The 576,716-nt window shown below is 35.0% G+C and overlaps 1 protein-coding gene and 2 long non-coding RNA genes across 8 annotated transcripts; 1 reads left to right on the top strand and 2 right to left on the bottom strand.

Moving 5' to 3' along the window:
- Nucleotides 1-205,531: 205,531 nt before the first annotated feature.
- On the bottom strand, nucleotides 205,532-561,316 carry MMP16 (matrix metallopeptidase 16). Of its 6 annotated transcripts, XM_082363458.1 has the most exons (12): nucleotides 561,297-561,316; nucleotides 559,966-561,039; nucleotides 494,006-494,089; nucleotides 405,198-405,346; nucleotides 394,952-395,074; nucleotides 373,489-373,793; nucleotides 329,076-329,237; nucleotides 326,927-327,138; nucleotides 277,289-277,427; nucleotides 239,514-239,664; nucleotides 230,503-230,618; nucleotides 214,165-223,995 (listed from the first exon to the last, which is right to left on the bottom strand). In XM_082363458.1, the coding sequence occupies exons 2-12, from the start codon at nucleotides 560,095-560,097 to the stop codon at nucleotides 223,661-223,663; spliced, it is 1,908 nt and encodes a 635-aa protein (XP_082219584.1). In that variant the 5' UTR covers nucleotides 560,098-561,039; nucleotides 561,297-561,316; the 3' UTR covers nucleotides 214,165-223,660. The 6 variants fall into 6 exon arrangements, with proteins under 6 accessions (XP_082219585.1, XP_082219584.1, XP_082219583.1 ...); XM_082363459.1 differs by lacking the exons at nucleotides 214,165-223,995; nucleotides 561,297-561,316 and adding an exon at nucleotides 205,532-207,659 and having other exon boundaries at nucleotides 559,966-561,285; XM_082363457.1 differs by lacking the exon at nucleotides 561,297-561,316 and having other exon boundaries at nucleotides 559,966-561,283.
- LOC309614865 lies at nucleotides 352,795-367,746 on the top strand. The gene is made up of 2 exons (XR_014236442.1): nucleotides 352,795-357,678; nucleotides 359,272-367,746. It is a non-coding gene; the product is annotated as an uncharacterized lncRNA (long non-coding RNA).
- LOC309614853 lies at nucleotides 507,202-519,291 on the bottom strand. Its single transcript, XR_014236431.1, has 2 exons — nucleotides 517,641-519,291; nucleotides 507,202-514,872 (listed from the first exon to the last, which is right to left on the bottom strand). It is a non-coding gene; the product is annotated as an uncharacterized lncRNA (long non-coding RNA).
- Nucleotides 561,317-576,716: the final 15,400 nt, after the last annotated feature.

Genomic DNA, 576,716 nt, shown 5'->3' with positions numbered 1-576,716 from the left:
TCCATTTACATTGAAGGTAATTATTGATATTTATGCTCCTATTAACATTTTGTTATTTGTTTTGGGTTTGTTATTGTAGGTCTTTTCCTTCTCTTGCTTTTCCTGCCTAGAGAAGTTCCTTTAGCATTTGTTGTAAAGCTGGTTTGGTGGTGCTGAATTCTCTTAGCTTTTGCTTGTCTGTAAAGGTTTTAATTTCTCCATCAAATCTGAATGAGATCCTTGCTTGGTAGAGTAATCCTGGTTGTAGGTTTTTCCCCTTCATCACTTTAAATATGTCTGGTCACTCCCTTCTGGCTTGGAGAGTTTCTGCTGTAAGATCACCTGTTAACCTGAAGGGGATTCCCTTGTATGCTATTTGTTGTTTTTCCCTTGCTGCTTTTGATATTTTTTCTTTGTATTTTATTTTTGATAGTTTGATTAATATGTGTCTTGGCGTGTTTCTCCTTGGATTTATCCTGTATGGGACTCTCTATGCTTCATGGACTTGATTAACTATTTCCTTTCCAATATTAGGGACGTTTTCAACTATAATCACTTCAAGTATTTTCTCAGTCTCTTTCTTTTTCTCTTCTTCTTCTGGGACCCCTATACTTTGAATGTTGGTGCGTTTAATGTTGTCCCAGAGGTCTCTCAGACTGTTCTCAATTTTCTTCATTATTTTTTCTTTATTCTTCTCTGCAGTTTTTATTTCCACTATTTTATCTTCCAGGTCACTTATCTGTTCTTCTGCCTCAGTTATTCTGCTCTTGATCCCTTCTAGAGAATTTTAAATTTCATTTATTGTGTTGTTCATCAGTTTGTTTGTTGTTTAGTTCTTCTAGGTCCTTGTTAAACGTTTCTTGTATTTTCTCCATTGTATTTCCAAGAATTTGAATCATCTTTACTATTATTATTGTGAATTCTTTTTCAGGTAGACTGCCTATTTCCTCTTCATTTGTTAGGTCTCTGGGGTTTTTATCTTGTTCCTTCATCTGCTGTGTATTTCTCTGTCTTCTCATTTTCCTTAACTTACTGTGTTTCAGGTCTCCATTTTGCAGCCTGCAGGTTTGTAGCTCCTGTTGTTTTTGGTGTCTGCCTCCAGTGGCTAATGTTGGTTCAGCGGGTTGTGGAGGCTTCCTGGTGGAGGGGACTAGTGCCTGTGTTCTGGTGGAAGAGGCTGGAGATATCTTTCTGGTGGGCAGCTCGACGTCAGGTTGTGTGTTTTGGGGTGTCTGTGGCCTTATTATGATTTTAGGTAACCTTTCTGTTAATGGGTGGGGCTGCCTCCAGATTGTAACATAGAAATCCTGTCTAATTTTTCAGACTGCAAGCTTGACCTCTGGATTTCAGACTCAAGACTGTAACATTATCTTTTGCCTGTCCTGTTGATTTTGGACCTGTCAGTAACCACAATTACATGAACCAATTCCTCAGAATAAATCATATATATGTATGTCACTGCCCCGGTTATTTATTTTCTGTGGAAAGAAGTGTATCCTGAAGTAAGAATAAATACAGATAATACAGATTCATTAGCACTGGAAAAGGGCTTTGTTGGTTGGTCATTTACCTAGAAGTAAAAGACAGGGGAAAAGAGATCTGTGAATGTATCTATGTGGGTGAGAACCAAATACAAGTGTCTTAGTATCATATTTTAATGCCCACCAGAGTGCATCCATCATTAAGGGACATTAAACCACCAAGTAGGCAAAATGACTCAGCCAACCAAACTCAACTTATCTCTGCTATCAACCACCCCAGTGCTATCCTAATGCACTTATATAACCATGATGACCATGATGAAGGTTATGGGATCGATAAAACAGGGTCCCACTCATAAGGCCAAAATAATGCCTACAGCTGCTCAACATATAATGTGCTAGTCACAGAGACAAAAGTTGAAACCCAAATACAGTACCATCACTTGAAGCAAGTACCAGATTACTGGTGGCAAGTTGACTTACACTGGATGCATTCTATCCTGGAAAGAGCAGGGATCAACCTTAGTCCATGTATTGTATGCCTTTCCTGCCTCTAGGGCCTCAGCTAGCCCCAATATCCAAAATTTTAAAGTATTGGAGCCACCTCCACAGCATTTCACAAAATATCACCTTTAACCAAGAGACAAACTGCAACAACAAAAATTGAACTGAACAAAGTTAAAAAGTCAAGAAATACTTTTTTCAAGGATATTGCAACAGAGGAGAGAGGCCAAAGCTTGGTCTGAATTCTATCCTGATGAAACAAAACACAAGAGTGTTTCTAAGTGCTGGAGTGAGCTAGTGGAAAAGTACTGGAGGGCATTAGAGGGGCGGGGCATTAGATTGATTAATGGGATGTATTGAACACATTGAGTTATTCCTGAATTTGCAAACGATTTTCTCTGTGATTAGTCATCTGTTTTTGTTAACTGGCACTCATAGAAGTTAGGATTCTATCTTCCCACAGTCTTGGATATAGGGTTCCTGTATTCCTTAATGACTACACTTAAAGAACTGGCTCCAGGTCTTTGAGAAAGACTTTTGTGTGTTTTAAAACTGGCAGGAGACTTTTAAAACATTTACATGACAAAGGGACAGAGAAAGAATTTATAATTCCAAGTTTTCTAAAGTAAATGCTTTAAGAAAAGAGGGGTCAGGGTCTGGAGCCTATCTAAAATTTAGTCAAGCTGGGAGGAATATTAAGGCTCTCTTCAACACCAATTTATGGCAAAAGAGATTAAGCAGTGGACAGTTGAACAAGGTATCCACTGATTCTATCAAATAAACTGACAGTATGATAGATCAATGGAATAACCTTTTGACAACACCTTAAAGTATAGACTTAAAGATAAGATACTGCAAGAATAGGGAAATATCCTCTAGGATGTCATGTATACCCTAAATCAATAAACATTATATGGTGCTGCATCCCAAATAGGTAGAGTATATAGGCTCAGGAACCAAGGTTTAGAAGTAGGAGCAACCCAGCTTACCATCAGTCCCAGAATTTGTCCCTGCAAATTTAATTCTATGGATCCAGAAATTATGTTTCTCAGGAAATGCAACTACAATGGAGCAGAGCATTACACATTCAGTGTTAAGCTATAACTGCTGCTCTGTCACTTCAGGATTGTCCTGTGAGGAGACCAGGAGGCTCATACTGGCTTCCAGAGCCAATTGTGTGCCTTCCTTCTCAACATGTAATTTAGCATTAGTAGCTTGAAATTAGGCAAGGTGAAAATTGCAAATACTACAAATCTAAGCTTCACAGTCCTACCCCCAAAGTTGGCTCTTAAACATTTACCAGCATACCACTGACAGCAGGCAAGGAAAGGAGTCTCCATCCTAGCAGGAGTAATTGGCCTTAATTATAAGGAAGAGGTAGATATTTCATTGGAAAAAGCAGTGGTAACTCTTTGAACTCAAAGGATCTTGACCTAGACTGAGGGCCACTACACATATCCTGATCACTTCCATGTGTCAGAGAACTAGTTATTACTCCCACACATTACTAAGAAAAGACTTTGGACACATTCATCACAAAGACTTTTAACTGTTTGGCCCTAGAAAGTAGAAAGGGTTTTTTCTCTTCCTATTTTCCAAAAAACACACCCATTTTCTCCACAGCAGGAAGGGACAGTGGGAAGGGTCACTTCCTTCAGGGGAATGTGCTCTCACTCACAGAATGTGCTCTTTTCTTTCTTTTTTCCTTTTTTTTTTTTGGCATAGACAAAGCAATTCTAATAGTTTTCAATATATTTTCTGAAATCTTGTGTCAGTCTGTATAAAAAAAAACTATGTGGGGGAAAAATAATTCAACATCTAAATATTCAGGAGTGTATATTCTCTAATTATTTAAGGCATAGAAGATAAACACACTTCTGTTACACTCTGTATCTCACTCCAGAGTATCTCCACTTGAAGTTGTTGTTCTTAAATTAGGTGAGTAATTTTATTACATTTTTGTAGCTATCTTGATAATTTTTCTAAAACAAAGGATGTCTGTTTTAAAAGTAATTGACTTCTTGATCTTCAGACTCAAAATGACCATAATTACCAGTTCACTTGCATTAAAAAACGTTCCTCTTTATGAACAATCCACTGCACACACACTTTTTCCTCTCTAAAATGCATTTTTTTAATGTGAAGACATCTTGGAGCATATTATAATACTTGCTTTTAACACACTATTTCTTTTATTTCCCCCAGAAACTATTATTATATTGACAAATGGCAAATGATGATATGCCAGAATGGGATACATGAGATTTGTATCAATTTGCTTATCAGATGTATTCTTACATATAGTTTGTCGATCAAATTGCACATTATATGCAGAAAAGTAGTAGAAAACCAAGAAATCTCTATGCATGTTCAGTGGGTGCCCATTATGTACTGAATTGTCCATATGGACTGAACACAAAATACATATTTTGAAGCCCTAATCTGTGATGTGACTGTATTTGGAGATAAGGTTATATCTCTCTGTAGAGAGATATAAGGTTAAATAAGGTCATAAGGGTGAGGCTGTAAACCAACCTGACTGGTGTCCTTAAAAAAAGAGGAAGAGACATGAGGGTTGCATGTACAGAGAGGAAAAGCCATGTGAGCACATAACAAGAAGGTGGCCACCTGCAAGCCAAGGAGAGAGGCCTCAGGAGAAAGCAAAACTGCCAGCACCTTGATCTTGGACTTCCAGCCTCCAGAACTGTGAGTAAACAAGTTTCTGTAGCTTAAGCCACCCAGTCTGTGATATTTTGTTATGACATAGTTCCTGACAAAGTGGACTTGATTCCAATTATATCAAGAAGGCTTGAAGGGGAGCTGACCTTTAGTTTTTGGTTTAGAATGAAAGGTGAAGAGGCACATTCTGAGCAGAGAGTTTTGTACATGGAGTGTTACAGGTGAAGGCTTCCAAGGCACATATGTGTACCCAGATGACAGCCCACTTTAGTGCAATGTGTAACTTTGTCTTGAAAGGCTAAGTGACTTAAGTGACTGTGACAGCAGCTTTAACATACTGGGTATGTGGGGAGAGGCTTCTAGTTCAGTGCAGTCCTTCAACACACCAGAAGCTACATAGTGGAGAGAAACCCTTAAGAAGGGCAGGGTCTCAATCTTGAAGAACTTTAAAGTCTACTTTCCATAGACCCCCTTCACATGTGCGGAGGGTGATAAGGATTTCCCAAACAGCTCAGGCCTTCTCAAGCATAAGGTCACTTGTGGCGAGGGAGGGGGAGCCACACAGGAATACCAAGTGGGAGGAAGCCTTTCACACTGGACAAAAACATTATAAATGCAATGACTAATGGAGAGCCTTCAATCACCATAGATACTTGTTCAGCACCAGAGAATACATACTAGATAAAATCCTTATAAATAAGGTGAATGGAAAAAATTACTTAGCCATAAATCCATATACCATAAATCATACACTGGAGAGTTCACACTGGAGAAAAACCTGAGTGCAGCAGTTGCAGGAATTTCTTTAACCTGTGTTTCAACTGCAGCCAACAGTATGTGTGACAGAAACCATCTCAGCTAGACCAGCTGGTAGGTCCTCACAGTGTACATTAGTAATGTCAATATACTTAAAGAATTCAGACCTCTGCCCGCTCCCTTTTCAATTTCTGGAGGGAATCTTGAGCAATCTGAGTCCATTGGGGGTTCTAGTCTCTCCACCACTCTTTTACTAATAGATTCGATCTATCTATTTTAATCTCCTCCTATTCATCCCACTGGTGAGGGAGGGATTCCCACTCTAGGGCTAGGGGGATGATTGAACATATGACACTCAACACTGGACCGATGTGATTGATAGAATTACATATATTCACAGTGCAAGGGAGAAGGATATTGCAGGCCACACAGGACCACACAGGGTTTGCATTTGGTAACAGAGTGGACAGACAGGGACTGTGAGAGACAGGCTTTGTAGTATCAAGAGGATGAGGTGACTTCTTGTTCCCATGGAAGGATGGGGTTAAGCTGTTGGAATAATTCTGCAGGTCAACAGGGAACTGAAACTTGTTACTCAGGGATAGGCAGGTACTATGCATAGTCTCCTTGGTAACAAGGGTTGTTTGGGTAGGAAATGGGGGCAGAGTGGGGAGGGGAATTTGTCATTAGGTCACTCAAGGCCCTCTTGGTTTCATCAAATGTCAAGGCAACACATAATATTGGGCCTTGATTTTAGGTCTTACCCCACACCATCTTTAACCAAGAAGGCCTGAACTTGGTTCTGCTTGCAACTTGCAGGGAAGGTTCACCTTCTTCATGGACATTGTTGGTCTCAGATGATGCTCATTATGGATTTTTTTGGTTCAAACATCACTCAACTGGAGAATAATCCGCTTCACATTGCTCTGGTTTCTATGACCATAAAAGACTTACTTTAACAAATAAAAAAATAGACTTTATTTTTTAGAACAGTTTTAGGTTTACATGAAATTGAGTGGAATTTACAGAGAGTTCCCATATACCAGGGGTCCCCAGCCCCCCGGGCTGAAGACCGATACCTTGTCCACTGTCTGTTAGGGACCGGGCTGCACAGCAGGAGGTGAGTGGTGGGCAAGCGAGTGAAGCTTCATCTATTGCTCCACTTCACTCCCCATCGCTCGCATTACCACCTGAACCATCCCCCCCATCACTCGCGTTACTGCCTGAACCATCTCGCCCCCTCAGTCCGTGGAAAAATTGTCTTCCATGAAACTGGTCCCCAGTGTCAAAAATGTTGGTGACTGCTGCCATATACCACTTCTCTCCTCTGATCACAGTTTCTCCACTAACATTTGGCATTAGTGTAGAACATTTGTTAAAACTGATGAACCAAAATTGAATTATTATTATTACCTAAAGTCTATAATTTACATTAGAGTTCTTTGTGTTTTACAGTTCTATGGGTTTTAATAAATTCATAATGTCATATAATCATCACTGGAGTATCATACAGAATATTTTTACTGTCATAAAAATCCCCTGGGCTCCACTTATTAACCTCTTTACCATCGCATCAAACTTCTGGAAACCACTGACCTTTTTAGTATCTCTATAGTTTTGTCCTTTTTAGAATGTAACGTAGTTGGATTTATACACTTATGTAGCCTTTTAAGACTGGCTTCTTAACTAAGTAATATGCAGTTAAGGTTCCTCTGAATAACATCCCATTGCATGGATGTATGTACCAGTTTGTTTATCCATTTACCTTTTGAAGAGCATCTTGATTAAAACAGTTTTTGGTAATTATTAATAAAATTGCTGTAAAAAAATGTTTTACTAATGTGATGAGTGAAAAATAACATATCATCATTGCTTTATTTGCATCCTTTCCCATTTATTTTATTTGCAAGTGAGAGTTAACAGTTTTTTATGTTACTTAGCTATTATGTTTTCTTCTGTCAACTGCCTATAGCTGCTTTTGGTGGTTTAAAAAAATTATGTCTATAGCTAGTCGTTATTGAATGTTTACAATGTAAGATGGACATTGTGTGTCACCTTTAACCCTATATTTACTTCCTAGATTCTGTTATCTAAGGAATTTTGCAAGTGAGGAAATGAAAGCAATTAAAACATGGAATTTTCTCATATCACACAGATAGTGAATATGGGAGATAGCTTGAACTCAGACTCTAATTTCAAAACTTATGTCCCTAACTACTCTGCCATATCTTCTTTATTGATCAACTCATCTTCTATCAATATGTATTTATTATATTATTAACCTCATCTCTAAAATATATGTTGTTCATCTATCCCATGACTTTTCATTCCATGTGTTGAAGACATCAAATTTACACCACAATCCCTGACATCATCTCTGATCTACAGAATACTTCATATTTCCAGTTGGACGTTTAATAGACACCTAAAATTTAAATTATTTCCTTCCCCTGAAACTTTCTCCTCCAGACCTCCTCCATTTTAATAATGACACCGTCATCTATCAATTCTAAAGATTCTAAAGTTTAAAACAAGCCACAATTGTCATCTTTTATTGCTGTCTTTCACTCTCTAGATTATATCCATCAGCAACTCTATTGATACTAGTTCCAAAATATTTTCCAATATAGTAATTTCTGATCATTTCTACTTCTCACATGCAGATCCAAGCCATCATCATCCCTTGTCTGGCCAACTGCCATAGTGTCCTAATTGTTTTCATATTTTTAATTTTTTTAAAAAAATTTATTTATTTATTTTTGTCTGGGTTGTTTCATCATTGCTGTGTGCGGGCTTTCTCTAGTTGAGGTGAGTGGGGTCTACTCTTTGTTGCAGTGTGCAGGCTTCTCATTGTGGTGGCTTCTCTTGCTGCAAAGCATGGGCTCTAGGTGCACGGACTTCAGTAGTTGTGCCCCACGGGCTCAGTAGTTGTGGCTCACGGGCTCTAGAGCGCAGGCTCAGTAGTTGTGGCACACGGGTTTAGTTACTCCGCAGCATGTGGGATCTTCCCAGACCAGGGCTTGAACCCGTGTCCCCTGCATTGGCAGGCAGATTCTTAACCACTGCACCACTAGGGAAGTCCACATTTTTAATTTTTGAAATGTAATATATATAAACTTAAAAATATGAAGTGTATATCTACATGAATTGTGTACATATTAAGGATTGAGATAAAGAAAACTTTCAGTGTTTCTGAAATCTCCTTCATTTTACTTCCCAGACAATAGTGTTCCTCTCACAAATGTGCCCATTATTCTAACTTCAGACACCATAGATGAGTTTTCACTGCTCTTAAACTTTAGAATGGAATCATAAAGTTTGTGTTGTTTTCCACCTAGTTAACTTAAATCAACATGTTGAGATTCATTTATTCATTCATGTTTTACATGTAGCAATTGTTCTTTTAAAAATTATTTTGTAGTATTAAATTGCATGATTATAGCACAATTTATCAATTTTAGCATTGACAACTCAGGTCATTTCTGGCTGTTAAGAAGATGTAGCAACTAACATTATTATACATGTGTCACGATGGCCATATGCATACATTTCTCTTGGTCATTTGCCGAGAAGTGAAATTTGAGGGTATTGGATAAACATATGTTGAGCTTCAATAAATACTAAAAAACACCAATTATACCTCCATCAGAAACATATATACATCCCTCACCATCTATTGGTTTTGTTGTTTTGTTGGCCATTTTGCACTTTAGAAATTGGGGTAGGAGGGCATTAGTAGGTCATGTGCTTTTTATTTGCACTTCCCAGAAGATTGGATTGATTGAGCACTGTTTCATATGTTTATTGGCTAATCAGACATCTTCTGAAGCTCCTGTTCAAGTATTTTACACACGTTTGTAAAGATGTTCTTTGACTTTTTCTTTATGATTAATAGGAAATCTTTATAAATTTGGGTACAAGCCTTTTATCAGATACATGTATTGAGAATATCTTTTATGGTTGTCTTTTCCATTATTTTAAGCATACCCTTCCAATATTTTAATCATAATTTTCATAAACTGAAGTTCTTAACTTTATTAAAGTTTAACCCATTGTTAATATCCTTTTTTAAAGAAATATTTGCCTAACACACTGTCTGGAAGATATGCACATGTTTTCTACTACAAACCTTATTATTTTATTGTTCACATTATAGTTTATTATCCATTGTAAATTAATTTTTGTCTATAGTGAAATAGAGAATTGAAATTCATTTTTCCCCTATAGCTATTCAATTTCCCTAGAACCGTGAAAAGAGCATGTTTTTCCCAGTAAATTTTGGTCACATCTTTGTCTAAAGTATAGTGATCTTTGGAAGTAGATCCATTTCTTTATGCTCTATTCTCTTTCAATGGTCTATTTGCTTGTCCTTTTAACAATGCCAAATTGTGTTAATTAATTAATGTAGTTTTGTAGTATGTTTGATACCTGGAAGTTCAATTCCTACAACCTTTTTTCTTTCTTATGTAGGACTGCTGTGGCTATACTAGTTACTTTGCATTTTATTATGAGTTTTAGAAACTGGTTGTCAATTTTTCACCCCCCCCCACCACCAAAAAAAGAAATCCCATGCTGTGATTTGGAGTCTGATTTCACTGAATCCTTAGGCTAATGGATTAAATTGGTATCTTACAAATATTGGCTTCTAATCCAAGAAAATGCATATGACTCCAGTTATTCATCTCCTTTAGTTTCAGCAATGTTTTATAGTTTTAGAGTAAGAATCTTACACATCTTTTGTTAGATTTATTACTAGATAATTGAGGTATCTTTATATTATATTAATAATAGTGCTTATTTTTCTTTTTTAAAAATTATTTATTGCCATTATATATGAAAACACTCGATACTTGCATGTTAACTTTATATTTGGCAACATTGCTAAATTTGTTTAATTCCAAAAGTTACTTAATTATTGTGGATATTTTCACATATGCAATCATGTCATTTGTAAAAAAAATGGTAGTTTCATTTCTTTTCTCAAATATATTTATATATTTTACTTCCTTATCTTTCCCCTTGAACTGGCTAAAACCTCCATTAAAGTGTTGAATAGAAATGCTGATAGTGAACATATTTGCCATGTTCCAGAATTCAGAGAAAAAGTATATAATATTACATCAGTAAAAGTGATGTTATTATTTCTTCCTTAAAAGTTAGGAAAAGTACAGTTGTGAAGCCATAAGGTCCTGGACTTTTCTTTGTAGAATTATTTTAATTATAAATTTAATTGCTTTAAAAGTTATGGGATGTGAAATATTTTCCATTATTTCTTTGTCAGTTTTTGTCAATTCTGTTTTTATTGTCAAAAAATTTGCCATTTTATCTACTTTTCAAATATATTACATATATATTTTGCTCATTACAATCTTCTTACTATCTTTAAGATCTGTAGTCTTGTCTCATTTTTCATTCCAGAAACTGATAATTAGGTTTTCTCTTTTTGTATTGAACAATATTTTTGGAGCTTAGTAATTTTATTAATATTTTCAAATAATCAGCTTTGAATTTGTGAAGATCTCTATTGTATATTTGGTTTCTCTTTTATTGATACATACAATTACTTTAAGATGTACTTTCTATTTCTTTCTTTGAATGTATTTAGGTCCTCATTTTTTTGATTCTTTATATAGAAGATAAATGATTGATCTCAACTTTTTCTTTTTTTAATATATTCTAAATTTCCCTTTAGGCACCATTTTAACTCAAATTTGAAAATTTAGTTTGGTATATGTTTTGATATCCATTGTGCTAGGTTACATAGATTCATAGGTTATGAAGGTTAGAAGTGTGTTGTTGAATATTCAGTTACATGGAATTTTTCTGTCTTCCTTTCTATTATTCATTTATAGCTTAATTCCATTGTGTTCAGAGAGCATATGTTGTATGACTTAAACTCTGTGGAATTGATTAAGGCTTGATTTATATTTCCATGTGCATTTGTAAAGAATGTGTATTCACACATTCAGTTATCAGGTATAGTAAGAGATGTAGGTGTAGATGTAGATGTAGATATAGATATAGGTAAATATAGATTTACATAGGGAGATAAATTTGGTTAATATATCTTCCAAATCATCAGTAATCATACATATTTTATTTATCTGTTCTATCATTTACTGAATAAGATTTTAAATTCTCCAGCTAAGATTGTGGGGTTTTCTATTTATCCTTTTAATTTTGTCACTGTTTTTGTTTTATATATTTTAATAATATTAGGTACATACATATTACCTATGATATTAGGTACATACAAATTTAGATTTGCTGTGTCTTTCTGTTGAAGAGTGTCTTTATTATTAAACATTCCTCTTTAACTTTTTCTTTTCAAAATATGTGTTTTCTGATATAAAAATATACTTATCCTTAAACCTTCTTTGTCTGAAAGTAATACATCCAGCCAAGGTTTCTATCCAATAACATTTAGAGTACATTTTTCCCACTCTTTTCTTTCAACTTAATTTACTTTTTGTATATAAAGTGGTTATATATTTACTGAATATGATAATATTTGCCTTTGAATTAAAGTGTTCAGAAAATTTAGTTTTTTATATGTTTTATTTCAAAACAGCTTTAAATTTACAGAAACATTGCCAAGCTAGTAGGGAGAGTTGCCATATACTCCACATACAGTTTCCCCTATTTCTAATATCTTACATTAGAATGATGAATTTGTTACAATTAATGAACAAATATTGGTATTCTGTTATTAACTAAAGTCCATATTTTACTCAATTTTTAAGTTTTTAACCTAAATTCCTTTTTCTTTTCCAGGATCCCATCCAGAATACTGCAGTAGTCCTGTTTCCTTAGGCTTCTCTTAGTTGTGCCAGTTTCTCAGGTTTTCCTTATTTTTATGACCTTGACAGCTTTGAGGAGTACTGGCTGGTTAGATATTTTGTAGAATGCCTCATAGTTGAGATTTGTCTTTCTCATGAATACACTAGGGTTATTTTTTTGGAGGAAGATCATAGAGGTAAAATGTCATTCTATCAAGAGTACATACTACCAACATGACTTATCACCCTTGATGTTAACCTTGATCACCTGACCAAGGTAGTGTTTGTTGGGTTTCCCCACTGCAAAGTTACTCACCCTCCCTTTCCATACTGTACCCTCTGAAAGGAAGTCATTATTCACAACCCATACTTTAGGAGTAGAAACATGTTCTCCAGCTCCTTGAGGGTGAAGTAGCTACATAAATTATTTGGAGTTGTTATAAGTTGGAGATTTGTTTATTGTCTTCCTTTATTTATTCATTTATTTCTATCAGTATGGTCTCATGAATATTTACTTTATACTTCATTTGTTTTATACTTCATTTGCTCACTTTGTTCCAGCTTTGGCCATTGGGAGCTCCTTAAGGCAGCTATGTATCCCTTTGACATATCTCCATCATTGTGAGAATATGTCTAGGCCTATCTTGTATATTCCCTGCCATGGTCCTAGAATCAGTCATTTCTCCAAGGAGGTCAATTTACTTTTGTAAATGTTTGTAGGTTACCATCTTATCCCTTGTTTTGCTTTTGTCCCACTTGTTCTATGAGCATTACTCCTTCATTTTTTTCTTTTCTTAGAACAATCCAATATTTTTAATACTGCATTTATCCTCCTATACTAGTTTTTAAATTATGCACCCTTGTGTATTTTTATCACTGGTAATTAAGATTTCAATATGCTCCTCGACTTATTGGTGCCTACCTAAAGCAATGTCTTTTCCCTTTCTTAAGAAATGCAAAAACCTTATAATAGTTTAACTCAACTAACTCCATCTCACCTTTTTCACTATTCATGTGTCATAAACTTTCTTCTATACATGTCATAAATCCTACAAGTTTTTAACAGCCAATATTCTTTACTATCATCTATACATTTAACCTTTCTCTTGCTCTTTTTTCCTTCATTCAATTCTATCTTTCCAGCAGGGATAATTTTCCTTCTGCCTGAAGAACTTCCTCAAAATTCATTGTAGTGCTAGTATCTCAGCTTTTCTTTGTCTGAAAGTGTTTTTATTTTGTCTGTATATGTGAAAGATATTTTTAGTGGGTATAGAATTTTATGCAGAAAATTTTTATTCTAGAACTTTAGAGATGTACTTTCATTGTTTTGGCTTTGTAGTTTATATTGAAAGGTCAGCCACCATTATTTTTGTTGCTTTGAGAATAAAATGGCTTTTTCTCCCCCTGCTGCTTTACAGAATTTTTTCTTTGTCTTTGTTTACAGCAGCTTGACTATGATGTTCCTATATGTGGTTTTCTTTGGTTTTTTTTTTGTTTGTTTGTTTGTTTTTCTTATGGAGTGCTGAATTTCTTGAATCTGTGGGTTGAAGACTTTCATTAGTTTTGGAACAATTCTCTTCAAATATTTTTCTGCCCCATTTTCTCTCTCCCCTCCCCTTCTGAGATTCCAGTTACATGTGCGTGATTGTTAACTTTATGTGTCAACTTGACAGGACTAAAAGATGTCCAGATATATAGTAAACATTATTTTTGAGTGTGTATTGAGGACGTCTCTTGAAGAGATTAGCGTTTGAATTGGTAGACTGAGTAAAGAAGATTTCCCTCACCCATTACGTTGAGGTACTAAATAGACAAGAAGGCAGAAGACTGAGTAATTTTTTCTCTCTGCTTGAGCTCAGATATTCTTCTCCTGCATATATATCCTGAATCATCTATCCAAGTAATCTATTTACTTGTAAATTTTCTTCTGTAGTCTTACTTCGTTTCTTTATCAGGTTTAGTATTAGAATTATGACAATTCAACAATACAACTTCAACAACTCTCTGAGTAGTTCTATGCTTTGTAATAAATTATATTCAACAATAAAAATAATAGGTAATATGTAATATACATATATAGAGAGATATATAGACAAAGACATAGATATAGATATATCTCATCTATTGGTTCTATTTTGTTAATTAGTATGATGTGTTTTAGATCTTTTGACTGTTTCTCACATGTCTCCTATGATCTGCTTGTTTGTTTCCATATTTTGTTCTCTCTGTGTTATAGTATGGAAATTTTCAATTGATCTGTCTTTTAATTCATGAATCCTACAGTCTGCTATAAAACTCATCTAATAATTTCTTAATCAATTATTTTATTTTTCATGTCTAGAATTCCCATTTCCTTTATTACTATAGATTTTAGTTCTCTTCTGAAAGTCTCCATATTTTTATACCTATTTTTTCTATCTTTTCCTATATTCTCTTTAACATATTAATTACATTATTTTAAAATCCTACCCTGCTAACTCCAATCTCTGGATTACTTGTTCTGCTTATATATATATTTTTCCTCCTAACTATTGGTTGAATGGATCTGCTTTTTCACGTCTAGTCATTTTTGATGTACGTCAGAAATTGTCCATAAAAGAGTCATATAGGTTCCTAAGGATATCTTTTATGTGAAGATTGGTAGAATGAATGAAGGGCTGACTGTCTCTATCCAATCAGACATTTAGCTTTGTTGGGACTGGATTACAGTTTTATTAAGAACCAGTTTATTTCTGATTCATCCCTGCTCACATATGGGTTACCCAATCTGTGGATTGAAGTCCATCAGATCCCTGTCTCTTTGGGGAAATTCTTCACTTAGAAATTTTGAATATAGCTCTTTAAACCTTATTTTTCACAGCTTAAAAATCTCACAAATATCTTACAGGAAAATTTTTTAAATAAGTATTTTTCTTAAGTGAGTGCCCTAGAGTATTTTTAAATTTTTTTAATTAAGTTAAAATTTTCTTTCTAGATCTAATAATGTGATGATAAAATGACATATCTGTTTAACATTTCTATTTTTAAATTTTTTATTGGAGTATAGTTGATTTGTGTTAGTTTCAAGTGTACAGCAAAGTGAATCAGTTATACATATATACATATATCCACTCTTTTTTAGATTATTTTCCCATTTATGTCATTACAGAGTATTGAGTATAGAGTTCCCTGTGTAATACAGTAGGCCCTTATTAGTTATCTGTTTTACATATAGTAGTGTGAATATGTCAATCCCAATCTCCCAATTTATTCCCCCCTTTCCTCTCTGGTAACCAGAAATTTGTTTTCTACATCTACGACTCTTTCTGTTTTTTTAATAAGTTCATTTGTAACATTTTTTGATTCCACATATAAACAATATCATATAGTTGTCTTTCTCTGTCTGACTGACTTCACTCAGTATGACAATCTCTAGGTCCATCCATGTTGCTGCAAATGGCATTATTTTGTTCTTTTTTATGGTTGGGTAATATTCCATTCTATATATGTACTATATCTTCTTTATCCATTCATCTGTAGATGGACATTTAGGTTGCTTCCATGTCTTGGCTATTGTAAATAGTGCTGCAATGAACATTAAGGTGCAAGTATCTTTTTGAATTAGAGTTTTCTCCAGATACATACTCAGGAGTGGGATTGCTGGATCATATGATAACTTTTTTTTTTTTTTAATTGGGTGACAGTTGCTTTACAATGTTGTGTTAGTTTGACATAAATCAAAGAAAGATCTTTTTTGACCCACTTCCTAGAGTAATGAAAATAAATACAAAAATAAACAAATGGGACCTAGTCATATGGTAATTCTCTATTTAGTTTTTTAAGGAACCTCCATACAGTTCTCCATAGTGGTTGTACCAATTTTCATTCCCACCAACAGTGTAGGAGGGTTCTCTCTTCTCCACACCCTCTCCAGCATTCATTGTTTGTAGATTTTGATGATGACCATTCTGATCAGTGTGAGGTGATACCTCATTGTAGTTTTGATTTGCATTTCTCTAATAATTAGTGATGTTGAGCATCTTTTCATGTGCTTTTTAGCCATCTGTATGTCTTCTATGGACAAATGTCTACTTAAATCTTCTGCCCATTTTTTGATTGGGTTGTTTGTTTTTTGGTTGAGCTGCATGAGCTGTTTGTATGTTTTGGATATTAATCCCTTGTCGGTTGCTTAGTTTGCAAATATTTCCTCCCATTCCGTGGGTTGTCTTTTCATTTTGTTTATAGTTTCCTTTGCTGTGCAAAAGCCTTTAAGTTTAATTTGGTCCCATTTATTTATTTTTGCTTTTATTTTCATTACTCTGGGGGATGGATCAAAAAATATCTTGCTGCCACTTATGTTAGAGAGTGTTCTACTTATGTTTTCTTCTAAGAGTTTTATAGTATCCAGTCTTACATTTAGGTCTTTAAACAATTTTGAGTTGATTTTTGTGTATGGTGTTAGGGAGTGTTCTAATTTCATTCTTTTACATGTAGCTGTCCAGTTCTCCCAACACCATTTATTGAGGAGACTGTCTTTTCTCCATTGTATATTCTTGCCTCCTTTGTCATAGATTAGTTGACCATAGGGGCATGGGTTTATCTCTGGACTTTCTATCTTGTTTCATTGATCTATACTTCTGTTCTTGTACCAGTACCAAACTGTCTTGATTATTGTAGATTTTGTAGTGTAGTCTTATGTCAGGGAGCCTGATTCTTCCAGCTCCATTTTTTTTTTTTTTTTTTCTCAAGATTGCTTTGGCTATTTGGGGCCTTTTGTGTTTCCATACAAATTGTAAACTTTTTGTCATTTTAACTTGTCTAATATTTAGTTATCTTTGAGTTTAAGGTAAAAAGCTACTCTATGGAAGTGGAGGACTTTTGTAATATTCTTGAATTATCTATTAATTAATATTAATTTAATCAATGTAATAGTAATTATTATTTCCTTCATTATCTATCTAAGGAATCTATTTACTTGTGAATTTTGTACTATAGTCTTATTTTGTTTTGTTATCGGGTTTAGTATTAGAATTGATTATTTAACAGTATAAGTTCAACAACTCTCTGAGTAGTTCTATGCTTTGTAATATACACAACAATAAAAACAATATCTAATATTTAATAAATGCACACTATTTGTGGCACAATTCTAAATACTTTACCTATATTAACTCATTTAATTATATCCATAACTCTATGATGTCAGCACTATATTATTTTTGTTTTGCAGATAACAAAACTGAGGCTTAGAGGGTTTGATTGTCCAAAATTACATGACTGCACCTGGTGCATGTGCTTTTCGCACTTAGGCATTATGGTTTCATTGGCTTTGTTTTTAACCATGATGTTTTACTGGAAAGGAGTTTTCTGTACTCTGAAAACTTGAGACAATTTAACACCAGGTTCTTTATCTTGTCTTAAAATTTTGATAACAATTGACAACATTTTACTTGCAGCCTCTATCATTAGAAAAGATAAACTTTGAATGTGGAAATATTTGAAAAAGGAATTGAGACTTCAAAAACCAAACCAAGATACCCCTGCACACCTTTTAAAATGGCCAAAAGCCAAAACAATGATAACACCAAATGTTGGCAAGGATATGGAGCGACAGGAACTTTCATTTACTGTTGGTGAGAATGCAAGGTGGTATAGCCACTTTGGATGGGAGTTGAGCAGTTTCTTACAAAATAAACATTCTCTTAACTTAATGATTCAACTATCACACTCTTTGGAATTCACCCAAGTGAGCTGAAAATTTATTTCCACACAGAAATCTGCACACAGGTGTTTAAATAAGCTTAATTCATAATTGCCAAAATTTGGAAGCAACCAAGCTGCCCTTCAGTGGGTGAATGTAATATATCTGGACAATGTTATATTATTCAGTGATAAAAAGACATGAGCTGTCAAGCCATGAAAAGACGTGGAAGAATCTTAAATTCGTATTACTAAGTCAAAGAAACCAATCTTAAAAGACTATATACTATATGATTCAACTATATGACATTTTGGAAAAGACAAAACTATGGAGGTAGTAAAAGATCAATGATTTCCAGAAGTTAACTGTGAGAGGGGGATGGATAGGCAGAGCACAGAGGATTTTTAGGTCAGTGTAACTATTCCATATGATACTATAATGGTGGGTATATGTCATTAAACATTTGTTAAAACCCATAGAATGTACAACACCAAAGAGGACTCCTAATATGAACTATGGACTTTGGGTGATAATGGTATGTCAAAGTAAGTTCATCAGTTGTAACAAATGCACCACTATGGTGGAGGATCTTGATGGTCAGCTGTGGGGGTTGTGCATATGAGGTCCTGGAAACATATAGGAACTCTCTAGTACTCTTTTCTGTGAATGTAAAAATGCTCTAAAAATAAAGTCTATTAAAAAACTGATGGAAGAGAGGATTTTTTTTTGTTATCTTGATATAAATCACAAATATAAAATGTTAATATAGTATGAGAAGACTAACTATTTTTCCTGAAGCATTATGGATAGCAAGAGCCATTAATATTTGAAAAATCATCAATGAATATAAGAATTCCTTGATAAAATTTTTCTACCTGTTATTATAAGCAGAAAAGCATAGACCTTTTAAACCCTAGATAGTTACCTAACTATGACATTTATTTTTTAATGTAGTGTTCTGATTACTAGCAGTAGTTTTAATTATAGTGTCAATAAAAATGCAGAGAGACATCACCTGGAGCCTCAGTTAATTTCTGCCAAAAAACTGTCTTTAATTTTATAAGCTAATGATTTAGGAGGAGGGATGTTAATTCTTATATGAAACAACACAGTTGGTTGAATAGCATGCCATTCATTTTTCCTTGGCAAAACAAGGCAGGTTTTGTAATCTTAAAAGTCATTTGAATGTACTCAGTGAAAGTCAAATTACTTTAAATGGGCTGTATTAGCTTTCAGCTATGTCCTCTATTCCCAGATAGTTTGAACTATCTTTGAAGAAATTTCTTTTTTCAATAAAACTAAGTCCATACTAATGTCAATTACCATTTCTTACATAAGGTACTTTCTTTTGATAAAATTCTAGAAAATGAATAGCATCACCTGTTATTTTAATATCTACAAGTGTGTCTGTATAAACACATAATAAAAACATTTAGGTAGCTTATACCTAAAGTCCAAAAGAGGAAAGACAATTAATAAAACAAGTATAAACCCTATCTGCCTATATGTGAGTGATTGTCTTCAGATAGCCAGAAAACATAATATGTATAGTTAAATGTATAAAAAAGTTAGACTGAGATAATATTTAGGCAGCATTAAATGAATATTCTTCTATGTATATGTTTTGTATATTGGCTAAATAATCCTCAAGTATTTTACTCAATCTAGAATACTCTTTATCATTTTAAATACACTAAAATTCCTCATATCTTCTATATTTGCCTTTCAGTCAAAACATGAATCTGTGATGTCTTTTTCTTCTAGGAAAAGATCTGATTTGGAATCAAACAGACTGGATTTTTAATCCTATCTCTATCATTTACTATTGGAATGACCCTGGGCAAGTTAATTTCTATATACCTCAGTTTTATCTTTTTGAAAAAGGGATTATAATACCTCACTCATTGTTAGATAAAAAGATTAACATAAGTGTATGCAAAGTCCCTATCACCAGTCCTAGCACATTGCAGGCAACATGACAAATATTATTAAAATAGCTAATAGTAATATGATCCCTAAAAACAGTTATATTTATAGAAATAGCTATACTTTTATATAAAGCTGTTACCATTTCTGCTCTAAAATATGCAGAGGCAAATAAAAATGAGTTCCTTTTTTGCAATAATTAATGTAAGGGACAAGGTAATTCACTGGCAAACCATTCATAATGGTTTGGCAGAGTTTTGCTTATTAAACTTATGTATTTTTATGTAATTCTTCATCCACTAATTTCTCATATTAGCCAATAACTGGCACCAAATGAAAAGGCCATCTCTCTTGAGAATTTATAACATTCCAAGTGGGAACGTGAAAGTGACCCAACTCTAATTTTGTCAAGATAATCTCTTTACTAAAATCTTATACCTCATTTCCTAAAGATATGTTATAAAACAACACACTTTCTTTGGTGGAGGGGGATATAAAAAGGTTCTATTTTTAAAACTATTATAAAATTATAGCTATCTCTTACACTCACCCACATGCATGTTTGTGCACACACCCACACACCTACATGCACAACATACACAAGTTTGCAAAATTTAATAATAATTACACCTATAATTTACAACGTTGAGAAAAAATGTTTCATTTTAAAGGGATTCTTCCTCCCATATCTCAAAAAAAATGCATCACAAGGCATCAGATTTTTAGTTTTCATAATTAAATCTGGGGAAGATATAAAGGTAAGCTGTTGTGTTTTTATTAGAATAAAAATTTAGTGGTTATGATTGCAACCTTAGTCTGTTTTCTGTGTTAACAAAAGTAAAGAATTTTGTTTTTTAGAAAATATCTTTCCTTTGAAAATATATTTATTGGTTTCTTATGCTTTTGATAATAATTTCATAATGCATCAATACTAATTAAAAATAAACTCTAGATAAAATCTAGCTTTCTAGGAAAAAATACAAGTCTTCACTTTTTCTCCATTCAAAAACTCAGGAAGAGAGGAGAAGATGGCAGAAGAATAAGACGTGGAGATCACCTTCCTTCCCACAGATACATTAGAAATACATCTACCCGTGGAACTGCTCCTACAGAACACCCACTGAATGCTGGCAGAAGACGTCAGACCTCCCAAAAGGCAAGAAACTCCCCACGTACTTGGGTAGGGCAAAAGAAAAAAGAAATAACAGAGACAAAAGAATAGGGACAGGACCTGCACCAGTGGGAGGGAGCTGTGAAGGAGGAAAGGTTTCCACACACTAGGAAGCCCCTACATGGGCAGAGACTGCGGGTGGCAGAGGGGGGAAGCTTCGGAGCCATGGAGGAGAGTGCAGCCACAGAGGTGCAGAGGGCAAAGTGGAGAGATTCCCGCACAGAGGATCGGTGCCGACCAGCACTCACCAGCCCGAGAAGCTTGTCTGCTCACCCGCCGGGGCGGGCGGGGCTGGGAGCTGAGGCTCGGGCTTCGGTCGGATCGCAGGGAGAGGACTGGGGTTGGCGGCTTGAACACAGCCTGAAGGGGTTAGTGAACCACAGCTAGCCGGGAGGGAGTTTGGGAAAAAGTCTGCAGCTGCTGAAGAGGCAAGAGACATTTTCTTGCCTCTGTTTCACCGTGCGCAAGGAGAGGGGATTCAGAGCGCCGCCTAAACGAGCTCCAGAGATGGGAGCAAGCCGAGGCTATCAGCACGGACCCCAGAGACGGGCATGAGACAATAAGGCTGCTGCTGCCACCACCAAGAAGGCTGTGTGTGAGCACAGGTCATTATCCACACCGCCCCTCCCGTGAGCCTGTGCAGCCCGCCACTGCCAGGCTCCCGTGATCCAGGGACAACTTCCCCAGGAGAACGCATGGCACACCTCAGGCTGGGGCAACGTCACGCCGGCCTCTGCCGCCGCAGGCTCGTCCCGCATCCGTAACCCTCCCTCCCCCTGGCCTGAGTGAGCCACAGTCCCCGAATCAGCTGCTCCTTTAACCCCGTCCTGTGTGAGCGAAGAACAGATGCCCTCAGGTGACCTACACGCAGAGGCAGGTCCAAATCCAAAGCTGAACCCTGGGAGCTGTACGAACAAAGAGAAGAAAGGGAAATATCTCCCAGCAGCTTCAGAAGCAGTGGATTAAAGTTCCACAAACAACTTGATGTACCTGCATCTGTTAAATACCTGAATAGACAACAAATCATCCCAAATTCAGGAGGTGGACTTTGGGAGGAAGATATATTAATTTTTCCCCTTTTCCTTTTTTAGTGAGTGTATATGTGTATGATTCTGGGTGAGATTTTGTCTGTATAGCTTTGCTTTCACTATTTCTCCTAGGGTTCGGTCCGTCCGTTTTGTTTTGTTTTTTACTTAAAAAATATTTTTTTCTTAATAAATTTTCTCTTAATAATTTTTCCATTATTTTTTATTTTAAAAAATTAAAAAAAATTTTATTCTTAATGTTTTTTTATTTTTTATTTCTAAAAAATTAAATTTTTTTTCTTAATAAATTTTTTCTTAATAATTTTTTCGTATTTTTTATTATAATAGCTTTATTTTATTTTATTTTATTTTATCCTCTTTCTTTCTCTCTTTCTATTTTTTCTCACTTTTATTCTGAGCCATGTGGATGAAAGGCTCTTGGTGCTCCAGCCAGGCATCATGGCTGTGCCTCTGAGGTGGGAGAGCCAACTTCAGGACACTGGTCCACAAGAGACCTCCCAGCTCCATGTAATACCAAAGGGCGAAAATCTCTCAGAGATCTCCATCTCAACCTCAAGACCAAGCTTCACTCAACGACCAGCAAGCTACAGTGCTGGATACGCTATGCCAAACAACTAGCAAGACAGGAACACAGCCCCATCCATTAGCAGAGAGGCTGCCTAAAATCATAATAAGGCCACAGACACCCCAAAACACACCACCAGATGTGGACGTGCCCACCAGAAAGACAAGATCCAGCCTCATCCACCAGAGCACAGGCACTAGTCCCCTCCACCAGGAAGCCTACACAAACCACTGCACCAACCTTAGCCACTGGAGACAGATACCAAAAACAATGCGAACAACGAACCAGCAGCCTGTGAAAAGGAGACCCCAAACACAGTAAGATAAGCAAAATGAGAAGACAGAAAAACACACAGCAGATGAAGGAGCAAGGTAAAAACACACCAGACTTAACAAATGAAGAGGAAATAGGTAGTCTACCTGAAAAAGAATTCAGAATAATGATAGTAAGGATTATCCAAAACCTTGGAAATAGACAAAATGCAAGAAACACTTAACAAGGACGTAGAAGAAATAAAGAGGAACCAAGCAACGATGAAAAACACAATACATGAAATTAAAAATACTCTAGACGGGATCAATAGCAGAATAACTGAGGCAGAAGAACGGATAAGTGACCTGGAAGATAAAATAGTGGAAATAACTACTGCAGAGCAGAATAAAGAAAAAAGAATGAAAAGAACTGAGGACAGTCTCAGAGAACTCTGGGACAACATTAAACACACCAACATTCGAATTATAGGGGTCCCAGAAGAAGAAGAGAAAAAGAAAGGGACTGAGAAAATACTTGAAGAGATTATACTTGAAAACTTCCCTAATATGAGAAAAGAAATAGTTAATCAAGTCCTAGAAGCACAGAGAGTCCCAAACAGGATAAATCCAAGGAGAAACACGCCAAGACACATATTAATCAAACTGTCAAAAATTAAATATAAAGACAACATATTAAAAGCAGCAAAGGAAAAACAACAAATAACACACAAGGGAATCCCCATAAGGTTAACAGCTGATCTTTCAGCAGAAACTCTGCAAGCCAGAAGGGAGTGGCAGGATATACTTAAAGTGATGAAGGAGAAAAACCTACAACCAAGGTTACTCTACCCCTCAAGGATCTCATTCAGATTTGATGAAGAAATTAAAAATTTTACAGACAAGCAAAAGCTGAGAGAGTTCAGCACCACCAAACCAGCTTTACAACAAATGCTAAAGGAACTTCTCTAAGCAAGAAACACAAGAGAAGGAAAACACTTACAATAACAAACCCAAAACATTTAAGAAAATGGGAATGGGAACATACAGATCGATAATTACCTTAAGTGAAAATGGATTAAATGCTCCCACCAAAAGACAGAGACTGGCTGCATGGATAGAAAAACAAGACCCGTATATATGCTGTCTACAGGAGACCCACTTCAGACCTAGGGACACATACAGACTGAAAGTGAGGGGATGGAAAAAGATTTTCCATGCAAATGGAAATCAAAAGAAAGCTGGAGTAGCAATTCTCATATCAGACAAAATAGACTTTAAAATAAAGACTATTACAAGAGACAAAGAAGGACACTATATAATGATCAAGGAATCGATCCAAGAAGAAGATATAACAATTGTAAATATTTATGCACCCAACATAGGAGCACCTCAGTACATAAGGCAAATACTAACAGCCATAAAAGGGGAAATCGACAGCAACACAATCATAGGAGGGGACTTTAACACCCCACTTTCACCAGTGGACAGATCATCCAAAATGAAAATAAATAAGGAAACACAAGCTTTAATTGATACATTAAACAAGATGGACTTAATTGATATTTGTAGGACATTCCACCCAAAAACAACAGAATACACATTTTTCTCAAGTGCTCATGGAACATTCTCCAGGATAGATCATATCTTGGGTCACAAATCAAGCCTTGGTAAATTTAAGAAAATTGAAATAGTATCAAGTATCTTTTCCGACCACAACACTATGAGACTAGATATCAATTACTGGAAAAGATCTGTAAAAAATACAAACACATGGAGGCTACACAATACACTACTTAATAACGAAGTGATCGCTGAAGAAATCAAAGGAGAAATCAAAACATACCTAGAAATACATGACAATGGAGACACGACGACGCAAAACCTATGGGATGCAGCAAAAGCAGTGCTAAGAGGGAAGTTTATAGCAATACAAGCCTACCTTAAGAAATAGGAAACATCTCGAATAAACAACCTAACCTTGCACCTAAAGCAATTAAAGAAAGAAGAACAAAAAAACCCCAAAGCTAGCAAAAGGAAAGAAATCATAATGATCAAATCAGAAGTAAATGAAAAAGAAATGAAGGAGACAATAGCAAAGATCAATAAAACTAAAAGCTGGTTATTTGAGAAGATAAACAAAATTGATAAACCATTAGCCAGACTCATCAAGAAAAAAAGGGAAAAGACTCAAATCAATAGAATTAGAAATGAAAAAGGAGAAGTAACCACTGACACTGCAGAAATACAAAGGATCATGAGAGATTACTACAAGCAACTCTATGCCAATAAAATGGACAACCTGGAAGAAATGGACAAATTCTTAGAAATGCACAACATGCTGAAACTGAACCAGGAAGGAATAGAAAATATGAACAGAACAATCACAAGCACTGAAATTGAAACTGTGATTAAAAACCTACCAACAAACAAAAGCCCAGGGCCAGATGGCTTCACAGGCGAATTCTATCAAACATTTAGAGAAGAGCTAACACCTATCCTTCTCAAACTCTTCCAAAATATTGCAGAAGGAGGAACACTCCCCAACACATTCTACGAGGCCACCGTCACCCTGATACTAAAACCAGACAAAGGTGTCACAGAGAAAGAAAACTACAGGCCAATATCACTGATGAACATAGATGCAAAAATCCTCAACAAAATACCAGCAAACGGAATCCAACAGCACATTAAAAAGATCATACACCATAATCAAGTGGGGTTTATTCCAGGAATGCAAGGATTCTTCAATATATGCAAATCAATCAACGTGATGCATCATATTAACAAATTGAAGGAGAAAAACCATATGATCATCTCAATAGATACAGAGAAAGCTTTTGACAAAATTCAACACCAATTTATGATAAAAGCCCTGCAGAAAGTAGGCATAGAGGGAACTTTCCTCAACATAATAAAGGCCTTATATGACAAACCCACAGCCAACATGGTCCTCAATGGTGAAAAACTGTAACCATTTGCACTAAGATCAGGAACAAGACAAGGTTGCCCACTCTCACCACTATTATTCAACATAGTTTTGGAAGTGTTAGCCACAGCAATCAGAGAAGAAAAAGAAATAAAAGGAATCCAAATCGGAAAAGAAGAAGTAAAGCTGTCAGTGTTTGTAGATGACATGATACTATACATAGAGAATCCTAAAGATGCTACCAGAAAACTACTAGGGCTAATCAATGAATTTGGTAAAGTAGCAGGATACAAAATTAATTCACAGAAGTCTCTTGCATTCCTATACACTAATGACGAAAAATCTGAAAGTGAAATTAAGAAAACACTCCCGTTTACCATTGCAACAAAAAGAATAAAATATCTAGGAATAAACCTACCTAAGGAGACAAAAGACCTGTATGCAGAAAATTATAAGACACTGATGAAAGAAATTAAAGATGATACAAATAGATGGAGAGATATACCATGTTCTTGGATTGGAAGAATCAACATTGTGAAAATGACTCTACTACCCAAAGCAATCTGCAGATTCAAGGCAATCCCTATCAAACTACCACTGGCATTTTTCACAGAACTAGAACAAAAAATTTCACAATTTGTATGGAAACACAAAAGACCCCGAATAGCCAAAGCAATCTTGAGAACGAAAAATGCAACTGGAGGAATCAATCCCCCTGACTTCAGACTATATTACAAAGCTACAGTAATCAAGACAGTATGGTACTGGCACAAAAACAGAAACATAGATCAATGGAACAGGATAGAAAGCCCAGAGATAAACCCACACACATATGGTCACCTTATCTCTGATAAAGGAGGCAAGAATATACAGTGGAGAAAAGACAGCCTCTTCAATAAGTCGTGCTGGGAAAACTGGACAGGTACTTGTAAAAGTATGAAATTAGAACACTCCCTAACACCATACACAAAAATAAACTCAAAATGGATTAAAGACCTAAATGTAAGGCCAGACACTTTAAAACTCTTAGAGGAAAACATAGGTAGAACACTCTGTGACATAAATCACAGCAAGATCCTTTTTGACCCAACTCCTAGAGAAATGGAAATAAAAACACAAATAAACAAATCGGACCTAATGAAACTTAAAAGCTTTTGCACAACAAAGGAAACCATAAACAAGACAAAAAGACAGCCTTCAGAATGGGAGAAAATATTTGTAAATGAAGCAACTGACAAAGGATTAATCTCCAAGATTTACAAGCAGCTCATGCAGCTCAATAACAAAAAAACATACAACCCAATTTAAAAATGGGCAGAAGACCTAAATAGACATTTCTCCAAAGAAGATATACAGATTGCCAACAGACACATGAAAGAATGCTCAACATCATTGTTCATTAGAGAAATACAAATCAAAATTACAATGAGATATCATCTCACACCGGTCAGAATGGCCATCATCAAAAAATCTAGAAACAATAAATGCTGGAGAGGGAGTGGAGAAAAGGGAACCCTCTTGCATTGTTGGTGGGAATGTAAATTGATACAGCCACTATGTAGAACAGTATGGAGGTTCCTTAAAAAACTAAAAATAGAACTACCATATAAGCCAGCATTCCCACTACTGGGCATATACCCTGAGAAAACCATAATTCAAAAAGAGTCATGTACCAAAATGTTCATTGCAGCTCTATTTACAATAGCCAGGACATGGAAGCAACCTAAGTGTCCATCATCGAATGAATGGATAAAGAAGATGTGGCACATATATACAATGGAATATTACTCAGCCATAAAAAGAAACGAAATGGAGGTATTTGTAGTGAGGTGGATGGACCTAGAGTCTGTCATACAGAGTGAAGTAAGTCAGAAAGAGAAAATCATATACAATATGCTAATACATATATATGGACTCTAAGGAAAAAAAAAAATAAGGTCATGAAGAACCTAGTGGCAAGATGGGAATAAAGACACAGACCTACTAGAGAATGGACTTGGGGATATGGGGAGGGGGAAGGGTAAGATGTGACAGGGTGAGAGAGTGTCGTGGACATATATACACTACCAAATGTAAAATAGATAGCTAGTGAGAAGCAGTCGCATAGCACAGGGAGATCAACTCGGTGCTTTGTGACCACCTAGAGGGGTGGGATAGGGAAGGTGGGAGGGAGGGAGATGCAAGAGGGAAGAGATATGGGAACATATGTATATGTATAACTGATTCACTTTGTTATAAAGCAGAAACTAACACACCATTGTAAAGCAATTATACTCCAATAAAGATGTTTAAAAAAAAAAAAAACAACTCAGAAATCTTCAGTTGGGTATTCTTTAGTACTTATTTTCCACATTAATCACTCCTTCTATCTGTGGTTCCACAATCTCAAAATGTAGCTTCCACATCAGTCTCAAATGGCTGCTTGAGCAGCTGCCACATTCCACTCAACATGGAAGGGAGAAAAGAAATTAGAGAGATGACCCTTTCCCTTAAGTGAACAGTCTAGAAGTTGCACTATCACTTTCACTATAAACATTAGCCTGAATGCAGTCACATGGGCTCATCTAACTTCAAGGGATGCTAGGAACTATATTTTTTAGTTAGTTTAAGCATACCCAGATTAAAATTGGAGTAAGCAGAGAGGGGAGGAGCAAAGAAGAGTAGTCCAACTATTAAAGGAAAGGGTAATAGATATTTGGTTGAAGTCTCTGCCATGTGGATTGAAGTCTTCGCATATTACCACATTTCATTATACCCTAGATACCAACAATTGTAAAATGTATGATTAATTTATATATTACTGCAAAAGTAAAAATAAAAACACTGTTAAGTAAGCCATGATACAATGAATTTCTTATCCCTTAATATTTTATTTTACATCTTTTGAAAATATTCTTTTAAATTTATTTAGGGATACATATAATTTAGCTTTGACTGAGTCATCAGTGCCCATTTTTTCAAAAACAACATTGGCCTTTTTACTAACAAACACATTGTTGATGTAGCATTCTCACCTCTATGATTTCTTCCAAGACACTGATGTCCATTCTGCAAATTCTGAGGCTAACAATTTATGAGTTTATTAGACAGTCTCAACAAAAAGTTTTCAATAAACAGCCAGGACTCATATTTCTCCCTCAAATGATTTGTTGACTGAAATGTTGATAGCTGCAATCTTTTTCTATTTAATGACACTAGGAATAACATCTAAATATGTGATGTATTAAAAAAAAAAAATGTGCCTGGCCAATTGGAAGTGTCTCAGTGAAAGATGCATCCTGATCTTGGAGATATTAAAATGTGAAAATTTAGAATTTAGAATTTTAGAATTGATAATATAAGGTATTTCAATTTAGGATTATAGACTATTTGCAAAGATGACTCTGAAATGACAGCAAGCCATAAAATCACGTTTTTGCCTAGTGTTGGCTGCATGATCTTGGGCACCTTACTTACCAATTAGTGTCTCCAATTTCCTATCTGTAAAATGGAAACAATTGTAATGTCTAATGCTTAGAATTGTTGGGAAGGAATATAATAACATACATAAAGGGCTTGAAACAATGCTTGGCATATGTAAATGTTACACAAATATTTTCTATTATTATTACTATTTCTTTTATGCTCTGGAATTGTGAAATCCATAGTCCCTGATCTATTCAGTTTTTTTTAAATCTTATTCCAATATTGAAATTATATATTTTCCCAGAAAGTTATCCATTTGATATAGGTTTCCAAATATACTATACTATTATGCAGTTATTCATGATATCTTTTAGCTTTTTGATAATTATTCTCTCTGAAGTAATATCCATTCTGATTTTTCTTTTTGCTTTATTTTATTCTTTGCTTGATCAGCTTTGCCAAAAATTCAAAATCTTATTAACATTTTCAAACACTATCTTCCAATTTTCTTACTTGTTTGTTTTTTCTTGTGTGGTTACTGTTCTTGATTTCACTGTTTTCTTCTCTATATTTATTTTGACATGTTCCTTTTGGTTTATTTTGTTTGTTTCTTGCTTTTATTTTAAGTGTTTGTTACCTTGCCTTATGCTTTTATATAATGGTATATATTTTTAGTTTCCAAGCAGAAAGACGTTTTTAGTTTTTTCTCAGTTTAATATACTACTACATTGTCTTTAAAGAACATAGGATGTAAGATGATTATTTTTGGATAATAAGGACTCCTTTGTGGCTTAGTTTGATTTTTATGAATGTTCCATGTTTGCCTGAAGAGAAGCGATTTTGTATTTATTATAAGTAAACTTCTATATATCTGTTGCAACTTATCAATTGCAGCTAAATCTTTTATCTCTATGGTCACTGTATTAACAAACGTTATTGGTAGGTTCACATTGATAGAAGCATTAGAAATAAGCAATGCTTGGATATACTAATAGTATTTACTTATCTAAGTATTTCAAAGTGACTTGAGTATAGTCAGGACACTTCACGGAGTAATTTGCAACTCGAATATATGAGCTTGAAAACTTCAAAAATCTCCGCTGGGGAGATATATAGTTACGGAAGATAATATCTGACAGAGAGCATCACATCAGGCTTTGTAGAAACCTAACTGTCCCCTTAGGTCTTTTTGTGTATACATGAATCTAGACAATTTTGCAATAGACTGGCATGGGTGTGTGCTTGGGATTAGATCACCTGCATCTTATTCACTATCTTATTCAATATAAAATATGATTATGTTTATATTTTTTCTAGTTCATTAATTCTGTTTCTTTTGGTTGTACTCCTCAAACATCTTTTTATTTTTCCCTGTGTGTTCATGTTTCCCAACCTGGACACTTGACAGGAGGAGAGAATACTTAGGTATCAGCTATCGCTTGTTTTGCAAGTTTGGAGTAGATGGGACTACTCCTTACCATCAGGTAATCCATTTCCATTTGCCAAGTAAGCTTCCCTCTAACACTGTTATGGACTGAATTGTGTTCCTCCCAAATTCGTATATTGAAGCCCTAACCTCCAATTTGATAGTATGTGGAGGTGGGGCCTTTGGGAGGTAATTAGGTTCAGCTAAGGTAATGAGGAATGAGGTCCTCATGATGAGATTAATGCCTTTTTAAAAAGAGACCAGAGAGTTTGCTCTCTCTCTACCCACACACACTGAGGAAAGGTCATAGGAGGATGCAAGCCAAGGAGAGACCCTCAACAGATACCAATCCTTCCGGCATCTCAATCTTGAACTTCCAGTCTTTAGAACTGTGAGAAATAAATATCTGTTGTTTGAGTTACCCAGTCTATGGTATTTTGTTATAGCAGCTAGAGCTGATTGAGACAAACACATTCCTCTTTTTAAGACTTACTCTCCTTGGGGCAGAGTGATGGAGAAGGTGGAAAGGAACAAACTAATTAGGATTCAGCAGCTACATGAAGTTTCCTTATTGCCTCCTCTCAGTAAGGAGGCAACAAGGAAACTCTTCTGCTCTTTTCCTCTGCAAGTGGCCATTCAGCAAGCAAGTATGTGCCCAAGGAATGGTTGGAAGTGGAAAGGGCAAAATGAAGAAGCTCTCTCCTTGACATCTAAATATCTTTTTAGTTTTTAATAAACTTTTAATTTTGGAATAAATTTAGATTTACAGAAAAGTTGCATAAATAGTATAGAAAATTCTTTTATCCTTCATTCATCCTTCATTCCCCCCCTAATGTTAACATCTTATAAAACTACAGTTTATTCGTCTAAACTAAGAGATTAAAATTGGTATATTACTATGACCTAAACTCTAGACTTTACCTGGGTTTCACCAGTTTTTCACTTGGGTCTCTTTTCAATTCCAAGATTTGATTCAGAATGCTATATTGCATTTAGACATGACCCAATTTTAGTTTAAAAAGGTCACCTGTTTGCAATCTATGGTCTGAAAGGCCAAACCCTTACCATGGATCTTTCTATATTTTCCACTGCATCTTTTTAAAACCTCACCTACTACTTGCAGTATCCCAAATTGTGGTCCTATGTGCCTGAGTGTACTAATATACTCTGCTTCAGATGCTCTTTCTACTTTTAACACTATTATTTTTTCCAGGACTAGCAAAAAATAATTTCTGTTTTTTTGAAGACTTCCTGAATCTACCCACACTCATCCCAACAGAACTAATTGCTCACTTCATTGAGCTATATTATACTTCTTTTACATCCTGTCATAGAATTCAGAGTTTGAATTGTACCTAAGGTGACTCTAATGTGTTATTCTCCCCTGTAAGATCAGTCTTTCTCAACCATTCTTTTTCTGTCTCAACATATATAGGTTCCCTTCGGTAATAGTGACTTGGTGCTGCAGTGATTCTCAACAGAAAACTTATGTGAATCTTTCTCCAACAATGTGTTCTCTCATATATTCAAACAAACTCTGCAGTGAAATTTATCTATCTACCTATCTATCTATCTATCTCTCTATTTATCTATCTATCTATGAAGGCAGATGCCGTGACAATCAATATTTTAGCCTCTGTGCCTTGCATTGAGAAATATTTTTTCCCAAATAAATTAAAGCTTTGTAGGAGTAAAAAATACTCTTGTGTAAATCAATAAAAATCAAAGTGGGTGTCCTTAGGACATTATGTCCTAAAGTTTTTTTACCGAACCCAGGTCAGGCTGCTCACTACTCGAAAGCCAGTTCTCGAGAGACAAGTGTTGGTAGGAAAGGAAAGGTTGCTTTATTTTGGAGGCTAGCAACTCGAGGGGAGGGCGGATGCCTGTCCAAAGGCCGACTCCCCCCACAACAATCAGGGGACAAGAGCTTTTATAGACAGAGGGAAGGGGCTACATGTAGAAACAATACAGTCAGCTCTGACAGTCATCTTGAAATTGGTCATCGGTGGTCTGACCAGTGTCATCTCGATCGTTTTAGGTACAGTTAATATTCAGTTCCAGGGTCGGTTTGTTTCCATTTCTTTGAGGCCAATTCTTGGAATTGTGGCAGCTTATGTTATGGTTACAGCCTGGTCATCATGTAGTTAACTTCTTCCACCTGGTGGGGGTTTCAGTATCTATAAGACAGCTCACAGGATATGGCTCAGAATATTATCTATAGCCCTTAAGGAGGAACTAAAGGTCCTTGACTATGCTTAATGACTATACTATTATTATTTGGTCTCCTTTGACTGTTTTCCTTTGTTTCTACATTTTCTCACTTCTCTGGTTAAACTTATTCTTTAGCTAAAGTTTTTCCACGGACAAAAGGCAAGTTGAGGACATGGTGGTGGGGGGGACAAGGACCTAGGGTCCTGCTCCATTTCAGTTTGAGTGATGAAGTCCAAACTCTGTCCTTTACTACTTTTACTACAAGACATGTTACTTAAATACCCTGAGCCTCAACTTCCTCATCTCTAAAATGTAAATAACAATAATGATACTTATTTTGTAAGGTTGTTTTAAGGACTGCATAACTTAATATATGTAGTCTCTTGACATATGGTAAGTGCTGTATAAATGTTATGATTATGAGCACAAAGATGAGGGCAAGGATGGAATGTGAAGAGATATTTTAAAAGGAACATGTTTCAAGCAAAACTAACCAACTGTGTCAGAATTCAGCATACAGGTTACCCCTAAAAGTGGGTGTCGTTACTGAGTAGTGCATAAGATAAATTGTTTGGGGACTAGAAGTATTCTGGTTCTTAATCCAAATGCTGGGTTTCTCCAATTTTTAAAAATTCACCAAGCTATGTAAATATAATTCAAACACTTTTCTATATGCATGCTATACTTCAATAAAAATGCTATTTACCAAAAGGTTCCTGACACTCCCACCATCAACTGCTCCATGCCTTACACATAATATTTACTGTAGTCAATTAACACTTTTGCATGGCACTCCTCACCAATCTTTAGGTTTTTAAAATTATCTTATACTTAAAAACAGATTGTTTTCATGATTCATTTTGTCAGACTCTGCCTCTGGAAATTTTCTTCTTCCAATTTCTCCAAATACGAACTTAACAGTGTTTTTCATTTTCAAATAGGCACAGAAGGGTTATAGAACATATTGATGTCCACTAAGGTACATTTTTTTTTAAATCAGGGATTTTGATGAATAGAATCATAACATAATTTAAGATACAGTTGTCAGTGGGAGGATAAATAATCTAAGTGAGGTAGTTATAGCCTTATGCTTTTTTAATTAAACCATATTGGTTGATGCTTTCAGTCCAAAATATTTTAAAAATAAAATATATAAAGTTATATTAAGTTATATTAATATAACTTACATTTTAAGTTATATTCAGTTGTTGAATTCATGGTGAAATAAATCTCAAATCTCCATTCTGTACATTTGTAGTTCAAAAAATTAAATTGTATGCTAAATCATGCAAACAATGTATATCTCTCACACTTAATCCATCTAAAACTGTACTGATACTGTGTTACTTAAACCTGAGCACAACTGAGCATTATTTGCCTTTCACTAGCTTTGTACTTCATTAAGGGAAAGGTCAATACACACAAGTATCTGATTCTTCACAACTGTGGTCAACAAGCAGATGATTAGAGTGAATCAGGCCTCCTGCCTCCTTACTCCCTTTTTCATCCACATCAGTCCTTAATGCACACAGGCACACTCAAAAGAACAAACACAAAAGGACAATTATCACATTTCAATTCCACGTCCCTCCTCCTTTTTGCGTATAGATCTACACATATAAAAGGGTCTGCATGCCCACATGCCATATGTTAAGTAATCCTGGCTTGTAGAAACTGTGTGGAGTGTTTGGTGGAATTTGTAGATGTGCATTTATCTAAGCTTTGCAGGGTTGTATGGCTCTAAAGAGTTCCTTGGGCTTGCCATTACATTACAATCACAGTAAGAATGTGACTGACTACCTCTTTTTGACATATCTTTACAACTCAATTCCATCTTCGACCTTTTCTAATATTTTAAGATCCATTGCAGTTGTCTCTGTGTTTCCAACCCCAATCTGTTGGCTTCTTATCTGTTTCTCTGAGCAGTTCCATCCTCAGGCACAAGCAGGAATTTATTCTGATTTAGCAATATTGTCCTCCCATCATCCAGCCGGTTCACATCCTCTGCACCATCTGTTTGTGATATATCTTCACTACAGCTTTTGCTACCAGGAGAAAAGTATTTAACTGGAGTTATTTCTTTCTTTGATAAGCACATTATTGTAACTTCAAGAAATCTTGGAGTTCCTGTTTATCTGTTATATGCTAAAGGGTATTAATTTTTTTGAAAAAAGCTTCAGTGTTAATGTGGTAAAACAAGAAATCATCTACATTTTTGTTCTAGGAATGTGTTTTCTTCAACAGTAAGCATTAATACTAAGAGTTCTGATTAATATTTGTTTTCTTGTCCTTTCCAACTGTTCAATAACTGTACATAGTCCTTCAAGTAATTGATACTCTCTAACTATTCAGTTCCAGAAGGGAGGGGAAACTGGATTTGAATCAGTAAATATTGATGAAGTAATATGGATGACATGAATACCATGTTATATTTTCCATACTACAAAGATTAAGTAATGTTCTTTTCCTTTAACAGTGTCTACATTTTCCTATAGTTCCCTTGAGTTAATATACTACAAAATAACAATAAGTTATTTCATTTGTTAAGGAACGCTCCCATTTCATTGTGCCTCATCTTAAACTCTATCCAATCCAACTTTTTTCTTTTTCCTTCCCAGAGAAGAGTGGAAGGAATTCTCATCAACAGGTAATTCCCATGATTCCCTTTTAATTTTACACACACACACACACACACACACACACTTAAATTGCTGATTCTCAGCTTAAACTTTATGATAAAATTTATGCAGTAAATAGCCTTGATCATATGTATGAGTTAGGACCTTATGCTGGTAAATGTTTAACCACTGGCCCTTGGGATAGAAGGTGGAAAAAAAATCCCTCTGAATCTTAACATATTTGAGTTTCCATGGGGTAAACACTCCCACCATGGCTGAACCTAACATCACTGAATATGCAGTTGGGATGTCATCTCCATAGGACAGCTTCCTAGGGCAGAAAGCGTGAGAAGAAGGATGGAGTGTGCTTCTGGAGGGGCAAACAAAAGACACCTAGCCCACCATATAAAGCAGTGAATTTTATAACACTTGAAGATAAAAGGATTAGTAGATGATATTTTTGTTGTATTTAGGGTTAGTGTTTTGCTTAAAAACATTCTTATTCAACCACTATACTCCATATATACTTATCTTTTCTCAGTTTTGTGTGCATGCCAAGATTTTTCCTGCAGAGTCATATATAATTTTTGAACACAGTAAGGAATTTAAAAAATAATTTTTTCATTTTAATATGGTATTCGGTAAATGTAATTTGAAGTTTAAATATTATTTAAATTAATATTTTCTTAAAATTGTGTTTTAAAATTAATTTGTAAAATCCTTATATGACAAGTTTTAATATTTCTCATTTTAAAAGTGGAGAACATTATTTTATTTTCTTTGAATTAATTATGTAAGTGTAAACATGATTGGTTGGTAACTTTTTAAAAATAATATTTTGGATTTGGTGTATGAGCCAAAGGTATATATAGTAAAGTGTGTACTGAAATTAAAATTCATGGTAATGAAATAGAAAAAGCCCTTTTTCTTTAGCTAATATTTAAAATTCATATTTTGTAGTTTAAAAATATAGGCTAGTTTAATTTTTAAAATTTTTTGTGATTTGATTCTAAATGATGAGGTGATGTGGAAGGTTCTAAGCTGCCATTTGCATGCACTTTCCATAAAAATATTTCATGGAGGTATAAATACTCTTTATTCCCAATATGAAAATCAAAATTGCATATAATTGTTATGACATTTTCTCTTCTTAACATTAGCATTTAAAATACTAGGCGTTTTGATGTGTCAATCAATCATTTTGATCAGAAGTATATAAATTTTGTTCCTGATTAAGATAATTTATGAAATAATTAATATATTTTTATTATATATTTATCATTAATTTATTTTTTTCAACTTAATGTTTATACCCAAGATAAAGGGTGAGGCATGATCAACGACACTGTCTGACATCTTATGTCTTTGTTATAACTAGTCATTTAGAAATCCAGGAAAAACTAACAGTCCTATGATCTCTGTGCCATAGAATAATACTATGGTGAACATCAAGGAGTCTGAATTAAAAGTTAAACACACGTTTAATTAGGTCTCATTTGTTTATTTTCACTTTCATTTATTTGGAGAGGGATTCAAAAAAATATTGCTGTAATTTATGTCAAAGAGTGTTGTACCTATACTTTCCTCTAGGAGATTTACAGTAACTGGTCTTACATTTAGGTCTTTAATCCATTTTGAGTTTATTTTGCATATGGTGTTAGACAGTGTTCTAGTTTCATTCTTTTACAGGTAGCTGTCCAGTTTTCTCAGCACTACTTATTGAAGAGACTGTCTTTTCTCCATTGTATACTCTTGCCACCTTTGTCATAGATTAATTGACCATAAGTGCATGGATTTATTCCTGGACTTTCTCTTCTGTTCCATTGATCTATGTGTCTGTTTTTGTGCCAGTACAAAATTGTTTCCATTGCTTTAGCTTGGTAGTATAGTATGAAGTCAGGGAACAATATATAATTATATTACATAATTATAATATATAATATTATATATAAATATAGTATAAATATTATAATATTTTATATATAACATACATCATATATTTTATGTATCATATATTATGTATTGTATTATAATATTTATATATACTATATATCATGTAGGATATAATATTTGATATATAAATATAATATATTTTATGTTTATATTGTATAGTTATAATATATATTATTATAATATTAATTTTTATAATTATGTTATATTGATTAGTATTAATTATTATAATATTAATTATATCATATATTCATTATATATATATAATGGAATACTACTCAGCCATGAAAAAGAATGAAATTTTGCCATTTACAGCAACATGGATAGACTTGGAAGGCATTATGCTAAGTGAAATAAGTCAGATGAGAATGATAAATACTGTATGATATCACTTAAATGTGGAATCTAAAAAATACAAAAACTAGTAAATATAACAAAAAAGAAGCAGACACAGATATAGAGAACAAACTAATGGTTACCAGTGGGGACAGGAGGGAGGGGCAATATAGGTGTAGAGGAGTAGTGGTACAAACTATTGGGTTAAGATAGGTTCAAGGATGTATTGTACAACATGGGGAATATAGCCTATATTTTGTAGTAACTGTAAATGAAAAGTAACATTTATAAAAATAAAAAAAAAATTATAAAAGTTTAAAAAGATATGTATTCTAATTTTAAAAGAACGCAGGCACAATTATTAGAAATATAATATCAAAAACTTAGAAAAGCAGAAAAACCTAAAATAAACAATTTTATTAACAGGTAATCAATAATCTCAATTTTCAGTTTCAATCACCATTAACACAAACCTTTTAGTTCATAATTTTTAGTATTTCCACCTTATATACCCACATGCACACAAAAATATGTACTTCCTTTTTTAAAAATATGTTTTGTAACATATACTGCTTTCTAGCCTTTAGCCTGATATTGTAAATATTTTACAATAATAATGAGAATTCTTCCATATCATGGTTTTAATTTTACATATTGTAGTCCATTATATGAGTGAACTATAATTTGCTTAAATTATCCCCTCTTTATTCATGATGTAAGTAGTTTCTATTTTCTTGTTTTTATAGAAGTCATAAATAATAAATATTTCTGTCTTCATTCCTATCTCTATTGATCTCTTTGAAAAAATTTCTAGAGCATTTGTCACACACATTTTAAGACTTTTGATACACAATGACAGATTTAACTATTAAAAACTGTGCCAAATTACACTAACACCAGCAATATGAGTGACTCTTACTTTAAACTCTCACCAACACTGGGCATTCTTATTTCAACTTTGCCAATTTTACCATAGCAACTTTAGATTAATTATATTTCTGCATATCAATTATTTTTACTTAAGATGAAAATAGCATGCAATCATATATCAGAGGACATAAATTCATGCCTCTACATATACTCTTACTAACAAGATCATGTCTAACACTATTTACTGGGAGATAATTCTCCAAGGGTGTGTACCATTTCCACATGTTTTGTGACACCTTTTGATCTGGTCTATCTTTTCAAGGATACTTGTATGGAGAATGACCATTAGAGATAGGATTTCCCTCTGTGGAAGAGGGAAGGTTTGTTTGCCCTACAAGATAATAAATAGATGCTTTCTTGTATGACAAAAGTTGAGCAGGTTTACTAGAAACCACTTTAAAGGAATGAGGTTTCCTAAACTGGTGTTTCCTCATCTGGGACACAAACTCACTGCACGCACACATCCTCCTGGCCTCTCCTTTACATCGTCGAATGGGACTTGGGTATCAAGAGGAACCGATGCAAACATGAAGCTCATGGTGTCTGCTCTGCTGCAAATAATAAAGTCCTTTTTCTCTATTGCAGGAGTCTTGTATCCTCCATCAACACCTATGAAACTGGAAGGCTAACTTGTTGGTTTGCAATTAGGTTAAAATCTCAGACCCTTCAGAGGAGATCTTGACACAGTTTAGACTACCTGAGTCTTAGGGACAAATTTGTTGGAACAGATATACACTTCCAGAAACAATTCAGGCTAGAGTGCTATGTTAATAAAAAAATCAATTTACTCTTTCAGTGTATACCTATGTCAAGGTACCTATATAGATTGACATAGGTAGAGAAAGGGAGAGAGAGGAATGAAAAACTAAAAGAAATGGAGAGGAAAAGAGGGATACATTTATGTTTTGTGGCCATAAGTAAATACTTAGTCCTAGTCAGAAATTTTGCAATTTTTTTGCCAAGTACAGGAAAATTATCTCCCTACAGAAATTATTTCCTACAGAAACAACTCAGGAATTGAACCACCTTAATTTCTGTTTTGGAAAGGATACAGATGTAAATTAATCAATCAGTAACTCGATGGATATATAAGGAAAAGGTCGTCTTTAAATATGAACCATTGATTTTAAAATGTATTACTTATAATGTAACATTTCTCTAAACTGTAGAGTCATGAATTTGTGTGACATCAAATCACCCAAGACTATAAACAGGCTTGTGGGGAATCAGACATTTAATATATTGTTCTAGCAAATCAGATTTTTAATCAAAAACTAGTTCTAGTTTACTATAATAGTGATAGAATAAAGTAACAGGTGTTTGTTTAGTATTTTAATTGATAAAATGTTTTGAAAACTTACTACGTATGAAGGATCAGCAGCAAATGTTTCCACTTTTTATCCAGAAAATAAGTGAGCTTCTTAACGTTTGCCATGCCAGTTTTAGTTTACTAAATTCCCTGTTTTGGCTTTGCTCTTTGTTCGTTGTATTATAAAGAATGAATCACTATAAAGCATATCAATAAAATGCGTGCTGAGGGCTTCCCTGGTGGCGCAGTGGTTGAGAATCTGCCTGCCAAAGCAGGGGATACAGGTTCGAGCCCTGGTCTGGGAAGATCCCACATGCTGCGGAGCAACTGGGCCCGTGAGCCACAACTACTGAGCCTGCGCGTCTGGAGCCTGTGCTCCGCAACAAGAGAGGCCGCGACAGTGAGAGGCCCGCGCACCGTGATGAAGACTGGCCCCTGCTTGTCACAACTAGAGAAAGCCCTCGCACAGAAACGAAGACACAACACAGCCAAAAATAAAATTAATTAATTAATTTAAAAATAAATAAATAAATAAAATAAAATACGTGCTGAATTTTGTTCAAGTCAACATTACAATCATTTATCTTCTACCTAAACAGAAAAATAATTCAAATGATTGCTTACTTCATCAGAGATGTTTGGGCAGAATCTCATTTCCCTCTGTACTTCAGGGACTTGTCACAAAATGCAGAGCTTCTACTTGTTTCAAAGAAAACTTTCAACATGAAATAAATAAACACAAATAATAAAGGCTAAGCATATGTCATGTGTGACTACATGTCTTGGGCTACATTCTGTTTCCAGAATTAATTTAAGAATTAAAAGGACAAACAAAAACTAGTGGTAAGCTTGATTATTACTGTTATCACTTAATATATTTTTCCTGTGTTTATCTTTACTGTCATAAATCTGCAGTATGACACCAGTTAGCATGGTGTCCAGGAAAATTACTGTGTATAAATTTGGAAGACCAGCATTGTGGTTTCAGCATGTCGGTGACATGTGTATTATCCTTTCAACTCTCTGGGACTAATTTGTAGATTTAGGGGGATGATTTCAGTGCTTATTAACATTTTAGGAAGTCACAACACTGTATTCGAGAACATGCAGAAAACTATAGCAGTAAAGTGGTGGACCAAGCAAATACATTTTTTCAGGTAAATTGAGAGGAATCATCTGCATCTCTAAATAAAATAAAAACCCTTAACCAGATGATCCTTAAATTTCTATGATCTAAGATATGGATCTGACCTAATAAATACTTGAAATACTAAATCATTGCCAGCAGTGATAATAAAAATTATTTCTATACCTGGCAATTGTTACTATGACTAAATGACTAAACATTAGGCTAAAAATGGTCAAAGACATGTCGGGGATAACAAAAATTAACAATTTTGCTTGTTTTGCAAGAATGGTATAAACAGCTAAAAATATATCATGTTTCCTTAGTGTAATTTTAAAAACTTTCCTTCATAATTTTAATTTTTTCAGTATTTATAATTGATACTGAGTGAGGAACAGCTTTCTAGAAATTAACAAAAAGCTTATAATAAATTATATAAAATTATTAAATACATGCTGAATATTATAGAGATCTCTCTAGAATATGTGCATTATATATCATTAGGTTACTCCTAAATTAATCAGTCATTTGTCACTTCCAATAATTTCTGAGTACACAAAGCCTAATTTATAAAATATTTTGTCAACTAGAAAGCCATTTAAAAATATTATTGGATGCCTACTACATATACATGCTATTATAATGGGTAAAACAAAGGATGCATATATATAAAATGCAACTTTTCTCTCAAAGAATTTATAACTTATCAGAAGCAATGAAAACTGATTTACTGAACAGAGGATTTTTGGTAATAAAGGTATATTGTTTTGTGATCTTGAGAAGGCATAATTAATTCCACCTGAAGGAATTAAGGAGTACTCATGGGAAGCTGGCAATTGATCTGGACCGTGAAGAAAGACTAGGTTATGCTTTGGCAGAGACGAAGAAAAGGAGTATTCCATATGGGGGGGAAAGCACGAACCAGGAACAAAGACAGAAAAGCTCAGAATATTTTTTTTAGAGAATGCGGAGTTGTCCAGTGTGCAGCTGAAGCACCAAATTTAGAGTCTAGAAAGTAAAGAAAAACATAGAATGAAATCCATTTATGGAGATATCTCCTAGAGATCTGCATTTTATTCTATGCTTAATGTGATGCCACCAAAGGGTCTAAGAACAACTCTGTGGGTGGTGTACTTTAAGAATGATCACTACACCAACCTTCACACTCACCATCTTTGTGCAAAGTATTTTATGCCTCTGAGTCTGCTTCCTCAACTGCAAAATATTAATCATAACAATTCTATGAGAGAAATAAGGTTAAAATGATTTAGCATGTCAAATCCCAGCATAAAAACAGACCCAATAAATATTATTCCCCTGCTTGCAAATTTGTGTGAAAAATTACAAAAATAAAACATTAACTGGAATTCAATTCAACTATACATAATGATGAATCTTTTAATCAGAGAAAATATCATTATCACACTAATCTGTGTTCAATATTTTTTTGAAAAATTAGTAACACATGGGTGAAGTATTTTTTTTTTTCCATAATATGTGGTGAGTTTTCTTAACAAAACTCTTTTTATAAAAGAGAACATTCTATACTTTGGCCATGCTACAAAGCATTTATGCACAATGTGTTCAACCAGCATGACCATCTGTCCAGATAAATGACTCCAACTTTAGGAAATATATATATATATATTTTTTTCTAGCATATATTTGCTACAAAATCTGTAGTCCAAATTAAGTTTTATGTAAAGTTCATTGAGGCAGGGAAATGACAAAATATGAATAATAGAAAAATCAGTTTTGGAGTTTCTAGGAAAGACTAGTAGTGTACAAATCAGTGATGGTTGCGTTGTTTGTGCTGTAATAATGTTTGAGTCCATTCTTTTTTTTTTTTTTTTTTTTTTTAAATAAATTTATTTATTTATTTAGGCTGTGTTGGGTCTTCGTTTCTGTGCGAGGGCTTTCTCCAGTTGCGGCAAGTGGGGGCCACTCTTCATCGCGGTGCGCGGGCCTCTCACTGTTGCGGCCTCTTTGTTGCGGAGCACAGGCTCCAGACGCGCAGGCTCAGTAATTGTGGTTCACGGGCCCAGTTGCTCTGCGGCATGTGGGATCTTCCCAGACCAGGGCTCGAACCCGTGTCCCCTGCATTGGCAGGCAGACTCTCAACCACTGCACCACCAGGGAAGCCCGAGTCCATTCTTTTTATTCATCAGAAAATCAGTGTTGTTCTTTTATGTAGTAGGATTTACAACAGTATAACTTTTATACTATAACAACAATCCAGCCTAAGCTACCTAAGTAAAGCCTATGGTAGCTATCTACTTCTTTTATAGCTCATTACCTTTCAAAGTGCTATCAGCTCAATGGAAAATAAGGGCTAAAATTTTTCCCTCCCACAGGTTCACAGAAAAAGTATACTTGATACACTTAATTACTCTAGGAATTCCTGGTGATACTTAGTTGTTGATGGTCTTTATGAACACAAAAGTACATAACCACAGTCAAGAATGTGCTTAAGATGTACACATTTTACTTATCAAAGAACTAATTTCCATCAATAAAGGGAATACACCTTTTATCAGGCCAGCAAATAAATTTTGTTTCTTCACTATAAACAAAACTAGCCTAAGGACTCTGCTAAAGTAAAAGTCTTTTCTCTGTGCTCACTCTATCCTATCCCTACCCATGTATCCCAGCATATAAAAGGAAGGCAGTGCCCAAGTGAACACCTGAAACCATTTCAGACATGCACACACTTATTGCTTGATTATATTGTATCTGAAATCCAAAACTGTACTTGTTGATGTGAGTTACCTGTTTTGGCCCATGTATTTCATGAATCAAAACATGTTATTACCCAAATACCACTTCATTTCTCACTATATAGACAAAATCTTAAAGGTAGAAAATAGACAATAATTTTAAGCTACATAAGAGCAGACAAAATTTAATTTTAAAATTCAAAATACATACAAAAATGAGGGGAAAATAATTTCCTTTTTCACATTTGCTTCAAAAGTTTCTGAGTTTAAATTGGGCTCAATTTAGAGGGGGAAAAAAACCTCAAAATTACATTGTTTATCTAAATATCCAGAGTCTGGAAACCAGATTTTAAAAATACCGTATGAGATTGTATTTTGCTCATGAGATTTCTGGCATTGTTGTCTGCCTCTAGAGTAAATAATGTCCAGGAGAATAATGAATCTTTCTGAATTTGGCACTGTAGAGTCCAATACTTGCCAGCAAACAAGAGTGCTAGTGAAAAGTCCCAACTTGGAGAGGAAAGTTCCCAAAAGACAGCCATCCACTAGCCTTGCTAAACAAGGGGGTGACCATGGGAACAGCTCCATCTTTTCCTCATAGGTGATCAGCAAGTACTATGAGGTGAGTTTGACATAATCACTGCTATCATCTTTTTTATGAATGACAAATTTTGCTTATGTTATTTTTACAAAGAAATCCAGTAGTAAAATCACAGTTATTTCTGAAAAACCTTCCTGCCACTGGAATGACTTACATAATTAACTGCATGAAAATTATTCCCTTTGGTTTCTTGGAAGAATAGAAATTTACAAATTCTCACTTTGCAGGCTAGTATTGTTCTTACTTTTGTGCTCTGTATCAAGGAAAAGCATCAAGATGTGAGCTCATAAAAACAAGATTGGAACATAGAACCAAGTTCAGATTTCAATCAGGGAGTTAAAGCCTTCTGATACTTCTGCTTTCTTCACATATAAAACTTTTATAGACTCCCTTCTGCATACAAAATTGTCTTAGTTGTAGAATTTATGACTGTAAAAAAAACCAAAAACTGAAAAACAAAAAAACAGTGGAACCATAAAGACATTCTTATTAGCTTGCCATTTTTAAAGGTACTCAGACATCAGCTAATATCTGTGTGGGTGTTAGGGAGCAGGGAACGTCCTGCTACACAGCAAAAGAGGATACCCCAAACTGCATCTCTCAATGTATCTGAGAAGTCCCTAGTGACAGAAACGATCTGCATGTTGCTGTCCCCAAATCACACATTTCTCTTTCACAGGTTTTTGTGAAACATTTCCATTTTTAAGAAGATATGGATAGCCAGGCAAATTTCCACATATTTCTCATCTATATTTTGACACTATGTAGATTTCTATTAGGATATAGTTTAGTTTAAAAAATATGGTTAACTAGGAAATAGCTGGAAGCTGCTTCAATAAATCAGAAAGGTAAATTTTGAGATATGTGCATATAATCAAACCATGAAATTCATTTCTACAGGAAATCAGTAATATATTTTTGAAAAAATGAAAAGGGATTTTACATGCATATAAATAAAGGTGGCATTTGTTAGAACATTAGACAAAAAGTGACAAGAACTATGTACATTTGTGCTTTGTGAAATAAATTTAATATGTGCATGATGGAGATATTCCTCTCCACTTTATGAAAAGCACTGCTGAATATTTTATGGAATAAAATTCATAGAATATAGTTTGTGTGGGTGTGTACGTCTGTATGTGTGTGTGTAGAGGAGTATTATGGTAATTAAAAAATTTTTGTGGACACTATGGTAAAAAAGTATCCTTTGATATTAAAAAATAATTTAAAATGTACCTTTTTGTGTCTTCTTCCTGCATATCATCTCAGCATTGGGAAACAGTTAGCAATCCGAGAAGCAAGGTATTTATCAGCCATCACTCAAACAAAGCATAATAGCAGATGAGATGATGGTAATTGGAAGATTATAATTGGAAAAGGTACTTCCCAATGGAGATATAGGCAAGGGAAGCATGGGATGGCAATTATATTGGCCTGTTGAGCACTGGTACCAAAACACTTCTGTGGATTTTTCGTGTTTTACCTATTCTGAAGGAGAGTGAAAACTAACGTGATTTTCACTGAGTTAAGATAATAATATTAACCATAATTCTCGTCTATGCTTCAGTCATGTTTTGTTAGAAAGACACTGTTGAACACTTCCACTATCAGCATGCTGCTTTAATTATATATTAAGATGCTACTCTAGTGCCTTAAAGTAACATCCTCCACAGGCATCCTAATGCTAAACTAACTGTTCTGACAATTAGTTGTCTAACTAGTGCTGCCCTGTTATGTCCACCCTTTAAAACTTCTGCATGAGTGGATATATATGTTACATTATCATTCAACTTGCCCATGTTCTACTTTGAAAGCTTCATTTTGTATCTTTTACATCAATATACATCTTCTTTCCCCCAACCAATTTCTTCTCTTTCCTTATATTTTCTGTTTAGCATCAAATGTGTTATTATAGATGAAAGACTATTGAAATGAAATGCTTTGTTAATATAAAGATTCTGGGTTACTTTGATGCTTAAACTTCCTTCACACTTCCTAATGTCACTTTAAGAAGAAAATTAGTTGAAGTTGGTTAATCATATCTATTTTATATAAAGGAAACTGAGTCATCAAGGGAACAAAATGAGCTATAGCAATCTCAGTTTGAAAGATATACAAATGTGACCACTAGCAAATGGCTTCAGCCTAGAACCTAGTTTGCTTGCTATTTTACTGAGGATTAGGTTTGGCTATAAGTATTGTAGAATCCTGATAACAATGGGTTAAATAAATCAGAAGTGGTTTCTCAATCATGTGAGAAGTCCAAGGTGAGCCGGGCTCCTCACATTGTTAGGCCCAGGTCCCTTTCCACCTGTATGACCTTGCACTCTTCATCTAAGATATGTTCTAACTATATTATCCATCTTCCATTCACAGGAAGAAGAGATGAAGAGGCAAGAAGTCTCCAGGAGCTTGCACAGCGTATTCCTGTTTCTATCTCCTTGACCAGCAGCTTGGCAAGTTGAGAAATGTTGTCTCCATCCTGAGCTGCTATATGTCCAGACAAAAATCAGGTGTTATGTCACTATGAAATAAGAGGAGAACAAATATTTGGGGGCAAATGGTGGTCTCTACTACAAGCCATTGTATAGCATGTACATATAGAAAAAATATATATAAATTCTGTGACTATTTAGCACCCATAATGGGAAAAAATTCTTTTGCATATAATTGTAATAAAGCAGTTACTGCATATTATATTAATAAGAGCTTAATATTATGATTTCTGCAGAACAATGCTTGAGCTCAAATATATTTTCTGAATTATAAGTCATATGTTACTAGAAAATGAAGCTATATGTATGTGCTAGAAGAAAGGAGTCTATTGTTTCAGTTATCTTTTACTGTGTAGCAAATGATCCCAAAATGTGGTAACTTAAAATAACAACCCTTTTGTTATCTCTTGCAACATTGTGAGCATCCTGAACTCACCTGGGCAGTTCTGTTCCATGTGATGTTTGCAGAGGCTGCAGTAATTTCGGGACTCATCTGTGTTGGTATGTCAAGATAGGGGCTGTTCATAAGAGACCCTTAATACCCTCCAAGGACCACTTCATGTGTCTGGGCTCCTCCCAATATGCAGGCTAGGTTCCAAGAGTCAGGAAAGTAAAGCTGCTAGTAGTCCTCTTCAGGCCTTCATTCAGAAATCCCAGAATATCATTTCTGCCACATTCTTTGGTTAAAACCAGTTATAAGGCCTTCCCAGAGTAAAAATAGGGAGGGGATTGGAGGGAGGTGGGGAAAGTTAAGTTCTACCTTTTGATGTAAGCAGAGGTATGTACATAAAAGGAGAGAAGAAATTGTTAAAGGTCATCTTCAGAGACTAGGTACTAACTATATGTAATAGCGAAAATAGTAGAAATAGCACAGAAAATCAACAATTCAATGGCAAAGCTAAATCTAAAATTCTACCAGAAAGCATTGCTTGATAGATAATAAGGTCATTGGAAATGCCCTTGAAGACAATGAAATTGCAGTTTAGCTTACAAAAATAAATTTTTCTCATCTTCATTCAATAAGCATTTACTGAGTGCCTTTCATATTCCAGATATATGTTACATGATGAGTTTACATAATTAAGGCAATCCTTAATCACAAGGCCACACCTGGCCAGGCCCATGGGGGAGGCACCATTGCACTGGTCGTACTGTGACTTTCAGTTGTGGGGGATGGGGTGAGCTTTCTACCAAGATTGGGGTTTATGTGATAGGTGACATGAGCCACACTCCTTATGGTCAAGACTGGGACTAAAGCCTCTGTCACCAGGGGCACCCAGGTGTTTCTCATCCCAAGACTCCCCTGCTGGCTGTGGTAGAACTCCTAAGATCCCATGAGATCCTGCTTCCTCTGGGAAGAGTGCTCATAGCAGCAGCTGCTCAGACAGACCTGATTCCACTATCTTCTGAGCTGCCCCACTGCTCAGCGTATCCCGGTTCATACTCTCCCTGCTCCACAATCTGAACCTGCACTTCCCTCATACATACTAGAAGCACAAAGCATACCCTGTTGGCTCCAACTGAGCCCTGTTCACCTTCCTGGAAAAAAAAAAATCCTTTATCTCAAGGATAGTCTTAACATACCGACAGTAGACTTTGAATACTTGCTAGAGCAGAAATCCTACAAGGTGCCATTTGAGCAAAGAGGGACACTAACTATGGTAGATGTGGGAAAAGGGAGGAAACTGGTCCAGTTAACAGTATCTGTCTAGAGGAGATCAGGCAAATAACATATGTGACTTTGATTTTCTTTTTCATTTAACCTTCAAGTTATTGAACTAATAATACTGAGAGAGAAAAAAGATAATCTCCCCTTGGAAGACTGATTTACATATAGGTAAAAATCTATTGGTCCTAAAAGTTTCAGAGCTAATTCTAAGATCTATATTTTAGTACAGAATTTAGGAACTCAAGGCACTAGGACAAATTTTAGTTAAATAGGTTTATTACTTCTCTTTCCCCTGGTAAATCTCCCACATCTTATATCTTCCTTATCACTTAAACACACATACCCATTATCTTCAAAGACGTGATAAATAGATGTCAATTTGTCTTAAGACTTTTCAGAGACTGATTTTTTCAAAAAAAAAAAAAAAAATACAAGTTCTTAAACACAAACTAAAGGGAAAAGTCCAGATCGTTTGTAGCTACATGTAAAATTAGTTTCACATTTTGCTCCAGGGGCACTTATTTTAAAGAAATAGACCTTTCTTCCCTGTTCTACAGGCCCTGCATTTGACTATTTGGTTTTAGATAGAAAATGTTTTTAAATGTGTGGATCATTCTCCAAGTAAAATAATCTTTTAGACAAAATGCTGAGCCACCTACTATGAATACCATTGAGAAAATTTATTACTTGATTTAAGAACAAAAAATTCATCTTATAAACACGGTCAATATAATATTTGGAATGCACATGAATTGACAGAAAATATTACTCTTGCCTGATAGCACGTGCGGGGTTTTCAAATAAAGAGGAAGGAAAAACCTTAGTGGCTATTCTAACCAAAATGAAAGAAAGATGCCAAAACAGAAAAAATCATTTGCTTAGCTTCAAATCCAGGAAGATGCCAATTTCTAGTGTCAATAAGGTTTGTCTACGTTTCATGTAGCCTATAAATGTTATAGGATGGAAGTAATTTTAATAAATTTTGCTGTTTAAAGGATTGTTCCTTATTCTTTATTTACAGCTATATTTTCAGGCATAAGTCCTGCAAATTACAGGGTCAATATTAAGCATTCGAGATAAAAACCAGCTCCTTTGACCTAAAGCTGCTTTCAGGCTGAAGATTTAGTGTAAACCAAGTTTTTCTCCTATACAAATATATGCAACTTTCTCCTATATGCAACTTCATTTATTTTTATGTTTCAATTTAGAATTTATGATGGAATTACACCTTGAGTTATTGAATATAGGTAATTTGTATCTATTTATGCTAGTAACCAGTTCTATACAGCTTTTTCCCTTTACATTTTCCTGGCAGTGATCAAGTTCTCCCAGGCCAGGGATACTGTATTATTTTGCAGCCAACACCAGGAACTGTTTTGTCCCAGTCTTTCCCCACTATCTTTCTACTTCCTCAAGGGAATTAAGCACTTTCACTACTTACCTTCTTTACTTTCACCTGATTTTCTCACTCAAGACACAGCTGATTCCTTCTCTAGCAATAAATCTCTGCCTTTGCTCAACCACCTCCCTACCATTTCTCAACCAAATCACTTTGCAACAAGTCTCAACCAAATTAACTATTGACAGCTTTTTGTTTCAAAATTTCTTTTTTTTAAATCAGAACTAGTGTAAATCACTATAATTTCCACCTCTCAGATCCAAGTTTTTCCTTCAGAATCACACAGAATAAATGGATTTCCTCTTTCAGAATAGCATACTAATTAAGAATAGAAGTTTTAGAACCAGACGGTGTCTGTTCAAATCCCTTCTCCCCCTTAGTAGCTATAAGACCTTAATCATTCTTATATTTACTTGCCAATATATTATTTGAATCCTGATTCTTTCATCATGCTTGTATTAGTTTCTTATTGCTGCTGTAACAAATTACCATAAACCTAGTGGCTTAAAATGACACATATTTATTATCTCACAATTATATTGGTCAGAAGTATTTAATACATCTGACCTAAAATCAAGTCATAGACATGGTTGCATTTCGTTTTGGAGGCTCTAGGGGAGAACCCATTCTCTTGACTTTTTAGCTTCTAGAAGGTTCTTGTATTCCTTGGTTCATCATTCTCTTCCATCTTCAAAACCGGCAAAGGTTGTTTAAGTGTTTCTTACAATGCTATCTCTCTTGTTCTGACTCTTCTTCTTCCCTCTTCTATCATTTAAGGACTATTGTAATACATTGTATGAAGCAAGAAAATCTCCCTATCTTGATTAGCAACCTTAATTCGATCTACACTCTAAATTTCCTTTTTCTGTGTAACCTAACATGTTCAAAGGTTCCAAGGATTACAATGTGAACATATTTGGAGGACTATTAATATGTCTACCACATCGTTCAATCCTATATGCTATTTTTCTTCTTCTTTTTCATGATTTTGTGTTGCCTTTGAACTTATTAATATAATTCATGATCTCAATCTATTTAACTCATAATGATGAGTTAAATGAATAATTGGTTTATGTAAAAAAGAGACACTGGTCTGAACATTAAAGGATGAAAAGAATTTAAACAGATGGAATAAAGAAAGAAGGTCACTGGAGACAGAAGAAGAAATTCATGAAAAAATAGTGATAAGAATGAGCAAACTAAACATAAAGTTTAGTAAAGTTCTGGAAACAAGAACTTCAACTTAGAAATGAATGATAAGAAAATATGGGTAAAATGAAGCCCAATTATAGATTTATAGATGTCTTTGAATACTTCATTGAGAAGATTACATATAGTATAGTCATAGACAACCTTGACAAGAGGTGACATAAGAAATCATATATGTGTGTAAAATATTTTATTTGTGAGATATTATGAAGGCTTATTTGCCAAAATTGTCTCTCATAGGCAAATTACAAATCCTTAAAATTCTCCTATTAACAATATATTGGATTTAACATTCTCCTCTTTTTAAATACAAATACTCCTGTGGGTGGAGTCATGGAGGGTAAACCATTAAGACAGGACACATAGTGAAAATTACTCTACAAAATTACTTTTTTTCTCAGTTATATTATGAAAGCACTGAGGCTAGAGATGAGAATAGGGGACTGGAAGAAACTAATACACAAGACTGAGATTTTGGTTGGGCAGGGGACTAAACACTGAGGTGGAAAATGCCAAAGACATAATTTTGCCAATGGCTTTCCTAGTCTTAGCCAATAAGGAGACTCCTTTTGGTTTTTTTTTCTTTTTAAATTGAGTATTGATATGTTAAGAACAACATTTTTAGATATTACTTAAATAGGTCAAATTTCAACATGTTGAGTCCAAAATAAAACAGACTAGGACTTAGGAGCTCATGCCGCATCATTCTTTCCTATGTCATCACCAAAAGCTCATACACCAATGTCTTGTAAAGGACATTACAACCTCCTGGTGCCTACAGCAAAAAAAAGTTTCAAATGAAGGAGAAAAATATATAATTCCTTTAATAATATCTTTAAACTGTTCATATGAGATCAGTAACTTAAAAGTTTTAATATCTAAGAAGTTTAACAATTAAAATAACTTATTTCAGAGCAAAAAAATTAAGATAAAAGCTAAAACAAGGATTATAAATATAAAGTATTTCACAATGGAAAATGTATCACATGAGTACTAAGACCACTTGTGGACCTGTGACCTGTGATTATCTCATTATCTCTCTCAAAAGAGTGCTCTTTGCAGCTATTTTAAATTAATAAGAATTCACACAAGAGATAAAGTCTCACATTTGTTGTACTAGGTTTTATGAAAACTGCTTTCACATATTTCACCATATTATATTATTTTTAATTCACACAAAAATTCTATGAATTAGAAAATGCCATTTATAAATATTTTAAAAAACACTATGATTCCTAGATAATCTAAATTAGTAACCTCTACTTGAGTAAATTATCTGAAAAATATTAGCCACCTTGGAGCTTCTGTGTGTATGTATGAACTGGGAGGTGGTAGTGGTGATGCAAATTCTCCTAGAAATCTGAGCTGTTGAATTTCCCAGTCATTTTCTTAGCTAGCAGGTATCAGTTAGCATGTGTAAAAAGTGTTGATATTTGTTTTTTCTGTATTTCCCCCAAATGAATGAAAAGCATAAGGAGTCAGTCCTGCTGATAGAACAATCTGATGACCTTTCCCTATGTGTTTACACTACATCATAGCTTGTTCACTGTAAGGTTTGCAAATTCCATTTATTCACTACTAACTTCAAGTTTGAGGAGCAGCTGTGAGGCAGGGCTTGTTGAAACTTTCTAGTGATATTAGCAGAGGTTGTTTTTTTAAAGTCTAAGCCCTATAATTAAAATGATCATATGATTTGTCATTCAGATGAGGCACCATATGAGACTGAAAGAAGGAACAGTTAATACTTACCCTGAGACAAAAGGACTAAACTAAGACTGCCCAGGATAAACTAGAACATGTGGTTACCTTATGTATAACCAAGTTGTACAATCTGTGTGGGTGAAAAACTGATTATTAAGTCTATATTCACATGTCTGTTGGAATTTCATATTGTTGATTACTGTACATATATAATTCTTGTATATATAGAGAGAGGGACAGGGAGGAAGATAAATATAAATTGTATTTCCATGAATATATATTGACCTTGATTTGATTGGCTAATTTCAGATGCTGGGGGATAAATACAATATGAATTTAAAAAAGTAAATCTATATTGGTCCTAAGTTGTTGATGTTGGAGAACAGAAGCAAGTATCACATAAATATGCTAGATAAACCTCAAGTTCAAGAATGGGTGAAAAAAATCTGTAAAAAAATCAAAACACATGGAGGCTAAACAGTACACTACTAAATAACCAAGAGATAACTGAAAAAATCAAAGAGGAAAACAAAAAAAAAAACCCTAAAAACAAATGACAGTGAAAACAAGACAAGCCAAAACCTATGGGATGCAACAAAAGCAGTTCTAAGAGGGAAGTTTATAGAAATACAATCCTAACTCAACAAACAAGAAACATCTCAAATAAAAAACCTAACCTTACACCTAAAGCAATTAGAGAAAGAAGAACAAGAAAACCCCAAAGTTAGCAGAAGGAAAGAAATCATAAAGATCAGAGCAGAAAAACTGAAAAAGAAATGAAGGAAACAGTAGCAAAGATCAATAAAACTAAAAGCTCGTTCTTTGAGAAGATAAACAAAATTGATAGACCACTACCCAGACTTATCAAGAAAAAAAGGGAGAAGACTCAAATCAATAGAAGTAGAAATGCAAAAGGAGAAGTAACAACTGACATTACAGCAATACAAAGCATCCTAAGAGACCACTACAAGCAACTATATGCCAATAAAATGGACAACCTGGAAGAAAAGGACAAATTCTTAGAAAAGCACAACCTTCTGAGACTGAACCAGGAAGAAAAATAAAATATGAACAGAAAAATCACAAATTGAGACTGTGATTAAAAATCTTCCAACAAACAAAAGCCCAGGACCAGATGGTTTCACAGGCAAACTCTATCAAACATTTAGAGAAGAGCTAACACCTATCCTTCTCAAACTCTTCCAAAATATTGCAGAGGGAGGAACACTCCCAAACTCATTCTACAAGGCCACACTGATACCAAAACCAGACAAAGATATCACAAAGAAAGAAAATTACAGGCCAATATCACTGATGAACATAGATGCAAAAATCCTCAACAAAATACTAGCAAACAGAATCCAACAGCACATGAAAAGGATCATACGCCATGATCAAGTGGGGTTTTTCCCAGGAATGCAAGGATTCTTCAATATATGCAAATCAGTGTGATAAACCATATTAACAAATTGAAGGAGAAAAACCATATGATCCTCTCAATAGATGCAAAAAAAGCTTTTGACAAAATTTAACACCCTTTTATGATAAAAACCCTACAGAATGTAGGCATAGAGGGAACTTACCTCAACATAATAAGGACCATATATGACAAACCCACAGCCAACGTCGTTCTCAGTGGTGAAAAACTGAAACCATTTCCTCTACATCAGGAAAAGACAAGGCTGTCCACTCTCACCACTATAATTCAACATAGTTTTGGAAGTTTTAGCCACAGCAATGAGAGAAGAAAAAGAAATAAAAGGAATCCAAATCGGAAAAGAAGAAGTAAAGCTCTCACTGTTTGCAGATGACATGATACTATACATAGAGAATCCTAAAGATGCTACCAGAAAACTACTAGAGCTAATCAATGAAATTAGTAAAGTAGCAGGATACAAAATTAATGCACAGAAATCTCTTGCATTCCTATACACTACTGATGAAAAATCTGAAAGTGAAATTAAGGAAACACTCCCATTTACCATTTCAACAAAAAGAATAAATACCTAGGAATAAACCTACCTAAGGACACAAAAATCCTGTATGCAGAAAACTATAAGATACTGATGAAAGAAATTAAAGATGGTACAAACAGATGGAGAGATATACAATGTTCTTGGATTGGAAGAATCAGCATTGTGAAAGTGACTATAAAACCCAAAGCAAGCTACAGATTCAATGCAATCCCTATCAAACTACCACTGGCATTTTTCACAGAACTAGAACAAAAAATTTCACAATTTGTATGGGAACACAAAAGACCCCGAATAGCCAAAGTAATCTTGAGAAAGAAAAATGGAGCTAGAGGAAGCAGGCTCCCGGACTTCAGACTGTACTACAAAGCTACAGTAATCAAGAAAGTATGGTACTGACACAGAAATAGAAATATAGATCATTGGAACAGGATAGAAAGGCCAGAGATAAACTCATGCACATATGGTCACCTTATTTTTGATAAAGGAGGCAAGAATATACAGTGGAGAAAAAGCCAGTCTCTTCAATAAGTGGTGCTGGGAAAACTGGACAGGTACATGTAAAAGAATGAAATTAGAACACTCCCTAACACCATACACCAAAACAAACTCAAAATGGATTAAAGACCTAAATGTAAGGCCAGACACTATCAAACTCTTAGAGGAAAATACAGGCAGAACACTCTATGACATAAATCACAGCAAGATCCTTTTTGACCCACCTCCTAGAGAAATGGAAATAAAAACAAAAATAAACAAATGAAACCTAATGAAACTTAAAAGCTTTTGCACAGCAAAGGAAACCATAAACAAGATGAAAAAACAACCCTCAGAATGGGAGGAAATATTTTTAAATCAAGCAACTGACAAAGGATTAATCTCCAAGACATACAAGCAGCTCATGCAGTTTAATATCAGAAAAACAACAAAAAAAAAAACATTCTAAAAATGAGCAGAAGACCTAAATAGACATTTCTCCAAAAAAGGTATACAGATTGCCAACAAACACATGAAAGGATGCTCAACATCGCTAATCATTAGAGAAATGTAATTCAAAACTACAATGAGGTATCACCTCACACCAGTCAGAATGGCAATCATCAAAAATCTATAAACAATAAATGCTGGAGAGGTTGTGGAGGAAAGGGAACCCTCTTGCACTGTTGGTGGGAATGTAAATTGATACAGCCACTATGGATAACAATATGGAGGTTCCTTAAAAAACTAAAAATAGAACTACAGTACGACCCAGCAATCCCACTACTGGGCATATACCCTGAGAAAACCATAATTCATAAAGAGTCATGTACCACAATATTCAATGCAGCACTATTTACAATAGCCAGGACATGGAAGCAACCTAAGTGTCCATCAACAGATGAATGGATAAAGAAGATGTGGCATGTATATACAATGGAATATTACTGAGCCATAACAAGAAACGAAATTGAGTCATTTGTAGTGCAGTTGATGGACCTAGAGTCTGTTATACAGAGTGAAGTAAGTCAGAAAGAGAAAAACAGATACCATATGCTCACACATAAATACAGAATCTAAAGAAAAAAAAAATGGTTCTGAAGAACCTAGGAGCAGGACAGTAATAAAGATGCAGACATAGAGAATGGACTTGAGGACACAGGGAGGGGGAAGTGTAAGCTGGGATGAAGTGAGAGAGTGGCATGGACTTATATATACTACCAAATGTAAAATAGATTGCTAGTGGGAAACAACCACATAGCACAGGGAGATCAGCTCAGTGCTTTGTGACTACCTAGAGTGGTGGGAGGGAGACGCAAGAGGGAGGAGATATGGGGATATATGTATAGGTATAGCTGTTTCACTTTGTTATAAAGCAGAAACTAACACCATTGTAAAGCAATTATACTCCAATAAAGATGTTAAAAATAAATAAAAATAAAAAAACTGAAGAAAAAAAAAAAAATGGGCGACATGAGGAGCCTCCTCAGAAGCATGGTTTTGGAAGTAAGCCAGCATAAGAAAGCCTGTTGGGAAATGGCAAAGGATGTCTATTGCACAGGGAGTGAGAAAAGAAGAGACAGTCTTTCAAAGTGCTGGGATGATGCACAAACTTCTGAAAGAAGTCTGGAGGGGAAATGGGCACAGGAATGAGCATCATTGAATTGGACACATACAAGGATTGAATTTCACAGCATGTAAATTACACCCTAATAAAACTATTAAAAAAGTATCTTAAAACTCATGACACAATATTTTGTTTTTATTTTATTATATCATGTTTTATTTCAGTAACCATATTTTTTTGGTAAATCATGGGCATGGTTTTTACATGACTATTGAATAATAGTGTCTGAGAATGGTGATTAATGGCTCTTTGTCATGTTGAGGACCTCTCTATGGACATGGCAGAAGGCTCAGCCATTGACCAAGTCATAATCAATATTTGTGTTCATTATTTGGATTAAGACATCTGAGTCTACTTATCAAATGTTCAGGTGACCCCAAACTAAAAGGTACTGCTAAGGTGATGACAGAGTCAGATTCAAAGTTATTTTGACAAGTTGAATAGCTGTACCAAAACCAGCACAGTAAAATCTAGCAAGATTATATATAAAATTCTATCTATAGTTTTTTTTTTTTTTTTAAAGTATAGTGTATCTAAGATGAGAGGAAAATTGTTTCTGTTAAAACTAACATGAAATAATGACTTCAAACAACACAGGTTATTTCTTGCTCATGTCCATGCCCAGGGCTTGACATCAAAGTGTTGGCAACAGGGCTCTGTGCATCAAACTCACTCAGGTTTAAGAGCAAAGCAGCCCCATCTCAGTAATTTCTGGTTACTATGCCAGAAAGAAAGTAAACGTTGTTAAACCCCTACCTAGTTCTTAAGACTTCCATCAAGAAGTGAGACATATCACTTCCTCTCACAATCCATTGGTCAAAGGAAGTCATTTAACCATAGTTAATTGCCAGGGGATAGGAAAGTGCCATTATACCTATGCCCAATAGGTGGATAATCACAAATGTACAGCCAACAGCACTAATATCTATTGCAAACTTCATGAAAAGAAATTAATGACTGTGGTTGGCATATTTCTCAGGTAGCCCCCAAGAGTATTGCCTGAACCTGTGAATATGATGGATTTTGCTCCTGTGATTAGGATACTCTATAAGACCAAGGTCAAGGAATTTTGCAGGTGTAATTAAGGTCTCAAATCAATGAACTTTGAAATAATCAAAAAGGAGGTTATCCTGGCTGGGTCTGACTTAATCAGTTTAGCCCTTAAAATGGACAGCTTCCTGAAATAAGAGTCAATGCATAAGAGGTATTATTCTGCTGACTTTGAAGAAGTAAGCTTCCATGAGAGACAGCTAAGTGGCTATGATCTCAAGCAGCCTCTTGAAGCTGAGAGTGACCTCCCAGTAAACAGACAGCAGGAAAATAGGAACTCAGTCTTACAACTGGAAGGAATCTAATTGTCTAATAACCTGAGTGAGCTTGAAAGAGGAAACTGAGCTGTAAATGAGAATGCAGCCCAGTTAACACTTTGATTCTAGTGTAGGACCCTGAGAAGAGAACCTAGTTATATGCTAAGCCTGCACTTCTGATTCATGGAAACTGTAACATAAAAAATGTATGATGTTTTAAGCCACTAGGTTGTGGTAATTTGTTGCTCAATGTAGAAAATGAAGACAATTACAAAAGAACAGTTCATAATATATTACATTTTAAAAGCCAAGCACACAAAATATAAATGACTATGATCCAATTTTGGTTAAAAAAATGTATATATCTGCATAGGGAAATAATTGTAATATTTATACTGTCAAATATTAACAAATTTGGTTAATGCTGGAAACCAATTTGTCCAATATATGTTGTCATATATATATAATCTTATCTTTATAATATCCCAAAGATAATTATTATTATCATTATTTATGTCAGTTGGATGATCTTTTCTTTTTTAGGCTTTCATGTATTTTCTAAATTATTAGAGTCAACATGTTTTTCTTTTATTGTTAGATAAGAATAAACAAAGACTATTTTTATTTTTAAAATTATTTCCCAGATTTATAGAAAAGTAGACAGCAATTTATATTAACAAAACACAAAACACACAAATTGTGAATGTGTCTACAATTTAATGTAATCTCACCTTAAAATGAGACTACAAAATAATATGTCATCTTAATCTAATTTAATAGACTTCCTTGAGTTGAACTGGATGGTCTGGTATGGTTCATCAAATTCCTTTCTTCCTCTCTTCTAGTTCACTTGCCTCAACCATATTTCCAAATCTCCCTTGAAGTTTGGCATGACCCTATGCATCCTAGCCAGGAATGGGACTTGAAGTGACATATGTCACTTCCATGCCTGGCACATAAAAGCCTCCCTTTCTTGCTTCTCTATTCTCTTCTATCCCTTTTTAGCTGACTGGGAGGCCCATGTTAAAGATAACAGAGGTTCTATCAACCTGGGTCTCTGAAGACTTCTGGAGTTTAGCCCTGGCTTAGTCCATTTAGGCTGCTATGACAAAAATATTGTAGACTGGATGGCTTAATCAACAAAAAATCTTCACCCTCACATTTCTGGAGGCTGAGGAGTCCAACATCAAGGTGTTGGGAGATTCTGTGTCTGGTGAGAGCACACTTCCTGGTTCATAGATGACCATCTTCTCACTGTATTTTCACATGACCGAAGGGGAAAGGGAGCTCTCTCAGATCTCTTTTATAAGAGGACTAATCCCATTCCTGAGGACTCTACCCTCATGATCTAATCACCTGGCAAAGGTCTCACTTCCAAAAAAACATTATGTTGGGAATTATGTTTCAACATATGAATCCTGGGAAAGACAAAAACTTTCACTTTATAGTTTCCAACCCCACCTCACCCATGTGTAACTACCTTGGAAAGTTATGTGAATGACACACACATTTCTTTTGTGTTGTGTTAATATATATATTAGATCTATTACAGAAGTTAATTGAGCACTTGCTTTATTCCAGACCATCTGCAGGGATTTTATATACATTATTTTTGATCATGATCATTTTAATTTCACACATAATGAAACCAAATCTCATAAAATTTTAGTCAGTCATCTCAGATTGTACTTCCAACTAGTTAATGGCTAAGTAAGGACTGGAAAGCAGACATTTCTGGATTCAAATCTATTTATACAAGGCCTCCACAGTATTGCCATAATTTGAAAAGGATAAAAATAAACTTGATTGAGTTGATAAAGAAGGAACAGTGAATTGGAAAGTGTCTAAACATTTACCTACCAGGAATATTTTAAGGAAATGAAGTTTGTGGCCTAAAGAAGAAAATATCAGCTTGAATACTAGAAAGCTTGCTATTTGGGAGTAGGAATAAAGGTGCTTTTTGCAGCAGAACTGGGAGACCTAGGGAAGAATTTCAATTCAGCATAAGAAATTTTCCAATACCTAAAGCTGTCCAGCAGTAAGATGTGTTGTCTTCGTTTATTAAATCTTCCATTAATTCAGCCAACATTGTGCTCACATTCTATGTTAGGCATTCTCCTAGGTGAAGATGATACTAAGATGAATAAAACTTAGTTTATGTCATTAATAATATACATTCTAGAAAGGATTTGAAACAGCATGAAAAAAATACCTGCAGTACAGAACAATAATTGTAATAATTACCTAAAGTAGAAAGCAATTGACCCTATTTGGCTCTGCCAAGAAAACTTTCTAAAGTAGTGCTTTGTAGAATAGAATCTGCCTAATGAAGTTTTTCTGAGTCCAGAATAAAATAAGATAAACAAGAAACATACACTGATAGTTCCAAACTGCTAATTTATTATTTTTAGTGAGTTTAATTACATTCTTCCTTTTTGATGTTAAAACTTTTTTATATGAAATGATGTGATTGTAGCTGGTGCCTTGTTACTTGTGTTTTATTTGATGTTAATATCTTCACTTTGCAAAATAAAATTTCAGCAACCCTCTGTCGAACTCAAATTTTAAAAATTAAGTTTTGCAAGGAGGAACCAAGATTGCGGAGTAGAAAAACGTGCTCTCACTCCCTCTTGCGAGAACACCAAAATCACAATTAGCTGCTGGATAATCATTGACTGGAAGATACTGGAACCCACCAAAAAAATACCCCACATACAAAGACAAAGGAGAAGTCACAATGAGACAGGAGGAGGGGTGCAATCACAATAAAATCAAATCCCATAACTGGTGGGTGGGTGACTCACAGTCTGGCGAACACTTATACCACAGAAGTCCACCACTGGAGTGAAGGTTCTGAGCCCCACGGCAGGCTTCCCAACCTGGAGGTCTGGCAACGGGAGGAGGAATTCCTAGAGAATCAGACTTTGAAGCCTAGTGGGAATAGATTTCAGGACTTCGACAGGACTGGGGGAAACAGAGACTCCACTCTTGGAGGGCACACACAAAGTACTGTGTGCATCAGAATGCAGGGGAAGGAGCAATGATGCCAGGGGAGACTGCACCAGACCTACATGTTAGTGTTGGAGGGTCTACTTCAGAGACGGGGGGTGGCTCTGTTTCACAGTGGGGACAAGGACATTGGCAGCAGAAGTGCTGGGAAGTACTCCTTGGCATGAGCCCTTCCAGAGTCTGTCATTAGCCCCACCAAAGACCCCAGGTAGGCTCCAGTGTTGGGTTGCCTCAAGCCAAAAAACCAACAGGGAGGGAACCCAGCCCCACCCATCAACAGTCAAGTGGATTAAAGATTTACTGAGTTCTGCCCACCAGAGAAACAGTCAGCTCAACCCACCACCAGTCCCTCCTATCAAACCTCTTAGATAGCCTCATCCACCAGAGGGCAGAGAGCAGAATCAAGAAGAACTACAATCCTGCAGCCTGTGGAACAAAACCCACATTTACAGAAAGATAGACAAGAAGAAAAGGAGGAAGACTATATACCAGATGAAGGAACAAGATAAAACCCCAGAAAAACAACTAAATAAAGTGGAGATAGGTAACTTTCCAGAAAAAGAATTCAGGATAATGATAGTGAAGATGATCCAGGACTTTGGAAAAAGAATGCAGGCAAAGATAAAGACTAGGCAAGAAATGTTTAACAAAGACCTAGAAGAATTAAAGAACAAACAAACAGAGATGAACAATACAATAACTGAAATGAAATTTACACTAGAAGGAATCAATAGTAGAATAACTGAGGCAGAAGAACGGATAAGTGACCTGGAAGACAGAATGGTGGAATTCACTGCTGTGGAAAAGACTAAAGAAAAAAGAATGAAATAAATGAAGACAGCCTAAGAGACCTCTGGGACAACATTAAATGCAACAACATTCACATTATAGGGGTCCCAGAAGGAGAAGAGAGAGAGAAAGGACCAGAGAAAATATTTGAAGAGATTATAGTCAAAAACTTCCCTAACATGGGAAAAGAAATAACCATCCAAGTCAAGGAGGCACAGCAAGTCCCATACAGGATAAACACAAGGAGAAACACGCCAAGACACACAGTAATCAAATAGGCAAAAATTAAACACAAAGAAAAATTATTGAAAGCAGCAAGGGAAAAACGAAAAATAACTTACAAGGGCGCTTCCATAAGGTTAACAGCTGATTTCTCAGCAGGAACTCTACAAGCCAGAAGTGAGTGGCATGATATACTTAAAGTGAGGAAAGGGAAGAAACTACAACCAAGATTACTCTACCCAGCAAAGATCTTATTCAGATTCGATGGAGAAATCAAAAGATTTACAGACAAGCAAAAGCTACGAGAATTCAGCAACACCAAACCAGCTCTACAACAAATGCTAAAGAAACTTCTCTAAGTGGGAAACACAAGAGAAGAAAAGGACCTACAAAAAGAAACCCAAAATAATTAAGAAAATGGTCATAGGAACATACATATCGATAATTACCTTAAACGTGAATGGATTAAATGTTCCAACCAAAAGACACAGGCTTGCTGAATGGATACAAAAAGAAGACCCATATATATGCTGTCTACAGGAGACCCACTTCAGACCTAGGGACACATACAGACTGAAAGTGAATGGATGGAAAAAGATATTCCATGCAGATGGAAATCAGAAGAAAGCTGGAGTAGCTATACTCATATCAGATAAAATAGACTTTAAAATAAAGAATGTTACAAGAGACAAGGAAGGACACTACATAATGATCAAGGGATCAATCCAAGAAGAAGATATAACAATTATAAATATATATGCACCCAACATAGGAGCATCTCAATACATAAGGCGACTGCTAAAAGCTATAAAAGAGGAAATCGACAGTAACACAATAATAGTGGGGGACTTTAACACCTCACTTACATCAATGGACAGATCATCCAAAATGAAAATAAATAAGGAAGCAGAAGTTTTAAATGACACAATAGACTAAATAGATTTAATTGATATTTAAAGGACATTCCATCCAAAAACAGCAGGTCTCAAGTGCGCATGGAACATTCTCCAGGATAGATCACATCTTGGGTCACAAATCAAACCTCAGTAAATTTAAGAAAATTGAAATCATATCAAGCATCTTTTCTGACCACAACGGTATGATATTAGAAATGAATTACAGGGAAAAAAAGGTAAAAAACACAAAAACATGGAGGCTAAACTATACGTTACTAAATAACCAAGAGATCACTGAAGAAATCAAAGAGGAAATCAAAAAATACCTAGAGACAAATGACAATGAATACAGGATGATCCAAAACCTATGGTATGCAGCAAAAGCAGTTCTAGGAGGGACGTTTATAGCTATACAAGCCTACCTCAAGAAAAAAGAAAAATCTCAAGTAAACAATCTAACGTTACACCTAAAGAAACTAGAGAAAGAAGAACAAACAAAACCCAAAGTTAGCAGAAGGAAAAAAAATCATAAAGATCAGAGCAGAAATAAATGAAATAGAAACAAAGAAAATGATAGCAAACATCAATAAAACTAAAAGCTGGTTTTTGAGAAGATACACAAAATTGATAAACCATTAGCCAGACTCATCAAGAAGAAGAGGGAGAGGAGTCAAATCAATAAAATTAGAAATGAAAAAGGAGAAGTTACAACAGACACCACAGAAATACAAAGCATCCTAAGAGACTACTACAAGCAACTCTATGCCAATAAAATGGACAACCTGGAAGAAATGGACAAATTCTTAGAAAGGCACAACCTGCCGAGACTGAACCAGGAAGAAATAGAAAATATGAACAGACCAATCACAAGTAATGAAATTGAAACTATGATTAAAAATCTTCCAACAAACAAAAGTCCAGAACCAGATGGCTTCACAGGTGAATTCTAACAAACATTTAGAGAAGATCCAACACCCATCTTTCTCAAACTCTTCCAAAAAATTGTAGAGGAAGGAACAATCCCAAACTCATTCTATGAGGTCACCAGCACCCTGACACCAAAACCAGACAAAGATACTACAAAAAAAGAAAATTACAGACCAATATCAGTGATGAATATAGATGCAAAAATCCTCAACAAAATACTAGCAAACAGAATCCAACAGCACATTAAAAGGATCATACACCATGATCATGTGGGATTTATCCCAGGGATGCAAGGATTCTTCAATATACGCAAACCAATCAATGTGACACACCATATTAACAAATTGAAGAATAAAAACCATATGATCATCTCAATAGATGCAGAAAAACCTTTTGACAAAATTCAACACCCATTTATGACAAAAACTCTCCAGAAAGTGGGCATAGAGGGAACCTACCTCAATATAATAAAGGCCATATACGACAAACCCACAGCAAACATCATTCTCAATGGTGAAAAACTGAAAGCATTTCCTCTAAGATGAGGAACGAGACAAGGATGCCCACTCTCACCAATATTATTCATCATAATTTTGGAAGTCTTGGCACGACAATCAGAGAAGAAAAATAAATAAAAGTAAAACACATTGAAAAGAAGAAGTAAAACTGTCACTGTTTGCAGATGACATGATACTATACCTAGAGAATCCTAAAAATGCCACCAGAAAACTACTAGAGCTAATCAATGAATTTGGTAAAGTTGCAGGATATAAAATTAATGCACAGAAATCTCTTGCATTCCTATACACCAATGATGAAAAACCTGAAAGAAAAATTATGGAAACACTCCCATTTACCATTGCAACAGAAAGAATAAAATACCTAGGAATAAAGCTACCTAGGGAGACAAAAGACCTGTATGCAGAAAACTATAAGACACTGATGAAAGAAATTAAAGATGCTACCAACAGATGGAGAGATATATCACATTCTTGGATTGGAAGAAACAATATTCTGAAAATGACTATACTACTGAAAGCAATCTACAGATTCAATGCAATCTCTATCAAACTACCAATGGTATTATTTATGGAACTAGAACAAATCATTTTCAAATTTGTATGGAGACACAAAAGACCCCAAATAGCCAAAGCAGTCTTGAGGGAAAAAACAGAGCTGGAGGAATCAGACTCCCTGACTTCAGACTATACTACAAAGCTACAGTAATCAAGACAATATGGTACTGGCACAAAAACAGAAACATAGATCAGTGGAACAAGATAACCCAGAGATAAACCCACGCACCTATGGTCAACTAATCTATGACAAAGGAGACAAAGATATACAATGGAGAAAAGAGAGTCTCTTCAATAAGTGGTGCTGGGAAAACTGGACAGCTACATGTAAAAGAATGAAATTAGAACACTCCCTAACACCATACACAAAAATAAACTCAAAATTGTGTCAAGATCTAAATGCAATACTGGACACTCTAAAACTCTTAGAGGAAAACATAGGAAGAACACTCTTTGACATAAATCACAGCAAGATCTTTTTTGATCCACCTCCTAGAGTAATGGAAATAAAAACAAAAATAAACAACTGGGACCTAATGAAACTTCAAAGCTTTTGCACAGCAAAGGAAACCATAAACAAGACAGAAAGACAACCCTCAGAATGGGAGAAAATTTTTGCAAATGAATCAATGGACAAAGGATTAGTCTCCAAAATATATAAACAGTTCATGCAGCTCAATATTACAGAAACAAACAACTCAATCCAAAAATGGGCAGAAGACCTAAATAGACAATTCTCCAAAGAAGATATACAGATGGCCAAGAAGCACATGAAAAGCTGCTCAACATCACTAATTATTAGAGAAATGCAAATCAAAACTACAATGAGGTATCACCTCACACCAATTAGGATGGGCATCAACAGAAAATCTACAAACAACAAATGCTGGAGAGGGTGTGGAGAAAAGGGAACCCTCTTGCACTGTTGGTGGGAATGTAAATTGATACAGCCACTATGGAGAACAGTATGGAGGTTCCTTAAAAAACAAAAAATAGAATTACCATATGATCCAGCAATCCCACTACTGGGCATATACCCAGAGAAAACCATAATTCAAAAACACACATGCACCCCAATGTTCATTGCAGCACTATTTACAATAGCCAGGTCATGGAAGTAACCTAAATGCCCATCGACAGACAAATGGATAAAGAAGTTGTGGTACATATATACAATGGAATATTACTCAGCCATAAAAAGGAACGAAATTGTCATTTGTTGAGACGTGGATGGATCTAAAGACTGCCATACAGAGTGAAGTAAGTCAGAAAGAGAAAAACATATATCGTATATTAACGCATGTATGTGGAACCCAGAAAAATGGTACAGATGAACCAGTTTGCAGGGCAGAAGTTGAGACACAGATGTAGAAAACAAACGTATGGACATCAAGGGGGGAAAACCGTGGTGGGGTGGGGATGGTGGTGTGATGAATTGGGCGATTGGGGTTGACATGTATACACTGTTGTGTATAAAATTGATGACTAATAAGAACCTGCAGTATAAAAAATCAAACAATCAAACAAACAAAAAACTAATACTAAACGTTCTTTGGGTTATTTGTATGGAAATATGTTAATATAAATGTTTCAGACATTACATTAAATTTCTAAAAATCTCATATGTTCTGTTATAATGTTGTAAGTCATAATTCTAGTTATTACTTTAAAATGTATATCTCAGAAATAACTAAATTTCCTTGTCAATTGCATTATTATGAACCTTCATCAAATCTTTAACCGTGGTCAGTTTAATGTCTTTTGTCATTTACAGACAGTTCTGGGTGTACTCTGATGCTTTTGCTAAAATGTTTCTGTAAAAGGGTTTCATCTTCAAGGAATTCATGGAAAAGACTGACAAGTACAGGTTTCTGGTAACTGACTATACTGCTGAACTGAATGAATAAGCATTTTCAGAACTCTAATGGAAAACTGATGAATTCATATAAGTGCTAACAAAAGATCAAGATAAAAAAAAAATTAATTACATGGGGCTGAGTGAACTGATGAGGATGATTATAATTTTTGTGACTTTCTGTTTGAATTAAAAAAAAAAATCCCACAAAGACTCAGAGGCGAAAAATATACAAATCAATTTTCACTGCAAAGTAAAGGAGCTGTTACAGTGGAGGATTACTGGACTGAATATCAATATTATGACATAGTATGAGTGTGTTTTGTGTTTGGAAATTGTAATCATTGTTGCTTTTGTTGTGGTCATCCATTTACAATTCTTGGTGTCCGTTTATTTGTCTCTTGTAAAAATAAAGTACAGTGTGTGTGTGAAAAAGCAAAACAAAACAAAAACAAAAACAAAAAACCAAACCACCCAATCAAAAATTGGCAGACTTAAATAGACATCTCTCCAAGGAAGACTTACAGATGGCCAACAGGCACATGAAAATATGCTCAACATTGCTAATTATTAGAGAAATTCAAATCAAAATGAGGTATTGCCTCACACCTGACAGAATGGCTATCATCAAAAAGTCTATAAATAATAAATGTTGGAGAGGGTGAGGAGAAAAGGGAACCTTCCTACACTGTTGGTGGGAATGTAAATTGGTGCAGCCACTATGGAAAATAGTATGGAGGGTCCTTGATAAAACTAAAGTAGAGCTACCATATGATCCAGGAAACCCACTCCTGTGTATACACCCAGAAAAGATGAAAACTCTAATTTGGAAAGATACACACACTTCAATGTTCATTACAGCACTTTTTTTTTTTTTTTTATAATTTTGTAAACTGGGTGTTTTTTTTTTTTAACATCTTTATTGGAGTATAATTGTTTTACAATGGTGTGTTAGTTTCTCCTTTATAACAAAGTGAATCAGTTATACATATACATATGTTCCCATATCTCTTCCCTCTTGCATCTCCCGCTCTCCCACCATCCCTATCCCACCCCTCTAGGTGGTCACAAAGCACCGAGCTGATCTCTCTGTGCTATGCGGCTGCTTCCCACTAGCTAACTATTTTACGTTTTGCAGGGTATATATGTCCATGCCACTTTCTCACTTTGTCACAGTTTACCCTACCCCCTCCCCATATCCTCAAGTCCATTCTCTAGTAGGCCTGTGTCTTTATTCACGATTTACCACTAGGTTCTTCATGACCTTTTTTTTTTTTCCCTTAGATTCCATATATATGTGTTAGCATAATGTATTTGTTTTTCTCTTTCTGACTTACTTCACTATGTATGACAGACTCTAGGTCCATCCACCTCACTACACATAACTCCATTTCGTTTCTTTTTATGGCTGAGTAATATTCCATTGTAGATATGTGTCACATCTTCTTTATCCACTCATCTGTTGATGGACACTTAGGTTGCTTCCATGTGCTGGCTATTGTATATAGTGATGCAATGAACATTGTGGTACATGACACTTTTTGAATTATGGTTTTCTCAGGGTATATGCCCAGTAGTGGGATTGCTAGGTCGTATGGTAGTTCTATTTTTAGTTTTTAAAGGAACCTCCATACTGTTCTCCATAGTGGCTGTATCAATTTACATTCCCACCAACAATGCAAGAGGGTTCCCTTTTCTCCACACCCTCTCCAACATTTGTTGTTTCTAGATTTTTTGATGCTGGCCATTCTGACTGGTGTGAGATGATATCTCATTGTAGTTTTGATTTGCATTTCTCTAATGATTAATGATGTTGAGCATTCTTTCATGTGCTGTTGGCAATCTGTATATCTTCTTTGGAGAAATGTCTATTTAGGTCTTCTGCCCATTTTTGGATTGGGTTGTTCGTTTTTTTGTTATTGAGCTGCATGAGCTGCTTGTAAATCTTGGAGATTAATCCTTTGTCAGTTGCTTCATTTGCAAATATTTTCTCCCATTCTGACAGTTGTCCTTTGGTCTTGTTTATGGTTTCCTTTGCTGTGCAAAAGCTTTTAAGTTTCATTAGGTTTCATTTGTTTATTTTTGTTTTTATTTCCATTTCTCTAGCAGCTGGGTCAAAAAGGATCTTGCTGTGATTTATGTCATAGAATGTTCTGCCTATGTTTTCCTCTTAGAGTTTGATAGTATCTGGCCTTACATTTAGGTCTTGAATTCATTTTGAGTTTATTTTTGTGTATGGTGTTCGGGAGTGTTCTAATTTCATACTTTTACATATACCTGTCCAGTTTTCCCAGCACCACTTTTTGAAGAGACTGTCTTTTCTCCACTGTATATCCTTACATCCTTCATCAAAGATAGGGTGACCATAGGTGCGTGTGTTTATCTCTGGGCTTTCTATCCTGTTCCATTGATCTATATTTCTTTTTTTGTGTCAGTACCATACTGTCTTGATTACTGTATCTTTGCAGTGTAGTCTGAAGTCAGGGAGCCTGATTCCTCCAGCCTCATTTATTGTTCTCAAGATTGCTTTGGCTATTCGGGGTCTTTTGTGTTTCCATACAAATTGTGAAATGTTTTGTTCTAGTTCTGTGAAAATTGCCAGTGGTAATTTGATAGGGATTGCATTGAATCTGTAGATTGCTTTGGGTACTATAATCATTTTCACAATGTTCATTCTTCCAATCCAAGAACATGGTATATCTCTCCATCTATTTGTATCATCTTTAATTTCTTTCATCAGTGCCTTATAATTTTCTACATACAGGTCTTTTGTCTCCTTAGGTAGGATTATTCCTAGATATTTTATTCTTTTTGTTGCAATGGTAAATGGGAGTGTTTTCTTAATTTCACTTTCAGATTTTTCATCATTAGTGTATAGAAATGCAAGAGATTTCTGTGCATTAATTTTGTATCCTGCTACTTTACAAAATTCATTGATTAGCTCTAGTAGTTTTCTGGTAGCATCTTTAGGATTCTCTATGAATAGTATTATGTCATCTGCAAACAGTGAGAGCTTTACTTCTTCTTTTCCGATTTGGATTCCTTTTATTTCTTTTTCTTCTCTGAGTGCTGTGGCTAACACTTCCAAATCTATGTTGAATAATAGTGATGAGAGTGGGAAACCTTGTCTTGTTCCTGATCTTAGTGGAAATGTTTTCCGTTTTTCACCATTGAGGACGATGTTGGTTATGGGTTTGTCATATATATCCTTTATTATGTTGAGGAAATTTACCTCCATGCCTACTTTCTGCAGGGCTTTTATCATAAATGGGTGTGTGAATTTTGTCAGAAGATTTCTCTGCATCTATTGAGATGATCATATGGTTTTTCTCCTTCAGTTTGTTAATATGGTGTATCACATTGATTGATTTGCGTATATTGAAGAATCCTTGCATTCCTGGAATAAACCCCACTTGGCCATGGTGTATGATCCTTTTAATGTGGTGCTGGATTCTGTTTGCTAGTATTTTGTTGGGGATTTTTGCATCTTTGTTCATCAGTGATATTGGCCTGTAGTTTTCTTTCTTTTTTACATCTTTGTCTGATTTTGGTATCAGGGTGATAGTGGCCTCGTAGAATGAGTTGGGGAGTGTTCCTCCCTCTGCAACATTTTGGAAGTTAGAGAAGGATAGGTGTTAGCTCTTCTCTAAATGTTTGATAGAATTCGCCTGTGAAGCCATCTGGTCCTGGGCTTTTGTTTGTTGGAAGATTTTTAATCACAGTTTCAATTTCAGTGCTTGTGATTTTTCTGTTCATATTTTATTTTTCTTCCTGGTTCAGTCTCGGCAGGTTGTGCATTTCTAAGAATTTGTCCATTTCTTCCAGGTTGTCCATTTTACTGGCATAAAGTTGCTTGTAGTAATCTCTCATGATCGTTTGTATTTTTGCAGTGTCAGTTGTTACTTGTTCTTTTTCATTCCTAATTCTATTGATTTGAGTCTTTTCCTTTTTTTTCTTGATGAGTCTGGCTAATGGTTTATCAATTTTGTTTATCTTCTCAAGAACCAGCTTTTAGTTTTATTGATCTTTGCTATCATTTCCTTATTTCTTTTTCATTTATTTCTGATCTGATCTTTATAATTTCTTTCATTCTGCTAACTTTGGGGTTTTTTTGTTCTTCTTTCTCTAATTGCTTTAGGTGCAAGGTTAGGTTTTTTCTTGAGATGTTTCCTGTTTCTTAAGGTAGGACTGTATTGCTATAAACTTCCCTCTTAGAACTGCTTTTGCTGCATCCCGTAGGTTTTGGGTCATTGTGTCTCCTTTGTCATTTGTTTCTAGGTATTTTTTGATTTCCCCTTTGATTTCTTCAGTGATCACTTGGTTATTAAGTAGTGTATTGTTTAGCCACCATGTGTTTGTATTTTTTACAGAATTTTTCCTGTAAGTGATATCTAGTCTCATGGCATTGTGGTTGGAAAAGATACTTGATATGATTTCAATTTTCTTAAATTTACCAAGGCTTGATTTGTGACCCAAGATATGATCTATCCTGGAGAATGTTCCCCGAGCATTTGAGAAAAATGTGTATTCTGTTGTTTTTGGGTGGAATGTCCTGTAAATATCAATTAAGTCCCTCTTGTTTAATGTATCATTTAAAGCTTGTGTTTCCTTATTTATTTTCATTTTGGATGATCTGTCCATTGGTGAAAGTGGGGTGTTAAAGTCCCCTACTATGATTGTGTTACTGTTGATTTTCCCTTCTATGGCTGTTAGTATTTGCCTTATGTATTGAGGTGCTCCTATGTTGGGTGCATAAATATTTACAATTGTTATATCTTCTTCTTGGATCGATTCCTTGATCATTATATAGTGTCCTTCTTTGTCTCTTGTAATAGTCTTTATTTTAAAGTCTATTTTGTCTGATATGAGAATTGCTACTCCAGCTTTCTTTTGATTTCTTTTGCATGGAATATCTTTTTCCATCCCCTCACTTTCAGTCTGTATGTGTCCCTAGGTCTGAAGTGGGTCTCTTGTAGACAGCATATATACGGGAATTGTTTTCTATCCATTCAGCCAGTCTATGTCTTTTGGTGGGAGCATTTAATCCATTTACATTTAAGGTAATTATCGATATGTATGTTCCTATTCCCATTTTCTTAAATGTTTTGGGTTTGTTATTGTAGGTGTTTTCCTTCTCTTGTGTTTCTTGCCTAGAGAAGTTCCTTTAGCATTTGTTGTAAAGCTGGTTTGGTGGTGCTGAACTCTCAGCTTTTGCTTGTCTGTAAAGGTTTTAATTTCCCCTTCAAATCTGAATGAAATCCTTGCTGGGTAGAGTAATCTTGGTTGTAGGTTTTTCTCCTTCATCACTTTAAATATGCCCTGAAATTCCCTTCTGGCTTGCAGAGTTTCTGCTGAAAGATCAGCTGTTAACCTTATGTGGATTCCCTTGTGTGTTATTTGTTGTTTTTCCCTTGCTGCTTTTAATATGTTTTCTTTATATTTAATTTTTGATAGTTTGACTAATATGTGTCTTGGCATGTTTCTCCTTGGATTTGTCCTGTAGGGGACTCTCTGTGCTTCCAGGACTTATTAACTATTTCTTTTCCCATATTAGGGAAGTTTTCAACTATAATCTCTTCAAATATTTTCTCAGTCCCTTTCTTTTTCTCTTCTTCTTCTGGGACCCCTATAATTCGAATGTTGCTGCGTTTAATGTGGTCCCAGAGGTCTCTGAGACTGTCCTCAATTCTTTTCATTCTTTTTTCTTTATTCTGCTCTGCAGTAGTTATTTCCACTATTTTATCTTCCTGGTCACTTCTCCGTTCTTCTGTCTCAGTTATTCTGCTATTAATCCCTTCTAGAGTATTTTTAATTTCATTTATTGTGTTGTTCATCATTGCTTTTTCCTCTTTAGTTCTTCTAGATCCTTGTTAAATGTTCTTGCATTTTGTCTATTCTTTTTCCAAGATTTTGCATCATCTTTACTATCATTACTCTGAATTCTTTTTCACGTAGACTGCCTATTTCCTCTTTATTTGTTAGGTCTGGTGTGTTTTTACCTTGCTCCTTCATCTGCTGTGTGTTTTTCTGTCTTCTCATTTTGCTTATCTTACTGTGTTTGGGGTCTCCTTTTCACAGGCTGCGGGTTCGTAGTTCTTGTTGTTTTTGGTGTCTGTCCCCAGTGGCTAAGGTTGGTTCAGTGAGTTGTGTAGGCTTCCTTGTGGAGGGGACTAGTGCCTGTGTTCTGGTGGATAAGGCTGGATCTTGTCTTTCTGTTGGGCAGGTCCACTTCTGGTGGTGTGTTTTGGGGTGTCTGTGGCCTTATTATGATTTTAGACAGCCTCTCTGCTAATGAATGGGGCTGTGTTCCTGTCTTGCTAGTTGTTTGGCGTAGGTTGTCCAGCATTGTAGCTTGCTGGTCGTTGAGTGTAGCTGGGTGTTGGTGTTGAGATGGAGATCTCTGGTAGATTTTTACTGTTTGGTATTACATGGAGCTGGGAGGTTTCTTGTGGACCAGTGTCCTGAAGTTGGCTTTCCCACCTCAGAGTCACAGCCCTGATGCCTGGCTGGAGTACCAAGAGTCTTTCATCCACATGGCTCAGAATAAAAGGGAGAAAAAATAGAAAGAAAGAAAGATAGACAGAGGGTAAAATAAAATAAAATAAGATAAAATAAAATAATATTATTAAAATAAAATATAAAAAAATAATTATTAAGAAAAAATTTTTTAAAAGTAAAAATAAAACGAAAAACCAGTCAGACAGAACCCTAGGACAAATGGTGAAAGCAAAGCTATACAGACAAAATCTCACACAGAAGCATACACATACACAATCACAAAAAACGGAAAAGAGGAAAAAATAATATATCTTGTTCCCAAAGTCCACCTCCTCAATTTGGGATGATTCTTTGTCTATTCAGATATTCCACAGATGCAGGGAACATCAAGTTGATTGTGGAGCTTTAATCCACTGCTTCTGAGGCTGATGGGAGAAATTTCCCTTTCTCTTCTTTGTTCGCACATCTCCCGGTGTTCAGCTTTGGATTTGGACCCGCCTCTGCATGTAGGCCGCCTGAGGGCGTCTGTTCTTCGCTCAGACAGGATGGGCTTAAAGGAACAGCTGATTGGGGGCTCTGGCTCACTCAGGCCATGGGGAGGTATGGGTACGGATGTGGGGTGAGCCTGCAGCAGCTGAGGCAGGCGTGACGTTGCAGCAGCCTGAGGGGCACCGTTCATTTTCCCGGGGAAGTTGTCCCTGGCTCACGGGTCCCTGTCAGTGGCAGGCTGCACAGGCTCCCGGGAGGGGCTGTATGGATAGTGACCTGTGCTTGCACACAGGCTGCTTGGTGACTACAGCAGCAACCTTAGCATCTCATGCCCGTCTCTGGGGTCCGCACTGATAGCCGCTGTTTGCGCCCATCTCTGGAGCTCCTTTAAGCAGCACTCTTAATCCCCTCCCCTTGTGCACCAGGAAACAAAGAGGGAAGAAAAAGTCTTTTGCCTCTTAGGCAGGTCCAGACTTTTTTCCAGACTCCCTCCCGGCTAGCTGTGGTGCACTAATCCCTTCAGGCTGTGTTCATGCCGCCAACCCCAGTCCTCTCCCTGCAATCTGACTGAAGCCTGAGCCTCAGCTCCCAGCCCCTGCAAGCCCCGGTGGGTGAGCAGACAAGCCTCTCGGGCTGGTGATTGCTGGTCGGCACCAATCCTCTGTGCAGGAATCTCTCCACTTTGCCCTCTGCCCCCCTGTTGCTGTGCTCTCCTCCGTGGCTCCGAAGTTTCCACCCTCTGCCACCTGCAATCTCTGCCCACGAAGGGGCTTCTAGTGTGTGGAAACCTTTCCTCCTTCACAGCTCCCTCCCACTGGTGCAGGTCCCATCGCTATTCTTTTGTCTCTGCTTTTTCTTTTTTCTTTTGCCCTACCCAGGTACATGGAGAGTTTCTTGCCTTTTGGGAAGTCTGAGGTCTTCTGCTAGCGTTCAGTGCGTGTTCTATAGGAGCAGTTCCATGTGTAGATGTATTTCTGATGTATCTGTGGGGAGGAAGGTGATCTCCACATCTTACTCTCCACCATCTTCCAAACTCCATAGCAGCACTATTTATAATAGCCAAGGCATGGAAACAGCCCAGGTGCCCATCAACAGACAATTGGTTTAAGAAGATGTGAGATTATATATATATAATAGAATATATATAATGGACTATTACTCAGCCATAAAAAAGAATGAAATATTGCCATTTGCAACAACATAAGTGGACCTAGAGAATATCATACTAAGTGAAGTAAGTTAGGCAGAGAAAGACAAATATCATATGATATCACTTATATGTGGAATCTAAAAATTAATACAAATGAATCTATATACAGAAACAGACTCACAGACACAGAAAACAAACTCATGGTTACTGAAGGAGAAAGGGGGGGGATAAATTAGGAGTATGGGATTAGCAGATAGAAACTACTGTACATAAAATAGATAAGCAACAAGGATTTACTCTACAGCACAGGGAACTATATTCAATATCTTATAATAACCTATAATGGAAAATAATTTGAAAAAATATACGTAACTGAATCACTTTGCTGTACACCTAAAACTAACTCAATATTGTAAATCAACTATATGTCAAAAATAAATAAAAAATTTAAAAGATTAAAAAAATTAAATTTTGCTAGCACACTACAAACTGTAGTCTGTTAAACTAACACATTTTTTTTTTTTTTTAACTAACAAATTTTGAACTGGACATTGACAGCTAAGTAGGAATTTACCAGACACACTTTACAGTCTGTGATTGTTACCTGTCAGGTCTATGCAAAGAAAAACTAGCACTCACATTAGATATGTCTTCCACTCATCTTCCAAAAACATTAATTTTCAGGGTTGTTACTTTTTTTAAACTTATTTTTAATAGAAAAGATGAAAATAACGTGATTCTGCTTATGTCTTAGAAGGAGCATAGCCTTATGTGGAGGCTGAATTGGAAGAGGATAGTGCACTGGGGCCCACATTATGACTTAGAAGCCTGATATAGTAGTGAGTTTCCTGATATTGGGATGATTTGCAGCATTAAGTATATTACAGGGGTTCACAGTCCTTTCACTGAAATGATCCTTTCAACTCTTAAGAGGATACCTTAATTTCCTTTTTAAAGAAACATAGACATGGAAAAATAGTATATAAAATGGTCGTGGTAAAAATCACAAGAGAATGCACTTCAATTTTTGTCATTTCTGTCCTGTTTTCTCTGATCAGACAGACTCCATATTTTCCCTGCTATTCTCCCTAATCTAAACTTAAAAGAAGTGCATAGAACACTTCCTTGACATCATCTGTTTAAAATGTATATTATCTTTGTAAGATAAAACATCACAAATAATGTACCCATTTCTGTGCAAAACTGACTACATTCTACTACTGGATAGACATTCTTGTCCTAGCTTTTACCTTCCAGGAAACATCTACCCTTCAACTTTATGAAAATTCTACAACAAAGAAATCTATAAAATAAAATAAAATCCAGAATCACAACAAATTGTCATTTCCAAAAGAATTGTTGAATCAATACTTCGAAATAATACTTGAATTTAAATCCTTGAAAGAATGTGATTTGAATCGAATCAAGCATAACATAGCTATTCCAGCTGAAACTCATATTTAGTCAATACTTTAATATTCCTTTGCTTCATGTGAGTTACACTAAAAATCCTAGCAAAACTGCATCAGACAACACACACAACCTTCCCTCAACAAACTGCTTCTTCATTTCTAGTACTAACAATCAGGAGGATATTCTAATTAGGTTTTTTTAAAAAACAAGTAGAATTTCAGTTCCCAGAAATTACTGCCAGTCTCTATATTCTATAGTAATGAACATTAATCTCTTGTCTTTTCATCTGTTAGTGGTTTTGTTCACTGAGGAAACATAGAAACTATAGCTGACCTTATGATTAACTGTAAAATTCTCTTCAACATACTGAATTCAAGCTTAAAAAGATACCAAAAATATTTTATAGATAAGTTTCTCAGTCAGTGCAACAGTACATTTAATATGGAAGCTCAGACTGCTATTCAGTGTTCACTACATTTTATTTTCAACTTGGGTTTTAGTCTGTGATTTATACCTTTTCAGACCTGGCATAGTTAGGCAATGAAAAATAGTATTCATTTTAGACATCTCTTCCATCCACTCTTCAAAACCAATATTTTATCATGGTGTTTCTCTCTTATTTCTAAGTAGAAAAGGTGAAAATCAATGGAAATGTGCGTGGCAACTATTTTCCAAAAATGCAGGATTCATCTGCAAAGGAAGGTCTGACTCAGTTCCATATCGTGCTCACTCTCTTGAAGATCCCAGCATTGTGATAGTAAAATCCTATGTGGCAAGTTCACTGGAATTTCACATTGCGATTCTGTTCAGTCCGTAAATGTTATTTTGCTTGGTGCTTAATCTAGTTAAATAAAGAAGAAGTTTCCACAAGAAATTTCCAAATTTCCACCACATCCAAAACCAACTTTCTCATGTGAGCATAAACATAGATCCAACAGCTCTAAAGGTCCTGAACTTCAGTGTGTGGGATGAAACTACTATGTGTGCTTGTATCTGGTGTTTGCTGCTTTTCAGTGTTTATCTAACAGACTCACCAGCAACCACATGACATGTTAAATAAGCAAAGTGTTAAGTTGAAGTCAAAATTTTAAAATTGTTTGAAAAAAAGTCATTTAAATTAAAAATAAGCAGGGCAAATACACGTGTGATCTCAGGTATATACACAAAGAGACTCCAGTACCAAATAAATGTCTACTATGGAGCTTAGTTTTTGTACTTTATATAAACAGCTTTTATTTCTAAATTCACTATGGTAATGATATGAGGTAACATATGCAGTCTACAAGGTCATGTTCTACCCATAATCCAACTGCTCTGTTGGCTCCATGGTGGCAAGCTGTACTTTTTTTTTTAACTTAATGGCCACACATTATGCCATTTTGTGAGACTTGAGGTTCATTAGACCTTCTGTTCAAGTGCCTTAAGGCCACAATTTGTTCTGACTCTGCAATTACTGGTGACAATTTTTATATGCAGCCAAATTTTTCAATCACAGTGGGAAGGTTTGCATAATTTGGGGCTTTTTGCTCTTCTCTCTGAAAGTCTCATATTGGAAAAATATTAAAGATGCATTCTGAGAAAGCATTAATGCTGCATGTTTCATTTTACTATTTTTCAAAAGAATAGACCGGGGAAAGGAATGTAGGGAAATAAAAGATATTAGCACATCTGGTTTTTTGTAAACAGATTGCATTGGCTTGTGATACAGTATAAACTCCAAGAGGAAGGGATATCTGGTAAACTTCTTTGTTGGATATATTAGGCAAAAGCATCATTTTTCAAAAATATTTAATTCTTTGAAATCTGTTCACGAGAATTTACACCTTTAGGTGAGTTTTCCTATAGTGCATTTCAAATTAATCTTGAAAACAACAAACAACCATGAGTTACTGTCACTGAGCCTCTTCTATCAATTTCAGGGGTGCTGAGCGAAAGTCAGTCAGGCAAGAATTTAAATCACTCCTGGCCAAAAACTTGGAGTGTATCCATTACAAACATGATGGTATGCAGAGACTAATTGGAAGACAAATAAAGACAGACTATTCCTATGCACGATCCTGGGGTTTGATTTGTAGGTTATCAGTACATGCTGACCTAGACCAGATTTTACAAGACAGAAAGAGTCTGTGCATTGAAGTAAACGAATGTGAAATTGCGGCAACTGACCATTATTTTCAAAGATTAAAGGCTGAAACCAATTCATTTCAACACAAAAGCTCAAGAGAGATTATTTCTGCCCAGGAATCTTGTTGATGTTTGGGTAGGTTAGAAGTACTTGAAGATCAGAGAAGAGTCTGGAAAAAATATGTTTAAACCAAAAAGACACAAAGAGAGAGAGAGAGACCCAGCAATATGAAAGCAACAGAGCAACAGTAAAAGCTTTCCTTGAGAAATGAATTTAAGTTTGAGCAAAGCAGACCCATCCTTTAACCTGGAGAAGGAACTGTGTGTTAATGGCCCAGAATTCTCCTCTGTCACTGTGTGGACCTGCAAACCCGTAGATGAACAGAACTGATTTATACTGCAAACAACATATTTGTCTTTACTTACAGTAGCAGATGTGCAGCTGTGTTTCTCTAACACACACCAGAGACCTGGGTTCCAATCTCAGTCAGGCAAGTGACTAGATATACTACTTAGGGTAAATCATTTTATCTTTGTGAACATCAGCTTCCTCAGCTATAAAATGTGGGTAATAATGGTGTGAAGGAATGATTAAATGGAGTCTGTAATGCCAACGGAACACTAAAATGGAGCCAGGAGGCCATTGGGGAAGTGGGGCCTTGGCACTTCTCCACCTAGATGGAGCATGGACTTTGAGTTGGGCCACAACATCCTGAAAGAACACTTACACAGTGAACTTTTGCATAGTAACAACATTAGCAACCAATCATGTATAGACAAGAATGGTTCTTCTCTGCCAGCACCAATCATAATTCTTGCAAAATAATTTATGTAAGCTTCCTCCTTTTTCCTTTAAAAATCCTTCAGTTTTCAACCCTCCTCAGAGAACATTTGGGTTGCTACCCAGATCTGTGTCTCCTGAATTGCCATTCTTAAGACCCCAAATAAATGTTTTTGTTGCCTTACAGCGCTGGTTTTATTTCTTGGTCGACATTAGCTATTTAAAAAGTTTGTGAATAGGTTTAAACAGTATAACTTATGTAACTATTCAGGATTTGTAGTATATATTCACTATACATTTGTCAAATTTTTGTTAATTTTGGGTGGAAATGGACTTTTCTGCGGAGAAACAGCACTAACCAAAACTCTAGTAATCTTCATTGGAGGAAACAAAATGGAAGAAGTTAGCTCACTAATAACAAACACCACCTGGAAGATAATAATTATCACTCTCTTCCCTGGCTTGGCAGTTTCCCCATCTCAACACTGGCTAGTGCTACAAATTCCTGGAATTGATTCAGTGCAGAGGTCCTTGTTTCCAAGACCCTAAATAAGTTGCTAGGATACCACTGGGACCTTTTAACACTTTATTTTTCTTTTATCAGTATACTACTCAACAGGTAGGTCCTTTTATAAATTGGAACATAATATATTTCTTAACTTGACATGCAGCAATCTGTAAGATCAAGTTGCATATAACTAGCCATGCTAAATTTAACAATGTTAAGCCTGTTTGTTAGATGATCATTGTTGGACACTTTAGACCTGTATTATTTAATAGTTTAACCTCTAACATATGCTTAAAACACTTCAATATGTGCTGTAATAATTTCCTCAAACACTATCAATTAGTGAAAAAAAAATGTGGTACAATAAGAAAATTTCCATGTAAAATCAGCATCATTTTCATGTATGTATGTTCCAAACATTTTAATTATGCTTCAAAAAAGAGATGTAATATTATCCATGTGGATTTATAATAAATACACTTTCTAGTTTTCTCTTGAATAATTATCTATGGGATATCCAGGCTTCACTTTCTGTGAAGGGAGAGAAAGCGGAGTGATCATTTTACTTGGCTGTTGAACAAGTGAGTTGCTCAGCAACAAGAACAACCGTTCAAAAGATTAGGTCAATAATGTCCACTTGAATCCAGTAACACTCAAAGGTCATATCCTTGAGTGTCAGACTACAGCCTGCTTCTCAGAGAAAACCTGGATTCTAGAATTCAAATACATGATCTTTACTGTGTGCTTTAAATAATATTAATTTTTTTGAGTTAAAACAAAAAGTCACGTCAACATTATAAAACTAGAATAACTCCTGGTAAATTCATTTCCACAGAACCTCAGGGTTATGGATTGTCCTCAGTGTTTGGGTTCAGATTCACCTAGGTCTGGCCTACTTACTATTTTATGAAAATAATTTTCAGTAGGTGAATTATAAAAGTTTGTTGATTTTATAAAAAGTCAGCTGTTTCCTCATCTAGGTAGGATGACTCTTTCTCAGTTTGAGTCAACTGTTATGTGTCTATGGAACATTTGTTAAAATTTACCATTTTTAAAGGTATAGTTCAGTGGCATAAATTGTATTCACATTGTTGTGCAGCCATCACCACCATCCATTTCCAGAAGTTTTTCATCTTCTCAAACAGAAGTTCTGTACCCATTAAACAATAATTCCCCACTCCCTTCTCCCCCCAGGCCATGAAAATTACCATTTTACTTTCTGACTCTATGATTTTGACTACTTTAGGTATCTCATATAAGTGGGATCATACAGTTTTTGTCCTTTTTTTGACTGGTTATTTCACTTAGCATAATGCTCTCAAGGTTCATCCATGTTGTAGCATATGACAGGATTTCCTTACTTTTTAAGGCTGAATAATACTGCACTGTATGTATATACTACATTTTGTTCATCCATTCTTCGGTCAATGGACTCTTGGGTTGTTCCTACTTTTTGGCTATTGTGAATAATGCTGCTATGAATGTGGGTGTACAAGTAAAGAAAATAAAATGAAGTCCAGGATGTCCAAGTATCCTAAGCATTTCCTGGATTTTGAGTTCACAGAAGACTTTATGGATGAGATGGAGGAGATGGTTCCAATCCCACTCCCCACAGTGAAAGCACTAATTAAATCTTGTGTTCATATTTGTTTTTACAAGCTATTTTTATGCTGCCACTAGTGGTCCCTTGATGCCCTTCTCTGACAGCCCCTCAGCCTCTGGTTTTCTGTGCACCAAGTGTTTCAACTTTAGCTCAATTCCTCTGCCCCTCTTATCTAGGAACTCAGCAAGACCAAAGGCAATATAGCCGTATGTTGTGATTCTATATGATCCTGGGGGCAGGGGTGAGATCACACCCATCACTCCAAGAGGAGTTTTAGTACCATTTCTCCAAGAAAAGTCTCAAGTCCTAGCTAATGTGTCAACTGAACAACTTGCTGAAAAAATAAAAATAATAAAGATCTGAGGTTTAATGAACAGCTATTTGCTAAATAGTAAAGCTGAACATGACTTCGTCCTACAGAAACTGAGTCCCAGTGTCTGGGATGACCTCTTCTGGCGTTCATTCATGATGTGATTTGAATACAGATTCAAAAAGAAGGAAACTTTTAAAATTAGTACACGGTGGAGATTCTAGCGGAACTTGTGTGCATTGTGTGAGGAAATCATTCAGCTATCTTTAAATTATACCTTTTCCCCTAATTCCACAACCTTCCCAAACTCACACACAAGCAAAAAGTCAATAGTCAACAAAGCAAGTAAGCTCATGAGGTTTTCTTATCTTATGAAGTGTTCAGGAATAAGGGACAGTTGGAAGAAACAGAAAAACCCTCTAATTTAGTAGAGGAGTACTCATTTCAAATAAAGAAGATTGAATTGGTTCTAATAGTGAATGGATTAGGAGATGTCAGACTGATATTATTGAAGCTTTTTTCCCCATGCCCCGGTACTTTGATATTGAGTCCTGGGTGAAAAATTCAGCTATCCTTCTATATTTTTTCTCTTTTTCTCTGATTTAAAGAAAAAGAAAAAGGGCAAACCATTTGAAATGAACTCGACAGATAAACCATAATCACAAGTTACAACAGAGTTAAAAGCTCAAGTCCACATAGCTACTGTACTGGTCACACTCCCCCAGTAGCCTGTCCCAGTAGCCTGCTTTATGCTCCCTTCTATTTCTCAGTAGTTCTTCTGCCCACAACATATTCTTTTTCTCCTACCCTCAGAAGCTGGACTAGGTCCCATAGGTCCCTTGAGGATCCACCTTATAACCTTACCTCATAAACTGAGGCTAGAGTCAAACTTGAGGAACTAGGTCCTCCTGGCTCTTTTCCTCATCTTTTTGCTCAGTCTCTTCAACTAACTTATTTTACTGTCTCTCTCGTTTACAGCAGTTTTATATCACGTGTCCTAAACTATAATTAACAAGTCAAGTTCCCCAAAACAATTTAATCAAAGCAGCTTGCAGGGAAACCCTTTATCTACAGTTTTCTATAACTCCACAACAATTGATATAAGCAGGGGAAATTAAAGATATGTGATTGACTTTGTATTGTTCTGTTTCTTGGTTTGGTTTTTTTTTTTTTTTTTTTTTTTTTTTGCAGCAGGGTATGTCAGAATTTCTATAACAAAATAAGCATTGTCCTTCAAGATGGTTGTATCCAGATGTTGAGTGTTTTTTTCCCAACAAAGCTCCTATTATTCAAAATGTTCCTAGGAACTTCTGTTTTAAAATTACCTTGACTGCAATTTACAAGAAGTATAAGGAATATCTCATTACTTTATGACTGTACCTCATAAAGGTCATAATTTTCTTTAAGAAAATAAAATGTTGTGCTTTAGACATAGTTAAGGTTACAAGCCTCTGTGAGAAGTGATCCAGTATAACTATTCAAGACAAAGACTGTGGAAATCTTAGACCAGAACTTTGAGTCAAAACAAAAATAAAGCAAGCTGTGCCTTGTATATATGCCTGAGGCTATGTCTACAAAAAATTTTCACTTAAGAGTAAGATGTTCAGCCAGTTAGTTTGTTATACACTGCCAAAAATCCGATTTGATCTGGTTGTTTATTTTATTTTTTTATTTTATGACCAGTTGCTTAAAAGAACTGACCCAGTCAACTAGTTATAATATCATCTACATGGACTCAGTTTCAGAAAGCTCCCTGCTTCAGGTTCAGGCTATAATTATTAAGCTAGTAACACAATCAAAACCCTTTCAAGCATCTTTTTGACTTAAACAAGATATTATTCTAAAATAAATCCTTCATAATCATGATGGTATATATCATCTCCCTACAAAGTTTACAATGAGTAATATGGCTTTAAACTTCAGATACTTCCACACCTAGTATAAGTAGAATTTCCTGCAACAGAGATTTATGTGAAAAATTATTTCTTTCTTTTTTTTTTAATGTTTAAATATTCAAGTGTTTGGGGTATAACAATATAAGTTATCATGTTCATCAAGGGGAGTTAAGATAAAATAATTTTTGTAGAAAAGCCAGGAGGATACAGAATTGAATGTCAAGGTCTAAGTTTTATGTGAATGAAACAGAGAGCTGTGTATTGTAATGCCTTGAGGAACATGGGGCAGTAGTAAAAAAGTCTCAATAGAAAAAGTGGCCCATTTGTTATCTGAATTTCAAGGTCATTGTGCTGTTCTATATGGCAAGTGTGAAATTAATTACCCTCTATTTCAGGTTTAACAATAAGAAGACAATAAAGCAGAAGTGGAGATAAAGATTTGTAGTTCAGTAAATGAGGCAGTAATAAATTGAAACATGATCATGGGTGACTATAATATTAAAAATACAAGCATATAAATCCATAAATACAGAAAGTGCACATACAGTGTGTAATTTAGAACCTGTGGAATATATTTATGTCATATTTCTTTAAGAAATATTAACCAAAAACACCCTTCAAAGGTAAAATAATCCTTCAATACAAAAACATATCCTTCCAAAATGGAAAGTTGGGATTCAGACATTTAAACAAAACTTAAACATTGAAATTTTAGTTAGGTCATACCAAAGTTTCCTGATGGTGATATATACAAAAATTTATGGTGAACGCTATAATTTTTCTTCTTGGGTAATGCATTATTATTATTATTAACATCACTGTTTTATCATCATTTATATATAGCATGATAGCAGATATCTTATTAAAATAAATTGAATTTTAATTATTTAAAAAGTATTTGAAAAACTGATTCTTTCAAAAGTGATGATAATGAAGGTATGTTTTATTTATTTATTTATTTATTTATTTTTTAATCTTAAAAATACTTTATTGACTTACACATTTTCTCCTTTTGTCTGCTTCCTCTCCTTTATACTCCCTGAGATCAAAATTTAAAAAAAAATATTAATATGTTGGTTTATTATAGGATGTATAAAAAATCCTTTACACACTGAAATGCAAATTATCTCTAAAATCATATTAATTTAACGTTTGTGATACCCTTGCTTAGCTTTCTGTGAAAGAGCTGAGTGAGTGGTCTTTCTGTAAATTATTTTTTCTTGATAAGTCTCATCTGAAGGAGTCTCTGATTAATTAGCACTCACTTATTAAGTACATGCTTTGTATGAAGGCCCAAACCGAATCGAATCCAGTTTAGCCAACGGAAACCTGGCTGCCAAAATATGCTCCAGTTTTTAATATCTTAGACTTTCATTTTCTAAGTGGACATGAGCCTCAAATAAAGTTGGGTCTATTCTCCAAATGTGAAAACTGCCACTATTTCTAGATTTCATCATCTCTTTGCAATCCAATGATCCTTCTGTGTGGTATTCTACTATCTTCCATAGTAGAATGAACGCTGCATATGGAGTCAGAACACTAGTTAAAATCCCAGAAATGCAACCTTCTAGCTGTGCAACTTTGGGTAACTAACATTTATTTCTCTATTTATTTCCCCATTTCAAAAAATGGAGATATCACCATGTTTGCATAAATCTAGAACAATGCATGACATAAAGAAGGGATTTGAAGTAATAATTGCCTTTTATAAAACTATTTTTTCACTAGTGATAGAATTTTTATGTTCTTGAATTTACACATTCTTCTTATCAAAGTAATACCTACAAATGACACTGCAGAATCTCTATCTTCTGGTGTCTTTCCATTTATATATATATATATTTGGGTCCCACCAATTCATATGCTGAAGCCCTCACCCTCAATGTGGTGGTATTTACAGGTGGGACCTTTAAGAGATAATTAGATTTAGATGAGGCCATGAAAGTGGAGCCCCCACGATGAGATCAGTGTTTTTATAAGAAGAAGAAGAGACACCAGAGCTTGCTGTCTCTCTCCACCTTGTGAAAACACAGTGAGAAGGTAGTCATCTGTAAGCAAGGAAAGAGTGCTCATCTGGGTACCAAATCAGTTGCTATCTTGACCTTGGACTTCTTGGTCTCTGGAAATATGAGAAATAAATTCCTGTTGTTTAAGCCACCCAGTCTATGGTATTTTGTTATGGTAACTTGAGCTGACTGAGTATATATATATATATATATATATATATATATATATATATATATATATATATATCTTCAGCTTTCAAAAGGACGTGTATAATCCAAATGCCCAGTACAAATTTAGCGTCCTCAATTTAAGTCTTTTTCTACATCCCTTCTCTTGCTGTTTAAAGCTTATGATTTGTCTCTTCTTGTCACTGGAAACCTCCCCTTCAGTTAGCCGCACAGAAGAGGGAAAGAATTTTGATTTTATTCCACAGTTAATAAGAAATCACTCTATATACTTGGACAGAGATTTTTTTAAAAAAATAAAGAATATTAATTTGGTTACTCTGTGTAGAATATCGAAGACAGACCAGAGGTTAGAAACCCAGAGGTTTATTAAAAATGGTGACGTTAAAATTGATGACGGCTAAAATAGGGTTGTGCTTATGGAAATACAAATGATTGTGTTGACACTTTGGAGTTGAACATGCCTTAGTTCTTGCTTTCCATTATCACTAATGGTGTGGTATTCAGTAGGTCTCTTGACTTCTCTAAGTCTCAGGACCCTCTTCTTAAGATGGGATTAATAAAACCGACATATTCCATGGATGGTGTGGGGATTTGAAGAACCTATAGTGACTAGAATTGATATTTAGCAGCCAATTCCAATGGCTGAAATGGATCTGGATCCAAGTAGGCATGGAGATTAAATAAGTTGGTTGATGCTGGGTGTGATCAAAGTGTGTAACACACAGTTCACACTGTAGTTGGTAGTTGTTCTTCATAGAAAAATTGGGGGAAGTAGGCTATCCTAATGTTGAAATTGGTTGGATATAAAGCATACGTGAAAAAAAGTTTAGAATATTTTACTTTTGAGATTTGGGTCCTAAATTTAATTTGAATCTGCGGGTACTATTGAGGTTTTAGAATGTGTCAGCAGAAATGTAGAAAGAAGTGTAAAAGCACATGCAGAGTGTAAATGCCTTTCCTTTTTAAGGAAACGTTCTTTATTACATTTATGATCTAGCTGAGAATATTAATGTCACAGATAAAATTTAGGAATTTGGGGAAATTGTAATATTATGCCTTCTTGAAATAGAAAATAATAAAATTAGATTTGATATGTTATATTCCAGGTGACCAAGAGTATCAAGTATTAGCAGGACACACATGGAAATATCTAGCAGAAATTTAAAATATAAGAATATATAAAAAGAAAAATGATTAGAGTCTCTAAATAGGAGATTTTTTTTTTTTTCTACAAGAAAGACTATGGTCGAGATGATTTGAAATTGGAGCAAAAAGGCTTAGGAAAATGTGTGCTTTGTATGAGCAGTTTTCTATTTCTTCTTGGATTAAATAATAGAAAACAGTAATCACACATTAAGTGATGTATCATTAAAAAGCATTATTTTCTCACACATTGCTTCTTAAGTCCCACATTAGTTAAATAATTAAAAATGTAATATCAAAAATTTGTTTAAAAATCATAATAATAGTATTAATACATTGTCCCAGATATGTCTATTATAAAGTCATAATGCTTGATATGGGTTTCAAGCATCATTCATTCATTAATTTACTTTTTCTCTTATATTTAAGACATTTTATTAGGCTTTTTTGTGATACTACACAAACATAATGTCGTGCAAGGATCATCAATCTAATGGCACAAATTGAATGAGGAAAGGGAAATAAAACAGGAGACAATGGAAAATAATCTATAGATGAAATTCACTTTCAGAATTCAAAAGAAATAATTTAATATTAAGTTAAAATATATGAAAGGATCTGTAATTTTAAATTAATGAAGGTCAAATATCATTATCTCATGAAAGAGTTGTCTTTCCTATATAGGAAATAAATTAGCAAACAAAATTTAATTAGGTGGTAAAATTACAAATATATTTTCAGTTATGTATCATAAAAGAGTGGGTTTGGATAGTTTGTATGAAATGAATCCACATTTTCCTTTGGAATATATAAATTCAGAACATTTAATAAATATTTTAAATGCTTGTGATAGAAATGTATTTTCCTTTAGTCTGCCCATGTTAATAATTAAATACTTGCGTTTTGCTGATATCTATATTGGATACATGAGATTTGTCCTTTAACAATGGATGTGAAATTCTATAGACTACAGAACTCAGTACACTGAACAGAAGCATTCTAACTGAACAACCATGCTTTCACCAACCCAAGGAGAGGATTGATGTTTAGAAAACTAAAAAATTCCTTCAAAAATTATTAATTCAGTAACCTCATTGATTTGTCTACCTGATGACCCATAAGAAACAGACGCACAAAATAATTAACTTGGTTCACTGAAAAGTGACTTAATTAAAATTTGCCAGTTGTCAGCAATCACTCATACCCAACTCACATCTTGTCTCATTGGTGAAAGAAGAGAGACCCACAGCCCCTCAACTATTCATTAACTAGTCAAACAGCTCTCCACAGAGGCTAGCTGTTCCTGCTCTCCACTGCTCCTGCATCTATTGTAACATTGGTGTATTTTTCTTCAGTGGTTATGAGGAAAAATATTGGTCACAACCCTTCTGAACATTTCAGGTGTTTATAACCTATCCAACACGAACACATGCTTTTCAATCCTATTTTTTCATTCCTTATTTCTGTTGAGATGTTCACAATTCCTTTGCTACCCAGCGGCAAAGTTATTGACAACTTTCTCTTCCTTAGCGCCCACAGCCAGTTGTGGAATCCTCTCCATCCACCCACCCTATGAAGATGCTCAGATGTTCTTCCTCTGTTCAATTCCTTATTACCTTTCACCTGAGCTACTGAGAGAATCTTCCATAAATATCCTACACAGAATAGTCTTTTCTGGTTTCCTTTGGTTTTCATTATTTCATAGCATTCTATGATCCATCTGGAATCAATTTCTAAGTATAGTGCAAAGTAGAAGTTAAAGTTTACTATTTTCCTTGGGGCTATCAGTTGGTCAGCACTACTGATTGAAAAGACTTTCCTTTTCCAATTAGATTGCTGTGTTATTATTGTAGAGAAATGGAAAGACTGTATAAGCACGAGTGTATTTCCAGAAGCTCTCTCCTGTTCCCTCAAACTATCCGTTAACCCTTATTTTAATACCAAAAAATGTTGACAACTGAATTTTTAGTACTAAATCTTTGTATTCAGTCTTGAAGACAGGAAGTCCACAAACTGTTATTTTTCAAAATTGTTTTAGCTATTTTATGTCCTTGCCTTGTCCATATAACTTTTAAGATCGGATTGTCAATTTAATAGGTGTATATGTCAATAAAAACTGTATGATTTAGGGACTTCCCTGGCAGTCCAGTGGTTAAGATTTCACCTTAATGCATGGGATGCAGGTTTGATCCCTGGTTGGGGAGCTAAGATCCCACATGCCTCGCGGCCAAAAAAGCAAAACATAGAACAGAAGCAAGATTGTAACAAATTCAATAAAGACTTTAAAAATGGTCCACATCAAAAAAATCTTTAAAAAAAACTGTATGCTTTAAACATGTGCAGTTTATAGTACACAATGATGTTTTAAAATATTGTAGGCTTTCACTTCCAGGAAGATGGAATAGATATACTTTTAAAACAACAGTAAAAGACCAAAAAATCGAATTAGAAAGTATGCAAAAGACATGAAGAGACATTTCACCATAGACGAGGATATGCAGATATGCAGATATGCAAACATGCACATGAAAAAAATGTTCAGTATCACTAGCTACTAGGGAAAAGCAAATTATAACCATCATGAGTTATTACTACATACCTATCAAAATGGCTGAAATAAAAAGCAGTGACAACACCAAATGCTGGCAAGGATTTGGAAAAACTGGATCACTCATTCATTTCTGGTGAGACTGTTAAATTATACAGCCAGTCTGGAAACCAGTTTGGCAGTTTCTTTAAAAACTAAATCTCTAACTACTTTATAACTTAACAATTGCAATCCTGGGCATTTATCTCTGAGAACTGAAGATTTATGATCACTCAAAACGTGTACATGAATGATTATTCTAGCTTTATTTGTAATAGACCAAAACTGGAAACAACCCAGATGCCCTGCAGCAGGTGAATGGCTAAATAAACTGTGGTACATCCATGCCACTGACTACTGCTTAGAAATAAAAAGGATCAAACTAGTGATACACACAACATTCTGCATGAAACTCCAAAGAATACCGAGTAAAAAAGCCAATACCTAAAGATTACATACCATATGATTTCACTTGTAAACATTCTTGACATGACAAAATTTGAGAAATGAAGAACAGATTAATAATGGTTGCCAGGAGTTAAGGAGGGGATGGAGGTGGAGAAGTGGCTATAAAAGGAAAACATAAGGAGTCACCCTGCTTTTGAGAGTGCATTGCATTTCTGTTAGACATTATCTTTGGGAGAAGTGAATAAAGTGTGCATGAAATCTCTCTGAATTATTTCTTAGCAACTGCATGCGAATCTACAAATATCTAAAAATAAAAGTTTGATTTCAATAAGTTAGGAATATCACACACAAAAATATTATATTAATGCATGTGAAATTTAGAAACCTTGCTGCTGGGACTTCCCTGGTGGCACAGTGGTTAAGAATCCGCCTGCCAATGCAGGGGACGTGGATTCGAGCCCTGGTCCGGGAAGATCACACATGTCGCGGAGCAACTAAGCCTGTGCACCACAACTACTGAGCCTGCGATCTAGAGCCCCACGAGCCACAACTACTAAGCCCGCGTGCTACAACTACTGAAGCCCGCGTGCCTAGAGCATGTGCTCCACAACAAGAGAAGCCACCACAATGAGAAGCCCGCGCACTGCAATGAAGAGTAGCCGCCGCTCGCTGCAACTAGAGAAAGTCCTCACGCAGCAACGAAGACCCAACGCAGCCAAAAACAAATAAATTAATTAATTTATAAAAACAAACAAACAACAACAAAAAAGAAACCTTGCTGCTACATAGGTCCTTTACTCTTGAAGCTGTCATATGAATCACAACTATAGACTTTACAAACCCCACAATACAATATTACAATTTTTACTTTAGTCATATATATTTTAAAGAACTTAAAAGGAAAACATTGACTTGTATATGTCCCCATATATTCACCATTTCCATGCTTTTTTACTACCTAAACATCAGAACATAATAACAGGAACTTCCCCAGTCTCTTTCTTTTTTCTAAGTGTCAACAACTGTTCCTGCTTTTATTTATGCTGTATATTTGTTAGTTTGCTTTTCACATGTTGTTCTGAGTTTATATTTGTTATCTTTGGAGTGCTTGGTCTGACAGAAGTTCACCTGACCAGAAATAGAGCCTAGACCTTAACAAGTTATAACCTTGGATAACAACCCCCAGTTTCCTCATCTATAAAATGAAGTTTAGAGATAATATACAAAACCTGGGAAATCAAGTGCTCAACAAATGTTAGTGTCCATTTTTATGATACATCCATAAAATCCCAGAAAAAATGGATGGACCACTGTTTCCCCAAATTCTTCTTTTATCCTCTATTGCCTGTCTTACATTTTTTCCTTGCACCTACAACATCTATCCTCCTAACCATACTCCCATTTTTGCCTACTGTTCTTTTATTAAACAACTGTGTTTTGAGCACTTCTCTGTTCCAGGGACTTATCATTTGGGTTACAGCAGTGAACAGGACAGATAGGTTCTGCCTTCCACACCCACTTCTCTTTAAATGTCACTTACTAAATGCAAATCTTACCCTTCCAAAAAAGTTTTCTTCAACCAGCTGTAACTGATTCCTCCAAATCTCCTTAAAATGTAATTCCATCTTGTACTACTGTTACTTTTTATACCCGTCATTCCTCCCTGCACAAGCATGCGCACACACTTGCGTGCATGCACATGCACAGGAAAGACTAATCTCCTCGAAGGAAGTGCAATGAGTTCATGATTGGACCTAGCCGAGGAGAACAGTGTCTTACCTATAGTAGACACTATAAATTAAGAAATTAAAATAAAACTGATTGATGCGTTTCATCTTTCTTATTTACAACTAGATTATATAAATTTTCCCAAATATATTTTAATTATGTCAGATTCGCTCACTTCTTCTTCAAGATCAGAAACATGTGGAGTCTAAAATAAAAATTAATACTCTATAATAAAGTCCTGATCTGATCTGAATATGCCAGGAGAGAGATGATTAAACTGTTGTGCATTATTGCTGCCATGCCATACTTCTATGTTCAAGTGCTTAAATATAAAAGCAATATCACAGTGTATGTTCAGTTTCTGGTTTATTCTGATCTTCAGATCTGCAAATCTTAGTCTGCATGGTTCTTGGGTTGCTATGTGTAAAAGTGGCTAAAATGTTGGAGTAGCTTAAGTATATTTCTGTTCTGTTCTTTGGATCTCCAAGACAATGTTTGTTATCCAAAATTTAAATAGATTTTGGTTATGATTTTGCACTTCCAATTCATGTGTAATTTGCTGCTACTATTTGAAAATTACGGTGAATTTATGACTTAAAAATTAGCATATAGTCCTATTGAAATAGTACCATATTAAGAAACTGAGTTATAACCGAAGTAGATTGAAAGATGAGGCTTTTGCTGAGTGTACATGTTTGTACAAATAAAATATACAAAGTGATTTCTTTTCTGAGTGAAAGGGCATAAATCTATAATCATTATTAATAAAACATGTCCTTATTTTATTATTTAAATGATGTACACTTCTGTGGTAACAATATTAGGTAGCATTTTCTAGTAGTCAGTGGGTATGCACTCTAGTAATATAGAAAGGAAATTTATTGTGATGAGGAAAAGTGACATAAACATAAGATATATATATATACATACATATATATAATACTTTCAATCTTTTAAAACATGCTGAAATATTTAGCTAAGGATTTCTACGGCTTCAGAGGTTAAAATCAAGTGAAAGGAAGAAAATATTTATTCCTTGACAAATTAAATTCCATTTAATGGGGCCATCAATGGCAAATATTCTCATTCTATCAAATATCTACCAAATGGAAGGATTAAAATGAAAGACATAAAGGATTCAATCATATGTTTGTATTAGAAACAAGATACTTAAGGGAAACTATCTATACTTGTCCCTTTGTCCCAGGCCAGTTTCATTACCAAAGATTTTGGCCTCAGGTAGAAATATACCAAAGAGGAAAACCAGATTATTACATTTAATAAGAACCAGCTATAATAGTATGCACTGGTGCAGGGGTAACCTCAAGATATTTTCTGCCAATAAAAGAGGAACCAAATGAGTGGTACATAAGGAATCTGCTGTGCTTATTGTCATAATATTCCACTTAGCTACAAATCACCAGTGGATGGTGCCCAAGTGTGTCTTCCTTCAACACTGGATAGAGCCAAGCAAGTCAGGTAAACTATTTCTCCAGTTGGATGATAAGGAAACAATTAAATTTTTGGAGACTGTTGTGAAATTTTGCTGGCAAAGAGATGTCCCTGAAATGTCTGTGGAGATGTCTGTAAATTACATTTAAAAAGATAACTTCCAGCTTTAACTAATGGAGCAGTCCTATATTTTAAATTACTCTGAGCAAGTAAAATTTAAAGTTTAAAAAATATGTTGGGAAGTGAGTAAACCTCCAGTAATCTGTTTTCCAATGTCTGTTTTAATTACTGTATATGGTTTGAAACAAGGCACATTTATGGTGGAAATTCCTAAAGTTGGAATTAGAAACTTTGACTTGTCATTTTCCTTTGTGATGCAGAAATTTAAGATTAACTCTATGAAGTGAAAATAAAACTGAACACAATAAAATATGCTGAGAAAATATCCTAAATCTTGAACTTAGTTTTTTAATAAACACGAAATTTGTTATTGAGGTAAAATTCACATGATGTGAAATTTACCATTAAAGTGAACAATTCAGTGACATTTAGTACATTCACAATGTTGTGCAACTATAACCCCTATCTAGTCCCAAAGTATTTCCATGACTCCAGAATTAAATTCCGTACTTATTAAGTAGTTACTCTTACATTCCCTCTCCCCCATCAGCTCCTGTTAACCACCCATCTGCTTTCTTTCTCATAGATCTACCTATTTGGGATATTTCATATAAATGGAATCATACAGTATGTGACCTTTCATGTCTGTCTTCCTTCACTTAGCATAATGCTTTTGAAGTTCATCCATGTTACATCGTGTATCGGTACTTCATTCATTTTTGCTACTGAAAATATTTCATTGTATGTATATATCAACATTTGTTTATCCATTCAACTGTCCATGGACATTTGGGCTGTTTCTACCTTCTGGCTGTTGTGAATAATGCTACTATGAACATTTGGTATCCGTTTTTGTTTGTTAACTCTTTCCAATCCTTTTCAGTATATACCTAGGGGTGAAATTGCTGGATCATAAAGTAATCCTGTGTTTAACTTTTTGAGGAACTGCCAAACTGCTTTCCACAATGGCTCAACAATTTACCTTCTCATCAGCAATGTACAAAGATTCCAATTTCTCCCCATGGTCACTGACATTTCTTTTCTATTTTTTTAGTCATAAATACAAACTTTTGTTGTTTGAATTCAACAATGTGTAATGAAGAAATAAACTTATAGAGTTATCATTGGTCATGTCAAACAGTAGTCTAAAATATTTCTATGTATAGTAATATTTGTTCTTTCTTAAAATAGAAAATAGAATTTAAACTTAAAAAAAAATAGTGCTAATGAACTTGGGAAAATTACACAACATAGTTTCCTAATCTTCATGATTTTCTGTGAAGAGGGTTTATGATAGTTTCTCATATCCAGGCGTAAAGATGACTTGTAAAAATAGTATAAATTAAGGAGAATGCTTCCATCTTACAAAACACTAGAGTATAAAACTCAAACAAATTGCCAAAGTTGACATTACCTTTCAGAAGTACCCCTTGGAAATATTTTTTACATTAATCAGCATTAATAATACTCAATATCTACCATTATCTTTTCCTATACTCTGATTCAAGGTCTTTTAAAGCATGTTGAGTACCATTTTCCTCCATGCCCTTGTCATCATAGGAAAATATAAATAATGAAATTATTTCAGCACAGATGATCATATCATAGAGGTAAAAGAATAGGAAATTCAGATTCATAAATGCAAAGGATAAGAAACATAAAAGTGGAATGATTATCTTGCTTGAAACTGCCAATGTGGATTTTTAGCATGGCACTATTAGTATTTTGACCTGGGAAGACTCTCTTATTAGTATCTCACTTAGACACTGGACTCATGAGCCATGTAAAGAATGTCATAAATCCTATCAAATTAGTTCTGATAATTCCTGTAGAAGGACTGTAGATCCTCATCTCCAACTCCATACAGTACTCCTATAGAAGAATTGGGGTTACAATTTGGAGAGATATTTAGATATATAGAAAACTATATTGCATTTGGAAAGATACATTATCACTATGCCATGTGGGTCCAGAAGCTTTACATTACACATAAGGAAATGTATCTCTAATTAGACTATGTAGGCAATTTTGTAATTTTATTCATTATGATAGCTCTATATCTAAAATAATAGCTATTGAAAATTCCTTAATGTCCTCTCCAACACTCCTGTCTACCTCTTAAAATTGCTCCTTAGGCATTTACAATACTTCCTGAAGTGTGTTTCACATGCTTTGAGTCATGCATAATACTCAATGGTCCCCTCAGGCCCTTCATGAAATCTGTTAAGTGATCTATGACTTCCTAAGAACAGGAGGCTCCCTATTACCTTTTTCTTTTGGTTGGAAAGATAGTAGTAGTAAACAGGAGGGAGACTGTAGGGAAAAAGTCATGATAAGAAGACTTTAGAGAGCAAGAAAAAATACAATCCTGTCAGCCTGTGGAAAAAGAAAAAAAAAATTCACAGAAAGATAGACAAGATGAAAAGGCAGAGGGCTAGGTACCAGATGAAGGAACAAGATAAAACCCCAGAAAAACAACTAAATGAAGTGGAGATAGACAACCTTCCAGAAAAGGAATTCAGAATAATGATAATGAAGATGATCCAGGACCTCAGAAAAAGAATGGAGGCAAAGATCAAGAAGATGCAAGAAATGTTTAACAAAGACCTAGAAAAATTAAAGAACAAACACACAGAGATGAAAAATACAACAAATGAAAAGAAAACTACACTAGAAGGAATCAATAGCAGAATACATGAGGCAGAAGAACAGATAAGTAATGTGGAAGACAAAATGATGGAATTCACTGCTGCAGAACAGAATAAAGAAAAAAGAATGAAATGAAATGAAGACAGCCTACGAGACCTCTGGGACAACATTAAAGGCAACAACATTCACATTATAGGGGTACCAGAAGGAGAAGAGAGAGAGAAAGGACCCAAGAAAATATTTGAAGAGATTATAGTGGAAAACTTCCCTAACGTGGGAAAGGAAATAGCCACTCAAGTCCAGGAAGCACAGAGAGTCCCATACAGGATAAACCCAAGGAGAAACATGTCGAGACACATGGTAATCAAATCAGCAAAAAATAAAGACAAAGAAAAATTATTGAAAGCAGCAAGGGAAAAACAAAAAATGACATACAAGGGGACTCCCATAAGGTTAACCGCTGATTTCTCAGAGGAAAGCCAGAAGGGAGTGGCCTGGTATACTTAAAGTGATGAAAGGGAAGAGCCTACAACCAAGATTACTCTATCCAGCAAGGATCTCATTCAGATTCGATGGAGAAATCAAAAGCTTTACAGACAAGCAAAAGCTAAGAGAATTCAGCCACACCAAACCAGCTCTACAACAAATGCTAAAGGAATTTCTCTAAGTGGGAAACACAAGAGAAGAAAAACCTACAAAACAAACCCAAAACAATTAAGAAAATGGTCACAGGAACATACATATCGATAATTACCTTAAACGTGAATGGATTCAATGCTCCAACCAAAAGACACAGGCTTGCTGAATGGATACAAAAACAAGACCCATCTTTATGCTGTCTACAAGAGACCCACTTCAGACCTAGGGAAACATACAGACTGAAAATGAGTGGATGGAAAAAGATATTCCATGCAGATGGAAATCAAAAAAAGCTGGAGTAGCTATACTCATATCAGATAAAATAGACTTTAAAATAAAGAATATTACAAGAGACAAGGAAGGACACTACATAATGATCAAGGGATCAATACAAGAAGAAGATATAACAATTATAAATATATATGCATCCAACATAGGAGCACCTCAATACATAAGGCAACTGCTAACAGCTATAAAAGAGGAAATAGACAGTAACACAATAATAGTGGGGGAATTTAACACCTCACTTACATCAATGGACAGATCATACAAACAGAACATTAATAAGGAAACAGAAGCTTTAAATGAAACAATAGACCAGATAGATTTAATTGATATTTATAGGACATTCCATCCGAAAACAGCAGATTACACTTTCTTCTCAAGTGCACACAGAACATTCTCCAGGATAGATCACATCTTGGGTCACAAATCAAGCCTCAGTAAATTTAAGAAAATTGAAATCATATCAAGCATCTTTTCTGACCACAATGCTATGATGTTAGAAATGAATTATAGAGAAGAAAACGTAAAAACACAAACACATGTAGGCTAAACAATACGTTACTAAATAACCAAGAGATCACTGAAGAAGTCAAAGAGGAAATCAAAAAATACCTAGAGACAAATGACAATGAAAACACGATGATCCAAAACCTATGGGATGCAGTAAAAGCAGTTCTAAAAGGGAAGTTTATAGCCTACCTCAAGAAAAAAGAAAAATCTCAAGTAAACACTCTAAACTTACACCTAAAGGAACTAGAGAAAGAAGAACAAACAAAACCCAAAGTTAGCAGAAGGAAAGAAATCATAAAGACCAGAGCAAAAATAAATGAACTAGAAACAAAGAAAACAATAGCAAAGGTCAATAAAACTAAAAGCTGGTTCTTTGAGAAGATAAACAAAATTGATAAACCATTAGCCAGACTCATTAAGAAGAAGAGGGAGAGGACTCAAATCAATAAAATTAGAAATGAAAAAGGAGAAGTCACAACAGACACCGCAGAAATAGAAAGCATCCTAAGAGACTACTACAAGCAACTCTATGCCAAATAAAATGGACAAACTGGAAGAAATGGACAAATTGTAGAAAGATATAACCTTCCAAGACTGAACCAGGAAGAAAGAGAAAATATGAACAGACCAATCACAAGCACTGAAATTGAAACTGTGATTAAAAATCTTCCAAAAAACAAAACTCCAAGACCAGATGGCTTCACAGGTGAATTCTATCAAACATTTAGAGAAGAGCTAACACCCATCCTTTTCAAAGTATTCCAAAAAATTGCAGAGGAAAGAACACTCCCAAACTCATTGTATGAGGCCACCATCACCCTGATACCAAAACCAGTCAGAGATACTACAATAAAAGAAAATTACAGACCAATATCATTGATGAATATAGATGCAAATCTCCTCAACAAAATACTAGCAAACAGAATCCAACAACACATTAAAAAGATCATACACCATGATCAAGTGGGATTTATCCCTGGGATGCAAGGATTCTTCAATATACATAAATCAATCAATGTGATACACCATATTAACAAACTGAAGTATAAAAACCATATGATCATCTCAATAGATGCAGAAAAACCTTTTGAAAATATTCAACACGATTTATGATAAAAACTCTCCAGAAAGTGGACATAGAGGGAAGCTACCTCAACATAATGAAGGCCATATACAACAAACCCACAGCAAACATCATTCTCAATGGTGAAAAAGTGAAAGCATTTCCTCTAAGATCAGGAACGAGACAAGGATGTCCACTCTCACCACTATTATTCAACATAGTTTTGGAAGTCCTAGCCACGGCAATCAGAGAAGAAAAAGAAAAAAAAGGAATACAAATTGGAAAAGAAGAAGTAAAACTGTCACTGTTTGCAGATGACATGATAATATTTATAGAGAATCCTAAAACTGCCACCAGAAAACTACCAGAGCTAATCAATGAATTTGGTAAATTTGCAGGATACAAAATTAATGCACAGAAATCTCTTGCATTCCTATACACTAATGATGAAAAATATGAAAGAGAAATTATGGAAACACTCTCATTTACCATTGCAACAAAAAGATTAAAATACCTAGGAATAAACCTACCTAGGGAGACAAAAGACCTGTATGCAGAAAACTATAAGACACTGATTCTTCTTGGATTGGAAGAATCAATATTGTGAAGATGACTGTACTACTGAAAGCAATCTACAGATTCAATGCAATCTCTATCAAATTACCAATGGCATTTTTTATGGAACTAGAAAAAATCATCTTAAAATTTGTATGGAGACACAAAAGACCCTTAATAGCCAAAGCAGTCTTGAAGGAAAAAACGGAGCTGGAGGAATCAGACTCCCTGACTTCCGACTATACCATAAAGCTACAGTAATCAAGACCATATGGTACTGGCACAAAAACAGAAACATAGATCAATGGAACAAGATAGAAAGCCCAGAGTTAAACCCACGCACCTCTGGTTAACTAATCTATGGCAAAGGAGACAAAGATATACAATGGAGAAAAGAGAGTCTCTTCAATAAGTGGTGCTGGGAAAACTGGACAGCTACATGTAAAAGAATGAAATTAGAACACTCCCTAACACCATACACAAAAATAAACTCAAAATGGATTCGAGACCTAAATGTAAGACCAGACACTATAAAACTCTTAGAGGAAAACATAGGAAGAACACTCTTTGACATAAATCACAGCAAGATATTTTTTGATCCACCACCAAAGTATTGGAAATAAAAACAAAAATAAACAAATGGGACCTAATGAAACTTCAAAGATTTTGCACAGCAAAGGAAACCATAAACAAGTCAAAAAGACAACACTCAGAATGGGAGAAAATATTTGCAAATGAATCAACAGACAAAGGATTAATCTGCAAAATATATAAACAGCACATGCAGCTCAATATTAAAGAAACAAACAACTCAATCCAAAAATGGGCAGAAGACCTAAATAGACAATTCTCCAAAGAAGATATACAGATGGCCAAGAAGCACATGAAAAGCTGCTCAACATCACTAATTATTAGAGAAATGCAAATCAAAACTACAATGAGGTATCACCTCACACCAGTTAGAATGGGCATCAACAGAAAATCTACAAACAACAAATGCTGGAGAGGGTGTGAAGAAAAGGGAACCCTCTTGCACTGTTGGTGGGAATGTAAATTGATTCAGCCACTATGGAGAACAGTATGGAGGTTCCTTAAAAAACTAAAAATAGAATTACCATATGACTCCACAATCCCACTACTGGGCATATACCCAGAGAAAACCATAATTCAAAAAGACACATGCACCCCAATATTCATTGCAGCACTATTTACAATAGCCAGGTCATGGAAGTAACCTAAATGCCCATCGACAGACAAATGGATAAAGAAGTTGTGGTACATATATACAATGGAATATTACTCAGCCATAAAAAGGAACAAAATTGAGTCATTTGTTGAGATGTGGATGGATCTAGAGACTGTCATACAGAGTGAAGTAAGTCAGAAAGAGAAAAACAAATATCGTATATTAACGCATGCATGTGGAACCTAGAAAAATGGTACAGATGAACCGGTTTGCAGGGCAGAAGTTGAGACACAGATGTAGAGAACAAATGTATGGACACCAAGGGGGGAAAACCACAGTGGGGTGGGGATGGTGGCATGCTGAATTGGGCAATTGGGATTGACATGTATACCCTAATGTGTGTAAAATTGATGACTAATAAGAACCTGCAGTATAAACAAACAAACAAACAAACAAAAACAACTAACACTAAACTTTCTTTGGGTTATTTGTATGGAAATATGTTAATATAAATGTTTCAGACATTATATGAAATTTCTAAAAGTCTCATATGTTCTGGTATAATGTTATAAGTCATAATTCTAGTTATTACTTTTAAATGTAAATCTCCGAAATAACTAAATTTCCTTGTCAATTGCATTATTATGAACTTTCATTAACCGTGGTCATTTTTAAGTCTTTTGTCATTTACAGACAGTTTTGGGTGTACTCTGATGCTTTTGCTAAAATGTTCCTATAAAAGGGTTTCATCTTCCAGGAATTCATGGAAAAGACTCTGACAAGTACAGGTTTCTGGTAACTGACTATACTGCTGAACTGAATGAATAAGCATTTTCAGAACTCTAATGGAAAACTGATGAATTCATAAAAGTGGTAACAAAAGATCAAGATGAAAAAAATTTAATTACATGGGACTGAGTGAACTGATGAGGATGATTATAATTTTTGTGACTTTCTGTTTGAATAAAAAAAAAATCCCACAAGGACTCAGAGGCGAAAAATATACAAATCAATTTTCACTGCAAAGTAAAGGAGCTGTTACAGTGGAGGATTACTGGACTGAATATCAATATTATGACATAGTATGAGTGTGTTTTGTGTTTGGAAATTGTAATCATTGTTGCTTTTGTTGTGGTCATCCATTTACAATGCTTGGTGTCAGTTTATTTATCTCTTGTAAAAATAAAATACAGTGTGTGTGTGTAAAAAACAAAAAAACAAGAAAGAAGATCTTTAGGAGAGGCTGAGTCAGGGGTTTTCACCTTCTTCATATTTTGTTTAGAGCTTTCCATAGCTGGAAGATGTTTAGAGATAATCTGCGTGTTTAGAGATGTTTCTGCATGTGTTCTCATGAGGGTATATATCTAAAATATCTAAAAATATGTCAAGATTTTTATGTATGCTCTCTTTCAAACAACTCTGGTGGAGTCACCAGACATATGAGTATTTCTTCTCTTTCCAGTGAATTCAAGTAAGGAATTGAATTCTGAAAATGTCAGGCACTGTCCCAAGTCAACTAAAATCTCATCTTGCAAACAGGTGTGAAGGTTAGTCCTGGAGGAGGGAAGTAACACTTTATTCCTTTTACTTTACTCTTCTCCAGATAGATGGCAATGTGACTGTAAATAAAGAGTAAACACAGCATATCAAAAGTCTAAATCTATTTGAGACTTCAGTTATAAGAACTGAAATAAATTCACCTCTGCTATTTGTACAACAAAATCCCTTTTTTTCCCAAAAGACTGACACAAAGGAAAATACATGTATACAATCATGAAATAGTTCAAAAGCAACATGTGATCAAAGGTTGTATAAATTTGACTTACTCTTTTAAAATTAAATACTTATGAGAAAATGAGATATGATATGAGTTGGCCTGCTGTGGTTCCATCAGCAACTTTTACATCATCTGTTTTGCTTGTTTTTCTATTTGTAGAGTAGAAAAAAATCTCCTGTAAATATCTATGAATGTAGGAGGCTAGTGACTGCAAGGCTCATCAGCCATAGTATTTTGAAAATAGTACTGCTAAAGCCACTGTCATGAGATTTTGAAGAGGAAGAGGAAGGAGAAGGAGAAGGAGAGGAGGAGGAGGAGGAGGAGAAGGAGAAGAAGGAGGAGGAGGAGAAGAAGAAGAAGAAGAAGAAGAAGGAGGAGAAGAAGAAGAAGAAGAAGAAGAAGAAGAAGAAGAAGAAGAAGAAGAAGAAGAAGAAGAAGAAGAAGAAGAAGAAGAAGAAGAAGAAGAAGAAGAAGAAGAGGAAGAAGAAGAAGAAGGAGAAGAAGGAGGAGGAGGAGAAGGAGGAGGAGGAAGAGGAGAAAGAGGAGGAGGAGGAGTAGAAGAGGAAGAAGAAGAAGAAAAAGAAGAAGGAGAAGAAGAAGTCAATTTCTGAACCTAAAGAGCCATGGCTACATAAATACCTAGAGTACATACGTGGGTAAAACAACATCAAGAAAATCATATATTGACTCAAATTAATATGTCATCAATTTAGTAAGAAGGACCTTTTAAAAAATGAATAAATTTTCTCCAGAGATAGTGAGTTCCCAAAAAGTCCTTGGAATTTAAAGTGCAGAGGTTTTAAATGTACTAACTCCCTAGACTTTATTCTGAGATGTTGAACTATGATATTTCAAAGGTTTCCAGCAACTTCAAGAGTCAGTGACTGTAGGCATACATTAAGATTAATGATTCAGGATGCTGGAAATATAATTTTTACTGTTGAATTTTTCACCACTTTCTTAATGACATGAAGGCTGGATTTCATCCACATAGGTGTTCTGAAACTGCTCTCTTGGCTGATACCAATGATCTTGTTTAAAATTCAGTAGTTACTGCTCTACTTCATCCTCCTTGACCTTTCTGCTACATTTGTTACTACTGGTGATCCATTCTTTTGAAATCCACTTCCCTAGACATCCCTATTAATACACTCTCCCTGTTCTCCTTCAATCCTCAACGACTCCTGAGTTTTTTCATTGGTTCATTTTCTCATGCTTCTCTCTCAGGTGTGTGTAGCCTAACAGCATGCTCACCTTATATTACGTTTTTTTCTCATTCATTCACACAGCTTCTACTCTGCTGATGTGCGATTGAATTCCAAAACTTGTACCTTACCCTGAGTTATCCTATGAGTTCTGATAATATATTTTGAGCTTCTTACTAAAAAACTCTACTAGGTTTTTCTTCCATGACCTCAAATTTTACCTACCCCAATGAATTGTTAGTCAAATCACTTCCTTTTTTCCAACTTCCTTTTCTAACAGTGGTACCACCACTTATCAAGTGACCTTGGATGTTTTTTGTCTCAAGTTCCTTCATGCCCTTCTGTCATGACTTTTTGTATTTAGTCTCTCAAATATTCTTCTTCCTCTTCATTTCCCACTCCCACAATCTTAATCAGCTCATTGCTTTCCAGCAAAACCTCTCTGTTTCCTTGCCCACCCCATCACTGAGAGAATTTGTCCCCTTTCTATAGGTCCAATTCTCTTCACTTTTTCTAGAACCATTCCTGGCCTGAGACAGGAGATATATAAGTCTCTGAAGACTCTACTCAGAGATTCTATATATTGCATCATCTTAAGATGCAACTGAACATGGTTGATGACTCGCAGCCATATTGGGGAAGATAATTCTGACTGAGAAGTTTCAATCTGGCAATTGAGACAGATTTAAAAGTGTGTAGCATTCTCCAGTATCAGACCAGGCAGTAGATAGGAAGCTGGGTATGGGCAGTAGATAAAATACGCAAAACTCAAAGACTTCAAATCAGTTACCGTTAGGGTGGCTGAGCACCAGGTATCAGCTGCGTCTTCACAGTTGTGATTCAGAGTAGGATTCCAATGTCTTGGTGGAAGAATGATGAACACAAGTCCAAGTCACAGTCCTGGGAAGGGATGCCAGTGGATGTGTGGTTACCAGGAAATAAAAAGTAAATAAGAAAGAAGAAAAATAACTCAGGACAAAAGAGGGATCCAGGAAAAGGCCAAACAGAGACTTAGGGAATAAGCAGTACTCCAACATTTAGAACTGAGGGTAGAGAGGCTATAGCAGAGATTTGATGCTAAGCCTGTACCTATTGGTTTGGAGAGGATAATAGCTGATGTTTATTAAACATTTACTCTGCGCTAGACATCTTATGTGCATTATTTCATTTTATTTATAACCACAACCCTATGAGTTAGACATTATTATTATCTCCATTAACAGGTTAGGAAATGAGGCTTAGAATGTTTCAGATACTTTGCTTAAAGAGGCAGATAGTGAATTGGGACCATGGTCTTTCTGACTCCAAAGCCCAATCTCTTAACCACCATGCCACGAATGTTAAGGAATCTTCTCTCACAGGAAGTATTTTTGGGGATCCTGATGAATGGATGGGAGTATTGCATCATATCACCTCTCTTATCAGACAAAGAGGGAACTGGATCTCAGAATTAGCCTGGCTTTGTTGCTCATCTCTCATAAACTTGGAATTCTAAGCCTATGTCTGAGAAGAAATAGGTCGCAAATCAGGAAAGAATGTGGTGAATTGATAAGCTTTGTTAAGGCAGTAATACTCAGAGCAGAATTGTGTGAGTCTAATATTTAGATACACTTGCCTGACTCAAAGATTTTATATTTAATTACTGTTGAGGCAAGAATTCAAAGTAGAATAATGTTACATGTGAGCCAAGTCTTTGAAGTTGTTAAGTGGAGTGACCAGTAGTTGGGAAGAAACTATTTGTAGTTATGCTTAATTTTCCATCAAACTGTATTTAAGCAACTATTATGTGCAGGGCACTGGATTTCATAGATGAATAAGACACTACTCTCCACTAATAGTTAAGAAGACAAATATGAGCATATAAATTGCAATGCAGTAAAGTAAGCATAAAGAATGGGTTGCAAAGTTAAATATGAAGACTTAGAAGGATATTATCTAACCAAAGCTGAGTGGGTATAAGGAAGAAGGTATTCCAGTTAATATTTTTGTGTAACAAACCACATCCAGCTTAGTGGCATTAAATTAAATAACTACCATTGAATTATACTGATGGATTCTGCAGGTCAGAGATTTGGACAGTGTAGTGAGATGGCTTAATTTTCTTCCATGATCTCTTGTGCATGGTCTAGGAAGACTTGAACTATTGAGGATTAGAATCACTGAGTGTTCTTCCCTTGCATATACACCAAGGATGGGATTGAAGGCTGAGCTCAGTTGTGACTATTGACTGCAGCACCTATACTTGGCCTGGAGTTCCCACAGAATGGCTTCTGTGTTCTAAGGAGGTCTCAGTAGCTAGCATCCCAAGAGAACCAGGAGGAAGCTGCTTGGACTTGTATGATCTCACCTCAGAAGTCACATGCTGTTACTTGCAACACTCTCTGTTGGTTGAAACAATCACAAACCCACATGGATTCAATGAGAAGGACACATACTCCATCTCTAAATAAGAAAAATGTCAGAATCTTTTAAAACTGCCACAGTCTGTCCTTTGGCAATGTATAAAGTATACTGTTCCCTTCTTAAGCCCCCTAAAAGTCTCATCCCATTAACAACCTGCAGCTCAGGCTCAAGGTCCAGAACTTCATCATCAGGTCTAGGCATCGGTGAAACTCTTTGGATATAGGTTCCTTTCAGTATGAAGACTAGTGGTATAAGAGACAAGTTATCTCTCACCCCTATTCTCTCCCCCCACCCCATCCACAAAATATACAACAGTTGAAGAGCCCTGCAATAAACATTCCAATATGTGACCAGCGGCGCAACTTATCAGTTTCAGTGCAAAATTAAATGTAAGGCCCCTTATTCAAATATTACTAAGAATTTCAAGAAGGTGACAAAAGAGAATTAAACTAAGCCTAGGATCCTCCTAACCAATAGGGCCCTTAGCAAATGCACAGTTCACACACCCATGAGACACCAATGAGCCCTTCTCCCATTTTAAAAGTGGGAAAAGGAAGAGAAAAAACAGTTACTGGTCTATAGCAATTCTGACATCCAACAGAGTCCATGTTCTTAATTCTTTATTTTGGGCTCAGAAAAACTGTGGGAGTTGTATTCCATAGCTCTTGGCTCTGCCCTCTGGTCTTCTATTTCTACTTTCTGAATCATTCTTCCTTTTCCATAAATGTATCTCTTGTTTGAGCAGTTTACAAAGTCTGGTTATTTTCTGAGATAAGTAGTTTTTTCAGTTTAACTCTTACCTGCAGAAATTTGGGGTTCCAAAAGTCTCATTTCATTTTGTACTGCCTCTGTATCTTTTAGTCCAAGATAATAGAATTCCTTTAAAATCCTGTTTTGTTTTGTTTTTTTAATATATGAAGTTATATTACATTCCATTAAGCAAAAGTCACACCTGCAAATGTTTTTAAAATAAGTCTTTCTCTACTTTGGGTCCTTATGAGGTTGCTGAGGGACAATGCTTTAAGATTCTTAGAAACCTTATTACTCAGTGGAGAGGATATGCAGGGTTGTCTTTAAGACCCTTAAAATGTGTTTTTTTTCTATCTCAAAGGGTCTATGAGTCACCAATATAAATCTTTCTTAAGTCACAACAAAAGATTTACAATCACACCCTTGACCTCATCCATGACTTTCCCAGAGGCCACATTTCCAGATGGCATCCTGGATTTCATCTTGGCCCTTAGGCCTTTTTTCTAGTGGAGTATATTTTGCTTGGGAGAGGGAGGATTTGAAGTAATTTTATTATCAAATTCAGCAAGTCTTGGATCCTTACATATTTTCTAATTTCTGTTTAAAAACTGAATATTTCCTTCCTTAGCTCACTTTTCTTTACCTGTAGTTTAAGATCTGCAGCTAAAAGAAACTAGTTGACACTTTAAACACTCTGAAGAAAAATTTCCTTAGTCATCTCCACCAGTTCCTTAGGTATATTTACTATTTTCTACATTATAGTAGGTAACAGTTTCACTAAATTTCCTCTCAGTTTATAACAAAGTTCTCCGTTGCTCCAATTTCCAGTAACATTTTTCTACTTGCCTTTAAGCCTCACCAACAGTCTCCTGGATATCCATCAGGCTTCTGCTAACCATATCCTTAGTGCCCTTACAGGTCCTCCCACTGCCTAGTCTGAAAGCTAATGCCATATATTTTAGTGTTTTGTTACAGTGACACCCCATTTCTGATAACAACTTCTGTATCAGTCTGGTTTCTACCAGAATCACTGTGAGTGGCATTGAATCAGACATCCAGTACAGGAATTAAACTTTACACAATTCTGGTTGTTGGTTGAAGTCTATACAAGACTTTTACCTCTGTTCTTAGTATCAGGTCTGACCTACTGACTTAGCTACAGTAGGTCAGCTAAGTCACAATCCAGGAAAGAAAGATGGACATCAGATGGGGAGAGCAATGACTAATTGGAACCCACGGAAAAAAGTAGAATTCATGAGAACATACTGGACCCCATGAGGAGAAGTTGGAACCATTTCTAATTTCAGTGATACAGGGGATATGCAGAGGAAGCTAGCAACTTTCACCACAGTAATGCACATGCCAGGACTTAGAGAAGCTGAAGGAGGAAGGTTGGTGGGAGCTGGTAAAACTGTAGACCCAGGTGCCACCCATACCAGCAGGTGAACCTGCAAATCAATGGCAGGTATGGAGTTATCATGGAGCCTAGCACCACACTGACTTCAGAGCCTAAAAAAGGCTGCTTCTTCACTTCCACCTTCCAATTCTCATGCAAACTTCTCTGTCCTCAACCTTAACTGGGAACAGTACAGGGAAGGGAATTCTAGGAACCATAGTCTAGCTAGTTAAATTGACAGAGTTCAGGATCACCACCAAAGGCTTTTTGGAAAATGTGTTGTTTAAGTTGGATCTTTAAAAAATGAGAAGAATTTGTCCAAATGAAGGTGAGAAAGGCAAAGAAGTTACCATAATCGAAGATATGGATTCAAGGAACAGGAGGAGCTCAGAGAACAAAGGGCACTAGAATGGGGGTTGAACGGGAGCAGAAACTGGGACGGTTCAGCCACATGGTCCAGAGTGATATGGTACACTTAGTAGGTGCTCTATCATTATTTTTTGAATAAACATGTTGATTGAACAAAATGTGTGAGACAGAGAATAGCAGAATTTGACAAATTTGACTGATTCAATCAGGTAGGGTTTTGTATGTGACTCAAAAAAAAAAAAAAATCTTAGACAAAGGAGTGGCCTGCTTGTATCTACACTTAAGGGCCCCTCTGGCAGGACGGTGAATGATGGGCTGACCTAAGAGTGGGTTAAAGCATGAGGTGCCTTTTTTATCAGCACAGACCAAAAAGGAAAAAGAAAAGAAAAAAGAAAAAAAAAAAGCATTAAACTGAAACAACAGAGGGAGACTTTGAAACTGGCTGGGAAAAGAGTGAGAAAGCTGTGGTTGAAGTGAAGTTTTAACAGAATGTTCCAAAGTGCCTTTAATAAAGAATTTTTCCTAGCAACTGTTCAAACATTTCTTGTCACATTTAATGGAAAAAAAACAAATCATTTGGATCATTTATTTCTGAGAAAATATGTTACATCTAATGCTGACCACCACCAGTTAATATTAAACTTTTTTGTCCTACTTCTTATGGCTTTTTCTCTCCCAGCTCTCTTATTTGTAAAACAAAACAGATTCCTTTGTCAGTGAAGCATAGTATATTATATAGGTAGTTTTTTCTTAAACTTGAAATTCATCATTCCTTATGGGCAATCCAACAGAATTATATTTCTATACAGTTAAAAGGAAAAAATGACCAGTCACTGAGAAAGATAAAGACATTTTCCAGTCAACCATTAACATCAGGACACATATAGTTTGTTTTATTTGGCAATTGGCCTTTGCTTTTCAACTCCAAAGTAATGCTAATTTAATCATACAAAAAACAGTCCAGTGACAAGAAAACTATTCTGCCCCACCAAAGCCCCTGCATAATTTAAAATCTCTTCAATTCTCAGTCAAGAAAGCCAGAAATCCCTTTGGTCACAAGAGGAAATGGTTTCTGGATCTTCCCTGGCAAAATACAGGAATTAAACCTTCTTATCATGTATTCATGAGAGCCCTGCTAAGCCCATTTAATAGGGTGTGTCAAAGATTAGCTTCAGCAGCAGTTTTCTCTGAGAACATCTGCAAAGAAAGATGCTCTCTGCATACTCTCACAGTTTGGGGCAGAAAAAGTAATTGTGACATGCAATGAAGAGAAAGAAGAAAGAAGAAAAGAATTCCTCTCTTTTCTTGGTTTTCCTTGGTTATCATCAGTGTCTTTCCTCCTTTTATTTGACAAAATCAAGGTTCACATTTTAGGGATCCTTGCTTCACCAAGCTACAGCAAACCAGCAGATTTGTACAAGTACTGATCTCAACATTAGCCTTTTAGAAAGTTGGTATTTAATGTGATACCAGATCACAGACATTTAATGAATCAACACACCTTTACCAATGGATTGCTCTCTGGCACATTTTCCTTATTTAATTCCTTCTTTAAAACTGTAATCAAGACTTCCTTCCTCCATAAATTTGAATTCATCACTCATCCATTTATCCAATAAGGTCAGCTCTCCACCATTTCCATTCTTTCCCATTATAACCTTTATTTCTCTAAGAGTATCCCTAACCTCCTTTAAAAATGTGTGTGTGTGTGTGTGTGTGTGTGTGTGTGTGTTTCTATTTGCAAACATAGACAGCCACTGCTCAGCGATGTTAACATACATTTATGGACAATTTTTAAAGCACAGATAATGCTCTTATTTATACAGATGTATACATTCGCCATCACTGGAAGCTGCCAAGGAAAAATTGTGAAGATTTGAGACTGGACAGAAATTGTCAGTGACTTTTTCAGCTCGATATAAAGTAGAACAGCTAGAAGAGAGGAAGGGCTCTGGATTACAGCTGTTGGGAAACCCAGAATGTATTTTGCAATTGCCTTGCAATCTCACATCTTCAAGCTCCAGGCAGTGATTCATTCCTCAGCTGCTATCTGGATTTGGGCATAGTATCAGAATGAGAGGATGTTTGGTACAGGCTCCTTTTCTCTAGTTTAAGAAAGCTCAGATATAGGATACAAACTCATGTCTGCATGCCCCAGGCAATCATATGTGTCATGGAAGGATTCTTGGAGAAAGTGAGAGAGCTTGGAGTCCTCAGGAAAACCTCTATATAATGAGCAAAGATTAAAAATCCTTATAATGTTCTCATTCATTTTGGTTCCACTTCCATGGAATAGGCAAGAAGCAAAATCAGAAATTAATTCTAAGATTATTTTCCCCCAGCATCACTCACCAACCCTTTCAGCATTTAGAACATTCAGCAATGCTACATAAGATGTGTTTCCTGCCCTCAGGGATCTCCTAGTATGTAATGAGATATACAAAGTAGAATGAAGATCGCAATTAGAGGTGTGCACTACACTGTAGGAGGGTAAAGGAAGGAGACATGGATTCTAGCTGAATTCTTCACTGAAAGAACAGAGAAGCCATCATGAGGAGGTGACATCTGAATTGAACACTGAAGCGTGGGCAATTGCCTGACTCATGGAGAATGGGAGAAAGGGCACTGGAGGCTGAATCTGAGCAAAAGTAAATGGCAAAAAACACTTGGTCTCCTCCATTAAGTGCAATTATCCTCAAAGCTAAATGTCATGTCTTCTAATTACTTTTAACTTTCTTAAATATTCTGTATAGACACACTCAGTATCTTAGACAAAGAAACAGCTGACAGAAATTCATCACAACAGCATTCCAGTCTGTCTCCATAGCCTGAACTGAGTGCTGACCTCTGGCCTCACACAAGATATGAAATTTCCTTGTATGAATGCCACCACACACACTTAAAACAATCATATCTACAGAGAAAATTGGTTCTTTAAATGCTAGAAATTTGGCCCTGTAGACTTCCTATCACATCTGATAAATGTTTCTCAGAAAAGTCAAATCTTGCTAATGTATAAGGAGGCCACAGTGAGTGCTCATACAATATCCCAGTGTTTGAAAATCTGGGTATGAAAGGTAGATTCTTTTGAACATTGCAACCAAGACATGTGTTTTCCCTTTATTGATTCCATGTCAGATCCTGTTGGCATTTACCATCCCTCAGCCTGACCAGTTGGAGATGGATCTGTTCTTTCACTCCATTCCTCAGTTATTATCATTACAGCATTTGACTCATCACACACACATTCAGCTTAGGGAACAGGACTCAATCTAAATAAGAATACAGTAGGACAATAGCCAGATACCAATGTCCAAATGTGCAATATTTGAAGACAATACATTGCCTAGTATGGATTTCTTTCTTGTAAGGAAAACTTTACCTTGTGTTCCTCTATAAAACATGAACACAATGATGTGGGAATAACAAAACAAAAATTAGTTTTGTGTTTTACTTATGTATAAAATTTTCCTTATAATTTTCATTTTTGAAAAGACAAAGAAAGGAAAATTCAAGTATATTTTCAGAGATTTCCTGTTTATCTTTGCTTCTTGATGCTTTAGACAGATTTTTGCCTTTGCTTGAATACACTAATGGCCATATCTATTTTTTAAACTACATATAAAGTCACACAAACATGTTGTATATTAAAACAGGGAACTGATCTAAGAAGGATCTTGAAAACCATTTCCACATTCTACTTAACTGTCCATTAGCATTGCTGGACAATTAATGCATTCTCCAAATAGAAATCTGAAGTGCACTGGGAACAGAGAAGGAACTTGAAGAGTTTGTTTTCATGCTTTTTAAAAAAACGCTTTTGAAGTTTGGTTTGGAGTATGAATCAGTCATGGAGTATTGTTCATGTAGACAGATATCTTAAAATAAACCTCAGAAGAAATGAAGTACCTCCCTAAGAATAATTTGAACTCCTTTATTTGTTTTAGATGCTGACACCAAAAGGCAAAATGATGACCAGAGATAATAATTATTGCAGTATTTATTTTTTAAATAATTTTATACACAACATGCATTTAAACCATGATCTGTTGCTCATGTCTATTTATTCCTACAACATATTTATAACTTTGTGGTAATATGGGACAAATTTCCCTATCCAATGTGAGCAAAATAAGGCCTCCTCAATGAGAATGTGTTGTTCTTCGTACACTGGTGAAAAGCTCTGCATTTCTTGATGGAATGTTCTATTTGACTTTGTTAATCTTTATCCAGTAAAAGAGTAATTTCTTTGAACCGAATTTACAAAACAGTCTGTCTGTTCCCTGCAGGGTCGCTGCATATGGTTGACATGTCCTGCCCTGGACAATAGGACCTGGTGACAGCAATGTAGGAGTGAAAATTTGATCTCCTCAATGTTCACTAACCTTGCAGTCTAACTCTGGGCTGGTCCCTCCATAGGAAATGAAGCTGATATCTAATTCACCACATGGGTTGGAAGCAGCTCTGTGAGTATAAACACCAATTCTTTTTTTGTTTGGTTTCTATTGACTTAAAAAAAAAAAAAAAAAACAACAATTCTAACCAGGCTGTACATGTAGACACAAACAGAAACAATCGAGTTCAAGGATTAGTATTGTTTTCTACAGTTCCTTGAACCTTTTGGATTTTTCCCATCAGTCCAGGAATGTGGAGTAATGCACATTTATGACTAGAGCAGGGTATTCTACAACATATTACAGATAGCTCAGAAACAATTCTTAGCTTTTTAGTGTAGCCATTCTTTTATCAGGATAGCTAGAAATAACTTTACAGAGAAATGACCACAAACCAAACACATATCTTCCATTAAATCCAAACTAAATGTATCTTCAATTCAATCTCCCTTAACAGATTCTGTCCCACACTGCTGATGAGACAATCAATAATCACCAATTATCCAGACAATATAATAAGAACAAAAAACACAACTCAAAATCCTATTCCCAGCCTGTCCTCCAACTCATCCTCTGACCATTGCATCTAACCTTTCACCAATTGAACTGTTATTTCTGTCCTCCCCAGATTATAGAGCCCTCTGGCACCTCCCAGGACGTTTAGCCTGGCTTTACTTAAGTTCTTCAGGTCCATTTTTTTCTCCTACATCTAAGGCATCTCAGGGTTTGGATCAGGCAATGATAATTTACCATCTGGTCAATAACTCATTTTTAAAATTTTTTTATTCTTTAAGACCAAGTTCAAATGTCACTGTTTCTTTGAAGCTTTTATTGCAAAACAATTCATTGTTTATTTTTATGGCTGATTTTGTTCACAGCATTTTTTTTCCCATCACATCTTGAACTCTCCAGACCATTTTTGTTTTCTCTCCTCAGGGGAGATTGGGTTGCAAGGTCCCAAGCAGCAGTTCACTGAAGACTCTCTCTTTCTTGAATTGTAATGGCATTAAGTGTTGATCACAAACTCAAATGTCTACATTAGCCTGGCAGGTAACTAAAAGAGTGAAGGAGTATCATTGTAGACTTCTAACTGACAAGCATACACCCTAAGTAAAGGAGACCACTCTAAACAATGGTTTTCACGTGGGAATGCCATATTTGCCAGACTTTCCAATTTTTCAAAGGAAGGTAGAAATATGCATTTTAATGGGCAATCTCCTGAAGTTTAAATAAAAATTCAATTACATACTGATCAAAACCAAACCTCTAGGCTTGGGTGGGTGAATTGCAGCCCACAATTCACCTATTTATAATCTGTTCCCTAAAGGCCCCGTTGAGAATTATACTAGAAAGAACTGGCCACTGTTAGTAGCAGTCGTGGAGGAAAAATTTATCTAATCTTAGAAAGAAACATGGGTTGGTTACTCAACAGTTGATATCTCCACTCCACTTTCTGGAGTGAGGTGTATCAGGGTCCCAAACTTTTATGTTCCCAACCTTGGCAAAATGGCCTGGAACACAAGCTTGGCTTAAAACCTCTATGCATTTCCTATTGCTGCTGTAACATAAAACCATAAACATAGTAACTTAAAATAACACAAATTCTCTTACAATTCTAGAGGCTAGAAATCAGAAAAATTAGTTTCATTGAGTTATAGCTAATGTGTTAGCAGGACTGGTTCTTTCTGGAGGCTCTAAGAAAAATCCATTTTCTTGCCTTTCTAGCTTCTGGAGACTACCTGCATATTTCTTGGCTCATGACCTCTTCCTGAAATTACCTCAAAATCTTGCTTCCATTATCACATCTGCTACTTCCTCCTTTGATTTTCTTTCTGCCCTCTTATAAGGACCTTTGTGATTCCATTAAGGCCCATCTGGATAAAAGAGGATAATCTCTCCATCTCAAGATCTATCAATCACTTAATCACATCTGCAAGTCACCTTTGCAATATAAGGTAACACTCACTGGTTCCAGCGATTAAGACGTCGGTACCTTTTGTGAGGCCATTTTTCAGCCTACCACAAGCATCTAACTGCCAAATAAAGTATTATATGGGTTGGGACAATGATGGATAATACCTCTCATCTTTTTCATGTAGCCAATGATCCTATTGAAGTCTTCTGTAAAGCCTAATGAAGGCACAGGCTACCTAACAGCAAATGAGATAGGATTTTCCTTCAGTGCAGTGGGAGGAAGGCTTGAGAACATTTACCTTAATTTAAAGTGTGACATTTCTTTGCCTTTGTGTAGTAAGATTCATACCTACCACAGTAACCCTGACTTCCTCACATGGAGTTTTTCTTTCCTCTGTGTTTTTTAGAACTATCTCCATATTCTACATCCTCTACAGTGGAGCTAACTACGTTTACTAAAATTGTGTATTTATTTGTGTGTCTATGTTCTGGAGTAAAAGAGTTATTTGTCTTTGTATTAACAACCCTTCCCCAGGGCCAAGCACATTAAATAAATTTTGAACTGAGTGAATAAGTAAATAAATAAGATGCAAGATAAGAATATTCCAAAAATGCTTTAAACATGTTATGTTTTTATTTTTCTTTTTTGTAGTTCACTAAAGAATTAAGTGAGGAGAAAGATTGAAGGGCAGAAAAAATTCATTGGGAATCACTTATTTTTCACTTTCAAAACAACCTTCCAGGAGGATTATTTGAATTTTTAATAACATTAAGGCTTAGAAATTAGGTAATTTTTCATTTAATGACTAAGCAGTAAAGCTGTATTTAGAGTAACATTGTCTGATTCTTGAGACCATATTCCTTTGACATTGAAACCTTTCTTATTAATAAAAATATTATATTTATGCAGAATTTTTTCATCAGATTTTTTTCTAGATTCCTATCACTTGGTCAAATCATTGCTCTGTTTGCTGAAAATAGTGCATGCTCTTTTTTCCCTTTTTTTTTTTTTTTTTTTTCTTTTTCCCCAACTCCCACTGCCCCTTCAGGCATAAAGCACAGTTACTTCCTGGGGCTGAGCAGGATCCTGTGGTGCTTGAACACAGGAAAGAAGCTGTGCTTCTTCCTCTCCCCACTCCCTCCCCTGCATAAATCCCAGCAGCTCCAGAGAGTGTTTATTCAGGCGAGCTTTTCCACCCCACAGGGAAGAAAACCAGGCTCATTAAATCCTGAATAGTACTTATTATTGCTTGGATAAAAAAAAAATTTTAAGAGGATTTATTCTTGAATATTAGAAAAAAAGATGTATGTACTGGCACATAAAATGATCTCCTCAGGAAACTGTTGAAATCCCTATAATTTGAGTTACAAATTTTAGGAAGCACAGAAAACAAGTAGATGCTGGCTGAAGAATGAAGTACATCTATAAGTAAGGTCCATCTCCATTTCTCATGGTTTCATAATCTATCCCTAAAGTACATATTTCAGTAGTCTTCTCAACCAGACACTCTTGTCACAATTACAAGTACACTCTTGAATCTCCCTGCCTATTTTCCAATGTGAAGAGAGCAAGTTTCCTTGTCTTCACACAAAGATGAGACTGAACTCTCACTGAAATGTTGAATGGATATTGTTATAATTACTCCATTTCAAAATAATATGCTTTTTATTGTCTTGTAAATAACCACCATATCAAATGCAGCCCACTGGCTGTCATAGAGTTAAACTGACAGAATAAGTGGACAAAATCAGTCTGGCAAATCTGAGAAATTCTTCACTTTTAAATACTGAAAAGAGTTGGCAGTCAGTAGTAACTATTTCAACTAGATTTTGTTTAGATTTGTAATGTTTACAGTTTCAGATCTCTAAGAAATTTCCTCTTAAAGCTCCCTTTAAAGTCTATATTTTAATTGTTTGTTTCATAAGAACAAATATGTTTTGAGGGGGACATTTCTTTCTCTAATATTTTTTTTATTTTCTTTACATTTTATACACATCATTCTACCCAAATTAAAGATAACTTATTGTAGGTATAGTCCATATAATTTTGGATTTTTTCTTCTTTGTGTAATATTTTATATGGTTTTTAATTCATCTTCACAAGAAGTGAAGAATTATCAAACAGGACTTTTTACTGGAAAGACTTATATCCTAAATGAAATTAAATAACTAAAAATCAAAGACTGTGCTTAAATTTATTTTGTTCAATATTATGAATGACAGTTATTCTTTAAGGTTTAGTAGACACATAACTTATAAACAAACAATACTATAAATATTAAATATTAATATATTAATATATGTTAATATATAAATATTAAAATTATAACTTTTCTATTACTTTATCTCAAATTATTATTTAATATTTATAAACATGTGCTGGTTCAAAAATGTTTTTCATACAATTATTGAGCTAATAGACCCTCATGATAATTATATTAACTGTGAATATTTTCCCCTCTTCATTTTGAAGTTTCTTCATAACTTTCTATATATAAAGTTAAAAATTTTAACAATCTTGCAATATTAAATATAATTTATATTTTATATGACTGATTGAATTTAACCATGAAAAGCACACACACAAAAGATTTTACTCCATATTACATTCAGAATGCTGACCAATATTTGAAAGTGAGTATTCAGACATTAAAAATGAATGTAAATGACATATATCATTCTTAATAATAATGTCATTTTGCTTTTAGATAAGTTGTTACCCTATGTAATCACTGTCAATGATAATACACAAATTCAAGGTTACAAGGAAAACATCGTTGAAGTAGGCATTTGGTTACTTGACTTTACAAGACTGAAATTGCACTGGAAAAGCAGATTTTGGCCAGAGAGTAGATAGCATAATATTAAGCCAAATCAAAAATTTGGTATGTCCTAAGTAATTCTAGTTAGCCAACAAGATGGGGCAGTTAACAAAATTGAAGTTCTAACGCGTAAAACTATTGAAAATTTTAAATACCTCTAGTGTTAAACCTCAGAAATCCCCTTAAGCATGCCGACCACCAAATAAATCTTGGGTCTAATACTTCTTTCTACTTACTGTTCTATTTAAGCTAGTTACCTCACCTTGATTCATCTTGGTTCTTCTAGCATAAAGTGAAAACAATGATAACCCATGTTGTAGGTTTGCCATGAGGAGTTAAGATAAGAAAGTTCCTGTCATACAGTATGTCCCCCTCCTCCAAAAAATAGCCAAATTTTGTTATAGATTCTAACACTAGCAAATCAATGAGCCAAAATTCATAGAGCTTTAGTTATATGCAGGCACTCTTTTAAACACTGGACATATGTCAAATAGTTCATTCTTAAAAATTATCTTGTGAACTACTCTTATTATCATGATTTTTCAGACGAGGAAACTGAGGCAGACAGCTATTTAATTGTCCAAGGCTACTCAGCTAGTGAGTGGACGCACTGGGTTTTGAATACAGGTAGTTTCAGGGTTTGTGTTGTTAAACTCTATGCTGTACTATTACACAAATGAAATTAGAACTCCAGCTTCTACCCTTTGCATCAATCATTCACCATCCTCATTTATTATTGAAGAACTAGCATCAAGGCAAATAAAAGGATTTCATAATCATTTTTATATTTCATATAGTAGAGGAAATTTGAATAGTGCCATTTAAGATTCACTGAAATCTTTTAGCCTATCATTCTATTGGCTCAACTGACTGAACATCCAGATTGTCAGGATACTTTTCTAATAACATTTATTTAAAACAAAAACAAAACAAGACAAAAACCTCCATGTGGTAGTTAGCCTCTAAGATGACCCCAGTGATTCTCAACTTCTCATCCTCATACTCTACTGCAGTCTCCTCTCACAGGCTGACCTGTGTAACCACTAGGATGCTATGGAAATTGCAGTGTTTGAATTCTGAGCATAGGTCATAAAAAACACTGCTACTTCTGCCTTACTCCTTCTAGGACCGCTTGCTCTGAAGGAAAGCTATGATATTGTGAGGACAGTTAGGCAGTCTTTTGAAGAGGCCCATGTTCAAGAAGGATATACATGGCCAACTGCCAGCACCAATCACCTAGATATAGAAAAGTCATACTGGAAGTAGACCCTGCAATCCCAGTCAGATCTTTAATGACTGCAGCCCTGGAGGACATCTTGACTACAACTTCATGAAAGATCCCAAGCAGGAACCATCATAGGAAGCCTCTCCCAAATTTGTGACCCACATGAACTATGTGAGCTGATAAATGTTAGTTATTATAGTGAGATGCTAAATTTTGGAGTTATGTGTTCTGCAACTAATATACTCCATTTGATAAAAAAATAGTAATAATAACAAGGTCCAGATAATTTATTGGACCACCAAGAGCTAGCCCCTCAAAAAATAAAATAAATGAGGATCAGGGTCTTCATAAAGTCCTTGTAAACTGTAATTGATAGCTAACTATTCACAATATCATTGTCTTGTTTTATTAACATTTTTTTATTTGACCTCTACAATAATATGGCCTTGATGTAATAAAAACAGTTACTGGTTTTAATTGCAGAATAATAAGATATTTTACTGGCCTTATTAAGGATATGTTGTGGGGTTAGTGATGTCACAAGTTCAAAAAAGCTAAGCTGCAATACAAATTATATAGGTCAATTGGTCTCTATATTTTGTACCATTTTTTTTAATAATCCTCTTCAAATTCAAACTCCCTCCAAACATTTCAGTATCCATATCCCATAATAAACAATAAAGATTTATTAGAAGAATATGGAGAGGAGGAACAATTGGGTAACTATATTACCCAAATGTATATGTTGTCTACATAGAAGATTCTCTAGCAATTAAAAATGGCTACTCAAGATGAAAGGTAAACTGAGACATCTATGTTTATGTAGTAGAACAAATTGGACTTCATAGCAGCTAGTATAAGAAAGAGTATATGTTATTCCTATCATGAATACAAGTGGTGTTCTGGAGTTGGCTCTTACTGACTAACAGGAGCTAATTCATACATTTCAGGAATTTTGTGAGAAGCTGTTGAACCATTGTTAACTTCAAATTAGCTTGGTGGGAATATTTACACCATGGAAATTGGCAAATACTACTACAAATGAGGGCTTGTTTTTTGCTGTGATGGTGATGATGGTGATGTTTGTTCTGCTTTGTTCTTTTCCTTTCCAGAAAGCCATTTTACCAGCACACTACTAGCTACAACCTTAATATTGAATTCAAACATTTGAAAATCTAGACAGAAACTTGACCTTGGATTCATATATTTTGACAATTTTATAAAAATAGATGACAATTTAGATTCTGTGTTTTGTATTTTTACATTCATAATTTGTTTTCTTTGACCCTCATGAGCAAAAGTCAGTAGCTTTTCTGCTGTCAAGTATGGATTTCATTAGATTGTCCATGGTATAACAGATGTGAAAAGTAATTTTTGATTTAAAAAAAGCACATTTTAATGCTCAATACAACAGATATTTTCAAAGACATCTTTCGAGCAAACATCAGTACTATCTGGATGACTTGTCACCATATGCAGACAGGAAATTGCCACTTAGTAATTTCTCTTAAAAGGGCAGTATAAAATATTATAGCATTTAAAATCAAGTGATCTTTGCATATCCAAAGTAGATATCATTTTCATATGTTTCTCAATTCACTGATTATTATGATTTATCCCATAAATTCTTTAAAAGAAAATAAAATTAAACTATTTTCTATAAACTCTCAAAGATTTGTTATTTAGTTGCTGAGATTTGCCATATAGTTACATATAATTTTATCTTTAAAGGAAATATGTAAAATGTGAGTATATATGTCCAGAATAAACAAAACAAAAAAACACCCCATTGACACCTCTAATAATATTCTGTCTTTATTTAAACTGCCACATAGTTTTCTCAAAAATCTCCTGATCTGAGTACTGAAAACTGTGAAGAAAAGGATATTATTATTATTTGCAGTGAGAAAATTCTCTATTTCAATATTCAACAGTCCATCTTACCACTTTTCACTCCTTATTTATTTTTCCTTTTACTGAGAAGTAAATTCCTAATGATGAGAGGAAAGTTTAAAAACTGGAACAGCAAAGTATAACAGGATAAGCAGTAACAAATATACATAGGGTTGTCATCTAGATAGATCTAAACTATGTATGGTAACTATCAATAAATCTATCAATTCTTATGCAACGCCAATTCAGAAGATCAAGAAAAATGAAAAATAGCCAACCTTAATTGTTTATACATGTGACTTATTATCCTAAATAAAGCTATTTTCAGAAAGTAGGCAATTACTTTGTTAGGAGTTTCCAAATAATTCTGAGTGTTCAAAAACATCTAATCTCTGAATGTTTGTTCTCCTATTATATTAGCACAAGAAATGAAATGTAAGGCAGTTTAAAAGTGAATTTGGATACACTTTATAATATGTAATTAATATGCAATCAATATGTATGTGTAATATATGTGATATGCAATGAATATGCATGCACATACATACAAAACAACAAAACCACATACTTAATTTCCCTCTAAAATTTATAAACATTTGAGGGAAGATTCAGTATCTAGTGTACTCTCAAGCTCCTTTCCCCACCGACCCTCCCCAAAGCTCTGCACATAGGAGTCTTTCAATAATCATTCTATGAAAGAACGAAGCAATGAATAAACAATGAATGAAAAGCTATTCAAGTTTCGATTTTTTCCATTAAAACACATCCACATACACAAACTATGTATTACAAATTATCCATAGTATTTCATGTTTTAAAATCCTTCTCTAACTCAAGGATAGCATCAATGGATGCATTCATAAAGCTGAATAATAAAAAAGCAGTCTGTAGAAAGAAAATGATTCATTATGTTGTGCTTCAGTATTTTTACTTTGGACAGTATCTTACCAGGATTAGTTCCATTTACAAGCAAGGCATCTAAACTACAGTCTCTCAGTGCGCTGCCTTCTAACTATTGTGAGAGGAGATGGGTAAACTTCTCTTTTGCTGTAAAGTTGTATCCTCTGTGGGATGAAAGAAACCTTAGTGTTATAACTTGAACAGTGTTTTCTTGTAAAGCCTGTGAAAACACTTTATGTCTTGTAGGAACTGAGTCAAAATCTCCTTTTGAGGCCACAGGATGTCATTTTAGTGAACTACAGTGTCTCTTTCAGTGTATTATACACTATTTAACTATAGTCTTCAGATGCACAAAGGAAGCTGTATGAATCAGAAAGTCCTTGTTTTCTCGTAAACAGATCCAACGGACTCTCTTCAACTGATTTTAGAAGCATTTAAGCTAATCAGTTAGCATGTCAGTCTGTCAAAATATTTTTACCTTATATAATAACTGGCGACTCTATTCAGACAAGAAAAATTAATCAAAAGATGTTGACTAATTTCAGAAGACTAAATTTAAGCTAGAGACTTACAAATTATATGAATAAAAAATTAGGGGTATTTGTTTAGTTAAATTATATTTCAACAAAACTAATCTGCCTATGTTATTTATCTTCTAAATTCAAAATGCTTTTTCAAGCCTCTGAATGCTTAGGTGGGCTGTCTTCTCAACCTGAGAGGCTTTCTTCCTCTTTGTCTCTCTAGCATTCTGTTTACTAACGCTTCAAACCCCAGTTGAGATGTCATTTGCTCTGACAAATCTTCACTGCTCGACTCATCCCTTCTTAAGATATGATTATTTATTTATTTATTCATTTATTCATAATTAATAAACTTTATTTTTTAGAGCAGTTTTAGATTCAAGACAAAGTTGAGTGGAAAGTATAGAGAGTTCCCATATACACCCTGCCCTCTCATACACACTCTTTCTTCCACTATCAACATATTGCACCAGAGTGGTACATTTGTTATAATCAGTAAACCTACATTGACACATCACAATCACCCAAAGTCCATAATTCATATTAGAGTTCACTCTTGGTGTTGTACATTCTAGAGAGTTTGACAAATGTATAATGGCATGTATCCACCATTGCAGTTACATGGAATAGTTTTGCTGTCCTAAAATTCCTTCGTGCTCTGTTTACTCACTACCCTCCTCCTCCTTAACCCCTGGAAACCATTGATCTTTTTACCATCTCCATAGTTTTACCTTTTCCAAAATGTCATATAGTTGGAATCACAATGTATGTAGCCTCTTCAGATTGCCTTCTTTCACTTAGTAATATGTATTTAAAGTTCCTCCCTGTCTTTTCATGGCTTAATAGCTCATTTCCTTTCAGCACTGAATAATACTCCACTATCTGGATGAACCGGTTTATTAATTGATTCACCTACGGAAGGACATCTTTGTGGCTTTGAAATTTTGGAAATTATGAATAAAGCTGCTATAAACATCCATGTGCAGGTTTTTGTTGAATATTTATGGAATCAACACATACATAATGAGTGCCTACACTCTGGCGAGCTCTGCGGTAGGTAATGATATACATGTGACATCTGCTATGACAGAGGCATGACCTATGGGAAGATTATGAGAGGTATTATTAGGAATATAATGAGAAGCATGGAACCTCCCCATAAAAATAGGCAGCAGCAGCAGCAACAACATAAAAATATAATACAGCTATAACACTAGCATAAAGCATGCCTGTAGATCAGACACATTGCTCAGGGCTTGACATGTATCATGGCATTCTTAAAACTCATAAAGTCTATTCACAGATCTCCAAAGGAAAAAAGTTACAAACAGGAGAAATAGATCAACATTACAAATACTACTGAGAGCTCAACAAAGAAAAGTATTACTAAAAAGTTTTATTGGATTTTTGTTTTTTCTTTTGGAATCCATTTTTATTAAGATGAAGCAACAAGGGGGCAGCCCAGGAAAGAATGAACTAAGAATAGAATTTAAAGCAGAAATGCAGGGTTTTCACAGATTTCTATCAAGAGTATATATGGTTCTTTGATGCTGATAAGAATCCTTGCTTTCACTTCTCCCCTGGAAGCTAGGGAGTCAGGGAAGTCAAGTAGTGACAACAGAGCAGCTACTTAAGGGCTCTGAACCTCGGGGAAAATTGCTTCTGAGCCTCAGTTTCTTTATATGTAGAGTGTATTAACATAATACATCATAATATTGTGCATTTACTGCCAGACACTGCGCTTAATGTTTTACATGCACTTATTAATTCATTCAAATATTTACTGAGCACCTACTATGTGCAGGCATGCTTCTAGGCTCTGGCTATATAACAGTAAACAAAGTCCCTGTGCTTCAGGATCCTACATTCAATGAGTCCACCCAGTGACCTTCTCATGTCAACATTATTGTTACCCCTATTTGACAGATGATGAAATTGAAACTAAACGTGGTTAGGTAAAATCTGCCCCCAGGGAATTCCCTAGTGGTCCAATGGTTAGGTCTCCGAGCTTCCACTGTAGGGAGCACGGGTTTGATCTCTGGTCAGGGAACTAAGATTCCGCATGCTGCAAGGTGCGGCCAAAGGAAAAAAAAATATCTGCCCCTAGATCACACATGGTAAGCAGTTGAGCTGTGATTTGAACTTTGTACACCCCATCCTTGGGCCGTGCAGTGCCCCTGAAAAAAGGAATTAATAGGAACAGCCTAGAGGGATGTTTCAAGGCTAAAGAATGGAAAGCTGGTAAGGGTTTTAACTGCAGAGAGTCCCCTGGGAATTTGAGAAAGTATAAGTAAAGGAGCCGAGAACACTTTCACCACTTTGTGGCTTGAGAACAGAGCTAAGGTTGGCTTGGAATGTTTCCCCCTAATCCAGGGCAGAGGCAGCATGTCATTTCATACAGTTATCTAGTTTTGAGGGTCCCATGGACATATTTGGGAAATTCATGTGTGTAAGGGATACTACTCTTTCCTCCCTTTGGTGTTTTTACAGAATTCTACAATAAGAGGAAAACACTGGTGTTTGTAGAGAACAGGTCTAGAAACTATAATCACTGAAAGGGAGAGGGTCATTAACTTCTGTTTGCTCACCCCCCCACCCCATCACACACAAGTTGACTAAGGACCCTCCAGGTTGCCTCTGTTATTCTGCTATTCATTCCTTCTAGTGTAGTTTTCATTTCAGTTATTGTATTGTTCATCTGTTTGTTTATTCTTTAATTCTTCTAGGTCTTTGTTAAACATTTCTTGCATCTTCTTGATCTTTGCCTCCATTCTTTTTCCAAGATTCTGGATCATCTTCACTATCATTATTCTGAATTCTTTTTCTGGAAGGTTGCTTATCTCCACTTCATTTAGTTGTTTTTCTGGAGTTTTATCTTGTTCCTTCATCTGGTACAAAGTCCTCTGCCTTTTCATTTTGTCTATCTTTCTGTGAATATGGTTTTCCTTCTGCAAGCTGCAGAATTGTAGTTCTTGCTTCTGCTGTCTGCCCTCTGGTCTGGACTTTGTAATTGGAAGTTTATTGGTAAACTTAGGAAGAGTGTTTAAGTGGAAGGCTGGTAACAGAAGGCTGGCTGCAGCGGATTTAGGAGTGAAATGAAAATGAAAACTATAGGAAGGTAAATGTCTTAAGAATCTCATAATAATATCATAGCAATAAAAATAATAAGAGAAGCAAACATTTGTCAAATTCTTACTGTTTTCCAGGAACTGTTTCTCTATGTCAGATATTTTTCCAACCATTTTACATCTAATAGGTGATTTAATCCACACAGTAAAACTATAGAGAAGTATTATCATTATCCCCAATTTACACATGAGAAAACAACACTGAAGTATATAGATACTCAGTAATTTGCCCTACACTACACAATTAGTACCAGCTGAAATTAGGATATAAACTGGCAGTTGGCTAAGAGCCTCACATTCACTATACTATACTACCTCTTAGCTTATGATCACAAGCATTCCTAGTTGAAAATTGCTTATGTCATTTCCAGGGCATCCAAGACATCCAAGGGAGTCTTGATTTGAGCATAATTGTTTAACCCAATATAATTCTTTTTCTCACCTTTTCCAGCAATCTCCATCTCCATGCAAGAATTTTCCAAAGCAATTCCATTCTAATTTATTTTAGGCTATTTCTCTGCACCATCTACATACTATGTAATCTGACAATATTGTTTCTAACTAGCACTATTACAATAGGTAGCACCACTTCTACTGAAATTGTAACAGCCCTACAGCACAGTCCCTTCGGTGTTTTAAAAACAAATAGTCTATGGAAAGAATTCAAGTGGGCCTACTTTACAGTGAATGTCTCTCCATAACAAATTACTTTTATTTGAAACATGCTTTATAAATATAAAATTGCATGGTGTAGTGGTTGGCACAGGCTTTGGAGTCAGAAAAACTCAATGCCACCACCTCCTGACTAGGAGATTTCAGGTAGACCTTAACCAGTTTGACAACTCTTATTTCTATTTTTAAAAATAACCCATACACACTTCATAATGAGGGCTGTAAATATAAAATGTAAATCAGCAAGAACAGGATTTGCAGCTTTTATACAGTATTCCACATATGTTAAATTGAATTATATTCAAAGGAGTTCTCCTGAGGGCATTGTGGCTATTATCTCAATTGATCAATACAACAGCCTGATAAGTGGAGTCCCATTATACAGATGAAGATATTGAAGCTCACAGAAAGTTAGGTGACTTGCTACAATTCAGAGAGCTGGTGAGTCAAGGGAGCTAGAGTCTAACCCTGAATGAACTCGCATAGGGAACAATGACAGACTGGGGTTCAAATGTATTGGAAGTCTCTGAAACACACAGCAAAAAAAAGAAGGTATATATAAATAATTTTTCTATATAACTGCATTCTATATCAACTCTAAAATTCCATTTAAAATATCTGAATAATTTAAACATTTTTCTGTAAATTACACTTCTCTAAATTGTACTTATAAAATGATTTGCAGAAGAAATAGCCCAATTATTTTTTTCCTTTTCTTGAATATTTATATCTTATAGTGTTTTTTTTTTTAAACATCTTTATTGAAGTATAATTGCTTTACAATGGTGTGTTAGTTTCTGCTTTATAACAAAGTGAATCAGTTATAAATATACATATGTTCCTATATCTCTTCCCTCTTGCATCTCCTTCTCTCCCACCCTCCCCATCCCACCCCTCTAGGTGGTCACAAAGCACCGAGCTGATCTCCCTGTGCTATGCGGCTGCTTCCCACTAGCTATCTATTTTACATTTGGTGGTGTATATATGTCCATGACGCTCTCTCACCCTGTCACATCTCACCCCTCCCCCTCCCCATATCCTCAAGTCCATTCTCTAGTAGGTCTGTGTCTTTATTCCCGTCTTGCCACTAGGTTCTTCATGACCTTTTTTTTTTTTTTTCCCTTAGATTCCATATATATGTGTTAGCATACTGTATTTGTTTCTCTCTTTCTGACTTACTTCACTCTGTATGACAGACTCTAACTCCATCCACTTCACTACAAATACCGCCATTTCATTTCTTTTTATGGCTGAGTAATATTCCATTGTATATATGTTCCACATCTTCTTTATCCATTCATCTGTTGATGGACATTTAGGTTGCTTCCATGTCCTGGCTATTGTAAATAGAGCTGCAATGAACATTGTGGTACATGACTCTTTTTGAACTATGGTTTTCTCAGGGTATATACCCAGTAGTGGGATTGCTAGGTCTTATGGTAGTTCTATTTGTAGTTTTTTAAGGAACCTCCATACTGTTCTCCATAGTGGCTGTATCAATTTACATTCCCACCAACAGTGCAAGAGTGTTCCCTTTCCTCCACACCCTCTCCAGCATTTATTGTTTCTAGATTTTTTGATGATGGCCATTCTGACCGGTGTGAGATGATATCTCATTGTAGTTTTGATTTGCATTTCCCTAATCATTAATGATGTTGAGCATTCTTTCATGTGCTGTTGGCAATCTGTATATCTTCTGTGGAGAAATGTCTATCTAGGTCTTCTGCCCATTTTTGGATTGGTTTGTTCGTTTTTTTGTTATTGAGCTGCATGAGCTGCTTGTAAATCTTGGAGATTAATCCTTTGTCAGTTGCTTCATTTGCAAATATTTTCTCCCACTCTGAGGGTTGTCTTTTGGTCTTGTTTATGGTTTCCTTTGCTGTGCAAAAGCTTTTAAGTTTCATTAGGTCCCATTTGTTTATTTGTGTTCTTATTTCCATTTCTGTAGGAGCTGGGTCAAAAAGAATCTTGCTGTGATGTATGCCATAGAGTGTTCTGCCTATGTTTTCCTCTAAGAGTTTGATAGTGTCTGGCCTTACACTTAGGTCTTTAATCCATTTTGAGTTTATTTATGTGCATGGTGTCAGGGAGTGTTCTAATTTCATACTTTTACATGTATCTGTCCAATTTTCCCAGCACCACTTATTGAAGAGGCTGTCTTTTCTCCACTGTATATGCTTGCCTCCTTTATCAAAGATAAGGTGACCATATGTGTGTGGGTTTATCTCTGGGCTTTCTATCCTGTTCCATTGATCTATATTTCTGTTTTTGTGCCAGTACCAAACTGTCTTGATTACTGTAGCTTTGTAATATAGTCTGAAGTCAGGGAGCCTGATTCCCCCAGCTCCATTTTTCCTTCTCAAGATTGCTTTGGCTATTCGGGGTCTTTTGTGTTTCCATACAAATTGTGAAATTTTTTGTTCTAGTTCTGTGGAAAATGCCAGTGGTAGTTTGATAGAGATTGCATTGAATCTGTAGATTGCTTTGGGTAGTAGAGTCATTTTCACAATGTTGATTCTTCCAATCCAAGAACATGGTATATCTCTCCATCTATTTGTATCATCTTTAATTTCTTTCATCAGTGTCTTATAATTTACTGCATACAGGTCTTTTGTCTCCTTAGGTAGGTTTATTCTAGATATTTTATTCTTTTTGTTGCAATGGTAAACGGGAGTGTTTTCTTAATTTCACTTTCAGATTTTTCGTCATTAGTGTATAGAAACGCAAGAGATTTCTGTGCATTAATTTTGTATCCTGCTACTTTACCAAATTCATTGATTAGCTCTAGTAGTTTTCTGGTAGCATCTTTAGGATTCTCTATGTATAGTATCATGTCATCTGCAAACAGTGACAGCTTTACTTCTTTTCTGATTTGGATTCCTTTTATTTCTTTTTCTTCTCTGATTGCTGTGGCTAACACTTCCAAAACTATGTTGAATAATAGTGGTGAGACTGGGCAACCTTGTCTTGTTCCTGATCTTAGTGGAAATGGTTTCAGTTTTTCACCATTGAAGATGATGTTGGCTGTAGGTTTGTCATATATGGCCTTTATTATGTTGAGGAAAGTTCCCTCTATGCCTACTTTCTGCAGGGCTTTTATCATAAATGGGTGTTGAATTTTGTCGAAAGCTTTCTCTGCATCTATTGAGATGATCATATGGTTTTTCTCCTTCAATTTGTTAATATGGTGTATCACATTGATTGATTTACGTATATTGAAGAATCCTTGCATTCCTGGGATAAACCCCACTTGATCATGGTGTATGATCCTTTTAATGTGGTGCTGGATTCTGTTTGCTAGTATTTTGTTGAGGATTTTTGCATCTATGTTCATCAGTGATATTGGCCTGTAGTTTACTTTCTTTGTGACATCTTTGTCTGGTTTTGGTATCAGGGTGATGGTGGCCTTGTAGAATGAGTTTGGGAGTGTTCCTCCCTCTGCAATATTTTGGAAGAGTTTGAGAAGGATAGGTGTTAGCTCTTCTCTAAATGTTTGACAGAATTCACCTGTGAAGCCATCTGGTCCTGGGCTTTTGTTTGTTGGAAGGTTTTTAATCACAGTTTCAGTTTCATTGCTTGTGATTGGTCTGTTCATATTTTCTATTTCTTCCTGGTTCAGTCTCAGAAGGTTGTGCATTTCTAAGAATGTGTCCATTTCTTCCAGGTTGTCCATTTTATTGGCATAGAGTTGCTTGTAGTAATCTCTCATGATCTTTTGTATTTCTGCAGTGTCAGTGGTTACTTCTCCTTTTTCATTTCTAATTCTATTGATTTGAGTCTTCTCCCTTTTTCTCTTGATGAGTCTGGCTAATGGTTTATCAATTTTGTTTATCTTCTCAAAGAACCACCTTTTAGTTTCATTGATTTTTTCCTATTGTTTCCTTCATTTCTTTTTCATTTATTTCTGACCTGATCTTTATGATTTCTTGCCTTCTGCTAGCTTTCGGGTTTTTTTGTTCTTCTTTCTCTAATTGCTTTAGGTGCAAGGTTAGGTTGTTTATTCGAGATGTTTCCTGTTTCTTGAGGTAGGCTTGTATTGCTGTAAACTTCCCTCTTAGCACTGCTTTTGCTGCGTCCCATAGGTTTTGGGTCATCGTGTCTCCATTGTCATTTTTTTCTAGGTATTTTTTGATTTCCCCTTTGATTTCTTCAGTGATCACTTCGTTATTAAGTAGTGTATTGTGTAGCCTCCATGTGTTTGTATTTTTTACAGATCTTTTCCTGTAATTGATATCTAGTCTCATAGCGTTGTGGTCGGAAAAGATACTTGATACGATTTCAATTTTCTTAAATTTACCAAGGCTTGATTTGTGACCCAAGATATGATCTATCCTGGAGAATGTTCCATGCGCACTTGAGAAAAATGTGTATTCTGTTGTTTTTGGGTGGAATGTCCTATAAATATCAATTAAGTCCATCTTGTTTAATGTATCATTTAAAGCTTCTGTTTCCTTATTGATTTTCATTTTGGATGATCTGTCCATTGGTGAAAGTGGGGTGTTAAAGTCCCCTACTATGACTGTGTTGCTGTCGATTTCCCCTTTTATGGCTGTTAGTATTTGCCTTATGTACTGAGGTGCTCCTATGTTGGGTGCATAAATATTTACAATTGTCATACCTTCCTCTTGGATCGATCCCTTGATCATTATATAGTGTCCTTCTTTGTCTATTGTATTAGTCTTTATTTTAAAGTCTATTTTGTGTGATGTGAGAATTGCTACTCCAGCTTTCTTTTGATTTCCATTTGCATGGAATATCTTTTTCCATCCCCTCACTTTCAGTCTGTATGTGTCCCTAGGTCTGAAGTGGGTCTCTTGTAGACACCATATATATGGGTCTTGTTTTTGTATCCATTCAGCCAGTCTGTGTCTTTTGGTGGGAGCATTTAATCCATTTACATTCAAGGTAATTATCGATATGTATGTTCCTATTCCCATTTTCCTAAATGTTTTGGGTTTGTTATTGTAGGTGTTTTCCTTCTCTTGTGTTTCTTGCCTAGAGAAGTTCCTTTAGCATTTGTTGTAAAGCTGGTTTGGTGGTGCTGAACTCTCTCAGCTTTTGCTTGTCTGTAAAGGTTTTAATTTCTCCATCATATCTGAATGAGATCCTTGCTGGGTAGAGTAATCTTGGTTGTAGGTTTTTCTCTTTCATCACTTTAAGTATATCCTGCCACTCCCTTCTGGCTTGCAGAGTTTCTGCTGAAAGATCAGATGTTAACCTTATGTGGATTCCCTTGTGTGTTATTTGTTGTTTTTCCCTTCCTGCTTTTAATATGTTTTCGTTATATTTAATTTTTGACAGTTTGATTAATATGTGTCTTGGCGTGTTTCTCCTTGGATTTATCCTGTATGGGACTCTCTGTGCTTCCAGGACTTGATTAACTATTTCCTTTCCCATATTAGGGAAGTTTTCAACTATAATCTCTTCAAATATTTTCTCAGTCCCTTTCTTTTTCTCTTCTTCTTCTGGGACCCCTATAATTCGAAGGTTGGTGCATTTATTGTTGTCCCAGAGGTCTCTGAGACTGTCCTCAGTTCTTTTCATTCTTTTTTCTTTATGCTGCTCTGCAGTAGTTATTTCCACCATTTTATCTTCCAGGTCACTTATCCTTTCTTCTGCCTCAGTTATTCTGCTATTGATCCCATCTAGAGTATTTTTAATTTCATTTATTGTGTTTTTCATCGTTGCTTGGTTCCTCTTATTTCTTCTACGTCCTTGTTAAATGTTTCTTGCATTTTGTCTATTCTATTTCCAAGATTTTGGATCATCCTTACTATCATTATTCTGAATTCTTTTTCAGGTAGACTACCTATTTCCTCTTCATTTGTTAGGTCTGGTGGGTTTTGACCATGCTCCTTCATCTGCTGTGTGTTTTTCTGTCATCTCATTTTGCTTATCTTACTGTGTTTGGGGTCTCCTTTTCACAGGCTGCAGGTTCGTAGTTCCCGTTGTTTTTGGTATCTGTCCCCAGTGGGTAAGGTTGGTTCAGTGGGTTGTGTAAGCTTCCTGGTGGAGGGAACTAGTGCCTGAGTTCTGGTGGATGATGCTGGATCTTGTCTTTCTGGTGGGCACGTCCACACCTGGTGGTGTATTTTGGGGTGTCTGTGGCCTTATTATGATTTAAGGCAGCCTCTCTGCTAATGGATGGGGCTGTGTTCCTGTCTTGCTAGTTGTTTGGCATAGGGTGTCCAGCACTGTAGCTTACCAGTCATTGAGTGAAGCTGGTTCTTGATGTTGAGATGGAGATCTCTGAGAGATTTTTGCCATTTGGTATTACGTGGAGCTGGTAGGTCTCTTGTGGACCAGAATCCTGAAGTTGGCTCTCCCACCTCAGAGGCACGGCCCTGATGCCTGGCTGGAGCACCAAGAGCCTTTCATCCACACGGCTCCAGTAGCTCCTCTCAACCTGCGGCACCCAGCCAGCCCCTCTCTCTATATTATAGTGTTTCTTACAATGTGTTGATCCTTCCATGTATTTTAAAATTAATATTAATAAATATGTACTTTGCAACTCTACAGCCTTAATTGTCAATTTGTCTTCACTTGAATAGTCACAAAGTGTTTTTATTTAGCTTTAATATTCATTACTGGCCACTGAAACAAAATAGATTTTCTTTTATTTAAATAAACAAGAATTCTGTATTTTGAGGTTTTATATATTCATTTTATGGTGCTCAAATCCTTAGTGGGTAGTATATAATGTGTTTTTTGTTGTTTCTCATTATTTAAGAAAAGGACTTTCATTGCTAAGATAGAGAAAATATTTATATATATATAATAAAAGTAATAATCATAATGCTGCCTTAAAGCAAAACAAACTCCACCCAAATATCTATAAATACTTCATTAATAATAGAATTACGTGCAGTTTTTATACCCAGAACACCATCTAAATAAAGATGCAGTCATCTTAATTAGCAACACTATCAGTTTGCATTAACCACATTAAAGTCGCATAAGGGGAACAAAATTTTTGCCTCATTTCTTGTGTAAATGATTTAGAAATTACACCACGTTTGTAGCAAAATAATAAACCCTGAAGAATTGCTCCCTATTTTTTTCACTTCATACCAACCTTATTTTTAAAGAGCTCTAATTTATTTATTTAATTGTTTGAACATCTTGAATTATCCAAATCACATCTTTTCTGCATTCCTGTTTTTCTGTATTCTATGCATTTGAGAACTGTTTCATGGTCACTTTTACCAAAAATGTTAACTCAGCCCTGCTCTTTCTTAGCAGTGTTCTCCTCGGGATGGCTTGCTAGTGCTTATGCACGATTCCAAGCAGGATTTCAGGAGAGTACATAGTAGTTTCTATTCTTAGGAGGGAACCTATTTAATCAGCAGGGTCATGATTAAAGTTTTAAAATTCTGTTTAATTATTAATATCTGGTTGACAGTGTTTGGCTGACTTTCATATTGAGCCTTTTAGTATCACAGTAGCATATAGTTCTGCTTTCAAGAGAGAATTCTGCATCATGGAAAGAATCACTGCTAGCCTTCATAAAAATAGAAAAAAGGAATTCCCTCTGGGAGAAAAAAGAGAAGGGAAAGAAGGAGGGAAGGAAGGAAGGAAGGAAGCAAGGAAGGAAGGAAGGAAGGGAGAAAGAGGTGTCTCCTGTAGAGGAGAGAGAACAATTTACTGAACTCAAGGCCTGGCAGATGAGTACAAGCTGGACTTTGGCTCTACTCATCCCTGGGAGAGGTACCTCCACACAGTAGTGGACCTGAACAACTGTGCGTGAACTTTCAAAATCATATTACTTTGTTGCAAATGCTTTTCTCAAAACCAGGAGAGTGATAAATGTTGTTGTTCAAGAACACATAATGCTGATTCAGAGTACTCTTTCTCCTTTTTAAAACAGTTTCATTGTGGGCCATCCCTAATATATGATCACACTGTACTTTTAGATGTTACCTGTAAGGTCACATTTTCCCACATAAACAATGTTGTTCACCATCATCAGGCTTATGCTTAAACCTGGGTACAATATTGCTCATTGTGCCGCCCTGAGAAATTTCCTGTACATCTGTGATCTTCCATCTCCTGTAGGAATGAAATAATATTAACCACACAGGGTTATTGTGAAGGTTAAGTGAACAAGTCTGGTAAACTACCTGGCACAGCATCTGATGTGTAAGGCAGAGACATAGCCAAGTTCTCATATCAGGAGGTTCACCTGGGGAGATGGATTCCTGGAATCACCTTTCCCTTCACACTCTGATGCTGATATCATTTTTTGTCATTGTTGCCATAATCCTCAGAGCAACTTAGTACAATTCTCTTTAATATGTGTTTTAGTACATATCTTCTGAAGCTAGACTCTCAAAAAATGGTCTTTATTATTAAAAAGGAGGAGGAGTTAAAAGAAAAAGAAGGAAAATAGGAAAAAGAGAAGGCAAGAAAAAAGTGAGAAAATGTCCTCTTTATTTCTGGTAGTGTAGCCTGTTGTAGCCATTTTCAAACTATGTACCTCTGGAAGCCCTGATCTACTACATGCAAAACAAACAAACAAACAAAAATTTAAATAGCATATTTTTCCTCTACTTGTCTTTAGGACCCTTTCTAACTTCCTTTATGCCCTGTTCCCTAACTCTCAAATAATTCAGAGTCCTGAAGCTACTTTACATTTCCCACTACAGCTTCCCAAAGAAGCTTTACCCCAAATTCTTATCTGTCCCCCAATTCTTCAAAATGATCTCACCCTGATAAAAGCCCTCATTCTTTCAAAGAGTTGGTTTCAACTAGGTATTACAAAGGAATTCATTTACTGAATTGATTTATGTGAATATATGAATGGCCATTAGCTCCTTCACCCTACTTGTGATTACACTGTAAAGAGAGGAAGGAGGTACACAAATATGTTTTTGATAGACTTTCAGAGACTTACACTACAACAAAAGGAAAAAACACAATGTCAGAGAAAAATCTTGCATGAGGGCAAGAAGCGTCATCTTTAATCAAACCAGAAAATCTACCCCACTGCCCCAGGATCAGACCCTCCAATACTTTCCACTTTCCAAAATAAATCATCATCATCTATTTCCAAACCTGCAGCTTTTTTTTTTTTTTCTACAGCTCTGAGTATTTTGTTGTTTTGTATTTTACACATTGACTCCCACTGAGAAGTCCCAGGAGGCTCCCAAGATAAAAGGAAAGGAGCAAGGTCAGAGCCATCTGTGTGCCTGTGTCGTTTGTAAAGTTGATGTTTATTTGCCAAGGAACCTTGCTCTATTCAGAGGCTGTGTCCAATAACAGCCTCAGAACTGATTATGCTGCATGAAGCAAAGGCATCATCTAATATCTCTGGGTCCATGGACAGTATGTAGCATTTCTTTAAGCTGCTTACTTATACATTTCTGACCTCTGGAAAACTTCATGTTGTTCCTGTCATCATTCCTAGACCCATGTAAATTGTTCACTCAGGATTTTAGCAAGAAAAAAGAAACTAAACATCTTGCATATGATGCTCAATTAGTAGAGATGATTCATGAATTCGGTAAAGATACAAAAAAGAATAATTGACACTATAAAAATATGGTCAATGGATGTTTTTACTAACCCACACTCAATTGGATTAGTAAATTGTCTTTCAATAGGGATCTCAACTAAAAGGGAAGCTGCCACGATTGAATATCTGCTTAGCAATTGCTATCTTAATTTCTTTTCTCTGAAGGACAACTATGCCCAGTGACTTGTTGAAGCCCCATTAATTTACTGGGTTAAATGTGCATTCTCAACCGTCTAATCCAAATATAGTAAACTGGAAAAAGTGAAACGACTTTTCACAGACTGACATTTTGAGATGGTGTACAAAGGTGGATAGATTACAGCAATTCATTTAAATTTCTTTGTTGCATGTGCATGTTCACGATGACTCAGAAGCACCCTCTGATACTCACAGTGTGTCAATCACTTTGAGATTCATTCACTCAGTTCCGCGATCAGGGCAGCTTTTCAAGGCTGGGCCACTGAAGAGCAGAAGCTTTGTGAGTGCCTGGACTCCTCTGCTGCCACCTGCTCTTCCTCTCCTTGGCTTTCACATAAGTTGCTTTGTTCCAGGGATGTTGGCACATGCTCAGTACCGCTTAGGACAAGATTAATACTGTGAAGTGACATGTCTTTCCTGGATGTCTATGTCTTCTCATTTCTCTAACACACTCCACTTACTTCCTTTAACATCTAATATCACTGCTCACACAACACGGAAAAAAAGTCTCATATTCTGTCTTTAGGCAACACTTTAGCTGAAAATTCCACAATTACTGAAAGTTTCATCACTTTTGAGATACATATAATAATTATGACAAGATGGACCTTAGAGGAAATTTAACAGTAAGATGGAAAGAAAATATCCTGAAGATCATAAGTCTATTTTTCCTGGCCCTGAATACTCACTTTATTTTACCACTCTGTAAAAGGCTAGATCCTTAATTTGGCAGATTGGACTTTTAATAAAATAAATATTTCATTTATGTAAACCTGTGGAAATTCAAAGTGAAATGTTATGCATAATGCAAGTGATTTGTGGGGTTTGACTAGAAATTACTCTTAGTTGGAAGGAACATATATTGCCTGTCCAGTTCTCCATTGGCTTACTACAAGCTCTCACTAGCAGATGATACAGGCGTACAGATTTGAAAAACATATTTTTATTGATTCTCTACTAAAAAATGATATTTACAAATCAAAGAAACACAAACTGATACAGAGCTTATTGAAAAGAAGTGAGAAAGGCAAAATCTCTTAGTAATTTTGTCTTCAAATGGAGAAAATGGCAGGCGTTGGGCTCATTTTGGGCACAGTCAACAGTAACTCAGTTCAGAAGACCATGAAGGAAGAATGACTGCTTCATTAACAAATAACAGTAATTCATCAGCAGCCCTAGCTATTCAGCGGGAGCTTTAAAATAAAGCCATACTCTGACACTTTCCCAGAAACTCAAATTTAGTTGGGATGAGCTCTCCTTTGGTGGGACTTACATATAAATCATTTTAAAACTCTCCCATAAGATGCTAATCTGCACTTACGGTTGAGAATAAAGATCTAGTCCATTGTTTGGACCCATGTAGTCACTTTCAATATAATTGTTTCAATTGGTAGATACTCATTTGTGCAAAATTTCCCAATCAAACATTGGTGATAGATATGTGTTGAAAGAATGAATGAATGAAGAGGTATATAAAAGCAGTACTCAAGAAACTATTTTTCTGAGAAGATTAAGAATATATGGCATCCTTCTTAAGTTTGTTGCATAGATATGAGAGTATCCTCTGTGCAGGAATAAGGTAGCCAAAAATTTAGATCATTTGAATTCTCAGACTCCTCAGAGATATTTCTCAATGTGTAAGTCAAAAACAAAAATGAATGCTAGTTGTTGTACTACCCAGGAAATTGCCTTCTCAATCCTGTAATCCTTTTTTTTTTTTTTTTTTTTTTTGGTAAAAAGCCTTGATTACATTATCCTTTCCAAAACACCAGGTTTCCACTGCAATATTTCTAGCAGAATTGCTATTTAAGACAGTAGGTGTTCAATTCTGTCTCTTCCCCAGGGTTGAAATCCACAAGTTTCACTTATAATATAGGTTTCCAAACACCATTTTAACACATTTGTCATTGGACAGAAGTTTATCAGGAGTCAAGAACTAACCCCAAGAGAAAATATGTTCTAATTTATATGCAAGTTCTTAAATGTTATTTGCATTTTTCTGCACACACATCATCCTCAGCTACTCTCCAACAGTAAAGTTTAAATTCATATATACTTTAAAACCATTATTTTTTACTGGTGCTGGCTGTATATCTATGAACAACATAGACAGAGGTCTTGCCACCTGAAAGCTTACATACAACTGGGAGAGACAGATGATTAACAAGCTAACCACCAACAAATGAATACAAATAATCTAAAAATAATCTAATTTAAGACAATGGTGTCCCTTTCTCCTTTGGAATGACAAATTATTGTATTTTCAACTTACACATTCACTTTACCATGATAATATACTACTTTAGTTAGGTAGTTAAGGTTGTTGGTTTGTTTATTTAATTTCAAGGAGCATATGTTATCTCATTACTCAAAGATACTTTTTTGTTTGTTTGTCTTTGTTTTCTTCCCTCTGAAAAAAATACAAGTTGAACAAAACTGGAACTTTTGCAAATCATGACAACTCTAAGAACCAACTCTTTTATTCCTCTAAGGATTGCTCACTGTCTATCTGAAACCGTGCACCTCAGACTGGGACTTGAACCCCCGTGCCAGGACTCGAGCCCAGCCTAAACCCAGATTGGGACTTGAACCCATGTGGCCGGGACTCGAACCCGGCCAAAACCCACAGGCTTCCAACTGAGATCACACACCTGGTTTCAGGACTTAATAAAGCTCAGGTTCTTGATGTCTCATCACAGAAAGTATTCAGTGAGAGACAAAGTGATAGGTAAGATGTGGATTTATTTAGAGAGAAACACACTCCACAGACAGAGTGTGGGCCATCTCAGAAGGTGAGAAAAGCACCAGGGTATGGGGTTGTCAGTTTTTATAAGAGTGGGTAATTTCATAGGCTAATGAGTGGGAGGAATATTCCAGCTATTTTAGAAAGGGGCAGGGATTTCCAGGAATTGGGCCACCACCCACTTTTTGATCCTTATGGTCTTGGAACTGTCACGGTGCCTATGGCTGTGTCATTTAGCTTGCTGATGTGAGTGTATACTGAGGCTCAAGGTCTAGTGGAAAAAGTCGACTTGTCCACCATCTTGGACCCATTTGGTTCTAATCAGTTTATGTCATGTCCTTGGGTTATGTCATTCTTTCAAAGGTTGTGCCCTGCCTCCTTCCTTCCTGTTTCATATCTATCTATCTATCTTTCTGTCTACCTCCTTTCTCCATGTCTGCCTCCACTCAAGAAACCAGTTTATTTGTTTATATTCTAATTAATCCAATATAAATGTATTGGGTACATATTATGTGCAAAGCATTATACTATGTGCTAAACCAAGCAGATTGGGCCCCTGTCCACATGGACCTGTCAGTTCGGGAGGAGAGACAAAAAAAATCATAAAAATAAACACATGCTGCCAAAATTTGAAAAGTACTATAAAAGTTGCTGTAAGGGTATATCAGGGAAAGCTAATTTAGACTGGGTAGTAAGGGAACAACCATCTAAAGAAATGCCTGTTGAAAACTGAGGGTGGCTGAGTGGAAGGATGCTCTGAAAATGGCCTTGACATAGAATAGAGCTTAGTCAATTTGAAGAAATGAAAATTAGACAGTGAAAGTAAACCCCAGTGAGTGAGGGGGTGGTGGCATGAGGTGAGGTTTCAGTGGGGGCAGGGAAGAGATCAGCCATCTTTATAGTCTGTGTCAAAGACTTTAGATTTTATTCTAGGCATAGTGGAAAACCTCTGAATCATTTTAGGCAAGCAAGTGATTTGGAACAATTTACATTTATAAAGATCATTCAGTTAACTTTGTGGAAATGGGTAAAAATGAGGTAAAAGTAGGAATCAGAATCTACTTAGACTGTTGGAGGCTTTTGTTGTCCAGTTGAGAAAAGATGGGGAATTAGGTAAGCAGCTGGCAATAGATATGGAACAAAAGTAGTCAGACTTGAAGTATATTTTGGAAGTAGGATTTATAGGGCTTGCTGATAGTTTAGACTCGGGAGTGAAGGAGAGGGAGGCTTCATGAATGACACCCAGGTTTCTCACTTGAGCACTAACACAAATCTACAGTACAGAGAAGAAAAAGACCTTAAACAAGTCCTTATGATGAATATAGCAAGGGCAAGTTCATTATGCTACAGGCAAGGAGATTTAAGACAGTCTAAAGATAAAGGAAGGCCTCCCTGAGGAAGTCAAGTTTGTGCTGAAATTTGCATGACAAGAGTTTATTAGACAAAAAAAAAATGTCTCTCTCTGCCAAGATATTGCTTTTTAAATTCCTATAGTTAAGTAGTTCATTTACGTCATATTTCTCCCTTCAAATTTTCAAAGAGGAGATCCGACACCCATTTTATCCTTTCCAACCTAGGCCATACACACATCTAGGTCAATGGCCAGCCTATGTTTGGTTTTTCCTGCATCATATGCCTACAGAAAGAGCCACAGTCAAGATTTCATTTAGAAAGGAAGATATATGTTGGTTAGGGTCAGATGGACAGTTCCAGAAAAGGAGCTTTCTTGCTCCGTGTCCTATAGCATTACTTAATGTCACAAGATAACTTATTTCTATATTCTGCTTCTCAGTTGCCCAGATGGAAGGAACACTGATTTTTTTTTTTTTTTCTCATGGTTACTAAGGGCCTGGAGGGAAGGTGTGGTCCTTTTCAAGTTGTTTCACATTTAAACTTCAGACAGAAAAGAAACCATTAGTCATAGATGCATAGAGACCTCTGAGACTTAGCAAGTCCAGGGTGGTCAGAATGTAACATTTTGAGTTATCATTCCCTTGAGAAGATGAGTGGATGGGTGGAGGCTCTGGGGCTTCATCATCCTGTTTGCCAACCCATTTTTAGTATATTTCTTAACATCTGTGAATGGTTTAGTGTTCCAAACAAGGGGTCATTAAATCAGCTTTGTTTATGACTGACTCCAAGAATCTCTGATCTTGTATAAATTCAAAAGGCAACTAGAAATTTTCTCAAGCTCTTAGCCCAAGGAGTTATATTAAATCGTTTTGCAATAGATTGCTTATCTACCTCTTGTTAACGTTAATAATATGATCTACTATGCCCTCTGGGCTTATTTTTTACATTAAGCCACTATGATGGAATTGTTCTAAATAATAATTGGGATGCTAGGCCAGACCACCAGGCTGGTCTCCATGTGTAAGGACAGACAAAAATGACAACCAGGAATTTACTGGGATTAATTTCACATGGGGATTTATAAGTTGGACTAGGAAGTTGGGATGACAACACCAGCAATGAAGCACATGTAATGGAGCCAGTGCATGCAGATCCCTGGTGCTTTCTCTTTCCTACTTAGGCTCACTCCTGCTGGATCCTTTTAGTAACCCAAAGGAATCAAGGAGGATACCAGGTGAATGGAAGCTGGAGCTGCAAGCTGCCTTTACACGTTCTCAGGCTGAGGGCTTGGAGATGAGAAGCCATGTCCAATTACTGTAAAAGGCAATTCTACTTGCCATTAGTTGCATAGCTTAGTTACTTCTGTGTTGTATTTCTTAAGGTTATACTATAGGGCATTCTCGAGGTTTCAGTGAAGCAGGCTACCCATGACCTAAAACAATAAGACTCTGTATTGTTTAGGGCAGAATTTCCCAGTGTTTCTAATGTCATGACATACTTAGAAAAGGGTTAAACAAAAAAGACTTTTTGGGAAGATGGTGACAAGTCTAAAGGTTCTAGCAGCTTCAGGTTCTACCCAGTCACCCCAAGGGTTGAGATCAATATCTTGGCATGCATGAAATCCATTTGTGGCACACCAGTATTTTGTGTTGCACTGCCAAATTAAATCATTTCAACAAGATAGCAGCTTATTTCCCTTAGGGGACAAAATGATGGTCCAAGTCTTGTATGGCAGCCAGTAACTCAGACAGTTCTAGCTTGTAGCTTCAGTATCCCCTGTCGACAAAAAATTAATCAGTCGATCTAAGAAAGAATTGGAAAATTTTACCTGAGCCAAATTTGAGGATATAACCCAGGAAGAGCATCTCAGAAAGCTCTGAGGACTGTTCTGCCTGTTAGAAATCAAGGTACAGTTATATAAGTTTTTTGAGACAGAGGGCTGTACATCAAATAGTGTATTATTGACAGTTTACATAATCCAGATCCAGTGTCATCCGGGTGGGTCATGTGACCTCTTATAAGATCAGGAAGGAATGTTACCTTTAAGGAGTTGTCTTGTTGATGCTAAGAGAATGCTGCTCTTTATGTTTGAGCAGGGGAATGCCGATGGGGGAGGTTTGGTCGATGCATAATATAGCTACACAATGCACAGTAAGGGGTGAGAGGAGACCAAAGGGAAGAGAAAAAGTTTTATGCTTAAAATTTTCTTGTCTTGACATAAAATATGAATTTTATTTCACATCCCAAAGTAGTTTCTTTGTCCACATGAATCAAGTTAACTCATCACCAACTTCATGTTTCAGGCAGCTGGATGAAGGAATGGGGGAAGGAAGGCATGTACTTTCCTTTTAAGGGTATAACCTAAAAGTGACACATATCCTTTCTTCACACACCATTGCTAAATTTAGTGAAATAAACAGGCATAATTTCAAGGGAACCTGGGGAATGTAGCCTTTGACTGATAAAATAATTTGATTTTTATAAAAAGTGATATTATGGAAGAGTAATTGGGTATTGGAAACTAGTAGTCTTTCTACTGTCTGCCCTTTCATCACCTAACTATCTCTATGTGTATTTTGGGGGGTCTGGTGACTTCTAAATCAAAATAACAAGTTATTCAAATCTCCCCTCCCCCTACACATAAATGACTTGCATAAAACTGTGGAGTCAGAAAAAGATAATGTCACTACAAATTATATTCAGAAAAAGAGAAAGTGGGAAATGTACAGCAGCCCCATGTTCACTATAATTATCAAATCCCACTGGATAGAAACTGCAAATATGTCCCTGCCTTGGCAGTGAAGTAAGTTTCTTTCTTATTCCATCCCACAACTCCTGGTTCTGTTCTCTTGGAGGAATAGTCTTATACACTGTCCTTCATTCATCCCAGAATTTTCCCCTGGAAGGTTCTTTCTGTCCATTATCTTCAGTGACCACATCTGAAGTGAACGATAGAGAATTGGCCCTTCTTGACAGCTGCACAGCTTTTACAGCCTTATTCCTGCGGTTGCACTTCTGAGGGCACAGGTATTGCTTAGGTCACATGTCCTTTGTCATGTAGGTTTGACATTTCTTTATCAATACAGCCCTCTGGAAATTTAATAGATTTCCAGTATATTTACCTCCAACAAATTCCATGTACATGTACATGTAACAACTACCAAAGATCCCATTTATTTGTATTTTTTAAGCCCAAAGACTTTATTGTTTTTATTCACTAGTCTCTCTTCTCATCCCTCTTTCTTAACCTAGTAGATACTACCTTAAAGCAATCTAAAGAATAGGTTTAGGTGATAAAGAGAAGCCCCTTAATATGATTTATGCCACCAGGATAGCTACCTTTCTGTGGCCTAAAAATCTTAAATTGGAAGTGTTTGAGAAGTACTTGGGGGTATATCTCTTGCTATCTTCAGAGCCACCTCATATAAATGTTTTAGTTTAAGGTACAAAAGCAGTTTTTGTATTTTGTTTTAACTTCAGTGCTCCTAGTTACCAGCCACTCAGCCAACTTGGATTGGTGAATGCAGGCAAAGAGAATTCCCCTTATCATCACTGTATATATTTAAATTTCTCCTTGTAAGATGGTTAGCAATAGCCTGAGTTCATTTTTCCTTTACAGGATTTGTTAAAACATCACTACACACAAATGTATATTGGCATTAAGGACTTTTTTAAAAACTATTTTTCTAGAGTTATAGTACTGGTCAGCACGTGGTCCGATGTTCAAGATATCATAAGCAACAATTTTAGCAAATTCTTTTTAACAACATTCCAACTTTTCAGCCGGGAATATTTGTGTCTTGCTTCCCACCTCCTGACAATTTAGCCAATAAATATTACATATTTCAAGATGTGTCAAAACATCACTTTCAGGTGCCAAATTTTGTGGTAGTTAGAATATATTTCAACTGTTTAACAAAGCTGTTTGAGACTCAAAAGTACTTACATAAGACAGAATTTTATGTCTTTCTTAATAGCAATCTGGATATGGTCTGCCCCGGGCTAATAAAGCAGATCTACTTTACAAGATCACCCAGAGATCCAGGATCTTTCCAGAATGTTGTTCCATCTTTCCTAGAGGATCTTCCTTGCCCACATGGTATAAGCTGACTCAACACTGTATCCACATTTCAGAAAACATGAGGAAAGGAGAAAAAAGGAAGATGCATTCTTTTAAGATCATGACTGAGAAGGCATATTATTTCCTTGTATAGACATCGTTGGCCAAAATTTAGTAGCAAAGCCAGGACTACAAGAGATTCTGGGAAATGTAGTTTTTGGCTAGGAGGTTACATGCTCACCTTGGAATTCTACCATTATGGAAGAAGAGGAGAATCTAATTTGGATGGAAAGTATGTGTCTCTTTTACAAGTTCCTTTGTTTTTTTAAATTCCCTTACAAAAGAACAGTTAGTTTTGTTTCCTCTAGCTAAAAAGTATATATACTTAGAGAATGCATGACCTTCAGAAATAAAATTTCTGAAAATAGAAAAATAAAGTTGAGAAAATTTCAGATTATGCTTTGTTTTGCCAATGATCATTAGTAGATGCTTGTTAGAAGCTTAAGTTACATGAACCATCCTTTGAAAGAAGGTCGTCTTTTATATTGCTTTTTAATATTGATTTATTTTTAATTATTGCTACCAAATATCTATTTGATCTTTTAACTTAATGGACGTGGAAGGTTTGTTATATGTCTAAGACACACAAAAAAAGCTACCATTATATGTTGAGATTTTCCTAAAATTTTCTCAGAATATGATTTATATCAACTATTTTGGAAGCAGAGGAGAGAGCTGCAGTGAATGAGTTTTTCCAAATTTATGACATATTTGTGTAACTTCTGATTTTGAAATCTGAAAAATTCTGCTATTACTCATCACATAGTAACTAACACTTAGACTATTTAACAAGAAAAGAGTAGCTCCTTGTACTGCTTTATAAAATATCATGCCATACTATTAAATGTCCCAGTTAATACCATTTTGTATATTACCAACAATGTTTATCAGCAAGCTAGGATCTAAAAATTGACTCTTCCCCAAAATCAAGCATGTTTCTTATACATCAACCAAGGTCTTGGTGAAATAACAACATTTCTAATGAGTGGTATGGCTATATTGAGTTTAGACTCTCAGTTCCGGCACTTACAATTGTATATCCTGGGAACATAATTTACCACTCTAAGACTTAGTGTTCACATCAATAAAGTTCAGGTAATAGAACTACCTATGTTTTGGCTTAATGTAATGATTAAATGAGATTATACATAAAATACATTTATACAGCCACTAGCATATGGTTAACATGCAATACTTAGTTGTAACCCCAGTGAGAAATCCCATATATATTGGTGTGGAAAATAATTCAAACAAAATACTGCATGAAATTAGCTAGACACAAAAGAACACATGCTGAATGACTCTATTTGTAGTTCAAAAACAATAAAACTAATCAATCAACACTGTTAGAAGTTAGATAGAGTTTGCCCTTGTAGTGGGTAGTGGCTGGCAGGGAGCATAGGGTAGGCTTCTTAACTTTCTGGTAATATGCTGATTTTGGATATGTATGCTGATTAAAATAGTGTGTAAATTTGTAAAATTTTTTGATTTTTATACACTGTCTTGTGACTTGTTTACTTTTCTATGTATGTGCTATACTTCAAATAAAATAAAAAAAAAATTTTAAAGCCTTTTGACAAAAGAGGGTAACCTCTGACTAGAAACCCTTTCAGCCTATTATTAAAACAAGTAACCTTACTAGCAGAAGAAAAAACAGTAAAGCAATAAGATATGTATGTAAAGCATATATTCTTGAAGACTTTGTATTATTCAAAACTCACCTAATCCAGGACTAATTATCTCATAGAAATAAATGCAAAAAAGCATTTACATTATTTTTTTGAAAATTTGGTTCATAAAATGAGGTTTAATTAATATTTTATATTGTACTATTTCAAACTAGCAAAATCTGAATTAGCATAAAATACACAGCATTTATATTTATCAAAATCTCAATAGGAGCTAGAAGAGATTGCATCCTACACTCTCTTCAGCATTCTAGGTATCCCTGGTGTCTAACAAAATATTTGGTAAACACTCAATAAATATATACCAAAGGGCTGTTGTTTGAAAGGTGGTTGTTCTCTAATATTTATAAGGATGTTGTTGTTCCTCACAGTATCATAACATGAAGACAGAAAAGGGAACACAAGGGGATGCTAAACACAATAGGCAGTTAACTCTCTACAGTTCAAATTTTCTTACATGGAAGAACCACTACAAATAATAGCTAAATATTATCAAGTATTTATTGTGTTCTGTCACTGCTCTAAGGAGTTTACCCATGTTTTTGCTTTTAATTTGCACATTGAATGTATACAAGGTATTAATCTTCTCATTTTTGAGATAATGAAACTGAGGCATGGAAAAGCTAAGGAGCTTGGCCAAGATCACCAGCAAGAGGAGGATCAGGACTTGAACCTAACACCCTCTGTCCAGAGAGAGTGAGCATAATTTCTACTGCTCTACCACTGGGTAGGACATTCTGCTGGATTCCCGCCCCCAGTCCCCCAGCAAATCATTTCTTTTGGACAAATATGGGTTTCTACAGAGCAGAATGCAAAATTTGCATGATTATATAATATAAAACACAAAACTACTCAGAAGTTTTAAGCCTTATACGTGCCTTCTTTTTGATGTTTCCAAAAATGCTGGTATTTCCAAGGCAAATTTTAAGGGGTTCTACAAAAGAGTGATAAAGCAGTTAAGTGAGGGCAGCAACAAATGCAAAGTCACTGGAGTTGAATAGAAGGTAGTAAATAACTGAAGAGATTATTTATCAAGTGTAGAATTTTCCCCTTCCTTTTTCATGGGCTCAGTTGAAAAGAAATTCTATTTTATCTATGAATTCAGTTTACATCTTCTAATTTGCCTTCAGTATTTTAAATTCTATGCCATGTGAAAAGAAGTAAGAATTGTTTGCTTTAAAAATTGATAAACTCAAGGTAAAGATATATCTTTCAAAGGAAGTCTTTCTTGTTTAGTTGTAAAAATATTTTTCCCGAGACTTAAGAAAACCTGATTATTGTTAAATCAATTAACTATCAACAACAACATAGTTCATGAACTTTAATGAGGTAGCCCCTTTGCAATTGCTCTAGAGGTTTTCTGATTCTGTGCTCCATGGAACAAAATATCTAATGAATATAATATTTAAAATTTGAATCAATTGAGCAATGCAAAAAAAAAAAAAAAACTCAACCCACCTTTTTCTTTACTCTATAATGTAGATAAAACAACTGGGTAACTGATTGACAACGATTTTTCACTTTCCAAATGGTTGTTCCAGCTATGCATAGACAGTGCCTGTAACAAATTACGTTACTAGTTGATACGCCTTAGTTTCCTACACCAAAACCTAGGAGCTACAATCTTTTCTCTTAAAGGTTTATTTGTCTACTACAAATAAAGGATTGTGGTCATTTTCAGTTTGAATTTCTTTTCTTCTGCCAATGTTAATTGCCATTCTCTCTTCTCAAATCTACCAGGTGCTGCCACTACAATGAATAAACAAATCAAATTTATAAGATATTTAAGAGATCTTCTTTAGCAAGATGTCCTCAGAATACAGAGGCAGCAAATTGAACAAAGATATCCTCTTGCTGAATACAAATATCAGGCTCAAATTTTTAGAAACAAAATTAGGAGTGTTAAAGTAATTAAACAAGGAGGCCACTGGATTGTGGTAGTTCTAATGCCTTGGTAGCCTATGTAAGCAAACTAAAACCTAAGCCACAGTCAATACACCAGAATCCAAGACAATCAAATTTAAGAACAACCAATCACAAACAGCCAACCAGTCTTTCCCAAATAAGGCAACCACTTAAACTAAAGCCAATCAAATAATGTTCTTGTTTTGCTTCTCATCTTCTTTATAAAAATATCTCCCCTTGCTCCTGTCAGTGCAGCCTGCCTAACCACTTTACATTTGGTGCTGCCTGACTGCAGTTGATCTTTGCTCAGACTCTCATAAATTTTAATGTGCCTCAGTTTATCTTTTAACAGGGGAAAATGAATAATATTCATTGAGTTATATCAGCTAAAGAATTAATTTGGTCATTTTAAAATCTGAAGAGAGAATTGATTTTTAATCCTGAACACTGCTGAAACTGTATCTTATAATAATGAAAATATTACCTAAAATTTGAACGATCATAAATAACTACTCTATCATGATGTGGAAAAATATATATGCCTGAAAATGTTCATTGTTATTTCATTTTATAACATCTTATGCACACATTCACTACTGTATTTAGGTTATTACATGTAAGTAACAAATATTAGTAAAGAGGATGAATTTACATTTAATCAAGTGATCTTAAAAGCTTTCCACACTTCATAAATCTAATGGCAACTAAATTAAGTTCTTGGTCTAATTGAAATAATAGGGACATTATAATGAAATATATGTTAATCTGCAGAGTTTTAGGCAGATTTTGTGTGCTTAAAATATTTTAAAGTGACAATAATTTAATTTTGTGTGTGTACCTAATTATTGAAAAGAACTTTGTTCCATATAAGAGTGGTAGACAAAAAGCTATATACTTTGATTGTGTTTCAAGAACCTTCTCAAAACAACCCTCAAATAATCAATATACACTTATTTAAAAATAAGTTGAGGCTTTACACACTTTTTCTCCCCCACTTTTCAGAGTAAAACTGATTAGCCTTCCCTTTCTTATTAACAAGGAAACTGTGAAAATAGAGTCTGGAATCCCTGAAGGGGGAGCTCTCAGCAGGTATCTCCTGCAGCCTACTTCACCAGCAGGAAGAAAGAAGATAAGAATTATTCTGACAAGGGAGAACACTTTTCACCGGAGAATTTTATCTCCTGCTATTAAGAAAGAAAAAAAAAAAAGAAAAAAGGGAGATCTCTCGCTACAGCAGTGACAATGTTCTAACCCTTATAGCCAATGAGAAACCACCGCATCCTTGAACTCTTGCTCTCCAAAAACTTTTGTTCTCAACAACCCTCCCCAATTTCCTCCTGAGACCTAATAAAAAGACCTTTCCTTTGTAGGATTTGCCTATAGTTCTCCATAACTGGCTTGTCCTGAATTGCAATTCCTCTGCCATTCCCAAATAACTCAATTTTGCTTTTTGCTTTTATAATTTGTCGATTATTTTTTTTTTCAAGTTGACAAAACTAAAACTGAAAACTTAAGTAAGTAGCACAAGATCTAGAACTCTAAAATGAGAGCACCATGGATGGAAGCCAGGGCGTTTTATCTCCACAGTCCATGCAGGGACTGCTTATCTGTGCCACATAAACTGCTATGGCCTTTTCCTGAGTGCATGACAGACATAGCTAATCAATTTCAATACTCTTTTTCTCTTTGCTTCTATGTTGTCCCAGAATCTCTTTCTACCCAGCACTTCAAGAAGCCATTACCAATCCATTGGCTTTGGGTACAACTTAAAACCTGTTCTCTTTCTCTGGTCCTTGCATTTTTCACTAGAGCAGGCTGCCTTGAGAAATGATTAAATAGTGGCTACTTCCCAGATGCTCTGAGGTTTAAAATGTAAAATCCCAGATCATCATGTGGTTGATTAATGTTTTCAAAGTCTTCAGTGAGTGAATATTAAATAGATTCTGTTCAGTGCATCAGCTACTCTGTGGAAGCATATTTTCCTCTTTGGAAAGCTGCTTTGGGACAGTTCATTAACGTGACATGATAAATTAGTAATTTTGCAAACTAAAGAGTTCTTTAGTACATTTAAGTGCTCTATATGCAACAAAGGAATTGAAAACTATGTAGGAGCGGGATTGTTAACTTATTTTAAGGCTTCAAGCAGGATGAGATTAGAAAACAAACAGTGCCTCTCAGTTTGAGTGTGTTGGTAGGGGCGGGTGAAGTACTGATCACATTCTGGCTTCAATGATTGTACTATGACTCTCTTGTTCTTAATGGTGCCAGTGACAGTGGCACTGATTGAGGGTGAGAGATCAGGTACAGGTGGGACCTAGTGGAACACTCTCTATCATGGGGGGATATGATTTAATTTAAGGATTTGAATGTTTTTTTGCTTTCACTGAAACATAGTTTTCCTTATAGAGCACAACTATGTTTTAGTTAGAGCTGATGTATGAATTGTTTTCACATTTATTTTTTCTAGGCTCCTAGATATGCTCTTCCTAGTTTAGTCACATTGATAGTCGACAGACTTCAAAAGAGGGAGGCTAAAAGATATCCTCAAATAAGTGACTGCATATCCCATAAGATCCAGATACTCTCTTAGACATATCTATAGAAAGAAACTGACTTAAAAAGTGTTATGAATTCCAAGATTTCTATTTAGATTGAGGTAGAAATAAACATCCTTTTCTTATTCTTGTCAAGTTAGGGTGAATAGAGATTCCAGGAAGTTCAATTAAAAATTAAAAATAAAAGAAATATCTAGGGTAACAGAAAAAAAATTAAATTTTGAGTTCCATCCATCTAACTTTTGTTTCTTTACATTTTTCCAATTGCGCTCTATTTTGACAGAGAAATTTTGCGGGTGCCCCCAGTTGTCCAAATGAAAAGTCAGGTGTGTGTAAGCTAAGGATACTTTTCCTTTACAAAACGTGTAACAACGCATCTAACTGCTGGTCTCACCTCATACAAATGAAAAAACTAGGCAGCTAAACAATTGACAGAATTGACAGCTAAGTCTCTGGTCAAGTCTGTGGGTTTCATAGTGGAGACTCCTGGTTGTGACTGAATGTTGGGCTATCGCTGCTTGTTTGGTGGTTTCCTCTTTACAATCTTTGACAAAATGTGCCTTGAAGTTTGTGGGATTTTTCTCTCCTTTTAAAAATTCTCAATACAATGACATGGAAAGAAATGCAAAAGCAACGGGGGCAAATGAGACAAGCACAACTTCAGAGCAATGGTAAAGCAGCATGGGATATTTAAAACAGTTGTCTTTGTGACTATCAGCAAACTGCAGCCGGGCATTTTTAGTATGTACAAACAGCCCACTATTGATTTAATAAAAACTTAAATCATTTTCAAATGATGATTTTCATGCAAGACAAAAATAAATGGTCTCTTCAACTGTCCTTAACATTGTAAAGCTTAGTCTTTCCTTCAAACCATCAGCAAATGGACTGGTGAGGGGATGCCAGCATTCCACTGAGGAGAGACTAGTTCCTAAGAAATTATTTTGAGGATAGGAAAAACTATATATGACTAAGTACAAATGTTTGCATTTGTTTGATGTCTTATACCCTTTGCCTTTACTGCTTTTCTCTTTCTTCACAGGCCTGCCTCTCTGCCTACAGGTACCAGAGAAATGGACGTGCTCTCTTCATAGGCAAATCATACAAGTTCTTTATAAATTGTGGCCTTACCTAACAGTCTGTGCTTTTCTACATTCAAATAATCTACCAGTTAGCATTCTCCAGTCTAAATGCAGAATACTATTCAAACTGAAAAATATTTCTTGCTTCTTTTGTCAAACATAGGACTGCAGATATTTGGAGTTCTCCTTTTCTTTAATTTGACCACTAAAATGATTTTGTCCTTTTGTCCAGAAAATGAACATAGTTTTAAAGAGGTTTAGATATATACATGTTCACAAAAGCCTGGATAAGGGTCACCTGTAAAGAACTGAACATACACCTGCACCCACTGGTTCATAACTGTACACATTGTCTCAGCTCTGCTACAAAAGTAAATCAGGAATTGGCAACAGGACTTGAGACAATCACAGAAATGCCATTCTTCTCATTTGAATACACTTGTTATCCACAAAATAAGGTACTACTAAGCATTTTATGGTACCAGAAATCAACTAATACTGAATTTGATAGACCCCAGATGACTTTTCCTCCTCTCTAGATAGAGCACAAAGGTCTTAGGGTTATTAAGCCCTTGCTCTGTGGCGGGCAATGACCTCAGTAGTTTTTCCCTCATTTCATTTCATTCTATCATCACCCAGAGGAGATATGTATTATTATCCTTTCTTTTCCAAATGAGGAAGAGGACAAAAAACACATAGGTCGGGCTTCCCTGGTGGCGCAGTGGTTAGGAATCCTCCTGCCAATGCAGGGGACGTGGGTTTGAGCCCTGGTCCGGGAAGATCCCACATGCCGTGGATCAACTGGGCCCGCGGGCCACAGCTACTGAGCCTGCGCTCTAGAGCCCGCATGCCTAGGGCCCGTGCTCCGCAACAAGAGAAGACACTGCAATGAGAAGCCCGCGCACCGCAACGAAGAGTGGCCCCCGCTCACCACAACTAGAGAAAGCCCGCTCCCAGCAACAAAGACCCAACGCAGCCAAAAATAAATAAACATAAATTTAAAAATACAAAACAAAACAAAACACATAGGTAAACACATCTGGATTTGAAGACTTGTTTGTCTATTTCCAAAGCATACTCTTGACTATGGCATGGAAGGTGGGGGATGTTGCTCTAATTTATCTGATGTGCTCACTCTTCTAAATATCCTAATTAAATCAATGGAGTTTACTCTCAGCTTGTGTTCAGAAATGACAGCTGCTGGGACCTGTTGTTAATATGTCTATTTAAACATATGGCATATTTTGATTTAATATAGTCTAGAAAATCTACATATGAACAAATACATTTGAACACTAAGTGTGTAATGGAAGGCAGACATGGAAGGAAACAATCAAACCAAAATTGCTGGCCTACTGGTGGCCGCGTTATTAATTCCAATACACCTATCCTAAGATAAGTATTCAAAAGAAGAAAAAAGGTATAAACTACAAGTTTTTCTTTTTTTCTAAGACCAGGGAAAGGGCAGGGGAGGAGGAAAACAAACTATCTAGCAAAAGAGGATTGATCAGGTAAGTAAATCTCCATCGACTTAATAAAATATTTCTGAGCTATTACAATAAGAAAGTTGAGAAGACTATGGAAACTTGAGGTACTATTTAAAAATATAAATGAATTTGGACAAGGAAGGTCTTTAAAATTACATTGAAACCATAAAACAGTGAATGTATTATAGTGGTATGGAGTGAAAGGGTAAATTTTTTCTTTCTAAATTTAAACTTTTTCTTAAAATGTTTAAATTAAATTTTTTTCTTAAAACTTTCCTTTTAAGCATTGTCAAAAATTTTTTAAAGTATTGTTTGGAAAAAAAGTTACTAGCATTGAGCCTTCCATACTGAAAATGCCATATGCAAAATGTAATATGATTTTGCATGTGCTTACAATGTACATTTATTCCATGTAATCCTGAGTAAATAAGATATTCAAAAAACATGAGAGAATTGGAGGCAACGTCTCTTCTATACCATATTCTATCTACCATCTTGGAAGATGCACAAACCAAAAGCATTGCAAAGGGAGTTAAATGATGAGAGAGATCACTTGCTCACTTACCAACATGATCTGCATTTCAGACTAAGAAACAAATATATGTATTCAAATAAACATATTCTCTGTTTGTAAAAAAAACTGCATTATGTAAAACATTTTGATATAATAGAGAATATCTAAATCAAATATTTTCAAAAAACTATCTTAAGTAAGGCTTATCCCTTGCTCCTATAGATATATAAAATCAGTTATTAACATATTCTACTTATGATCGATACACAAAATCCCAAGAAACTCACTAAAATATCCACAAAGTAAAGGTACAACTGAATTCATTATAAAAGGATATTGAATTTTCCAGGGAAATCTAAAAGCCCAAATTCTTCCTCAGCATCCTCTATCAGTATTAGATCTGAAAACTTGGAACTTTACAACTGTCCCTCATTTCTGCATTCAAATGTGGCCAACATGCACATATTTCTCCACAGCAGCTCATGCATTTGTGTCATCTGTGCAGGCTTTCTTCTTTTTTTTCTCTACAATCTACCCTGGTAGTCAATGATCCTCTAACACATCTCAGTAACCAGAAAGGTTTTAAAAGGTAATCCCTGGACCCATAGAAGGTTTGCTGAAACCTCAAGAAAACCCATTCTTTCAAATTTCAGAAATATAGGTCCTGGGGACCTAGTCAAGTCCTTGTAACAGCTTCCAGAAACTATTTTGGGTGTTTTCTCCAACTCTGGGTTATCAATACGGCCTATGAATCTGATATCTGGGGAGAAGTCTTCAATCTATATTTTTTTCAGGGATGTTCTGAAATCAAAGAGCCTACTCTTTGAGAGAAACTCCCTGGAGACATTATGTATTTCCACAGCCTGCTTAAAATTGACCACTGAACCTTAGATCCAAAACTTCACAGCCTAACAATTCAGGGACAGGCCTGGGAACCTCTAGTGGTGGCCTCCTTCTCTAATTCCCAGTGTTTTTTCATCCATTCACTCTGTCTCAGCATACTTAAGAAGTTATCTCTCTGCAACACAAGAGCTACTTCTTTTGCATCTTCCATGTTTCTGCTTAAAAGTCAGCTCCATAAAAAAAAAAATCATCCATTCAGTAGAGTTTGATGACAGTGACCTAGAAATACCTCTGATTGTCACACCACCTCTCATCAGGTAGATAGTGTGTGCATTCAAGAACCCAAGAAAGCTTCAATCTATGGTTTCTCATCTAAAATACACTAATTAATAGGAATTATGGCTGCTTGTAACTATCTCAGTTTATGCCATTACAATGCATATAAAACCATGGTTGGCCATCGAGTCCTCCCTAGCTGACCACCCATAACTGGATTTTACAAATATTGCTAATTAAAATTTATTGGATGAGAGAGCATAAGTAAAACAGTGCAAGCTCAATTTAGAACTGATGCTGAGAATATTTAATTAAAAACTATCATTATTCATTAATTTGGACTTTTTCCTCTTATTGTTTGCATGTTCCCTAAAAATAGAAAACTTGCATTCTTGTTGTTTGTTTTCATGGATCATAGCATAGTATCATTCTTTTCTCAAAAGTGGAACAAATATGCCTATAATGGTTATCATAACTTTACCGCAAAGACCCTCTAGCTATGCCTTTATTGCATGCCCAATTAAACATAAAAATTTGGATGTAACAAATCATATGTGAATCAGTTGATGAAATATCCTGTAATAGTTTGGGAGTTGAGATCTTTATGACCAAACAGTATCAACTAGGCAATAATATAAGAATATGAAATGAGTGAAAATGTAAATGTATGTGCATAGCATAGATTACATATCCACTTGTGCTTTTTTATGTATCCTTAAGACTCCACCAAGATTGTGATATACAGAAATATTACTAATACATATGCAAAGAAAATAAGGAGATAGCTCCTGTGTAATAATTTTAAAAAGAGATAACCAATGTATATGTATATACTATATATAGTTGATCTTCATTAGTCACATGTTCAGCATTTGTGAATTTGCCTATGCACTAAAATTTATTTGTTGCATAACCCTAAAATTAATATTTCTGGTGCTTTTTCAGTCTTTCATGGACATGTGCACAGCAGTGAAATATTTGAGTTGCCCAAAAGCACACATTCCCAGTTGAGGTCAAAGAAGGTGACACTCTGCTTCCTTGTTACAGTTCTTATACCATAAACAAATGTTTTTGCAGACACACTTTTAGCACTTTGTGTGTTTCTTTTTTTTTTTTTTTTTTTGATGATTTTGCTATTTAAGATGGTCCCCAAGTGTAGTGATAAAGTGCTGTCTAGTGTTCTTAAGTGCAAAAGGCTGTGATGTGTCTTTTGGAGAAAATAAGTGTGTTAGTAGTTTTTTTGTTCAGGCATGAATTATAGTGCTGCTGGCCATGAGTTCAGTGTTAATGAATCGACAATAAATATTCAATAAGGAGTCGTTAACCAGAAACACACATAAAACAAAGTTATATATTGCTCAGTTGATAAAAATGTGACTGGTGGCTCACAGGAATCTAACCTTTCATATCCCTTATGTGTAATGATTCAGTATTCACTAACTTAATCTTTTTGGTAACTTTATAGAACATAATTAATAATAATAATAACTGACTGTATATACATTTATGTTTTTAAATGTATATAAACACAGATGTATATGTTTGTATGAGTATAAACTAGATTTCTGTTTATATCTCTATCTCTATATGTACGAATCTATCTCTTCACTGTTCAAATCCACTTTTTCTTCCTCAATTCATAGAATTTCAGCTGTCTCTATACACTATATTTCTTGCATTGCTTTAAAATCTCTTGCTGTTGATTAGGTATTATTATTTCTTTTATACTTTGATCCCTAAAATTGTATTGGCATCAAGCTATGACAGTTAATCCAATATCACATCCCTAAAATACTTAACACATAGAGTTTTGGAGTCTTGACAGTAGAACGCTTTAAAAATAGGACAAGACCACCATTATAGAATATCTGAATATTATATGGTGTCCATACAGTGGCCCAAAGGGTTAGTAAAGGCAACCAGAGGACATTGGAGCATTATTGCTCTAGAAGCACACTGTTATGTTTCCCTAAGTGTCATATACAACCACAATTTTCTACAAGATTGTTTTATATACTAGAATGTCAGATCCAGCTGATACAAAAATGAAGAATTCAACACATTTAATTTGTAGTGATATCCTGCTCCTAATTATGTATTCCTTGTGATCTTGAAGCTACTTGTCTTCAGAACTTGTCAAGTCACGATCACCCTTCATTTTTTAATCAGGTAAACCATTCCTCCTTCACTCTCCTGTCACTTTTATCTTGGTATCAGCCAGTTAGCATCGAGCTGTAGATACACCACGTGCAGATTTTTACCCCCATAATATAAGTCTATAGTCCCATCCTGAAGATAAATAATTAAATACATCTTTTCTTCTTTCTTCAAAGTACATGTTATCTTTGGTTCTCTTTGAGTCACTAATTATTCTGTTTATCTTCACAAGAATACAATATTTTCAACTGGAATGGCCAAATTAGGATCAATGATCTCATTGCAATCTCAAAGTAAGCCAACTGAATAAAATGCTGCATTACAAACTGGGCCCTTGTATTCTAAAAGTACTCCATCAGGACACACTGAAATTCTTTTCTTCTAAATAAGATGGCTTTAGAAAATCTTAAAGATCCACAACATACCCATAAGACTTACTGAAGGTAAATTCCAATGCATTCATTGATTTTGGAAAAATCATAAGTCATGAACTAGGAACCTAGTCACAATACCTTGGAAAATTATCTTTCAGAGTCTAATATATAGCTTACATTGCAAATGAAAGAGTGTAGCCAGGAACCATAGGAAACTATGTAGAAGCACAATATCAACCCCTTTTTATTGTTTCCATTGTCTGTCCAGAAATAGCATCATCCTCTGGGTGATGGCCCACATGTGCTTGCTGCTGCACCACACTGACCTTCATTTATATACCTTTGCCTGATGGCCAGACATCCAATAGTAGATGGAAAGTCTGATTTCCCAAGCAAAGCATTTACTTAGCATGACCCAGAATGGGAGTAGGTGATCCCCAGAAGTCTTGATGACAGGGACGTAGGTAAGTGTTACTACCAGGCCAGGTTATGGTTGAAGGATTTCTAGTCCTCATTCATCCCAGATTAGTTGACATGAAGGCGTGGCTGTGAGGTAAGTGGCAAGGGGCAGTAAGGAATACAAGCCCCACACTATATATTGAAATATTTTAATTTCTGTCTTATTTTGTGAAAGAAAGATGAACTTGATGACTCTCATATCCATTGCCTTTTCCATTTCTTTAATGAAAAGCTCCTTTTTCACTTATATTTTCACTGTATACTGTTTTTTCCTCACAGAGAGACATAATGCTATAAATGAAATTCAAAACAACTTTATGTATTCCTTTCCATCTTTGTAAATCAATCTTCAAAAGAAATATTTAATTTTCCTCTATTTTCTAAAGGATAAAAAAGACCAAAAAATGGCAACCTAAAAGGGAAATCACAACTTATACAAAGCCTAAAAATTTGTGAAAGAGAACAGACTTGAAGAAATTACCCCATTTCCTGATGGTCTTATCCATCCATAAGTGAAATGACAGCCAGTTTTGTGAGACACTCCAAGGTCAAGACCAACTTATATTAGCAGATAATTATGTGTCTTCTCTTATATGGGAGATTTTCCAAATGTGATGGTATGGGCTTTCTTTTTTCAGTTATTGATTAAATGCATCTATTAAGGTCTCATATTGAAACATTCAGTATATTACAAAAATTTAAATACACATGTTTATACATGATAGACAATTATCCTACAGTAGAATGTTGCTAAACACTCTTAAGATCTATCCTTGACCATGAACGTCTCATGGTGAATTGAATATGAAATAATTGTCAATGAAAAAATAGATTATGTCGTGAGTATATATAAATGATAACTGAGTCCAATGGAAAAATATCGTTTTTCCCAACCATAAACAATGTTTTCAAATCTCCTCTTTCCAGAAATAAAGCTCAGCCTTTGTCAAATAACATGCTATGGATTGAGCCAACTTTTCTATGTGAAGCACATATTTAGGGCTACAGCAACATAGAGTCACAACCTTTACTTAGTCTTCCTTTTGATGTTGTGTACCTCCACACAACTACACACTTGAAAGGGATGATGCAAAATTATTCCTCGAAATCAAGATAGTTTCACTTAATCCAGCTTAACTGACATACTTGAATTATTTTATGCCTTTCAAACTTAATAAATTCCCTGTTTGGAGTCATCTAATTCTTTTCACAAATAAAACAAAGAAAGTGCTAATCTACTAACTGCATGTGCCTTGGGCTTCAAAGTTCTAATTAAAAAAATAAGGTCCATTGTGGGCAGTACCAAATTTTGAACATTCTGTGCAGTTATTTGAGATGATGCCTCATTCTATTTGTGCAATTCAAACAAGGATTTTTTTTTTAAATTTCAAACTTGTATTATTATAAATAAAGTATCCTGAGCTAGACAAATAAGTCCTCATTTTAGGACAAATTTTTAAGGTTAGATAACTGATTCTAAGCAAGGAATGACAGTTTTCATGAAAGGTCTGAATTCATTGTTATAATTAGTGATCTCTAGGTTTTAATAGTAGAAATACATATTTAGATGGACTAACTAAAATGAGGAAATAATAAATATCTTCATAGCCCAGAATCACAATATCTCAGAACTAGAAGATAACGTGGTCCATTTTGAAAACTCTTATTTTACAGATGATGGAAGGCAAGAGACTATAATAGCTAGGAGCAAAGATTCTGTGCTCAGACAGAACTAACATCAAATCAGCTCTGCTTTTCTCTTTCTCACTTACTTCAGTCTAGAAAAATGGTTCAGATGAACCTATTTGCAGGGCAGGAATAGAGACTCAGAAGTAGAGATCGGACTTGTAGACATGGGGAGGAGGGAAGAGGGGTGGGATGAATTGGGAGATTGGGAGTGACATGTATACACTACCACGTGTAAAACAGATAGCTAGTGGGAACCAGCTGTATAGCACAGGGGACTCAGCTCGGTGCTCTGTGATGACCTAGATGGGTGGGATGGGGGGGGGGTGTCCAAGAGGGAGGGGATATATGTATACATATAGCTGATTCACTTTGTTGTACAGCAGAAGCTAACACAACCTTGTAAAGCAACTATACCCCAATTTAAAAAACAAAATCAGCTCTGCCACTTCTGGGTCAGTATCTTGGTCATATAAATTATGAAAGTTACTAATAGTATATACCTATATAACTAATATTTATTGAATACTGACCATGTGCCAAACACCTTATATGCATACCCATTTAATTCTCACAACTATATGAAGTAGGTATTATCATCATGCCCAAGTTATAGAAGAGGAAATGAGGCTTGGCAATTTTTAATAAATTGCCTAAGTTGGTAGAAGCTCTGGTACTAAAATCATATTGGGTTGACACTGAAGACTGCTATTATGTGCTACGCTATCCCTATCCTATATTGTTTTTTTTTTTAATGTTCTGAGCCTCAATTTTCTCAACTGTAATATTGTGCAACAATAGCATTTTTGTGATAATTAAATAAATGAATATGTGAAAGTACCTGGAAATAGTAAACCCAAACTCTCAGTGATTAAAATTCCTATTTCTCAATATCTAACCCGGTGATTTATTCTTGTTGTTAAACAGTGTGTCATTTGAGCTTCATGTTTATTTCAAGCTAAATGGCGTATAATGATAATGAATTTTATCTGTTAACAGTGTATTGTTTCACTCTTCTACTTTACCTCATTTCTTAGGACACACAAATCTAGTGTAAAAACAATTTCATATTTTTTTAAGAAATGAGATAATTTGAATTATTTAGAAAGCAAGGAAACAGTCAGCTTCTGTAAAGTGGGCAAATTGGAGTTTAAGGGAATTACAGTTTCTTGAACAAAATGGGAACAGTAACTTACTGGATCTGATTTGTCCATCTTATTTTGTGTTCTCAAATTGTAATGTGGAATTTTTAGTTGGAATTCTCTGATAAAAGCTGGGAAATTAGAGCATACAAATCTTGTTATAGTAAAGGATTAAAGACTCCATAATCATACTCCTCAGTGGTATCCCATAAATAGCTGCACTTGGACTTGCTCTTCGGCCAGCTTTTCTCTAGATAATGATGCAGGGACTGATGAAGAGGCAGTATGGCTCAATGGGTACTGTGGACACGAAGGCATGAGTACTGCTTAGGGCATGGTTTGGAGTGGTTTAGTACAAGGCATTTAACATCTCTCAGTGAAATAATATGTGGGAAAGTTGTAAAGTGCTATTCAGCTGAGACTCATTATGGCTAATGCTAATCCAAATCTATTTCTTCTGCTCTAAAATGAAGAGTAGGATTGGGAAGTACTTTGTAAACATACAGTGACTTATGAATATATAATTATAAAGTAATGAATTCTGCATTTAAAATTTTCATTTCATAAATGCATTCAGCAAACATTTATTGAGTGCCTAAATGTATTATGAAATGAATATATTTCATTTACATGTCAAATTAAACATTTTAGAGAAATAGGAATCACTGAGTGTTTACCCAATGTTTTCCCAACTCTGGAATTTTGTCTTAATCTGGCCCTGGCCTCATGCCTCAATTCTCCCTTAGAATTCTCAGAAAGCAAAGAATTATTGTTACACAACTAGTCTCATACTGTGTTCTGCTTTCTACTGCCAATTGTTTCTCACAGACCTATTTTTGATTCATATTTAGAAATGGGTGACTAGATAGAGTTGGGGAAAGTATTTTTAAAATTACTCTCTATGAGATTAAAATATAGGAACAATTCAAATAAAACAGGTTTTGTACTAGAGAATGGACTTGAGGACACGGGGAGGGGGAAGGGTAAGCTGGGATAAAGTGAGAGAGTGGTAGTGTACATATGGACGTATATACACTACCAAATGTAAAATAGATAGCTAGTGGGAAGCAGTGGCATAGCACAGAGAGATCAGCTCCGTGCTTTGTGACCAGCTAGAAGGGTGGGATAGGGAGGGTGGGAGGGAGACGCAAGAGGGAAGAGATATAGGGATATATGTATATGTATAACTGATTCACTTTGTTATAAAGCAGAAACTAACACACCATTGTAAAGCAATTATACTCCAATAAAAATGTTAATAAATAAATAAATAAATTTTTTAAAAATTAAAAAAAGAACAAATAAAACATGTTTTGAAATAAATTTTCTGAGCTAGTTAGGACCATTCTCTGATAAGTATCTAAGACTGGAAAGAAATGAAGGGGAAATCTTCCAGTCTGCCTTGAATTTCATCTTGTTGCTTTCATATATCGAAACAAAAATTTCACGAGAGTTCTTTGTCTTTTTAAGTAGGCTATCAAAGTTTCCAAAACTTTTTTTAAGTTTAGTACTAATCTCAGATACTCACAGTCTTTCCTTTTAGAATTTTCTTTTCGTTGCCAGCCTTGAAAAGAATTGAAGTTTTGTTTAACTTCTCTGCGGAGTTATTATTAGCAAAGCCCATTAAAGCCTGGTGTTTACCTTCTTGGAGAGACTGAAGCAACAGGGTTACCGTCGCCGTTTTCACTTGATTTGAAGTGAAAGATTGCAAAGCAATTAGGACATAGTGTATTTAGTTGGAGTCTGAAGCATCTGAGCATTCATTCTATACGATGTCATTTGTAATTGAAATTAGAACCATTTAGCTGCAATGCTTTTTTAGGGTCCATTACTGAAATTGTAACACTAATGTCAGTTCGTGAATAAGGCTTTGAAATACAGGATAGGAGAACCTGCTTCCTAACTGGCAGTTTCAGAGAGGAAGAACATCCAACACATTCACATCCAGAGATGAAAAGTGCAACTGATTTGTAATTTAGCGTTCTGCAATCCAAGAAAGTCATGTTTGCTGAGAATGGACTCATTAGAACCTTTCTCCTACTGCCAACAGGCACAGGAAAAAAATGAAAGTTTTCTGGCGGTTCCCAATATTGATGGAAGAATCAAAGTGGCCTTCAATGGGCCTATGGTAAAGGAGAGCTTTGATTTGTGTTCCAATAGGCCTAAAAAACGGTCACTTTGTAACTCAATAAATGTGTGTGTTCTAGGAAGTCAGAGTTGTTTGTTAATACACTAGGCTCCAACAGAGGAATCTGAGTTAAATATGTCAGTAGAAAATTTATGATGCATGCAGGAGGCTTCCTGACTTTAGGTTCCCGAGGGAATCCATATTAAAAAAGAAAAATCAGAGGCAAAAGCTTTTCGTGTGAGCCACAAAATAGGATAACTCCATGAGCTTTAGAATTAATTTTGGGTGAATTTTCTCAAAATGAAATTTCTTTTTGAGAATGCATCAGTGATTCAGTCAAGTAGATCCTGAAAAAAATGTGTATGTATACTTGTAAGCAATCTCATTATTAATACTTTTTGTTAATTGAACTTGACCAGTACCCTCTGCATTGGAGGAAGCTACATCTTCACTACTGCAGTACATATTTCTTCCATGGTGTCACAAAATATTACCCTGCAGTGTTTTCCAACACCCATCACTGTATATTTTAGTTCTGCTCCTTGTAATTAAAAGAGTTGTTGATGGTTCAAGAAACCTAGAGAAAAATCTATAACATCATAACATAGATGCCTTAGGTTGCTGAGACATAAGGCTGTCAATGCACAACTGGGTATCTTAAAGGTACAGACATATGTATCAGGCATCTTTGCCATATTTTTAACCCTAGGGTAGTCAAGACACCAAAGCTGCTCCATTTTCTACTGCAAAGTAAAGACTGACCCCTCCCCTTTATATGTTACTAAATTCAAGGGCTCCAAAGGCAGTGCTGCTTCTTACTCTGGATTTCAGTGAAACAGCTTTTTACAGAGATATATGTGACTATACATAATTTAAAATAAACTCATTTTGTTTTCTCACTATACACCTTAATTCCTAAAATGGAGAATTTCAGGTGGTTTGTTTAAAACATTTTCAATACATTAAAGATTGCTTTTTTCTTCACAAATTTGTTGAAACCAATTTAAATATATTCAAAAACAGTTTCCTAATTTTCTGTTTAAAAAAAACATTATTTTCACAACTTTTCCCCAGTAAAAGACAACTATATCCTTCTATTTTCTTGGGCCAGATCCTTGGTGTCACCCTTGACTCAAGTTTTTCTCTCATACCACATCCTAAATACCAGCAAATACTGTTGGCTCTATCCTCAGACTGATCTCGGAGAGACAGCAGTGAGCAGTCCTGAAGAGAAATCTTAGTTCCTTGCCCAGGAATTGAACCCGGGCAGCCTGGATGAAAAACCAGGAATCCTAGCCACTAGATCACCAGGGGCCAGAGGTTAGAAGTAAAGTGGCCCTGGCTCTTTCCCCCGTTTGAAAGCAAGAATGTTTCAAGGAGGCAAAAACTGTAAAAACAGGTACAAAGTTTATTATTAGAGACACAGCACACAGAGAAGCAGTTTGTTTATTAAAGACAGAAGCAAGGCAGAAATACACACCCAGAAAGAAAGGGTACGGTCGTCCTCCCTAATGAGGAGGAGCACAGTAAAAACGTGATTTAAATTGCTTATATAGGATAGTCCTTCAGGGTCTTTGTTTACCTTTGGCCAATTATCTTGTTTCTTTTTTCACACCCAACTGGTCCCAGGACCCTCCCCAACATGTGTGTGCAACCTTTTGCTAAGATGGATCCCACCCCAGAGGCCTGTGGGTGCACGTCCACACTTATTATGGGGTGGCGCTCCCTTCTTTTTGACCCTTAAGGAAACTTCCTGTGCATGTGCAGACAGGGAAGTTTTCCTTGACCTCAGGAGTGGTCATCTTATCTCTTTACTTCAGCAGAGCTCAGCTTCTACCTCTAGCTTTGTCCTTGGAGCGGCTGGGTGAGAACAAAGCTTCAGTTTTAATCCACTTGACAAACACCAGCTGTCCAGCCCAGGGGCCCATCTATCTCTGTCTCCACAGCTAACATTCTTCCAAGCCTCATGACCACAGTGTGGATTATTGCAACAGTCTCCCTTATGTTGTACTCTTGTTTCCATTCTGTGCCTCTAGAATCAGGAAGAAGGAGCAATCCTCTTAATATACAAGTCAGACTTTGTCACTCCTTTAAAACTCTTCAATGGATTTGCATCACACTGAGACCAAATGCTAGGGACTTTATTTACAGGGTCTCATCTCTCCTTTCCTCCTCCACAATGCATCTTCTGCTCCTCTCTTCCGCACTATCTCCACAGCACCCACTCTGGCCCTCTTTCTAGTTCTTGTAGGAGCCAAGGTGTCTGTTCAAATCATGTTGGCATTGAGCCTCTCCCTAACCAGTCTACATTAATTAGCACACACACTCCCAACAAACATTCTCTATCCCATTAACCTGTTTCATTTATTTTATTTGTTTATTATGCCATTCACCAAACACTCACTGTGCACCTGTCATGTTCCAGGCACTATTCTAGGTATTAGGAGCATAGCAGTCAACAAAAATAGTCAAAAAGGCTGTTCTCATGGAGTTTACATGTTGGTGGCACTTACAATTTCCATAGCAGTTATCAAAATGTGACACACATTTTGAGATTTAGCTTTTATTGTGTGTGTTTGTTTTTCCCCCATAAGAATAAATCTCTATGAGAGCAAGGAGTTTGCTTTGTTCAATGCTAAGTCTTTAGAGCTTAGGTACTGCTTGTCACATGGTAGGCACTAAATAAATATTTTATGACTGCATAATAAATGAATGAATGGATAGATTTAAGCCAAAAATTAATTCTGCCATCACGCTTTCTACAGATCAGGATTGGAAAGCAGCACCTTCAACCAACCTGCTTTTCAGATAACAGACAAGCTAGGATTCTCAACAATCATCTGTATTTGGGGATCTGAATTTAGAGTGCTTTTCAACGGAAGATCAATATCCAAAATATAAATTATAACAAAATTTTCATTCATAAAATTAGCTGATATATATATTAAGTAACAATCTTAATTAGAAAGAATGCCTTAAATTGGCACTCATGAAAGGTTGTTGGAAGAATGATTTGATATGAGATTTCCAGAGATCAAATTTGGCTTTGCACATTTGTTTCCCCAGAAATTTGGCACCTAAGAATATTTCCTAAGTAAATAATATGAGAATTTCACAAGTTATGCACAAAAGTCATTATCTAGCTATTATTTATAGTAGTGAAAACTTTGAAGTAATATACACATCCAACAGAAAGGATAATACAACAGAAAGTCTAAATAAACTGTGGTCCATTCCTGTTGTTGAATACCATACAAATATTAAAATCATATGTTACGAGAATATTTAGTGATACTGAAAAATATTCATCATCCAAAGAAAGAGAAAAAGCACTATATAGAATTGTATAAGCAATATTATTTCAATGTTCTAATTATCTCATAGGACAAACACTAAAATATCATAGGATAGTAATTACATATGGGTGGTAGAATAATGGATACTTTTTATTTGGGATTTTATTTGATGGATTACTTTTAATTTTCTTTTTTTTTTTACACTTCTAAATATTCCTCAATGAGCACATATTATTTTCATAAGTAAAAGTGTTATAAAACTACTGAATTTTTGAACTAACAGAAAAGTTTAAATGCCACCTCTTCAGATAAGTCATCCCTGACATCCCATAAAAATAGTACATATCCACCATCAATCATTATGCCTATAACTATGTCTTGTTTCAAACTTTTTTACATTTATTTCCTCCTGGAATATTATATGTCATTGTGAATTTGTATTTTGATTCTTTCCCATCCCGTTCCCAATAAAATGTAAGTTTCCTCAGAGCAAGGATTTTGAATGTAAAACCCAAAACACTGTTTGACACACAATAAGTACATAGTAATATTTTTTGATTAGATAAATGAATGAATGAATAACTTAATGAATGAATCACTTTCAGTTATGTGATGTTGGGTAAATCCCTTAAATCTGGGTCTCAATTTCCTTATACATAAAGCAAGGATAATACTAGTATCTATCTGTGAAAAGAAAAGAAATATATATATGTATATGTGTATATATATATATATATATATGCATATATATATTGGTCTCTGCCCCCGTTCTGGTACAGAGGTCCTAATAAATTCCTAAGTGATCAGAGCACTAGGAGCACCTTTCCTTCTTTTGAGGCAACTCTGGGCGGGCTCCTGGATGGTTCCTGGATAAGTTGTCACCGGAAAAACCAAGTAATGATTGGAAGCTTGGCACTTTCAGCTCCACCCTGCTTCCTCCAGAGACTGAGAGGAGCTGGAAATGGAGTTAATAATTGATCACAACTACAAGAAGAAGCCTCCATAAAATCCCAGCAGTACGGGATTCAGAGCTTCTAGGTTGGTGAACAGCTCCACACCAGCACAACTCCACACACCCCAACTTCACAGGGAATAGAAACTCCTGTGTTGGTAAATGTTAGTGTTTCCCTGAGTTCTGTGAGCTGGTCTAGCAAATTAATTGAACCCAAAGAGGGGGGTTATTGGAACCTCTGGTCAGAAGCATAGATGAAAACCAGGCCGTGAGACTGGCATCTGACATTGAGGGGGAGGGGAGGGCAGTCTTGTGGGTTAGTGTCAGAATTGAGTTGAATTGTAGGACACCCAGCTGGTGTTGCAGAGAATCACTTGCTCTGGAGAAAAGTCTCCACACATTTGGTAACCAGCAGTGTCCTGTGTGACTGTGGTAGTAGTGTGATAGTAAAGGAGACACACAGGAAAGAAAGACATAGGAGGTGAAAAACTGGGTAGTTTTTCTAATACTACACTATCTCATAAAAGTGTGAAGAAAAAAATAAACTGACCTAAAATGTTAGTTATGTTATTTATTCACTATGGTTTATTTATTATTATTTATATGAGCTTATCTCCTGCACCCCCCCCAACCTCTCCTGGGTTATGAATATCTTTGATGATCAGATGTTTCAGTTAGTTTCATGTTTTCCATTGCCTTTTAGAGAGCTTTGCACAAAGTAGATATTATAGGCCTATTTATTATTATAAATATAAAATATTAGTACATCAATTATCTGAATATTTAATTTCCTAATAATGATTTAGAATCTTACTGGATAATTATCTAAACACTTCAGTGCTTATGACCACAGTAGTAGACTAAGTGATGGCCATTACAACACACACACACACACACACACACACCTTACACACACATCACTATGTAGACCATATTAAATGGTCAATTACTACTGTGGAGAAATAGTGAAAGTCTGCTTTTATAAGTCAGATGATAGCTTCCAACTGTGATGCACTGTCTAGTCACCTCCCTATTCCAGGATGTCTATATTAGGAACAGATAATTTGGCAACTTTCAGCATGCTGTATAAAGAGATGAGAAAATAGATAAAGTTTGAAATTAAACATGCCAAGAAAAATAATGCAAGTTTTAAGGCTTAAAAGTACTACCTAGTACATTTATTTGGAGCCTATAACTAGCTGAACATATACCTAGCTTTGAGAGTTGGCTGCCTGTATCCTGACTTGTGGATAGACAATGCCCTTGTCTTGCTGAGCTAACAAGAATCCCCAATTCTACACTTTCCAATTCCAGGGCTCTAACTATACACCATTTCTCTTCTTTAATGACAGTACACTTGATTGTATGACTTGTGTAGGGGATGGTTCAACCTGCTGTTGTAATAAAAAGTAAAGGACTTTAATGCCTCTGCTTGCATATAGCATTTAAATCATGGTATAGTTCACAAATGAGCTAGAATTAAGTGTCCTAGAATTAGATGTTTGTTTTACCATTAGTGACAATTTGATGATTCCATGGTTGGGTGCCTCCTTGTTTAGAATTCAAAGAACCTGTTCAAAATCTCTTAATTTATGTCTCCTAAAGTCAAGAATGCTGGCTGTTTTCTTTTGTTTACATTTTGAGAGACATTTATAGTGAAGGAGACAAAGAAAGAGCACAAGTATTACATTTTCATTCTGTTGTGATTTTTCTTTCAATAGCTATTTTATTTTGTAGAGTATATAGTTCTGCTGACATAACCAATTTTTATTATTTTCATTTACACTTTTGACAAAGCTCATGAAAACACCAGGCTAAATCCTTTAGATTTCATTCAAGTAAGGATTTTTTTAGCAGTTCTGTTTTATTTTTTCTTTCACTTTTTCAACTTTGTTGACAAAGTCCATTCCATCAAAACTAAAAATATGCCATTCAGCACCTGGATCTCTTATCTGTTCCTAGCATTACAAGAGAAATTTTAAACTAAATAGCATGAAATAGCATTTTATTATATGAGGTCAGCTGTCAAGCTAAACTGTACATTCTACTGATGAAAAATAAAATTTTTATCCAAAGCAAGAGCAGCTGGAACTAGTGCTGTTTTCTTTCTAATAAAGATAAAATCCTATTATAAACAACTCTGGAGGACACCTGAGTTGTTCTGTTGCAGTGGAATTTTAGTAAAAGTAATTTGAGTCTATAAATCACATTCTAGTCTGCCCTAACAGAATGTGAAAACCACACATGGAACATGCTTCAAACCCATTAAGAAAGAAAGAGCCTATGGTTTTTCTCCTCCGATTTGTTAATATGGTGTATCACGTTGATTGATTTGCATATATTGAAGAATCCTTGCATTCCTGGAATAAACCCCACTTGGTCATGGTGTATGATCCTTTTAATGTGCTGTTGGATTCTGTTTGCTAGTATTTTGTTGAGGATTTTTGCATCTTTGTTCATCAGTGATATTAGCTTTTAGTTTTCTTTCTTTGTGACATCTTTGTCTGGTTTTGGTATCAGGGTGATGGTGGCCTCGTAGAATGAGTTGGGGAGTGTTCCTCCCTCTGCAATATTTTGGAAGAGTTTGAGAAGGATAGGTGTTAGCTCTTCTCTAAAAGTTTGATAGAATTCACCTGTGAAGCCATCTGGTCCTGGGCTTTTGTTTGTTGGAAGATTTTTAATCACACCTTCAATTTCAGTGCTTGTGATTGGTCTGTTCGTATTTTCTATTTCTTCCTGGTTCAGTTTCAGCAGGTTGTGCATTTCTAAGAATTTGTCCATTTCTTCCAGGTTGTCCATTTTATTGGCATAGAGTTGCTTGTAGTAATCTCTCATGATCGTTTGTATTTCTGCAGTGTCAGTTGTTACTTCTCCTTTTTCATTTCTACTTCTATGGATTTGAGTCTTTTCCCTTTTTTTCTTGATGAGTCTGGCTAATGGTTTATCAATTTTGTTTATCTTCTCAAAGAACCAGCTTTTAGTTTTATTGATCTTTGCTATCGTTTCATTTCTTTTTCATTTATTTCTGATCTGATCTTTATGATTTCTTTCATTCTGCTAACTTTGGGGTTTTCTTGTTCTTCTTTCTCTAATTGCTTTAGGTGCAAGGTTAGGTTGTTTATTCGAGATGTTTCCTGTTTCTTAAGGTAGGCTTGTATTGCTATAAACTTCCCTCTTAGAATTGCTTTTGCTGCATCCCATAGGTTTTAGGTTGTCGTGTCTCCATTGTCATTTGTTTCTAGGTATTTTTTGATTTCCGCTTTGATTTCTTCAGTGATCACTTAGTTATTAAATAGTGTATTGTTTAGCCTCCATGTGTTTGTAATTTTTACAGATCTTTTCCTGTATTTGATATCTAGCCTCATAGCGTTGTGGTTGGAAAGGATACTTGATACGATTTCAATTTTCTTAAATTTACCAAGGCTTGATTTGTGACCCAAGATATGATCTATCCTGGAGAATGTTCCATGAGCACTTGAGAAAAATGTGTATTCTGTTGTTTTTGGGTGGAATATCCTATAAATATCAATTAAGTCCATCTTGTTTAATGTATCAATTAAAGCTTGTGTTTCCTTATTTATTTTCATTTTGGATGATCTGTCCACTGGTGAAACTGGGGTGTTAAAGTCCCCTACTATGATTATGTTACTGTCGATTTCCCCTTTTATGACTGTTAATATCGGCCTTATGTATTTTGGTGCTCCTATGTTGGGTGCATAAACATTTACAATTGTTATATCTTCTTCTTGGTTCGTTCCCTTGATCATTATGTAGTGTCCTTATTTGTCTACTGTATTAGTCTTTATTTTAAAGTCTATTTTGTCTGATATGAGAACTGCTACTCCAGCTTTCTTTTGATTTCCATTTGCATGGAATATCTTTTTCCATCCCCTCACTTTCTGTCTGTATGTGTCCCTAGGTCTGAAGTAGGTCTCTTGTAAAAAGCATATATGTGTGTCTTTTTTTTGTATCCATTCAGCCAGTCTGTGTCTTTTGGTGGGAGCATTTAATCCATTTACCTTTAAGGTAATTATCAATATATATACTCCTGTTCCCATTTTCTTAAATGTTTTGGGTTTGTTATTGTAGGCGTTTTCCTTCATATGATCATCTCAATAGATGCAGAGAAAGCTTTCGACAAAATTCAACACCCATTTATGATAAAAGCCCTGCAGAAAGTAGGCATAGAGGGAACTTTCCTCAACATAATAAAGGCCATATATGACAAACCCACAGCCAACATCATCCTCAATGGTGAAAAACTGAAACCATTTCCACTAAGATCAGGAACAAGACAAGGTTACCCATTCTCACCACTATTATTCAACATAGTTTTGGAAGTGTTAGCCACAACAATCAGAGAAGAAAAAGAAATAAAAGGAATCTAAATCAGAAAAGAAGAAGTAAAGCTGTCACTGTTTGCAGATGACATGATACTATACATAGAGAATCCTAAAGAAGCTACCAGAAAATTACTAGAGCTAATCAATGAATTTGGTAAAGTAGCAGGATACAAAATTAATGCACAGAAATCTCTTGCATTCCTACCCACTAATGATGAAAAATCTGAAAGTGAAACTAAGGAAACACTCCCATTTACCATTGCAACAAAAAGAATAAAATATCTAGGAATAAACCTACCTAAGGAGTCAAAAGACCTGTATGCAGTAAATTATAAGACACTGATGAAAGAAATTAAAGATGATACAAATAGATGGAGAGATATACCGTGTTCTTGGATTGGAAGAATCAACATTGTGAAAATGACTCAACTACCCAAAGCAATCTGCACATCTGATGCAATCCCTATCAAACTACCACTGGCATTTTTCACAGAACTAAAACAAAAAATTTCACAATTTGTATGGAAACCCTAAAGACCCCGAATAGTCAAAGCAATCTTGAGAACGAAAAATGGAGCTGGAGGAATCAGGCTTCCTGACTTCAGCATATACTACAAAGGTACAGTAATCAAGAGAGTATGGCACTGGCACAAAAACAGAAATATAGATCAATGGAACAGGATAGAAAGCACAGAGATAAACCCACACACATATGGTTACCTTATCTTTGATAAAGGAGGCAAGCATATACAGTGGAGAAAAGACAGCCTCTTCAATAAGTGGTGCTGGGAAAACTAGACAGGTACATGTAAAAGTATGAAATTAGAACACTCCCTAACACCATACACAAAAATAAACTCAAAATGGATTAAAGACCTAAATGTAAGCCCAGACACTGTCAAACTCTTAGAGGAAAACATAAGCAGGACACTCTATGACATAAATAACAGCAAGATCCTTTTTGACCCACCTCCTAGAGAAATGGAAATAAAAACAAAAATAAACAAATGGGACCTAATGAAACTTAAAAGCTTTTGCACAGCAAAGGAAACCATAAAGAAAACAAAAAGACAACCCTCAGAATGGGAGAAAATATTTGCAAATCAAGCAACTGACAAAGGATTAATCTCTAAAATTTACAAGCAGCTCATGCAGCTCAATAACAAAGAAACAAACAACCCAATCCAAAAATGGGCAGAAGACCTAAATAGACATTTCTCCAAAGAAGATACACAGATTGCCAAGAAACACATGAAAGAATGCTCAGCAGCATTAATCATTAGAGAAATGCAAATCAAAACTACAGTGAGATATCATCTCACACCAGTCAGAATGGCCATCATCAAAAAACCTACAAACAATAAATGCTGGAGAGGGTGTGGAGAAAAGGGAACCCTCTTGCACTGTTGGTGGGAATGTAAATTAATACAGCCACTGTGGAGAACAGTATCGAGGTTCCTTAAAAAACTTAAAATAGAAGTACCATATTACCCAGCAATCCCACTACTGGGCATATACCCTGAGAAAACCATAATTCAAAAAGAGTCATGTACCAAAATGTTCATTGCAGCTCTATTTACAATAACCAGGACATGGAAGCAACCTAATTGTCCATCATCGGATGAATGGATAAAGAAGATGTGGCACATATATACAATGGAATATTACTCAGCCATAAAAAGAAACGAAATGGAGTTATTTGTAGTGAGGTGGATGGAGTTAGAGTCTGTCATACAGAGTGAAGTAAGTCAGAAAGAGAAAAACAAATACAGTATGCTAACATATATATGGAATCTAAGGGAAAACAAAAAAAGTCATGAAGAACCTAGTGGTAAGACGGGAATAAAGACACAGACCTACTAGAGAATGGACTTCAGGATATGGGGAGGGGGAAGGTTAATCTGTGACAAAGTGAGAGAGTGTCATGGATATATATACACTACCAAACGTAGAATAGATAGCTAGTGGGAAGCAACCGCATGACACAGGGAGATCAGCTCGGTGCTTTGTGATCACCTAGAGAGATGGGATAGGGAGGGTAGGTGGGAGGGAGATGCAAGAGGGAAGAGATATGGGAACATATGTATATGTATAACTGATTCACTTTGTTATAAAGCAGAAACTAACACACCATTGTAAAACAATTATACGCCAAAAGATGTTAAAAAAAATTTAAAAATTAAAAAAGAGCCAACATACACCCACTTTACTCTTTTTTCCCTCTGAATATTTGCTTCTGTGATTTTTTATCTTTGTGGTGGTTTGGGAATTACTTAGACTTTAGGTTGCTGGAATATCTGAGTGAGGAGGAACTAAGTGGAGACAGTTGATACTTGACAGCAGAGGAAATGAAGAACAAAAGGCTTGACTATGAGAGACAGGCTCCCAGTCCTTTCCATTACTGAATGAAGCAATTTGGTTACAACAGGTATTATCATTTAGAGAGGAAATCAGATAAAGTTCAGAATATTCTTTGCAAGGAAACAATGTAATTAGTTTAACAAAATACTACTGCTTTCATGGGCAATCAGCCAGGACATAGGTCTAATTTGGCTGAATAAAAAGATTTTGTGCTGACATTGTTGGACTGGTATTTTATCTGTAGCTTTTTTGGTTTTGCCTGAAAAGCAATACTTTCCTATCTGCCCAGTGCCTTAAAAACAAAGAATGCAGATTCTTTGTCAAGTGTGCTTACTTACCCAGGAATTGGTATCATTTGTGCTGATGCCCAATTTCTTTTCACCACCTTATTCCACAGATGTCAGGGAGAAGAGGAAAGTAAACACCTGTCTGTCCTTTGTTCCTGAAACCAATGTGTTCATCTCTTTATCATTGTGCGTTTCAGCTTATGTGTAATGATTCGTCTTCTCTGAAATTGCACACCTGGAGAGCTGTGCCTAGCATAGTGCCTGGTGGGATGTCAGAGTATATTTATTTATTAAGAGAGAAGGTTTTTGTATCTGTATACCTGTCAGTGTTGTTGTCATATATTTCTCACATTGTTAGGCTGAATAGCCTAAAAGTGTTTGCTTAAAATGAAATTTGAGGAATGAGTTTCTTGAGAGGAACATATCCCAAGGTTTGGGGATTTATTTTTGTTTATTACCTACCATTTATTATGTAAAAGATGGTTTTCATGCATGATCTCACTTAAACCCCACAAAACTCTATTGAAGTAAGGATTATTGTGCCCATTTTAGAAAGAGGAAAATTGAGGCTCAGAGAATTATGTGGCTTGCTTAAGGTCTCTCTATTGGTAAATGACCAAGTCAGTACTAATAGTATTGATAGACACCTCAGTTGGAATGTAGGGATAAAGAGAGATAAGGGTATGTTTTCTTTCTGTGGGTACATAATCCAAACTGGTGACTTCTCAGTATATTTCAGGTCGTATGTCAACAGGAAGTTTCTTAGACCAGAGGAAAAGGTATATTAGAAGGTAGTATGAAATAAATTTTTGAAGAATTAAGGGCAGGAGATTTGGAGAATTGATGTAAGCTGGAGCCTTTTTGTTATTTTGTTTTAATTTGCCTGCTTATTCATTAACTAGAGAATTGACTTGCTTACTCTACTAGTACCATATCAGATTAGAATCCAAATCTTTCTATTACAAAGCCCCCGCTCTGATTGACCACATCATATTGCTTCCTTAATTTTCCATTTCAATTTAGATGTGTCCTTGGGGTTTACTTTTTTGTCTTGGTAGCCACTTGTGACCTCAGGATTTCTAATTTGAAGACTGTAAAGGGAAGAAAGAGTGGATATCACCTACCTTCCTCCATACATAAGTTTTGAGAGGTACAGTAGGCTGAAAAATGGCCACCCAAAGATACCTACATCCTGAAGCCTGGATCTGTGAATATGTTGTCTTATATAGCAAAAAGATATTTACAAATGTGATCAAGTTAAGGATCTTTAGATGAAGGAGAATATCCTGAATTATCTCAGTGGACCAGATAATCACAAGAGTTCTTATAAGAGGGAGGCAGTAGGTTTAGAGTCTGTGAAAGAGATCTGACCATGTTAAGATGCTGACTTTGAAGATGGAGGAAGAGGCATGAGCCAAAAAATGCAGGTGGCCTCCAGAAACATGCAAAAGCAGAGAAATGGATTCTGCCTTAGAGCCTCCAGAAGGAACTAGCCCTGCTGACACCTTGATTTTCAGACTTCTGACTTCCAGAACTGTAAGAGAATAAATCTGTGTTTTTTTAAGCCATTTTTGTTTGTGGTAATCTGTTATAGTGTCAATAGGAAACTAGTATGAGTGATTACTACAAAATAACCCCTCCCTTCCCTCTACTGTGAGCTGAGAAAGCTATCGAGAATTTATCTCTTCACAGGTATCATATAATCCTAACAACTGTCAAAAGATCTGAAGTTTCTTGTGATCAATAGATGGAACATACTAGAAGTGGTTCAAGGACCTAGGTAGAAGTTAAGCTGTATGACTTTCTACTTTTCCCTGTTATTGTGATACTTGAAACCTTGAGTTTTCTCTTTTATTTATCTCTCTGTAAATGAGGATAAAGCAATGGGCTTGCCCATCTCATAGAAAGGCTGTTTATCTTCATTTGTTAAATCTTGTAAAATGCTGTGATGATAATAAACACTAATCTTTATTTAATCAACTAGGCAAGAAGACAATTAAATGAAAGACCAGGAGTACGCCTTGCAGCACAGTATCTGATAGAGTTTTTTTTTTAGCTCAAACCAATGGAGACCTATATTTAAAATACAATTTCCATAATCTGTTCTATCGAAGTGATAAATTAAGGTTTAGGGCTTCCATTTCCTTGTTTATCTCTCAGCTGCTTAAATTCAATTGCTTTAATTAAAATTGCACTGAGAATGCATTTTCCAATTTAGACTTTCAAAGGCCATTGGGGGTTTTATTCTATTATATCCATTTCATCTTATAATGTTTTAAGAATCATGACTTATTTTTCTTAACAGTAAAAAGAAATGTTCTTTCTTAAATTAATAGCTATTTTTTCAACTAATATGTCATAGAGCAGGTCACAAAATTGACAGTTTCTAGGTTAGTTGTGGGTAGAGACTTTTTATAACCATTTTAGCTCTGAAATATGCCTTTACATTACTGTTGAAACATATGGAGACATTATATTGCAACAAAAAGACACATTCCAATTCAATAAAGTAGCAAATAGTAAGTACACACCAACCAGATCAGTTTAGCATTTCCTTGGTGAACCAAAAAGTAACCTGTATTTTATTGTATTTTGAGTGTCATAAGTGAGGAATAAAACAGTAGCAGAGTACCACCAAATCTGGTAACTGACCCAACAGGAATAAATTTGGATGATTGGTCATGCAAAAGTCCGGCCCATCCATTGCTTACTCTTTCATTCTAAACAGTGCAAACCATCAAGCCAGAGAAAGCCCATTCTACCTCACGGTCATGGCCGACCTCCCTCCCCCTCCCCCCCTTCCTTCCTTCCTTCCTTCCTTCCTTCCTTCCTTCCTTCCTTCCCTTTATATTTTAATATAATTTCAGTAGATATTTTCAAGAATAATATAAGGAACTCTTATATACCCTTTGTCAAGATTCACAATTTTTTACATTTTGCCCCATTTGCTTTACCATCAATTCTTTCTCTGTTTTGCTTCTCTCTCTCTCTCACCCTTTTGAGAGTTAGGTGTAAGCATCATGCCTCTTTACTTCTAAGTGCTTCATTATATATTTCCTGAGTAAAGTTATATTCTCTTGGACAAATTGTCAAAATCAGGAAATTTAATATTGATGCAAAATATTTCTCTAATCCATAGCTCATACCTAAATTTGTCAAATGCCCAATAAAATACTTTATAGCTGTTATTTTCTTAGTCCAGGATCAAGCATTGCAATTAGTTGTTGTGTCTATTTAATCTCCTTTCATTGGAAAGAATTCCTTAGATTTTGTTTTTATGCACCTCGACATTATTGAAGAGTACAGGCCAATTATTTTGTAGAGAATTCCCCAGTTTGGGATTTTTTGGTATTTCCTCATAATTAGTTTCAGGTTATATATTTTGGGGAGGAATACCATGATCTTCTTCTTCCTTAGTGCATCCTATTAGAAAGCATGCATTATGTTTCTGATTATGTTTCTGATGTTGGTAACTTTAGTACTTGGTTATTGTTGTATCTACCAAGTTTCTTCACACAAAAGTTACTTTTTCCATTGTAATTAATAAGTAATTTGTGGGGTGATAATTTGAGACTATATAAATATTCTATACCTCATTAAACTTTAACCCACCAACTTTTGCTCCATTGATGATTTTCTAATTTCATCTTTCTTTCTATATTTATTGACTAACATCCTGCTATAACGAAGAGTGTTCCTTTCTCTTCCATTTATATTCATTTATATATGTGTAGGAACACGTGGGTTTTTTAGTCAGTGAGTTATAATCTATAGCTATCTTTTTTAATATTCAAATTGTTCCATATTTGACTACTTTGATGACTTGAAGTCCCTTCAAGATGATTCCTGTGTTCTTTTGAATTACCTCATCCCTCTTGAACACTTCCTTACTTTCTGGCATAACAAGATATTCCAGGTACTTCTTATACTTTCTCTTTTTCATCCCTGGAACCAGCCTTCTCCCTAAGAAACCATGGTTAATTTTAACGGATAAAGGTATTTAGAAACCAAGATTTGAGTGATTTACTGTCTCTCATTGCTACTAGTAGGTCATTGCTTATAGGACCTCTTAGTTAACAGAGCTAGGGTAACATGTATATGTATCTGTATATACATACACATAGCCATATCTAAACATATTTTCATATCTGCCAATCTCTAAGTATATATTAAAAACCGTGAATTCATACTGATGACTTAATCTAACCACCTATAGTACATTCTGCTCTTTCCAAAGTTGCCCAGCTATTAAGTAAAAGAACTTGAATTTGATCTCAGATTTCTCTGATTCTAAAAGTCCACATTCAAAAACCACTGAGGTTAGAACTTATTGTCCAAGCCCCATCTACTCTACAGATACACCCTCTACTCATTACTCCTCAGTCAGTTATGCTAATTGAATGCCCCATCACTATTCACTCTTTCTGAAGGTAAAAAAAAAATGATTTAGACAAAAGTTACTTTTTGTCATATCTGACAGAAGATTGAAGTTCATGTTGCTTTCTAGGTCTAACAAAATGGCTTGTGATACTTTTTTAAAATTTTGTTTCTTGGCCTTGATGAGAGGCACAGTTAACAGGTTCAGAAATGAATTTGCTCTCCAGTCTACTTCCAGCAACTCTGAAGTGATTTCCAGAGTATCCCTTTCACATATTAATTTGATAACTTCCCTCAATTTCTGTAGAAAAAAATATATTCTCCTCTAAAAAGTGAACTGTACACCTAAGATAAATATACGTCATATTGTTTCTCCTGCTTTTATTTCATTTACAACACACCAGAATTTTTTTCACACCTGTTTCAATAAACTTTCACTGAACTAGTTGAATGAGGCAGCATTCGTGGCTTTCTGTTTCTTTAAATCCCGGAAAGGCTGAAAATCAGGAGTGAGCATAGAACAACATTCATCATAGCTTTTCTCCAATACATGAAAATTATTTTTAGAACTTCCAGAGATTTTCTAAGACTCTTGAAATCCTCCATTTGATATTGCCTTAATCATTCAAATGATAAACACAATTCAGCATTTACATTCAGATTTCAGAAGACTTCTGTGGCTATTAACCTTACTTGCTTAGGAGCCTGTTACAAGTGTGTATTTGAGTATTTGATTCCAACACTGACAAAGCCTTCTAGGGGGATTCTGGGGAGATAAAGACTATGAGAAAATTCAAGTAGAAATTGATGAAGTTGTTAAAGGAAGAAACCAACAGGTTTTTTCCCTGTCAGAAGCTAGAGCAATATATAGAAAACAATTATTCTGATACTTCTAATATCAGATATCAAAAGTATGGACACTCCTTGTTTTTAGCAAAGTCCATGGGAATGAAATATCAATAGCTTTTATTATTAACATTAATTATACTTACTATATAAAAATGACACTGCGAAAATAAAATCCAAAATAGTTTCTGCTTTACTAGTTTTTGTTTCTGTAATTAAAAGTCTGCAAAATAAACCACCCCTTTTAAATACTAATTTGTTTCCTTTTTTCTCCTTTAATTGGTATTTTTAAATTATTTTAAAGAGATCTCATTTTAAAAGTAAGAACAGTTTCTGACTGTGAGTAAGAGTTAGAGATCAGTATACTTTTTCCTTAATTAGATGCTGGAAATATTCTGCTCTTCTATAGACTGTATTAATTATTTTTCCTTAAAAAGAAATATTTTTGCCTCAGGCAGATGATATGTTCAGAGTCTTAAAAAATTTCATTAACATGAAATTAACAGTAGTGTTTAATTTATAAATATAACTCACCTAAGTGGTCTTGGAATGGTTAAATTGCAAAATTCCAGAAAGAAAGAAGGGGGAAAAACATCTGATTGTGAGATACAAAATTTACCAAACAATGATTTTGGCACGGAGAAGAATTTTGGTTGGCAGACAACATAGACATTGTTTTCTTCCAGTCCTGAAGCACTCTTATATAAATCCTTCCCACCACCACAATGAGCAACAGAGAGAAAAAATATTTTGATAGCTGACTTGCAACATGCATTTTGCAGAGGTTATGAATCTGTATCTCAAGTATTCCATGATACTGTACCATAGAAAATAGAAAAAGGAATAGCTATAAACATATAGGTTATTTATGATTAAACTATAAACATTTGCAAAGAGAAAGAGAGAGATGTTAAAAATTCTAAGACATGGAAAAGACTATTCAGTTACATCCATTGTGGCCAAGGAAAGAACCAAAAAAAAAAAAGGATCAGCAAACAACATAGAAACATAATAATGAAAGTGTAAGAGCATTCAAGTAGGGATGAAACTGAATAGTCCTTTAACCCTAGCAGTCTGACTCCTAGACCTGGGAAATTTGGTCCCTCTCCTAGGTCTCTGCTTTTGAGCTCTTCTGGCTGTAGTCTTCTTCACAAGGTGAGGAGTCCACAAGACTGAGTAGATGTGCCCATCTGGAGATGATGCACACACATGCTCTGGCACCTGAGCACCTGGAATTCTCTGCCCAAATAACTCTGAAGCTGTTTCCAGAGCTTGTGTGGGTCTGTCTTTGTGAGAGTAGACCATGTCATCAGGATTGTAGGGAGCAACCATCAGTTGTTGGTCTGGTGGAAGGAGTTTGGAGGTGTGACTACTTGAGATGCAGGATCAAGCCAGGGATGGAAAGAGAAATGGGGCAGTCCTGGGCCAGGCCTGCATTCACATGTTGGTTCTACTCCACCCCAATCTGGGGCAGAAGTCTGAGATTTCTAAATTAAAGCCTAACTTTCAAGTTATTAGGAAGGTCTATTTGTCAAGGTAGAAGAGTAGAATGCATTTTATCTTGGCTTGGCTTATAATGATTAATATCAATATTTAGATATTTGGTATGTGGGCATCATTTTGTACTTTTGGCCTAGGCCCCATAAATGTTGGGTATAGGGCATGATTAGCCAAGCTCATTCTGAGTTTTATTAACTCACTACAGAGAAGAGATATTTTAGTTAATACAAGGACAAACTAAAAATTATATATAATCTCTTATATATATATCTTTTAGTTTTGCTTTTGAGTATATGTTTGATTTGTATATCACTAAAGTAACTTTTCACTAACTCTATATGCTTTCTGGCAGAAAGTTCACTCTCATTTAATTTTTTTGTTTTTCATTATGAAATCCTTTACATATTGTTGGATATGGATGCTAGACCCAAAGAAATTCAAATGCCATCAAGATTTTGATACCCAGGTTATACTAAACAGTGCCCACATATGAACTAGAGATGTATAAGACCCAGTTCTGCATGACCATGTCCCATACGAGCCATGAAGAATCAATTTACATTCTTTTTTTTTTTTAATTGAAACACCTGACCCTTGGGTCATTTGCATTCTTTTTTTATTTTTTATTTTTAAACATTTTTATTGGAGTATAATTGCTTTAAATGGTGTGTTAGTTTCTGCTTTATAACAAAGTGAATCAGTTATACATAAACATATGTTCCCATATCTCTTCCCTCTTGCGTCTCCCTCCCTCCCACCCTCCCTATCCCACCCCTCTAGGTGATCACAAAGCACTGAGCTGATCTCCCTGTGCTATGCGGCTGCTTCCCACTAGCTATCTAGTTTACATTTGGTAGTGTATATATGTCCATGCCACTCTCTCACCCTGTCACATCTTACCCCTCCCTCTCCCCATATTCTCAAGTCCATTCTCTAGTAGGTCTGGTTTTTATTCCCATCTTGCCACTAGGTTCTTCATGACCTTTATTTTCCCTTAGATTCCATATATATATGTTAGCATACTGTATTGGTGTTTCTCTTTCTGACTTACTTCACTCTGTATGACAGACTCTAGGTCCATCCACCTCACTACAAATACCTCCATTTCATCTCTTTTTATGGCTGAGTAATATTCCATTGTATATATGTGCCACATCTTCTTTATCCATTCATCCAATGATGGACACGTAGGTTGCTTCCATGTCCTGGTTATTGTAAATAGAGCTGCAGTGAACATTTTGGTACATGACTCTTTTTGAATTAAGGTTTTCTCAGGGTATATGCCCAGTAGTGGGATTGCTGGGTCGTATGGTAGTTCTATTTTTAGTTTTTTAAGGAACCTCCATACTGTTCTCCATAGTGGCTGTATCAATTTACATTCCCACCAACAGTGCAAGAGTGTTCCCTTTTCTCCACTCCCTCTCCAGCATTTATTGTTAGTAGATTTTTTGATGATGGCCATTCTGACCGGTGTGAGATGATATCTCATTGTAGTTTTGACTTGCATTTCTCTAATGATTAATGATGTTGAGCATTCTTTCATGTGTCTGTTGGCAATCTGTATACCTTCTTTGGAGAAATGTCTATTTGGGTCTTCTGCCCATTTTTGGATTGGGTTGTTTGTTTTTTTGTTATTGAGCTGCATGAGCTGCTTGTAAATTTTGGAGATTAACCCTTTGTCAGTTGCTTGATTTGCAAATATTTTCTCCCATTCTGAGGGTTATCTTTTGGTCTTGTTTATGGTTTCCTTTGCTGTGCAAAAGCTTTTAAGTTTCATTAGGTCCCATTTGTTTATTTTTATTTTTATTTCCATTTCTCTAGGAGCTGGGTCAAAAAGGATCTTGCTGTGATTTATGTCATAGAGTGTCCTGCCTATGTTTTCCTCTAAGAGTTTGATAGTGTCTGGCCTTACACTTAGGTCTTTAATCCATTTTGAGTTTATTTTTGTGTATGGTGTCAGGGAGTGTTCTAATTTCATACTTTTACATGTACCTGTCTAGTTTTCCCAGCACCACTTATTGAAGAGGCTGTCTTTTCTCCACTGTATATGCTTGCCTCCTTTATCAAAGATAAGGTGACCATATGTGTGTGGGTTTATCTCTGGGCTTTCTATCCTGTTCCATTGATCTATGTTTCTGTTTCTGTGCCAGTACCAAACTGTCTTGATTACTGTAGCTTTGTAATATAGTCTGAAGTCAAGGAGCCTGATTCCCCCAGCTCCATTTTTCTTTCTCAAGATTGCTTTGACTATTCGGGGTCTTTTGTGTTTCCTTATAAATTGTAAAATTTTTTGTTCTAGTTCTGTGAAAAATACCAGTGGTAGTTTGATAGGGATTGCATTGAATCTGTAGATTGCTCTGGGTAGTAGAGTCATTTTCACAATGTTGATTCTTCCAATCCAAGAACATGGTATATCTCTCCATCTATTTGTATCATCTTTGATTTCTTTTATCAGTGTCTTATAATTTTCTGCATACATGTCTTTTGTCTCCTTAGGTAGGTTTATTCCTAGATAGTTTATTCTTTTTGTTGCAATGGAAAACAGGAGTGTTTTCTTAATTTCACTTTCAGATTTTTCATCATTAGTGGGTAAGAATGCAAGAGATTTCTGTGCATTAATTTTGTATCCTGCTACTTTACCAAATTCATTGATTAGCTCCAGTAATTTTCTGGTAGCATCTTTAGGATTCTCTATGTATAGTATCATGTCATCTGCAAACAGGGACAGCTTTACTTCTTCTTTTGTGATTTGGATTCCTTTTATTTCTTTTTCTTCTCTGATTGTAGTGGCTAACACTTCCAAAAATATGTTGAATAATAGTGGTGAGAATGGGCAACCTTGTCTTGTTCCTAATCTTAGTGGAAATGGTTGCAGTTTTTCACCATTGAGGATGATGTTGGCTGTGTGTTTGTCATATATGGCCTTTATGATGTTGAGGAAAGTTCCCTCTATTCCTACTTTCTGCAGGGCTTGTATCATAAATGGGTGTTGAATTTTGTCCAAAGCTTTCTCTGCATCTATTGAGATGATCATATGGTTTTTGTCCTTAAGTTTGTTAATATGATGTATCACGTTGATTGATTTGCGTATATTGAAGAATCCTTGCATTCCTCGAATAAACCACACTTGATCATGGGGTATGATCCTTTTAATGTGCTGTTGGATTCTGTTTGCTAGTATTTTGTTGAGGATTTTTGCATCTATGTTCATCAGTGATATTAGCCTTTAGTTTTCTTTCTTTGTGACATCTTTGTTTGGTTTTGGTATCAGGGTGATGGTGGCCTTGTAGAATAAGTTTGGGAGTGTTCCTCCCTCTGCAATATTTTGGAAGAGTTTGAGAAGGATAGGTGTTAGCTCTTCTCTAAATGTTTGATAGAATTCGCCTGTGAAGCCATCTGGTCCTGGGCTTTTGTTTGTGGAAGGTTTTTAATCACCGTTTCAATTTCAGTGCTTGTGATTGGTCTGTTCATATTTTCTATTTCTTCCTGGTTCAGTCTCAGAAGGTTGTGCATTTCTAAGAATCTGTTCATTTCTTCCAGGTTGTCCATTTTATTGGCATAGAGTTGCTTGTAGTAATCTCTCATGATCTTTTGTATTTCTGCAGTGTCAGTGGTTACTTCTTCTTTTTCATTTCTAATTCTATTAATTTGAGTCTTCTCCCTTTTTCTCTTGATGAGTCTGGCTAATGGTTTATCAATTTTGTTTATCTTCTCAAATAACCAGCTTTTAGTTTTATTGATCTTTGCTATTGTCTCCTTCATTTCTTTTTCATTTACTTCTGATTTGATCATTATGATTTCTTTCCTTTTGCTAGCTTTGGGGTTTTTTTGTTCTTCTTTCTCTAATTGCTTTAGGTGCAAGGATAGGTTGTTTTTTTGAGATGTTTCCTGTTTCTTGAGGTAGGATTGTATTGCTATAAACTTCCCTCTTAGCACTGCTTTTGCTGCGTCCCATAGGTTTTGGGTCGTCGTGTCTCCATTGTCATTTGTTTCTAGGTATTTTTTGATTTTCCCTTTGATTTCTTCAGTGATCACTTCGTTATTAAGTAGTGTATTGTGTAGCCTCCATGTGTTTGTATTTTTACAGATCTTTTCCTGTAATTGATATCTAGTCTCATAGTGTTGTGGTCGGAAAAGATACTTGATACGATTTCAATTTTCTTAAATTTACCAAGGCTTGATTTGTGACCCAAGATATGATCTATCCTGGAGAATGTTCCATGAGCACTTGAGAAAAATGTGTATTCTGTTGTTTTTGGGTGGAATGTCCTATAAATATCAATTAAGTCCTTCTTTTTTAATGTATCATTTAAAGCTTGTGTTTCCTTATTTATTTTCATTTTGGATGATCTGTCCATTGGTGAAACTGGGGTGTTAAAGTCCCCTACTATGATTGTGTTACTGTCGATTTCCCCTTTTATGCTTTATGTATTGAGGTGCCCCTATGTTGGGTGCATAAATATTTACAATTGTTATACCTTCTTCCTGGATCGATCCCTTGATCATTATATAGTGTCCTTCTTTGTCTCTTGTAATAGTCTTTATTTTAATGTCTATTTTGTCTGATATGAGAATTGCTACTCCAGCTTTCTTTTGATTTCCATTTGCATGGAATATCTTTTTCCATCCCCTCACTTTCAGTCTGTATGTGTCACTAGGTCTGAAGTGGGTCTTTTGTAGACAGCATATATATGGGTCTTGTTTTTGTATCCATTCAGCCAGTCTGTGTCTTTTGGTGGAAGCATTTAATCCATTTACATTCAAGGTAATTATCGATATGTATGTTCCTATTCCCATTTTCCTAAATGTTTCGGGTTTGTTATTGTAGGTGTTTTCCTTCTCTTGTGTTTCTTGCCTAGAGAAGTTCCTTTAGCATTTGTTGTAAAGCTGGTTTGGTGGTGCTGAACTGTCTCAGCTTTTGCTTGTCTGTAAAGTTTTTAATTTCTCCATCATATCTGAATGAGATCCTTGCTGGGTAGAGTAATCTTGGTTGTAGGTTTTTCTCCTTCATCACTTTAAGTATATCCTGCCACTCCCTTCTGGCTTGCAGAGTTTCTGCTGAAAGATCAGATGTTAACCTTATGTGGATTCCCTTGTGTTTTATTTGTTGTTTTTCCCTTGCTGCTTTTAATATGTTTTCTTTATATTTAATTTTTGACAGTTTGATTAATATGTGTCTTGGCGTGTTTCTCCTTGGATTTATCCTGTATGGGACTCTCTGTGCTTCCAGGACTTGATTAACTATTTCCTTTCCCATATTAGGGAAGTTTTCAACTATAATCTCTTCAAATATTTTCTCAGTCCCCTTCTTTTTCTCTTCTTCTTCTGGGACCCCTATAATTCGAATGTTGGTGCGTTTAATGTTGTCCCAGAGGTCTCTGAGACTGTCCTCAGTTCTTTTCATTCTTTATTCTTTATTCTGCTCTGCAGTAGTTATTTCCACTATTTTACCTTCCAGGTCACGTATCCGTTCTTCTGCCTCAGTTATTCTGCTATTGATCTCGTCTAGAGTATTTTTAATTTCATTTCTTGTGTTTTTCATCATTGCTTTGTTCCTCCTTAGTTCTTCTACGTCCTTGTTAAATGTTTTTGCATTTTATCTATTCTATTTCCAAGATTTTGGATCATCTTTACTATCATTATTCTGAATTTTTTTTGAGGTAGACTGCCTATTTCCTCTTCATTTGTTACGTCTGGTGTGTTTTGACCCTGCTCCTTCATCTGTTTTGTGTTTTTCTGTCTTCTCATTTTGCTTATCTTAACGTGTTTGGGGTCTCCTTTTCACAGGCTGCAGGTTCGTAGTTCCCGTTGTTTTTGGTATCTGTCCCCAGTGGCTAAGGTTGGTTAAGTGGGTTGTGTAGGCTTCCTGGTGCAGGGGACTAGTGCCTGTGTTCTGGTGGATGATGCTGGATCTTGTCTTTCTGGTGGGCACGTCCACATCTGGTGGTGTGTTTTGCGGTGTCTGTGGCCTTATTATGATTTTAGGCAGCCTCTCTGCTAATGGATGGGGCTGTGTTCCTGTCTTGCTAGTTGTTTGGCATAGGGTGTCCAGCACTGTAGCTTGCTGGTCGTTGAGTGAAGCTGGGTCTTGAGGTTGAGACGGAGATCTCTGAGAGATTTTCGCCATTTGGTTTTACGTGGAGCTGGGAGGTCATTTGTGGACCAGTGTCCTGAAGTTGGCTCTCCCACCTCAGAGGCACAGCCCTGATGCCTGGCTGGAGCACCAAGAGCCTTTCATCCACGCGGCTCAGAATAAAAGGGAGAAAAAATAGAAAGAAAGAAAGAAAGAGAATAAAATAAAATAGAGCTATTATAATAAAAAATAAGAAAAAAATTATTAAGAAAAATTTTTTTTAAATTTTTTACAGTAAATTTATTAATTTTTATAATAAAAAATAAGAAAAAAATTATTAAGTAACAAATTTATTTAGAAAATTTTTTTTTTAATTTTTTAAAATAAAAAATATGAAAAAACTTATTATGAAAAAATTTTTTTAATTTTTAATAATAGAAAATAAGGAAAACATTATGAAGAAAATAGTTATTAAGAAAAAAAATTTTTAAGTACAAAAAAAAAAAAAACACCTGATGGACCGAACCCTAGGACAAATGGTGCAAGCAAAGCTATACAGACAAAATCTCACCCAGAAGCATACACATATACACTCACAAAAAAAGGAAAAGGGGAAAAATTAATATATCCTGCTCCCAAAGTCCACCTCCTGAATTTGAGATGATTCGTTGTCTATTCATGTATTCCACAGATGCAGGTACATCAAGTTGTTTGTGGAGATTTAATCCGCTGCTTCTGAGGCTGCTGGGAGAAATTTCCCTTTCTCTTCTTTGTTCGCACAGCTCTTAGGGTTCAGCTTTAGATTTGGACCGGCCTCTGTGTGTAGGTCGCCTGAGGGCATCTGTTCCTCGCCCAGACAAAACGGGGTTAAAGGAGCATCTGCTTCAGGGGTTCTGGCTCACTCAGGCGGAGGGGAGGGAAGGGTACGTATTCGGGGTGAGCCTGCGGTGGCAGAGGCTGCCGTGATGTTGCAGCAGCCTGAGGCGTGCCGTGCGTTCTCCCAGGGAAGTTGTCCCTGGATCACGGGACCCTGGCAGTGGTGGGCTGCACAGGCTCCCGGGAGGGGCGGTGTGTATAGTGACCTGTGCTCGCACACAGGCTTCTTGGTGGTGGCAGAAGCAGCCTTAGCGTCTCATGCCCATCTCTGGGGTCCACGCTGATAGCCGCTGCTCGCGCCTGTCTCTGGAGCTCATTTAGGCGGTGCTCTGAATCCCCTCTCCTTGCGCACCGGGAAACAAAGAGGCAAGAAAAAGTCTCTTGCCTCTTCGGCAGCTGCAGACTTTTTCCTGGACTCTCTCCCGGCTAGCTGTGGTGCAGTAACCCCTTCAGGCTATGTTCACGCCGCCAACCCCAGTCCTCTCCCTGTGATCCGACCGAAGCCCAAGCCTCAGCTCCCAGACCCCGCCCGCCCCGTCGGGTGAGCAGACAAACCTCTCAGGCTGGTGAGTGCTGCTCGGCGCTGACCCTCTGTGCGGGAATCTCTCCACTTTGCCCTCTGCATCACTGTGGCTGCGCTCTCCTCCATGGCTCTGAAGCTTCCCCCCTCTGCCATCCACAGTCTCTGCCCGCGAAGGGGCTTCCTAGTGTGTGGAAACCTTTCCTCCTTCACAGCTCCCTCCCACTGGTGCAGGTTCCATCCCTATTCTTTTGTCTCTGTTATTTCTTTTTTCTTTTGCCCTACCCAAGTACGTGGGGAGTTTCTTGCCTTTTGGGAGGTCTGACGTCTTCTGCTAGCATTCAGTGGGTGTTCTGTAGGAGCAGGTCCACGTGTAGATGTATTTCTAATGTATCTGTGGGAAGGAAGGTGATCTCCGCGTCTTACTCTTCCGCCATCTTGCCCAGACCCCTTGCATTCTTTATTTATTTATTTATTTTTGGCTGTGTTGGGTCTTCGTTTCTGTGCAAGGGTTTTCTCTAGTTGCGGCGAGCGGGGGCCACTCTTCATTGCGGTGCACAGACCTCTCACTATCGCAGCCTCTCTTGTTGTGGAGCACAGGCTCCAGACGCGCAAGCTCAGTAGTTGTGGCTCATGGGCCAAGTTGCTCCGCGGCATGTGGGATCTTCCCAGACCAGGGCTCGAACCCGTGTCCCCTGCATTGGCAGGCAGATTCTCAACCACTGTGCCACCAGGGAAGCCCAATTTACATTCTTAAGACGCTGAAATTTTGGAGCTGGAAGTGACTTTGAATAATCTAGTTCAATAATTTTATTTTACAGGTTAGAGAACTGAGGCCCAGGAAGACATCATTTAACACCAACTGATAACCTCTCCTACACCAAAATAAAAGTAATTTACTTCCCCTAAAAGATAGAAATCTCTGAGAGTTTTTAAAAAGTGATTTTTAAACATTTTTAACTCCATGAGGTGTCCCAGTTTTGAGGCAGGATGTCTATTGATTTTCAAGGTTGCTATCAAAATGCAGATACCTCTAGGAGACATACAGGTTTATACATTTTAAGCTAAGCTACTTGATAGCTGAGATCTTTAAAACTGAACACAATCTAGAAGCTTACAGTTTGAAAGGCAGAAAATAGGGGTGGGTTAAGGAGGTGTGCTGACAAGTGAGCTGGGGGAGAGCCAAAAAAGCTTTGCCTACTAGTTGGTTTTGATTAAGGTCAGTCCTAATATGTAGGGAGATGCTGACTAAAGAAAAAGTGGTCCAGTTGTTGAAACTGCAGAAGAGAACCTGCTTTGTGTTAAACAGGAAGTGACAAAAATAACTACATTTTCAACACAAGCAGCAGATTTAAATGGTAGGCAATACATTTTTTATCTATCAATTAGATTACAAACTAGAAAGCCATGGATAACAGGGATGCCTCTGTGTGTCACTTCAGGGGACTGTTTAAAAATAGAAGACTGCAGGAAAACAGGAGAAGAATAATCAATACTGTGATTAACGGCAGCAATTTCACACAAACATCTGAACAATTAAATATGCTCTTTAGAAGGTGTTTCACCTCGTGACTAGTGAAGGAATGAATGAGTTTCAAATCGAACATCACTGTCAGTATATTGGATAATTCACAGCCACAAACAAATTCAAGTTGGAACATTTCCATCTGTCAAATATATTAAAGGTCTTTATTTAGAAGGAAATATACTCTGGATTGCCTCTTCAATCCTTGTTCATTAAATTAATTATATAATGACAATTATATATATACATACACAATACTACATCCCCAAACTTGAGCTAGGAATTATAGAAAATGATAGGACTCGGTCACATTCCCAGGAAAGGAAAGATTTCTGTTGGCTAAGCAAAGAATATTCTCAGGAAAGAATTAGCCAGAAATGTCAAACGGCTGTGTTCCCAAACCATAGCCAAACATCAAAAATATTTGAAGTGTTTGTTAAATTTAACTCAGCAAGGCTGAGATGGAACTCAGCAATCAGTATGGCCACTTAATGCATTAAAAGTTCTTGATAATTAGCCATCTTTGAGAAACACTGCAGTATTATATTAAAGGAAGTATGATATAAAATCAACATCTAAAATATATGATCCAAGAGATGGAACTCATAGCTCCAAAATGAACTATTATATTAACACCTTATCCACATTATCATATAAATGTTTGTTTTTTTAATGAAACCTTGTCATCTTAATAATCCTGTCATTTCAATCACCTTTAGAATCCTGGAATAGAAAAGGACTAGTAAAACAATGATTTTAATAGATAGAAAACAAAAACGTTAAGGATATGATTTCCTTGGTTCTCAAAATGTAGTTAGTGATTCATTGGACTCCTATCCAGTTCTATTCACCACATTATACTAGGCCTCTTGGTGAAAGTGATACTATTAGTTAAAATATTTTAGGGGCTTTGCATCTAGTTTAAATGCTTGGATATCAGCTGACTATGTTACATCTCATACCTTTCGGGAAAAAAAAATATGTTCTTACATCTAAAGTGTTATGATATTTTATAGCCTGGAAACTCAAACCATGAGCAATGCTATCAGTTAAATAGATCATGATTTTGGTTATGAGAAAGCATTGTTGTGAAAAGAGACTACTCTGTTTCTAAAAACTGAAACAATGAAGAAACTCCACTGGCAAATTGGTTACTGTGATTCCAGTCTTGTCCCCTTCAACTGCCAGATCATCCAGTAAAACTATTACCCACTATCTCTGCAGCAGTATAGACAGTTATTTCTGACTATCTCTCCTCCTGTGCAAAGTGAAGATTTATCACTTCAAGAATTTCTTTTCCCTGCTTTCCTTCAGAGCCACCTGAATTGAACTCTTGCACTGCAACAGTCCTCTTCGGTTGGTGTCAGCATTTCAAATAACCAGTAAAACAGACTGGAAATGTTTCCTCCTCAGGCTATTGCTGTGCCTTGAGGAAGGCGTGACCTTGCAGGAGGTGCAGGTAATTGGGAATGTGTATTATCTTTTCATGCAACTTGTGCAATCAGGACCTGCTTCGGCCTCATCCAGTATATACCATTTCCACTTGATACTGGAGTCCTACTGGCATGCTTAACTTTCATTCAGTTCACAGAAAATGCCGGAATCTCCTGGTTGGTGATTCAATATCTAATAGGGCATAGTAGCAAGTCAAGAATTATTTTTCAAAATAAGAATAGTTACTTGACGTAAAGTGCATGATTCTCATTCCAGAACTTTGAAGATTTCTCCTATTATGGGTTGTTGTATGTTGAATATGCTAAATGCACTTTGAGCATAAGTAAATACACTGAGTAATGATAGCCAGAAAGCAAATCCTTTAAACTATGGACACATACCTCTTTCTCTGAGTCCACTCAAATCAAGCAGTCTTAGATTATTGAATAAATGAGTTGAAGAGCATATCCAAAATGGTACATGCAACTCTTTCTTGATAGTAGTGTCTATAAGGAAAACAACTTATTAATAATTTTTAATTATTACTTTATATTATTAATTCAGGGACTATTCTAGCTTGCCCTAAATAATTAGACACGTAGAAATTTCTTTGGATTGACCAAACCTCCTTCTTACATTTATTTTCCATATGTTGACCTGAATGCATCTGCTTCTCCTAGCTCATCCTATTCAGATTCTATCATCAGCATGCTGTCATCAGTGTAGATGGCAAACAAGAATTCTATGTAAGGGTAAGAATGATTTATTTCATTTCAAACTAAATTATAACACAGATTTGACATAACATGGTACAATATGGCAAAAGTGTACTGCTATCATTGGCAAGTGAGAAAACTCAATAAGATATTCTGTACTAATTGGAATAAATTTAAAAAAAAAATCATTTGTCAGATCAAGCCAAGTGACAGAGAATGAACAATTTATTCCAGTAAGGAGATCACATCTGAGATACTCATGACAATTTAAATCACCATCTGATTATCACTATGATGATCCATCATCATTCTCCAAAACCCATTCATATTCTTAACTGGCTAAAGTGGGGAGTTAAATGGTGATGTAGTAGCAATAACAATCTTTGAATTTTTAAAACCTTTTATGATGACCCTAACTTTTTGTGTGCATTATTCCAGGGAAGTAGTTTTAAGTTTTGTATGAAGAAGGAGACCTGGGAGATTTCTTTGGGTGCTACTTATTGCTATCACTCTTCACTTAGATGAATACTGAAGGTAAAGACTCTACAAGATGCTAAATGTAATATTCCCAACTCATTAGGGAGATAACCCTAGCACTTTTTAGGATTTTGTTGGGGCTGCCTTGAATCAAAAACTCTCTCCATAAAATACCTGCCTAGAAGACCAGAGTAGCTATTTAGGTTCTTAGGAATTAGAGTTAGTGCAAAGTCTGTGTTAAAATATCTCTAGAAATGAGATGGGGGAGTCAAGATGGTGGAGGAGTAGGAGAATGTAGAGTTCACCTTTCCCCTCAAAGGAATCAAGAATACATATACAAATGGAACAGTTCTCACAGGGAACTCGCTGAACACTAACAGAGGACCTTGGACACCTAAAAGGACAAGAAAAATCACCACGTAACCAGGTAGGACAAAAGAAAGAAGAAGGAAAAAGGAAGAGGAGAGGATGTGGGTTGAGACTTGCACCCCTGGGGGTAACTGAAGGAGAAGAACAGTTCCCACATCCAGGGAAGCCCCTCACCAGTGAGGAGATCATCTGGAACAGAAGGGGAGCTTCAGGGGCTCGGAGGAGAGCACAGCAACCAGTTTGTGGCAGACAGGACAAAGTGAGAACTACACAGAAGGTCCGAGCCACAGCCTTGTGTGTCCCAGCCTGAGACATGTGTCTGTTGGTGTGGACTGGGGCTGGGTGGTGGAACATGGGGTTTGGAGAGCAGACCTGGAGAGAAGACTGCTGTTGGCTGTGAGGAGACAGCCTGAGGGGAACAGAAGAGAGGAGCTATGCAAGCAGGAATGCTCCTGGAGGAAGCCCAGACCACCAGAGAAGTGAAGCACCATTGTTGAGTGACGTGTAAAGGGCGGGGCCGCCATTGCAGCCTCTCTCCCCACACACCAGCCCCTGCCTCCCCAGGCACTAGGAAAGGCTCCTGCCAGGGCTGGCTGTCTCACACTGGCAGCCACCAGCTCCCGAGTGAGACCTGTCCCCACTGGGATGGGCTCATGTGCTCTGGGGCAGTCTTGGGGGCAGACATTTGTGGGTGGAGCTAAAACCACAGCTGAGCCCCAGAGTCCATGAAAGGAAGAAGAGCTGAAATCTCTCCTCACAGCTGGAATCACAGCCCCACAACTGGCTTTGTAAATTCAGTGCCTGCAGAATATCTGAATGGGCAACAAGTGCCGCTGTAGTCAAGACAGGTCTAAGCTTTAGCAGCTGTGGACTTTATGGACACATACACACAGGTGATGGGCCAGACGAGAGTCTGAGCTGCCCCATAGTGTCTGCAGTGTGTCCAGATCCATGATTACTGCAATTGTAGAACCTGACTTCAGCAGATCTATGCTGGTGGCCTGGTGAAAACAATGCCTGAGAGACACTAAGGCCAATTGCTGTCAAACCCATGGTTAAGGTGGGACCAAGAGCAGTGCCAACAACAGAGTAACCTGTGAGCTCACACAATGGGTGAAATGTGACACAACAGAGCATGCTCACAGGTGAACAGCTCCAAAGGAGGAATATTCATTGGCTTCTCTCCTAGTGGGAGTGCTCCAATCCTGCCTACCTCACACCACAGATCAGAAACTCAGCTAAGAAACAGATCTGGGAGCCTCTATTCCAACAACTAGGAAGCAGACCCTGCCTCTGACAAGGCAGTGACAACCACAGAGCAAAGGGGAGGCCCTGCTTAATATCCAGGGCAGGGTCTGGTCACCACAACATCACTCACACCTCCCATAAAGGGAATAACAGCTAGCATACACTGAGGACAGAGGTGGTAGACATCTATACTAAAAACAGCCCTTATACCAAAAAAAAAAAAAAAAAAAAAAAAAAAAAATATATATATATATATATATATATATATATATATATATATATATATATATATATATATATATATATATATATTCTCTATGTAGCCCATGCAGGCTACATAGAGATATTTCCACATAAAAATAACCCTCCAAGACAGTCTGAAGGTCTGGGGTCAGAAGGAGAAACCCCCAGAGCATTTAGCCTTGAAAGTCAGCAGGACTTTGGGCAGGAGTTCCAGAGGGCTGAAGGAAACACAGACTCCATTCTTGGAATGTGCACACAAGACCTCACATGCACTGGGACATAGCACAAAGCAGTACATCCATAAGAACCTGGGCTAGACCCAACTAGGGGTCTTGGAGTGTCTCCTGGGTAGGCAGGGGTTGGCTGTAGCTCACTGTGGGGGCAAGGACACAGATAGCAGAAGCCCCAGGGAATATGGATCAAAGTGAGCTCTCCCAGAGGTCCCCATTTCAGCACCAAGACCCAGTCCCACCAAACAGCCTGCAAGCTCCAGTGCTGGAACGTCTCTGGCCAAACAACCAACAAGACAGGAACAAAACCCCATCCATTTGCAAACAGGATACCTAAAGTCATACTAAGCTCACAGACACTCCAAAACACACCACTTGACATGGGCCTCCCCACCAGAGGGACAAGACACAGTTCCACCCAACAGAGGGCAGGCACCAGCCCCCTCCGCCAGGAAGCCTGCACAAGCCCCTGGACCAAACTCACCCACGAGGGGCCGACACCAGAGCAAGAGAAACTATGATTCTATCAGCCTGTGGAAAGGAGACCACTAACACAGTAAGTTAGACAAAATGAGATGACAGAGAAATATGTTGCAGATAAAGGAGCAAGATAAAAACGTCCAAGAACAACAAAATGAAGAGGAGATATGCAATCTACCTGAAAAACAATTCAGAGTGATGATAACAAAGATGACCCAAAATCTCAGAAAAAGAATGGAGGCATAGACCAAGAAGATACAAGAAAATCTCCTCCACAAGGAACTAAAAGATGTAAGAACAAACAAATAGCAATGAGCACCACAGTAACTGAAAGGAAAAATACACTAGAAGGACAGTAGAAAAATAACTGAAGCAGAAGAATGAATAAGTGAGTTGGAAGCCAGAGTAGTGGAAATCACTGTTACATAATAGAATAAAGAAAAAAGAATGAAAAGAAATGAGGACAGTCTCAAAGACCACTGGGACAACATTAAATGAACCAACATTTGCATAATAGAGGTCTCAGGAGGAGAAGAGAGAGAGAAAAGCCCTGAGAAAATATTTGAAGAGATAATAGCTGAAAACTTCCCTAACTTGGGAAAGGAAACAGTCACCCAAATCCAGGAAATGCAGAGAGTCCCATATAGGATTAACCCAAGGAGGAACATGCCAAGACATATAGTAATCAAATTGACAAAAATTAAAGATAAAGAGAAAATATTAAAAGCAACACGGGAAAAGAAACAAATAACATACAAGGAAATCCCTAAGTTGATCAGCTGATTTTTCAGCAGAAACTCTGCAGGCCAGAGGGAACGGAGTGTCATGATATATTTAAAGCAATGAAAGGAAAAAACATATGATCAAGAATACTTTATCCAACAAAGCTTTCATTCAGATTTGATGGAGAAATCAAAAGCTTTACAGACAAGCAAAAGCTAAGAGAATTCAACACCACCAAACCAGCTTTACAACAAATGATAAAGGAAATTCTCTAGGTAGGGGGAAAAAAAAGAGGCCGCAACTACAAAAAAAGAAAATCACAAATGGGAAAGCTCACTGGTAAAGGCAAACATACAGTAAAACTAGGAAATCATCCCCACACAAATGTGATATCAAAACCAGCAACCATGAGAAGAAGAGGTTACAAATGCAGGAAATGGGAACTGCCTTTGAAATTATGAGATCAACAACTTAAAACAACTTTTATATATATAGAATGCTATATCAAATGTCATAGGAAATGCAAACAAAAAACCTGCAATAGATACACACACAAAAAAGAAAAAGCAACAAAAACACAACATTAAAAATGGTCATCAAACCACAAGACAAGAGGACAAAAGAGAAAGGGAAGAAAAAAGACCTACAAAGACAAACCCAAAACAATTAAGAAAATGGTAATAGAAACATACATATCGATAATAACCTTGAATGTACAAAAGTCAAAGACTTGATGATTGGATACAAAATCAAGACGCATATATGCTTTCTACAAGAGACCCACTTCAGACCTAGGGACACATACAGACTGAAAATGAGGGGATGAAAAAAGATATTCCATGCAAATGGAAATCAAAAGAAAGCTAGACTAGCAACTCATATCAGACAAAATAGACTTTAAAATAAAGACTGTTACAAGAGACAAGGAAGGACACTACATAATGATCAAGGGATAAATCCAAGAAGATATAACAACTGTAAATATTTATGCACCCAACATAGGAGCACCACAATAAATAAGGCAAGTGCTAACAGCCATAAAAGGGGAAATTGACAGTAACACAATAATTGTGGGGGACTTTAACACTCCACATACACCAATGGATAGATCATCCAGACAGAAAAGTAATAAGGAAACACAAGCCTTAAATGACATATTAGACCAGATAGACTTAAATGATAACAAGACATACCATCTGAAAGCAGCGGAAAACACTTTCTTCTCAAGTGCACATGGAACATTTTCCAGGATAGATCACATCTTGGCTCACAGATCAATCCTCGGTAAATTTAAGAAAATTTAAATCATATCAAACATCTTTTCTTCATTTTTTTTAGACATTTTAACAATTTTTCATTCTAATACAACTCTTACTACACCTCTACAACGTTCAAAATAATGTTACATCCTTTCTTACATGATTCTCATTGTAAAATGTGGCTGTTGCCTTATCATTAAATTTAGACTTAATGAAAACTCAGATACATTAGACTTTCTGAGTTCCTACAAACTGTGATATAATTGTACATGAATAATTTGTTCAATATATCAGTTATGAGACATAAGATTCAGCATTTTATGAAATTCTACAGGTGTTTCTGTTATATAGACAGACAGTTTAAGTACCTTTATGTAGGCTGAAAGTAACACAAAACCAGAGTTGATAAATTGAAACCATATCAAACATCTTTTTTGACCTCAACACTATGAGAGGAGAAATCAATTAGAGGAAAAAAATCTGTAAAAATCACAGATTACAGACACACATGGAGACTCAACAATATGTTACTAAAGAACCAATGGGTCACTGAAGAAATCAAAGAGGAAAGCAAAAAATACCTAGAGACTTATGAAAATGAAAACATGACGATCCAAAACCTATGGGATGTAGCAAAAGCAGTTCTAAGAGGGAAGTTTATAGCTATACAAACCTACCTCAAGAAACAAGAAAAATCTCAAATAAACCACCTAACCTTACACCTAAAGCAACTAGAGAAAGAAGAACAAATAAAATCCAAAGTTAGTAGAAGGAAAGAAATCATAAAAATAAGAGCAGAAATTAATGAAATACAGATGAAGAAAACAATAGCGAAGATCAATGAAACTAAAAGTTGGTTCTTTGGGAAGATAAACTAAATTAATAAACATTTAGCCAGACTCAACAAGAAAAAGAGGGAGAGGACTCAAATCAATAAAATTAGAAATGAAAAAGGAGCAGTTACACCTGAAACCACAGAAATACAAAGGATCATGAGACTACTACAAGCAACTATATACCAATGAAATGGACAGCTTCGAGGAAATGGACAAATCCTTAGAAAGGCACAACCTCCCAAGACTGAACCAGGAAGAAATAGAAAATATGAACAGACTAATCACAAGTACTGAAACTGAAACTGTGATTAAAAATATTCCAATAAACAAAAGTCCAGGACCAGATGGCTTCACAGGTGAATCCTATCAAACATTTAGAGAAGAGCTAACACTTACCTTCTCAAACTCTTCCAAAAAATTGCAGAGAAAGGAACACTCCCAAGCTCATTCTATGAGGCCACCATCACCCTGCTGCCAAAATCAGACAAAGATAGCCCAATAAAAGAAAATTACAGGCCAATATCACTGATGAACATAGACACAAAAATACTCATCAAAATACTAGCAAACCAAATCCAACAACACGTTAAAAAGATCATACACCATGATCAAGCAAGATTTATTCCAGGGATTCAAGAAGTTTTCAATATTTGCAAATCAATCAGTGTGATACACCACATGAACAAACTGAGGAATAAAAAGCATATGATCATCTCAATAGATAGAGAAAAAGTTTTTGACAAAATTCAACACCCATTTATGATAAAAACTCTCCAGAACGTGGCATAGAGGGAACCTACCAGAACTTAATAAAGGCCATATATGACAAACCCACAGCAAACATCATTCTCAAGGTGAAAAACTGAAAGCATTTCCTCTAAGATCGGTAACAAGGATGTCCACTCTTGCCACTTTTATTCAACACAGTTTTGGAAGTCTAGCCATGGCAATCAGAGGAGAAAAGTAAATAAAAGGAATACAAACTGGCAAATAAGAAGTACCAGAAATGCTACCAGAACACTACCGGGCTCATCCATGAATTTGGTAAACTTGCAGATTACAAAATTAAGACACAGAAACCTCTTGCATTCATATACACTAGTGACGAAAAATCTGAAAGAGAAATTAAGGAAACACTCCCATTTACCATTGCAACAAAAAGAATAAAATACCTGGGAATAAACCTACCTAGGGAGACAAAAGACCTGTATGCAGAAAACTATAAGATATTGTTGAAAGAAATCAAGTATGACACAAACAGAGGGAGAGATATACCATTTTCTTGGTTTGGAAGAATCAATATTGTCAAAATGACTATACTACCCAAAGCAATCTACGCATTCAATGCAATCTCTATCAAATTACCAATGTCATTTTTCACAGAATTTGAACAACAACAACAAAAAATTCACACTTCGTATGGAAAAACAAAAGACCCCAAGTAGCCAAAGCAATCTTGAGAAAGAAAAATGGAGCTGGAGGAATCAGACTCCCTCACTTCAGACTATACTGCAAAGCTACAGTAATCAAGACAGTATGGTATTGGCACCAAAACAGAAATATAGATCAATGGAACAGGATAGAAAGCCCAGAGAGGAACCCATGCACCTATGGCCACCTAATCTATGACAAAGGAGGCAAGAATATACAGTGGAGAAAAGACAGTCTCTTCAATAAGTGGTGCTGCAAAAACTGGACAGCTACATGTAAAAGAATGAAATTAGAACACTACCTAACATCAGACACAAAAATAAACTCAAAATGAATTAAAGATCTAAATGTAAAGCCAGATACTATAAAACTCTTAGAGGAAAACATAGGCAGAACACTCTCTGACATAAATCACAGCAAGACCTTTTCTGATCCACCTTCTAGAGTAATGAAAATAAAAAAGAAAATAAACAAATGTGATCTAATTAAACTTAAAAGCTTTTGCACAGCAAAGGAAACCATAAGCAAGACTAAAAGACAACTCACAGAATGGGAGAAAATATTTGCAAGTGAAGTGGCTGACAAGGGATTAATCTCCAAAATATAGAAACAGCTCATTCAGCTCAATATGAAAAAAAATAAACAATCCAAACTAAAATGGGCAGAAGATATAAATAGACAGTTCTCCAAAGAAGACATATAAATGGCCAGAAAGCACATGAAAACATGCTCAACATCACTAATTATTAGAGAAATGCAAATCAAAACTATAATGAGGTATCACCTCATACTGGTCAGATTGGCCATCATCAAAAAATCTACAAACAATAAATGCTGGAGAGGGTGTGAAGAAAAGAGAACCTTCCTACATTGTTGGTGGGAATATAAATTGGTACAGCCATTATGGAGAACAGTATGGAGGTTCTGTAAAAATCTAAAAATAGAACTACCATATGACCCAGCAATCCCAGTCCTGGGCATATATGTGGAGAAAACGATAATTAGAAAAGATACTTGCACCACAATATTCATTGCAGCTCTATTTACATTAACCAGGACATGGAAGCACCCTAAATGTCCATTGACAGAGGATGGATAAAGAAGATGTGGTACATATATACTATGGAATATTAACCATAAAAAAGAATGAATAATGTCCTTTGCAGCAACATGGATGGATGTAGAGATTGTTATACTGAATGAAATATGTCAGACAGAGAAAGACAAATACCATATGATATCACTTATATGTGGAATCTAAAAAATGTCACAAATGAACTTATTTACTGAACAGAAATAGAGTCACAGATGTAGAAAACAAACTGACGTTTGCAGAGAGGGAAGGAGGGGAAGGGATAATTTGGGAGATTGGGATTTACATATACTATATATAAATTAGATAACTAATAAAAGGACCTACTGTAAAACACAGGGAACTCTTTTCAGTACTCTTTAATGACATATATGGGAAGAGAATCTAAAAAAGAGTGGATATATGTATATGTATAACTGACTCACTTTGCTGTACAGCAGAAACTAATGCAACATTTTAAATTCACTATATTCAAATAAAAATTTTGTTAAAAATCTCTAAAAAGTGTGGCTAATTACCTTACCTTAGAACATAATTACCCTGGCAATGGCCACAAATACTTTCAGGGAAGATTAGAGGAAAAATTCACTGCCACAACTGTGATAATATTGAAAGGTCTTCCTCAGATGTAACTAGATGCTTCTTTTTTATTTCAGTGGATTCTGAGTCTATGAACTGATTCAGGTCTGAGATCTGATTCAGGTCAACTGACAAAGCTCTAACTCTCTTATGAGCTGGCTTGAGTCAAACCTCTGTTCACTAGATTTATTATTTTTATCAGTTCTGCAATTTAGATAGAACCTTGTGGGATTCTCTTCTATTTTGGTCTCAGGGGCTTTAATAATTTAGTAGTTACTCCCAAAGATCCACTAATTGTAATGGTAACCACACACTCTTTGCCTCTAGTGGTCAATTATTGTTACTTAGGCTCGTGCATTCTTGGAGTCTAACATTGAAATATTAATAGAATTATCATTGAAATAGTAAGTCCTTTTCATATGTAGTTTCTCTCACTAGCATCCCTGTTAGCAGAGAAAAACTACTAACGTATTCTTTCAAAATAAATGATGCTTCTCTCTGCATCACATGGACTGCCTTCTGGGACCTCATCTGGGAATCTGGTTTGGTATAGTTGAATGAGTTACGTGTGATATATTCACTCCAACATTCCCTCTCACTAAGTTTCTGTATCCTTCTTCATTATTATATCAAGGAATGTTTGGCATCTCATCTTCAATTTATGTGAACCAATGTTGATTACAGTTTTGCAATATTCCCTGCTGTTTCACCTAGCTCATTTGCTGCAGAATCTCTAGTAATTAAAGCCTACTGGTAAATTTGGCCAATTAAGAAATATATTATTCCCTTTCTGGCCTAGTGCCTTCAGAATCCTTCCTCCTACATATTTCCCAGAACATGGATGACATAAAGTAGCTAAATTTTTGTATGTAAGCTGTTTTCTCCAATATTTGACATTTTAATTAATTCCTCCTCAGGGCATGTTGGAATATGACTCTAGCTCTTATATCTGGAGACAATTAAATGAGTTAAGAATGAGGCAAGAATTTTATTAACTTCTCTCTTGCAAGATAACTCCATTGAAGAAGTTACCATGGGGTCTTCAAACAAAGCAGAAACAGTCTCATTAGTTTGGGGGAAAAGCGATACTTCAGCTCACAATTAATTGGAAATTTTAGAGTACTTTGAATCCTATAATTCCTCTCATTTTAATGACTGTAGTTCTATTCTTTCCCAACTCAAACCCTATATTTAATGTAAGAGACCTAATGAGACTGTGCATTAATGGACATTGTAATTTGGCAACACACTGGATCAAATGAAGGTTTTGTTTCAAGCTTGCTCAAACCTGATGCTGCAAAAGTTAAGAAATTCTTAGAAAGTCCTAAATTTTCAGTAAATGCCTAAGTCAATAAAATATTCATTTAATTTTTTTCTTTAAGCTTTCATGTGTTATTAAAAATAATGCCTGCAGCCCATAGTTTTTGATGTTCCCATGTCTTTCCTAAAGATATGTAGCAGTAGCAACTGGGCCCTTTAAAGCCTTCCTTCGATTGTACCTTATTCCAAGGAGTGAAGGTGATAATTTAATTGTCCTTTTTTGGCTCCTTTGTGCCATTAGCTATTAAATATAAACCACCTTTAAAATAGACAAATTTTCACCATTCATTGCCTAACCAGGACAGATCATTCCTATTCTTAGTCCTCCTACCCTCCTAAGCTTCTACTGCCCAAAACACTTCAGTTGGGAGTCTTAATTGCATGATCAAACAAACAACTCCAGAGAAATAGACAGCTATACAATAATAGTAATGGACTTTAATACACCACTTACATCAGTGTATAGATCATCCAGACCAGAAAAAATCAGTAAGGAAACATTGTCCTTAAACAACATGTTAGAACAGATGAATTTAACAGATATTTACAAAACATTCTATTCAAAAGCAACAGAATACACATTCTTCTCAAGTTCACAGGCAACATTTTCCAAGATAGATCATATGTTAGGCCACAAAACAAGTCTTAATAAATCTATGAGAATTGAAATCATATCACGCATTTTTTTCTGACCTCAAAGGTATGAAATTAGAAATTAATTACACTAACAAAACTGAAAAATTCACAGATATCTGGAGATTTACAACATGCTATAGAATCATCAATGGATTTTAAAAAATTAAAAGAGAGATCAAAAAATACCTTGAGACAACTGGAAATATAGCATACCAAAATTTATAGGATGCAGCAAAAATAGTTGTAAGTGAGAAGTTCATAGTGATAAATGCTTACCTCAAGAAACAAGAAAAGTCTCAAATAAAAAACATGACTTTATTACTAAAGGAAAAAGAAAAAGAAAAACTAACGGAGCCCAAAGTTTAAACAAGAAGGAAATAACAAACATTAGAGTAGAAGTGAATGAAATGGAGACTAAAAAGACAATAGAAAAGATCAATGAAACTAAGAGCTGGTTCTTTGAAAAGATAAACAAAATTGGCAAACCTTTAATTATGTTCACCAAGAAAAAAAGAGGACACAAATAAAGTCAGGAATGAAAGAGAAGATATTACAACTGATACCACATAAATAAATACAAATGACCAAAAGAAACTTGTATGAACAGTTATACATCAACAACTTGGAGAATCTAAAAGAAATGGATAAACTCCTAAAAACACAGTCTACAAAGACTGAATCATAATGAAGTAGAAAATCTGAACAGACCGATTGCAAGCAAGAAGATTGAATCAGTAATAAAAAAACCTCCCAACAAAGAAAAGTCCAGGACCAAACAGTTTCATGGGAGGATTCTAGTAAATATTCAAAGAAGAATTAATACCAATTCTCATACCCTTCAAAAAAAAAAGAACAGAAGAGGAAGGAAGTCCTTCCAAACACATTTTATGAGGTCAGCATTACCCTGATAACAAAACCAAACAAGGATGCCACAAAAAAAGAAAACTACAGGCTAATATCCCAGATGAACATAAATGCACAAATCCTCAACAAAATATTAGCAAGCTGAACTCAGTAATATATTAAAAAAAGATCATACACAATGATCAAGTGGGATTTATTCCAGGGATGCAAAGGTAGTTCAACATCCACAATTCAGTCAATGTGATACACCATGTTAACAAAAATGAAGGATACAAATCATAAGATGACTTCAATAGATATAGAAAAATGCATCTGACAAAATTCAACAGTGATCTATGATAAAAACTCTTAACAAAGCAGGTATAGAGGGAATATACCTCAACATAATAAAGGCTATATATGACAAGCCCACAGCGAATGTCATTCTCAGTGGTGAAAAGTTGAAAGCTTTTCCTCTTAGATCAGGAAAAAGATAAGGATGGTGCACTCTCACAACTTTTATTCAACAAAGTATGGGAAGGCATAGCCAGAGCAATTAGGGGAAAATACAGTATAAAGAAAGAAAGGAAGAAAGAGAGAGAGAAAGGAAAAGGAAGGAGGAAGGAAGGAAAGAAGGAAGGAAGGAAGGAAGGAAGGGAAGGAGGAAGGAAGGAAGAAAAGGCTTCCAAATCAGAAAGGAAGTAGTAAAACTGTCACTATTTGCAGATGGCATGATACTGTATATAGAAAATCCTAAAGACTCCATCAAAAGACTTAAAACTTATATACAAATTCAGTCAAGTTGCATGGTACAAAATTAATATGCAAAAATCTATTGTGTTTCTTTACACTAATAATGAACTATCAGAAAGTGTTTAAGAAAATTCTATTTACAAATGCATCAAAAATAATAAAATACCTAGGAATAAATTTAAACAAGATGGTTAAAGATTTGCACACTAAAAGCCATAAAACATTGTTGAAAGAAATTGAAGATGGTACAAGTAAATAAATATTCTGTGCTCATGGATTGGAAGGATTAATATTGTTAAAATGACCATACTACCTAAAGCAATATATGAATTCAATGCAATCCCTATTAGAGATTTTTACAGAAATAGAACAAACAATCCCACAATTAGTGTGGAACTGCAAAGGCCCCCAAATAGCTAAAACAATCTTGAGAAAAAAGAACAAAGCTGGAGGCCTCATGTTTCTGGATTTCAAACTATATTACAAAGCTATAATAATCAAAACACTTATGATATGACATAAAAACAGACACGTAGGTCAATGGAACAGAATGGATCCACGAAATAAATCCACGTGTGTATGGTCAATTAATATGACAAAGAGTATACAATAGGGGAAAGGCAGTCTTTTCAATAAATGGTGTTGGGAAAATTAGACAGCTGCTCGCTAAAGAATGAAATGCGACCACTATCTTACACTGTACACAAAAATTACCTCAATGAATTAAAAACTTGAATGTAAGATCTGAAGCCATAAAATTTCTAGAAGAAAGCAGAGGTGGTCAACTTCTTGACATAGGTCTCGGTGATGAATTTTGGAATTCGATACCAAAAGAAAAAACAACGAAAGCAAAAGTAAGAAAGTGGGACTATATCAAACTAAAAGGCTTCTGCACAGGAAAGGAAACCATCAGAAAGATGAAAAGACAATCTATTGAATGAGAGAAAGTGATTTCAAATGATATATTTGATATCAGGCTAATATCCAAAATATACAAAGAATTCAAATGACTCAATAGCAAAAAAAGAAAAAAGTCCAATTAAAAAAATGGCAGATCTGAATAGATGTTTTTCCAAAGAAGACATAAGAATGGCCAACAGACATATGAAACAATGCTTAACATCATTAATATCAGGGAAATGCAAATCAAAATCACAGTGCAATATCACCTCACACCTGTTAGAATAGCTTTATCAAGGAGACAAGAAATCACAAGTGCTGGCAAGGATTTGGAGAAAAGAGAGCCCTCTCGTGCATTGTTGGTTGGAATGTAAATTGGTGCAAATACCATGGAAAACAGTATGAAGCTTCCTCAACAAATTAAAAATAGAACTACTGTATGACCCAGCAATTCCACTTCTGAGTGTTCATCTGAAGAAAATGAAGACAATAATTTTAAATGATATATGCATTTTCATGTTCATTGCAGCAGTATTTACAAAATATAGATACAACCTAGGTGTCTATTGTTGAAAAATGGATAAAGAAATGTTAATCAGCCATGAAAAAGAATAAACTCTTGCCATTTGGGACAAAATGGATGGACCTTGAGAGCATTATGTTAGGTGAAATTAGGCAGAGAAAGATAATTATCCTGTGATCTCTCTTATATTACGTGGGATCTAAAAAACAAAAACAAAAACAAAAACAAGAAATGAAAGACAGGAAACAAGCTTATAGAGAACAGAATGGTGGTTGCAAGAGACGAGGGGCTGGGGGGAGTGGAAGAAATGGCTGACTTTATTGTTTCAGTTTAAAAAAATAGAATTAAACAAAAAAAACTCCACCGGACTTTATCAAAAAAAAAAAAAAAAAAAAAAGCCTTAAAATGGTAAAGAGTAGTTTCAGAATGAGCAGGTGGGCTGGGCAAAAAAATTTAGAGGAATCAAATTCCTTCATGATCTAGCCCTTACCAATATCTTTGAACTTGTCATTCACAGCTCTCCTTCCTGTACATTGGGCTTTGGTTGAAGAATAACTCGTTTTCTTAAATTATGCTGTCCTCTGTCACACTTATATGTCTTTTTATAAGCTGTACCTTTGGCCTAAAATGCTACTTTCCTGCTGTTTACCAATTAACCTTCTACTTTAAAAAAAAATGCATTACCTTCTTTATAAAATCTTCCCTGAAAATCCCAAATAGAGTTAGCATCTGGATTCTCTCATGATCTGGTTGTACCTGTAATATTATAATATACTATTTCTCACATTATATATCATTTTTTAATATTATGTTACATTGTGTTATGCATCTTATATAATGTAATATATTAATTACAATGAGGTATAATAATTTAAGCAAATTTGACTCCACTACTTCAGCTTGCACATCCTGTTCCTTGCTCTAGCTAATATTTAAAATGTAACAGAGATTCAATTAATATCAAAAGAACAGACAAATGAACTGATAATCATTTTTTTCAGAAATAATAATTTATAATTTCACTGTAACACCACTAAATTGGCATATAGCGTTAATATTACAAGTATTTCTGTAATACACAAAGATTTCTCTGTCAGATCTTAAATCATACCTATTTCTTGAGGATTCTCACTTTCTGGTAGGGCAGATGACCTAGAGTTGGATGACATCCTGTTCCAATTTAATATTACTGACTCTTGCTTTCCCCAGTGACCTTTCCTTTGAAGAACATTTCTCAAACTTAAAAAAACTGAATGACATATCTTTCCTAAGTTGTCATCATCCAAAAACATGTGACCAAGTATCTCCCTAAGGCAAGGGTCAAGTGTCCTTGAAAATCAGTTGCCAAGGTTTTCATGACTCCCCTTTCTCTCTGCTAAGTGAGGGACTACAAAGGCTGAAAAAGAAGTGTGGAGAATGTAAGGGGGATCAAAGACAAAGGAGGGATATGTTGGGAGGTGGATGAAAAGAAAAACAGTGATCCCTAATGAATATGATTAATGTCCAGTGGCAGAGGCAAAGCATGTGGCGTTATGGTCAGAGCATCCCTATGTCGAAGAAAATTGTGAACAAGTTGACCATAGATTTTCTTTTTGTGCTTTAATGTAAACTTTCTATATCAAATTAATATAGTTACACCATATAAAATATCATAAAATGTTAAAATAATACTATAACAAAATATAACCATTTCAAGCCCTATCCCCCATTCTCATAGTCCTCCCCAGAACCTCTTTTGGTATTTTTGGGTGATTGTTTTTATTCCTGGAATTGAATACTTCAGTATTTCTAAGTAATATACATGTACTTTTATCTTTAAATCAATCAATTTTAGACATTATCTCTTGATTTCCTGCTATGTTAAAGATTAAGCTGTCTTCCTATGTCATCCCTGCTTCACTTCCCCTATCCTCTAAATATATTTCATTACAATTTTTGGTTAAAGAAAAAAATCAATTTTTACATTATTATGCCTATAACTATTCAGAACTGAACACTGAATGGGACCTTTTTAATAATTAAAAAATGTTTCTTAAATGAATTGCCTTGTTTTTACACTTGTTTCATCTTTATTTTATCTATTGTTAATTCTCCCTACACTTTCGAAAAACCTCTAGGTACAATTTTCCACAAGGTCAATCACATCAAGCAATCTATTGGTTTCACTTTGTGCTTTCATGTGAATATAACTACATATATATATGTGTGTGTGTGTGTGTGTGTGTGTGTGTGTGTGTGTGTGTAGTTATACTCCTACCCAATGTATATAGCTACTAGATTCATCCATTCTCTTTCAGTTTGGATCAGCTGCTCTTTAGGCCTGTTATCCTAAGATTTATCTTTGCTGTTATTGTAGGAAATTTCTTTGACTTTCTCAAGAAATAGAATCTCTGTTCCTCAGATCTTACATGTAGGTATTCTTCATTTATTTTCTTGTTTTGATGGAGCACATCCCACTTTAGCTTCATAGGTTAAAAAGCCTGGCACAGCAACAAAATTCATGAGGATGAAAGTCTTTAACCTGCTAGTCTCTTGGTCTTGCTGCTCCATTCTGAACTGCTTGTCTTTTATTCCTGGTGCACCTTTGTAATCTTGAAAATGCCCATCACCATTGTTTTGGATAATCCCTTTACTTCTTTCTTCCTTTATTTGGAACTCCTGTTTTTCTGAATTCAGTGTCTCTTTCTTGAATTTCTCATAATTTAGTGGAGCATATCCTCTAGCTGAGAAATGGAACATGGGAAGAAAATTTTTTGAGACTTTGCCTATCTCTATTTTACTCAACATTTAATTAATATTTGCTTATATATAGAATTCTATATTGAAAATGTTTATGTTGAATTTTGAAGACATTACTCTATGATCTTCAAGTTTTCTGTGTTACTTTAGAAAAATCTGAGGCCATTCTAATTCTTTGTGCTTTGTAATTTTCCACCTTGTCTCTGAAAGCTTGTAGAGTGTTTTCTTTGTCCCCTGTGCTCTGAATTTTCACAGTGATACACCTTTTTGTATGTCTATTTTTATCCATTATACAGGACATCTCTAGGCACATTCAGTCTGAAAACTCATGTCTCTAAATTCTGGGGTAATTTTACTGAATTTTATGATAATCATTTCTCTCCTTTGTTTTTTTCCTCTCTCTCTCTTGTTTTTTTTCCTGGAATTACAATTTTATGAATATTGTGGTTTCTGGACCTGTGGCTCTGTTCTCTAATTTTCTAATATTTTGCCCCAGTAATTTTTTCATATCTTTCTCATTTTGTTGTATTCTCAAAAAGACTTAACTTTGTCTTCCAAACTATTGAGTTTTTAGTTCTCAAACAAAAGATTAAAACAATTTTTTCTTCTGATAAAAAAGATGTTTTATTAAGGTTTTTTTCTCCCTGAAAATCTGTTTCCTTCCTTATTATTAATTTTGTTTGTTTGTTTTGGTCTCTAGCTTTCTGTTTCAACCTTTCTTTAGATACCTAGAAATCCCTGGTTTTCTGATCCTGTTTAACAGAGAGGAAAAAAAGGTGATGGGAAACACTGACTACATGTCTGGGGCTTGTCAGTATGAGCTTTATTAAAAATAATCTTGCTCTCCTTTTGTTGGGAAAACCCTGATTACAGATTTTATTGTCTTCTTGGATTGGTCAGATTCATCAAAGAAGAGTGTTCCATTTTCTTGCCTAAAGGAAATAACAACAAAAACAAGAACAAAAACGTCCCCCATACTGGCTGCTGACATTCCAGTGGTGAAACATAGCAAGTCTGGGAGGTCTCTGCATTAGTTTTTAAAATGTAGAAGCTCACTTAACCCCCTGTTATTGGTACAGAACACTGGCAATCCCCAATTCAGAGACCATTTTTACCCTCTCCACAGAATAAACCTTGAGTTTGGGGCTGGGGAGAGAAAGTGGGGAGGCCTGGACAGGACTTAGAGCATTTAACTGGTTCCTATGAATGATTTTCAGACCTTCTTAATTTCGTTAACTCCATTCACCCTGTTTCCAGGTGCTTGTTGCTTCCACTCCCTGAGACTTCAGCATACTAGTGATACATTTGGGCTTGCTCTCTGATTGCTTCTGTCAGTTTATAAGTTTATAATTTATAATTTGATTGCCTTAGGTGTGTTAGGTCAGTTACCAGATGCCCACTTGCTTCCAGCTTCCAAAATGTTGCTATTGTCTTCGCTCTTGTACTCCCTTTAAGTCTTTGAAAGGAAAAGAAAATCATTTTCTACAGTTTTAGTAGGGGTTTGGAGGGAGTGAAAGTATATGCCATCATTTGACCTGAAAGTGCCGAGGTAGCTTTGAGAGAGACATCACAAGCCAGGTAAAATCTTTAAAGAGTTCAATGTGAAAGCTATTGAAAATGTAAAGGTCCACTGATAATTGTTCTAAGCAACAAATAATATTTTAAAAACTTTGTCTTTCCCTGCCCTTGAACTATTTATATGTCCTCTTTTCTGTCCTTGACTGGGCTCTTTCTCTTTTGAATCTGTGTCACCAATCTCTTATTTACCTCGCAGATTGAACACTATCTTGACATCCTGTAATAGTGACCCAATACTAGCCCCCAATACGAGACCCCAATACTAGCAAGAATTTGTACTGCATTTCCCTCTGAATAGGTAAAACGACTCTTGTTTGAATTTTTTTTTCATGATTTCTCACTTGTAAGGTAATCTGCCCTACCAATTCATAGTAAAAAAACAAATCACTATTTCTTTTGTGTTATGCACACATTTGAGAAAGTTGAATTTGATTTTTTGAATATTTTAAATCAGATAACTGCCATACACTGGTGCCTCCAAAACACAGGTCTTCCCACTTCACTCAGCTACTGTTGCTAAAGAATTCTCTCTGGTTCAAAAGCTGATTATTAGAAGTAAAGGATGAATATTAAAAAAGATTAGCCTAAACTCGAGGTTTTCTTTATTATTTAATGAGAAATATTTAAAGAGCTTTGAAAAAAGAAAGATCTTGGAAAGAATCAAGGTCAACTGCTTAAAATATTGTATCTTGTAAACAAATGTTTTTAAATATCTTTCTTTATTCATAAGACTCAGAAAGTGTGTTTGAGAATATATAACAAAGTGTAATAAAGCTTCTCTAATGCCAATTGCATTAAAAAATACAATTTAATTTAGTGCAACAAACGTTTCTGGAGTTCATTCAAGGCACTGCATTAGATGCTGCAGCATTAGACGCTGCAATCCTCAGGACCTTAGATAATGAAAAGAAATAATAAAAACAAATTCACATAAAATTATAGGCCTTGTCTAAAAAGTTGTATAAGAGTATGACCATTCAACTTATTGAATTGAGAGATCTCTGAAAAGAAAGGGGAACAATATTAACAATATCAATAGGATCATTCGAAACAAAACAAGATGCAAAAATAGTATGAGGTTTCAAAGTTGCGGAGTTTTATCTCTTCAGTGAAGTCAGGAAAGATAAAGAAGGGAAAGGTGGAATTCAAAGTGGAGAGAACAACATGAGCCAAATTATGGGTAAGGGATGGCAAGTATTTGGATGGTTTCAGCTATAAAAATATATACTGGTGAAAAGCTTGAAAATCAAGTTAAAAACAGATTTTGGCAGGTCTTCATGTAAAATCTTTGTCTTTATAGAGAAATGATACAATTCAAACTCTAATTTGAGAAGATCGTTCTGTCATAGATAGTCTGAGAGAGGTTGTGTTAGGAAAGGAGATTGAGAAAGGAAGAACTAATGAACCCTAAATAGGACAAGAATGTCAAGGAAAAATCAGATGCCAGTAATTCTGCAGAAGTAGAACTCATAGACTTGGCAAATGTCTAACGGGGACATATGAAGCAAAGGGAGAAAGAGAAGTCCAAGAACACCTGGTGTTTTCTTGGATATGTAATCAAGAAAATTTAGTGCCATTAATAAATTAGATAATTTGGGATGAAGTATGTTTACTTTGATGGGAGAAAAATGATGGTGATGGGTTTTATATTTAGTAGATTGAATCTGGGAAGCTAAAGAAAAATCCAGATTAATTTGTCCAGCAAGTGGCTGGAAATTGTCAATCTGGATTTCATGAGATATCCCATCCACAAAGCCAAAGCCATGCTTATGGATAAGGATCCATGAGAAAGTGTAGAATAAAAGAGGTTAAGAACATATAGGGGCTGGATCCAATGCTCATTTCTCAGTCCTCTTTTTTTTGTGGACCCATTAGTAACTATTAGTATAGTTAATTACTTCATTTTAGGGGTTTTGTTTTTAGTCTTTAACAGCATTTTTTCCTTGAGATAAAACTTACATAGAGTAAAATGCATACATGTTAAGTGTGTAGACCAATAATTTTTGCATATGTCTATACCCATCTAGTCATCACCCACATCATGAATGAGAACATTATTAACAGTACAGAAAGATGTCTAAAATGGGATCCTAATCCCCCCAGACCAGTTCCATTTGCAGGGAACAGCAACTCCATTCTTCCTGGCTCCCTCTTTCCCTCTCACCTCTCAGCTGTTCCACCACGGCCTGTTGGCTGGACCTGCAGAGTCCATCCCTAAGGCAACCACGTTTTGCCATCATCATTGCTTCCATCCTGACCCAAGTCACCATCTTCTTTGCCTATTATTGACTGCAGTGGCTTCCTTCCTAACTGGCTTCCCTGCTTCCACCCTTGCCCCATTACACTCCTTTGCTTACAACCCTCCAGCGTCTTCCCATTTCATCGTAAAGCTTCGCTCCTTTCAGTACCCCTAAGTCTCCATAAGACACGACCCAAATGCTGCCTCCGTGGACACATCCACCCCTCTCCTCCTTGCTCTTTCCACTGTAGCTGCAATGGCCCCCTTGCTGTTCCTTGCAACACACCATGCTTGTTCCTCCTCCAGGCCTTTGCACTGGCTCTTCCTTCAGATGTGCACATGGCCCACTCCCTAAATTTTTCTTGCCCCCACTCAGATGGCACCTGATTAGAAATACCCTACTGTTCCAAACATCCCCATCTTATCCCTGTACCCTGATTTCCTTCATCAAACCTATGATCTGACATACTATTTGTTGCTCATTGTCTTGAATGACTTTTTAGTCACTGATTCAGCCCTGACACCTACAATGCCTAGGATGTAGTCAGATCTCAATATCGTTGAATGAACAAATGAATGGATGGTGGATGCATATATAGATGATGAAGGATATTTCTATCTTTCTACCTACTTTGTCAGTTCTATTAAGTTTTACATTGCACGAAAAAAAAAGGACATATAGAGGGAATTATATAAGCTCAAAAGAACCAGTTTAAAAAGTTAGGTATGGTGGGGGAAAAATCTCTAAACTCTAATGTCTAGAAGCCAACATTTAACTGAGGGCCGACTATGAACTTGGTACTGTATCAGGCTCTGTGTATGGAAGACAGGTGAGAAATAAATAGGTCTTACCCTCAAGGAGCTGTCTAGGAAGAGTATGAATAGCAGAGTAACTATCAGTATGAAATACTGCTAAGAAGCCAAGTAAGATAGAGAATTAGGAAGAGTGGATTAAGTAATAAATATATCATTTACATTGAAGAAATTTTACATCAAGTGCATGGTGAGAAGTGCAAATAAATAATAAGAAGTAAAAAACTGTGAGTTAGGAAGATATGAAAGGAGTGACTATAAATTTTTCTTTGAAGGAATAGAGCAATTAAGGGAGAGAGACAGACAACGGGAGTGGGGGGCAGAGGGGAGGAGAAGGAGGAAGAAGTAGGAAGGGAGAACTAGTGATACACCATGTGGTAACTAAATTGAAGAAATGATGGCGTATCAAACTGGGTTGAAGTTATGCCCATTCAATACTTTTTATAAAAGGTTTAAAGTATGCAAACACTGCTCACCGCAACAAATTATATTTGTGTTTCTATAGTGTGTTAGGTGTGTTATTAGGTTCTCAGTACCTCTATTTGGATTTTTATTTTTCTCCACAATATATTATTTTAATTTGGTCTTTGATTGTAAGATAAGTGATATAATAGTGTATTTTAATATTATATAAATTAATGATTCAGATATAAAAAAACAATTCTACTGGGTGAGATTAATGGTTATAGCTTTTTTTCTCTTTGATAATAAAAACAAGGGAGATTCATTCTTGGATTCAGCCTGATATTTATGGTCACACATCTTTAGTAGCCTTATACAAATAAAGACAATCTTTTATTTAAAAGCTTCTACAAATAAAAATAAACTATATTGTTAGCTGACTAAATCTTGTAGGTTTTTGTATGCTGACATGTTCCAAAAGTACAACGCTTATCTTAGTATTTCTTTAAACTCTTTGAGAAAGATCTCCAAATTTCCAGGGATTCAGCCTAGATGCAGATTTCAAAGAACTTAATACAAACAGTCCTCTGTCCTTCTATTCTGTTTATTACTTCAGACAATTAAATTTCTGTGATTATCTTAGTTACTCTGCTTCAGAGCTCCTCTTTTCTGAGTGTATTAAAGTTTATAATATTAACTTATTCGTGCACAGATGCATCTTAAATTTTGCGTGAGAGAACACATTTTCTTTTATTCCCAATATGCTTTCCTAATTCTTCTTAAAATTCAGATGACCTTTTAGAACTATTGATACATATTAGATTTGCTTTCTAGGAAACACTTGTTCAAGCACTTGGTTACATGTACCTATTTGATATTCTAAGAAAATAATTTATTAAAATATTAAGTATGAAAATGTTTATCCTTACTCTTGTTTTCTCTCTGTGAGTCAGTTCTCTATTCATGACCACCCTTTACTATAGTCCTATCATTTAAAGAAAAAGAAGGAGGAAAAAAAATCCTTAAATAGGATTCCGCCAAAGACTTTTGATATCAATATTAACTTCTTTGATTAAATTTAGGACTTTAATCAATAAATTATACTCACTTATCCAAAATGTAATTTTTATTTTTGTCAAGTGGTAATGAAATCTTAACATATCCTATGTTCATGGGTACTTGCCTGAAATACATTTGATATAGTAATACTTCCTGCTTCTGTCCTTGGTCACAGTCATAGGCATCTAGGTAGCAATTAAACAATTCTCCAGTTGACGTGGACATTTTAATATACTTACTCTTTCAGGCAAATACACACAGGAGATTTTGGCCTAAATTACTTTAGAGTTTTTACTTTATGTTTTATATCAATTAGAAAGACATAGATAGCAAAGCCTACTGCTATATATCACCACAAATGTATGTATATCATCATTGAGTAAACCACAATGTCTATGAACCATTTTTCTGTTCTCTTATTTATTGACAGTTTTTTTTTTTAATTACAACACAATGAATTGATGGTAAGTACAGAAGATGCAATAGTATAAAAAGCCATTTAACCCTTCCCTAGGTTAAGACACTTACAGCAGAAAAAAACTGCCCCACCCAAAATCCCCTTCTTGAATGAAAATGAAATAAATATAAATTAATAAATATAAAACAAATCACTGCACAGCCCTTAACTCTTTGATTGCCATGGCAAGAACCATGCTGATGATTCTAGCTTGTGACATTTGTGTAGTTAAAGGTTGCCGTAGCAGTCAAAGGGTTATAGCATTGTAAACATAAGTACTTTGTGGAAAAGTTCTGTCATGTTAATGGTCTACAGCGATGAGATTAATATTATGATCCCTTGACCTTTATTGACGAAACATTATAAGGAGTTAAAGAGATAGTAGCTTGGTGAGCTGTTACATAGACTAGTCAACCATTTTAGTTAACAATGTGCTATGAGGCCTTGATTTACCAATAAAGGACAACTTGTGAATAATAAACACTGTTCAATGCATTGATCAATAAATCAATGAAAAAATTAATTTAAGCACCACAAAATTTTGCCTGATTATATGACAGTCATAATACACTTTAGCACCATTTATTTAGCCTTATAGTTGTACACAAACAAGCTTTGTGTTTGTCAATAGAAGCTATCTGAAAAAAACAAACAAACTATATATATATATATATATATATATATATATATATATATATATGCCAGATTTAAGATGGTATAAATGTATAGAATCCTGTGTGGGCAAAAAAATCACTAACAATTTGCAAACCTTAGAACTCATTCAGCAAATAAATGTGTTATTTTTTTCTTTCCTTGCACACAGAAGACTACATATTATCAAAAACTTAATTAAATAGTGTTGAGTGTAATGTGAACAATCCAGACACTTAAAGTTAGAATTTAATACTCTCTGCATAACTGAAAATATCAATGGGAATGAAAATAAAGGTAAAGTATTGTCATAAACCAAAAGATAACGGCCTAAATATTTCATTTCCTAGTGTTTCTCTCTGCTTCATAGTTTAATGCTATTTAAATAAAGTCTGCATTAATTTTATGCATTAAATCCTTTTAATTTCCCATAACTACAATATAGAAAAAAATGATTTTCATAAGAAGCTATAAAATGTGTATTGTTTACCCAAGAGACAACTTTTCTTTGCAATTGCTTGCATCTAATTCTGACTCTGAAAGATAAATGTCTGTGCAATTTTTTAAAATATATATGGTATTTACTTGACAAACTAAATTTATGGGCACTTACCTCCCTTAATCTACCTAGTAAATATATATATACACATATATTTACTAAATATACTATATATTTCCAAATCTATATTACCAGATAGCTCATATGGATGGCATAAATTGCATTCATTATCATACTGATCCACTATTAGAATCAAGATAATGTTAATATAGGTTACAAGTTTTAAAATATCTTGAAGATAGGTTGTTACACTGACAAAGCAGGCAATTTTCTCTATGTCAATTATTGATTCTTTTAAAAAACCATCAGTAGACTCTGGACTGGTTAGATTTTGTTTTATTAAAAAATTAAGCTCATTAAAAGTTATATTAGCACAAAATTGAACTAGTAAACTCCATTTATTTCCCTCCTATAATATAAAAACAAGATATATTGGTTTAAAATTATATATCTAAAAAAAATATTTCAAGACCTTTAAGCCTGAAGCAAATTTTTATGGGTGAGTCTCTAAAACCCCTGAAAATAGAGGTCCACAATAGAAATGCTGATGCAGTCAAATCCAAGACAGCAAAAAGCTGCCACTATAACACCCCTTAATCTCTTATTCTCTCACTCTTTTTAATATATATGTAATTTACACATAAAGGGAAATAGACCAAAGAATTGAGGTTTTAGGCATTCATGTACTCCTGATGTACCTTAAATGAAACACTGTATTATGGTATTTACTTTCCAGTATAATTATTTAAGATACATTAACCAAAAGCAAACTTCCTTAGCTGGCTTATCAATAGACAACAGCCTTCATACTCAGCATTTCACTTTTCTCAGGGGAATAGCTCTAGAAAAGTTAGAATCCAATGCAAGAGATTGGAGGGTGTGTGAAATTTATTGGAACTAAATCTTTGCATTAAACTTGTGAAGGAAAAAAACTGAGGGACAAACATATTTTCAGGACACCACATACAATATTCAATTCTGTTCAATTCTGGTTTTCACAAAGGGAAGGGAAAAACAAATCTGTAAAAAAAAAAAAAAAAAGGTGGGGGGCAAGGTAGAAATCGAAAGAAATGCAAATATAGGCACAGACCAACACAAAATAATATATCCCTCCCAACCATCTGTATTTTGGGGTGACAAACAGAACACAAACAAATAATTTCAGAACTGAAGGAAGAGAAAAATAAGGTACACAGAGCATACTTGTTTGGAAATCACGTTTGTTTGGAAGTAAAAAAGTAACTGAATTGTGAAATTTTGCATTCATGAATATACAAAGGAATAATGAATTCCACTTCAGATACAAAAGAAGTGACAAAAAGAACTAAAAACCTAATTTTACACAGGCAATAGTATATACTAAAAAGCTGTGAGAAGATAGTAAAAATGTGGCCTCTGTGATATTTCAGTGGTAGCAAAACTACGACATTGATTTAAGGATTGAATCATTCATTCAAGAAGAGTATATTTTACCTTTGCAACTGGGTTGTCAGTATATAGAGTCGGAACAAGTTCAAATTGGCATTACATAAGAGCAAATGAAACGTGTTCTAGTAACTTCTCAAATGGACAGCTCACACCAGGCTTTATTCATCTATATCTTGACAAGGCAGGCCAACGTAGAAACATACATTCAAATAAAGATGGCAAGTACAAGCAGCACCATATCCTATCCTAGGAAAAAGCATCCTAACATGCAGTCACATCTCACTGAAGCTTCATCATATAGGAGGCATGTATAAAAACGCCTGTGTCCAAAAGTATTTCTCCTGGGATCCAATCTAGCTACAGACCAAGTGTTATAGAAATGTTTATATTGTGAGTGATATTTGTTCATGGATAAAAACAAGTGGATAAGATACTCAAGAAATGTCTTTGTAAGTCAAAAAATTAATCATTTCATTCATGTTCACCATTTTCTCCTTCTGGTTTTTCTGCATGATATAAGAGTTAATAACATCTTGCTTTGAAGCTAAGTGGCCTAACATAATGCAATTTTCAAATTTATATTTAATTGATTTTCTTCTTCCTTCTTAATGGCATATAAATCCAGCACTATAGCAGAGCACATGACAAAGTTATGTGAATCAGCAAAACATTCTAGTTTATGATATGTTTATCCTACACTGTCCAGTATGCTCTTGAACATAAGGATTTGTTGAGTGCAAACTTGAACATTATTCCCAGTCCAATGTTAGTATAAGACACATTTTAAGACATGCTGCTCTTTAAATTGAAAAAGCATGGAATCTTCATAAATCTTCAGAATTATCTCCCATACATAACTTTTTTATAATTATTATGCACTAACCATGAGTTACTGGTTATGCCTTCATTTTCCTTAAGAGCTTTAGTTATGAGTGCCTGAGGTGCTGCATTACAGCACTCACGATCTTATACCCTTACTTAGTATAAAGAATTAGCATTGTTCTAAAAAATAATGCATGACATGTCCAGTTATAAGCTCACAGTTGTGTTTAAAAATTGAAGGCTGATACTTCAGTATTCTACCAGGAAATTGACAGAAATTTTGCAATATCACATCTGTTTTTCACTCAATTTCTGTGAATTTGTCAAATCAGTGTTCATTCTTAGGCCTTATATACTATTGGTTTAAATTTCAAAGTAGATATATGTATAAAATGTTGGAAGAGATATTTGTAATTGGATGTTATTAATCTGACCTGGAAAATATCAGAATCATTTCAAAATTACACCAAAGTAAACAAATGAAAAATGATTTGAGTAGTACATGAAAGACAACGGTTACAATTAGATGAGACTGAAACACTAAGGCAACTTCTTTGCTACTCTGTCAAGTGTTTTGTGTTACATGATTATTGAGGTAAATTTCTATCCTAGGGACATGGCTTTTCTCAGGAGATTCTAACATTATGTAGATCTTTCCAAATGAGGTTACTGAATATCTAATTTTGACATTTTTAGCCTAGAAGGCAATGCATGAGTATCAGATGTGTTTATGCAGGGTAATAGCTAATGACCACTGTCTAATTATATACATTGATATATCACATACTCATCACTAGTGTGAAGAGCCTGAAGTTGCATTGTTCTACTATTTTTATACTTGCTAAAGTAAATTTTCCAGTTGTATTAAGGAGTGCTATATGATGTTTTTTTATTTTACAAAAGAGTCATATTTCCTCTTCTTTAATTTTCATAATATATGATAAATTTAACATTTAGCATTCATATTTATCGTGTGGTGCTATGCCTGGTTACTGCATTCTTTATTATGAAGTTTTTCTGATATTTAGGAAGTTTTAGTTTTTTAAATATAACTTCTCTGATGTAGCTATGGTTCCCTACTAGGCAACATAGACTCTATAACATAGATACATATGCTCTGGCAGTTATAAACTGTGATCACAATAAATCAATCAGGAAGGTGCATGAGATGCAATGAAATGGTTAGATTTTCTAGTATTATTGACATGAAACCTTTTGGTTTCAAAAGGTTTCAATATCGTAATATTGTTCGTTTGGTTTCAAAAGGTTTCAATATCATAAGATTGTTGGTTTGGTTTCAATATCATAAGATTGTACTCATGACTATTTATAATGGCTTATCTGAATTTAACATTTTTGGTTGAGACGGCATGTTCTGTTTGACATCTGATATTTTGGAACGTGTTCTTGAGAGAATCAAAAGTTCAATGAACTCTCTGCTGTGTTTGCTAAAAAAGATTTCACCACCAGCCATGAGGTTATTTCAGTATATGTTACAGTCTCACAGACTCAATACTATCAGTAAACCACTGCCTTTATTAGTTTTTGGAAATAATTCCAAAACTTAAAAAGAAAAAGATTATTTTAATGACTTTTGTGTTAACTCAGTCTATTTGATTATAACATCCATTCCTTTTCAGGTAGCACACTGAATTTAGTCAATATGGCCACATTGCTTATTCTACTATAAGATCCACAAAGTGTGGGTGTGTATTTGTAGCATACTAGATAACAGCATAATATGTAGAAGTGGAAAGTATTATATTAGTTTCCCTAGGATCCCGTATATACACATCATCCATGTATTGGAAATACCCGTGAAGTTGGGCAATGTTCTCATCCACCACATTGTGTTTTTTTAAATCACCCACAGAAAGTGAATAAAAACAAGTATCTAGTATGTGAAACAAACAAATTATATGTCAATAGAAAAAGATTACAAGCAATCTGAATAGTAAAAGTAACATTTGCTTGTTTCAGTAAATCAGTCTCTATCCTTTATTACTCAGTAATTATTTTTTTGTAAATTATTACTTAGTAATTTATTACATCTAATTCAGAAAAGTCTTGCCCTCTGATTTATAACAGAAGTTGTCTTTGCTAGTATCATATAATGTTCTCTAATTTATGCACGTTACCTTTGTGATTGTAAAGAGCATCTGTATTCACCTGTTCTGATGCCATGTCAGAACACACTTTGTTCTGAAACAGGTCAGTAGTTAAATTCACAACTTCTTCCACAGATCTGTTGTGGCTTAACTGCTTCATAGAGAACACAGACTGATTGGCTGTTTAATACTTCATTCAGTCCAGTTAATAATATATAGAAAAATAATATCTGGCTAAAATTATAATATAGTTAATTTATGTAAGAAACATTACCTTGTTTACATTTATGTTTATATTAAAGTAATGAGAAATAATGAAACTGAAGGCGAATTATTTTTTGTCATTGTGAATGTGTTTTCATTTCAATTTAGGAAACCCTAGGTCTGAACTTTCCATGCTATCAGTGATAGAATGTTGAAAAATATTTGATATGTTGTATATCTCTATTGATACTGAACTTGTACATTATATTGTTTTATTTATTATTCACATTGTTTTTGAATCACTATTCTTATGTGCTAGACCAATTAGTCGCTCTCCCTTTCACTATTCCATTAGGATTGACATTTTTCCCCAAACCCCAAGTGGAAGAGAAGTCAGCAACCATAAAGTGCCTGGCATAAAATAAGCAAATAGAATCCCAATGTTTGTGATTATGTTGTACTTAATATTTTCTTATCTCTTGTAGTCTCACAACCTGAAAATTTAAATGTTCTAATAAAGAGAGAAGCCATATATGCCTTTTCTTATCACATAAATCTCATCTCATATTGAGGAAAATATGACCCAACACTTATCTATGACATTTCCAGAATTCAAGCTTAATGATAGAGTGTTTCCCTTCTTAATGCTATGGTTATTTTCTAGCCCTTGTATATCTGTCTTCTGATGAATCAGGATATTGTGACAAATGAGTAAAGAGGCAAAAGATTGCTTCTTTAGTTTCTTTCTCATTTTAGAGGAAAAAAAAAAAATCAATTTTCAATGCAGGTTGATGGAATTCCTCAATGATTTACATATGTCCCCAAATGACATAGTTACTCATTTCAATCTTCAGCAAAATACAATTTCCAGTCTTTTTTTTTTTTCTTGGCATCAGGCCCTAAAATGATTAAACCCTCCCACAGGCAAACATTGTATAAATTAGCTTATGTATATAGTTCTTGCTCCATGCGCAGTAGAAGCCACTCTTTATAATACCAGCATTGTCTAGAATGGAAGCACTGAAATAAAGCTACAGGGCTAATTCTTGTCCTCTCTCCTTGCTTTCTTGGCCTTCACACACATAATCTCCATCATCTTGTCAAAATACAGTCTGCATTGCATAATGTTTTGCTGTAAAGCCATTAGCCATTACTTTTTTTAACTATCCTTTTTTCTTAGCCTTACTTTATGTTCAGGTTGTAAGAAATAACAATCTGCAAGGCTTTGCAACATGCCATCCATGATTACAAAATATTTTCCCCAACCAAAACATAAACATGTAGTTTAACTGAGAGGCATTCTAATTTTCATGCTATGTTGAGTATAAATACAAATTCAAGGCAGCCAAACCATCCATTTCCAAATAAGAATGTATACCTACACTCATTAAAATCATCTGGAAATGTGTATTATTAGCAAATGAGTAAGAAATTTTCACTAGTATAAAATTCCTGCTTTATATAAAAGCCACACTGGCCTTTCAAGTATTTTGAGTTTTTTTCCCCCCATAGTTCTATATTTGTACTAAAATGATGAATTTAGACTTGAAATTATATTAAAGGAAAACTAAAAGTCACTTCTACCTATAGGGCATTTTTAAAGTGTGCGTGTAAAGAGCAAAGTGTCCATCTGCAGATCCACCATCAACACTCCTTCTCTCTCCACTCTAAGGAAACAGCTCATGCTTACTAGGTTTTTAGAGAACAATTAACACTCCAATGGAGAAGCAACACAAGATTTCCTCTGTTCCAGTTTGCAAGTTAAAGGTCAAAGGGCAAAGACATAGAACAGGACTCTTCAAGGAAAATTTTCACAGAAGATAATGTTTAAGTTTTTGTTAATGACAGTCAACAGATCAATAATCAACTTCAAGGCAAGCTGTTCATTGTTTCAAAATCTAATCCCCTCAAAAGCTGGCTTTCACACAAAGCCAATGTCTGACTCATGGGGTGCATTCGTTCTGACCATCTCTAATAAGTTCACAGCCCAGTGGCTGTAAAGCCTTTCACTGCAAGAAGCAGCGCCTGAAAATCAATTAAGAGGTCTGTCAGTTGCTGACTTTTCTCTAGGAAAAAAATATTGATACAAACCTGCTCTGCAGGTCACGTGAAAATGACAATACTGCTGTTAGGACAAATTACACTCAACAATGAAATGCTTTGGTGGTCTCTTGGCTCTGTCAGCTATCAAATGGATGGCTAAATGCCAGAAGCCACACTAACCCTTTGAGAACTATGGTTGACATGCGATAGATAGCTAATACAGTGGAGGATATTCATGCAATCTCAGAGTCATCATTTTAATTCATTCTTTAGATGGCAATGCTTACGGCATCTTCCACGGCAAATTGAGTTTTCATGCAATGGATTTTAAAACAGAAATTGTGTTGTGTGTTGTGTCTAACAACAACAACAACAAAGACAGGCTGTTATAATCAGTTGTTCAAATAAAATTGCACTCTTACAAGATATTTAATAAAATACTTTTTTATTTGCCAGAAAATTTTTGGCAAGTAACATCATTTCTGTTTGTTATAAATGCATTTATGTAGTAGTGTGAATCACTTAAAAATTACATGGGGTTATAGGATATCTGTTTTAAAAACCTGAACTTCTTGAACCTGTGCCTGTTTTTACCATTGCCCAGTTCAATAATTTACCAGATCCTAAGACTCTGAAAGCTGATTTGATAGTTCTCAAAGGGTTACACCAATGTATTACTAGTGTCACATATCCTTATAAAATAACTGTCACTTTAAACCACTTTAAAGACATACTGCTTTTTGCTCCACTTATAATGAATACTCCTGACAGACCCATGGAAGGCCTGGGGCAGTGGCCTAATACAACTTGGGGAGATTATCACAATGATGTAGGGGTAAGGTGGCGGGAAGGGGTTTAGAAACACTTCAAAACAATTAAAAGGTCCCATTTGAATATAGCTGTGAATATAAATGTGATGAAACATTGAAAACATAGCTGAGAACAGCTGTATAAAACGAAAAATGGATGTAGTATTAAGGCTGTTACAATATTGCAGATATTTTGGCCCCTTGTTTGTTGGAAAATGGCTGTCCCAACAGTCTAAAGTCCTGCATGTGTATTCCAGGTCTCCCACCTGACAAAAACGAAGCGTAGGAGACTGTCCATAGCAGTCAGAGAGCTATCTTCTTTGGAGACAAAGCTGTTTTGGGTCTTCACACTTTCCTGAACGTTCAATTGTGGGTTTTTTGTTTACGCTTCTCTTTTTCCTTGTTGTAAAGCAAAAATTTGTGGGTTTTCTCTTTTGCTTTTTTTCCCCAGAAATGGGCTCAGACATCAGAAAATACATATTAGAAACCTTTAAGAAGAATCTTTTCTTCTTTTTTCTCTTTAGATAATCCTGAAAATTTACTGGGCATTGAGCGTGCAGAGGAAAGGCCTAGAACTGAATGACAAAAAAAGACAAAGGACTGAAGAACGGCAAGTACTGTGCATCATGGAAGCTTCCCCATGAGTGCGTTTCCATTCATGTGCAGGACCAGCAACCCTCTGGGTTTGAAAGGTCAGCCCCAAATCAGGCTGCCACAAGCCTGCTCCTAGCTAGGAAACAGCATAACAGCTCTTGTCTTGAATCTCAAGTTATCACAAACTCCTAGAAAAGAAAGAAAGGAAAAAACCCTACATCACACCCACTCTTGCATAGAGCGTTTACAGTACAGTATGTGGCGGGGTGTTCCTTTCCTCTTGAACTGGAACACAGTGTAAACCAATACAAGGAGGCATAAGGCCAAGATGCAGGGAATGACAATAGCTATGGCTTTCACAGTGCTGGCTGTGTTGTCCAGTTTGATGACAATGTCTACATCATCTGGTGGGCTGTGTCCTTCTTTATCTCTGTCTGTTGGTCCATCACAGCCCATAAAATCCTTGAGGATGGATCTGGGATATCCAGGTTCTACCTTGAGTATCTGGTTGTTGAATTTCCAATACTCCTTTCCTTTGTAGAAATACGTAAAGCCTGGTGGGGGGAAAACACACACACACAGGAACCACTTATTTGTAAAAGTGTATATGTATAGACATTTAATTAAATAGGCTACTTAAAAGATGTATGTTAAAGCCACTCAATTTTTGTAGGAAGAAAACACTATTCCCAGATCAGCTGTTTATTGAAATGGATCTGGTTCTTGTGCTCCAGAAACTGTGCCCTCAAATGCCTAGGGAAAGCTCAGCTGAAAGAGAGAAATAATATTTGCACAGAGTTGTTGAAAGACCATGCTTTATACATCTACTCCTAGTCTACACTGCAAAGAGAACGTCATCCTGTTGCTCGCTTATAGGATTGCTGGTACAGAATTACATATTAGTGTGAGAGTATCAACCTGTATTGAAAGATGCTGAAACAGCCTTATAAACAGAAGCCCTGTTTGTCCTCATGCAGCTATTGAGGACACTGTGCAATACATCATAAGGAGGTGTCTCCATGAAACACCTGAAAGGAAATTTCTAATCATCTTAGCATCAGGAATAGTTGTACTCCTCCTAAGGAACAAGTTTGTTTTTGTCATTTGGAAAAGAAATCACAAGAAATCATAAATCACGAAACTAGAGGTGATTTCCTTTGTATGCTAGGAATTTTAATAATTAAATAGGTATTTATTGTATTTTCTGCAGTAACCTTTTTCAGCTCTAGGCCATGCCCATTTTATCTCTTCTTTTGTCCTCATTATTTAACTTTCTTATTTACTTAGCTTATGTTAAAATTTTATCACTTAGCTACATTTTACAGAACTTCTAAAGCTATTATTAATCCTTTTAGAGTAAAGGATGAATAGAGTACAAAAATATCTATAATTCTATCTTTAATACTTCTAACTAACATATATTTCATGGGGGAGGAGGTAGTATGTAGAAGGTTCAAGTAACTTAGCAACACATATGATTTATGTTCCAAAACCTTATGGATGCAGATAATAGATTTGTAAACTTGTGACAATTAAACTACAAATATGTGTTTTTCTTAGGACTATTCTCTTAACTTTTGTTTTTTTTCCTGGGAACAAGCCCAGGTTTTTCTTTCTGTCCATATCTCTTTCATGTCAAGTTTCTTTGTGACTTTGAGATAAAATTCAAGAAAATAAGAAATGTTTTAATGTTATAATCACTTAAAAACTATATTTTGGGAGATATCTAATTTTGAATAGTATGCCTACTTTTGAGTTAATAATCATTAGTGAGGGTTTTTCCCCTTTATTATTGAGCACTTATTATGGAAGAATCACTGTGTTAAAAACTTAGTAAATGACATCTTTTAATCCTCATAAACACTCTGTCAGGTAGAATTAGTTACCTATACTTTTCAGGCAAAGATACTGAAGCTCAGAGATAAAATGATATGCCCTAGTCCTGTTGAAAAAAGGATATAAATCTTGGTCTAGCTTTAGAGCCTGAATCTTAATGATTTTTCTAAGGCCAGGTCCTTTAGAGATTTTTGTCTTTTCACAAATACTCCTTGGTTCAACATCACAGGTGGTGATAGACAGCACTCCTAAATCAATAACAACAAAAAACTCTGACATCTCTCAAAAACTTTCAGCTAGGATAGACCATCACTTCAGGTCACTTCATTCTAGAAATAATTCTGTTCAATGCCATGAAAATCGGCTATTGCTTTTAGTTTTGAAGGGCAGTTTTGCAGTCAGAACAACTTGCCAAGTGAAAACAGGTGTATGTAGATTCAAATTTTTCTGCAGGGAGATGGTATTTGATCACACTAATGAACTCCAGTGTAATTCCTCAACAAGCTTGGATAAAGAAATGTCGAGGGCCTGCCAAATAAAGTTCATTAGACGATTATAGTTGAATAATGGCATTGATCTAGAATGAAACAGACCTTGCAGACAGGTGAATGTACTTCTTATATTTGTAAACTGGAAACCAACAGCTGGAAGTGTCCTCATCTTTAATTTTTAGTCAAAGCTAATTACTATGAAACTACTGGGTATCATATAAAAATTCAGAAGTTTCCATTTTCATATTTATCATGTCTGCAGGCCAAGTTTTATACTAACACACTCCATATACAGTAGAATTGTAGTTGGCTGAATACACTTGTTAGAGGTAAGAAATCTAGTCAGGAGTTAAGAGAATAAAAGTAATTGAAAAGAAGTAGCCTGAAATCTTGGTAATAGAAATCTGTCAAACATTGATCCTGAAGAATTCATCTCATTCAATAATTTTTTTTAAACATTTATGAAATATCAGTGGGTTGAAGAAACGTTTATATACTCATTTTTTTTTCTTTTGTGAGTAGCTTTGATGTTATAATCTTGTAGATGTTATGCTTACTAAGAGTAGAAACTTCAGATGAACTCTTACCTGAAGTATCATTTTTGAGAAATTCTGAGGTAGAAGTCAGTTAGGCTGTAATGAATTATATGATGACTTTTTTTGTTTTCCTTGTATTTGATTGGTTTTCACTGGTGACTGTTCTATTGCTTAGTCCTAAAATGTAAGGAGAAATTGTCTACCATAGCTGTCTTGTTATAACTTCATAGAAGATACTGCATGGCAGTGCCTGTGTGTTCTCTCTGTTTTCCACTATTGTATATTTATTAGTAAAAAGTTTATTAATGTTTAACAAATGTGAATGAATAACCTGGGTCTTGTGAAAATATTTGTTTGAATCCCACATGTAGATTTTAACAGAGAGTGAGGGTCGGGGTAGAGAATTAATACACCAACAGAATCAAGAGTCAAACTATTTTAACAGGCTAAAAGTGGAGCTGTAATCAGTAAAACAAAATGCAGCAGTGTTAAAGCAGAATCTTGTATTAACCTTAAAATTGCATTTTCTAAGGAGAGAATATAGAATACCTAGGAGGCAGGGCTTGACAGCAAGTAACTTAGAGATTTGAAGGCAGGTAAATGCAATGATTATTTACTACAATTTTAATATAAGTTAAAAACTCATGCCATTGCTTAAAACACTGTCAAAAGCAAGAAGAAATAATATATATATATATATATATATATATATATATATATATATAGCATAAGTCAAATATCATTTGGATTATTGTAGCTATTTTCAGGGGCTAAAAATAAAGAAGAAAATAAGAAAATTGTTAAATTAAGATGGTTACAGGTGAAAACTGAGATGATGATGGATTAGGAAACTACATTTTGAGAAAGCCTAAGGTATATCTAATGTGACAAAATGAAAAATCTGGCCTGACATGACAGATTGTCAATTACCTTAATGATATAATGTAGGAAAAGATGTTTTAATTTTTCCTTTTTGGAGAGAGTGCATTAGAGCAATTCAGTGAGGCTAGAATGGTCTAGTTTCAAACCGTAGACATATAATATCACCACTTTCATGACCATGAGTAAGTTAATTAAACTAGCTGATGTTGTTTTCCTCATTCATAAATAATTATAAATGAGGTAAAGAGGTATTTGTGTTGGACAATTAAATTAGATAAATTTATGTAGCACAACTGATAGATGGTGGGAAGTCAGTAAATCGCACCACATATTCACATTTCATTGGCCAAGGTGGCAGAATTAATATCAATAGGTATTATAAGAAGGCATATTCCACCTTAATATGAAAACATCTTCAAAAATCTATAGCTCAATTTTAAGCTTCTCGGATTTTTTTTGTTTTTTGTTTTTTGTTTTTTTTTTGAAAACTTCCATAAGGAGAAGATTCCTAGGAAGAAATTCCTACCTTGGTGGAAGGGTGAAGAATTAGAAAAAACATTTCATTGCTCTATCATCTCTGATTTTATGACTGTCAAGTATCATGTGCATGGACTTATCCTTATAGGGAATTACTTTAAGTATATACATTTATTTATATTTATATAAATATAAGTGTGTTTACTCAATAAATTGAGCTTGCTCTTCTATAAAAAACATAAGGGAAGAAGTTGTGTAAAATTTGAGTTCAAGGTAAAAAAACACAAGCATGAGATTTGAATAGAGAATTAAAAGTGGAGAATTTGCTATTGGTAGACTATCTAGGCTAAGACGTTCCAGATTGATTAATATCGCTACCCTACAGAACAAGGGTTTCAAACAAATAGGAGATCTCCTTCACTGAAGGGAGTGAAGGTCTAGAGTAATGGAAGGGAAAAAATTAATTTCAACAACTAATGTTTATTGAATGGTTACTATGTAACTGCATTTGAAGAGTTTACACTAGAGGGGATAACAAACAGGCATATAAATTTATTGATTGTTGTAATATGAGATTTTGAGTGCAAGGGATGGTGTACCAAAAAGGATATTCAAGGATTCCTGAAAGATCAAAAGTTATCTCAATGTTGAAGGATATCAAAGAAGGGGCTGGACCAGGTAAGGTACAGAAGACATAGATGTGTTGAAGTTTCATCTGTAGTTTTTTGTCGTTTGTAAGCACTGGTTTTTCCAACATGCTTTGTTTTTTTGCCAGTACTTTACAAAGTTATTCTTTGCCATGTGAAAAGAAAATATTAAATTCTGAATGTAAGGAAACCATTTATACTAAACAAATATTATTTTCAGATGGACAAAAATATGAAAAATCATGGGGCAAGATGCAGCCAGAAGATTTTTTTGTTACCTTTATATAATTATGATTTATTTCCAGAGAACCTGAATCAAATCTCAAATTTTAATGGACTTGCAAATAGAAACAGGGAAAATAAAAACAGTTAATATACTAAGGAATTAAGTTTATGCATACTTTTTCAATCTTTTGAAATAATTATTACTTATTTTAAAAGTTATTTTTATTATAAAAGTTATATTCATTTTAGAATATTAATAAAGGAAAGAAATTGAAAAAATTTTTATCAAACTTGCTATACTTAATCACTGGTAAGATCTTGGCTTAATTTTCTTTGCATATATTTTTGTATAGTGTGTGATAACTTTTATTGTGGGCAGTCTAGAGCAGTGGTAGAACTTCTGTAAATGTAAGATAGAGCTGGTTTTATCTGGGCTGAAACAACCCCCTTTAATCTAACCCCAAGAAATCTCCTCTCCCCCTTAGATTCTTGGTTACAGCTCTAATTTTAGGGGATCATCTCAGTTTTCTGCTTTCCCTGTGATTATATTTCACTTTTTTGTCTTCTACATCTGCATAGTTTGTGGAGTTTTTTGCCATATATTGATATGGTTTTACTGTCTCCAATTTGACTGCATTGTAACTTTATTTTCTTATTGATTTCCTTTTTATCTCAGACAGATATGTTTCATCTCAATCTCTCCTCTCCTGTGGATTTCTGCTTTTGTCACATACAGGCTATATCTTAACTTGGTCCTTTAATTCTCTGAACCAATAGAATACACAAAAAACTATAATTCCAGTAAGTGCTATAATCAGGGCTTCAAGGTTCTTTTTGACTTAGCATACAGTGTTTTACTTGTGGGATATCATTACACAGAATGTAGTATAAATTACATATAACAATGGTCAAAACACAGTTTGTGTTTGATTTTTCTGATTGGTATCATCCTGGGTGTCAGTTCCTTCAAGCTTGTACTCAGTGTAAAGCTTTCTTAAACTCTGGCAGTTTGCTGATGATCAGCCATTGTTTTCAGTGGGTGGTGTCGATTTTTCATTTTTCCCTGTTTCTTCATTAATTTTTTTTGATATTCCTCCCAGATGCACTTAATTTTGCTCTTGCAAATGATGTTTATTTTGTTCTTGTTGCACATATGTTATAGACTTTTCATGCTATATAGGACCCACATAATGTATTATTTTCTTCTGGTTCCTATTATAAATCATCTGAGAGGGTATTTTCTTTTTCTCTGTATTTCAGTTTGATGTCACTTTCCTTTGTTCTGGAATATTGTGTATAAATTTTATTTTGAATTATTATTATTATGGTTTATTTCTACTTACTAATCCCTGAATGTGGAGAGAAATGTTCAAACTTTACCCAACAGATACAGGAGCATCGATTACCCATTGCTTGGCTAACTTCCCTTAGGATCTGACTGAATCCCGAATCCTGAGATGGAGAGCAAGGCAGCTCTGTGATCTGTTTCTGTTATTAAGCAATCATGCATCTACTCTGACCTTACTGTATTGAGCTGGGATCTTTCTTGTTTGCTGACACTATAGGCCAAAGGCACACATGAAAAATTATAATCCTCAACATGTTGTACAATCCTCAGCCCACATTTATAACATATCTTCTTTGTGACCAGCTCCTGTTCCACATATGTCTGTTATTATTATCTTTACATGAATTTTAGTAGAAAGTAGGTGAGGTTACTTCAAAGGAATTAACACTCTTCATTTTTTTTAAATTACTTTTTTTTTCTTATAAACTAAAATAGGTTGAGGTTAAAAAACATCTTGAGCATAATATTAAATATAAATCTATGAAGGAAATTTTATATAAATATAATATGAGATAGCCCTAGTATGTTACTTTCTAATCATTTAACATAATGAACAAGTAGGATAGATTATTCAAATACTTAGTAAGCTCATGAAATATATAATGCACATGTTGCATACCATTTTCTTTGTGCACAAAGGCTCCCTGAGGAGATTCGGGGATACCTTTCCAGACTGTGATTGGTTTGGGATAGCCAGGATCCATGGTTTTCATTTCTTCACTATATCTCCAATACCTGAAAAGGATAAATAAACAACAACAACACATGCATAGGAAAGACAATTACGTATACAAACAATAACAGTTAGCTAGCATTCATTAAATCCTTGCTGCATGCTACCTATGTACTTGTTAGTGATTTACAGAACTGATTTAAATCATGCAAAGACAGTGTACACAATTTATTCTGTTCCTTTTTTGAATATGCTAAAAATGGATATGTTATTTTATATTTATTCAGTCTGCTAAAAATTAATTTTAAAACTCTAGCTAAGCATAGTTACAATTCAAAAGGGTATCACCAACCTATGTAGAAATCAGAGGTTTTCATGATTTTTAAAAATCTTACTTAGGCACCAGAATACGTCATTTGAAATAAGCATAATCTTGATCCATTTACCCATTCATTTATTTAACAAATATTTATTGAGTACCTACTGTGTTTCTAGCATTATTGTAGGTGCCAGAGATACAACCTTGGACAAAACAGACATGCCTCAGCTCTTCTCAATCTTACATTTTAGGATATGTAGAGATTACAGGCAAAAAAAAAAAAAAAAAAAAAAACCATTGTCAATAAGTGCATACTGTCATAGGAGGTGGTAAGATCTATTAAGAAAACAAAGCAGAAAAAGTTATCTAGGAATATGTGTCAGCCATTTTAAATTACTGGATAGCAAGGTCTTTGATAAGCCGTTGTTTGAGCAGAGAGCAGAAAGAAGTGAGAAGCAACATTCTGTAGTTTTGGGGAGCATAACATTTCAGGTAGAGTCACTAGTTATCAAAAGTTTCTGTGGCAGGCATGAGCCTGGAGTGCTTGAGCATCCACAGTGAGGCTAGAGTGACTAGAATTGAGTTAGCAAAAGGGAGACAAGGTCAGAGTGGGAACCAGCACCTGTGATTAGATAGACCCTTAAACTATGGCAAAACCTTTTGTTTTCCTCTAAGAGAGATGTGAAGCCAATGAAGATTTTGAGCAGAGGACCTTCAAGATATGGCTTATTTTTGAAAGAAACACACTGCTGCTATGAGTTAAACAGGTTGAAGGAGGTAAAGTAGAAGAAGAGATACCGGTTAGGATGTCATTTCAGTAATCCTTGGGCTAGAATGTGTACTGGAGAGCTGATGATAATTCAAGGGATTGGGATATTATTTTGAAGAAAAAGCCCAAAGAGATTACTAATGGATTGAATGCAGTATGTGAGAGAACAAAGTTGAGCATAACTCAGGAATTTGGGGCCTGAACAACCGGAAGAATAATGTTGCCATTCAGTGAGATAAGGAAGCGTGGAAAGGTAAGTTAAGGAGGTTTGAGGAATTGTGCGTTTGGTTTTAAGCATGTTAAAATCAGATGCCTGTTAAACATCAAAGTAGTTGTTGATGAGGCAGTTGGGTATATGACTGTAGACTTTAGGGCAAGTCTTGACTAGAGTCCTTGGTGTATAGATGGATAAACAGATAAAAGCAAAGCTTGCTAAGAGTCAGAACTCTCAGAACTCTCATCCCTTCACAGGGTGGCCATTGGGCCACTTTCACAGACCCACTAGACATCTAAGGAACAAATTGTGAACCTCCCTACTTTGGATCACTCATTATTGCCTATATGTTCTAAGAGTCAAAAATTTTATGTCTGAATGTTCAAAAGGATTGACAAAACTGGAGTGAAACCATTGGGAGTTCACAGGATATTGCCTATTTTAGGGCAGGCATAATGCTCTATGCATTATATCAAATGTTTATTCACAATAAACTCATGAGAGAATTGTCATTGTCTCCATTTGAGAGAGGAGAACTCTTGGAGGACAATGACTTATAATCAGTTCTGTTCCATTTCAAAAGTCACTATTCTTTTTTCTACACATACCAAATATGTTTGACAACATTTTCTCCCCCCCCCCCACCACTAAACATCTCTTAACATATGCTAAAAGTAGCATTTCACCAACAGATTTGTGAAGTAACACACAATGCATTATCTTGGGATTTGGCATTTGGCTTAAATCAGAAAAAGAAAAAAAAATCCAGTCTTTTCTGTATATTCTCTTGTTTCAGGTCTATGGAGAATCCTTTATCTACAGAGCTGTGGGATCTTGTAAAGAATGTTTTGCTATAGATTCCCAGATACCTCAGATAAGTAACATGTAGAATATTAGCACTTCCTCCATCTTCACATGGAAAAGAAAAAAAGATTGTTTCAGGATGTATCCCAATAATAAGCCACAAGGCAGATTTTATCCAGACAGGAAAACACACTGTAGAGGTGTTTGTCATAGATTCTTATCACATAGAAGATAAGGGCAGATTTGATAGAGAGATCAGGAAAAGCTTCAGGGAGAAGCACTGAGCTGAAATAATGGTAGCCAGGCCTATCTTTCTGAAGAAGACAAGTAGGGAGTGCAAAGTTCTACCAAAACTAAAGTATATTTTCTTTCATGGAAACATCTGCTTTTAAGTTATTTTTGAATAGTCCTCTATCACAGAACACGCTGTGATGAATATAGCATGATTAATGGGGTTGAGATTGCACTCAGAGTCTCCAGATCTCTTCTCTCAAGTAAATATTTCAATGGGATTTACAATAGTCATATATATTAATGGGTTCCTGAAGTTGATCATAAAGAAAACTTCTCACAGAAAAATCATCAAATACCTTATTTCATGGATTCTAAGATACATATTTTTTTCACATTTCACATCTCTATTATAGGTATTTCACATCTCAATATTATGTCAAAGTATACTGGGCAGAGTTTTCCCCTCAATGATAGATTAAATTATGATGTATCTTCCAATAAATGGCATTTTTAGATGGTGTAAACCATACTTAAAGCAAGTTTTAAAATTCTGCTAACCCAGGAATAATTTAAAATCCTAGGGACAATGGGATCACACTCTACATATGATTTAAGGAAGATTACTACATATTCAGAAACCAGGTTTGTGCTCCAAGATGTAGTTATAACAATGTTCATGTAACAATACCTATTCTTCATGTAGTGCTTTGTAGCTATAAAGTAAATTTATATACATACATTATTTTAATCTTATTTCACTAAAATCCCTCAAATATCTTTTATATTGCATATTAAAACATACTTATGCTGAGCTCCTAACATAGATATAGGATACATGGTCACACAATTCAGTCAATGACAAAGCATTGTGCATCATATTATTCAAAGGTAATGTCTTAGTCACATTTGCTCTTCTTGAATGTTACGGAGTTGAAACTCAAACTAATGCTCTTTGATTCATAGTGTAGTACAATTTTCTACCACACTACTGCTAGTGTTTCCCTTGACATAGCATTCTTACATTAATCCCCCTGTCATCTTACCCTCTTGGGGCCCTCACTCAAATTCTTAATGTTCATTGTGTCAGTATAATTTTCCTTCATCCCTTGCTCTATTTGCTTATAGATCCATTTGCCTACCAACACTTTTTTGAGCACTTATGTGCAAGACACATAAGATTTATTGAGATCACATTTCAAGAAAATATTTATGGAATGTGAATTTTATTGTACCCTCTAGTAGGAACATAATCCTGCTATGAATTTTTCAGGATGAAAGCAATTTTTCCCTCTTTCTGTTAGTAGATAATGCAAAACTATAACTTGGGATCATTTCACCATCTTTGAAAAACTCAACATAAAATTGGACCCTCAGGTTACCTGCTGTGTCAGCTTTGATATATATCCAGTAAACTGCAATGTGATTAGAATCATCTGACTATATTCAATCATAATATTTTTCAGTCCGTTATATTATTATATATACACATTATATCCAGCTGTCTTATAAAAATGCTATGGCTTATTCATAAATATAGGTTTGCATTTTAATTTCTAACATATTTGAACATATTTCAACATGAACAAAAAAGCTCATCCCACTGATATTTTTCTCCCTGAAAAATAGGCTTATGGGTTCATTGAGAAGTATATTAGCATATTCACCTGGAACATTATGTAAATAAACCACTTGGAGGGGTTTAAGATTTAGATATTATAATGGAAAAATTTTGGAATTTTGTGCAGTAAGGTCAGCAAATGATAGAAGCTATTATAAATAAAGCTTATAGTTTTTTCTTCTGATATATCAATAATCTCAGCAGTAGAATTATGACTTTAAATTTCTGATTCTTTGAGAAAAGCATTGTAAATGAATCCTTTAAAATAAATTATGAATGGAAATGGGATTTATTCATCATTTTTTAGATTTGATCATGAGTCATAACCATAAGACAAAACAGTTGTCCGTGTAATAGTATACAACAATTTCTTAAATTCCTTCTGTATGAACAAATAAATGGTATAGAAAATTCTGAAATGACATACTTTAATGTTTCTTGATACTGAACTCAAACTGAACAGAAAGTGGCTCCAAGGTTGATTTCATATGACCCGGCCATTTCTTCATCCACTTTGTCTCATTTTCTTACTCTAGAGTCAGACTACTTGCCTCTGTTATCGCAAAACCCAGGGCCACTTTTTTTCACACCCAAATAATCATACAAAATCTCTTTCTTCAGAAGCCTTATTAAAAATGCAACAAAATTGAAAATATCAATTTGTACTCTGTTGGATAATTTTAAAAACACAAAAAGGAATTACTTCATAAACACACACCTTAAACTATAGGAAATAAATGTATTTTTCTGTTTGGCTATTAGTAGTAATAATAATAAAACAAACCAAAACAGATCTAAATTCTGTCTTCTTTCTTTGAAAATGTCTTAAAATCCTCAACAGTTCAGCCTAGAATGAAGTATGACAAGAGAGTCTTGGGTATATTTGTGAGAAGGTGCTGAGATGATTTAGGAACATAACATTTTAGAGCTAAATGCTATGAAGATCAAAATGTATCCAAGTATGAAATTATAGTATATTAAGAAAAGGGCAAGTAAGAGTCTGAGGGACTGAGTTCCATGCTATATGTGAAACAGTGAAACCGGACATTTTAATCTGAATTTACAGATCTGTTTAAAGAAACATCATTTCTTCTATACTTCTTTAGCTATCTCTATACATATGAGATTTCATGTCAGCCCTTACTTTCAATACAATTTATATGAAATTACTCTCAGATCTGTGCCTCCAACCCACCTTTCCTTGTGAACTGTTACTACCTGCTTGATTTCTCTAATTGGTGTGTAAGCAGTTATCTCAAACCGAAAATGAACATTTCAAACTCTTAGTCCCTTTCCCCCACTATTCCTTCCCTTCTTTGTTACATCTTCAGAAATGGCACCATCTACTCAATTATTTAGGCAATAAACCTAGATGTTGTCTTTGATTTGCTTTTCTCACCCCTAAAATCCAAGGCATAAGAAAAACTTGTTATGATTACATACAAAATGTAAACTGAACTCTTTGCTTCATCTCCACTGCTACCATTGTGTCCCCCTGTACTACTTCAACAGCCTACCAATTAATCTCCTTGCTTCCACTTTTGAAGTCCATTCTTCACATGGAGGCCATAATGATGTTTTTGAATACACATCAGAACACGCACTTTCCTGTTGAAAACCCTCCAATGTTTTCCATTGTACTTAAAATTAAAAAATCCAGTCTTTGCCATGTTCTACAGGGCCTTGTAATCTGGTCCCTGCTTACCTGTGTGACCTCCTCGACCACTTACCCACTACGTTGTAGCCACAATGTTTTTTTCTGATTTGAACATTCTAACATTTTTGCTTTTGTACTGCTATTTCGTGTACTTACAACACACTGTTTTGAATAGCTTCATGTGGTTGAAATTTCTCCCCACTAAAGTCTCTGCATCAGTGTCCCCTTTACAATTTAGGCCTTTCTTGACCTCCACACTAATTTCCCAACCACTCCTTACCACCCACGAACCTCTATCACATCATCACCTATTATATTTCTTGTAGTGTTTCTCAATGTTATCAGGGTCATTTATTTCTTCTCTGTTTACAACTATCTCCCCTAATAGAATCTAAGGACCATGGGAGCAGAATACTTGTGGTCTTTTTTACCACTATATCTTCATTACCTAGTACATGTCACATAGTATGTGCTCAAAGAATGTTTTAACTAAATGAGTAAGGGACATGCCAAGATGAGTACAGAAATCTTATGCAAGCAGGAATTAGAGCTATTGAGAATGGAATGGGCTGTCTCATATTTATGCTGTCACCACAGGTAGTCAGGTACAGAAGGATGAATACCTATGGAATGTAACTGAGGCAGTCTAGACTTTGGTAGGAAGTGAATATGATGCAGGACTGACATATGGCAGCACTTGAACCAAATATAATTTAAAGGTGTGCTTTATTTGTCTAGCAGATTATATAAATGATTCTGATTTTGAATGCTTTTCTAGAGTATTTGTACTTTCCAGCTCATCACAGTACCTATCACTCCCTATTGCCATATATATTACTCCTGTACCCAGCACTGTATACATTATTTGCCTGATCCCTTAAAGCAATTGAGTTTTTTACACCTGGACTAGGTTATCTCTAAAATCCTTTTCTGATCTTAACCTTAGAGAAATAAAAATCTGTTTTACATTTTTTAAAACAGAAAAATGTCAATGAAATAAGAGGAAGAAATAAATAAAGATAAATGTTTTCTCTCAAAATATACATGGAAAAAAATATATATATTTAAAATTCATAAGTATTGTAAATATATAATGCCTATAAGGAAGAAAAACTCACTGAATTCTCATATAAAAGTGATAACCAAATTGTTGTTTTTATGTTTGAGTTAGATAGTTTAATGTCTATTCCATCTACTTTTAATCTAGAATGAATGTATTAATAAATTGTGTGACTTCGGAATTAAGCAATTATACAAATATGAAGTCATCTGTTTATAAAACATCTATGACTCATGAACTCATATATAAGATCACACACATGGAAATTAATTGGGATCCTGCTTTAAATATTTTTAAAACCTATAAAAGCAGTTATTTAGGCAGAACTTAAAATCAAAGTATTTCTATATATTTAGTTATACTTTGCGTGAAGCTTGTCAAGTCAGAAATAAATTAACTAAAACTCCTTTTCTCATTTACTATATAGTAAATTTTATATATATATATATATATATTTATTTATATAAATATATAAATTTGGTATGTAACCTTCATTGATTTCATTGATTTGAGGTAGCCCACATTTAATTTCTAAACTTAATTCTTTCAAGAAATGCTAAGTTTTTAGAATGGAAACATTTTTAAAAGTATGGCTAACAGATAATAAAATGGCAGTTTTTATTGTCATCTATGAAACCCTCATTAAAGCTGTTATATGAAAGTTAAGCTTTCATATTTTGTCCTGTAAAAGTTAATTTCTCCAGAGTGTCTTCTCAGCCTTTTGTTTCTACCCCTTTTTGGGGGTGGGGGTGGGGTGGAGACAATACAGGACTGTATTGAACCTAGTCCTGAAAGAGTACATTCAAGCAATTAAAACCAGCTGAGGAATTAAACTCTAACAACCTGAGGGTTGTTATTTTAAAGAATATAAGTCCACAGATTTATTTTCATTAGGGGTCACCAGCTGTGGCAATTTCTTCATTCTTCTCTTTTCATACTCTAACTACACATATCTTACTGAGAGTCATATACTTTTTGTGATGATAAGTAATATCTTCTACATTAATAGAGTTTTTGTTTGATGAATCTTTTTTGTTTTGTGATTTAGTAAGAAACATTCAGCAAAACCTTAGTTTCATGATAGTGAATTAAAAGCTATGAATATTTTGCCATAGAAATATATACAAATTTAATGTATAAAAAGCATGTAACAGTATAAAAGTATACATATTTATCCATGGACACAAATGATAGGATCTTTTTGTTCACAGATAAAGCTCAATGTTTTAAGTCACTTGCTATCAAAAATTACAAAGTGTAAAATAAACAAGGTTTATATCCTTATTTTTCTCATGAAGTTGGAGACATTTTATAGGGTTACATTATGTTAAGATTATAAGGCAAACTCAATACTAGCTTGTTGCTCATTAAAACCTGTTGTTTTTATGTGTGTTTGTGTATGTGCGTGCTTTAAATTTACTTGTAAAATAACATATTTAAGTTTTACCTAACAATGAAGGTTACTTATGAGTGTCACATTTTGACCCAACTAGTAATAGTTAACTAAAATTTGATTTTTCATCTTTATTTCTTTTTAACCTAATATTAATTTAAAATAATAAACATATAGCCTTCAGCTTATATTTTACATGTAATATCTGTGAAAAACTGGGCAGGGGGTGAAGTTAGTATGCCTAGTGGCTACTGTACATCATACACTAATAGTTCACTTTGTTTTACAAATCCTGTTAGTAATGTCATAAAAGGAAAAGAAATGACAGAAAATAGAAAGAGATATTATACTTCAAGCTAAAAGTGTTTAGTCCAGTGATAGTTTGGTTAGTTCATCGCACCTATCTGCTGGTACCTAAATAAATAGTGTCCTAAGAAATAGAACTCATGACTAAACTGAAGGTATTTGAAAATGTTCAAAATTAACTGTGTGCAAAGTGTAAAATTTAACTTTAAATATAAAAGGAAAAAAAAAAGCCTCTCTTAAAAAGTACTTTTTAAGTAAAGTAAGCAAAATTACAAGAAAATGCATTGTAAAGATATAATACACTACCTATATAGTTTTATAAGCATGTTAAGATTATAGAGAATTGAAAGAATATATACTGTATATATACATTCATAAGAAAGTCACATTACTTGGGTATATTAGAGGAAGATTTATCTTGAATATTATTTTAAAATATGTTTAAAAATGGTTGCAATTCTATTAATTCTTGTGCTTATATCTGCACAGATTCTTTCCTCAAATGTACATGCCTATTATAGACTAGATATAGACTTCTCTAAACATTAGTTAACTGTTTTCCTCATGTGAAGTGTGTACTGACCTGTCCCCCTTGAAGAAATAGGTTTTCCCAACGTCCTCCCACCAAATGGCTGAATCAATACCATGAGGGGGAATTCCGCTTCCAAGAGTAATCAAGTCATGAGGGTAACCAGGTTGAAGAGTCGTGTCCTTGAACACCCAATATTTGTTACCTGTATGAAATAAGTGCAAATGCAGAATACACTAATTTAATGTCAGAAATTAGAATATATCTACTAACACAATGCATTTAAAATTCTTTTACATGAAATCCATGAAATAACTTAGTAGCAGTCACACCTGGAATACTGACATTGAAATATAAATGTTATTTTCAAAAGTGGACATAATGAAAACTTACTTAATAATGTAATCAGAATTTGTGTGTTAATTTAAGAAATAAAAAAGATCTACAACTTGCCATATTGAAACAGTTTTGAATCAAGGGTCAAGGATTCTTCCTCTAGCAATTAGAGGCCTTATTTTCATTCAAGGCTAAATCATTCCTGTGTTTTGTGCATTTTATATGCCCTCATATTGCTGTACTGATTACAACCTCTACTCTGTTAAAACACTTCTTCTGGGCTGATCCTTTTCTTTTAATATATAAACATTCACAAGTCCAGCTAGTTTAATTAAGTCATCCTCTTTTGACCTGATGCCTTCTTCTAGCTGTTACACTATCCTTCTCTTTAAGAGTGGTGACTGAAGGTAGCAAAATTTTAACCCTAAACTTGTTCAGAATTGCCAGAGTATGGCAATACTAAAAAAAGATGAACTTCAGTCAGCTTTATTGCTGTTTTGAAATTATCTACAGACAACACACTTCCTCATGCCCTACACCCCTGACAGACTATGTACACCACTCCCCTCTTCGGTATGACTCTCAAGTATTCTGCAACCATTTCTCACTCCACTGAAAGTTGACTTAATACACATTGTCTACGGAAACCTTTTGTCCTGGAGTCACCAATGCCTACAATTTTCCACCCTTATCTATTGACACAGTTGCCCACTTAAAGAACTTTTCTCCTTGAGCTGCTAGAAAACCATTTTGTTGTTGTTGTTGCTCTTTCTTCTCTAGCTGCTCCTCTCTGAGATTCATTTATTTTACTCAGTCCTTGAATGTTGACATTTCCCAAGACTCTGTTCTCTTCCCTCTTCTCTTCTTATTTTAAATTGTACAGGGACAGAGTGGTGTCACAAACTCAAATACTTATAAGGGCCAGTCTAGAGATGACAGGAGTGGAGTGGCAGAGGTATTCAAATATTGAGACATATCCTGGATCTTTCTATACTCAAGCAACTTCTTGAGTAACTAACTCCTCTTGAGGTTAATATCTGGCAAAGTAAAACAGTATCTTAATATCTGACAAAGTATCCTGTGTCCTTTCTACTAGATGTAAGGCCATCCTCATTGTTAAAATATTTAAATACTAACTGTAGCTGAGGACTATGATAAACTGTAGCATTCATGTTATACCTAAAGGAATTTTAAAAAATTTAAAACCACTTACTAGCCTAAAACACCACAACACAAAAGAACCAAAAAAGCACATCTTCAGGCTAGATTTAGGTAGGAGTCTCTAGTTTGTAACCAGGGTAATCTTATTTATCCCAAGAGTTTCTACTACCATTTGTTATCATTTTAAATTAAAACAACATTTGTTGAGTACCTTCAGTGTCCCAAGTATCATGTTACGTACCAAGGATACTAAAGAGAACAAGACAGACCTGATCACTACTCTGATCATCCCAAACTTAAGTGAATTCAGCAGATGAAAACCAAAAACACAAAAATGTAATTATAGTAATTGAAAAACTATTGAATGCTATAAAGGAAACATATCAGGTGTTGATAAAAAGAAAACATAAGGGGAACTTACTTCAAATAAGGAGATCAGGAAAGCGTCTCTGAAGAAGTAACACTTAAGCCAAATTTAAAGAAAGAGAAGAAGGTGATACCTATGCAAAGAATGCTGGGAAGAGTGTTCCAAGAAAAGGAGAGTTTTATATGATCAAAATTGAAAGAAGATCCATGGAATGTAATAAGCAAGAGGATAGTAACACTGAAAACCTAAATGATGGGCTTGGATCTTAGTTTGAGTACACTGGTAAGCCATCAAAGAGATTAAATTAACAAAGGGATAAGGTCTGTTTCCTATTTTCAGAAGATGATCTTTGGTCTTTTGTTGAAAATGGATCTTAGAGAGAAGAGTGGAAATGAGAAGCTCTATCAAAGATCTTTTGCCAGGGAAGAACACTCAAGATGGCAGAGGAGTAAGACGTGGAGCTCACCTTCTCCCCACGGATACATTATAAATACATCTACACAAGGAATGACTCCCACAGAACATCTAATGAACGCTGGCAGAAGACCTCAGACTTCCAAAAGGGCAAGAAAATCTCCATGTAACTGGGTAGGGCAAAAGAAAAGAGAAAAAAAAAAAAAAAAAGACAAAGGAATCAGGACAGGATTTGTGTCTCTGGGAGGGAGCTGTGAAGGAGGAGAAGTTTCCTCACACTAGGAAGTCCACTCACTGGCAGGGACTGGGGGGAGCTTCAGAGCCTCAGAGGAGATCACAGCAACAGGTGTGCAGAGGGCAAAGCAGAGAGAGTCCTGTACAGAGGGTCCCAGCACTCCCTAGCCTGAGACATTTGTCTGCTCACCCACCAGAGCAGGTGGGGGCTGGGTTCTGAGGCTTGAGATTCAGAGGTCAGACCCCAGGGAGAGGACTGGTGTTGGCTGCATGAAGATAGACTGAGGGGCTAGTGTGCCACAAATGAGGGAGTCTGGGAAGAAACCTGGGCCTGCTAGAGAGACAAGGAACCATTGTTGGTGGTGTGTGAGGAGAGGGGCTGGCCCGCCATAGGACCTTCTTCCGCTCACAGGCAGAGGACACAGTCTACATGAGCTTCAGGGGTGGGCGTGAGCTGCAGCTTCTATCTCGGACCCTAGAAGCAGGAGCTGACTGCTACTGCTGCCACCACTGCTGCCAAGGGTCCTGTAAGCAAGCGCAGCTCACTGCCCACGACTTGTGGCTTGTGCAGCCCGCCAGTTGCTTGTGCAGCCCGCCACTGCTGAGGGACCCATGATCCAGGGCCAACTTCCCCAGGAGAATGAAGAGCACGCCCCAGGCTATTGCAACTTCCTGTTGGCCTCTGCCACCACAGGCACTCCCCTCACATCTCAATTTTGGCTGCCATATCCAGCCCTCTCCCCAGCCTGAGTGAGTAAGTGTGCCCAAGTTAGCCACTGCTTTTGCCCCTTCTCGCCTGGGCAGGTAAGAGATGGGGCCAAAAGCAAAGCTGAACCTCAGGGGTTGTGTGACCAAGAAGAATGGAAATCTCTCCATGCAGCTGCAGGAGTAGTAGATTAAATCATGGCAATCGGCTTGGTAAACCCTACATCTGTGGAATATCTGAATAGACGAGTGTCCCCACAATTGAGGTTGGCCTAGCTTTAGCAACTGTGGACTTTGGGGGGAATTACATGCAGGAGTTGGGCAGGTCAAAGTCTGAGTTGGGCTCACAGTGCCCATGTCAGGTCCAGAGACCTACTTAGAGGTATTGGAGTACTTCCTGGGTAGGCAGGGATTGGCTGTGGCTCACTGTGGGGTCAAGGTCAATGACAGCTGAGGCTACAGGAAAATAATAATTATTATTACTATTTTTTATTGTTTTGTTTATTCTGTTGTTCTTTTCTAATTATTCTTTTAATTTTTATTTATTTTTTCTTTTCTTTTTTATGCTTTTATTTTTAATATATTTTTATTTTATTTTTTCTATTTTTTACTTTTTTTGTAATATTGTATTTTTTCCTGGTTTTTGTTTTTTTTCTTTGTTTTGTTTTGTTCTTATATTTTTAACTATATTTTTAAATTTTTACTTTACTTTTTTCTTGTTTTCAGTTTTTTCCATTTGTTTTCTTCTTTCTTTTTTTCATCATTTTTGTGTGTTTGTTTTATACTTTCTTTGACTTTTTCTAGTTTGCTTTCTGCTTCTGATTTGTTTTTTGTTTTTCTTAGTTTAATTTTTTTGTTTGTTTTCATCTTTGGGTTCATTTATTTGTTTGGTTGCTCTCTTCTTTTTTGTTTTCTCTGTTGTTTTTTTTTTTTTTTTCTGTTTCTGTGTGTATGTGCATTTCTTTGTGTGTTTTTGTCTGTTTGATTTTGCTATAACCATTTGTCTTGGGGTTTTTCTTTGTCAGTTTGTTTTCTTTACTTTCTTTTCTTCCATGCTATGCAGACTGCAGGGTCTTGGTTCTCTGACCAGGGGTTGGCATGGGCCTCTGAGGTGGGAGAGCCAAGTCCAGGACACTGGATCACCAGAGAACTCCTGGGACCAGGGAATATTAATTGGTGAGAGCTCTCTCAGAAGTCTCCATCTCAACAAGAAAATCTGGCTCCACCCAACAGCCAGCAAGTTCCACTGCTGGACACCTCACGTCAAACAACTAGCAAGACAGGAATGCACTCCACACATTAGCAGACAGGCTGCCTAAAGTCATACTAAACTCACAGACACCCCAAAATACAACATCTGATATGGTCCTGCCCATCAGAGGGACAAGATCCATCTCCACCCAACAGAATGCAGGCACCAGTCACCCCCTACACACACACACACACACCAGGAAGCCTACACAAACCACTGGACCAACCTCAAACACTGGAGGCAAACACCAAAAGACTGAAGAAAGGCAACCTTGCAGCCATGCAGCCTGCAGAAAGAAGACCCCAAACACAGTAAGTTAAACAAAATGAGAAGACAGAGAAATATGTTGCAGACAAGGGAGCAAGGTAAAAACACACAAAACCAAATAAATGAAGAGGAAATAGGCAGTCTACCTGAAAAAGAATTCAGAGTAATGATCATAAAGATGATCCAAATCTCAGAAATAGAATCGAGAAAATACAGAAACATTTAACAAGGACCTAGAAGAACTAAAGAACAAACAGTGATAAACAACACAATAACCTAAATCAAAAATACTCTAGAAAGAATAGATAGCAGAATAACTGAGGCAGAAGAACGGATAAATGACCTATAAGATAGAATGATTGAAATAACTGCCATGGAGCAGAATGAAAAAAAAAAAAAAAGAATGAAAAGAATTAAGGACAGTCTCAGAAACCTCTGGGACAATAGTAAGTGCACTGACATTCAAATTATAGGGGTCCCAGGAGAAGAAGACAAAGAGAAAGGGTTCTGACAAAATACTTGAAGACATTATAGTCAAAAACTTCACTAACATGGGAAAGGAAATAGTCAATCAAGCCCAGGAAGTGCAGAGAGTCCCATACAGGGCAAAGCCAAGAAGAAAAATGCCAACACACATATTAATCACACTAACAAAAAGTAAATACAAAGAAAAAATATTAAAAGCAGCAAGGGAGAAGCAACAAAAAATATACAAGGGAAACCCCATAAGGTTATCAGCTGATTTTTCAGCAGAAACCCTGAAGGCCAGAAGGGAGTGGCAGGATATATTTAAAGTGATGAAAGGGGAAAACCTACAACCAAATTACACTACACAACAAGGATCTCATTCAGATCTGATGGAGAAATCAAAAGCTTTACAGAAAAACAAAAGTTAAGAGAATTCAGCACCACCAAACCAGCTCTACAAAAAAGGCTAAAGAAATTCTCTAAACAGGAGACACAAGAGACAAAAAGGATCTACAAAAACAAACCCAAAACAATTAAGAAAATGGTAGTAGGAACACACATATCCATAATTACCTTAAATGTGAATAGATTAAATGCTCCGGCCAAAAGACACAGTCTGGCTGAATGGATACAAAAACAAGACCCATATATATGCTGTCTATAAGAGACCCACTTCAGACCTATGGACACATAGAGACTGAAAGTGAGGGGATGGAAAAAGATATTCCATGTAAATGAAAATCAAAAGATAGCTGGAGTAGCAATACTCATATCAGATAAAATAGACTTTAAAATAAAGACTGTTACAATAGAAAAGGAAGGACACTATATAATGATAAAGGATCAATCCAAGAAGAAGATATAACAATTATAAATATATATACACTGAACATAGAAGCACCTCAATACATAAGGCAAATGGTAAAAAGGGGAAGTCGACAGTAACACAATCATAGTAGGGGACTTTAACATGCCACTTTCACCAATGGACAGATCATCGAAAATGAAAATAAATAAGGAAACATAAGCTTTAAATGTTGAACTTGACTGATATTTATAGGATATTCCATTCAAAAACAACAGAATAGGGACTTCCCTGGTGGCGCAGTGGTTAAGAATCTGCCTGCCCATGCAGGGGACATGGGTTTGATCCCTGGACTGGGAAGATCCCACATAATGCAGAGCAACTAAGCCCGTGAACCACAACTAGTGAGCCTGCGCTCTAGAGCCCGTGAACCACAACTACTAAGCCTGTGAGCCACAACTACTGAGCACGTGTGCCACACTACTGAAGTCCGCATGCTTAGAGCCCATGCTCTGCAACAAGAGAAGCCACAGCAATGAGAAGCCCACACACCACAACAAAAAGTAGCCCCCACTCACCCGCCACAACTAGAGAAAGCCCATGCATGGCAATGAAAACCCAAGGCAGCCAAAAATAAAATAAATAAATAAGTAATTAAAAAAAAAAAAGAAACCAGAATACACTTTCTTCTCAAGTGCACATGAAACATTCTCCAGGATAGATCACATCTTGGGTCACAAATCAAGCCTCAGTAAATTTAAGAAAATTGAAATCGGATCAAGCATCTTTTCTGAACACAACACTATGAAAAAAAAAAAGTGTAAAAAAACACAAACACATAGAGGCTAAACAATACACTACTAAATAACCGAGACATCATTGAAGAAATCAAAGAGGAAATCAAAAAATGCCTAGAGACAAATGACAATGAGAACACACTAACCCAAAACCTATGAGGTGCAGCAAAAGCAGTTCTAAGAGGGAAGGTTATAGCAATAAAATCCAACCACAAGAAACAAGAAAAATCTCAAGTAAACCATCTAACCTTACACCTAAATAACTAGAGAAAGAAGAACAAAAAAACCACAAAGTTAGTAGAAGAAAAGAAATCATAAAGATCAGAGCAGAAATAAATGAAATAGAAACAATGAAAGCAATAGCAAAGATCAATAAAACTAAAAGCTGATTTTTTGAGAAGATAATCAAAATTGAAAAACCTTTAGCCAGACTCATCAAGAAAAGGAGAGAGTGGACTAAAATAAATAAAATTAGAAATGAAAAAGGAGAAGTTATAACAGACACCTCAGAAAGACAAAAGAGACTACTACAAGCAACTATATGCCAATAAAATGGACAACCTGGAGGAAATGGACAAATTCTTAGAAAGGTATAACTTTCCAAGACTGAACCAGGATGAGATAGAAAATATGAACAGACCAATCACATGTAATGAAATTGAAACTGTGATTAAAAATCTTCCAACAAACAAAAGTCTAGGATGAGATGGCTTTACAGGCGAATTCTATCAAACATTTAGAGAAGAGCTAAGACTCACGAATTCTATCAAACATTTAGAGAAGAGCTAAGACCCATCCTTCTCAAACTCTTCCAAAAATTACAGAGGAAGGAACACTCACAAGCTCATTCTATGAGGCCACCATCACCCTGATACCTAAACCAGACAAAGATATTACAAAAAAAGAAAATTAAAGACCAATATCACTGATGAATATAGACTCAAAAATCCTCAACAAAATACTAGCAAACAGAACCCAACAACACATTAAAAGGATCATACATCATGATCAAGTGGAATTTACTCCAGGGATGCAAGGATTCTTAAATATACACAAATCAATCAATGTGATAGAGGGAGACCTTCAAGATGGCGGAGTAAGACGTGGAGATCACCTTCCTCCCCACAAATACATCAGAAATACACCTACAACAACTCGAACTGAACACATAATGAATGATGGCAGAAGAACTCAGACTTCCCAAAAGGCAAGAAACTCCCCACATACCTGGGTAGGGCCAAAGCAAAAAGGAAAAACAGAGACAAAAGAATAAGGATGGGACCTGCACCTCTGGGAGGGAGCTGCGAAGGAGGAAAGGTTTCCACACACAAGGAAGCCACTTCACTGGCAGAGACAGGGGGTGGTGGGCGGGAAACTTTGGAGCCACAGTGGAGAGAACAGCAGCAGGGGGGCAGAGGGCAAAGCAGAGAGATTCCCACACAGAGGATCAGAGCCGACCAGCACTCACCACCCAGAGAGGCTTGTCTGCTCACCTGCCGGGGTGGGTGGGGGCTGGGAACTGAGGCTCGGGCTTCAGAGGTCAGATCCCAGGGAGAAGACTGGGGTTGGCTGCATGAACACAGCCTGAAGGGGGTGAGTGTGCCACAGCTAACCAGAAAGGAGTTTGGGAAAATGCTTGGAACTGCCTAGAGGCAAGAGACCATTGTTTCAGGGTGTGCGAGGAGAGGGGATTCAGAGCACCACCTAAATGAGCCCCAGAGATGGGCACGAGCCACAGCTATCAGCATGGACACCACAGACGGGCATGAAATGCTAAGGTTGCTGCTACAGCCACCAAGAAACCTGTGTGCAAGCACAGGTCACTATCCACACCTCCCTTCCTGGGAACCTGTGCAGCCCACCAGTGCCAGGGTCCCCAGATCCAGGGTCAGCTTCCCCAGGAGAACACATGGCATGCCTCAGGCTGTTGCAATGTCACACCGGCCTCTACCACCACAGGCTTGTCCCACATTCCATATCCCTCCCTCCCCACCAGCCTGAGTGAGTCAGAGCCCCCTAATCAGCTGCTACTTTAACCCCATCCTGTCTGAGCAAAGAACAGATGCCCTCAGGTGACCTACAGGCAGAGGCGGGGCCAAATACAAAGCTGAAACCCAGGAGCTGTGCAAAACAAAGAAGAGAAAGGGAAATCTCTCCCAGCAGCCTAAGGAGCAGCAGATTAAATCTCCACAATCAAATTGATGTACCATACATCTGTGGAATACCTGAATAGACAACAAATCATCCCAAAATTGAGGCGGTGGACTTTGGGAGCAACTGTACACTTGGGGTTTGCTTTCTGCATCCAATTTGTTTCTGGTTTTATGTTTATCTTAGTTTAGTATTTAGAGTTTATTATCATTGGTAGATTTGTTTATTGATTTGGTTGTTCTCTTCCTCCTTTTCTCTTTTGATATATAGATATATATATTTTTTCCCTTTTCTCTTATTGTGAGTGTGTATGTGTATGCTTCTTTGTATGAATTTGTCTGTATAGCTTTGTTTTACCATTTGTCCTAGGGTTCTGTCTGTCTGGGTTTTTTTGCTTGTTTGTTTGTTATTTTTTTTTTCTTTTAGTATAGCTGTAAGCGCTTGTTATAATTGTTGAATTTGTTTTTTTGGTTTGGTTGCTCTCTTCTTTCTTTCCTTCTTTCTTTTTTTTTGCTTTTTTAATTGATTTTGTTTTTTTAATATTTTTAATAATTATTTTATAGTTTTTATTTCAATAACTTTATTTTATTTTATTTTATTTTATTCTTTCTTTTTTTCTCCCTTTCCTTCTGAACCATGTGGCTGACAGGATCATGGTTCTCCAGCCGGGTGTCAGGCCTGTGTCTCTGATGTGGGAGAGCCGAGTTCAGGAAATGGTCCACAAAGAACCTTCTGGCTCCACATAATATCAAATGGTGGAAGCTCTCCCGAAGATCTCCATATCAATGCTAAGACCCAGCTCCACTCAACAACCAGAAAAATACGGTGCTGGACAACCTATGCCAAACAACTAACAAGACAGGAACACAACCCCACCCATTAGCAGAGATGCTGCCTGAAATCATAATAAGGTCACAGACACCCTAAAACACACCACGGGATGTGGCCTTCCCCACCAGAAAGACAAGATGCAGCCTCATCCACCAGAACACAGACACTAGTCTCATCCACTAGGAAGCCTACACAACACACTGAACCAATATTGCCCACTGGGGGCAGACACCAAAAACAACGGGATATATGAACCAGCAGCCTGCAAAAAGGAGACCCCAAACACACTAAGTTAAGCAAAATGAGAAGACATAGGAACACACAACAGATGAAGAGCAAGGTAAAAACCCACCAGGCCTAACAAATGAAGATGAAATAGGCAGTCTACCTGAAAAGGAATTCAGAGTAATGATAGTAAAGATAATCCAAAATGTTGGAAATAGAATGCAGAAAATGCAAGAAACGTTTAACAAGGACCTAGAAGAAATAAAGAGCAAACAAACAATGATGAACAACAAAATAAATGAAATTAAAAATTCTCTAGAAGGAATCAATAGCAGAATAACTGAAGAAGAATAATGGATAACTGATCTGAAAGATAAAAGAATGTAAATAACAACTGCAGAGCAGAATAAAGAAAAAAAGAATGAAAATAATTAGGGACAGTCTTAGAGACTGCTGGGACAACATTAAACACACCAACATTCGAATTATAGGGGTCCCAGAATAAGAAGAGAAAAAGAAAGAGAGTGAGAAAATATTTCAAGAGATTATAGTTGAAAACTTCTCTAATATGGGAAAGGAAATAGTCAATCAAGACCAGGAAGCACAGAGAGTCCCATACAGGATAAATCCAAGGAGAAACACACCAAGACACATATTAATCAAACTAACAAAAATTAAATACAAAGAAAAAATATTAAAAGCAGCAAGGGGAAAACAACAAATAACATACATAACCCATAACATAACCCATAAGGTTAACAGCTGATCTTTCAGCAGAAACACTGAAAGCAAGAAGAGAGTGACAAAACATATTTAAAGTGATAAAAGGGAAAAACTTACAACCAAGATTACTCTACCCAGCAAGGATCTCATTCAGATTCAATGGAGAAATTAAAACCTTTACAGACAAGCAAAAGCTAAGAGAATTCAGCATCACCAAACCAGCTTTACAACAAATGCTAAAGGAACTTCTCTAGGCAGGAAACAGAAGAGAAGGACAAGACCTACAATAACAAACCCAAAACAATTTTTAAAAATGGTAATAGGAACATACATATTGTTAATTACCTTAAATGTAAATGGATTAAATGCTCCAACCAAAAGACATAGACTGACTCAATGGATACAAAAAGAAGACCTGTATATATGCTGTCTACAAGAGACCCACTTCAGAACTAGGGACACATACAAACTGAAAGTGAGGGGATGGAAAAACATATTCCATGCAAATGGAAATCAAAAGAAAGCTGGAGTAGCAATTCTCATCTAAGACAAAATGGACTTAAAATAAAGACTCTTACAAGAGACAAAGAAGTAGACTACATAATGATCACGGGATCAATCCAAGAAAAAGATATAACAATTGTAAATATTTATGCACTCAACATAAGAGCACTTAAATACATAAGGCAAATGGTAACAGCCCTAAAGGGGAAGTCAACAGTAACACAATCATAGTAGGGGACTTTAACACCCCACTTTCACCAATGGACAGATCATCCAAAATGAAAATAAATAAGGAAACACAAGCTTTAAATTATACATTAATCAAGAAGGACTTAATTGATATTTATAGGACATTCCATCCAAAAACAACAGAATACACTTTCTTCTCAAGTGCTCATGGAATATTCTCCAGGATAGACCATATCTTGGATCACAAATCAAGCCTTGGTAAATTTAAGAAAATTGAAATCATATCAAGTATCTTTTCGGACCACAATGCTATGAGACTAGATAACAATTACAGGAAAAAACGTGTAAAAAATACAGACACATGGAGGCTAAAGAATACACTACTAAATAACCAAGACATCACTGAAGAAATCAAGCAGGAAATCAAAAAATACCTAGAGAAAAATGACAATGAAAACCCAATGACCCAGAACCTATGGTATGCAGCAAAAGCAGTTCTAAGAGGGAAGATTATAGCAATACAATCCTACCTCAAGAAACAAGAAGCATCTCAAATAAACAACTTAATCTTACACCTAAAGCAATTAGAGAAAGATAAAAACAAACAAACAAAAAAACCCAAGGTTATCAGAAGGAAAGAAATCATAAAGATCAGATCAGAAATAAATGAAAAAGAAATGACGAAAGCAATAGCAAAAATCAATAAAACTAAAAGCTGGTTCTTTGAGAAGATAAACAAAATTGATAAACCACTAGCCAGACTCATCAAGAAAAAAGGGAGAAGAAACAAATCAACAGAATTAGAACAGAAAAAGGAGAAGTAACAACTGACACTAAGCAATTATATGCCAATAAAAGATACAAGCTGGAAGAAATGGACAGATTCTTAGCAAAGCACAACCTTCTGAGACTGAACCAGGAAGAAATAGAAAATGTAAACAGACCAATCACAGGCACTGAAATTGAGACCGTGATTAAAAATCTTCCAATAAACAAAAGCCCAGGACCCGATGGCTTCACAGGTGAATTCTATCAAACATTTAGAGAAGAGCTAACACCTATCCTTCTCAAACTCTTCCAAAATATAGCTGAGGGAGGAACACTCTCAAACTCATTCTACGAGGCCACCATCACCCTTATAGCAAAACCAGAAAAAGATGTTACAAAAAAAGAGAACTACAGGCCAATATCACTGATGAACATAGATGCAAAAATCCTCAACAAAATACTAGCAAACAGAATCCAACAGCACATGAAAAGGATCATACACTGAGATCAAGTGGGGTTTATCCCAGCAATGCAAGGATTCTTCAATACATGCAAATCAATCAATATGATAAACCATATTAACAAACTGAAGGAGAAAAACCATATGATCATCTCAATAGATGCAGAAAAAGCTTTTGACAAAATTCAACACCCATTTATGATAAAAACTCTCCAGAGAGTAGGCATAGAGGGAACTTACCTCAACATAATAAAGGCCATATATGACAAACCCACAGCCAACATCGTTCTCCATGGTGAAAAACTGAAGCCATTTCCACTAAGATCAGGAACAAGACAAGGTTGTCCACTTTCACCACTATTATGCAACATAGATGTGGAAGTTTTAGCCATAGCAATCAGAGAAGAAAAAGAAATACAATGAATCTAAATTGGAAAAGAAGAAGTAAAACTGTCACTATTTGCAGATGACATGATGCTGTACATAGAGAATCCTAAAGATGCTACCAGAAAACTACTAGAGCTAATCAATGAATTTGGTAAAGTAGCAGGATACAAAATTAAGGAAGATGAATTTCTTGCATTCCTATACAGTAATGATGAAAAATCTAAAAGAGAAATTAAGGAAACAGTCCCTTTTACCATTGCAAAAAGAAGAATAAAATACCAAGGAATAAACCTAGCTAAGGAGACAAAAGACCTGTATGCAGAAAATTATAAGACACTGATGAAAGAAATTAAAGATGATACAAACAGTTGGAGAGATATACCATGTTCTTGGATTTGAAGAATCAACACTGTGGGGGCTTCCCTGGTGGCGCAGTGGTTGAGAATCTGCCTGCTAATGCAGGGAACACGGGTTCGAGCCCTGGTCTGGGAGGATCCCACATGCCGCGGAGCGGCTGGGCCCGTGAGCCACAATTACTGAGCCTGCGTGTCTGGAGCCTGTGCTCCGCAACAAGAGAGGCCGCGATAGTGAGAGGTCCGCACACAACGATGAAGAGTGGCCCCCACTTGCCACAACTAGTGAAAGCCCTCGCACAGAAATGAAGACCCAACATAGCCATAAATTAAAAATAAATAAATAAATAAAAATTAAAAAAAAAAAAAAAGGTTAAGATGGTAAATTAAAAAAAAAAAAAGGAATCAACACTGTGAAAAAGAGTATACTACCCAAAGCAATCTACAGAATCAATGCAGTCCCTATCAAACTACCAATGACATTTTTCACAGAACTAGAACAAAAACTTCACAATTTGTATAGAAATAAAAAAGACCCCGAATAGCCAAAGCAATCTTGAGAAAGAAAAATGGAACTGGAGGAATCAGGCTCCCAGACTTCACAGATCAATAGAGATCAATGGAACAGGATAGAAAGCCCAGAGATAAACCCATGCACATATGATCACCTTATTTTTGATAAAGGAGGCAAGAACATACAATGGAGAAAAACAGCCTCTTCAATAAGTGGTGCTGGGGAAACTGGACAGCTACACGTAAAGAATGAAATTAGAACACTCCCTAACACCATATACAAAAAAACTCAAAATGGACTAAAGACCTAAATGTAAGGCCAGACACTATCAAACTCTTAGAGGAAAACAGAGGCAGAACACTCTATGACATAAATAACAGCAAGATTCTTTTTGAACCACCTCCTAGGGAAATGGAAATCAAGACAAAAATTAAAAAATGGGACCTAATAAAACTTAAAAGCTTTTTCACAGAAAAGGAAACTATAAACAAGACGAAAAGACAACCATCAGAATGGGAGAAAATATTTGCAAATGAAGCAACTGACAAAAGATTAATCTCCAAAATTTATAAGCAGCTTATGCTGCCCAATATCAAAAAACAAACAACCCAATCCAAAAATGGACAGAAGACCTAAACAGACATTTCCCCAAAGAAGATATACTGATTGCCAAGAAACACATGAAAGTATGCTCAACACTGCTAATCATTAGAGAAATCCAAATCAAAACTACAATGAGGTATCACGTCACAACAGTCAGAATGGCCATCATCAAAAAATCTACAAACAATAAATGCTGGAAAGTGTGTGGAGAAAAGGGAACCCTCTTGCACTGTTGGTGGGAATGTAAATTGATACAGCCACTATGGAGAACATTATGGAGGTTCCTTAAAATCTAAAAATAGAACTACCATATGACCCAGCAATCCCACTACTGGGCATATACCCTGAAAATACCATAATTCAAAAGAGTCATGTACCGCAATGTTCGTTGCAGCTCTATTTACGATAGCCAGGACATGGAAGCAACCTAAGTGTCCATCGACAGATGAATGGATAAAGAAGATGTGGCACATATATACAATGGAATATTACTCAGCCATAAATAGAAATGAAATTGAGTTATTCGTAATGAGGTGGATGGACCTATAGTCTGTCATCCAGAGTGAAGTAAGTCAGAAAGAGAAAAACAAACACTGTATGCTAAGACACATATATGGAATCTAAAAAAAAAAAAACACTCTGAAGAACCTAGGGGCAAGACAGGAATAAATACACAGATGTAGAGAATGGACTTGAGGACACGGGGAGGGGGAAGTGTAGGCTGGGACAAAGTGAGAGAGTGACATGGAGTTATATATACTACCAAATGTAAAATAGATAGCTAGTGGGAAGCAGTTCCATAGCACAGAGAGATCAGCTTGGTGCTTTGTGACTACCTAGAGGGGTGAGATAGGGAGGGTGGGAGGGAGACCCAAGAGGGCGAATGTATGGGGATATATGTATATGTATAGCTGATTCACTTTGTTCTAAAGCAGAAACTAACACCACATTGTAAAGCAATTATACTCCAATAAAGATGTTAAAAAAAAAATCAGTGTGATACACCATATTAACATATTGAAGAATAAAAATCTTATGATCATCTCAATAGATGCAGAAAAAGCTTTTGACAAAATTCAACACTCATTTATGATAAAAACTCTCCAGAACGTAGTCCTAGAGGCAACCTACCTTAACATAATAAAGGCCATATATGACAAAACCACAACCATCATTCTCAATGCTGAAAAACTGAAACCATTTCCACTAAGCTCAGGAAAAAGACAATGATGTCCACTCTCGCCACTATTATTCAACATAGTTTTCCAAGTGCTAGCCATGATAATCAGAGCAGGAAAAGATATAAAAGGAATCCAAATCGGAAAAGAAGAAGTAAAAGTGTCACTGTTCACAGATGACATGATACTCTGCATAAAAAATCCTAACGATGCCACCAAAAAACTACTAGAGCTCATGAATGAATTTGGTAAAGTTGCAGGATACAATATTAATGCACAGAAATCTCTTGCATTCCTATATACTAACAATTAAAGTCAGAAAAAGGAAACAATCCCATTTACCATTGCAACAAAAAGAATAAAATACTTAAGAATAAACCTACCCAAGGAGGTAAAAGACCTGCACTCCTAAAGCTATAACACACTGATGAAAGAAATCAAAGATGACACAAACAGATGGAAAGATATACCATGTCCTTGGTTTGGAAGAATCAATATTGTCAAAATGACTATACTGCCGAAAGCAATCTACAGATTCAGTGCAATCCCTATCAAATTACCAATGGCATTTCTCAGAGAACTAGAACAAAAAAATCTTAAAATCTGTATGGAGACACAAAAGACCCCGAATAGCCAAAGCAATCTTGAGGAAGAAAAACAGAGCTAGAGGAATCAGGCTCCCTGGCTTCAGACTATACTACAAAGCTACAGTAATCAAGACAGTGTGGTACTGGCACTAAAACAGAAATATAGATCAATGGAACAGGATAGAAAGCCCAGAGTTAAACCCACGCACATATGGTCACCTTATCTTCAACAAAGGAGGCAAGAATAGACAATGGAGATAAGATAGCCTCTTCAATAAGTGGGGCTGGGAAAACTGGACAGTTTGAAAAATAATGAAAATTAGAAAATATTGTAAAATAATGAAATTAGAACACTCCCTAATACCATACACAAAAATAAACTTAAAATGGATTAAAGACCTGAATGTAAGATCAGACAGTGTAATACTCTTAGAGGAAAACATAGGAAGAGCCCTCTTTGACATAAATCACAGCAAGATCTTTTTTGACCCACCTCCTAGAGTAATGAAAGTAAAAAGAAAACTAATCAAATGGACCTAATGCAGCTTAAAACTTTTGCATGGCAAAGAAATCATAAACAAGATGAAAAGACAACCTTCCGAATGGGAGAAAATATTTGCAAATGAAGCAACAGGCAAGGGATTAATCTCCAAAATATATAAACAGCTTGTGAAGCTCAATATCAAAAAAAAAAAAAAAAACCCAATCCAAAAATGGGCAGAAGACTTAAATAGACATTTCTCCATAGAAGACATACAGATGGCCAAAAAGCACATGAAAAGATGTTCAACATCACTAATTATCAGAGACATGCAAATCAAAACTACAATGAGGTATCACCTCACACTGGTCAGAATGGCCATCATAAAAAAATCTACAAACATTAAGTGCTGGAGAGGGTGTGGAGAAAAGGGTACCCTCCTAACTGTTGGTGGGAATGTAAATTGATACAGCCACTATGGAGAACAGTATGGAGGTGCTTTAAAAAAAGTAAAAATGGAATGACAGTATGACCCAGCAATCCCACTACTGGGCATATACCTTGAGAAAACCATAATTTAAAAAGACACATGCACCCCAATGTTCATTGCAGCACTGTTTACAGTAGCCAGGTCTTGGAAGCAACCTAAATGTCCATCAACAGAGGAATGGATAAAGAAGATGTGGAATATATATACAATGGAATATTACTCAGCCATAAAAAGTAATGAAATTGGGTCTTTTGTAGAGTTGTTGATGGATCTTAAGAGACTGTCATACAGAGTGAAGTAAGTCAGAAAGAGAAAAACAAATATAGTATAGTAATGCATATATGTGGAATCTGGAAAAATGGTAAAGATGAACCTGTTTGCAAGGCAGAAATAGAAACACAGACGTAGAGAACCAACTTATGGACACCAAGGGGGGAAATGGGGGGTGGGATGAATTGGGAGATTGGGATTGACATATATACACTAATATTTATAAAATAGATAACTAATGAGAACCTGCTCTATAGCATAGGGTACTCTACTCAGTGTTCTGTGGTGACCTAAATGGAAGGAAATCCAAAAAAGAGGGGATATATGTAAACATATAGCTGGTTCACTTTGCTGTACAGCAGAAAGTAACACAACATTGTAAAGCAACTATACCCCAATAAAAAGAAAAATAAACTCGCCATGTAAGAGGCTACCCATACATCCTAAAAAAAAAAAAAAAAAAGGATCTTTTGCTAGAATTAATTGAATTATTAATCAACAACTTAGTACACATACCAGGCACTGCTTTAGACACTAGAGATATGGGAGTGAACAAGAAGGGCAACATCTCTACTCATGGAGATTAGATCACAGTGAATGGGTATGGGGAAAACTGACCTTAAATAAGCAAAAGAATGAAGATAATTTCAAAATGAAAAGTGCTATAAAACAGAAAAAAAAAACATTGATATAACAATATTGTGGTGGATGGGGGGCTTCTTTGTATTGGAAATAGGAAAGATCCCTTTATTTGGGTGACAGGTGAATTGTGACTCACATAACTCAAAAGAGCCAACCCACTGAAGATGGTTTGAGGGGGAGAAAATACCAAGAACAAATGTCCCAATGGGAAAAATCTTGTTAGATAGCTAGAACACAACATCGTAGGAGTATATAGTAAGGTTAGAGGTGAGGACCTCTATTTCCATGGCCTTGTCAAAATTTAAACTTTATTCTAAGTGAAATAGGAAGCCACTGAATAATTCATTTTAAAAGGTTTTCTATTTTTTATTTTATTTATTTATTTATTTATTTATTTATTTAGAAGTAGTCTGGAATAAGATGGCAGCAGTAGAGTTGGAAAGGAATCATGACATATTTTGGAGATGATATTTATAGGCATTGCCGATGGGTTGGCTGTGAGGAATGAGGAAAAGATTGTATCATGGAAAATCCTGAAGTTCTGACTTTTGTAAATGAGAGAATAATAGTGTTACATAAATAGACAAAGATGACTGGGGTGGATGGGCTTTTGGGGTTCAATTCAAAAGTTTGAGAGGTCTTTTAGATATCTAAATGAAGAAGTCAAATAGACAATTGGATGTGTGTTTGAAGATAATAGATTTTAAGTCACAAGCATAAATATGGCATTTACTAATTTATGATTTCATGAGATAATACAGGGAAATATAGAGAGCATGAAGAGAAACCAGGACTGGGTTTCTAGAAACATGTGACCCCCAAAAAGTTCACATAAGGGATGAGGGAAGAATAGGCAAATAGGAAGGAGTTGGAGGAGACAAGGAAGGAAGACTAAAGTAAAAAAAAAAAAAAACCAAGAATCCAAAAAAGAGAATGGTCATAAATGGCTGTCTATAGTCCAAATATGTCTTGAAAGCCAAAAACGATATATAGTTACCTACAGGGATTTTCTACAAAGTTGACCCACATGCTCAAATTTGAACTCATCAAAAGACCTTTCTTCTTGTTTTTCCCTGTTTCGCATGCTAGTTACTCAGTGGCTCACATCTGAAACCTCCCTGTTCATAGTTTTTCATATCTATTGGATCATTACGTTCAGCCGGTTTGATTTTGTAAATCTTCCTTGAACCTGTCCCCTGCAGATCATTCTTCTTGACCCAGGTACTAGGTATGCTTTTCCATTATCCCTTTTAAAGTCAACTGTCTTGTCCACAAGCTCTAAGGTAGGTCTCATTGTTCTCCATAGCCTCCCTATATATTCACTCCAAACCTAGAGCCAGTTAAAATTCTGCAGTTATGGAGATATGGGTTAGGCAGATCAGAAGAGATGAGCAGAGCCATTCATGTCTCTTTCTTGTCAATATGACCCAGGGAATATTGAGAGACTTTCCCACCCAGCAGGGGGAACTGAATAGTCATTATGCATTAGGAGGCCTGCAAAGCCATGATTCCCTAGGCAAGCATACATTATGAGGAAGAAGAAATTGAGTAATCAGAGAGGTAGATTGAAAGAGAAAAAATAATGGGGTAAATCCAAAGAACAAATAGAAGAGAAACAAGGAGGCCTATTAGAGAGATGGCATGTGTAGCCAGTTTCTGAGCTATGTGACTTCCTGTCACACCCATTCCTAAGCTCAATTAACCTGGTTGGGTTTATTTTTCTTTTTACTGAATGAGACTGTTCAATATAACTTTTTGACCGTCCAAACATAACACAGATATTAGGTGTATAAGCCCAAGTCTGTTGGCCAAAGTCCTGGCTTTTAGCCACTGTATCATATGCCTTCCAGGTTTGTGACTTAAGAGCAACCCTTTTATTTTATAGCTTGTATTAGTCCAGAAGCCTCCTTCCTTGTTTCCCTGCCTCCAGTCTGCTTCTCTTTTATCTATCTTCTACAAGGTCATTAAAGATATCTCCCTAGAATGTATGCCTGATTTTATCTCTTTTGTTCACATTTTAAAGTGGTTTCCCATTGCATTTGCAATAAAACTCAAACCCAACTATAAGTCATTTCAAGATTCTTCTTAATATGGGTCTCTTATTACACATTACATTACATTCTGTTTAGTTCCCTTTCTGGAAAACTGGTATGGCTCTTTCAAGACTTAGCTTGACATCATGGCTCTGGAAAGCAGTTCCTAGCTGAGTAAGGTGGACCTCTTACTTTGCCAGAGTGCTCAGTCTTCACTTTTATCATTTTACTTTGTACTCTGCACTTTAATGAATCACAGGCTAGCCACCCATTGTAGACTGTGTACAACTTGAGAACAAACATATCCGATTCCATTTTCCTGTAGCACCTTGTATATAATGCCTGGAAAGTAACAGGTGCTTAATAAATGGTTATTGATTCAAAGAACCATGTTTAATGTTACACAAATAATTGAATACAAAATCCAAAAATTTCACATAAAGGGACAATAAAGATTAGATAAATAATTTCATGGACTTCAGTCTTGTGTCTTGCTGATAGAGGGAAAATTAATTTTATAACTATCAGCAAGTCTAAGAAAATTTAAAAGCATGACCTAGTACTGTGTGATTATATTTAATTGTATGTTGGGAAATATTATCATAAAAATATATACCTCTCCTGAGCCATTGTTTAATCTGAATACTTTATAAAGAAAAAACTACACCCAAAAGGCCCAGGTCACTTCCTTGCCAGAGTTAGTGAGATGGAAAATCCACAGAGCTGTTTTCCAGCTTGCTCTATATTTCAGTCATATCTCTGTGGCATTTAAAATAGAAAACCTTACAACAATAGAAGAAAGAAAAAGAAAGTCCTGTTCTGTTAGCCTGTACCTCAGTGACTTATTACATCCATTCCTTTCATCTCAGCTTTAATTAGGAAACAGTATATAGTTTCAATGCCTCTCACGCTGGCTATGCAGAGTAAAACTTTTACCAGCTCAACTCAGTTGTTTGCCTTTTCTTTCAAGAAGAAGCACTCTAGTATGCTTTAGAGCACTTCCGTTTGCAGTTCCTAAATTCTATCCTTTCCATGCAAATTTCTTCACACTCTTTCTAGGCTTTCTAGTGATGTTGCTAGGCTCAAGGGTACCCAGGATGTCCTGGTGCATACAACATGAGAAAATATTCACAGAAACACAGTTTATGTGTTGTCCAGTGTGTCTCAGGAGAGGATAATGTGTGAAGAAAGGCAAAGACTTACAGTTCTTCCAGGAAAGTCTTGTTATTATATAAAAGCATTATTCTGAGGAGAGGGAATTGTAATGTGTTTTGGAAATACTCCCCAATACTGTTGGTCAGAAGTTTTCCATCCATAAAAGAGAAACTATCTGCCCTTCACTTTTAGTGATCAAGGCCTTTGTCTAAAAAGGTCTCAATTAGCTTTAATTTTTTTTTTTTTTTCTTTTAGGAACAAACACTAGGGGATTTTTAAAATGTATTCATTTCTCTTTAAAACACAAAACAAAAAAGAAAACTCATCAGTAAACATTTGCTGTAAGGTTGCATGATGAGATTCCAGCAGTTACATACAAAACAATTTAAAATGAACAGCATCTTGCCTGCTGAGTATTTGTGGCATAGAATTCAAGAAAATAATGCAACAATGATTGTGAGCTATACAGTTAATTCTCCAAGTGCTTATTAAGGAAATACAATTATACAATTCTTTTTGTATCTTGATGAGGTAAGATTTTCACATGACAAAATTGAAGTGACTTTGTTCCTATTTTTTAGATTTTGAGTAAATATGTGAGATTCATATTCAACTATTTTTTTAATAGGAGAAGTGGATTTTTAAGCTACCTTACCATCAGACGGTCTGGTTCTCTAGGAAAATATTGCCTCTTTGGCAGAAAGAAGGCATTTACTGGATTTCATATGAGGTTGATTTCTGGAATAAGTGGAAAAAACTGGTCCTTACTGACATTGTACTTGGCAGAATGCAGAGAAAAATATCAACAAGTCTGAGTTAAAGACAGAGAAGCTTTATAAATAAAACAAATAACCTCAATGAATGTTTGGGGTTTGAAGGGACTTTATAGATCATCTATTCCAATAATTTTTCAATGAGATTCACCAAGCAATGCATCCATCCATCCATACATCCATCCAATGTATATTTGTTAAGAGCCTATTATAGCCAGTCACTGAACCAGGAGCTATAGATACAACAACGAAGGAAACACACTAGGGTCTTGCTTTTGTGGAGCTGAGGGACCAGCACAAGAAAGAGACACTAAGAAAACAATACCAAAGAGAATTTTTTAATTACATGCTTATTCCTACAAGGAAAAGTATAGTGTCTAATTACTTTTAAGAATTTTTATCAAGAGGACAGTGCCTACTCTGGAGGCTGAGACTATTACCTACTCTCTTAACACCCTTTAACTGAGCCACTGTTACTGAGAGGAGTGCACTGTGTTGTTCACATGTACTGGATCAGAAAAACCGTTGAGAATTCAGCCTAACACATTTATTTTACAAGTCAAAAAAGTGATGTGCTTGAAATCACACAACCAATTGCTAATAGATTTGTACTACAGTCCAGGTCTCTTAATTCAGTGCTTAACTTAACAATTCCAAATTGACTTTCAAAACAGAACGTGTATACACTCTGTCTGGCTTTCAGAATTGCTGATAATTTCCTGCTTCCTTTCCCCTTTATCAACTAATCACTCCACATTTATTTTTGGAAGTGTTTATTAATTAATCCACTGTATTATACTCATGTCTTGCTCATTGTATCCCCATGAATTAGACACCCTTTTTAAATTACTAAGTTTTTAAAACAATCAACTGTATTTTTGTCTCCTCAGAGTCTACAAAACTCTACTTATACATTTATATTTTGTATCTTCTATTACAACAGTGGTCAGTTAACTAGGGCCACCAGCTGATGCCTGTTTTTGTAAATAAAATTTTATCTGAACACAGACACACCAATTCATTCACATATTGTTTAATCTGCTTTCATCCTGCAACAACAGCATTTAGTAATTATGATAGAGACCTTATGATCCGCAAAGCCAAAAGTATTTACTATGTGACCTTTTACATAAATGATTAGAACATAATTTCATATTGGCTGGCTTTTCTTCATATAAAATGAGCCTGTACGTGGATTATCCAATAAATTTTGTTTGGCTGATTACTGTTCAACATTGATACATTCTTTGAGAACACTATAAATTTTTAAAAAATTATCATAAATAATATATTCTTTATTAGTGTCTGTGGTTTAGTGGAACATTCAACAGCTTTGAAATCAGAACTAGGGGATGATTGCTCTACCAATTATTAGCTGTGAGATATTGGGCAAGTCACTAAATCTGAGGCTTCCTTTCCTAATTTATACATAAAATACTAACACCTCTCATAAAAAGTTCTGGAAACAATGATAGATCAGATGTATAATATACCCAAACTGTATTTGGCTCATAGTACCCAATAAATGGTACTTCTTATATAACACAATATTCAGCTGAACAAATTTGCCTTCTACCTACTCAAATAAATAATGTTAATAATCAATGATTAAGGACACTGACTGACGTCAGTGCCCATTATTTGGATTACCTTTTTCTTTTTTTCATTCTTCTTTATTTTTATTTTTTTAAAATATTTTTTTAAATTAAAAAAAAATTAATATCTTTACTGTAGTATAAATGCTTTACATTGTTGTGTTAGTTTCTGCTATATAACAAAGTGAATCAGCTATGCATATACTTATATCCCCATATGCCTTCCCTCTACCGTCTCTCTCCTACCCTCCCTATCCCACCCCTCTAGATGGTCACAAAGCACCGAGCTGATCACCCTGCGCTATGGGACTGCTTCCCACTAGCTATCTATTTTGCATTTTTAGTGTATATATGTCCATGCCACTCTCTCACTTCATCCCAGCTTACCCTTCCCCCTCCCTGTGTCCTTAAGACCATTCTCTACATCTGTGTCTTTATTCCTGTCCTGCCCCTAGGTTCTTCTGAACCATTGTTTTTTTATTAGATTCCATATATATGTGTTAGCATATGGTATTTGTTTTTCTCTTTCTGACTTACTTCACTCTGTATGACAGTCTCTAGGTCCATCCATATCACTATAAATAACTCAATTTCATTTCTTTTTATGGCTGAGTAATATTTCATTGTATATATGTGCCACATCTTCTTTATCCATCCATCTGTTGATGGACACTTAGGTTGCTTCCATGTCCTGGCTATTGTAAATAGAGTTGCAATGAACATTGTGGTACATGACTCTTTTTGAATTATGGTATTCTCAGAGTATATGCCCAGTAGTGGGATTGCTGGGTCATATGGTAGTTCTATTTTTAGTTTTTTAAGGAATATCCATACTGTTCTCCATAGTGGCTGTATCAATTTACATTCCCACCAACAGTGTAGGAGGGTTCCCTTTTCTCCACACCCTCTCCATCATTTATTGGTTGTAGATTTTCTTTTTTTTTTTTTTTTTGCTGCCCTGTGCAGCATGTGGGATCCTAGTTCCCCGACCAGGGATTGAACCCACGCTCCCTGCATTGGAAGCATGGAGTGCTAACCACTGGACCACCAGGGAAGCCCCTGGTTGTAGTTTTTTTGATGATGGCCATTCTGACTGGTGTGAGGTGATACCACATTGTAGTGTTGATTTGCATTTCTCTAATGATTATGATTAATGATGTTGAGCATCTTTTCATGTGCCTCTTGGCCATCTCTATATCTTCTTTGGAGAAATGTCTATTTAGGTCTTCTGCCCTTTTTTGGATTAGGTTGTTTGTTTTTCTGATATTGAGCTACATGTGCTGCTTGTATATTTTGGAGATTAATCTTTGTCAGTTGCTTCATTTGCAAATATTTTCTCCCATTCTGAGAGTTGTCTTTTCATAGTTTCCTTTGCTGTGCAAAAGCTTTTAAGTTTCATTAGGTCCCATTTGTTTATTTTTGTTTTTATTTCCATTTCCCTAGGAGGTGGGTCAAAAAGGATCTTGCTGTGATTTATGTCATAGAGTGTTCTGCCTATGTTTTCCTCTAAGAGTTTTATAGTGTCTGGCCTTACATTTAGGTCTTTAATCCATTTTGAGTTTATTTGTGTGTATGGTGTCAGGGAGTGTTCTAATTTCATACTTTTACATGTACCTGTCCAGTTTTCCCAGCACCACTTATTGAAGAGGCTGTCTTTTCTCCACTGTATATGCTTGCCTCCTTTATCAAAGATAAGATGATCATACGTGCATGGGTTTATTTCTGGGCTTTCTATCCTGTTCCATTGAACTATATTTCTGTTTTTGTGCCAGTAGCATACCGTCTTGATTACTGTAGCTTTGTATTAGAGTCTGAAGTCAGGGAACCTGATTCCTCCAGCTCTGTTTTTTTTTTTTTTTCTCAAGATTGCTTTGACTATTCGGGGTCTTTTGTGTTTCCATACAAATTGTGAATTTTTTTGTTCTAGTTCTGTGAAAAATGTCATTGGTAGTTTGATAGGGATTGCATTGAATCTGTAGATTGCTTTGGGTAGTATAGTCATTTTGACAATATTGATTCTTCCAATCCGAGAACATAGTATATTTCTCCAACTGTTTTTATCATCTTTAATTTCTTTCATCAATGTCTTATAGTGTTCTGCATACAAGTCTTTTGTCTCCTTAAGTAGGTTTATTCCTAGATATTTTATTCTTTTTGTTACAGTGGTAAATGGGAGTGTTTCCTTAAAGGCCATATATGACAAACCCACAGCCAACATCGGTGTCAATGGTGAAAAACTTAAAAAATTTCCACTAAGATCAGGAACAAGACAAGGTTGCCCACTCTCACTACTATTATTCAACATAGTTTTGGAAGTTTTAGCCACAGCAATCAGAGAAGAAAAAGAGATAAAAGGAATCCAAATTGGAAAAGAAGTAAAACTGTCACTGTTTGCAGATGACATAATACCATACATAAAAAATCCTAAAGATGCTACCAGGAAACTACTAGAGCTAATCAATTAATTTGGTAAAGTAGCAGGATACAAAATTAAAGAACAGAAATCTCCTGTATTCCTATACACTAATGATGAAATATCTGAAAGAGAAATTATGGATTACCTTTTAATTTCTATATTGTTTATAGGTAGGTTACTCAAGAAATTTGAATACATACCCAATTTTGGAGGTCATGTGACTTTTTGTTACCAGCATTTATTATCAAGTAAGCAGAAAATTTTGAATACTTATCCAAATGTGGCAGACACTGAGGTGAGTGGCTTAGATCTCCCTTGCAAAAAGAACTGGCCATTCAGCTGAATGCCTTTGGATCTGATAGTTAGGCCAAGCAGTCAGCTGAGTGCCTTTTGTCGGGCCATGCTCTGTTTGGGCAGCTTCCAGGCAGCTTCCAGCTTCCTGACTGAGCACAGCAGGTACTAGATTCTGGCTATTTCTGCCCTACCTGGGACTTCTCTAGTGAGCAATCTTTGCTCTGGAGTTCCTTGTTGGGTTTGCCAAGACTCTGTGCCGGTCCTGCTTCCTCCCTCTTTATCTTTCACAGGTTTACTTCCCTCCCTGTAACTTTATCATAGTGTTTGCTTCCCAGGGAACTCAAACTCAAACATAAGAAATAAAAGGATGTGACAAAAGTTTTTGAAAATGAGGAACATTTCGACACACAAGTACTACTGATGAAAAAATATTGCAGTTTGAAGTATAAATAAAAACAGCCATAAGAAAAGCATACAATAGATTTTCTGAATAATTATAAATACATAGAGGTAAAATACCAAGGGAGATTTTCAAATATTAAATGTTTGGCCCCTTGGTTTAGATGGTCACTTCTTGTCAATATAAAATATAAACATTAATATTAAATTTTTCTGAATATTTTTAATTCAAAAAAATAGCACAGTTTACATGTTATAAATCTATTATTGTGTACACCAAGGCCACTGAATGTAAGTTTCTTAATTTAATGTAACTTTTTAGGCATCAATTTTCCATTATTTCCTATACAGAAATAAGTTATCCTTATATTCATCTATTTATATTAAAAGATCTTTTAGATTATCCATTTTACTATGTAAGAAGCAATGTATTTCTATCTTAAATGAACTTCATTAGCACTTCCTAAATCTTTCAAAAGTGATGATTTGTAAGCAGCATAAATAAATTGCAGTTTATGAGCATTTGAAATAAAGTAGTAATGCAAGTCACATAAACCATCTCTTAAGCAAAAGTTCTCTTTTTTTGTCATCTTCTGGTACCACATATTTTAGACAACTCTTCTCTTTTGATTTACATCTTTTGTATGCCTTTCTTATTCCCAAATTTTATTACCCTCCTCATTTCTGCCTCAGATATTTTGGTTCCTATTCTATAAGAGATTTTTGCTTCTTGAAATGAAAATGTCAAATAGGATAAGTCCTGTTTAAAAGTTATTGAGTGATAGCAACAACATGAGACAACTTTTGAGACAACTTTTCAACTACTTAATTTTGACTACTACTGATTTGGACAACACTGAAGGTGTTTTTTAAATTTACGTCCAACTCTTGAAGGACATTACACCAGCTCAATTTCTAACATAGATATTTGATATTATTAACTCATAACCATTCATCCTGAACATGACTCATAATCAAGGATATAAACACCTGGCTTGATTATGCTTACAAAACATTACTCTATTATACAGGATTTAGCTGTATAATAATTTACCTGAGTGATATTCAGACAGCTGACTAGCACAAAATGTGTGGTACATTAAGTTGCTGGAGAAAAGCATATTACTTCCCTGAAGTGCAATACATTTTCTAGTTCTGGGGCTTTCTCACTAAATAAACCAACTTTTGAACATAAATAGAAGAGACTGACTCAGTTCACTGCTAAATATCAAGTAGAGGAATGAGGGTGTCTGTTTAGACATCATTATTCTAAACAACGCTAGGTATACCATGTGTCACATATACCAAACCATGAGACTGGTTAGCATGGAGTAGAAAGGCCCGCAGTTTATACAACCAGCCTTACACTCAAATATACACAGCTATACTGAGTAGCATCTTGACCAGTGAAAGGAGATATTAAGAACTGGCTTCTTAAGAAAAAACAAAAACAAAAATTATAGATGTGAGGTTGAAAAGAAAATTCCTTAAGATATTTAACTACTTACTTATACCTTGTTTCATTATGCAAAAATGTGATAAGATGGTAAAATATAAACAAAAATAAGACTAGGGAAATTAGAACAGAGAGCAAGAAATAGAACATAGATAAGTAATATAAAATAACAAATATGGAATTATTCAAAATGTGGGCGTCAAAATATGATATATAGTCATTTCCAATATGAACACTTATTTGAAAATATAATCATTGTAAGTTGTAACATCTAAATTAAATTGAGATTATATAATTTTAAATATGATATCTGCAGTAAATGGATTAAGTCTATATTAATATTTAGTTAATTTCTCATGTTTGCTCTCAATAGCACAAGAACTTTAACCAAGAAGAGAGGTTTCTGGGGCTGAGGCATCTCTGCTATATGGGGACACCCTGCTTGATTATCACTGGGCTTAAGTAAGTGACTGAACCAGAACAGTATTAATTTGGATGCTCATAATTAATATGCTATGGAACAATGAAGGAATAAAATTTTACTACCCATGGTCACCAATATATTTAAATTTATGAAATACTTAAACTATTCCAACATAAACTGATGTGACAAGCAATAAACAGCACATGTTTAAAATATGTAATTTGTTTCAACATATGTATATATCTGTCAGCATATCCAGCAGATCTATATAATCAAGATAATGAACATGTTCATCATCCTGAAATGTTTTCTTATGCTCCTCTGTATTCCATACTGCCCAATCTATCTCACTTGTCCTCAGGCAACCACTGAGGTTCTTCCTATCACTATAGATTATAGTTTGCACTTTCTAGAATTTTGTATTAATATAACAGTACAGCATGTACTCGTTTTTTGTCTGATTTTTTTAACTCAGCATAATTATTTGAGCTTCATTCATTTATAGTACAAATCAGTAGTTCATCCTTTTTTATTGCTGAGTAGTATTCCATTATATGGATATTCCATAGTTTGTTTATCCATTCACCTATTGAGGATATATGACTAGTTTTCAGTTTTTGTTTATCACAAATATGTCTGCTTTGAATATTTGTGTAGATGTCTTTGCACAAATGTTTTCATTTCTCTTGGGAAAATGTCTGAGTGCAATGGTGTCTGCATGTTTAACTTTTAAAGGAATTGTCAGCTTGGCATGGTTGCTTTGGCATGGTCTGTCTTTTTAAATTTAGCCACTCTAACAAATATGTATCTTATAGTGGTTTTAATTTACATTTCCCTAATGACTAATATTGCTTAGTATCTTTTCATGTGCTTACATGGCATCTGTACATTATCCTTGTTGAAGTTTCTGTTCAAACCCTTTGCTTATTTTTGAGCTGCTTGCTTTCTTTTTATTGAGTTTTGAGAATTCTTTACATATTCTGGATACAAATCCTTTTTCATATATGTGTTTGCAAATATTTTCTCTTAGCTGATGGCATGTTTTTTATTCTCTTAGTGTCTTTGAAGAGTAAATTAAAAAATTTTTGATGTCCAATTTACCATTTTCTTTTATGAATTGTGATTTTGGCATTAAATATAAGAAATTTTGGCTTAAGCCATAGTCACATATATTTTTATCCTAATTTTTTCTAGTTGTTTTACAGTTATATGTCTTACATTTAGGTTTGGACCACTTAGAATTCATTTTTATATATGGTGAAAGGTGTGGATTAGAATTTACTTTTTTGCATATGAACATCCTGTTTTCAGCACCATTTGTTGAAAAATTATCTTTTCTCCACTAAATTTTCTCTGTATTATTGTCAGAAATTACTTGTTCATATATATTTTTAGTCTATTTCTAGACTCTTTATTTTGTTTCACTGATCTAGTTTTTCTAGCTTTACACCAAAGACACACTGTCTTGATTAATGTAGCTTTAAAAGAAGACTTGAGGTAATTCCCTGGTGGTCCAGTGGTTAGGAATCCAAGCTCCCACTGCAGGGGGTCCAGGTTTGATCCCTGGTGGGAGAACTAAGATCCCACAAGCTGCACAGCAAGGCCAAAAAAAAGAAATAAGACTTGAAATCAAGTAGTGTTTTCAAACAGGTTTTGTCTATACTAGGTCTTTTGAATTTGCATATGAATTTTAGAATCAGCTTAACAGTTACTACAAAAAAACCTGCTGAGATTTTTATTGTGATTGTTCTGAATCTATAGATAAATTTGGCAGGAATTGACATTGTAATAATATCAAGTTCTTGAAACCATGAATAAGGCATATTTGTCCATTTGTCTTCTTTACTTTCATTTAGCAAATTTTTATAGTTTTCAGTGTCTAGGTCATACACATTTTATTTGGATTGATCCCTAAATATTTGATATTTCTGATGTCATTTTAAATTTTTTTAAAAAGTTCAGTTATTGATTATTCTTTGCTAGTATGTGACGGGAGACAATTCTCCCTAGGTCACTTGCTTCTCAGCATGTCTTGTGAGCAGAGGCACTGATAATGTCTTTCTTTTGGACTTTATTTCCAAAGATGTTTGTATATCAACAATCTTGGGTTATAGAGAAAACATCTCCCTCCACAATAAAGGGATGGTTTGTTTACTCTTCAATTAAATAAATAAAAGGCCCCCTCTGGGGAAAAGTTAAGCAGCTTACACCTTATTGACGAAGTGAGAGAGTGGCATTGACATATATACTCTACCAAATGCAAAATAGATAGCTAGTGGAAAGCAGCTGCATAGCACAGGGAGATCAGCTCAGTGCTTTGTGACTACCTAAAGGGGTGGGATAGGGAGGGTGGGAGGGAGACACAAGAGGAAGGGGATATGGGGATATATGTATATGTATAGCTGATTCACTTTGTTATTCATCAGAAACTAACACAACATTGTAAAGCAATTATACTCCAATAAAGATGTTAAAAAAAAATTTAGGTTCTCTAAGCTTGTGGCTCCTCTCCTGCATGTAACTGATTACAAGTATAGGTGTTAACAGGCCCAGTTCACGTCACCCTTTGAGAACTGGGGCTCAGGGAACTCATACAAATGGCTACTGCTTTTGAGTCTTTCTTTTTCTCTGAGTCAGGAATCTCATGTCTTCTGCCAACATTCATGAAAGTGTGGCAGGCTAACATGCTAGCTTACAAATACGGTAAAGTCTTAGAACCTTCACAATCTTGAAAACATATAGAAGTACAATTAATCATTTTTTAATAGTTTTTGTTTGGTTGGTTGGTTGGTTTGTTTTAATTTTATTTATTTATTTATTTTTGGCTGTGTGGGGTCTTCGTTTCTGTGCGAGGGCTTTCTCTAGTTGCGCAACGGCAAGCGGGGGCCACTCTTCATCGCGGTGCGCGGGTCTCTCGCTATCGCGGCCTCTCTTGTTGTGGAGCACAGGCTCCAGACACGCAGGCTCAGTAATTGTGGCTCACGGGTCTAGTTGCTCCGCGGCATGTGGGATCTTCCCAAACCAGGGCTTGAACCCGTGTCCCCTGCATTGGCAGGCAGATTCTCGACCACTGCGCCACCACGGAAGCCCTACAATTAATTTTTGTATTATGGTCTTATATCTTGAAATTTTGCTAAACTCACTGATCAATTATAGATAATTGGTTGATGGCATCCAATTTTCTACATAGACAGTCATGTTGTCTGTGAACATATTGACAGTTTTACATTATGTTTATTACACTAGATAAAACCTCCAGTAAAATGTTGAATTGAATTGATAAGCATGGACACCCTTGTCTTGTTCCTGATCTTACGGGGAAAGTCAGACATTGCAAATTTTGCCTGGTTGGGTGAATAGTTTTATATCCCTATAATTATTCTTGAGCTTTGTTCGAGGACTGTTACTTAGAAACAATTTGATTACTTCAGGTGTTTTAAGATTTGTTAGGTAGGACTGAAACACTGCTCCTTCTGGGATAATTATTCCCCACTACTGAGGCAAGACTCTTCTCAGTACTCTATCCAGTGCCCATGGACAACCCGTGACTGGTAGGAACAAGTACTGTTAGCCCTATGTGAGGGTCAGGCATTGTTTCTTTTATATCTATCACAAGATTCTTTCTCCAGACTTCAGTTGCATCCTTACACACATATGCTGACCAATTCTCTCTCCCATCCCTTAGGAGTTTTCTTTGCTAATCTCTGGGTCTTCACTCTGTGCAGCTCTTTCCTCTGCATTACTTTGTCTTGTGAACTGTAGCCACCTTATTCTCACTTGACTCTCAGCTCTATCTCCTCAACTGAGAGAATCTTCTGAGTTCTGCTTGGATTTCTGTATGTTTGGCCACAGCCTGGAAATTCTTTCAAGACAGGAAACTGAGGCAGTTTCTGGGCTTATTTCTCTTTGTTTTTAACTCTCAAGATTCACTACCTTTATTCTTGATGTTCAATGTCGTGAAAATCATCACTTTATATACTTTGTCCAATTTCTGGTGGTTTTAGGTGTAAGGATAAATCTCATCCCTATTATTACATCTTGGCTGGAAGCAGAGACCACCCTTATACTACACTTTTACATATCAAAAAGCAATAAAATTCTATTAAGAATATACAGCTGATCACATCTATAGAAGGCAAGCAATATATGTTTTTATAATTGTGTACTGAGAACTCCTACTACATGTGACATACAAACACATACAATTTTGCCCAAAGTTGAAAAATTATACAAATTATACCAAAATATGAAGTTTTAATTGTATCTAGCAGCTTCCTATTCTTAAGATATTTATTAAAGTTCACTTGAATATAACATATGCTTTATTTATATTACTAAGACAGTATTTATATTTTATAACTAAAATTATAATATTAGTTTATGGTTATATTCAAATCCACACCTTCAAATTCTTATGTAAGATGAAAGCAAGGCTAACACTAAGTACATTTAGGAAATATATGATTAAATAACTTTGTGTACCACCACGGGCTTCAGGTAAGCAGAAGGAATAAAAGACTAAGCTAGTTAAGTACAAGTACTGCTGTATAGTACAGATTAGAAGAGAAAAACATAAAAGAGAAAGAAAAAAAAGGGAAAAAGGGCCAAAGAAAAGAACAACTTGGAGAAGAATAATGCTTAAATACATTAGTAACAGTTATCCAGGATGGCTGGTATAGGCTGAGACCAACGTGTATAGAGCTGTGAATACAAACACATATTGGGACTTGAATTTTATTCTTCATTCATTCAATAATTATTTGTTTAGTGTTTACTACATTCCAGTCATTGTTTAAAACAGAGTTCAGCAAACTAGGACAAATGAACTGTTTTTGTACAGCCCATGATCTAAGAAGAGTTTTTACATTTTTGAAGGTTAAAAAAAATAAAAGGATATGTAATAGAGATGGTATGGGCTTAAAAGGCTAAAATATTTCTTATTTGGTCATTACAGAAAAAGTTTGTCAACTCCTGGTTTAAGATCTTGGGGATACAACAGTATTTATTCATTTATTTATTTTTTACTTAGAAAATGTTTATTTTGTGGTTTAAGAGGCTTGCTTTCCCTGCCCGTCAGCTGAAAGATGTTTAGTGACACTTAATAAGTACTCAGAATAAGATTTGTTCTAAAGCTCTCTATATGCTATAACTGTATGCCCCCTTTGCTCATTATTTATTTATTTGTTTGTTTGTTTATTTTTTAACATCTTTATTGGAATATAATTGTTTTACAATGGTGTGTTAATTTCTGCTGTATAACAATGTGAATCAGCTATGCATATACATATATCCCCATAGCTCCTCCCTCTTGTGTCTCCCTCCCACCCTCCCTATCCTACCCCTCTAGTAGGACACAAAGCACTGAGCTGATCTCCCTGTGCTATGTGGCTGCTTCCCACTAGCTATCTATTTTACATTTGGTACTGTATATATGTCCATGCCACTCTCTCACTTCGTCCCAGCTTACCCTTCCCCCTCCCCGTGTCCTCAAGTCCATTCTCTACGTCTGTATCTTTATTCCTGTCCTACCCCTAGGTCCTTCTGAACCATTTTTTTTTTTTTAGATTCCATATATATGTGTTAGCATATGATATTTGTTTTTCTCTTTCTGACTTACTTCACTCTGTATGACAGTCTCTAAGTCCATGCACCTCTCTACAAATAACTCAATTTCATTCTTTTTATGGCTGACTAATATTCCATTGTATATATGTGCCACATCTTCTTTATCCATTCATCTGTCGATGCACACTTAGGTTGCTTCCATGTCCTGGCTATTGTAAATAGTGCTGCATTGAATATTGTGGTACATGACTCTTTATGAATTATGGTTTTCTCAGGGTATGTACCCAGTAGTGGCATTTCTGGGTCATATGGTAGTTCTATTTTTAGTTTTTTAAGGAATCTCCATACTGTTCTCCATAGTGGCTGTATCAATTTACATTCCCACCAACAGGGCAAGAGGATTCCCTTTTCTCCACACCCTCTCCAGCATTTATTGTTAGTAGATTTTTTGATGATGGCCATTCTGACCAGTGTGAGGTGATACCTCATTGTAGTTTTGATTTGCATTTCTCTAATGATTAATGATGTTGAGCATCCTTTCATGTGTTTGTTGGCAATCTGTATATCTTCTTTGGAGAAATGTCTATTTAGGTCTTCTGCCCATTTTTGGATTGGGTTGTTTGTTTTTTTGATATTGAGCTGCATGAACTGCTTGTATATTTTGGAGATTACTCCTTTGTCAGTACAACAGTATTTAAAAGAAAAAACAAAAAAAACTAGAGAAAACCTTGACCTTATGAACTGATATTCTATTGAGAAGGATACAGATGAGCAATTAATAAGTGAAACGTATAGTTTGCTGGATGATATGCAGAAAATTAAACAGGGAGGGAAATCGGACTGCTAGAGATGAGGTGGTCTCAAGGTCCATAGAGCAAGATGGGGATGATGGTCTTGGGATGAGAGTTAATCTGATTATCTAGACTTTGAGGTGATAAAGGCCATAAAGAGATGGTGGCAAGCTGAGACACTCATTTTGATTGTGACTATTGTGAGAAGGGTAGGAAAGGGAGTGGTGTGTCACCCAAATCTCAGGGTTCTAGGACTCTTAACTCTCCTGCCAAAAATGAGATAGATACCAGGGAAGGGAGTGGTCTTATTGGAAACAACCAGAGCTTGTGGCTCCCTCTGGATAAGCAATGATGTTTGGAATAAGGGAGCTGATGTTCATAGCTGGGTTTGGAGAAGGTTTATTTGAAGGTAATGTGGAGAGTAAACTGGAGGAAGGAAACATCACAGCAGGGTCCTTGGAGTGACAAAGTTCTAAGATTAGACATTTCCTGATACAGACAGTATATCAAGAAGACACCACTGGCAAGCTAAACATTCTAAAAGTTTAATATATATGTGACAAGAGACAGAGTTGTTCCTGTTGTTCGCATCACAACATAAGAAATACCTTATTGAGTCAAATCAATATTTAACCATATTGTTTTTATTAAAATGTTTGTTAAGCACATACTATGCACCCAACACTGTTCTGGGAACTGAAAATACAGTGGTGTGCAAGAAAATATAAACAAGCTCCATCTCTCATGAAATTTATATTTGAATGCTGTAGATAATTTCAACTTTTTACAAGAGCTGTGCAAGTTGGAAGATACTGCTTTAAATGGAGTGGGCAGGGAGGGCACTCTGTGGAGGTCCCTTTTATGCCAGCTGTTGAAAGATGAAAAAGAGCTAGCCATTCCAGAGCGAGTGAGTGAGGAGAGACAACATGAAAAAAGTGAGAAGGCCCTGAGGCAATAAAGAACTGTAGGAACACTGGTTTATGACTGTGGCAGTTTCTCCTCAGGCAGTTTTGTCAGACAGCACTATTGATCCTGTGATGAGACAGGGCCCCATGGGACAGCCCTCAAGCCATAGGCTGCCTAGGGTTTATTTTTCACTTTTTTTCTGCTGCTACCGAGCACAGGACCAAAGAAGAGTGTATGGGAAGATAATTTTTCTCCAAATATCATGCCCCTAAGATTCAGAACCTTTAGATGTATCCTTTCTTTGTCCACAATGGTACAGTACATGTACATTGTCCACAATGGTACAGTACATGGGTGGTTTGGACTTCACTTAAAATATCACAAGAGTCTCTCAAAAACTGTGTTTTCATTACTCTCCTCACTACTGTGAATTCTTCTAGCTTGATCTTGAGAATAATTGCTTTTTTTTTTGGTTACTTCCTTTATACACTTATTATAGATAACAGGAGGGCAGGAATATTAATAGTAATCACACCAGCAGCAGCAATAGTTGGCATTTATTGAGGGCTCACATGTACCAAGCACTTCACATGTAGTCATTAATTTAGTCTTTAAACTAATCCTGAGATGGGGAGAACTACTAATCCCGTTTTCCAGGTGGAGAAACCGAGGCAAAGGGAACTGAGTAGCTGTCCAGTTCTTACAGCTAGCAAGTGCTCAAAATTGGCAGAATGAATGCAGGATCATCATGTTCTTATAATTAATGTACTATACCCCTCTTTCTCAATTTATAATTTGTAAAGATAAATTCTGAGTATACACTTTCACTTTACATGGGTGGTTTGGACTTCACTTAAAATATCACAAGTGTCTCTCAAACCCTGTGTTTTCATTACTCTCATCACTGCTATGAATTCTTCTAGTTTGATCCTGAGAATAATTGCCTTTTTTTTTGGTTAAGATCCCTTTTCTTTTCCCTCAGTCTCAATCGTTATTTATGCTTATTCTCAGTCCTTTAGACTCTTGGCCAATCCATTCAATCATATTCATTCTGCACTCTAGTTTTCCTCAGATTACGTTCTCTTCACAGTTCTCTCAGTCCTACAACTCAGTCAGTCTGTGTTCCCTGTCCCCCCAATAGACTTAAGATTTATTGTTTTGAATATTAGCAAGTTTAGAAGATGGAGTACCAGTCACTTGACTTAAATTCACTTTACCAGATAATTTCACTTTTGCGTGTTAGACATTAGTATTTGTGCAATTGAATTTTGTCACTCAGATAAATAACAAATAATAAATTTTATTGGGTAAAATGATTGGGTGAATTTTTTCTACTCATAAGTTTTCCTTGCCTTTATGAGCAATTTCTTAGTTTATTGAAAACTATTTAACATAAACTGACTAAATCAAGTAAAGTTTAAGAGATTATATATGAAAATAAGAAGTGAAATGGATTTCATTGCATAAAAACAGCAAGCAACTCCAAATGCTCTTAAAAAAAATCCCCAAATCCCTTAATTAATAGAAAAATGACTTTTAATTCATTCATTCACTTATTTGTGTATTTATTTTTCTGGTGTTTTTAGGCCAAATCTAAAAATTCTAAGCGATCACAATGCCCCCAAAATTTGACTTACAAATGAGGATACCATATGAGAAAATATAACTTAGAGAATTAAAAATTATCTTTGATTTTACTTCATTTATATTTGTAGTTAACATATGTGGTTCATTTTATAAAATGAATTAGCTACCTAACCTCACTCAACAGGTTTTACTTATTCATCTCTATATGTGCAACAAGGCCCTGGGCAAAATGACCAAGATACAGCAGAGCAAGACATGGGAAACATTCCTTACCTTTAAAGAAGACAAAGTTCCCATCACTGTTTTCATAAACTGCATCGATACTAGGAGGCAAGCCCCGCCAGAAGTAAGTAATTTGCATGGGGTATCCATCCATCACCCTGTTGTTTCTCACTCGCCAAAACCACTGGTCCTACAAACCAAACACAAGCATCTTTCAACAAAGGTGAGGCCTCGGGGAACTTCCCTGTGTGATGGTTTAATGCTTTCACAGCTAAGCTAGTGCTGTTATCACCGGCCTATATCAAAACAGTCAAAGAAACAGCTACCTTGCCCAGAATGATCACAAACGTTCTGTAGTAAACTACCCAATGTCTAATCCATACATTGTGGTTAAAAAGATAACGTAAAACTACTTAATCTTGGCAGTTTACATTATCTCCACGGCTTTCTAGATTGAAAAACAGAGGTAGCACAGACAAGTCCCTGCCAGATTTGTGGATTAAGTGAGCTTTCCAAAATATAAGAGCAGCATACGATTACATATGCACCTTTGCATTTATAGACATATGCAAGATCTCCACCTGAAGTGTTGGGATGAAATAGGGAGGCCATGCCTCCTGGTATACCCATGTTACAACTACTTTCCCATGTAATTATAAGTAGAGTCCTCTTTCACCTTCAAATGTGTCCTGGTTTGGATGATAAATTATATTGTCACCTTAAATGAACAAAGTAATCTTGAAGGAAGATCATCAGAGTGGATTCCAATCTGGGTCAATTGCCTCTCCTATTCGCTTTCATAATAACCTGTACTTCACTCAGTCATAGCACAGGCCGTTTTATATTAAATGTGTTTACTCTTATCTCTAGTGAATAATATATACGACTTGCTACATAGCAGGTATTTATAAATATTGTTGACTTAATAATTAGACTACACACAAGATTTTTCACCATAAATTCTCACTAAAGGCAAAAACTCTTTCCCCAAAATGTATACCTGGTGACATTAAATTGTTTTCTATTGAAAATTTTGGAATAATTTAGAAACTATCCAAAGTGCTTTAATATTAGAAAAACTAGGTATATTTAAAAAATTAGTTTCCAATAAAATAAAATTTACTATTACATTTTATTTCAGTATTTACAAGCAGAGTTTTACTTGCAAGTTATATATTTGTACTATTTAGATAAGTGCATATCACAAAAATACTTCCATTTCAATTGTTCTCTGCTCTCTTCCCCCAACTTAGGTATTAGTAAGTGATTTATTATAGAGTTTTCCCAAGCTTTTGGCTAAGAATAGGTTAGCCTGACTAGATTTCCTAGAATTTGTCAGTTATTCATATATTCATTCATGCACACACACACAATCTACTAAGGATTCTTGGATTTCAGGTGATATGATAAAAAGGAGATTTCTTTCTATCTAAATCAATCCAAAATATTAAAATTTTCTTAGTAATCTTTGAATAATTGCACTTTGCTCTAGTTATAATGGGCTGTCTTCTCTACTTATTTTGCTATTTATAGATAAAGGAGGAAGTAGCTTAATTAATGACTGAGTTCACATTCTATTCTTGTTCTGTTCCTTAATAACTGTGTCACCTTGGTTGAGGTGCTAGTCACTGAGTTATTACCAATAACTGACTCATAGTATGATTACTATATTAAATGTAAAGGACTTTCTGAGGATCTGGCACATGGTAGCATTAAAACTGTTGGTGCTTATTGTTAAAATTATATTGAAACTAGGTACCCTGGTTTTCCTGTTTATAGTTCTGTTTACAATTTTGTCTTGTTTCTTATTTATTCTTCAAATTTTAGTCATATTTTGGCTCTAGACATGCATCTCCTTCCCACAACATCTCCTTATGTTATTAACCTTATGTTGATAATTTCCATAGTACCAGGTACCATAGTACCATTAATCCTGAATTCATTAATTTTTTGATCCACATGCAGGAGATACATTAAGCTGATTTTAAATTACAAAGTTATTTCATGAAAAGATTGATCTAAGAAAATATGTATGGGCATTAAGATCCAAAGTTTAATGTCAGTAGTATGTGAGCAGATGATATTCTGATAATTTAAAACAAAAACAGCATCTTGGTCTAGCTGCAGCAGGGGTTTTTAACTGGGTGTTAAAGTCATTCCAATCTCCACATAAAATATTTTTAAATTATTGTAACATATATCCTAAAATAAATAAAAATGGCTAAAAACCTACTGGATTCTGACAAAGAAATAACTGACCATGATTATTTATGGAACAATTAAACAAAAAGCTCTCTAAGATGAAGAATAGGAAGAAATTGGAGGAAAAAGCCCAGAAATATATTCCAATTTTTCCCAGAGAAACACTTCATATTGCTAGAATCTTCCCACATACTGAGACAGGGCCAGTGACTCTTTGGGACAAATAGGCTGCAGTCAGAAGATAGAAGTACAATACCAAAATGCCACTAATGAAGGAAGAAATGAAATTACTCCCTCAAGGTAAGCAGAGTTAATTTGCAAATCTTCTCAAGGTAATGTGGAAGCATAGGTGAATTCATGTTTATTTCTCATTGATAGTAGCCTTGGCAGAGAGTCATATAAATTGTAGATGCTCAGGTTGTGATTCTATTCAATTTATTCACAACTCTTCTGTTTAGCAGGATTCAATGGTACAAATAATTTAGCAAGTACTCTGTCACAGTTGATGTAAACACATACCACAGTCACTATAGATGGCCACTTCAGAAAAAGTGCTTGTGACTAATTTGCAGAGAGAGGATATTTAAAATAATATTGAGGTCTCAGTGCAAATTATCCTTCCAAATGAAACTTTATCTGACCACCTTATCTAAAATTGAAGCCCCTCACTCCACCCACCCATACTTGCTTTTACTCTCCCCCCTCCTCTGCTTTTTCATCATTGATTACATTTACCACTGTTTTACACAATACATGTTTTACTTATTTTTTGTTCATTCTCTCTCTACTAGAACACAAGCTCAATGATGGCAAACAGGTCTGTCTTTAGTTTTCTTATGGCTTCCTATTTCCAGAAAAATGCCTTGCACATAGGAGAAGCTCAGTAAGTATTTCTTGAAAGAAAACAAAAGTTAGGGAGGAAAGGGCAAAGTTAAAGTAAGTGATTAGTTTTTAGAAGCCAAAAGCTATATGGGAGTCACAAGAACACAAAAGTGCTATGAATAGAAAGATGATTAGTACACATTTCATTTTCTGCAAGGGTATGATATATAAAGGACTTTGAACCATGGGCAGATGAAAAAAAAAAATGTTTTCACTTTTCCAAACAACGTATGTTTTGTTTTAGCCTATGATGTAAAGGAAAGAATGAGGAATCACCTCTACAGCCCCCTAAAAATATTGTTTGTATCTTGCCTCTGACCTCTTTTTGGCTACAGCTCTTATAGAAAGAAAAGGGTGGGAAGGGATAGGATACACTAAAAATAATCACAGCTAGCACATTTGCAAAGTCAACTTGTGAAAAAGCATCGTGCTTAAAAATTACCAAATAGGAATTCCTACTTAAACACCAATATTTCACTTCAGGTACGAACACTCTGTAGCTTACATATAGATTTTTCTTTCCATGTAGTATGGGACCCAGACAGACCATTTTTTTCACAAAGATAACAAATCTATGGTATATATCACAAAGCAGTAACATACAAGAGAAATGCAGTTTGCTTTTCTTCTGTTCCCTCTAAAATTCTGGTTTATAATCTAATCTGCACGTTGTTTGCTGACAACTGTACAGAAAAAGTGTCCTCCTGCCGTCTGCATATGAAGATGATGATGTCACTGATGTACTTGCAGTAGAGGATGCTATCTTCAGGCCTCTTTATAAAAAACCAATTAGTAGAACTGACTTACTTTTACTTCTCTTCTAAAATATAAGATTTTTTAATTTAACCAACAACTTGATGTAAATCTATGAATGTCTCACATGTCTCAACATGAACGTTTCCAGAAGGCATTCACTGTTCTCGCAGCCCCCTCCTGCTGTGCCACCTCAGGCTTCCTCTAGTCTTTCCCACTTCTAAAATAGCATCTCAGATCTCTTTATTTCTCATCATCATCACTGTCACCATGCTACTCAGGCTGCCATTGTACTTCACTCAGATGACTGCAATGCCATCTGAAAGCCACTGGTTTGCCTCCTACTGCATCTGAAGCAGAATTCAAACTCAGCCCTGCCCCCAGCCCCTGTGCAGTCCCTCACGGGGTTCTTCTGTGTTCATTGTGTTCCAGTTACATGGGTTTCCTTCTGGTTTCTCGATAGAGTCAAGCTCTTTTCTTCCTCAAGACTTCTATGCAGTTTGCTGCACTTTGAATGTTCTTTCCCTTCCTCATACTTTTCACTGATTGTGAATCATCTATTAGTTCTCAGCTAAAATATCCTTTCCACAAAAAGGCCTTAGCTGTTCCCTGATTGAAATTAGGTGACTCTACTATACTATTTCACAGTAGTCTGTAATTTTATAGTACTTACACAGTCAGTTACTATATAATTGTTTTTGTGTCTTGAAGTCTTCCCACTGTTCCACTGTGTTATGTGCCCGAGAACAGTGGGTTGGCAGGGATACTGAATTACCAGCTTTGAGTACTGTGTCTTGCAAAGTGTAGGATCCCTAAACATATTTAATGGACATACCTCTTTATTTTTTTTAATCAAACCACATGTGTTGAATAACAAATATACCCAAGATTGCTTAAATCAAGATAACTGCTTAATATGGGTGCCAAACTATTTATTAAAATGACATTCTAATCAAATCAAGGGAACTCACCAGTTATGAAAAAAATTAGAAAAAATTTTATGACTATAATACAGATTTATTTATAAGCAATCATGTATTTTTTTTTTCTTTTGAGGACTTAATATATGGCTTGGAGAGTGTCTAGGGAATCTGGTGTTCAAAATTAATCTGGTTCTTAAAAAAAAAAATCAGATATGTAATAGTAGTGGAAGAAAGCCCAAATCGTGGCAGCTATATGCATAATAAAGGGGAAAGCAATCTGAATGAGTGCTTAAAATTAGAGGAAGAAATGTTGGCCTTCTACTCTGTGGTAGGCGTGTATTTGCTTCTACTGCTTCTTAGGCAGAATGACACCTCTGAGACCCACAGTTCCACCCTGGACCCACCCTTGGAAGCCAGAATCATCAAGTGATGTCACAGGTAACTGGAGTTAGGGAGCCAGCAGTGCATGGGTAGCTACGTAAATCTGGACAGGAAATGGAGCCAGCAAGGACTTCTAAGCCTGAGAGAAACATCCTTAGAGATGTCTCCTAAGAGAGCATCTGTCCTAGGCCACTGCTTTTTTGAAAGGTCAAGAGGAATAAAAGGGGAATGTGAAGACAAGATTACCGATGGCCATGTTTGCAGTTAAAAGAAAAAAATATGCTTTGGTACTAACACTTTCTCCATTTGGACTGACTCATTGTCTTACACATTCTTCCAATGCACAGAGTAAAAGCAAATGATCAGAATTTCTTATAAAATTTAGTGTTCAAACATTGCTTAATCATACCATATGCTAGACCCTATATCTCTCAATCATGTGCATAATTACTGAGCCTACTGGAATACAATTGATATTAATAAATAACAATTATTAGGCGAAATCTATTCATTTTTAGTAATATATATTACTAAATCCAACACATAAATTGCCTACAAGTTTTAAAAAATCTTTTTATATTGAAGTAACTATAGAGTCACATTATAGTTTTAAGAAAAAAACAGAGATTCTTTATACTCTCTCCCGTTTCTTCCAGTGATACATCTTACATAACAAAAGTACAATATCAAGACTAGAAACTGAAGATTGATACACTCCACTGACCTGCTTAAAATTTTACATGCACTTGAGTGTGCATGTGTGTGTTTATGCTAATTTTAATATTGAAAGTACACCTTTATGATGCAGAGATGTGGCAGTTGCCACCTTAACTAAGTGATCAAGCTTTGCATCAGTCATAGTAACTTGATATTATACGCCACCTAACGTGATAAAACATAGAATACCTAGACATTTGAAGGTCACAGGATCATCTATGAAGTACAACCATGTAGAAGCCAAACATGTTTAAAGTAGAATTTCATTGAGCCTTTAGGCTTAACTTCTTCCAGTTTATAGGAAAAAGGAATAAGTTAAATGACACTTAAGCAGTCAAACACATTTCAGAATGTGAGATGGTATATAAGACAACTGGCCTAGTCTCAGCAAGAAAGAAGAAGAAAAAAAAAGGCAGGGAGAAAAAAGCTGGAGAGAATAATCAGTTAAAAGATCTAAGTAGACATAACAGCCATATGCAATGCCTGGATAGTCACCGGGTCCTGTATTTGGAAGTGGAGTTTCATAATATCCACAACTTTCTTTCAAATGTTTCACCAAACGCTTGGGCATGTATTTTGCACATGCACACATACATATGTAAAGAAAATAGAGGCCAACCCTAGCCGTTCTTAAATCTATATATTAGATGTGCACATGCTCATTCTTCCAACTTTTCTGTACTTTTGAAGATCCCGCACGCGACAACGAAGATCCTGCGTGCCGCCAACTAAGACCCAGCACAGCCAAATAAATAAATAAATAAATTGTGAATTGTGAAAGGTACTGGGATATTTAAAGAGAGAAAGACCATTTACATATAATTAGCTATATTTCTTTTTCAACATTAGAAAAGAAAAAGTAAAATTATAACTTGGAGAAAAAAAAAAAAAAAAACTATGAAAGGATGCTTAAAAGATGTATCTAGTGAAGGTAATACCATTCTGGAAAGCTTTCATTATCTTATCACAAGAGCTGACACAAACTGCCTTTTGATATATAAACCTTAGGAGAAAACCTGTTCAAAGTAACCATTAAAAGATACTTTCTCATCAAGACAGTCATGAATGTCTGCAATGATTTTGCCGGCACAATTTTCAGGGCTCATCAATCAAAGATTAACCAGATGTCATTCCAGGAGAAATGATACAGAAGTACATTTCAATAGGTCAAATAGGTCTGGATATTGTCTGTAGTTTTTGAAAAATGCTTAAAACACAGACTCACTATAATGGAGGAAGGAAGTAACATATTCACAAGTGATTCTTCTAAATCAATTTCGAAAGTCACAATTCTGGAATCTCCCTTAATATCTTTGACTATTTTCAAGAAAGAATCTATTATAGTTACCATCTGGATTTAGAAATGTAAATTATTTTAAGAAATAAAATGTATATTTTTGTTCCAGAGGAAAAGAGAGTTGGTATTTTCAGAATAATTTGTTTACCACGTGTGCTAAATTTATGTGATATTTTTTATAGTCTCCAAATGTAAAAAAAAAAAAAAAAATTTTTTTTCAATCAACTTATATTGAAAAATCTACACACTAAAAGGTTAAGTGATATGTCAGATATGGATCACTTGTTAATTAGTATTTATAAAATCTTAACAAAAAGAATACCAATTTTAAAACTGAAAAATTAATAATTATCCACGCATAATGTAATAACATAAATATTTGTTTTTATTCCATTTATATATGCAAATAATGAATGGTTATGAAGTATTGCTATACCAAGTGTAGTTAAGCCCTGTAATAGAAAGATCTGAGGAGCAAATGAAAGATGGATGTGTGTCTACACTGTTTTCTTTTTAGGACCTTATATCTTTTTTTTTTCCTGTTTCTTTTTGCATCTACTCTTGTTCAGAAACCACTTTGCAATGATTGTGATGCAGAAAAAAACAGTTTACTGAAAAATGCTTCGTCAATACACTGCCTTTAGGGAAAGGAGCCTCAAATGGTAGATATGATTGCGCCACACAGTACTATGACATTTTGCTTTCCCCCCACTCCTATGAGGATCATGAATATTGGCAGGGTGATCTAAATTTCAATTCACATATGTAATTGAGTTGAAAAAAAAGAAAAAAATTCATTCCTCCCACTGAACTAGCAGTTCTGGATTCCAAAAATATGAACTCTTTAAGAATGTACATTCATTCTAGAGGGGAAAAGAGGCAAACAACTAATTTCAAAGGGTGTGTGAAGTGCTATTATTGCCGCCTCTATAAAATGGGATCTACCATTTAGTGAATATAACGAGCTGGGAAACAGCTGTGTCATTAGCACACCTATCAGGAATTACCATCTCTTTATTTTTGACATGAAGAAAGATGTCTCATTTACAATAAAAACTATGTTCCTGCTGAATAAAGTATAGGCAAGTTTTTACTCAAGGTAATTGAGAGGGCAGTGTATTCAAGTTAGTTTTTTAACCACAAAATCTAAAATTGTCTCCTCAATTTTTTTCTATCAGCTCATCATGTTTTATTTTCTTCATAGTATCTATCGTTCTCTGAAATTATCTTGTTTATTTGCTCACCTGTCTGTCATCATAGTATGCACCTCATCTATCTTATTCAAACACTGCACTTCTCAGTTCTGGTATATTACCCAGCACTGTGTGTTAAATAAGTGTTCAAAGACAGAGAAAAACAGACAGTGAAAGAGAGACACATGAGTAAATCTTTTCCTTGGCCTGGATGTAGGGGGCCTGGTTTGTCAATATTTAACTTAAGTGCCCCCACAGAAAGTCTTCCCCAGTCCCTCTTTACGGCCCATACAGCACCCCATATCTACCAAAGTACTTAGATCACTATATGGAAATTATCCATTTGCCAGCCTGTTTCTACATGTTCTAAATGAGCATCATTATCATTTGCTTTCTCCCTTCCGCCCTCCCTCCCTTCCTTCCTTCCTTTTTTTTTATGACTCAGTTCAGATTTCACCACCTCCAGGGACATTCACTTAAAACTATGCCTCTATTCCCCAAGATCTCTTCCTGCCCTGTAGGTGACCCTCCTTTTTTTTTTCCCATTGCATCCTGTAGTATAGTATTGACCATGGTGCCATGACAAGGTCATGATGTAGAGAAGAGGAAAGAGAGATATTTCATGAGAAAGAGATATTCCATAATGTGACATCAGAAGAATCAAGGATTGAGCTAGAGGTATGGAGTATTATTTTTATGGCTTCCTCTTCAACCTGTCATATTCTTTTCCCCCAGTCCTAACCATACTAAATGGAGGAAACTCATTGAGCTGAAAGAATGTGGAAAGCAGAGCAGACAATCAGTGATAAGAAATATATCCTGGACAGAAATAAAGAGTCATCAATAGACTCTATGCAAAATCTCTGAGCAAGTGCAGAAGCCTAAGGGGGAAGGGAGGAAAGCAGGTTAGATGCCCAGAAGGGAATGTGCTGGAGGGAAACTTTTTTTTCTTTCAAAGGGATACAAAGTTACTTGTCAACAAATTAGGTGTTAAAGGTATACGTTGAATTAGAGTTTTGCTCCTAAGAGATAAGGGTAGATTGAGTGGAGAATTCCCAAGAAATTACAAAGCAAAAAACCATGAAAGATTCCTAAGGGACTTTGTTTCAGAGTTCAGGTGCAGTTGTTGCCATAACAGGAGAGACCAATCCTCATTACCATTACTTAATTACTTTATGCTAATATACTCTTGAAAACATGCCTTCTGTTGCTACTGTTTTGCTGTGGTTTATTTACTTAACTAGGGAGTTCAAAAGGTAATTACCCTTCCTTAAGCTCAAAGAAAGTCCTCAACAAACAACCTGATGTGCAATAAAATAGTAATGAAGTTCTAAATCGGTCCTGAGGGAAGTCAGATTATCATAATCATTAGCAAATGTAAAGCACTTGTGCTATTGGTTCACAATCTATCAAGTGAAACTAATATGAGTAAGCAATATTTGCTTACTGTTGAATAAAAAAAAAAGGAGAAACTTCTCCAAAATAAATATAAGTTAATAAGTTTCCTAATATTTCAGCTAAATAATGGAGCCTTGGACAACTATTGATGTGGTTGAATAATTTTTGAAAATTATTCTAAGCAAGAAGGAATCTAATGACAGAAGATTAAATAAAATTGATAGATAAGATTTGATGGTTTGTGAAATTATAGAAGCTTAAGATGGTAATATTTTTGCATAAAACAAATGGTATGTCTCTTCCACTTGGCTGGAAGATTCATAAATTAAGAGGGATTTCAGAAGCCTTTGAAGGTGAGGAAAGATGATGTTGTTGACTAGACTTTCATAGGTCCTTTCATAGGGGTACTATAGAAAAGGAAGTAACACGCATCATACCAAAGGAAGGTACAAAATAATCTATGGTGCACCAGGTTGAGAGTAATGGTGGGTAAGAGAACACATATTTTCGGAGAAGGGGAAATGAGATTTGAAAACCAGAAGTTTAAGTGGTTCGTGGTGGGGATGAGCTCTAGGGAGGGTGGAGTGGTCACAAGAGGAAAATGACAATTCTAGAAGCAACTGCACACAAATGTTATATGAAATGAAAACACTATCTTGATGAGATATCCAATGCCAGATCAATAAAATAAAATATATAAGAAAACAGGTATAGAGATGAAGGACTAAAATGAGGAAGAAATAAAATAAAAATAAGTGTAGAATTAGAAGGGTCTGACAAAAGCTGTGCAGCATTGTGCTCTAGCTATGGGGCAGATGCTTACTTGGGTTTAGAAAAGAAAGCATTGGGGATTTCAGGAGGCAAGCATATTACTGCAATGACTGGAAAGAAGAAGACATTTGTTTTAGGTAAAGTATCAATAGTAAATGCTAAATAATGAAACATACACATCCTAGAGTGAGGATGCCAAGTGAATAAAACAATACTGCAGATAATAAACAGTAACCCAAATTAGTCTCCAAGTGTTAAAAAAAGAAAAGGTGAGTTTATGAAAAACATTTAAATAGGTGGGAATATTCCTCCCTGCTCAATCACATGTATTTCAACTGCTCATTTATGCTATGCTTATTTACAACTTATATGTTGGGGGATATCATTGAAAGTTCAAGTATAATTGAGAATATGTTATACTGTCTGTATTTCTTCATGAAGATTCAAATTGACATGAAAGTGAAGAAAGAAGACCAGTTTATTTAGTTGAGCAATTTAATTTTTTTCTCTGTCTTCTGAAGACAGAAATAAATCCTCATTTATCGTTTTTGCAATATTTCAGCACATTTCAACTTTTTTTGATTTGTACTGTGTGGTTAAAAAAGAATTTGCAATTGTAATTCGTTTAATAGACATTATAAATATAGATGAATCTCACTTGATGCCATACATCCATTCTTGAAAAGTTGGTTATTGATTATTGTGTGAAGCAAATACTATTTTAATTATATGCAAATGAATTAATATTTAAAAGGATGATGTTAAAGAAAATCACTTCACTTAATTTTATAAGTACTCTTTCCATTCAAGATTAAATAAAAACAATATAAAAATCATTTTGTGTTAATACAATATTTCTTAATGTTAGGTATTTATGGCTCAAATTTTTTTGAGTCAGGCTACATTTAGACCATTATTTTCTAAAAGGAAAACTGAGTTAGTGAGTTATCTTATGCATAAAGTGAGTTGGTAAAATATTGTTTAGCTCAACCATTCTCTGGTGTTCAAACTCATTAGCAAAATGGGCAATTATTTGAAAATTTTAAAAATTACTTGTATATTACTAGTTATAAGTAAAAGTGTGTCTATATCATATTTTTAATAGAACTTTACACATATGCATTGTTCCATTCATTTCCAAACCTGAAGTTGAAGACTAAAAATAAATAAATAATTACATAAATAAAAATTTTAAAAAGATGGTCTTGGATAATATTGAAATAGTTTTAGTGATTCAAATGTGTCTCATGTGATCCAGTTTATACAAAACTAACATTGTTACCAAATATTATACTGAAACAAATATATTTTATTTCATCTGCCAAGCTAGGCTTACAAAAGTAATCAATATTGTTTCTGGAAAATCTTGGAAATTGGAAAGTCTTTTCTTCCCCTTTCCTATTAATCTTCCAAAATGCATTTTTTTTTCTTTTTTTTACTTACAGTAACTTCTTTCTGGGGCTTAGAGAACATTATGCACTTTCATAGTAGATTTCTACAGGTGTTTTTTTTTTTCTTTTTTAAGATTAACAGCAAGAAATCATCATAATTAAACAAAATAGCCATTTGTATGATTTTAAAAATCAGAGTTTTTTTTCTATTATCAATGACCACTAAAAAATATAGATAAACTATAACTTTGCAATATTTCTATTGCAAATATAGATATTTCTATGTTATCATTCATTCCTGTTAAACTATTTCTTTGGATGGTGGGATACACCACAAATAATACCTATTTTTTCCCCTGAAGATCCTTATGGATTTTTTTTTCCTTACTCAGTTTCTGTTACTACTATTTCTTACTAGTCAGAAACACTGAAAATTATGACTGAACACAAAACACATCAAGGGAACAGAGACTAATTCTCTTCAATTTAATAGCTTCTTGTATATTTTTCTGGTTCAATTCTTCCCTGTGTCGAGTGTTTCACAATTACCTCTAAAACCACAGAAAGGAGAAAACTATATTTCAGTCTGTGTCAGAGGAAAAGCAATTGAGAAAGTTGTAAAAGCAGCAACATGACTACATGACTAATTCATTATAAATATACTGTGTTTAAGATATCCTTTTAATCAATGTATTAACCAATGCATTTACATTAAAATTAATTAAATATAACTTCAAAAATCAGCTCCTCGGTTGCACCAGTCACATTTCAGGTGCTCAACAGCCACATGTGACAGGTGGCTGCCATACTGAACAGCACATATACATAGAGCACTTTCATCATCACAGGTTTCATTGAACAGTGCTACCTTAGTCCTTGATGGATGGTAGGATTTTTTTCCCCTTCCTGATTTCTTTTAAAACTCCTGTATTTTTAATAAAATAAATTCCTAAATGCAGTAGTGGCCCAAGGCTATGGGAAAATGTTGACTGAGATAATCCTAAACTCTATGTTTCTAGAGCCAGTCTTTAGCAGAAACACTGTCACTATTGATCAGAAACTTGGAATATTCCCACAATCCCACTGGTGATGTCAGTTGAAATGCTAATTGTGGTAGCACAGGTGGAAGTACCATGACCACAACTTTCAGAAATTTTGCTGTTGTTGTTTAGAACCTGAGCAAAAACATAATGTTATGTAGCTGTAGGTCTAACTGCAATGTCCTTTCTTCGTATTTTTGCCTTGTTGACTCCTTTTGCTATTTAAACCTCAGCTAAAACGTCACTTCTTCAGAAAGACTTTTCTTGACCACCCAAACTATAATAGGCATCTTCCCACCTGTCTCAACCCTTAACTTATATTACATTACTGTGTTTCACCTTAATCACTGCATTTATTGATGCCTTCTACACTTATATATATTTATTTGATTTTTCACTGTTTCCTCCTCCACTCAAATACAGTTCGTTGTAGGAGAAGGATTTTGGGGTGCTCACTGCAATATCCCCAGGTCCAAGAAGGCTTCCAGGCAAAGACAGACACCTTATAAATAATTATCATAAGAATATATCAATAAATGCTTTGGACAAGAAATGGAGACTCAAGTTATTCATGGTGGAAGTATGCTTTTTAGAAATATAAAAGCATTCTTTAAAGTAAAAAATATGTTTATATTTCTCTCCCAATTTGATCTTTGCCATTAATATTTTCCAAACTTTATATTGGAAATGTAGTAACTTCAAAGTTACATTTTGTACACATAAATTACTTCTATGAAAGTTAAATAAGAAGTTAGCCTATAATAAACAGATTGCCATATGTAGCAATAACTCACTCAAAAGATGGTAAGTATCTCTTGGGGATAGTTTCATGCAAATCTATTGAATAATGTCAAAGGTATGTAAGTCTCAGATACTAAATATTCTAAAGAAATCCTGTATAAGTGGAAGTTTTGAAAATGGGCAATTTAGTCTGCACATAGTCAAGAATAGGGGGTAAAAAAAAAGGCAGATTTTGGTCAAGGGGACTTCAATACCACCTAGGGGAGTGTGTCTCCTGAAATCTTAATACATAACCGTGTACAATTTCAACCATGTGCTGGCAGTAACACTGGCAGTATCAAGCTATCAAAAAATGATGGCTCCAGGACACCATTAAGATTGTCCAACTGCTTAAGAAGGAGCTTTCTGATTATAATATGACTTATAATGCAGACTTCTTTTGAGAATAAATAATTTACACTTTTCATTGTGATAATAATAATTCTCACTGTAAATTGATAAGTTGTCATTTTAGTTCATGCATCAGGCAGTCTTTGGTGTCTTTACTTTGTTAATTGAGTTGTTTAGAGTTTGAGCCACTGAGGCAGCCTGTCTCATAAACCCAAGGACTGGACATGGAAACACTGTGATTTTCACCACTGAATGATACCTGGCCTCCTTCCTGGCCATTTTTAACATGTCAAAATACAAGCAATTCTGACTTACACTACCTTAATTTTTTCTGCATCCATATATTGGTAGTTCTTTGCATTTCTTACAAATTAAATTTAAAACAAAAGTTAAAAAAAGTTAAGATAATAACAACACAAATAATTGATGATTTTTAAATAATCCTCAAATGACATTTTTAATAGCAGAAGAGACATCATTTTAAGCTTTACCTGGATAGGCAGATTACAAATAATGAAGTGTTATAACTTCTTTTAAGGGTGTGTGGGTTAAAGTTGAACACAAAACACAATCTTAAGTGGCATTTTCCCTTTTATTTTCATGTTTAGAGTAGCAATTTCAACAATGCCATAAATGTTTTATGTTTGAAATGAATAATTAAGACCTTTAAGAAAACAATTTCTACATACTATATCAGAGTTTGCCCAAAACCCACACTGAATTCTCACTTTAATACGAAGTACCATAACATTTATTTAGTGATAGCCTCATGCACCAGAGGGCAGACAGCAGAAGCAAGAAGAACTACAATCCTTCAGCCTGTGAAAAAAAACCACATTCACAGAAAGACAGACAAGATGAAAAGGCAGAGGGCTATGTACCAGATGAAGGAACAAGATAAAACCCCAGAAAAACAACTAAATGAAATGGAGATAGGCAACCTTCCAGAAAAAGAATTCAGAATAATGATAATGAAGATGATCCAGGACCTCGGAAAAAGAAAGGAGGCAAAGATCGAGAAAATGCAAGAAATGCGTAACAAAGACCTAGAGGAATAAAAGAACAATCAAACAGAGATGAACAATACAAAAACTGAAATGAAAACTACACTAGAAGGAATCAATAGCAGAATAACTAAGGCAGAAGAATGGATAAGTGACCTGGAAGACAGAATGGTGTAATTCACTGCTGCAAAGCAGAATAAAGAAAAAAGAATAAAAAGAAGACAGCCTAAGAGACCTCTGGGACAAGATTAAACGCAACAACATTCACATTATAGGGGTCCCAGAAGGAGAAGAGAGAGAGAGAAAGGACCCAAGAAAATACTTGAAGAGATTATAGTCGAAAACTACCCTAACATGGGAAAGGAAATAGGCACTCAAGTCCAGGAAGTGCAGAGAGTCCCATACAGGATAAACCCAAGGAGAAACACGCCAAGACACATAGTAATAAAATCAGCAAAAATTAAAGACAAAGGAAAATTATTGAAAGCAGCAAGGGAAAAACGAAAAATAACATACAACGGAACTCCCATAAGGTTAACTGCTGATTTCTCAGTGGAAAGCCAGAAGGGAGTGGCATGATATACTTAAAGTGATGAAAGGGAAGAGCCTACAACCAAGATTACTCTACCCAGCAAGGATCTCATTCAGATTCGATGGAGAAATCAAAAGCTTAACAGACAAGCAAAAGCTAAGAGAATTCAGCAACACCAAACCAGCTCTACAACAAATGCTGAAGGAACTTCTCTAAGTGGGAAACACAAGAGAAGAAAAACCTACAAAAACAAACCCAAAACAATTGAGAAAATGGTCACAGGAACATACATATCGATAATTACCTTAAACGTGAATGGATTAAATGCTCCAACCAAAAAGCACAGGCTTGCTGAATGGATACAAAAACAAGACCCATATATATGCTGTTTACAAGAGACCCACTTCAGACCTAGGGACACATACAGACTGAAAGTGAGTGGATGGAAAAAGATATTCCATGCAAAGGGAAATCAAAAGAAAGCTGGAGTAGCTATACTCATATCAGATAAAATAGACTTTAAAATAAAGAATGTTACAAGAGACAAGGAAGGACACTACATAATGATCAAGGGATCAATACAAGAAGAAGATATAACAATTATAAATATATATGCACCCAACATAGGAGCATCTCAATACATAAGGCAACTGCTAACAGCTATAAAAGAGGAAATCGACAGTAACACAATAATAGTGGGGGACTTTAACACCTCATTTACACCAATGGACAGATCATCCAAAATGAAAATAAATAAGGAAACAGAAGCTTTAAATGACACAATAGACTAAATAGATTTAATTGATATTTATAAGACATTCCATCCAAAAACAGCAGATTACACTTTCTTCTCAAGTGCTCAGGGAATATTCTCCAGGATAGATCACATCTTGGGTCACAAATCAAGCCTCAGTAAATTTAAGAAAACTGAAATCATATTAAGCATCTTTTCTGACCAAAACGCTATGAGATTAGAAATGAATTACAGGGGAAAAAACTTAAAAAACACAAACACATGGAGGCTACACAACACGTTACTAAATAACTGAGAGATCACTGAAGAAATCAAAGAGGAAATCAAAAAATACCTAGAGACAAATGACAGTGAAAACACGGTGACCCAAAACCTACGGGATGCAGCAAAAGCAGTTCTAAGAGAGACGTTTATAGCCATACAAGCCTACCTCAAGAAACAAGAAAAATCTCAAGTAAACAATCTAAACTTACACCTAAAGGAACTAGAGAAAGAAGAACAAACAAAACGCAAAGTTAGCAGAAGGAAAGAAATCATAAAGATCAGAGCAGAAATATATGAAATAGAAACAAAGAAATCAATAGCAAAGATCAATAAAACTAAAAGCTGGTTCTTTGCGAAGATAAACAAAAATGATAAACCATTAGCCAGACTCATCAAGAAAAAGAGGGAGAGGACTCAAATCAATAAAATTAGAAATGAAAAAGGAGACGTAACCACTGACACTGCAGAAATACAAACGATCATGAGAGATTACTACAAGCAGCTCTATGCCAATAAAATGGACAACCTGGAAGAAATGGACAAACTCTTAGAAAGGTATAACATTCCAAGACTGAACCAGGAAGAAACAGAAAATATGAACAGACCAATCACAAGTAATGAAATTGAAACTGTGATTAAAAATCTTCCAACAAACAAAAGTCCAGGACCAAATGGCTTCACAGGTGAATTCTATGAAACATTTAGAGAAGAGCTAACATCCATCCTTCTCAAACTCTTCCAAAACATTTCAGAGGAAGGAACACTCCCAAACTCATTCTATGAGGCCACCATCACCCTGATACCAAAACCAGAAAAAGATACTACAAAAAAAGAAAATTACAGACCAATATCACTGATGAATATAGATGCGAAAATCCTCAACCAAATACTAGCAAACAGAATCCAACAACACATTAAAAGGATCATACACCATGATCAAGTGGGTTTTATCCCAGGGATGCAAGGATTCTTCCATATACGCAAATCAATCAATGTGACACACCATATTAACAAATTGAAGAATAAAAGCCATATGATCATCTCAATAGATGCAGAGAAAGCTTTCGACAAAATTCAACACCGATTTATAATAAAAACTCTCCATAAAGTGGGTATAGAGGAAACCTACCTCAATATAATAAAGGCCATATACAACAAACCCACAGCAAACAACAATCTCAATGGTGAAAAACTGAAAGCATTTCCTCTAAGATCATGAATGAGACAAGGATGTCCACTCTCACCACTATTATTCAACATAGTTTTGGAAGTTCTAGCCATGGCAATCAGAGAAGAAAAAGAAATAAAAGGAATACAAATTGGAAAAGAAGAAGTAAAACTGTCACTGTTTGCAGATGACATGATACTATACATAGAGAATCCTAAAGATGTTACCAGAAAACTACTAGAGCTAAGCAATGAATTTGGTAAAGTTGCAGGATACAAAATTAATGCACAGACATCTCTTGCATTCCTATACACTAATGATGAAAAATCTGCAAGAGAAATTATGGAAACACTCTTACTTACCATTGCAACAAAAATAATAAAATACCTAGGAATAAACCTACCTAGGGAGAAAAAAGACCTGTATGCAGAAAACTATAAGACACTGATGAAAGCAATTAAAGATGTTATCAACAGATGGAGAGATATACCATGTTCTTGGTCTGGAAGAATCAATATTGTGAAAATGACTGTACTACCCAAAGCAGTCTACAGATTCAATGCAATCCCTATCAAATTACCAATGATATTTTTTACAGAACTAGAACAAATCATCTTAAAATTTGTATGGAGACACAAAAGACCCCGAATAGCCAAAGCAGTCTTGAAGGAAAAAAACGGAGCTGGAGGAATCAGACTCCTTGACTTCAGACTATACTACAAAGCTACAGTAATCAAGACAATATGGTACTGGCACAAAAACAGAAACATAGATCAAGGGAACAAGATAGAAAGCCCAGAGATAAACCCACGCACCTATGGTCAACTAATCTATGACAAAGAAGGCAAAGATATACAATGGAGAAAAGACAGTCTCTTCAATAAGTGGTGCTGGGAAAACTGGACAGCTACATGTAAAAGAATGAAATTAGAACACTCCTTAACACCGTACAGAAAAATAAACTTAAAATGGATTCAAGACCTAAATGTAGGACCGGACACTATAAAACTCTTAGAGGAAAACATAAGAAGAACAGTCTTTGACATAAATCACAGCAAGATCTTTTTTGATCCACTTCCTAGAGTAATGGAAATAAAAACAAAAATAAACAAATGAGACCTAATGAAACTTCAAAGCTCTTGCACAGCAAAGGAAACCATAAACAAGACGAAAATACAACCCTCAGATTGGGAGAAAATATTTGCAAACGAAACAACGGAGAAAGGATTAATCTTCAAAATATATAAACAGCTCATGCAGCTCAATATTAAAGAAACAAACAACCCAATCCAAAAATGGGCAGAAGACTTAAATAGACATTTCTCCAAAGAAGACATACAGATGGCCAAGAAGCACATGAAAAACTGCTCAACATCACTAATTATTAGAGAAATGCAAATCAAAAGTACAATGAGGTATCACCTCACACCAGTTAGAATGGGCATCATCAGAAATTCTACAAACAAGAAATGTTGGAGAGGATGTGGAGAAAAGGGAATCCTCTTGCACTGTTGGTGGGAATGTAAATTGATACAGCCACTATGGAGAACAGTATGGAGGTTCCTTAAAAAACTAAAAATAGAATTGCTATATGACTCCGCAATCCCACTACTGGGCATATACCCAGAGAAAACCATAATTCAAAAAGACACATGCACCCCAGTATTCACTGCAGCACTATTTACAATAGCCAGGTCATGGAAGCAACCTAAATGCCCATCGACAGATGAATGGATTAAGAAATTGTGGTACATATATACAGAGGAATATTACTCAGCCATAAAAAGGAACGAAATTGACTCATTTGTTGAGATGTGGATGGATCTAAAGACTGCCATACAGAGTGAAGTAAGTCAGAAAGAGAAAAACATATATTGTATATTAACGCATGTATGTGGATCCAGGAAAAATGGTACAGATGAACCGGTTTGCAGGGCAGAAGTTGAAACACACATGTAGAGAACAAACGTATGGACACCAACGGGGGAAAACCGCAATGGGTTGGGGATGGTGGTGTGCTAAATTGGGCGATTGGGATTGACATGTATACACTGATGTGTATAAAATTGATGACTAATAAGAACCTGCAGTATAAACAAACAAACAAACAAAAAAAAACAACTAATACTAAAAAAAACCCCAAAACATTTATTTAGTATAAGGCAGGTCTGTCTGGGGCCTGGACCAAGGTGGAGTATATTACTGTAAATAACAGAAAGAACTCTTTATTTCATGTATAACATAACTGCATATTGTGGGGTTTTGGGGCATCACCATAGTATATTTTTCATTTTCATGTAGGATAGTTATATTTATTTCTTTTCCACAAACATGCTTTAGCTTTTAAATAACTATTCTATGGTGGTTTCTTCTACATAAGTCAACAGAATCCTTGCAAGTAACAGACACATGCTAGACAACCATATTCTACTGACAAAGAGAATTACTACCAAAATAATTTATTAAGATTATTTTGTGCTATTATTAATTTGTAGACTAATTTAGTAAAAATGAATTATAATTATCTGAAATTATTGATAGTAATCAGAAGGATTAAAAAAATCCCATAACTATTGATATTGTTAACTGTTTTTCTAATTAATATTATTTTATTTTAAGATGGGCCATGGCATTATTTTCAAAGTTGTTTATTGACCAAAATTGTAAAACATGAGGTAACCAAAAGAAAAAGTACATTTCTCCCTCTTACTATGTTCTGGCTATTCTTAAGTTTATGTAGCACAGATCCAGTGTTTAAAAAGTTTACTTCATTTTTGTTACTTATAAAATATCTTTAAAAATATTTATGACATTGCAATACACAGCTTTCAAGGAAATGAAAGAAGTAGATACTGACCAGCAATACATCCCAAAAGAAGCTATGTCTTTGTTTCCTTTATCCAACACTTGAAAAACATAATTTCAAACTGAAATGTCAGCAGTAGGAAAGTTTGTCCATTTTCCTTCCAGGTGTCATGAAAAACTGTTAGTGCCTTGTACTGCAGCAGCAGTTATAGGTTTTACTTGGTGTGTTATGCAAAGCCTCTCTGTGAGCTAACATGAAAAAGGTCTTTTAAAGGAATGTCAGCAGCTTCAGAAACTGCTTGTCAAAAGGATTTCAGTTTTCCTCCTTTGGCCTTCTTAACCACTTTCAATGGCTTATTTCATTCCTGGTAGTTTCCATCTTATTAATGCATATAGCTTGCAACTGTAATTCAGGGTGGGGCCACATGGTTACAAAATTATACACGGAGTTGATTAGGTACAAAAATAAAAGGCAGAGCCCCACAGATTTTACAGTACATTAATATTTTACTACTGGCAATGGTTAGTGGTATGGCAGAAAAGAAGGCAACAATTTGCTGAAAGGCATTAAAAGGGAAAAGCTCTATTAATTATGCCTTGAAAATTGCCTTCATTTTTTTGTAAGTTTATTGCAATTATTATAATTATAGATAGACTGAAACATCCAGAGTATATTTTTTAAATTTCTTTTTGCCTCTAGCAACATAAAACAAAACTGCATGCTAGGTAGAATTGACTAAGAGTCTTGGATTCTGGTTTGACTGTAGCCTCTGACTTTGGTCTTCTGTGCAAGTCTCTTATCTCTGTGGCCTTAGTTCCGAATTCATACCACGGGGAAAGGCTATTTTAATGCCTCTTGCAGTTTCAGTGTCGAGTTGTAGGAGAAATGGGGGAAGTTGACAAGTTTCCAGCTCTGCTGAAACTTACAAGAAAATTCACAGCAGCAGCTATCCTATTTACAGATATTTGAAAGGTCAACAACAATGACGCTCTTGAGTATTATTTGTAAGGTGATTTTCTGCTGTCATAAAAATCACTTCAAAATTGAGTACATTCCTTTAACATGAATCTATGCTTGATTATCTAATGATTCTATGAAAAAGTAAGGGTGTCCTTAACAGTATCTTTTTGAATAACATTGTCAAGTTAGTAGCTGAGCATTCAATAGACTTCCTAAATCAGTGAGTAAAAGGAATTCATTTAATAATGATGCATTTTTTCACCTCCAAAAGCTAGGTGCTATGGTAAGCATTGGAAATAGAGTTGTAAATAAGAGAATGGAATAGAAAAGCCAGTTATAACTTGTTAAACTTTAAGCACACAAAAACTTTTTACTATTTGTACCTTATAAGAATTTGAAACATAAACAATGTTACTCCTAAAATTTTCCTAAAGGAAAAAATAACCAAAATGTTATTTGTTTACATTGCTGGACAACATTCACTGTACAGGTCTCTAATCTCTCATCCACAATCCTAAAATTCAGACAGATTGAAAACTCATTCAGCATAGAGTCTGATTTGAACTGATATGAAGATTTTTAGAGATGCTTTACCATGGTTATTGAGATAATTTATGTTTCAATAAAGAAATATTAATGGGTTTGATTATGGGTTGCTTTCCTAGATCCTTTTGGGGTATTATGGAAGTAATGTTTCATACACTGAATTAGTAATAAAAACAACTTTAAAAAAAAACATACTTGGCCATATTGTATTAAATGGCATAATGAAAGAAGCACTTCAGTGCTCTTATTTCAAATGCAAATGCCATTGGCAATGACATTTTGAGCAAAACTGAGAATTTAATTTTCTGTTTTCTTTTTTCTTCTTTCTTCAGAGGATCACTGCCATTTTTGTCTTTTGTCTTCTGGTATTTTTAAAATAAACAAGATAGATAGAGCTATTACAAAAAAAACAAGAAATTTAAGTTCTTGGTCTTTTGTGTGAGGCCTTAGACATATAATTTACTGCCAGACTGAGACAACTCCTGTCAAAAAGATGATTAGAAACCTTCCCATCAGGCAATGTGGAGGCTGATAGAATCCAAAAAATTTGCATCCCTCACATGAAAGTCACACCATCTTCTAACAAGTACTATCTAAATATAGAGCTGTGTGGAGGGCTGCCCAAGATGGCAGAATAGGAAAACACAGAGCTTACTTCTTCCCAAAGGCATAACAAAATTACAACTGTTTACAGAGCAACTATCAATGAGAACAACATGAAGATTACCAGGAAAGATTTTCAACAACTAAAGTGATAAAGAAGAAAATACAAGGTGGGTAGGAGGGCTGGAGACGTGGTATAGTCAAGACCCAAACACCTGGGTAGGTGACCCAAAAACAAGAGGTTAATCGAAATTGCAGAGGTTCTCCTCAAGAAGCAAGGGATCCAAGCACCATACCAGGCTCCTCAGTCCAGGGGAGTTGCAGCAGGAGGATGAGCCCCCAGAATGTCTGGTTTTGAAGGTCAGTGAAGCTTGTGTACAGGAGAGCTGTAGGGTTGTAGGAAACAGAGACTCTGCTGGCAGAAGCCATTATGGTGAGGTCCTTCTACCATGAGGACACTGGTGTTGGCAAATGAAATTTTGGAGTCCTCTCAAGAAGCATATTAGATCTGGGGGCTTACCTGACACCAGCTGGTAGGCATCAGTACTATACTTTCTAGGGTGCACAGCCAGGCAAGTACCCAGGCCAATCCACCAGCTAGCTGGAACCAGCTACAGGAAAACACAGGTCCTGCAGCCAGTTGCTCCAGAACCTGGCCTCCCCACCAACAGGCCAACGGTCTCTACAAGAGGCAGGGCCTGGCAGACAACTGGGCCATGGGCCAGCCCTGCCTACAGGTGTGCCCACATTAGTCAGACCTACCACAACACAGAGCTTACACAGCCCACATAGTAGCTACCCATAGAGCATGTAACTTTGGTGACCAGAAAAGGGTGTGCTGCTGGTCCCCACAGGATGTCTCCAACATAGGGCCAATTCTTCAAGATTGAGAAATGTAACCCAACTACTTAACACACAGAAATAAAAATAGAGAATTAGACAAAATGAGGCAACAGAGGAATATGTTCCAAATGAAGGAACAAGGTAAAAATCTAAAAGAACAAAGTGAGATAGAGATAAACAATGTACTCAATAAAGAGCTCAAGGTAATGATCGTAAAGATGCTCAACAAACTCCAGAGAAAGAAGTTTAACAAAGAGTTAGAAAACATAAAGAAGAAAAATAATGGAGCTGAAGAATACAATGATTGAAATAAAGAATAGACTTGAATCAATCAATAGTAGATTAGATGATACAAAAGAACAAATCAGCAAACTGGAAGACAGATTAGTAGAAATCACTAAAGCTAAATAGGAAAAAGACAAACAGTTTTAAAAAGTGAGGCTAGTTTAAGTGACCTCTGGGCAACACCAAGCAGGCTGACATTTGCATTATAGGGGTTCCAGAAGGACAAGAGACAGAAAGAGGCAGAGAACTTAGTTGTTGAAATAACAGCTGAAAGCATTTCTAACCTGGAAAAGGAAACAGACATTCAGGTCCAGGAATCATGGAGAGTCCAAAAAAGATCAACCCAAAGAGACATGACACACTGTAATGAAAAATGGCAAAAAATAAAGATAAAGAAAGAATTGTAAAAGCAGCAAGGGAAAAGCAACTAGAGTTGAACCTTGAACAAAATGGGTTTGAACTCCACAAACCAACATACATGTGGATTTTTTTCAATAGTAAATACTAGAGTGCTACAAAAACTACAGTTGGTAGAATCCACAGATGCAGAAACATAGATATGGAAAAATTGTGGCTATGGAAGAACTGTGGATGCAAACAGCCAACTCTAAGTTATACACAGACTTTTGACTGTACAGAAGGTCGGCAACATTAGCTATGTACAAGGAAGCTACCATAAGACTATCAGTGGCATTTCAGGAGAAACTTTGCAGCCAAAATAAAAGTAACATAATATATTCACAGTGATGAAAGGAAATAAATGACAAACAAGAATACTCTACCAGGCAAGGCTATAATTCAATTTTGAAGGCGAGATCAAGGTTTTCACAGACAGGCAAAAATTAAATGAGTTCAACAACATTTAACCAGTTTTACAAGATATGTCAGAAGGATGTTTCTAAGCAAAAAAGACCACAATGAGAAATATAAAAACTATATAAAAAGAAAAACCCCATTAGTAAAGGCACATATACAATAAAGGTAGTAGATCAACCATTAATAAAGATGGTAGGGAGGATAAAAAGCAAAAGTAGTAAAATCCTCTATATCCAGAAAAAGTGGTTAAGGGATACCCAAAACAAAAATATGTGAAATATAATGTCAAAACATTAAAAATAGTGAGAGGAGTAAAAGAGCAAGGTGGTTATATTACGTTCCAACATAAAGAGATCATCAACTTAACATATGTGTATGTTGTTATATATACACATAAAGATAACCACAAACCAGATATCTATAACATATACAAGCACACACAAAAAAGAGAAAGGAATCCACACATAACACTAAAGAGAGTCATCAAATCAAAGGAAAAAGAGCTAAAGAAGAAAGGAACAAAAAAAATATAAAAACAACCATCTGACAATTAACAAAATGGCAATAAGTAGATATAAATCAATAATTACTTTAAGTGTAAATGGACTTTTGCAGATGACATGACATGATACTATATATAGAAAATCCTAAAGACACCACTAGAAAACTATTAAAAAGCACAAATGAATTCAGTAAATTTATAGGAACAAAATTAATATACAGAAATCTGTGGCATTTCCAAAAACTAACAACAAACTATCAGTAAGATAATTTAAGAAAACAGTTTACTTTTACAATTGCTTCAAAAAGAACAACATGCCTCAGAATAAATCTAGCTAAAGAGGTAAAAGACTTTTACTCAGAAAATTATAAGACACTGATAAAAGAAATTGATTTTGACATAAACCCATGGAAAGATGTATTGTGTTCATGGATTGAAAGAATTAATGTTGTTAAAATGACCATACCACCCAAGGCAATCTACAGATTCACTACATAACCTACAAAAATTCCAATGATATTTTCCTCAGAAGTAGAATAAATAATTCCAAAATTTGTATGGAAGCACAAAAGATCTTGAGAAAGAAGAATAAAGTTAGAGGTATCAAGTTCCCTGATTTCAAGCATTACTACAAAGCTACAGTTATCAAAACAGTATGGTACTGGCGCAAAAAAAAACATAGATCAATGAAACAGAATAGAGAACCCAGAAATAAACCCACATTTACATAGTCAATTAATCTATGACCAAAAAGGCAAGAATATACAATGGGAAAAACAGCCTCTTCAATAAATGATGCTGGGAAAACTAGAAAGCTACATGCTACATACAAAAAGTAAAACTGGATGACCTTCTCTTACCATATACAGAAGTAAACTCAAAATAGATGACAGACTTAAATGTAACACCTGAGACTATAAAACTCCTAGAAGGAAACATAGGAAGCATCTTCTTTGACATTAGTCTTAGCAATATTTTTATGGATATGTCTCATCATGCAAGGACAAAAAAAGTAAAAATAAAGAAATGGACTACATCAAACTCAAAAGCTTTTGCACAGTGAAGAAAACTATTAACAAAATGAAAAGACAGGCTACTGAATGGGAGAACATATTTGCAAATGATATATCTGATAAAGAATTAATATACAAAATAACAAAGAACTCATAAAACTCAACAACAAAAAAGACCAAACAACTTGATTAAAAGTGGGCAGAAGACCTGAATAGATACTTTTCCAAAGAAGAAATACAGATAGCCAACAGACACATGAAAAGATGCTCAACATCACTAAAAATCAGGGAAATGCAAATGAAAACTTCAATGAGATGTCACCTCACATCTGTCAGAATGTCTGTTATCAAAGAGACAACAAATAGCAAGTGTTGGTGAGGATATGGAGAAAAGGAAATCCTTGTGCACTGTTGGGAGGAATGTAAATTGGTGAAGCCACTATGAAAACAGTATGGAAGTTCCTTAAAAAATTAAAAATAGAACTACCATGTGGTTCAGCATTTCCACTCCTGGGTATTTTCCCAAAAAAGACAAAAACACTAATTCAAAAAGATACATGCACCCATATATTCATCACAACATTATTTACAATAGTCAAAATATGGAAGCAACTTAAGTGTCCATAAATAGATGAATGAATAAAAAAAAGTTGTATATCTATACAGTGAACTATTACTCATCCATTAGAAAGAATGAAATCTTGCCATTTGTGTCAACATGGGTAGACATAAAACTACTCTAAAGAAATCAAGTTTTAATAAAAAAGATAGATGGATAAATAAATAAATAAATAGCTGTGTGAGTGTATATATTTGTTTTAATTTCCTAGCAGATTCATTCATCATCAGAAAAATGAGATTAGAAACATCCGAACATTATAAGTTTGAAAACTGAAAGAGACCATATTTATTGTGTTCAGTAGAGCAAACTTCAGTCTCTGAATTTTGAGCATGTCTCTGCAGTGACAATTTCAGTATGAGAGGAGATATCACTGAGGCAAAATCTGCCTTCCTGATGTTGATTCCAGTTTTACCTCTGCACATACACAGAATAGACCCCCTCACATTGCAGTGTTTATATATTTGAGGTCACCTGCCATAACTCTTTTAGTGCTCTCTATTGAGAAGTCAGCTCTTTTAAATTTTCCTAAGGTGAGTTTTGATATCAGGGAAAATGTCTTATAATTTTAGTTTAAATTTTTACTATTTGAAAGGAAGAAATAACTTTTTAAAAGCTAAATCACAATATGATCTATAATGATCCTCAGTAAATAAGTTGTGAAGGAATTTTTCTATATATGATTAGTGCTACTCAAACTTTCTATTCAAACTATGGGAACAAGAAAAGACTGGAACTTAGGATATGGTAAACCCCATTCTTCCATCCTGAAAGTGAGAATTAATTATAAGGAAATCTACAAATTAGTTTGTTAAAGGATTACAAAACTATGCTGTGATTCAAGAAGGCATTACTAACAGGTGATACACTACAAGTTATTTAATTTTTAAAAATTAATTTTAACTGAAAAATGTGGAGTTATCTCTGAGTTTAAGAAATTTGGGAAATTTGGATATTGTCAAATTCCTGGAGTTAGCCAAACTGTGAAGTATAGGACACAAGTCCTCCAGATTGCCTAGTCTCCCAAGGCTACTGATCCAACTGCAAGGATGTAGGGTCCAACTACAAAATTAGAGGGAAAAGTCCACACAAGATCACTCTCATTTCTGACACCAACTGCAAGTTCAGGAGGTCCCCCAAACCACTCTTAGATTCAAAGGACTCAAAGAACTCCACTGAAAACTATTATACTTAATGGTTATGGTTTATTACTGGGAAAGAATACAGATTAAAAACTGAGCCAAATGAAGAGATTCAGAAAAGAAAGTTCCATTGTCCTCAGAATATATTACCATCCTGGTATCAAAGTATGACAGTACCCATGAGGTACTGCCAAGCAGGGAAGCACACCTGAGCTTCAGTGTCCAGAGTTTTTTTTATTATGGCTTCATTTGGAAGGCATGCTTGTTTGCTTGCTTGCTTACTGATAGGGTTGGACTCAGTATCTAGGTCAACTGATATTGCACAACCCAAAGTCCCTCCCTAAATCACATGATTGGTCCCAATCCTAACCAAGACACTTCTATTAGGTATGACATAGATTATGTCCACAAAGCAAGGGCAAAGGCCAGACATCTTTTTGAGCTAGGCCAGTTCTTCATAACACAGTAATTATTTGTTTTAAGGGTCAAGTATGTAATTACAGCTTAAAAAAAACCCATAAATCTGAAACTAAATACTTCGATGGAAATGCTTAACACTACATTGACTTTTAAGAAAAAGAATGCAGAGTAGAAAACAGCTTTAGAGCTCAGTATTAACATGACCCAGCCCTAGTTTGACACATTTAAAAGCCAAACCAAGTAAAATATTATGAAAATTAATCAATATAAAAAGGAAAACTAAAATAAGCCAACAAGTATCTAAATTTGTAAAGAAAATTACAGCTAAACTTGGGAAAATTTTAGATGTTGATGGAATTATATGACCATTATTTTGTTCTCATTCTATGAGAGCTAATATGTGGATTAAATTAATATTAAATATGTGGATTCTTTAAAATAAATTACTTAATTTAATCACTATAATTAAATAAATTTTCATGTTATTATAATATTTTTCTTAGAAATGCTCACATAAGGAATATATCCATAATTAATTATTTTCACAAAATCTAACTTATGGAATGGTTCACAATATCAAATCTCTATATACATATTCTGAAAAGAATATAAGAATCAATTTATTCACTAGGGGGAAACAGAATTCTTTAATTGAAAGCCAGAGAGGATGAGGAAAATGGGCAGTATTTAACTAAAACTTTACTTCCTAATCTCGATTTAAATTTGTCATGTTTTTCAGGTTTCATATTACTTCTGCTAACTATTAATTTGACTACTCTATTGTCTAGAAATATCTAGTTTTTAAGACATCTGAAGCTTCCAATATAACATATACTGACAATAAAATTCTAAACTGTAGAAATGACATATTGGCATCACACATTAAGAAAAAAATTCATCCTAAAATTTGGTCAATGATTTCAATGTCTCACATTAGTGCAGCTCTTTAAACAGTCAAATTCGTTTCGCATATCTTATCTCATTCTGAGATGAGTTACCCAGTTACTATTATTTGCTTTATTTGACACACATGAAATTTATAGTCCAAAAATGGAAATTCTCATCATGTTTATAATATCCCGGCACTAAGATCCATGGCTCTTGACTTTTAATCTAGATTTCTTTTCAACAGAATATGTAGTTCTTCTTTCAACAAACAGGGGATAGCTCTGTCAGTTCAAGCATCTCTTCCTCAGAAAAGACTTCCCTGATATTATTGATCAAGTTTTAAGAATTAAAACAAAACAATCATGTATATATTTTTATTGCAATATATACCTTCTTTTCTTTGCACTTACTGCAGGTATAATTTTACTTGTCTTCTTCTGATTTGGTGATTATTGTCTATTTCCCACTCTGAACTGTAATCTCTTTGAAGGCAGTGGCAATGAGGTAATTGCAAAGACTCTCACCTTATAGAAGAAACTCGGGCTCAGTGCTGGAATCCTGGTCATACAAGTGTTCAAAGCCTGGCTTTTCCATTTTTACCATAACCTAGTATATTTTCTTAAATACAACTGGCACACAACACATATGCATCAAATAAATTAATTAAAATATTACTATATATAAGTAACCATTTCTCCTATTTTCCTACATAAACCATTTCCCACATTTATTTATTCAAGGAAAAGAATCTCCCATAAGAGAGGTGTAGGGGAATTGTCCTTACATGTTTATTTAGTAAACTATAATTTTTTCAACAGTCTTCAGAATTCTAATCATATAAGTTTTTTTAATTGAAGTATAGTTGATTTACAATATTGTGTTAGTTTCAGGTGTACAGCAACATGATTCAGTCATATAACTTAGTTTTGATCCTCTATTGATCTTCTGTTTATGAGAACAATAAGAAAACTAGGTATACACAATCAATATATTTTAACAAATATTGTGGAAAATTTCAGGAATCAAAAAGAAGCTTCAACATTTCTCCTACTGATGATAGTAACTGCAAATGCAGTGAACAACTTGGAAAATGTTGTCTCTATTTCAAAGGACTTCAGAATTACGAACAAGGCAGTGTATGTGTCAGCAGCACACAGCTCTTACATCAGCTCCTTGGAGCTTCAGATCAAGGATATAAACAGTCTTTGCTTAATGTTCTGGCCTGTAGCTGTTACAAATAACTGCACTTTATAAGTAAAGCAATGCAGGCCAATGAATGCAGAGACTCAGCAACTGTTCTAGGTGAAATGCTAAAAAAGCAGTGGTTTAACAATAGACACACTTAGTTCTCAATATAAATGTCTCCTGCCCTGTAATAGGGCATTTTAAGAATATGATGTAAATCATACCAATGTTTTCATAGGTCAATCTCCCTAGGCAATAGAAATAAAAGAGAAAATAAACAAATGGGACCTAATCAAACTTAAAAGCTTTCGTACAGCAAAGGAAACCATAAATGAAATGTAAAGACAACTATGGCCTGGGAGAAAATATTTGCAAATTATGCTATGGACAAGGACTTAATTTCCAAAATATACACACAGCTCATACAACTCAACAATGACAACAACAAAAAACCCAAACAACCCAATTGAAAACAACCCAATTCTAAACCCAGTTCAGAAGACCTATAGACATTTCTCCAAAGAAGACGTACAGATGGCCAACAGGCACATGAAAAGATGCTCAACATTGTTAATTATTAGAGAAATGCATATCAAAACCACAATGAGGTACCACCTCACACCGGTCAGAATGGCTATCATTAAAAAATCTACAGGGACTTCCCCGGTGGCACAGTGGGTAAGACTGAACTCCCACGGCAGGGGGCCCAGGTTCGATCCCTGGTCAGGGAACTAGATCCCACATGCATGCCACAAGTAAGAGTTCGCATGCCACAACTAAGGAGCTGGTGAGCTGCAACTAACAGCCAGTGCAACCAAATAAATAAATAAATAAGAAAAGCCTTTAAAAAAATCTACAAATAAATGCTGGAGAGGGTGTGCAGAAAAGGGGACCCTTCTACACTGTTGGTGGGAATGAAAATTGATGCAGCCACTATGGAAAACAGTATGGAATTTCCTCAGAAAACAAAAAATTGAGTTGCCATATGATCCAGCAATCCTACCCCTGGGCATATATCTGGACAAAACTATAATTCAAAGAGATACATGCACCCCTATGTTCATAGCAGCACTATTCCCAACAGCCAAGACAAGAAAACAACCTAAATGTCCATCAACAGATGAATGGATAAAGAAGATGTGACACATATATACAACGGAATACTACTCAGTCATAAAAAAGAATGAAATAATGCCATTTGCAGCAACATGGATGGACCTGGAGATTATCATACTAAGTGAAGTAAGTCAGAAAGAGAAAGGCAAATACCATATGATATCATTTATGTGGACTCAAATGAAATTATCCATGAAACAGACTCACAGACTTGTGGTTGCCAAGGTGGGGCTGGGGGAGGGATGGATTGAGAGTTTGGGATAGCAGATGCAAACCATTATATATAGCAGTGGTCCCCAACCTTTTTGGCACCAGGGACTGGTTTCATGGAAGACAATTTTTCCACAGATTGGGGAGGGGGGATTGCTCAGGTGGTAATGGGAGCAATGGGGAGTGGCAGATGAAGCTTTGCTTGCTAGCCCACCACTCACCTCCGGCTGTTTGGCCCAGTTCCTAACAAGCCGTGGACCACTGATACACGGCCCAGGGGTTGGGGACCCCTGGTATATAGAATCGATAAACAACAAGGTCGTTGTTGAATATAGCACAGGCAACTATATTCAATATCCTGATAAACCATAATGAAAAAGAATATGAATAAGAATGTATAAATATGTATAACTGGATCACTTTGCTGTACAGCAGAAATTAACACAACATTGTAAATCAACTATACTTCAATAAAATAAATTTTTTAAAAAATTTTAAAAAGAATATACCTTTTTAAAAAAATAAAGTTTCAGTAAATAATACTTTTACAGTGAAAGAGAAACGTAACTTCTTTTTACAGAAATCTCAATATTCTGGTACTTGAAAGACCTGGTACTTCTCATCCAATTCCAGGTAGGACATCTTGTTTTCTGACCCTCTGATTCTCTTCATAATTTCAGCTCCATGACATTTAGAGGCAAGCAGTATCTTGTAAAAAACTTCAGTCCTGGCCCTCTGTGATTCAGTGACCAACCACCTGTTCCTAGTTTTGCCATTCTTAGAGCTGCTCTTTTGCCCTGGTCATCAAATCCCTGTTTTGCTAGTTGTCTTCAGTACCACCTATTATTAATGGGGCTCAGTCTTGCTCTTACCAATTCTCCTCCCAGGAGCCAACATTGGCTTAACATTTCTCATTAGCTCTGTCCCCTACATTATTTTCCTACCTAGTCACTCCTAGTCAATTCTTCTGGGCAGTTAACCTAGCCTGCAGAACAAAGCCTCAAGTTCTCAACATGGCATTAATGATCCTTTAGGAAGTAGTCCCAATTGTATCTCTCATCAAATTTCATTAGCTTCCTACAGCACCATACCCCTTCTTACCTCCAAGCTTGGCTAAGTTTACATTGTTCAAACGGATGCAGATTAGATATCTTCCACAAGAAATCCTTCCTTTTTGTGGCCCTCCTATGTGCTCCCACTGCACTTTGTGCATTAACCTATTAGAGTATATCACAAGGCATTTTGATCATCAAGTTACTGATATCTCCTCTGCTAGACTACTATCTTCCTGAAGGAAAGAAAAGGGAGTGGCTTGGACATCATTTCATTCCCAATGTCTAGCTATTATTTGGTAGTCATTCAAAACTTTAAAAAATAAAAAATAATGAATAAATAAGTGCAGTAGTTAGATTCTTAAGAGCAAAGAGTGTTGTCATAGACTCCTATGCAATCTCATTAAGGTCAACCATACTGCTTTGCACAACACTAATAGTAATAATAATAATAATAGCAACAACACCATCAACTACTATTGCAACATTAATAGCAGTTGCTGAAATTACTGGAGCATTTGCTATGTACCAGTCTTTGTGGTAAGTGACTTACACAGCTTACAATTCAATTTATCAGTGTTGAGCTGACAATCTTGCTATATGACAGCTCTCACACTGCATAAATTAACAACACTCTCTGGATTAATTGCCAAATACCTTGTCACTTTTCATGATTTAAAAGTACTTCTATAGTAAACTGAATAAATTCTCACCATGGTGCCTACAAAATGGCAAAACTGTAAGCAAAATATTTAGTAAGCTTGATTTTCTAGAGACTATTCTTACTTAAGATTAATGCATACGGGGCAAGATCCTCATCTAATTGTACATCTTTGCTAGCCAGGTTAAATCACATTATCAAAAGTTATCACTGTAATTTTGAACATACTCATTTTCAGTCTAAGGAAAAATTCAAATGAATACTTAATTTTTAATTTTTTTAACTTAAATAAAATGATAGGTTTGCAGGTATTATTTTCTGAGTACCCACTTAAACTATTTTTAAATTGAAGTATAACTCACTGACACTATTAACTCCAAGCTCAACATAGTGATTCAATATTTCTATACATTACAAAATGATCACCCTGATAAGTCTAGTTACGATCTGTTACCATACAAATATATTATAATATTATTGACTATATTCCCCATGCTGTACATTTTATCCCCATGATTTATTTATTTTGTAACTAGAAGTTTGTACCTCTTAATCTCCCTCACTTATTTCATTCATTCTCCCACCCTCAGCCCATCTGGCAACCACCTGTTTCACCTCTGTACCAATGACTCTGTTTCCGTTTTGTTATGTTTGTTCATTAGTTACGATTTTTAGATTCCACATATAAGTGAAATCATACCATATTTGCCTTTCTCAGCATGACTTATTTCACTTGGCAAAATATCCATTAGGTCCACCCATGTTGTCTCAAATGGCAAAATCTCATTCTTTTTAACAGCTATGTAATATATTACATCATCTATTATATATATATATATGTATATATATGTATATATATGTATATGACATCTTTATCCATTAAGCTATTGATGAGCACTTAGGTTGCTTTCATATCTTGACTATTTTAAATAATGCTACAATGAACATAGGGGTACATATGCCTTTTTGAATTAGTGTTTTTGTTTTCTTCAGATAAATACTCAGGAGTAAAATGCTGAATCACATGGTAGTTCTATTTTTAATTTTTTAAAGAATCTCTATACTATTTTCCATATTGGCTGCACCAATTTACATTCCTCCAAATAGTGCATAAAGGTTCCCTTTTCTGCACAACCTCACCAACACTTAGTTGTTGTCCTTTTGATAACAGCCATTCTGATAGATGTAAGGTGATATCTCACTGAGGTTTTGGTTTGCGTTTCCCTGATGAGTAATGATGTTGAACATATTTCCCTGCGTCTGTTGGCCATCTGTATTTCTTCTTTGGAAAACTGTCTATTCAGTTCCTCTGCTCATTTTTTAATCAGCTTGTTTGTTTTCTGATGTTGTATAAGTTCATTGAATATTTGGATATTAACCCCTTACCAGATATATCATTTGCAAATATCTTCTCCAATTCAGTAGGCTGCCTTTTCTTTGTATTTATAATTTCCTTTGCTCTGGAAAAGCTTTTTAGTTTGATGTAGTTCCATTTGTTTATTTTTGCTTTTGTTACCCTTGCATGAGGAGATATACCAAATATATATATATATATATATATATATACACACACACACATACATGTATATTGTTAAGACCAGTGTCAAAAACATACTGCCTATGCTTCCTTCTAGGAGTTGTATGGTTTCAGGTCTTACATTTGAGTCTTTCATCTATTTTGAGGGTTTTGTTTTTGTTTTTGTTTTTGTTTTTGTATATGATATGAGAAAGTAGTCCAGTTTAATTCTTTTGAATGTAGTTTTTCAGTTTCTCAACACCATTTATTGAAGAGGCTGTTTTTCCCATTGTATATTCTTGCTATTTTTGGTCATAGATTAATTGATCATGTAAGTGTGGGCTCATTTCTGGGCTCTCTATTCTGTTTCATTGATCTATGTGTCTTTTTTGTGTCAGTATCATACCATTTTGATTATTGTAGCTTTGTAGTATAGTTTGAAATCAGGGAGTTTTACCTCTAGCCTTGTTCTTCTTTCTCAAGGTTGTATTGGCTATTCAAAATCTTTTGTAGTTACACACAAATTGTAGAATTATTTTTCCTAGTTCTGTGAAAAATGTCATTGGAATTTTTATAGGTATTGCATTGAACCTGTAGATTAGCTTGGGTAGTATGTTCATTTTAGCAACATTAATTCTTCCAATCCATGAGCACAGTGTATCTTTCTGTGGGTTTGTGTCAAAATCAATTTCTTTCATCAGTGTCTTAACAGTTTTCTGAGTAAAGGTCTTTTTACCTCCTTGGTTAGATTTATTCAGGGGTATGTTATTTTTTTGTTTTGTTTTTGTTTGTTTGTTTGTTTTTATATAAATTTATTTATTTATTCTTGGCTGCATTGGGTCTTCGTTTCTGTGTGAGGGCTTTCTCTAGTTGCGGTGAGTGGGAGCCACTCTTCATCACGGTGTGCAGGCTTCTCACTATCGCAGCCTCTGTTGTTGCAGAGCACAGGCTCCAGACGCGCAGGCTCAGTAGTTGTGGCTCACGGGCCCAGTTGCTCCACGGCATGTGGGATCTTCCCAGACCAGGGCTCGAACCCATGTCCCCTGCATTGGCAGGCGGACTCTCAACCACTGCACCACCAGGGAAGCCCAGTATGTTATTTTTTGATGCAATTGTAAGAGTAAATTGTTTTCTTAAATTCTCTTTCTGATAGTTTCTTTTTAATGTATAGAAATGCAACAAATCTGTGTATATTAACTGTTCCCACAACTTCATTGAATTTATTTATGAGTTCTAATATCTTTTGGCAGTGTCTTTAGAATGTTCTATAGTATCATGTCATCTGCAAACAGTGACAGTTTTACATCTTTCTTTCCATTTTGGATTCCTGTTAGTTCTTTTCTTTGTCTGATTGCTGTGACTAGGACTTCCAATACTATGTTGAATAAAAGTGATGAAAGTGGGCATTCTTTTCTTGTTTCTTATCTTAGGGGAAATGCTTTTAGCTTTTCACCATTGTGTATGTTACCTGTGGGCTTGTCATATAAAGCTTTTATTACATTGAAGTATGGTCCCTCTATATGACATTCTTGAAAGTTTTGGTCATAAATGGATGTTGAATTTTGTCGTAAGCTTTTTCTTCATCTATTGAGATAATAACATGATTTTTATTTTTCAATTTGTTAATGTGAGGTGTTGCAATGATTGATTTGCATATATTGAACTATCCTTGCATCCTTGGGTGAATCCTATTTGATTAGCATTTATGGTCCTTTTAATGTATTGTTGAATTAAGTTTGCTAATATTTTGTCAGTGATTTTTGCATTTATTTTCTTCATTGATGTTGACCGGTAATTATCTTTTTTTAAATTTGGGTGGTGTCTTTGTCTAGTTTAGGTGTCAGCATGATGCTGTTCTCTTAGAATGACTTCATAAGCAACCCTTCCTCTCGAATTTTTTGGAGTAGTTTCAGAAGGATATGTATTAATTCTTCTCTAAATGTTTGGTAGAATTCACTTGTAAAGCTTTCTGGTCCTAAACTTTTTTTTTCAGTTCTGGTTCAGTTTAGTTACTCATAATTGGTCTGTTCATATTCTCTATTTCTTCCAGACTTAGTCTTAGGGTATTGTACATTTTTTAGGATTGTATTCATATCAATCAGATTGTTCATTTTATTGGCATATAACTGTTTGTAGTAATCTCTTATGATCCTTTGTACTTCTATGGTGTCAGCTGAAAATTCTCTTTCATTTCTGATTTCATTTATTTTGGGACCTATCTCTCTTTTTCCTTTGACAGGTCTGCCAAAAGTTTACTAATTTTTTTTTTTTATCTTTTCAAAGAACCAGTTCTTAGTTTCATTGATCTTTTCTGTTGTTTTATTTGTTTCTATTTTATTTATTCCTGCTTTGATGTTTATTATTTCTTTCCTTCTACTAACTTTGAGTTTTGTTTGTTCATCTTTTTCTAGTTCTTTGATTAGGTTGTTTATGTAAGATTTTTCTTGTTTCCTGAGATGGGCTTTTATCACTATAAAGTTCCCTCTTAGAAATGATTTTGCTGAGTCCCATAGATTTTGGATGGCTGTGTTACCATTTTCATTTGTCTACAGATAATATTTGATATCCATCTTGGTTTTTTCAGTGACCCATTGTTTGTTTAGTGGCATATTGTTTAACCTTCATGTGTTTGTGTTTTTTTGCATTTTTTCCTCTATAGCTGATTTCTAGTTTCATAGCATTGTGGTCAGAAAAGATGCTTGATATAATTTCAATCTTCTTGAATTTATTAAGATATATTTTGTGGCCTAACATGTGATCCTGGAGAATATTCCTGGTGCACTTGATAAGAATGTATTCTGCTGTTTTGGAATGGAATGTTCTCCATATATCTATTAAGTACATCTAATCTAATATGTCACTTAAGGCCCTTGTTTCCTTATTGATTTTCTGTCTGTGTGACCTATCCATTGATATAAGTGGGATAGTAAAGTCCTCTACTATTATTGTGTTACTGTAAATTTCTCCATTTATGCTTACTAGTATCTTCTGCATGTATTTATGTGCTCCTATATTGGGTAAGTTTATATTTATAATTCTTATATCTTCTGCTTGTATCGATCTGTTCATCATTATATAATGTTCTTCTTTGTCTCTTGTTACAGTCTTTGTTGTAAAGTCTATTTTATCTGATATAAATATTGCTACCCCAGCTTTCTTTTCATTTCCATTTGTATGATACACTTTTTTTTCCATTCCTTCACTTATGGTCTGTGTTAGGATTGAAGTGAGTCCCTTATGGCAATATATATATGTGTGTCTTGCTTCTTTTTTTTAATCCATTCAGCCACTCTTTTGATTGGAACATTCACTTCATTTATATGTACAGTAATTATTTATTGATATGCTAATCTCTTTCTTGTTTTTTAGCTCTTTTCCCTTTGGTTTGATGACTCTCTTTAGTGTTACGTGTGGATTCCTTTCTCTTTTTTTGTGTTTGCATATATTATATAGTTGTGGTTTGTGCTTACTATGAGGTGTGTATATAACAATGTGTACATTACATGATTAAGTTAATGGTCTTTTTAAGTTTGAATTCAATGTAACAACCTTTCATTTTTACTCCCTGCAACAGGTTTAATGTTTTTTACCTTATATTTTACAACTTTTTGTTTTGTGTATTCCTTAACTACTTATTGTGAATATAGACTATTTTACTAACTTTTTCTTTTAAACTTCCTACTAGCTTTACAGGTGGGTTTGATCTACTACCTTTCCTGAAAATTTGCCTTTAGTCATGGGATTTTTCTTTTCTAATTTTCATATTTCTAGTGGTCATCTTTTCTTTTCCACCTTGAGAAGTCCACTTAATATTTCTTGTAAAATCATTTTAGTGGTGCTAAACTCTTTCATTTTCTGTTTGTCTATAAAACTCTTAATTTCTTCTTCAAATCTGAGTGATAGCATTTCTGAGTAGATAATTCTTGGTTGTAGGCTTTTTCCTCTTATTACTTTAAATATATTGTGCCACTCTTTCTGGCCTGCAAAGTCTCTGCTGAAATGTCAGCTCATTGTCTTATGGGAGTTCTCTTGTATGTAACTAATTGCTTCTCCTCGTTGCTTTTAAGATTTGCTCTTTGTCTGCATTTTTTGCCATTTTTATTATAATGTGTTTATTGTGGACCTCTTTTGAGTTGATCTTGTTTGGGAATCTCTGTGTTTCCTGGACCTGGATGGCTCTGTCCTTTCCCAGGTTAGGGAAATTTTCAGCTGTTATGTCTTCATATAAGTTTTCTCTCCTTTTTGTCTCTCTTCTCCTTTTGGGAGCCCTATAATGTGAATATTAGTTACACTTGATATTGTACCCAAAGTCCCTTAAAACATCTTAATTAAATTTTTATTTTTTTCTTTTTTCTGTTCAGCAAGGGTGATTTCCACTACTCTGTTTTCCAGTTCACTGATCTATTCCTCTGTATATCATCTAATCTACTTGACTCCTTCCAGGATATTTATTTCAATTATTGTATTCTTCAGCTGTTTGGTTCTTGTATATATTTTCTAATTCTGTTAAGCTTCTGTATGTCTGTGTTCATCCAGTCTTCTCATTGAGCATCTTTATGATCATTATCTTAAACTCCTTATTGGGTAGAATCTTTATCTCCATTTTCCCTAGCTCTTCTTTGTTTTTATCTTGTTCTTTTGTTTGGAGCATATTCTTCTGTTGTCTCATTTTGCCTAATTTTCTGTTTTTATTTCTATGTACTAGGTAGTTTGTTAATATTTCCTGATCTTGGAAAAATGGCCCGATGCTGGAGATGCTATGGGGCCCAACAGTACACTCCTCTCTGGTCACCAGAGCTATATACTCTAGGGGTGCCCCTATATGGGCTTCATGGGCCCTTCTGTTGTAGTGCAGACAAGTACTATGGCTCATTAGTAGGTGGAGCTGCCCTCTAACTCATTTGGCTATCAGGCTCTGCTTCATACTGAAGCTGTCAGCAACTGGTACCCTGTGCAGCTGGCTGCCTGGCCTGAGGAGTCTCAGGGCTGCTGCCTGTCCACTGGTGGGTGGTGCTGGGTCCTGGTAGTGGGGGCCCAGGTGGTGGGGCCCAGGACTGGAGCCAGCCTGCTAGTGGGTTGGGCTGAGTCCTTGGCCCACTATTGGGGCTTGGTCCTCACACTGTTGTTGCTCAGCTCAGGAGATCCTGGGACTTCTGCCAACTGGTGGGTGTGTAGGTGAGCCCCAAATGCTTATAAGCTACAGGGAGGATTCCAAAATTGTGCTTGTCAGCACCAGTGTGCTCGTGGTAGAATGGGCTCCCCAAATGGTTGCAGCCTGCATCTATATCTCCAGTGGGAATCCCAGTTGTCACCTTCCCCTAAGGGGGACTCTCCAAGATCAGCACTTGTGTCTGCCCCAGGCTCTTTTCAAATTACTGCCTCTACACTCGTTGTCAGAGTGTGTGAGATTTTGTGGCATACTTTAAGTGCATAGTCTCTGTTTCTTACAGCCATTTTCCTCTCTCATACACAAGCCACATTTACCTTTAAAGTCAGATATTCTGGGGGCTCATCTTTCCATTGAAGGACCCCCAGGCTGTGGAGCCCAATGTGGGGATCAGACACTGCTCCTTGGTGGAGAACCCTTGAAATTGTGATTATTCTCCCATTTGGGGGTTGCCTACCTGGAGCTGTAGGTCTTGACTCTATTGCATCTCCACCCATTATACCCATCTGGTTGTGGTTTCTTCTTTAAAGCTTTAGTTGCTGAAAATCTTTTCTTCAGGTTGTTCTCATTGATAGTTGCTCTGTAAATAGTTGTAATTTTGGTATGCTCATGGGAGAATGTGAGCTCAGAGTTTTCATATTCTATCATCCTACCCACACCTCCCACTGTATACTTTAATAACTTTTGACTACCTATATTTTTGAAAATAATATGGCTTCCCCATTATTTAATGTACTACAGCCTTCACAGATCTCTAGCTTTTGTTGTGCAACTCTATTTTGAACTATTATATGTGTATGCAACATTATCACAATAGTACACATTTTAAAAAGCACTCACAATTCCATCATTTAAGATTTGTCTAACATCGCTTTTCTATAATTTCTATGCCTTATCAACACACATATTTCAAATACTGCAATTCATGATACATAAAATTTTATGTTTTACTATTTTGTTTGTGTTTACATTATAATCATGTCCCATGGTTTCATATATTCTCTTTAATTCACTCTTCAAGTCATTGCATTACATTCCATTAAGTTGATGTACTATTATTTGCTACACCACTACCATATTACTGAATAATTTTGGTTGCTTCAAACTTTTTTTCCTATTGGCAAGAAAGCTGTAATAAATACCATTGTTCATTTTAGACTTACTTCATTATTTTGGGATGAATTGCCATGCATGGGATTACTAATTTGGAATCTATGCATACTTCCTATTTATTGTAAGAGATACTAATGCTCTAGTTTAAACCTGAAATCTTTTTTTTCCAATTTTACTTATAATTATGTAAATAAACACAATATAATGCACTGAAACTTTAAAGTATCATAAGAAGCACATATAGAAGAATGAATAAAACATTCAAGAACCTCCCTCATAAAAGTTAAATGCAGACAAGATGGGTTAAAAGTAAAAACATTAATCATTTAATAAATATATATTGAATGCTGCCTATGGGCCAGATACTGCTAATGAATTTTAATCCTATGAGTTACTTTTTTATGTCAAGAAAATTATTTTTCAATTATATTCTAAGTGGTTATTAGGCTATATTTCAATTTTTTACTATGGTTCAGAATATCTTTCTTAACATTGTTAGTAGTTGTAATTTTTTCCTGTTGATTTTCATGGAATTTTTCAAGTAGATTGTTACATAATTTACAAATAATGAGAGCTTTGCACTCTGCTTTATTTTAGGTATTTATACATGTTAAGACTGTCTTGCAAAAGATAAAATAAACAGGTGTTTTAAGAAATTTTGAAGTGCTGACTCAATGTTTAAATTACTTCACATAACCTGCAAAGCAAACTGATAATCACAATACTGCTAACTGAAAGTTTAAAAAGGGAATGGAAAGAATAAAGTTTCATTTTTGTGTTACAGAAATATGAGGTCAAAAGTTGTATAGTCACACATGCCAAGTATGAAGGAAAAAATTGGGAGAAGTGCTGTTTTCATAACTTCTAAAATTAAAAATAAACCCTACCTTTATGTGCAATATAAATCTTGAACTAAACTTACATTAAGGTTAAAGTGATTTGAACCATGTATGGTGAATATGAGAACTTTCTTTGTAAAACTCTCAATATAAAGATATAGATTATGACAAACATGGAACAAGAAAATATATATCTTTGACACTGACAATATTTAGATTATTACTAATTGTAGAATAGGAAGAGTCATATTGCTATGGAGTGAAATGGTCTTTCAATTAGCTCACAATGTACTTTCAAAAAACATTTTTGCATGACTATATAGGATTGCCTTATTCATACTATAAATTAATAACAAAATAAAATGTACATGATAAAACATATTTTAGTCTCCAAAATATGCACTATATATATATTTTAAATGTTCTGTTTTATATTATTAATAAAAATAGTTTTATTGAATCTAAAACAAGTATCCAAATATGTGCTTAAAATGTTCATGGTTACCCCAAAATAAAGTGTCTAGAGAAGAAATTGGAAACTCAGGTGACTATGAATCCATTCTACTGAATTCTTATATATGTGCCGCAATAGCTTAAGCAGTCAGAAATGTCAAAAAAAAAAAAATTTAAATGTTTCAAGGAGTAAATTTTAAATCATAATTAAATACAGGTATTTTGAAAAAAATAATATTGACATTAAAATGCAGTATTACACATAATTCCAATTGCTGCCTAAAATGTTTACCTAAAATATTTGAAAGACTATGATTTTGTGGTGCAAGGAAATTTTATTTAATTCTCTGCCTATGCTGTGTTGGCAATTTCTCACTTTGTTCTAATGTGAGTCTAGTCCCAGTTACAAAGTACTACTAATATTATCAGGTAATACTTCCTGGCAGTACAGAATTAAGCTCTGACTCAGAGTAATTTTAGATTATTCTGTTCTGTGCAATTTCTCTAAGTATTTTTGTTTGTTTGTTTGTAAAACACTTTTTGAATACTCTGCTAACAAAATATTTTTAATCATTTTATGGAGTCATATGATATAAACAACAACAATAAAAAGTATTCCATTCCTTTCCCTTATATCTTAAGAATTAGAGCCATTTTTTGTGATCTTTATTCAGCTAAAAGTTACGTTTTAAGATAATTTCAAATAGCATGGGAATTTGAGTTAATGAATATAATGAGTAATTCAAAATACCAAGTCTGTTTTGCTACATAGTAGCTACCATTTTCTGAACCTGCTACATACCTATGGTGGAATTTATTAGCCATTGTGGAATGTAAGTTATTTAACAAATATTTATCGTCTACTATGTTCAGAGCACTGTGCAATTCAGCAGTAAATAAAGGAGTAGATACAGTGCTTGCTTGGAGACTATGACAAGAAGGATCTGACTCCAAGTTTATCTCTAACGTCTAGAGATAAGAGTTTAAGTATTATCCTATACTGATGTAAACAATGACACACCACTGTGCAATGGGAATGAGTGACATCGTTAAGTTGAGAGCTGGGAGAGAATTCATCCAACTGTAAAAGACAAATCAATTCTGTGGGGTCACAAAAATGGCACAAAATTTATATAACTCACAATAAACATTTTTGAATTTCTACAAATATTGTTCCCTTTCATATATCTAGCCCCATGTGGACCTATGTAAGAACAGACAGTTTGGACAGTACTAGAGGTTGGAGATAATCTTCTGACTTTTACAAATAGCAGCAAAAATCTAGAAGATAATGTGAATATTTGGTATTTGATAGGGAAAGACCTGCAAAGACAAGAAAGCCTGGCAAGTTCAAGGAACAGAGGGGAGACAAGTGTGCCTGGAACCGAGTGAGTAAAAGTGATTGGAGTAAGAACATGGAGGTGATATCAGAGGGGAGAGTGAAAGGGGCTGATCATGGAGCCTTGTGGGAAACTGAAAGAAATTTGTTTTTTTCCCCAACTTTATTGCGGTACTATTGACAAATAAAAATTGTATATATTTAAAGTGCACAACTTGATGATTTGATATAAGTATACATTGTGAAATGATTACCTACAATCAAACTAATAAGCATATCCATCACCTCACATAGTTACCAATCTGTGTGTATGTGTGTGTGTGTGTGTGTGTGTGTGTGTGTGTGGTGAGAACACTTGAGATCTACTCTCTTAGCTAATTTCAAGTAAATGATGCATTATTAACTATAGTCACCATGCTACTCCATCTTATAACTGAAATACATCTTATAAATGAAAGTTTTACCCTTTGACAAACATCCCCCATTTCTCCACCCCTCAGCCCCTGGTAATCACCATTCTACTCTCTGTTACTATGAGTCTAATGTTTTTACATTCTACATATAAGCGAGATAATGCAATATTTGACTTTTTGTGTCTGGCTTATTTCCCTAAGCATAATGTTCTCTAGATTCATCCATAGCCTCACAAATGGCAGGAGTTCCTTCTTCTTTTAAGGTGAATAATATACCATTGTATATATATGTATATGTATACATCACACTTTCTTTATCTACTCATCTTGTTGACACTTAGCTTGTTTCCATACCTTGGCTACTGTGAATAATGCTGTAATGAACATGGGAGTGCAGATACCTCTTTGAGATAGTGTTCCCCACGCCCTTTGGATATATACCAAGAAGTGGGATTGTTTGATAGGAACCTTGGCAGACATTGAAGGGTTTTAGACAGTGTGGTTATATGATCTGATGCATGATTTTACAGGATCATTCTGCATGCAGAACTGACAATAGGCTGGAAGGATGGGGCAAGAGAGGAAACAAGGGAATGAATGTGGAGGATATTCCAATATGAAGGTGAGATGTGATGGTACCTTTGACTAGGACTGTAGCATTGGAAGGGGAGAAAAGTAAGTGGATTCTTAATATGTTTTTGAAGGAATAGCCAAAAGGATTTGGCTTTATCCTTAAGTTTTATTTACTAAATAAATGGGAAGATGGAGTTGCCCTTATTTTGAATGGAAAAAAAGAAGCAGAGGAGTAGGTTCATGAAGGAAGATCAGTAGCTCAAGTTTAAGTATGTTGAATTTGGCATCTGAATGGAGAGGTCAAGTAGGAAACTTAATATGAAACTCTCAAGTGCTTCCTCACCTCACTTCTCTGAGCCTATAGGTCTGTATGTTGGATCTTTGAAAGCTGACAAAAGATATTCAGTGATTTTGACATTTGGGTTTTCTTCTTACTCTGGATCACACTGCTTATTGGTAAGTTACCACCTGGACTCCACGGTTATTTCTATTATCTTATTATTCCCAGGCTTAAGCCGATATTCTCTTAAGTGTAAAGGGCCATTATTGTTCTCTGTTTTGTGGGCTTCAATTTAAAAGAACCATTTCTGATTGATAATTACATGTTGTCCTTTCCCTGACAAAATTTAAGCATTTTAAAGGAAAAATCATATTTTCAGCTTTTAATCGCAAAAGTTCAATGGCATACATACAGAAAAGACAAAATATACCCTTGAAAAATTGAACAAATATTCTGTGTGAGTAATGTGATATAGTTATACAAGTGATGTGAGAAAGGCACAGTTCCAGATTTCAAGGACAATAAAATTGAAACAGGAATATTCAACAAAGGAAGAAAATTTTAAAATAAAACAAAAATGAATGAAAGGAGCAAATATTGCTCCATGGGAGATGTTTAGCATAGAATAAGAAACAAATTGACATTAAATACCAAGAGATTATAAGCTACTGAATAGAAGAGTCACAAAGTTCAATTCTGATCAATTGAAAGGAGTTTAGTCACAAATCAACATTATGGAAATATAATTTATCTCTTTGAACAAGTATCTTTCTTCTCACTCTCTCATATAACATCTCTTCTTTTATGAAATAAAGCTATATTGCAAATGAAATTGGATCATACTTTGTACTTACTAGACTTGGTTAAATGTACTTTCAAGGAAAGTTAACTAGTGTTAATAAATTTGTTTCTATGGAAATAATAATAACTATGATTCTTCAGTAGAATTCAGTAGGTGGTTGTAAGCGAAGATGGTCATATTTAAGAACAAATCATTTTGTGACAAATGAACAGACAAAAATTTGACAAAGTAAAAGGAACCAAATGATTTCTGTTTTTTTTCTTTCCTTTCCTTTTCTTTTTTTTTTTTTTTTTTGGATAAATGATGAAATGCTTTCTTTACTCAGAGCTGTGAGCTTGGTTTTCTATATTAATTGGGAAGACCCTTTATTGTACTTCCTTGAATGCTCTTCCATACCATACAGCAATTATACTCCAATAAAGATGTTTAAAAAAAAAAAGTACTTAGGTTTATCTTTGTCTTCACTCCTGGAGTATGAGTTCCATTAAGACTGGGTGTTGCTTTCTATTCACATATCCTGGGGACCTGGTAAACTACCCTGGGCATACATACTCATTATATGAAAGAGGAGATGAGTACAAAAATTATAAAGAAGATATCTTCTACAGAACTTATTCTCAGAAAGAGAGGCGGGGCTAGTGAAACAAAGAAATTAAATGCAGACAGAGTTTAGGAACTCTGTCCTGCAGAGAGTTTTGATTAAGGAATCCAAGGTACCATGAGAGTTTAGAGAAGCAGGCCTTACTCATGTTTCTTTTTCTTTTTTTTTTTTTAACATCTTTATTGGAGTATAATTGCTTTACAATGGTGTGTTAGTTTCTGCTTTATAACAAAGTGAATCAGTTATACATATACATATGTTCCCATATCTCTTCCCTCTTGCATCTCCCTCCCTCCCACACTCCCTATCCCACCCCTCTAGGTGATCACAAACCACCAAGCTGATCTCCCTGTGCTATGCGGCTGCTTCCCACTAGCTATCTGTTTTACGTTTGGTAGTGTATATATTTCCATGACACTCTCTCACTTTGCCACAGTTTACCCTTCCCCCTCCCCATATCCTCAAGACCTAAATTTAAGGCCAGACACTATCAAACTCTTAGAGGAAAACATAGGCAGAACACTCCATGACATAAATCACAGCAAGATCCTTTTTGACCCACCTCCTAGAGAAATGGAAATCAAAACAAAAATAAACAAAGGGACCTAATGAAACTTAAAAGCTTTTGCACAGCAAAGGAAACCATAAACAAGACCAAAAGACAACCCTCAGAATGGGAGAAGATATTTGCAAATGAAGCAACTGACAAAGGATTAATCTCCAAAATTTACAAGCAGCTCATGCAGCTCAATAAGAAAAAAAACAAACAACCCTATCCAAAAATGGGTAGAAGACCTAAATAGACATTTCTCCAAACAAGATATACAGATTGCCAACAAACACATGAAAGAATGCTCAACATCATTAATTACTAGAGAAATGCAAATCAAAACTACAATGAGATATCATCTGACACCGGTCAGAATGGCCATCATCAAAAAATCTAGAAACAATAAATGCTGGAAAGGGTGTGGAGAAAAGGGAACACTCTTGCACTGTTGGTGGGAATGTAAATTGAGACAGCCACTATGGAGAACAGTATGGAGGTTCCTTAAAAAACTGAAAAAATAGAACTACCATACGACCCAGCAATCCCACTACTGGGCATATGCCCTAAGAAAACCATAATTCAAAAAGAGTCATGTACCAAAATGTTCATTGCAGCTCTATTTACAATAGCCAGGACATGGAAGCAACCTAAGTGTCCATCAACAGATGAATGGATAAAGAAGATGTGGCACATATATACAATGGAATATTACTCAGCCATAAAAACAAACGAAATTGAGTTATTTGTAGTGAGGTGGATGGGCCTAGAGTCTGTCATACAGAGTGAAGTAAGTCAGAAAGAGAAAAACAAATACTGTATGCTAACACATATATATGGAATCTAAGAAAAAAAAAAAAAAAGGTCATGTTTCTTTATACACTTGCTTTGACCTTGAAAATAGTGGCCATTGCATTTTATTTGAGAATTGGTCTGTGTGCTTGTTACTCATCCCTGATTCCAAGAACCAGCCATCACAGGATCTCATTTTGTCAATCAAGAGCACTCACTAATCTCCCACAATGTGCAGAGCAAAAAGTTTGTAAAAATGATCATTAGACATGAAGATACTGGTCTCTTCTGAGATTGGCAATCTAATTAGTCAGACAAGAAGAATGAAATGAATGTACCCAGAGTCAATTTCATGTCTTATTCTCAGATAAAGTTGGCACCACTTTGGTGATATCACCATGATATCAAGGTATAAAGCTTGGATGTGGAAATTCAGCCAAAACAGTGAAAAAAAAATCTTTCAGTTGTCATTTGGTGTCTTGTAGAATAAACAAATTAATGCATTTTGTGTTCATTTCAACTAGTTGCCGTGGGCTTAGCCACAATGAGTAATGAGTATATGTGTATATCTATATATATGTATATATAGATATACACATATATATAGTAAGCTTTTTTTCTTTACTCCTTGAATCTAAATTTATTAATCTACTTAAATTAAAGGGGAGATATCTAACTAATTATTGCAGGGCATTTATAAAATTCAAAAATCTATTTATGTGTTTGAAGAAAAGCATTGATTTTTTGCCTGGAAAGTATGATGCTCTTGTGCATATTATATTAAATCCAAATCTTAATTTCCAATAAAGTAAATAAATTACTTGGCCTATTAAAAATTATATAATATCTATATTTTCAAAGTATGGCCTCTAGTAGATAGGATAAGTAGGACAATATTTCAATATTTATTGATTCATGTCTACTGAAAAAGAGAGCACATTATTTTATTTTTAAATGGATGATATTGGTAAAATGTAGCTATTTTAGTGCCCTAATACCAACGTAAATCTTACATTTTCCATTCATCTTTAAGATTGGTTTACAAACATTGAGGGGAAAATATTTTTCAGTATTACATTACATTCACTTTTTAGTATTATATAATTTATTTTGATACACTGTTTTTTAGTGTTATTGTTGGAGAAGTCAACGTCACTGAAAAGCACATTTAGCAAAATGTAAAAGTAGTTTTAGCTTGTAACCTTTTAAAAAACAATGTAAATTAGATAGCTATAAATGCATGCCTAAAGAAAACAACAACATGTATATGTAAAATCAAAGTGATGGTCTCATAGAGGAGATTTAACATAAATGGCTACCAGTAGACCCTGAACAAAATGATCAATACTCCTCTTAAAAAACAATGCTTTAACTGTCTAGTGAAATTATAAGGATCTCATAAAGATGTGCAAACCAAAGATAGAGTAGCTGCAGTACGCCTGAAAGTGGCTAAGCTCCCAAGCAAATCATCCCTATTAGTTCCTATTCATGATTTAAATTATGCTTTTTTATCTGTTCATAATATGCAGCGCTTTTTAGCCTCACATTTCTAGGCATTTTAGCTTTTGCTGACATAAATGCATTCCTCAAATAGAATGTTACAACAATCTTCTGCTAGACATTTAAGCCCATTTGTGCATTTTATTTTAAGATACTTTTTTTGAAACTTCTAACTGTGAGAGGTCTGGGAAGGTGGTGTTAGAATGAATGAGAACTTGTTTTCTAAAGCGACACTGTAGACACTTGATCTACCGTTAAAAAAAAAAAAAAAAATCACAGCTCCTACCTTGAAAACAAACATCTCACGGCGAAGAATAGCTAGAGTGTTAAAGTTCCCATCACAGATGTTGGGTTTGGCTCCAGGATAGGAAGGTCTGCCAGTGGGAGGCCGGGGAGGTTTGGGCCGGTCATTCTTCCTTGGGTCAGCTGGAGGATTAGAGCGGTGTGGGGGCACTGTCGGTAGAGGTCTTGTTGGTGGAGGAATCTTGTCAGGTGGACCTTTTGAAAATATGAGGACAGCACTTGGCTCACTTAAAACTGGAATAGTGCTGGAAAATATGCTACAGAGGACAATCACTCATCAGTGGACGGTTCAGACTAAGCAAGCTAAGAGGTCTTTAAGATTGTATACTTCCTGAAAAAACAAACCATCTTACCCAACAAACCATTGCCAAGTCTATCAGAAACTGTCTTTATTGTGCTGAATTCTGGATCCAAGTAACTAGGCCTTTGTTAATTTTTAATGATTTTTAAAATAGCTTCACCACAGCCCTTATTGGAAAGTCTGCTTTCAAATCTTTTTTTTGGAAGTAGGTGGTGTATTAATCATAAATAAATTAAAATGAATACTGGAACCATGCATGTAAGCTCCACCAAAGTTAATCCTAGATCTTGATAGATGATTCTATGCAAATATTTCTAATATTGTTAATAGTTCATTAACAAACCAAAGTTTATTCTATCCCTATGTATCTAACTGTATTTTATCAACTTTTCCTGACTTTCATTATTTTCTTCTAATGAAATGTCTTGACAAATTGCTAGAACAGTGTTTCATGTGAATACTGAATCTAAAACACCTATTGATTAAAACACCACTAGTAAAATATTAATGTAAAGAAGTATTTCTAAAAAGAGGTTTCTAAATCAAGCCAAATTTTTTAGATGTAATTTGGTACAGATGTAAAACATCATTCCTCAAGGGATTTATGTTTTTAAAAAGAAATACAGAGCTGTTCACACTTATTATTTAGATATGGAAAGAATACTCTTTTGCAGACCTTCAGTCTAGACTACTAATTCATGAGGTCATGAGAAAGAGCCTCCTTTCAGTTAACTACTTTGGCAGAATTTCTGATGACACACACAAAGGCATAGGCTAGCTCATTCAACATATGAGCTATTTAGTTTTGAGTCCTGGACATTTCTCTTTTCTCAGTATCCCCCAAATAAAGAGCAGCACAAAAGTTGACCTTTTCTCCAAAACGTATTTTAACCTTGAGAGAATGGTCAACACTGAGACATTGAAATTGAGAAACTCATGAATGCAAAAAAGATTAGTGAACTTAAACTATGATATTTTAAAATGCAAATGGCATCTTCTGAATACTGAATATTATAGACAGCACACATTTGTTTTTGTATTGTAAAATGAAAGTTTCACTTCATTAATTTAGTAAAGCGTATTCTCTATATGTAAATAATAAATGTCAAGTTCTTAACAATTTTGTGTGAAATAAATGTCTTTATAAAGGTCAGTGGTCCTATTGAGGGAGTTAGGATTATAGTAAATATGTGTAATAGTCTTTCTTCCTTTTGTCTTACCTTGCATTCATTGACTGAATCCCATAAATTAAAATTATTTTACTCTACTAGAAATTTACTGTGAATTATGTGTTAGTAACTTAGCCATTTGTTACCTTTTACCTCTTAGTCAATAATTACATGTTTTTGAGTTCATTTTGTTACATCCATCACACAAGAGTATTTTCAGCATTTTCCAAAGTGATTTGTCTAGCATCTATCTACCATCAAATATCATAAACTGAGAATCAATCTGTCAGCTTTTACCAAAGTCTCAGTATCTTATATGAAAGTCTTCTATGACTCATTGTTTTTATTGGTTATATTCATTTATTACATTTTTACCCAAATTTTAAATACTAAAGCTTCTCTGACCTTTACTATAATTTCAGGTTTCAATTAAACTCAGTAAGAAAAGTTTATCAGTGCCTAGACTTTCCCATTATCTGCATATTAAGATATCTGGGATTATTGCCAACCAAACTTGATTGATAGAAGACTTTTGTCAATAGATTTTTTTTTCAGTATTTATCTCTCTAATATACTTAGAGCATCTATCTCAACAAAGAAAACACAGCAGAAATTCTGCACTTCACTATAGGGTTAACCAAATAGAATCAGTGGTAACCTACCATATATTTTCTGGATGCCCTGCAAATCATCATTAGGTAGTTTGAAGTTGTCAGTTTCCATGTACTGGTAAAACGGAGCCATGATGGCAGTAGGGTCATTGGAATGCTCCAGTCCCAGAGCATGTCCCAGTTCATGAACTGCTACAAGAAATAAGTCATTTCCTGTGCAAATGAGAAGAAAAGACACTATTATAACTAATATCCAAGTATAGAATTGACAAGGACAATTGGTATTATCAAAATTTTACCCAAGAAAAATAAGAGGAACTTTTAATTTCAACTATCAGTGTGATTTTATCATTGGATTACCTATGGGCAAAATACAATATGTGATTTTAAAAAGGGGGGTTGGTGGTGGGGAGGTGATGATAGTGAAGTCACAGAAATTTAGAAACTGAAAGAGAAGAATAAGGAATAAAAGTTGAAGAAAGAACATTAGCATCAGAAATTGCTACTACTGCTGTTGAAATATTCTTCCAATTAGAAAGCATGTAATATACTATATCTCACTTATGTAACCTTCATAGTGAACATAATTCTAACAATTCAGCAAAAAATATAGGGTAGTTACAATCCCTACTTTTACACAGATGAGTAAATTATGGCATAGAAGTGACAAATCTTGTCAAGAATAGCAAATCTTTGTATTTACAGAGCTGTGACAAGAACTTAGGTTATTATAACTCCTAGACTAAGGCTTCTCTTTCTTAGTAGCCTATAATAATGTAAAATAAAAGTCATAGGCTAGCAGTCATAAAAATTAGGAATCTAGTCTTAGCTCTGTAAATACAAATTCTAATCAATTCATACATAATCTGAACAAAACATATTTATCTTAGAGGGTCTGTTTCTCACTGAAAATAAAAAAAAAATATATCTCTTCCACTAGTAGTAAACGTGCACAGTGAATCTATTTAGTGCAAACTCTCATAGATACTTGGTCTGACTTTGTTCAGTCAAACCCCTGCTAATGGCCTCTACATGTTGTCTACTCCTGGATCATCGTAAGTCAGCTCCTGAGGAAAAGAGCCAGTCCTCCATGGATATTTGTTAATTCCAAAAATTTAGTCGAACCACATGAGCATCAATGAGTTGGGGCTGTTATTCTTCTGTGGTGACAGATACAAACAGAAGAAAGGGCCTAAAATTAAATCTCATGATCCCAAGATATCAAATATAAGAGATTATTATTATTTAAAGGAATTAAAGAACATGACTTAAGGACAAAACAGGGAGTGAAATTATACGGTGCATATAGGGAAAAATGTATAGTGGGAGAAAGGACAACTTCCGGTAACTGTCTTTGCTTAAATATTTATTATTTTTCTACTGCCTACAAGATACTTCCACATTCTGCATTGTTGGGAAATGCAGAACAAGTTTGTTTTTAGAGGAGGAATTATAATGATTGGAGGAAGTAAGGACAGAGAGTGGAATTTCACAACATCAGACAGTGGAGATTAAAAAGGCACAGGAGTTCAGAGATACTGGAGAACAAGATTTTTTTTTAAGATGCCACTTTGAGTTAAAAACAACAACAACAACAATGAAACATGCTATCGGGGATCATCTAGTGAGCATGTGCTAGTCGCAGGCAGAGATAAAAAACAGAAGGAAGGAGGGAGTCATTTAATAATAGATTTAGGAACTGTGAGAGTGTGAGTATGTAAAATAGGGAAAAGACTTCAGGTTGTGTCTCATAGGATACTCACAGGTGAGAGGAAGGTAGGGAGAAGATGAGTCACAGGCATTTTTATATGTCAGACATCTAACACCAACTCTGGAATGAACACCTTTGTGATTTCATATCAGAGACATCTTTGTTAAGATATACATTTGATATAGATGAGACACTGCAACTGCAAATAAGGTGCAAAGTGGTAGGACATATGTATGCTCAGCTTCTGGGCATACCCACACCCAGAAAATACATGTAAAGTTTGGCTGGAATATGCTATCAGTGGGCTAAAAGTGAGATAAATTTTTTATCAAAAACAGACCTAATGACAAAACAACGATCCATCAAGCAGCCAAAGGACCAACAAAAAACAAGGCAGTGGAACCAAGAGCAGAAGGCTCAAGGGTTGGCATTCAAGGTTCCCAGGAAGCTATGGTGACAACTAAGCTCAGCAAGACCATAGCACTGTTTTAGAAAATACCTCTAGACTCTCCTGGCCTTCTTTTATCAAAACAGATACAACTTCTTTGTCAGAAAGTCCCAATGTGGCCTTACAGGGATTATGCCTTGTCTTTATTCTTCAAAAGGAAAAGAATCCAATCTTCATAACTTCCTCCTGTGTATCACGTCCCCTTCCCTAGGAAAAAAGTATCCTGAACTTTGTTTGTAGATAAACATGTAGGAACTCATTCTCTCACTCTTGGTCAGATAAGTATCGCTGTTAATTATCCATCAACATTTTGGACCTTGTTGAATTAATAAGCACTTCAAATCTCTCACAGGAAAATAGTGCTTTAGTCACTTTTTTATTTATTTTTTTGGCTAGTAGGAGAAATGAAAAAAAAAAAAGTAAATCAAAATGATAACAGCAAAAGTCATTACATTTCATGTTCACTTCAGATCAGTCAAGTTTTTCTAAGCATCTTTTCCAAGGGTGGAGTGATTCCTTGTGTAAGGAATAAAGTAAGGCTTTAGAAGAAAATTAATAGGCTCAGGACATGAACCTATGACCTATTGAGTTTGCCATAGCACTTTTAATCAGAAATACTGGCCAAAAGCTCCAAGTAATTACCATTCTTCAGATGATTGGCAATAATATAATTAAACCATACTTGCAGCTTCACAATAGTATAAAAGGGTAAGTTGTTAAATGAAGTACCACCCTGTGATTTGAATTCCACTTGGAACAAAAGTTGTTGGCACATGATGAGTTTTAGACAATTAAAATCCACCAGACCTCTTTCCTAATGGTGAAAATAATAACTGCTCCTGTAACTTATCATTAATTCACATGATTCAAGATTTTCAATTGTAATATGCCTTGATTTTATCATCATGCAGGCAATAAAGGAGAAATCAGCTTCCTGGTTCTTAATACAGAAATAGTACTTGCTTCTTTTGCAAGATTCTGAGTTTTGAGTTTGTCGCTTTCAATTGAATCTCTAATCTTCTTTCCTTTGTATACTCCAATATAATTTCAGGACACTGAACTGTATATTATGAAATATAATGCATTATTTATAATATCCTTGCCATAATTATGTCTTTATATTTTATTCTAAGCTCGTTCACCCCTCCATGCATTTTCATATGCTGTTCCCTCTGCTGACAACATACACTGAATATCAAAAATGACTATTCAATATTTCATACATAAAAATTGTTATACATAATTCTGACAGCTACAATCCTATAAACGTATTCAAACACTAGCACCATTGAATCTATCTCTGGTTTCTCCCTTACTTTTGGTTGTCCCAGTCCCTCCAGAGGCAATCCCTAACCTGAGTTTGAATTTCTCAGTCCCTTACTTATATTTAATCAAATATGTGTGTTTAAATAAATTATAGCTTTATAAATATAGTATCATTCTGTATGTTATCTTCTGAAACTTGCTGAAACTCTGCATTTGTTTTTCTAATGTTTATCTTCTTGTTTACCTCTCTGTCAGTCTTACAAAATCTTATTAACCTTTTAAAACAAAACTCAGAAACACCTCGTCTGTGAATCCTTCTCCAACTCTCCAGGTAAATTTAGTTCGTCTGTCTCTGTGTGTCCTTGGCTTTTTGTACACAACTTGATTGTAACACATATCATAATTGCCCTGACAGCTTCTGATGCATAGAAACTCTTAATTTTTACTTGTAGGTTAAATGATTGGAACAAATTTGAGAAAATTCATAATTTTAAATACTTAAATTTAAAATACTTAAATCCATGTCTAGAAATAAAATTCAGAAATTGTCATAAAATCTTTGATTATTGGTAGTTACTTCAGTGCCTTCTAAATAGGATGGGCCTAAATAGGATAGGCCTCTTAAACCTCTGCCCTCTCACACTATCCACACATTGGTTTTGCTAGTTGAGAAGTTAAAGAAATATATGGGAGTCAGCCTCCAAGATGGCTCAAATAATTCCCACCTCCTGGTATTTCATTGTATCTGCTTCCTAGAGCAGAATACTGCAGAAGTGAAGGTACCTGATTTTCAAAGTTAGGTCATAATATACATCATGACTTCCTTCTTGGTTATTTCTCTCTCTCTCTCATTACTCACTCTGGAGAATCCAGCTCCCATGTTGTATAAATAGCCCTATATAGAGGGGAGAGGCACATGTGGAAAACTGAGGCCTCCTGCTAACAGCTGTATGAGTGCGCTTAGCAGTAGATTCTCCAGCCCTTTCAAATAATTGCAGCCCCAGCCAATAATTTCACTGTACATTCATGATGTACCTTGAGTCAAAACCACCCAGCTAAGCTGCTCCTGGATTCTTGACCCTCAGAACTGTGTGAGATAATAAATGTTTATTGTTTTAAGTTGCTAAGTTTTGGGGTGATCTTTTTAATGCAGCAACAGATAAGTAATATGGGACATTTTAGCACTCTAATTCCTCACAATTTGGTTAGGATTAGGAAATAGGAAAGAAAAGCTGAAAAAAGAAAAGAACTGAGTAGAAAAGGAAGCTACTCTAAAGCATCTGAATATTTGTACAATAATCCTGAGATAAAAAATTGTATTAAATATTGTCCAGTCCAATTATCTCTACATAAACTGAAAGGATTGGCAAAAATTCTAAGTCTGAGGGAAAGTCTGTGACTAAAAACTTCCAAAGATAAAAATATCAGCTATTTTCCTGTCTCATATGTTCTTTCAAATGTGTAAAACCTTATGCCTTGGTTGCACCTTTATTTCTATTCTCTTTGCATTTCATTGAAGAAAGGGTCTCTTTCTTGGTGAACAGTAAAACCTGTGGTCGCTGCTGGAGAGCCAGAAAAGTCTTGTAGACATGTGAAAAAAGAACAAGAATAAAATACTATGTATTGAGCATTTATTATGAACAAGAATTATGTCACTGAATTTTTCATTGAAACTTCATGGTCCATACTTTCTCACTCCCTTCCACTTGCTCAATCAGGCTCTCCACACAAAGGAGAGTTGGACTCTAAACCACATCCTGGCTGCCCAACTCCACACAAGAGTTAGATAACTGCTGTGTTCTGCAAGATAGAAGGGGATAGAAGCTGATCTTGGGTAAGATTTTCTTACATCTCTTATTTCCACTTCTACCCTTTCATCAAGCCTCCAGTTCCTCAAGGGTCTAGTGCCCTTCTCTTGCCTTCTTCCTGCCCACTCTTCCTATCCTCAACACTTCACCTGATCCCCAAGGGCCTCAACCTTCAGAATGGTTCCTTGGCTCCTCCTCTAGATGCTTCCTCTCAATTGAGTCATAGCTTAACTATGAAAAAACTTATTATTACAATAATTTATTAGTTGCTTACCATATATGAGCTAATATAATGCAATAAAGTTACAATTTTGAATAGCATTTACATGTGTATCAGATAAAATTTATTGAGTTTCGTTTAATGACAAATCTAATTTTCTTTCACATATGCTCAAACTTTTAAAGGATTTTGTTGTATATAGTACTGTTAATGATGTCCTAAGACGAGAATTAAAGGAAACAAAAAGTTCTTATAAAGTGTTATAAAAGCAACATGAAGAATATCAGTTAATATTCACATGTACTATGTCTTACCATATTAGTTAAATTTTGTTATTATCACCATTTTACAGATCAGGAAATGAAGACTTTCATAGATTGTGTGATTTGGCCAAAGTTACCTAGTAACCGGCAGAACTGATTTAAGCCCTGTTACAGTCTAGGCCCACAACCAAAAAAATGTGTGCTGAGGAAGTGAATTTGTCTACTTTGTCCTCAGCCCTAAACATCTGCTCAAGGCTTCAGAGTTTTCATCCAGGAGACAAGGGCTACCTTATCAAGCTACCTGTTTGAGGCTCACAGCTGCTGCACAGTTGCTGCATAAGAGCTCTTTCTAAAAACCTGTAACTATAGTTTCTCTTTTTTTTCTCCACTAAATAAATGCTGAACTTAATATTTTAAAACATACTTCCTCAGTACAATTCTGGCTGCTCAAAAAGTTTTAATCATTTTCATTGCTTCTAATTTTCAAGTCTTAAAGCCTTGTAACAAAGAAAATATTTTCAAAAGAAAAGGAAATAGTACTGCTACAATTAGGATAAAGGTTCAGCACAAGGACTTCCATTTTCAAATTATATTTCAAAACATTTCTTCAGCAATTGAGGAGGGTTTCTGGGATTGTTACAGAGTTTGCCTGTTTGGATGCAGTTAGGTTTGGAGCATGCCACTAGTCTACAATAATATGGCATAATTAAACACCAGGCCATTAAACTATAAGGCAAACAAATAGCCATCTAATAGGTCTTCCAAAAATCAGTAAATGTATTTTCAAAGATATGCTACCACCAAACATTTATAGTTTTAAATTTAGTAAGGACTTTAGAGTAAATCAATATAATTAAAATAACTTAGGTCTATTTTAGCCAGGTAAATTGGAACCCTAGGGAAATAGTTGGATAATCAAGGCCAAGGTAATTGTTTTATCATTTAGGCTATAGTTTGGATATGAAGTCTATTTTTTTTTTTTTTTTTTTTTTTTAGTAAATTAGACATGTCTTCACGACATTCAAAATAGTCCTTCTAAAAAAATAAATCAAGATTGGATGCAGGTAACTGCACCATGATATTAACAAGAGTATTTTTCCCCTCTCTTGTTGAGCCTAGTTAGGAGTCTAAGAATAATCTCATTTATGTCCCATGTCATTTATTCATGTGTGGTTTATATGTGCTATACTTTCACCGTGGACAGCTCAATTTAATGGTCAAGATGATTCTGGAGGTTTACATTCCTCTCTCTGTAGCCAGTGCAAAAGAGGTCAATTTTAGTGACTACCTAAACAAAAGTAATTGTATAATACATGCAAATCCACTTTTCAGCAACTGATTTTAATTATATGTCCTTTTACTGTATGTAAACTGTAAGTACTATTTATTCAGTCATAATTCTAAGTATGCCTCGTATAACAATCTTGGCATTAAGTGCTACAATTTTGCAGATCAGCAGCAACTATGTGACATATATTTTTGAATAATTACTAATTATCCACTATGTGCAAGGAACTATTTATAGACTCATTGATAAGCAATTTATCCTAACATGCAATTGATTTTTCTACTGTGTGCCAGACAATATGAAGTACCAGAGTCTTAAAAGATGAATCTCCCAAGTCCATTGTTCTTAATTAATGAACTGAGAGTTTAGCTCAATGATTCCAAGCTTTTGGGGGCTCACAAGCTCCTCAGAGAATCTGAGAACTATGGAATTTCTCACAAGAAAAATGAAGGCATTAGCACAATATTGCATGTGATTTTGAAGTTAGTTTTACTCCACTTAAGTCCTTTAAGGCAGATCAGATTTAAAACCCTTACTCAGCTATTGTCTGTAAAAGATTAGTCAATTATAAATCTCTCTGTGATTCAGTTTCTTTATTTGTAAAGTAGGTCTAAAATAACCTACTTATAGGGCTGTTGGTGGATTCAATAATGTAGTGTATATAAAATATTTTGTGAAGTACCTAAACATAGGTTACTGCTTAAAGACTGGTAGTTAACAGCTACTACTATGCTACTACTACTATTATTACTCGTATTCTGACTACTGCTATTACTACTACTGCTGCTGTTGCTGCTGCTGCTGCTATTATTACTATTACTCCTATTCCTATTATTAGTAGACTTTACAAGGTTTTGAGTTAAAAGTTCCCCATATTTCATGACAAGAAATTGAAACTCCAGTACATTGGATTACCCAGGGTCAGAAATCTGTTAAGTATCAGAACTGGAATTTAAATATCAGTTTTGACTTTACCAAAACTAGCGCACTAACTGGTTAAACATGGTCTTGATACAAAAATATATGAGTGACAATATTGGAAAGTATGCTAAGATCAAGTTTTGAAGAGTTCTGAATGCTAGGTTTAAGAGTTAGATCATTATGTAGGAGGCAACCAATACCATGAAAAATTAATATAAAAATGATATTGCTGTAGGGTAATTTGGCATCAGTGTGCAGGTATGATTGCAGTGGGAAATGACTGAAGGCAAAGGCAGCAGTTAGAAGACTTCTTTAATAGCCAGAATTATTAGGTGCTGAGGACCTAAACTAAGGCAGTGATGAGGGGAACAGAAAACTAGAAAGGGAAATAATTGAGTGATAGAATGATTGAAATAATTTCTTGAGTTATGCTATTTCCCATTATTAAGTTAGAGTTGATCATAACCCCTTAAACACCAAAATCCACATAAAAAATTGCTTCTTATTTTACTATCATTACTGCTAAAGATAGAAAAATTGAACCTAGATTTTTATTTAAATTTTCAAAGTATACCATTTAGTATACTAAATGGTTATGATCTTAAAAGTTATCAATTTAAGATCCTTTTATAAATATTTCACATTATTTTCACATAGCATCTAAAATTGACTCTATTCTGCAATCTTTGAGCTCAACTGGATAATGAATAATTAGCAAGAAATGGTAAAACAAAACTGTAAAAAGTTTCATTCACTTGCTTGTACCAGCATATCTAGATTGTGATTCCTACATGTGTTTGACTATATCCGTTTCTTCACTGACATAAGCTTATCCTAGAGCAGAAGTGCTTGAAAGGTTTACTGTAACAGCATTGATATGCTACTTCTAATAAACAGGGCTGGGTCACAACAAGGAGATAGGTTGGCTCTTTTTGAGTAAGAGCGTTGGGCTTACTATGATGCAAAGAGGCAGAATTAGAACAAGCAAGCCCTCTGTAAATAGCATACACAGCTGCAAGCTCAAGGTCAGTCTGTGCATGCAGCATGCCTCTGTTTCCTATCAGCCTATCTATCAAAACGTTCATAATGCTGGAATCCAATTCATACTTTCATATGAGAAGAATAATTTGCAAAATAATTAATACTCTTTGTTCATAAAATTCCTGCTTTTTCAGCCTACATGTTTGGACAACAGAAATGTTTTTTTTATTTTACTTTGGAGAACCTCCCCTAACATTTATTAAGCCAATCATGAGTATGTATAGTATCCTTAGGAAAATGTTGTGAAAGTAATTTTAGGATGGGGAAGGAAGAAGCCTAAGGAGTTAGGATGGAGGTGGGGACTATTTGGGCACCTGGATAAACTCAGGTATTTAGCTGGTTCATTTTTATCTCTTAAAGGAAAATGAAAATTATAGAACAGTAAGGTTAAAATTACCAGCTCTTGAGGTCTATAATACAGTCCCTCACAGAAAGAGCATATAAACTGCAATGTGAGGGATGTATCAAGGAGGAATTAACATGAAAGCAAGTGAAAAGGTATTACAGAAAGACCTGAATAGATTTAGTCGTGTACTGAGTCACTAGAGTGGGTATATATGGCCCTCAGTAAACTCATACAATGTGTTTCTTTGCACTGGATATTGTTTACATGGGCAGAAACGACTGACGTATATTCAAGTACAACTGCATGTTTTATGAAGATGGGAACATATTAAAGAATTAGAGAATTTAAAAGTTGGGAGGGTAAATTTTTAGTTGTTTTCTGAATTTTGCTTTTCCTAGTTCATTGCCACCTGATAATTCATTTTTGGTGATGTTATGAACCTGATTGTTTAGGTATACATAGTTTCTGTTTTCAGGGGGAAAAAAAGAAAAGCAAACAAACAAAATCAATTCTCTATACCCAGGTATTTGTATAGAGATTTATTAACAAATTATAAACAAATTTGTTTTTATAAAACATTAATAAATAAATCAAACAACCATGACTATAGTAAAGAAGCCATAATATATTAATGATTCATTCAGAACTCCTGATGTTTTTCCTTTTTTCCCTAACAGAAGCATTTTCCCAGAAGAACCTATTTTGGCTCAACAAGGTGGTATTTTCTTTCATATTAATTTTGTAAAGGAGGTGTTTCTTTTTTTGTTTTTCTCTAAAGCAATCCTCCTTTTTACACTCCCTAGCCTGCCTTTTTTTTTTTTTTTTAGTAAAAGCCAACCAAATGGGAAAAATATAAAAACAATGATAAGCTTAACACCTTAACATAATCATGTATTTTTACAGCAAGCTTCCTAATATATACATATATATTTATTTATTTATAACTATTTACAGCTATTGATACCAATGGTGAAAGGCAAATGTGTTTGACTTCCTTCAATGCTCATTTTAGAACAGTGATCTGAATTCATATTTGTGTTCTAAGAGTAATAAGATAAATGTATAATTTTATTTGAGCAATTAATTATCATTCATATGTGAAGAAAAAATTAAAATGCAGAATCACAAATTTGATACTTATTTGTGCAGTCAACAATAGTGAGGATTAAGTGAACCACTTCTTCAAAAATATTTTAGTAAAGTGGTGAACTTAAAATATATACATTTATATGGCACATATGAAGAAAATCAGAAGATTCATACTTGGCCTGGTGTTCATAGAAGGTCTTGAAAAATGTTTCTGAATCTTGCAAAGGATGTGATGTCACCTAAGTGTCTTCCTTATCTAATTTCTTCAAGTTTGCTTTTAAAGTGATGAAACCAAAATAGAAGATGAAAATGAAAGCAAAAATAAAAAAGACATTTCTTTTTTAATAATAGAAATGCTTTTCACCTGGCTGTGATTTGTTCAACATATTGTGTAAAATAAGCCCTCATGTTTTAATTACTTCAGCAGAGGTGTAGCAGAATAGCTCATCTCAATTTTATTTAGCAAACAAATATTTGAAAGCCTGGGGTTTTAGCTTAGGAATTGGCAGAATATTCTATTGGCAATGTGCTTATGAATTTCAAATGTTCTGAAAAATGTTTTCTTTCTAGGATACATGAGTTGGAAGGAAACCATAACCTAAATGTCTTGACAAATTTTTGTGTGTGTGTGTATGTTTTGTAAGTAAAGCAATGAATACGGCACCTATGTTTCATGATTTTACAGACCCTATGATAATAAATTCATATAATAACTTCAGTGTAGTCTTGGAAATTTCTTCAGCAGACAGAAAGACTTAAAAATGTATTACAAATATTGACTTAAAAAAAGGCAAGTCACGCAAACTCCTGATTTTGCGATTTCTTTTGCTACTAATTACCTTTTAATTGCAAAAGGCTTAATTAACTGGAAAGTAGTTTCCTCATTTACTAAAAGGGAATGGAAATTTATATCCACAGAGTACCCACAATGGTCCAGAATGTTAATCCTTACAACAACCCCTTCAGGTAGGTATAATTACCCTCAAATCACAGCTGAAGAAAGGAAGATTTGGAGTAAATAACTTAAAAGCTGGTTAAGTGGCACAGGCAAATTTGTACTTGGTTCTGTTTGAACCCAAAATCTTTTCCCTGTGCTGAATATGATTTTCAATTGATTTATTATCACAAGTGCACACACACAAAACCTGCCTTGAATAAACGTCATCACCTAAATCAACATAAAAGACATTTATGTAACCTTATGGCACAAATGAAAAAGAAGAGAAACAATGCTGACACCAAAAGGAATATCATTTCCTTTAATGTTTGCTCATGAACTGTTAGTTTCCATACACACGGTAAGAATTTATCATCCACTGCATGCTTAATCAGTAACAGATGCCATCCATAAGAGATACAAAAGTTTCTGAGGAACTTAACTATACTCCACTAGAGAGCACCTACCATCCTGTGCTGTATGAAGGGGTAAGTTGATAAAACATCACTATCATCACATTATTCCATTGCTCAAAATCCTAAAATGGTGTCTAAGTAACTACAGTTCAAATAACCCATTAGAAACTAACCCCCATAATCTGGTTCAACCTTTCTTACCCAGTCCATCTGCCACTGTTCATCAATACATAGCTTAACTTTTAAGAGTCCCCCAATAAACTCTATTAATTTTTACCTCTCTCAGTTTCTTCATGCTAATACCCTATGTATAAATCCTATAAATCATTTACTCCTCTTTTCACATTGTTTAAAGTTTTAGTATCTGCTTTATTGTGATCACACCACCTTAGGCAGTCAATTTAAGAAATGAGAATTAAACTGTATATTAATGATTCTACTTATTCCATCACTAATGCTGTTTCATTAGTTATCCTAACAACAAAGTAATATTTACCAAAAGCTATTTTTAGCTGTGTAAAAGCAGATTTTGTATATTCCACTAAATTATTAATATATCCTTAGTAAAAAAAAAAAAGTAGAAAATTAAAGATTTTGTGTGTAAGTTTTAATACTTGAAAAGTCTTGGGAAAAATCCTTAAAATATGATTTTTCAGTCACTCTTTGTAAATAACTTCAATAATGATAATATTGTTTTAGTTATTCATTGCTATATAACAAATGAGCAGTTTAAAACAAAGGTCATTTATTATCTCACAAACCCTGTGCCTCAGGAAACTGAGAGTGGTTTAACTGGGTTGTTCTGGTTCAAAATCTCTCATGACGGTTGTAAAAGGAAAGCTGTTGGCTGGGCTCTCAAATGTCATGACTAGGGGCAGTTCTGTAAGGCCATGACTTCTGTTAGCTCTTGGCCAGACATGCTGCTCTCATTGCATGGGCTTTCCATATGTTGCTTAAGTATCTCTATGATATGTTGTCTGACTTACTCCACAGTGACTGTAAGAGAGAGACAGAAGGACTGTCTGAGATGGAACCTGCAGTCATTTACAACATAATCTTGGAAGTGATTTACTATAATTTCTTCCATATTCTATTCATTAAATGTGAGTCACATTGTCCAGCTCACATATATGAACAGAGGGAGGGTATTACACAAAAGTACAATTACCAAAAACTGAATCATTTGCAGCCACTTGGAGTCTGGGTCCTCCAACATTAATAATAATAGTGAATGCTACCATTTTGGAGCAATTTCTTGGTTTCAGACATTGTACTAGGTATTTGCATTCATTATAATAATTATGCAAGGGAGATTCTTCCATCTGTGTTTTCCTTATGAAGAAACTGCATAGCTAGTATTGTTAAATAAATAACAAGGAATATTACTGGTAATTGGCAGAATCAGGATTCAAATTCAGGTCTATTTGTCTTCAAGGTCAGCAATTTTTCTCTCTTTCAATACTTTGCCTTCTTTATTTTCTACAGTATCATGATAAATAATCTAGATTATGATGAATTTTATTCCACACAATGTTTTAGGAATTCATGTTGCTTTAGCTTAGAGGAAATAAGAATCTTATCAAATTACCCTGCTGTTAACTTTAATAAATTGGTTTTAGGCAAAAACTACAAACTTCATAATCTGCTACTTTTCAACATGACTCAAATAGATACAGAAAGATTATAGAAGAGATCCAACATGCTAAATTCTGATATGAAATGTTTGTGCTCAGAACTGCTCTCCCAAGAATTTTGCAGAAATATAGGAGCTTCTTCATCTTTAGCTGCATACTGAGAGTTTGCATGAGCCTCCTCAGTCACTGTTCTTCCACACTGGCTGGAGAACAGGGAATAAGTGATAAAAAGGAACCAGTGGAGGCTAAAATGAACTTTACTGAATGAGTTATGATATTTGTTGATTAATGAAGAATACACTTTCCATTTAATTCTGCTAAGGTAGTTCCATCTCCACATGTTATAATAATGAGTAATCTAGAGTCTTCCCTTTGTATCTTTGGAGAGGAGATTATGTAGATATATTTTCAGATTAGTAACTCAAGTTTTGGTAGCCAAATTTTTGGACAAACAAAATTAGAGCTGAAAATACAATGCAGAATTAAATGCAACACTTGTAACTTGCATTAACAATGTGACAGATATTACAAAAGTTAATATAAAGATTTCAGTATGTTTTTCTCTAATATCATAGTTTCTATCATGATAACCATCATATCATCATCTATCATGTTAATTATATTCACTTTTTGTCATTTTGTATCCTTCTGGCCTCCATCTTGTGATATCTTCAGGTCAACTATGTAAAAAATAAAGGGAGAGAAGTGGATTGTAATTCATCATCACCATGCAGATCATTAAGCACAGTTGTCTGTTACATAGAAAATGGAAAGCAAAAAAAAAAAGGAAAGATAATTCAGAGCCTCTTTTGAGGATCAAAGGCTTGAAAAAGCAAGACACTACCAAATAAAAATGTAAAACACCTGTGGAAAATGTAGATAAAAATATATAATTTTAAATTATTTTATAACATATGCTTCTTACTCAGCTAATTAGAAATTTCCAACAATATGTTACCAATTCTAAAAAAAATGCTAATCATATGCAATTGCTTTCAAAACTCCAGTCTCCTTTGGTCGCTAAGCTATTAAAGATACATAGCACCTAGATTAGTAAAAGCACCTTTCTTCACACTAACACAAATAAAGAGCTTTGGTTTTTATTCTTTTATATTTGAATATTCAATATCCAAACTTCAAACTTAAAGCTATTCACATTTCTCTAAATTATACATCTAGAACAGATCTTCCCCAAAAACTTTATTTTTACCCAGAGAAGTACCTGTGTTTTCCACACATCTCATTTTCCGTTTCTAAGACAATTTCCTTTTCAGGATAAAGTGGGTCCATCTACTATCTTAATTTGATAGCAGTCACCTGTTTTATGGTTTTTGCTATTGACCATTGTCAGATTTTTGAAAATCTAAATAATTTAAATCCACATATTTCTTCTAGTTTCTTAAGTATCTTCTCAACACATCCCAATTAATTAGTAGGGATTACCCTTCCTAGATACAATATTGTTGTTCCCCTAATAACTTATTTAATACAATTGTACTTTGTACCCACACTTTATTATTTGCAGCTTTTATTAATTTCTACCAAATTGCTTGGCTATATATGTGACCTGCGAGTCTATTTTTCTGCCCACCCTATTAAACACCTGGATCTGATGCCACTGTTACATGTAGGCTTATGTGATGACTTGTCCTGAAATATCAATCTGTTCATTTCTGGAAAATTATATGAATAGAATTTTCCCCAACAAGGTTTTCCATCATAAAAAGATAACAATATAACTACCTATGATTTTTCCATAATAAATTCACTACTTATCTCACAATTATTCCACTGATTTTTTATGCATTATCTTCCTTTCAACAATTGTAAAGCTTTTTTATTTATCTTTTAGTACCCTACAAGTGCCTAATCAAAGTTTATTTCAGCCAAACTTAATTCCATTACATGCATTTATTCATTAAGCAGTTATTGAGGGTCAGATCAAGCACACAGACCTTACTCTCAACTAGTTTAGCCTGATAGGGGAGACTGATAAATAAACAGAAAAATACAAACAGCTAAAATCACAGAGACTTAAATTCATTCAATGACCATATGCTTAACATCTAAAACATTGCCAGCATAGTGGATTCAGAGACCAATAAGATAAAGTCCCAGTCTCAGTCTATGATTGTCAGATGGATGTTTAAACAAGTACAAGGAAGTTTTGTGAGTGTTCCAGGTGCTAAAATAAAAGTATGTATAGGCTATTGAAATCTCAGATGAGAAAATGAACAGTTCGATTATAATTTTGTTGTAGGACTGAGTCTTGGGGTTTGAAACTGGAGTTTGGGCAACTAGTTGTGTTCTAATCAAAATACATATAGGAGAAACAATGAGAATCTGAAACAAGGCAGCAGTGGCATGGACGACAAGGATAATATGGCCTAACAGAGTTTAAATAACAGAATCAATGTGACCAAGGTAATGTGGATAGTAGTTGACATACAGGGCAAAGAAACAAACAAACACAGACAAAAAAATTCAGGATGACACCAAGTTTCTGCTTTAGATGACTAGATGGGTGCTGATACATTAACAAAGGTATAGAATATAAAAACTGCAGCAGATCTGAAGATATAATAAGATAACTTTTATATATATTCATTTGAGATTCCTATGGGGCAGTGAAATTTGGGTTTGGAGTTCAGAAAGAAAAGTGACTTAATATTATACTTCTCCAAGTCTTTATTATATAGGTAGTTTAATCCATGGTAGTGAATAAAGAGAAAGACAAAGGGTGTAGAAAGAAAAAACACTAAAACAAAATAAAATCCATGGTTAATATTTAGAGGGTAGAAGAGAAGGAAATCATGAAGAAGAGTAACTTAGAGTAGTTCAAACAGAAGAACATAGAGTAAGTAGCCTAGTAGGAAGTTTAAAAGAGCTGAAAGTTTTACTAGACCATAGATTAAGTACAAGTAGTTACCAAGAGAGGAATGAGCTAAAAAGGTTAATGGATTTGGCAACTAAGAAGTGATAATGATTTCTGAGAGATTGAAGGTGGATTTAAATTGGAAAAGTGAAGGAGAATAAAGCAGTAGAGATATTATGCACTCTAGAATGTTGGCTCTAAAGTAGAGATCACTGCCATATTTTGTGGGTTCCCATGTCTTCCTCAGTTCAGTTACATTGTTTTTTAGAGTAAACTTTTTCAGTAATGTAAAATATACATATTACAAAATTGCATATGTCCTAATTGTACAGCTTAACTGATCTTCACAAATTGAAAATCCATGTAATCAATGTTTAGATCAAGAAATAGAACGCTACTAGCAATCCATCCACTTTTGATTCCTTTCTGGGCACTATATCTCCAAACTAACTGTAATAAGATTCTTTTTTTTTTTTTTAATTTAATTTAATTTTTTTTGGCTGTGTTGGGTCTTTGTTTCTGTGCGAGGGCTTTCTCTAGTTGCGTCAAGTGGGGGCCACTCTTCATGGCGGTGCGCGGGCCTCTCACTATCACGGCCTCTCTTGTTGTGAAGCACAGGCTCCAGACGCGCAGGCTCAGTAATTGTGGCTCACGGGCTTAGTTGCTCCGCGGCATGTGGGATCTTCCCAGACCAGGGCTCGAACCCGTGTCCCCTGCATTGGCAGGCAGACTCTCAGCCACTGCGCCACCAGGGAAGCCCTGTAATAAGATTCTTACAACTAAAGATTAATTTGGAACTCTACATTAAAGAAACAAAATTGTATAAATTTATTCTGTGAAAGGCTTTTTATAGGTAAGCATATAGTGAGATTCATCCATGGTTTTGCACATTGTTCATTCTCAATACTATAAAATATTCTGTTGAATACATAACACCATATATTATCTATCATGTTGATAAATATTAAAGTTGCTCCAGATTGAGGTTGTTAAAAATAGTGTTGCTTTGAATATTATACTACATGTATTTTTTGTACACACCACACCATACATGTACACGCACATACAATGAAATGCCCATTCACTGGGCATACATACCTTCAGCTCAGATAGTGAAAAATAGTTTCCCAAAATGTAAGTAGCAATTTTTCACTACCTTCAGCACTGTATGGGGCTCTGATTGTTTCACAGTCTCATGAACAATTGCTAGAGTCAATCTTTCTATTAGCTCTTCTGCAGGATAAGTGCTATATCATTGTGTTTTTAATTTATACTTTCCAGAAGACTAATGATGTTGAACAATTTTCACATGCTTATTCACATATTCCTTTTTGTGAATTGCTCCTTCATGTATTTTGCCTATTTTTATATTAGCTTACCTATTTTTGATTTGTTGACGTTCTTTATGTACATCAAGGGCTGTGAAGGATCTGAGATTTTGTCCTATTTGAGAAGTAAGAAGTTAGCCTGACACCATTTCAGGCTGAAAGAAGACAAAAGACGCCTGGGTCAGAGACAGAGGATCTTATTACTCATGGTAAATCAAGCATCATGAACATCAGTACATTTTTATTAGTTTCCCGTTACCCCATGTTCTATGGGGGTGATTTTGGCCCATTCAGTGTGATGTATTAAAGAGGAAGAAATCTGAGATTAGAGTACCAAAATCTTTTATAATGGGCACTAAGCATGCCTGCTTTATTCTAGAGAAAGATATGCTTATTATACTGGGCAGTAAGCATGACTGCTCTTTGCTCCAGAGTGGTCCACTATCTGTATCTTTCAAGGCTGTTTGCTATACAGTGTGGAAAGGTAGCCCAGAAAAAAAGTGTAGTTACTACCTCATGTGTAAGATGTACAGAAATGCAAGAAATCTATGAAGAATTATATTCTAACAATATATTCTGCATATAGTTTCTTTACATAGAGGAATTACAAATATCTACTCCAAATAAACACCTTGTCTTTTCATACTTTTAATTGTGTTTTCTCTTAAATGAACAAATGTTCTTAATTATAATGAAGTCTAACTTGTGGTCAATGCTTTTTTAATATGTCTTGCATACAATTTTTTCTGGACACAGTTATGAAGATATTTTCCTATGTTACATTTTGTAAACTACATGGTTTTACCTTTCACATTAAAGTATATAGTGTGAGGTTAGCTGTCAATGTTCATATTTTTCTATCCATATGGATATCCAGTCAGATTAGAAGTATTGATCATAAAGACCACTTTTCCCTACCATATTGCTATATAATGACTGTCATTAAACAGCAGACTGTATATGAATTTATTTCTGGAGTTTAGACTGTTTCACTAATAAATTTTTCTTATTTCTGATGCTAATATATCACTCTGATTTTTATGCTAGCTTTGTTAACAATCTTGATATCTGGTAGTATAAGTCCTCCATTGAGGCTTTTCCTTCTTTAAGGCTATCCTTAGACTTGTGCATATCCATCTGCCTGAAATCATTTAGGACTTATGCTAGTGTGGAACTGCTTTATCCTGGATTTTATTTGTCTGGAAATCAGAGTTTTAGGTCAGTCGTTATTTTCTTTAAACATGTCAAAGAGGTCATGCTATTGTCTTTGACTCTCATATTAATGTTGAGAAGTCAGATGTCACTGTTACTGTTTCCCTCTTAAGTAAATTTGACTCTTCCCCCCTTTATTTACCACTTCTCACTGCTTTTAAGATTTTCTCCTTAGATTTTAACAGTTTTACTATGATGTATCTTTTTTTTAAACATCTTTATTGGAGTATAATTGCTTTACAATGGTGTGTTAGTTTCTGCTGTATAACAAAGTGAATCAGCTATACATATACATATATCCCCATATCTCCTCCCTCTTGCGTCTCCCTCCCACCCTCCCTATCCCACCCCTCTGGGTGGTCACAAAGCACCAAGCTGATCTCTCTGTGCTATGTGGCTGCTTCCCACTAGCTATCTATTTTACATTTGGCAGTGTATATATGTCCATACCACTCTCTCACTTTGTCATAGCTTACCCTTCCCTCTCCCCATGTCCTAAAGTCCATTCTCTATGTCTTCATCTTTATTCCTGTCCTGCCCCTAGGTACATCAGAACCATTTTTTTTTTTAGATTCCATATCTATGTGTTAGCATATAGCATTTGTTTTTCTCTTTCTGACTTACTTCACTCTGTATGACACTCTATAAGTCCATCCACCTCACTACAAATAACTCAATTTCATTTCTTTTTGTGGCTGACTAATATTCCATTGTATATATGTGCCACATCTTCTTTATCCATTCATCTGTCGATGGACACTTAGGTTGCTTCCATCTCCTGGCTATTGTAAATAGTGCTGCATTGAATATTGTGGTACATGACTCTTAATGAATTATGGTTTTCTCAGGGTATATGCCCAGTAGTGGGATTGCTGGGTCATAAGGTAATTCTATTTTTAGTTTTTTAAAGAACCTCCATACTGTTCTCCATAGTGGCTGTATCAATTTACATTCCCAACAACAGTGCAAGAGGGTTCCCTTTTCTCCACGCCCTCTCCAGCATTTATTGTTTGTAGATTTTTTGATGATGGCCATTCTGATTAGTGTGAGGTGATACCTCATTGTAGTTTTGATTTGCATTTCTCTAATGATTAGTGATGTTGAGCATCATTTCATGTGTTTGTTGGCAATCTGTATCTCTTCTTTGGAGAAGAGTCTATTTAGGTCTTCTGCCCATTTTTTGGTTGGGTTGTTTGTTTTTTTGATATTGAGCTGCATGAGCCGCTTGTAAATATTGGAGATTAATCCTTTGTCACTTGCTTCATTTGCAAATATTGTCTCCCATTCTGAGGGTTGTCTTTTCCTCTTGTTTATGGTTTCCTTTGTTGTGCAAAAGCTTTTAAGTTTCATTAGGTCCTATTTGTTTATTTTTGTTTTGATTTCCATTTCTCTAGGAGGTGGGTCAAAAAGGATCTTGCTGTGATTTATGTCATAGACTGTCCTGCCTATGTTTTCCTTTAAGAGTTTGATAGTGTCTGGCCTTACATTTAGGTCTGTAATCCATTTTGAGTTTATTTTTGTGTATGGTGTTAAGGAGTGTTCTAATTTCATTCTTTTACATGTAGCTGTCTGGTTTTCCCAACACCACTTATTGAAGAGGCTGTCTTTTCTCCATTGTATATGCTTGCCTCCTTTATCAAAAATAAGGTGACCGTATGTGTGTGGGTATATCTCTGGGCTTTCTATCCTGTTCCATTGATCTATATTTCTGTTTTTGTATAAGTACCATACTGTCTTGATTACAGGAGCTCTGTAGTATATTTAGAAGTCAGGGAGCCTGATTCCTCCAGCTCCGTTTTTCTTTCTCAAGATTGCTTTGGCTATTCGGGGTCTTTTGTGTTTCCATACAAATTGTGAAAATTTTTGTTCTAGTTCGGTGAGAAATGCCATTGGTAGTTTCATAGGGAGTGCACTGAATCTGTAGATTGCTTTGAGTAGTATAGTCATTTACACAATGTTGATTCTTCCAATCCAAGAGCATGGTGTATCTCTCCAACTGTTTGTACCATCTTTAATTTCTTTCATCCGTGTCTTATAGTTTTCTGCATACAGGTCTTTTGTCTCCTTAAGTAGGTTTATTCCTAGGTATTTTATTCTCTCTGTTGCAATGGTAAATGGGAGTGTTTCCTTAATTTCTCTTTCAGATTTTCATCATTAGTGTATAGGAATGCAAGAGATTTTTGTACATTAATTTTGTACACTGCTACTTAACCAAATTCATTGATTAGCTCTAGTAGTTTTCTGGTAGCGTCTTTAGGATTCTCTATGTATAGTATCATGTCATCTGCAGACAGTGACGGCTTTACTTCTTTTTTGATTTGGATTCCTTTTATTTCTTTTTCTTCTCTGATTGCTGTGGCTAAAACTTCCAAAAGTATGTTGAATAATAGTGGTGAGAGTGGACAGCCTTGTCTTGTTCCTGATCTTAGGGGATATGGTTTCAATTTTTCACCATTGAGAACAATGTTGGCTGTGGGTTTGTCATATATGACCTTTATTATGCTGAGGTAAGTTCCCTCTATGTCTACTTTCTGGAGAGTTTTTATTATAAATGAGTGTTGAATTTTGTTGAAAGCTCTTTCTGCATCTGTTGAGATGATCATAGGGTTTTTCTCCTTCAGTTTGTTAATATGGTTTATCACATTGATTGATTTGCGTATATTGAAGAATCCTTGTGTTCCTGGGATAAACCCCACTTGATCATGGTGTATAATCCTTTTAATGTGCTGTTGGATTCTGTTTGCTAGTATTTTGTTGAGGATTTTTGCATCTATGTTCATCAGTGATATTGGCCTGTAGTTTTGTTTTTGTTTGTGGCATCTTTATCTGGTTTTGGTATCAGGTTGATGGTGGCCTCTTAGAATAAGTTTGGGAGTGTTCCTCCCTCTGCTATATTTTGGAGGAGTTTGAGAAGGATAGGTGTTAGCTCTTCTCTAAATGCTTGACAGAACTTGCCCGTGAAGCCATTGGGTCCTGGGCTTTTGTTTGTTGGAAGATTTTTAATCACAGTTTCAATTTCATTTCTTGTGGTTGGTCTGTTTATATTTTCTATTTCTTCCTGGTTCAGTCTCGGAAGGTTGTGCTTTTCTAAGAATTTGTCCATTTCTTCTAGGTTGTCCATTTTATTGGCATATAGGTGCTTGTAGTAATCTCTCATGATCCGTTGTATTTCTGCAGTGTCAGTTGTTACTTCTTTTTTATTTCTAATTCTATTGATTTGAGTCTTCTCCCTTTTTTTCTTGATGAGTCTAACTAATGGTTTAACAATTTTGTGTATCTTCTCAAAGAACCAGGTTTTAGTTTTATTGATCTTTTCTATTGTTTCCTTCATTTCTTTTTCATTTATTTCTGGTTTGATATTTATGATTTCTTTCCTTCTGCTAACTTTGGGTCTTTTTTTTTTTTTTTTTGTTCTTCTTTCTCTAATTGCTTTAGGTGTAAAGTTAGGTTTTTTATTTGAGATGTTTCTTGTTTCTTGAGGTAGGATTGTATTGCTATAAACTTCCCTCTTAGAACTGTTTTTGTTGCATCCCATAGGTTTTGGGTCATCGTACTTTCATTGTCATTTGTTTCTAGGTATTTTTTTTTTATTTCCTCTTTGACTTCTTCAGTGATCTCTTGGTTATTTAATAGTGTATTGTTTAGCCTCCATGTGTTTGTATTTTTTACAGATTTTATGATGTCTGTTTGAGTAATTTTGTCTGTGTTTAATCTTTTTGGGTTTTTAACAGTTCTTTAATCTGTGTTGTGATTTTTATATTTGTCTTGGAAATTTTCCTCCCATTTTCTCTTTAAATATTGGTTTTACTCTTTTTCTCTATTTTCTCCTTTTCCATTATCTGAATTTCCATGTTATATATTTTTCATTGTGTCCTATTTGCATATCTCAGCTCTTTTCTCTCTTTTTTAGATTCTTTGATTTCTGTATACCTCAGCCTGGATATTTTTGTTGATATATCTTTACATTTGTTAAGCGTCTCTTCTACTGTGCCACTCTTCTATTAAATATATGTAAGTTACTCATTCCACTTATTTATTTTTTTTCAGTTCAAATGTTTCTATTTGATGCTTTGTAATAGATTTAATTTAACTGTTGAAACCTCCTCATCTTCTAATCTATTTCTTGGACATATTCACCATAGTTATTTTAAAGTCTATGAATGATAATTCCAATATCTGCATCATATGTGTGTGTGGAGTGGGTGGGTATGTGTGAGTGTATGTTCAAGTTTTTCTCTACATCCAGTTCTTTGGGTTGCCTAGTAATTTTTTACTGAATGCCAGGCATTGTGTATAAAATAATCAGAGTTCCTAGAGGACGACATTTTCATACAGATAATATTCAGTTCTGAAATTTGGACAGATCACCCCAATCTTGTCAGAGACTGAATGGAATCTGGTTTACGTTCATTTTAAGATCCTGCTCCTAAGGCATAACTCTCTAGATGTCCCAATTGGAACATGTGGTGTTTACCAGAGTCTACCACCATTGACTGGTCTTATATTCTAATTTTTGTGTCCTTACTGCCATAAGCCAACTAAAAACTGTGTTCTGTGCTTCAGTGCCTTTTTTCTTGTCTCTTAGAATTTTATCCTGTTCATTTTATAAATTTGTCAAAAGCCTGAAGGGTACAAGAAAGTATTGGGGTTTACTTCTTGCTGTTTCCCTGTTCTCAGAAATCTTGGCCTCTCAATCATGGCTTCCTTCATATCCTCAAACTCCAATTTTTGGTTTCTATCTATATATAAGATTCATAAAAGTTCTCATGGTTTCTCTGCAGGCTAACATCAATTCTCTATCTAAAGTTTCAGAATTTTCAAAATGCCCAATTTTTACCTAGTATATAGGCTCCCCTTTCTCTTTTTGGTTCTTTTTTCACCAGGATCTTTTCTTCTCAAGTCCTAGATCTCCTGACAGCTCTCTGATATCTTTAAACACACACACAAACACACACACACACACACACACACACACACACACACACACACATTATTTTATCTATCCTTTAACTCAGTGAGAACATTTGTCTACCAGGAGATCGACTATTATAGCCAAGGCATTTATATTTTCAACCACTCTTTTGATTTTGCCAGTGAGAAATAAAGACATTTTAAAATATACTTCTGATAATTTAAATTCTAAGCATACTTTTTTGGACATAATTCTTTTCCTAAATTAACTCTAGGCTATTCTGACTCCAAATAATAAGTTCTTCACTTATAGCTGATTGTTCAGATTCTAACTTTTTGTACATCTCACGAGTTATTTTTCTCTGGATAAATTCCTATACATTCTCATAGTAAACACATCTTCCAATTTTATGGCTAGTCATATCTCTGTGAGTTCTTTTATAGCTTTTCAGACTTATCTCAGTATTTTTCTTCTTGATTGGGTTTAGGGCCCTTAAAATGTCACATGCTTCTCAATGCATTTTCTTCTTCAAATAATTTATGAAATAATGGGTCATAGAATTTATTCTAGGGTACCCCATTATTAAACATTCCCTTGTCATATGTGTAGCTATTTTTATATATTCTCCATATTTCCTATAGGTCATTCTATTTAAGCTCACAGTATTTCACACTTGTGTATTACCCAAAGACTCTAGTAAAAATATTTAGAAACAAAACTTTCATCTTTGTATATTTAGTCATCTTGTCTATTCTTTGTCCACATACTTATTTAATTTCCTTCTAAAAAACATGAGAAAAGCAGGGAATATGGCCAGTTCTCTACCCTCTTCTTTAATTGTTGATGTAAGCAGAAGAATCAAAGTTAATAACATTCCATTGTTTTATATACTCATCAATTAATGACTGAAAGTAAGGTTAAGACTATTAGACAACTGCCCATATTTCAATTAGTAATCTGTATATGTATACTCCCTTATGTTTCATGTATTTATTATCTACAAAGTATTGTTATATTTCTTTGCCTTGAATTTTCTAGGTAATTTTTTAAATATCCTTCTTTTCCTTTGTACATAGCTGTTTCAGTTATTTTATGCCACTTCATAGATCTCCCCCAAAAGCAATGTGTTTAAACAACACTAATCCTTTATCATCTCTCATGGATTTTGTGGGCCAGAAATTTGTAAGAAACTTAGCTCCAAGTTGTGTCAATGTCTCTCATGAGGCTGCAATTAGATACTGGCTGGATCTGCATTCTTCTGAAAGGTTGACTGGACCTGGAGGGTCCACTTCTGAAGTGGCACACTCTCATAACTTGCAAATTGGTGTTGGTTATTGGTGGAGGTCCTTCTCCACCTGGGTCTCTCCACATGGCCTGGGTTTCTGTTAAACATGGTGATTGGGCTCTAAAGGCAAATATCTTGAGAAGGAATGAGGGAAGAAAGAGAGAGAGAGAAAGAGATATCTCACTAGCTCCAAGCAGAATCTATATGCTTTTTAGCACATAGTCTCAGAACACATAATCACATAGCATTACTTTCACCACATTCTATTCATTAGAAGTGATTCACTTAGGGGCCCATATTCATTGGGAGAGAAATGAAACTCCATGTTTCAAAGGGACAAGTGTCAAAGAATTTAAAAGCACCACAACAGCAAAATGTGCTTTAGTTAAACTCAAATTGTAATTTATTCAATTATGGAAACTTGGAAGATAAAATTAATCTGGTTTCCACTGTTGCTATGAATTCTATGGAATTAATTTTTGTAAGATACTGAATGTATAATTCTTTATAATATTTTTTATATATTTTTCAAAAGTCTTAATAAGACTTACTGTGTGAATTTCATAACATTTTGATTAGAAAGCACTGCTGCCTATGAACTCAGAAAACCAATTATTTCACATCAAAAAATTAAAAAAAGAAAATGGATAAAATACTGTCTGTTAAACCACATTCTATATTTGAAGAAATTAAGAAATATATTTTGCATATTATTATAGGGGGAAATTTTAAACAATGAAAAGACAAAGAATATATCATTTGAAAAATCATCAAAGTTGAAATATCATTGAGATCAAATAGTAACACTGGCCTTTCCTAACTTTTCAATAAAATGTTTGGATGGAACTGAAAAAATGTAATACAATACTGGGAAAATGACCTATGCCTGTCAATCTGGTACCCAAATAAAGGAAGGATACTCCCCATAGGCAAGCCAAATAGAGAGAGCCCCCTAATTCTTCCTCATGAAATAAGGGAGTTTTGCTCTCTCCCACTTCCTGTGGGAGAAAATCAGGTAAACTGCCAATATCCTTTCTATTTAAAGGTCTTTTACAAATTAATGAAATAATTCAGTAGAATGGTCCAATCAGAACAAAGGTGAGAAATAGCTAATGAACATTCACAAAACACATACAGTTGAATAATATGTACAAAAATATGTGCCATCTAATATTAACAAAAATTATAAATGCATGAAATTACATTTTTACCTATTCAAATTGGTCAAGGTGAGAAATTAGGTGTTACTAGAGTTAAACTCAGGTGGGTAGCTTTGGGTGGTTTAAATTGCATGTTGTTCAGCTATCCTATATGGGTAGATGACCTGCATCCCCACTCACAAACTATGACCTTGGATTCAGTACTTAACACTTTGCACTTTACTTTCCTCATCTGTAATTTTTGGATAATAACAGACTATACATAATAGAGTTGCAATGAAATGAAAATTAAATGAAAATTCATCTATGGCATCTAACAGTGCTTAAAGTCCAGTATATAGTCTTATTTTATTTTTATTATCTTTATCATTATATCATATTTATTGTTATGCTCATGGTCAATAAATTGTATACTCTTACATACTGCTGGTAGTAGTGTTAAATGGTTCTTCATTTTTGAAAAATAACATAATAACAGATATAAACCCCCAGGGTCCTGAATAGAAATGGACAGAACAGTCAACTTGAGGGAAGGGTATGATGATAATGATCTCCTTCCTGCTGTCATTGCCCCAACCCCACCACCTTGAACTGAAGAGATAACGTTTGGGAAAGAATATGGTCAGGGTTGAAAATAAATCAGGGTGAGTCAGGTTAGTTTGACTTAAATAATATGAGTTGATAATAAACCCAGGTAATGGGAACTATTTCCCAATGCTTCTTCAATGATTCTTTTACTTTCTCCGGGTGACTTGCACCAGCTGACCTCAGGATAAAGTGTGAAGCGTTCTACTTGAAGTTATCTTATTACCTGATTAAAATGATTATTTTAAATATGTTGAGAAGATAAAAAATATGATCTATTGTGTCTGGAAATGCGTGTTGTAAGATATCTCTGGTTTGGTTTCATTTATTATGTAAGAATTCATTATGTTCTTAAGATACTAAAGTAAATGTGCTGTATATATTTGTGGACCGCAAATTTACAAATAAAAGAGTTAATGATTAAGACAAAGTTTGGTAGTCTGATTAGATAAAGGCTGGGTCTTGAGGGCTGAGTAGAATTTTATGATGGAAGGGGTGATGGGCATAAAACACATCCATTTTTTCCCAAAGGCAGGAATTCATGAGGAAACAATGAGTAAAAGTCAAAAATGAGGCAGAAAAGATCTGTGAATATAATTACATAAACTGATTTCAATTTAAGATACATGGTTATCTGTTAAGGCCAGGGAATTAAGTTGAAAGTTTAGGTAAATTTAAAAGTTTAAATTTCAACTAATTTATTTTTTCTGGATCTCCTTGCTGAGAAATAAACTGCAAAACAGAAATGAACATTACCCCAGCATGTTTCTATTAGGTAAAAAACATTAATACCACTCATCCAGCTAAAATTTTTGTAGATTCACTCCCACAAAAAGGACTCTAAGTGAAAAGTTTCATTAGGTAAAAAACTTTTATTTTAAGCCAGGGCTTTTTGTCACTGGTTTAATACGTAAACATAAAAATGTGTTTAATATACCATAAAATATATATTTTGTTGTTAGTAAAATGTTCTAAATCATAGGTGTGTTCATGTTATTCTCTTGTTAAATCTAGTTTGGTGGATTCCAATGGGCCATAATAGAAATCGACTTCATCAACCTGTTACTAAATAATTTCAACAAATTAAATAAAACTGAACTTCATAGTTTTAGCTTATTACTAATGGTCACATTTAATTATCCCATTTTCTAGACCAGGGGTTTCAACTGAGGAATATTTTGCACTCCCCTTCCCCTAGTGGACAGTTGGGAAAGACTGGAGACAGTTTTGGCTGGAAGACGATTTTGGTTATTTACAATTGAGGTTGCTACTAGCATCTATGGATAGAGGCCAGGGATAATGCAATTAATATATAGGAAACTCCTCCCTGCTCCCCAAAATAATGGGTCCCAAAATTTCAATAGTGCTGAGGTTGAGAAATCCTGTTCTAGACCAACATGTCCTAATTATTTTACACTCTATGACTTTTTCCACATAGTTTCTTTGTCTTAATATTTTCTTCTTTCCATTTCTCTGTCAAAATTATAATTTTCCCTTAATTCTCTATTCAAACACATTTTTTTGCAGGAAAAGTTCTATTCAATGTTACTGGTATATTTGATTAGGATCAATAGTATTTTGGAGTTCTGTACTCTTAGCAAGACCCTTTCTAATAATATAATTCTGATTATGCAATATTTGATACAAGTAAAACAATATCGTTAACATATATGTAAATTATGAAGCATAGCATAATAATATAAACCTGAAAATCCATCATCCCAACTTAAAAATAAATTATTGCCAACTCCTTTACATCTACTTATATCTAGTCCATATTTCATTCCTCTGCTTCCCTTAGAATTAATCACTATTCTTAAAATTGTGATATCTTTCCCTTGCTTTGAAAAGCAATATATATGCCTGTGTCTGGTTTTGCTTCTTTATTTTTTTAAACAGCTTTATTGCAGTATAATTGTGTTACAATATTGTGTTAATTTCAGCTATATAACAAAATGAATAAGCTACATGTATACATATATCCCGATATCCCCTCCCTCTTGTGTCTCCCTCCCACCACCCTATCCCACACCTCTGGGTGGTCACAAAGCACCGAGCTGATCTCCCTGTGCAATGCAGCTGCTTCCCATTAGCTATCTATTTTACATTTGGTAGTGTATATCTGTCAGTGCTACTCATTAACTTCGTCCCAGCTTAACCTTCCCCCTCCCCATATCCTCAAGTCCATTCTCTACCTCTGTGCCTTTATTCCTGTCCTACCCCTAGATTCGTCAGAACCCTTTTTTTTTTTTTTTACATTCCATTTATATGTGTTAGCATATGGTATTTGTTTTTCTCTTTCTGACTTACTTCACTCTGTATGACAGACTCTAGGTCCATCCACCTCACTACAAATAACTCAATTCGTTTCTTTTCATGGCTGAGTAATATTCCATTGTATATATGTGCCAAATCTTCTTTATCCATTCATCTGTCGATGGACACTTAGGTTGCTTCCATGTCCTGGTTATTGTAAATAGATCTGTGATGAAGATTGTGGTACATGACTCTTTTGAATTATGGTTTTCTCAGGGTGTATGCCCAGTAGTGGGATTTCTGGGTCATATGGTGGTTCTATTTTTAGTTTTTTAAGAAACCTCCATACTGTTCTCCATAGTGGTTGTATGAATTTACATTCCCACCAACAGTGTCAGAGGGTTCCCTTTTCTCCACACCCTCTCCAGCATTTATTGTTTGTAGATATCTTGAAGATGGCCATTCTAACAGGTGTGAGTTGATACCTCATTGTTGTTTTGATTTGCATTTTTCTAATGATTAGTGATGTTGAGCACCCTTTCATGTGTTTGTTGGCAATCTGTATATCTTCTTCAGAGAAATGTCTATTTAGGTCTTCTGCCCATTTTTTGGATTGGGTTGTTTGTTTTTTTGATATTGAGCTGCATGAGCTGCTTGTAAATTTTGGAGATTAATCCTTTGTCAGTTGCTTCATTTGCAAATATTTTCTCCCATTCTGAGGGTTGTCTTTTCATCTTGTTTATGGTTTTCTTTGCTGTGCAAAAACGTTTAAGTTCCATTAGGTCCCATTTTTTTTTTTTCCATTTCTCTAGGAGGTGGGTCAAAAAGAATCTTGCTGCAATTTATGTCATAGAGTGTTCTGCCTATCTTTTCCTCTAAGAGTTTGATAGTGTCTGGCCTGACATTTAGGTATTTAATCCATTTTGAGTTTATTTTTGTATACGGTGTTAGGGAGTGTACTAATTTCATTCTTTTACATGTAGCTGTCCAGTTTTCCCAGTGCCACTTATTGAAGAGGCTGTCTTTTGTCCATTATATATCCTTGCCTCCTTTATCAAAGATAAGGTGACCATATGCACGTGGGTTTATCTCTGGGTTTTCTATCCTGTTCCATTGATCTATATTTCTGTTTTAGTGCCAGTACCATTCTGTGTTGATTACTGTAGCTTTGTAATATAGTCTGAAGCCAGGAATCCTGATTCCTCCAGCTCCGTTTTTCTTTCTCAAGATTGCTTTGGCTATTCAGGGTCTTTTGTGTTTCCACACAAATTGTGAAATGTTTTGTTCTAGTTCTGTGAGAAATGCCATTGGAAATTTGATATGGATTGCATTGAATCTGTAGATTGCTTTTAGTAGTATGGTTATTTTCACAATGTTGATTCTTCCAATCCAAGAACATGGTATATCTCTCCATCTGTTTGTATCATCTTTAATTTCTTTCATCAGTGTCTTATAGTTTTCTGCATACAGGTCTTTTGTCTCCTTAGGTAGGTTTATTCCTAGGTATTTTATCCTTTTTGTTGCAATGGTAGGTGGGAGTGTTTCCTTAATCTCTCTATCAAGTTTTTCATCATTAGTGTATAGGAATGCAAGAGATTTCTGTGCATTAATTTTGTATCTTGCTACTTAACAAAATTCATTGATTAGCTCTAGGAATTTTCTGGTAGCATCTTTAGGACTCTCTATGTATAGTATCATGTCATCTGCAAACAGTGACAGTTTTACTTCTTCTTTTCTGACTTAGATTCCTTTTATTTCTTTTTCTTCTCTGATTACTGTGGCTAAAACTTCCAAATCTATGTTGAATAATAATGGTGAGCATGGGCACCCTTGTCTTTTTCCTGATCTTAGAGGAAATTATGTCAGTTTTGCACCACTGAGAACAATGTTGGCTGGGGGTGTCATATATGGCCTTTATTATGTTGAGGTAGGTTCCCTCTACGTCTGCTCTCTGGAGAGTTTATCATAAATGGTTGTTGAATTTTGTCAAAAGTTTTTTCGGCATCTATTGAGATTATCATATGGTTTTTATTCCTTAATGTGTTAATGTGGTGTATCACATTGTTTGATTTGCGTATATTGAAGAATCCTTGCATTCCTGGGATAAACCCCACTTGATCATGGTATAAGATCCTTTTTATGTGCTGTTGAATTCTGTTTGCTAGTATTTTTTTGAGGATTTCAGCATCTATGTTCATCAGTGATATTGGCTTGTAGTTTTCTTTTTTTGTGTGACATCTTTGTCTGGTTTTGGTATCAGGGTGATGGTGGCCTCTTAGAATGAGTTTGGGCATGTTTCTTCCTCTGTTATATTTTGGAAGAGTTTGAGAAGGATGGGTGTTACCTGATCTCTAAAGGTCTGATAGAATTCACCTGTGAAGCCATCTGGTCCTGAGCTTTTGTTTGTTGGAAGATTTTTAATCACAGTTTCAATTTCAGTGCCTGTAATTGGTCTGTTTATATTTTCTATTTCTTCCTGGTTCAGTCTCAGATGGTTGTGCTTTGCTAAGAATTTGTCCATTTCTTCCAGGTTGTCCATTTTATTGGCATATAGTTGCTTAGTCTCAGTTGTTACTTCTCCTTTTCATTTCTAATTCTGTTGATTTGAGTCTTCTCCCTTTTTTTCTTGATGAGTCTGGCTAATGGTTTATCAATTTTGTTTATCTTCTCAAAGAACCAGGTTTTAGTTTTATTGATCTTTGCTATTGTTTTCTTCATTTCTTTTTCATTTATTTCTGATCTGATCTTTATGATTTCTTTCCTTCTGCTAACTTTGTTTTTTTGTTGTTGTTGTTGTTCTTCTTTCTCTAATTGCTTTAAGTGTAATATTTGGTTCTTTGAAATTTTTCCTGTTTCTTTTTTTTTGTTTGCTAGCTTCCATGTGATTTTAATTAATTAATTAATTTATTTATTTTTGCTGTGTTGGGTCTTCGTTTCTGTGTGAGGGCTTTCTTTAGTTGTGGCAAGTGGGGGCCACTCTTCATCGCAGTGTGTGGGCCTCTCACTATCGTGGCCTCTCTTGCCACAGAGCACAGGCTCCAGACGTGCAGGCTCAGTAGCTGTGGCTCACGGGCCCAGCCGCTCCACGGAATGTGGGATCTTCCCAGACCAGGGCTCGAACCCATGTCCCCTGCATTGGCAGGCAGATTCTCAACCACTGCGCCACCAGGGAAGCCCCTCTTGTTTCTTAAGGTACAATTGTATTGCTATAAACTTCCCTCTAGAACTGCTTTTGCTGTGTCCCATAGGTTTTGGGTCATCGTGTTTTCATTGTCATTTGTTTCTAGGTATTTTTTGACTTCTTCTTTGATTTCTTCAGTGATCTCTTGGTTATTAAGTATTGTATTGTTTAGCTTCCATGTGTTTGTATATTTTACAGTTTTTTTCTTGTAATTGATACTTAGTCTTATAGCACTGTGGTTGGAAAAGATACTTGATACAATTTCAGTTTTCTTCAGTTTACCAAGGCTTGATTCATGACCCAAGATATGATCTGTCCTGGGGAATGTGCCATGAGCACTTGAGAAGAAAGTGTATTCTGTTTTTTTGGATGGAATGTCCTATAAGTATCAATTAAGTCCATCTTGTTTAATATGTCATTTAAAGCTTAGGTATCCTTATTTATTTTCATTTTGGATGATATGTCCATTGGTGAAAGTGGGGTGTTGGAGTCCCTTACTATTATTGTGTTGCTGTCAATTTCCCTCTTTATTGCTGTTAGCATTTGCCTTATGTATTGAAGTGCGACTATATTGGTTGCATAAATGCTTTTAATTGTTATATCTTCTTCTTGGATTGACCCCTTGATCATTATGTAGTGTCCTTCTTTGTCTCTTGTAAGAGTCTTTATTTTAAAGTCTATTTTGTCTGATATGAGAATTGCCACTCCAGTTCTCTTTTCATTTCCACTTGCATGGGATATCTTTTTCCATCCCCTCACTTTCAATCTGTATGTGTCCCTAGGTCTGGAGTGGGTCTCTTGTAGACACCATATATATGGGTTTTGTTTTTGTATTCATTCAGCCAGTCTATGTCTTTTGGTTGGAGCATTTAACCCATTTATATTTAAGGTAATTATCGATATGTATGTTCCTATTATCATTTTCTTGTTTTGTTTTTGTTATTGTAAGTCTTTTCCTTTTCTTGTGTTTCCTGCCTAGAGAAGTTCCTTTAGCATTTGTTGTAAAGCTGGTTTGGTGGTGATGAATTCTCTTAACTTTTGCTTGTCTTTAAAGTTTTAATTTCTCCTTCGAATCTGAATGAAATCCTTGCTGAGTAGAATAATCTTGGTTGTAGGTTTTTCCTTTCATCACTTTAAATATGTCCTGCCACTCCCTTCTTGTTTGCAGAGTTTCTACTGAAAGATCAGCTGTTAGTTAACCTTATGTGGATTCCCTTGTATGTTATTTGTTGCTTTCCCTTGCTGTTTTTAATATTTTTTCTTTGTTTTTAATTTTTGATAGTTTGATTAATGTGTCTCAGCATGTTTCTCCTTGGATTTATCCTGTATGGGACTCTCTGCATTTCCTGGACTTGACTGACTATTTCTTTTCCCATGTTAGGGAAGTTTTCAACTATAATCTCTTTAAATATTTTCTCAGATCTTTTCTTTTTGTCTTCTTCTTCTGGGACCCCTATACTTCGAATATCGGTGCATCTAATGTTGTCCCAGAGGTCTCTGAGACTGTCCTCAATTCTTTTCATTCTTTTCTCTTTATTCTGCTCTGCAGTATTTATTTCCACTATATTATCTTCCAGGTCACTTATCTGTTCTTCTGCCTCAGTTATTCTGCTATTGATTCCTTCTAGAGAATTTTTAATTTCATTTATTGTGTTGTTTATCATTGTTTGTTTGCTCTTTAGTTCTTCTAGGTCCTTGTTAAATGTTTCTTTTATTTTCTCCATTCTATATCCAAGATTTTGGGTCATCTTTACTATTATTACTGTGAATTTATTTTTGGGTAGACTGCCTATTTCCTCTTCATTTGTTTGGTCTGGTGGGTTTTTACCTTGCTCCTTCATCTGCTGCATATTTCTCTGTCTTCTCATTTTGTTTAACTTACTGTGTTGGGGTCTTCTTTTTAACACTGTGTTGGGGTCTCCTTTTTGCAGGTTCGTAGTTCCTGTTTTGGTGTCTATGCATATTTTGGAAGTTATGCGCTGCTTAAAGTTTTTTTTTTAATTTATATTAATTAATTAATTAATTAATTTATTTATTTTTTTATTTTTTATTGTTTGTTGTTCACAGTTTATTATGCTTGTTTACCAGAATATAAGATTAATTCCTTAACCTTATTGTTAAACTATATAAGAATCTTAGAGTATTTCAATATTGATCTCTCCTTCCCTGGTTTTCATGTAGTTATTTTTCAGTAAGCGTCTCCTGTCTCTTTTTAGTTGTACAGATTACACATTACTATTATTTCATAAATGAAATATTTATTAATTTCTTTGATCAAAATTATTTCTTTTATCTAAGATTGTTATAGGGTTATTTTGTCAAGTGTTAGAAAGTCTTTTAGAGTTGTTAACTGAATTGCCATTTGTCTAATTTTTTATCCTTTTAAATTTTCTATTTCATCTTAACTTCTGAAAGATAGTTTTGTTGGATAATTCTAGACCGATAGTTATTTTTCCTGAGCATTTCAAAAGATTTCATTGTTACTGGAGATCCTTATTGTCTGGGGAATTTCCTGGCTAGTTATAGGTGAAGTGTGCTTTCCATCTATATGTTTTGAAAATCTTTTCTTTGTCTTTGGTAACTCGCATTTACTCTAAAGTGTGTGTGTTTGTGTGTGTGTGTGTGTGTGTGTGTGTGAATTTATGATGTTTTGAATAAATTGGGATTCCATCTGTGGATTTACACTTTTATTTCTAGGTAATTATCAATTAGTATACCTTCAGATAGTGCTTCTTTTCTTATCTTTTTTTTTTTTTTTTTTGTGATTCTCTCTTTCTGGGATTCCAATTGTATTTATATTAGATCTTTTGTTCTATTTTCCTTATCTCTTAATCTTTCTTTCGTATGCTTCATCCTTTTTACTCTCCATACTATGAGTTGTGGATTTATTTAAATCTATCTTATTATTCACTGTCTTCAGCTAATTTTAGTCTGCTGTTTAACCTACCCATTATTATTATATTTTATTCTTACTATTACATTTTTAGGTTTTATTTTTCAGCTCTTCTTCATCTTTTTAAATGATATCTTGTTTCTTGTTCATTTCTGTGATTTCGTCTCTCCTTTTTAGAGCTATCACACCCTGAAATTTTATGTATTTTAAATTTATAATTTCAGTAACTTAAATTCCTGGGGAATAATCTCTTTTTTAAAGCAGACTCTCATTCAATATGCTTGATTTCCTTTTATGTTTAGTAATCTTTACATTTACATTATATCTATCTATGAAAAAAATCTGAGAGCCTAAAGCCAGTATGTTTCTGCTAGAGAGAACATGTATTCACTTATACTGGGATCTGAGTGTGTATGTAGTGGTGGGTGATATTATGAAGCTTGGATCATATTGTCTATATCCAAGTGCTTGTATTTTAATACAGAATCTTCAGATTCACTTTGTCCCTGACCTAAACCTTGGTCTCTGCTTTTCACATGTGCAGGTTACTCAAAACTCTAGTTTCAGTTCATTGTTTTCCTGATACTTTGAAGATATTATTTGCTGAATGTGATGCCATCTACTCAGTTAAATGTATGCTTCCTTGATTAGTTATTTAGTAATAAGAAGGATCTTTGAAATATCTACTCCTCCAAAAGCATGTATTTCAAGAGTGTTCTTTTAAAACTACTATTATGATACTTCTCACAGTCAGTATTTTAGTATTATAAATAATTGTATTATGTCTCTATCCTAGATTGTAAAAAATCTTCTTTTAAAATGGTGTGGATTATTAATATTTTTATTGGGATCTTATGTAATGCTTAGTCTTTCCCTTGGGTTCCTACTATACGAAGTAGAGATTTCTACCATATTACTAATATCCTAATGATCAATGAAATATTTGTTGAAGGGAGAGTGTATGAAAATACAGTAATATTAGTAGACCTCTATGCTAATGTTATATTTTATATAAATGCTGAATATTTACTCCACAATTTCCTTCTACCTTTATATTATTACCAAATCACAAGAAAGTATCACTCAGAACACATATGATTTCTAAAATAAAGATCATTTATATAGAAATATTTTAAAACCACAGATGAAGTTTAATATTAAAAAGAGCAAGGAAGCTTTAGAATATAGAAGAATATTATGTGTAATTTTTTCCATCATTTTTAGCAATTAGCATAGCAAAGGTTAAAAAACACACAAAATGATTAACCTTGTATTTTGGCCTCTGAGGAGATCCTGTATTTCTTTTTTCTGCCTTTTGGTTAATGGAATCTTGTTTTTACTTGTAGGATGTATTTATTTATGGATCTGATTTGGTAATTTTGCAATGAATGCAATGACTCCTTTTGAATTGCATACTACTGTCATACTTTAAAAGACTTTTCTAATATGCATTTGCTTACTTAGTTTGCTTTAATTTTTTACTCTTCCTTCTTTTGGAAGAATCTTACTTCTTACACTGGAGCTATCTATAGGTGTTCTAATATCTATCCTTGAATTTCACATCATTTTATCTTATTACGTTTTCCTGAAAATGCTTACCAAGATTTTCTTCCACATGACAGATTCAGTTTTTAAAGCAATAATAGGTTTTATTTTCCTGTTCCATAGAGAGACTTTATGGGTATTTTGAGTTGTTTCCAATATTGACTTTCTGGTTCACTAGATAAAATATTTTCAGCAATCAGCTTTTCTCCTGAATCTTCCAGTAGTTTTTTCAGTATCCTTTTAGTGGTATCATTTTTTGTTACTAACTAGGTAAACTTAAGCAAGTTACCAAACTTTCTGTGCCTCTATTTCCTTGCAAAGTGGAAATAATTACACTATCTTCCTTATAAATTTGTTGTGAGGAATAAATGAGTTAAATAGATAAGCTGAATTTTAAATAATTTCAATTAAATTTGGCTTCTATTAGTATTTATTTTTCACTGTTTTCTTCTTTACGCAACTTTGAATGAGACTGACAATAACCAGCAGAGAGAGTTTTTAAATTATTTCTTGATTTCCCTACCTTTCTTCATATTGGCCAAATAACCATTTCAATTGAAACCTGGAGAAAGGCTGATATTCTATAGTCTTAGGTCAATTTCCATTGTTCAGGGCAAATGCATTTAGCATAGCCTTGCCTAACAGAGATAGAACCTTCCCCTCTTGGTCTCTTGTAGACCAACTCTTTTGTTCTCTGATGCATCCAGTCAATGGCAAAGTATAATTTCCACTGTTAATTGCAACATGGGCGATTTCTGCTACTGCTTTGCTACCTAATCAACAGACTGTGGAGGAGGTAAGTCGTGGCAATATTTGATTAAAAACGAAGAAGTGAGTTATAAATTAAATGTGAGAACAATTAGTTGATAGTTTTGTTGTGTTTAAAATATAAGGAAATTACTAAAATGGTAGAATGCCAGGTTTTGTAATGGTATGGTTGTAACACTGCAAAAAACAATTGCACAAAACTAAGGTAGAAATTCATTAATGGTCTTGATAATTTAGTCAATAAAAAAACTATCAAATTATTAACACCAACCAACTGCATTTTTTTCAAAAACTTAAGGACATTATTTTTCTATATTAATAAACTAACTAATGGTTAAATTTGAAAATTGCACTTCATTGTGCTTGGTTGTCTACCTAGATTTAAGGATAGATACTCTATAAGAAGATGGATTAGAAAGATAATTCCTACACATACTATATAAGGAGAGGAATGACAGAAGGTAAATAATGATCAATAGGTTAAAATCTGCATTAAGGCAAATTATGGTTAAGCAGCTTACCCACAGATGTAGAGTAGTATATCTAATATCAATCTAGCATTGTTTTTACCTCACAACTTATTGGTGTGGCAGACACTGACTAGTTGCTCATCAAACCTGGTCATATATCTGGAGAAAACCATAATTCAAAAAGATACATACATCCCAACATTCATTTAGGCACTATTTACAATAGCCAGGTCATGGAAGCAACCTAAATGTCCATCAACAGATGAATGGATAAAGAAGATGTGGTACATATATACAATGGAATATTACTCAGCCATAAAAAAGAACAAAATTGTGTCATGTGCAGAGACGTGGATGGACCTAGAGACTGTCATACAGAGTGAAGTCAGAAAGAGAAAAATAAATATCGTATATTAACATATATTTGTGGAATCTAGAAAAATAGTATAGATGAACTTATTTGCAAAGCAGAAATACAAACATAGACATAGAGAACAAATGTATGCATACCAAGGGGGAAGAGGGGGTGGGATGAACTGGGAGATTGGGATTGACATATATACACTACTATGTATAAAACAGATGACTAATGAGAACCTACTGTATAGCACAGGGAACTCTACTCGGTGCTCTGTGGTGACCTAAAAGGGAAGAAAATCCAAAAAAGAGGGAATATATATATATATATATATATATATATATATGGCTGATTCACTTTGCTGTACAGCAGAAACTAACGCAACAGTGTAAAGCAACTAAACGCCAATAAAATTAAATAAATAAATAAATAAAGCTTTTAAAAGATATGGTACATATATACAATGGAATATTAGCCAAAAAAAAAAAAAAAAAAGAACGAAATAATGCCATTTGCAGCAACATGGATGGACCTAGAGATTGTCATACTGAATGAAGTAAGTCAGACAAAGACAAATATCATATGATATCGCTTATATGTGGAATCTAAAAAAAGGGTACAAATGAACTTATCTATGAAACAAATAGAGTTACAGATGTAGAAAACAAACTTATGGTCACCAGGGGGTAAGTGGGGGGAGGGATAAATTGGGAGATTGGGACTGACGTATGCACACTACTATATATAAAATAGATAACTAATAAGGACTTACAGTATAGAACAGGGAACTCTACTTAATACTCTGTAATAGCCTATATGGGAAAAGAATCTAAAAAAGAGTGAATATATGTATACGTTTAACTGATTCACTTTGTTGCACACCTGAAACTAACACAACATTATAAATCAACTATACTGCAATTAAAAAAAAATAAGCCTTCTCTAGCTTTCTTTATGATTAGATGTGGCCATATGATTGAATTCTAGTTAGTGGAACTTGGGGAGGAATAATATTTACTGCTTGCAGGTCTGGCATATAAGCAAATGAGCAAAACTACCTTGGTTCGCTCAGCTGCTGTCTGGATGTTTATGCCTGAGGAAACTCTGAAAATCATGTCTTGATGATGGCTGAGCCTCCATTTTTCTGGGTCTCTGGCTGAGTGAGTGGACAGTCCCTCTGCCCCACCACATGAGCAAGAAATAAAATTCTATTGTGTTAAGCCATTGAAATGTCTGGCTCTGTTTCTGCTCTATGTTACATGTATTTTAATGTTCATGATCCATCTATATACTTTAATAAAACTGATATAATGTAATAATATTTTGAGTGTGATGACATCAATTCATCTGCTATTCTCTAATTGGACACAAAGATCTAAAAATACATAACCAAGTAGAGACTGCATAGTAATCATATGAAACAACATAATTGAGAGTTTTTGAAAAAGTAAAGACTATCAAATTTTAGGTCACCAGCCTAGTGAAATGAAATAAACTCAGTGAAATGAAGTTTATTCCAGGAAGGAAGGAAGGTTTTTAAAAACAAACAAAAAACCTCTATCATAGTTTTCAAATCCAAATTACTTTAGAAAGTTTTGGTAAAGCATCATAAGGTAATAACTGTGTGGCAGACAGCTAATATTTTTACAATGTAAAATCTCAATAAATACTCTGGTTTTAAGGATGGGTTAAAGTCCTTGACTGTCCAGTCATATCAAGTTCTTCCCGTATTTTCAAAAAGTGCAAGACAGATTGATACAGACAATATTGCCACAGACTGCAGCACTTCTAGGACTCTTGGTAATAACTGTTTGGCAACTAACCCTTCTTGTTCTCAAAGATCAAAGTCCAAAACGTGCAGGCATCTGAAAAATATTATATAGCAGATCCAGCTGCAAAATGAGCATAAAAATTGGGGAGGTGACAGACAGCTTGCTAAGGCCTAGGTTTGCCTCTTGGTAAACTTGTATTTGCACACCAATGACAAAATCTCTCTTACAGAAAGTTAACTCTCCCTGGTTTGCATAAATCATGTCCATTGACTCAAGCATTATATCATGAAGATATTTAATTTAAACTTGGTCTATTCAAAGAATTTGTGGGCTTGGATGTAGAATTTGACCGTTTCACATTTAATGATTATATTAGTTTGTATTCTCCAGAGGAATACAATCAGTAGGATATATATGGCTATATTAGAGTAGATTTATTATAGGAATTGGCTCATGAGGTTATGGAGGCTAAGAAGTCCCGCTATCTGCTGTCAGTAAATTGAAGAACCAGGAAACCTGATGGTTTATTCAGTTTGAGTCCAAAGGCCCAAGAACCAGGAGTTCTGAAGTACAAAGTCAGGGAAAGATGCAGGTGCCATATCAAGAAGGGAGACAGAATTCACCCTTTCTCTTTTGTTCTATACTGGCCCTCAATGAATTGGATCATGCCTGCCCACATGGGTGAAGGAAGATCTACTTTACTCAGTCTACCAAATCAAATGCTAATCTCTCCCAGAAACACCCCACAGGCAAATCCAGAAATAATATTTTACCAGTAATCTGGGCATCCCTTAGACCAATCAACTTGACACATAAAATTAACTATCATAATGATGCGATAGATTTAAGGATTTTGATGTCTCATCATCATCGCTCTCTCCTTAGTTTTTGGATAGACTGCCACAACAGCTCTGAGCACCCCATGATCACCTTCTGACTTTAGGCAGTGACCTTTACAACAACAAACAGAGGCAAGGCAATGCATTCTTTTTGTTAATAGAATAGTTAATAGAACTACATAGGAAAATAAGATATGCATCTGGATATTTCTCTTGTCATAGTTTTATATATTATTTTAATAGATAACTTTTTGCTTGGCAATTATCAATTTGGAATCCTCTGACTGTGGTAGATTACTTGTCTAATTAGAAAGAATCTTTGTGGTAAGTTTGTGTTTACATTGACATTACCATTTAAACTTTATACAGTAGCCAAGGAAACAATATGATAATCATGCTCAAAATGAATCTTAACATTTTGCTAGATTTAAATTTTCTAACACACATTCGGGCAATGTATACTTTTTAAAAAACCATATCACTGTAACATTTTCTGTTTAGAATTACTATGCAGATGTTTTGCTTATCCACTCCTTAAAGGAAAAAAAAAAAAAAAAAACATCTTGGAGCAAAAATGGCATTCTATTTACTAAGGGTGTGTGTGTGTGTGTGTGTGTGTGTGTGGTGTACTTATTTATTTTAATGTAAGTATTGTGTAATCTTCTTAATGAGCATTAGCTTAAGCTTTCAAAAGGTATCATGACTATAAGCAAATTGATAGGAAAGTGGATAACAATGAATTAAGGATTACTGGCAGACTAAGACACTGTTTTATCTCTTTTGAGGTAGACAGAATTCAAATTGCCTTCATTAGGTGAGCAATATGATGTGGAAAATGAGCTGGGTACTTATCAAGAGGCTCTGTCATTTGCATTTTTGCTAAACTTTCAAGCTTCTCTGTTTTCTAGATGCTTAAGAGTTCTGAGTAGGACAGAAAGAAAAATTTTCAGGGAAGTAAGCCAAGGGGCATTGGAGGACTAGATTAAAGAAACAAAAAGGTTTATCAGTGAAGATGTCAGAATTGTGCCTGTATATTTGTGATACAAAAAGACAGTCTTACAGAAAGGATCTAGGATGTACAAATGCATTAATTCTCCACACATTCAACAGTACCACAACAAAGCTAGAGGCTTTTCCTTTGATAAACGATCAGTACTTCATATGACATTACCATAGCTGCCCTGTTGCTAGTTAAAAGTCTGAATTTCAATTAAGCAATAAATCTTTACGGTATTACATCTTGAACAGTTAACTTTTCCTTTAATCTTCTACAATTCTGAACACTTTTATTTTGCAGAATCATTTTCTTTAAGCTCATTCAAAAGGAAAAATATTCTTATTGGACCAGTAGAGAAATATTTTCATCCAAATGAAACACTAAATGTTAAATAATTTTTGTTTAGGTTTTTAATAAATGCATATGTAAAAAAATTATTATACTTCTACAGTATAAGTTAAAAGGCAATCAAATGTATTAATACATAATCTGAGTTAAAAGTCCATCGACTTGATTGTACACATTTAGCTCCTATGTCCCATTTCTGAATTCTTTCCCACATATATATTCCTTGAAAGACTTCTTAAATCACAAAAAACAAATAAACATTAATAGTACCTATAATACTCAAATCAGTGGAAAAATTCTTATTTCCTGTGTCACTTCAAATGTCCCTATAGATATTTTTAGAACTTATTTTTAAAAAGTATTGGTTAATGCCTAAAAAAGTACAGCTAATAGAGGATACATTTAAAGGATTTGTGCAGCTTTCTTGACCATTTTAATATTTTAAGAGAAAATATAGGCCATTTAATAGGCACCATCTCCTTCATATAGAATTTTAAAACAATTTTAAATTTATGAGGCCACAAAGCCAAATTAACACAACTTCAAAGCTACAAATTTAAAGTATCTTCAACAATTAGACCCATTATTGGAATAAAATACAATTTTCTCTGTTCAGAAGTTTAGAAGAAAATCTTTCCCTTGTAAGCAAATGCAGTTATGCCTATGTCAGCAAAATTCTACCATTATAAGTGCTACTTTTCTCAATTAGTTAAAATGCAAATATTTTTCCATTATTTAAAACAATTTTAACAATTGACTTGAAGAAGTCTGAAATACTTCATTTGAATTCCTGTGTGATATTGATAAAAATAAACACATTTAATTTTAAATGAATTATGCATCAAACAAGTATGGGCCAACTATCATGTTGCAGATATTTTATTATTAGACACTCAGCTATACAGTAAGTTAAACATGCCTGAATAGAAAGCACTTCTCCTTACAAGGTCCCCAGCCCTGCAATACAAGGTAAAGAATGAAATCAAGTACACAGTATGTTAGAAGGTTCTCGAGCTACTGAACATTTAGCCAAGAATGTACATCCGTTTGACTCCAAAGTATCTGGCTTTCATTCCACTATAGTGAATCCTCCCAACATAGTTGCCATTAGTCTCCAAACCAGTTCTTAAAAATGAAATCATAATTTTATATTATAGCAAATACACCTATTAATAACAATACAAAAGATCATTTTGGTCAATACTAGATATTTTATTTCCTTTTGGAAAACATGAACAGTTATTTATTATATTTTCTTTCTTTGAAAATTAATGTTATTTCAAGTTTAACTCAACTAATTCATTCTATCCATAATGTGTTTGAATCCTACATGCTCTAAAAATGCGAGACTATTACACTAATCCAGCTAACTAAACCTTCTAAGGAACTAACAAAGCTTAATTTGACAGCTGGGCTTAACTCATCAAGGAGGAATTAAGAGTTTTATTAGGTGATTAGTTGTCATTAAACAATGCACACTTGCATTTTCAACATTCTACTGGGGTGAAAAAGTAAAATATTTAAGTATTGATTACAAGAATTATGGGAGATGGCGACTTAAGTATCTTATAACTCTAGAATCCTATAATTCTGTGAATATTTTTTAAACACAAAATTGTTCCCTAGGAAGAAACACATGCTTCTTATATCAAGTAATGATACTTTTAGCTGTTGAGTTTTTAATTTTTACATTATTTTTGCATATCAGAATAACTATAAGGATTAGAAAACTGATAGATATGTTGGAATAGATTTGCAAGAATCTGGTTTCTATAAAGATATCATACAAGAATGTCAGATTAGGAGACCAAGGAAATGATGAGACAAAAGAGAAGGAGAAAAGTTTTACAGATTAGAAAGGTTATAATGGAAAAAAATAAACAGAAAAGATATGGTAGAAGCTATACCACCAATGTCAATCAGGGTTAAGTTTCAAGTGGAAACACTGGAATTAAGTGTAAAAAAATAGCACAGTTTACTTAATGCATGTCCCATGACTTGAATACTCTAGAAACTTTTAAATGACTCTTTATAGAAAACAAAATTTACTTTAAAGCATTTATAGAATACACTGTAAAGTTCTAATCTTTAATCAAAAGCCACATGAAAAACTATTATTGTCTATTGACTTGTACAAATTATTGTTCTAAAATGTTATAAAAAGCCTCATGTATTTTTCGGTACTCTTAAAAACAAATTATTTGTTTAGTTTAAGTTTATAAATTAGTAAATCACTTGGGCATCCAAAAATAAAAATAGAAGTATTTACAATGAAAAAAACTATGCACTTACCATCATGATTAGGATTTCCTAGTGTCCATGGCTCATCTGAGTCAAAATGAGTATCTCCCCCAATTCCTGGTCCAGGGAAATAGGCATGTGCCAAAAACCCTCCCTCTCCATCAAAGGGAGAACTGTCTCCATGAAAGCCAGATGCAAAAATGATGGTTATATCCACATCACGTTTGCCATTTTCTAATTCACTGTAGGGAACTTCTTCAAACGTCAGAGGAGTTACATTCTGCCACACATCAAAGGCACGACGAATAGCTTTACGGGTTTCAGGGTCTCCTACTTTTGGAGTTACGTTCTTTATACTGAAATTTAGAAAAAAGGATAATCAGTATGGCTTTATTATATATAATCTGACTTATTATAGATTGATTTATTACATATTTTCCTCTATTCAGTTGAGTAAAAAATTAGAAAAAAGTCTCATATTAAGTAGGGAAGAAATTAATTCCTTCTCTCTCTATAGCTAGATTTCCCTGTGCTGGGTCATTTAACTCTCAGCAATATAGTACTCATCTACCAAGGCTATAAATGAGAAGATCTCTGCAGAATGGTTAACACTGGGGTAATTAGATCAATCAGTCACTTTGTCTCCTGAACAACAATAGAAAGGCAGCTTTGCCAAATGATCAAACAGGTGCAGCAGTTTCAAGCTGAAATAAAAAATTCAATTTCTGTCTGGTAATAATTACTTTTAGGGGCACAGTATTTTGTGCACACATGCTACTTTCAAACAATGTCTTTATGCTCTTATCCATGAACAACAAGTCAGTGGACACAAAGTTATTTCTCAGTTTTTAAAGAAAAGGTCATTTAATTACAGTTCCTGATATTCGATTGCTTTCTTATATACTTATTATTTCTAGTCAAAATAAAACAATGAGGGTGAATAGCTTTTTAATACAAATATTTAACAGTTATATGAATTTAAAGAAGTAACTTGGACATTATTAGCTTATTCGTCTTGAGGTTAATAACAAATGGAAAAAGATATAAGTATTTTTCTCTAGCACTGATCAGATATTTCTCTTTTATCACTTATTTTTCTATTTTTTTTTTTAAATAGAACATAAATGAAACAAATTTATGTATATGTAAGTATTTTATATTGTGGTAGTATAAGTTCATACTATCTTTGTGAAAAGTAATGAGTAAATTTCACAGGAGTTATAACTAAGTTTCAGACCACTTCAACCAATAATCTTACACCCGTGAATCCATGAATTTCACTAAGGGACTGTCTTAATGCATAGGAGGGTATAATATTCAGGTGAATATTATTATTTTATTATTGTAATGCATTTTTATTATTGCAGTGCAATAATGAAAGAGAATTGGAGGCTAGATGATATACAAATCATGGTGTCTCGATTGCATGCCATAATATACACAGGATTTGAAATTTGAAAGAGCAAAATTTGATTTTGCTATTTTAAAGCTATTTAGCTGTATGTAAAAATATTTAAGATATAATTTCTGGTGGAAAAATAATATGCAGATTATATTTTTCACACAATTGTAACTATGTCAGGATAATTACAAACATTAGGCAGGGATCATACTGACATAATAATAATGGAATTAATTACTATGAGCCAGGCAAGCATTTCACAATATCTTATATACTCCCTGAGTAACCCAGTGAGATGGACATGTATACCTATCCTACAAAGCAAGAAGTTGAGATTTAGAGGAATTTAAAGAAAATTTAGAAGGGCAGAGCTAGTTTTTCATCCCAAACATTCTCACTCAAGAATCAGTTATATTAAATTCTAAGCTAGGCCACACATCTAAAACAAGGTTTTCACTATTTTCTAATACATATCATAGACCAGACTTATAATGACTATTTGATGATAAATATCATTTATTATACATAAAGAAAATAATGAAGTGAACCAAGTGAAATGGAGTTGGGGCAGGGAGTGTTCCAGGAAGAAGAAATGGCAAGTGAAAGGCCCTGAGGTGAAGACATGCTCGGCAAGTTCAAAGAATGGCAAGGTGGCTGGTATAGTTTGAGCAGAGACAGAGGGCAAGTGCCAAGATATGAGGTCAGGCAACAGAGAATCATACAAGATAGGGGATTGTTGACCACTGTAAGGAGTTTGGCTTTTGCTCCAATTGAGAGGAAAAAACTGGAGTGTCATGAGCAGAAAAGTGACATTTGACTTATGCTTTAAAGAAATGATTGAGCTTTATGTGGAAAATATATTGAAGTGGAGCAGGAGTTGGAGTAGGGAGACCCACTGGGAACTCTTGCAAATTTTCAGGTGAGAAATGATACTGCTTTGGGCCAGGGGAGTACCAGTGGAGATATTGAGAAATAGTTGGATTTTGGATATATTTTAAAGGTACACCTGCCAAGATGTACTGATGGTTGGACACGAGCTCTGAGGGAAAAGGAAGTGTCAAGGAAGACACCATTATTATTATTATTTTTTACCTGAGCCAAAGGATGGATAGAGTAAAAGAATTCATGCCTGCTCAGGGAGAAAGTTATGAAATCTCTTGTTGTTTTAGTGTTTAGTTTGTTTGTTTTAAATTTGTATCCCATTTAGTGTGATGCTTTAAACTATCTTTTGAAAAAGAGTAAACTATATTGGGGCATCAACAACTTTGTTTAGCTTGTTAGTCTCTAAATTACTGGTTTTGTTTTCTTTTGTAAAAAAAAAATTTACTTTATTGAAGTATAGTGATTTACAATTTTGTGTTAGTTTCTGGTGTACAGCAAGGCAATTCAGTTATATATATAGATATATATATATATATATATATATATATATATATATATATATATTTATATATATATATATATATATATATATATATATATATATATATATATATATATAATAGTCTGTGTTTGTTAATCCCAAACTCCCAATCCATCCCTCCTCCACTCCCCCTTCCCCTTGGCAACCATAGGTCTGTTTGCCAAGGAATTATTATTATTTTTTTTTATTTTTTTCATATGTATTTTTATTTTTTAATTTATTTTTATTGCAGTATAGTTGATTTACAATGTTGTGCTAGTTTCAGGTGTACAGCAACGTGAATCAGTTATACATATACATATATCCACTCTTTTTTAAGATTCTTTTCTCACATAGGCCATTACAGACTGTTCAGTAGAGTTCCCTGTGCTATACAGTAGGTTCTTATAAGTTATCTATTTTATATACAGTAGTGTGTATATGTTAATCCCGATCTCCCAGTTTATCCCTCCCCCCACTTATACTCTGGTAACCATAAGTTTGTTTTCTACATCTGCGACTCTACTTCTGTTTTGTAAATAAGTTCATTTGTACCCTTTTTTTTAGATTTCACATATAAGCAATATCATATATTTGTCTTTCTCTGTCTGACTTACTTCACTTAGTATGACAATCTCTAGGTCCATCCATGCTGTTGTAAATGGCATTATTTCATTCTTTTTTAAGGCTGAGTAATAATCCATTGTATCTATATGTACTACATATTCTTTATCCATTCCTCTGTTGATAGACATTTAGGTTGTTTCCATGTCCTGGCTATTGTAAATAGTGCTGCAAAGAACACTGGGTTGCATGTAACTTTTCAAATTATGTTTTTTCTGCAAATATGCCTAGGAGTGGGATTGCTGGATGATATGGTAGCTCTATTTTTAGTTTTTTAAGGAACTTCCATACTGTTCTCCATAGTGGCTGTACCGATTTACATTTCCACCAACAGTGTTAAGAGGGTTCCCTTCTTTTCTTCAGCATTTATTGTTTGTAGATTTTTTTTTTTTTTTTGAAATTCACGTTCTTTTATTTATTTATTTATGACTGTGTCGAGTCTTCGTTTCTGTGTGAGGGCTTTCTCCAGTTGCGGCAAGTGGGGACCACTCCTCATCGCGGTGCGCGGGCCTCTCACCATCGCGGCCTCCCTTGTTGCGGAGCACAGGCTCCAGACGCGCAGGCTCAGCAATTGTGGCTCACGGGCCCAGCCGCTCCGCGGCATGCGGGATCCTCCCAGACCAGGGCTCGAACCCGTGTCCCCTGCATTGGCAGGCAAATTCTCAACCACTGCGCCACCAGGGAAGCCCGTTTGTAGATTTTTTGATGATGGCCAGTCTGACTGGTGTGAGGTGATGGCTCATTGTCTTTTTGATTTGCATTTCTCTAATAATTAGTGATGCTGAGCATCTTTTCATGTGCTTTTTAGCCACCTATATGCCTTCTTTGGCAAAATGTCTATTTAGATCTTCCACCCATTTTTTGATTGGGTTGTTTGTTTTTTTGATATTGAGCTGCATGAGCTGTTTGTATATTTTGGAGATTAATCCCTTGTCAGTTGCTTCATTTGCAAATATTTTCAGGGTTGTCTTTTTGCTTTGTTTATGCTTTCCTTTTCTATATTACCTATTTGATGACCGATGAGGCATGCAGATTAATGTTGTAACTTTGAATTTTGTCTGAATTAATTTTCCTTTTCAGTCTTTTATTTTTATTTTCCACCTTATTGGATTGCAGAAGCCCATCATTAGTGGGCAAGTATTTTTATGACACAGTCTTTGAAAGAATGTACTACATAATAGGTACTGCTCTAGGTGCTAGACATAAAACTGTAAATAAGACTCTGATCTTGTAGAACTTATATATTTTAGTGGTAAAAGATAAACAATAAAAAATACAATTATAGATGGTTATAAATGAGGGGTGAGGAGGTGAGATAAGTAGATGATAAATGGGATTTCAATGACAAAAGGAGCCACACATGCCTAGCACTGAGTTTCCAGCCAGAAGGAATAGTGAGCAGCGCAAACAAACTTGGCCAGTTCAGAGAATGGGACTGTTTAGTGAACTGGTGCAAAATGAATGCTCAGAACAGTGGTATGAGATGAAAGAGAATTGGCAGGGAGTGGGTTATGTTCTGTGAAAGGAAACCACTGGAGAGTTTTAAGCAGAGAAGTATCCTGGTATTTTTCCAGTTTACAAAGATCACTGCTTCTAATAAAAAATGACTAGGGGGACAAGATTGGAACCAATAAAACATTTTGGAAGTTTGAGCAAGAGAAATTAGAGAAATGTACTAGAGTGTCTGTCATGGAGATATGAATAATTAGACAAATTCAGTATACGTTCTGAGGATATTGTTAATAGGAATTAGTGTTGGGTTCAATGTGTAATGGAGAAATCATTTTATATTCAAATAAAGGGTAACCTTAGAGCAAAGGAAAATGAAATCATGTTAGTATGATATGTATATAAGTACACAGTGGGTCTGAGAAAAATGAAGTAATATAATATAATAAAGAATAATAAATGTGGAGTACCATTTTGACTTGAAAACACATCACTGTGTTTTTCAAGCTATGTACTGATGAATTTCCAAAATGTGCTTAACTACAATATTTGTGATGTCATTAATAAATACAAGACGCAAGTATATTTTCAAATTACAATTTTCTCCCGATATATGCACAGGAGTGGGATTGCTGGATCATAAGGTAGTTTTATATTTAGTTTTTTTAGGAACCTCCATACTGTTCTCCATAATGGTTGTACCAATTTACATTCCCACTTACATGCACTCCAGTGTTCATTGCAGAACTATTTACAATAGCTAAGACATGGAAGCAACCTAAATGTCCATTGACAGAAGAATTGATAAAGAAGATGTGGTACATGTATACAATGGAATATTACTCAGCCATAAAAAAGAATGAAATAATGTCATTTGCAGCAACATGGATGGACCTGGAGATTATTATACTAAGTGAAGTGAGTAAGAGAAAGACAAATATATGTGGAGTATAATAAAAAATAATACAAATAAACTTATTTACAGAATAGAAACAGATTCAGAGATCTCAAAATCAAACCTGTGGTTACCAGAGGTGGGGGAAGTGATAGATTGGGAGACTGGCTCTGTCATATACACACTGATATGTATAAAATACATAACTAATAGGGACCTACTGTATAGCACAGGGAACTCTACTCAGTATTCTGTGGTGACCTATGTGGGAAAATAATCTGAAAAAGAACAGATATACGTATATATATACATGGCTGATTCACATTGTTGTACACCTGAAACTAACACAACATTGTAAATGAACTATACTCCCATAAAAATTAAAAAAAAATACAAGACACATTAGTGTACTTCAGAGTTAGAGCTGGAATTCTGAATTAGGTACACACAAAAACCAACTTAGAAATTTTATGCCATTGAGAGATGTTTTGTATTTACTAATAACCAAAATAATAAAGAGCACAGAGACATCATATGATATTAAGAGTAAACACTGTTATTCTTAATATTCTAATATGTAATACATAAAATTGTTAATATATACTTGCAAAATAAAGACAATACTATAAAATAAATAAAATGAAGGTTATATTTGGAAAACAAACTAATTTAATTTTAAAGTGCTTTTACTTTGTCTTTTTTTGTGGAAATAGAGTGGTTATAGTGAACATATTTTCCATTTTAATAAGACAATTGTTTTCATTTTTTGAATTCTCTTTTGGGTTTTTTCATTATGCTATTTCACTGATTCTTTTAAACCTTGGTAAATTTTGTAACATTTACCTAAAAAAATAATAAATATTATCTTTAACAATCATGTCTTATACAACCTTACATAACAAAATTGATGAAGTGGGAAATTCAAGATATCATTGTTCATCAGAATAATTGGTACTGAAGGCAAAGTATGTTAATTTATTTTTAAGGTTACTGCGTAAGGTCAGGATTCTCTAGGTTTAATTTCATTGAATCACTACCAATTCATTTAATAAAAATTTTATGTACTAATAATGGAGTATTTCCCCTTCAAGTTTTTAATAGTGATAACTGTTTTCCAAAATTAGAGTATTAATTTATCTCTAACATGAAAGTAAGAAAAAAACTAAATGTTTTGATGTTTGGTATTACATATTCAAAGTTAAAAGAAGCTTGAACTCTGCTTTACAATTCTCAATAGCAACACATAAATTTCTCCATGATAAGTGAGATATTAAGTTTACTTCACTATTTCTATGGTAATTTTAAAATGTGTGAGAATTTGACATTTAGAGAAACAGTAAATCTGGGGAGAAAGAGGCTTATTAACAAAACTCTATCAAAATATGTATGTGTTTTCTTTACTCATGGAACTGTAGGAATTATTTTGCTTCATTAGTTCTGTAAAATAAATTAATATGAAATGTAAAATTATCAAATATTTGTTCATTTGAATAGAAGTTATGGGAAATGTGTAACAAGGACATTGCCAAAGGTTTCATCATTTTCAAATCAAGTAAACTCTATTTAGGTATTCAGGAGACACTACATATTACCCAATGCCTAAAATTACTATGTAAAGTCAGAATTCTCTAGTTTCAATATCATTGGATGCATACAAATTTCTTCAATAAAAATTCTACATACTAATAATGACTCTTTCCCCCTAAAATTTTGATACAGTGATAAATCTTTTTCAAATTTTGAGTACTGTTTTATCTCTAATGTTCAAAGTAAGAAAAAATAAAACTGAATACTTCGGTATTTAGTTAAGATACAGAAGTTATATGATATACTTATGTCAAGATATTTTGGTATGACCAGGGTTAAATACCATTTACTCAATTCAATAAACAAAAATAGTTGTTCAGAAAAGCATACTAACATTTTATTAAAAATGATTAGCAACTAAATGGAATTTATCATAACTAGGAAGGTAGACAATTGCTAAGAATATAAAAGAATAAAAATAATAAACTACATATTTACATTATTGGCAGATCCTTATTCAGAATGTATTAAAATGTCCTATCAGAGGAGAACTAAATAGACTAACTTACTTTTACCCATATTATGTTTGTATAGTTGATGTGACTTCACTTTTTTTTTAAAATACAAGAAATCATCAGAGTGGAGATTGACTATGGAGTCCCTCTAGGAAAGCTAACATTAAATATTTGACTATTTCCAAAGATGCTAGCTTTCCAGGTAGAGCAGACCTAGGTACATATTACTTTGGGTCTTATTCAAAGAGTTTCTGTTTCTAAGCTTGCTGTGTATCCTCTGGATACACAAGTTTGTCAATAGGATAATCAAGTTCAGTGAGCTCATTGGGTTTAGAGAGAATGGTGAGAAATGTTTCTGGGGAGGAACTTCTTATTCTTTAGCAATTTCTAGCTTTCTTTTCTCTGTATATATTGTTAAAGTAAAATAATAACTTCTAGGGTTGTATCCTTAGTAGTCACAGAAGCATGGATTTAAAATCAAGGTTAGCTAAAGGAAGAATTTACTAGGAAAATCAATACTAATTAACTTAATATAACATAATACTATCAGATCCACTAATATATTAATAATACTCATTAATATACTATAATTTTTTAAATAGATGCATCTTGCAGTTGGTTAACTATCCCATTGGTCATTTATTATATAAATTTTTATTTTGGAGTTTATATTTTATAGAGAAAAGGAACTTAGGCTAAATCTACTTTATATAATATTCAGTAAACCTGAGAAATAAACATCTACTTGATAAAAAATGATGTTACTCATTAAGATCCTATTATTATTTTGAATAAAGTTTAACCAAAGCCTACTAAAAATTCATTAATTTATTCAACAACTATCTTTTGAGGACCTAATATACAGCAGACACTCTACTAGGTGCTGGGGAGCATAAAATGGATAGGTTCTCTGATGAAATGAAGCTCCTGTATGGTCTTGAAGTAACATACAATATACTATTTTACAATTATTCACTTACATACCTGTCTCCCATACTAGACTACATTCTCCATGGGAGCAGGGGCCTTGCCTAACTCATCTGTCTATTGACAGTTCTGCCACATAATGCCTAACTCATCTGTCTATTGACAGTTCTGCCACATAATGCCTGACTCATCTGTCTATTGACAGTTCTGCCACATAATGCTGTTCAATAATCATTTATTGAATGAAAGACACCTAATTATCCAAGAAGCAAAATTTGTCAAAAGGAAATTGATCATAAAAATTCAAGTAAGAGATGAATGGTCATCAGTACTTGTATTACAGTTATAAAAAGCATGTATATTATGCATCAGCCAAAGTTATATATATTCCTAAGAATACGTAAATGATACAACCTCAGAAGTTCCCATTTCTAGGCATCAAACACTAAGGTCATTTAAGTGGAAGGCATAGGGGCCTAGACATTCCCTTTAAATGAAGTGATTATAGAAAGTTCCTTCCAATCCCACATTTTAAAGATAGGAAGAGATCTTAAAGTTATGTAATCGAACTCTCCAACCATTCCACAAATGTTCTCTAATTTCCCTGACAGGTGAATAAATTTCCTGGTTTATATGTTTCCAATGATGAAAAAGAATTGTAGGATGGATGATTTAATTTTCTGATAGCTCAAAATATTAGATTTCTCTTAAAGCCTTTAAGTGTTTGAAAATAGGGCTTCCCTGGTGGCGCAGTGGTTAAGAGTCTGCCTGCCAATGCAGGGGACATGGGTTCAAGCCCTGGTCTGGGAAGATCTCACATGCCGCGGAGCAACTAAGCCCGTGCACCACAACTACTGAGCTTGCACTCTAGAGCCCACGAGCCACAACTACTGAGCCTGTGTACCACAACTACTGAAACCCACGTGCCTAGAGCCTGTGTTCCAACAAGAGAAGCCACAGCAATGAGAAGCCCATGAGCCGCAACGAAGAGTAGCCCCCGCTCACTGAAACTAGAGAAAGCCGCACAGTGACGAAGATCCAATGTAGCCAAAAATAAATAAATAAATTAAAAAAAAAAAGATATTTAAGTATTTGAAAATAGGAAATTTCTCCCTTAAATATTCTTTCCATCATGTTAAGAATACTTGGCTGTAATCTTGAGCTCCTCATGCAAACTGCATTCAAGGTCTCTTAGTATTTTGATTTCTTTTTAGAGGTGTACATTAATTTGCCAAGAAGCAGCAGAAAATGTGGTGGCCCAAAGAGAAAAGAATACATCAGGTAAGGCATGGCCAACAAAGCAAAGAGAAAAAATTAGCATCTCCACTGCTTTGAACACTTTGCTTTCTATAAATCTACTATGGACATTCTAGCTTTTCTTTTTGAGCCACATTATACTGTTGGCTCATAATGAGTTTGCAATCAAATAAAGCCTAGATTCTACCGCCCCCATTCCAACTCCTGTCTTTATTCTGTAATGGCACATTCTGTAATCATTTTGAGCTCCAATGTCATATTTTGTATTTATTTTCCTAAATATAGTAAAAAAAAAAAAAGTAGTAGCAAATGATAATATATACTACCTATTAAATACAAGGCAACTTCTTAACACCTTATATATATTAACTTTAGAAGGTAATATCTTTAGCTCTCACTGCCAACTTTCTCTTATCCTGTTATAATATTCTCAACAATTTCTGGGATTTGTCTGATAAATTAAAGGAATTAAGATAATAATCAGCATTTATTAAGCACTGTGTTTCAAGCACTATGCTGTTTTTGGTTTTTTTTCCCTACTATCTGACTTAATTGTCTCCTAAGCCTTGTGAGGTAGGTATTGTTACAATATGCACTTTACACACAGGGAAAATGAGACTTGGAAAAATAAGTAACTTGATCCTGGTTTTACAGGTAGCAAGTATCAGAGCCAGGAAGAAAATCCAGACTTTTCTTACTCCAAAACTCTTGATCACATTATGTGCATATCAATAATCAAACATTAAAAAATAATCTGGAAGTTTACAAGAATAAACCCCTAATTATTTGAAAATTCAAAACTAGCTGAGACAATTGTCAGTATAGGGATACAACATAAATGGAATTATGATCAGTTCTGAACCTAATGGCTCTTAGTTTCTCTCTTTCTTTCTTTTAAAATTGAATGGTGTAGGTAGTACCTAAGGATGCAGAGACACTAAACAGGGTACACTGTCAAGAGTTTGGAAATCAGGTCAGAAAAAGAATAATATCTGAAATGAAAAAAATAAATATCAATATACATAGTTGTGTAAGCTTTATAGGTCTAAAATTGATTATACTTTAATCTAATTGGTATTTATTGATTTTTCTATGGTATGAGGTAAGAACCTAATTTCATTGTTTTCCATATAGATGACCAATTATCACAGAATAACTTAATAAGTAAAATAGCCCATCCTTTCCCCACTGATCTACAAGGACTGCTCTGGCATAAATCAATTTTTTAATACATGAATGGTCTATTTCTGTGTCACTTGTCTGCACTGTTGGACTATTTGTCTATCTCTGTGCTAACACAACATACTGCCTTAATTTGTATTGAGTTAAAGGAAGTCTTCATGTCTAGTAAGTGGGAATATTTTGATTAATATTGTGCCTTCACTAATCCTCAGAGATTTTTGAGTCAGTTTGTTAAATTATACAAAAAATATTACAGGGAATTTTGTTAAAATTGCATTGAATTTGTGGAAGATCTGAACTTTCATTATACTGAGACTTTCTATTAAGAGCAAAATATATCTCTACATTTATTTTTGGTCTTTTTATGTCTTTCAATAAAAGTTCCTAATTTTCTTCTTAAAGGGCTTACACATCTTTTGTAGATTTATTCTTTACTCATACTTCTGTGTCTATTTTAAATGTCATTTTTGTAAAGATTATACTCTGTGTGTGTGCCTGTTTACTTTGTATATTGATCTTGTAAAAAATTTCCAGTTTCTCCTCTGACATGTAAAGAGCATGGAAGTTGTCACTCCCAACCTCACAATAAGACAAAAAAGCTGAGCAAACAAAAGCTAAACAATGCTTCTTAGCTCCATCAGAGAATTGCAGTTACAGGGCAAACTTCCACCCCCAAAACTGGAGACACAGAAGAGTACGAAGAATCAGAAACAAAAGTCCCTGAATCATTCCTGTCTGATATAGTAGAAGAAAAGAAGTAAAAGGCTACAATAATATTCTGGGTGTAAGATCCCCAAAAGTCAAGCCCACCTAAAAAACTGAGATTTAATCACAGGATTATAGACTGCTTCCTCACCCCAATACTTTACACCAAACCAACAAGGCTCAGTATAATAACAGTGGATTACAAATCAGAAAGCTGCAAGACACAAAGTCTATTTAAGAAAGAGCTTCTAGGATATTCAGAAACAACACGGGAGACAAAAACTAGGCCACTAGAAGAAAATGAAGCTTCCAACAGCTTCAGCTACAAGAAAAAATAAACAGCTAAACTCCTAAGCAGATGAACATGAAACTTCACACTAAAGGCTTATTACCTCAGTTTCATGACCCAATACATCATGTCTGGCTTTCAACCAAAAAATTAATAACATGCTAAAAGTCAAGAGAAAACACAGACTGAAGAGACAAAAGAAGCATTAGAACCAGACTCTTTATGGCAGAGATTTTGAATTATCAGACTAGAAATTTGAATTAAATATGATCAATATCCTAAGGGCTCTAATGGAAAAAGTGGACAACAAGAAAAAAAAAAAACACATGAGTAATATAAGCAGAGAGATGGAAACTACAAGAAAGAATTAAAAGGAAATGTTAAAAATAAAAAAAATATATTAACAGAAATGTCTCTTATAGGATCATCATGAGATTATATATAACCAAGGGAAGAATCAGTGAACTTGAAGATAACTCAGTAGAAACGTCCCAAATTGAAAAACAAAGGGAAAAAAAAAAAAAAAAAAAAGGCTGGAAAACAGAACAGAGCATCCAAGAACTATGGGACATTTAAGTGTAACAGAACATAATGAGAATACTAGAAGGAGAAGAGAGATATGAACAGAGACATATTTCAAATAATGTCACACACCAAACCACAGATCCAGGACTTTCAGAGAACAAAATCTACACACAGGCATATTATTTTCATACTGCAGAAAACTAAAGACAAAGATAAAAGCTTGAAAGAAGCCAGAGGGCAGAAAAACACCTTATCTACAGAGGAACAAAGATACCAATTCAATTAGACTTCTCCTCAAAAACCATCTAAGCAAGAAGAATATGATCCAAGCAAGAAGAATATTGATATGTTCATAGAAAATTGTAATATATACAATGCTCAATACAACCAGAAAAGGTAGAAAAAGAGGAAATACAAAATCAAAAACAAAAACAAAACAAAATCCACAAAACAAAGAATAAAGAACAACAGCAATGGGCAGCAAAAAGTTACAAATATAGTAGATATCAATTTAACTATATAAATAACTACTTGGAATGTGAATAGCCTAAATATACTAATGAAAAGATAAAGACGGTAAGAGTGGATTTTTTAAAAATAAATAAATAAATAAGCCCCAACTATATGTTGTCTACAAGAAACTCACCTTAAATATATAGATTTTGATGGTTAAAAATAGGAGGATAAAAAATATACCACGCTACACTAATCAAAAGAAAACCATAATAGCTATATTATTTTCAGACAAAGCCTTCCTCAGAGCAAAGTAAATTATCAGAGATAAAGAGGGGCATCACATAACGATAAAGGTGTCAATTTTTCCAAGGTGTAACAAACCTTAATATATATATATATATATGTTTAACAACAGAGCAACAAAATACATGAGGCAAAAACTGATAGAACTTCAAGAAGAAAAAGGCAAGTGTACCGTTTGTTGGAGACTTCAACACCACTCTACCAGTAATTGACAGACCCTGCTGATAGAAAATAGTAAGGATATAGTTGAACTGAACAGCATAATTAATCAACTTTATCTAATCAACATGTATAGAACACTTCATCCAAAACCAGCAGAATACTCATTATTCTCAATCTCACATGGAACATTCACCAAGAATACTAGGGAAAATCTCAAAATGCTTGGAGATACAGCAGCATACTTATCAATAACATGTGAGTCAAAGAACGAAAATCTCAAGGAAATTTTAGTATGACTTGAACTAAATTAAAATGACAATACAACTTACCAAAATTTGTGGGATGCAGCAAAAACAGTACTTAAAATACAATATATAGCATTAAATACATATTAGGAGGCAAAGAAAGATAAAAGTAATTAATCTAAACTTCCATCTTAGGAAATTAGAAAATAAAAAGCAAACGGAAGAAAAATAAAGTTGGAACAGAAATCAATGAAACTGAAAACAAGTAAACAATACAGAAAAAAAATGTTTTAAAGCCATTTCTCTGAAAAGATTAATATAATTAATAAACCTCTAGCCAGACTAAATAAGAAAAAAAGAAGACACAAATTACTATCAGTTATGAAAGAAGGCACATCACTACTGATACCATGAATATTAAAAGGATAATAAAAGAATATTATGAACAAGTGTTTGCCCATAAATATGATAACTTAGATGATGTCATGGGCTGAATTGTGTACCTCCAAATTCATATATTAAAGCCCTAACTCTCAATTTAACTGTATTCAGAGATAGGGACTTTAAGGAGGTACTTGATATTAAATAAAGTCACAAGGTTGGACCCTAATTCAGTATGTCTTGTGTCCTTATAAGAAGAGAAGACACCAGAAATCTCTTTTTCTCCACCCACACACAGAGGAAAGACCGGATAAGGACACAGTGAGAAAGTGGCCATCTAAAAGTTAGGAAAAGAGGCCTTACCAGAAAAGGATACTGACAGCACCTCAATCTTAGACTTCTAAGCTCCAAAACTGTGAGAAATTAAATTCCTGATGTCTAAGCCGTCGAGGCTTTTGTTAAGGCAGCCTATAAAGGCTATTACTGATTTAACTGAACAACTCCTTTAAAAGAGACAATCTATAAAAACTTCTACAAAGAGAAATAGGTAATCTGAACAGTCCTATATCAATTAAATAAATTGAATCAGAAATTAATAACCTTCCAAAAAAAAAAAAAAAGAACTAGGTCTAAATGGTTACACTGGTGAAGTCTACTAAACATTTCAGGAAGAAATCATACCAATTCTCTATAATTTCTTCCAGAAAATAGAATTCTTAACCCATTCTATGAAACTAGCATTACCCTACTACCAAAACCAGATAAAGACATTACAAGAAAGGAAAACTGCATATCAATATTACTCATGAACATAGATGTAGAAATTCTAAACGAAAATGAGCAAATCAAACTCTACAATGTATATAAAGAATTATTCACCATGACAAAGTGGGATTTATCCCAGGCATGAGAGTCTCATTCCACATTTGAAAATTAATTAAGATAATCAATCACATTAAAAGGCTAAAGAAGAAAATCATACAATCATAGCATAGATACAGAAAAATCATTTGATAAAAGACAACTCCCATTCATAGTAAAAATATTCAGCAAACTAGGAATGGGAGAACTTCCTCAACTTGATTAAACATCTGACAAAAAGCCTGTAGCTTACATTATACTTAATGGTGAGGAATTACATGCTTTTCCCTTAAAGACTAGGAAAAAGGCAATGATGTCTGCTCCCAGCACTCCTATTCAACATTGCACTGAAAGCAGTAGCTAAAGCAATAAAATAAGTAAAGGAAATAAAAGCTATACAGATTGGGAATTAAAAAAACAACAACTATCCTTGTTTTCAGATGACATGATTTTCTATGTAGAAAATATAAATGAACTGACCAAAAAAAAAAAAAAAAAAAATCCTGAACTAATGAGTGATTTATAGCAAAATTCTAGGATACAAGATTGATATACAAAAGTCAATTGTTATCGTATATATCTGTAATAAACATTTAGAATTTGAAATTTAAAACACAACTTATAGTACAAAAAAATGTTTAAAGAAATCCTTAGATATAAATCTATCCAAAATATGTGAGTATGGTTAGAATATTCGTCCCCCTAAAATTCATATGTTAAAATTCTAACCCACAAAGATGATAATATTAGGAGATGGGGCCTTTGGTAAGTCCTTAGATCATGAAGATGGAACCTTCATGAATGGGATTAGTGTCCCACAAATATCTCTAGCCCTTCTGCTATGTATGTGAGGATCCAAGAAGTTTGTGACCTAGAAGAGGGCACCAACTATGCTGGCACCTTGATCTCAGACTCCCAGCCTCCAGAATTGTGAGAAATAAATTTCTGCTGTTTATAAGCCACTCGTGGTATTTTGTTATAGAAGTTCAAATGGACTAAGATATACACAAAAGATTTATAAGATTAAAAGTATAAAATTCTGAGGAAAGAAATAAACCTAAACAAATGGGGAAATATTCATGTTCATTAATGGTAACAATCAATATTAAGATGTCAGTTCTCCCCAAAATGATCTGTATATTCAAGGCGATCACAATAAAAATCTTGCTAAATTATTTCATGGGTGCCGGCATAACCTGTTTTATTGTGCTTTGCTTTATTGTGGCTCACAGATATTGTGTTATTTATAAATTTAAGGTTTGTGGCAATCCTATGTTAAGGAAGTCTATTGGCACCATTTTTCAAAAAGCATTTGCTCACTGTGTCTCTGTGTCACATTTTGGTAATTCTCGCAATATTTCAAACTTTTAAATTATTATTATATTTGTTATGGTGATCTGTGATCAGTGATCTTTGATGTTACTACTGTAATTGTTTTGGGGTAACATGAACCACTCCCACATAAAATAGCGAACTTAAGAAATGTTGTCTGTGTTCTGACTGCTCCACTGACCTGACATTCCACTATCGCTCTCTCTCTCACTGGGTCTCCCTATTTCCTGAGGCCAAACAATATTGAAATTAGACCAATTAATAACCTAACAATGGCCTCTAAGTATTCAAGTGAGGGGAAAATCACACATCTCTCACTTTAAGTAAAAGCAATAAATGATTAAGTTTAGAAGGCATGTCAAAAGCTGAGATAGGACAAAAGCTAGACCTCTGCCCTAAATGGTTAACCAAGCTATGAAAGCAAATGAAAAGTTCTTGAGGGAAATTAAAAGTGCTACTCCAGTGAATAATAAGAAATCAAACAGCTTTATTGCTTATATGGAGAAAGTTTTAATGGTCTACATAGATCAAACCAGCCACAACATTCCGTTAAGCCAAAGCTCAATTCAGAGAAAGGCCCTAACTCTTTTCAATTGCGTGAAGGCTGAGACAGGTAAGGAAGCTGCAGAAGAAAAGTTTGAAGCTAACAGAGGTTGGTATATGAGGTTTAAGGAAAGAAGCCATCTCCATAACATAAAAGCACAAGGTGAAGCAACAAGTGCTGATACAGAAGCTGCAGCAAGTTATCCAGAAGATCTAGCCAAGATAATTAATAAAGATTGCTACGCTAAACATTAAATTTTCAATGTAGATGAAACAGCTTTATTATATTGGAAGAAGATGCTGTCTAGGACATTCATAGCTAGAGAAGAGAACTTAATGCCTGACTTCAAAACTTGAAAGGATAAGCTGCTTCTCTTGTTGGTGGATAATGCAGCTGGTGACTTTAAGTTGAAACCAATGTTCATTTGTTATTTCAAAAATCCTCGGCCCCTTAAAATTATGCTAAAACTACTCTGCCTGTGCTCTATAGGTAAAACAACAAAGCCTGGATGACAATACATCTGTTTACAACATGGTTTACTGAACACTGTAAGCCCACTGTTGAGACCTAGTGCTCAGAAAAATGATTTATTTCAAAATATTACTGCTCATTGACAATGCACCTGGTCACCCAAGAGCTGTGATGGAGATATACAAGATTCATGTTGTTTTCATGCCTACTAACACAACATCCATTCTGCAGCCCTTGGAACAAGGAATGATTTTAACTTTCAAGTCTTATTATTTAAGAAATACATTTTGTAAGGCTATAGCTGCCATAGATAGTGGTTCCTCTGAAGGATTTGGGTAAAGTAAACTGAAAATCTTTTGGAAAGGATTCACCATTCTTTATGCCATTAAGAACATTTGTGATTCATGGAAAGAGATAAAATATCAATATTCACAGGAGTTTGGAAGAAATTGATTCCAATCCTCATGGATGACTTTGAGTGGTTCAAGACTTCAATGGAGGAAGTAACTGCAGATGTGGTGGAAATAACAAGAGAATTAAAATGAAACATGAGCCTAAAGATGTGACTGAATTGCTGCAATCCTGTGATAAAACTTTAAATGATGAGAAGTTGGTTCTTACTGATGAGCAAAGAAAGTGGTTTCTTGAAATGGAATCTACTCTTGGTGAAGATGCTATGAAGATTGTTGACATAACAAAAAAAAAAAAAACAACAGCATTTAGAATATGACATAAACTTGGTTGTTAAAACAGTGGCAGGGTTTGAGAGAGTTGACTCCAATTTTGAAAGTGCTACTGTGGGTAAATGCTACAAACAGTGCTGCATGTTAGAGAGAAATTATTCATACAAGGAAGAGTCAATCAATGTGGCAAACTTCATTGTTGTCTTCTTTTAAGAACTTGCCTCAGCCACCTTGACTTTCACCAACCACCACCCTGAGCAGTCAGCAGCCATCAACAGCTGAAGGTTAGCATTTTTTATCAATAAAGTACTTTTAACTAAGGCATGCTCATCGTGCTTTTGGACATAATGCTACTGCACACTTAATAGACTGTAGTATAGTGTAAACAACTTTTATATGCACTGGGAATCCAAAAAATTCAAGACATTGTTTGATTGCTATATGAGCTTGATTGCTATATTCTCTTTATTTTGTTGGTCTAGAACTGAACCCAGAATATCTCTGAGGAACGCCTGTAATGGCAAACTGATTCTAAAGTTTATGTGGGAAGGCAAGAGACTCTGAAAACACAACATAATACTGAAGAAGAAGAATAAAATCAGAAAACTGATACTATCTGATATCAAGACTTACTATAAACCACAGTAATCAAGAAAGTGTGATATTGGTTTATGAATAGACACATAGACCAATGAAGCAGAATAAAGAGCACAGAAATTTACCCATGCACATAGGCAACTGATCTTTGACAAAAGATCAAAGGTAGCGGAGAAAGGATGGTCTTTCCAACCAGTGGTGCTGGAACAACTGAACATCCACATGTAAAAAACTGAATATAGATTTTACACCTTTCCCCAAAACAAACTCAAAATGGATCATTGACCTAAATGTAAATGCCAAACTATTAAAATTTTAGAAGATAACATAGGAGAAATTCTAAGTGACCTTCGGTTTGGCAATGTTTTTTGAATATAACACCAAAAGCACAATATAGAAAAGAAAATAATTGATAAATTCTACCTTATTAAAATTAAAACTTCTGTTCTGCAAAATACACTGAAAAGAGAATGGAATGTCAAGCCACAGACTGAGACAACATATTTGAAAACATATCTGATAAAAGACTTGTAATCCAAAATATACAAAGAACCTTTAAAATAGCAACTCAAAAGTTGGTGCAAAGATCTAAACAGTCATCTCACAAAAGAAGATGTGCAGATGGCAAATAAGCATACGAAAATATGCTCAGCTTCACATGGCATTAGGGAATTGCAAGTTAAAAAATTGAGAAACCACCTATTAGAATGGATACATCCAGAACACTGACAACACCAAATCCTGACAAAGTTGTAGAGCAACAGTAACTTTCATTCATTGTTGGTGGTAATGCAAAATGGTTTAGCCACTTTGAAGATAGTTTGGCAGTTTCTTAAAAAGCTAACCATAGTCTTACCTTATGATCAGCAAAATTATACTCCCAGGTATTTAGTCAAATAAGTTGAAAATTAATGTCCACACAAAAACCAGCCCACACATGTTTATACTAGCTTTACTCATAATTGCCAAAAACTGGAAGCAACCAAGAAGTCTTCAATAGGTGAACAGGTAAGCAAACTGTGACACATCCATACAATGGAATATTGCTCAGTAATAAAAAGAAATGAGCTATCAAGTCATGAAAAGACATGGAGGAAATAAATTCATATTATTAAGTAAAGGAAAGCAGTCTGAAACGGCTACAAACTGTGTTTCGAACCATATGACATTCTAGAAAAGGCAAAACTATAGAGACATTAAAACCATCAGTAGTGTCCTAAGGAGAAGAGAGATGAATAGGTACAACAAAGGATTTTCAGAGCAGTGAAACTAATTCTGTATGATACTGTAATACTATATGATATTATGCATTTGTCAAAATCCATAAAACTACAACACAAAGAGTGAACTCTGGTGTAAACTATCGATTTTAGTCAGTAATAGAGCAATACTGGCTCAACAATTGTAACAAATATCTAATACTAATTAAGATCTTAATACTGGGAGAAACTATGTGAGTGTGTATACTGGAGGGAGGGGGGGTGCAGTGAGAACTACTCATACTATCTGCTCAACTTTTCTGTAAACCTAAAATTGCTCTAAAAATAAAATCTACTAATTATTTTTAAAGCTGGATATATTCTTTTATTATTTCTGAAAAATTATCTAGAGCTTATTCTGGGTGTTCTGTTAGAAAGTGATACAACTGTGACTATAAAAGATAGTTTTATTTCTTTACAGAGACTTATATCTTTTATTACCTTACAACTATAAGTAGTTGAACAATGTTATTGGATGGAGGTAGAGATAGCAGGTATTTTTTGTTGTTTCACTTAACGATATTTTTTCCCAACACCTCATGTTACAGTGGTCATATTATATGTGAAATACATAATGAAGCTGTAATTTTTGTTTTTGTAGATGCCATTTTTCTGATTAAGTATCTTTCTTTGCTTTGATTCCTAGTTATCATAAATGGAGGTTAAATTTTCTTGAACGCATTTCTGTATCTGTTAAGGTGATCATATAAAGAACTTCCTTTAATACTCTATATTACTCTTAAGACAGAAGGGAGGCCAGCCCTGGTTTTCTAAGTTGGGTTGAATGACCATGGTTTACATTTCTCTTGCATCCTGTTCCTTCTCTTTCAAAACAGGCATCACATTTATATGATTGTTAAACTTCTCCACATGACTGTAAATTCCATGAGGATGGATGGAATCCCTATGCTTTATTTATTGTTATATCCCCAGTACCTAGCACTGTTCTTCGTCCAAACTGGTACTCAATAAAACATTGTTCAATTAGTTAATGAATGAATATGAACTAGCAGCAATTGCCACTCCAGATTGGAAGATACTCTCATCCCTTAAGCATGCTTCATTGAAGACAAGAAAGGATGATCCATTTGCATTGTTGCTAAAATGATAGAAAGTTAAATGGTTGCTCTGATACCAAAAGTTAATTAATAATTCAAAGATATATTGTTTAAATTGCAGCTATTTATATACTTTATTATTTTATAATTTTTTAGATTATGAATACTTGCTAAAGAATGTTGTGTGTTAGAATACTCATCTGAAAGTCTTTCAGAATATTAGCATTCATTCAAGAAGCTGGAAGATCTAGTTTACAAAAGTGTTTCAAGAAATGTCTGTCTACAGGGTCTCCAAATGGACAATTTATTCTCTTCTCAATTGCAAGTTTTGTTTTTTTTATGTTAACATTACATCACTATATGTTACCATGTAGTCAATGTGCATAAGATCTCAAACAAAATGTCAAAGTACATAGTTTTGAAAAATTGAAAAGAAACAGTAATTCATCATTAGCTATTATACCTGTAAGTGATGTGTTTGTGCTGCCACTTCTGTCCTGTTAACGCATACCGCTTTCGACGAATATTAAATTTGGAGCTACCTCTTGTCTGGTCAGGTACACCACATCGAGGCTTCTTCATCCAGCTGCAAAAAGCAATATTTTCCAGTTATTTACCAACAACCCTAATCATTAATTTCAAAAAGAAATCCATTGAGAAGTTATGGCAGTGGTAATAAAAACAGGAAAACATAAAGGAGAATTTTGTCAGTTTTCTTGCAATTTGAATCAAAGTATTGTAGAAAGCATATTTTTTTCCGGAATGATCAAGAATCACTAGTTTATAACTCATATCCTTTAGATAATTTTTCTCTCTAATTCATTTTGAGCTAACTGTAAACTAAGGTATTCTGATGCTTCTAACTAGAATCTGCTGTTAACAGATACATGACCTTGGGAAAGTCTCATTCAGAAAATGAGACTTTTAAAAATAAATTATCACTAAGGTCTCTTTCAGCTTTAACATTCAACAATTTAAAAAATCTATTACATGACCTAAACTCCAGGAAGCAAGAAGATATATGCTACTCTCTTCTAGCTTAAATAGAAGGAAATTGTTGTTTAGAATAACATTTGCCTTTCTCCACTTTTTTCTTCTTTACACTTTAAGCATTACCCCAATTTTCAAATAACAACCATTCTCTTTGAACCTTTAATAGTAACTGAATTCACTGCTTAAGAAATTTTTTTCTGAATATAATGTTTAGTATGACACCAATAAAATTTAAATATTAACATTGGGAAAATAAAATGCTGGTTTTGATTTATTGATTTTTAATATTTATATAGACAGTTGTCTAAATTTTTTTCTAGAGAGTCTCATTTGACCATTGTCATGTTTTCTATGCAGTCTTGTTTCTTATCTAAGGAGAAAGATTGACATGATTTTTATTAGTTTTTCTTTAGTGACTCAAAATGGCTTTATCATCCATTAGCCCATTTAATTTAACAATTACAGAACTAAAGCAGAATCTTCGTGGCGTTACATGCTTCAGAAAGTGGAAATGAGCAAAAGAATCAATTTTTGTTATATTTCATCAAAAATTTCTATATTCTTTAAATGGAAAATAATTGACTGCAGAGATGACTGTCTAAAGATGTCCATTTCATGAAAATGACTGAAATAGTTTACATGTTACAGGGATAAAATAGCTAACTAGCTTTTATAAACATAAGAATAACATCATGCAACAATGAAAGCATGACTTTTACTTTTTAAGAAAGACAACACTTTTCTGATAAGCATTGTATGTTTCTCCTTTTTTATTCTGCTACCAGTAAAAATGTAGACATTGCAGTTAACAGACTTAAACTCCATCCTAGTTTATGATGCATTGTAGAGTTACTTCAGGAAATCACTCTTTCCCTTTATTAAAGTCTCCAAACCAAATGAGATGTCTTGTAAATGCTAATGCCTAGAAAGCTATTCAGACCTATGGAACTGAAGTCTCTGGAGCCAAGAATTGAGACCTTTTACTTTTAACTAAAACTCCCAAGACACTCTGAATTAGCAGTCCCCAACCTTTTGTGGCACCAGGGACTGGTTTCACGGAAGACAATTTTTCCACGGTGGGGGGTATGGTCCAGGTGGTAATGCGAGTGATAAGGAGCAATGGGGAGCGGCAGATGAAGCTTCGTTTGAAAGCAACTGCTCACCTCCTGCTGTGCGGCTCTGTTCCTAACAGTCTGTGGCCTGGGGGGTTGGGGACCCCTGCTCTAAATCATTAAATTTGATATATATTTCACTAGACTGTAAAACACTAAGGGGCAGGGGATCTACATACTCCCTGTACCTGTACAACCCCTAGAATTTAAAAGAGGTTTAATAAATAGGTGGATAGGGACATTTTTTAATGAAAACATATTTTTATTATATTCTGTAAGATCTAGATACATATTCAACTAACAAATATTAAGCATTAATGGTTAATATTAATTAATTAATGATAATTTAAGTGGCTTTTATCAATGGGTATTTCATTAATCATACTCTCAACAAAAATTATAATATTTCTTAACCAAATACTTATTCTGACATCTCCCTGAAAGTGCTGTGAGAACAAATAATTATTAAATATGACTAAATTTACTTAATGTGGATGTGATTACATTTACAGTTAGCTAAAGAAAATATTGAAGTAAACACTCTAGGGAAAGAAATAATTTTGAAATGGATAGTGGGATAAAATTTGACAATTTGTATTTATCCTGATACATTATTAGAGGAAATATGTTTTCAATGAGGATATATTCTCTAAAATTACTTTAACAATACATAAAGTTAAAAGATGAAGACAGCCATTGAAAACATTTAAATTTATTAACGTAAATTTCCATTTTAAGTTGTGCATATGTTGGACCTAGTAAAAGTTTTCTGAATGAAACATTGCATCTTCCAAAGGACAGGGGTTTTAGGGATGAGTATTAGATTCTTATGCTGAAACATATCTCTGCTAAATTCCTTATGCATTTATTCAGCTTTTGCCCATTTCATATAATTTTTTCTTATGTTCCAACTATTTGTTTATATATTTACTCATTCTATCCTGATCCATTTATCTTACAATATTTTTAAGCTTTTATAATACGCTAAGAGATATATGAAAAAAAAAAAGTGTGTATAAAAAGATAAGGCAAGGGGCTCTTGCTGAGCTCCCAGTCTCATGTAAGACATTCATGATAAAAAAAATAATAATAATACAATATAATTAGTTAAGTGTTCTCACATCTCCATCTAGCTATCTTGTCATCATTTCTAATTTTACATGTAATTTAAAATTATGATTTTTTCAGCTCCAAACTTGTACCAATTCTTCTGATACCTTTTCTCAGCCCAAAGCCTTTCTAATGCCTAAGCCAGGTATCCAGGTAACATCTTCCACTGATGTCTCTTCACATCCAATCAATCATGATGTAGTCTCTTCTGCCTCTAAAACTTCTCTGTATCTTTCACTCTCACCAGTGCCTTCTCACTCCTAAAGATAAATCTTTTCAAAACACTGATGTGTTTACTACATGTTCTAAGTATGAAATGCTTTTATAGACAGAATCTTACTCAGGCATACTTAGCCAGGATGCCCCCCATCTCCCTGCTTCCCAAGATCCACACAAGTTCCTACAGAACCAAACCTCTTTCTGACTTTGTTTACAGTGACCTCTGTCTGGAATACTTTTACCTCCTTGTTTACAGTGACAATCCTAATCCTCCTCATTATTCAACTCCCACATGTACAGTTTACCATCTCAACACAGCATGTATTATAGTGTATATTACAATGTGTACATCTCTGTCTCTGTCTTCTACTAACCTGCGAGTCAAGCCAGAGAGCCTTGTATGGGACCGGTGTCCAGTGAAGCTTCCAGTGAAGAACATGAAGCAAACTGTCTTCATGTATTGTTTTTGCACATACCGATCTCCCCCACTATCCTATATGTTTCTTGAGGACTTTGTAACTCTTACAGCTCTGCGCCTTGAACAAATGCTTACTATGCAGAGATGTTGTGTGAAACTTTATATAAAATTAAATCATAATGTAGATGACTTAAGTGTAAGAAATAAACATAAGAACAGGCATAATGTAATATAAACTAGTAATTTAATTCAAAGAACACTTAATGAGGGTTGGTCAAGATAACTCTATGTTAACTTCACCGATATATGTACCCAAATATTCTGGCACAGAGATATTAGCAGGTATTAATTATCAAAATATGTAAAATCCCAAAAATATGATCAGAGCACATCGTGACACTGAATATCACACACAGTATCTGAATTAAATCTGTCCTTGGGATTTTTATGTGATTCCAAACGTTTGTTCTTTAATTTTATAAGCATGTGTTTCTTTCTCTTAACAATTTTTAAAGTTCTCAGTGATATCAAGAATGGTCAGTGTTGGGCTTCCCTGGTGGCGCAGTGGTTGAGAATCTGCCTGCCAATGCAGGGCACACGGGTTCGAGCCCTGGTCTGGCAAGATCCCACAAGCTGCGGAGCAACTAGGCCAGTGAGCCACAACTACTGAGCCTGCGCGTCTGGAGCCTGTGCTCTGCAACAAGAGAGGCCGCAATAGTGAGAGGCCTGCGCACTGCGATGAAGAGTGGCCCCCGCTTGCCGCAACTAGAGAAAAGCCCTCGCACAGAAACAAAGACCCAACACAGCCAAAAATAAATAAATAATTTAAAAAAAAAAGGTCAGTGTTTACTAGAACTCATCAATGAATTAAATGCTGTCTAATACTAAATGTAAAATTGGCATGTTAATGTTGTTATTCAGGTAGAGTCTGGCAGTTCATTTCTAGTTATCATGCACCAAAATGTTAGTTCCATTCATGTATCAATTTGATAAATCCCATATTTACCTATACACAAGAGTGCAGAAGTAAAGAGTGCAATTTTACTTTTGCGTGAAATTGATTGATTGTCTCACCCAAGGTAATAACTACATCATATGAAAAGGAAAGGTGTTGAAGTGTATGTGTGTGTGTGTGTGTGTGTGTTATTGTCAAGTCGTACTTTTTTGTGAAAGTATCGTTGCTAAAACACTTCTCTTTTCAGTGTGTCAACACACACTCATATACCTGTGCTTCTTTACTGACTCATTTGCTAAGAATTTTAAGTTGACATTCCAAAGCAAACAAAGACATGGGCAATGAGCACTGGGCTGGGGGGGTGGGCCAGTGAGCTGCAAGAGAGACATTTTGTAATTTCAAGTTGTAAGTCACGGCACCACCCCAATTTTCATAAATATAATACTGATATTCAGTATTGGTTTAACTGTTTAGAATACAGAGCATTTTTAAACTAGTTTGGTGGATCATTAATGTCTTTGTTTAAATTAACTCAATTTAAAAATGAAAAATATCTAAAAATCAGTTCTCTTGTGAGGAGTTACATTATAAAAGTTGGAAGCAGGGATCCTAGAGCCAGACTGCCAGGGTTCCCATCCAGCTTCACTGACTCACAAGCCCTGTGCTATTAGTTAGTCTACTGTTTCTTTCTATTCCTTAGTTTCCTCTTCTATAAAATGAAATGATTGTACTATTATTGAGTTAATGTGAGGATTAAATTATTTAAATCATGTGAAATACTTAGAACAGGTCCTGGCAGATAGTAACTGCTATTATTATTAACTTATAATACTTAATATTATTTTTAAAATATCAGGAAGTAGTTATACTAGTAGTAGTAGAAGCAGCAGCAGCAGCATACAGATATCTATGTTTCTACATTTTTCAGTTCACTTTGACTTGTATGTTGACATAAAGCACTTTGTTATTCAAGACAGGGATATTCCTAGTATTTTGATAACAAATATGCCAACAGACACATACTCTGTTTTATGTAAATAAAGTAACCATAATCTACTAAGGAAGTTTGCAGTAATGTTAAAAGCCACCATATAGGAAACAGTATCCATTAGCTTCAGTTAAAAAAGAAATTAATTATTTGGGCATTCATGTCAAACATATAGGGCTACCCATTGCATGACTCCAAGAGGCTCCTTCAAGTTGTAGTCCATGCCCCTGATGCCCCTATAGCAGGGCCGCAGGAAAGCAGCTCCCCAACAGAATAAGATGGGAATGCCACCCTTTGGGGTTGGGGCTGTGCCACACAGTGGCCCTGTGTACATATATCTACCTTTACCAAGGGAAAAAATACTCAAAAATATATATTTTGTGCCTTATACATTAGTAATCTTAGAAAAATATTCATCAGCATAATATATTAAACAGGTTTCTATCTTCCAAACTTTTCCAAGTTCTGATGAAAGGTAAGAGTAATACCTATGATTATAGTTGTCCCAAGAAATCTTTCTAGAAATTTTAAAATATGCTTATATTTATTACATTAAAAATCCTTAGGCTTTGCTTGTATTCAAGTTCAATAATCATGAAGAAGATTTTTCAAAGTAAATTAACTTAGGGCTCAAAATGTAGATAGGCTGATAGCTCACTTTGGTCCAGAGTTTCTTTTTTCTATCAACTCATTAACAGCCTACATGGACACACATGTTATTCCCAAAGCTGAAACTGCAAAGTTAAAGTACTTAAAAACCCAAGCACAGAGAATAAGTGTATTAAGCCTCCATGATCTGCAATGTGAACAAAAGCTCTGTTAGAGTGTTACCTCTTTCTTAAGCTTTCACCTCTCACATTTAACCTTTTGGAACAGGGCTGTAAGGACCCTGCTCATTTAACTGTTAACCAACCCTCTGTAGCTACCAAAATGTGGATTGACCCATGCTATAATGTTATAGCTTTGAGTATTATTGTTATGTTAAAAAATAACAAAGAAAAATCTTTAATTACTGATGGATCTATCTTTTATATCAAAATTGAAAATGAAGAGTCTTAACTTGATAATTTAGACTAAAGAAAAAAAATCATAGAACATCTGGATAAGTAAACCAAAAAGCTTGTAGTTCTTGATATATCTAAATAAATACTTGAATTCCAAAATCAGGAGTTCAAATATCACTACAGTTTCATAATAATTCTTTGAATAAAGCTACTTATTCAGTCTTAAAATAATTTTTAATTAAGACAAATTTCTGGGCATGATTTAAATAAATTAAACAGAATTACTAAGATCATCCAGTATATATGCACAAATGTATATATGTTTGTATGTATATACACACACACGTACACACACACACACATATATATGGAGAGAGAGAAAGAAAGAGAGAGAGATAAAAACAAAAAGAAAGATCACCTTACAAATCCCATCAAGTACGCTTCAGGGCATAACATTGTGCACACATAAAAAGATAAACTAAAATTTTAAAATACTTACTATTAATATTATAAAAACATATTAAACTCATTCTTATTATTGCCTTGTTATCCTTTTCCGTCCTTGCAAAATACTGCATTTTTATGCATAACATAGATTAATTCACTTATTAAGGAATTTAAGTGAGCTTGCTTACTAAAATTAGCTAAGTAACCAATAATTTAAAAGAACCATTGCAACATATGATAATTAGCTCATTTTGGGTGGGGACGGTATAAGTATTTACCACTACTATCTCTCCAATACCAATGTTAATTAATTCAAAAGCTATATAATATGCCACTTAAGGTAATAACCAAATTTGTTGCTTGAAAATGATTAATTTCTTCAATGTAATATAAGGATTATTATAATTGGCATCATTACTTTTAATTACCCAAGAATTATAGATTGAATCCATCAAATGTCTGTCTTCCAAAAAAGAATATAATTACTTAATTTAAAAACAATTGATTTCAACAAGAGTCTAAAATTAGATAAATGTTTATGGCATCTGAAAATGAATCCTAAGACATTATTTCAATACTGATTAATAATTCTAGGTCTCTAATTTTACTACATATTTTATGTAATAAGACTTAGATGAAAAAATTCATACATTATAATTTGACTATGTAAAATAATAGAATGCAATTTCAGCATGGATTGTTACCACACATTCATTTAATATTACAGAAGCACAGAGAATTGCTTAAGTAGCATGATTATAGGGATTATACTTACAAAAATGGTACATAATTTGAGCTGAGTACCCTGAGCAACAATACCCCAAGACTGGGGATACATCAGTGGAAAAAACAGACAGGAAGCAAATGAAGCTGCTTCTAGTATGAAGCAGGGTTTCTAGTATGAATGACAATGAGAATGACACAGAAGACAGAGGAGGCATCACAGTCTAGGAAGGGAAAATGATGAGGGTTTAACAAGGCTTTAATGGGTTCACCTAGAAATAACTACCAAGTGTAACACTCTCTTTAAAGAGAAAGATACGTTTTTAATTTCAAAGTAACTGAGTTAGAACAAAACTCTTTTAAAGAAAAAAACAAGCAGAAAAACTGGTTGGTTTTAAATTTAAGGCTGCTTATTTAGTTGATCTTTTCTTTATAATGCTATAGCTCACAGAAATGTTACTTTAACACCTACACACTGACACAATCCTTTCTTCTGGTCTGGAATCTGAGCCCTTGTATGCCAGGAAAAGACCCGTGTCTTTCTCTGCACCTCTGTATTTTTGCTAACCCCTTTCCACATGAAGGGTCCAAATAAATCCTGCACACATTCCTCTTCCATTATCTCCTGACAAAGACCTTTTTCTAGCTATTTTAGGAAATCAAACTTATCCTTCTTGAGTATTTTCAATGATTAGCAGGGGCTTTCAAAAGTGAGGGGAAACACAAATGACACCTTTTATAGGACTCCAATCTCTCAATTTTAGTATCCAGTAATAAGCATATTTAAAATAATTTGTTTCCCAAGTCACCATTTATTGTATTTTTAAAAACTGTGTCATAATTTCCAAAAAAGTGAATTAGAAGGTATCAGCTCTGCGTTAGGGAACAAGAAAGCTTGTCCAGAGCACTTTTTAAATTGTTGGGATAGAGAGTGTAATATAAATGGAGTTCTGTATTGTACACAGCAACAAAACACAGGGCTTGCTGGAGGTTTTGCTTATTAATTTAGCACTATATTTATTTTGGATAAGAGGTATGTTATGACTTTAAATGAACTTTTGATAGTATACTATTAAGAGAGAATTGCAATGATTACAGGGCAGTAGATCCAAAATAGCAAAATTGTATTCCCAATATTAATAACAGGTTTCTCATTCTCACAGAATGCATTATATTAATTCTTCATTCTGTTTTCACAGACTCAAATCAAATTCAATATTTAAGTATCTCTTAAAAATGTTAGGAGAGGTAATGTATTTATTTATTTATTTATTTATTTATTTATTTTTAACATGTTTATTGGAGTATAATTGCTTTACAATGGCATGTTAGTTTCTCCCTTACAACGAAGTGAATCTGTTATACATATACATATGTCCCCATATCTCTTCCCTCTTGCATCTTCCTCCCTCCCACCCTCCGTATCCCAATTTATTTTTTCAAACTGCTTGAAAACTGTTTAATCTTCAAGCCATTGTTATATGTTTTTTCTGTTTTGATGAAATAGTATGACTAACATCATACTTTAAGTATTAGAAGGCAAAATACAATTTTAAAATTATATATTAAATTAGTTTAACATGTAAGAATTAATTATATATGCCTGAGTCCGGGTACTTCAGGTATTTAAGAAAAATGTGTCATTTCTCAAAGGTACACAGCATGGTATAGTGGAAACTTCCCCAAGTAAATGTCAAAAAATCTGGACTCTGAAGCTAGTCTGGACTTCACTTAGCCTTTGACTTTCAGGTTTTTACTTGAAAAAGTAGAGAGAAAAATGTATTCTTATCTTCCCTATTGTGTAGGTTTACTGTGTGTTGATCATTATAAATGCTGAAGTAGATTTACTTTTGAGTATCAAAGACTCAATGGACACAAATAATTCTTCCCTGCACTAAAAGAATTAATCTTTTCCTCCTTTGTTGTCTAGAAACAATAATGCTGTTTCATAGTGTACTTGTGGTAAAACAATTTATGACTGTGTCTAGCTATACAGTTAACTTGAAGTTCCTTTGAAGAAGAGACGATGTCTTTTGAATCTGCATATGCCTCTTTCACAGATAAAATGCCCAGTAAAGAGTGATTGGTTGAATAAATAAATGAACAAATGATTGATAAAAAAATAAATAAAATAACAAATATTATTAAAGAGTAGAAATAAGCCCTTTGTTACTAAAAGATTGAAAGCACAAACTTTTCAGTGAAAACTCTTCCCTTGATTTAACTAGTATGAGAATTGTCACTAGCAGAAAGCTAGTAAACTATTAACTGGCTCTCTGATTCCCTCCCCCTCAAAAACAGAGCCCTGATTTGCAGTTTCCTATTTTCCTCGGTTTCAATATTTTGACTTTGGTCAATTTCAGGTTACTGCTGTTATATCATTTAGGGAAAGAGATGTGCACACACTACTCCCTCCAGCCATACAATCCAGCTCCAGCACATCACTGATCACCACTCTTCTAGTAGTGGCTTCAGCTGTACATCTACTTTGACTCCCATTGTTGGTATTTTCTTTCCTATTTTGAAAATGTATTGTTCAAGTCCAGGTGAGTAAACTTAATTTTGTGTTTTAATTTTTTATGATTCTCAGGGGAGTGGAGTTAACATAGGTTAAGTTCCAAAGAAACGTTCATGAGACAAATCATTCCATTTGTGGTTGGTGGAGTTCACTAAGGGTTTTTCAGACCACTTAGTTTGGCTCAAGAGCTGAGAAAGAAAGAGTGCAGATGCCATTACTTACTCAATTGTGTTTCGGTCCACTTTTCCTGTCATGTTAATGCCGTAGAACTGCTGCATGGCAGCTAAGGCAGACTGCATGGTCTCTGCAGAGCGCAGCACCGACATTCTGGGGTCAGTCGGTGGAAGGTAGCCGTACTTCTGTAACCAAACCTGCAATAACAAGTACAGCTCCTTTTAGATCAACTTCACAAATTAACAGTAATTTTATGGTAATTAATTTCTGTCTATAGTTGATTTTTAAACTTTATTTCCTCTTCTAAGGGCATATATTATTTAATTTTGTCTCTTTTTAACACATATTATGTAGTTTAGGTTATTTTAGTATAATTTCAGTGGTTGTTACAGATCTTTCTAACATACACACAAACTCTAATTGTAAAGAAAAAGATTAATCATTTGTCTCAAGCTTACACTGTATAGAGTACTATAGTAGATACTGGATAAAATCACAAATAAGATCATCCCTGCCCTCTAGGAACTCAACTTCCCAAAATGAAGATATTTTTTCAACAATATGGCCCCACTGAGACATCTATGCTGGAAGGGGAAGTTAATGTGCATATGCCATATCTGAAATGTCATTTTCCTGAATAATTAACCACTGACTACAGCTGTTACTAGTAGCATCATCACATGTAGACCAATTTTTCTATAATGACATTTGGGGTATAAATTCTATGCAACTGGTTTATCCAATTGGAACTAGATATCTTCAAGGACAGGGAACTGTTTCTCATGTAAAGGATATCCTTTCATTTATTTACAGTGACTCACTTCAAACCAAATCATGTAAGTGACCAAACTTTTCACATACAGATAAAATAAGACTATTTAGTTGAGAATATTTGGCCCTCTCCTTAAGGATATCATGATTTTAATTCTGGTCTTCCCTAGGGAAGAGAGATTTGGGAGGATAGTGAGAGGAAGATATTGATGTTGAGCTCACACCCAGTCGTGATTACAGCCAAAATCAGAGTCATTTAAGGTTAGATTTTAAAAATAACCAAAACTTGGGTTATCTGGCGGGAGGGGGGATCTCTACCAGAGAGCAGAGGCTTTCTAGTTTTACAAATCTATGCATTCATTTTAAATGCACAATCATATGTCCAGCTCATAGCCCATCCTGCTGTCCCTTACTTCAATCTTTCATAAGGCTCTAAGATTTCTTGAAGTGCAGTGAACTACCTGTCAAATTGAGAAAGGCCAGGTAATTCTGCCTTTGGCACAGAATAAAAGCTGTGCTATTTAATGGAAGGTATTCACTAGTATGTGTTTCCCCTCCCACCTGAGTCTATTTTTCATATAATGATCCTATGAAGATGTAGCTTTCTCCCAATACCTGATACACTCCCATTATGACCTTACAATTAAAACACAAAAGAGTTATTTTCTCATTGAAAATAAACAGCAATTATAGAAGTTAAATTTCACCAAAAGAAACAGATATTAAACATATCAGCTTCTTAACACGTAAAACACAAGGTGGAATCTTTTGTGGTATTTCCAAGAAATTGATCCCCCAAAAGTGCAGCACAACCCCTTGAAAATAAGATAAAATATTTATTCTAAAACTATTTAAGGGATTAGCAAATGTATCACTGCCAGGAAGGTTTACTGTTGAAATTCCATCTAGTAAACTCATCTACCACATAGTGAAAACATGCCCAGACACTCCCTTCATCTAATCTATAATGAATAGGCTGCTAGGGAAGACATATATTCAGTAACCTAGTCAACAGTGGTACAGTCTGAAATAGATCTTTTTTTTTTTTTTTTTCCTGAATGAAGGAGACAAGATTTCACTGGCAATATATTATTTACTAGGAAATTCAATACCTATTGTCAACCAATTTCACCCAAATTAGATTTCATCGTGATTTTTAATTGTATACATGCACATATATTCTGAAATTGAACTCTTTTTTTTTTCCCATAACACTCTGTTTGCATCCATTTCTTACTTGCTATAGAGTAAGAAACCTTGTTGCTAGGTTACTCAAGGGTGCTAAGCTACTGTCAATCATGTTTGTGAGAACAGCAAAGAAAAAAATTGTTAATAAGCCTTATGATTTACATACAAATAGAGACTATAAAATATATGAATTTTAAGTGCATAATGAAAAAATAGCATGCTCTAAAAAATACGTATTTGATTTATGCCTTAGTCTTTCAAACAAATGAGTTAGAATTACATAAAAAATGAATGGTGATTTTTCTCTAAGTTTTTTTTTATATTACGTCATTCATCATGAAAGGCTGTTTTTCCAAATGAATAAGAAGTGAATAACTATTTTTAATTGTAAACTATCAGAAAGGCTAGGGGATCTACCATTTTATGATCAAAGTCTGTTTCTTGGCTGACAAATCAATGTCAATAAGATTATGGGTCACTTTGAGTTGTCCATTCTTCATACCATTGTTATTTGTTAATCAAGAAATCTTTTCTGACATCATCAATAATTGACCAGGAATAATTCTCAATTAAAATTTGTAATGCATCTTTCCACAAAACAGTGGAAGATCAAGCATGACTATATTGGTGTCACATTAGAGTATGAAATCAGCAAGGCCTCAATAACATTTCTTATTGAAGCAAAGCCTGCTGTAGACAACCTTACTCTAGGTCAAGGTAAAAAGCAAGTGACTATACCTACAATGCTTTCAAGTAGTAATTTTATCTTCAGTGCTTTTATATATATATATATATATATATATATATATATATATATATATATATATATATATATATATATATATATATATATAAAATATCCAATGTATAAAATACAGATGAAAACAAATATCTGCTTAAATAATTTTTTAATCACCAAGGGGATATCCTCTCTTGAGTTTGCTTTTGTTTTCTATTATTTCATTTACGTTGTTGAGACCACAGAACTCTGAGAGTCCAATCATTTTCGGTATGATAGGAAAAAGTCTGTACCAAATAACCCTAAATAATAAGAAGCTAATGCTCTTTGTATGAGAATAATTTTATCAACATGGTGATGTAAAACTAGCCAAATACAAGCCGTACTGTACACTCAGCATCAAGGGTAGGAAACCACTCTGGCCAAAATTCATAGTGCTTTGTAAACACTGACATTTAAGTTACCAGTGAATTAAGATCAGGTTCAAAAAGTGAAGATCAGGAATAAACACTGGCTCAAAATTATCAAAGAAGTATAGGAGTCTCTGGTATAAGTAACCTTATTCTACTCTATAGAATAAAACATGTTTGTTGTACAAACAGAGCAAGATAGGTGGCTTAGCATTTCATCATTCTACAGTAGTGAACAATAAGAAGTTTAGGAAATTGGGATATGATAGAAGTGACATAGAAGAAACCTTTCTTTGTAACTTTTTTTGTTTTCTACTAAATTATAATATCTTATCTGATAAAAAATTAAATTAAATCTACAAAGTAAAATTTGAAGGTACACCTTATCCCTTAAAGACTATGCCATAGACATCCATCCTCATACATTGTTGTTTGAAATATATCCCTATTTTGTGCCTTGATGTTTTTTCAATGTTTTCAAATGCACATAATGGATAATTAAGGAAAAATTTCTTTATGTGTGCATTTGGGGGAAATGATATTGAATGTGTAGGGTCCATGTGAGGATTGAGAATATATAAAGCCACCAGCATAATTCTTGCTCAGTAAGTCATATTATTATTTTATGCTTACTAATTGTTCTGAGTTCTTGAAATTGTTCCTACTGAAGTTAAGATTTGTCCTTGGAATGGGCAAGATTGAAAATGCAGGTGAGATTTTAAGTAGTCAAAATTGTGACGAAAGAGAAACTACAGAGGGTACAGAATCATATATTGCTTGAAAATTCCCCAAGTCCCAAAACAAAAAGGGAAAATGTAAACAAATTGGAAAATTCGTTTTTATTTTGTTTTCTTTTCTTTGTTTTATTTTGCTCACTGGATTGACGTGCATTTGAGAGCATAGAAAAAATATTAGGAGGGAAACAGGTTTTTTTGAGGGAAAACTTGACTCCTTTTACTGTCTAGGATTCAGCCCATCTCATTATCACTAAAACAAGCAACTACAGAACCTTAAATGGTGCAACAAAATCTAACCTTGAATTACATTCTCTGTGTTACTAATATATTCAAATACCTTGCTGTCTTGTGGACAAAACCAATTTCCTACACTTAGTGATTACCTAAATGGAGGAAAAACCAGAAGAGTTCTTTTCTCTGCAGAGCAAGAAGATATATCAGTCAATAAAAGGCAAACATTTAAATATAAGATTCTGTGCTAATAGATATTGCCTTTACTAGATTCTAATATAAATAGGGAGTAACAGGCACACAGAGTTTCAGTAAACTCATTAAGAAAGTGTCCTTGTCATAAACATTTCATGTAACCATATAGTGAAAGCCTGTATTAATTGACTTAGCTATCCATATCCGTATATCAGGGTGGTATCCTGAAATATGGCTTTCAACAGCAATAACAACAAGGAGGAGACATTAATAGTTCTTATGCTTAATGGGAAATGTAAGCAGAGCATTTTTAGAATATATATTCTTATTTAATATCTCAGGCCAGTACTGACATCAAGAGAAGTAAATTTTCCTCCAGCTGTTGAGGCTAATAAGTTTATGAATACCTTAATATAAAATTAAGATATTCTACTCACTTACTCAAGTGAATCACAAAGGCAAGAACCCTAAATCTCCCTCACTGACAGGACCCAATACATTGAAATGAGAGAACACATTGAAATGAAGCACAGACATCCTTGCCCCTGAAAAAAAATTAAATGATTAAAATAATAAATTTATTAGGGCATGAAGGGATGAATTTTAGATATTATAGAAATTCTTGGAGAGGAAGAAAAGGGAAGTAGGGTTTGGAATTTTATTTAACCTGAAAAATCACTTTGCCAGTCCATATTCCTATTTGTGACTGAACCAGTTATTTCAGGCATAATTTCCTTTCAGCTAATGTTTGGTATGGCCAAATGCAAGTTTCATATACCCAGTGATTATATGATCCAAATTATAGTACTCAGTATGGAAGAACAAAGAAACGGGTGATAAGTATATTTTTATGATAACAATTACTTCCGTTTATATAATTATGCAAATTTTTATTATATTGGGACATACATTTTAAAAATTATTGGCTTCATGTTAAATTGAACATATTTACTAACAAAATATTTAAATCTATTCTGATATAATTAACTGAGTTTCTTAATAAAATGCAACTGGAAGAATGTATTTTTAATAGTTAAGTTCTCATTGTTATCAAGTTATTTTCCATTTTCAATATGAGACTTCTAAACAAACTTATAAAATTCTGTTATTAACCAAAATAAACAACTAAAACCTGATCATCCCTTATTTTGTGGTACCATCAGCAAAATTAGCAAAAGCTTGAGGACATTTTTCACTGACATTACCTATATTCACTGGTTATAAAGAGTGGCAGAATTTAGGACCTAAATTGTCTAGTCTGAAAAGTGGCTATAAATATGAATTATAACTACCTATTAACCAAAAAACTTATGTGGGAGCAGTCATTCAGAATTGGTCAAATTGAAAATTCATAGGATAAGTTAATGAGGCAAAAATTAGCCTTTCTGTTCATTCAAAAATCTAGAGGAGCTCTAAATCACCATCCCATCCCCACCATGAATGAATCAGTGTTTGAAATTTCATATATAGTATGCAATTTCTTTAGAATTATACTGTCACTTAAATGGCTTCTTAAATGAAAATGAAACAGTGGAAGGACCAAAAGATACTCTACTGAACATCTTACCAATCAAGAGACTGTCAACTGGATAAAAAGATGGAAAATAGCTGGGGTCATTAGTAAGAGTTATAATGATCATCATGACCATATTTTTCACCTTAACATGAGATTCTCTAATTTATGATAGAAACTAAAAACTTAGGATGTAAAGGTTAAGGAGACTTTTATCATTCTGCATAAAAGTGAAGATGCAAGATGGAGGGGCTATGGGGATATATGTATACGTATAGCTGATTTACTTCGTTATACAGCAGAAACCAACACAACGTTGCAAAGCAATTATACTCCAATAAAGATGCTTTAAAAAAAAAAAAGTGAATTGTACTTTGTATTTAGCAACTGTGGGAGTGAAGCCCCTCAAACAGTAATGGCTGAACTCTAGTGATAAAAGCAAACAAATAAACAAACAAACAAAAAGACGACAGCCCTTAATGGGATCCCATTATATGTTAGTTATTGTGCTGGAAAGTTAGAGTACTGCTTTACACTGTCTCCTTATCTGTCTTTACTGTGAATTTTCTAAAAGACATTACTTGAGCCTAAGTCATGTGGATGATGGACTGAACTTGCCTTTATTGGGCTGGGGTGGGCGTGGGGTGCAGATTTAGCTTCTTCGAGGTAGAGGTACAAAATATCTCTGAAACTTAGGCACAAAATACCAGAGCATTGTATTTAATACACACATCCACACATTTATGCATGAACTCTCCTATCTATAAAATAAGAAAAAATAAACTTCACTTTTATTTAATGCACAGATTGATTCTGGTTTCCTCACTTGGACAGACTTCATACATTCATCATCTGTGTTCAAGCAGGTGTCCTGAGGGAGGAGATGGAGTTCCACAGTACAAACAGGTTTAGTGTGTCACCTTCAATAGTTAGCTCGATTCCAGCACATTGCAAAATACAGCTATTTTTAAATGGATTAGTCATTTTAAAAAGAAGAAATAGAAGAAATACTTTGTGATGTGATGGAGAAAGACCAAGAAAATATTTTGTACCACATAGATGTTTCCTGCTTATCTGAGGGCAAAGTACTTAAAAAGTTGTCACACTTACATAAATTTTGCATTTCTTTTACAAAAAGACAAAAGTGCTGTCCTTTTCCGTAAAGACAAGAGGTTGCAAATACAGTTGACTCTTGAACAATGTGGGGGTTGCGGTGCTGACCCCCCACGCAGTCAAAAATCTGAGTATAACTTTTAACTTCCCCAAAATGTAACTACTAATAGCCTACTATTGACCAGAAGCCTTACCGACAACATAAAAAGTTGAATAACATATTTTGTAAGTATGTGTATATTTACATATATTTTATACATTCATGACATACCTTTTGCTTAATTTTTTCGGTATTTCTAGGCTACGTTGTTCATCTGCACGTTTTTTTCAAATTGCCGTAAATCTCCAAAAATTTTTCCAATACATTTATTGAAAACGTTTGCATGTATGCAGACCTGCACAGTTCAAACGTGTTGTTCAAAGGTCAACTGCAGTATACTACTCAATAGCTACATTGGGATTATGAATAAAAAGAACATATAATCTGTCCCATTAAGATAAAAGTGATGTTTTAGCAATTAGGAGAAAAAATATGCTTTTGAAAGAAATATGTCCCACATAGAGAGTATTTTTTTAAAGATGCATGTTTGGAAGTGTTTCCATTATCACATGCATTTGTACTCAAAAGATATAAATACATCACCTATTAAAACTGTCTCAGAATTTCCTACTTTAAAATTCCAGAAACAGAATTTTCCACCTGTAAAATAACGTGCCAAAAGAATAATTTCAGTAGGTTGTAAGTCCATTTGTTAAAAATATGAAAATGCAACACCTTTCGATTTGTTTTTAAGAACAATTGATAGACATCAGGGAAGATGAGAATTTACCATCTGAATTTTGCCAAAAAACCTTTGCATAACTGATGAATAAGATTATAGAACGAGCCTAGTGATTTGTAGTTAGCTAATGACATAGCTTTTTCTGTTGCATTTACATATCTTTATGAGGTGTCTTTTTGTCCAAGGCAATTTTTAAGAAGATTACAAATATATGGATCTTATGCTTAGTGAAGTAAGGCAGATAGAGAAAGACAAATACTGTATATTTTCACTTATATGTGGAATCTAAAAATAAAGACAAATGAACAAATATAGCAAAACAGAAACAGACTCATAGGTACAGAGAACAAACTAGTGGCTACCAGAGAGGAGAGGAGTAGGGGGAGGAGCAAGATTGGTGAAGGGGATTAAGAGGTACAAACAATTGATATATGTATAAAAAAATAAGTTGCAAGGATGTAATGTACAGTACAGGGAATATAGTAAATATTTTATAATAACTTTATATGGTGTATAATCTATAAAAATATTGAATCATTATGTTGCACACCTGAAACTAATATAATATTGTAAGTTGACTATACTCAAATAAAAAAAAAGAAATAAACAAATCTTGAAATTGCCATATTTCAAAGTATTAAATCAATATTTTCAAAATAATGAAGCATAGTCAGCCATAGAACTCTCCATGAAAAAATAGTTCTGATAAGAGCAAAGCAATATAAATGCAATTACTACGTAAAATACAAAGATTATTATTTAATTTTGTCATCCTTAACTCATCTTACTATTTCTATTTTGAGTATGTTTTATAACATATATAATGTTTAGTTAGTTCAAAGATATAATGGTAAATAAGATTGTGAATGTTAAAAAAAAAATGACTGATGGAGGAATGCAATAGAAAGTGCAGAGATCAATGATCTGATAGAAAGAAGCTACTCTATGTTTTAAAGTGAAGCTAATTCCTTAAATTCTCTCCGTGACATAATTACTTACTCTCCCTAAGGGATGAGAACACAGTCTATCAATATCTATATAACATATTCTGGCTGTGACAATTCCCAAGCTTTTCCTTTCTGTCAGGCACTATTGAAGCTACTGAAGTCCTGTAGAGCAAACTCCCTAGAATAACTTCCAAGACATTCATAATTTGGTCTCCAAGCATGCCTTTGTTACTTTGTTGTATAGAATCCATTTTTTGGTCACACTGAAATTTCAGTCCCACCCCCAACAGACCTCGATAATAATAACAACTGCTGCCAGTCCTTTACTGCCCACTAGGTACTAGGCAATTTACATGTATTATCTTATAGCAATTCTGCGAGTTAAGCATTATTATCTCTATTATCTCTATTTTATAAATGACAGAACAAAACCCCAGAAAAATTAAATAACTTACCCAGGAACACACCAATAAGAGAGGAGTAATCAGTATTCAAATAGAGATCTGGCTACACCCAAGGTTGACTTTGTCTGTTCTTCAAGGCTGCCTCTTAGACATGGAAGAGACCCAGCTGCCTATCTATATCCTAGGAAATGCTAGGCGACCCTATTCACGTTTCAAAATGAGAAGGCAGACCGTCTGAAAACATATCTACAATAACTGTGAGTATTTGTAGTTTTTACACAAACAAAACATTCCATTTTACATCATGAAAGGAGCTGTTGTTGCCTATGTTCTGGGTATAACACTAGCTCCTACTTCTGAGGGCTTCTCTAATTGCCAATGCAAAACAGCCTTGCACTGTCCAATTTGCCCAGCTCAACTAATATTCTTATTTCCATGCCAGAATACTTATGGCCATTTCTGTTTCGAAGTTTAAAAAACCACTACAACCATCTTTGCCAGAGAATGATCCTTTCTTCTCACTTCATTAATTACTTTCCAGCACTTTCTACAATAATAAGACTACAATAAGTCTCAGTGTTTCTGGTCAACTGTATCTACAGTTTCCTCGGTTATCTCTTCTAAAATTAATCCTTCAAATACCATATACATGTTGATGGCACACCAATTTAACCCTTAAATCCTGACCTCACGCTAATGCCCAGACTCGGCTATCACACTGCTGTTTAACCCAAAAATATAGGAATCATCCTTAATTCTCCTTTTTCTCACCATTCATACTCAATCCATCATCATGCCTTAGCTCCAATTTTACATTGAATGTAAACTCTTATTTCTGCTGCCACTCCTTTGTCCAGCGCACCCACCAGAAATCACAAGATTCTCCAACTGGCCTCTGTGCTTTACATATTGGTACTATTCTCTCTACTTCCCCAACTAGTGTGAAGTGTTTTTTGTTTAACTACAATAAAAATATGTAACTTAAAATTTACCATTTTAACCATTTTCAACAGTAAAATTTGGTGGCATTAAGTACATTGTTAAGCATCCATCACCACCGTCCATCTCCAGAGCTATTTCATAATTACAAACTGAAATTCTGTATCCATTAAACAATAACTCCCCATCCTCCTCTTCTACCATTCCTTGGTAACCTCTGTTCTACTTTCTGTCTATTAATTTGACTACTCTATGTACCTCATATTAGTGGTACGTACAGTATTTGTCCTTCTGTGTCTGGCTTATTTCATTTAGGATGTTTTCAACGTTCATCTGTGTTACAACATGTGATATTACAAATGTAATTTTTAAAGCTGAATACTATTGCATTGAATGTATATACCACATTTTATTTATCCATTGATCAGTTGATGAACATTTGTGTTGTGTCCATCTTTTGGATATTATAAATAATACTGTTATAAACACTGGTGTACAAAAGTCTATTTCAATCCCAGCTTTCAGTTTTTTTGGGTTATATCTAGAAGTGGAATTACTGGATTATATGACAATTCTAAGTATAATTTTTTGAGGAATTCTCATACTGTTTTCCTCAGAAGACTCACTATTTTACATTCCCTCCAGTAATGCACAAGGGGTTCTATTTCTCCACATCTTCTCCAACACTTGTTATTTTCTGTTTATTTTTGTTTTTATAATAGTAATCCTGATGTGTGTGAAGTGGCATGAGCTGTCTTTTTAAGTAGATCAACCTACATCATTCATTTGATTATAAACCTTTAGGAGTTACCCACCAACTGAATACAAAATTCAAACTCCTTACTGTGGCCTACAAGTCCATTCACAGTCATGGTTAACCCTTTAACTTTTTTTTCTTTTTTGGAACTAGTGGAGCTAAAGGGAAATTAATATTTATTGAGCTTGTTATGTATCAGACACAAAATTTATCTCTTAGTCTTTTATTCTTTTATGATGTTTCTAATGTTTTATTTTTATTTTTTTTTATTGGGGTATAGTGGTTTTATCATGTTGTGTTAGTTGCTACTGTACAGCGAAGTGGAGTTCCCTGTGCTATACAGCAGGTTCTTATTAGTTATCTATTTTTTACATATTAGTGTATATAGGTCAATCCTAATCTCCCAATTCATCCGACCCCTCACTTTCGCACCTTGGTGTTGATGCATTTGTCCTGTACATCTGTCTCTATTCTGCCTTGCAAACTGGTTCATCAGTACCATTTTTCTAGGTTCCACATATATGCGTTAATATACAATATTTGTTTTTCTCTTTCTGACTTACTTCACTCTGTATGACAGTCTTTAGATTCATCCACGTCTCTACAAATGACCCAATTTCGTTCCTTTTCATGGCTGAGTAATATTCCACTGTATATATGTACCACCTCTTCTTTATCCATTCATCTGTCAGTGGGCATTTAGGTTGCTTCCATGACCTAGCTATTGTAAGTAGTGCTGCAATGAACATGGGGTGCATGTGTCTTTTTCAATTATGGTTTCTCTGGGTATATGCCCAGTAGTGGGATTGCTGGGTCATATGGTAATTCTATTTTTAGTTTTTTAAGGAACCTCCATACTGTTCTCCATAGTGGTTGTATCAATTTACATTCCCACCAACAGTGCAAGAGGGTTCCCTTTTCTCCACACCCTCTCCAGCATTTACTGTTTGTAGATTTTCTGATGATGCCCATTCTAACAGGTGTGAGGTGATACCTCATTGTAGTTTTAATTTGCATTTCTCTAATAATTAGTGATGTTGAGCAGCTTTTCATGTGCTTCTTGGCCATCTGTATATCTCTTTGGAGAAAAGTCTATTTAGGTCTTGTGCCCATTCTTTGATTGGATTGCTTATTTTTTTGATATTGAGATGGATGAGCTGTTTATATATTTTGGAGATTAATCCTTTGTCCTTTGATTTGTTGGCAAATATTTTCTCCCATTCTGAGGGGTGTCTTTCCGTCTTGTTTATAGTTTCCTTTGCTTTACAAAAGCTTTTAAGTTTCATTAGGTCTCATTTGTTTATTTTTGTTTTTATTTCCATTACTCTAGAAGGTGGGTCCAAAAAAAAATCTTGCTATGATTTATGTCAGAGTGTTCTTCCTATGTTTTCCTCTAAGAGTTTTATAGTGTCTAGTCTTACATTAGGTCTTTAATCCATTTAAAGTTTATTTTTGTATATGGTGTTAGGGAGTGTTCTAATTTCATTCTTTTACATATAGCTAACCAGTTTCCACAGCACCACTTATTGAAGAGATTACCTTTTCCCCATTGTATATCCTTGCCTTTTGTCAAAGATTAGTTGACCATAGATGCATGGGTTTATCTCTGGGTTTTCTATCATGTTCCATTGATCTATATTTCTGTTTTAGTGCCAGTACCATATTGTCTTGAGTACTGTGACTTTGTAGTATAGTCTGAAGGCAGGGAGTCTGATTCCTCCAGCTCTGTTTTTTTTTGGGTTTTTTTGTTTTCTTCTCAAGATTGCTTTGGCTATTCAGGGTCTAGTGTGTCTCCATACAAATTTTAAGATTTTTGTTCTAGTTCTGTAAAAAATGCCATTTTTAATTTGATAGGGCTTGCACTGGTTCTGTGGATCACTTTGGGTAATATAGTCATTTTCACAATATTGATTCCTCCAATCTTAGAACATGGTATATCTCTCCATCTGTTCTTGTCATCTTTTATTTTTTTCCTCAGTGCCTTATAGTTTTCTGAGTACTGGTCTTTTACCTCCTTAGGTAGGTTTATTCCTAGGTATTTTATTCTTTTTGTTGCAATGGCGAATGGGATTGTTTCCTGAATTTCTCTTTCTGATCTTTCGCTGTAGGTGTATAAGAATGCAAGGGATTTTTGTGCATTAATTCTGTATCCTGCAACTTTACCAAATTCATTGATTAGCTCTAGTAGTTTTCTGGTGGCATCTTGAGGATTCTCTATGTATAGTATCATGTCATCTGCAAAGAGTGACAATTTTACTTCTTCTATTCCAATTCATATTGCTTTTATTTCTTTTTCTTCTCTGACTGCCATAGGTAAAACTTCTAAAACTATGTTGAATAATAGTGGCAAGAGTGGACATCCTTGTCTTTTTCCTGATCTTAGAGGAAATGCTTTCAGTGTTTCACCATTGAGAATGATGTTTGCTGTGGGTTTGTTGTATATGGCCTTTATTATGTTGAGGTAGGTTCCCTCTATGCCCATTTCTGGAGAGTTTTTATCATAAATGAGTGTTGAAATTTGTCAAAAGCTTTTTCTGCATCTATTGAGTTGCTCATATGGTTTTTATTCTTCAGTTTGTTAATACATTGTATCCCATTGATTGATTTGCATATATTGAAGAATCCTTGCGTCCCTGAGATAAATCCCACATGATCATGGTGTATGATCCTTTTAATGTGTTGTTGGATTCTGTTTGCTAGTATTTTGTTGAGGATTTTTGCATCTATATTCATCAGTGATATTGGTGTGTAATTTTCTTTTTTTTTTTGTAGTGTCTTTGTCTGGTTTTGGTATCAGGGTGATGGTGGCCTCATAGAATGCATTTGGGAGTGTTCCTTCCTCTGCAATTTTTTGGAAGAGTTTGAGAAGGATGGGTGTTAGGTCTTCTCTAAATGTTTGATAGAATTCGCCTGTGAAGCCATCTGGTCCTGGGCTTTTGTTTGTTGGAAGATTTTTAATCACAGTTTCAATTTCATTACTTGTGACTGGTCTGTTCATATTTTCTATTTCTTCCTGGTTCAGGCTTGGAAGGTTATACCTTTCTAAGAATTTGTCCATTTCTTCCATGTTGTCCATTGGCATAGAGTTGCTTGTAGTAGTCTCTTAGGATGCTTTGTATTTCTGCGGTGTCTGTTGTAACTTCTCCTTTTCATTTCTAATTTTATTGATTTATTCCTCTCCCTCTTTTACTTGATGAGTCTGGCTAAAGGTTTATCAATTTTGTTTATCTTCTCTAAGAACCAGCTTTTAGTTTTATTGATCTTTGTTATTGTTTTCTTTGTTTCTATTTCATTTATTTCTGGTCTGATCTTTATGATTTATTTCCTTCTACTAACTTTGGGTTTTGCTTGTTCTTCTTTCTCTGGTTCCTTTAGGTGTAAGGTTAGATTGTTTATTTGAAATTTTTCTTGCTTCTTGAAGTACGAATATATTGCTATAAACTTCCCTCTTAGAACTGCTTCTGCTGCATCCCATAGGTTTTGGATAGTCATGTTTTCATTGCCATTTGTCTCAAGGTATTTTTTGATTTCCTCTTTGATTTCTTCAGTGATCTTTTGGTTATTTAGTAGCATATTGTTTAGCCTCCAGGTTTTTATGTTTTTTACTTTTTTTTTTCCTGTAATTTATTTCTAATTTCATGGCATTGTGGTCGGAAAGAATGCTTGATACAATTTCAATTTTCTTAAATTTACTGAGGCTTGATTTGTGACCCAAAATGTGATCTATCCTGGAGAATGTTCCCTGTGCACTTGAGAAGATAGTGTAATCTGCTGTTTTTTGATAGAATGTCCTATAAATATCAATTAAATTTATCTGTTCTATTGTGTCAATTAAAGCTTGTTTTTTCTTATTAATTTTCTGTCTGGATGACCTGTTCATTGGTGTAAGTGAGGTGTTAAACTCCCCCACTATTATTGTGTTACTGTTGATTTCCCCTTTTACACCTCTTAGCATTTGCCTTATGTATTGATGTGCTCCTTTGTTGGGTGCATATATATTTATCATTGTTATATCTTCTTCTTGGATTGATTCCATGATAATTATGTAGTGTCCTTTCTTGTCTCTTGTAACATTCTTTATTTTAAAATCTATTTTATCTATGAGTATTGCTACTCCAGCTTTCTTCTGATTTCCATCTGCATGAAATATCTTTTTCCATCCCCTCACTTTCAGTCTGTATGTGTCCCTAGGTCTGAAGTGGGTCTCTTGTAGACAGCATATATATGGGTCTTCTTTTTGTATCCATTCAGCCAGTCTGTGTCTTTCGGTTGGAGCATTTAATCCATTCACAGTTAAAGTAATTATCGATATACATGTTCCTATTACCATTTTCTTAACTGTTTTGGGTTTGTTACTGTAGGTCCTTTTCTTCTCTTGTGTTTCCTGCTTAGAGTTCCTTTAGCATTTGTTGTAGAGCTGGTTTGGTGGTGCTGAATTCTCTTAGCTTTTGCTTGTCTGTAAAGCATTTGATTTCTCCATTGAATCTGAATGAGATCCTTGCTGGGTAGAGTATTCTTTGTTGTAGGTTCTTCCCTTTCATCACTTTATCTTACCACTCCCTTCTGGCTTGCAAAGTTTCTGCTGAGAAATCAGCTGTTAACCTTATGGGAGTTCCCTTGTATGTTATTTGTCATTTTTCCTTTGTTGCTTTCAATAATTTTTCTTTGTCTTTATTTTTTGTTAATTTGATTACTTTGTGTCTTAGTGAGTTTCTCCTTGGGTTTATCCTGTATGGGACTCTCTGCACTTCCTGAAATTAGGTGGCTATTTTCTTTCCCATGTGCAGAAAGTTTTTGACTATAATCTCTTCAAATATTTTCTTGGGTCTTTTCTCTCTCTCTTCTCCTTCTGGGATCCCTATAATGCGAATGTTGGTGTGTTTAATGTTGTCCCAGAGGTCTCTTAGGCTGTCTTCATCTCTTTTCATTCTTTTTTTCCTTTCTTTTCCATAGCAGTGAGTTCCAACATTCTGTCTTCCAGATCACTTATCTGTTCTTCTGCCTCAGTTATTCTGCTATTGTTTCCTTCTGGTATATTTTTCATTTCAGTTATTGTATTGTTCATCTCTGTTTGTTTTTTCTTAATTCTTCTAGGTACTTGTTCTTTATGTCTTCTAGGTCTTTCTTAAACATTTCTTGCATCTTCTCGATCTTTGCCTCCATTATTTTTCCAAGGTCCTGGATCATCTTCACTATCATTATTCTGATTTCATTTTCTGGAAGGTTGTCTATCTCCACTTCATTTAGTTGTTTTTCTGGAGTTTTATCTCATTCCTTCATCTGGGACATAGTCCTCTGCCTTTTCATCTTGTCTGTCTTTCTGTGAATGTGGTTTTTGTTCCACAGGCTGCAGGACTGTAGTTCTTCTTGCTTCTGCTGTCTGCCCTCTGGTGGATTAGGCTATCTAAGAGGCTTGCACAAGCTTCCTAATGGGAGAGACTAGTTGTGGGTAGAGCTGGGTGTTGCTCTCATGGGCAGAGCTCAGTAAAACTTTAATCCACTTGTCTGCTGATAGGTGGGGCTGTGTTCCCTCCCTGTTGGTTGTTTGGCCTGAGACAATGCAGCACTGGAGCCTACAGGCTCTTTGGTGGGGCTAGTGGTGGACTCTGGGAGGCCTCATGCCAATGAGTACTTCCAGAACTTCTGCTGCCAGTGTCCTTGTTCCATGGTGAGCCACAGCCGCCCCCTGCCTCTGCAGGATACCCTCTGACACTAACAGGTAGGTCTGGTTCAGCTTCCTATGGGGTCACTGCACCTCCCCCTTGGTTCTGGTTTGTACACTACTTTGTGTGTGCCCTCCAAGTGTGGAGTCTCTGTTTCCCCCAGTCCTGTCAAAGTCCTGCAATCAAATCCTGCTGGCCTTCAAAGTCCAATTCTCTCCTCCCATTGCCAGATCCCCAGTTTTGGAAGCCTGACATGAGGCTCAGAACCTTCACTCTAGTGGATGAACTTCTATGGTATAATTGTACTCCAGTTTGTGAGTCACCCACCCAGCAGTTATGGGATTTGATTTTTTTTGTGATTGTGTCCCTCCTACCATCTCATTGCAGATTTTCCTTTGTCTTTGGATGTAGGGTATCTTTTTTGGTGAGTTCCAGTGTCTTTCTGTTGATGATTTATTGTTCAGCAGTTAATTGTGGTTTGGTGCTCTTGAAAGAGGGAGTGAGCACACGTCCCTTTAACTTCTTTTCCTAGTACCTTCTCTTAACATTCCAAGCACATGGTCTTTTTTTTTTTTTTTTTCCCTGTTCCTGGAGCAAGCTAAATTCTTTTCTGCCTTAAGGCACTGCGTTTATTTTTCCTATGTATGAAATACAAAAATACATTTCTCTTCATATTTATACATTTAGTTCAAATTAGACTTCTTCATAGAAATCTTCCTTGACTCCACTTTACCACTACCACCAACACCACATAGCATCCCATTTAAGTCTCTCACTGGATTTATCATAATCTCAACATGGGAGCTTTGTTTTTTACATGTTTGTTCTTTATCCTTCTGTTCTCATTTAATAGGATAGGCACAACACCTAAAACAGTTTCTGGTATTTTCTGAGCTTGGGTAATAGAATTATGAGGATAGCTAAGTGAGGAACCCATACATTAATGCCCAATTGATATCACAATTGAAACCTTACAAATGGTCTTTTGCTGTTTGCTGTTTTCTGCTCACTGAGTTAACTACCCAATTATTCATCCCCTCCCCACCCTGACACACACAACTAGACCCCAAATGAGAGTCCTCAAACTCACATTAAGTGCCTCAAACATGAATAACAAACCTCAGTTTATCAGATTCATAGCAAAAGTTAGTAACTTCCAGGCACCTCTAGATAAGCTCTAGGAAATACAAAACAAGGTAAAATATGAATGACAACTTTGTTCACTGTTGGAAAAGAACACAGCAGTTTTTAGGTTTTTCTTTGGTTGTTCAGATTCTACCTTTCCTCCCCATACCTGGAGATAAACATCAATGGGGACTTCTTTTTATTACTTGAAAATTGCTATTAGGAAAACACTGATATTCAGTGTAAACAACACACCAAACACTAACATTTATTAATTCAGGCACTGTGTTAATCTCTCTACTATATTAAGCTATTCAAGCTTGTGAGGTTGGTATTATTATCTTCACCTTACAGGTGAGCAAATAGATTGAGAAGGGTTAATCAACTTGCTCAGGGCAACCTCAGAGCAGGTAGGTGATATCCAGGAATACAAGTCTCAGTGTGGATATAAAATGGCTCTGGATCTTAACAACTGACAAAAAGGCAAGAAGAGCGAGTCTTCGTCAAACCTAGCCTTTATAAGATTAAGGATGATCTACACAGGCCATTCTAGGTCAGAAATCAGCTGTCTCGTTTCACACAGCTGAATCCCATCAGTGGGAAGATAGGCCATTTCACTGTAAAAAACAAAACACAAACAAAAACAAATGATAAGCACATATAAGCATTACCTATCTGCCCATCAGAACCCATATGCTACCAGTTACCAAAGAGAAAGTGTGAGCAGCTCTCAGAAGGCTAGAAATTATTATGATTCTCTAAAAGTAAAAGTTTGAAAGTAAAATTAAATTTTCTAAAAGTAAAAGTTTGAAGTTTTTCTTCAAAACAGCATAGTCTTCTGAAGGCAAAGGAGAGGTGTCTCCCGTCTCTTTCTGATCTCTGCCAAATGGTAAGAAAAGAGGTTTCATATTGTCAATCCATTCATATATTGTACTTTTGGAAGCACTAAACATAAAGTTAATTTGATGCAGGGAGGTGTGTTAATGAGGATAGATTCTCCTGATATAACTCCAGATGATACAGTGAACAGTGAAATAATACTTAAAAACAACAAAAACACATGTATTCCATTTTCAGTACTGGGTGCTCTCACAAAACAGCTTTCTCTCTCCAAGGACAATCTTGTGCTTCAAAATCTTGAAACATCTTTTGCCCCTGAGGGTATACAGTTCTTGGGAATGTAAAACTTGGTTTTGTTTTTTTTTTTTTGGTTTTTTAGGGGAATAGCGTAGCATTGAAGGTTGAAAGAGTTTAACATTTACTATAATTAAGAAAATTAAAAGGTTGAATGCTTTGTGACATTAAGAACATTTTTTTTTTCAAAATAAGGTTACCTGTATTCTAAAAATATATATGTTTTAGGGTTAATAAGTTAATTGAAGTTTCTCAAAGGTAAGAAGCCCTATTCCAAGTTCCTCTAAAGAATAAGGGTCTTAAAAACAAGAAAACTTCTTCCATTGTGCATTAATAAACAAATATTTACTGAAAAACTATAATGTACAGGTTCTTGACTAGGCTTTTCAGTCATATCAGTGAATAATACATGAGTAATCTTTGGTCTTATGGAACTGACAGACTGATGGCTGGCAATACAAGTATTAAGTAAATATGTCACTTCAGATGGTAACGAGTGCTTTAAAAGAACATGGAGTGTTGTGGAAGTCTAACTAAAGGACATAATTTAGATGTAGAGGATAAGAAGGCACATGTAGTAAGCTGATAGTTCAACTGAAACTTGAAGTATAAAAGTTAGAAAAGAAAAGAAAGAGAAGCTCATATTAAGGTGACAGATAGTCAGGTACAAATGCCCAGAGGCATGGGTAGTGGTTTTAAAAGATGTAAAATTTTTCTGACATTTGTCCCATCAAAAGGAGTCTAACTTCCCCTCCACTTGGTAATGGGTTAGTCCTTGTACTTGCTTTTGACTAACAGAGTATGATGGACATGATGCTGCCCAACTTTTGAGGCTATGTTAGAAAAGGTGATACAGCTTCTGCCTGGTTCTCTCTCTTTTGGGAGGCTTACCCTGGGAACCCAGCCTCCACATTGTGACAAAGCACAAGCCACATGTAAAAGCCACATATAGTTGTTACCACTGACAGCCTCATCTAAAGCCTCAGCCAATTAGCATCAATTGCCAAACAAGTGAATAACATGTTTTCAGGTGATTCCAGCTCCTAACCTGTGAGTAGTACCCTCAGAGACAAGTTCCCTTTGCTGAGCCTTGCCCAAATTACAGATTCGTGGGCAAAATCAATGTTGTTGTTTTAAACCACTAAGTTTTGGGGCAGGTTGTTCCATTGCAATAGATAACTGGAGCATCATGAGAGAGCTCCGAGTTTTCAAGAAACTGAAAGAAAGCTACTCTGGTTGAGAGGGAATGAATCTAGAAAAGAGAATTATATGACAAGATTATGCAAAAACTTGTAGGGTTTTAATTTGAAAACAGAAAATGTTTTTAAGCCTTTAAGTGATACAATAAAATTTGTACTAGAAAAGTATCATTCTGGCTGCTGTATAGGCAATGAATTGAAGGGAATATAAGTGCAAATGGAGCAGTTAGTAAATGCAATTCTGGCAGTAGCTGGGGGGATGGGTAAGTAGATGAATTCATGATATCTTTCAAAGGTAGACACAACTCTGCAAGCTGTAAAGTATGTTACAGGTATTATTATTATTATTACTATCCTATTTAAGCTTGGTGCATATTCATTTTTTTTTTTTTTTTTTTTTTTGTACAGAATGCTTAGGCACTAGGATAGAAAGAAATAGCAAACTGTTTGCCATCAAGGCAAATTCATAGTTGAATCATCAGAGAAACAAGCAGATATTCTGATAGAATCTTGTATGGACACTGTAGGGGTACATGGATAGGGCTCCCAAACCTCACTGGGTAATGGAAGTAACATTTAAACACAACTTTGAAAGCATTTTAAATTTTTTATAAAAAGGTTCCTCTGTCCCCTTTCAATCTTCAAGGTCACTTCCCTAGGCCAGGCTTAATAATGCGACACTTCCTAATTGCCTAATTCATTTCCCGGCTCCATTTCTTTCCATTTTGATTTATCCTACTTAGTACTGAAAGATTAGTTATCCTAAAATATTATTTTCTTTTTTTAACTTTCCTGTTAAAGACACTATGATTGCTATCATTTACTTCCTACACTGGTTTAAATTTTGTTATCCTTGCATTTAATAAACTCTAAAAGTTCATACATATCTACTTCTGCAAACTCAACTCTGTCTAAAAACCTATATATTCCCTGGATATTATCCAAACTGGTCTATTTATGGGCCATAGAACGTGTTTCCCAGGCTCTGCCTATGTTTACACTAGCCCCATACCACTATTTTCCTGCATATAACGAAGTGCCTTGGCTGATCAAGTCCCCATCTTCTTTGAAGTCTTTATCTTTCCTTATCTCCTTCTCTAGCCTCTCATAGCATTTAGTGTGCATGCAGCTCATTGGGCACTTAAGTCATCACTGATAAGTAACAGTATGTTGTAGGTATGGGTATAGCCTTTGAGTCTGTAGGACACAGGTTCAAGCCGGGATCAGATACCTACAAGTTATGATCTTGAGCAAAGTAAATTGCCTTTGTAAGTCTCAGTTTGTACATCTGTAATGGAGATAATACTATCACTAATTCATAGCATTGTGGTGTAGGTTAAAAAAAAAAAAAAAAAAAAAAATCCCTACAAGAGTGCTTAGCACAGGGTATAACACAAAATATTATAGTTCAACAATAATAGATAACAAATCACATTTGTACACGTTATAATTATTTATATAACATAATTATATTCCCAAAATATCTGAGGAATACATGACAACTTTAGGTAACAGATATATTTCTTGACAAAAATATCTGTGATGTCTACACCCATTAAGAAGAAACCACAAAACAAATAAAAAACATTCCTTTGCTACCACATGCCATTACAGACGAACATCTCATGAGCGTCTCTGGGATCTCCTCCTCTTAAGTAGGAGCTGTATCCACTCTCTACCATAAATTCTGTTTTCTGCTTGCTGGATGCCTCTCGCCTCCTGTCATATCTTGTAATTTATGTTTACAATAATTTTAAGACACTAGCTCTAAATCTGCAACAGGCATCAATGATAGTTTATCATCTGTTCTTCTGAGGACATGTCCCTAATTGCATTTATCTATACAAATTGCTATCTTTCCTTCATTTTACAATCCATGGATAGTTCTTCAAATGGATCAAGTGTTACACGTCAACTGTGTCTGCATTCCTTCACCCTTAATTGACTTCTCTATGGTAATGTGGCAGGTAAGCTACATCTTTGTCATCATACACTCCCTGGCAATGTGAACACTGATATAACAAAAATAACAAAATTATAAGGGCTGTGCATCTTGAGGGCAATAGTGGGACAGAGAGAGGGAAATAAGAAGTAGGACGCAGAGAGAGAGAACACAAAAGAGAAGGATGAAACACCAACACTTAAGGGGCACCAACGGAAAGACACCAACAAAAGTGGCAGTGGAGATACCAGGAAGTAGGAAGAATCAGAGTGTCACTGAAGTTGAGAGGGAATTATTTTAGGTCATATCACTTAAGAGTAATATAACTTAAGAAAAAAATAGCATTACAAAGTACTGGCAAATTGTCTAACAATAGACCTTCTTCCATACTGCTAATGGGAATGTAAATATACACAATATGCTGGGAAATAATTTGGAATATATTAAAGTATATATAAATATCTATGATTGTGCAAATTTATTTCTGGGTATATGCCTTAGAGAAATTCTTGCACATGTATACCAAGAGACTTGTGCACAAATGTTTATAACAGTATTTTTCTAATAGAGAAAAAAGAAAACTTCTAGCTAGAGAAGGCAATGAATAAATAAATTGTGGTATAATATGTCAATGAAATACTATGTAACAGTGTGGAAAAGAGATTTTGACCTTCTCTTGGTGTCTGGTTGCTTCTGTTCAGTATTCCAAGTCTCAGCTCAAATGGCACCTCCTCAGAGAGAAGACTTTCCAAATCATCCTAAATAAATACATCTCTCCTATTACTTTATATTTGCATAACCTATTTCATTCCTCTAAAGTAAATTCCAAAATAGATATTTAATTTACTTTTTTGTCTCTCACCTTCTGGACTCTTAGGCTCCATCAGGGCAGAGACCATGAATATCCTATTAAACTGCATATAGAAAAGTCCCTGACATGGATTAGGTACTCAACAAATATTGAATGAGTGGACAAATTATTATAACAGAATATTATATACTCATAAAGAAGAATCAAATGGACCCATATGAACAGATAGGAAGAGGTGAATGCAAATTATTAGTGACAACACATGTATATACATATCTATATGTTATGCTTGCATGTGAATTTTAAATTTGTACATGTTTCTAAAAAATCATTCAACATGTTTACTTCTTATGAGTGGAAACTGTGGGTAAAGAGTTGAAACAGAAGACTTCATTTCTGTAGTATTTAACTTTTATGTGATTATAATTTAAAAAGACCTAGTAAATATATGAAAATTCAGAGGCAAACTCTGGTTAAAAGCAATTCTTTTAGTGTATAACATATGATATCCCACATAATTCTTGAAGATTGCTTAAAACAATGTATTTTAAATGAATATCAGGGGTTGTATTGTACTGATTAGACATAATGAGTTCTGTACTTCTGTAGCAATATCATTAGAGCACTTATCCAGTAAACATTATGTTAAGATCTTCCACACTGACTCTCATATGTTACTCATTTGGGTTTAATGTCAAATGTTATTTTGACTTGATAAATACTGAAAATTAAAATTTGAAATGGGTCGACCTTGCAAACCCAAATGGTTTGAGAATTAGGAAAACTGCTCTGTGAAACAGAATTACATGATTACATTTGTATTCATTTAAAAAATATTCTACCTCATTCGATATTTAATGTTGCTCACAGAAATATATTGAATAGGAATAAAATAGAAAACATTGACATTTAGGGATAAAAGAGTTGACATTGAGATAATGCCAGTGGCGAAATTAATATAGATTATGTATACTCTAATATCTTGTATAGGTGCCATACACCCAACTCATCTGGATTTCCTAAAATTCAGAGCAAAGACAGAAAAAATGTTCAATTATACGATCAATTACGATGGTCACAAGATTGCTTTAGAAAGACCTTATTTTTTTTCCTAGTCCTAATCCTGGGTGTTGTTTTTCTCATGAACTTTGTGACTATATGACCCTGAGGCTATGTACTTAGCCTCATTATTACAGACCAAAGAAAAGCAGTTTAGAAAAAAAAGTAATCACTTAGAATAGTTAATATGAACAATATATATCAAATTGGAAAAAAATCAGATTTTCTATTTGCTGATGCTTCTTCCTTCCCACTACTACCCCACCCCTATAAAAATCTGACTTTTGAATTTCTCTACACAGAGAATTCATCTTCTCCTAAGGAAACAAGTTACTGAACTTCTCTGATTTTACCAAGCTCCTGACATATTGTGGTTTTTCAACATATGATGGCTGTTAATAATAACACAAACAATAATAATAATAATGTCTTAAACCATACCTAAATGCTGATGACTCCTTTATCTGTAACCTCAGTTGAGCTCTCCCTCCAGAGATCCAGAAATGCATTTCACATTTTCTCACAAACATCTGCATTTAAATGTCTCCATAGCACATCAGTCACCATGTTTAAAACTGAACCTTTCATCACTGCTCATGTGGCTCCCAGTGCAGGGAAAACATTGCCCAGCCTTATGTTAATTATTGAGGTAAATGATACCATCCAGTCAACGAAACTCCAAATTTGGAAGTTATCTCAACATATTTTTTTTTTCTTATCTCTTTCAACCAATCAGCCAGTCTACACATCTGACTGATTGTGAACAGTGAATACATCTCAGACCCATTTTCCTCTCTCCATCCTTAGCCTTAGATTGTGACCTCAAACTTTTAAAAGTGAAAAATGGTAATGACCTCTTAAAGTGTCTCCCTGATTCTACTCTTGATTCAACTTCCTGTCTATTATTAGTGTGATAATCTTTAGTCAGCAATCTTCCAAACACTTGAAGAAGAGACCATAGAATAAGTGGGAAGAATTCATTTGGACTCATTCAATGAGTGAACTATCATTCTAATACTTAAATCTGAAAAGAAACACAGAGATAGAAAATTAGAGACAATTTCATGACTGAACAGACAGAAAACTTTAAAGTAAATAATAGCAACTGAACTAAAGACATTTCTAAAAAATGCTATATGGTTTATTTTTCATTTGTCTCTCTACAATCCGTTTTCTATCTCCCTTTGACCTGTACCCTGGGAGGCTGACTTCCATGAACTGCACCACTGAGGCTCCCTTGCCATTTGATTTCCAGTTGGATTGTGCAAAAGGAGACTCTAACTGTGGAGCACAGAGGACCCAATGAAAGGGGAAGTTGAGATATCTATGCCCCTTCCACTACCTTCAATGCATTTCTTTATGGTCACACAACTGTTGGACAGTGATTCTTCCATGACTGCAGCTTTCACCAGGCTCTGAAAATTGATTCACATCCATTTGCCCTCCTAATCCTAAAAATAGTAACAACTGCCTGCTGTTGCTAATCTCAGGGTCCCTCACTGTATCCTGTAGGTTCCCTTAACCCTCCCTATATCTCAGAATATGGTCCCCTAATGTAATTCTTTTGGGTTAGTGTGCCACTTTTTTCCTGCCAGGATCCTGACTGACATGTATGACTAATGAATACACCAAGTTGAATTTATTCCATGAATAGAAAAAAACAGCAATATAGAATATATTGAATAGAACAGAATATATATTCTATCTTGACTGCCTTTAAAAAAACTACATAATGCCCATGCATGTTCATAAGTATTTGTTATGTCACACACATTTGTGCAACCTGAAGCCAATTTCCTAGAACCATTTACCTAAAATAATGAGTACATATTTTATCACAAAAGACTATATGTAATCCAGAGCAATGCTCTGAAAAGTGTGGTCCACACACTGGCACAGATCTGAAGTCATGACTGTTTCTGACTGATATATTACAAGGTAAAGTACAAACATTAGTAGTAAGCTTTTAAAAACTATTATAACACTTTGATATTATATAATATTTTTACTGCAGTTTACAGAAATATTGATCCATTATAGATTAAGAATTTAAAATCACCCTCTCCAGCATTTGTTGTTTGTAGATTTTCTGCTGATGCCCATTCTAACTGGCGTGAGGTGATACCTCATCGTAGTTTTTATTTGCATTTCTCTAATAATTAGTGATGTTGAGGAGCTTTTCATGTGCTTCTTGGCCATCTGTATGTCTTCTTTGGAGAAGTGTCTATTTAGGTCTTCTGCCCATTTTTGGATTGAGTTGTTTGTTTCTTTAATATTGAGCTGCATGAGCTGTTTATATATTTTGGAGATTATTCCTTGGTCCGTTGATTCATTTGCAAATACTTTCTCCCATTCTGAGGGTTGTCTTTTTGTCTTGTTTGTAGTTTCCTTTGCTTTGCAAAAGTTTTTAAGTTTCCTTAAGTCCCAATTGTTTATTTTTGTCTTTATCTCCATTACTCTAGGAGGTGGATCAAAAAAGACCTTGCTGTGATTTATGTCAAAGAGTGTTCTTCCTATGTTTTCATCTAAGAGCTTTATAGTGTCTGGTCTTACATTTAGGTCTCTAATTCATTTTGAGTTCCTTTTTGTGTATGGTGTTAGGGAGTGTTTTAATTTCATTCTTTACATGTAGCTGTCCAGTTTTCCCAGCACCGCTTATTGAAGAGAGTGTCTTTTCTCCATTGTATATCCTTGCCTCCTTTGTCATAGATAAGTTGACCACAGGTGCATGGGTTTATCTCTGGGCTTTCTATCCTGTTCCATTGATCTACATTTCTGTTTTTCTGCTACTACCATATTGTCTTGATTACTGTAGCTTTGTAGTATAGTCTGAAGTAAGGGAGTCTGATTCCTCCCACACTGTTTTTTTCCATCAAGACTGCTTTGGCTATTGGGGGTCTTTTGTGTCTACATACAAATTTTAATAGTTTTTGTTCCAGTTCCATAAAAAATGCCATTGGTAATTTGATAGGGATTGCATTGAATCTGTAGATTGCTTTGGGTAGTATAGTCATTTTCACAATATTGATTCTTCCAATCCAAGAACATGGTGTATCTCTCCATCTGTTGGTATCATCTTTAATTAATTCATCAGTGTCCTATAGTTCACTGCATACAGGTCTTTTGTCTCCCTTTGTAGGTTTATTCCTAGGTATTTTATTCGTTTTGTTGCAAAGGTAAATGGGAGTGTTTCCTTAATTTCTCTTTCAGATTTTTCATCTTCAGTGTATAGGAATGTGAGAGATTTCTGTGCATTAATTTTGTATCCTGCAACTTTACCAAATTCATTGATTAGCTCTAGTAGTTTTCTGGTGACATCCTTAGGATTCTTTGTGTAGAGTATCATGTCATCTGCAAACAGTGACAGTTTTACTTCTTCTTTTCCAATATTTATTCCTTTTATTTCTTTTTCCTCTCTGATTGCCATGGCAAGGACTCCCAAAACTATGTTGAATAATAGTGGTGAGAGTGGACATCCTTGTCTTGTTCCTGATCTTAGAGGAAATGCTTTCAGTTTTTCACCATTGAGAATGATGTTTGCTGTGGGTTTGTCATATATGGCCTTTATTATGCTGAGGTAGGTTCCCTCTACGCCTACTTTCTGGAGAGTTTTTAACAAAAACCGGTGTTGAATTTTGTCAAAAGCATTTTTTGCATCTATTGAGATGATCATATGGCTTTTATTCTTCAATTTTTTAATATGGTGTATCACATTGATTGATTTGCCTATATTGAAGAATCCTTGTATCCTTGGGATAAATCCCACTGGATCATGGTGTATGATCCTTTTAATGTGTTGTTGGATTCTGTTTGCTAGTAATTTTTTGAGGATTTTTGCATCTATATTCATCAATGATATTAGTGTGTAATTTTCTTTTTTTGTAGTATCTTTGTCTGGTTTTGATATCAGGCTGATGGTGGCCTCATAGAACGCGTTTGGGAGTGTTACTTCCTCTGTAATTTTTTGGAAGAGTTTGAAAAGGATGGGTGTTAGGTCTTCTCTAAATGTTTGATAGAATTCCCCTGTGAAGCCATCTGGTCCTGGGCTTTTGTCTGTCGGAAGATTCTTAATCACAGTTTCAATTTCATTACTTGTGGTTGGCCTGTTCATATTTTCTATTTCTTCCTGGTTCAGTCTTGGAAGGTTATACCTTTCTAAGAATTTGTCCATTTCTTCCATGTTGTCCATTTTATTGGCATAAAGTTGCTTGTAGTAGTCTCTTAGGATGCTTTGTATTTCTGCAGTGTCTGTTGTAACTTCTCCTTTTTAATTTCTTATTTTATTGATTCGAGTCTCTCCCTCTTTTACTTGGTGAGTTTGGCTAATGGTTTATCAATTTTGTTTATCTTCCCAAAGAACCAGATTTTAGTTTTATTGATCTTTGCTATTGTTTGTTTCTATTTCATTTATTTTTGCTCTGATCTTTGTGATTTCTTTCCTTCTGCTAACTTAGGGTTTTGTTTGTTCTTCTTTCTCTAGTTCCTTTAGGTGTAAGGTTAGATAGTTTATTTGACATTTTTCTTGTTTCTTGAGATAGGCTTGTTTTGCTATAAAATTCCCTCTTAGAATAGCTTTTGCTGCATCGCATAGGTTTTGGATGGTTGTGTTTTCATAGGCATTTATCTCTAGGTATTTTTTGATTTCCTCTTTGATTTCTTCAGTGATCTCTTGGTTATATAGTAACATATTGTTTAGCCTCCCTGTGTTTGTGTTTTTTACGTTTTTTTCCTGTAATTGATTTCTAATCTCATAGCGTTGTGGTCAGAAAAGATGCTTGATATGATTTCAATTTTCTTAAATTTGCTGAGGATTGATTTTTGACCCAAAAAGTGATCTATCCTGGAGAATATTCCATGCACACTTGAGAAGAAAGTGTAACCTGCTTTTTTTGGATGGAATGTCCTATAAATATCAATTAAATCTATCTGGTCTCTTGTGTCATTTAAAGCTTGTGTTCCTTATTAATTTTCGGTTTGGATGATCTGTCCATTGGTGTGAGGTGTTAAAGTCCCCCAGTATTATTGTGTTACTGTTGATTTCCTCTTTTAGAGCTGTTAGCAGTTGCCTTATATATTGAGGTGCTCCTATGTTGGGTGCATATATATTTATAATTGTTATATCTTCTTCTTGGATTGATCCCTTGATCATTATGTAGTGTCTTCCTTGTCTCTTGTAACATTCTTTATTTTAAAGTCTATTTCATCTGGTATGAGTATAGCTACTCCAGCTTTCTTTTGATTTCCGTTTGCATGGAATATCTTTTTCCATCACCTCACTTTCAGTCTGTATGTGTCCCTAGGTCTGAAGTGGGTCTCTTGTAGACAGCATATATATGGGTCTTGTTTTTGTATCCACTCATCGAGCCTGTGTCTTTTGGTTGGTGCATTTAATCCATTCACATTTAAGGTAATTATTGATATGTATGTTCCTATTACAATTTTCTTAATTGTTTTGGCTTTGTTTTTGTAGGTCCTTTTCTTCTCTTGTGTTTCCCAGTTAGAGAAGTTCCTTTAGCATTTGTTGTAGAGCTGATTTTGTGGTGTTGAATTCTTTTAGCTTTTGATTGTCTGTAAAGCTTTTGATTTCTCCATCGAATCTGAATGAGATCCTTGCCGGGTAGAGTAATCTTGGTTGTAGGTTTTTCCCTTTCATCACTTTAAATATGTCATGCCACTCCCTTCTGGCTTGTAGGGTTTCTGCTGAGAAATCAGCTCTTAACCTTATGGGAGTTCCTTTGTATATTGTTTGTCGTATTTCCCTTGCTGCTTTCAATAATTTTTCTTTGTCTTTAATTTTTGCCAATTTGATTACTATGCGTCTCAGCATATTTATCCTTGGGTTTATCCTGTATGGGACTCTCTGTGCTTCCTGGACTTGTGGGGCTATTTCCTTTCCCATGTGAGGGAAGTTTTTGACTATAATCACTTCAAATATTTTCTCAGGTCCTTTCTCTCTCTCTGTCTTCTTCTTCTGGGATCCCTATAATGCGAATGTTGGTGTGTTTAATGTTGTCCCTGAGGTCTCCTAGGCTGTCTTCATTTCTTTTCATTCTTTTTTCTTTAGTCTGTTCTGCAGCAATGAATCCAACCATTCTCTCTTTCAGGTCGCTTATCCATTCTTCTGCCTCAGTTATTCTGCTATTGATTCCTTCTAGTGTATTTTTCATTTCAGTTACTGTATTGTTCATCTCTATTTGTTTGTTCTTTAATTCTTCTAAGTCTTTGTTAATAATTTCTTGCGTCTTCTCGATCTTTGCCTACATTCTTTTTCCAAGGTCCTGGATCATCTTCACTATCATTTTTCTGAATTCTTTTTCTGGAAGGTTACCTATCTCCACTTCATTTAGTTGTTTTTCTGAGGTTTTATCTTGTTCCTTCATCTGGTACATAACCCTCTGCCTTTTCATCTTGTCTATCTTTCTGTGAATGTGGTTTTTGTTCCACAGGCTTCAGGATTGTAGTTCTTCTTGCTTCTGCTGTCTGCCCTCTGGTGAATTAGGCTATCTAAGAGGCTTGTTCAAGTTTCCTGATGGGAGGGACTGGTGGTGGGTAGAGCTGGCTGTTGGTCTGGTGGGCAGAGCTCAGTAAAACTTTAATCTGCTTGTCTGCTGATGGGTGAGGCTGGGTTCCCTCCCTGTTGGTTGTTTGGCTTGAGGTGACCCAACACTGGAGCCTACCTTGGCTCTTTGGTGGAGATAATGGTGGACTCTGGGAGGCCTCAGGCCAATGAGTCCTTCCCAGAACTTCTGCTGCCAGTGTCCTTGTGCTCAAGGAGAGACACAGCCACCCCCCACCTCTGCAGGAGACCCTCCAACACTAGCAGGCAGGTCTGGTTCAGTCTCCTATGGGGTCACTGCTCCTTCCCCTGGGCCCCTATGTACACACTATTTTGTACCCTCCAAGAGTGGAGTCTCTGTTTCCCCCAGTCCTGTTGAAGTCCTGTAATCAAATCTTGCTAGCCTTCAAAGTCTGATTCTGTAGGAATTCCTCCTCTTGTTTCCACCCCTTATGTTGGGAAGCCTGATGTGGGGCTCCGAACCTTCACTCCAGTGGGTGGACTTCTGTGGTATAAGTGTTCTCCAGTTTGTGAGCCACCCACCCAGCAGATATGGGATTTGATTTTATTGTGATTGCGTCCCTCCCACCGTCTCATTGTGACTTCTCCTTTGTCTTTGGATGTGGGGTATCTTTTCTGGTCAGTTTCAGTGTCTTCCTGTCTATGATTGTTCAGCAGTTAGTTGTGATTCTGGTGCTCTCACAAGAGGGAGTGAGAGCATGTCCTTCTACTCTGCCATCTTGAACCAATCTCGACAATCTCGCTTGTTTATTTTATACATAGTAGTCTGTATATCTTAATTCCATACCCCTAATGTGCCCCTCCCTCCTTCTTTCTCCTCACTGGTAACCACTAGTTTGTTTTCTGTATCTGTGAGTCTATTTCTCTTTTGCTATTTACACTTGTTTGTACTACTTTTTTAGATTCTACATATAAGTTATATTATACAGTATTTGCCTTTCTCTGTCTGACTTATTTCACAAAACGCAATACCCTCTAGGTCCATCCATGTTGTAGCAAACAGCAAAATTTCATTCATTTTGTATGGCATGTAAATATATATATATATATGACTCACATCTTCTTTATCCATTCTTTTGTTGATGGACAGTTGGGTTGCGTTGCTTCCATATCTTGGTTATTGTAAACTGTGCTGCTATAAACATTGTGGTGCATGTATCTTTTCTAATTAGTGGTTTTATTTTTTGGATATATACCTAGGATTGGAATTGCTGTGTCATATGGTGGTTTTATTTACAGATTTTTCAATAAGGTTTTTAATAGCAAAAGGATCCAGTTCAAAAGCCTGGGTTACCCGTTGATGTCACCTTAGTCTCCTTAGTCTGGAATATCTCCTCACTCCTTCACTTTCATGATCTTGACATTTTGGGAGACTAATAGCCAGTTATTTTGGAGAGTACCCATTAACTATGGTTTGCCTAATATTGTCTCATAATTAGATTTGGCTATGTACTTTGGCAGGAATATCTCAAAGTGATTCTGTGTGCATCCATGAAATGGTACATTATTTAAATTTGTCCGATTAATGATGACGTTGACTTGGATCACTTGATTAGGTCATGTCTGCCAAGTTCCTCCACTATAAATTAATGGTATATTCTGAAACTATGTAAATATCCAGTTCCTCATGAAATTTCAAATTATTTACTTATGAATTTACATCTGTATGGACTCATGATTTACTATTTTATTCAATGGATTTTAATCTGTTACTATTATTACTTACTTTAATGTTAGACTAGTAGGAGGGACTTAAAGCTATGATTTGTGTCCTTTTGACATGTTTCCACAATTGTTTAAGTACTTTCTTTTATTCTAGTGAAATAAGATGTTCAATGGTCTTCTTATACTTTCCCAGCCTCTGCCCTGGAATCAGTCATTTTCTAAAGAGTTGCAGTTGCTCTTAGTAGTGAATAATACTTAGAAGGTAATATCTGAGGAAAAGATTGTTATTGGGTTGCCTCTAATCTCAGTTCTCTCAATGTATAAAACCATATATGTATGTATGCACATATGTGTTTGTGTGTACATACATATTCACATACACACATATATTTACACTAATATTTATTACTATGTTGCTGTCTCACATACTCACATAGATTTAAATCTATATCTCTCTAAATCTATCTACATATGTGTTTAAAACGATTCCTTAACACAGTTCTCAGTAATATTAATCCACCACAGGGTTTCAAACAATTTTTTCTCTTTCTGCCTTTCTAACACCCTTCTTTGCCAATATGAAAACTAGATTCCATCACCCTTAACATATTCAGTTATATGATCAATCCATCTCTACATAACCAATCTCATATCTCCATCAGCACCAATCCTACCTCCTACTCCCATGCCACAGATAATTTGATCTAGAGGCATTATATTTAAAATCAGAAAAAAAAAAAAAAGAATCTCTACTTTCATCATTTTCAGTTAATTCATATAAGGCAAAAAATAAAAATAAATATGAAAATATGAGTAAGAAAAAAGTAGAAAAATAACATTTTTTTGCAAATTACATAATTGTTTATGGGAAAATTCAAAAAAATCAGCTGGCTGAGCCAGCTAGATACTTGAAGATATCTCCTTCACAGGGAATGCCTGGGTCTATGTGAACTGGTCTCTCCATCTCCTGTCCCCAGCCCCTGCCCTGACCTTGGTTTTCAAATATGCATGAGAAAGCATTGAGAGAAGACAGAAGATTGGTAATACCATTTATTTTTATTGTTTAGTTTATTCACTTTTTTTATTGTCCATATTATCAGGCAAAAAATCTTACGATCTTCTACTCTTATTACCTGGCTAATTTTAGTAAGAAAAACATCTCTAAGGAAAAAATGAGAGGGGTGTTATGTACACATCTCCTTTAGGAATAAAGGCATGAATATTAATATTTAAGACACAGTACATTCTTATTTGTTAGTTTACTACTGGGTAAGTATGGACCAAAGACACTGTTGATGCAAATATGCATCAGTCTATGATGAACAGGAAGTAAGGAAATATCAATAACCTAAATTAGGACAATTTAAATCCAAAGCAAGAATGCCGTCAATTGAGAATGCTCACTAAACCTAGAAAACATTAATGGTAGCCGGATATCAAGTATTCATCCAGAATATTGATAGAATGTTGTTGTGGCTTCACACGTGCTTAGGAGGTGCATTGCACATCAGTCAAACTTCATAATATGATGTTGCATTGACATCCTAAGTAAACTGCAGAAAAGAACCAATAATAGTTTATGATTGCTACATTTTAGAAACCCTTAAAGATTATCTAAGTTATATAGTTTTTGTAGCCCAGAGTTGCTAGATCATTTAAATCAAATCTGTAAGCATTTATGGAGTACCAACTACAGCAAGTCACTCTAGCATTAGAGCAGACCATAAAAGGGAGAAAAATCTTGGCCCTCATATGGTTCTCATTCTGGTGAGGTGATAAAAATAACAAACAAACAGTAAATATGATGACAAAAGGTAAATATATAGAATATTGTATAGAGATAAGAGCCACAGGGGAAAAAAAAAATAAGCAAGAAAGGAGGATAGGGGAGGGCAATGCCCAATTAGTGGCAGGATAGGAAAGCACAACCTCAGTAAGAAAATGACATTTTGAGTAAAGACTGGAGGAAGGTGAAGAAAGGAGTTATGCAGATCCAGGCAGAGGCAATAATTAATAGTTGTCAAGGACACAGGCAAGAGTATGTCTTTAGAGCTGGAATAGAGTAAGAAAAGGCAACGCAATAGGCGATAAAGTCAAAAAAAATTTCCAGAGAACCAAGAAATGTTAGACCATGCAGGCTGTTTTAAGGACTTTGGCTTTTCATCTGTATAAGATCATGGACCAGGCTTCCCTGGTGGCGCAGTGGTTGAGAATCTGCCTGCCAATGCAAGGGACACGAGTTCGAGCCCTGGTCTGGGAAGATCCCACATGCTGCCGAGCAACTAAGCCTGCGTGCCACAACTACTGAGCCTGCGCATCTGGAGCCTGTGCTCCGCAACAAGAGGGAGGATGCGACAGTGAGAGGCCCACGCACAGCGATGAAGAGTGGCCCCTGCTTGCCGCAACTAGAGAAAGCCCTCGCACAGAAACGAAGACCCAACACAGCCAAAAATGAATAAATGAATAAATAATTTTTGTTTTAAAAGTGAAATTCTAAAAAAAAAAAAGAAAGATCATGGACCACTAGAGAGTGATGAGCATTGAAGGTAATACTGACACATAATAAGAAGGAAAGACTATGACTTTATTCACCCATAAGAACTTTTGTTAAAGTAGGCTTTTGGGATCAGAGTCACATTCATTTTAGTAATTTGTAGAGCCAGCCCTCTGGTACACTAAAAACACAGAGACACACTAAGCTATGGGACAAATAGCTATTTAATAGAATATTTTATACAATGACAATGTTCACTGGATTAAAATAAAATTAAAACACAACCTTACAATATTCCAGGGTTATTTATTTCAATAACCTGATAAGTATGCATATCTCAGTGCAGATATAGTAGCTTAATATGCAGAGCTTTGTGTTACAAATTGTAGGCTAGCATCCTTACTGCCATTTTCTTGCTTTGAATTAGAAGAGCTTTGAATTCTGAGTTGAATTTTTCAGAAGCAGATACATTCATTTTTTTGAAAGGAGTAAAAACAGACTTGATTTTTTTTTTTTTTTTTTTTTTTTTTACTTCAAACCAGACAAAAGTGGAGAGAATGGTAAATGTATCTAATATACACATACCATCTTCAACAATTATCAATATATTCCCGATCTTGTTTCATCTCTACCCCTACCTACTCCTCCCCCAGATTATGGTAAAGCAAATCCAAGACATCACAAGGCATGATATAATTTCACTAATAATTTACTTCAGTACTTACTTTTAAGAATTACATTACCATTATTACCATTAAAACATTCACCATAATTTAATAATATCTTCAAATATCCAGTCAGCTTCCATATTTCCCTGTTTTATAATTTATTTTTAGAGTTCGCTTTCACCAGAATCTAGATAGGTTCTGTACATTGTGATTTTTAAGTCTTTTAGGTTATTATAGTTTATAAGTTCCCCAAGTTCACCTTTTTATTTTCTTCCAATTATTTGTCAAAGAAACCAGATTGTTTTATAGAGATTCTTTCAAACTATATGCCTAGATTCCACTGATTGCATCTTCATGTTGTCATTTATCACGGTCCCAAGTCAATTCATGTGTATCTTGTAAGTTGGTAGAGGACTGTTCACATTCAGATTGTGTGTATATAATATTTTTTTCAGCTAGAATCATCCATTGATAATCATTACCTAGGTTTACTTATTTGTTAGGAGTTGCAAGATCTTTATTTCTTAGAGGAATAATTGTCTGCACTGTGAGAATCAAAAAAAAGTGATACCACAAAAGGAAGAAAATCACTTCGGAGAGGTCAATATGAGGTGGATGTTATGGACCAATTTGCTTTTAGTGCTATAACATATCAAAATTATGTACAATAACTTAAAATACTAACTTTTTACATATGTACAAGTGACATATTTAAGATTTCTGGCAGGTTGAGTCATATGCATTTATATTGCCCCCTCCTGAAACTCTACTAAATAAGAAAACAACCCCACAAAGGATTGTCTAAAAGTTGTATACGGATCAGTCAGATTCTCAGGAATCCAATCTGGGTCATCTGTGCACCCAGATGACTATCCTGCAACTAGATGAGATTAGTTTCTGAGAAAATTTAACCAAAACACCTCAGAACTGAGGGATGGGAGGCATGGTAGAAGTTGGGGGTGAAGCACAAAGATTAGGCACTGGAATGGCTACTGGGGGGAGGGTTGGTTGAGTGACAGTCTACACACTAAATGGTGAGGCTTTCTGTCCTCCCCACCTGGGTCCCAGGCTGGCAGGCCGGTTTATTCTCCTTAGGCAGGAATAGTTTTCTAGAGAAATCAAATGCTAAAAGAAAATTCTATTAATGATGAAAGACTAGAGGCCAGATCACTACACAATTGTATACAGTGAGACCCCCAATTGGCAAGCCTGGCCTTGATATTCAACAAACTTTTTAGTGCCTATGTCTGACACAGGTACAGATAGCTGAAGATTGCTAGATAATTAAAGAAAACCTCCAAACTGAGAATTGGCAAAAAGCATATAACATAACATTAAAAAAATAATTAAAGAGAAAGCAAAACACAAAAAACTGTCAGACACACAAAAACTGTCAAAAAACAAACCAAAACAAAATCCTTGTAATTAATACCCTCAAAGGAAAGAGAATTCTTATGCAAAAAAAAAGAAGTAGGAAGCAAAAAATAAAATCCCTGGGAAAGTAAAAAATATATGTATTACTGCCAAACTACAATAAAATATAATCAGTAGATAGGATGAATTGAAATAATCTTTAAAAAATAAAAATGAATTCAAAATAGTAGAGAATATTAAAATATCAGGGGAGTAAATAAAAAAGTTCTAACAATGATTAACAAAATCCAGAAAGTAAGTCAAGAAAAGAGTAGTTTTACTCGTGTTTCACACTCCTATCCAATGTGTCACTGAGATTTATATGAAGTTAAAGGCCTGTAAACAGATAATTATTTTAAACAAGTACAAATCAGATTATGTATTCTTTTCCATCAAGGCTTTAGGAAGTTTTTGGCTTGTTGTATTACAAAACATCCATCTTTTTATGTGTTTTTTTTTTTTTTTTTTTTTGATTAAAGAAGAAAATCATGCTCTTGCTTCATGACTTTTAAATCTTGATAAAATAGTTGATAAATCTATGCATACCGAAATAGCATTTTATTACTAGGATAGAGTAATTATAGAATGCAAGCAGGTATATTATTCTCACATCAACAGATCTTTCCAGATCTGTCCCATCCACACAATACCAGGTACTGTAGAGGAGACCCACGTGTAGATGACATGGAACTTCCCTTTAAAGAGCTTACAATTGAGTGGAGGTGAGACCTTTAAAAACTTATTAATAGTAACCTGCATAAGAAAGAAATTAATTAAGTCTAAGATAATCAGAAAATGTTTACCAGGCAGAAAGAATTTGATAGGGACCTAGAAACCACAGATTTTAATAGTCAAAAAGAAGTGGTGATAAGCATGAGGGACATGACAGAGGACATGAGGTCCAAGATGCATAGATTGTGAAAGGGAAAGTCATTAGAGAAACTAATTAGAGTGGTAGTGAATCAAAAGGATAAAAACATGAATTAAGCTTCTGGAGGATTGTGAGGAAAGTACTATTATTATCTGAATGTTAAACACAGTTTCAAATCTTTAAAATGCTAGTATTGCTCCTATGTATCTAATGGTAGATTTTACTAAGAAGGAAATTGGTCTGTTCTCATTCTATGCATCCACATTAGGCTATAAAAAATTGAGGTCCGGGCTTCCCTGGTGGCGCAGTGGTTGAGAATCTGCCTGCCAATGCAGGGGACACGGGTTCGAGCCCTGGTCTGGGAAGATCCCACATGCCGCGGAGCAACTGAGCCCGTGAGCCACAACTACTGAGCCTGAGCGTCTGGAGCCTCTGCTCCGCAACAAGAGAGGCCGCGATAGTGACAGGCCCGCGCACCGCGATGAAGAGTGGCCCCCACTCGCCGCAACTGGAGAAAGCCCTCACACAGAAACGAAGACCCAACACAGCCAAAAATAAAACATAATAAATAAATAATAAAAATTTTAAAAAAAATAAAAATAAAAATAAAAATTGAGGTCCAATTTTATCTTTAGTTGCTCTTTAGTAATATATTATAGGATTCTGGACACTATCTAATATGAGCCATATGTCTGACTAGTATATATGTAATCATCTAGGAGGGACTCAAAATATAGCAAAAATAGCTACATATACCATAAACAGATTTTGGGGGGTTAATTTTTCTCTATCAATAATTGCCTTTCCCTAATATACATATGTTTATTGCCTGTGAAAAGATTTTTCTTTAGGCAGTTTATAAAAATTATCAACTATGACATTTGTACATCAAGTTCTTAGAAATAATTTTTTATGACTTTACCTCAAACTATTTACTGCTATATTTTCTTCTTGTTTTGAGGATGATCTGAATGAATCAGCCATGCAAGACTGTTTGGAAACAGCTATTTTGACCTGAAAGTAAATCTGTTACTATGCTTGAACTGAAGAATTTAGCACATTATTTCTCAAATTATAGAAGTCTACCTTCATGACACGTTAATGGGCAATCCATAAAAAAAAACAAAAAAAATAATTCCATAGTCAAATTTATGTGGTAAATGTTGAATTAAACAAAGCTAAATAGCTTTTTTTCTGATGGATCTCAGAGAGCTAATATGAACAGAAAATCAACAAGAGAGGGTTATAATAGACAGCATTCCCCAACCTTATTTGACCACACAACCTTTAATTTATGTATTTTTTTTTCCGGAATACCCATTAACATCTCTGAACACAATTTGAGAGTCTCTGGCTTAAAGGATTAGATTAACCTCTGATCTTTTCTGCTATGTTTCCTGAGTGAGGTGTTAAATAAATCCTAACACTTCAAATCATTTATGAACAAGCACCACCTGTTTATTTCAAAAACTAACTTTCATTTTACATTGCAGCATAAAGGATCTCTTTCAAATAAAAAATACATTCTGAAACCATATAATTTCAATTTAAATAGCTTTAATGTGAAACATCCATAAGATATTTTATGTGTTTGAAATGGATAAAAATGCACTGAGAGAAAACAGAATAGCTCACACTAAAATTATTTAGTTCAAATTAAAGCTTAACACTTCACATGAAATGTTTCCATAGCATAGTAAAAATGTATACAAATTGTTGCTTTTTCACTTTTTTGCTCTTAAAATTCATCCAGCTTCTTTTATCCAAGTTAAGTAGAATTTATTACCATATTTATTTGAATTGGGGGGTTATTTATAATCCTAAGAGATACTTCATTATAGTTACAAAAAATATTTTTGTTTTAATTAATTGTGATAATCTTTCTCTAAGTATAATGGAATACATTAATTCACACATGAAAATACATTTATTGGAGAAAAAATATAATTAATAAAATTAATCCTACCTATTCAACTATAACTATCATGATCACTTCAATGTTTTGGCTTTGAATTCTTTCATCTCTGAGTATTTGTTCACACATGAACACACCCATAAATACCGATACAGATCGACAAATCCATACACACACCCCAAACACACAAACACATCGCCAAATTCCCACTATCGCCCAAACCCACAAACATATCACTTAAATACATACTAAACCTCATACTCTACCATATACACTCACACCAAAATACACAAACACACACCCCACCCTTCCCCAAACACAAACACATGCAAATATGCACACCTAATTGTTCATTGGGCTCATGCTGAATATAGACTTGTTTTCATCCTTCCAATCTATCTCATGAATATTTTTCTGTTTCATATGAAGTGTAGTGGTTGCATTGGATTATTATGCATAAGTTTACCATCAATTAAGCCATCCCTACTTCCCTACTGCTGGAAATTTAGGTTGTTTGAAATTAATCATTATCATAATAAGCTTTTAAAAAGCTTTTTGTGTAATTCTGATTTTTCTCCTGTGAAAATTCCTAGAAGTGCCAAAGTAGAATCAACATGAATAAACATTTTAAAGCTTGATACTGTCATATTGCCCTCTAGAAAAGTTGCACTGTTTTTCACTTCTCTCATAACCCATGTTTGGGACCACACATTTCTCTACTCTCTTGATAACACTGATTATAATTGTTTTTGTTAATTTTATAGGAAAAATGTATCTTATTCTTTCCATTCATATTTATTAGATTATTAGCAAAACTGGACTCTGTGTGTGACTTGCAGATTCATACTCTGTCCATTTTTCCAATTGGTGTGTCCCCTATTTTCTCACATAATTTTTATATTAAAGTTGGAAAACTTTTTTATGAAAATTAAAAATATTTTCTTAGTTAGAGTTTTGCCTTTCAACTGTGTTCATGGCAACTCACAAATAGATGCTTTAAAAAACCCAGTCCCTATAAAAAAGACATTCAAGGCAAATTTGTTTCCTGAAACATATTAAAGCAAGAGATACTCAAAGGGCCTACTATTATTATTTTTTCATAGAAATAAGTAGACAAAAATATTTAAGAACAGTAAAACAACTAGAGATTCAATATTCAGTTTGCTCTGCTCTGTTCCCTCTTCCTCCTACCTATAAATATATAAAAGTAATCTAGAAAGAATAAACAAATCAGTCAAATATATTTTTAAGGAAAACATCCTATAAAGTAGATGGACAAGAAAATTAAAATGAATGCTATTTAGGTGTAGTCAGTCAGATCACAATTTGTCACGTAGACAGTTAAGTACCTCCACTTTCAGACAATTGGTTAACTCGCAGGAAAAAGAAAATAATTTAAATTCATACAATATAGCATAATTAATTACAAGAGATTGTAAAACAGAAAATTATATTTTTGTAAAGAAATGCTTATTTAATAACTCATAAGGGAGGATAGAAAATTACCACAGAAATAATGATATTTTTATATCATCAAATTTATAACTCCAAAGCCTAAAAAAAGGTATAGAAAATTACAAACATGAAGAAATTTTATGAAGCCAAAATAACCCTGTTAGGAAAATTTGACAAAGATGTATCTGTCTTAGTTGGGTATGTGTCTTGATTCTACTCATTGCCCTGTTTCTTAAGGTCAGGTGATAGAAATCTTACCCACATTATAAATCAGCTTCCTAAGTGGCTGCCTCCTTTTTCAGTCTTGCTCCCACTCTAGTATACTTTCCCCAGCCTCTATGTTTGTTGTTCCCAATATATAAATCTGGTTGTGTTTTCTACTCTTGATCAAAGGAATTAAAAAACTCTGCAATATATATAGAATAAAGTATGATTTCTGATCTGTGGTCTACAAGTGCTTCATAAGCAGACTCTTCATTTCTGAAGTACAGTAATCAATCTGTTTAAGTTAACTTTGAAGAGAAAACTCCCTAAAATATGTAGGAACTTAAAAAATAATTGTCATATTATTTTATAAAATGACTTTAATTGACAAAGTTTCAATATCATTAACATCAAATGGAAAACCATACAACCACAATTAAGAAATTGGTAATGACTATATACAGAATATTCCTAGAATACAAATGACTAATGAACTTGAAAACATTCAAACTTGACTAATCAAAAAAAATGCAAATAAAAACAAAATGCTGTTTTCACTTATAAACTCAGCAATGATTAAAATATTATCATCTTCAATCCAAAAAAGGGAGCACTGAATCAAGCAATATCATACCCTGTTAATATCAATAATATATATTGACAAACCATTCCGGAAATTTTGGCAAGATGTTTCAAGAGCTTTAATTTATGATCATACCCTTTGATGCACTTTTAGGAAATTATTTAGAAAATGAGATTAGAAAGATACATTTGTACAAAATTATTCCTGACAAATTATTTTAATAGACAGATCAAAATAAGCATAGTGATTAAAATGATTAAGTACTAATACACTTTAAATGAAATATTACACAGCCATTAAAATGATTTTTATGATCTCTAATGACATGATAAAATACATATGTTAAATATTAAAAATATCAAGTAAAATATGTATGGTACCAATTACATATAAAAAATGATTGCCAAAGAAAGGATTGTAAGAATCTTTATTAAAATATAATGTGTAGTTCCTCCTAAGTGGCACATTACAAGTGATTTTTACTTATGTATTTATAACATTAAATGGAATAACTTCATTTCTGAGAATCAATCTTAATACCAAAAATATAGGGAAATTGGAGATATACAAAGATATTTTTTAGGCCAATATTTATAAAAGCTACCCCTACCCCCATGAATATAGCCTGAAATAGCTTGCATTTTAATTCAGAAGGTGACTATTAGATAAACTATGGAACATTCCTGCTAGGCTATTGTGGAGTTAATAAAAATTTTTTTAAAAGCAAAAATTTAATAGCCTAAAAATTTTTATGGTAAGCACTACACAAAACTGAATACTTCAAGAAAATGAGAAGACAAGGCACAGACTGGGAGAAAATATTTGTAAAGAACACATCTGATAAAGGGCTATTATCCAAAATATACAAAGAACTCTTAAAATAAATTAAAAAAAGAAAACATCCCAGTGAAAATATGGGCCAAAGACCTCAAAAGACACTTCACCAAAGAAGATAAACAGATGGCAAATAAGCATATGAAAAGATGCTTCACATCATATGTCTTCAGGAAAATGTAAATTAAAACAACAATGAGATAGTATATACCTATTAGAATGGTTAAAATCCAGAACACTGACAACATCAAATGCTGGTAAGGATGTGGAGCAACAGGAACTCTCATTCATTGTTGGTGGGAATGCAACATGGTACAGCCATTTTGAAAGACATTTTTGTGGTTTCTTATAAAACTAAACAGACTCTTACCATATGATCCAGCAATCATGCTCCTTGGTATTTATCCAAAGGAGCCAAAAACTTATGCTCACACAAAAAACTGCAGATATATGTTTATAGCATCTTTCTTCATAATTACCAAAACTCAGAAGCAACCAAAATGTCCTTCAGTAAGTAAATGGATAAACTGTGGTACATCCAGACAATGGAATATTATTAACACTAAAAAGAAATGAGCTAGCAAGCCATGAAAAGACATGGAGGGAACTTAAATGTATATTACTAAGTGAAAGAAACAATTTGAAAAGGCTAAATGCTATATGATTCCAACTATATGATTTCCTAGAAAAGACAAATCTATGGAGACAATAAAAAGAATTGTGGGGCTTCCCTGGTGGCACAGTGGTTGAGAATCTGCCTGCCAATGCAGGGGACACGGGTTCGAGCCCTGGTCTGGGAAGATCCCACATGCCAGGGAGCAACTAGGCCCATGAGCCACAACTACTGAGCCTGCGCGTCTGGAGCCTGTGTTCCGCAACAAGAGAGGCCGAGATAGTGAGAGGCCCGCGCACCGCGATGAAGAGTGGCCCCCGCTTGCCGCAACTAGAGAAAGCCCTCGCACAGAAACGAAGACCCAACACAGCCAAAAATAAATAAATAAAATTAATTAATTAATTAATTAATTTTAAAAAAACACATGTACACTTTATTCAATCAATCATCTGGGATTATTAGCTACTTCAATTCAAATAATTAGGAACTTAAATTCCGAGTTAAACTTGAAATTAAAAGTAACTTGAGGGCTTCCCTGGTGGCGCAGTGGTTGAGAATCTGCCCGCCAATGCAGGGGACATGGGTTCGAGCCCTGGTCTGGGAAGATCCCACATGCTGTGGAGCAACTAAGCCCGCGTGCCACAACTACTGAGCCTGCGCGTCTGGAGCCTGTGCTCCGCAACAAGAGAGAGGTCGCGACAGTGAGAAGCCCACGCACCGCGATGAAGAGTGGCCCCCACTTGCTGCAACTAGAGAAAGCCCTCGCACAGAAACGGAGACCCAACACAGCCATAAATAAATAAATAAATAAATAAATAAATAAATAAACCCAAAAAGTTCAAAAAAAAAAAAAAAAAAAGTCCTGAAGAAAGTTTAAAAAAAAAAAAAAGAATTGTGGTTGCCAGGGGTTGAGGTGAGAAGAGATGCACAAGTGGAGCACAGGGGATTTTTAGGGTAGTAAAAATACTCTGATACTGTAATGAGGGATACATGCCATTATGTTTTTGTCAAAACCCATAGCATGTAGAATACCAAGAGTGAACCATAATGTAAGCTATGGACTTTGGGTGATTATGATGTACCAATGTAGGTTCATCAAATGCAACGAATGTGCCACTCTAGTGGGGGATGTTGATAATAAGGAGACTATGCATGTGTAGGGGTGGGGGTTATATGGGAAATCTCTGTATCTTCCCATTGATTTTGCTGTGAACTTTAAAATGCTCTAAAAATTGTTTACAAAAAAAATACACAATAATGTTACAATGATGAGAATATACAAAAGAAGAGGATAAATAATAGAATCACCCATATAAAAGTAGTAAGAATGAAGTGACATGAGATTATTGCTACTTATGTTCTGTACATTTTTTGTATATTCTGAGTTCTCCAGAATACATATTTTAAAAACAGGGGAAAAACTGGTCAAAGGATACAAACTTTCAGTTATAAAATAAATAAATTCTGGGAATCTAATATACAGCATGGTGACTATAGTTAACAGTATTGTATTATATACTTTGAATTTTCTGAAAGAGTAGATCTTAGTGTCCTCCCTCAAAAAAAAAAAAAAAAAGGTAACTATGTGACGTGATGGAAGTGTTAATTGGCTTGATTGTGGTAATCACTTCTCAGTATTCAACATATCAAATCATCATGTTGTATACATTAAATATATGTAATTTTTTTGTCAGTTGCATCTCAATAAAGCTGCAAAAATGTGAATGAGTTTAAGGGTTTAATAGATGACCACATTCTACGAGAACACATTCTAGAGTAAATTAAAGCATGAGGAAACAATGTCAAGACAGGAAATAAAAAAAAAATAAATAGAGTATGCTCTCAAATCTCAATTGGACTAGAAAACATGGAAGGGAGAGGGGAGGTAGAACAGAAAAGCCTGGTTATAACTAGTTTACAGAGAAGTCTTAGGCAGAATAAGACATTTGACTTTTATGAGGTAAGCAAGAGTTGGTTACATTTAGTTTGTTTTTTATTTACAGATGAACTACAGTATCAGAGTAGTATTTTAGTGACTTTTATCTGTACAAATTAGATTAGATTAAAAAATACTATTGACACCTGATCAGTTAAGGGGACAGAGCCATTACCTAATGACGTGGTGATTGTGGGAAGAAAGAGAACGGACTTGAGTAAACTCTGAAGGTAAAATTGTTGCATTTACAGACCAATCGATGTGGGTAACAAGGGAGATGAAAGCAAGTCTTGCAGATGTGTGTTCAAGTCTATATGAGTTTGAGAAGAAATAATTTGGCATTTAAAAAATATAGGAACAAAGGAAGGAGAAGATGGCAGAGTAGTAAGACCCTGACTTTACATTCTCCCATGGACACAAAATTACAACTATTTACAGAGCAGCTATCAATGAGAATGGCTTAAGACTAGTAGGAAAGATCTACAACTAAAGATATAAAGAAGAAATCAAAACAAGATGGGTAGGAAGAGTGGAGACACAATATAGTAAAGAACCACATCCCCAGATAGGCTACCCACAAACATAAGAATAATTACAATTGCAGAAGTTCTCCCCAAGGAGTGAAAGGTCCAAGCCCCACTGGGCTCCTGAGCCCGAGGATCCTGCAATGGGAAGACAAGCCCTCAGAATGTTTGGCTTTGAAGGCCAGTGGTGCTTACTTTGGGGTGGGCTAGAGGGCTGTGGTGAAGAGAGAGACTCCACTCCTAGAAAGGCATACTCAAAATCTAACACACCTGGGACCAAGGGCAGAAACAGTAATTTGAAAGGAGCTTGGGTCAGACCCATTTGCTGATCTTGGAGAGCCTCTGTAGAGGCAGAAAGCAATTGGGACTCATGTTAAGGACATCAGACACTGATAGCAGCCATATCTGGGAGCTCAAACCACCACAGGGATACTGGTGCTGGTAAGATCCATTTTGGCATCCTCCTCTAGCTTATTAGTGCCAGGACGTGACCCTACCCACCAGCCAGGCTGCATCAGTCCTGGGACTTCCCAGGCTAAGCAGCTAGCTGGGCAGAGGCACAGCCCCTTTCACCAGCAGGCCCACTGCTCTAGCACCCCCTGATCCTCCAGCAAGCTGAAGATGTGGTTCCCCCCACCAGAGATCAAAGGACCTGGCACTACCCATCAATGGGCCAGCTCTAGACCCAGAATACCATTTCACCTACTTGTGGGAGGGGGACCAGCCCTGGGGCCCCCTGAGACATGGCACCACCCACCAGAGGGCTAACACCAGTCCCTGGACTTCTGTGGCCCCACAAGTAGCCATGTCAAGACCTAGTCCACCCACCAGCAGGCCGGCACCACCCCAGGACTCCCTGGGCCCTGGCCCCACCCAACACCAAACAAACACCAATTCCAGGAAAACTTGAGCACCTCAGCCAGCCATTCTGGAATCCATCCTCATTTATCAGTGGGATGTCACCAGCTCCAGGTCACCCTGCTCCCTGCAGCTAATCGTATCAGGAACCAGCCCCACCCACCTGAAGGCCACACTATCTCTGGGATTACCAACCCCACAGCTAGCAACCCCAAGACTGAGCTCTACCTGCCAGTGGGCCAGTACTAACCCCAAGGCTTCCTGGGTCTCCACAGCCACCCACCTTATGACCCAGACCCAAACACCAGTGCCCAGCACGCTCTGCACAAGGCAGTGCCTGGAAACAACCATAATGAGGGCCAGTCACACCTACAAGACCACCCATAGTAGTCAGCACACCACAATAGAAGGACCCAGGCAGCCCACATAGAGGATACCCCTAGCACAGATAGCTCTGGTGACCACAGGGGAGATGTTCTGTTGGGCCCCATAGACCACTTCTCTAAGATTGGGAAACATAACCAACCTACCAAACACAAAGAAATAAAAACAGTGAGGTAGGCAAAATAAGTTGACAGAGGAATATGTTCCAAAAGAAGAAACAAGTTGAAACCCCAGAAGAAGAACTAAGTGGAGAGAAGATAAGCAACCTACCTCGTAGAGGTTAGGGTAATGATCATAAAGATTTTCAAAGAACTCAACTCAGGGGAAGAATAAATAAACAGTGTGAAAAGTTAGGGGTTTTTAACAAAGAGAAAATTTACAGAAGAACGAAACAGCTGAAGAATACAATAACTGAAATAAAGAGTACAGTAGAAGAAAACAACAGCAGATAAGATCATCCAGAGGAACAGATCAGTGAGCTGGAAGATGGGTAGTGGGAATCACTCAAGCTAAACAGAAAACAGAAAAAATATTTTAAAAAATGAGAACAGTTTAAGAGACCTCTAGGACAATATCAATCATAATAATATTCATTTTACAGGGGTCCCAGAAGGAGAAGAAAGAGAGAAAGAGGCAGAGAACATATGTGAAGACACACTAGCTGAAAAACTCCTTAACCTTGGAAAAGAAACAGACACCCAGGCACAGGAAGCACAGAGAGTCTCAATCAAGATCAACCCAAAGAGGACCACACCAAGACACAGTGTAATTAAAATGGCAAAAATTAAAGATAAAGAGAGAATATTAAAAGCATCAAGGGAGAAGCAACTAGTTACATACAAGCGAATTCCCATAAGGCTGTAAACAGACTTTTCAGCAGAAAATCTGCAGGACAAAAGGGAATGGCATGATATATTTAAAGTGATGAATGGGAAAAACCTACAACCAAGAATATGGGTATATATATATATATATATATATATATATATATATATATACACATATATATAATGTAATATTACTCAGCCATAAAAAAGAATAAACTTTTGCCATTTGTGAAAACACAGATGGATCTAGAGGTATTATGCTAAGGAAAATAAGTCTGACAGAGAAAGACAAATACTGTATGATTTTACTTATATGTGGAATCTAAAAATCAAAAATGAACAAACATAACTAATCAGAAACAGAATCATAGTTACAGAGAACATACAAGTGGTGGCCAGAGAGGAGTGTGGTGGAGGGAAGAGAGAACTAGGTGAGGGAGATTAAGAGGTACATTCTTCCAGTTACAAAATATTTGAGTCACAGGTATGAAATGTACAGCATGGGGAATATAGTCAGTAACTATGCAATATCTCTATATAGTGACAGATGACAGCTGGACTTATCATAGTGATCATTTTGAAATAGAAATATCACATCACTTTGTTGTCTGTGCCAGGAACTAACATAGTGTTGTAGATCAATTATACTTCAAAAACTAACAAACAAACTCATAGAAAAAGTTTAGATTTGTGGTTACCAGAGCTGAGGGATGGGTCGGAGGTGGGGGGTTGGATGAAGATAGTCAAAAGGTACAAACTTCCAGTTATAAGATAAATAAGTACTAGGTATGTCATGTACAACATGGTAAATATAATTTGCATTGCTGTACATTTTATATGAAAATTGTTAAGAGAGTAAATCCTGAGTTCTCATCACAAAGAAAAAAATTTTTTTCTATTTTTTATTGTTGTATCTATATGAGATAATGTTCACGAAACTTATTGTGGTATTCATTTCATGATATATGTAAGTCAAATCATTATGCTCTACACCTTAAACTTATACAGTGCTGTATGTGAATTATATCTCAATAAAACTGGGAGAAAATAACAAACAAACAAAAACAAAATTAAAACAAAGAATACAGGAACACAGGGTGGCGGAAATGATATATCTAAGAGTTGGTTAGAATATTCAATATAGTTTAATTTTTTGTCTTACATCTCCCTTTTTGACAGAGTAGTTCTGTCTTTTCATCCTTGTACAAAATTATCTTGGCAAAATACATCCCTTTCTCAATAAAAGTAAATAAATACAGGTATTCCCCACTTTTCTAAAGTACACTTCATGCCACTTCATTTTTACAAAAGACTTACATTAGTATCTGTTCTCGCTAAACAAAAGAAATCCAAACAGGAATCTTGCCTTTATGAAAAAAGCCAAAAAGCAAAAATAGAGTTCAACATTTGTTTTGAATGGAGCTCTAGAGGCACCATGCACCAGAGCAGCAAGAGTGGCACCACCAAGCTCCTTCCCTTGTACTACACTCAGCAGCTCAGCATCAAGCCAGCATAGCTTTGAACTGCGTCTTGTGAGCATCTGTGTTTTACGTCCATTTATTTTGTGCATCGTTAGCAAGATGTATCCTAAGGTAATTGCTTCTTTCCTTTATACCGCTTCAGCTTTCAAAAGGTTTCAGAGGAATGCTCTACTTTCCCATAGCAGGGAAAACTTATATTCAGAAACAAAATGCAATCAACAATCTGACAATTTACACAGAAACAGAAACTGAGTGTCACACACCTCAGAATTACCTATTTGTAATATTCATCATTTTGGCATATCTCTAGGACTCAAACTCTAGAGTGCCTTACAGTCATCCAGAGGGTTTCTTGAAAACACAGATTGCTGATCTCTACCCCCAAGATCTGATTTAGGAGGTTAGGGTGGGGCCAGGAATTTGCCATTCCAACAAGACCCCTTGTGACGTTGATGCTGCTGGTCTGGGGACTGCAGTTGTAGAACCACTGCCCTAGAACCACATTGCCCTAGGAACAGTAAAGAGAAACTATTTTAAGTAACTGAGGTTAAATGAAATATAGTCAAGGCCTAATGTCTCAAAATATAACTCTGGAGCAGTCTGCACATACAACCTTTAGTGGGAAGAAAAAAATGGCAGTTTGAACATGTGATGTTTCATTGTTTAGTCATCAAAAACTGAGGTCCAGAGAATCTAGACTGCTATTTCACACTGAATCTAATTCCTACCACTAGATAGTCACTGGATCAAATTATTTTTTAGTGATAGATAGAAATGAAAGCAATAGGAAAATAATTAATAATTAAATTTTCCCTTTACTATATTGATTCTCAATACGTAATGAGCCAGTTTATGGGGTGAAGGCTAGAAAGTCAGACAATACGTGAGCTACTTAGAGTTTGTATTTTTCAATAATAATATCAATAATAAAAAACAACATTAATGTCTTCTAAGAAATGTGATCATGATTTATAAGATTACTATGCCATTTTATAAATACTGGATAAACAAGCTACACAGTTTTTCTTATTCTCAAACTTGCCATCTGATGTAAATTATCCATAATTACTCTGGGAGTTACATGAAGTTGCATAAATTACATAAATTATATAAATGACAAAATCCTAGAACTCAGAAATCAAGTCACTCCAAGTCATCTAGTAAAAGACCTCTGGCATTTACTCTCTGTGCAGAAATAGGAAGTCATATAACATTTCCAGGTCTCAGTATACTGATTGCTAAAATGGGGATTAAAACTTCCATCTTCCAAATATTGCTGAATTGAAAGATGATATATATGTCAGTGCTCAACATAAAGAAGGTCCTCAATAAATATTATCTAGACATTTTACCTGAAATATCTATGATACCATCTTGAAAACAGTTATAAAATTTCCTTTTTGATCCTTCTTTGTATCCACAGTAGACTTGAGACAAGAAAGTGGAATCAACAGACCAGAAAGAGTGGCTAGATTCTATAACGATTCATTGAAATAACAGGGGTGTATCTAACTCAAAACTGAGCCATTACTTAACCCAATATAGGCATAACATTATTAATTCTTTAGTCATTATGAGATTTCCAGTGTGTGCTGCAGTTCATTTGATAAAGTAGAATATAAAATCATCCAGCTTCTCCTTACCTAAAATCCTTGGGCAGAAACTGTTAGCACAGGAAAGTACTTAAAGAACACACATTCTACCAAGTCCAGAAATGAAAGTCCAGTGGTAACAGAAAGCAAAACAATCATTATACATGTCATATTTAAACCATACAGCTCTTTTCTCCAACTAAAGCTCATGAGAGCCATAAAAGGTCACTGGGAGGTTACCCAGGTAACCAGCTTGTAAGTGTTAAAGGTTCCCAAGTCTTACACAGCTTACATAACACCTGTGAAAATAACTGGCTGGTTCTCTCTTTCCTCTATCTAAAAATATTAGCTTTACCAAAATGATTCTAACTTCCTAATTTTCAAATATGCTAAAGTTAAACTAAGTTCTGTATTAGGATGTGGCCATTTAAAAAACTTTTTCTCCAAAATATTTTAATGTGATAAACATATATATATAGTTTTAGATTATAACTTTGAAAATATCATATTTTGATTCATCTTCTTATCTAAAATGTGTTAAAACATTCCAGATTCTAACATGAAACAGTGCTAAGGATTCTTCCTGAGTCAAGACATTTAAAAATTCTGGGTTTATTTTTCTGCACAGATATCAAACCATAAAAAGAGTGATTGGAGTGGGGAGGAAACCTGGAGGTTATCACTCATTTACTTCTCCAGACTCTGATCTATGAGGATCAAATTTCACATATGGGCAAGCAAAGAAGTGGTCCCCATCACCAATTTAAGCCTTGGTGGGTATTCAATGCCAATTTGAACTTCTGAAATAGCTTTCATTTCAGATTTCAAAGTGCTTTTTATAAGAAACCATGTTATATTTCTTTAATTGCATTGACTTAACCATAGACTACATAGAAAACCATTTTACAGGTAAGAAAACTGAAGCAACCTTCCAATGAATCAGGGACCTAGAAAAAGACACTTCTTAGTATGTAAAACTGGCCAAATACTTTCCAAATTCCACAGAACTATTGATACATTTACTACATATTGAATGGACTATATATTTGTGAGTTCTCATTATTACATATCAGATAATTTCTCATAATTTTCTCAACAGAAATGCCACAGGGCCACTTAAAAAATAGGATTACAGACTGAGTGATCCTCACATGGTTCTGTGATTTGAGACTCTTCACAGATACACACAGTCACAGTATATACTGAAGTTTTCTATATATTTTCAGTCTTAAGAGGATGCACTCAAGGCCCCTACACATCTGATGTTAAAGTTGGGGGAGATCATCAAGAGATCACCAGTTGAAACTGTGTGCTGGACCTGGGCAATTTGAGACTCCCCATGTTCTCCTCTGTCCTAGGAATGTGCTTTCCGTATTCCCAGAAGTTGCCCCAAGGACACAGCCTTGAGATAGACATGTGATGTTGAGACTATCCAGACTGTGAGTGTGACCGAATCTAGTTAAGGCCTCTATACAAACTTTTAAGATTCTGATGATGAAGATATACTGTCTGGAGATGAGATCTATTGTCTTGAGGCCACCAATGGCAAGTCTCATAATTAAGTTCCCTTACTCATTAAAACTGCTACCTACCAATCTGGAGTGGTCTGCCCTTTCCTTGGTTTCTCCCTGTTCTCTGTGTATGAGGGTCAGTTTACAAACTAATAGTTAAATATATGATTACTGTGCAAGCATACTTTCTCTGGCAATGGAGCCAATGCAAGTCAGCAATAACTATCTCACACGGTGAAATTAATCAAATACTGCCAATATAAACAGCAAACAGACTTTCAATATAAGTGGACAATTTCTTTTTGAGCAACAATTTTATTTAACATCCAGTTAAGGCTGTGTGGCATAGGCTTGATAGTAAGAGAGGCAATTCTTGTTTTCAGTGAATTTAGAATCTACGTAAAGAAATGAAGCATTTACATACGCAAAGCAACTTGAGAAAAAACAGTGATTAATACAGGCCAATAATGTATAACCGGTAAATATTTTGGATCATATGGATTAAAGGTGTCATCTAAGTGTACTCTAGTTAAAAAGGAAGATTCTTCCTCTGGAAACAGTAACATCTGGGCCAAGTTCCCTGCTTTGAGCTTTGCACTGATGTTAAGGCCCATTCCATTCATTCCTAGTAGTAGTACTTTGATTTTGTGTCTCATTACTTATTTCACAGTCCCTAGTTTCTTCTCTCAATGACCTAAGCTATACAGTGTTTCTAGAATTATCTTCCTAAGGTCTAAGTCAAATCATGGTATAGTAAATAAGAGAGTTAGACTCTGGAGTCAAGGGGATCCAGGTTTGAACCCTGGCTCTGTTATTTATTATAAGTGACTTTGGACAACTTACTTAATGTCTCTATGACACAGATTATTCATCTATTAAATAGGGAAAAATAATACACCTACTTTTAAATTTTCCATAGGATTAAATAAAATATGAAAATTCCTAGCCAGAATACTCAGTACCTAGTAAATGTTCAGTAAATGTGAGATATTATTTTAATTCTACCCCTACCCCTTAGGCCTTAAAATTGCCTATCAAAGTAAATTGTGAGCTTCTAAGCCAAAATTCAAGCCCTTTTACTTTATGGCACAGCTGCTTTTCTAGATTTCTGTCATTACACTTTTCCTATTGGCAATCCATGTTGCAGCCAGACCAGATGGTATGCCCTTTTCTGCATTATCCCCAGATCTCTCCACCTTTTAGTAGTTCCTTTGATCAGCCTCAAATGCCCTTCTCATCCCACTTTTCCCTTATCAAGTTCAGTTCCTTGATGGTCAAATCCAAGTACTAATTCTCATATGATACAAGTATGATTCCTTTTAATTCCAAGAGTACATTCCATCTGGGCAGATGAGCACCTTCCACTACCAAATTTGAGCTCTTCAGTGTCAGAGATGGGGCTTTTCTCTCCTTTAAATGACAAAGCTGCCAGCATATTGCCTGCACATATTGAAATAAATGCTGAATAATGATGAATGAGGAGACTTGTTGGGACACAGCCTGCCCCTATCATGGAAACTTCTCATGCAGCAAAGTTTATTCACAGTGAACCAATATTTAATGTACAGGATACAAAAGCACTGGACTTTCCAATATTATTCAATTGCTTTCCTTAAATGGTCCCCAAAGTGGGTGTCAAGTCTAGTTATTTCATAGTAATGATTCTATTTTATGGCCAAATGTGCAAACTGACATATATTATGTACAACTTCAAGAAGTTAAGTCTAGCTTCTGGAGAACAGTATTATTCAGTTAAAGTTTTTTTTTTTTTTTTTTTTTAACCTAGCAATGAATGATTAAATCAGTGTTTCACTGAGCGAATGCTTTAATAAATAAAATCTATTTATGCTCATATTTTAGAGATGGAAAAAACCTCAAATCACTTATCCTTAATAAAACAACATAAAATGGAGTTGTGCTCATATTACCAAATAGCAGATGGATTACTTAGAAACTCATTTAATTAACCAAATATGTTTATTCATATTTGAGTCTGTCATCTTGAAGCACTGATTTCATCTGAAATATAAACTAGAATTTTAGATGTGCCACAGATCTAAAATGTGATATTCATGTTTTCCTGGAAGTTTAATAAAAGTTAAAGTATTTCAGCAAGAGTATGATATAATCCAAATGAAGTGTACACAATCACTTTTCTTACCCACCCACTTCGGGAATAGTTTTGGCCTTGGGACTTATGTATGCAAGCTCTTTCTGATTTAATGGCTCAGGGCTCCATGGGTCTCCCCAGCAGTGGTCTTTAAATTAATAATTGCTTTCTGATTTAATCATTTAACTAACTTTTCTTCCTTGACCCTTCTTTAACTGCAGCAGATCCTTTGTTTCTTTCAAAAGCTATAAGAACGAATATAGAAAATTCAGGGTTAGGCTCTGACCTGTACTTACAGACACAATTAGAGCTAGGCCCTTTTAACTCTGGTAACTCAGTAAAGCAGACTTGCTGTAAAGAAGGGCAGTAAAGGAAGGTCAAAGACTAATGGAGGAAAGGAGTTGGTTGCCTTTTAAAACCCCAAAGTATATATTGCCTTTTATTCCATTTATTCATTCCTTGTTTAAATGTCTTTCAGAAGTTAATATAATAAGCTTATAACATTACTAAAGTTACTATGTGTGGATAAATAAAGCTTCAACCATGAATCAGGTGTTCTTAACCTGTGGCCCTAGGAAAGGCTTCAGGCAGTCCCAACTTTCATGAAGTGTGTTGATATACATTTCTTTCTTTCCTTTGGTATAAAGATTTCATAGACTCGAGTTCTTGAGGGATTCTGTATCACCCCCAAATTTAAGAATCACTGATAAAAAATAATAACATATGTGTTAAAATACATATTGAGTTACATCCAAATGACTTTTTAAAGAAGTTTTACATGTTTTATTTTCAAAACCAATAACATCCAAGTCAGGCAACTGGCACATGGGCTTAGGTGTCTTCAGTCAAATAACTGGATTTCTTAGCAGGAATGCACAAACAATAAACTAAACCACCAACTTTTCACCTTGAAACTGATGATTTATTGGAAAAATAGGGGTTTCATAAAGTGAAAAATCTGTGCATAGGGATGGAAATTGGAAGTAGAAAGCATACAAAGAGCATGTAAACAGAGGAAACAGAACAGAGAAATTAGGAGGTAGTGCAGTGGAATGGTTGAGAATCAAACAATCTGAATCTCTGGAATCAAACAATCTGAAATGGAATCCAAATCTGCCATTATATAGTTAGTGGTGTGACCCCAAAATATGTATTCCATTTAATTTTTGTGAGGATTAAATGTAATGCACTTAGAACAGTGTCTGGCATACAATAAGCACTCCTCAACTATTAATTGCTGATGACATTAGTTGCTGGTGATGATAATTCTGATGGAAGAATGTCCTGCCTAACATGAACATAAATAATTAAAACTGACCCCAGGACTGAGACTGTTGTCTTCTCTCTCCTTGCTGACTCACTTTTCAGATCTGGGCCACCACTGATCTCACCTGCTCTAACACTTACTCCCAGCTATCTCTTTCAAGATTTCTCACACTATATAGTACTTAAGGCAGAATTAGTATTAGTAGTAATTAAAAAAATCATACATTGATATAATACTTTACAGTTCCTGTGATATAGACAAGTCAGTTCAGGTTATAAATATCTCCATTTTCAGAGATGAAAAATTTATTTAAAGACTGCTCAAAGTCTTATATAAATTAATTTTAAATGAGCATATAAGTATCAGATTGTTTGGTAATTAATAATCCGCCTAAATCGTATCATCTCCATTTTACTGACAAGACCATCTCCCATAAGATTTTCCATGAAAATTCTGACAATAGTTTTGGAGGAGGAGAGACCTTAAACTCTTTTAGTCCAACAGTCTTATTTTATAGATGAAGAAACGAAAGCATGGACATATGCATTTTTGCTCAAAGACATCTGGCTAATAACAGGGCTGATTCAAATTCACATTATTGAATTCAGCTTTTCTTAATTGTATCTTGCCTACTACATGGACATGGAATGAAGCGTTTGCTAAAGAAGATGAAGCTGTTATTGGTAATCTCTGTTTGTGTGTACATTTGCTTGTTCTCAAAGACTGAAAATGTATGCCTTGGTACCATAGGCATATTACTCTATCATTATGATTAATCTTTTATCTTGGAAATGATTTCATCTACTTAGTGCCCCTATTAGTTACTATAAGTAACATAGCACATGAAACAGTATGCCATTCACTCTCTCAGAGAAAACTGAGGCAGGCAGGAAGAACTTCAAAGTAACATGCATTCCCTCCAGCCTTGTAAAAAGAAATTAATTATATTGTGATGAATTGTTTAGAGATGTGAGCCCATCATAGGAAGGCCATCCTGCCTGTCTCCTCACCATACTCTGGATTATACACACAGTGATCTAGATCATCAGTGCCACTGGTAAAGGGAAAACTCACATATCAAAGGAGACCATGTATAAGGTTTTTACTTTTTATCTTCTATCCATCAGTATTTTTCATACCACATGCATGTATAACTTTTGTAATATTTTGAAGTATGTTTAAAAGTTTATGCCATTTCCTTAGCCAATGAGAAAATACTGTGATAGAAGAAAGGAAATTTTCAAAAAATATTAAAAATCTTCTTTTTCTTTTTGATTGGCTTTTTTACTTTTTAAAAAAAGTCAGCTTCAAGTTTTAAGTTTTATCATTGCTGTATTCTACTAAAATAAATATTAATTATGTTTAACTCACATCATTGTAAAAAAAGTTTTGAGGTACACTGGTAAAAATACAAACCATTATCTCAGTATGTAGCATCTGTTCTCTGAAAACAGTAGAGTGTTAAAAGAAAAAAGAAAAGAACGGAAAGAAAGAAAAGAAGGAATGAAGAAGGGGGGGGAGAAAGAAGGAAGGAAGGAAAGAAGGAAGGAAGAAAAGAAAAAGTAGGTAGATCTCTAAAGAGAAACAAAAGACATTGCTTCCACAGATGTAAACAGCACGTTTACATGATTACTAAAATACTAAGAATTTCTTCTAAAGTGCCTATTGCTTTTCAAATATAGTCCTTCTGATGAAGAGGACAAATCAGATGATGATATAGCAGAAATCCTTAATTAAAACTATTTTAACTATAAAAACTTACACCACTGTTGCATATTTTTGGGGTTTGTTTTTTTTTTTTTTTTTTTTTTGCTTGTTTTTTCATTCAGTTGGAAAAATGTAAAAAATTAACACTGAGTAGAATAGATTACAATTTTTCACTCAAAAATCAGATATAGAAATTATACATTGAATAACAAATAAAAAATGGTCTTCTCTACTTTTATGCAGTTTTTAAAGCATGGGTAAAAAATGTTGGGGATTTATTAAGAAATTCCTTACTTTGCAAATTTAACTTAGGTGATCTACATACAAACTCCCCATCTTTTTGTACTACATGCCTGGAGACTACATTCACAGGGCTGCACAAGACCCACACTGTTGGTAGGCACACAACCTCCTTCACCTAGTGGCAAAAACAGCTGTTGAAAGGTATCCATTATGCAACACTGAATGAGGAGTATGGGAAGTGAACAGAAGTGACCTCCAACCTGTATCCTGGGAACCTAAAGGTCAACTTATCACTAACCAGCTGTGAGGGTTGGTTTTATGTGTCAATTTGGCTAGGCCACAGTACCCAGATATTTGGTCAAACACTAGTCTAGATGTTTCTGTGAAGGTATTTTTTAGATGAGATTAACATTTAAATCAATAAACTTTAAGCAGATTTACTCATCATAATGTAGGTAGGTCTCATCCAATCAGTTGAAGGCCTTAAGAGGAAAAAAAAAGAGTTCTCTCCTGAGGAAGACAAAAGTCTGCTTCTAGACTGCCTTCAGACTCTAGATGCCAAATTGAATCTTCTCTGGGTCTTCAGTGGCCTGCCGATTTTGAACTTGTCAGCCTCCACAATTGCTTGAACTAATTCCTTAAAATCTCTCTCTCTCTTTGTGCATTTTCAGTTTGCTACTATATGAAATAGGGTGATAATATATACTTCCACATTTTTAAATGATTATATGAGATGATGTATATACAGTGCTTTATAAACTAAATATTAGTTATTAACACAGTCTCATTGAGAAGGTGCCCCTTTTCTTTATCTTCACATTATTAACTTCAATATAGGGGTAGTGTTTAGGAAAGAGTGAGTGATAAGGAAAAAGATATTGTGAAGAATATCAAAACTTATAATTATGGGTTCCAACATTAATCTTCACTAACAGAGCACATACTATGCACTGGGCATTATGATAGAGCATTAATATGTATTTCTCATTTAATATCCCAACAATCACAGAAATTTTGAAAAAATTACAATTTCTCATTTTTAGATATGGTCACTGAGTTTTGAAGAGGAAACTGTTAAATAATTCAATCATGATCTTAAAAATAAGAATAGGAGAAAGAAGAACTTCAAATCCAGATTTTTCTGATTATATTTTTAATCACTGCACAATACTACATTCCAGAAATAAAATAGTTTAAATGATGGGAGATAAGAAATACATCAAAAAAAAAAATACATCAAAACAATTCAGTTTAAAAAGTTAGAATTATAGCCAAAGCAGCTTCCATTATTGGAAGACTAAACCCAGGAATCAATTGTCAATTACTAAGAATTGTCAATTACCTACAAACAAGGCAATATTGTCATATTTCCCTTTTCATGGATTCCCTTTCAATTTCTCCTCCATACTTCTATTTTTAACATTCTTTGTATTTAAAGCTCTACCAAAGATGCCTGAACTGGCCCTTCTTGCAGGCATGATAAGCTGACATCTTAGAGATCGGTGGCATTGCCCTATCAATTGTCTCTCTCAGCCAAACCCCAATGCCTGACATTAAAATATTTTTTCTTTGCAATTGGAGTAAGTTTTTACAAGTCTATATGTCTACTGCAAAAAAAGATTATATCTATATGAAAATTCTAACATCTTTGTGAACATTTTTTATTTGGATGACTCTCTCTCCTTCCTCAAACCAGTCCAAAAACACTGGCAGAGAGGCATTTTCTAGAAGAGTGCATTGAAAGGGAAAGTACAGTGAAGAACTTTTGTTTTCATTCTCTTCCCAATTATTCTTTGGACAAGCACTACTCTAAAAAAAAATGTTGATAGATGCCAATAGCTAGAGAGAGAGAGATATATCCCTACACAGACAGATGCATTTTAAGCCAATTAAACTCAAAACTAAGAAAAAAGAAAGATGCAGTATGTCCTTACTTAAGATCACTTAATTTATGGTTAAGACTTAACATCAGAAAAAAGTGATGACATTAAACATAATACATATACAAAAATAATAGATTACTTTTTCATACCCCCTTTATCTAACAGTCATAATAGGAAAATGACAGATTAATCTAAAAGGAATATTTTTTTTCATGCAAAGGCAAAGTGATTATACAATTTTCTTTTCCACACTGTCTTTATGAGGTTTTAACTATAGTTTTAGAAGATTTCCAATGCAGAAGTTAAACATACAGTTTTATAGTTACTATAATTTTTAAAATAGAGATAGCAAGTAGTGATTCTACCAATATTCAAGCATCTCTTTAGTCTTCTTTGTAGCCAAAAAGCATGCCAATGATAACAGGCAATTTTCAGACCTCTATATTATAATACACAAATGTCTACTAATTTGAAAATATCTAGAATAAATAGTTTTACACTTGTTTCTCTATTTTTAACCTTAGTATTTGGTGTTTCCTTACCCCCAATCCGTGCAGACTTTATTACTACTAATATGTCTGTGGAGGGGTAAGTAACAGACAAATGGTTAAAACCCTGTGTAAATCCATCAACAAGGAAGACATAAATTCTGTTACATCCATGTGATAGAATACTATGCAGCAATAAAAAAGAATGAAGTATTGATACACACAACATGGATAAATCTTACAATAGTATGCTGAATGTAAGAAGCCAGACAAAAAAGAGTTTATACAGACTGACTCCTTTTATATAAAACTCAATAAAATGATAACTAATCCATACTAACAGAAAGTAGGCCAGTGGTTGCTTTGGGACTAGAGGGACAGGCAGGAAGAAATGCTTACAAAATGAGTTTATACATACATCAAAACTTGTCAAAGTGTACACTTTATATATGTGCAGTTTATTGCATGTTATTTATATATCGATAAAGCCATTTTTAAAAGCTCTGTGTAAAATAAATAAGTTTCAGTCTACCTTTAAGCATCTTCATTCATGCAAGTATCCTTTAATTTGTTCAAAAGTACTAACTGGAAAATATAGGCATGACGGGAATTAAAAGATTCCTTAAGGCATCCACAGTCAAAGCTGGGCAAGCGACATGAAATAAAACAACAAATTATAATGAAGTTGTTATAAATAAAAATTTAAAAGCCCTGAGGAAGGAATAATTATATTTTTTTTCTGGAAGTATTAGAGAAGACTCTCAAATCATCATTCAAATAAACTTCCCAGTGAAGTTTTTCCTGTCCATACTCTCTAAAAGTACATCTCTGTTTTTCTCTACAGCACTTATCACCATCCGACAGCACTTCACTCATTTATTTTGTTTGATATCCATACATCCCCATACACATAGATACAATTAAACTCCACAAGGGCAGCAACTTTGTCTGTTTTGTTCATCGCTGAGTTGCCATAACTTCTAAGGGGGCCAAGTCCATAAAAATATGCAATAAACCTTTTTTCCTGAATGAATGAGTGAGTGGACTGAAAATTTACAATGGAGCAGATTTTAGGCTGGCACTGGGGATTAAAGCAGTCAATTCAACAGACATGACTCCTGACATTATGAAATATATACGTACATGTAATGAATAATAAAAAATAAATAAAATATAATCACACCTAAACGAGATTGAACTTGTCAAAGGAAAGCACAGAATAATGGCAAAGGTTACTAGTGCAACCTAATCTGGGATTATGGAATCTGGGAAGCTCTCATGGAGGAAGTAACATTTAGCTGATATCTGAAAACTAAGTAAGAATTATTCAAAAGAATGTGGTGAAAAAATATGCCTTTATGGAGAGAATAGGTTGGGTGGAGAGTCTGAGGCAGAAAGGAACTCAGCACATTTTAGGAACAGAGGAAGAGGAAAACAATGTGGTAGGAGAGCAGTAAGCAAGGACAGAGCAGAAGCGGATGAAAATGGAGAGGTGGAAGCAAGATGATGTCTCTTGCAGGAAACATTGAGGATTTTATACTTTACTCTTAGACTAGCAAGAAATCATTTTTGGCTTATACTCTTCTGAAGCAGAAGAGTAGCATGATTGGATTTCCTTGTAAACTGATCACTTTACTGTGTGGATAATGAACTGAGAGGACTTATGAACCAAGTCTAGAGGACTGATTTTGAGGCCACTGCAGTGATCTACAAATTGTTCCAGTCCATCTTTCTGAGCTTACTGACATGAAGTTGTTCATAATATTCTCTTATTAGTGATTCAATCTCTGTAGTAATAAAAATTACATCTCTACTTCCAGTGTAATTGTGTAATTCCTTTTTTAAATTATTAATCCTACTGGAGTTTTGTCTATTTTTATTAGCCTTTCTAAAATGAATAAGTCTTTCTAAAATGAATAAGTCATTCATTCATTCAGATCCACTCTATTCTATGTTTATTATATCGTATGCTTATTTTTTCTACTTCATTAATTTATGAATTACCTTCACTATTTCCTTCTTCCTAAAATCTTTGGATATATTTGGCTATTATTTTCTAAGTTGAATACTTAGCTAATGAATTTTTAACTTTTATTATTTCTAATGTAGCATTTGGGCTATAAATTTGTTTTTCTAAAGCATTTCTTCAGCTGTAACCCACATGGAATGACAGGTAGTAAGTGTTTTCATTTAGTTCATATTTTATCATTTCCATAATGATTTATTTTTAATCTCTGAGTTGTTTAGAAGCATGCTTTTAAATGTTCAAACATGGTTTTTCTTTATTTTTTTACTTCTAACTTACTGCATTGTCAAAAAATGGTTACTGCATGAAACCTTGTTTAATATGTTGAAGCTAACTTTATAGTCCACCAATAGGCATGTTTAGTGTTTCATATATTCTTGATAAACATGCGCATTTCCCTTGGGGGTGAATGAAATTACCCAGGTGGAGAGTTTAATATAAAAAGCGAAAGAAGCCATTCCACCCATTCTACCACACAAATGTTTGTTATATAATAGAGGGTTCCTGACTTACATGTACTACTATCAGCCATAGCCACAACTATTCACTATGTCTATTTTACTTCTCCATACTTTCACAGATTCTCTTTGCTCTTCTTGTACACCTGCCATCACTGTTCCAGACAACCATGTTTTTTATATAGCCAGCATGGAGCTGTCTCTTCAAAATTCATCTGACTCACCAACTCCTACAGAAAACTCTAGGATTTCCTGGTTTGGCTTTGATGCCTTGCCTACATGCTCCCCATGCTTGAGCACTTAACTCACTAACCACAGTTATTCCCTCCCCTACTAGACTTTGAACATCTGCAGACAGAGACATCTGAGCCATTGCATTTCTTGGCCTCAGTATAATGACTCAAATATTGTAGGTGTTAAACAAATGTCTCAATTCATGAATGGATAAATGAATCAATGAGTTTTGTTTAAGCCCCCAAAGGAAACACATTAGCAGAAGACTAATGAATTCTACAACTTGATTGCATTATGTGAAACATGATAATATCACTTAAAATTAATTTTGTTATAAGAAAAGAGTTTATATTATCAAGTTGATTGTAAGATTAATAAATTCTTTAATGAAGAGAGAATTCCCTATACAAAAATTTCAATTAAATAGTGATTATAATAAAGACATTTTCTAATATTGAACAAAAATATCACCAAGAGGAATTTTTTTCAAAAAAAAAATGAAGGAACAGTTTACAGAATTTTCTATGTTTTCCATTATAAGTGGGAACAATGATGTACCCCTTAACTTGAAATAAGGAAAAACACAACTGTATTCAGCATAGAAACATCATCCACATCTCTATTGTGGAGAGCCAATGGTTAGCTTGGATCAGTTTTACTCCATTCATTCAGCCAGTCAGGCATCCATTCATGCATATGTGAACTGTGAACCAAAATATTGCCTGCTATATCTGTAAACAAAGGATGCTGCAGCCATCAAGCCATCACATTACAGCCTCCCGGACAGTGAGCCCTGAGGGAAACTCAGGATGGAGACAAACGGGCTGCTCACTGCCAAGCCCATCTAGCAGTCAGTCACTGCAGCTACCCCTCACAGTGCACCCTGAGGAAACTCAGGATGATAAAACACAGGATACTGGCCCCAGGTAGCTGAGGTGCATATCAAAGGAATGATTTCAGTGAGGCCAGACTCATGCATCTTTCCATACATAGAAAAGCACTAAATTCCTTAACTTGAGAAATCTGGTTTAATTTTATTAACAGTAATCTTTTGATGTTCCAACCATCTGGTTTTGTTGCCAAAAGTCCTATATATCCTGGCTCCCCCCACTTCCTCTTCAGAACAGTTTCTCATCATTATCTGAGATGCTGCGTCCCAGGCCTAACTTCTCAGATTTGCCCACTGAATAAAACATAACTCTTAACTTTTAGGTTGTGCATTTTTTTCAGTCGAAAAAATAACATACTTAATGAGGATCTACAATGTGTCAGTCACTATTGACCAGTCACCAATCTGACTCTCATTAAGTGAAGAAATCACACAAAATCCCTGCTTGCATGGATGTTATATTAATTACTGCATATTAACAAATCTGAAGTAAATATTTATTAACATAAGGATTTTCCCAGCAAGGAAATTTTTCATATGTCTGAACAACAGTCACCAGGGGAGAAGATGCAAGATTGTGGGGACACAATTTTATCATTAGAGAAGTGTACTGTGCTAGGCTGAAAAATATTTCACCAGGAATCATTTTAACCTAGAAGAAATATGCCTAAAGAAAAGCTACCCTTCTTTACAACATTTCTATGCTGATGAAACAACTTATGAGAACTAATTCTGCTTCCCAATTCCCAACCAGGTAATGTAACTGAGCAAGACCCTTCCCAGGACAGACCCCTCCCCCATTTCCTCTACTTTAGCTCCTCTCTGAAGTACCTAGATAATAGTATCTGATGCACATTTCCAGAATCATTTTACAGATGCTAAAGCCCCCAGGAAATGGAAGATGTTAACTACTTGATGACCATGAGTACATAGCCCCCAGACCTACTGGAGCCTAAGAATCAGTAATGTTAACCCCTATGACACTGCCCTGTTACCTCACCATCGGCCAATCAGAGAATTGCGCATGAACTGATTACATACCCTGTGACCCCCCCCCCCTCACCTGTCCTTTAAAAATGCTTTCATGAAACCTATCCAAGAGTTCCAGTATTTGGAGTACTAGTTGTTCTGGACTCTTCGCTTGGTGCCCTGCAATAAATCCTGCACTTTCCCTCACCACAACCGGGTGTCAGTAGATTGGCTTTACTGCATGCAGGTGAGCAGACCCAAGTTTGGTTCAGCAATAGTACTTTTTTTCTCATTAAAAAAACTGATTTCAAAGAAATATATTAAAAAATTATACTGCCCTTCAGAAAATGGAAATGTAATCAAAGTCTACCACTGAAAGTCTAGTGAATTACAGGACTCTCTTCCAAGCTAATGACCAACCATGGTAAGGTTTCCATTTGGGTATACAGACGACATCCTTTTTCAATGGCATAGCAAAGCACCAGATATCTCTTTCAAAACATCAACATATTAAAAAATAAAGCTTTAGAAAAATACTTTGTATTTCATAAATACCTGATATTAGAAAAATTATAAACTGTAAGCAAAATACGGTTGAATAATATCACCTCACAGATATAATATTCAACTTATTTTCAGAAGAAAACATGTTTACCAAAAATTAACAACAGGCATGCTTATCTTTAATTGTAATTTATATTGTGACTGAAGGAGATCATTTTAAATATACAGAGAAAAATTTGTTACTAAGTACTCTTTTTAGCTAAAATGGATATGCAAAGATACTAAGGGAAATATGATTTACATATTATATTATAGGTAAGTATCTCAAAAACAATACTTTAGACTACCTGTTTTTGCTGTGGCAAAACATAAGAACTTAAGAATTAATCTAAATTTTACTTGAACAACTGGAAGTATATAAACTTTTCAGTTTAAATGAGGTTTTAAGAGGCAGGACCAAGATAGTGACATAGGAGGCTCCTAAATTTCCCTCCTCTCACATATGCACTGAATGCACACAGCTATACCTGGAGCAATTCACTGAGAGAAACCCAGGAACCAGCTGACTGACTCCTTCACATGGGGTGAATAAGAAAATCACACACCTAAATCCATAGGGAAAGCTGAGACACACTCTGACTATAAACCCCACCCCTAGCACAGTGCCATACAATCAGAAGGGAACCCCCAACTCCCAGCTTCTCTCTGGGAGTGAAGGGTTTGAACCACACATACGGTGCCCCAACTTTTAAAGATCCCACCTGAGGGACGGGATCCCAAAACACCTGGCTCTGAAAGTCAACAGGACTTGCAGTCATGCGTCCCACACTATTATAGCAAACAAAGAAGCAGTTCTTAAAAGAACACAAGCGCTTGCCACAGCTATTCCCCCAAGACTCAGCACAGAGGGGAGCAGGCAAGCACTACCATCTCCCTGTCTTTCCCTGGAAGGGGTTTGACTGCAACATTACAAGCTGCTGCCTGAGGGTCCAGCTTTTAATGAGCATGCATCTTCATACTGTACTGGATGTGATCCTCCTCAGACCAGGGGAGTGGGTGGGCACTTTCCTGTCTTCTCCCTCAAGCTCATTCCAACAATAAAACCAAGTTACCAGTACCTCGGGAAAATACCTCAGTATATCAGGAAAAAAACTGTATACATACAGGGTCCAAATTTTACAGCTGCTATTCAAGGAATGGGCTCCCAAATAATTTACCTCTGGTAGCCAGTGGGGCTTGCATTCATAGCCACACAGAATTGTGACAAAGAAGCAGTTGTTAATGGGCATGTGAGCACTTGCCACAGCTATACCACAGAGACTCAGTACAGAGGGAGCAGGCAAAATGCTCATCTCCCAGTTTCTGCCTGGAAGGGCTGTGTAGTCAACTGCACATGTGCCCAGCTACTGCCTGAGGGTCTGGCTTCTAATCAGCCTGCATCTAGGTGCTGTTGCAATCCTCCCCTTTGGGACACTGAAAGGTCTTGAGGTGTCTTGGGACACCCTCAACTACTGGCAGCCACTAAGAACAAGGACCGTGGCTTGAACAATTACAAAGGTTTGAGCAGCAACTAGGAGCCTAGGCTAGCTTATTGACAAGGTTCATCTCCTGCACAAGACCAGTCTATAAAGACTGGAAGAAGTGACTGTTTGAGCCACTGTGCAGAAACTAACACAAAGCATCAAGGAAAATCAAGAAACAAAGAAATATATTGGTCTGGGCAAAAGTTTGTTTGGGTTTTTCCATACTACCTTATGGAAAAACCCGAATGAATTTTTTGGCCAACCAAATATTTCAAACAAAAGAATGAGATAAATCTCCAGAAACCATTATTAATAAAATAGAGATAAGTGATTTACCAAACAGAGAGTTCAATGTAACAGTCATAAACATGCTCACCAAGGTCAGGAGTGCAAATACTGAACATGAGAATTTCAATACAGAGAAAAGTATAAACAGAAATCATAGTGCTGAAGAATATAATAAGTGAACTGACAAATTCAGTAGAGGCACAACTAGAACAAACAGAAGAAAGGATCAGAAAATTCAAAGACACTGCTATGGAATTCATCCAATCAAAGAGGAAAAAAGAAAAAAGAATGAAAAAGTGTAAAGATAGCTTAAGGGGCTTATGGGACTATATATATACTACAAGAGTCTCAAAAGGAAAAGAGAGAAAGGAGTAGAAAACTTATACAAAGAAATAATGGCTGAAAAATTGCCTAACCTGGGAAAAGAAATAGACATCCTGGTCCAGGAAGCCTAAACAATGCCAAATAGGATGAATCTAAAGAGACCCACAACAAGATACATTATAATTAAATTGTCAAAAGTTAAGGTCAAAGAGAGAATCTTAAAAGCAGCCAAAATAAATAAATAAATCTTCTTATATAGAAAATAACACCCTTAAGACTATGAGCAGATTTTTCAGCAGAAACCTTTCAGGCTTAAAAGCAGTGGGATGATATTTTCAAAGAGCTGGGAAAAAACAAAGATTCAACAAGAATACTCTACCCATGAAAGATGTCCTTCAGAAATGAAAGAGAGATAAAGATTCTTCTAGAAAAACAAAAGCTGAGGATCACTTAGCTAACCTTACAAGAAACATTAAAGGGAGTTCTTCAAGCTGAAATAAAAGAATACTAATTTGTAACATGAAAACATATGAAAGTATAAAACTCACTGGTAAAAGTAAGTATATAGTTTAATTCAGGATACTTTAATATTACAATGGTGGTGGGTAAATAACTTACAAGTGTGGTGTAAAGGTTAAAAGACAAAAGGACTCAAAAATAACTCCAACAAAATAATTTGTTAATGGATATACAGTATAAATACATGTAAATATGATATCAAAAACATAAAATTTGAGGGGACGTAAAAATGTAGAGCATTTTTATGCAAATGAAGTTATCAGCTTAAGGTAGACTGCTATTACTATAAGTTGTTTTTTGTAAGTATCATGGAAACCACAGAGTAAAAACCTACACTAGATACACAAAAAATATAGAGAAAGGTATCAAAGCATGCCACTACAAAAAATCATCAAATCACAAAGGAAGAGAGCAATAGAAGAAGAATAAAGGAACTGCAAAAGAGACAGAAAACAATTAATAGGATCTTACAGTAAGTCCATACTTATTTTAAATGTAAATAAACTAAATTCTCCAATCAAAAGACATAGATTCATTGAATGGATTAAAAAACAATACCCAATTACATGCTGCATACAAGAGACTCACTTCTGCTTTAAGGACACGCTTAACTTAAAATAAAAGAATGGGAAAGGATATTCCATGCAAAAGGAAAACACAAAAGGCAGAGATAGCTGTATTTATATCAAACAAAATAGAATTTAAGCATATAACTGTAATAAGAGACAAAGGACATGATATAATTATAAAGGAGTCAATTCATCAAGAGCATATAATCAAATATAAATATGTATGCACCCAACATCAGAGCAACTAAATATATAAAGTAAATATTAACAGACCTGAATGGAGAAATAGCAATACCATTATAGTACAGGACTTTAATACCCAATTTTCAATGATAGCTAGATAATCCAGACAGAAAATAAATTTAAAAATTGGTCTTAAAATACAAGTTAGACTAGATAGATCTAACAAATGTATATAGAACATTCCATCCAACAGGAGCAGAATTCACATTCTTTTCAAGAATACATGGAACATTCTCCAGTTTAAATCATGTGTTAGGCTGCAAAACAAGTCTTAATAAATTTAGGAAAATTGAAACAATATCAAGTGTATTTTCCAACCACAATGGTATGAAACTAGAAATCAATTACAAAAAGGGAACTGGAAAATTCACAAATATGTGAAAATTAAACTATATGCTACTGAACAATCAATGGGTCATAGAAGAAATTGAAAGGGTAATCAAAAAATATCTTGAGACAAATGAAAATGGAAATACAACATACCAAAATTTACTGAATGCAGCAAAAGTCGATCTAAGTGGAAAGTCATAGTGATAAATGCCTACATTAATGAAAAAGAGAGATCTCAATGAAACAACTGAAATTTAAACCTAAAAGTATTAGAAAAAGAAGAACAAATTAAGCCCAAAGTTAGTAGAAAAATGAAAGTAGCAAAGATCAGAGTGGGAAAAAAATAATAGTGACTAGAAAAAAAATAGAAAATATTAATGAAACTAAAAGCTGATTTTTTGGAAAGATAAACAAAATTGACAAATCTTTGACTAGACTGAGTAAAACAAAAGCAAAAAGATTTAAATAAAGTCAGAAAAGAAAGAGGAGACATTACAAATGATAACATAAAAATACTAAGGATTATTAGAAACCATTATGAATAGTTATATGCCAACATATTGGATAACCTAGAAGAAACAGATAAATTCACAGAAACATACAACCTACCAAGACTGAATCATGAGGAAACAGAAAATCTGAACAAACCAATTACTAGTAAGGAGATTGAACCAGTAATCAAAACCTCCCAACAAAGACCAGGCTTTACTGGTGAATTCTACCAAACATTTGAAGAACTAATCCCATTCCTTCTCAAACTCTTCCAAAAATTAGAAAAGGAGGGAACACTTCCAAACTCATTGTATGCGATTGCATTACCCTGATATCAAAGCCAGAAATGGACACTGCAAGAAAAAACAAAAATTACAGATCAATTCCCCTGATGAAAACAGATGCAAAATCCCTCAACAAAATATTAGCAAACTAAATTCAAAAGCATGATACAAAGATCATACACCATGATCAAATGGAGTTTATTCTAGTGATTCAAAGATGATTCAACACATGCAAATCAAAAATGTGATACATCACATTGACAAAATGAAGAATAAAATCATATGATCATCTCAATAGGTGCAGAAAAGCCATTTGACAAAATTAAACATCCTTTCATGATAAAAAGTCTCAACAAATTGAGTATACAAGAAATGTACCTCAAAATAACAAAGGTTATATATGACAAGTTCAGTGTTAACATAATTTTTATCAGTGAAAAGATGAAAGCCTTTCTTCTAAGATCAAGAACATGACAAGGATGTGCGCTCTCAAATCTTTTATGCAACATTGTACTGGAAGTTTTAGCCAGAGCAATTAGGCAAGGAAAAGAAATGAAAGACACCCAAAACAGAAAGGAAGAAGCAAAATAGTCACTATTTTCAGAAGACATAATATTATACATAGAAAACCCTAAAGACTCCACAAAAATACTGTTGTAACTAATAAATGAATTCAGTAAGTTTGCAGGATTTACAATTACAATACTCAGTTATGTTTCTATATACCAAGAACAAATTATCCAAAATAGAAATTAAGAAAACAATTCCAATTACAATAGCATCAAAAAGATTAAAGTGCTTAGAAATAAATTTAATCAAGGTGGTGAAATAACTGTACACTGAAAACTGTAAAACTTTGATGAAGGAAACTTAAGAAGACACAAATAAGTGGAAAGATAATCTGTTCATGGATTGGAAAAATGAATACTGTTAAGATGTCCAAACTACCCAAAGCCATCTACAGATTCAATGCAACACCTATCAAAATTCCAATGGCAATGTTCACAGAAGATATTTTTTAAATCCTAAAATTCATATGGAACCACAAAAGACCCCAAATGGTCAAAGCAATATTGAGAAAGAAGAACAAAGCTTGAGGCAAGATGCTTCCTGATTTCAAACTATATTACAAAAGTATGGTAATCAAAGTAGTATTGTATTGGCATAAAAACAGACACAGACCAATAGAATAGAATAGAGAGCCCAGAAATAAACCTATGTGTATACAGTCAATTAATTTTTGACAAAGGAACTAAGAATATACAATTGGGTAAGTATAGTCCCTTCAATAAATGGTGCTGGGAAAACTGGATATCCACATGCAAAAGAATTAAACTGAATGTCTATTTTGCACCATACACAAGTATCAACCCAAAATGAATTAAAGCCTTAAATATAAGACCTGAAACCATAAAACTTCTAGGAGCAAAAGGATGGTAAGGTCTTTGACATTGTTTTTTTGTTTTTGTTTTTATTGAAGTATAGTTGATGTACAATATTATATATTACAGGTGTACAATATAGTGATTCACAAATATTTTTTGACATTTTCAACCAATTTATATCATAATCCAAGATCCAGCATTTTACTTTATGGGGAAACACTAGAGGGCTTCCAACAAAACCAAGAATAATATAAGGATGTCCACTATCAGCACCTGTGTTAGACATGGTACTGAAGATATTAACCAATGTAATTAGAAAAAAATAATTAGGGGCCAAAGAGTGGAAAGTAAGAGGTAAAACTAGCATTGCTAGCAGGTGATAGTATATAATTGAATTCTTTCAAAATCCAAGACAATCTATGAAAAAAAGCAGTAAAATCCATGAGAATTTAGTAAAGGAGAAAGGTATAAAATTAGTATACATAAAGTAGTGATTCACAGCTTTAAAAGGTTAAACTCCATTTGTAGTTATAATAAAATATTGGTTATGTACCCTGTGTTGTACAATATATCATTGTAGCTTATTTTTGTACCTCTTAATCCTCTGACCCTATATTGTTCCACCCCTTCTTCATCCTCCACTAGTATATTCTCTATAACTGTGAGATTGTTCCTTTTTTGTTATTCACTAGTTTGTTGTATTTTTTATATTCACTAGTCTGTGGAATTTTTTAGATTCCACACATAAGTGATATCATATTGTATTTATCTTTCTCTATCTGACTTATTTCACTTAGCATAATGCTCTCCAAGTCCATCCATGTTGCTGGAAATGGCAAACTTTCATTCTTCATTTTCATTCTTTTTTTATGACTGAGTAGTATTCCAGTGTGTGTGTGTGTGTGTGTGTGTGTGTGTGTTTGTGTGTGTGTGTTTGTGTGACATCTTTATCTATTCATTTGTTGATCAACATTAAGGTTGCTTCCATATCTTGGAAGTTGTAAATAATGCATGTATCTTTTCAAATTAGTGTTTTTGTTTTTTTCAGATATATACCTAGGAATGGAATTGCTGGGTCATATGATAGTTCTATTTTTAGTTTTTTGATGAACCTGGAAGTTCCCCACTGTTTTACACAGTGGCTGCAACAATTTACATTCCCAACAATAGTGTACCAGGGTTCCCTTTTCTTCCCATTCTTGCCAACATTTGTTATTTGTGTTCTTTTGATGATAACCAGATGTGAGGTGCTATCTCACCTGATTTTGATTTGCATTTCCCTGATGATTAGTGATGTTGAGCAGTTTTTCATGTGCCTCTTAGCCATCTGCATTTCTTCTTTGGAAAAATATCTATTCAGGTCTTTGGCCCATTTTTTAATTGTGCTGTTTATTTATTTTTGAAGTTGAGTTGTATGAGCTGTGTATATATTTTAGATAGTGACCCTTTATTGGTCATATCATTAGAAAATGTTTTCTCCAATTCAGTAGGTTGTCTTTTCTTTTTGATGGTTTCCTTTTCTTTGCAAAAGCTTTTATGTTTAATTAGATCCCATTTTTTAATTTTGGCTTTTATTTCCTTTCTTTTAGGAGACAGATTCAAAAACAAATATTGCTATGATTTACGTCAAAGGATGTTCTGCCCATGTTTTCCTCTAGGAGTTTAATAGTATCCAGTCTTACATTTAGGTCTTTAACCCATTTTAAGTTTATTTTTGTATATGGTGTTAGAGAATGTTCTAATTTCATTCTTTTACATGTAGCTGTCCAGTTTCCCCAGCACCACTTATTGAAGGGACTGTCTTTTCTTCATTGTATATTGTTCTCTCTTTTGTCATACATTAATTGACCATGAGTGTGTGGGTTTATCTCTGGACTCTTTATTCTGTTTTATTGATCTATGTGTCTGTTTTTGTGCCAGTACCATACTCTTTTGATTACTGTAGCTATGTAGTATAGTCTGAAGTCAGGGAGCATGATTCCTCCAGCTCTGTTTTTTCTCAAGATTGTTTTGGCTATTTTGGGTCTTTTGTGTTTTCATGCAAATTTTAAGATTATTTGTTCTAATTCTGTGAAAAATGCCATTGGTATTTTGATAGGGATTGCATTGAATCTGTAGATTGCTTTGAATAGTATGGTCATTTTAACAATATTATTTCTTCCAGTCCAAGAACACTGGATATCTTTACATCCGTTTGTGTTGTCTTCAATTTCTTTCATCAGTGTCTTACAGCTTTCCAAGTATAAGTCTTTTACCTCCTTAGGTAGGTTTATTCACAGGTATTTTATTCTTTTTGACATTGTTTTTGGCAGCAATTATTTTGGATTTGACAGCAAAAGCAAAGGCAATGAAAGCAAAAATAAGTAAGTAGGACTATATCAAACTAAAAATCTTCTGCACAGCAAAGGAAACCATCAACAAAATGAAAAGGCAACATACAGAATGGGAAAAAAATATTTACAAGCTACATATCTGATAAGGGTTTAATACCCACAATATATGAGGAACTCATACAATTCAACAGCAAAAAAAAAAAAATAATAATCCAACTAAAAGTAAATAAAAGACCTGAATAGCATTTTTTTTTTCCCAAGGAAGACATTCAAATGGTCAACAGGTATATGAAAAGGTGCTTAATATCACTAATCATTAGGGAAATGCAAATAAAAACCACAATGAGATGTCACCTCAAGCCTGTTCAGATATCTATTATCAAAATGACTAGAGATAACAAATGTTGATGAGGTTTCAGAGAAAAGGGAACCCTGGTACACTGTGGTGAGAATGTAAACTAATATAGCTACTATGGAAAACATTATGGAGGTTACTCATGAAATTAAATATAGAACCACAATATGATCCAGCAATACCACTTCTGGGTATATATCTAAAGGAAATGAAACAATAATCTCAAAAGGATATCTGTACTCTCATACTCATTGCATTATTATTCACAATAGCCAAGGTATGGAAACAATCTAAGTGCCCTGAGAATGAAGGAATAAAGAAAATGTGATATATATATATATATATATATATATATATATAAATAAAATGTCTTATTATTCAGCCTTAAATAGAAGGAAATCCTGCCGTTTAGAACCTGAATGAACCTGAAGTGTATTATATTAAGTGAAATAAGCTAGACAGAGAAATACAAATATTACATGGCATCACTTGTACGTAGAATCTCAAAAATAGAAAGTCAAATTCATAGAAACAGAGTCAGAATGCTGGCTGCCAAGGGTGAGGGGTGGGAGAATTTGGGAGAGGTTGGTAAAAAGAGTACAAATTTTCAGCTATAAGATGAATAAGATCTTTTGCTCTCATACATAACATGGTGACTATAATTGATAATACTATTTTGTATAATTGAAATTTGCTAGGAGAGTAGAACTTAAGTGCTCTCATCAAAAAGAAAAAAAGATAAACATCTGATGTGATGGATGTGCTAATTACTTCGACTGTAGGAATATTTTCACAATGTATATGTATATCGAATCATCACATTGTACATTTTAAATATATTGTAATTTTATGTGTCATTTATACATGAATAAAGGTGAAAAAATAAATGACATATTAGAAAACACACAATATTTATTTAAGCCAAATAACATATATAATATTTCAGATGTAGATAGAAAATAAAAAAGAAAACTTGAAACCAGCTCCTGTTAAATCTTGAAATAAGATAATAAAACAGACATAATTTTCTCTCTTAATGGTGACAAGAATAGAGCACACAGTTGTAGTTAGTAGTATTTAAACATGAAAAAACTGTACTTATCACTTTTTTTCTATTTTACTTTTGTTCCTAACATTTGTGTCTTACATTTTGTAGTAAAAATTCTAGGCAAGATTTCTAGGTGAGTTGTCAAATGGTTAGACATTTACCCTGCCTAATCAACAATATCATTTCTGGGCACTTCCAGACAAAGATTGGAGTGGAAGAGGAGATATTTTAAGCCAAATGATACTTTACAATAAAGTTAAGTATATTTCCCTCATGCAGACATAGCAATACAAAGAATTGTGCCCCAACAGAAGACTTAAAACCAAGCTCTCCTAAATTGTAGAGGGTGCAGTACCACAGAAATGCACTATTATTGAGTTGTCCACATAACTTCCATTCAGGCACAGTGAACTCCCAGTCTGAGTGCTGCATGCACTCTGAAAATGATGGTTTGAGTCCATTCTAAAGTAAAAACAGTATTCTGAAATTGTAAATATAGAAGAACTATATCATGGCCAACACAAGTCATGATAATAAAGGACTTGGATAGTCACAATTTAAATACTATGATAAGAAAAATTTGACCTTTAGCTTTCCTCAGGTTAGCCAGCAGATAGTAGTTAATCCTCATATCCCTACATCAGTGAAAAAAATGAATTAGAGAAGAATGTTATTTATTAACATATATCACCCAAGTATCTTTTTTTTTAATGGTCTTAGGTTACCTAGATAGTCATTTAGTTGTAGTGATGGTAAACCTATATGCCTTTAACATATCTGAAAGCATGATATGACCTCATAAGCCAAAATTAAATATATTTGCAAGCATGTTTTACTGGACCTTACATTCTCAAGAATGTGAGTGCTCAGTCATTTCAATAAGCTATCATCTTCCTCCCAACCTCAACTTCAGGCTTAAAGAATGGTGCCCCAAAATGAAAGTTACATCTGTCAATCAGTTTTAGAGTAGAAAGATAAAAATATTTCCAAGGTCATATATGTTTGTTGAGGCTTAGTTTCTGGATTAGATGGCATTAGGAATCATTCTCTGTGGCATGACTTAGGAAGGCAGAGATAGATTTTGCTCATACTTCCACCAACACAAACTATAGGGAAGCTAGATGAAAAGACTTATCAGAGAGTTGATGCACTAGGCAAAGGCCAACCAACACCTGGTTCTCAGCAGCATCCAAGGCTCCATATGTAATTATGGGTGACAGCAGCCCTGGCCATTCTTGAGACTAAAGGCATTTAATTTCTGTCACCTATGTCTTCCTAATTTTATTTCTAGTCATCATGCTATCACTTGAGAAATGCAGCAGTAGAATCTGGAGGAAGATAGAATAAGACTGTAAAGCTTAAAAAGCGGTATTTAGGACAAGAATCCTCAAATTTATTGTGGAGTTACATTAAACATTTGTTTTCTGCTGATGTAGGTAAAGTATTTTGTTTTGTTTTGTTTATTCACATTAATAGTTGGAAGAAGATCCAAGCTTTTCCTAAGCTCAGAATTGTTTGGTAAGCAGGGATCTTTTGTGCTGCGTGTTAATATAATGTATGACACCATTGTTTCATTTGGGTAACTGTTGAAGATAATGTAAAGCTCAGGTTGCTAGAATTTACTCTTAAAGCCATTCATTTGAGCCAAAGTATTAACCAAGAAGGAAGTACAAAAGCAAAAGACAGCTGTAATGTAGTATTTTATGAAAGTAAATTAGTTACTAGAATTGTTTTTTTATTAAAGGTAAAAATAAAGGTTTTTTTTTATTTACCCAGTGAAAAATCTGAATAAAGAACCTTAAAAATTAAGTTGATGACATTTCCCATGCTCAAGGCAACAGCTGATTACCACTGTAATCATAAATGTTTCTTTGGCCTGTGCCAGCACTATATTCTATCAAATCACAGGTTCATAAATGCAAACTTCTAGGCAGATTCACTTTTCTCATCTGTAGAGTATATATGCCTTATTTACTTGAAAAAAAAAAACTGTTATAAATTGGGAAACAGAAAAGTGTAAGAAATTGCTATTATTTTGTGAATTTACAAAAAATACATGTAATACAGGATCTTAAATGTGACCTGAAATGGGCCTGAAAATAAAAGCCTTATCAAACTCTGAGAGTGAGTTCAGAAAACTACTTAGGGATGAGTAGTTCATGGCTAGATGATAAAAACAGGTCAAATTCCCCTTTCCTTTATAACATATTATAATTATAATATCATAATTACTCTAATAGCGTTTTTTTAGCTAACATGTATTAAGCATCTTTTTTTTTTTAAATGTACCAGACACTCTTGTAAGTACTTTACATTCATTAACTTAACTGATCCTAACCATAAGCCCTATGCTATACATTCTAACATAAGAAAACCAAGACACAGAGAAGTGAAATCGCCTGCCCAAAGTCACACAGCTGGTAAAAGAGAGACCTAGAGTTTGAACACAAGCAGCGCTACTCAGAAGGCTTCCCTCTTAACTACTCTGTTATAACATCTGTTTTCACTTCATGACTTTCATAGACATGAACAAAATTATGTCATAAACATTTGAAAATCCTTCTGCTATTACTCAATTTTTATCTTTCCAGTCTCATAAGATATTACTTAGATGTCTCCCTGATACCCAGGGATTTATGTTCCTAGGGCTATCAATAAACCTCAGGCCAAACACATGTCCTCAGCTCCAGTGAAATATCTCTTAGCTCCTTTCTGTCCACACCAATACACTGGAATGTGAAGCTTAAGGCCCAGACTGATTTAATTTCACTTTATTTTTCTTCCCTGCGCCTTAAGGCAAAATCTTTATTTTTTATTTGCCATATGTTTTACTTGACCTTTCTATTCTCAGTGTGGAGCTTTCCTCTTTTGCCTATTATGCCTAAGAGGTGTGACTCTCAATACACCAGTATTAGAATGGAAATTCTTCTGGTTAAATATATTTATATACCTATGTTCCCATATCACAGTTTTTACCATACAAGGTCCACTCCATTAGAGAACCAATAACTACAAAAGCTATTCCTCACTACTAAGGATAGTATAAGTAGATGACCTTAGGAGTTCCTAAAATATCAGGCCCTCTGAGTTTGGCAGTAGTATGGATGTACTCTCTGGCAGGGCTAGAAATCAACAGTTACCGTATTTTGACAGGTGAGCTAGTCTCTCCCAGGCAGATCCTGTGTAAGGGCAAAGAGAAATGTTTTACTACTGGAACTGCCTCAGAGGAAGAAAGAACAGCTGAGATATTATGAGATTACCCTAGACAGATTACAAGAGGAATAGAGGAGATCAGATCTGCATGAGATGGAGAAAAGATTCTCAGCAGATTCCACCAAAATAAGGCCAAGGACCCAATAAGACTGGGAAGAATCATTCTTTTATCAGATAAGCAACTGTAGAATTTTGATTTGTTTAGTGTACTCTGAAGATGGTGTCTTTTACCACTTTTATTTAATAGGGGTCTCTTTTTAGATGGGAGAAAATCAATCAATCATGGCAAAAATAGACTGATTACATTAAGGTTTTAATAAAACATTCTAGAGCTAACAGGAAACACAAAATTCAATCCAACTTTTCTAAGTAGAAAAAGTGCACCGTGACAATATGGTCACCTAAAATTAATTTTGTAGCAGGTTAAATATCAAATAAAAGAACAACCAGTGATCTGATGAAATAATATTGGTTAAACCTATTTAAAAGTTGGCCTATCCTGAGTATTTATTTAAACCTCTTTGAAAATAATCCAATATTTTCAAGTCAGTGTGATAGTCAGTGTTTGCACAGTCTATGAAGAAATATGTAAAGATCCTGTGAAATGGATTACTTTATGCTGCTACTCTCAATTTCCTCTGTTCTACTAGTTTGCTGCCTCTAAAGAAACATATGAAGTAAAGGATTTCAAAGTCAGATTACGTTTTAAGAGATCTTTTTGATACACACTTGTATTTTCTATTTTCATTCTAACTAAAATAGTGCTTATATTTGCTTTGCCAAAATTTTGTCTGGCTATTTTCAAAGAGAATATGTTCTATATTTAATAATATGTTTTATTTTCCTCATGGGCTCTACCCTATTGGAAGTTATGATTACAAAAATCATATTGCATAACATGAATAAGTTTTCCTGTGCAAGCCATGCATTACAGAAAACATTAGAGTGGTGAAATGACCTATTTTAATCAAGTACCTAGGTGAAGTGGTCCTGCTTTATTTCAGTATAACAGTGCCTTGATTTAAAAAAAGTGAGGAAATTATATAGATATTTAGATTTTGATTTGGAGATCATATTTATAAGAAAAAATTTGATATTCTAATATTTTTCATTCAGATGACTTGTCAAATTGTATGCCAAATGTTTTTATGAACCACTTGTTATATCTGGAAAATGGAATCTGCCAAATAATTTGGTTATTTCCAATTTAATAACATGCACCTTTAAATCTCTTCTACAGCACCCCTAAGAAATAGACTAATAGAGTATATGAGTGCTTCTGTGTTACAGGCAAAATTATGAGCAGAGTGGCCAATCTGGTCACCTTTAAGACTGATTGTCTAGCAATCTCACATCAACTCTCAAGACAGCTGAAAAGAAAATTTCAGTTTAGTGACATATCATCTGTGTATAAAGACAATTCTATAAAAATCTACTGAACAATAAGCACTATTCAGCCCAGCTTTCACCTTAAAAGATAATAGATGCTTATGGATGTGTTTCATGGAACCATCATAGTATCTGTTACAGGAATTGGTAATGTGCTCTAGATTTTTTTTTCAGGATGCTTATATGCTAATGAGTGAAGGGAGGAATTCAAGTCTGTTATTGTTTAAGGAAAATATCATATCAGGAGACAAGTGACACTGTTTAATTAGAGTTACGATCTCTCTCATCTAGTGGTTATTTAAATCCAGCAAATTCAACTATCTGGACATAATTTCAAAACAAGAAATGTGTCAAACATTGTTTCCCAGAATGAAAAAAAAATTAAAAAATGTTTATATTGAATTTTGTTCATAAAACTGTCTCACTCTGAGTGTATTACTTTTTATATGATTCTAAACATAATGAATATCCCTTTATTTAAACTATTACAGAATAAAACAGAGAATCAGAGAAAGCAGTTCTTCTGAAGGCCATAGGGAATAATAATAATAACCAACTAATGAAGAATACAACTATTGAACAGTTCCAAGAACTGCAAAACATAATGGGGCAGTCAATAATATTCACTATGATTACCTTAAGTCTCCACAAAATGTTTAAAATATATCCAGAAGTCAGTGTTTAATACAGTAGGACATTTTAAAATAATGTTTTAAAAAATCCTCAACAAAATTATATCAGAATATTTCAAGTAGAAATATTTAATAGATATATTTCCTACTATAAAATATATTTAATCTTGTCATTTTAAGAATTTTATAGCTTTTTAAGTAATGTAAATTGTCATCATTGTAACAGATGACAAAGTATCGAGGGAGTATAAAGAAGTGCCAGCCATCAGGGAAATATATGTTACATAAGAGTCTGCCCTTGTATAACAGTGGTTGTTCCTGTGAATTCTCTGCCATTGTTCACAGGGAAAGGCTAACAAGCTAGAGAATTTACCGTTGTGGTTCCTAACAAGAATGACTTCCTGCCAGTCCAGGAGAGGGTGCCCAAATGAGAGGGAGATTGATGAGAATTGATGAGAAAAGGTGGGAAATCCCTAGGGCAACTCTAGGTGGAGCAGTCCAGAGAAGAGGCAAGTCCTGGATCACGGATGTGGTGTGGGCTTGGGTATATTGTTTTTTCCTTTGCTTCACATTGCTCAGGGCAGATCACTCACTAATCACTTCATTGCCATTCCTGCCTGCATGGAACATATTACAGAGTAGGGGTACCCAGCTATCCCCAAGCATTTCCTTCCCACTACAATGATCAGGGCTCTGAGGTTCTTAAACATGGCTGCACACTGACTTCACCAAGGCAGCTTTGAAGAAACTGAAGCTTGGGCCCCATGTCAGACAAACTAAATTAGAATTGAATAGGGGAGGGGGAGAGAGGCACCAAAGTGGCATGCACACACACAATTCCTAAAGATTGGGAGACATAAACTGAGGCTGAGGTTTCATTAGCTAATAATCTCTGGAGATTGCACCCACCTATAGCATAGTCTCTCTAAAAGAAAGACAATGTAAAAAACCATCTACCATATAAATCAGAATTAATGGATCCAGACAGGATAAATATTTTGAAGAAATATATTAAATATCATCAAATATGTGAGAATTTTTTATTAGGGTATAGTTGTTTTACAATGTTGTGTTGTTTCTGCTGTACAGCAAAGTGAATCAGCTATATGTATACATATATCCCCTCTTTTTTGTATTTCCTTCCCATTTAGGTCACCACAGAGCTATGAGTAGAGTTCCCTGTGCTATACAGCAGGTTATTTGAACAGGCATAAAAAGATATAATAAGAAAACAACTGGAGATAGTGGGTGAACAAATATAGTGTGGACATAATAAACTCAACACTGAAGAGTGGAATGGTTCAGGTTGAAGAATGAATTCGTGAGCTGGCAGTATAGATTAAGGAGTGTCCTCAGAAAGCATTAGGAATGAATAAACAGACAGAAAATGTAAAGAAAAGTTTCAGAGATGTAGAAGACAGCCAGAGGTGAAAAAAGCTAAGGTCTTCATCAAAGGCACACCTTTTCACAGGTGCCTCTTTTCCATCTTTCCTGGAGAACATTCATTCCCAGGACCTCCTGGCTTAAGCTCCATGGCTTCCAGTGCTTCCAGTATTCCTACTGTCGGACTCTGAGGATGATAATCTCTAACACATATGCTCACCACAACACACACAGAAGGACTTGCCTGGTGTTGGAACTGGAAAAAGGAACTGTGCTCAAGGCAGAAGTTGGTGAAAAGAATTTTGTTGCAGGGGTTGTGTTGGACATGGTTAAAAATAAACTTTTAGTGTGTTTTCCAATCACAATACAGTTACAATTACTACAGAACTTAAAAGAGTAGTTTCATCAAATTTAATTTGAAATCCTGCTTGTTATGATTTTGGAGAAATCTTATATTTGATCTCCTGTTTTGTTTTGTTTTGTTTTTTAAAAGCCTATCACTAACACAAGCTGGCTGGGATGAATCAAAGTTCAGAGTTCCTCAGTGATCCTTGGAATCAGAAACCCTCATCCCAGAGGCAAAGGTGGACACGAAGTGTAAAAGCAGATAAAACCACATGATACATAGAAGAGTCAAGGTTCAAAATGTCATTTGAAATTTTGGGGGTGGGAGAGGGTAGACAGAAAAGAATTATGTCTGATGGGGACAAAGGTTGATACAAGGAAAAAGCCACGTTTGAAAGCCAGAGAGGCAAGAATGAACATCATAGGTACTGATCAGAAAGAGGCACTCCACTGGAGTGCTGAGTGACTGCCTAGAACATGAATTGTTCTTCGTAACTTGCCTTTAGGTCCAGCAGAGGCCTAATGAATGGATGAACTGAAGCAGAGTAAACATGCAAGGAAGAAGTAGTGAAGACCACTCAGATATTACAATTATGTTCACATCATATCCCCCGCCTTAAGAAGAGATGCATCTCCTAATCTTTAACGAGAACACCTACTCTTCCTGACTCCTGGGGTATCCTCCCCACTCAACATCCTTATGTCATGAGGGACTTCTGACTTGGACTTACTCAGGGATAGAAGCCACATTATATTAACTGACACCTGAGAACTTCCTTCCCCCAGCCAGACAAATATTTCTCTGGAGTATTATCCTTGGTCTTCCTCAGCCAAGATCTCCTCCAGACCGTAGCTTTAAGGAAAAGCAATAAGAGCTCCTGCTTGTAGCTGTGAAACCCTACAAGTCTGAGGTAAGGTTGTGAGAGTAGAGAAAATACTAATCTATGAGAAAAGCGAGCAAAAGAGAACTTGTCTTTATCCAACAAGGTGTATTTCTAATATTCCAAAACAAGTGAGCTCAGCTAGAAAGTAGATTTTAAGATTTTGTTTGCTTTTCAGCAAACACTAAAGTGCTTAAATAAATTAGGTATAATGTTCCTAAAATATTTTACTTCTTTCATTTTGACACTATTTGCACACATTAATAGTCTAGTTGTATAAGCAACATTCATCTATGTAACCAACTTACTTTGCCTTCTATCAGCAGCTTCCACTATTTCCCCACCATTTAAAATATGCTGTAGCTGTAGTGACACCTATTCCATTCCTAAATTAATTCACATCTTAATATTTTGGCTAAACATACATTTTCAGCATCCCAAATGCTCCATTTCTGCCTTACAAATTTCTATTGTATTTTCATGATCCAACTTCAGAAATCATTAATATCAATAGTTCCTTAGCCAGAAACTTTGCAAAACTCTGCATAAACCTCTGCTATATAGAACATATTGCACAAGATTACAGTCTGTTTGTTTTAATAGACTGAGCATAGGTATCATATCTTTCTTAATTTTAAATTCCAAGCACCTGTTAACAATGCCAGCATATGGAAGACACTAAATAATTTTTCTATTGGAATGTTAATATTAAAAAGATAAAAAGTTCCAAGTTTTTCATACCCTCAAATAAAAAACGATACAATTTTAAATGTTATATTACTATTAATTTCATTTTGAAACCAAAATGAAATTAATAGTAGTATCAAATTGGAACGATCTTATTTTTCCTTAGGACCAACTTATTTTTCCTTGGTAAAGCATAAAGGGAGCTCAACTATTGAATCAGATCGTTCTGTAGAGTAATGAGCAAATTATCAATGATAACTAATTTAATATAAAATATGCAAAAAGCCAGTTGAAAATGAAAATATTTTCTCTCCTAAAATTCATACTAAATATGTACAAGATTGTCATTAAGAAGCCCCTGAAATCTACTAAAGTAGCGCTCAGTGTCTGTAGTTCTTTTGGCATAGTTTTATACTCCTCTAGTTTTTATGACCCACTAAGAGTTGCAATTTTTCCCATGGTGCTTGGTACTAGCACCTGTTCCACACATGTTGTTTCTAGCTCATGGTGCTCATTATCTTAATGGACAATTACAGCTCTCTAACTGATTTCTCAATCACTACAGTTAATAGGAAGATATTCATTATTGCCTACACTTTCAGCTTTTGAATAGCAAATGCATTTTACTTTATTTCCCCTTTGAACTATTTTCTCAGCTTCGTAAAAACAAGCCACTGCTCTGTCAAACATTAAGAAGGAATAAATAAAGTTCCAAAATCTAATATCAAGATCTAGGTAAAAGTGAAGTTGAATGGCATTTTTACTAAGAAAATTTTAGAAACAAATATTTTCCTGCTTCTTAACAGATAAAAGATTGACATTTAACAGAATTGTAGGAATTTAAACCATATTTCACATTGTTTTCCAGTATTTTTAGTTATACACCTAAACATTTTAAGTGCATAATAAAAGTTGAATGAACTTAAAATTCTCAGAATATCCTGCCTTAATACTTTAGCCCAGTCAAATTTATATAATTGATTACTCAATTGTAACATTACTTTCCAGGAGTGTTGTGTGTACTTCTAGCCTGAGAAATATAGAAAATTTTAATACTTATTTTCTCAAAATAAAAACAAAGCATTATTATTATTTTTGATCTGAAAAGAAGATATATGAAGCAGCAATCACCTACTAGAGGTCAGTAACAAACATAACTTTCAATAATCACTTATCTTCATTGAACACCTGCTCTGTACTGCTCTCTTCACAAACATCATCTTTGCACCTCTAAACATATAAAACAGGTACAGGATGGCTAAGTGACTTGTTGAAAGTCACACAGATAATAAATGAATCAGTTGGGATTCAAATCCAAATCTGTGTTTATACTACCTCTTGGTTCCTCTAAAGTTGAAATATTGCATAGAGATTGAATAATATCCTTAGTTTGAGGAATTCTCCATTGGTCTCGAAATTCCAAACCAATCATGGCTCTATTGCAAACTTCTAATTCCTAGGCTCTATGTTAGTTGCTGGAAGTCTCTGAACTAAAACATTTGAAAAATAATATGTACCATTGATTTTTACTGGCAATTTAATACCTATATTTCTGTGTAAAAAATGATTAAAAACACAAGCTTTGTTTTCTATATTTCATGTAAATATCTATAAATGTATTAAGTGTCTAGTTTAGCCAACTTCCATTTCTAGGTATTGACAACTTAAAGTTTTAACTTTTATTTTTGTGTTTTCTATTCATTGCATTTTTTACCCTTAAAGATATTACCAGTACTTTTCTGGAAAAATGAATTACAAATGTGACTGTTTTATTATAATATTTTTTGTAGTTTTTGTTGAATGAACATTGAGTATACTTGTCCACTGAAAAGAAATTTTCTTGAAGGATATTTACTCAAGACTGAAGTTTCAGGAGATACATATATATATATATATATATATATATATATATATACACACACACACATACATACACACACCTATAGATGGCTGCAGTCACTCATTCTTGCTGTGTAAGAGTTGTTTTTAATTCCTATTCTGTTTTTTAGATCCAATGGGCACATCTAAAATAACATCATAGTTGGGTTGTACTTTTCCGTATTTCTGTATCACTCTAGTTCACACTGAAAAATTGACTGATTGTAAAGGGAGAGTCTATAAAAGTTTGGTATGTAAAAGTATAATGCAAATTAGATAACTTGATTTATCTGGCTCAAGTCAAACAGATTTGAAAAATCATGTGCTAACTAGGTAGTAGATTTGAAAAATAAGTGAGCACGTCTCTGTGAACTAGTTCAGAACACTTGGTAACAGTGGAAATGAAAATTCTGATAGAACAATTATTTAGGAAGACTGTTGTTTCCTTAATTAAAATTGTATTTTCTTTCTCTTCATCTCTTCCTTCAACTTTATAATTTAGTTGTCAATAACTTGCAGAGATGCTGGTTAACAGCACATCTAGCATGTATTTGACACTCTTACTGTGATGATTATCATTAATAATATTTATTTAAATAGTACTGTATATTTTCCAAGCCTTTTATATACACTTAGTTTTATACATATATTTATATGCATTTAGTTGTCACAATCTCTCTCATAAAATAGTTATTCTCCTGGAGGTAGAATATAATTCCACCCTTCTTAAATGTGGGCTATGCATAGTGATTTCTTTCCAAAGAGTACAATATGGAAAGGGGGGAAAAAGAGCAATCTTATAGTGCAGAACCTCAGTCAAATGAACAAAATTAACAACAGTGATATGATGATCACATGTACTCTTGATATGGTGTGATGAACATGGTACTTTTTCACTGTAGTCTTCCTCTTAAAACACATAATACTAGACTAATCATGAGAAAAACATTAGACAAATATCAATTAAGGGACATTCTACAAAAGCATCTGACTGATATTCCTCAAAACTGTCAAGGTCATCAAGAACAAGGGAAATCTAAGAAACTGTCATCACAGCAGAGATGAGCATAAGGAGATATGGCAACTAAATGGAATGTGGTGTCCTGAATGGGATCTTGGAACAAAAAATGGACAACAGATAAACTAAATAAATCTAAATAAAATGTGGATTTTAGTTAATAATAGGGTATAGATCTTGGGCCATTAATTGTGACAAATGTACCATACTAATGTAAGATGTTAATAATAGGGTAAACTTGTTCTGGAGAGTACGGGAAATGTCTGTATTATCATCATGACTTCTCTGTGAATATAAATTTACTCTAAAATAAAATTTAAAAAAGAAACAGGGAAAGAATTCACACACACACACACACACACACACATCCTAAGTTACAGTTAGAAAACAGAGCTTCTCCGAGATCCTGGATCACTAGTAGAGAGATCACCACACTCATACGCACTAATGAATAGTTGAGCAAGAGTCTAATTTTTCCACCAGTAAAGCGTACAGCATGGGCAGTCCATTTTTGAATATGGTGGAATCCAATCATTTAGATCCCCATTTCTGTAGTCATAGCTTTAAGGAACTTCTCAGCACATGCTAGTTTCATTTTCTCCTACTCTATCTTTTCATTTATCCAGAGGTCATTCTTATCTCTCCACTTGGCTGAGCCTCAAGGTTGTCCCAGCTTATCTTTGTAATTTCTCTGCACCTGGTGTCCCTGATCTTATTAAAACAGCTCATCTCCATTTTCAGCTTGTGATTTTTCTGGGCAGTATTTTTAACCCATTTATTCTTCCTTCACCAATTCTATCTTGTATAGTTAAATATTTTCTAAGCCAAACTTATAATCAATAATGTTCTAAATACTTAAAAATAAGGACAAAATTATTCTATCATTTTCTTCATCAAAGACAGGACCTAACAACATTACTATGTTTGTATTTGTAAAAACAATTTTATTAATTTACAATTAGCCTGTGTCTAACAAGAATCAATCTTTTCACCTAAATAAATGTGCTAATATTCTTTCTTTCCAAAATCAAAATTTGAATGGTCAAATATGTTTTCCATAACAAAATCTAATTGTTAAATAATTTATATATGTGGTCATGTAACCTAATTCTTTGTTTTCTCTTTTAAATAAAGCTTTGTCTGGGGTAGGATTCTAACCTCTTTCCCGCTCTAGGAAGAGAAGTTCCAAGACACTTAGAATATAATAAACTTGTTCCTGAATCTAACCCACACTCACAGTTCTAAATATTGGTCACTAACCAGCACCACCACACAGAAATAGAAGCCAAAAGATGCTGCTGTTGGTAATACTAAAGATCCTCAGTGTCCAGCAGTGATCTTTGTCCTCACAAGTCCCCCCTGACAGTGAGCTATATTAGTCACTGTCCCTGATGCCCATGGTCATCCAATATAGCAGCTGCTCTACGGACAAGAGTTCAACATCTGAAGAAGCAGTTTCAGGAGCCCCTGGGGTAGAGATTTAGGAGCAGAGTACAGGAGCAGGGACTTAGGCACCAGTGTGAAGAGGTCTTGATGCGAAGGAAAAATTCTTCTGAGGGCTACCAGTGCCTGGGAAGGTGGGAAGACACTTCCAGATATATCAATTTAGGCAGTGACCCAGAGGAATATGGTTCCTTGATTTTTGAGTTTTGAATTCCCAGCCCTACCTTTACCTTCTCACTTATGTCAAAGAAGAAACAGATTTGGACAGTAGTTAAAGCAGTAAAACAATTTTTTCAGGACTCTTACAATAGGAAAAAGAGAACTTGATTCCAAATGCAGCATAGGTAAGTGAGAATTTATAGCCAAGGAGTAGGGTGGTGGGGTGGGGGTGTGGTTATTCAGTAAATGAAAAATTACAAACAGGCAGCATCAGGGGTAAGGGGGTTCTGAGCTAAACCAACCTAATAGAATTCTTGCTAAAGACAAGCGAGGGTGATCAAAGAAAGAATCTTTGTCAGTCCCATTTCTTGTTCCAGGGAAGAAGGGACATTCTTCTTTCTTTTGAACATTATAGGTCCATTTCTCATCAGGTTATCTTTCATTCATTAAGGATCAGTTGAATCATCTGTTGGGAACTGGTAGTAGAGAGAATTTGCTAGATGGTGCTAGCAGCCAGTCATTTAATGAAGGGAGTTTCCATGAAAATAAAGGAAAAACTGAGATTAATAGTTAAAAATCCAGTTTCTGAATTCAGTGGGCAGCCAGTCAGGAAGATTTCTAGATGATGAACTTGAAGTATCATTAGATGGTAGAGTGAGGGCAGCACTGGCAATCCAGGGGAATTCCTGGTTTGCAGTTTGAATGCTGTAGTGTTGGCATGGGGTGTTCCAGTGAACCTTCTGAACTCACACAGCAGCAAGCATGAGGTTGCCCACACATGATCTGTTATGTTGATTTCCTTAAAGTTTATATCAAGTCATCCAGCTTCAGCTTGCAGGGCTTTGGGAAAAGATAATTTTAGTTCTCAATGATTCCAAGTCAGAAGGGAGAAAAATTAGAAACATTAATTTGGATAGTTGTAGCCAGATATTAGAGGAAACTAGAAAAAATTCATGATCCAGTCCAGTTTGTGGGATAGATAACGAAGCCTTAACGACAATGAACAGGACTAGAATTTAATATCCACTAGAGTGTGCTATAGTTTTCCACTAAAACAATTTTTCTCTCTACAATCACCACCATTTCTATCAAAGACAGTCAAAGTAAGGTTAATTTGTTTGCAAAATAAGTCTATTTTCATTAAACTTGGCCTGGTTATTTACATAACTGCAGCAAGAATAGAGATTGACAACATAGGTCTTATGAATTTGTTCTGCTGGAAATTTTCATAAGCAATCTCAGATTAGACTTTTAAAAGCCTCTTGAGGGTAGGAAGCCAAGCCAAAGACTCACCATCAGAGTTCTCCTGCAATACCTGTATGTTTGAGTGCATTCCTTCCTTCTCCAGGTCCCCAAAATATCCTGAGGTTCCTGGTCCTAAAAAAAAGTGACTTTCCTTACTAACTTAAAAAGCCAGTAACCCTAGAAGCAAAACACCAGATCGTTTTTCTGAAGGGAGACTTTATTGACTCCATAAAATCAACCATAGGTCCTTAAATCTGTCACCTTTGATTATACGCACACCTTTCGCAAATATGACATTCCAGTTAAAGTCTTGGCAAAATCATCAATGTTTCCAATTGTGAGCTGTTCACAATGTTTCCAATTGTGAATCTGTTCCAGAGAACAGATTCTTATTGAACTTATGTAAAAAGTATATTTCCTTGAAAATAAGAATACTCATTAAAAGTTGTTAAATTCTGGAGGGATCAGATAAGGAGAAAAAGATAAATTGTTTAAGTTCTGTTTACAAAGGTATAATTTACCAAATTGCTATCAGTTATAGATAGCTTAAGAGAAGAAAATAAAAAGTTTTCTTAAATCTGGAAAATAATCAAGAAACAGCAATATTTCAAATAAAGAGCCATAAAATTATAATCATCCTCATCAGTTTATTTAGTTCCATGTTTATTTGATTCCTGGTTTGCTTGCTCTTGGGATGGCAGTTTTATTAATCCAGTTTTTCCATTAGAGTGCTGGAAATCTTTACTCAGTTCAGCAGTATTATTAGAAATCTGTACTTGTTATAGTCCTTTGCATGAGTCTCTTCTTAGGTAAAGCACTTTTGCAAAAGCATCAGAGTAAAACAATAACTCTAACACAGCTTCTGTTCCTTCTAGAGAATAGCCTCTTACAAATGGAGAAGCCTAAGAATCTAATCCAGCCTCTGTTTATCTGGGATTCTAACCCAGCTTTTAGTGTACACTTAGAATCTTAAAAATCAAAATCTGTCCCTACCAGCTCCAACAGATGTTTGTCCGGAGCACTGGTTTAGGAGTCAGACTCACCAATGGATCCCCGATCAATCAGTCAGCAGTAAAAACAAAGGCTTCAAAGATGCAACTTAGGGTCCTGGGTGAGTGGTCTGGGGGTCCAATGATGAATCTGATCTTATTAAAGTTGCAGCACCATAACTGTCAAAGAAAAACCAGAACTGGACAGTAGTTAAAGCAGTTAAAAACAAATTTTATTCAGGACTATTGCAATAAGGGGTAAGAGACCTTAGTATAGAACTGGGCTCAATTCCAAATACACCATGGGCAAGTGGCAAGAGCCAAGAAGCAGAGTGCGAGTCAGTGGACAGAAAATTACTAAGAGAAACCGTCAAGGGTAAGGGGCAGAGGGGTTCTGGCTAAACCAACCTAACAGTATTCTTACTGAAGACAAGCCAGAGTGATCAGACATTACTTGAAAGATGGTAAAGGATAGGTGACCTGATCAGATATGGTGGCAGGGGGTGAAGTTCTGATTAAACTGACTTAGCAAGGTTCATGCCAAAACTAAATTGTACAAGGAAGTGACAGATGGGTCCAGGAGAAGGTTCAGGAGCCTGACTAAAGTTTGGTCAAAAAAAGAACCTTTGTCACTTACCCCATCATTTTAAAATAATCTCTTTTTGTGAAAAACTCCACAGGTACTCAAATATTCCCCCAGGGTGGGCACATGGCTTAAGCATCTACTTATCCCCAGGGCATAATAGAGCTTCAGCAAGTAGTAGAACTTCCATAAATGTTTGTTGAATTGTTGACCTCTTTCAGGATAGGAACTAAAACTAAAATTTGAAGACTATCCCAGAAAGTGAGTACATAAAAGAACTACATTTTGGTTTAGTCTCAATTTGTGTTATTGCTTTTAACAACTTGAAAATGACTTGTGGGATTCAAGAACAGAATAAAACTTAAAGAAGATAGTGATATGAAGCTCATTCTAAAGATTTTTTTTACTTGAATAATGCTAGGCTGTTAAAAGATTATAGAAGGCTGGAGTTATTGAAAACAGCTAAGTCTAAAGTTAAAATTTAAAGACCACTCAATCAAGCATAAAAAGGGCCTTTGAAATAAAGTTGATAATCCTTGGGGACAGCTATATTTAACTACCATTATTGTGGTTTCACTGTTATTGTTGAAATCAAATACATAAACAGAGCTTTCATGCTGTTTAACAAATTTCAAATCAGTATCCTTTCCTTTCTGATGTCAAGCCTGCCCCTAAAGTGACAGAGATACTAATGCACATTTCCCTTCAAATAATAAATGAAGGCAAGAAGTGCAATGAGAATAACATGCCTAAAGAAACAGCATCTTCCCATTTTTCTGACCAAATTCAGGCTTTCCTCTGCTGCTACACTGCTGCTTCCCTGAGGTTCCTATAAAAACAAAGAAACACAAAGGTTTACTGTTGGTGAACAGTAGTCTTGACTCATGCTGTGTCCTTAAAAGTTTGCCAAAAGTTTCTGGAGTCAAATCTATCATGATTCAGAGTAATTTTGAGACAGCAAAAAGTCCCTGGAAGAGTCTATCCATTCACTGAACTAGTTTAGGAGTTCTAGGTTGCAGAAATTGGGTCAGTTTCTTCCATTTGGCCACAATCTTAGTTTTATCTCCAGAGAAATCCTTTGCAAAAATTTCTGCCAATAATATTTAATATTTATTTAATATTCTCAAAAGACTTGTCTATGGTTACTCTAATGGAACTAGTATTTTAGAGCTCAGAAGACCTAGATGTCAACTATTCTAGCTCAAAAACTCTCATTTCACAGACAAGAAAACTGTGTTGTGCCCATTGTAATACAGCTAAAGAACCTAAGATAGGAACCAAGGTCTCTTGATTGTGAGACAAGTGTTATTTTTATTATGATCTTCTTCTACCCAATAAACATTTTTGTGTAGAATAACAAAAATTGTTTAAAGGATGAAAAAGCCTTGAAGCATAATTTGTTTTCCTCCTTAACTGAAGGAGTCAAAGTATTTGTGATTAATTAGGATCAATCATCTTTTAAAATATACACAAAGAACTTGGCAAGTGTTTCCCAAAATTAACAGTGCTTGATCCATGGAAAACTTTCCTCCCAACATATGAATTCCTTTTTGTGGAAACATGTTTAATAGACCAACTGTGAAAGCCTTCTACTTGTAGGAAAACATCCTAGATGTCAATCATAACATAATAGACTTTAGAAGCAACCACATTTTGAACATGTACTCTAGCATATAAATAAAAACAACCACATGTCAATTAATGAAAAATATTATTTTTTAACTTTAGTAAAATATAACATATTAGATAAGATCTAAATAAATACAAAGAGTTTGAACACCCACTACTATCAAAAACTGCTCTGAGCTGTTTCTTTTTTGTTCTTGAAGCCATTCAGTATTCTAGGGCTTTGGAGCCTTTATTGGCTTTTCCCACACCAGCAGGAAATCATACCTACTGAAACCAGGGCTGGATTCAGCCAGCACAAGGTGATGCCGCACTGCTGGCCTCAGTACCCCTTCTCCTATACCCTGTATACATATCTGAGTGCTTGATTTCCTGTCTGGGACTAAGCACCAACTTACACTCAGAAAAGACACAGGTAAAGTTTCTTTTATAGCTAATTCTTATGGCTTTTTCTGAGAAGAAATACCAACTACTGAAGTAAGCATGTATGCATCACTTTATCATCATCTTGCTTTCTTCCTTTCTCCTTTCCCACTCCATCCTTCCATAATCACCCCATCACACACACACACACACACACACACACACACACATCATCTCTTCCCCATCAGAAGGGCAGCAACACACACTCCTAACTTGGGGTCACCAGCATATAACCTCCCTAGCAGAAATAAAAAATGTCGACGTCTTATGACCTGCTTTTCTTGCAAGAAATTTATGTTAGGTCACCATAGCTAAGTGTATTTTTCTACCTTTGTTTCAGAACCTATTTAAGCAATTCTGAACATAATAATATGATAGTTTTCAAAACAAGAACCATAGATTCATTACAATTCTGCTGAATTTCTTTTGTTCTACCCCAAATAAGAATGGCCACTGCTTTCACTACAATGCCTTTTCTCACCTTCTTTTACTTTAAGTTCAATAATTTAATTTTCTTAAATTTTACAACTAGTTGTCACCTTGCATCCTCTTAATAGCACTTCTTGAAACACTTAATGAAGCTGAATTTGATTTTATGTCAATTGATCCAGTTAATCTACTCTTAGAAAAGTTGGTTTCATTTAAACTTGAGGACCTACATTCATTCAACAAACACACAAATAGTCCTTGCTCTTAAATAGTCCAGAATGTCTTAGGAAGATATCCATGTATACATAATAGTAAATACCTGTGGACAATGCTCTCTAGAAACCTGCATAAGGAAGAGAACAGAGGAAGGAGTCACCTTCCAACAGTAAAGAAGAGTTACTATAGGTCATGTCTGTGCAGAATTTTGATGTATGTGCAAAAAGTGTAGCTAACAGGGAAACAGAAATACAAACAAATGAAAAGTTAAGTATATTTTATGATTACTTTTGACTGACATTGGCATATTTCATGCACCTAGTAAATACTGAATATTTCTAGATGGATTAATGCCCTCTAAGGGATCTACCATTTATGGGGCTTAATATCTCTTACAGTAAAGCTTGTTCTAATTTTATTTATAATTTATTGCTATGAATTTCACTAAAACATAAACTCCATGAGCCCAGGAGTTGTTCCTTCAACCATGAACGCATAACAAACATTAAGAACAATGCTTGACGCATAACATGCATTGAATAAATATTTGTTAAACTGACTAAATGAACAAATACCCTGCCATTTCATTTTTATAAATATTTACAGACAGCACTCCCTATGGGACACACTGAGTCTCTCTCTCTTATTAAAGGTGATACAAAAAGAAAGAACACGTGAATCTTGTCTTAATAAAATTTATATTTAAATAGAATACTATATTGGCATCTGTAAAGGTACTTCTCAGCTCTCTGAAAGAAACATATTTTCTAGGAATAGAAGCATAGGCTGATGGTGAGGAAAAGTCAAGCACATTGGAAGAGGACCTAACTTCACTGCCTGTATCTAGGTGAGTCGCAGTTCAATGATGTGTCTCTTGCTCAGGACTTACTTCACATCTTCCTCCCCATTGCTCTGTCCAAGCTACCTGTGCTAACACCTCTGCTAGGGTAGTATATAATTTCTTTTCTTTCCTGCCTTTATGAATGATGATTGCCTATACTTAACATCAGTAGCTAAAATAGGTTTCCAATTTCAAAAATTATGACTAGCTTACCAAAGTGAGTTTCCAGTGAGTCAGCTATAAGGCATACTAATTCCTGTCTAACACCACATCAGGCCTCTCCCCAACTTAAAAGATTACTCTTTGCCTAAGCCCTCATTCCCTTTTCCTAAGTCTCACCTTCCTTAGTAGCCTTTTGTTCTAAAACAAAGGAAATCACTAAAAAAAAAGCAAGACTAAATAGAACCTTATTTATGAAAAGTATGCCTTTTGAGCAAAATTTTATCCTGTGATTTTCACACTACCTGGTGCACAGTAAGTGCTAAATAACTGTTTACAATAAGATAAAAGAGTAAAGGCTTATAACTCCAAAAATGTTTTTTAATTTCTGAACTGGGCAAAATGAATCATGTTACCATTGTTCTCCTATCTCAACAACTTAGAAACTTGTCATTTCCTTTTATAGAGAGGAGGCATAGTATAAAAGTTGTAATACTGCAGAAAAAGAAAAAAATAGAAAACTATTACTGATAGAAAATAATTTGAAGTCAAAATATTTGATTGAGTTACATCTAACATATAAATTTCATAGCCATGATTCAGAGATTTCATTTCCCATTTAGAACAACATGAGAATTTTAGAACCACCATAAAAGTCCAAAGAACTTCATGTGGTGACAGCATGCGGGAGCATGCCTCCTACCTCTCTCCCTTACTTTCCTCCTTTCACCAGTCATCGTCTCCATGTTACAGATGAAGAAAATGAAGTCTCTGTGACACAAAGAGATGAGTGCCTTGTCTAGTAGGTGAATTGTTTCAACCCATGTCTGTCTAACTCCAGAGGCAGGACCTTTAGGGAACCAGAGATGGATGCTATCTACATTATAACATCTCTGTAACTACCTGGATACTTTATGCCAAACCAAAATTACAGCTTTAGGAAAAAAATAGTTTAAGCTAGGAAACTGGATGAGTTTTCATCAGAAATGTCTCAAAGAGAATAGAGCATATTAGAACAAATATTAATGGGAGTATTATATTAGAAAAACAAAAATGAAAATGATAATGTTTGTATACTGGTAACAATGTAGTTTGTATACAATTTAAGGCATTTTATACTGCTACATCCCTATCCTTATATTGCTACACCCCTACTGATAGTAAAATCTACCACAATCTAAAATAATAATAGTATTTTGCAGAATGAATCCTCCAAATCCTAGACAAATAATTAAAAGTTGTAGAAAAAATGAAGTGTACAGAGAGATCCTAACAATTAGCATTATAGTTATGTTAAAATGTAACATTGATTGCATTAAAAACTATGCAGACAAGAAAAATACTGATTATTAGGAAGATTATTTTAGGAAGAGGTACAAATGCTCACGGTCCATGTTGATCCTATCCTTCAGCTCCAGCTACTAACGAGCATCCCACTTTCCCCATCATTATTTGTCAGTGAGACCAGAAACAATCTGACTCGAAGCTGGATTCCTTAAGAGTTCAGTCATTCTGGTAAACTGATGTGAATAAGTCATAATCTCATAAGTAGCTAAATTGTTGGCTCCTTGCTCTGCATCCAAAAAATCAATAAAAAATAAAATAATAATAAAAAAAAACTTTACTTGTTGCTACTACTAAAGGTAGAAAGCATTAGTTTAACTTAGTTGACCAAGTGAAGTGAAAAGCTACATTTGGAAAAAGTCTATACTATTAGGGAATAGAAAAAACAGGCCCACAATTATATCATTGAAAAAAACCAGACCATTAAGAATACTGGAAGTGATAAAAAATTATGTTTAATTTTTTCACCTTTGTTCTACTTTTCTATATTTCTATAATATTGTTCTATTGTTTTTCATAAAAAAGAGTACAATTTCTTATCTGTATGCTCATAGGAAATATTTCAAAAAACACTAATAATTAATGAATGTACGTTTGCTTTTGCAAAATAAAATAACAAATTAAAACATAATGAAGGTAAAAGACCTATTTTCCTTGACTCTCTTAGACATCATCAAATCATCTTACTTTTTCACCAAAAGGTTTGTATTTTTTCTGATTTCTAGAGTTAGTTATTGAATCTCTGAATAGGTAGCTAAAATAAGTATATGTTTAATTTTTCTACTGTATACAACTCCAACAGAGCATTCAGGATATCATCTCTCCATAGTCGAACATTTTAAATGACTTAATCCATTTACAAATAATATCCAAAAGACAGATCTCTTCAACTTCTGCCAAGAAGGAAAGCCGATAAACAAGACCAAACTATTAGTGAAAATAAAAAAACATTTCAAACAATGACAATCACATGAGATTTAGCAACTTTAGTATAGATTAAAAATTAGGAAAAAACATATATAAAGCATATACAAAGCATATATAAAGTATAAATATAACTATAAAAACAAACAATCCTCATGTTTCATTAATGAATTCTGTCATGTTCCTCAGTTAACAGGTACTTTAACAATTGGCTATCAGACTTCAGAATATAAGTGCCTTAAGAATAAATTATTCCCATTTGAAGGGAATAATTGTTTTAAGTCATATATAGCTCCCAAATATTAAATGGCTAATTTTTACAGTAGTGATCTCAGATAATGAATGCACTTCAAGAAGCACCTCATACTCAAAAACCCTAACAGCTCATTTCAGTCCAAACTGTCATAGGAAAATGCTGACAGTATTTAACCCTTTTTGTTGAAATATGCCTCAAACATAGTACAAATTTCCAAGCTTTATTAAGCAGAACATACTGGTCCTAATTTAATCATTCCCCTATGTGTCAAGGGCATCACTACAAACAATTGTTTTACCATGAGCTAGTTTTAAATAGTTACTCACAATGGGTTGGATCTTTCCTAACTTTGGTATTTAGTTTATGAAGATTAGAAAGCATTTAGCAGACAAATATGCCATCTTTGGTTCAAATATTATTTCACATGGGCAGTCGTAATATCCATCCCAGAGAAAAAACATTTTATTATATATTCAACAGCCCAGTTTTATGAAGGAAAAAAAAACCTCTGCAATTTAAAACTGTACTATATCTCTAAACTACAGTCCCCTGAACTCCTGTCCTACCACTCATTTTTCACTGCTGTACTTGATAATATAATCAATACTTCTCTCTCTACTTCACTAGTCAGGATATATTTTCCATCCAGCCATTCAATTAAGACTCCTTCTCCAATTCAGACTCTCTACCAATCATCGGGCAAAAATATATCACGCAAAGGAGATCATGAATCATCACCCATATCTAATACTAGAGAAGTAACTCAAAGCACTTTCCATTATATATATATATATATATATATATATATATATATATATATATATATATGTAAAAGCACTTTCTTTATATATATATATATATATATATATATATATATATATATATATATATATGCCATATAATAATCCACAATGGAAGAAGAAGAAGAATATTTACTGAGTGTATCCTATGCACTGAGCACTACACCTAGCATGATACACACTTTATATTATTTAATCCCCAAAGCAAACGTATCGGGTTAAAAATAACCAAAGATTCAGAAATTAACCTGGCCAAGACTACTTAGGTAGTAAGTAAGTAACCTCTAAAGACTGAGTTCCTTAAGACAAAAGACTATGTCTCCTTTTTGTGTATCCCAGTGCCTAGCACAGGGACAAAACAAGAGTGTTTCAATGCTCAGGAATAAAGTGATAATTGAATTCTGGTCAATTCAAGCTAAAGCTCCACTCTCACCAAAACTCAGAAACAAACAAATGAAATTATAAAACATAAACACTCAGGGCTATGTGCAGCAGTGAGACGTATTGTTATTAGAAAAAAGGTAGGCATGGGAAACATAAAAGCTATAAACTTCTTAATAAATAGTAAAATTTACTTGAATTCAGCTCTAAAGAAGACTGCCAGACATTTTTCAGGGTAGAGCCACATGATAGGCTTCACTAAAGAAACAAAAATATGTCCACACTTATTAAAGGTAGAAAAGATAAGTATTTTTTAAAAGATTTCCTTTTTGCAGATTGTGTTTGAATTTTATTTGATTCTCAAGGCTTTCTATGACCTTGGCATGGTAATATAGACTGTCTACCAATATTACACTTCATAAAATTCTAAAGCATTTTTCTGGAACTTCAGCAGATACAGAGGTTGATCCACCCACTTTCTCTCTACTGTTTCTGTATCCATTAGGCAGAAAGTACACACCTTGAGGCTCCTTGCTGGAAGAAGAACTGCTTACTACTCAGCAGAATCTGCATGTTCAGGCTTGTTGGTTTCTATAAATACAGTGCCAGTTATATAGGCCATTGGTTGTTTCCTTTATAGATTTCTGAGTTTCTTTGGGCTTTGCAAGCATTTTAAACTATTTGTTTTTAAAACCTTCTTTTCAGGTAATTGGCAATTTTGGAGTAAGCTGAAGTTTTTGAATTCAAGAGGAGTGCTTAAACACCACTATCTTTGCTACCACACTTCTACATAAATTACAAATATAGGAAATCAACTGTGAGAATCAAGACTCTCTGCTCTGAGGGAGGAACATTCTTAAACTCATTCTAGGAGGCCACCATCACCCTGATACCAAAATCAGACAAAGATGTCACAGAGAAAGAAAACTACAGGCCAATATCACTGATGAACATACATGCAAAAATCCTCAGCAAAATACTAGCAAACAGAATCCAACAGCACATTAAAAGGATCATACACCATGATCAAGTGGAGTTTATCCCAGGAATGCAAGGATTCTTCAATATATGCAAATCAATCAATGTGATACACCATATTAACAAACTGAAGAATAAAAACCGTATGATCATGTCAATAGATACAGAAAAAAATTTTGACAAAATTCAATACCCATTTATGATAAAAACTCTCCAGAAAGTAGGCATAAAGGGAACTTACCTCAACATAATGCAAGCCAGATTTGACTAACCCACAGCCAACATCATCCTCAATGGTGAAAAACTGAAACCATTTCCACTAAGATCAGGAACAAGACAAGGTTGCCCACTCTCACCACTATTATTCAACATAGTTTTGGAAGTGTTAGCCACAACAATCAGAGAAGAAAAAGAAATAAAAGGAATCTATATCAGAAAAGAAGAAGTAAAGCTGTCACAGTTTGCAGATGACATGATACTATACATAGAGCATCCTAAAGATGCTACCAGAAAACTACTAGAGCTAATCAATGAATTTGGTAAAGTAGCAGGATACAAAATTAATGCACTGAAATCTCCTGCATTCCTATACACTAATGATGAAAAATCTGAAAGAGAAATTAAGGAAACATTTCCATTTACCATTGCAAAAAAAAGAATAAAATACCTAGGAATAAACCTACCTACGGAGACAAAAGACCTGTATGCAGAAAACTATGAGACATTGATGAAAGAAATTAAAGATGATACCAACAGATGGAGAGATATACCATGTTCTTGGATTGGAAGAATCAACATTGTGAAAATGACTCTACTACCCAAAGCAATCTACAGATTCAATGCAATCCCTATCAAACTACCACTGGTATTTTTCACAGAACTAGAACAAAAAATTTCACAATTTGTATGGAAACACAAAAGACACCGAATAGCCAAAGCAATCTTGAGAATGAAAAATGGAGCTGGAAGAATCAGGCTCCCTGACTTCAGACTATACTACAAAGCTACAGTAATCAAGATAGTATGGTACTAGCACAGAAATAGAAATATAGATCAATGGAACAGGATAGAAAACCCAGAGATAAACCCACGCACATATGGTCACCTTATCTTTGATAAAGGAGGCAAGAATATACAGTGGAGAAAAGGCAGCCTCTTCAATAAGTGGTGCTGGGAAAAACGGACAGCTACATGTAAAAGAATGAAATTAGAACACTCCCTAACACCATACACAAAAATAAACTCAGAATGGATTAAAGACCTAAATGTAAGACCAGACACTATAAAACTCTTAGAGGAAGACAGAGGCAGAACACTCTATGACATAAATCACAGCAAGATCCTTTTTGACCCAGCTCCTAGAGAAATGGAAATAAGAACACAAATAAACAAATGGGACCTAATGAAACTTAAAAGCTTTTGCACAGCAAAGGGAACCAAAAACAAGACAAAAGAACAACCCTCAGAATGGGAGAAAATATTTGCAAATGAAGCAACTAACAAAGGATTAATCTCCAAAATTTACAAGCAGCTCATGCAGCTCAATATCAAAAAAACAAAGAACCCAATCCAAAAATGGGCAGAAGACCTAAATAGACATTTCTCCAAAGAAGATATACAGATTGCCAACAAACACATGAAAGAATGTGCAGCCCCATTAATCATTAGAGAAATGCAAATCAAAACTACAATGAGATACCATTTCACACCAGTCAGAATGGCCATCATCAAAAAATCTACAAACAATAAATGCTGGAGAGGGTGTGGAGAAAAGGGAACACTCTTGCACTGTTAGTGGGAATGTAAATTGATACAGCCCCTATAGAGAACAGCATGGAGATTCCTTAAAGAACTAAAAATAGAACTACTATACGACCCAGCAATCCCAGTACTGGGCATATACCCTGAGAAAACCATAATTCAAAAAGAGTCATGTACCACAATGTTCATTGCAGCTCTATTTACAATAGCCAGGACATGGAAGCAACCTAAGTGTCCATCGACAGATGAATGGATAAAGAAGATGTGGCACATATATACAATGGAATATTACTCAGTCATAAAAAGAAATGAAATTGAGTTATCTGAATTGAGGTGGATGGACGTAGAGTCTGTCATACAGAGTGAAGTAAGTCAGAAAGAGAAAAACAAATACCATATGCTAACACATATATATGGAATCTAAAAAAAAAAAAAAAGGTCATGAAGAACCTAGGGGCAGGATGGGAATAAAGACGCAGACCTACTGGAGAATGGACTTGAGGACACAGGGAGGCGGAAGTGTAAACTGGGCCAAAGTGAGAGAGTGGCATGGACATATATACACTACCAAATGTCAAACCAATAACTAGTGGGAAGCAGCCTCATAACACAGGGAGATCAGCTCAGTGCTTTGTGACCACCTAGAGGGGTGGGATAGGGAGGGTGGGAGGAAGGGAGACACAAGAGGGAAGAGAGTGATATGGGGATATGTGTATATGTATAGCTGATTCACCTTGTTATAAAGCAGAAACTAACTCACCATTGTAAAGAAATTATACTCCAATAACGATGTTAAAAAAAAAAAGACTCTCTGCTCTATGCATTATTATAATGTCATTTTCCATTGTCTCAAGGAATATATTCAAAAACAAATAGAAGACAAAGAAATATGTAATTTCCTTATAAAAGCAATTCAATTGGTCTTTTCTTTTTGGATATCTAGCTATACTGACTTCAATTTTCCGAAGACGTTTATCCTTTCAAATGTATCACAGCATATATAAACTGTTCCGGCATATTACTTAAAGCAAGGCTTAAATTACAGGAAAGCCATGGCAGAGAGGGGCTCTGTGAGGACAAATTCCCACCCACCCTGCATACTAGTATGCTCATGCTGAAGTAACAAAGTACCACAGACTGAGTGGCTTAAACACCTGAAATATATTGTGTACAGTTCTGGAGGCTAGAAGTCCAAAACCAAGGTGTTGGCAGGGCTATTTCCTTCAGAAGGCTGAGGGAAGAGTCTGTTGCAGACCTCTTTCCTTGGTTTGTACATGCCAGCTTCTCCCTATGTCTCTTCATATAATTTTCCCTCTATGCATGTCTCTGTGTCCATATTTCCCCTATTTATAAGGATACCAGTTATACTGGATTAGGGGCCACTTTAATGATTTCACTATAACTTAATTATCTCTGTAAAAACTCTATCTCCATATGAGGTCACATTCTGAGGAAATGGGGGTTAGGACTTCAAAATATAAATTTTTCAGGGACACAATCCAACCCATAACACCACCTATATAGGGGTTGGTGCTTACAAATCCTCTACAAAATGTGTAATGTGCATGACTGATATAATTTTCTCCTACAACCTCCTTACAAAAGTATATAATTATATATAATTGTCATACATATATTTGTGTATATATATGTATATATCACTTTAGGTCAGTGCTAGACACAGGAAAGCAGCCAATAGGTATTTATCAGAAATAAGTCCATATTTTTGATAATGTAGAAATATTTTGCACGTTTTAAATATTAGAAACCTAGAGTAAACACTAGGAAGAATCATCATAAACTGAGCATCTCAGTATCAGGCATATGTAGGTGATTATCTCAATTTTCACAACAATCCTATAGGATATGATTCAGGCCATCACCAGGCCTGTCATGCTCAGAATCTCCTGGGCCTTGGACACAGCAGTCATATAATTGCCATGCCAGTGATTAGTCATTATTACACAGAAGTGGTAATATGGCTCTTCTGTGATGGCTAAGCATTATATAACATGGGGCTATTATAATATTGTATATTGCAAAACTAGTGCCTCCAAACTAGATCATAGATAGTTTATACAAACATATAAAGAAATCATGCTACAGTTTCAGATACCAGGGCAAGAAAGCCCTGAGAGGTTTTGATGACTCGGCAGGACATTACCTAGTATTACCCCTCCCCAAGTATGTCTACCATGACGGAATTAGAGACCTGTAAAACTAAACAAATATTCCCTATCTGATGCTACCTAAGTTGCTTGCTGTAAGTAGTACCCTTCAACTTTACTGCAGAAAAGTTTAATTTAAATATAACCAATGTACCTGAGCATTCATTCTTACCAGTCCTCAAACTCAGTTCTCAGGTAGACAAAGTCAGGGTAGAAATTATCATTTCCATTTTTCAGAAAAAGGCACTGAGTCATGGAGAGGTCAAGTAGCTCTACAAGCTCATAGAATAGTAATTTAGCTGGGACATGCTCTTCATTGTGGTCTTTTGACTCCAAATCCATTCTGGATTTCCCACTTAAGGTTCCAAGCATTCAAGATATTATGAAAACCAGAAACTGCATGAGACACTGACAATTCTCTTGTGAATAAGGCATATCATCTCATTTTTGTTCTCTGAGTATGTAATATTTGGCTAATCCATGACTAGAGGGAGATTTATGCTTTGGAAGGAAGTAATATAACCAGAATCAAAAGCTGACAAATGACATTATATTTTAGACAAATTTCGTGTAATCCAAAAAGTTTGGTGGTGGAGTTTTCCAAAGCAGATGGAAAACAAATCTATGCTGACAACAGGGGCTTTAGGAAAACAAAGAAATGGAGTTGGATAACCTGGTTGTCAGAGGAATCCTGGATCTGTCACAAATTTGCTCAGTGTTCAGGACCACTATCTTTCACTTAGAATTGCCTTCTCATATATAAAATGAGAGCTTGCTTTACTGGTATTTCTCAATGGAGCATCGTTGGTATTCTGTAAAAGAAAATTCTTCATCATGTAGGACAATTCCAAACATTGTAAGACTTTAGCATCACTGTCCCCCAAAATGCTAGAGGTGTTCCTATTACTGTGAAAAACAAAAACACCCCTACCCACTTCCAAACTACCTCCCCAAACCTCTGGCTAAGACCTAGTTGACTACATAAAGTTTTAATTTCCCTCCAAGTTTCTGATTCTGTGATAGATAGATGTGTTTATATCCATCAGCCTAATAGCACCTAGTTATTACTGAATATGCTATTCTTCAACATAACTTTCTTCAGTTGCAAAAAAAAGTGAAATTCAAGTTGAAATTCAATAACTTTTTATAAGATCACAGTGCTGTTAGCAGTTTTAAAGATTAACTAGTATACATTTATCATTTTATAGATCAGATGATGCAGTGAAATTGTCATATAATTACATAAGAAACAGGTTTCCTGCCACCTTATCCAGGGTTCATTTTGTGGCATCATATTTCCACCCATCAGATACCCAATTCTCCCAAGTTCCCTCCTACTGTGGAAAAATGGGCATTTCACAATTTTGAGGAAATTTTTCATAGTAGTATAATTCCATTTAATGCTAAGAGATGATCTGCTTAGTAGTTTGTAGAAACATAAAAAGAAATGTGCCTACCTGAGGTGAGCAACTGTTTGGTTTTTTAATGGGAGTCCCTAGAGTATGAATAAGGTAACATATCGCAATATTTTTCTAACCAATTTTATCATTTGGACTTCAGTCATGCTGAATCAGTGCAATTACCTTCAAATAGCTATTTCATGACTCCTGAAAATCTTTGCTTTATACATTTCCTTACAGAAACTGGCCACATTAGAATCTAGTAACTATTCTAAAATAGGTCACAAAGCAGGAGGAACACAGAAAATGAATTTGTATACAGAGAGAAGATGCTTATATGATGAGTGCTAATTTATATGGTACTTGTGGGAAACTAATATATCATTCTTAGTCATTCCACATTTTACTACCTGACACCTGCCTAGAAACCTCATGAACTTGCATTTTCTTTTACACAGGAGGGCCTAGAGGGAGAGAGCCCTAAAATTTCTATAGAATTTTATGAATTGCAAAAATTTTATAAAGCATGGCCATTTAATTCTTATAAAACTATTGAGGTGATCCGTTGCCATTTTACAGCTGAGAAAACTATAAGTAGTCCAATAGGTTAAGTAACTTGCCCAAGACACTACTGGTAGTGGTGGCCAAGTCTTAAATTTAAGTCTTTTCACTTCGGATTTCAAGCACTTTCCTTTAACCAAGACTTTCTCCAGTGTACTGTGATTTCTCTGCTGACATAACACCCTTGCACTTAATAATTTTCCTACCTCCTCACAGCAGACTGTGAGCTTTTGTAGGCTAAGAACCACACCTGCCCTACTTTTATATAGCCAACACAACACCTAGTGCATAGCAGACACTTAATAAATACTCACTGAATGCATAAAAAAGAATGCCATCTCAGGGTTAGTTGTGAATTTTCCTTTCTATGTTAAAAATTAAGGGTTGTAGAATTATCATATACAACACATAGTGAAATGATGTTGTTCCTAAATACTGAAAGGAAAATTCATGAGGAAATTTAGGTTGTACTATATTTGGTAGAGTCAAATTTGTGTAAACTCATCATAGTTTATTAACAAATAAATAAAAAGTGGAAAATGCAGAAATTAAGGGGAAAATATTTAAGAAAATTCTATAACTGATTCTAAAATTCACACCACATTCCTATTCAGTGACATTGAAAACTGCGTTATCATTATATACTAATGTGAATGAAAAATTTAAAGGAAAGGAACTGCAGTTCTTAATATGGTACATGTAGGAAAAGGTAGATGTAAACAATCTTTTCTCTTATTAAATGGAAAAATCCTGCCAAATATACTAGAATCTCCAACAAACAACAGATTTTCCACCAAAATTAATTCATTCATCTATTCAACAAACATGCCTACGAACACAAGGAAGAACTTCAAGGAGTGTGTAGTCTAGTTCTATGATTTGCATTCCATTTTTTCCAGACAATTATTTTTTTCTCCCTCAAATAAAAACTTAATAGGAAGTCTAGTACATAAAAGAGATAAAACAGAGGCTACTCTGGTTTAAAGGGCCGGGGGTGGGGGCCGGAATCACAATAACTCAACTTCCCTTATTCTTTGTAAGCCAATTTCTCTACAGAAGTCAGTTAGAAAATCATTGGTCTAGCCATCCAAGCATCTGGATTTTAAGCAAAGGTTTTGATTTTTCTTCTTGTCCATCTGATGAACATTGATGCAAATGCATTGCTTGTGTTCATCATGTCAATAGGTATTTTTCTATTTCTTCCCAAATTCCCCACTTTTTATTGCTCTTTTTTTCTTAATATTTCCACCTACTATTTTTCCATTCTTTCCATCCCCAGTGTGAAAATATTGAATACCTGCTATGGTTCTTAGTCACATCCCCTATACAAAGGCAGGCTGAGTTTCTTACAGTAACTTGGGATGGGGAATCTATGCAGAGTTCCTCAAGTATAAGAAGCTAAAACACTGGGTTGTAACAGAAACCACCGTACTTGCTGATAAGGGAGAGACACTTACAGAGTTCGAAGAACACACCACAAGAAGGGTGGGCTATATTGGTAATGCCCCAAGGTGTTTCAACATTAGCATTTCACTGCTTTTAAAATTTTTAAGCTTTTTTCATGGAAAATAACACTAATCAGTTATTAGTGCATTGTAATAAAATTTAAAATCACTCAGATCTTTCTGTCAGGGCCCTGAGAAGATTTGACCAATATTTAATGTGACAGTGCAACTCACTGACAGAGTGGTCATTCAGGCTTTATCTGCAGCCAACAAAAGGGCTTGATCTATGGCATTTAAGCCCAACCAACAATGTTCCTGTTATAAAAAACCACTACTTGTCTTTCACTGTGAATGTCCTAAATATCAAAAGGAGCAAAACAGCAAGTATGGTCTCTATAATAAAACACTTCATAGGGCAACCAGCATGAGCCATGATAAAAGTAGACAAGGACCTGGCACCCAGCTCAGTAATTAAATAGAGAAACAGAAGAGAGATGACAGAAATGCATATTTACTCAGAAACACACAAAAATGATCAAGAAAAACAAAACAAGACTGAGACCAGGGTGGACCTCCTGGCTTCTGACTCAGCTCTTGGAATGGCATCCACACTACTGGTCACTGCTAAGCTCTATAACCTATTAAAACATTTTTAGTATTCTCTTGGGAGACCCATTTGAAATAGAACAGTTTTTAGGTGGAATTCAAAGGAAAACTAGACATAATACAAGGAGTTTATTTCACAAGCCATTCTTTTAAAATGCATGTGTTTCACATGTTCACTGAGACTAGAATAACTATTAGACACAGACATAAAAAGTTTTTACCTCTTGTTTCTTTTATGTAGTTAGACTCAAGTATATAGCATCTTTAACACTGCTGTTGTGGAATTAAATTGACAGGTTCATGTTCGCATTCAAGCACGTCAACACTTTTGGGATGGCACTGCCTTCAAAACCAGTTTCTTAACGCAAAGGACAGTACCATATCCTCATAATCCAATATGGTGACCCACAGAAGGTCTTAATAAATATGTGTTGAAAAAATGCATAACAGGATTATTAAAATGCCGTAACTCTTAAGTAGGAAACTGAAAACCAGACTTGAGTCATGCAGTCAATAAAGCACTTTTAATGAATTTGGGACATCTAAGGTTATAATTCCACTTTCAAATTTCCTACAGAGTTAATCAGATCACTTCTCTAAATATCAGGGAGAAAAAGAAGGAAGAGTGGGTAACCTGTGCAGGAACTGGAGAACAGGGTCTGCAATTACTGTATGTCCACTGCAACCCATACAGTGTCTTACATATAATTAGAAGCATAAGAAGAGAAATTATCCTAAAGTCAATGTATAGTTTACAAAAACATTTACAGATACCTCACTGAATATTTACAGTAACATATTATGCAAATTTTATAGATATAAACACTGAGAATCAGAGAAACTCCTTGCAGTCAGAAATAAAGATAAGGATGAAATGGTTATTGAATTAATATATGCCTGGCCTAAGCATATAAAAAAAGTCCTTGGCACAAAAGAAACATCTAAAGGCAACACATATACATTTCACTGGGTGTCAGACTGATTGTCATTTCCTTCAAAATGTTTCCTTAAAAGCCTAGGTAAGCTAAAGCTATTTTGTGCCTTCAAAGTCTGCTGGTATCTCTTTTAACACTCATAGAACCTTATTATTCTTACATAATTAATTATTTTCCCAGCAGAGTTCCTAGAAAGAGTTGGTTTACTTGAATCAGAATCCAAACAAGTTCCAGACATGCCAGCAACTATTTGAAAGATGAATAAGTAAGGACATCTCCCTTATTTACCTCTCTGTATATACAGGACCTGGTAGAGTACCTGACATTTGCTAGATGTATGAATATGAAACAAATGAGACTAAAGTAAAGTAGGCACACTTGAATTGGACCTAGGATATCATTTAAGTTCCAAGAGGACTTAATATAAGATGAACTAGGAAAAACACAGTATTCTATGGAGGAGTATTCCAAGACTATCAAATCAGATGAAGAAATAAGTGATAATTTATGGATTACAAAACTGACATAAAAGAGACCTATGAGAAACTTCAATTACTTCTGACCTACTAGAATTCTATTTTACTATGGAAGAACACTGATGGACTCTTGATTCTTGATGTACTTTGTGCCATTCTTCCATAACTTGGTTTAGGGAAGCAAATAAAGATGTTCATCTCTATATGTGACTCTAACCAAAAAATTGTTTTAGTGAACTGCATACAGGAGGAATCTTGATAGAAACTTATTTATTTATGAGCCAATGAATGGCACATCAGGCATTATCAGTCATGGATTCAGACTTTAGGAAACTTGATTCTCAAAGTTCCAGATAAAAATTTTATTAAGACCACATATACCGCTAAAATGGAAAATACCTGAAAATTGAGACTCACAGACAAAAAATGTTGAAATATTAGAAGTGAAGTGGTAAGAAGGGCAGCCAGAAAAGAAATACAAAGGAACTTGCTAGATAATAAAAGTTTGTTTAAATATGTAAAATTTGTATCTGTATGTTGCATTATGGTTATAAACATGGCTTTGGGTATACAGAAGGCTGGATATGAACACTAGCTCAGCAACTTAAGAGGTATTTAAGCTCTCAATTTGTCCATCTATAAAATGGAGGTAATACCTACCTCATAAAGCTTTTATGGAAACTAAATGAGAGAGTGTATATATTAGTAGTTAGTGTCATATTAGTAGTAGTATTATCATCGTTATCATCATAAGGGCTGTCATATTAGGAGTAGCATTATCATTATTTATAGCATCACATCATCATCATCAAGATCATAACCATTAATCCCCAATAATCTTCTGAATCTCACAAAAGGAGAACATGCTATTAAGTCATGCCAGAATAAGAAAAATAAAAAAGAAGATATAGCTTAGTGCTTGAAACATATGTGCAAGATCAAAACGACTTAAATTCTATTTTGTTTCTACTTCTCTACGAAGAAAAAACACTGTAAACAGTGAAAGAACAAACATGACTAAGAGAGATAGAAAAGTGAGACTAAGAACTCACTACAGTTATCTTTAAATCCAAACAAATTATATTCTGGGGAATATAATAATTAATATTGTATAATATTAAATATCTATAATTCTATGTCTATATCTATATCTAATAAATGGAATAACTTGTAGGTAAATGTGATCACACAACCATGATGGATATCTGTGTTGTCACAAAAAGCAGGAAAGCAGCCAAAACCTAGAGGCATACAATTGTGAAACCTATGTGGAAAAGGTTGGCAGGAGATGAATTTTCAAAATTGTAGACCAGTGAGCATTGATTGCTAGTGAAATTCTAGCAGAGATGTTTTGTAAGCACGCAGTAAGGGGAGCAATGATCACCAAAAGTGAACATGTCAGGAATATTAAAGGGAAGCCTAGACTATCTGACCTCGAGATTTCACAGAGACTAAGAATCAAAATCCTATGATTCCATACTTTTAGACAAATCAAATGAAATAAAACTGTAATGGAATTCCAGAGCTCAATCTCTGCTACAAGGCTGTCTTCAAATAAATCATTCCAGAAAAAAAGGTGTCTCTCTTGCTTTGACTAGCTAAATAGTAAAGAACCTGGTGTTTTTTTTTTTTTTTTTACTACCCTAACCCTAACGCGTACCCTAACCCTAACCCCTACCCTAACCCTAACACGTACCCTAATCCTAACCCGTACCCTAAACCGAGCCCTAACCCTAACACTAACCCTAACCCTAACCCTAACCCATACCCTACGCCGTACCCGAACCCCTCCCCGAACCCGTACCCTAACCCTAACCCTAAGCCTAACCCTAACCCTAGGCTACCCTTGACTGCTTCTGCCTCCAATAGATTTCCTAAGCACTAGTGTTTGAAGGAACAGCTTAAAAAGAGAATCCTAATGTGATTTCTTTATAATGGGTGTGTTCCTTATCTTATCCTAGTGTCTAAACTCTTCTCGTTGGCTGTACCCCCAAATAATATTCCTTTAAGTGCTAAGGGGTATCTAGAGAGTGGGATAGGTTTAATAACTACCCTAACCCTAATGCGTACCCTAACCCTAACCCCTACCCTAACCCTAACACGTACCCTAATCCTAACCCGTACCCTAAACCGAGCCCTAACCCTAACACTAACCTTAACCCTAACCCTAACCCATACCCTACGCCGTACCAGAACCCCTCCCCGAACCCGTACCCTAAGCCGTACCCTAACCCTAAACCTAAGCCTAACCCTAACCCTAGGCTACCCTTGACTGCTTCTGCCTCCAATAGATTTCCTAAGCACTAGTGTTTGAAGGAACAGCTTAAAAAGAGAATCCTAATGTGATTTCTTTATAATGGGTGTGTTCCTTATCTTATCCTAGTGTCTAAACTCTTCTCCAGGGCTGGACCCCCCAATAATATTCCTTTACGTGCTAAGGGGTATCTAGAGAGTGGGATAGGTTTAATAACTACCCTAACCCTAACGCGTACCCTAACCCTAACCCCTACCCTAACCCTAACACGTACCCTAAACCGAGCCCTAACCCTAACACTAACCCTAACCCTAACCCTAACCCATACCCTACGCCGTACCCGAACCCCTCCCCGAACCCGTACCCTAAGCCGTACCCTAACCCTAACCCTAAGCCTAACCCTAACCCTAGGCTACCCTTGACTGCTTCTGCCTCCAATAAATTTCCTAAGTACTAGTGTTTTAAGGAACACCTTAAAAAGAGAATCCTAATGTGATTTCTTTATAATGGGTGTGTTCCTTATCTTATCCTAGTGTCTAAAATCTTCTCCATGGCTGGACCCCCAAATAATATTCCTTTACGTGCTAAGGGGTATCTAGAGAGTGGGATAGGTTTAATAACTACCCTAACCCTAATGCGTACCCTAACCCTAACCCCTACCCTAACCCTAACACATACCCTAATCCTAACCCGTACCCTAAACCGAGCCCTAACCCTAACACTAACCCTAACCTTAACCCTAACCCATACCCTACGCCGTACCCGAACCCCTCCCCGAACCCGTACCCTAAGCCGTACCCTAACCCTAACCCTAAGCCTAACCCTAACCCTAGGCTACCCTTGACTGCTTCTGCCTCCAATAGATTTCCTAAGCACTAGTGTTTGAAGGAACAGCTTAAAAAGAGAATCCTAATGTGATTTCTTTATAATGGGTGTGTTCCTTATCTTATCCTAGTGTCTAAACTCTTCTCCAGGGCTGGACCCCCCAATAATATTCCTTTACGTGCTAAGGGGTATCTAGAGAGTGGGATAGGTTTAATAACTACCCTAACCCTAACGCGTACCCTAACCCTAACCCCTACCCTAACCCTAACACGTACCCTAATCCTAACCCGTACCCTAAACCGAGCCCTAACCCTAACCCTAACCCTAACCCATACCCTATGCCGTACCCGAACCCCTCCCCGAACCCGTACCCTAAGCCGTACCCTAACCCTAACCCTAACCCTAGGCTACCCTTGACTGCTTCTGCCTCCAATAAATTTCCTAAGCACTAGTGTTTTAAGGAACACCTTAAAAAGAGAATCCTAATGTGATTTCTTTATAATGGGTGTGTTCCTTATCTTATCCTAGTGTCTAAAATCTTCTCCATGGCTGGACCCCCAAATAATATTCCTTTACGTGCTAAGGGGTATCTAGAGAGTGGGATAGGTTTAATAACTACCCTAACCCTAATGCGTACCCTAACCCTAACCCCTACCCTAACCCTAACACATACCCTAATACTAACCCGTACCCTAAACCGAGCCCTAACCCTAACACTAACCCTAACCTTAACCCTAACCCATACCCTACGCCGTACCCGAACCCCTCCCCGAACCCGTACCCTAAGCCGTACCCTAACCCTAACCCTAAGCCTAACCCTAACCCTAGGCTACCCTTGACTGCTTCTGCCTCCAATAGATTTCCTAAGCACTAGTGTTTGAAGGAACAGCTTAAAAAGAGAATCCTAATGTGATTTCTTTATAATGGGTGTGTTCCTTATCTTATCCTAGTGTCTAAACTCTTCTCCATGGCTGGACCCCCAAATAATATTCCTTTACGTGCTAAGGGGTATCTAGAGAGTGGGATAGGTTTAATAACTACCCTAACCCTAACGCGTACCCTAACCCTAACCCCTACCCTAACCCTAACACGTACCCTAATCCTAACCCGTACCCTAAACCGAGCCCTAACCCTAACACTAACCCTAACCCTAACCCTAACCCATACCCTACGCTGTACCCGAACCCCTCCCCAAACCCGTACCCTAAGCCGTACCCTAACCCTAACCCTAAGCCTAACCCTAACCCTAGGCTACCCTTGACTGCTTCTGCCTCCAATAGATTTCCTAAGCACTAGTAAGAACCTGGTTTTGATGAGAGACTGGTCCTAAATCCTGTGAGCTCCTGAAACCCAGGGATCACTGCTATGCTTGCATTTCTCATTGAACTGTGAGTGTGAACATTCACCTGCTTTTACCAACAGAAGGGGAAAACTCCTCCGCGAAAAGAGGCTCTGTCTTATTTAGATTTATATCTCAATTACCCACTACTGTTCCTGGCATAAAGTAGATGCTAAAAAAATGAGTTGAATAAATGTATGGAAATGAAACAATGGACAACATGTAAATTCACTTGAAAACAGATTCCATCAGGCACACTGCCCAGATGTAGAAGATTCTATCTGTAATAATTAAAAGTTAACCCTGTGAAAGGTAAATGAGTCTGACCAGACTCCTTCTCTTGTGATCTTGAAGAAAGGAAGGAAATTGATATTTGCTGCATCTCTGAGTGCTCCATGTCAGAGTCATACCAAAAAAATATTTGCACATAAAGCCGTATTTTTTCATCATTTCCCAATTCTCTGATCTATCCTTCCAAAAAAAAAGAATTATTGTCTTCTAGAAAGAGAGTCACATTAAGGAGTAAACAATAAAAATCACTATAGTTAAAGCAATGATTAGCTAGGCAAGATATCTGAGGGGAATTTAAACATCTACAACAGATAAGAATATAAATAATTTAGCCTTATAGTGCCATTTCTGAAAAGGAACTATGACAATCGAAATTGTAGGTCAGTCTTCTCATTATTTTCTGTGAGCCTAGATAAGGAACCAAAGGAACCACAGCTAACAATTAAAATAGTAAAAAAAAAAAAAAAAAATTATGATGGATATGCTAAACAAATATGAGACTATTTGGAATAAAAATATTATGTATTAATTAATGAATAATTGTAGAATATGGCTAAGTAGTTATGGAATGCCATTTCTTAATATCTTTAAGACTAAGATAGATTACCCCTGGTTATTGATAACCTTTTTTAGTTCCAATATAGATTAGTCATTTTGTTCAGAATCCCTCTGGTCCTATTCAGTCCTTGCCATACATTACTTAATATTAAAATATGAGAATTGGGTCTAATAAACTGTATCAAGAGACCTTTTATTTATGCTCATAGTTGCAATAACAATCCTAGAGAACACTGCTCACCAACATTATAAATAATGCTATTGTCAACATTTGAAAAATACATAGTAGTATTTATTTTCTTCTTAGGCAAGATAGGAATCTATCCTCATATTCCTGTAAGCTATGAATCTAATGTCCTCATGTCTGACCTTCATAAAACCAACTAACAGCACTACCAATCCTTTTACAAACAGTAGGATTGTAATGATGCCACAGATAGTCCCATTTTCTAGTTGTCAATTTCAAATCATGTTTCTGAAATCCAGTGCACACAACTTTTTTAAAGGCTGGTATAACTCAGATCATGTAACATTTCAATTAAACCGTGTAAAAAATTAAAATTTTAAGCAAACAAATTTTAGAAATTTTAGAAGTGAGTACAGAGAATCAAGCCATGAAAATTATCTTAAGAAATAATGGCAACAGTGAGGTACCCACATGTGACACAGACACAACAAACGTACAGCTTATATTGCAAGAGTTTATGTAGCTTCTTATACCTCTAAAAGTATAAATGTGTGTGTGTGTATGTGTTTAAATGTGTGCTAAAATGTGTTTATGTATGCATGTGCATATATATGTGTTTTAATATTCAGCCAATATTCTATGGTCTGCTGCATCTTTGGTCTCGAGTGTTACTCATTTCCCTTGAGGATAATTCTACTGTCTCTACAAAAGCTTAACTAAGATATGAAAGGAATTCTCTGCTTCCTGCGTTCAAATGCATTGCTTTGTATTTATGCAAATGTTCCATTCAATCTCTTGGAAAATTCCAGGGAAGAGCTATCCTAAATAACTCTGAAGACAAAATTTAGTTACCTGTGATTTCAAAGAAAATATTTTTAAGTTTTCCTTTAAATAGGATTTACAATACTAAAATCTCTTGCTTCTTGTCCGTGAAGTCCATGTCTATGTCATGAAGGAAAGCATATAAAATAGTCATTTTGATTCATATGTTTTTACCCAATACTACTTAGGGGTTGGTAATTACCTGTCACTGAAGAGAAGTTACCGCTCCCCATCTCTAAATTATAAATATGACAACCCCTGTAAGTTTCATTTATCATTCTACATTGGTTCAATGAATTCAATGTTAGTTAGGTTAAGTTTCATTCTTTCTGCTTCCATGTTTAAGAAAAAGAATATTAAATAATGATTCATTGAATGTATTAACTCACATATATTCAATAGTAATGCACTAAACTAAAGCAGTTATCTTTATTGTTGGCTAAACATTTTTTCACTTTATAAGATTTTCACCATAATATTTTTTTTTTCTGTTTATTGAATATTAGTAAAGTTAAAACATCTTAATTACATTACACAGTTTAAAAAAATAGTGAAATAAGTCTGCTTTAGGCAAAAGAACATATGCAGTACATAGTAACTAACTATTCTTAAGCCACCAAAATAAAACTAAAGATGTTCAACTTTTACATTTTAATTTTTTATTCCCATTTCAAAACATTTGGAATTTTGAATATGAGCAAAAGCAGTGAAAAGCTCAGCTGCTCAATATTAATTACTGTGGATGTATCTCTGCTATATATTTAATTTGTCACTATGATTAACAATATTTTCTTCAAATCCCTTTAATTATGAATATTCTATTCAGGCTATTCAGACAAAGTCCCAAAGCCTTCAGATCTACATCTACACCCAGGTGTGCTATTAGGAAGAAATTCTTCTAAACTTTAGGAAGATTCTAATCAAGGGATTCACAGATTTCTTCCAGAGGTAGCATACTGGAAACAAACATGTATCATCCTTCTCTTTCCTGATCTACCAGGGCTGAAATTGTGTGCCAGGCAGATGAATTGGTTACTTGAGAACTAATATTTATCCAGGCTTGAAAGCACCATTGTGAACCATAAGTGTGATCATGTTTGCTTAACTATTACTAAGGGATATGTTATAAAATTGGCTACCCTTTAGATGGTAGATTTGACATGGAATGAATTTATGATCCACTATCAAGACTCTACTATGTGTATGACCAACAACACAAAGAATAATTTTCAACACATTTATTTTCAACTATAAGAATAACTTTATATCATCAATATCAGGTCCACTGCATTCTCAGAATGATACTTTTGTTTTTGTTTTGAGAAGTTAAGAAGACAGTTTTATCCTTACTCTCTGGTAGGCAGTCACTCACGCAGTGATATTTGGTGTGCTGTTATCTTAAGGGTATTTATAAGATGTTTCCCAGCACAACTGATTGCATTGAATTCCCTCAAATTTATTGAACATCTTCATTGAATAAGATGCTAATGTTGGTTACATGTACCTGGTTACATGTACATGGCAGGTAAAATGGCTAAAAATATTTGAAAGAAAAGCCCAGAAAGGACAAATACAAATAGCTATCACTGATCCCTTAAATCTGCTCTTCCTCCTGGTCTCATAGTTTTTAAGCCATCACACCACTCAAGATAAAATCCTGAAGTCTATAATTTTGGCTGTTTTGATATCCTTGTTTGCCCTGATTCCCAGGTAACACTAAGTCCCACAACGTGGGTCTAAAATATAAGACTTGTAATGGATTGTGAGAACACATCTACCACGTGGGAAATGCCGCTGTACAGTGATTGGGTCCTAAACTGCTGCCGTGGCCATGTTTGGTCCTGAGACCTGGGTACATTGCAATACTGGTTCTACAGTGTCTTCATGCAGGTTGCTAATTCCCTAGGGCTCTGATGTGATGGGAAGTATAAGAGACATATGGTTAGGGGTATTCAGTCTTAGAAGTACTTGTAGAAGTTATATAAATTACTGTTGGAACATATGCCAAGGTTATAGCTGAAGAAATGACTCAGGCTCCAAAAGGTACCTAAGTGAAACTCTTCTAGATGGCTAAGAATATTTTAAAAATGGGAGCATGAAGGGACTTCCCTGGCAGTCCAGTGGTTAAGACTTTGTGCTTCCACTGCAGGTGGCATGGGTTTGATCCCTGGTGGGGGAACTAAGATCCCACATGCCAGGAGGTGTAGCTAAACATTTTTTTTACAGTTTTTTTTTTTTTTTAATAAGAACATGAAGAGACTTTAGTATAAATTGTGAAATTTCACTGTTTGACCTAAAATGGGAGAATAATGGGAGAATCAATCATGTCTGTGATTTGGTAGAAACAAATGACTGCCTTGGAGTGGGGAAGTTTTCACATTTTAGAAAGCAATTTGAGAAGATTTTATAAGGTTCTGCTTGGAAAAGAATTACCTTATTATCTGGGGGACATCATGTAATCCAAACTGGAGTATTTGCATGGATAATGTAGCTACATACAATTAAAGAAGGGAAATACATACAGTGTGAATTACTGGTCCAATGCTCACTGTCCATTACATGTGACACAGGTAATAGAAGCATGTAGCTATTTAAAATTTGCAGTGTGGCTAGTACCACATTTTAAAATTGAAAAACTGAAGCAATGGACAAAAATGAAACTATCTCATTAATAATATTTTATTGATTATATGTTGAAATGATAATATTTTGGGTATATTGCATTAAAGAAAATGTATTATTTAAATAGATTCAATCTGTTTATTTTTACATTTTTAACATGGCTACAAGAATGTCTAAAATTACCTGTGAAGCTTGTATTATATTTCGATTGGGCAGAACTGGTCTAGTATTAAGTAAGGACAGTATTCCATGACAAGGTAGCATCCTTCTGAAAACATTTCAGAGGTTTTAGGACAACATCAAAGAACACTGTATGAAAGTTTTGAGAGTTTGAATCACCCACTGCATTGTTCTCATGTAGCAGTAGGTACAGAGAGGTTTGTAAAAAACAACCTCACAGAGTTGCAGGCAGGAGTTTTCTGGGACATCACTAATTACAGCCGCAAAAGGGGCAACCTCCACTTCACCATAAAAGGGGCCATTGCATTTGGTGATCAAGAGGAAAAAACAAAAAATGGAGAACTGTTTGCCACGCATTCTTACTATTAGAAGGTAGAAGGTACCATCTAAAAAGAATTCTAATGAGCAACAAAGTCTTCAGTGAAACACAATGAGGCATCAGGGAGCTATGGTACTTGTAGGTAAGAAGCATAAAACTGCCTGGACTGAAGTGTAATGCCCAGAAGATGGAAGGTTAGTGGCAGCAGAAATTAACAGGAGGTCCCCAGGGGTAGATGAAACTCAGTGGTTCAGAATTCAGTGGTCTTCCCAACACTCCCCACACCTCTCCCACATCTCTCATTACCAAGCAGTGTCTCCATCCATGGATAATCTTGAAGAATCTGCCTGTGCTTTCACAAAACCGTCAGAGTTAATAAAAAGCCAAACTGCATCTGTTTTAAGAAGCACAATTTGTACACATATGGTTTGCTCTGTTTTCTTTCTACTTGTCTCATAATTTAAGAAATATATCCTGAAATTAGTACTGAAATCTGGCTGTGTTCAGTTAATTCATGCATTTTATTTTCTCCATATAGAGAATTGCCATGTTTCTGAAAAGTATTCTAAAGCTGAAACCACATCAGCCAAACTTATTTTTCTGTGTATTGACACGAAAAAAGGAAACATATTTATCTGTAGAACAAAGAGATCTCTACCCATGCATGCTGATATAATCAAGTAAAAAAAATGGCTAAAGGCTAAAACTACCAAAATACCACCTCTATATGTTTTTAAAAAAAGAGATTCAGGTTTATGTCTTAAGATGTGAGTTCACACAAACATAGAAAACAAACTTATGGTTACCAAAGGGGAAAGAAGAGGATAAATTAGGAGTTTGGGATTAGCAGATACAAACTACTATATACGAGGTAGATAAACAACTAGGTCCTACTGTATAGCTCAGGGAACTATATTCAATATCCTGTAATAAACCATAATGGGAAAGAATATGAAAAAGTGTATGTGTGTGTGTGTGTGTGTGTGTATATATATATATATATATATATATATATATATATATATATATATATATGAATCACTTTGCTGTACACCAGAGAGTAACACAACATTGTAAATCAACTATACTTCAATTAAAAAAAAAAAAGATGTGAGTTCAGTGGAAAATAGAATATTTCATTTTAGTTAGACACAGAGAGATGACAGATAAATAGAAAATACTTTTGTCGGACTTTTTTGAGGAAAAAATCTACTGAAATTCAGACTTAAAATGGAATTTGGAGATTTGATGTAAAAGGATAATGGTCTATAATAGAAACTTTATTCATCACAGGAAATGTGGAAGATAATCTACCAGAGAGATGGAATAAAATATTAGAACTTCTTTCCATATTGATTTATTAAATCTCATTCATTTTTACTTCTATTTTGGGTATGCTTTAGTCAATGAATATAATTTATCAATAACTAAATAAAATTAAAAAATAAAATAAAATAAAATAAAAATTGAGCCATGCTCAAAAAATTTAATCCTTAAAATACTTGATCAAAAATTTTGAAGATCACTACAATTATTAACTAGAGTTAATATAAATACATCATTTAATAATAAACAAATTTCAGTCTGTACTAAACCAATTTTTACAACTTTATTGAAATCTGTACACTAATAATTAAAAATTAAACATTTAAATTATTTAAGAATGGGGATCATTACATTTTCTTAAAATTTACTTTCTGTTTTTCTGAATCCCTAGAGTCTTATGATATTTTGCCCAGTATTTTAACATATCAGCAATTCACTGTTCTCTTTAACCAACTTCACATGAAATCAGAAGAACACAAAGTAATAAAGATGAAATTTCACTCCAGAGCAGGAATTGAAAGTCATAAATACAGCAAGGCCAAAGAGTGCAAGCCGTGGATCAAAGGATACATCTTTAGAATTTCAAATTTTAACTTAATTCCTCTGGTTATCTATTCAGATAGAATTATAAACCATTCTCCTTTCAATACCTTTTAAGGATGATTGAAAGAAAAATCAAAACAAATTATACAGTTTTAACTAAGAATTTATTTATACTATGTTAGGATCCATCTTAAACTCATCTGAAAAGTCAAAAAGGAATATAAAAATACTTTATTGGCCCACAGGAAAGAGTAGACAGTCAGCACAAGACTTAAGAGAGAGATCTCAAGGGTAAGAGAGCATCCCAATCATCTTCTTTGCCAAAACATCTGTGGAAGGCTCAGAGGAAGGTGAAAACCATTTTCAAACTGATCCTAAAGCAAACTTGATATGACAAAGGAGTAACAATGGTTTTGGCTGCCTTGAGAAGGATGCTGAGACCGTTGAAGCTGGTAATATCACAATCAAATTAGAATCCTAGCCTACTGACCCCCAGGCTGGTGATCCTTCCAGTCAATAGCTCTTAACCAGGAAGCTTGTAGCAGTCACCTGTGAGCCTTTAATCAATGCATTTGCCTAGACCTAGAGTTCAGAGATCTGACTCTGTATAACACAGAGAACCTGACCTGAACCTTGTGAGCAGCGCTGTACAAGGATGCCCATCATAGGATGGACAGCCAGTACTTTTCCAGACTTGTTTTCTTAAACCTATCCATGCTACACTATCAATCTAGGAATCCTTCTTTGTCTCAAGAATGTCTATTCATTTGCTCTGGAAATTTCTGAGAGTATCTCCTAAACATTCCACTGTCCAGACCATCACACATCCACAAATTTGTTTATGTCCCATGGAAGGGTTTCTGCATTTTGTACAAATAATTCCTGCCTGTTCTTTGGTAACTAAAAATATACACATTTTGTTTTAAAGAAATATTAACAGATATCAGTAAGGAATTAATATTAAAACACTCAGAGTTTTTCCACATGCAAACAATGAGTTAAAAAACATAACAAAGAGAAAACTATAAATATTCATTCAATGGAATCAATGACAAAGTTGAATACATCATAATTTTTTTTCTAATATGTATGTGCTTCTTTCTTCCTCTTTCCTAATACACTGACTGGAGCTTCTATGACAATATTAACAATAGTGAACATGATCCCTTTTCAGTTATTTTCCCCTGAATTAACTAAAAATGTTTCAATTGAAACATTATTTTTCTTGAGGCTGGTAAATATATGGGTTATTAAGTAGGTAGTCATGTAATTCAATTCAACTAAGTTTTTTTTTTTTTTATTGTTTTCTAAAAATAAACAGTTGTGGAAGTTAGTTTGTCAAAATCTTTTTGGCATTCTTTGAAAAGACCATACAGTCTTTCTCTGTAATCTATTATTACAGTGTAGGATACTAATAAATATCTTAATTTTGAAACATCCTTTACATTCCTGGATTGAATGTTTTATGTGGTGTCTACATGGAATTCTGATATAGAGGCATTTATTCATCACCTTTAGCTACTAAGCATCTCTTATGCATAGTATTCTGGCCCCGGCTCAAATGGCAATAGATTCTGGGTATACTGAAGTAGATCATTTAATAAACACTATAAACCCTCTTCAATGGAGTTCCACTGGTTCTGTTTCACTGTGGGAGTTGAAAGATAACAGGGGTTAAGATGATATTGGATTTGATTATAATTGTGGCCAAATTTTATTATACACAGAACCATTGTATTCATATTCCTCTTTTGCTTATCTTTCTTCCCTTCTTTATTATTTTTTTTTTTAATTTTACATTAACAGTACTAAAACAGAGTGTTATAATTATTTTTCAAAGCATGTAATGGTACTAATAATTTTGTACTTGAGCACTAAATAAATGTTGGAGTGATCACTGTTAACAATAAATGCATGGATTTCATAAATCTTTTATCCCAAAGTACCATCCCCTTTTGTCCACAAGCAGTACTTTCTACGAAAATTTACTTGATGGCACCATTAAGATATTTTTTTCATCTGTTTTAGTGAAGGTAATATGAAATGGCAACAGACACTGGCTCTATGTTATACAGGGCAGCCCAGTACTGTTAACCCTCAAAATACACAAAGCAGTGTTTTATCACACCAATCTAACAGCTTATACAAATAATGTTGCTTGTTTATCACAGACATAGGTAAACAGCTCTTGAATAATTTCTGTCAATACTTGGCTTTTACTATCAATGTGGTACATACTGCATATGTGCATATCTAGCCTATAATAACAATAACAATAAAAATAATGAAGAACTGTTTAGTTAGAAGTACCTGAAGGATCATATAACTTAATTCCTCCCTTTTACAATGATGATATTGACTTTAAGACAGAAGTTAAATAACTTGCCCAAGGCCTTGTAAGCAATGAATGATAGAGACAGTACTAGATGTAGGTCTGAAGATTCCTAATTCAGTGCTCTTTTCAGTACAACCTGTTGTTTCCTTAAAGCCAAGTGAAGACAAGCACTGCGGTCTGGAAACACTGGGAAGTGCTTCTGAGAAGTAGATGACAGACAGTGGATATGGCCAGAATGTTGCAGAGTACCGTTACTCACCACGTGCCTCTCTACAGATCAAGTTTTCGCATCAAGTCTTCCTAAAATAATTCCACTCCCGCCAACTAAACACTGCTTTAATTCCTTTCTCGAACGTTTCAAACTCCCAATTTTTCCTAAGGCTACTTCCTTTTTTCTATTTTTTTTTAAATTTCTGTGTCAAAAACACTCTTCCCTGTCCTTGTTTCCCCTAACTAATTCCTACTTAGCCATGAGGCTGCAACTTGAATGTTATTTGCTCCAGGTGAACTTTGCTCATTCTTGATAGTCTCTACTGTGCCCCTGTTAATAGGTTCCCATAAGTGGTTTATTTTCCCTACAACAGCATTTAGCATATGTTATTGTTATTTCTTTTTTAATTGTCTGTCTCCCTGACAAACTATAAATTCCAGGAAGGACAAGGACTATTTTTTATCTTTCTTACCATCTTACTTTATCACCAAGGCCTTTTAGACAATAAAATCCAAACTACCCCATGAAAAGTCATTCATTTTCTCACTTATGAAAGATGAACTATTTCTTCTTCCGAAGGCAAATCCCTCTAACCATGTTAGTCCCAACTCCTTGCTGCCTTATTTGGAGACAAAACTTTTGATTATCTCTTTTTTTATTGTATATTTCACCTCTGCCTCTCAGTTGGATCCTTCCAATGTCTGTTTTTCTTTTTTCTTTTTTAAAAATTTTATTGTTGTGGTAAAATATGCATAACATACAATTTACCATTTTAACTATTTTTAAGTGTACAATTCAGTGTAATTAACATTGTCACACAATCATCACCACTGTCCATCTCTAGAACTTTTTCCAATGGCTTTTAAACATACTTAAGCATCTGCCACTTAAAAAAATGTAGAACTGTCATCTCATCCTCCTCCAGTGATAACCTTTCTTTCTCTTCAAAGCCAACTTCTTATTTTTATGGTATCTATTTTCTCAACAACTGCTTACTCCTAACTTACTCCAGTCAGGATTAGAGCACCACCATCATTCTTCCAAGATAATTTCAATTAGTGAATAATAGTGGCCCATACTGAAGAATTCAATGAGCTCTTTCCACTTCTCAATGACATGTCTAAATGTTGCCCACTTCTTCCTCCTCAGTAAACTTCTCCCCTTAGTTCCCTAGCCCCGTATATTCCTTGTTTTCTTCTTGTACCTCCAGCTGCTTATTTTCTATATCCTTTGTATATTCTTTTGCTACACAAAGCCAATCACTGTAAGAGCCCCTGAATGTTCTTCTCTACGTCTTCTCTTGTCTTCCTAATATAGTTTCCCCTTCCCTTATGGGTAAGCTTCACCATGCCTTTGACTCTGGTTACTACATATGCATTTCAAACTCACATATTTGTATGTGACAGTCCAGCCAAAACTTTTTGTCAAGCTTAAATAAGTATTACAAATTGCTTTCTTATTCCCTACAAATGCCCCAAACTCCACATTCCAAATCAAGCTCCTAATTTTCCTCTAAGATCATTCTCTTCCAGTGTTTTCTACCTCACTAAGAAGCTCACGGGTCTAAGAAAGAGTCAGACAAAGAACAAGACAATTTCAACTTGTAGGTAGAGAAAGGGTAGGGCCCTTCATGCATACAGTGGGGAGTGGGGACAGAGAGGTTCAAGCTGATATCTGACAAGTATGGGCTAGTCACACAACTGGGAGACAGGCATAGGGGAGAACATTCCAATCAGATTTTATAGCTTGGAGAGAGAAGCACATTGGATGGATGAATAAGAGTGATAAGGGATCACAGAGAAAAAAGAATATAAGGAAAATATAAGTCATAGGAACGTGGATCACTTTTGTTTTCTTCTTCATATGTTTCCATATATCTAAAATTTATACATTGTTCATCAAGGAAAAAAAATGTTAAAGCTATTACAAAAGCTAGCAAAATAGAAAATGGTTGTAATAGCACACATAGTTGACCCATAAAGCACATCATCAAAACAATTGTCACATCAGATGACTGTTGTCAGGAAGAAAGTTTTACAAAAAACGGAAGAAAATAAAAGAGCAATAGATTTCAAAAGCTTGAAGAAATAAAACACATATATATCACACACACACACATGAACACACACACATGCACAAACACGCACACATAGGAAGTGTTTTTTCAATAGTGCTAGTCATTTCACACTAAACATTTTCTTTTAGATCTTACTTAAAAACTAGTCATTTCTAATTATTTGCAATAGTTTATGTTCTGAAAAGTCACTGTAAACACTAGCAAATGTTGAATCATGGCTCCAAGAGGAAATACACATACACATACACCTCTCACAATGATTATAATCTTAAATCCTAAAAACAACTTAAATTAGTAAATTCTATTTTATTTTACAAAAAAGAAAACAAGGTTCAGAGTGTTAAGTGACTTGCCTGAAGCCACCCCACTAACAGGTGCCTGAGTTGGGGTTCAAACCCTATGCAATTAAGCCAGAGTTTCTTGCACTGTGCTGGGCTGTGCTACCCCCAGCCATCTCTATCCTGTTTGGCCTCGTCTAGGAATGTGTATATTTTTTGCCTCTCTGTGCCTGTCTGTGAATTAACTGCAAAATATCACTGATTGATTTTGAGTTTAACGATCAATCATAGCAAGTAGGTAAATTCACAATTATGGAATCCATGAATAGGAAGGATGGAGTATACAGTGGAAACACCCACATTATACATCATGTGACCCTAAGATATATATGTAGAGAGAAACATTGATATGTGCCTGTTTTATGTGTGGTACAGTGAAAAGAGTCCTGTCAGCTTGGGGCCTTTCATTTAATAGCCACGCTACTGAGAAAATCTATAACCTTTTTGAACTGAAATTTCCTCTTCTGTATAATGAAAAAAAAATGGACTCTATAATTTCAGAATTTTCCTTTGACCTCAAGTCTATGTCTAATGAAGGTTTTTCCATCTCTAAATATTTTCTACTTCAAGGGTTTTATGACCTTGTAGACATGTATTAAATTTAATTATCTAACAATAGTTCCATAAGTTCCATCTCACTTGTGAGGGAAAATTTGAAATCACAACACTCTAAGGCAAAAAACAGGGAGAGAAGAATGAGAATTCCTGATTCATTTCATATTGAATTTAAACATCAATCCCAGATTAATAAAGCAAGAACAGTGTTCACCAAATCATGACACCTTACTTGTTTACAACCTTCTGGATATAGAAGTAACCATAACCTATGCTGGATATCCATTTTTACTCACATTTTGCTTACATAAGTAGAATATGAAAAATTCCCTTAAATATTCAAGAACTGAAGAGATTATCCAATTCCAATGACTAAAACCTTGTTTAACTTGACGTGTGAAGTCAGTTCAAAAATAAGGTCAAATTTTAAAGAAAGTAGGGACATAAGCATATATTCTACTATGGATGTGGCTAAAATATTTTAAAGTCCTCTTCAATCTAGCAGTATTGTTGTATGCCAAAACCAATAGCTACTGGAAGCTACAATAATAGATACTATAATGAGAGAAGTAAACTAGAAAGATCTTTCTTTCTGTAGAAAGATTTGACGCCTTGGACATGTACTTCAGGGCTTTGGTCTAAGGGTCTGTGTTCACTCTCTGCTTTCACCAGAGGTCAGAAAGTAAACTTAGTGTCTTAGAGTGAGGAGTCAGGGAGGCACGAACTTTTCCAGACTGAGGTAGAGGCAAACTAAAGCTCTCTCTCTTTAATTAAGTAGAAAAATATACTTGGAGTGAACAAATTAATAAAAGCTGAAGGTGAGAATAAAAACTCCAAGGGAAGGCCAAGTCTAGATTTTTAGAGAATAATCATTAGTAACATTTTTTATTTCAAATTAATATTCCAGGTAAATTTATTAAAAACAGAAATATGAGAGAAAATTAAAAACATAAAATTGTATTTTCAATAGATAGCAGTTTTTAGAATGTGAAAAACAATTAGCATTTTTAGAGAACTTAGTGTTTACCATATGCTTTATAAATATTATCTTTACTCCTCCAACTAACAGTCTTAGGTAAGCATTACTGTCTTAGTTTATGCATGAAGACACAGACTCAGAAATGTTAAACAATTTCCCTAAAGTTATACAGAGTTAGTATTTTGAGGAGGTGTTATTTTTAACTTAGGTCTACCTCGATATAAAGTCCATTCTCATTCCATTGCACAATGGATGCTGCCTCCTGAAAATAGTACCTTGAAAGCCAAAATCAATAGTTATTAAGTAAGAATTATTCTAAAATAATTACCTGCTTTGTTGAAAAGATTAACATTTAATAAGAAATTATATTTGTAAATTAGAAATTAGCAAAATCCTTTAAACCTTTTTTAATTTGTTACTTTTTTTTTTTTTCATATTAGTTCACAGTCTCAGTAGTTTTAACTATTAGTTGTTGGGGGGCTTATGGAGTCCCTTGAGAATTTGAAGAAAATATCTTAAGAAAATACTAATGTACAAATACTGCATTTGACTTCATAGAGTTCACAGTGCCCTGATGTCTACATACCTAATTCTCTAGGGTGCTGTGAACACCAGGTGAGGAACCATCAGCATTATGTACAAGTACTATCCTAGCTAAAGCAGTCTTGACATAATACTGATTATTATGTACTTAAATTGCCAGTAAGCAAAAAAGGTTTTTAAAAATCAATAAATATTAGAAAGTTAAATATGTAACAGAAATCATATGATTGGGAAAAGTAAATCTGTAAGTCATAAAAGATCGCTCTCTGAGGTCTTCACAAAATAGGTTTTATTTATCATCTAGATTACTAAACAAGTTTTCCTTCACTAGTATTCATAAAAGCCCAAATGTGGAAATCCATAAACATTATTTACTTCAATCACCAACATCAAATATGCATAGAAACACTTTGTGGAAAATATTAGCATTTAATTAGAAATTATATTTGTATATTAAAAATTAACAAAAACCTATACACCTCTTTTGCTTTAATCTAAATATTATTCTTTTTTTATATTAACACACAGTGACAGTAGTTTTTACTCTTAGTTGATGATGGTTTTGGATTTCTTTGAGAATCTGAAGAAAGAACCTCTGGAATATACACATATAAAAACACTACACATGACCTCAGGGAGTTCACAGTGCCCTGATGTCTATCTACTTCACTCTCTAGAGTTCCATGAACACGAGGTAGTGAACACTCAGCTATGAAAACTACAAATAGAAGACATTAAAAGTAAATTAAATACCACAACTGCAATTTTGGTTATATCATAAGATATGCCATAGATGATTTTAAGTAGATTTAAAAAAATAGTTAAAACAACTAACACTAAAAGTTTTCTAGGTTCTGAGAATTCAAGTCTTACTACTTTCTCTCTCTTCACTGTGTCCCCTCACTATTTATTTAGCTGATGTTGATCTAAGCTAATCCCCTTCCCAAAATGACCTACTTTTTAAAAAAGACAACTTTAAAAGTTGATGATTGATGAAAGTTTAAAGTAGCTTTGGTGACCACCTAGAGGGGTGGGATAGGGAGGGTGGGAGGGAGGGAGACGCAAGAGGGAAGAGATATGGGAACATATGTATATGCATAACTGATTCACTTTGTTATAAAGCAGAAACTAACACACCATTGTAAAGCAATTATACTCCAATAAAGATGTTAAAAAATAATAATAATAAATAAATAAAGTAGCTTTGAACTGGAAGTGAGCCCCTATCTAATCAAACCCATTATCAATTAAAAACATCTTAGAGTAACAAAATCCAATTTAATTAGCTATTGTTCTTTCTTCCAAATATCATAATTTAAATGACAATAAGAATAAACACTTTTTAAAATTTTTAATTCATTCCTTTTAAAGTGAGCATCACCCATGTTCTTTGAACTTGAAGGACATATAAATAAAGGTATACTGGACATATTTTAAAGTGTACACTATATATTTTAAAATATCATTTAATTCTCAAAACTTTATGAGATAGGCACTATTATCCTATTCTCTATAGAATAGGTAATTTAGCAAAGCAAAATAAGTTTCAGTGTTTAAGGAATTTATCCAAAACTACATAATATAAGTAAACTTAGGATTTAAATTCAGGCCAGTGGATGTCCCCTCTTCAACCCCCCTCTTTATATAAAGCATCCCTAGTTATTCCAAGTCCTGTTTGCTGATGTTTGATGAGCAACTGTTATGTGACAGACACTTTTTTAGGCATTCTATATTTTGATAAGGAAGAAAGAAAAGGAAAAATAAAAAGAAGCCTGAGGACCATACTAAAACACTTCAAAACTAGACCAAGCAACAGTCCAATTGTTATTAACAGTCATTCAAGCCAGCATAAATGGAAAGTTACTGAAACTTGATATATGAAGATATTTGTGTTTTTAATTGACTTTTCATAAAGTGGTTTTATAAATCCTTTGATATATGAATATATTTGTGTTTTTAATTGACTTTTAATAAAGTGGTTTTATAAATCCTAACATTTCATTAACTAAGGAAACCTTATTGTCATATTTATATATACACATGTGTGTGCATGCACATACAATAAGCTTTCTTGACAATCCATCTGGGCTTGGGTTACAGTTTCCTAAGGCAACATCTGGCATTGAAATCCATACCAACTATGAAGCTGCATGAATTGATGATTACTCTCTGTGTGTGTCTGTGTCAGTGTTTTGATTTGTGTTTCTTTTTGTTGGACCGAACATTTTCACTATTCGCAATGAAATACAGGAGGGAAACATCCACTTAGGTCTCAATTCCTATTTTCAATGGATTAGTGTTGTAAGTATCTTCTTCATCTTACAAAATACTGTGAATCCTTTGGGATATGGCATGAAGGATGTAGGAATTAAACCTCATTCTAATTCACAGATGTGACTAGTAATTAATAAGGGCACACATTGCTTCCACATTTCCTCCTGGATTTAAAATTAGTCTCCACTTATTTGTAAGTTATGTTCCACATTGAATTCCAATTTTCCATCAATAACCAAATACTTGATTGCTTACCCCTGGAATCCAGAATGTAGGCTCTCCAAGGATTCAGGAAGGAAAATGACAGCTGAGCAAAACCCAACAATGTCAAGTGCTATTACTGCTATTGGTAGCAGTAATCCACAACATAAGAAGTTGAAGAAGATAAAATGGAATAGAAAAAAAAGTGATATATACCTATAGATTGGGCAGAGCCTGATAAACTCTGTATTCATAGACTCTTTCAGAGAAAACATTACATAATAGAGAACATATACCCTAAAAGAGCAGTTTAAGTTATGTGTGCTTTCAGTGATGGTCTCAATTTTCCAAAGTGGCTGAGTCTATCAAAGAAAGATATTTTTAAATGCCTTTTGTTTTTATTACTGCTCAAATCTAATAAACATGGTGGTTTCTGGAAAGAATTCAGAAATGTTTTCCAACCCTTAATCTGCTTTCATAAAACACGTGTTGGTTAAAGAAATAAGGTAATTCTGGAAATTGGGTAGTAATTTCTTTGGAAATTATAAGTGAAGCACAGATGGTAATACATTGCTTTTACAAGATATATTTTCATATGCAGATTATATTATCATGAACCTTGTACTGTACCACTTTTCTCTAACAAGACACAAAACAGCACCATAAATGTGCATGAGTGAAAAAAACAGAAAAATCAAAACTTTAGACATAATATTTTGCTAGATCGCATTAAAAAGTTTTATAATAGAAATATATATAAACATTTATATTAATTGTATATTAATCTTAGTTACTAATTTATACTTGTCTGAATAAAATACCAAGAATATGTTTAAAAACCAATATTTTATCCCACCTCAAGTTTCCTCAGTCTCCATCATTCAGCAATCATTTATTCAGCATTTATTAATTGCCAGGCATGACGCTGGGATAAAAAGGTGAATAAGAATATGACTCTACATTCAAGAATTCTAAAAGATGTATGAAATGAAGGGAATGATTATTTAAACCGGTGGCTTCAGCCATATTTACTCCTAACAAGATAGTTGGTATCATTTTTCTTTTGATATAGTGTGAGTTCAAAATAAGTTACTATCTGTGACTAGGAATCCTAAAATTATTATTTTAAAAGTAAAAAGAAGTTTCCAGTATGTTTATTGTAAAGAAATAGTATATTATGTTATTAAAACTTGGAATTTCAATAGTTATAATCTTTAATCCTTCTATTTTAACAGGTTGTCTAAGATATGACTTTGTCCAAAGGATTAGTTCCCACAAAGCTAGACACATGTGCCAGACACTCTACTGTGTACTCAGATCTGAAAAAGTGACATCCCAAGAGCAGTTTGTTGAAGGCCATATAGTGAGTATTTGTATTTCCATCACCTGTGCTATTAACAGAAGAAAAATTTTAGAGTGCTCTAAGGATGAAATGTCAATATCTGGAAAAGAAGCCCTATAGAAGTGCTTCTCCCAAACTCATACAACTTCTTTGTAATAACCAAGAAGGTCCCTGAGACCTGAGAACAGTCCCTTATGGGTGCTGGAGAGAATAAAGCTGCATGAATCATTTTGATTAACTGCAGAGATGATCTCTCTGAATGTGGTCCATGCCAAAGCTTAGGATGAGTCACCAAAGGTTTAAGGCCTTGCCTATTAGAGAAAAGAAATGATGGTGTGTCTCTCTTAAAGACTCCCCGGTGCTCTGCTGGCAAGGGACTTGGAACAATCGGGAACGGAAAGTCTACCCGAGCTTACATATTGTAAGTGCTCTGTAGTAGTTGCCTGAGTGTGCTCTAGAGTTACACTGTCTGGAATTGATTCCCAGCTTTCACACTTACTAGTTGCATGACTTTAGTTAGGCAAGCTTCTCAACTTCTCTGTGACCTCAGTTTTCTTGTTTGTAAAATGAATATGGTAAAATGATAGTTGGTATCATTTTTCTTTTAAAATATTTAAATAATTATATAATATTTAATAATTTAAAATGTTAATATTTTAAACATTAATATTTAATAACTGAAATATTAATATTTAACAATATTTTTAAATATTAATATTTTATATACCTCAGAAAGTTAAAAATGGAATAAGGTAATACACATAACATTTAGCACAGTATCTGACACATTTGCAAATGCTCAATAAATCTTGGCTATTTTTCAAGGCAAAGAAGCCAAGTCTATGTAGATGACAATGGGAGAAAAGATGTCAACACAACCAAACTTATAATTCTACCATATGCAAGTGAATTCAGTAAGTTCAGTTGTACAAAAAGCAAAGATCTAGACTTAACAATAGGTAGAGAAAAAAATAAAGTAAGAAAGGTAGCTAAATCATACCTGTGCCTGTTCAAAGTGATTAGAAGGTAAAGAGAAAAGGGGAGAAAGCCAATGATAGGTCACCACTAGAAAACAGAAGAGGGCTTCCCTGGTGGCGCAGTGGTTGAGAATCCGCCTGCCAATGCAGGGGACACGGGTTCGAGCCCTGGTCTGGGAAGATCCCACATGCCGCGGAGCGGCTGGGCCCGTGAGCCACAATTGCTGAGCCTGCGCGTCTGGAGCCTGTGCTCCGCAACAAGAGAGGCCGCGATAGCGAGAGGCCCGCGCACCGCGATGAAGAGTGGCCCCCGCTTGCCACAACTGGAGAAAGCCCTCGCACAGAAACGAAGACCCAACACAGCCATAAATAAAATAAATTAAAAAAAAAAAAAAAAAAAAGATGGCTAGCAGGACATCAGAGCCAAAAAAAAAAAAAAAAAAGAAAACAGAAGAAAAAAATGCAGCAGGAACATTTTGAATACAATCAGTTAAAACTCATAATAGCCTTAAAACATTTCACCTCCTCTTCCCTAAACACTCCACGTTAGAAATAGTGTAAGAGAGTAGATCCATCTAAGTATCAAAGTGTAGACTGGGAGGTAAAAAATGTACTGCTTGTAATTGCCAAATTTATGTGTGGGACAAGAAGCGAAGCAGAGAATTACAGGCCAATAAACCTGAATTCAATTTAGGGAAAGAAATGGAAAACACGTGGAACTGTGGAACTGCTCAGATAACAATCCTTGAGGAATTTCTATAACTGTACTTCTAAAAGCCAGATCAATAGTTTGGCAACATTAAAATCATTTTGGGGGAGGGGAAACATTTTTCAAAATGTAGAATCTGAAGTTCTACATCAGACATCCTGAAATAGATCTTCTGGAGGAGCCAAGGAATCATCACTTTAGACAAGCTCCTCCAGATGACTCATCTACACATTGAAGTTTGAGACCCACAGCTCCATGGCACAAAAAGAAGTGACAGCAAGAGATGATAAACAAAAAAATTAAATACTGATGGCATCTTTTCAATTCAGTGCTACTTACTCTATGATTGCCTATATAAATGTTATCTATATTGATTTTTCAGTGGTATCTTACTTCAAATACATGTGTTACATGGTAAGAGTACACAGTTTGAAAAAGCAAATTAAATTTCAAAACATGATCATAATTAATTTTAAATGGATCCACTGAATTTTTTAAACATGGACAGCCTATAAGTAAAATTGTCTTAGCTCATTTCTAACATTACATTTGTAGGTTATAACTTGCTTAGTACAAATCCAATTTTTTTTTTCTTTTTAAGCTTAACCTTTTAAAACCACACAGTATCGGGGAAATGGGGTGGAGATGACCTTCCATGGGAGAAAAGGTACAATGGACAGAGGAATAAAGTTGAGCTTATTCAGTGAAAATCTCAGTCCTGTTTACCTACACTCTGTAGCTACATATGCATCTGTTCCCAATTTGAAAAGAATATATTGCAAACAGATTAGTTCATTTTTTTCATGGCTGACCTCTTCTGTTCAGAAAGTAAATGTATAAATTCCTGTCTCATGCTTTATGTTATTAATTTGTATCAATATGATGTTTAAATAAAAAGGCAAAAAATAAAACTCCTCCAAACTCCAAATTCCTCAATTAATGCTAACACCATGTCTCTCGATTCCCTAGCTGGTTCCCACCTGGAAGTAGTAAGCAAAAAAGGGAAGGATCCTGGAGTTTAGGTCCCATTTTCCATCACCCACTTCTTCCTCATCCTCAAATAACACTTAGACAAAAGCACCACCATAGATATTCATACAATATAAACATAAAAGTGAATGATTCTTCCTCTCAATTTTGAAGCTATCCAAATATTTACCAAAACTTCTTGCCACCTAAGATCTGAACTGTCATTATGTCATCAACTGAGTCAGTTTGAGGAGATTTGTAATAATATTGTTATACTGTCTGGAATATACCCTGTTTTTTTCGACTTGGAAAAAAACCTGTCCATTGTATCTCATAAAACAGATAAAAACCCTTCTTACAAAGTCATTCCTCTCTAACCTTGAATAAAAGAGTCTATAAGGGAGTCCATCAATGACAGCTTATATTGGAAACATCAGAACTTGGAAACACATGGCCTATTCTATATTCTTTTCATGGCTGCATCCCTTGTCTCTCCAGACTACATGGACAGCAGAAGGCTTAACGTCTATTCTTTGTGTGTGCTAGATACTAGACAGAAACTAGTATACATATTTATCCTTAGGTTTATATTTCTTTCCTATTAAAGTGAATATAAATGTCTGCCATGTTGGGAAATGTGAAAAACATTTACATTAAAAATGTGAAAGCAATGTAGACCATATGCAAGTGGTCTCTCTAGAAAAGAGTGGCCAGTACCTTTATAGTATCAACTACCAAACTTAAAATACATTCTATCATGAAGACTGTGATGTGAATTCTATTGTACTCCACTCTTCTATCTCTTAAATTGTGAATTCAAACTTTCCTTATTAAAATATTATCCAATAATTATTTGATATAAATAATATACTCACTCCCTCAAGCCCTCACTGAAGAATGAGAGAGAGAGAATGGGAAAATACATAAGCCTTAGAATCCTCTAAGACTGAAAAAAAAAAAAAAACTGTACATGAAGGGCTTGTTCTTTAAGAACCTGGAAGTGGAGTAACTCTTCTACCAGCTAATGAAATGCCATCAGTCACAAGCACAAAAATGACTTTGAAACAGGTAGATGGGAAAAACAAGAAGAATCACAAAGTGTACTATTTTCTATGTGTGAGTTTAAAGATGGGGAGAAACAGGAAGTTGAAAGATTAACACGAGAGGAGGTATCATTTAAATCTTTATTTTTGCCTTATATTAGCACATTAAAATTTAATCAATTATTTATCTTGCCATGAAAACAACATCATCCTTTATTTTAAACCTAGCTCAATAAAAGACTAGGGTTACCTCTCATAGGGCTCCATTCAATAATTCTGGATCAAAGGACAAATATTCATTTTTGCAATGCTAGTTCTTCTAGGGATAATGTGCATTGGGAGAAAAAATGTCCTTTCTCAGCCTTCTCTTGTTCCACCAATAATCCACCTTCTCAACTTCTCTCCATTTTATATCTGCAATAAGTCTTATATATAAGACCTAAGAAAGAACTCTTAGAGCTTAAGTGTCTTATCCTCTTCTGGAAGCAGGAAAACAGTTATCTCCTTTTAATATCACCCTGACTTATTTGCTACAAAGTTTTAAAATAAGATGAAAATCTCTAGATGTATATAAAAAGCTATTTTCCCAAATCACTCAGAAAGCTCTCTTTCAATATATGCATTCATACTTATGTTGCATTCCATACCTTTCCTTTAAGAACGCACATATATATATGCATGAATATGGTATTATGTGTATATAGTTAGAAATGTGTTTAATTGTAACATTACAGATAAATTTAAACAAAGGTGAAACAAAGACACTTATTTAATAGTGCCTAGAACATGTGAACATCTTTGCTATTGAGGAAGGAAGTATATCTCAAGTAAAATTATTTCGGACAAAATGAATTTGTCAAAATCTGAATTTAGAAGGCATTTGGTAATGTCCTAATATTTTCTTTCTATTCTTTTGCCCTATTGAAACTGGTTTTTAGGAAATACATAAATAATAAATTCATAAATCAATATTCAAATGTCTAAAACATTTTATTGTTTCAGAAGATATTTTTGTCAACAGAGGGCCAGAATCCAAATAAAAATAAAATAACATTTATCCAATCCATATTACAGTGGTAATTTCTGTAATTTGGTTGTTAATAGCATAGCAGAATGCCCATTTTTCAATAATAGCACCATTCCTCATAAATCCTCTCAAGAACACTGGAGTCTGAAGCCCTGTTTTCTACTCTGGTTTCTGCAATGAACTTTCAGTGAAGCCTGAGGTGAAGTCATGTCCACAACCATGTCCTCAGACTCCTCATCCAGAAAAGCATTGATCTAGATTATGGTTAAAGTCCCAACATGAAAAATATAGATTTGTGGGGGAGGGGCAGTGGGCAAAGAGCAACAGACTCAGCACTTTGCTGTCACCTCTCAAATAAAATCTGTCAAAGAAGTTTCTGGAGAAAAAAATTATTTATTTGTCAACTCTTGAGTACAAATATTGAGTGTAAATCCAAAATTTAACTTAAGGCTTAAACCCAACCTTAAGCCTCTTGGCTTTGTGTTTTCTCAGTCACACTAGCTCAAAGCTCTATCTCATTTATTCTAATTTCTTTTTTTTGTTATACAGAGTAATCTGTGCATGATGACTATTCTTACTCCTTTTCCACTGAAACTTCACTCCAAATAGGTAACAATGCTACAGCAGAAGGCACATCTTAATCCTAACTTGTCCAGAGAAATGGAGGGAAGATGGATGACAGTGAAAAGAAAAGGGAAGTGAAAGATAGTCAAGAAGGTAAATGCATGTGTGGGTGTTGGGGTGGGGCAGCTGGGAATAAAGGAGGGGAGGGGAAGACAGATAAAAGGGAAGAGCAGAAAGAAAAGAAAAAAGATAAATCAATTCACCTGTTTTAGACCTCTATTGCTGAAGTTCTGTCCAACACGCCTTCTCAGGTTTCTGTGGAAAGTGCTATTCCTCCACTATCCAATGTACTGTGAGCTGTCATTCATGGATCCCACAAACCACCTCCAGCTACATACAGGAATATGTATGTGATTCAAACTGGGCTAATCAGAAACCTTCTTTAGGGTTTTTCATAGTTGAGCTGGAAGTGTATGCATACGGACAGAGGGAAGTTATTTTCTCCCAGAAAGGTGATAAAGAAAAATGGTTTCCAGCTGATAGAAAACCCACACCACATCACATGGAGAAAAATATTCTGCAGCAAGAGAGAATGAAGCCAACCAAGAAAGAGAAGCAGAGATGTGGGTAAGAGAGAAAGCTCTTCCCAGGTCTCAGCTTTAAGATATCTGCACTGCCCCAGGCTGGCTTGGTCAACCCTTCCCCACAATCTGGGACCTCTGCTAGTATTTTCCAATAAACCTCCTCTATCACTCAGGGTAGTTCAAATTGGCTTCCTTTGCTTGAACTAAAGCCCAGAATAAAAGTCTAGAATAAAATGCCCAAATTCCATCACAAAAATTAATCAATCAATCCATTTGTTGTTTTGTTCAGAAAATGATTTTTGTCTACCCAACCACTGTAATATTCATGGAGATACTACAAAAAATAAGTCAGAGAGTCAAACTTTCAAGGAAACTATAGGAAATATTAAAAGAAAAATCATACTAAAATCAAGAAAAGGGTGAAGAATGTTAATAATAAGACCAAATTTCAATTTCTTGTCATGCTAAACATGCTGTGTACTCACCATCAATCTTAATCTAAAGGCAATATACAGAGATTCTAGAAGTAACTATCCTGGATAAAGTGACTAGGATTTTAATTATTTTAAAGGCTAATGATTGACAATTGAAAACAAATGGGTCTTCGTTTCCCCTAAAGTCAGAATAAAGACAATGTGTCTAATATCACGATAATTACTTAACACTGCTCTGGAAGTCAATTACCCAAAAGAATGAATTAAAGAAAAAATTGAGGAGGTAAAATTATCTTTAAGTATAAATGACATGACCATGTACCCAGACAACTCAAGAGATTCTACAGAAGAATTATGTGATACAATATGATGATTTAACAAGGTGGTTATTTGAAATTAATATATAAAAAAATCATTAGCTTTTCTTTAAATAAAAATAATTTGGTAAATATAGTAGAAGTTCCCATTCTAAATAGCAACAAAAAAAAAAAAGGAAAAATAAATTAACTCCATGCCTATAGAAAGTTGCAAAACATTACTGAAGGGAATAAGCAAAATAGCTTGGTATTTTCCCAGGAAGATTTAAATAAATCAGTGGAAAAAATTGTATTCAGAAATAAGCTAAGATATATGTAAAAATTAATATATAATAAAGGCAGCATTTAAATCAGTAAAAATGACATAGGTTGAATTTCTGGTCCCAATTCTTCACTCCTCCTACATCCACACCCTTGCCCTGGCCTCATCAGAGGCAATGTGCACATCTGATCTCCTTGACCTCGGGCCTTGTCAAATAACCAACTTGATTAAGGTAAAAGAATTTGGTCAGAAAAGACCATGCGCTAGTTATGAGGATAAGAACTGATGTGGTTACTTGTTCTCCAGCACCTTTGCCATCACCAAGGGAACATGTTCCCATATGCCTCTGGTTCCAAGAGCATGTGCGACATATACAGCACAGCTGCTCTCTCCAAGCTATATGAAAACAAGGTGTCTTCAGCCTTTGGATCCATCAAACCAAATCAAATTTGTCTTAAACCACTGTATTTTATAGTTATTAGTTCTCAACAAAACCTATGTGATATACAGGAAAAGACTACTACTTAGTCTATAGTGCCGAAGCACCTATTAATCAATTTTGGGAAATCATGAGTTATATTCTAATTTTAGTGCCTGTACCAAAAGTATTTTATGCAAATCAAAGATTTAAACAGGAAAAAAAAAAAAAAAAAGACAGAAAGAAACAATTGTTTTTAAAAACAGATTTGAAATGCTGGAGACTTTTTGAAGCATGATACAAAACTAAAAGCCATAATATATATGACTAATTAACCTGAAAAATAAATTAGCAAAACCAAAACATATCAACAAATTCATTTTATTATGTATGACAGAGAAAGGGTCAATTTTCTTAATAAATATGTATAAAGCTTTATAAATCATTAAGAAAAGAAGACAAAGAATGGCAGGGAAAATTTTCTTGCAATAAAAAATTAATTAATTAAAATATTTTTAAGTGCCAAATGTTTATATTAGTTTAAATTTGTACAAAAATTAATTTTTCACCCATCAGATTTGGAAAAAAAATTAAAACTACTGGTAGGTGTGTGTGGAATCAATCATGCTAAACCATTCTTGATAAAGATTAAACTGATGTATTTTGGGGGTAGCAATTTGGCAAAATACACCTAAATTATAAATAAATATAGTCATTAATGCAGCAATTCCACTTCCAGAAATTTTATTTGTTAAACTCACACAAGCTTAGGTAAGCATACTGTATTACTGTTTATAATAGAAGTAACCTTGAAAATGACCTAATTATCCAGCAATAGGTTATAATTAAATAAATTACCATATATGTAAGTTATAAGTTACAAGTATGAGGTTGTTCTTTATGTACTGATAAGAAAAATTCTCCAAAGTGTATTGTTATGTTAAAATGTATAGAATATTTTAAATAATGTATTTCCATAAGAAGGGAAGAAAGAAGGAACACAGGAAAGAATGCATTATGTGTGTATGTGTGTCTAGAAAGTTTCTGGAAATTACTCCAGTAACACAGAGAAAAGAAAACCAGGTTTTCGAAAAAAATAAGTGCAACTGAAAACCCTGCAGATGGCTGTCCTCAACTAATAAACTCAGTAAGTTTGCCATTCCTAATATGATGCTATAATAGAAGACTCATTTTTCTTTTTAAATGCAAAAGTAAGTAAATAATGGACTGTTTCATATTCAGAAGACTATATTTCCTCTCCTCCTAAGGAAGATGTAATCCAAACAGACAGTACATGTATCAATGAAAGACTGAAGAAAGTCTTGTTTTTTTGCTGTTCTTATCCTGCCAATCAACAATATGCAGGGGTTCAGCAAGAGAAAATCCATCAAATTTTAACATCTCTTGAGTCAGTTCTTCATGTGTCTTCAATATTGTGCTTGTTAGAACACTAAAGATGATCTAATTTTAATGTAAGTTATTTAAAAGAAATTCAAATTATTATGTGATTATTCACTCTTAGGTTTTACATGCTAATGGATGCAAAAGTTGACAACATATCAATTTATTTCTCATCCATGTAGCTAAAAGAGAGATTGAAATGATTTAAGATGTCCCATGAAATACAAGTAAAATTGTTTTTGCTCTTTCCTGACTATTCTTTTGGGGAAGTTGCCATTTATTAATAGTAATAACTACAACTGAAGTCACTGAACCAGAACAAGGTTATTTTCCTTTTATATTTTCCCTACATGTTCTGATACACCCCTCTGAAAACAAAGACCAATTTTACATTTTTTTTGATGCTAAGCCAATAGGTATTTATAGAAATGTTCTATCAGTGGAATAAGATAAAAAAAAACACTTATTTATACCAGAAACACTGATGCAATGTAATGGTGATAACTAGAAAAAATTCCAGGGATACAGTCTACTCACTAGTTAACCATTAATCACTAAGATAAATATGGCCTTTTATTATTAGAAGTTAAATATATTGAATAAAGTAACTAAAGTAAATGTAAGATATACACACCATATTTTCACCTAGTATGGGCAAAATGGGTTAAAGGAAAAGATAACTATTGAAATGGATCATAAGATGCCAGTTAAACTAGAAATTTAACACCTATGAATAGGGATGACGTAACCCATTCATTCCTCCATCACGTATCTGCTGAGCTCTCAACTTTTTGCATGGCAGCATTAGGTTTATGGCATACAGTGGTGGTGACCAAGGCAGATATACTCTGTCTCATAAAGTTATAATTTACCATGAGAGATATTAATTTATTACACACAAACCATTTATAACAAATTATTTGCACATGGATTTAATGTAATACAGCAAATTTAACCATATGCTCCAGGCAAAAAGAGAGAAAAATTATTTAATTCAAGTCTCCTTAAATTTCTCCCCCAGAAAACATGAGTTTGGCCTATATGATTCCAAAGACAGGAAGACCAAAATTCAAAGGTGCTGAGAAACAGAAGTTGATACTTGCCTTCTGCATGTCCATGTGCCAAGTCTTAGCAATTAATAAGCCATTTAATGGATTTTCAACAGTAATTTAAGGGTGAGCTTTTTGTCTTAAATAAATATATCAATATATAACTTTGAAGGAAGGTAAAACACTCTGTATAATTATGAAAAGTACTTTGAAGAATAAGAAAAGTTATTATAAATGTATAATGGGCTCATCTTCTCATGGGGGTAAAGATGGGAATTAGGGAAGATCAGATAATGTTTGCTGGGCACTGATGAATCTGTAGAAGGGTGGGAAATAAATGAAAGAGTTAAGCATTTTGATGAAGACTCCAAGGAGGACGGATCTTGGTATCTAGGAGGAAAAGAGATTAACAGTATAGCTGCTGATACAGTGGTTCTCAAAGTTTGATCCAGGAACTTCTGTAGGTCCTAAAACTCTTGCAGGAGTCGGCTAGGTCAATAATATTTTAATGGTATATTATTTTCCTTTTCATTCTCATTAGCTTGCAATTGACAGTGGTGTTGACCAGGGCTACATGATTTATAATATTGAAAGTGTGAATGCATAAACAAATATGAGAGTAATATTCCACTGTGCATGTGTGCATTTTTTTTTTTTTTCTTCCTTATCCACTCATCTGTCAATCGACATTTAGGTTGCCTCCATGTCTGGCTCTTGTAAATAGTTCTGCCATGAACACTGGGGTACATGTAACTTTTTGAATTGGAGTTTTCTCCAAATATACGCCCAGGAGTGAGATTGCTGGATCTTGTGGTAACTTTATTTTTAGTTTTTTTTTTTTTTTTTTTTTTTAATTTATTTATTTATTTATTTATGGCTGTGTTGGGTCTTCGTTTCTGTGCGAGGGCTTCCTCTAGTTGCGGCAAGTGGGGGCCACTCTTCATCACGGTGCACGGGCCTCTCATTATTGGGCCTCTCTTGTTGCAGAGCACAGGCTCCAGACGCGCAGGCTCAGTAATTGTGGCTCACAGGCCTAGTTGCTCTGCGGCATGTGGGATCTTCCCAGACCAGGGCTCGAACCCGTGTCCCCTGCATTGGCAGGCAGATTCTCAACCACTGCACCACCAGGGAAGCCCTATTTTTAGTTTTTTAAGGAACCTCCATACATACTACATACTGGCTACACCAATTTACATTCTCACCAACAGTGTTGGAAGGTTCCTTTTTCTACACATCCTCTCCAGGGTTTATTATTTGTAGACTTTTTAATGATGGCCATTCTAACTGGTGTGAGGTGAGACCTCATTGTAGTTTTGATTTGCATTTCTCTAATAAATAGCAATATTGAGCATCTTTTCATGTGCCTGTTGGCCACCTTTATGTCTTCTTGTGAGAATTGTCTGCTTAGGTCTTCTGTCCATTTTTTGATTGGGTTGTTTTTTTGATATTGAGCTGCATGAACTGTCTGTATATTTTGGAAATTAATCCCTTGTCAGTAGCAACATTTGCAAATATGTTCTTCCAGTCTATAGGTTGTCTTTTTGTTTTGTTTATGATTACCTTTGCTGTGCAAAAGCTTTTAAGTTTAGTTAGTTCCCATTTGTTTATTTTTGTTTTTATTTCCATTACTCTAGGAAATGGATCCAAAAATATATTGTTTCAATTTATGTCAGTGTTCTGCCTATGTTTTCCTCTAGGAGTTTTATAGTATCTGGTCTTACATTTAGGTCTTTAATCCATTTTGAGTTTATTTTTGTATATGGTGTTAGAGAATGTTCTAATTCCATTCTTTTACATGTAGCTGTCCAGTTCTCCCAGCACCACTTATTGAAGAAACTGTTTTTTCTTCATTGTATATTCTTGCCTCCTTTGTCATAGATTTCTTGACCATAAGTGTGTTGATTTATTTCTGGGCTTTCTATCCTGTTCCATTGATCTATATGTCTATTTTGTGCCAGTACCATATTGTTTTGATTACTGTAGCTTTGTAGTATAGTCTGAAGCCTCAGCTCTGTTCTTCTTTCTCAAGATTGTTTTGGCTGTTTGGGGCCTTTTGTATTTCCATGAATTTTTAAATATTTTTTGTTCTCAGCCACAAGAAAGAATGAAATAATGCCATTTGCAGCAACATGGATGGACCTAGGGATTATCATACTAAGTGAAGTAAGTCAGACAGAGAAAGACAAATAGCATATGATATCACTTATATGTGGAATCTAAAAAATGATACAAATGAACTTATTTACAAAACAGAAGTAGACTCATGGACAAAGAAAACAAACTTATGGTTACCAAAGAGGATAGCGTAAGAGTAGGGGGAGAGATATATTAGGAGCTTGGGATTAACATACACACACTACTATATAAAAAATAAACAACAAGGACCTACTGTATACTACAGGGAACTATATTCAATATCTTGTAATAACCTATCATTGAAAAGAAGCTGAAAAAGAATAATATAGATAGATAGATAGATAGATAGATGACTGAATCAATTTTCTGTACACCTGAAACTAACACAGCATTTTGTAAATTAACTATACTTCAATTTAAAAAATGGTTAAAATAAAAGAAACAAATATGAGAATCCAGCTATCTTTTGTCAAGCTAGATATTAAAGGTATTTGGAGAAAAGTAAAACAATATATTTTTTTCTTACTATTGCTCTTTTGTAAAATGTGCTTTTCATAAAAATATGTTATCAATGTTAATATATTAAGTTAATTATTATTGTTTTAAACGAATTTCTAAATAAATATTTTTAAACTTTCTCAGGTTTGTCTAGAACTATAAACATAGACAGATATAAATCACACAGTAAAAACTTTTGGGAGTTTTCAATAATTTTAGGCCTGTACAGGAATCTTTAGTTTGAGTGCTGTGCTAAATCACAGGGCTCAGTAGATAAACTTTGAGCTATAAGGCTAGAAAGAGTGGTGGGGTCTGATCATGAGAGGTCATACAGACCATGGGATAATACAGTATGTCCAGACTGGATATAGAGGCTCAAAGTAGGGCTGTAGCCAAGTACATATGAGAAATGAACAGACCGAAGATGCATGTTATAGGAAAAAAAAAAAAAGACAACTGATTAGAAGTAACGAGTGAAGGGCAGGAAGTTGGGGGATTGGTGCCCAGTTTTCTCACATGAACACACATGTGATAGGTGGTGCCAAGTGATGGAAATCACTGAGGGAGGACAGTTTAGACAGATTGATATTTCTCCTCTTTATGTATTGTGTCTTCCTGCTTTTTTGAGTGCTTGGTAATTTTTATTATTGGATGTCAGACATTGTGAATTTTAACTTGTTGAGTGCTGGGTTTTTGTATTCCCGTATGTCTTACTGAGTTCTGTTGTGAAAATCAGTTTAGTCACTTAGAAAAAGTTTGATCCTTTAAGGTCTTGCTTTTAAGACTTTTTAAGCAGAACTAGAGCAGTTTTCAGTCCAGGGATTTTTTTTCCCACTACTGGAGCAAGATGCTTCTGAGTACTCTACCCAACACCCTGTAAATGATGAGGTTTTCCAATGTGGCTGGTGAGAATGGGCACTATTCCCAGCCTTGTGTGATCTCCAGGCATGGTCCCCTCTGATCCGGTTGGTTGATTCTTTCTCTGGCCTCCACTAGTTACTTCACAGGAATGTGCAGGTCACTTCTTAATTGAATACTCAAGGGGAATGCTCTGCAGATCTCCAGTGTTTTCTCTCTCTGCAGAATTCTCCTTTCTGGTATTCTGACCTGTGAATTCTAAACTCCTTGGTTTCTCCATACTCCCAGCTTCATCTCCTTAACTCAAGGAGTCTGTATGGCTCAACCTGGTTCTGCCTTCCCTGTACTATCACCTGGAAACCCTCTCAATGAATTAAATTGATATAATCATAGGGCTCATCTTGTTTGTTTCCCATCTTTCGGGGATGACTGTCCTTCACTACCTGATGTCCAGTGATTTAAAAACCACTGTTTCATATGTTTGTCCTTTTTTTGTTTGTTTATTTCAGCAGGGGATAGTAAATCAGAAGGCTATTACTTATCTTGAACCATTCTCCTTTACCTCTTTAATCTCAGAACAACCCTTGAGTTGAGTATTATTACCTCTATTTTACACGTGAGGAAATAAATAGTAACTTGCTCACTCAAGTTCACTGAGCTTTGGTGACACAGCTAAGATTTTTAAGCATTCCTTCCAAAGTTCTTGCGTATAGCCATTATGATATACTGCCTATAGAGAAAGTGAGAGATAGCTGAATGGATACTTAACACTGAGAATGTTTTATAAAGTCACCTTTGTAAATTGGTTTAAAATAGTCTTTCCTTAAAAGGCTAATAAATGAACTAAGTGAGCCATGAAAGCTATATACAGCAACAATCTTAAGGACTGAAGAATCGTTAAAACATCGTTAGGTCAACCACCAAGATGAAGTTTCCATTGCCTCTACAATAAAGACAATAACCAGATATCAGGCCTATTCTCAAACAGCGAGTTCTGAGGCACCTCATCCACCTCTGAAATGATCTACTTCTGAGTAAGTTCTCTTTTACATTAAAATAAAGAAATATATTAGAAATGATCAAATATATCTGTTTCCTTGTAGCTTCTACCCAATCAAAGCAATATATAAAAAAAACTCCATAACTCATGCCAGTCAGCAACCATATACATACATATTCTTCCCCAGCAGGGCACTGGAACACAGATCTAACAGGTTTTCCTTTACATGTTCTACTCTTTTCATCTTGGAATGTAATCAAAACTTCCTAAAACCTTTGAAAATCACATTTAATGTGACAACATGAAACATGAAAAATAGTTGAGGAATGAGATATTATGATTAATTTAATATTACATATAATTAAGATTATGCCACATTTAGTATTATATGCAATTTAACATAGGTTACCAATTTTCTATAAGTAAAAAATCATAAAGGGTATTAAACAGTAAATTTATATTGAGCACCACATAATCACTCTTGAATCAACAAATCAAATCAACAACAGTCTATTCAGTTTTTACTCCAGGTAAGTCTCTATACTAGGATAGACCTAGCATTTTCTTTATGCATGTCAGTTTGCAGTTTGGAATATAAAAGATGTGAGCAATGGAACTGGACTACACTGTCCCTACTGGGAACCTGGGAGTTATTTCTTGCCTGTATTTACTTGGTTAGGACCCTGGGCTCCATACCCAACCTGCCTGCTTTGATTCTGGGCTATTCCACTTCAGGAGAATTCAGGGATAGGTGGCCTTGGCAAGTTCCTCAACCTCTCCATGCCTCAGATTCCTCATCTGTGAAAGAGAAATAGTAGTGCTATCTCACAAGATTGTAATAAAATTTAAATGAGTTAAAATATATGAAGCACTTAGAACACTATCAGGCACATAGCAAATGCTCAACCAGTGATAATTAACTCCGTTTTTCTTATCAATAAAATAAGGTGTTCAGTGAAATCAATTCCAGGTATTTCTATTCTACTGGTTATTTGGACCTTGTCTAACTAGAATATAATGCTGGCACATAATTGTTTCTACATTCCCGGTTATCGGCGGGAATGAAAAAACTGAGATATACCCTTTTCTTACCTAAGAAAGAGATTGCTTGGGATTGTCTCAATGCTGTCATTACAAAACCTGTGCTATAGACAAGCAATAAAGATCACAGATCCATTTTATGAATGGTCAAAATAAGGCAAAGACTGTTTTAGTAATTTGCTTGAGTCATCCACGGGACTAACAAATGATTTCACTCCATCTACATACAGGAGCAAGTTAGCAAGTTCTATGAATAGAGCTGTTGTAATATTAAAACACACAGATGTCCAAAAGAGTTTTATCTGTAACTGGGAGTGAGTTTTTGTAAGTTGGTTATCAATTTCATATAAATCATTGAGTGTACATTTGATTCTGGAAGTTCTTTGAATTTATTCTGCCTTATTCACAATGAAAGAGGGAAGAGAAAAAATGTGGCTTCTTGTAAAATTTTACCCAATTTCCAAGCCTGGTGTCCTGTAATATATCTAGAATACAAAGTCCCTCAAGACTCCAACTAGAAGAAAAAGTAGGACCACAAGAAGGAACTGGCTTGCAATTGTTTAAAGGGAGAATGAATACACAGACATTAGAAACCTAAAACAAATTCAAATTTCTAATTGCTATAAACAATGAGAAACTATTAACACATGGTATGAATTCAACAGTGAAAAGTTCCCATGGAAAATATGCTTCCACTGGCATCACTTAGGGTCTGACTGCATCAGCACCTGCAGAGGCACAGGTCTGTATTCCACTGACATCACCTCAGGTGCATGCAATTTGGGGACATGAAATAAAGTTCATAAAAGTATCCAGCTTCCTTAAAACAATGGCAGTTTATTCCCCCATAACTTGAGCATGACTAAAACAAATACTGTAAAATTCCATCGCATTGAGTAGTTTATTTGGTCATTTGAATACATAATTTTAAGGACTATCTCTCCTGAGAATATCTGTCTGTGGGGCCATGGCTTACTTCGTATATCCATATTTCACTTAATTGACTAGATTAAAAACTTTAAAAAATCTGAATAATGCTTGTAAGTGGATTATAATATCTTAATTAAATGTCGGCATTCCCCAATGCATTAGTGACTGCCCCCTGTTTAATCCCCACTTATATAATAATCTGGTCAACTGAAAACATATTTGAGGTTCCTATTAAAGGTAAAGCACTATTTCACACTTTTGTGGCTTATTTCTTACATATTTTTTTAAAAGATAAAGAGGTAAAACCTATATTTTAAAATGTGCTTTCATCAAAAAATAGTTATTCAATAAAATCCCCTGGTAAACATTAAAAAATAAAATAACCTCAGTCTGACAAGCATTTAAAAGTGGATTTTTGCTATATATCTAAAAGGCATAATCAAATTAGATTTATCTCACCTCTAATCTGTAAGACTACAATTATTTCATTCATCATTTTAGTTAAAATGAGAATACCAAAAGCGTCTACATTTACTACGATGTATAGTGTCTGACCTATTCTACACTTAAAAGGGAGATATAAAGCCGTCCTACATTGTAACAATCTTTCTCATATTGTCATGCCCAGAACTCCTCCGAAACTCCTCCAGAAGTGTTCATTTCCTTCTTAGTTCATCAAATATGTAATAACCGGTACCAAGTGTCTATCAGTAAACCTAAGTCACACATTAAATCGTGAATAGTTCATTGATTTGCTTAAGCTCTCTATGATTGGCTCTGATTCATTTTAAGACATCTAATTGCACCTACTGGCCTTGATTTTTAAACCAAGTTCTACCATTGGAATCTTTAAACGGCTCAATAGCTCCCTCTAGCCTCCTTTTATATACTACACCCACAGGTCACAATAAAAGGTTAGGAGCCTATTGCGGGATTACTCTTACTCTCTTGCCTAAACTTGTTATGTGGCTCATCAAGATATTCCACTGATCCAAACCCAAAGATGCACAATGCCAAATGGTAGTGGTGAGACACTATGACAAAGAACATCTATTCAGAGTGCTAAATGATAGGAAACAACAATCAAATATGATTACATGAATAACCTCAAAATCTATAAATGACTATCCCAAGGAAAGAAGGCAAAAGAAAAAAGTTGAGTGTCACGTATTTTAACTTAGTAGTTTATCCTTTTAACCTGGAATATTTTTGCTGTTTGCATAAGCTGCATATTTCATAAAACAAATGCAGTCTGATTTTTCACGTTCAAAATCAAATGTGTTGTGAAGAACAAAAATAACCCTCAAAGAGCCAGGCGCCAAAATTATTTTCCACAGTGGGCAAAAGGGACATACAGTATAAGTACTTCATTTCACTACAAAATATGTGTATATTTTTTATATATAGATATAGATAGATTTGAATTTTGAGACCCTCCCCCAAAAAACTATTTTGATCTCATTCCAACTTGCCTTTTTATGATTGAAATACCACTTGTAAATGACACGTATTTTTCAAAATAACATCAAGCCATGTTTTTAACATTAAATTTTTAAAGTTTGCTACCTTGGCAAAAAATTGATTTTAAAATTACATATAATTTGCTGCCAGTGTTTTTACTACTCAGCAGAAGGCTAGGATAGTTTCCAAAATGGAACACCCTGTGTCACTACAGAAGATAACAAATGTTAGATTTAAGTTGCACATTCTGTATTTCTTCATGATAGGCACTTCAGAAAGAAAAAATCTGAACATTTGTTAGCCAGTTGCCCCAAAATTTACAGGATAAATATGTACATTTTCCCCTTTTGGCTATGTAAATTAAAGCTTGGAGGTTCATACAATAGAACTTCAAATTTGGAAATGGCCTTACTGACAGGTTAGTTCAATTGTCATTTTGCCGAAGATCAAGGCTATGTTAGTATAAGAGCAAAAGTTAAAAGCCACGTCCCTTGACCCTCTGTCCTAGGGCTACATTATACTATATTGCTAGCTATCTTCTATCCCCAATGTTACATGCACAAGTTATTTTATTTTAAACTTCTTTGTCATTGAATAAACCACTTTAATACCGTTTTCTGCCCATCCTCCTCCTTCCCCTATTAACTAAAAGAAAAAAAGACTTTTATGGTCTGAATTTGGGGTATAACATAGAGCTGGTCTAAGTTATATATCAAATCCTACTCCTAATGTGAATAGGAAGCACTTGGGCATTGAGCCAGTTAAAATAAACAGGCCCATTGAATCATAAAGGCCTACTTCTTTTCCATGGTATTAGAAGAAAAGATAAACAGATTTCAGCAAATTCAGTCTTATAAAAGAAGGTGTGAGCTGAACTTGACATTCTATGATAGTAACAGATGATGAGACAAAATGTGAAAATCACATTCCTGAACTAAACTAAGAAAAACCCACAGGAAGAAAATGTACTGATGTTAGCTTGGTTGACTTTCAATATATTATATTTTGTAAAAATTAAAAAGTATTAAAATAAAATCTTCCTAGACCAGCTGGTATATCCTAACCTGATAGACTTTCTGTAATTAGATGCTATCATACCTTTGAATCAGCATTTATTTTTACTAACAATATCTAAATAGTATGGAGTATTTAACTATGGGAAGGCATGTTCCTGTCTATCCACTATCTATCTACCTAATATGATATACATGTATTCATTTAATCAGCAGAACAATCCTTATGAGACAAGTACTGTTAGTATCTCCATTTTACAGATATGTACACTGAGGCTCACAGAGGTTATCTTGCCTGTTATTGACTTAACAATTAACTTGCAAGTAAAAGGGCTGGGATTAAAATCCAGGCAATCTGGTGACAAAATATGAGCTCTTTTTTTTTTTTTTTTTTTAACTTAAGTATAGTTGATTTACAATGTTGTATTAGTTTCTGGTATACAGCAAAGTGATTCAATTTTATATGCATATATATATATATTCCATTTCAGATTCTTTTCCATTATAGGTTATTACAAGATATCAAATATAGTTCCATGTGCTATACAGTAGGTCCTTGTTGTTTATTTTATATATAGTAGTATCTATTAATATCAGACTCCTAATTTATCTCTCCCCCTTCCTTTCCCTTTTGGTAATGATAAATTTATTTTCTATGTCTGTGAGTCTATTTCTGTTTTGTAAATAAGTTCATTTGTATCATTTTTTAGATTCCATATATAAGTGATACCATATGATATTTGTCTTTCTCTGTGATTTACTTCACTTAGTATGATAATTTCTAGGTCCATCCATGTTGCTGCAAATGGCATTATTTCATTATTTTTTATGGATGAGTAATCAGAATACGTGCTCTTAATCACTATACTATACCACAATAAAAATTATTTGATGAATATAATTACATTCACAGATATTTAAAATGAATTGTGATGGAAAGTAACATGAAAAATGACTTTCTCAATTTGAAATATATGTGCTGAAGGGTCAGAAGGCTCCTGAAGGTGCACAATGAAATAAGTCTTTCTCTTCTGACACTGAACAAATTTAACTAATTGATTTAAATGTTCAATGTCCTTTTTTGGTCCAGAAATAATTTCAGTTGGTCATTTACCAAATATTCTGAACAGGTACATTTTGAGTAGTACCTTGCGGTAGGTCAGGCAGAAAAATAAATTTACATAAAATAATTGATTAATCCAACTTAAGAGAAAATAATTATACCACTGAACAAGTGCATTAAAATTTTCTTATGTTAATAACCTGAAATAGCATGAATAAGAAAAAGTATAAACTTTAGATCTATCACTTTTAACCTGACTCTAGAAATTAAAAAGCTGTTATTGAACCCAAATCTTTTCTTACTTGATAGGGATGAAGAGACTGAAAGAGAAAACCCAGCTGTACAAAGGGATGGACTTGGATGGTTATTCTCTGTGGATTTCTCAGGGGTAGTATGAGACAATCTACCTCACTGGTATAGGCTCACTAGTAAGGATTTCATGAATAACCCTAGATTTGGGCAACCTGACCAAGCAATTCTGAACAGAGAAAGGCACAGTTAAGGTGGAACACACAGGAGAAGCTGAAGAACCTGAGGACTAGTGAGTCTTCTGGCTTCTTGGTCAGAGTTCTTGGCTCTTATGATATTCTGAATGGCCAGCACACTTGGGATTCCAAAGCATGGAATGTTGCTGCAGGTTAAAAACCTTTGTGAATCAGTTATGCAGCCCCTGCTATTGACCAGTATAAAATTGCTACAATGGAGAATTATGGGATGTAGTCAGAATCCCTTACTCAAGGAGACAGAATCCCTTACTCAAGGTCAATAGCCCCTGTTATTGACCAGTATAAAATTGCTACAGTGGAGAATTATGGGATGTAGTCAGAATCCTTACTCAAGGAGACTGACCAGATCACGTTGTCACCATCCTTCCATGAGCAAATAAAATAATGCATGTTGATTATTTAAGCAAGTAGAAAATAAGAGATATGAGAAAAGATCCCAACATCTGACGTTTTAAAACCTGTAAAGTATAATTTTTTATCTCTGAAATGTCTCACCACTAATTACTGCTAAGATGATACGCAGTACAAAGCTAATCCAAGGAAACTCTGAACTTTTAGGTAGATTCAGATAAACCTGACAAAGGTGAATAAATACTAAATCAGTTAAACACTGCAAGAAAAATGTAGGAGGGTTACACTCACAGTTCATAGTATTTGTCATAAAACAGCCTTCTGAAATCTAGAATCTCTCTTCTTTCTTTAACAAAGAAAGGAACAAATAAATTTTTGTTTTATCAAGTTCTTTTTGTCACCAAAAGTCATCTTCTCATGCTTTGATATGTGCATCATTCAGAGTATCACATGCTTTTATTTTACCATTAAATTGGCTTAAAATAATTTTTCTCACTAGAAATGTGTGCTATTGTTTAAAAAAAGAAACAACATGTTCACATAAATATTTAACACTTGACAAACTATGAAAGTTGATGATGAAAGTTATTGATTATGAACTATATTTATTCTATCTTAATTTCATGACAAAAGTGTTTGCAGTGTTAAATAAATAAATAAATAAAGGAGTCCCAGGATCATGAGAATCCCCACTACAACAAGAAAATTATTTTAGAGACAAAATGACTTTTTAGAGTGTACAGATTAAATCATGATTCTTTGCTAACAATTTAGCTTCTTCTGACCAATGAACACGTCTGATTCAGACTGCTGTCCAATGACAGCAGTCTTTGAGTTTTAGTTAATATTAGCAATGTACCTCCTCTGCATCATGCTAATGATTACATACTGAAAGGCGCACTCCACAAAAATGGATCCAGTGATATACAAAAATCTTTAAACAAATGTATAGTGAAATTTTAGCACTAAACAGTGTTCTACCAGAAATATATAAGGAGGGGAATTTATTGAATCTCTTCCATAGTACTGCTTCTGTTAGTGTCTTACCCTTCTTCTTAGCTGTAAGAGATGTTCCTTTTTGCTTCTTAAATACAAAAGCAAACAAACAAAATGCACTCTTTCCTGTAATAGGCTTTCATCAGCATATTAACAAATATCTCCTGCTCTAATAATTAAAAATTTCAAAATTTATACTTTCAAAATCAGACAGGAAAGAGTTAACATGAATACCTCTACCCAACTCCCTCCCACCTAGGTGGGGAGGGAACATAGGTTTTTAAACCTTAAACTGTAGAAATGAAAAGTATGGGGGTCCCACCAATTGTGAAGCTCAGCAAGGAATAAAGCATTGTAATCTCAGTTGTCAGCATAAAAAGCATCTCTTAGAAGCTTCGTTCCAACTATAATAACTTAGTGTGCTTGCTAGAAAAAAAAAATGTATGATCATATGAGCTTCATGCATGATTGATACCATTACTGTTTATTTTAAGACTGTCTTTAAGAATCAGTCAAATAAAGCAGTCTCAGTTTATGTTTTGCAACCAGAATGCGCAACACAATATAAATGCCTTTTCTGAAGATGTGATGGACTATTCTTCCCATTAGTGTTTCCTACCAAAAAGAAACATCTAATAAAAGTGAGTCAGGCAGAAATTCATGTCACAAAATATCCTGTCATCCGTGTTCTTTATAGTATGCTGAATTACCTAGCAGATATTCTTATGATTTTAAAAAAAGGAGGTTATCATTACACACAAATAAGTATATAAACCCAACTAAGGATATGTTCAAATGCTTAAAAAATGCTATTTGGGAAGAATACAAAACTCTGAAACATAATCTACTTTAAATAATTAGAAAATCTCCTTTGTATCAAATACCCTTTTTAAGGTCTCAGATGGCACATGCCTCTTATCTTTCATAATTAAATCTTTGCATTGTGTAATAAATATGGATGTAATAACTTAAATACTCTAAAAATGGAGGAAAAAAAGAAACCCTCTTTTTTCCATGAACAATTTTTAACATGTATCTTGAAGAAAGAGAAGAAATTACAGAAATTCAAAATAAAATTTTTTTTAGCAACATCATAACTTTTTCTCCCATAATAATATCTTATTGAACTGATTGAGGGATTCAAACTATGAAGAAATACACGCACATTTTATTTAGGCTCAAAAAGGAAAGCTAATAATCATCAATACACTGATGTTATCTCAATAGTCTCTGAAAGCAAATCTAAGACTTTCCCAAAGCAGGTGGCCATGAATCCAGGCTCTCCCTCCCTCTTTAGATTGAGCAAGATAAAAACTAGCCCCTACTTTTAACCACCTCCCCGACACCCCATCTCACCACCATCACCACCACCACCAATCTGAAGCAATAGGCCCTTCTGTTTATAACCTTATAAATAACAGCTTGCCACTTTCATTCCTCTAGTCTATGAACTGCTTACATTTTTCATTTCCCCATTAAATTATCTCTTGATTTAAATGTTAGAAACAAAAATCCATCTGTGGCATGCAATTCCAACAGTTCAAATTTGCAACCAAGAAAAGTCTGGACTTACAGTCCCTTTCCATCTCTTTTATTCAGAAAAACAAAGTTGTATTTTTCAAAGGGTTAAACAGTTTTCGTTTGAATTAGGGTTTTGGTGTAATATAATCATACTTAATATGTGTAAACTTAACTCTTGATAATGGTTCTTACTTTTTCAAATACTTTGTTTCTCTATTAACCACCACTTATTACATGTAGTCCTAAGAAGAGTTTATACAGAGAATTATATTCAGAATATGCCCTCACATATGGCATTTATTATGCACACTTTGTATATAAATCTGTTACATGAAACACGTTCAAATACTGTGCAACAGGTTCTGCTGTTGTGTAAACACACACACCCAACAAAATGAAAATAAGCTTTAAAAAATCAACAATATAGGGAAAAAATCACATTATTCTTCAGAGACTTAATCATAATTCTTTTGAGGTGACAGAAGATCTAACCAAAAGGAGTATATTTTACTAAGACCCTCTTATTGTCTTTGTATTCCACCGTGTAGGTGATAAACTGGTTAGAGCCCAGGTGTATACAAGCTTCCATTGATTTATTGCATGTTACTGGCTTTAGTGCTGAGTTGATGACAGGAAAAGTACTTTGGCATAGGTCTGACAAGTCGTTATCCTTAAGTTCCCTTTTGCTTTGTGTCTGTCTGTTCCCAAAGCTATCAAAGTAAAGCAAATGACAGTCTAAATCCTCTATGTTTTGCCATGAGAGTGTGAAATCGAATTGTAAGACACACCTCAGAACTATTACATTGGGCCACATTTATTTTCAATTGGTGGGGGAGGGGAAGCGAAAACACTTAAAGAGATGGATTTCATGTCCTCTGTGTAGCCAGATCTAGTTACAGTGTATTAAGTTATGTCTAAATGAGAAAAAGACTCTGTCTAGTCAAGTGTTTTATCACAAAGTAATGTTATTAAACATATCAAGTATTCCCACGCTCTCCTCTAGAATCTTTGATTTTAACCTCCTTTGTTAGGCACAAAACACAGGGAAAAAGATTTCAGGAACAATACCAAGGCAGCACATTATGCCAAGCAATGAATTCTGTGTTTCCCGAGCAGTTTATTTATTATAAACTCAAACTGCTTTTATCAGGCTACACGTTTGCTATATGTAGGTCTTCTAGGTCTTCGCCTCTTTCCTTGATAAGAAGCATGGATCGGCTACAATTGTGTCTTTGAGCGCGCAGCACGGTGCTTTGTGCTGCTGGGGATAACGGATTCTCAGTCTCACGCGCATCCATCACCTAAGACAGGGAAACTCAACACGGGTCTTGGCGGCTGGAAGGGAAACAATGTGTTGAGACCCTGGCTGCTGTGAGCTACAAGGATCTGACGAGTGAACGATATGTTTCAGGGAGCAGCCCAGGCAAGGGGGAAGGAAGAAAGCCCTCGTACTCTTACCTCCACATTGAAATACTGCTCCGTTCCGCAGACGGTAGCACATAAAATCCAAAGCAAGGTTTGCAAGTAAAATACCCCCGAATGATGCACGAAATCCAACCGTCTTCCAGTGCTGAATGTGAGTAAGATCATAGTGAACTGTGCTTCAATGGATGGACGAGCTCCCCTTCGTTTTCTCCCTCTCTCCCTTTCCCTCCCTCCCTGGTTTCCTTTCAAAAGTCCTCCGGGTGGGTAAGGAGCCTGCAGGTTCACCCACAGCCCGGCAAGGGGAGGAGACAGAGGGCCCCGCTCTCGGCAGCCCCCAGAGAAGCAGCGGCTGAGGTAGAGTCAGCAGCAGCTCGCATTCACCATCCTCGTGGGCCCGCGGCCGGGAACGTGGCGCCCAAGTTCACCGGCGGTTCCGGCTCAAAGAACCGAGTCGCAGCCGCAGCAGCCGCCGCCGCCTCCAGAGGGTGCGTCCTCCTCCTCCTCCACCGCCCCACTCCTCCTCCGCCGCTACCGCCTCCTGCTTCTGCGGGAAGGGCCTCGGCCGCTCCTCGCTCTCTCGCCTCTGCTTCTCCTTCCCTCCTCTCCTCGCTCCCCTCCAGAACGTTCATCCGTAATCTACATAACTCCTCCTTCCCGGGGTCTGCCTGACTCTTGGGCCCTCGGCGCGCGCGCGCACAAACACACACACACACACGCACACACACACACACACACACACATCTGCACACGAACACACTCACACAACCCGACTCGCAAGCGCGCGCTTCTTAAAGGAGACGGCTGGTAAAGGGGAACTGCCACTGTACCGCGCACTGAAAGTAGACAGCCCGGGAGAGGGGTCCTGAATTGAGACGTGGTCTTTAACATACCACCCACCCCTTATCCTCGAGACAAGCACGCAAGAACCTGGGCGGCTCCATTCTTTCTTCTCGCCCACCTTCCGCCGAGCACCTAGAAACAAGTGCGCCCCTCCGCTGCCGGGGACTGGGTGGGGCTCAGGCTGCGGACCCCGGTATGGGCTGGGGAGCTGCCCAGGCCTGGTCCCGGTGGGCGACCGTCGTCCTCAGTCGAACAGACGCTGGGAATCTGAGGGAGCGCCCGGGTCACTGTGCGCTGCTTGGGGGCTCGGGTCTGTTGCCAGCAGGCCAAGTTTAAAAAGCCTGAGCTGGCAAGTCCTGAGCGTCCAAAACTTTGTTGAGGCCCACCAACCAAGCCTGTGGCCTGTTGTCTCCCTGAATTCTCTCTACCATCATTACACCCCGCCTTTTGGGCTCGCGGGGAAGGCAAAGGGTGGGGGAGTGAGGGAAATCTAGTCAAATACAAAGCACGAGGAAAATGCTCACTTGCCAAAGATGTTCTGTCTGGTGGAAACAGGTACACACTGGGACCCCGGAGAGGTGGTCCGGGTGTTAACAAAACACCGGGCCAGAGAGGGCGGGGGCGCCTGAAAGAACCGCGCTGTGGGAGCTTGGGGAAGGGCTGGGGAGGAAAGGAGAGGGAGCAGCCTGAAGAAAGGCGAGTAAAGCAGCTGGCTAGGGCGGGAGGAAGAGGCTGCGCGCAGACCAAGCGGGGGAGAGGCTGGCGGGAGCGAGGAGAGCTGCAGTCAAGAGGAGGAGGCTGCTGGCAGGGGAACTTCGGTAGAGGCTGCCAAAAAGGACTCGAGCCGCAGCAGTGTGAGGCAGTGGACTGGGGTGGCAGCAACCACCAGCCCTTGGCAGGTGATGGTTTGGCTGAAAGAGAAAGGGGGAAGGGAGACAGGCAGGCATCTGTTTGGGGGCCCTGCCAATAAACGTGCTTCTCCTTGGCAACCAGCAGAGGGGAAGAGGAGCCCAAGGGAAAGAAATGTAGGTAAGGCTGAGAATAAAGACTGTTCCAGGTATGGCAGCTACCTCGGTGAGGTGGAAGAGAGAATTGACAAAGCAAATTTCATAGGTGAATTGGTAAAGCAAGAAGTAGAACTACAAGAGGTCATGCAGATGGAAAATGTTGAGACACATCTTGCCAAAAATTGCATTGGACTGTAATAAAGCTGAGGAATGGAACTTTTTGACTAATGCTTTTAAAACTGTAGGAAATATGACCCACCCAATTTGACTCAAGTCTCTCAGGGAGGCTTTCCTGACAGTCTGTTTTGCGCACAGCATGTCCTGTCCACAAGAATTTTGAAGACATAAGAAATACCTTATATTGTATAGCATATTATAGTTTGCAGAATGTTTCCACACATAGCATCTCATTTAATTTTCACAAACATCCCTGAGGATTTTGTTTTCATCTCACAGGTGGATAAAACGATGGTAATAAAAGATAACTTTCCAGCAGATCATTCAAGTGGCAAAATTAAGACCTGAGTTTTCTGACTCCCACTTCAGTGCATTTCCCAATACACTCCACTGACTTTCCATATGGAAATCTGTTTCTGCTCTTAACAGTTGTATAACCCGTAGATTGAGTTGATTTATGTACATGAAACAATTAAAAGGCAACATGAAAGCAAGATCATTATATAGAAGGTACAAGGTGTTATATGTCAATATAGAGTAACAAAATGTGGTGGGAAATATTTGTTAATAAATTAAGAATTATTTTTATGTATACGTTATATCTAGCAAAGTACAAAATTTTAGAGGGAAGAGATACAGGGGAAAAAAAAAAAAAGTTTATGCTGTTTTCCTCATCCTGGAGATAGCATTGAAGGGAGGGAGGTAAAACAAACTTACACAAGATTTACATGAAAAAAACAGTTATAAATGGTGAAGTCCTTGCTAAATGAGACAGAATATTAGAAGACTTTATCAAGGAAGTGGAATGCAAGTTAAATGCGGCTAGCCTATCAACAAGGAGGGATTTCTCACTGCAAGCAACCTGTTTGTCAAAGAAAATACCTGAGCTCAGAACAGAGAGATACATTAACAGGGTATTTATGGAAGGCAAGATATGGGGAAGGGCTTGCAATGAAATATTTAGTTAACATTCAGTTAAATAGGTGAACAAGGATTGCTAAAACATTTTATATAAAAATAGGTATCTACTGAAGATTATATTCAAAATTATGCATAGAATTGGCCATAGGGAAGACTGGGTGCAAAGAGATGACAGTTAAAACAGTGTTGAAGTCCAGCTGTGAAACTGTAAGGGCCTGTACTAGTGAGGTGTCCTTGGAGACCCATCATAAGGGAAATGAAAGTAAGGAATCCTAAATTCAAAAGATAATCTCAAATTAGTGATTAGTAATCATAACATTTTTTGCAAACTTTAAAAAATTCATTAGTGAGCATTCAATGAGCAATGAATATATAAATGAATATACTAAAATGAATGACTATTCAAAGTTCCAGAATACAGAAATAAAATACTGAGACAGACATATAATAATTATAGCAATGTTGTAAGGACTCAGGTAATTATGTATGCAAGATGATATAGAACAAGGTGGAAGAAGTAGTTGATTTTCCCTGAGGTCCTTGGACAATACATCACAAAAGTAGTGGTTCTCAAAGGGTATCTTGAAGAAAGAGTAAAAAATTAATAGGCAGGTAAGAGAAGGAAGGATATTTCAGACTTGTGTGCAATGGAGGTATAAACATAAGATCTGGAGAACTACAAATGGTTTGTCAGGGCTGGAGGCCAAGGTGCTATAAAGGAAGGTCAAAGTCAGAAGTTGCATGGATATGCAGAGGTCAGATCAAAAAGAGTCTTGAGTACAGTTTCAGGCTTTAGACTTTATCTTTAAAAAATTCTTAGTAGGAGATGATTGAATTTTCACTACCTTTTTGTACACTTGCTAATTCTGTGGAAATAGTCACCATCTAGAAGTTCTTATATTTTTTCCTTCATATGTTCCATTAAGCATTTAATATCTATGATCTTTGTAGACCTTGTATCTGTGCTAGTACAATACGCCTGATACAACAATTCTCCATGTGGACTCAGCTGGGTACCTATGGAAATGTAATCACTTTATCAGGTGAATTTGTTATTCCATTTCTCATCTGTTAAACAGGCTTATCTTTTAAGGGGTAGAATTATGAAGAAGTTTCTATTCTCATATCTTACTAGTGTTAGCTTCTTAGTTGGTGATCTTCTTGGAGAAGGACTTGTTTTCCTATCCACAGAAAGTCAAGATATAGAATATCACCATTCCGTTTAATGTTAATGAAATTTTTCCTCCCAACTCTTGACTCTCACTGTGCTTTCTCTCAAATTCTTTCCTCTCACAGTTTCACAAAACTAATGAACAATTTCGGAATTACATGTGAATGGAGAACAGAGAATCCAAAAGAGACTGAAAAATGAATAAGGAAGTCAGAAGAAAGGAATAATTGCCCCTGGTGAAGGTTAATAGCAATTCAATAGAGTATTACATAGGAGAGAAAGGGTCTGAGGAAGCAAATGATATAACTCCCAAGAAGCAAATGACAGATACTTAAAAGTGAGCAGTTGAGTGGCATGCTGGCATGTGTGAATAATTATAACTACCTAAAATAATATTGGAGGTAAATAATATATTACAACCATCATTGAGCTTAATAAACTAGAGCCTTAGAAAGGAGTTTATAGCTTTGGAAAGTTACATAAACTTGTTCATTCTTCTATCATATCAATTAATGTGCTTTCTCTCCTACTTCTGTCAGTTGCATCTACAGTGTTTTTTTGTTTGTTTGTTTGTTTGTTTTAAATTCAGAGAATATTGAATTACTGCTGAGCTATGGGCATTCTCTCATGCATCTTTTATTTGCAGAGGCATGCATGTATAGAACAATCATCTAAAGCCTTGTTACCTAAGGCATGCTCCCTGGTGGAAACTTAAGGTCTGAGAGCTTGTCAGAAATGCTGAGTCTCTGGCTGTACCAAGAACCCCCATGATTCATACACAGGGTAAAATTGAGAAGTTGCTAGCTCTTATCAGTCTGTGAAGAAAGTATGATTTTTTTTCCATTTTCTTCATTGACTTATGCTCTCTTTTCACCTCCATAACTATGAGTGTTTCTCAAATATTTGGTTTTCTGCTCATTTATTTGTTCATTCATTCCTCTTCATTAACCACTACTAAAAACCTAGCAATTGAGGATGTAAAAAGGTAAAAATGAAATGAGTTAAGATAGACCACCTCAGTTGGTTAGGGTCTAAGACAGATGAAAATGAAGTCTTGGACTTTAAATTTATTTTCATCTGGATTTACTATCAACATAAGGAAATAGCTAGCAGTGCAAAACTTAGAGACAAGATTTTGATATAAGTGGGTGAGTGGAAATAGCCTCCAGTGCCTCCCTATTATTTCTTCATCATGGAGTATCTGAAGTTTGGAGGTCCAAATGAACGGGAAATATGAGGAACACACCAGTTGAAAGAAGAAAACAAATAGCGGGTATACAGCCTTTTATACCATTAGGCTATGGGGGGGAGCCTTGTCTGTGCCCACAGTTGTGTCCATCACCCTATGAGGCCATTCCTCCAGCACTACAATCATATTCTTCCCAGTGACCTTGGTATGCTACAACACATACCAGGATTTGCAGAAGCTCAGAGTCTAATGCTGCTCTTCTCTCACTCTACCATCTCCCTCAGAAAGTTTTGTCCTTTACTTCTACTCTGGTGATTTTCTTATCTCCAGCCTTAAGCTCAACCCCATGATCTAGAATTCATATCATCACTTTCACCTAAAACTCAGCATGTCCCCAAACAAGTTCACCACCTTTTCCTTAGATGATGTACCCCCTTAGTTTCCCCATTTCAATCTAGACCAACTTTTCCACTAAATCTTGAACACACCTTTGACTCTAATACTAATTTATGCTCCATGCTGAATAAGTCACCAGTAGCTGTCATGTCTTTCTGTCCAATACTACTGTGATTCATTCCATCACCTGCACCCGTAGTTTGTCACTGTTCCTTATAAATTCATACCCTTGTCATTTCATGACTAACCACTGCAATAGCCTCCAATATGTGTGCATACCTATGTTCTTTTTTGGTCTCCAATTATTCTTCATGCCAGTCCATTGAAACCTCTCCCTTTTACTATGCTTACATATCATTTTCAACCTAGACATGGCATTTATAAGTTGGAAGGAAATTTTTAAAGTTCTCTTCTTCAAATTACTCATTATACAGAAGAGGAGGTTGAGGGTCAGTGATGCTAAATAAGTCATGTGCCTAGTAGACAAAGGCAAAAAACACATGTATTCTGACTGATTCACAGCTGATTGCACTTTTTAAAGGAAAAGATTCATTATAAACTAGTTAGACATGCAAGAAAACACTGTGAACAAACAACTCAGTATAAGAAATAGTTTTGTTGCTGTTTCACTCATGCCATATAAATAATTATAGCAGAATAAAATTGAATAATACTTCATGGATCATCAGACTTATAGCTTGGTGAGTGGTGAGATATTTAAATGTTTAAATGCTAAACAACATAAGGTATCATTACAGCATGTGACAGTTGCATGTTATACACATGCAAGCAGGCAGCAAAGACTCATTTGGGACTCCAGTTAACAAAAGAAGTTAAAAAAGAAAACAGAGTTAGAAATGTTCAGAGTGAGGACACTATAAGAACATCCCTAATAGTTTGTATTGAAGAGGAACAAGTACTGTGTATTTTACTGGTATTAACAGAAATGATAAAGGTTTTCATTTCTTAGCAAAAGAAAAGGAGCTATAGAATGGCAGTCTTTAACATTGTTATCAAAATACAATTAATCCCTTTTGAACTATTACACAGTATATTAAATGCACTTTTTTTTAGTTCATGGGCAAAGAAAAGGAAATGGAAAATAGAATGGAAATTAGATTGGCATCCATAAAGCTGTAAGGTCACAATAAAAATGTATGACATAAAAGTGACTATTTTAGATTAGAGGCATTGACTCAGAATCTAAACTTACGAGTTCAGAAAACATTTTATAAGCTAATTTCCAACAGTAATGAGGAACTAAACATCTAAGTTGAAATGTCCTTTTTCTATGTATAAGACCAAAAATAAAAGTGAATTAACCCATAACAGCATAGTTATAATTAGAGGAAAGACAGTAATAGAAAGATAAGAAAACATGTAAAATAATCTTAGTTCTATAGTGTCTAGTGCTTCCATTGTATGTTTCTTCATTTTGAAATGATTTAACCTCACTTATCTTTAATTCCCTGAATGCTGGAGTAGGCAGAATCATTCATATACTGCTTACTGTTATTAAGAAACTTAATATTATATTGAACTTGATTGTCCACTACATCTTTCATTCTCTGACTCACTTTCCCCCTCTGTTGAAGAGGAGGGCATTTCAATGGTCAAGTTAGTCTAATAGTCAGTTAGTATCCATACACATTTATAAAATCCCTCCAAAAGATTCACTTTCCCCATCATATATGTTAAATGTTGTCATTGTTTTATTAATATCACTAAGATGGGGCTTCCCTGGTGGCACAGTGGTTGAGAGTCTGCCTGCCAATGCAGGGGATGCGGGTTCGAGCCCTGGTCTGGGAAGATCCCACATGCCGCGGAGCAACTGGGCCCGTGAGCCACAATTACTGAGCCTGCGCGTCTGGAGCCTGTGCTCCGCAACAAGAGAGGCCGCGATGGTGAGAGGCCCGCGCACCGCGTTGAAGAGTGGTCCCCACTTGCCACAACTGGAGAAAGCCTTCGCACGGAAACAAAGACTCAACACAGTCATAATTAATTAATTAATTAATTAATTAATTAATTACTTAAAAAGAACGTGAATTTCTTTTAAAAAAAATCACTAAGATGTATCATTCTGTTTACATTGGAATGGTTGTGTTTTTATGTCATTCACAAGGTCAAAAATAAGTGACTCATTCACTGTAAATTATAAAGTAATCAATGTTGGGAATATGGAGACTTACAAGAATTTATTTCTTCCTTGAAAAAAATAGCTACAGTCATTTCAAATGAGCTAAGACTAAAACAGAATTTTTGTTTATATAATCAAAATGTAAGCAGTGTGATTTCAATACAAGAGTATTAGTCAGTGTATGTAAATTGTAATTTGACACTATAGTTAATACTTATTTTTTTTTTGGTAAAATATGTGATTACTCTCAGTAAGATTAAAACTTATCCAAAAAATTATTTAAAATGAATTAGAAAAAATTATCTAAATTTTTATACCCAAGATTTTCTTCAACATCAGGTATCATCATATATGTCTAAGTAAAATCATCATCCTATTAACCCAAGAGGTCAGAAAAATATTTTATGCCTTGCTTTAGATTCTTATAGTTTCTATAGGACAACCAAATATACTGCCCACAAATACAATTTAAATGTTACAGTAAATAATTCTAGAGCAGGAATATATATATATATGTATATAAAGCTTTTGGGATTTTGTCTATATCAATGTGACATCTGCACTTACTCGTTTTTAATTACTTTTACTTTAAAGATATTATTAGTGTAGTTAATTTAAAGATAACTTTTGAGGGGGGGAGTCAAGATGGCAGAATAGGAGTATGTGGAATTTGTTGCTCCTCACAAGTTCATCAAAAACACATCTACAAATGGAACAGTTCCCACAGAGCTCCTGCTGAATGGTAGCAATAGACTTTGGACACCTAAAAGAATAAAAGAAAGAGGAAAAAAGAAAAGAGGAATCAAAAAAAAGACCAGCAAACCTGGTGGGAAGCTGCAGGTGAGGAGAGATACCCACATTAAGAAAGACTCCCTCATGGAGGGGAAATCAGCTGGGACAGAAAAGGAACTTTGGGGGATCAAAGGAGAATGCAGCAGATGGTCTGTGGAAGGCTAGGCAAAGTAAGAACCTCACGCATGATCAACACTGCAGCTCTGCGCATTCCAGTCTGAATCATGAGTCGCCTGTTGCAAAGGGGAGCTGGGTGCCGGAAGGAGGGATTTGGAGTGAAGACCCAGGGAGAGGACAGCTCTTGGCTGTGAAAAGACAGCCTGAAGGGACAGGAGCAAGGGGCACCATGACTGGAAAGTTCTGTGGAAAAAGCCTGAGACACCATAGCAAGGCATCATTGTCCATCAGCGTGCAAGGGGCGGAGCCGCCATTATAACCCCCTTAGGTGGCTTCTTCAGCCTCTGCAGGCATTGGGAGGGGCTCCCACCTGAGAGGACCCGCCTAGCCCTTGGGCCAGGGTTGCCTCTGCCTGTGTAGGCTCCAGGGGCCTGAGCACTGCCCACCCCAAAACTTCCTTGGGAATCAGCCCTGGATGCCCCTGCCTGGGAGGAGAGTCTGCTGAAGCTGGCATGGTTGGACGGCTAAAGCATGGGGTTGGAAGAACAGACCCAGGGAGAGAAATGCAGTTGGCTGCATGTATACAATAGAAGGGACGGGAGTGAGGGGACACACGGGCAGGAATGCCCAAGAGGAAGTATGGTCTGCTTGGAAAGCGAGGCATCATTGTTGAGAGGTGCGTGGGGGGTGGGGCCAACAACGTTCCCATACACCAGCTCCTGCCACTGCAGCTACTGGGAGTACCCAACTGTGCTCCAAGCAGCCATGGCTTTCACTCCCACTCACCTGGGCAAGGATCAGACGCCTGAGGGTGCACACATGCAGAGGTGGGGTTAAAACCAAAACTGAGCCCAAGGGGTGGTGCAACTAAGGAAGAGAAACACAGATCTTTCTATGTAGTAGTGCAAGCTGTGAATTAAATCTCCAAGATCAGCTGGGTAAATCCTGCATTTGCAGTATACCTGAATAGACAATGAGTGTTTCAACATCTTAGAACGGTCTAACCTTCACAGCACTGGACTTTGGGGGCAAATACACACAGGAATTGAGCCAGAACAGAGTCTGAGCTGGCCCAACATGTCCATAGCAGGTCCAGAGACCTACTTAGAGCTATTGGAAGGCCTCCTGGGGAGGCGGTCCCAGGAAAATATTCTTATTACTATTATTCTTTGTTGGTTTGTTTCATTTTGTACAGTTGTTGGTGTTGTTGCTTTTATTATTTTTTATCTTTCATGTTTGATTTTCTACTTTTATTTTTTATTTTTTAATCTTGTGTTATTTTCTTAATATATATAAAGTTTTTATTTTTATATTTTTCCTTTACTTTTTTGTTGCTCTGTGGCTTTTCTCTTGTTTTTGTTCTTCATTATATTATATATAGTTTTTCTCTTTTTTTTCAGTTCTTTTTAGGTGTATATTCTATGTTTTATTTGCTTTTTTGTTGTTGTTTGCTTGCTCCTGTTTCTGTTTTATTTTTCATTCTTTGTTTTCATTAGTATAATCCTTATCAACTGTTCTCATAGTAGAATACTCTTGTTTGGTTGTCTGTTCCCTTGTTTGTTTGTTTTTTTTTCTTTTCTTTTCTTTTCCTGTGTGTGTGCGTGTGAGAGAGAGAGTGTGTGTTGTGTTGCTGTTGCTGCTATTTGTTTGCTGCTGTTCTTGTTATTTGCCCTGAGCTTTGCTTCTCTGTTTTTTTTTGTTTGTTTGCTTGGTTTTTGTTTTGTTTTTCTTTTTTCTTTTCTTTTCTCTATTTTTTATTGGGCTGCACTGTACAGCTTACAGGCTCCTGGTTCCCCAACCAAGGGTCGGGCCTGGGCCTCTGGGGAGGGGAAATAAGAGTCCAGGATGCTGGAACACCAGAGAATTCCTGAGCCCAGTGAATATTAATTGGTGCCTTCCTGAAGGTATCCATATCAACACAAGGACCCAGCCCCATGAAACTGCCTGCAGGCTACAGTGCTAAACACCTCACACCAAACAACCAGCAAGACAGGAACACAGCCTCATCATCAGTAAACAGGCTACCTAAAGTCATACTAAGCTCACTGACACCCCCAAAACACACCACCTGATGCAGCCCTGCCCATCAGATGGAAAAGACTCAGCTCCACCCACCAGAGTGCAGGCATCAGACCCTCCCACGAGGAAGCCTGCACAAGCCCCTGGACCAAACTCACTCAACAGTGGTCAGTCAAAAGACACAAGAGGAACTACGACCCTGCAGCCTGCGAAAAGAAGACCATAAACACAGTAGGTTAGAGAAAATGAAATGACAGAGAAATAGGCTGCAGACAAAAAAACAAGGTAAAATCCCACAAGACCAAATAAATAAAGAGAAAATAAGCAAGCTATAAAAGAATTCAGAGTAATGATAATAAAGATGATCCAATATCTAGGAAATAGAATAAAGAAAATACAAGAAATGTTTAACAAGGACCTAAAGAACTAAAGAACAAACAATCAGTTATGAATAACAAAATAACTGAAATGAAAAATACACAAGAAGGAATCAACAGCAGAATAACTGAGGCAGAAGAAAGAATAAGTCAGCTGGAAAGTAGAAAGGTAGAAATAACTGCCAAGGAACAGAATAAAGAAAAAAGAATGAAAAGAATTGAGGACAGTACCAGAGATCTCTGGGACAACGTCAAATGCACCAACATTCGAATTATAGGGATCCCAGAAGAAGAAGAGAAAGGAAAAGGGCCTGAGAAAATATCTGAAGAGATTATAGTCAAAAACTTCCCTAACATGGGAAAAGAAAGTCAATCAAGTCCAGGAAGTGCAGAGATATCCATACAGGATAAACCCAAGGAGAAACATGCCAAGACACATATTAATCAAACCAACAAAAATTAAATACAAAGAAAAAATATTAAAAGCAGCAAGGGAAATGCAACAAATGACCTACAAGGGAATCCCCATAAGTTTATCAGCTGATTTTTCAGCAGAAACTTTGAAGGCTAGAAGGGAATGGCAGGACATATTTAAAGTGATAAAAGGGAAAAACCTACAACCAAGATTTCTCTACCTAGTGTGGATCTCATTCATAACTGACAGAAAAGTCAAAAGCTTTACAGAGAAGCAAAATCTAAGAGAATTCAGCACCACCAATCCAGCATTACAACAAATTCTAAAGGAACTTCTGTATGTGGGAAACACAAGAAGAGAAACAATCCTACAAGAACAAACCCAAAGCAATTAAGATAATAGTAATAGGAACGTGCATATCTATAACTACCTTAAATGTAAATGGATTAAATGCTCCAACCAAAAGACACGGACTAGCTGAATGCATGCAAAAATAAGACCTGTATATATGCCGTCTACAAGAGACCCACTTCAGACCAAGGGACACATACAGAATGAAAGTGAGGGGATGGAAAAAGATATTCCATGCAAATAGGAATCAAAAGAAAGCTGGAATAGCAATACTCATATCAGACTAGATAGACTTTAAAATAAAAACTATTACAAGAGACAAGGAAGAACACTACATAATGATCAAAGGATCAATCCAAGAAGAAGATATAACAATTGTAAATACTGATGCACCCAACAATACTCCTATCAGATGAGATAGACTTTAAAATAAAGACTATTACAAGAGACAAGGAAAGACACTACATAATGATCAAAGGATCAATCCAAGAAGAAGATATAACAATTGTAAATATTGATGCACCCAATGTAGGAGCACCTCAATACATAAGACAAATGCTAACAGCCATAAAAGGAGAAATCATCAGTAACACAAAAATAGTGGGGCACTTTAACACCCCAGTTACACCAATGAACAGATCAACCAAACAGAAAATAAATAAGGAAACACAAGCTTTCAATGATACAATAGATATATCATTTAAGTGAATATTTATAGGACATTCCACTCGAAAGTGGTAGAACACACTTTCTCCTCAAGTGTTCATGGAACACTTTCCAGGATAGCTCACATTTTGGGTCACAAGTCAAGCCTTGGTAAATTTAAGAAAATTGAAATCACATCAAGTATCTTTTCTGACCACAATGCTATGAGATTAGAAATCAATTACAGGAAAATACTGTAAAAAATACAAACACATGGAGGCTAAACTATATGCTACTAAATAACCAAGAGATCACTGAAGATATTCAAAAGGAAATCAAAAAAATACCTGGAAACAAGTGACAATGAAAACACAATGACCCAAAACCTATGGGACACAGCAAAAGCCGTTCTAAGAGGGAAGTTTATAGCAATACAATCCTACCCCAAGAAACAAGAAAAATCTCAAACAAACAACCTAATCTTACACTTAAAGCAACTATTGAAAGAAGAAGAAACAAAACCCAAATTTAGTAGAAGGAAAGAAATCATAAAGATCAGGGCAGAAATAAATGAAATATACATATAAATTCATATAAATAAATGAATATAAAGAAAACAATAACAAAGATCAATAAAATTAAAAGCTGGTTCTTTGAGAAGATAAACAAAATTTATAAACCTTTAGCCAGAGTCATCAAGAAAAGAAGGGAGAGGACTAAAATCAGTAAAATTTAGAAACGAAAAAGGAGAAGTTATAACTGGCACCATAGAAATACAAATGATCATATGAGAGTACTACAAGCAACTATATGCCAATAAAATGGACAACCTGGATGAAATGGAAAAATTCTTACAAACGTACAACCTTCCAAGACTGAACCAAGAAGAAATAGAAAATATAAACAGACCAATCACAAGTACTGAAATTGAAACTCTGATTAGAAATCCTCCAACAAGCAAAAGTCCAGGACCAGATGGCTTCACAGGTGAATTCTATCAAATATTTAGAGAAAAGTTAACACCTACTCTTCTGAAACTACTCCAAAACATGGCAGAGGTTAGAACACTCCCAAACTCATTCTACAAGGGTACCATCACCCTGATACCAAAACCAAAGATATCATGAAAAAAGAAAATTACAGGCCAATATCACTGATGAACTTAGATGTAAAAATCCTCAGAATACTAGCAAACAGAATCCAACAACACATTGAAAAGATCATACACCATGATCAAGTGGGATTTATTCCAGAGATGCAGGGATTCTTCAATATACGGAAATCAATCAATGTGATACATGACATTAATTAATTAAAGAATAAAAACCATATGATCATCTCAATAGAAGCAGAAAAAGCTTTCAACCAAATTCAACACCTATTTATGAAAAAAACTCTCCAGAAAGTGGCCATAGAGGGAAACTACCTCAACATAATAAAGGCTATATATGGCAAACCCACAGCAAACATTATTCTCAATGGTGAAAAAACATTTCCTATAAGATTAGGAACAAGACAAGGATGCCCACTCTCATCACTATTATTTAACATAGTTTTCAAGGTCCTAGCCACGACAATCAGAGAAGAAAAAGAAATAAAAGGAACCCAAAAGGAAAACAGTGGAATTAACTGTACATAATAAACTATTATATATATATATATATATATATATATATATATATATATATATATATATATATATATATATATACACACACACACACACACACACATTTTAAGTTATAGGGAATAAAGTTTATTTTGGCAGAGAGCGTTAAACAAAATTAAAGTTGCATACATTAGTAACATAACTCAACATCCTTAATTTGGTATAAGTGTGACAAATTTTCTTGTTTTTCCTCACCATAACCTAAACTGCTTTATAAAATTGATATGCTGAAATTTAATTTTACTGTTTTCACTTACTCTCTGATTCCAAACAAAACTTTTCATAAGCTTCTTCTATCTCTGGGTCCATCTCATCATCAATATCATCCAAGTATGGATCACCACCCCCTGATAAATCTGTTCCATTTTCTTCATAATCTGGAAAAAAGTCTTCTCTTTCAAGTAACTCTTGATATTTCTCTTGGTAATCTGGATCAGCTGCAGTGAAAGGAACACCATCAGATGTATAAAATGTTGGCTCATTCATAAAGTAATTAGGATCATTTTCAGGTGTTGCTTCCCTGTATGTTGAAGTTGCATGGACTCTACCCCAGTTACTTGACCGGAGTTCTACAAGCTTCAAGAACAACTGTTTTACATCTCTGTCACTGTTTGCAGGTGACATGATATTATACCTAGAAAATCCTAAAGATGCTACCAGAAAACTACTAGAGCTCATCAATGAATTTGGCAAAGCTGCAATATACAAAATTAATGCACAGAAATCTCTTGCATTCCTATACAGTAACAACAAAAGGGCAGAAAGAGAAATTAAGGAAACAATCCCATTTACCACTGCAACAGAAAGAATAAAATATCTAGGAATAAACCTACTGAAGGAGGTAAAAGACTTATACCCAGAAAACTGTAAAACACTTATGAAAGAAATCAAAAATGACATAAACAGATGGAGAGATAGATAGACAATGTTCCTGGATTGGAAGATTCAATATTGTGAAAATGACTATACTACCCAAAGCAATATACAGATTCAGTACAATCCCTATCAAATTACCAGTGGCATTTTTCACATTACTATATCAAAAAATTTTACAATTTGTATGGAACACAAAAGACCCTGAATAGCCAAAGCAATCTTGAAATGAAAAGCAGAGCTAGAGGAATCAGGCTCCCTGACTTCAGACTATACTGCAAAGCTACAGTAATCAAGACAGTATGGTACTGGTACAAAAACAGAAATATAGGCCAATGGAACAGGATAGAAAGCCCAGAGATAAACCCATACACCTAAGGTCACCTAATCTGACAAAAGAGGTAAAAATATACATTTGAGAAAAGACAGCGTCTTCAATAAGTGGTGCTGGGAAAACTGGACAGCTCCATGTAAAAAAATGAAATTAAAACACACCCTAACACCATACACAAAAATAAACTCAAAATGGATTAAAGACCTAAGTGTAAGGCCAGACACTATAAAACTCTTAGAGGAAAACATAGGCAGATCACTCTTTGACATAAATCACAGCAACATCTTTTTTGACCCACCTCCTAGAGTAATGAAAATTAAAACAAAAATAAACAAATGGGACCTAATGGAACTTAAAAGCTTTTGCACAGCAAAAGAAACAATAAGCAAGAAGAAAAGACAACGCACAGAATAGGAGAAAATATTTGCAAATGAAGCAACTGACAAAGGATTAATATCCAAAATGTACAAGCAGCTCATGCAGCTCAATATCAAAAAAACAAACAACCCAATCCAAAAATGGCTGCAAGACCTGAATAGACATTTCTCCAAAGAAGACATACAGATGGCCAACAAACATATGAAAAGATGCTCAACGTCATTAGTTATTAGAGAAATGCAAATCAAAACTACTATGAGGTATCACCTCACACTCGTCAGAATGGCCATCATCAAAATATCTACAAACAATAAATGTTAGAGAGGGTGTGGAGAAAAGGAAACCCTCTTGCCCTGTTGGCTGGAATGTAAATTGATACAGCCACTATGGAAAACAATATGGAGGTTCCCTAAAAAACTAAAAATAGAACTACCATATGACCCAGCAATCCCACTACTGGTCATACATCCAGAGAAAACCATAATTCAAAAAAAAACACACGCACCCCAACGTTCATGGTAACACTATTTACAATAGCCAGGACATGGAAACAACCTAAATGTCCATTGACAGATGAATGGATAAAGAAGATATGGTACATATATAAAATGGAATATTACTTAGCAATAAAAAGGAATGAAACTGGGTCATTTGTAGAGACGTGGATGGACCTAGAGAGTGTCATACAGAGTGAAGTAATTCAGAAAGAGAGAAGCAAATATTGTATAATAATGTATATATGTGGAATCTAGAAAAATGGTATAGATGATCTTATTTGCAAAGCAGAAACAGAGACATAGACATAGAGAACAAATATATAGAGACCAAGGGGGAAAGGGGTGGGGTGGGAGTAATTGGGAGACTGGGATTGACACATATACATTATTGATACTATGTATAAAATAGACAACTGATGGGAACATACTATATAGCACCGGGAACTCTACCTAATGCACTGTGGTAACCTAAATGGGAG

The sequence above is a fragment of the Balaenoptera borealis genome (genome assembly GCF_965194805.1).
Source record: "Balaenoptera borealis genome assembly, chromosome: 17".
NCBI lineage: Eukaryota > Metazoa > Chordata > Mammalia > Artiodactyla > Balaenopteridae > Balaenoptera > Balaenoptera borealis.
The sequence above is the reverse complement of the archived record's forward strand: the minus strand, read 5'-3'. Positions and strand labels throughout refer to the sequence as shown.

Excerpts from the sequence above, each read along its gene's own strand:
- MMP16 (XM_082363458.1), bottom strand. The coding sequence starts at position 560,097 with ATGATCTTACTCACATTCAGCACTGGAAGACGGTTGGATTTCGTGCAT. Across the intron at positions 405,347-494,005 it reads ATTGCAGGAGAACTCTGATG|GTTTGGTTACAGAAGTACGG; the intron begins GTGAGTCTTTGG and ends TTGTTATTGCAG. Across the intron at positions 239,665-277,288 it reads GAACTTTGTCTTCTTTAAAG|GTAACAAATATTGGGTGTTC; the intron begins GTAAGGAATGTT and ends TATTTCATACAG.